The sequence below is a fragment of the Schistocerca gregaria genome, chromosome 11 (genome assembly GCF_023897955.1).
Source record: "Schistocerca gregaria isolate iqSchGreg1 chromosome 11, iqSchGreg1.2, whole genome shotgun sequence".
Taxonomy (NCBI): Eukaryota; Metazoa; Arthropoda; class Insecta; order Orthoptera; family Acrididae; genus Schistocerca; species Schistocerca gregaria.
In genome coordinates, this window is record NC_064930.1 from 88,560,985 (window position 1) to 89,048,571 (window position 487,587).

The 487,587-nt window shown below is 42.3% G+C and overlaps 1 protein-coding gene across 1 annotated transcript; it reads left to right on the top strand.

Moving 5' to 3' along the window:
- Positions 1–42,160: 42,160 nt before the first annotated feature.
- Positions 42,161–478,552, top strand: LOC126295037 (uncharacterized). The gene is made up of 5 exons (XM_049987287.1): positions 42,161–42,492; positions 276,668–276,828; positions 288,124–288,251; positions 477,818–477,993; positions 478,474–478,552. The coding sequence occupies exons 1-5, from the start codon at positions 42,161–42,163 to the stop codon at positions 478,550–478,552; spliced, it is 876 nt and encodes a 291-aa protein (XP_049843244.1).
- The last annotated feature ends 9,035 nt before the right edge of the window (positions 478,553–487,587 follow it).

Below are 487,587 nucleotides of genomic sequence, written 5' to 3' on the forward strand. Positions count from 1 at the left end.
TGGCAAGTTCTGTGCACTAAAATTAAAATCTTATGTCAAGGGAATAGCTCGAGATGGCTGCTCACTGAGCTTCAAAGTCTTGTACGGGGTGATTATTACATATATAGTAAAAACGTCCATTTCACCAACGTGAAGGAGAATGACGCACTGAGCAAGCAGGCAGCTGATCGTTATATCTGGGGACTGTGACTGGACAGAGGTGAGCAAGCTCCCTGTAGAGACTGTTGCCACGTAACGGGGAAGTCCCAGAGTGCAGCTGACAACCCATGCCACACAGCCCACAACCATCTTCTCCACAATTTAAGTGAGCATGATGCCCCCTTTACAGTTCAGCACTTTGACGAGTCTGGGTAGTAGGATGATAAGGTCAGTGTAATTGATGACACCGTTGACAAATACATGCCGCTTCAAAGAGGATCACACCACTTCCTCGATTCACAACGCTTCATGCTCACGTCTCTTTAGAAATTTGCTGAACCAACGCGTCCTAAAGATATTCTTAGCAAAGGGAGCCACTTATCTCGATGATGTAGAGTTTCAAGAGTTTCAACTTGTGACGGAGATGGGGTCTTTCCATACGAATATCTGGATTCTCTAGTAAACGAAGAGGCATTTCCATAATTAGTGGAAAGAACGGGCACTTGGTGAACGAACAGCAGGACTTCAGCATCTCTGATTTATCAGAACATGTAAAATGATGAACACCAATGTACATCTGACCGCCAACATCTGCGAGAAGTTCTGTAGCATATGACTGAGATTTCGTGGACTGCCATGTTAAGAAAGATACAAGCCAGCAGCGAATTCTTGACCAACGTTCAGATACATGTCTTCCTGGAACACTCGATTCACGAGTGACTTTGCCAACGTGTGCGCAGGTATGCCAAGGCAAATAACCTGTAAATAATCGAGGGGGAGTACAGGTTGCCTCACGATTTCAGTTTCATCCTTTACCTGGATGTAAACTGTCTCTAAAGGCAAACCATGCAACAAAGTCTCCCTTTTCAAGGGCCCTCATGGATGTCAAAAGGGGAAATCACCAGACTGAGGGAAGATATCAAATATGTGGCTGCTGACGCTGTTGAGGCATATGTCCTAGAGGTAGAGCTGGACTATCCCACAAGTCTGCATGACAAACACGGTGACTTGCACAGCCTGAAAGACTTTCACGTTCAGGGAAATCAACAGGTGCCTCCTCTAGGGCATTGGCGCTGCACCACAAATGCGTATCAGGAGGTTATATACTGAGGTATATACTGCAATTCCAGCTGGAAGCAGGGGTGTCCTATCACGATTACAAGTGGTTCATCGGGAGGCATAGGTGTGGAAATCTGCTGCACCCAGACTATTTACTGATGTGTCTGGGTGGGCTTATTTGTTAGTAAAAAGGTAAAAATGTGTTCCACTTGACTGGGTGTGTGTGGAATAGTTTGATGAACTGTTTGTCACAGTTCTGACTCCATGTTTGAGATTATGAATGTTTGATTGCACACTGCTTGCGTTCATGTGTTTGAGTGTGTGTGTGTGTGTGTGTGTGTATGTGTGTGTGTGTGTGTGTGTGTATTGTTTTTGAGCTGCCATTGCTGTTGCTGTTCTAAGTATGTACACTCTGAAAATTTCTCTCTCTCTCTCTCTCTCTCTCTCTCTGTGTGTGTGTGTGTGTTACTAATAAGTGTTTAATAGACATTGGAAATTAAAAAATTACCTTATGCACAAAAGAATGTGTATATTGTAATGAATCAATTACGAAATAACAAAACTCTTACGTATATCACAAATACGAAGAAAAATGGAAGTTAAAAAGCTTGCAGTTGTTTTCACAGTACAGTTGTTGTTCTTCTTCATATTGTTTGAATGAAATACCTCCTTTATCAGTTTTATATTGATGGCAGGTGCCAGAGAAAAAAGAAATCCATTTCGAATACAATATTTTTCAAATTTACATGGTCGACCGGTTCTACGCGGGATCGCGATTTATCACCTCCAATTCGTATTTGCGTAAGCAGAGCTTTGCGGATGTGCGCCAGGAATACTGCACGCGTTTACGTGTGTGTGTGTGTGTGTGTGTGTGTGTGTGTGTGTGTCTGTGGGACGTGCGTCACGTCCTCGCTGTGACAGCATGCGGCTAGCGGTCAGCGGGCAGCTAATATCCCGTTTGTGGTAAAACGAAAAGTAAAATTCAGCATTTCCCTCGTTGTGCAGGAGCAGTGAATTGGAAGGTGTGCACACTTTTGAATCGACATTTTCCAAAACGTTGAATACGTCGTCCTTGCGATGGCGCCACTGCCATCTAGACCTAATCTATGCCGGCCGCTGTGACCGAGCGGTCCAAGTGCTTCAGTCTCTAACCGCGCGACTGCTACGGTCACAGGTTCGAATCCTGCCTCTGGCATGGATGTGTGTGATGTCCTTAGGTTAGTTGGGTTTGAGTAGTTCTAAGTTCTAGGGGACTGATGACCTGAGAAGTTAAGTCCCATAGTGCTCAGAGCCATTTGAACTATTCTGAACACACATACATACATATTTGTACACAGTATTATGTGAGAGCCCAGTTACCAGGGACACAGGGTCAAAATCGTAAGCTGCGTCGTTACCTGAGCCACAGCACGCTTTGCTGTACTACTCTGCAGGGCTGTAGTGAAGAACAACGAGAGGAATTATCTCTAGTACGAATACCTCAAGACTGCTGCAGCTGTCTGAAGACTTAAGTTTCATTCAGAAAGCAAAGTGTGTCTATAAGTCGAAACTATCTGTACAACATTGCTTCACGGAATACCTTTTCGCAATTACACTTTTACTAAGCAGGTGCAGTGTATAATCAATGAAGCGTAGCTACACAAGACATGTAATAAAGAAGTCGTCCTTTAAACATTCTCGTAAGCTGTGAGGTACTATCTCTACAAAATATTTGATACGTATCAGGTAAATTGCCTTTGCTGCAGTGAAATGCATGGATGATGGTAACCAAAACAAGATGTAATGACAGGACATGATACGATGTCAGCAGAAACCATTCTTAAATACGGAAACCGCATCTATCAATCTTTGAAATTACCATCCACTAAAAACATTTGTAATATATATAGGAAAAAGATTTAATCCAACCAGAACGTTTTCAGTTCACTGAAACAGGTATCGCCTAATTCTCTTCTCAAAGGATCCAAAATGAGGCTCACACGATTCTTTAGGGACTGGCACGTTGCTACATACGCCACAAAATGTTACACAAATACACAGATCATACCTCGTCCTTTTGCTTTCCATGTCTACTACTGTCAGAATCCAAACAGTCACAAGTGGCCATTCTAATAGTTAAGGTTGGGTTTGTTTGGGGAAGGAGACCAGACAGCGAGGTCATCAGTCTCATCGGATTAGGGAAGGATGGGGAAGGAAGTCGGCCGTGCCCTAAATCAGAATGCCCGGACACGGGATTGAACCGTCGTCCTCCCGAATGCGAGTCCAGTGTATGTCTTAAGACCACATAGCTTTTATTCTCGGTAGTGGGAAAATCACTGGTGGTAGTGTTCATAAATCATAGACAGAGAATTCAGACACGATAATGGTTCGAGTTAGGCCACGAGAGACACGTGCAGAAAGGCTAACGACTAAGATGAATGCTCTCAGAAAGCAGCATCCGGTTTCACGTTGGTCTCGCACAGGTTTTCATTGGCCTTGACGCATTCACTAGACATTCCGCTTGTGTCTGTAGTAGCACAGTGCCTTTAACAAAGCCACTCGCTGACGCAACACGCGCTAACTGGTGGACCTTCGTTATCGTTGTGCGTCCTCTGTGGCTGCGGCGGCTGGGACATTGCTGTGCCACACGGAGAGTGCTGGCTGGCAGAGGTGAGCACAGGGGGCCACCACTGGCGTCGAGCCACAAGTGTCAGCTGCGCTATCGTCTTGTCATGGAGTCCTGGGAAATGCCACGTGAATGTTAAGGTGGAAAGAGTTCGAGCAGTTACAACGAACTGTATAAGTTATGTGGTATGTACACAGGTTCATTACGAGATTTGACGTTGACGAAGCTCCATGTTGAGAGAAGTAATTTTATTGGCCTTCCACATGGAGTAGAGGTTCTTAGGAAGAGAAGATGCTGATGGAGACTTGAATTGCCACACTGAGACTCTACACCACTCTCCACTAAATACGAAGCTAACATGCTGCAGCTTGTATAGCAGGATTCGATGCAAACTTATCTGAATCTGTTAAAGAAGTAGCTAGCAAATACAAGAAAAGAAAGATGCAGGCGATTTTCTTCGACCTCGAACCATTCCGAGCTTAGCCTCCCTGTATCATAGCCCCAAAAGGCTCACAGAAGTAGAGGTTGGTTCAGAATTCTTCCAGAACTGGAGAGCTCTAGATAGCTACAGTATGAAGCAGGTAAACTGGGAAACACTCTCCCAGAACTGACGAGATCGTGCGTGTCATTTTCTCGCTCCCTGTACGTATAATACAGTTTATAAGAGGACGAAAAAGCTCCACTTACCATACGTTCGAATGCGAGGGGAAGCAACAGCTGTGAGGCGTGCGTCGCACCGAGTGAGAGCAGCTGCGCCAATTCCCGCCAGTAGCTGGAGAGGCGTTCCAGGAAAACAGCCTCCGGGGTCTGCAGCTCTGCACAAGACGGGAGACGACGCGCTGATGAACAAGCCACTGGATCAGACTTCTGTAGGAAGCACAGCTTTCACTTTATGTCCCCAGAGAGTGTATGCAGGTTGCATTTACCTTTTGAAACTAGATCAGTATGCAATGTCAGTAATCGTATGAGTTACAGCATGGACACCTTGACCGGACGTTACACAGCTCATATTCCAGCGACAAATTTAAAGAGCACATCAAGCAAAGAGATAGGAGTACCACCACCTAACGTAGACCCAGTAATAAAAATTATCCTAAGGGTAGAAGTATCATAACATCTGAAGAAGTGGAATTATACAACTATTTCAAAAATCACCCACATGGCTTGTCAAACGATAAGACAGATTTAAGAAATAAAAGATCTTGAAATAAATTCCAGTCAGTTTTATGTGCTAATAATAGAAAGTAAAATTAATGAGACTGTATAGTTTGGCTATTTGACTTTGACCTACTGCCAAGCATAGGACGTAACGATTTGCACAGGATCGTGTCTATGCTGGTTTTATAATATGAGTAGTCTTTACGACGTTTCCCGTGAGTTGTATGATATGTATGGAAATGAGGAAGAATTATGTCCACTCATACACATTTCTATATTTAGGGTGTATTTATTTTAACATGAGTAATATAGTTTAATAATTCAGTAAAAAATTGAATAAGGTGTTTTGCAAGTGTAGCTAAAAAAGCCATTCTCTGCCTAAACGTTCTAAGGACCATGGAAATGTATGACTACGTTTGTAATGGTACAGTACCTAACATATTAACAGTACATTTTTCAATTACATGGTGATACACATAATGTTCTGTAATTTGTGCCAAGTATCCCATCACATGTTTTTATCTCTCATTTTTGTACACCTTTTTCTTTTTATTTGTCCAGATGATCAATTCATGTACGAAAGTTGTTGTGAAGGCGATTTATGCCTTTGTGATGTTAATATGGTACAATGAATACATATGTAAAATGATATATATATATATATGGTTATTGTACTATTACACACTATCACAATAAAGAAATGTCTTATCTTATTTCTTTACATCAAATGCTTGTATCGTAAACAGAATGCCAAATTTTGTTAACAAATGTAAACACGATATTTAGATACTCTGATATAAAACGTTTACTGTGGCATGTACAGTCACTGCTAAGAACAAAGAAGAATCGACTTGTGAATATGTTCCCCACCTACCGCCTCAGTTGTCTTGTAAACGACATGAACAGTAATTTGAGGGGATTCATTTTAGTGATGTTAACATCAGTAACAATAAATTTACCTTATGCCAATGCTATGATCCTTGAGCTGATCTAATGTTGATGTACACTCAGAGTTAGGGGACTCAACATACAGAGACAACAGTGAGATATGCACACGTCAGAAGATTGGTAAATTTTCACACCTCCAGAGGCCAAATGCAAGTGATGTACAGTTTTTAGCATTTGTTGTAATATGAGTGCCTCATGTATGGGATGACAGTGGCGTTCTATACGTGCCATCTGCCCTTCACTTTTCGGTTATTGCTGTATACCTGTATAAATGGCATAGGATCGAAAATGTAGTCGTGAAAACGAATAGTGTTACAGTTAATGGCAGATACGACGTCTTTAAGAAAAATACTGCTTTTTTATGCCTGTGCCAGATTTTTCGCATTTCGTTCTTATACGAGCCTATTTTCAGTACAAAAAAGACATTGCTACAGATGGAGAATGATGTGTGTACACGATGTTTATTGCGTTCCTAATGCTATTGGATTTGCTCAGCGGCAAATCGCAAAAGAGAAAGTCTAAGGAACGTGCATTTTTGTAAGAAAAAACAAATCTTCGGCACGAGGGACTTGAGAGCATCGTACCGACACATTACACTGGCCTCTGGCTGTAGGACGACTGCAGAATGTACGAGTATAGCCACGGTTTGAGGTGGAGACAACAACGTGCTGAGAAGTTCACCAGCCATCACGGACAGACCGATGTAACCTGGGTTGAGATCTGTGGCTACCACTGATACCACACCACAAGCAGCATAGTGTATGGCCATAGTTCTGTATGTTGCAAGGGCACATAAGTGCGAGGACATCCGCACAATTGCCTAAAGAGCTCTCACACTCAAGTTGCTGACAAGAATATGTGTATAAGAGGAAAAAGAATATTGGGTAAGTGCTAGATTACGATCAATTTGGTTTTAGGAAAGGTAAAGGCATCAGAGAAGTACTTCTGGGTTGGTGACTGATGATTAAAGCGAGACTTAAGGAAAATCTAGAAACGTCCATAGGATTTGTAGTTAGATAAAAATCGTACGATAATTTAAAATAATGCAGGATTTCCGAAACTCTCATAAAAATGGGTGTAACCCCTAGCAAAATAAGGGTTACGTGCAATATGTACATCAAACAAGAGGAAAAAATAGGAAGACCAATAACAGCTCAGATTAGGAAAAGTCAAAGACATACATGTTGTAAGTAGGCTGTGTAGTTTTTTTACTGGTAACGCCACGTTGCGCTCTGTATGAAGATCACTGGCTGTGCTGTGTGCAATCTGTGGCTAGTTGGCATTGTTGTAATACTCGCCATTGTAGTGTTGGGCAGATGGGTGTGAACAGCGCGTAGCGTTGCGCAGTTGGAGGTGAGCCGCCAGCAGTGGTGGATGTGGGGAGAGAGATGGCGGAGTTTTGAAATTTATAAGACTGGATGTCATGAACTGCTATATACATTATGACTTTTGAACACTATTGAGGTAAATACATTGTTTGTTCTCTATCAAAATCTTTCATTTGCTAACTATGCCTATCAGTAGATAGTGCCTTCCGTAGTTTGAATCTTTTAGTTAGCTGGCAGTAGTGGCGCTCGCTGTATTGCAGTAGTTCGAGTAACGAAGATTTTTGTTAGGTAAGTGATTTGTGAAACGTATAGGTTAATGTTAGTCAGGGCCATTCTCTTGTAGGGATTACTGAAAGTCAGATTACGTTGCGCTAAAAAAATATTGTGTGTCAGTTTAAGCACAGTCATGTATAAGATTTTTAAGGGGACGTTTCAAATATCGACCCTTAACCGAGGATACCTCACTGGAATCTTCTGATTTTTTTCTTGTAATTTATGTAATTAATGTAGCCTTTGATTATTGCTAGCACGTAATTGTACAGAGCATTTCCTCTGTAGTTGTAGTTTTTCATTGTTGTACTGTAAAACGGTTGTGGCATGAATGTAGATTTGCACCAAGAATTTCGCAGCTGCGCTTGCAATGAAATAGATATTATTTTCAATGCTATGTTAATGTGTTTTGTTATTTTGCTCTTCAAATTGTGCTTTTCTGTGTTGTCGTGTGAAATATTGTGACAATAATGGCGTGTGAAGAACGTAATACTAGGCTTCAAAGTAAACAGAGAAATGACAGTGAAGACGAAAGCAAAGTGTTAGCGCCGCCGAGTAATGAATTAACTAATGTTCAAAGTAGTAATTTGGTAATTGTGCATAGGGAAATGGAGTGGGCTGCTAATAATGGTGTAGGCAGTGAAAGAATTAGTGAACAGGGGAGCATTATCGATCGATCTGTTGGCAACAGCTCGCCTCAGTAATCCGAAATGACAGAACACAATATTGTAAATACTGTAGATTTAGGTTTTGGATCCTCGCACTTTTCTCAAATGAGTCAAGACACATTTTATGCTTGTCAAAATGTGAATGTTGCCGGTGAAAATGCACTGCCAAAAAGCATAGAGAAACAGGTTCCAGACACTAATACATTATTCTTGCAATTAATGCAACAAATGGAACAAAATCAGAGACAAACACAGCAAAAGCTTCAAAAGTTAGACACAATGGAACAACACCAGAGACAAACACAGCAAATCTTCAAACGTTATACACAATGGAAAAAATCGTCAAAAGTTAGACACAATGGAGCAACACTAGAGACAAACATAGCAGCAGTTAGACACAATGGAACAAAAGATTCAAAAGTTAGACTCAGTGGAACATACGCTTGAACAAACACTTGAAGATTTAAGTACTGAGTTACATAAAATCGAATCGAAATGTCAAAAAGTCTGCAATGATGTAAAAACACAAATTTGTGAGCATTTCCCAGCTATTTTTTCGCGGAATGAAAATACATTACAGAATCACGAATCAGCCATAAAAGAACTGCAAACTATTGTTTATGAAAATCATGAGACCTTGCAAGCTAAGATTGACTCAGTTGCATCTACCGATTCGGTTACACAACTTACAAAAACTCAGGAAAACTTCAAGGACACAGTAGATACTCTAAAAATGGGTTCAGGAAGACACATGAAGGAAATCAGTTCATTATCAGAGAAAGTAGTAGAACTTTCGGATCAGCTAAATAATTTATCTACGAAGGTAGATGATAATCTGAATGACACAAAACCGGTAGTCTTTAATGACACAGAAGAGTTCGAACCAATTAGGAAATTCAAACACAATCAGAATCAAGTTAATAGACAACACCAAAGAGAAAGCCGGGAAGTACAAAATCAGCTGACGCAGGTAATACAAGAATTGCGTATTTCAGAGGATACTCGCGCTCCAACATGGGAAGAGGGACTTAGAAATACGGAACAGCCACAAAATAATAACACAGGGCACTTCGAAAATTATGAAAGAAATTGGCAAGGTACACCGAATTTTGAGATGGAACCGCCGAAACGACGTAACAATGACCGACATGCGACTCGCCGACATGATGATTTTGACTATAAGCTGTTCATTACTACACGTAAATTCAAAACATTTAAGAATTCTGGCAACGACATTGATCCACAAGTGTGGCTCCATCAATTCTCTCATTGTTTTCCTCCCAATTGGTCATTAGAACACAGATTAGAATTTATGTGTGGCTACTTAGAGAATGAACCAGCTGTAAGAATGCGATCGGTCATTCACGATTGTCACAGTGAAGGAGAATTTTACCATGCCTTCCTCTCAGCATATTAATCTCAAGCCACACAAGACCGAGTAAAACATGGCATCATGATGATGAAACATTTCGAACAATCTGAATTTTCCAGTCTTGTGAAATATTTTGAAGACATTTTGCACAAGAATCAGTACCTGTCAAACCCATACAGCCCATCAGAACTCATCCGCATTTGCTTAATCAAACTGCCTGAACATTTACGACACATTATTTTGGCATGCCGTTGCAAAGACGACATTGAAGCTTTTCAGGGACTGTTACAAGAACTGGAAATTGACACTCACAATCGCGGAACGCGAAAACAGGAGCCCAACAATTACGGGTCACGTCTGTCATAATTCCGCGATGACAGAAATAATTCACGACAAGGCTATTCTTACAACGTCAATCGTGACCAAAACAGACACCACCCGTGTGACAACCGTTGGCAGAGTAGTAATATTTACAGGGAAAGATCACCTCTCCGCGGTAGTGACTATCACAGAGACAATCAGAGAAACAGACAATATGGGAATCAAAATAATTATTATCAAGGTAGACAGAATAATTTTAGACACCACGGTCCAGCGCGCAGTTACGATTCAGGGAGAAATGCTCCACCACATGACCGACAAGAAGGAAACTATGGAATCTACTGACATGACGACATGGTGAATTTGTAGAAGTTAGGTCTCCAAATCCTAATAACGAGGCGTGCCAACAAAGAGACAATAGGCATTGACTCATACCGCTGGCAGCCACAAAAGGTACGTATGAGACTGACGACGCAGCTGCTGTAGGTAGTAATTACGTAAAAATGGAAGACATAAGGGTCATCTTACTCCAGGAACACGACGTAAAAGATAACAACGTTGCATATCCTGTGATTCACATTACAGTAAATGACGTAAAATTTACTGCAATACTTGGCTCTGGCAGTCCCATTTCAGTAATTTTGAAACAGCCTTTAGGAAATGCAACAAACCGAACGATTGCCCACACTTTCGTTACGTAAGATTAAATTACAAGGTGCGATCTTTGGGAAAAACCAACTTAGATTTCTCTTGTCAAAGTCACAACTTCTCTTTTAACTTTCTTATTGTTCCATTATTGTCGACGGAAATTATACTGGGAGTAGACTTTTTCAATGAATACAAAGCAATCTTAAACTTTCACGATGCTGAAATAAGTTTAGGGAAAGAAGGTAAGTCAATAGCTTTGAAATTTCAAGATTGGCTCTTAAACCATGACGAGGAAATTAATCGGCTTTACCTTCTGTTAGACAACAGTTCGGAATATTCTAGGGAACTAGACACTAACAATTACTCTGCAAGTACTGACAGGGATGATATCGACAGCATATTTGAAACTAATGAGTTAATTCAGAATAAAATTCAAACAATTGAGAATTGTAATGACACCGAGAGGCAGGACCTTTTTGAGATTTTACTAACACATTCCACAGTTTTTACTCACAAAACAGGAACAATCAAGGGATTTCAATACCAATTTTGTGTTCGTGAGCATACTAAATTTTGTGTTAGACCATACTTAATTCCGGCGTATTATAGGGACCGTGTTACAACAGAAATACAATCTATGCTTGACGAGGGAATTATTGAGCCTGCAGTAAGCTCATACAGCAATCCATTACATGTTGTTGAGAAGAAAAATGGATCGATCAGGCTTGTCTTAGATTTGAGACAAATCAATACTATCATCATTCCTGAAACAGAACGTTGGAAAAACTTCTTCAAAATTTTAATGGTGTAAAAGTGTTGTCTTCTATTGATCTCAGATCCAGCTTTTATCAGATCGAACTTCATCCAGAATGTAGAAAATACACAGCTTTTCTTTGTTTCGACGTTTTTGTTATCAATTTCGGAAACTTCCTTATGGTTTGAACATTTCTTCGGCAGCATTCATTCGCGGGCTAAATTCCATATTTCCTGATTTCTTAAAACGTCAAATCATCTTATATGTGGATGATATTCTAATAGCAGAAGCCTCATGGGAACAACATAATAGCATCCTCAACAGTTTGTTATGTATTTTTGCAGAATCTGGAATTACAGTTAACTTGGAAAAGTGTGAATTCGGTAGGTCAAAGGTGAGGTTTTTGGGACATATTATTTCTTCTGAAGGCATTCAGCCGGAACCAGAAAAGTTAGAAGCAATCAGAGCCATTGCAGCCCCATCCACAAAACGGCAAGTCCGCAGTTTTCTAGGTCTCGTCAATTTTTACCGTCGTCTTATGAATATGCAAATTCTAGTTACACCAAAACTTTGTTCTCTCACTAGAAAAAATACTATTTGGAACTGGGACGAAAAAGCACAGTTGGAATTCAATTCTTTGAAAGAATCGCCACTTAACTCGCCAATACTAGCTCATCCAGATCTCTCACAAGATTTTTGCCTTAGCACGGATTCTTCTAAAGTCTATCTTGGTGCCCATTTATTTCAAGAAGCCACAGAAAATGACATTACTGTTCAGAAAACCATTGCTTTTGCTAGCCAAATGCTAACAAAATCTGAAAAAAATTATTCCGTTACGGAATTAGAAGCTTTAGCTATCGTTTGGGCATTTAAAAAATTCCGCTTCCTTCTTTCTGGCAAGCACGTAGATGTATACGGTGATCATCGTGCATTACAGTTTCTTATGCCTTCAAAATTAAATCATGACAGGTTAAAACGTTGGGCATTGTTTCTGCAAGAATTCCACTTCACAATATTCTACATTCCCGGCAAGGAGAACATTGTTGCGGACGCACTGTCCCGTGCACTGGCTGGGCTTGAGAAAAGTAACACAGAAGGCAACCTCGAGAGAAATTTCAGTATTCTTTACATTCAGAAAGTCGCCTTTGAAAACTTCATCACCACATCTTTAAAGGACATTGCCCATGAACAAGATAAAGATCCGATTTGGAAAGACATCAAAAGTAAATGGCATGAAAAGACACACACACAGATTCGGCATTATTATCTGGTTAGAAACAACATACTGTTCAAACGCTGCACTGTTGATGACAAGCTATGGGTACTTTGCATTCCATTCGTTAATAAGCTCATTTGGTACATTCATTTCAGCTATGCACATTTTGGTCCACGAAAATGTTATCATATTCTTCGAACGACTTGTTATTTTATCAATATGGAAAAGAGAATTCGAAGAGTCTTGTCTATTTGTAAACTTTGTCAAAAGGCGAAACCATCTACTATCTCACATCGTGCTCCGTTGTTTCCTATCATTCCTTCTAAATTAAAAGAATTTGCTGCTGTTGATCTTTTGGGACCGCTTGTCAGAACATCGAATGTATTTTCGTACGTTCTAGTCGCTGTTGAACTTACTTTAAAATTTGTTTCTTTCACTCCGTTACGTAAAGCCACTGGACGGTCTGTATCCAAAGCCTTTGTTAAAAATTTCTCACGTGAAGTTGGACACGTTAGTAAAGTTATTCCAGACAACGGACCGCAATTCAGATCTGGTGTTTGGTCACCAATGCTTCGGAACCATAAAATCAAACCCGTTTTTATTTCATTGTACTCACCACATTGTAACCCGTCTGAACGGACTATGAAAGAAATCAATAAGCCTTGCAGACTTTATTGTCACAGAAAGCATCAGCATTGGGACAGATATTTACACTTATTTCAAAACGTGCTGAATGAAATGCCTCATGACTCCACTGCTTTACCACGTATTCTTGTACTGAAGAATGAAGAACCACCGAACAGAATCAGAGAGCTTGTACGTTTTCCAAATACAAATAAACTTCGACACAAAGACATAACTGATTTGGCTATTAAAAATACAAATTCTGCAGCAGACAAAAGGAGAAGACTACACGGTAAAGCAAATGCAAAGAAATTATATATTGGTCAGAAAGTTCTCATTAAAGCTCATTCATTGTCACATAAGTAGAAACACTTGAGTCACAAATTCTTTCTGATTTACAATGGACCTTACAGAATCCGACGCATACCACATGATAATTGCATTGAAGTTGAAACTCTCCGTACTAGGAAGAGTAAAGGATTAGACCACATTTCACATGTAGAACCGTTTATTGAAAGATAATCTGCTTGTTAACTTTGTCTGTGAAATAAAACTTTTCACTTCACGTTACTAGTATGCGTTGTCACACTGAGAAACTGTTGTCATGCAACAATGTTTTGAAGTTCACTATCCAGTCTAGAACCTACAGAACATATTTAGACAGTAATTACCACTGCATTGTGATAGTGAACAGAGGACACAGTGTTACTGTGTCTGTACATTCTTGCTTGATAGTTGCACGATTACTAACGACTATAAGGCTTACATACTTAGAACATATACTGCTAATGAGATTTTAAAGCAACATTTTGGTTTACTTGAAAAGACATTCCTTATTTCAAGTAGTTTTTGTGACATTAAAGATGACTTAGTATTTAGTTTATTTGACAGCTACACGATTTTATCATGAGGCTACTAATGAGTGACAATTTACAATGTTGCTTTTGCGGTGTTTCTGTTTTATATCCGCACAGATTTTCTGAATTATTCTGGAAAGGAAAACATGCTTTAGTTGTAACTGTTGTGGTATAGCTACAAGGAGACAGCCTTTTCTGTAGCACAACAATAAGTTACAGCATAGTGCTTTCTTCATCACGGCAATAAGCGTAATAACTAAGATATTTATACGCAAAGCATTTCACTTTTGTTTATCATGAGGTAAGTACGTTGACTTCTGCAGAACTTAGCTTTCGGAGGACGATAACTACGACACTTCCACAGAATTATCTTACAGGAAGACGCACATTTAGCGCTACAGGACACACATTTGAGTGATTAATTTTGTACTTGAAGCATTAATTTTTCAAGATTTTTGAATTACAAAGAAAGTTTTCCATGATACATTTCATTCCATTGCTGTAATCTGTAACAACTGAGGGTATAATTACATTAATCCTCAGGGGGTGCATTCTTATTTTGTGTACCATGTGTGTGGCAAGCACAAGAAGCCCTAGCTAATATGGTATTAGCTTATACAACTTTACACATCGGTACCATATTTCTCTAACACATAAATTACACAGCTATCTGATCATTTAACTGAGAGATATTTTTTTTTTTACAGTGACAGATGTTTACGCCATCACACAGTTGAATAACTTCACACTAATGAAACCGTATTTAGTCTGTACCTTGTGAACTGTTCAAATCTTTCAGAACCATTGTGGTACTATGAGAGCTTTGAATGATGTATTTGGTATGGGATCATGATTTTTAAGGTACATTTGAGTCAGATGAGACTTTTGACATGAGCAGAGAATTTTTTTTAGGTTTTGAAATTAATGGAGGAAGCTACGACGATTTTGAGATTTGCCTGAGGTTTTGTGATGTTATGATGACGATGTGTATTACGCTGTTACGGGATGTTTATGGTCAATAACCTGATGTTATATGAGGAATTTCATTATGCTACATGTTTATTATGATGAAATATTGAATAAGTGTCTATGATTATTTATATTTGTAATAAAGCAAGGAATAATGAGTAGTGGTTAGGGACTCTGGTTTGTGAAAAAGGATGTTGGAAACCTAGAATCGAACTTTAAGAGTTATGAAATGTGTGTATATGTGTGAATGTATCACTATGCTGGCGAAAATTTTTTGGACAGTAAAATTAACAGGATTTTGTTTCTACAGATTTGAAACACCAATTCTCGACCTGTGAAATTTTTATATGAAACTGTCATTGTAGTGCAAACTGCTGTCTTAAATATTTCATTAAGAACGTTGTGTGACCTGCATGTAATGCAACGTGGGCGCCTAGCTATGCCACCTGCCTGGAGAAAAAGTCATTAGTGTGTGCCTTTCAGAGGCACAGATGGAGAAAAAAAAAGATGCCTTTATTCTGGCTATTGACATTTCTTTGTAGAAAGCATCGCAAATACGACACGTTCAAATTTCAAAACATATGATTATACTGTGGAGCTCTTAATTTATGATATTTACTAAAATGTATAATGATATGATGAGAAACATTCTACAGCTATTGTCTTGCTAGTTGAGAGAAATGCCATATGGCTTGCTTTATGTATTTATTTACTAATTTTGTTTAATATATAGTTTCTAGGTGCACTGCAACATTGGCTAAAATAAAATTTAATAGATGTACTAATATAGTTATTTTATGCCTACAGATCCAGTCAATAATAGATTTATGATCTACTTCCAAGAAAACGAGGACACATAAATAGACTTTCTCTTCACAGGAATTGTATAAATACCTTTTTTTATGATTTGGTAACTTATCTGCTAGCGTAAGTTCTCGTGGTGCATCACCCTAGTGTTAAGATGTGACATAAGTATTAAATATGGCCATTTTTACTGTGATATTTTTTCTGCTTGGGCTTCGTCATGTTTAGTTATAAGTTATTGCATTTGCTGCTGCTGTTTTCCAGGTATAATGTTACTGAGTTTGACTTTGCATTACTCTGTTAAGCTAGTTTTGCTGCGGATTTATTTTTCTTGTTTGCTGTGCATTGCCTTATATTAGTTGCAATGTTGCATTTGCTGTGCTAATTTAGATTTGCTGCTGCTTGCTTTGACAATTTTCATTTTTTTCATTGCTGTTTGTATTAATTGTTTCCCCCCTCCCATAAACCATGGACCTTGCCGTTGGTGGGGAGGCTTTTGTGTGCCTCAGTGATACAGATAGCCGTACCATAGGTACAACCACAATGGAGGCGTATCTGTTGAGAGGCCAGACAAACGTATGGTTCCTGAAGAGGGGCAGTCTGGATGATTGAACTGATCTGACCTTGTAACAATAATGCAGGAGTAGGTTTAATAATGAATAGGAAAATAGGAATGCGGGTAAGCTACTACAAACAGAATAGTGAACGGATTATTGTGGCCAAGATAGATAAGAAAGCCCACAAATACTGCATTAGTACAAGTTTATATGCCAACTAGCTCTGCAGATGACGAAGAAATTGAAGAAATGTATGATGAAATAAAAGAAATTATTCAGATAGTGAAGGGAGACGAAAATTTATTAGTCATGGGTGACTGGAATTCGAGTGTAGGGAAGGGAGAGGAGGAAACATAATAGGTAATAGGTAAATGTGGATTGGGGCTAAGAAATGAAAGAGGAAGCTGCCTAGTAGAATTTTGCACAGAGCACAACTTAATCATAGCTATCACTTCGTTTAAGAATCATGAAAGAAGGTTGTATACATGGAAGATTCCTGGAGATACTAAAAGGTATCAGATAGATTATATAATGGTAAGACAGAGATTTAAGAACCAGGTTTTAAATTGTAAGACATTTCCATGGGCAGATGTGGACTCTGACCACAATCTATTGGTTATGAACTGTAGATTAAAACTGAAGAAACTGCAAAATGGTGGAAGTTTAAGGAGATGGGAGAGCATAAAAGAAAAATTGACAGGTATGGGGGAAAGAAATACAGTAGAAGAAGAATGGATAGCTTTGAGGGATGAAGTAGTGAAGGCAGCAGAGGATCAAGTAGGTAAAAAGCCGAGAGCTCGTAGAAATCCTTGGGTGACAGAAGAAATATTGAATGTAATTGATGAAAGGAGAAAATGTAAAAATGCAGTAAATGAAGCAGGCAGAAAGGAATACAAACGTCTCAAAAATGAGATCGACTGGAAATGCAAAATGGTTAAGCAGGGATGGCTATATGACAAATGTAAGGATGTAGAGGCTTATCTCATTAGGGGTAAGATAGATACTGCCTACAAGAAAATTAAGGAGACCTTGGAGAAAATAGAAGCACTTGTATGAACATCAAGAGCTCAGATGGAAACCCAGTTCTCAGCAAAGAAGGGAAAGCAGAAAGGTGGAAGTAGTATATGGAGGGTCTATACAAGGGCGATGTTCTTGAGGACAATATTATGGAAATAGAAGAGGATGTAGATGAAGATGAAATGGGAGATACGATACTGCGTGAAGAATTGGACAGAGCACTGAAAGACCTGAGTCGAAACAAGGCCTCCGGAGTAGACAACATTCCATTGGAACTACTGACGGCCTTGGGAGAGCCAGTCCTGACGAAAATCTACCATCTGGTGAGCAAGATGTATGAAACAGACGAAATACCCTCAGACTTCAAGAAGAATGTAATAATTCCAATCTTAAGGAAACCAGGTGTTGACATATGTGAAAATTACCGAAATATCAGTTTAATAAGCCATAGCTGCAAAATACTAACATGAATTCTTTAAAGACGAATGGAAAAACTAGTAGAAGCCGACCACAGGGAAGATCAGTTTGGATTCCGTAGAAATGTTGGAACACGTGAGGCAATACTGACCTTACAACTTATCTTACAAGACATATTAAGGAAAGGCAAACCTACGTTTCTAGCATTTGTAGACTTAGAGAAAGCTTTTCACACTGTTGATTGGAATACTCTCTTTCAAATTGTAAACGTGGCAGGGGTAAAATACAGGGAGCGAAAGGCTATTTACAATTTGTACAGAAACCAGACGACAGTTATAAGAGTCGAAGAACATGAAAGGGAAGCAGTGGTTTTGAAGGGAGTGAGATAGGGTTGTAGTCTCTCCCGAATGTTATTCAATCTGAATATTGAGCAAGCAGTAAAGGAAACAAAAGAAAACATTGAAGTAGGTATTAAAATCTGTGGAGAAGAAATAAAAACTTTGAGGTTCGCCGATGACATCGTAATTCTGTCAGAGACAGCAAAGGACTTGGGAGAGCAGTTGAACAGAATGGATAGTGTCTTGAAAGGAGGATATAAGATGATCATCAACAAAAGCAAAACGACGATAATGGAATGTAGTCGAATTAAGTAGGATGATGCTGAAGGAATTAGATTAGGAAATGAGGCACTTAAAGTAGTAAAGGAGTTTTGCTATTTGGGGAGCAAAATAACTGGTGATGGTCGAAGTAGAGAAGATATAAAATGTAGACTGGCAATGGCAAGGAAAGCGTTTTTGAAGAAGAGAACTTTGTTAACATCGAGTTTAGATTTAAGTGTCAGGAAGTCATTTTTGAAAGTATTTCTATGGAGTGTACCCATGTATGGAAGTGAAACATGGACGATAAATAGTTTGGACAAAAAGAGAATAGAAGCTTTCGAAATGTGGTGCTACAGAAGAATGCTAAGGATTAGATGGGTAGATCACATAACTAATGAGGAAGTATTGAATAGGATTGGGGAGAAGAGAAGTTTGTGGCACAACTTGACCAGAAGAAGGGATCGATTGGTAGGACATGTTCTGAGGCACCATTGGATCTGCAAGTTAGTATTGGAAGGCAACGTGGAGGGTAAAAATCGTAGAGGGAGACCAAGAGATGACTACACTAAGCAGATTCAGAAGGATGTGGGTTGCAGTGGGTACTGAGAGATGAAGAAGCTTGCACAGGATAGAGTAGCATGGAAGGCTGCATCAAACCAGTCTCAGGACTGAAGACCAGAACAACAAGAAAAGAAATGTGGCTCAAGTCAAGGTGTTACTTCCTACAACAAGTGAAGACAAACACTTTGAAATATGAGCTACTCAATTAACAGGGCTTGATACAACCAAAAATTAATCATATTTTGTGTGTATCAAATTCCTAGTAGCAGTGTGGGAACTTTTTTCAATAAATTAACAGAAGTTCTAAAAGACTTAGACACTAAAGTAAACAAACATCTCTATGGAGACATAAACACAAATATCAAAACAAAACAAGTAAAACCCTCATCAATATACTTCAGAGCTCAAGTATCTAACGACATGGTTTTGATGATGGGAGAAGGGAGGGATCGTCTGAGGAGGTTACCCCAACTCCCCCATCTTGGCCGAGCTGCTATAGGTCGCGGTCGTGTGTGCCTGAGATGTGGTTGCTTGTGTGAATGAATCATGTGTTTCTCTTTATCTGATGAAGGCTGTCGCCGAAAGCTTGTGCTTAAGTGTGTTTTAATTGTGTCTGTGTGCAACTTAACATATAAGCTTTATGGTATGCAGCAATGCGTCTTTTCCTACGCTGTTGATATCCTTCCCTGGAGTTTCCGTTATTTGAATTTTGACAATATACTTTAATAATGGGCCTGTTTAATGGCGTATTACTTATAGAAAAGGAAACAGTGAGGTTGGCTTCTATGCTCCAAATAATAGAAAGGGTAATATGTAGAGACCTCATGGACATGATTTTAAAATATGCAGCAGCTTATCAATGGATCATGGATGCAGTTCAAGTCACTAGTAGGAACAACAAACACCTGGAAAAACTGTTACATTTATTATTATTTAGCATTCCTACTTACCACAGTATGTAAAAACAGGTAGTAATGTGTGCAGTGGTTAGGGCATTCATCATCAGCTCCATGTGATGTTTTAAATTTTGGGTCTTGTGGTAATGATCTGCAAGGGTAAGACATCTGACAGCAAATATGTTGAGGCACACATGAAGCAGGCAGTACGTACCTCATTGGTGCACATTGACTACTTCAGATACCTCTCAGATCTGAGAAGTGGTTACCCTATTTCCCAAGCAGGGAACGATTGTAATAAGTAGAAATAATGAAAGGAATCACATTCAATGGACTCTGAGATTAATTGTAGGTCACCAAATCAAAGCATTTATGGTCTATGCTGTTACAGTGGTGAAGCCAGTGTGGGGATGTTGAACCACTGGCTCTCACCCCCAATAATATTGCTGCACTATACTGCAGCAAGAAGAACTGTCTCTTTCCCCGATCAATTCTCTTTAGTTCGCTCTCTATGCTACATCCATTGTGTATATGCTGCAAGAATAAAAGTATTCGTAGCAAGTGCTGAGTGATTATTTATCATCATAATTACCAGCTCTTCACTACCTACATTAACAGAAACATACGCACTAGCCAACTCTCAAAAAACAGTCAAAATCCTCCAACTGCCAGTGATCTTGTCATAAGGAAATAAGAGTAGTGGCCATGGCAACTGGAAGATTAAGGAAGAAAATGTTTCAATGTCAAACTCTAGTGGTAGGCGTGCTACCCAAAAGCCAAACACTCCCCAACTCACACAACACCGATGCTTCCACATTTGCGTCTGTAAGTCCTGCTTTTCCTACCCCACAGATCAGTTGCCCACTGTCAAAAAAAAAATGTGTGTGAAATCTTATGGGACTTAACTGCTAAAGGTCAGCAGTCTCTAAGCTTACACACCACTTAACCTAAATTATCCTAAGGACAAACACACACGCTCATGCCCGAGGGAGGACTCAAACCTCCACTGGGATCAGCCACACAGTCCATGACTGCAGCGCCTTAGACCGCTTGGCTAAACCGATGCAGCCTCACTGTCACAATAAAATGGTAGAAGAAACAAAATAGAGGAAATGAAGCCCATAGTGCTGGAAAGATCGTTGTGTCTTTGTTTGCAACGAACATTTTTGAACCTATTGACACTCCTGTGAAGGTAGAAAATTGCCTCCACTGAAGAGAAGACCATACCAATCACAGAGTAAACTGCGGGCTGGCTGTTTTCGTCAATGACATATATCAACCTTTACAGCACCATTAATCACATCAGCATAGGCAGTTGCTGTGATGGTACATGCCTATTTAAAGTAACAGTGTCTTCCACCACATGATCCTTGACAGTGAGACCCTCTAGGAAGTTATTGCTCAGTTTTCACTGATAATTCTCCTGCTAGAAGATTTTTATGCATACAGAGTAGTATGAGGGGAGTGGCGCCTGGTTGAGGGTTTGAGAAACTGAAGGTCTCACACAGACTGAAGATATCATTCTATGCTATGCAATGCAAGCTACTTGCTTCAGCACTGCTACAGGGTCACCTACTACCATAGATCTGTTCTCATCCTGCTTGCTCATCTTGACAGAAACTGTACATAGGGAAGTGGCTCTCAACCTTTGTATATGTAACTTCTTCCCCATCTGAACCCACACACCAGATAAAGTAGACCTGACAGAGGGAGAGCCCAAAATAGGTAACTGAGCTGTAGCCAGCCAGTTGGCTGTCTTTAGGCATTATGAAAGCATTTCATTACTTCCATGTTCCACCAAGCTACTCACACATTCATCCTCATGAACTTTGATTAGCAAAGAAACGTCTGCTGGCTTGAAGGAAAATAATTAGAGAGATTAAGTAGAATTTTTGAGTTCCTTCAACAGGTCAACTTTTACAAATATTTGTTACTAATTTTTGATTGTTACATTAAAATGATTAACAGAATTGTTTTTCTAACAATGATGGATAATTCACGTCAGTCTGGTGATTACGTAGTGACACTACACTTGTTTGTGTCTGATTACCTCATTAAGTTTGTCTTAAAGGCCCTCTGTCGCTACCTTTCATGGGAGATTTTAGTGTGTTCAGAGGGTGTCTGAGGTTGGCCAAATATGTTCCACATGTACTAAAAAGCAAAATTATTCTGTTATATTTTCAATTACATTCCCCCTTTTGACAAGAGTTTATCTAATGACTAAATGTTGTTGTTTAAATTTTGTTTCTCTGAACTTTTTTTAAATCCAAATCCCCCAACCACATATTGTGGTGGGTGAAAAGTAACCATAATAAGTATTACATATTACTGTTTTATTTTGTGTAAGAGTATTATTGTATCATCTCTATTATACATACATACATAAATACTTGTTCCATAGATTATGAATACGATATTTCGAAATAATGTGGAACATATCACTTTAATGTAAGCTTTCTTTGTACATAATTATTTTTTATTGAGTATTATTTTGAAAACCCTCACTCTAAATTTAAAATGTCTGATTTCATTTCTGATTTATATAACTACTCATAATATAGTTGTACATCATAAACAAGACACACCGAAAAAAACAATGCATAACAGTGTAAATCATGATGTTATTTATATCAATTCATAATATATCTAGCTGCAGTGTACTTGTATAAGTGTTATGCATCCTACATTTCATCAAACATCATTTCGCAACGAAATCCTACAAAGACAACTACCAACATACCTCAGATCATAATAAGATTAAATCGACACAGAAATTCTGGAGGTAGTTAAAGTGATTATGTAATTGAATTTGCTGTGAAATTGACATTTATCACAGTAATGCAAAATTACTCCCATGAAAAGAATTTAGCAGTCTCATTATAACACTATATCCAGTATATTTCATGACTGTTAACAATTAATTTCTCATTAGTTAGCTTACATGTCTATCTTGAGATCATTCTTGATATGAAGTTACTGATCACAACTGAAAATGTAGCTATTCTATCATCCTCTGAAAAGTTTTGTATATCACCACAAGACTTCAAATACTATCAATTATCTATAGTGTGAGACCTAATATTTTTATTTTAAAAGTGTTCTGCGCAGAAGTTTCATTAATTGCATCTTTATGCTGTCACCATCTTGGCTATTCGATGCATAACAAGAAACCCAGAGATTATGCGTAAACACACAGAACATAGAAAACATTCATGTAAGGGTGATATACCCTGGCGAGAAAAAAAGGACCAGACTCCATTCTGGCTCAATGTCCTGTGTTATTAAAATATCCTGACTAATTGTTCAACACATCATGTGTATTGTCATGATGTTAGTGTCACCAGTTCTCAACTCAAGCAAGTGTCAGTACTGTGGCACATGGTGGCAGCACTTGGATTTCATTGAAAAAAAGAAAAAAGCAAGAAACTGGTTCAAAATATATTCCAAGGAACTACAAGATAACGAGATTAATGCTGACCTAATTCCTTCATTTGTTAGTCACATCCCAGTTTTTCCACTATTAGACATCAACAATGACCTAGCTTCATGGGAAGTGATCCACCAATTAGAACCATTTGTTATGTATACACCGCAAAAATGAAATTTTTTACAGTGCAGTTGAGTGTACTATTTTGAAAGATTAATGAAACATGAAATGTGTGAACCAGCCTGAATCTGAATCCAGACACCACACTGGTTTTTGTAGAGTAGCTCTCTTGCAAATTGAGCCAGTCATCAAACTTTGATAATCTACTACCTCTTTCCATATCTTTCCCAACAAACCAATGGCTCTCTCCAAGACCTTCCACGAAGACCTTTATTGACTGAAATGATAGAGAAGAACTCTTACTCTCAGCCTCAGGGCTGATTTTCTGTTAAATGTAGAAAGATATGGAGGGAGGTGCTGGGGATAAAATTGCGAACCACCTATGAGATATGCTTCAGAGGCTCAATTTGTTTAGACCTTCAGTACATTCATGTTACATAACAAATTTAGGATGAATATTTTCTTGACAATCCAGCACAGAAAATAGCATTTAATTATGTAGGACAGGTAATGCAATAATGAAAATGAAAATTCTTCAGTGATATAATTTTATTGAATCATTAACTTTCTACAAATTACTAACAGAACAGAGTAAACCAAATGTGGGGAACAAGGTGCATTTAGCCTGGGACTCAATATCTGATGTTCCAAGAGGATGCCATTATCTTTGGGAGTGTAGTAATGTCAACAGTTAGTCATGAAAAAAATCACAAAGGTCACAAATGAATTCCTTTCACTTTGCAAAGTACTGTCTCAATGATAGATGGTTAAATTCTCTCACTGGCCACACAAATGATGTAGCAAACTATGTTTGAATATTCAGATAACTATATTTGAAAACACAATCTGTGTTACACTACATGCCACGATTTCAATTGTTTATTTGGATAGTACACCACACTAACATTTAAAAGTTGTACAATATAGTTACATTATGAAATAATTCCATACATGCAGTACCAACAGTACAATGAAATTACGACATGATACATACATTGTACCTTGTACAAAATAAAAGTTTACTGAGTACTCTGACAATATACAACCAATCATTTAATTGCAGATACATTAGCACAAAATGAAGTGTCATGAATAGTAAAGTATTACAGAAAAAGATTACAAGTAGACATCCAAAAAACGTAATTACATTAGGCACTTAAGGAGAATTACTGCTTCTACCATGATGACAGTGAACAATCAATCTTACATTACTATAAATGACAGACATAAATATTAAGAGTTGAAAGTACCTATTTGTCTTTACCTCCATCAATTATGATGTTGTTTTCAAATCTTTAAAAACATGCTTGTGTAGGTCACAAGTGCAGTAGTAAGAACATGGAAAACATCTAGAGTATCTACCACCAGTGTCCAATTGGGACATTCTTATGTTTATGCCAATCGTCATGCATTAGAACACAACTTCTGCAGTGATATGGGAAATACCTAACATTTCCAGCTGTGTTATATTACATCGTAATGTTTCAGAGGACACATACATTGTGTGAATTATGCTACAAGAAATCTTGCACAAGTATGATGTTACCACCATTTGTATTGAAATTGTCAGAAACACAGACACAAATTCCCGTCTGTTCATCTCACTTACACCCACGTCTTCAAAAATGGTTCAAATGGCTCTGAGCATAATGGGACTTAATATCTGAGGCCATCAGTCCCCTAGAACTTAGAACTACTTAAACCTAACTAACCTAAGGACATCACACACATCCATGCCCAAGGCAGTTACAGACTGAAGCACCTACAACCGCTCGGCCACTCTGGCCGGAGCCCATGTCTTCAATATTTGCTCCATGTATTTGAATTAAACCAGCAATTAATGGTAGTAAGTAAAATTAGTGCTTTTAAATGTAAAGTGTGTCGGCAAGTGTATAATTACGGAAAGAATCTCAGTCAGCATGTTTGCAAAAACCATCCACAAGAGCTGTCTGTTGCCACCATCAGTGCTATGTGTGACAAAAATTTTTTCTTAAAAATAATTTGTATCGCCACCAACGAACTATTCATGGTTTGCAGGAAGGAGGGGTTGTTCTTCAAGTGTACATTGTGCCCATTTCAAAGTAGTTCAAGAAGGGGCTGGATAGATCATTTACAAACTGCTTATCAAATTCAACTTAATTCCAAAGATCTGCAGTTCTCAAATGCAGATGAGTTTTTACAGTGGAAAGAAGAGCCTGAACGCATGACACATTCAAAGTTTATTAAAACACATGGATCTACTAGCTCTACACATTATTATGGTTGCCATTGGTCAGGTAACTTTGTCTCCAAAGGCAAAGGCACAAGACATCTTAAATTGACAGGCAGCAACAAAATGAATGGAAAGTGCCCTGAACAGATGAAAGTAACTGTAGAGGAGGTGGAACATACCAAGTACATTTTGTGTCTACCCTCATTGGTCACAAACAAGATTTAACGCACCTGCCCCTGAGTCAAAAAGACAGGGAGACCTTAACAACAGATATTCCAATGGGACTTCCGTATGACAAAACTCTAGATAACATACAGACAAGTTTGCAGGATTCAGACTTGCAGAGAATCCATTTGACTACCAAGCAAGACTTATATAACATTGCAGCAAGCTATATCCTCTCCTCCAAGTCGCTGAGACGTAAAAATTATGCAATCAGTGTCGTAGCTTGGGTAAAAGAAATGAACGAAAGTGAGAATCCGTGTGTTATTCTATAAAGCACAAGACTCGACTACTGAACATCAAGAATTGAGGATTGAGGAATTCGTATTAGTGATAATGAACGGAGCACAAAGCGAAATGTTATGAAAATACGGAGAATACTGTATCTGTATTGATGGAACCCCTGGGCTTAACGGGTATGATTTCGAAGTGACCACTCTCTTAGTACTGGATGATCTCAGGCAAGGATTCCCATATCCTTTTCTGATTTCGAACAGGAAGGACGCCGATGTTTTAAGTATATTTTTACAGCACGTGCAATCACAGGTTGGACCAATTTGCCCCAATGTATTCATGTTTGATTTGGCAGAGTCATACAGTATTGCATAGAACAGGACAATGGGTGCTCCTAAGATGACACTCTATTGTACCTGGCATGTGTACAGAGCATGTAAAACTAATATCAAGCAGAAAATTGCAGATCTGGATAAAAGGAATGAGGTGTATCGGCTCATTAAATCAGTGTCTGTTGCTACACACTAATGAAATCAAGGACACAGTAAAACTTCTGCTCACACACACATTTATTCCCATACATCTATTTTACAGTTACAGTCGAAATATATCCGGTGCAGAGGGCAGCACAATGTGCAGACTTAACAGTACACCAACAGATTGCGTAGGAGTCTTCATTCCCTGATATCCTCCCCACGCTGGTCCATCTCGAGGGGGATGACCAGCTGGACTGGTCGACAGATCCGCATACCATTTGGCTGGCGGAGGATGATACACCGTATTTTACTGTCTCTGCCATGCTGCACTTCTTCTACTACAGCTCTCTTCCACAAGTGCCGAGGTTTGCTGTCGTCTTGGAGCAGAGCAACGTCTCCAATTCTATGTTCCCTTTGTGAAGGGTATCCCTTCACCTCATGATATTGTCTTAGCAGCAGGAGGTATTCTGTCTTCCACCTGCGCTAGATGTCGTCACCCATCTTTTGTCTGAGTCGGAACTCCTTGGTAAGGTCCTTTCTAGTTGCTGGTTCTGCCCCACGTGGAATTGTTACTAATTTCCCACCATTTAGAAAGTGGGCTGGCCTCAATGCAGAGTCGCTCTCTCGTTGAGTGATGGGTCGTGAGTTTATTGCGGCTTCTATGCTGATCAATGTGTTGTTTAAGCTCTCTTCATCCACCTGGGAGCGACCAAGAACTTTCCTCAGGCAGCACTTGACTGAGCCTAACATGTGTTCCCACCAGCCTCCCCACCAAGCCGCACGTGCTGGTATGAATTTCCAAGTGTTTCCATGGTGGGCACAGTAGAGCTGTACGTCAGTATGCTGCATGGTTTTGAAAAGCTCTGCCAGTTCTGAGTTGGCTGCATGGAATGTTGTAGCATTGTCTGAGTAGATAGTAACTGATAGGCTCCTACGTCGTGCAAAGCGTTGCACGGCCATCAAAAATCTGTCAGTGGACGTGTCAGTTGCAAGTTCAATATGAATGGCCGTGTTGTTACACATGTGAATAGGACAATGTAGGACTTTGTTTTTTTGATGTCCAGATTTGACATATAATGGTCTGGCAAAATCGATGCCTGTTACTGCAAATTCTCTTGAAGGCTGAACTCTGTCCAGTGGTAGTGGGGCCTCCATCTCTTCATACCGGCGACTTTGTATTATCTTGCATGGTAGGCAAGAGTGAAGAACTCTATGAACAGCTTGTCGTCCTCACAGAATCCAAAATTCTTCTCGCAGTTCCCCTAACACAATCCGCACACCGAGATGATGCAGTCTTACATGTTTGTGTCTGATGAGGAGGTCAGTGAAATGGTGATGTCCATCCAGTATAACTGGTTGCTTCTCTGAGTGTGACAGTGCAGCACATTGCAGCCTACCATCTGCTATAAAGGGATTGTATCGAGCAATCTTTGACTCCTTGGGCAATTGTTCTCCCTTACGCAACGCAGGCAGTTCACTAGTGAATAGTTCCTCTTGAACTCTTCTGATCCAGTAGGTGCGGGCATTTTGTAATTCCAAAGCACTAAAACTGCCGGAGATTCTATTTTTGTTTCTTGTTGTGCTGATAAATCGAAATGCAAAGGCCGTTATATGCAGTACTCGCCAATATGAACTAAACCTTGCAATGTCCAGCAGTGGTTCAGTGATGGTAATCAGAGTGACGTGCTCTCGCTTGTTTCTTATGTCTTTGATGGAGGTGGGGCTGAGATTTCCAGTGGCTAGAACTGCTTGTCTTCTGAAAGCCATGGTGGACCACCCCACCAGGTATCAAGAGTGGCTAGCAGGTTTGGTTCGTCCCGGTGTGCGATGATCTGCAGGATTTTGGCTTCCCGGACAATGCCTCCATTGGCTGGGTGTGGTGTATGTCGATATCACTTTCACGCGATTAGAGATAAATGTTTTTCATTTGTTTGGATCATTCCGTACACATTCCAAAGTGACTGTCGAGTCGCTCCACAAGGTAGCTCTGTTGGCATCAAACCCTGTTTCCTGGCAAAAGAAATGAGGAGTCGTGATCCGATCAATGCAGCAAGTAACTCCAACCTGGGTAGAGTTACCTTCTTGATAAGGGCCAGTCTGTTCTTGCTACAGACAAGGTGCACAGTGTATCCAGTTTCAGTAGATGTCCTTATATACAAAACAGCGCCGTAGGCTCTTTCAGATGCATCACAGAATACATGCACCTCCGCAGAGCCACCTGTGCCCAACGTCCCTATCCATATAGGAATATATAGTGATGATAAGTGATGAAGCTTTCATACCCACGATTGCCAACGACATGCAAGATCTGTGGGCAAAACTTCCTCCCGTGTCAGACACCTCAGCCATGTGTCTTGGAAAATTATCTTTGAAACGATCCCAACAGAACTGAACACACCCAGGAGGTCATAAAACTGAGCCGCTGCTCGAAGAACATTTCTCATGGTAGCCAGTTTGTCCATTAGATTTTCAGCTATCTTCTCGTAGTCACTGCAGATAGAGTCATTTTCTGTGTTCCAATTAATTCCTAAAACTTGGGTTGTGGTCTTTGCTTCAATGCCTTTGACATCCCATATTGCCTTCAGATCATTCGAATTAGTCGCCCATTTGGACAATGGAAGACTTATCTGCTGGAAAAGTTCTGTCAGTTCATGGAAAACAGTGGCAGCGGTGTCGCTGTCTCTAACACTCCCTACAAAATCGTCCATGAATACTGACTTATTTACAAGTCCTGAACATTGTGGATATTTTTCACTATTTCGTGTTGCTAGCTCCCTTATGGCAGCCGACAACAGGAATGGGCTTGGTGCAAGTCCAACTGGCAAACGTTTGAAGCGATATGTAATCACGTCATTTGCGGTCATGTAGGCACCACTTCCAGCTTGCTCAACACCGATACCAAAGGAACCTCATGAGGTCTCTGTCTTCTTCTTTCAACGTTAACTGCAGGAAAGCTTGGTCCGCATCACATACTAATCCCACCGGAAGTGTGCGGAATCGCAGTAAGATTACTAGTATACCCGGAAGTAAATTTGGTCCCTTTTCGAGGGCACCATTCAGCGATAGAGACTCTGGCTCATGTGAGGATGCATCGAAGACTATTCTGTACTTCACACTTCCACTGATGCATTTCTGCACAGTGTGGTGTGGCAGGTAGAATGTGTTTCCAGCAGTACAGTCCTCGGGTGCTAGCTCTATCTGGTTATTCTCAATATATTTCGACATGGTCTCGTGGTAAATGACCTTCCGCTCTCCAATCCCTCGCGGCTTGTTTTGTAAGGAGCGAAGACGCGCTTCAGCAGTTGTGCGGTTGCAGGAGACAGGCATATCCTTCTTTCGAAGCAGAGATACTACTCTGCGGCCATATTCCACACAGTATGATTCTCGGAATTCCTGATAAATAGGGTGGTCCATGGGTTTTAATGCTCGCTCTTGATGTCCTGTTATCCCGATTGTCTCCAGGTACCAATATCGGCGCACTGACTTATCAGATATATCACTGCAGCTGCCCTGAATAAAGTTGACAGTTGCTCTGTTGACGGTGGTGCTAGATCTGTTTCCACTGAGATCATATCCAAAGACTGTTGGTATTCTCCAGTAATAATCTACTCCAATCAGGATCTCAATAGGTAGATCTTCAGTGTCTCCTTTAGGATCTTCGAGTGGTGTGCCATCCCTCAAGGCCATATCTCTTACATCTTGTGGCACTGTTGGTTGCTGTGAAAAATTATTTGTGCTTTCAAAGGCTGTTACTGATACGTGGGAATTAGTGGAGCACCACACCATATTACTGCACCTTCTTCCTTGAGAGTGATGAACTGTAACTGGATTCGAAAGTAGTTATCTCGAGAGTAGTGCTTCCAATGGCACTTAGTTGGAGAGATTCGATCAGCGAATGGTGAATGAAACTCGATTGACACTCTGTGCCCCGGATGGCACGTGTCTGTTAGCTCTTACTAGTGGGTGCTGTGATACTCACACGAGCAGCCTGTAGGTACGTAGAAGTCATAGTGTCGGCTTCGTATTCAGAGTCATCCTGCAAGTCCTGTATTGTATCATTGAGTCGGGTCAACTCTTCTAATGTTTCCTGTAGGCGTTCCTGGAGGTGTTCTACTTCTTCTGCAGCTGTAGAACCATCGAAAGCGTTTATTTGGCTGACGAAACGCGTCGCACCCGATCGCAAGGTCGTCCGCTTCCGGCGCAGTCTCCTAAGTTCGTAGCTTCTGCTTCTGCCATGGTGAGTTGGTGATTTTGCTTTCTGTCGCGAGAGTGCGTTCAAGGATGCTGTCGGAAGCGCGAAGCGGCTCAGACCGCAAACGGGATGTTAGCTGACCGCTGACCGCATGCTGTCACAGTGAGGACATGACGCACTTCCCATACACACACACACACACACACACACACACACACACACACACACACACACGTAAAAGCGCGTAGTATTCCTGGCGCATATCAGCAAAGCTCCACTTACGCAAATACGACTTGGAGGCAAGAAATCGCGATCCTGCGATAGTAGCTTCCCACTAATGGACAGATTTATACCAAACATATTAGTAAGACACGGCTCTACTCTCAATTGGCACACAAAACAGCCACTGTTGAAGAAGAAACGAGAGAAATGACCTTAAAAAGGACAGAATCATCAAGAATGGCGATGTATTACTGAAAGTCAAAATTATGCTGGGCTTCAATGCGGTATGCTTTTAATAGTTTCCACAACGGAAGTGTGTCTTCACATCTGACATAAAACCCGCCTGTGTAAACATGTCGCCCAGACATGATGCGCGATCGCATTGACGAGGCTTGCAACCGGCAGGGTCAAAAACGTACTAATAGACGTCCACCATTTAACAGTAAATATATTAAAGCTGTGTTATAAGACAAAAATGCTCAACACATTGTAGAACAACTTTTATTCTCAAAAGAACGAATAACTTGGAGCAGTGAAAGCTGTATTGTGTCACAAATCAGTAATCCACACCGTACTCGTAGGTCCAGCAAACGTGTCTGTAACTGAACAGCTTACAAACACTGCCCTTGTCAAGAAATCACAGTGGCCACCTGCTATTCTTTGTTTCAACTGACTCATTGTCAGTGATTTAACAAGCAGCCGTGTTCACTTTACTTCAGCGTGTTCTGTGTACCGCACTATGGTAGGTATTGGTTCTCATGAAAGAACACTTCTAGCGACCGTAGTACTGTATTACGTTCACCAATAGGATCAGAGACACCAGTTTACGGATCAATCAAGTGAACAAATCATCAACGCGGATGTAGCATTTCGGCGTCCACCGCCTGTGGTATTCAGGTCACTGCGGTTTGCACACGCGAATGACCCAACACCGAGGCCAGTGTACAGAGCTCTAGAGGCCGCCGTTCGACGTGGGACTGCTCCGGCTGCAGTGCTGTGCTGGCTGAGGCAGGCGGGGGCAGCCGCAGCGCCTCACCGGCTGCAGCGCCGGCCTCTGCTGCCGGCGTGCGAGGAGGAAGGCGGCGAGCGCTCTGCCACTGCGAGACCGCAGCAGCTGGCAGTGCAACAGCTCAGATCCTTCACTATTTTTTTTTTTGGTTATCAGTCTACTGACTGGTTTGATGCGGCCCGCCACGAATTCCTCCCCTGTGCTAACCTCTTCATCTCAGAGTAGCACTTGCAACCTACGTCCTCAATTATTTTCTTGACGTATTCCAATCTCTGTCTTCCTCTACAGTTTTTGCTCTCTACAGCTCCCTCTAGTACCATGGAAGTCATTCCCTCATGCCTTACCAGATTTCCTATCATCCTGTCCCTTCTCATTATCAGTGTTTTCCACATATTCCTTTCCTCTCCGATTCTGCGTAGAACCTCCTCATTCCTTACCTTATCAGTCAACCTAATTTTCAACATTCGTCTATAGCACCACATCTCAAATGCTTCTATTCTCTTCTGTTCCGGTTTTCCCACAGTCCATGTTTCAATACCATACAATGCTGTACTCCAGACGTACATCCTCAGAAATTTCTTCCTGAAATTAAGGACGGTATTTGATATTAGAAGACGTCTCTTGGCCAGAAATGCCTTTTTTTGCCATAGCGAGTCTGGTTTTGATATCCTCCTTGCTCCGTCCGTCATTGGTTATTTTACTGCCTAGGTAGCACAATTCCTTTACTTCATTGACTTCGTGACCATCAATCCAGATGTTAAGTTTCTCGCTGTTCTTCTGTAATGTTAACCAACCAAAAATCTTATATTCTTATCACGAAACTCAAATTATCCCCGATCATTCCTCACAATTATTTCATATATTCGCATATCTGGAAGCGGTCACATTGCCGTACTTCCACAGATCAGCTTCACACGTTGAACGTGCTGCGCCACTCTTTGATGCAGTCAGTGGTCACGTGATCACTCTCACACTCGCAGACGAGCTGCTGCACGTCCCCGCAGCCCTGACCGGCGCCAGAATCGTCTTATTCCAGGGACAGTGGCGACAGTTCGTACAACTATCACAGCACAGGTAACAGAGCTCGTAAGGCCAGACACACAAACTGTTGCGAGCCACTTATTAGCAATGGCACTATGAGCACCCACACTTCTACCTGCTAAATGTTGTTAAACCTGCCCTTTTGCTTTTCTTGTAACAGGAAAATGGGGTGTTGTTCCAAGAGGACAATGCTCGCCCACTCGCCAACAACTGCTCACCGAGCTCGACGGCCCTGTAAGACGTGTGGCAAATTCGCTGGCTGGCGCGACCTCTGGACTCCCGTCGGGCAGGTGTGGCGTATGATGGGATGGCGAGTGACAGGTGCGACGTGTCAAGCGAGGTCTCCTACACAACCGCGTGACATCGCGTATCCCAGGGCCGTATTCGCCACCCATACTATCGACTCGATGACAGAGTCAGCGCCTGTGTTGCCGCCCGTAGTGGCTACGCCACTTGCTAATATGGATGTCTCACGTTGGGTCGATGCCTTTCGTCCAAACCGCGTGTGCTATTCATGTGTATCTGTTACGAGTACCACTTCATGTACTCCATATGCAGTGCTGCAACAATAAAGCTTGAGTCACCTATTAACCTCCAAAAGCATCATTTTTTTCTGGCAGTGTATTAGCAACCATGAGTCGCAACTTTTGCAGACAATAATCCTATACTGTGAAATCATCTCCTACCTAGTCCACGCTCGCCATACACATTAAATCACGAGTAACTTGTAGTTAAAATAGATAACTTATAGGCTTGTTCTAGTTCTACTACTGATGTGGCGACAATGGTTTGCAACTCATACAGAATATGGGGTTACAAGCTCAGAGATCTAGTTTATAATTAATATGTATTAAGGAGGAATATTTAGGAAATGGCAGTTCAAATTTGCCGAAACTAGTCATCATTGTACAATTGCAATTTGAGCAAATAAAGTTTTCGTATCAGAAGACTTCACCATTTAAGGTTATAAAAGACTCTCTCTGTGCCAGGTAATCCAGTAGATGCCACTTTTGTTGTAATGAATATAATCCAAATAGAGCTGCACATGGCGAGTCAAAATGGAATTTCCAACCTTAGAATTATATAGAAAGGTATTGAGATAACTTACAGAATCAGCAGATGTATGATTCAGCAGAAAACAACCTTAAGTACATCAGTCCATGATACTCTGTAGTTTGCTGCTGCATTCCAGCTGTAGTTCCTTGCCCTCCTGAAAAAAATACATAGGTATTGTCGAGTATGTTTGGTTTTTCGGCCCATCCCTGCTGACGGCACTTTGTGACGTTCTTTTCACTACTTTATACAGACCTGAAATGATCTTTATTGGGCGAGAACAGTGTCGAGGAGGGGAATGTAGGGGGATTGGAGTGGGGAGGGAAGGGTGAGTGGGCGGAAGACGACATACGGATATGTGTCTGCTGTGATATGACACCGGAGAACAAGTACTGACAGATCCTGAGGCGGCGATTTCGCTCGGACTCCACTGAGCTCCTATGATACAGTGCCTCACTGCAGTCTCTTAACGGATGAACGCAGAAAAGGTTTCTAGATATGGGAGTGGAACGCAAATTTCATAATAGCAGAATCCCTTACATTGCAGTGGACAGCGAGTGTTCATGTGAGACAAAGGTATCGACAGGAGTGCGGCAGAACGTAATCTGACAGACAGGATGAGCTGATGATGCTGTAGTGTACAGGAACGTCTAAGTGATGAGTGACTGTAGGAGGGAACAAGATGACTTAAGCAAAATTTTTAGTTGATAAGATGAATTATAGTTAGATCTAAATGTAGAAATATTCGAATACAGATTTAGCAGCGCATTGCTTGACATTCACGTCGATGAAATATCTAGGTGTGACATGGCAAAGTGATGTGAAGTGAAATGAGCATGTAAGGGTGCAGCGGAGAAGGTGAATGCTCGACTTCGATTAGAGAATTTTGGGAAAGAACGGTTCATTTGTAGATGACAGAATGTAGGACACAAGTACAACCCGTTCTTGAGCACTGTTTGAGTGTTTTGGATCCGCAAGGTCTTATTAAGGCAAGACGTCGAAGCAATTTGACTGTGCAGCCAGAGTTGTTACCTCCAGCATCGAACACCAAGCTAGTGTTATGGAGGTGGTTTGTGAACGAAAATAGGAGCTGGTTTGTGAACGAAAATAGGAGCCCCTGAAGCTAATATGATATTATTTCTGGGAAAATTATATTTAGAGAACCGACATTAGAAGCTGAGTGCAGAACGATTTCACTGGCGTCAACGTCCATTTCGCTTAAGGAGAACTAACAGAGAAATTTGGGTGTCTGTGGAGTCATTGTGAAGAAGTGGGATCTAGAGAAGATACGATCCAACAAAGAACAAATTACAGACATGCTCTCACTTGACTTTCTAAACACATTAAAAGACAAAGAACCACCTGATAATGTCAACGAGTACTGTAATATGCTGAAAGAAGAAATCATTAAAGCACGACAGCAAAATATAGGATATGTAAATGGGAAAAGAAACGATAGGTAACACAAGAAATGATTTCCAACGTGGAGGAGAGACGAAAATTTAAAAACAAGAACACTGAAGATGCAAGAAAGTTGTACCCAAGGTTAAATAATGAACTGCAAAGAGGAACAGAGCAGGCTAGGAACAAATGGCTAAGGGGAATGTAATGCAATCGAAGAACTGGACAGGAAGGGAAGATGCGACTTACTGAACAACAAAGACTACGACATGGGATTAGAACAGAGCAGGCAGTGCTACTATGGAAAGTTTGAGTAAAGACGAAGAGCTAGTGTACGAAGGTCGTGACGATGTCCTCCAGAGACAGGAAGAGTATCTAAAACTAGCTGTATGAGACTGATCGCAAACCGGAAACGTGCAACTTGAATTACTCAACAGTGTAAATGATGACCAGAAAGGAAGGCCTAACCATCATAACGGAAGAAGTAGTGTGTGTCATAGCTGCAATGAAAAATGGTAAAGCGGTAGGTACATATACCGGGAGAAATATTAAAATGCTTGAAACAAGATGAAATAAGGGAAATATTGAGGTTATGAATAAAGTATGTGACAGTGGTGAATGGCCTTAGGATTTTCTGGCAAAACAAATGATTCCATTACCGAAAAAAAAGGAATAAAGAAATGCAGTGAGCACGGGACAATCAGCCTCATTTCACATGCAGCCTAAACGATGTTAAGAATAATTAATAAGAGACTGGAAAAAGTAATGGAGGAGAATCTTGGCGAGGAGCAATTTGGCTTTAGACGGAATATGGACACCAGAGATGCAGTGGGACTCCTACGAATCTTGGGAGAAAGGTTTATCGAAAAAGGAAGAGACCTCTAAATGTGCTTCACCGATCTAGAAAAGGCATTTGACAATGTGGCTTGGCACAAGGTGGCGACTGTATTGAGAGAAAAGAGAGTGGATTGGGAAACCAAAAGACTTGTTATATCTTAATCAAAAAGCCACAGTTAAAGTGAGAGGAGAAAGTACAAACGGGATCGGACTAGGAAAAGGAGTAAGACAACGATGCTGTCGATCACCTACTGTTTTCAATGTCTACTTGGAAAATATGATCTCCCAATGCACATTAGATGAGAAGGGCGTAGAAATTGAAGAAGAGTAGGGTGTTGGGGTTTGTTGATGACATGGTTCTTCCAGCCACGGGGGAAAAACAATTACAGGATTTAGTGGACAACATTGACGCCATTATTCAATGAAAATTAACACAAAGAAAACAAAAATATTGGCACTAGGAGAAAATAAGGAAATAAAAATTATGCCGGATGGAGAAATATTAGAACAGGTGCTAAATTTTAAGTATCTTGGAAGGAGGATAGACACCCACTGGAAGTGCGCAACAGAAATGAAAACAAGGATAGCAATCGTAAAAAACGCATTTGATAAGAAAAGGAGAGCTTTCTGCAGCAGTGTGGACAGAGAACTGAGGAAAAGATAAAATATTTTGTATGGAGTGTTCTTCTGTAAGGCCTGAAACATGGGTTTTGAGGAATAAAGCGTGAAAGGCTGGAGGCTTCTGAGATGTGGACATGGCGGAGTATGGAAAGAATAAGTTGGATGGACAGAGTAATACATGAAGAGGTATTGAGATGAGTGGGAGAATAAAGTCAGTTGCTAGATGTAATAAAGAGAAGCATATATTAATAAAGAATGACGTTCTGGTAAAAATATGTGTAGAAGGTTATGTAGAAGGGATAAGGAAGCGAGAAAGGAGGACACTTCAGATACTGGATGACATCATGGATGGTACAACATACCGCAGCTGTAAGAAGGAGGCAATGGATCGCAGAAAATGGAGAGACAAAGGACCTGCTAATATAGTAGAAAATTGATGATGATGGAGGCATAAAGAGAGTCGCTTTTCCTGTATTTACGAGTGTAACAGGAAAGAAAATGACTAGTGATGGTGAAGGAAACTTCAACTATGCACCATATTGCGATTTGTGTGGAGTTGTAGATGTACATCTGCATCTACGCCAGTAATCCGCGTGTCACCTGGCGGTGTGTGGCGGAGGGTTCTTCCAGCATCACTAAGTGACAGTCTCTTTACTGGGCTTGTCGGTTTGTCCAGGTGTTCTGCAAACAAAACACAGTCTTCCCTACAGTATCTTCTATTTGATCGTTCCTATTTAAGTTAGCCCTAATTGTAATACCTTGGCATTTAGATGAAACGGCACCCTTTCGATTTGTGTGACTCATCGAGTAAAATAAATTTAACGCATTCCTTCTAGTTCTCCTGTGGATGACATAACACATTTCATTATTTAGAATCAACTGCCACTTTACGCACCACACCGGTTCACTCTCTAAATTATTTTCCAATTGCTTTGATCTTCTGATGACTTTACTCTATGGTAAAAGACAGCACCATCGGCGAACAATGGCTGCTCAGATTGCCTCGTAAATCCTTTTTGTAGATTAGAAACAGCGCAATGACTACAACACTTCCCTGCGGAAGGGCAGATACCACGTTTGTTTTACTCGACGGCTTTTGCGAACTCTCAGCAGGCAAACAGGAATACGGCGGTGATCCGCATGAGAGGCGTCGGGCTTCCCGTGGTTTGGCCGCCCTGCGCCAGACTTCCGCTGCGCTCGCCGTCATATTGAGCGCGCGCTCCCTGCGAAGCGCACAGCTTCTGTTCGCTCCCCACTGCCAGCAACGGACAATGCAGCCGGCGGGCGTGATTGCCACAGTGGCAGCTCTGCTTACAGCAAGTGAGACCTCCTCGATACGTGATTGCGTCTGCTGGAACATCGGCAAACGCTCGGCGCCCAGTACCGGTGAATATTTACTATGGTGGCAGTACTGTCTCCATCCCAGTAAGTGCTCTTTCGTGCTGTACGGATTCATAAGACGTTATACACTCGAGGAAGAATCAGAGGGCGCAGAGCAATAAATAGCGTTCCAGCCACTTTACTGTCTTGTTAATCAGTCGGCATAACTGTATACGAATGCGAATTGGTAATAGATGATCTTGATTGATCTGTGTTGGTACCTTTAATTCCCAGGGTCCCGTTCATGTACGTTTCCTCTTCAAATGCCGATTGGCTGCAGTTGAAAACAAATTCCTTACTCAACGACGGGGTGGATTTGCTTATCTCATCTACAAATATTGCGGTCGATCCTGTAGTTTGCTGTGCATCGTCAAGTTGACGCTTTCTTCGAAGTTTCATTATCTCACATGTCACACTTCTGTAAAACTGTCTGACGTCATGCAAGCATCCACTGCTTCTTTTGAAATCTCTGTAATGTATGTCGAGCATCCTAGAAACGCGCAGGTGAGCCTTGTCCTCCGCTGAATGTCTGTAGTTTTCCTTACACACTAACGGTGATATTTCTGCAGACTTGCTCAAAATATGATCGTAATTGTTCTTTTGCTGTGCTGTCTGCTGTTTTTCAAGTATGTAATTGTGTTTAGTATCCTCTCCCTGGACAACGACTGCCCTTCACTACGTTTGACTGGAAACGGGAGCTGCGGCCCTCTGTCCGACAACGACGGTCAACTACACCACACCTGTTTCAGTACAACTTTCTAGTGCCGCCCACGTATCGCCATCACTGCACTCCTCTTGTACGTTGTTCGCGCAACACCACGCATTTCACTGACTCATGCGCCACTTCTTTCACACTCTGCGAAATTTCTTGAGTTCCTTTCTGATCAAATCTCCACTTTGGCTACTGCTGCTGAAGATATAACCCAACGTTTGCTTTGTTTATCGGCGCCATTGCTCTGCTTTGTATCAACAGCACTTGCACTGTAGCACTGTCGTGAGTTACTCGTCAACTAAGCAGTTCAGCTACGCTCCATAGCCTCGTGCTGTCGACATCATTTGATAGCTAAAGTCCCTCCCCCTGTTGGCATCATCACCCAGTGTTGTGTTAGCATTGTTGGCAATATGTGGGCCGCCGAACGCTGTCACATCTGACATACAACTGCATGTCCAGCTTGTGCCTTTACGTGCAGCTTACAGCAAACATGGAAAATAAAATGGGTTATTGGTAGCAGTTGACCAGGAAATCCAAATGTTACTTTTACTTACATTTACATTAAAAGAGCTGCAGGATGCCTTACTTCCGCTTTTTCACCTTTGCTTTACCTCGACATGAGGCAGCGGCTTTTGTACTTCATAGTTACCTTCGAAGCTATAAGATGTGTCATCTAGAGAGATGTTCCCCCCGCAATCTCATTGCTCTACAGTAATTTTTATTTTGTGCTGAGATTTTATTTTCCGCCAGTGTATTTCTAGCGACCTTTGCCCTCGCTCGTCTCTGCGGAAGGAACGATCATCAACTTCCTCACGGAGGTTCAGAAGAGAAAGTGAACCTTATCAGTCCCCAGGTAATGCTTTCAGACATACACTTGCATATTTGAACAAGTTAAAATATCACACGATAAAAACTAAAGATGCAGAAAATATGATCACATACGAGGCAGAGTCGAAGGACGATTGTTTCATTACATACAACCAGCTGTTTTCTGTGACTTGTAGAGTTTCCAGACTTACGGAGGTTCCAGGCTGTGGCGGTGTGTGTTCCGGCAGCGCGAGTCGCCCTGTGCGGGTTTGGGGGCCGTGGCCCGCTGCATGGGAGGCCCCCCTGCCTGCAGCCAGACACACAGGTCGGGGAGTAGGTGGAGCGTGGAGGAGGCGTGCCAGTCGGTCGTAAACACACTTACGCTTAATCGCAAAAGGAGTAGTTTCCTTTCGTTACAGTGATTGTCAGGGAAAGTCCCTGAGGCACTGGCCGTAACTGTGGCATTATTCCAGTGATGGAAGCTTCAAGTTTCGCTACACAGTTGACGGGGTTGAGCTCTCGCGAGGATACATGAGATACACCGAGTCGTACAATTGTACATCGCAGGTTACGGAGAGCGCCAAGTGAGTCATCCGGCCCTCAGACACGACGAGGTGGAGGTCTCCGTGTGGGGTCAGGAGCGTGGACTTCCCTCTGTACGAGTCAATTACGTTCATTGATATCAGGTGTGCATTACTCGAACGTTCACAGTGGTTAATTACCATAGACATACCGCAATGGCATCCCGATTTTTCGGTTAACAGTAGCAGCTGCCCACAGTCCTATCAGAAGCGACTGTTTGTATGTTTACAGCCCAGTAGCCGCACCGACGGCGAGAGACGTCATAAGAATTAGCAGTCTCATTGGGCCAGTACGAAACTTTTACAATGTTTACCGGCGAGGTCAGCTCACCACCGAGGTAGCCTCAGCTGGACTTCCTACGCTTTCTTCTTTCCTTTTGCTTCATGTTGCAGTGTAACTCACTGCGAGTTTTATCACGCATTTGCTCAAAAAGACTTGAGTCCCTCGTGAGGGAATGAGCAGGCAGAATATCTTTTGTGTGTGTTCACAGATTCCGCCGTAAACTTTGTGGCAGGTGAGAACAGATCAGCGCTTTTTAGTGCAAAGCCACTCTCTGCCACTCAGTGCCCTCATTGCTGCTTTATTTGTGGCGAGGAACCGCATGTCAACCACACTCGCGCATCGGTCGACAATTTCAGTTCGATTATTTCTAAAATGATCTCAACATTTGTTTTCTCCCTGCTCCGTAAGCGCTGAACGTTCCCACACAAGCACAAAGGGACAGAAGTGCAACTACTGCCTCGGAAGTGTACAGAACAACGAATGGCAGCGCCTATGCTACTTACCTAACGAGATACCCTGGGTAAACACTGCTACAGCTAAGAGGAAAATACAGCTCAGATGCGGATCCCAGAGATTAAAGCGAGAGGAGAGTGGTATTCCGATTGCATCATAGGGAATTCCTGCTTTTCTGGCTGCAGTTATTTGACTGTGACGCAGTACTTGGCAGGTAGACTGTGATGAGACAGGCTAAGTGTGTGGCGCTCCAGGAGATGAGAGTACAGAATGCCTGGGGTCGTCATTCACGGCCCAGCCTGGACTGGAGATCTGAAGGCAGCAAGAAATGCTCCCACAGGCGGCCGCTCCAGCATAGGGCTGCGTCTGGAGCGCCCTGCCGCCTGCAGCACAGATGCCTCTCGGCCAGCCTGGAGTCTCCTCTCCAGCCCCGCACTGCCAGCTCTGACACCAACGTAAGACTGTATCTGCTCTGGCGCTCTGCAAAGATCTATGATTGCGGGTCCAAATGTCTTATTCCCAATCTCGCCAATCAAACTAGTTAACGACAAGTGTGATTTTCACTTAAATATTACTGTCTGCGCCTAGCCAGGTACGTCGCACGTTCCTGTGGTAGCGGTGCTAGCTCTGTCAATCTGGGGCAGAACAGCATGGCTGACATGCGACGTTAAATTATTTTGTTGAAAGGATGTCGAAAATACCGCAAGCGAGCTGTGTCAAGGATTCAGAAATGTAACAGCTGCGATCAGTGTAACCAATTACGTATTGTATACCAAGTGGCTCCCCATGAGTTGGGCGAGAATGCAACGTGGCATTCTCCGCTCAGCTCAGGGCCTCGATGCACGGATCGTCCACACCGATGCTGCAGTCAGAACTTCGGCTCATACAGAATGACGGCACAGTGTCCAGTGTTGTAGTGTCGGCGCAGCTCTTCCCGCTTCCTCGTGAAGGGGAGCCGCAGTAACTGCCGCCATGCTGACAGTCAGCTGACTTGCTGACCGTTTGCTTGCACACCTCATGCCGTGTCGATTATCGTTGGCTGTTTCTCTCTTACAGTTTCACTTTCAGTAGCTGCTAGTACTGATGTGCATATGAGGTGTCCATGGAAGCTCGTGAGTCAGAGTGCAGACCTCGAGGTGAGTGAAGGGGGTTTTGCAGATTGGTCACCGAGGTTGGTAAAGTGTGGCAGCCTGGAGCAGCCGCCCCCCGCGGTCTCAGCTGCGCAGCGCCTGGCACTCCGCCTCAGGGACACCAGACTGCCGCCGCCACCTGCAGGTGGAGCGCAGGAGGGAGAGGGGTGCGCCAGGTGCGCCGGCGCCCTGGCGCAGCTCCGCCGCCTCCCTTGGGGCGAAATCTGGGAACTCGTCGAGGAGCTTGACTGCCGGGTCGCTGCCGACTGTATCGACAACCACTGTGTACCGAGGTATGTAGGCCACTCGAAGCCATTACTACTAACCGTACAGATAATTCTTTCCTTAAATTTATTCTCAATGCTGTCACCTGCTTTTCCTCTTCTGCGATACTAACTATCTGCCAATAAGGGCAATTTGTGAGACCCAAAGATGAAGCGCGCTAATACCTTCTGCCGCCGCCTCTTCTGTTGACGCTTCCCACCTAGCAGTCAATGGAATGTGCCTCGTGGCATACGTCTCTCTCCGCTCTCTGTCCCTGCATATCGCTACAGCAGACACTAAATCATCTGATGATGACAGTCAAACACTGAAAGCGGTAACTAACAATAAAAGCTTTTGATCGAGACTGCTTGCCTTACTAAAACTGTAATTATAAACCTATTTTCCAACCGTATTATCAAAAATCAATAAAAGTACAGCGTCGTTTGAGATGACAACAGCTGTAGATCGATATCGTTGTTAGTTGTAAATTAGTTAAAAATTGAACAATAAACACTGCAAGTGGCTAAATTAATTACTTTTCGAAAGAAGCAATAATAGAATCAACACCCTGCACCACCAGATTACAGTAATACTATACAACATCTGCTGTATATATGTAATTAAAATCTCTAACATGGCAGACGTCAGCAACAGTGAAATTATGGAAGCCATAGGAATCGTACAGCCAACCAGTGGCACGTCAGATGTTTACTCATATTTTTACCTTGCTACTGACTGGTTTGATGCGGCCCGCCACGAATTCCTTTCCTGTGCTAACCTCTTCATCTCAGAGTAGCACTTGCAACCTACATCCTCAATTATTTGCTTGGTGTATTACAATCTCTGTCTTCCTCTACAGTTTTGGCCCTCTACAGCTCCCTCTAGTACCATGGAAGTCATTCCCTCATGTCTTAGCAGATGTCCTACCATCCTGTCCCTTCTCCTTATCAGCGTTTTCCACATATTCCTGTCCTTTCCGATTCTGTGTAGAACCTCCTCATTCCTTACCTTATCAGTCCACCTAATTTTCAACATTCGTCTATAGCACCACATCTCAAATGCTTCGATTCTCTTCTGTTCCGGTTTTCCCACAGTCCTTGTTTCACTACCATATAATGCTGTACTCCAGACGTACATCCACAGAAATTTCTTCCTCAAATTAAGGCCGGTATTTGATATTAGAAGACTTCTCTTGGCCAGAAATGCCTCTTTTGCCATAGCGAGTCTGCTTTTGATGTCCTCGTTGCTCTGTCCGTCATTGTTTATTTTACTGCCTAGGTAGCAGAATTCCTTAACTTCATTGACTTCGTGACCATCAATCCTGATGTTAAGTTTCTCGCTGTTCTCATTTCTACTACTTCTCATTACCTTCGTCTTTCTCCGATTTACTCTCAAACCATACTGTGTACTCATTAGACTGTTCATTCCGTTCAGCAGATCGTTTAATTCTTCTTCACTTTCCCTCAGGATAGCAATGTCATCAGCGAATCGTATCATTGATATCCTATCACCTTGTATTTTAATTCCACTGCTGAACCTTTCTTTTATTCCCATCATTGCTTCCTCGATGTTCAGATTGAAGAGTAGGGGCGAAAGGCTACAGCCTTGTCTTACTCCCTTCTTAATACGAGCACTTCGTTCTTGATTGTCCACTCTTATTATTCCCTCCTGGTTGTTGTACATTTTGTATATGATCCGTCACTCCCTATAGCTTACCCCTACTTTTTTCAGAATCTTGAACAGCTTGCACCATTTTATATTGTCGAACGCTTTTTCCAGGTCGACAAATCCTATGAACGTGTCTTGATTTTTCTTTAGCCTAGCTTCCATTGTTAGCCGTAACGTCAGAATTGCCTCTTCGTGCCTGATCGTCACCTAGCGCATTCTCCATTTTCTCTTCCATTCTTCTGTATATTATTCTTGTAAGCAGCTTCGATGCTCTTGCCGTCTTCGGAATTGTGTGGATGATGCTTTTCCGAAAGGCAGATGGTATGTCGCCAGACTCATATATTCTACACACCAATCTGAACAGTCGTTTTGTTGACACTTCCCCTAATGATTTTAGAAATTCTGAAGGAATGTTATCTCTCCCTTCTGCCTTACTTGACCGTAAGTCCTCCAAAGCTCTTTTAAATTCCGATTCTAATACTGGATCCCCTATCTCTTCTAAATCGACCCCTGTTTCTTCTTCTATCACATCAGACAAATCTTGACCCTTTTAGCGGCTTTCAATGTATTCTTTCCACCTATCTGCTATCTCCTCTGCTTTTAACAGTGGAATTCCCGTTGCACTCTTAATGTTACCACCGTTGAATTTAATGTCACTGAAGGTTGTTTTGACTTTCCTGTATGCTGAGTCTGTCCTTCCGACAATCACATCTTTTTCGATGTCTTCACATTTTTCCTGCAGCCATTTCGTCTTAGCTTTCCGGCACTTCCTATTTATTTCATTCCTCAGCTACTTGTATTTCTGTATTCCTGATTTTCACGGAACATGTTTGTACTTCCTCCTTTCATCAATCAACTGAAGTATTTCTTCTGTTACCCATTGTTTCTTCGCAGCTACCTTCTTTGTACCTATGTTTTCCTTCCCAACTTCTGTCATGGCCCGGTTTAGAGACGTCCGTTCCTCTTCAACTGTGTTGTCTCCTGCGCTATTCCTTATTGCTGTATCTATAGCGTTAGAGAACATCAGACGTATCTCGTCATTCCTTAGAACTTCCGTATCCCACTTCTTAGCGTATTGATTCTTCCTGACTAATGCCTTGAATTTCAGCCTACTCTTCATCAGTACTATATTGTGATCTGAGTCTATATCTGCTCCTGGGTACGCCTTACAATCCAGTATCTGATTTCGCAATGTCTGTCTGACCATGATGTAATCTAATTGAAATCTTCCCGTATCTCCCGGCCTTTTCCAAGTATACCTCCTCCTCTTGTGATTCTTGAACAGGGTATTCGCTATTACTAGATGAAACTTGTTACAGAACTCAATTAGTCTTTCTCCTCTTTCATTCGTTGTCCCAAGCCCATATTCTAATGTAACCTTTTCTTCTACTCCTTCCTCTACAACTGCATTCCAGTCGCCCATGACTATCAGATTTTCGTCCCGCTTTACATACTGCATTACCCTTTCAATCTCATACACTTTCTCTATCTGATCATTTTCAGCTTGCGACGTCGGCATGTATACTTGAACTATCGTTGTCGGTGTTGGTCTGCTGTAGATTCTGATTAGAAGAAACCGGTCACTGAACTGTTCACAGTAACACACCCTCTGCCCTACCTTCCTATTCATAATGAATCCTACACCTGTTATACCATTTTCTGCTGCTGTTGATATTACCCGATACTCATCTGACCAGAAATCCTTGTCTTCCTTCCACTTCACCTCACTGACCCCTACTATATCTGATTTGAGCCTTTGCATTTCCTTTTTCAGATTTTCTAGTTTCCCTACCACGTTCAAGCTTCTGAAATTCCACGCCCCGACTCGTAGAGCATTATCCTTTCGTTGATTATTCAATCTTTTTCTCATGGTAACCTCCCACTTGGCAGTCCCCTCCCGGAGATCCGAATGGGGGACTATTCCGGAATGTTTTGCAAATGGAGAGATCATCATAACACTTCTTCAACTACAGGCCACATGTCCTGTGGATACACGTTACGCGTCTTTATATCTGTTTAAACCTAGGTAAGGAGTCGAATAAAATTGTGAAGTACAATTAGCTGGGGCATGATTCCCATTCTTTCCATACATCATTAACTTATAGTAAGACAGTCACGTTCAAGCCAACTTTTGCTTCAAGGATCATGAAATTTCATCACGGTATTACCGCCTCTAGCCTCGAAGAGTTCGTCACCTCGGCGGGGAAAACAGTTCCGAAAGTTTCTTCAGATACCCAGCATCTGCCCGAGGCCTCCCACTGATGCATCAGATCTCGCAGAGTTAGCAGTGTGTGGCGATGTCGGCTGCCACGTCCCAGCTGCTGTTCCAGACAGTACCGTACAACGCATGCGGCTCTGAGACCGGGTTGTCTAGTGGTCGCCTCTAGGTGCTGTAGGGCGCCTGAGTGTTCGTGAAACCGGGAGTGTATGCACGTAGCCGTGGGAACACGACTGTGTGTGTCATCTTCTACAACGCAAGTGTCCAGAGAATAGGGCAACACTTCGTCACCAAGAATGTTGAAATAAACGTGCTGGTTCAGGTTCACGCTGACCGTAGTGACTGAATCCAAGTCGCGGTGATAGAAACACCCCCAAGACACCATGGAACCACCAGTCGCTTGAACTGCATCCTCTATAGGCCGTCGGTCCCATCGCCACCTCCATAATTGCACCACAGGCGAAATCGCGCGACTTGTCTGACGCGCCTCCACGCAGCCACTGTCTCCGTCTCTGTGTGGTTCGGCCCACTCAAGACGTGCAGCTGTGTGTGTCTGTGTGAGCGACGGCCGCCTTCCGAACGATTGCTAGGCAGCTGGTTCAGATGGAGCTGCTTTGCCAGGCATTGGCAATTTGCGTCCGGTTTGAAACCGATCGCCAGCCACTTGGAGTGACACTCGTCAACAGCCCTATCGGCTAGGAGCTTTTTACGCCAATGCCTCACATCACTACGAGTGGTTCACCATTCGTTGCAGACACTTGGACAGTCCACGTTGATAGACCAACAGATCGTGTAACTTTACTAGTTTCTGCCACTTCTCGACTTCTCCACGTCGACGCAGGTGACCGCCCTGACCTCACGCCAGCTACTGGCACGTACACACCGCGATTGTCACCTCATCATCACTACTGACGTCATCGGTGGAGCGTCACGTGACCGCCTTGTTTTGTCCCCTGCACCACGGCATCCAGCCCTCCAAAGCGACCTGTGTGCTCAATAAAGTGGAGGCATAGCATTTGGTCATACTTTCCAGAAGCTCCGCCTTTTGTACACTTTTAGCCAACACTTAATTTGTCTATGATAAGCATCAGGTGGGAAATAGCTTTGTAGTTGGTGACCTCAAGCACACATTGTTCGTTTTTAATTTTACTCATAAATGGTGTACCATAATCGGTGGATTACTTTCTTTCTACAAAAGACATACCGTTTTACGATCACCACTGCTGTTAGAGGCATATGTGTACTGTTCACTGAACATATACCAACTTCCAATCTTAGTTCCTCATTTGCACATAATGCCATTTTAATATCATAAAGGAAAACTTTCGTGATGTTCTGCAACGACTATTTACATAATCACGGACTAGGATTCATGTTCTTGCGCTGAGATGTTATGGGTTGTGATTAAATTCGTAACGTCTGCACAACATTGGGAAAATATTCCCATTGTGATATTTTCATGCTCTGTCGAGCATCGAACGATAATTCATGTACTTAGTTTCATTTTCTGTCAAATGTTATTATATCTCCGTCATACACATATCAAAAAAAGTTTTCCATTACCCCAGTTCCCAGTACTCCTGAAGATAGACGTTGATTGCCGATATTGTATCACAGTTACAGTCCCTTCGACTGTTCAGAGATGTCAGTAAACCCGGCCAAAGACGTAAACAACGGCGCATGAGCAGCGCCTATTAGACGGAGTGGGTCCGACAGTTCCTGTCATTCCACCAGGAAGGAGGTACACGGCTGGTGTTGTCTGTAGCTCAGCCGTGCCTAGACGGTCAACGCCGCGGTTCCATCGCGGCCGCATTGTTACTCTGTGCCAGGAAGGGCTCTGACAGCCGAAACGTCCAGGCGTGTTGGAGTGAACCAAAGCGATGTTGTTCGCACATGGAGGAGATACAGAGAGACGGGAAGTGCAAATCACATGCCTCGCTCAGGCCGCCCAAGTGCTACTACCACTTCGGTGGAAAACCGCTACCTACGGATTATGGCTCGGAGAAACCCTGACCGCAACGCCACTATGCTGAATAACGCTTTTCGTGCAGCCACAGGACGTCCTGTTACAACTGAAACTGTGCGCAATCGGCTGCATAGTGCGCAACTTCACTCCCGACGTCCGTGGCGAAGTCCGTCTTTGGAACCACGACACCGTGCAGCGCGGTACGTGACCCACCAACCAATCTGCGGGATCTGCGCCGATTTGCCGTTGAGGAGTGAGACAATCTGGACCAACAGTGCCTTGAAGAACTTGTGGGAAGCCCGCCACGACGAATACAGGCATGTATCAGTACCAGAGGACGTGCTACTGGGCATTAGAGGACCATCACCTCTGAAGGTTTCTCTGTGGAACAACGCGCAACGTGTGGTTTTCTTGACCAATAGAAAGGGCCGAAATCATGTTTATGTTGACTTCTATTCCAATTTTCTGTAGAGGTTCCGGAATCCTCGGAACCGACGTGAAACAATCTATTTTTTGATGTGTGTATTAAGTAGTGGAATACATCTCAACATACCCATCTCTTACTAAGCGAGGTAATAAGATTGCTGAAAGGTTGACCTGTCACATTCAAACGGGTAATTAGATTAGGAAGGAAGACTCTAAAGCAGTAGATGGGTTGTCCTATTCAGGCAGCAACATAATTGTTTGCAGCCGAAGTAGACAGGACATAAAATACAGACTGGCTAGGGCTTGGAAAACATCTCTGGAAAAGAGTAATTGTTTTGCTTTTTAACGTAAATTTGAAGTTTAGGCTGACTTTGTTAAGGTTCTCGTCACGAGTGTAGTCTTGTTTAGAAGTGAAACATGGATGGTAAGCAGCTGACACAAGAAGAGAATATGAGATACTGAGATGTAGTGCTAGAGCAAACTGCTGAAGAATTTGTGTTTAGATGGTTTAATTAAAGAAGATACTGAATCGAATTAGAGACCGTAAAAAATATGCCACAACTTGACTGAAAGAAGGGATCAGTTGACAGAACACCTCCTGGGACGTCAGCGAATCGTCCGTTTGGTAATGGACAAGTAGTGTAGGGAGAAAAACTTGTAGAGGGACACCTAGTCATGAGTGCAGTAAACAGGTTCAGATGAATGCACGCTGCAGTAGTGTTTTGGAAGTGGAGGGGCTCGCACAGGATAGTGTAGCATGGAGAGCGACATCAAACCAGTCTTCGAACTAACAATGGCAACGACAAATAACTACGAAAATTGTTATGATAACAGAAATAACGTTATTTCTCACTAATCTGAATCTCAGTCTTACTGACAGATGGAAACTGTGTGTCAGGCTGCCTTCAAACCCAGTCCTTCTCCTTTTGCGGACGCTTCTCACACCAACTGTAGTATCGAGATATGAACAACAATGTGGGCATTGTCGGTCCGCCTTGATGCAAAATATTTTTGATGTTCATTTATTTATTTATTCATTACCCATGTTAGTTTCAGAGGCAAATATCGCCATCGATGTACACCTTGCAGAAAATAGCACAGTTATAAAACGGTATAAAACGTTATTACATGTCTAGTGTTTGTTTCTTAAATATTGTTTTCTGTGAGTACTTTAATAATACCTTATTTATTATACATTACAGCGTGGTTTTAAGATTGTTGTTGGTGTTTGGGGCATATTTTCTGTGTTTTTCTGTTGCCGTTTTTCTCAACATAAATCATGTCATTTGCAACTACGTGAGCGGCTATTAGTAAACAAATACGAAAACGTGAACTTACGTATGTCAGCGTTATGCAGTCGGGATTGCGGCAGTGTTGTGGATACAGTTTTGGTGTGTACTAGGTTGTTACATAGTTTCTCGTGTACTCATGTTCGCTGGATGGCTTGCAGCTAGTTCTATACACTGAAAATTATAACCGACGCACTTCTTCCATAATGCATAACGTTACGCCAACTTGCCTTTGGCGTGTCTCGTGAGAAACGTATCACACGTTGCAAGAAGGTCATGAAAATTTAAGCGCGAGTTCTGACGACTTCCGTTCCTCTTTTATGTGTCTGTGTGTGATGGGTGAGTGGTTCTTTTCCAAGTGTGTGCTTTCTGTTGTGTTTCGTGCGTCAGTTCTCTCAGAGCTGTGAAGATTGTGTCGTTGAAAAGTGTTCTTTCTTCGTTTATTACGTTTTTCTCTTCCACTATTGCCTTTTGTATGTAATAATTTTCTTCTGTTGTTGTTGGTATAAACAGAAAAAGTTCTGGGATAGAGTAATACTACCAAGCTAAGTGATGATCCAACACAAAGATATCAAAGGAACAAAGAGACATTCATAAAAAGCATTACACGTACCCTCACACAGAAGCAGACAAAAAGATACAAAGGAATCCTAAAGCTCCACTCTTAACAGGCTTGCAAATGTCCACAAACTTCTCATTCTAATCAGGCCAGCGGTGGACTACAGAGAGACACATGTACGCATTCCTAGAGAAAACATACCCATATCCAAACAACAGAAGCTTCAAAACGCCAGAAGACGTAATAGAGAAAATTAAGAACATTCCCCCAACAGCAAAACTTGTATCTTCTGTCATTACATCCATGTACACACACATACACACAGAAGAAATTATAAAGACTATAGAACAACAGCTAAAGTACAATAAATTCGCAGAAATAAAAATAAATGAAATCTCATCCATTCTTAGTCTAATCACTGAACAAAACTACTTCACTTTCAGCAACAACTTCTGTTTTCAAACAGAGGGGCTAACCATTGGATATCCCCTCAGTGGGAAATTAGTAGGCATATTCTTGGATCGTATAGAGAACACAATATTCAACAACTTTATAAAACAAGATGGTACCGATACGAGGATGACATAATTGGCTTATAGATGAAACACAAAACAGTTGAAGAACTACACAGTAACGTCAACACAGTACTACCTCAGTCCCACCTCACAAAGGAAAGAGAAAAAAACAATAATCTAAATTTCTTGAATCTTACAGTTACAAGAAACAAGCACCTACATTATTTCTCCATCTTCAGAAGACCTACATCACCAACCACTGCTACCCATATCTCATCCAACCACCATACATTCAGTAAATATGCCAGCTTTGCACCCATGCTCCACAGCATAAACAGAACACGTCTTAAACTGAAGTGTACACACAGGCACTAAATATAATCACACACAGCCGGCCGGAGTGGCCAAGCGATTCTAGCCGCTACAGTCTGGAACCACGCGACCGCTACGGTAGCAGGTTCGAATCCAGGATCGGGCATGGATGTGTGTGATGTACTTAGGTTAGTTAGGTTTATGTAGTTCTAAGTTCTAGGCGACTGATGACCACAGCAGTTAAGTCCCATAGTGCTCAGAGCCATTTGAACCATTTATAATCAAACAAAGTGCTGTTGAAAATGACTACAAAACAGATATCATAAACGACCTCAACAGCAAGGTAAATATGAAACATAAAAATAGTGGCGACCCATTCAAAAGCACAAGCAAATAATCTGAAAACCCACAGGCCAAACACACAGACAACACAGCGGACCACATCACTTCAGGAAACGGAAACATATGGTACACCCTGACATACAGTAATAAAATATCACATAGAACTGGAAACATCTTGAAAAAGCAAGGGATCCCAATAAAATTCTAAACAAACCACATAGTTCATGAAAGGCTGAGACCAGACAAAAGAATCTCAGAAAAATTCAGCATGCTGGAATAAACCAGCTCACAATTAACTGCTATCAGGCCTAACCCATAGGAGAAACAATCAAAACTATCCGAACGAAGTACACAGAGTCCTAAAAAGAGACAGCACACATTCCACTTTCGCAAGACACCCAACGAATAAAAACTGTACCTCTACTAATATCGAAAGTGATCTGCACATAACAGAATGCACACACACGCAAAAAGACGTAACTGAAGAAGAGGTCAGAACTTCCGCTACAATTGTCATAGCGTCCTTGTAACATGCGATACATTTCTCGCGACACATGCTAATGGCAAGATGGCGTAATGCTTTGGATTATGAACGAAGTGCGAAACTTACGTTTTTCTGTGTGTAAAATTAGCTGCAAGCCTTGCCGCGACCGTAAGACACGAGAAACTATGTAACAACCGAGTGCACATCAAAACTGTATCCACAACACTACGGCAATCCCAACTGTATAACGCTGACATACGTAAGTTAATGTTCTTGTATTTGTTTAGTAATGGCCGCTCATACAGTTGCAGGTGACATAAACTATGCTGCGAAACACGGCAACAGACGCACACAGAAAATATGCCCCAAACACCAACAACAATCTTAAAACCAAGCCGTACTGTATAATAAATAAGGTATTATGAAAGTACTCACGGAAAGCAGTATTTATAAAACAAACAGTACACATTTAATAATGTTTTACAGTGTTTTATAACTATGCTATTCTCTGCATGTTTTAGATATAAAGATCCCATGACCCATTAATGATGGCGACATTTGTTCCCTTTTTTGTATCCAAACGCCATCTGGAAGAGTTCCAAATAAAATTATTCTATGGAGACATGACTCACGACTTGTACTCACAGCTTCAGTTTTGACGTTTTCTTTCCTCCGGCACCTCGTTGTCGGAATGATAAGATGTCAGCCACGGCATTTTGGTATGCATGTTCCTGTCTTGGAAGAGGCGTACGAAGAGCTGGAAAGAACACAGGGCGACAGGTAACTCCTACGGATAGCTAAAGGAAGAGATAAGGCAACCGAGGACGTAACATCAGTGAGGCCGATAAAGGATAAATCAGGTGTAGTATTATACGACCTTGAGAAAATCTTGAATAGTACGTGGGAGTACTTTCAAAGGCTATTGAATGAGAAAAATGTTTGAGAGAAGTATGAGTAAGGACATATAAATGAAAGAATGACCCAAAGGATAAGTAGGAAAGAAGTCCAACATGCGATGAAGAAAATGAAAAATGGGAGGCCCTAGGAGCTGACCAAATCTCAATAGTAGCATTGAGAAGTCTGGAAGAACAGGGTACTGATATTCTCTGGGATCTAATGCAGAAGATCTGCAAAGGAGAAAGAACGCCATATGTGTGGAGAAGCCGTATGCTTCTATATAAGGGCAATTATAGAGGGATAAAAGTGATGTCCCACACAATGAAGATCTTGGAAAGGATATTTGAGAACAAGGTGCATCTAGAAACTGACGTATGTAAAGAACAGTTTGGATTTATGCCGGGAAGAGGAAAAACCAACAAAGGATGCGAAAAATCTATATATTAACCTGCAATGACAACAACTGATGATCAAGTAATTGAAATACCTAGGCTCTTAAATGAAAAGTAATGGAGGACTGGAGGTATAAATACAGCAGAGGATGAATAGTTATGGATGAACTGGAGGAAACTGAGCTGAGTACTATGTGATAAGAAGGTTAGCTGCAGAATGAAAGGAAAGTTTTACAAGTCTGTGGTGAGGCCTGCGATGCTGTATAGTGCAAAAACTGGCCCAATTACAAAAGTCCAAGAGAAAAAGATGGAAGTGGATGAAATGAGAATGATAAGGTGGATGAGTGGGGTGACACGAAAGGATAGACTAAGGAAAGTGTACACCAGGGGAAAAGTGAAAGTGGAGCCCATAGGGAAGAAGATCCAAGAAAGTAGGCTGAAATGGTATTTACACGTGCAGAGAAGAGGGGAGTACTTCTATGGATCATCACAGCTCCCGTAATCTCCATATTTCTGCCATCTGCTTTCCACAGTTCGACAACGTTAGTGTGGCTTGCTTGCGTAATCCCAGAGATGTAAGGCAATCCCAGTAATGCCATTATTTCTTCTTCTGTGTTGTTTTTAGCATCCCTTTCTCTTGAATACTATACACATTCTTTCTTAGACTGAGTACAGAAGTGTGTGTACTTAATATTTCGTCAATCGTTTCCAGGCTAAGTACTGTCCATTTCACTTATGACCTTTCTGGATAAACTTTCTGACCCAGGAAATATTTTTACAATATCCTATCTTTTTTTATGACTGCATTATCGCATAATTGATTCCATTCTCCTTTTTCTCTTTCCTAATAAAAATATTAACTGTGCGGAGCGACTGTTCGCGGTCATCGTCTGAATTGTGTTCCTCTTTGGGATCCGAACCTCGGACACTTCGTGTCGCAGACTTTGGTCGTGCGGTTCTAGCGCTGCAGTCTGGAACCGCGGGACTGCTACGGTAGCAGGTTCGAATCCTGCCTCGGGCATGGATGTGTGTCATGTCCTTAGGTTAGTTAGGTTTAAGTAGTTCTAAGTTCTAGGGGACTGATGACCACAGTAGTTAAGTCCAATAGCGCTCAGAGCCATTTTTTTTTTTGACAAACTTGGGTCAGACAACGAGATAGAATTCCGCGTTTACAAGAAGTGTGAATACGCAGAAATAAGCACGTATCGCAACCACAAGAAGCACTACGGCAACATGCTGAAGATCATTTTTGAAAGAATGGGTGTCAGGTAAATGTGTGCAACCACTAAAATACCGTGAACGAGAACGAACACAAGAAAATTAAAAGTCACTTGTGTTATTATTATTATTTACTTCTGTGTTACAGGAAGAGTTTTATCAAAACATTTTGTTCAGAATTCCTCGTGTTCGACTTCCAAAGTATTTGTGTGATTCAAGAAAAATTGCTAAGTTTTTGGCAGTGATCAGTTTCTACTCAGAGAAGAGGTTTCCTTGTCTTTCTTACATCGGAGAATGGGAATTTTGTGTCAAGATTTCTGCACACTTAGTGCTATGACCCAACAGGGAACATGAAATAAGGGGTGGCAGGGGTTTGGGCCTCTACGCACCGGCAGTGCCGTGAAGAGACTCCACTGCTAGTGGGGCGTGTACCACGCCCTGTGACCTTCCTAAAACAGAAAAAATAAAAAATAAAAGTAGTTGGCGCGTGGGAATAGGATATGGGAGGTCATTGTTACACGGGGAAACGTATAATTTTAGAATTGTACATTTCCATTCGAAACGTTCTCAGAAAGATGTATGCGTTAATACCAAATGATGTTGCTGATGTCCGTGTCTGCTATTTCCTGTTGCTCTGGTATCTCGGTATTGCAGATGACGTGCAGCGAAATGAACAACGACATGTGCTACTATGGTTTACATGTCGGTAATTCATGACTCTTCATGGCTAGTATGCAATATGATTGATTAGATTAGATTGGATTAATACTTGTTCCATAGATCATGAATACGACACTCCATAATGATGTGGAACATGTTATTTTAATGAAAGATTTTTTTACATACCGGTATTCAATTTCTATACAACAATTTCTTACCCTCTCTCTCATTCTCCTTTATCTTTATTTCTCTCTCTCTCTCTCTCTCTCTCTCTCTCTCTCTCTCTCACACACACACACACACACACACACACACACACACACACACACATTCTTTTTTATTTTTATTTGTTTGGTGTGCTCGACTATCAGCGAGGCACGAAGACGTCCGTGAATGAGTTACGTTCGAGTACAGTTACGAAAGAAATATAAAACTATGAGAGTTACTGATTTATGATGCTTAGTTTGCAGTCATTTCTAAATATTATTAGTAACTACGTTCCAGTCCCTAAACCTGTTTACAGAAATGTGAATCAGACGCATTACGTATTCCAGGCTGTTGCAGCCGCGTCTTTGAAAGGCCATCTGTGGTCACTTCCCAGCCCGCTGTAGGATCACATCGGTCCGTCTTCTTGATGCTAGTCCTGTAACTGAGGCTTGGCAACAAGGCAAGGTATATTTGTCAACTCTGTGATCGGCGAGTTACTTCCTGGCGTACACGGAATTAAGCCTCAAAGTTCACTTGACTTTTCCTGTCATTTCCATTGAATAATCTGAGTTATTGTCGCTTCAGGTACAACAAAAGATTGTAAATTTACGGTTTTCAGCCCAGGAAAGTCGTTTCGTGTGTAGATCTCAATTAAACTCGTACTTTAAATAGCGGTTTATTTGTTATGGACTCTGCTGGTCTCGCAAGACAAATTTGCAACACACACGTCTTGGCTAGCTCTGTGGTGACGTGCTGACATCTGAGAAAGCGTCTGTTATGATTCGCGGTTCCAGTCTCGCTGAATGTAACACTTTTATCCCTTCTGTGAAAGATCTACAATCAGTCAGATCAAACATCGATAAGTAAATCGCAAGAAAATACTTTCGGCTCATAGTGCAATGGTGAAAAACTTACAATGCTGCACAACAGGTAACGCCTCGTTCCGCTGCTGACAAACAAATGTTGGGTTTCTACGAACACATAACTTTATTCATGAAGTGCCACATTTGCATACCTTTCGAGTATGACACAGCATACCAAATAAACACATACCCAATCGAAATCTAAGTGACTACTATTTTACTAATTCGTGCCGATAGAGGCACGCTTGTGTACAGATACTCAGTTTTATCAAAACAGACTTTCGTCGTAAGGTTATAGTGGGTAGTTAAATTTCATTTCTTTTAATACAGTGGACAATTTTCGTAACGTTTCTTTTAGTGTTGAAAAAACACTACTATGTGGTACCTGTGGTCTAAGAAGCCGGCACGGTAGCTCAGCGTGTTCGGTCAGAGGGTTAGCAGCTCTCTGTAATAAAAAAACTGAGTTAATCGATCGACAACGAACTTGAACGGATGTCTTACGACGTCCGCCCCGAGCAGATCCAACGAACAAATGTCAACAAAATGAGATTAAAAAAAAAGGGGGGGTAGCGTCCTTGATTCATAATCAAAATATCTTCGGTCCCGCGTTCGATCCCCGCCACTGGCTAAATTTTGATAAATAATCAACATTGGCGGCTACAGACTTCCGGAATAAGAAGGCAGCCTCATTCTGCCAACGGCCTTGTCAAAGAGGGCAGAAGAGCGGATAAAGATTCTGGGCAATCTCTTGTCCTAGGCGTGGAAAATTGCCCCTAAAGGTGGAGGAATCAGCAATGATCAACGACATGAGGATGCAGAAGGCAATGGAAACCACTGCATTAAAGACACGTTACGTGTATCCACAGGACATGTGGCCTGTAGTTGAAGAAGTGTCATGATGATCACTCCATTGGCAAAAGATTCCGCAATATTCTCCCATTCGATTGTCCGGGAGAGGACTGCCAAGGGGGAGGTCACCATGAGAAAAATATTGATTAATCAACGAAAGGATAATGTTCTACAAGTCGGGGCGTGGAATGTCAGAAGCTTGAACGTGGTAGGGAAACTAGAATATCTGAAAAGGGAAATGCAAAGGCTCAATCTAGATACAGTAGGGGTCAGTGAAGTGAAGTGGAAGGAAGACAAGGATATCTGATCAGATGAGTATCGGGTAATATCAACAGCAGCAGAAAATGGTACAACAGGTGTAGGATTCGTTATGAATAGGAAGGTAGGGAAGAGGGTGTGTTACTGTGAACAGTTCAGTGACCGGGTTGTTCTAATGAGAATCGACAGCAGACCAACACCAGCAACGACAGTTCAGGTATACATACTGACATCGCAAGCTGAAGATGAACAGATAGTTCTAAGTTGAAGGAGGTTATTCTGAGCTGCTGGTGGAGAAACAGTCTGTAGCTGACGTCTCTTTGGGTGTAGTCCACAACGATATGTGTGGGTTTCGATTCCCAGTCAGCACTGAACTCTTCGTCATATTATTTCTTATCCATACATGCTCACATGTCGCTGCTGATGTAACAAACCCATATTTAACGTTCGTATTCCCTAATAAATAAAAGCGAAAGGTTCCAGGTTGGAGTCCTGGGAAGGAAAAAATTAATGTTTCGTCTAGTCATTTCACTTAAAACATCTTGCTACTGCCGAGAAAATCCCGTATGTCACAGTTGATGGTGCTTCGATAACAATCCCATTAGGTTCTGGGTTCGAATCCCTGTCCAACACAAAGCTGTACATCACGGCATTTCAAGTAAGTTACTTGTGAAGAAGCAATATTTAACATCTCTCGTATTTCGTTAACAGGGACAATAGATGCTGGGTAGGAATTCGCGTCCGTTAGAAATGTTTACGTTATGTAATTTAAAGTTGATATTGGCTAACTGATAATTTCTAAAATCGAGGTATATCACTCTCTGTATGCCTAGTCAGGAATAACTGTTAGTTTCCGTCAGTCACGAAATCTTAGTGTGCGTGACCTGGGTTTGAATCCAAATGCAGAACGAGACGGTTCGTCGCGTCATTTGAACTTCATACATATTCTTAACTAGCTGCTCGTGAATAACTTAAATTTTTAATATCATTTTCTGTAAATAACAAGTACGGTATGTTACTTTGAAGAGGGAATCATGAATGCGACGACTTACTACGTGCGTTACCTACCTGACGTAATAATTAGAGTGGTAACATTTCAGGTATGTCATTTATTGTAATAAATGTGAGCTTACTAGCCTTATCTGTGCTAAGGTGTTCCCTGATATTTGTAGTATCGTGGTATTACTTTACATCTTGAATTATTGCGGTACAGAGCCGAGTTTTCTAGTGGTGACTTGTGGAGCCATTTTCAATAGTCAAACGACTGTACCAAGGAGCGATTAGAGGAACTGCTAGACAGCTGCGTTATGTGAGTTGCATGCGAATCAGGCGAAATGCAATTCAGGTCGTTCGGATACTTTTGAGAACGACTGTACATGTACATGGATTCTCTGCAGATCACACTTAAGTGCCTGGCGGAGGGTTCATCGAATGACCTTCACAACCATTCTCGATTATTCCAATACCGAACAGTGCGAGGAAGAAACGAATGCCTAAACCTTTCCCAGATAGTTCCCGTTTCCCTTATTTTATTACGACGATCTTTTCTCCCTAAGTCTGTGTTAGCAAAATATTTTCGCATTCGAAGGAGAAAGTTGGTGACTGAAATTTCGTGATGTGATTCTGCCGCAACGAAAAACGCCTTTTTTATATCCACCACAAATTCTGTATGAGGTTAGTAACACTGTTTCCACTATTTCCGTGTAATACAGAAAGTGCAGCTCTTCTTTGAACTTTCTCAATGTACTCCATTAACCCTATCCGGCGAGGATCCCACACTGTGCAGCGGTACCCCAAAAGAGGCCATACAAGCGTAGCGTAGGCAGTCTTTTTGTAGATCTGTTGCATTTTCTGAATATTCTGCTAATGAATCGCAGTCTTTGGGTTGCCTCCCCCTCAACATAATGTGTTCTTCCCAATTTAAGGGGCTCGTAATTATAATTCCTAGGTTTTTAGTTGAATTTGCGGGCTTTAGATTTAGTGATTTATAGTGTAACCGAAGTTTAACAGATTCCTTTTAGCACTCATATGGAGGACTCCATTATCTAATGCCAATTGCCACTTTCCAAAATATACAGATATGTTTTCTAAATCGTTTTGCATTTTTTGATCTCAGATTGCTCCTCAGATTGTTATAAAATCATTTATACAGATAAGGAACGGCAGTGGGCCTATAACACTACATTGGGGAACGCCAGAAATCACTTCTGTTTCACTCGATGACTTTCTGTCAGCTATTAGGAACTGTGACATCTCTAACAGGATATCAAGAACCCAGTTAGCTAACTGAGAAGATATTCCATAAGCACCGAATTTCAGTACAAGCCGCTCGTATGATAAAGTGTCAAAGGCCTTTTCGAAATCCTTGTCGAAAGCACTCAACACTTCATGCTTCACAAGAATTATGTTTTCTTAATCCGAGTTTACTGTGTGTTAATAGACCATTTTCTTCGAGGTAATTCATAGTCCTCGCACGCAATATATGTTCCAAAATCCTACTGGATATCGACATTAATAATATGGGCCTGTAAATTAATGGATTACTCCTTCTACCCTTCTTGAATATTTGTGTAACCTGTGCAGTTTTCCAATCTTTTCGTACGGATCTTTCGTCCAGGGGACGGTTGTATATGGTTGTTGGAGCTGTTGCATCAGGAAACGTAATTCGTATACACTGTGAACTGGAAGACTTGTTGTGATTTAAGTTGCTTCACAACTCGGAGGATATCTGCCTCTAGATTACTCATGTGGAGAACTGCTCTTGATCGGATTCTGGAATATGCAGAAAGATTTTAAAGATTTGATCGACAATGAAAGAGCAAAAAAAACACACGAATGTAGACAGACGAGATTCCTTGTTTTGTACATCAAAAAGCACTTTGTGCTAAATTTGCAGGCCTCTGGCACATGGTGAAATTGTAAGGACGCATAGTATAATTGCTGAAGTCACACGCATCTTCCGTTTTCAGGTGCAACGGTTTTCAGTGAAACTGAACGATTCCTACGGAGACTTCATATCGTACTGCATTGTATGTAGGTTATGTCGAGAGACATACCTGGAGCTAGCGTTTAATTTTCTGACGGAAAAACTAATGCAGGAACGAAAACGGAGACATGTGCAATCTAGTGCAGATTTCACATTTTAACTGGACTTGACTGCACACTGCCCACAGTAATGCGCTGCAAGCTAACTTCTTCCTCATTTGATGGTGATGCATTTAAAAAGAAAATCGTGTTTCTGGAACGGACACATTCTGACAAAGACAGTCGAGTTCCCTAAAATCACCGGTGTTAAAGAAAATACGGAGTTTGAAGAATACGTTGTGGCTTAGAAAGAATTACAACGGTAGTTTTATAAAGTTTTTGAGATTTTTAAAAGTTTGTTTACATTAGCGCTTCGCTGCGTATTAATACAGGTTACGTAACATCAGTGCTCTTGTGCCAAGTTATCCTCTTCCTCTGTGTAAATTTTTCTGTCAAAACATGTCTAGCAAATGTGATGTTTGCTATAGAAATCTGAAGGCGGGGGTGTGAAGACTGTGTAGGTTATGATTTTATTGGGGTGAATGTAGCGCCGAGGAAACTGGGTAGATAAAGACGCTCCTCCATGGCAACGTATGTTATCTAGAAAGGACAGAAAAGTTGCTGAACATGAGGCAAAAATTTGTGCCCTTAAGGCTGAATTAGAAAATGTGGACTTGGAATTATGTAGGCTAAGGGAAGAAACAGGGACGGGGTGCTGGGGAAAGGTAGAAGCAAAAAGGGAAACTGTTGAAAAAACTTCGAAATTCAGTTAGTAAATCAGTTTGGCTTGCTATCAGAAGTAGTGGAGGAAGGGCCTCGTCCACATGTAGTTGAATGTATTTTGAAGCAGAATATTAGCTTCAAGAGAAGAAGACATGTAGGGATCAAATCAGAATAGGAAGAGAAGATTATTGCTTCTACTTAACATTCAAGGCAAGGAGCTTCAGGACGAATTAGGTGCAGCTTACCAGATCACCAGTTTTGTGAAAACAAACGCCAGGGAGATCAGGTAAATACAGTTGGGGCAGCCTGCGGTATGAATCCAAGCTGTACTATTGCGAGAGACTTGGATGAAATAGGAACATGAACTGGACACACAAATGTGGTGTTTGCGGAGGTCTTTCGGCGCCATGTTCGGTCCTGGGTAAACACTGCTGAAAGGCGTGTTATCACTCTGGCTTTCTATCTGAAGTAGTGGAGGAACGGGATGTTCCAGATACCCCCAAAACCCCACATATGCGATGTTCCTGTTGACACTGCTGGTACGTGAGGACACACTACGCATGGCCTGCAGGTAAATTGGAAGGGGAAAGATAAGTTAGCTTCCCTATTAGCAGATACTTTAAGGGGGAGCCTCAGTCACACGAGGGTGGCCCCTGTCGTTAATGGGACAAGGTAGACAGGTCTTTTATGTTAAGGTCATAGTCCAAACAGGCAAAACTAAAAAAAAAATAGAATGAAAGAAGCTCCATGTACAGTAAATAGGGATAAGCTAAGGGTAGTATCAACTTACTTCATCAGAATATCAGGGGAATAAAAAATAAGGTAGATGATCTGTTAGTACGTGTAGATGACCTCACAAATAACAATGAGATTGATATACTTTGTCTGAACACCATGTAACTGTGGTGATGGATAGTGTCAGTATAAATTAGTATAATTTAGCCTCTTACACTTCCAGATATAGCATGGATAAAGGAGTGGTTGCCGTTTACGAAAAACAAGGATATAAATACAAAACCTGAGAAGTAAGCAAATTCAGCATTGATCGGCACTTTCAAGTTTGTGCATATAAACTACAGCTAGATAATGTAGTGCTGATGCTAGCAACAGTGTACAGGTCCCTATTAGGAGATTGGGAGCTACTCATAAAAAAGTTTGACTACCTATTACGCTGTCTGTCAGACAACAACAGGAAGTTATTAATCTGTGATGATTTCTATGTAAACTTTCTAACCAGTTCAGATGGGAAACGTGTGTTATTAATTACATATAGAATCAGCTATCAATTTCCCTACACATATAGCTCAAGACAGTAGCGCCCTAATAGATTATGTATTTGTGCAGCAAGAGGGTGTGAAGCTAACAAATTCATAACTTTCTAAATTAACATATAAACATGGGATTATCACCCCTTAATGATGTACAACCGATTAAATTAGAAAATACAGCAAGGTGTACAGTTCAGAAACTATGAGATAAATCTGTAAGGTTGCTCAACCCAGTGTTTATTGAGCACTTCAGAGAAAATGTAAGAAATGTTAATTGGGAGATGTATATAATGAGCCAAATGCACTTGTGCCCAGGCATGGCACGTGAGCTGATGTCTTGGCCACCCCTTCTCTAAAGATTTCTCCTATTTCTACATTCCTCATTTCTTTCGTGATTCCTACAAACATTAACATATGTACTGGTACTGATAAATAATTAAAATACAACCTACTGGTCAATTTTGATTAATGGGTATTAGGCCACGTTCCATAGCGTATTTCGGTGCCAAAGACTTCGTCCCCTAAATTTGGAGGCTTCACCAGAGACACTACCAGAGGGAATAAGCACTGAGACAACAGCACCTTAACTAAACGTGAAAAGAAACCTATCGGAGATTTCAATTTTTATGTATGCTAGAGCTTCCAGCAGATAACGGCAACGCTACAATGCTAATGAAATAACGAACCTACTGCACTGTAACTGGCGTTGTATAACAACCAGGAAGGCACAGGGAGTTCAAAAGCAATCCTCCAACAGCAATACTTTGGGAAATGCATCAGCTAGTGAAAGAGTCTTCGATTTCTCCCACAGACTATAAATGTCTTTTTAAATCAGATCTGGTCCCACCAAGATTGTGTGGTGTACCAAAAATTCACAAACGCATCATTCCATTAATACCAGTTGTTAGCGCTATGGATTGTTCGACAAGCGTGGCTGCCAAGCACTTAGACGGTCTTCTACAGTCCTCTGTAGCAAAAAAGACATATACAAGGTTTAGTTCATTTATGCAAAAAATAGAATCCTTCATGCTAAGCCCATCACATATTAGCCTTACTAGAAGAAGGGATCAGTTGGCAGGACATTTTCTGAGGCATCAAGGGATCACCAGTTTAGTATTGGAGGGCTGTGAGGAGGGTAAAAATCGTAGAGGGGCACGATGTCACATATAGAAATTACACTCTTAGGCGAAAAAATGAACTATCTGAAAGATCCAGAAACTAATAGATGTTCTGTACATGAACAGACAAACAAGTGGATGACTTATTCGAGAGAGAAGCTTCACAGATTAAGAAAGTCAGTAATGCGTCCTTATGTAAGCAATGCATCCTGATGTAAGCAATTTTTCAGCTTTGCGTTGATTGAAAAAGTTGTTGGATGTCTCCCTGAGGAACATAATGCCATATTTTGTCCAAATGGTGCCCTAGATCCTCAGAATCTCGACCTGGTTGGAAGACCCTGCCTATTTGCTCCAATTATTGTCAATTGGAAAGAGGTCTGGCAAACTTATTGGCCAATGTAGGCCATACTGGCCTTACATATCAACAAGGTAATGCCCGCCCACACTCAGAACGAGAATTTCTATTGCTCGCCAAACATACCTTGACTAGGAAGGGCTCCAAACCTCTCCCCAACTGACAACGTTTGGGGCGGACTGGGTAAGGCCTTCGAACCATCTCGAGGTTTTCATGACTTAACCTGCCAGCTGGACATGATTTCGAACAATGTCCTTCGGGAGGAAATTCAACGGCTCTGCCAATAAATTCGAAGCCGAATAACTGCTTGCAGAAGGACTAGAGGCGGACCAAAGCGTTATTAACTTGGCTCAGTTTGTGAGGCTCTGGAATAAATCATCCAGTTTTCTGAAACTGTATTCATTAGAACATTATGGAAAACACACTCAAGAAAGTTACAACGGAGTTCTATATGTAAAACTGGAAGGAACAGCTCATCAGCCCAACAAGAAAAGTCACTATCGTTGGTTTTGTTATATTGATGATACTCATACTTCGTTATGTAGCCTAATGGACAATAAGAACACAGAATTTCTAAACTTTCCGAATTATATTAGTTATAATATAGAATCCAGTATAGAAAAAGAGGAAGAAGTTGAAATATTTTAAAATGTACGGCTACTTAGAAAATCCACAGATGTTAGGCACAGAATGTCTGCAAAAACCTTACTCACACATGTGGATACATTCACAAAAATTCAAGTCATTGTCTCAAACTGAAAAGAGCAGTAATGAGAACATTGGTGTGCCTGGATTAAATAATGTGTCACCAGAGTAGTTGGAGGAACGCTCCGTCAATTTAAACACAACTTTCAGAAGAAATGATTAATCTGAGAAAGAGATAAATAGGGCAATAAGTCCATAAAGGTATGGAGCTTCTCATGAAGAAGAAACAAAGATTTACTCCCATTAGTAAAGGCAGTCATGGTTAACATGATCAGAGTACGAGGAATACATAGTATTGATGCAGTGTTTATACCAATTACGAAGGAGCGTGAATGTTTTGAACACTGTAAAGAATGTACGGCCAGCACTTGCCATAGGAGGAATATATAAATTGTCTTACACACCCAGTCAAGCACAGATGTGTAGTACAAACAGAAGTACTCATTTCTTGCTTAAGGAACAGAAGAGCAGTTGTCATGTGCGAAATCGCAATAAATCGGCAGTTGCAGAACATCCACTCGGACCAGGGAAACTAAAAATTCGTCTCTGCAGTACAGAACCTATATTACTGTGCTTGAATTTACAGAGAGGGCATTCAAATTCCAAAGCACGAAAGCAACTTTAACGGAAAGAAGAATGAGAGAAATTAGACTAGTTGCTGAATACAGAAACCAGCGCCACGTTTTCCTCAGCAGAAGCTCGACAACACACACACTCGTGACTCTGCGCTCTTAAGCAGCCGTCTGATGACATCACAGCCCAACTGTGGCAGGGATCCGAACAAACAGTTCAGCTTGTAGAGTTTTTTTGGTCATCAGTCTACAGACTGGTTAGATGCGGTCCGCCACGAATTCCTTTCCTGTGCCAGCCTCTTCATCTCAGAGTAGCACTTGCAACCTACGCCCTCAATTATTTGCTTGGTGTATTCCAATCTCTGTCTTCCTCTACAGCTTTAGCCCTCTACAGCTCCCTCTAGTACCATGGAAGTCATTCCCTCACGTCTTAGCTGATGTCCTATCATCCTGTCCCTTCTCATTATCAGTGTTTTCTACATATTCCTTTTCTCTCCGATTCTGCGTAGAACTTCCTCATTCCTTACCTTATCAGTCCACCTAATTTTCAACATTCGTCTATCGCACCACATCTCAAATGCTTCGATTCTCTTCTGTTCCAGTTTTCCCACAGTCCATGTTTCACTACCATACAATGCTGTACTCCAGACGTACATCCTCAGAAATTTCTTCCTCAAATTAAGGCCGGTATTTGATATTAGAAGACTTCTCTTGGCCAGAAATGCCTTTTGTGCCGTAGCGAGTCTGCTTCTGATGTCCTCCTTGCTCCGTCCGTCATTGGTTATATTACTGCCTAGGTAGCAGAATTCGTTAACTTCATTGACTTTGTGACCATCAATCCAGATGTTAAGTTTCTCGCTGTTCTCATTTCTACTACTTCTCATTACCTTCGTCTTTCTCCGATTTACTCACAAACCATACTGTGTACTCATTAGACTGTTCATTCCGTTCAGCAGATCATTTAATTCTTCTTCACATTCACTCAGGATAGCAATGTCATCAACGAATCGTATCACTGATATCATTTCACCTTGTATTTTAATTCCACTGCTGAACCTTTCTTTTATTTCCTCTCTTTGCTTCCTCGATGTACAGATTGAAGAGTAGGGGCGAAAGGCTACAGCCTTGTCTTATTCCCTCCTGGTTGTTGTACATATTCTATATGACCCGTCTCTCCCTATAGCTTACCCCTACTTTTTTCAGAATCTTGAACAGCTTGCACAATTTTATATTGTCGAACGCTTTTTCCAGGTCGACAAATCCTATGAATGTGTCTTGATTTTTCTTTAGCCTTGCTTCCATTATTAGCCGTAACGTCAGAATTGCCTCTTCTTGCCTTTACTTTTTCTAAAGGCAAACTGATCGTCACCTAGCGCATTCTCAATTTTCTTTTCCATTCTTCTGTATATTATTCTTGTAAGCAGCTTCGATGCATGAGCTGTTAAGCTGATTGTGCGATAATTCTCGCACTTCTCATCTCTTGCCGTCTTCGGAATTGTGTGGATGATACTTTTCCGAAAGTCAGATGGTATGTCGCCAGACTTATATACTCTACACACCAACGTGAATTTAGAAATTCCGATGGAATGTTATCTATCCCTTCTGCCTTATTTGACCGTAAGTCCTCCAAAGCTCTTTTAAATTCCGATTCTAATGCTGGATCCGCTATCTCTTCTAAATCGACTCCTGTTTCGTCTTCTATCACATCAGACAAATCATCTCCCTCATAGAGGCTTTCAATGTATTCTTTCCACCTATCTGCTCTCTCCTCTGCATTTAGCAGTGGAATTCCCGTTGCACTCTTAATGTTACCACCGTTCCTTTTAATGTCACCAAAGGCTGTTTTGACTTTCCTGTATGCTGAGTCTGTCCTTCCGACAATCATATCTTTTTCGATGTCTTCGCATTTTTCCTGCAACCATTTCGTCTTTCCCTGCACTTTCTATTTATTTCATTCCTTAGCGACTTATATTTCTGTATTCCTGATTTTCCCGGAACATGTTTGTACTTCCTCCTTTCATCAATCAACTGAAGTATTTCTTCTGTTACCCATGGTTTCTTCGCAGCTACCTTCTTTGTACCTATGTTTTCCTTCCCAACTTCTGTGATGGCCCCTTTTAGAGGGTCTATTCTTCTTCAACTGCGCTGCCTACTGCGCTATTCCTTATTGCTGTATCTATAGCGTTAGAGAACTTCAAACGTATCTCGTCATTCCTTAGAACTTCCGTATCCCACTTCTTTGCGTATTGATTCTACCTGACTAACGTCTTGAACTTCAGCCTACTCTTCATCACTACTATATTGTGATCTATGTCTGCTCCTGGGTATGCTTTACAATCCAGTATCTGTCTTCGGAATCTCTGTCTGACCATGATGTAATCTAATTGAAATCTTCCCGTATCTCCTGGCCCTTTCCAAGTATACCTCCTCCTCTTGTGATTCTTGAACAGTGTATTCGCTATTACTATCTGAAACTTGTTACAGAACTCAATTAGTCTCTCTCCTCTTTCATTCCTTGTGCCAAGCCCATATTCTCCTGTTACCTTTTCTTCTACTCCTTCCCCTACAACTTCATTTCAGTCACCCATGACTTACATTTTCGTCCCCCTTAGCATACTGCATTACCCTTTCAATATCCTCATACACTTTCTCTATCTGTTCATCTTCAGCTTGCGATGTCAGTATGTATACCTGAACTGTCGTTGCTGGTGTTGGTCTGCTGTCGATTCTCATTAGAACAACCCGGTCACTGAACTGTTCACAGTAACACACCCTCTTCCCTACCTTCCTATTCATAACGAATCCTACACCTGTTGTACCATTTTCTGCTGCTGTTGATATTACCCGATACTCATCTGATCAGATATCCTTGTCTTCCTTCCACTTCACTTCACTGACCCCTACTGTATCTAGATTGAGCCTTTGCATTTCCCTTTTCAGATATTCTAGTTTCCCTACCACGTTCAAGCTTCTGACATTCCACGCCCCGACTTGTAGAACATTATCCTTTCGTTGATTAATCAATATTTTTCTCATGGTAACCTCCCCCTTGGCAGTCCTCTCCCGGACAATCGAATGGGAGAATATTGCGGAATCTTTTGCCAATGGAGTGATCATCATGACACTTCTTCAACTACACGCCACATCTTTAGGGGCAATTTCCGACCCGTAGGACACGAGATTGCCCTGAACATCCGCTCCTCCGCCCTCTTTGACAAGGCCGTTGGAAGAATGGGCTGACTTCTTATGCCGGAAGTCTTCTGCAACCAATGCTGATTATTTATCAAAATTTAGCCAGTGGCGGGGATCGAACCCGGGACCGAAGACGTTTTGATTATGAATCAAAGACGCTACCCCTAGACCACAGGTTTTAATACAAGAGTTTATAGGAGTTTCAAACTGCTGCCTGAGCCTTTTTAGCCTCTGAAGATGTCTCCAGCCTTTGTAGGCGAAACGTTAGAGACGTTTCCATTTCTTTATTTTATTTTATTTTATTTTTAGTCATATGTCTTCCCATTCGTTCGATGTGGTCCACTACAAATTCCCCTCCTATGCCAACCTCTTTACCTGAGAGCAGCACTTGCGACCTACGTCCTCAGTTATTTGCTGCATGTACTCTCCAATTTTTTACCATGGAATTCATTCCGTGATGTCTTAGCAGATGTCCTATCATCGTGTCCCTTCCACATATTCCTTTCCTCTTCCATTCTGCGCTGAACCTCCTCATTCCATACTTTGTAAGTTGAGTTAATTTTCAGCATTCGCCTGTAGTACATCATCTCAAATGCTTTGATTCTCTTCTTTTCCGGTTTTCCCACAGACCATGTTTCACTACCATTCAAGGTTCTGCTCCAAACGTACATTCTCAGAAAATTCTTCCTAAAATGAAGGTCCATGTTTGATGCTAATAGACTTCTCTTGGTCAGGAATGCTTTTTTTGGCCGGTGCTAATCTGCTTTCTCTGTCCTCCTTGCTCTATCTGTCATTTGTTATTTTGCTGCCTAGGTAGTAGAATACCTTAATTTGATATACTTTGTGAGAATTAATCCTGATGTTATGTTCATCTCTGTTCTCATTTCTGCTCCTTTCAACTCCTTTCGTATTTCTTTGTTTTATTCTCAACCCATATTTTGTACTCATTAGACTGTCCATTCCATTCAGCCCATCATGTAATTCTTCTTCACTTTCACTTTCAGGATAGCATTGTCATCAGCGAATCGTATCACTCATGCCTTTTCAACTTGAATTTTAATCCCACTCCAGAACCTTTCTTGTATTTCCATCATGTACGTACTGAAAATACGAGCGAAACACTACATCCCTGCCTACATCCTTTTTAATCCGAGCACTTCATTCTAGGTCATCCACTCTTATTGTTCCCTCTTGGCTTTTGTACATATTGTGTATTACCTGTCTCTCTCTACAGCTTACCCCTGTTTGTCTCAGAATTTCACACACTTTGCGCCATTTCACATTTGCTCAACATCTTTTTGAGGTCGACAAATCCTATAAACGTTACTTTATTGTTCTTTTCTCTTGCTTCTATCACGGACAGCAACGTCGGAATTGCCTCTCTGTTGCATTTACCTTTCCCAAGGACAAATTGATAGTCATTTAACTCATCCTCAATTTTCTTTTCCATTCTCCAATATATTATTCTTGTCAGCAATTTACATGCATGAGCTATTAAGCACACTGTTCGATAATTGTCGCACTTGTCAGCTCTTGCAGTCTTAAGAATTGTGTGGATGATATTTTTCCGAAAGCTAGATGGTATGTCGGCGGACTCATACATTTTACACACCAACATGAATAGTCGCTTTGCCGCCAGTTCCCCCCAATGATTTTAGACATCCTGATGGAAAGTTATCTACTCCTTGTGCCTTATATGCTCTTAAGTCCTCCAAAGCTCTTTTAAATTCTGATTCTATTACTGGATCTCCTAACTCTTCTAAATCGACTCTTCTTTCTTCTTCTATCACATCAGACAAATCTTCCCTCCTCATGGAGGCCTACAATGTACTCATTCCATATATCCACCACCTCCTCCTTTTTGACGGTTAAATTCCCACTGCACTCTTAATATTACCACCCTTTGCTCACATTTTCACTCAAGATTGCTTCGACTTTCTTATGCGCTGTCTCAGTCCTTCCAACAATCATTTCTTTTTCGATTTTTGCACATTCTTCAGGCAGCCATGTCGTCTTAGTTTTCCTACACATCCTGTCTATTTCATCTCTCAGTGACTAGCATTTCTGTATTCCTGAATTTCCCTGAACATTTTTGAACTTCCTTCTTTCATCACGGGTAATAAAAGAAATACTTCAGTTATTTATTTTAATTCACATAGTTTCTTTGCAGTTACTTTCTTTGTACCAATGTTTTTCTTTCCAACTTTTATTATTGTCCTTTTCAGAGATAACCATTCCTTTTCAAGTGGGCTGCCTATTGGATTATTCCTTGTTGCTGTACCCATAGCCTTGCAGATCTCCAAGAGTATCTCGTCATTCCTTAGTACTTCTGTATCTGACACATTTGCGTATCGATTCTTTCTGACTTATCTCTTAAACTTCAACGTACTGTTTATCATTACTACATTGTGATATGAGTCTATATCTGCACCTGCGTATGCCTTACAATCCACTATATCCTTTTTGGAATTTCTGTCGGACCATGATGTAATCTAACTGTAGTTACCCATATCACCCAGCCTTCTCCAATTATACATCCTCCTCTTGTGATTAAGAGTATTCGCTATTACTAGCCGAAATTTATTACAGAACTGAGTTATTCTTTCTTCTCTCTCATTCCCTAACGCAACCCCACATTCTCCAGTAACCATTTCTTCCACTTTTACCCCTACAACTGCATTCCTGTCTCTCATATGTATTGACGTTTCATCGCCCGTTACGTACTGTATTACCCTTTCAATACTTTCATATACTTTTTCTGCCATCTTAAGCTTCCGACGTCGGCATGTACTATCCGATCTATCGTTGTCGGTGTTGGTTTGCTGTCGATTGCGATAAGCGTAACTGTATCGCTGAACTGTTCACTGGAACACACTCTCTGCTCTAACTTCCTAAAGAATCCTACTCCCGTTATACTGTTTTCTGCTACTGTTGATATTACCATAACAGCAGGCAAAATACGACCGTCCCGCCCCACAGCAGAACCCATGGATAGTGACCTGCAACAGTGCCTGGTCACCTACACAGCCCTGTACGACGATACCCAATCGACATTCGAAACCTGTACTCGCCGGTGAACACAAGCCCAGTCCACTGATTCACGTTCCGTTTCACGTGTCCCCTTAGCCAATATCTTCGCACTACAAGGTCCCAGGTTGTTTTTTTATTGTTGTTCGTAGAGGTCGCCTAGAGACCAAATTCATTGAGTGAAACTGGCTACTTACTGACTGTGTCGACGATCCTCCGTGTTGACACCAAACAGAGGGGGTACTTTTACAAATAGAGACTCCAGCGAATCACAAGCGGAACTGAGCCCACAGGGTTCTACCTCTATGATACAGAGGCCCCTGGATAGGACCAAAATTTCCTGCAGCTACTTCCTTAATTACCTTGGTGTCTCCTCTTCCTGTCACTGTCATTTATGCACCACTGCGCGGACCTGTAAAAGTCGTTTGCTTCTATTCTAAATCAACTGCACTACATTCCTGCAAAAACCTATGGAGCAAATGTAGACAAACAAAACAATGCTGCAATTTTTCTTTGTTGCTGAGCTGTCGCGTATTGTGCTAAAGCATGGGAGAATGGCACTCATGCAGTTAAGACGTAAGGAGCCATGTTGACTATTAATGACATTGCTACAACAGCTCCCACTTAGGGGTTGCATGTTATGTCAAATTTTGTCCCTGCTAATCTCACAATCAAGGATGCCACTGTACTAATTCCTAAGACAGAGTGCAATAAATATCGTCCAACTGAGTAAGGTAGCGCAGTATGGTCTTTCTTGTCATGATAGACAAAGATTCAGCCTCATCGAAATGGCACAAGAGAGACATGGCAACCTCTTGAAAACGTGGTATTATAGTGGAAGCGCTGCTCATGATTATGGCGCCAAGGAGCAGACGGTGAGCCATGTTGTGGGGGAGTGCCCACGCCATGCCTTTGAAGGCGGTCTGCTGTGCTTGTCCAATCATAGTTCTGGCTGCTTGCTTGTATGTGAATTCTTGTATTTCATCAGAAATGATCAATTGTCCAGAATATGTTAGCAGACTCCCATACGAGCCGTAATGTACGCAACAATTCCTGTCTGACACCTCGATTCGTCTCTAATGGGCTGGCGACCTCTATCAGTGGGAAACGTAAGAGCTGGAGTAGGGCAAGTTGAGTTTAGTTTTCACTATTCTAGTCTACAAAATACAGTCAAGTTTCAGAATATCATCTGTCACATAAGCTGACTCCATTTTATTTTGAAAGGTTGAACAACATGAAATGGAACATGACAACACTGCAAACAGATGATCTGAGGCATCATATCCTGTCCCAGTCAGTGCATGCTGTTCGACGCATCACAAGAGCCACGGTCGGCAGGGTGAGATGTCAGAGGTGGCGTCATGTTCAGTCTGAGTGGAGGAATAAACCTGGTGAGTATATTATTTGGAAGTTCGTTATTGTTAAATAAAGAGTAATGTGATCATTTAGGTATTCTATAAATACTCTCATCGAAGTTAATGAACACGTCATGATGGAGTTGCGCCACATTTGAAAACTCTGTCCTAATGGAAGTGCATAGAAATAAAAACATAAGAACTAAATATTAATCACACTGGAGAAAAGAAACAGTTATCTAATCACAACCGATTGCATCTAACAAGAGAAGGGCGCCAACCTGGTCTCATATACGAGACGCAAACTTGCAAGGTGTGAGCCCCAGCTGTTTATGTTGCGCGGAGATTTGGACCGTGATTATGACTGTACGTAGGTAACACCTTCTCACCCCATAGCTTTTTAACGCCCGTGTACCACTTGCTTCTGGCACGCTCCGCTGCGGTCGCCCATTGTCGGAGCTCGAACTACTGTACGGCACAGTGAGTAGGAGTTTCGTGTTTATAGTGCCGGTGAACCGACAAGCGACAGTGTGGCACCACAGGGAGCAGAATGCAGTGACGGTCAAACTGCCACGTTTAAACGTCAGAGCTCGCGGCAGTTGTGACCGGTAAGCGTCGTTGTATGTGGCTATTCGACCAGCTCTTACACGAGCCAAAAGAAACTCTATGAGCGTTTCTTTGTACTACTGTTTGTACCTTGCGATTTAGTTGCGGCAGTCATAGAGAAGACCCGTTAAATGGAGAGAAGAATAGTTGATTGACGTTAGACTATTCTTTATGAGAGGATGGCTGTGACAATGATGACGATACCTTTCACCACAATCATTTTCGTCAAACAACTTCATTGGCACAATGCGACAGAGATATAAAATCACGAACTGACTGTTTAGGAAGCTTGCTTTGAAGAGGTAATATTGCCAGAATTCACCTTGCCTCTGTCCGTAACAGAGATCTGTGTGTGTGTGTGTGTGTGTGTGTGAGTTTTACAAAAACTGCTGCAGAATATGTCCTAAAATATGTCCCGTTCATTGCCGTTGCGATAAAAGTGACATTGCATGAAGGTACTGTAACTTTTACGAAATTTTTAGACCTTTAATGCCATACGCTACAGAGCATACGGGTATCCACTATACGATGCCAACCCCAGCAGAACAGACACTAAGAGTCGCAAGAAACGACAGAGCCCGTGTCCTTAGAAACAGTCTAAAGTGCGTTATAGAAAGTGGTGGAATTTGGCACATTCTGCACATTTATTTACTTCTTTATGCGTTTATTCCACCTGATAAACTTAAGGCATTAGTGCACTCTCTTACATATAACCTGACATCTCAGTAAGTCAACATTATGACATGTGAAGCACACGAGCAGCACGCGGTAGTGATAATTTATACTACCTATGCTAACAATAGCAACAACAACTATTGAGACACATAAGAACACACGTTTCTCTTGATGGGACATGCAAAACTGCTGATACACATCCCCAGTGATAAAATCAACTGCTGATGTACAATTTTGCAACTGTAGCAGGTATTATCACTCATGGCAGAAATTAATGTATGGGGTTTCATACTATTCCACATGTTATTCTTTATATCGGATTACACATACTACAAAAATTGTCGCTCTGCATCTTTAAGTTGACTTAGATGTAAAACCGTGTAAAACATCGATTTTTGCAGCAACTGTTTCAAACTGTGATGGATTACTTATACATGCGCAGGTAGGTGGAGAGAGTAAACTAAAGGCATCTACGAGGGGAAAGACCCGTCTGATGACTTGACAGAAGAAGAAATGAGAATCACAACGGAAGACACTGGAGATCCCACATAAGATTTGAGTTGAGGTGTTTGTGGAAGGAGACCAGACCGCGAGGTCATCGGTCTCATCGGATTAGGGAAGGACGGGGAAAGAAGTCGGCCGTACCCTTTGAAAGGAAACATCCCGGAATTTGCCTGGAGCGATTTAGGGAAATCACGGAAAACCTAATCAGGATAGCCCGACGCGGGATTGAACCGTCGTCCTCCCGAATGCGAGTCCAGTGTCTAACCACTGCGCCACCTCGCTCGGTGATCCCGCATAAGACTCAGAGCTTAACGCAGCTTTGGAAGGCAGAAGCGATAGGTAACATACCTTCGGAGTTTCCGAAATCATTGGCGAAAGTGTCAACCAAGAACTACTGAAGTTGGCGTCTAGAATATACGCGAATGGCGCTATAGCATCAGATACATCGCTGAAGATATAAGCAGATACTTGCGAGGCCTATCGCACAATCAGCTTAACACCTCATATATGGAATTTGACGACAGGAATAATATATACAGAGGAATGAAGAAGATAATAGAGGATATGATAGATGACGATCATTTTGACTGTCAGAAGGCTAATAGCACGCGAGAGCGGAAAGTCTGACATTCTGATGAGGGAAGCAAAACTTGGAAAATAAAATGGACACATTCATAGGCCCTGTAGACCTAGAAAAAGGATCCGGAAGTGTAAAATTCTGCAAAATGTTCGAAATATTGAGAAAAATAAGAGTAAATTACAAAGAAAGACGGGTAATACATACAAGAACCAAGAGGGAACAATAAGTTTGCATGACCAAGAACAAAATGCTGTCCCACCGTCCTACCAAAGTATTTGGTATGTTCCATTCTGCTGAGAACCTCATCATTTCTTTTCTTATCAGTTAGTCTAATTTTCGACATTCTTCTCTAGCACCACATATCAAACGCTTAAGTTCTCTTCTGTCCTGGTTTTCCCACTGTCCATGATTCACTTTCATAGAGTACTGTACTCCAAACTTACACTATGAGTTACTCGTCCTCCAAATAAAACCGACATTTAATTAGGTGGATTAAAAAACTACTCACCACGCGGCAGCAGAGCACACACATAAAAGACTGTTGTGATAGACTAGGTTTCTGGCCAGTGGCTCTTTCTTTAGGTAAGAGGGTTGAAAGGGAAGGAAGAAGGAAGAAGGAAAAGGACTGGAGAGGTCTAGGAAAAGGGGTAGATTTTGGGAAACTCACCCAGAACTGTGGGTCAGGGGAGACTTACTGTACAAGATGAGAAGGGAAGACTAATTTTGGGGAACTGCATCGGACGAGATTTGAAAACCTAAGAGCTTAATGGTAGAAGACGAGGTGATATGTACGTCAGAGATTACTGCTAAGACAATTATCACAAGGTATAAAGAGTGAGAAGCTAAGTGCATTGTACATAACAGTGGGATGGGGCGGTGAAAAAATTGATGGGAAAGACAATGAAAGATGCAGGAAACTGAAACAGAGTGAAGCAAAGAGCAGTTACAGTGATAAGAAGCTGGGTGGCGAGAACCAAGGACATGTTGTTGAGCTAGTTCCTGCCTATGGAGTTCTGGGAAACTGGTGTCTGGGGGAAGATCCAGATGGTGAAACAGGCGCCTAGGTCACGAATGTCATGTTGTAGAGCATACTCTGCAACAGGATTTTGTGAGTTACCAGTGTATACCCTCAGCCTATACCCATTCATCCCAACTGACAGCCTGATGGTAGTCGTGCCTGTGTAGAAGGCTGAACAATTTTATAATAGCTGGTATATGAGTTGTGTCGTTTCGCAGCTGGCTCTCCCTTTGATAGAATATGTTTTGCGAGTTACAGGGCTATTATAGGTGGTGATAGGAGGACACACTCTTATTAACTTGTGATCACTGTTTTAGCAGTAATCTCTGTCTTGCATCTTACTCTGTGTTCCACCTTTAAGCTCTTAGGTTTCCAAATCTTGTCCGATGCAGTCCCCAACAATCAGTCTTTCCTTCTCATCTTGTACAGTAAGACTCCCTGACTCACTGTTCTTTTCCTAGACCTCTTCAGTCCTTTTCCTTCACCCTTCTTCTTTCCCCTTCAACCGTTTTGCCTGAAGAAGGGCCACTGGTTCCAAAAGCTTGCCAATCACCACAGTCTTTCATGTGTCTTCTGCCGCTGTTTCGTGAGTTGTTTCTTTTATCTATCCTATTAAATAATTTTATCAATAAATGTTTGTTTTCGTTGTTACAAAACTGACATTTGATGTTAGTTGACTTCGTTTGGCCAGGAACATCATCTCTGAATGTTTTACTCTGCTTTTTATGTTCTCTTTAACTTGTCCATTATGAGTTACTTTATTCTCAAGGTAGCAGAATTCCTTCAGTTGGTCTAGATCCTCGTCTACAGTTCTGACCTTAAGTTGAACACTGATCCCATTTCTGCTAGACTTCATTAATTTAGTCTTTCTTCGGTTTAGTCTTAATTCATAGAGTGTACACATTAGATTGTTCATTCTATTCAACACCTCCTACAATTACCTCTCCCTTCCACTGAGAACAGCAATGATATCAGCTATTCCTGTCATTGATATCCTTTCAGCACGAATTTTAATTCCATTTCTGAACCCATCGTTTATGTATATCATTGCTTCTTCGATGTACATATTCAATGGTACGAGCGATTACATTGAAACGTCCCCTTAAAAACATTATACATGACTGTGCTAAAACTGACACACAATTTTTTTTAGCGCAGTGCAATCTTACTCTCAGTAATCCCTACAAGAGAATGGCCCTGACTAACATTAACCTATACGTTTCACAAATCACTTACCTCACAAAAATCTTCGCTACTCGAACTACTGCAATACATCGAGCGCCACTACAGCCAGCTAACTAAAAAATTCAAATTACAGAAGGCACTAACTATTGATAGGCATAATTAGCAAATGAAAGATTTTGATAGAGAACAAACAATGTATTTACCTCAATAGTGTTCAAAAGTCATAATGTATATAGCAGTTCATGACATCCAGTCTTACAAATTTCAAAACTCCGCCATCTCTCTCCCTACATCCACCACTGCTGGCGGCTCACCTCCAACTGTGCAGCGCTACACGCTGTTAACATCCAGCTGCCCAACGCTACAATGGCGAGTATTACAACAATGCCAACCAGCCACAGACTGCACACAGCACAGCCAGTGATTTTCATACAGAGGTGGCGTTACCAATAAAAAAACCTAAACAGTCTACTTACATAGCCCTCATGCTTCCCAAAAAATTTTACAAATTGTTTTGGGCAGTGGCCAATACAGATTTGTAAATTTTTTTCATAATTACAATAACAAAGAAATGAAATGCACACACTTATCGATAAAATGTTGGTCAAAAGCTAAAATGTTCTCACAGTCCATAAAGACACTCCTGATCATTCATCACAGTAAAATTGCAGTGCTTTTTTTTCTCAAAGTCTGAGCAGTATAAGAAAATGCACATGGAAATAGTGGATTTCCATGCAGTCCTGAAGAAATAGTGTTGTCCTTTCGACGGAAAGACAGTGCTAACTCTTGACATGCAGACAGGTAATGGGCCATAACAGAGCAAACTCACACATAGTCAGTCGAAGTTTTGAAGAATATTGGTAGGTAGGTCATCACAGAGCAGACCCACTTTAGTCCTGGTAGAGATTACAATATTGGGTGGCCACCAGAGATGCAGACCCAGTGCAGTCATTGTAGAAGTAATGTTATTGGTGGGCCCTCAAAGATGCAGACCCACTGTAGTCCTTGTAGATTCGGCCAGCAGCCATCTGTTGCGACTGTGCAGGTGCACAATCACCATCGAAGAGCCTTCCAGACAATATAGCAAGTTCATGAAGCACCACTAGTGCTATCACAAAAAATTTTTTGGAAATGTCCTTAGAACCAGCTGGATTATTAACACACGTGCAAACACTATCAGTCCCTACTTCTCACATATTGTCCATATACTATGACCAACAAAAACGTGTGCAGTGAAATGTAACTTACAAGTTAATAATTTGATGAACTGGTGTCAATTACAATTTTGTAACATAAGAATTCAATAACAGAGGTACAAAATACATTATTAAAGAACATAACAATACAGATATCATTTGTAGTAATAGGGGTTTTACAATAGAATAGAAATAAACATGTACATCAGTGTCACAGGAATTATGACATAAGTAAACACATAAAAGATCAGAATAACTTCTGAAACATCAACTTCATAGATGAGCATTAAAACAAAACAGAACAAATAATGGCTAAACATCTTTACAAAGCAAATAACATATTATTAACGCAAATTATATTTGAGGATAACAGTATTCCTCATCATAGTGAATGTAGCTTAGTATTAGAAGAGAAAAAATACTATGAAGCAGTACACAGAGAGAGGAAGAAAACAAATACACAAGGGTACACAAACAGATAGTGGGATAACACAAAAAGGAAAGGGCAGGGTTTGTTTTCATTATAAAATTTGGTAATGCAGTCCAACCCAAAACTTCATTCCATAGATCGTTCCTCTTATTTCAACATTTGCTCCAGCCAAGAAAATCCTATCCAAACATGCTTTCTGTACATATATGTTCACATATTTCTTACATCATTATTCATTTTCCATCATCTTACCTCATCGTTTATTTCCAAGAAAATCCTACCTAAACTTGTTGTCCCTAAACCCCACGTTTTTTTTGTTCCTATCCTCTTTCAAAATACTTTTAGGGCCAAACTAATTTCTTATAGCTTCTTAATGTATTCCTTCCAATTCATCGCAACTCATTCTCTTATACAGTCTACCCTCTCTTAAGTTAACTTAAATCTACTGAGCTCAGATGCTAAACTAAGGGATGAGGCAATGCAGCAGCAGAAAACAATTAATGTTGTTCTTGTTGTGGTCTTCAGTCCTGAGACTGGTTTGATGCAGCTCTCCATGCTACTCTATACTGTACAAGCTTCTTCATATCCCAGTACCTACTGCAACCTACACCCTTCTGAATCTGCTTAGTGTATTCATCTCTTGGTCCCCCTCTACGATTTGTACCCTCCACGTTGCCCTCCAATACTAACTTGGCGATCCCTTGATGCCTCAGAACATGTCCTACCAATCGATCCCTTCTTCTGGTCAAGTTGTGCCACAATTTTCTCTTCTCCCCAATCCTATTCAATACTTCCTCATTAGTTATGTGATCTACCCATCTGATCTTCAGCATTCTTCTATAACACCACATTTCGAAAGCTTCTATTCTCTTCTTGTCCAAACTATTTATCGTCCATGTTTCACTTCCATACATGGCTACACTCCATACAAATACTTTCAGAAATGACTTCCTCACACTTAAATCAATACTCGATGTTGACAAATGTATCTTCTTCAGAATCGCTTTCCTTGACATTGCCAGTCTACATTTTATATCCTCTCTACTTCGACCCTCACCAGTTATTTTCCTCCCCAAGTAGCAAAACTCCTTTACTACTTTAAGTGTCTCATTTCCTAATCTAATTCCCTCAGCATTACCCGACTTAATTCGACTACATTCCATTATCCTCGTTTTGCTTTTGTTGATGTTCATCTTATGTCCTCCTTTCAAGACACTGTCCATTGCATTCAACTGCTCTTCCAAGTCCTTTGCTATCTCTGACGGAATTACAATGTCATCGCAAACCTCTAAGTTTTTATTTTTTCTCTATCGACTTTAATACCTGCTCCGAAATTTTCTTTTGTTTCCTTTACTGCTTGCTCAATATACAAATTGAATAACATCAGGGATAGGCTACATCCCTGTCTCACTCCCTTACCAACCACTGCCTCCCTTTCAAGCCACTCGACTCTTATAACTGCCATCTGGTTTCTGTACAAACTGTAAATAGCCTTTCGCTCCCTGTATTTGACCCCTGCCACCTTTAGAATTTGAAAGAGAGTATACCAATCAACATTGTCAAAAGCTTTCTCTAAGTCTACAAATGCTAGAAACGTAGGTTTGCCTTTCCTTAATATGTCTTGTAAGATAAGTTGTAAGGTCAGTATTGCCTCACGTGTTCCAACATTTCTACGGAATCCAAACTCATCTTCCCCTAGGTCGGCTTCTACTAGTTTTTCCATTCGTCTTTAAAGAATTCATGTTAGTATTTTGCAGCTATGGTTTATTAAACCGATATTTCGGTAATTTTCACATCTGTCAACGCCTGGTTTCTTTAAGATTGGAATTATTATATTCTTCTTGAAGTCTGAGGGTATTTCGCCTGTTTCATACATCTTGCTCACCATATGGTAGATTTTCGTCAGGACTGGCTCTCCCAAGGCCGTCAGTAGTTCCAATGGAATGTTGTCTACTCCGTTGGTCTTTCAGTGCTCTCAGTGATCTGTCCAATTCTTCACGCAGTATCGTATCTCCCATTTCATCTTCATCTACATCCTCTTCTATTTCCATAATATTGTCCTCAAGAACATCGCCCTTGTATAGACCCTCCATATACTACTTCAACCTTTCTGTTTTCCCTTCTTTGCTGAGAACTGGGTTTCCATCTGAGCTCTTGATGTTCATACAAGTGCTTCTCTTTCCTCCAAAGGTCTCCTTAATTTTCTTGTAGGCAGTATCTATCTCACCCCTAATGAGATAAGCCTCTACATCCTTACATTTGTCGTCTAGCCATACCTGCTTAGCCATTTTGCATTTCCAGTCGACCTCATTTTTGAGACGTTTGTATTCCTTTTTGCCTGCTTCATTTACTGCATTTTTACATTTTCTCCTTTCATCAATTAAATTCAATATGTCTTCTGCTACCCAAGGATTTCTACTAGCGCTCGGCTCTTTAACTACTTGATCCTCTGCTGCCTTCACTACTTCATCCCTCAAAGCTATCCATTCTTCTTCTGCTGTATTTCTTTCCCCCATACCTGTCAATTTTTCCCTTATGCTCTCCCTGAAACCCTGTTCAACTTCTGGTTGTTTCAATTTATCCAGGTCCCATCTCCTTAAATTTCCTCAATTTTGCAGTTTCTTCAGTTTTAAACTACAGTTCATAACCAATAGATTGTGGTCAGAGTCCACATCTGCCCATGGAAATGTCTTACAATTTAAAACCTGGTTCCTAAATCTCTGTCTTACCATTATATAATCTATCTGATACCTTTTAGTATCTCCAGTGATCTTCCATGTATACAGCCTTCTTTCATGATTCTTAAACCAAGTGTTAGCTATGATTAAGTTGTGCTCTGTGCAAAATTCTACCAGGCAACTTCCTCTTTCATTTCTTAGCCCCAATCCACATTCACCTATTATGTTTTCTCCTCTCCCTTCCCTACACTCGAATTACAGTCACCCATGACTAATAAATTTTCGTCTCCCTTCACTATCTGAATAATTTCTTTTATTTCATTATACATTTCTTCAATTTCTTCGTCATCTGCAGAGCTAGTTGGCATATAAACTTGTACTAATGTAGTATTTGTGGGCTTTCTTGTCTATCTTGGCCACAATAATGCGTTCACTATGCTGTTCGTAGTAGCTTACCCACATTCCTATTTTCCTATTCATTATTAAACCTACTCCTGCATTATTGTTACAAGGTCAGATCAGTTCAATCATCCAGACTGCCCCTCTTCAGGAACCATACGTTTCTCTGGCCTCTCAACAGATACCCCTCCATTGTGGTTGTACCTATGGTATGGCTATCCGCATCACTGAGGCACGAAAGCCTCCCCACGAACGGCAAGGTCCATGGTTCATGGGAGGGGGGAAACAATTAATACAAACAGCAATGAAAAAAATGGAAATTGTCAAAGCAAGCAGCAGCAAATCTAAATTAGCACAGCAAATGCAACATTGCAACTAATATAAGGCAATGCACAGCAAACAAGAAAAATAAATCCGCAGCAAAACTAGCTTAACAGAGTAATACAAAGTCAAATTCAGTAACATTATGCCTGGCAAATAGCAGCAGCAAATGCAATAACTTATACCTAAACATGACAAAGCTCAAGCAGAAAAAATATCACAGTAAAAATGGCCATATTTAATACTTATGTCACATCTTAACACTAGGGTGATGCACCACGAGAACTTACGCTAGCAGATAAGTTACCAAATCATAAAAAAAGATATTTATACAATTCCTGTGAAGAGAAATGTCTATTTATGTGTCCTCGTTTTCTTGGAAGTAGATCATAAATCTATTATTGACCAGATCTGTAGGCATAAAATAACTATATTAGTACATCTATTAAATTTTATTTTAACCAATGTTGCAGTGGACCTAGAAACTAGATATTAAACAAAATGAGTAAATAAATACATAAAGCAAGCCATATGGCATTTCTCTCAACTAGCAAGACAATAGCTGTAAAATGTTTCTCGTCATTTCATTATACATTTTAGTAAATATCATAAATTAAGAGCTCCACAGTATAATCATATGTTGTGAAGTTTGAATGTGTCGTATTTGCGATGCTTTCTACAAAGAAATGACAATAGCTAGGATAATGGCCTCTTTTTTTCTCCACGTGTGCCTCTGAAAGGCACACATTAATGGCTTTTTCTCTAGGCAGGTAGCATAGCTGGGCGCCCACGACGCATTACATGCAGGTCACTCAACTTTCTTAATGACATATTTAAGACAGCTGTTTGCACTACAGTGACAGTCTCATAAAAAAATTTCACAGGTTGAGAATTGATGTTTCAAATCTCTAGAAACAAAATCCTGTAAATTTAACAGTGTCCAAAAAATTTTCGCCAGCATAGTGATACAATCACGCATATACACACATTTCATAAATCTTAAAGTTCGATTCTAGGTTTCCAACATCCTTTTTCACAAACCAGAGTCCCTAACCACTACTCATTATTCCTTGCTTTATTACACATATAAATATTCATAGATACTAATTCAATATTTCATCATAATAAACATGTAGCATAATGAAATTCCTCATATAACATCAGGTTATTGACCATAAACATCCCGTAACAGCGTAATACACATCGTCATCATAACATCACAAAACCTCAGGCAAATCTCAAAATCGTCGTAGCTTCCTCCATTAATTTCAAAACCTAAAAAAAATTCTGTGCTCATGTCAGAAGTATCATCTGACTCAAATGTACTTTAAAAATCATGATCCCATACCAAATACATCATTCAAAGCTCTCATAGTACCACAATGGTTCTGAAAAATTTGAACAGTTCACAAAGTACAGACTAAATACGGTTTCATTAGTGTGAAGTTATTCAACTGTGTGATGGCGTAAACATCTGTCACTGACGTAGTAAAAAAAAGTTTATCTCTCAGTTAAATGATCAGATAGCTGTGTAATTTATGTGTTAGAGAAATATGGTACCGATGTGTAAAGTTGTATAAGCTAATACCATATTAGCTAGGGCTTCTTGTGCTTGCCACAAACATGGTACACAAAGTAAGTGTGCACCCCCCTGAGGATTAATGTAATTATACCCTCAGGTGTTACAGATTACAGCAATGGAATGAAATGTATCATGGAAAACTTTCTTTGTAATTCAAAAATCTTGAAAAATAAATGGTTCAAGTACAAAATTAATCGCTCAAATGTGTGTCCTGTAGCGCTAAATGTGCGTCTTCGTGTAAGATAATTCTGTGGAAGTGTCGTAGTTATCGTCCTCCGAAAGCTAAGTTCTGCAGAAGTCAATGTACTTACCTCATGATAAACAAAAGTGAAATGCTTTGTGTATAAATATCTTAGTTATTACGCTTATTGCCGTGATGAAGAAAGTACTATGCTCTAACTTATTGTTGTGCTACGGAGAAGGCAGTCTCCTTGTAGCTATACCACAAAAGTCACTACTAAAACATGTTTTCCTTTCCAGAATAATTCAGAAAAACTGTGTGGATATAAAACAGAAACACCACAAAAGCAACATTGTAAATTGTCACTCATTAGTAGCCTCGTGATAAAATTGTGTAGCTGTCAAATAAACTAAATACTAAGTCATCTTTAATGTCACAAAAACTACTTGAAATAAGGAATGTCTATTCAAGTAACCAAAATGTTGCTTTAAAATCTCATTAGCAGTATATGTTCTAAGTATATAAGCCTTATAGTCGTTAGTAATCGTGCAATTATCAAGCAAGAATGTACAGACATAGTAACACTGTGTCCTCTGTTCACTATCACAATGCAGTGGTAATTACTGTCTAAATATGTTCCGTAGGTTCTAGACTGGATAGTTAACTTCAAAACATTGTTGCATGTTAACAGTTTCTCAGTGTGACAACGCATACTAGTAACGTGAAGTGAAAAGTTTTATTTCACAGACAAAGTTAACAAGCAGATTATCTTTCAATAAACGGTTTTACATGTGAAATGTGGTCTAATCCTTTACTCTTCCTAGTACGGAGAGTTTCAACTTCAATGCAATTATGATGTGGTATGTGTCGGATTCTCTAAGGTCCATTGTAAATCAGAAAGAATTTGTGACTAAAGTGTTTCTACTTATGTGACAATGAATGAGCTTTAATGAGAACTTTCTGACCAATATATAATTTCTTTGCATTTGCTTTACCGTGTAGTCTTCTCCTTTTGTCTGCTGCAGAATTTGTATTTTTAATAGCCAAGTCGATTATGTCTTTGTGTCGAAGTTTACTTGTATTTGGAAAACGTACAAGCTCTCTGATTCTGTTTGGTGGTTCTTCATTCTTCAGTACAAGAATACGTGGTAAAGCAGTGGAGTCATGAGGCATTCCATTCAGCACATTTTGAAATAAGTGTAAATATCTGTCCCAATGCTGATGCTTTCTGTGACAATAAAGTCTGCAAAGCTTATTGATTTCTTTCATAGTCCGTTCAGACGGGTTATAATGTGGTGAGTACAATGAAATAAAAACGGGTTTGATTTTATGGTTCCGAAGCATTAGTGACCAAACCCCAGATCTGAATTGCGGTCCGTTGTCTGAAATGACTTTACTAACGTGTCCAACTTCACTTGAGAAATTTATAACAAAGGCGTTGGATACAGACCGTCCAGTGGCTTTACGTAACGGAGTGAAAGAAACAAATTTTAAAGTAAGTTCAACAGCGACTAGAACGTACGAAAATCCATTAGATGTTCTGACAAGCGGTCCCAAGAGATCAACAGCAGAAAATTCTTTTAATTTAGAAGGATTGATAGGAAACAATGGAGCACGATGCGTGACAGTAGATGGTTTCGCCTTTTGACAAAGTTTACAAATAGACAAGACTCTTCGAATTCTCTTTTCCATATTGATAAAATAACAAGTCGTTCGAAGAATATGATAACATTTTCGTGGACCAAAATGTGCATAGCTGAAATGAATGTACCAAATGAGCTGATTAACGAAATCGTCTGGAATGCAAAGTACCGATAGCTTGTCATCAACAGTGCAGCGTTTGAACAGTATGTTGTTTTTAACCAGATAATAATGCCGAATCTGTGTGTGTGTGTCTTTTCATGCCATTTACTTTTGATGTCCTTCCAAATCGGATCTTTATCTTGTTCATGAGCAATGTCATTTAAAGATGTGGTGATGAAGTTTTCAAAGGCGACTTTATGAATGTAAAGAATACTGAAATTTCTCTCGAGGTTGCCTTGTGTGTTACTTTTCTCAGGCCCAGCAGGTGTGTGTGACAGTGCGTCCGCAACAATGTTCTCCTTGCCGGGAATGTAGACTATTGTGAAGTGGAATTCTTGCAGAAACAATGCCCAACGTTTTAACCTGTAATGATTTAATTTTGAAGGCATAAGAAATTGTAATGCACGATGATCACTGTATACATCTACGTGCTTGCCAGAAAGAAAGAAGTGGAATTTTTTAAATGCCCAAACGATAGCTAAAGCTTCTAATTCCGTAACGGATTAATTTTTTTCAGATTTTGTTAGCAGCTGGCTACCAAAATCAATGGTTTTCTGAACAGTAATGTCATTTTCTGTGGCTTCTTGAAATAAATGGGCACCAAGATCGACTTTAGAAGAATCCGTGCTAAGGCAAAAATCTTGTGAGAGATCTGGATGAGCTAGTATTGGCGCGTTAAGTGGCGATTCTTTCAAAGAATTGAATTCCAACTGTGCTTTTTCGTCCCAGTTCCAAATAGTATTTTTTCTAGTGAGAGAACAAAGTTTTGGTGTAACTAGAATTTGCATATTCAGAAGAGGACGGTAAAAATTGACGAGACCTAGAAAACTGCGGACTTGTCGTTTTGTGGATGGGGCTGCAATGGCTGTGATTGCTTCTAACTTTTCTGGATCCGGCTGAATGCCTTCAGAAGAAATAATATGTCCCAAAAACCTCACCTTTGACCTACCGAATTCACACTTTTCCAAGTTAACTGTAATTCCAGATTCCGCAAAAATAGGTAACAAACTGTTGAGGATGCTATTATGTTGTTCCCATGAGGCTTCTGCTATTAGAATATCATCCACATATAAGGTGATGTGACGTTTTCAGAAATCAGGAAATATGGAATCTAGCCCGCGAATGAATGCTGCCGAAGAAATGATCAAACCAAAAGGAAGTTTCCGAAATTGATAACAAACGTCGAAACAAAGAAAAGCTGTGTATTTTCTACATTCTGGATGAAGTTCGATCTGATAAAAGCTGGATCTGAGATCAATAGAAGACAACACTTTTACACCATTAAATTTTTGAAGAAGTTTTTCCAACGTTCTGTTTCAGGAATGATGATAGTATTGATTTGTCTCGAATCTAAGACAAGCCTGATCGATCCATTTTTCTTCTCAACAACATGTAATGGATTGTTGTTTGAGCTTACTGCAGGCTCAATAATTCCCTCGTCAAGCATAGATTGTATTTCTGTTGTAACACGGTCCCTATAATGCGCCGGAATTAAGTATGGTCTAACACAAAATTTAGTATGCTCACGAACACAAAATTGGTATTGAAATCCCTTGATTGTTCCTGTTTTGTGAGTAAAAACTGTGGAATGTGTTAGTAAAATCTCAAAAAGGTCCTGCCTCTCGGTGTCATTACAATTCTCAATTGTTTGAATTTTATTCTGAATTAACTCATTAGTTTCAAATATGCTGTCGATATCATCCCTGTCAGTACTTGCAGAGTGATTGTTAGTGTCTAGTTCCCTAGAATATTCCGAACTGTTGTCTAACAGAAGGTAAAGCCGATTAATTTCCTCGTCATGGTTTAAGAGCCAATCTTGAAATTTTAAAGCTATTGACTTACCTTGTTTCTCTAAACTTATTTCAGCATCGTGAAAGTTTAAGATTGCTTTGTATTCATTGAAAAAGTCTACTCCCAGTATAATTTCCGTCGACAATAATAGAACAATAAGAAAGTTAATAGAGAAGTTGTGACTTTGACAAGAGAAATCTATGTTGGTTTTTCCCAAAGATTGCACCTTGTAATTTAACCTTACGTAACGGAAGTGTGGGCAATCGTTCGGTTTGTTGCATTTCCTAAAGGCTGTTTCAAAATTACTGAAATGGGACTGCCAGAGCCAAGTATTGCAGTAAATTTTACGTCATTTACTGTAATGTGAATCACAGGATATGCAATGTTGTTATCTTTTACGTCGTGTTCCTGGAGTAAGATGACCCTTATGTCTTCCATTTTTACGTAATTACTACCTACAGCAGCTGCGTCGTCAGTTTCATACGTACCTTTTGTGGCTGCCAGCGGTATGAGTCATTGCCTATTGTCTCTTTGTTGGCACGCCTCGTTATTAGGATTTGGAGACCTAACTTCTACAAATTCACCATGTCGTCATGTCAGTAGATTCCATAGTTTCCTTCTTGTCGGTCATGTGGTGGAGCATTTCTCCCTGAATCGTAACTGCGCGCTGGACCGTGGTGTCCAAAATTATTCTGTCTACCTTGATAATAATTATTTTGATTCCCATATTTTCTGTTTCTCTGATTGTCTCTGTGATAGTCACTACCGCGGAGAGGTGATCTATCCCTGTAATTATTACTACTCTGCCAACGGTTGTCACACGGGTGGTGTCTGTTTTGGTCACGATTGACGTTGTAAGAATAGCCTTGTTGTGAATTATTTCTGTCATCGCGGAATTATGACAGATGTGACCCGTAATTGTTGGGCTCCTGTTTTCGCGTTCCGCGATTGTGAGTGTCACATTCCAGTTCTTGTAACAGTCCCTGAAAAGCTTCAATGTCGTCTTTGCAAAGTCCTGCTAAAATAATGTGTCGTAAATGTTCAGGCAGTTTGATTAAGCAAATGCGGATGAGTTCTGATGGGCTGTATGGGTTTGACAGGTACTGATTCTTGTGCAACATGTCTTCAAAATATTTCACAAGACTGGAAAATTCAGATTGTTCGAAATGTTTCATCATCATGATGCCATGTTTTACTCGGTCTTGTGTGGCTTGAGACCAATATGCTGAGAGGAAGGCATGGTAAAATTCTCCTTCACTGTGACAATTGTGAATGACCGATCGCATTCTTACAGCTGGTTCATTCTCTAAGTAGCCACACATAAATTCTAATCTGTATTCTAATGACCAATTGGGAGGAAACCAATGAGAGAATTGATGGAGCCACACTTATGGATCAATGTCGTTGCCAGAATTCTTAAATGTTTTGAATTTACGTATAGTAATGAACAGCTTATAGTCAAAATCATCATGTCGGCGAGTCGCATGTCGGTCATTGTTACGTCGTTTCGGCGGTTCCATCTCAAAATTCGGTGTACCTTGCCAATTTCTTTCATAATTTTCGAAGTGCCCTGTGTTATTATTTTGTGGCTGTTCTCCGTATTTCTAAGTCCCTCTTCCCGTATTGGAGCGCGAGTGTCCTCTGAAATACGCAATTCTTGTATTACCTGCGTCAGCTGATTTTGTACTTCCCGGATTTCTCTTTGGTGTTGTCTATTAACTTGATTCTGATTTTGTTTGAATTTCCTAATTGGTTCGAACTCTTCTGTGTCATTAAAGACTACCGGTTTTGTGTCATTCAGATTATCATCTACCTTTGTAGATAAATTATTTAGCTGATCCGAAAGTTCAACTTCTTTCACTGATAATGAACTGATTTCCTTCATGTGTCTTCCTGAACCCATTTTTAGAGTATCTACTGTGTCCTTGAAGTTTTCCTGAGTTTTTGTAAGTTGTGTAACCGAATCGGTAGATGCAACTGAGTCAATCTTAGCTTGCAAGGTCTCATGATTTTCATGAACAATAGTTTGCAGTTCTTTTATGGCTGATACGTGATTCTGTAATGTATTTTCATTCCGCGACAAAATAGCTGGGAAATGCTCACAAATTTGTGTTTTTACATCATTGCAGACTTTTTGACATTTCGATTCGATTTTATGTAACTCAGTACTTAAATCTTCAAGTGTTTGTTCAAGCGTATGTTCCACTGAGTCTAACTTTTGAATCTTTTGTTCCATTGTGTCTAACTGCTGCTACGTTTGTCTCTGGTGTTGCTCCATTGTGTCTAACTTTTGACGATTTTTTCCATTGTGTATAACGTTTGAAGATTTGCTGTGTTTGTCTCTGGTGTTGTTCCATTGTGTCAAACTTTTGAAGCTTTTGCTGTGTTTGTCTCTGATTTTGTTCCATTTGTTGCATTAATTGCAAGAATAATGTATTAGTGTCTGGAACCTGTTTCTCTATGCTTTTTGGCAGTGCATTTTCACCGGCAACATTCACATTTTGACAAGCATAAAATGTGTCTTGACTCATTTGAGAAAAGTGTGAGGATCCAAAAGCTAAATCTACAGTACTTACAATATTGTGTTCTGTCATTTCGGATTACTGAGGCGAGCTGTTACCAACAGATCGATCGATAATGCTCCCCTGTTCACTAATTCTTTCACTGCCTACACCATTATTAGCAGCCCACTCCATTTCCCTATGCACAATTACCAAATTACTACTTTGAACATTAGTTAATTCATTACTCGGCGGCGCTAACACTTTGCTTTCGTCTTCACTGTCATTTCTCTGTTTACTTTGAAGCCTAGTATTACGTTCTTCACACGCCATTATTGTCACTATATTTCACACGACATCACAGAAAAGCACAATTTGAAGAGCAAAATAACAAAACACATTAACATAGCATTGAAAATAATATCTAGTTCATTGCAAGCGCAGCTGCGAAATTCTTGGTGCAAATCTACATGCATGCCACAACCGTTTTACAGTACAACAATGAAAAACTACAACTACAGAGGAAATGCTCTGTACAATTACGAGCTAGCAATAATCAAAGGCTACATTAATTACATAAATTACAAGAAAAAAATCAGAAGATTCCAGTGAGGTATCCTCGGTTAAGGGTCGACATATGAAACGTCCCCTTCAAAATCTTATACATGACTGTGCTTAAACTGACACACAATATTTTTTTAGCGCAACGTAATCTGATTTTCAGTAATCCCTACAAGAGAATGGCCCTGACTAACATTTACCTACACGTTTCACAAATCACTTACCTAACAAAAATCTTCGTTACTCGAACTACTGCAATACAGCGAGCGCCACTACTGCCAGCTAACTAAAAGATTCAAACTACGGAAGGCACTATCTACTGATAGGCATAGTTAGCAAATGAAAGATTTTGATAGAGAACAAACAATGTATTTACCTCAATAGTGTTCAAAAGTCATAATGTATATAGCAGTTCATGACATCCAGTCTTATAAATTTCAAAACTCCGCCATCTCTGTCCCCACATCTACCACTGCTGGCGGCTCACCTCCAACTGCGCAACGCTACGCGCTGTTCACACCCATCTGCCCAACACTACAATGGCGAGTATTACAACAATGCCAACTAGCCACAGATTGCACACAGCACAGCCAGTGATCTTCATACAGAGCGCAACGTGGCGTTACCAGTAAAAAAACTACACAGCCTACTTACAACATGTATGTCTTTGACTTTTCCTAATCTGAGCTGTTATTGGTTCTCCTATTTTTTCCTCTTGTTTGATGTACATATTGCACGTAACCCTTATTTTGCTAGGGGTTACACCCATTTTTATGAGAGTTTCGGAAATCCTGCATTATTTTAAATTATCGTACGATTTTTATCTAACTACAAATCCTATGGACGTTTCTAGATTTTCCTTACGTCTCGCTTTAATCATCAGTCACCAACCCAGAAGTACTTCTCTGATGCCTTTACCTTTCCTAAAACCAAATTGATCGTAATCTAGCACTTACCCAATATTCATTTTCCTCTTATACACATATTCTTGTCAGCAACTTGAGTGTGAGAGCTCTTTAGGCAATTGTGCGGATGTCCTCGCACTTATGTGCCCTTGCAACATACAGAACTATGGCCATACACTATGCTGCTTGCGGTGTGGTATCAGTGGTAGCCACAGATCTCAACCCAGGCTACATCGGTCTGTCCGTGATGGCTGGTGAACTTCTCAGCACGTTGTTGTCTCCACCTCAAACCGTGGCTATACTCGTACATTCTGCAGTCGCCCTACAGCCAGAGGCCAGTGTAATGTGTCGGTACGATGCTCTCAAGTCCCTCGTGCCGAAGATTTGTTTTTTCTTACAAAAATGCACGTTCCTTGGACTTTCTCTTTTGCGATTTGCCGCTGAGCAATTCCAATAGCATTAGGAACGCAATAAACATCGTGTACACACATCAGTCTCCATCTGTAGCAATGTCTTTTTTGTACTGAAAATAGGCTCGTATAAGAACGAAATGCGAAAAATCTGGCACAGGCATAAAAAAGCAGTATTTTTCTTAAAGACGTCGTATCTGCCATTAACTGTAACACTATTCGTTTTCACGACTACATTTTCGATCCTATGCCCTTTATACAGGTATACAGCAATAACCGAAAAGTGAAGGGCAAATGGCACGTACAGAAAGCCACTGTCATCCCATACATGATGCACTCATATTACAACAAATGCTAAAAACTGTACATCACTTGCATTTGGCCTCTGGAGGTGTGAAAATTTACCAATCTTCTGACGTGTGCATATCTCACTGTTGTCTCTGTATGTTGAGTCCCCTAACTCCGAGTGTACATCAACATTAGATGAGCTCAACGATCATAGCATTGGCATAAGGTAAATTTATTGTTACTGATGTTAACATCACTAAAATTAATCCCCTCAAATTACTGTTCATGTCGTTTACAAGACAACTGAGGCGGTAGGTGGGGAACATATTCACAAGTCGATTCTTCTTTGTTCTTAGCAGTGACTGAACATGCCACAGTAAACGTTTTATATCAGAGTATCTAAATATCGTGTTTACATTTGTTAACAAAATTTGGCATTCTGTTTACGATACAAGCATTTGATGTAAAGAAATAAGATAAGACTTTTCTTTATTGTGATAGTGTGTAATAGTACAATAACCATATATATATATATATATATATATATCATTTTACATATGTATTCATTGTACCATATTAACATCACAAAGGCATAAATCGCCTTCACAACAATTTTCGTACATGAATTGATCCACTGGACAAATAAAAAAAAAAGGTGTACAAAAATGAGAGATAAATACATGTGATGGGATACTTGTCACAAATTACAGAACATTATGTGTATCACCATGTAATTGAAAAATGTACTGTTAATATGTTAGGTACTGTACCATTACAAATGTAGTCATACATTTCCATGGTCCTTAGAACGTTTAGGCAGAGAATGGCTTTTTTAGCTACACTTGCAAAACACCTTATTCAATTTTTTACTGAATTATTAAACTATATTACTCATGTTAAAATAAATACACCCTAAATATAGAAATGTGTATGAGTGGACATAATTCTTCCTCATTTCCATACATATCATACAACTCACGGGAAACGTCGTAAAGACTACTCATATTATAAAACCAGCATAGACACGATCCTGTGCAAATCGTTACGTCCTATGCTTGGCAGTAGGTCAAAGTCAAATAGCCAAACTATACAGTCTCATTAATTTTACTTTCTATTCTTAGCACATAAAACTGACTGGAATTTATTTCAAGATCTTTTATTTCTTAAATCTGTCTTATCGTTTGACAAGCCATGTGGGTGATTTTTGAAATAGTTGTATAATTCCACTTCTTCAGATGTTATGATACTTCTACCCTTAGGATAATTTTTATTACTGGGTCTACGTTAGGTGGTGGTATTCCTCTCTCTTTGCTTGATGTGCTCTTTAAATTTGTCGCTGGAATATGAGCTGTGTAACGTCCGGTCAAGGTGTCCATGCTGTAACTTATACGATTACTGACATTGCATACTGATCTAGTTTCAAAAGGTAAATGCAACCTGCATACACTCTCTGGGGACAGAAAGTGAAAGCTGTGCTTCCTACAGAAGTCTGATCCAGTGGCTTGTTCATCAGCGCGTCGTCTCCCGTCTTGTGCAGAGCTGCAGACCCCGGAGGCTGTTTTCCTGGAACGCCTCTCCAGCTACTTGCGGGAATTGGCGCAGCTGCTCTCACTCGGTGCGACGCACGCCTCACAGCTGTTGCTTCCCCTCGCATTCGAACGTATGGTAAGTGGAGTTTTTTCGTCCTCTTATAAACTGTATTATACGTACAGGGAGCGAGAAAATGACACGCACGATCTCGTCAGTTCTGGGAGAGTGTTTCCCAGTTTACCTGCTTCATACTGTAGCTATCTAGAGCTCTCCAGTTCTGGAAGAATTCTGAACCAACCTCTACTTCTGTGAGCCTTTTGGGGCTATGATACAGGTAGGCTAAGCTCGGAATGGTTCGAGGTCGAAGAAAATCGCCTGCATCTTTCTTTTCTCGTATTTGCTAGCTACTTCTTTAACAGATTCAGATAAGTTTGCATCGAAACCTGCTATACAAGCTGCAGCATGTTAGCTTCGTATTTAGTGGAGAGTGGTCTAGAGTCTCAGTGTGGCAATTCAAGTCTCCATCAGCATCTTCTCTTCCTAAGAACCTCTACTCCATGTGGAAGGCCAATAAAATTACTTCTCTCAACATGGAGCTTCGTCAACTTCAAATCTCGTAATGAACCTGTGTACATACCACATAACTTATACAGTTCGTTGTAACTGCTCGAACTCTTTCCACCTTAACATTCACGTGGCATTTCCCAGGACTCCATGACAAGACGATAGCGCAGCTGACACTTGTGGCTCGACGCCAGTGGTGGCCCCCTGTGCTCACCTCTGCCAGCCAGCACTCTCCGTGTGGCACAGCAATGTCCCAGCCGCCGCAGCCACAGAGGACGCACAACGATAACGAAGGTCCACCAGTTAGCGCGTGTTGCGTCAGCGAGTGGCTTTGTTAAAGGCACTGTGCTACTACAGACACAAGCGGAATGTCTAGTGAATGCGTCAAGGCCAATGAAAACCTGTGCGAGACCAACGTGAAACCGGATGCTGCTTTCTGAGAGCATTCATCTTAGTCGTTAGCCTTTCTGCACGTGTCTCTCGTGGCCTAACTCGAACCATTATCGAGTCTGAATTCTCTGTCTATGATTTATGAACACTACCACCAGTGATTTTACCAGTACCGAGAATAAAAGCTATGTGGTCTTAAGACATACACTGGACTCGCATTCGGGAGGACGACGGTCCGGTCATTCTGATTTAGGGCACGTCCGACTTCCTTCCACATTCTTCCCTAATCCGATGAGACTGATGACCTCGCTGTCTGGTCTCCTTCCCCAAACAAACCCAACCTTAACTATTAGAATGGCCACTTGTGACTGTTTGGATTCTGACAGTAGTAGACATGGAAAGCAAAAGGACGAGGTATGATCTGTGTATTTGTGTAACATTTTGTGGCGTATGTAGCAACGTGCCAGTCCCTAAAGAATCGTGTGAGCCTCATTTTGGATCCTTTGAGAAGAGAATTAGGCGATACCTGTTTCAGTGAACTGAAAACGTTCTGGTTGGATTAAATCTTTTTCCTATAAATATTACAAATGTTTTTAGTGGATGGTAATTTCAAAGATTGATAGATGCGGGTTCCGTATTTAAGAATGGTTTCTGCTGACATCGTATCATGTCGTGTCATTACATCTTGTTTTGGTTACCATCATCCATGCATTTCACTGCAGCAAAGGCAATTTACCTGATACGTATCAAATATTTTGTAGAGATAGTACCTCACAGCTTACGAGAATGTTTAAAGGACGACTTCTTTATTACATGTCTTGTGTAGCTACGCTTCATTGATTATACACTGCACCTGCTTAGTAAAAGTGTAATTGCGAAAAGGTATTCCGTGAAGCAATGTTGTACAGATAGTTTCGACTTATAGACACACTTTGCTTTCTGAATGAAACATAAGTCTTCAGACAGCTGCAGCAGTCTTGAGGTATTCGTACTCGAGATAATTCCTCTCGTTGTTCTTCACTACAGCCCTGCAGAGTAGTACAGCAAAGCGTGCTGTGGCCCAGGTAACGACGCAGCTTACGATTTTGACCCTGTGTCCCTGGTAACTGGGCTCTCACATAATACTGTGTACAAATATGTATGTATGTGTGTTCAGAATAGTTCAAATGGCTCTGAGCACTATGGGACTTAACTTCTCAGGTCATCTGTCCCCTACAACTTAGAACTACTCAAACCCAACTAACCTAAGGACATCACACACATCCATGCCAGAGGCAGGATTCGAACCTGTGACCGTAGCAGTCGCGCGGTTAGAGACTGAAGCACTTAGGACCGCTCGGCGACACCGGCCGGCATAGATTAGGTCTAGATGGCAGTGGCGCCATCGCAAGGACGACGGATTCAACGTTTTGGAAAATGTCGATTCAAAAGTGTGCACACCTTCCAATTCACTGCTCCTGCACAACGAGGGAAATGCTGAATTTTACTTTCCGCTTTCTGTATTGCTTATCGACGTACCGGTTAGTGCCATCTGCAGCCACGTGTCACCACTACAGTGATTTTGGGTCGGCCGGTACGCCGGGCCCCCTACTGTGTGGACTCGGCCAGTGACGCTCGCTGGCCTCCCTCGCCCTGTGCTGTTGTGCCGCCCACAGCCGGGCTGTCGGAAACTGGAAGCGGCTCAGACCACAAACGGGATGTTAGCTGCCCGCTGACCGCTAGCCGCATGCTGTCACAGCGAGGACGTGACGCACGTCCCACAGACAAACACACACACACACACACGTAAACGCGTGCAGTATTCGTGGCGCACATCCGCAAAGCTCTACTTACGCAAATACGAATTGGAGGTGATAAATCGCGATCCCGCGTAGAACCGGTCGACCATGTAAATTTGAAAAATATTGTATTCGACATGGATTTATTTTTTCTCTGGCACCTGGCATCAATATAAAACTGATAAAGGAGGTATTTCATTCAAACAATATGAAAAAGAACAGCAACTGTACTGTGAAAACAACTGCAAGCTTTTTAACTTCCATTTTTTTCGTATTTGTAATATACGTAAGAGTTTTGTTATTTCGTAATTGATTGATTACAATATACACATTCTTTTGTGCATAAGGTAATTTTTTAATTTCCAATGTTTATTAAACACTTATTAGTAACACACACACACACACAGAGAGAGAGAGAGAGAGAGAGAGAGAGAAATTTTCAGAGTGTACATACTTAGAACAGCAACAGCAATGGCAGCTCAAAAACAATACACACACACACACACACACACACACACACACACACACACACACACTCAAACACATGAACGCAAGCAGTGTGCAATCAAACATTCATAATCTCAAACATGGAGTCAGAACTGTGACAAACAGTTCATCAAACTATTCCACACACACCCAGTCAAGTGGAACACATTTTTCCTTTTTACTAACAAATAAGCCCACCCAGACACATCAGTAAATAGTCTGGGTGCAGCAGATTTCCACACCTATGCCCCCCGGTGAACCACTTGTAATCGTGATAGGACACCCCTGCTTCCAGCAATGTCACTGATCTTATAATTCTACTACCCTGACTCGTCAAAGTGCTGAACTGCAAAGGGGGCATCATGCTCACTTAAATTGTGGAAAAGTTGGCTGTGGGCTGTGGCAGCGCGTACTAACATGGGTTGTCAGCTGCACTCTGGGACTTCCCCGTTACGTGGCAACAGTCTCTACAGGGAGCTTGCTCACCTCTGTCCAGTCACAGTCCCCAGATATCAGCTGCCTGCTTGCTCAGTGCGTCATTCTCCTTCACGTTGGTGAAATGGACGTTTTTACTATATATGTAATAAACAACCCATACAAGACTTTCAAGCTCAGTGAGCAACCAATCGCGCTATTCCCTTGACACAAGATTTTAATTTTAGTGCACAGAACTTGATGGGTGGCCACATATCGTATGCGTCATTTCGTGACAGTGATTTGGGAGGCAGAGACACCATGTTCACACTGTACCACAGCAGCTAGGAGGCGCTCTAAACCGATGTAAGGGATGAAGGGACAGAAGTGTTGGTGAGAGGCATTCTGAAACTTCGAGAACCGTTTATCCTCGGTAAGTATTTCCACACCTATTGTTTCCTGGCTCCAGCAGTCAATCAGGTGTCTTTAGAGATACATGCTCTTGGTAAACGACTTGAGACATCTACAGCAAAAACATCTAGCACCTTGTTTGTTTTCATTTCAGAGGAACGTAGGGTGGTACATGCATTTTATCCGAACGTTGTGTTGCTTATCGTCTTCAGAGATTAGCAGCAGGTCTACACTTTGTGGATGTTTCTCGGCTAATATGGACAAGAAGAGGGGACCACCTAATTTACGATCAACTTCTTTGTCGATATGCGAACAGCGTGTTAATGTTAGTCTTCTTCTTATGGCTTTCCTACATTCGGCCATAAACGAGAAATTAGAACGTCAGTAGACATCTGGTGTTTGTTTTGTATCTGTATGCCCTGTATTTTTCAGTTAATTTCTATCGCTAGTGAGAAGCAACCATGGAAATCAATTTAAATTCCTCTCATCATGATTCTGGGCATTAGGACATGCTTTTTGTTAGCAATATACACATTTGAAGAGAGATGTAACTGGACCCCACAATAAGTTGATCAAAATCAAGGTAGAGCATACAGCTGAGTGTCTTACAGGACCCCCTTTCCTGCATCTCAGAAAAGTGACTCAGTATGACCACTCTGGTATCGACTCACTCCATGATGTCACGACAGCTCTCCCCCTAACTTTGACAATGCTCTTCCCCTCAAAACACGTCGAACTCCTAATAACTCTGCACACAACAAGGAGAAAGAGTCGAAGTTGGTAAGTATCTAAGGAAGGAGAAATAAAAATCCGTACTCGTATAATAATAATAATAATAAATTCTGAGTACTTGCAAGTAAAACTGTTGTTGTCTTCATTACTGGAATACACTTCCAGCAACACATCATCAGTGGGAATGTTTGTCATTAAGGGCATATCCAGCATGGGTACTAGAGGTGGTGTATGACGTCGGCAGGAGAATGTGTCTGAAAGAATATGGACAAACCGAAATGAAAAGACAGGTGCAAAAGAACTAGTAGCTGGTGGTCGTGTCAAAACACCGATATTCGCACTGAGAACATCTACAAAGTAGAGCATCTCAAAAATAAAAAAAACATTTAATACTGTACAAAAACCGATATCTACCTCTGAACAATCGAAGACGTTCCCCAGAGACCATTATTATCAGCTGCTGGGTTCAGATCCCACAGCGAGTAACGCCTGCTCACACCTAGAAAAGAAGAAGTAGAACCCATAAGAATCACTTACGCTACTAGCCATTAAAATTCCTACACCAAGAAGAAATGCAGATGATTAACGGGTGTTCATTGGACAAATATATTATTCTAGAACTGACAGTGATTACATTTTGACGGAATTTCGGTGCATAGATCCTGAGAAATCAGTACCCAGAACAACCACCTATGGCCGTAATAACGGCCTTGATACGTCTGGGCATAGAGTCAAACAGAGCTTTGATGGCGTGTATAGGTACAGCTGCCCATGCAGCCGGAACACGATATCACAGTAAATAAAGAGTAGTGACTGGCGTGTTGTGACGAGCCAGTTGCTCGGGCACCATTGACCAGACGTTTTCAATTGGTGAGAGATCTGGAGAATGTGCTGGCAAGGGCAGCAGTCGAACATTTTCTGTATCCAGAAAGGCCCGTACAGGACCTGCAACATGCTGTCACGAATTGTCCTGCTGAAATGTAGGATCTCGCAGGGATCGAATGAAAGTAGAGCCACGGGTCGTAAGACTTCTGCAATTTAACGTCCACTGTTCAAAGTGCCGTCAATGCGAGCAAGAGGTGACCCAGACGTGTAACCAATGGCACCCCATACCATCACGCCTTGTTATACGCCAGTATGGCGATGACGAATAAACGCTTCCAATGTGCGTTCACCGCGATGTCGCCAAACACGGATGCGACCATCATGATGCTGTAAACAGAACCTGGAGTCAACCGAAAAAATGACGTTTTGCCATTCGTGCACCCAGGTTCGTCGTTGAATACACCATAGCAAGCGCTCCTGTTTGTGATCCAGCGTCAAGGGTAACCGCAACCACGGTGTCCGAGCTGATAGTCCGTGCTGCTGCAAACGTTATAGACCTGTTCGTGCAGATGGTTGTTGTCTGGCAAACGTCCGCATCTCAACATGGCTCGACGATCCGTTACAGCCATGCGGATAAGATGCCTGTCATCTCGACTGCTAGTGATACGAGGCCGTTGGGATACAGCACGGCGTTCCGTACGACCTTCCTGAACCCACCGATTCCATATTCTACTGACAGTCATTGGATCTCGACCAACGCGAGCAGCAATGTCGCAATACGATAAACCGCAACCGCGGTAGGCTACAACCGAGTGGGATTGTGCTGTGACAGAAATGCACGAAATGGAATACGCTGGCTGCAAGTAGCTGCTGATCGGTCACGTTTTGAGTGACACATTGCTGAAACTTGGGAAATCATCCCGACAGTTCTCCAAAAAGAGTGTAGATGTCACCTGGTAAATAAACATAGCTGTTAAAAGAACTGTAAAAAATGAGCTCGGAGTATCTAAATAAGCACAAAAATTTTATTAAGAAAATAATATTTGCACATATCTGCCACACAAGTAAATCCGTTTTTCTCTCCACCACCGTACACTTTCCTAAGGTGTCTGACTGACGTACAGTTGAATGATTCCAAATTCAGGATGGGAATGTTCTTGAAAATATCGAACATTCATACCACCACCTAACGACCTTTGACGTGCATGACGCTCTCTCTGCGATCACAGTTTCGGAGTGATGTCACCATATCCTTATAGGTCATTCCTGTATCGTGGTGGCTACTGCGACAGTGTCTTCCAAGACATGTCACACTTCATTGTTCTGAGCAGCTACGCAGAAGTGACGCCGGCCACGGTGGTCTCGAGGTTCTAGGCGCGCAGTCCGGAACCGTGCGACTGCTACGGTCGCTGGTTCGAATCCAGCCTCGGGCGTGGATGGGTGTGATGTCCTTAGGTTAGTTAGGTTTAAGTAGTTCTAAGTTCTAGGGGACTAATGACCACAGCAGTTGAGTCCCATAGTGCTCAGAGCCATTTGAACCATTTTTTTAAGCAGAAGTGACAACTGTGTAGAAACTTGTCAAACACAGACTGAGTCGATGTGTGTGGCAACAGCTGCATCTTTAATCATCTTTAAACATGAAGCGGCCGCACTCGTCATGGAAGCCTCGCCTGTGAGCAACAATGTTGTACCAGGAAACAGGCAGACTGGACCCTGGCAAGCAGGTCTTCAGCTGTACGTACAGGTGTTTCGTACACCTACATCTTGGCATAACCTCAGGAAGTGAAGTCTAGGGTTGTAAGATCCAGCGATCGCAATGGCGATCAGAGAGGAACCCCCCGCCCCCCGCCCCTTTTCCAGTCCTGCAATGAGTGTGAATATTCTTCAGGTGCTTGGAAACATTAACATCAAAATGGAATGATCTTGCATAATGCCCTAAAATAACTTGACTGAGAATCTTTGCTGTTGGTCTCCGATATGGGTGGCGTGGGTGTTGTCCTCATTCTAGATCTGCCTCTATGGCTTTTGAAAACAACATCACGCATGAATGAGGCCTCATCCACAAACAATACAAACTGTATGAAGTTAGACACTATATCGCAGTGAACGATACTGGATTGACACAAGCAGACATAGGGCTCAAAATCCGTTTGTCCCAGTGCTTGATTACATATTGTGCAATGTACACAGCAACACACCTCACCATGAACTCGACACAAGCCATCTGATGCAATGGACAGCTGACAGCAGGGTCAGTGGTGTGCTTCCGGCACAGGTTAATGCGCCACTGCGATGCTTGAGTGCTGCGAGCCTAGTTGTGTACAGAGGGTCCGTTTGGTGGTTAGGTGTGCACACCGTTTATCAGCTGCTACTGTTCGAGTGCACAACGGACACCCGAGATCTTCCCAAGAGTGTGAAGAACTGCAGGCATCATTGCAATACATGAATTCATTCAGACTGACAGTCGTTGCTTTGAAGCATTGCTATGAGCTACATTGTTGTTAGGTGGTGCATGCTGTGCATGTCCTTAACACAATCAATATGCGCTTTCGAGTATTGGTCCCCTATCTCAGTATAATCTATTGTGGGACCACTGTCACCTGTTTCAGTCTGGCCCAAAAGGATTGGGGACTCCACGTACAGAGAACAAGAGCAGTTCTGTCCCACTTCCCTCAGACTCTCCCGACGGCACCCATTTCTGTGGTGAACACTCACCTTTCAGAACAACATACTGGGTGATGCTAGGGTAGATAGAAGAAAGGGAAACAGAATGGGCAAGTGCGAGAGGGACTCACGCACTGAGGGTTCTGTACAAACTCCCCATCCTGGGAATCGAGATTCCCAATAACTTTTGCCTGCTATCGAGACCTTGTAACTTTACTGGCAAAAAACTGGTCCCAGGAATACCATGATCGGTTGAGAAATTCTACGTTATTTCCTCAGCCCAGCCCAAACAAACGAGATCAAGCAAGCAGAGGACTTTAGTTTGTGTCTGTAGGAAGAGAAGATTTGATAACACATTTCTGTTTACATACTAAATCATGAATACAACATACATTTTATGTTTGAATGCAGTAATGTTCGTATGTTATACTTTCAACAGGTGATGAATACAATGTATGTCCAAATCGAAAACGACATCTTTATGTGATATAATTAAAAGTTAACAAGTTTCAGATTTTTTGCTTTACTTGTACCGAAAAACTTAGTTGTTGCCAAATCTCATGATTCCAAGTCAATGGAGAGCACCCTATAGGTTTCGATGGGTGAGTTTTCGATTATGAAAACACGAGGCATACACGGCCGTATCTGTTGACTGGAGTCAGTTATAAGCTTACGGTTTTTACGCCGCCAAGGGTCCATATACCTTTGTATGTGACATAATTTGAACATGATACCCAGAACTGATCCAGAGAAAAAGATTCCTAACAGATGGACAGACAAATAGACAGACTGATAAAAAGTAATACGAAAAGTATTTTCCAGAGTTATACAGTTACCAATTATGGATTTTAAGATTTTTTCCTTTATTTGCACTGTGAAATCTGGCTTCTTCCAAATTGTCATCATTCTAAATCAACAGGGACTACCTTATAGATTTTTGTGAGTGACTTTTCAAGTATGAAAATATGTAATTTGAATGCCCATATCTTCATTGCATTGACTTAGAAGCCTTGAATTTGTACAACGCCAAAGGAGCGTAGATCTTAATATGTGACATAAATGTAAACTTCGTACCCGAAAATTGTCCAGAAAAAATGAAAAATGATCTTATCACTCGGACAGTCAATACAGTCCTTCAAATGTGCAATATTCGAGACGTGTTCAGATACAGACGACATCGAGTAGGATTTTAACGTATTTGTCAACAATCTGGCCATTCTATTTTCGAAAACCGTTAAAAGTTTGAATAGAATCTCGTCAGACTTCCAGCCACGCCATGTGGCTTTACACGTAGGATCTCGAGGCTGCTGGCAGCTCTAGAACATTTCAGTTGGATACATCGTCACGGGAGTATACATTCATACATTCAGACGCCTGTAATGTCGACTAACAAGAAATATCTGCACCTCTCTTATCTGATGTCACAGTTTGAGAAACGTATTTATTTAATAAAACCCCACTACGTATCTGCTGTTCATTAATGTTTTTATGCCTGTACAAAACTGAATGTACTGCAGTCATGCGCTGGCAGCAATGTCAGCGTCATGTAGTAGTGCTACATGTAACTGTATATTAACACAGGCTGCCGCTTGTGGATGTTGTGAAAGTAATTTGAACTATTTTCTGTGTGTCTCAGGGTAACCACGCAAGTGATCAGCAACTCCACGGTTGGATTAAGGACATGGAACGAGTGAAAGACATGCTGCGCACGAAATTAACCGGATGGGTACAGGACTTGGAATTCGCCAGCAAACAGGTGGAGCACTACGAGGTGGAGGGAGAGAAGGACAGACCAGGGCACTTGATACTCAGGTATAAACCAGTGCACACCCAAATGTCTGTCGTAGTACTATGCTTTATTGGAGTTTACCTCACTTTTATCCATGGAAGTATTCATTAAAGTTACAGAAAACAAAGGGTTTATTTAATTCAAAAAAATGGGTCTGAGCACTATGGGACTTAACATCTTAGGTCATCAGTCCCCTAGAACTTAGAACTACTTAAACCTAACTAACCTAAGGAGATCACACAACACCCAGCCATCACGAGGCAAAGAAAAATCCCTTACCCCGCCGGGAATCGAACCCGGGCGTAGGAAGCGAGAACGCTACCGCACGACTACGAGATGCGGGCGCATTTAATTCAGAATGGAGTAAAGAACTAGCACTAATAGACAGTAGTGAAGGACATGGTTACACAAACTCGTGATTTACAAAATTATTTGTCTCCGTTTAGCCGTCGATATTTTGATTCGTATTGTGTCTTAAAATGTGCCACGTATTACGTTACAGACCAGCGGAGAAAAGTGACACAATAACTGATGTTGCTGCATTTACTAGAGAAGGTATTGATGGTTAGAGATACTTCTGAAGTTTTCATAATTTGTGGAAACAATGATGTGGAACCTGACACGAAAAGTGAGCGTGTCCTCGTATTATTCGCAACCAAAAAAAAAAAAAAAAAAATCACTTCGGGAGAAATTACGGTAATACCAGGTAGAAGCGACTCTGGTCCAGATACGGCATACAGTCGGTGAGCAAAAGTGGCCACAAGTCATGTTCATCTCAATAGATGGAGGAAAAATCTAAGCAGCGATGAGGGAAGATGGGAAGACGTCATTAGAGGGCAGGAAGCGGATAGCCATCGTTCTTATATTTTGTCCTGTGGTTGGTGTGTTTAAATCAGTCCGTAGCATAGAGCGTAAATACTGGAGGTTGCGAGCGGGAGGAAAGCGGAATAGTCTCTCAAGTGGTTGACATATGGGGCAGTGGAATGGAGTCTGTATGAGATATGTTGTCACCATGGAGGGTGACCAGGTGGCTTCCTATGTGGGAATGGGCAAGCTCCCAGGTCTTGTGGCGGTGTTCTCGGATTATTTTAGGTGCTTATTGAGGGATAGCTATGGAGGTGGAGAACATGTATTACGATGGACACTTAGACTCAGCCGTGATTACTATCAATAGGATGAAAGGCTTCTGCAGTTATATCTTAAGAGGTCGGTAGGGGAGTCACTTTGGGCTGAGTGTGTCTAGGAAATGGACTAGGTCTTCTGAAACGAATATGATCAACCGACATCCACAGTTCAGTTCATCATGAGAACTGATGTGGGTAAACAGCTGTGGAGAGGGAGTGGTCGGTGTGAGGAACGAAATTATGTGCTATAGGATGGCTCGGACAGAGACAGGCAGTAGCACAGATCACGGTCAGGGTGGTAAAATACACACTCAGGGTAAGGTATTAGGCAGGAGGATTGAACATGATTTGTAGCCAACTGAAGCTGTTTCTGAGGAACGGTATTGCTACTCCACAATGTTTATTGTGTGGGGCTTTGTGGTTTGCTACTCCACATCTGTCATCATAACTGTGAGTGGGTTACTGGTGCATTGTGTACGGAAACATGCAGATAGTGTGACGGGATAAAACTATAGATATTGTGTCAGGCAGTGGGAATGAAGGTAACAGTGGTTGGGAAGATGAACTGAAAATCGGGGATGGGTAGATTTCAAGACAGGGGTGCACTAGACAAAGGAAGCAGCTAATCGGAGAGCAGAGTACTTGTGGAGTGCACATGGGGGTTTCAGGCTAGCCAGTAGTTTGAGGTACTCTCATGAACACTCGCCAGTTGGTACACATTTAGGGAAATCAGATAGCTTTCAGAGTAAAGTTAGTTCGACTCTGAAACTTTTATCAGGCACTGTCGAAGTATTTGTACCATACTTCCCAAATTTACTCTCCTCCATGAACGTTCTCAGCCTCAAATTATTCTTAAATTGAGAGCTGGCTAAGACGCAAAGTAAAAAAAGAAAACCTCTGAGATATTTAGCTAGTCTTGGAATGTGTATCGGAAAGTCGTATTCGACGCCGTAGGAGGAGAAGTGTTCATTGCAGTTGACAAAAAATATTCTCTCTACTGAGGTTGAATTTGAGTGCAATAGTGAAGTTACGTGGTCGCACATAGCAGGACAAGGTGAAACCGTATCAGTTGTTGGATGTTTTTACCACCCACTCGACTCCGCTGGGACACGTGTGGAGCCATTCAGAGAAGGTAAATGGTCAGCATTGCATAAATATCCAGATCACGCGACACTAGCTGGCGGTGAGCTTAACCTACAGAGTATAGACTGGGACATGTATGGATTCACTGCAGGTCGTGCAGACAGACAGTCTTGTGAAGGACGTTTGAACACGATTTCCGAAAACTGTGCTGAACAGCTAGTTCGGCAGCCAGCACAAAAAGGCAGGACCTTATCGATGGCGTCGGCATACAGATGGGGATTAGTGATCATGATGTTATCAGCGACTATGGTTACGAAAGTCACTAAATCAGTCGAGAACGCTAGGAGAGTTGATATGTAGCTGTCAGCGTCTCACTTAGATAATAAAATAGAATCATTTAATTCCAGTATTATGGCCATAGAGGAATTATGGCTAAAGTTTACAGAGACTGTAAATCGTGATCCGCCTACTAAGTGGATCAAGTGCGGAAAAGACTCATCATGCTTTAATAACAAAATTCGGAAAATGCTGAGGAACGAAAGGCTGTTACATTCTAGGTTCAAAAAGAACGCGCAAATGAGGACTGCAAGATTTGTAGAGATTCGTGCGACTGTGAAAATATCTGTGCACGGAGCATACAACAGCTACCATCGGAGTACCGGAAGAAGTTTTGGTACTCTACAAAATCGTTAAGCGGATCTAACGCTTCTATTCAGCCACACGTTGACCAGTCTGCTTTGGCGGTAGAATATTCCAAAAGGAAGGGCGAAGTTAAAAATTCCTCGTTTAAGAAATCGTTCACGCAGGAGAATAGTACAAACGTGCCGTTCTTTGACCATCGCACAGAGTCCCGTATCGAAATCATAGTAATGATTACCTCTGGCGTAGAGAAACAGCTGAAACAGCTGAAAATAAGTAAGTGGCAATGCCTAGATGGACTGCCAGTTTGGTTTTACAAGGAGTAGTGTACGGCATTGGCCCCTTACCTAGTTTGCGTTTACCGCGAATCTAGCGATCAGTGCTAAGAACCAAGCGAATGGAACAAAGTGCAAGTGGCTCTAGTGTATAAGAAATGTAAAAGAACGGACCCACAAAATTGCACACCAATACCCCTAACACCTGTTTCCTGCAGAATCCTTGAACATATTCTCAGTTCGAACATAATCAACTTTCTTCAGACTAAGGAGCTTATGTGCACAAATCAACACGGTTTTGGTAAGCATCGCTTCTGTGAAACTCACCCTTTCCTTTTCTCGCATGATGCACTGAGAGCTATGGATGAAGGGCAACAGGCAGGTTCCATACGTATATGCTTCTGGAGCTCAGCAGGGAAGAAGACACTCCCTTCGAAGGAAAAAACTGAGAAAGTGTAGAGAACCTGGCTGCAGGTTCACTCAAATGGTTCAAATGGCTCTGAGCACTATGGGACTACATGGCTCTGAGCACTATGGGACAACATCTGAGGTCATCTGTCCCCTACAACTTAGAACTACTTCAACCTAACTAACCTAAGGAGATCACACAAATCCATGCCCGGGGCAGGATTCGAAGCTGCGACCGTAGCAGCTCCGCAGTTCCAGACTGAAGCGCCTAGAACCGCTCGGCCACACCGGCTCTATGTTCACCTCCTTCCTCCACTTAAATACTTCCTTTGGTTGCCTTATGAAATGAACGGTTCCATTGCGTTAAACACAGCCCTTTCCCGAAATTCTTTGCCAAAAAAAATGTCAGTATAATGATTATTGAGATCATTGTCAGTATGCATCTACTTCCTGGATCTGTGGCATGCAAACGATAAATTTTCTCGCGGCACGGATTCTGAGTCCCAGCTTGTCAGTGGAGTAGGTGTGTTACTGTACCTCTAAACAGAACAGCGTGCTGGTGTACGTAGCGTGGAAATGATTTGCGAGCCTTAGCACCATGGCACCACATGTATTATGGGAGGAACTGCTTTCCGGTCAAACTGGGGACCCAGACATCACACGGAACTCATTATGATGCAGCTTCATGCTTTAACTGAGAACATCGTTTTCAAGTAACGGTAATAACCAAGGACCATACTACAAGAAGTACACGGAGTACGGACTGTTCTGCATTGTATCTGGCAGCATGGAAACTTTCCATCGTTGACGGGCTATGGGGAATGCAGTCGTAGATTAATCAGGAAAAAATTGTCTCATACCCGATTCTGAGTGCTGCATTCTCATCACAACATGTACCCGACACATATGCATCGAATCGATGTACCTAACACTGACCTTAGGACAAAGTTTTACGGCCAACAATTTCTATACGATAATTTTCACTGCCAAACGAGAGAACCACTCACGAAGCGAGACCGAGCGAATGCTTCAGAGCGAAGTAAAAAAAAAAAAATTAAAAAAATTATGCAACAGTGAAGCGTCATTTTGTCAAGTTTTACGTCAGCAGACATGTACTTCTGCACGTCAAGCACAGCAGTGTGAGATGGTGGTAGGCACACTGCCGGATGTGAGCAGAAACATTATAAAAGTGCCACAACTGATAAGGGTATCATGAGTAAAACGAAAGACCTATTGTGAAATTAAAAGACATGTTTGGTATTTGCAAAGACGGATTTGAAATAGTTTAAGCCACCGTATCGCGCTGTCCTTAGCCGTTGGATTAGCTGAAACGGACAATATGTGGACCTGCTTGACGGTACACTCACGATTGTCCATAGGGCTCTTCTTCCTGTGGGAGTTCTGCTTTCAGCTGTCATACAGTCTTTACGGGAAATTATCGCAGATGTCACACCACCTAAAGCACATAGGAAACTCCCTGGCAGGTCAGAGCCGTGTGTCGGACCCGCGACGTGCACTCTCCACTGCACAGTGAGAATTGGTCCAGGAAGCAACTGCCGAGGCCACCGGGCACTGCAGTGGCCGTCCTCCGGGAGCGCTGGTCCCGCCAGCCGTGCAGGGGAGCTCCTGTGACGGCTGGAAGGCAGCGGGTGAGGCACTGGCCGAAGTAAGGCTGCGACGGCGGCTCTCGGTTCGTGCCTGCCTAGCTCGATGTCTGTCTTCTTAAGGACGTCATATTCGCCATTGACTTTAAAAATTGTTTTACAATTGCAGATTCGACCTTTTGAGCCATTTTCAAGTGGTAATGTGGAAGATTTTGCTTCAGCTCATGACAGACATGTCTACATGTCAGCGTCTAAAATCATCTATAACAAATTTGAACAACTCATTCATATCCTTAACATAAATATCACATTTTTACTCTCTTGCAATGCATACGAAATTCTTCTTTAAAGAAAAGAGGTATTCTGCGGCAAGCGCTGCAGTTCTGCTGTTTGATGTGTCTGAAACCAGTTAAAACAATATAGCAGCACAGAACGGAGTGGATGATCTGCATGGAAAAGTTATAATCGGTGTCTCACTCAAGTGCTCTGAAATCTAAACATGAAATTTCGATGGGCTAAAATGCTGCAAACACCAATTGATTTGCGATTTTTTGCTGTGTTACTATGCATCCTTTAAAGAATAAAAAAAGTTCTAGGTTTGTGTCCCATACAGGCACACAATACTCATCTACCAGGAAGTTTCTAATCCACTGGTGAGTGGAAATCCGTCCTGGATACTTTTACGTTATTGCATAAAGTATACATGCTAGGTTTTTAACTCTTAACCTCGCACCTTGTGTGCTACAGACGGCCGCTGTTGAGTAACCGACTGCTGCGCTATCAGCCGTGGAACCTCTCCTCTGACGACGACTTCCGTGCGCTGTGCAAGCAGCGGCACCCAGAGGCGTCGCAAATGTTCAGCCTCGCTGACGATCTGTACGCCTTCAGCCGTGTCTACTGGTTCGCTGCAGCGGAGTACATCGATTCATACTACGAAGATCATCTCAAGATTGTAGGTAAGTATATTACTGGGACCTGGCCACTTCACGGTTATGCGCTGACAACTGTTCAGTTGTTCGAGGAATGAGATTCAAATATCCTTCTGAATATGTAGTCTTAGATATTGCGTGATTTTGCACGCCACGCAAGATAATCTCTGGTGCTCTTTCCAAAGTCAGTTTTTAGATTCCTCTGCAACTCTCCGTCTGGATGTATGACAAGCTAACTACTTGATTTCTATGTATTACTGACTTCTTCTTTATGCAGGGACTAAAAATAGACTACGTACACAAAATTTTGGATTGTTTAGAGAAGACTAAAAAGAACAAATTTTATGTGACACAAATGTCACAGGTGTACCCTCCACCTGCTCGTGTCCCATGAAGGTTTCGACGCCAGCGACGTACAGAGCCTGTGTGATGTTTTAGAGACGTTACTGAAGTGCCAGCTGGGCGCTAACACACTCGAAATAAGTGGGTGTCTCACAAATAATGTTTGCAGCCTCAGCCTAACAGACAACCACCTCAACTGGGGTGTCCGCCAGTGTCCGGCACACTGAACAACTCGTCTCCCTCCCGTAGGAGGCCTGCAAAATCTCAAAAACAGTGTCCATACCACAGCGGTTTGAACAACGTCTCTGAACACCAGTGCAGATAAGACTTTCATACATGTGCAACACGTGCCTCATATAAAAAAGTGTTCCTTTTTATCTTCTATAATCACTAAAATTCTGCACATGTAGTTTTTTTCAGACCTAGTCTAAGGCTTTTTAAAAATGGCGAATGGTTTCTGCAACTTAACGGCTAGAGACAAGCTAAAGTTTTGTCAATACTGTAACTGGTGTAGTGTTCTACATTTCTCATCTATGATCCTGGCATGATACTGTTCGTATTTACTAATTTTCTTTGACGAATAATATTTCGATTTGTAACTGAACAGTCAATTGTATCAGATACACTGTTAATATTATCCTTAGAAGTATTAATACTATGAACTGTAGTAGGACTGAAGAAACACTGTATTTTCAGCTACCGCACCTGTCTGCCAAACAACTCTATTTGTTCGAATTACTATATTCTTTAAATTTATTATTTTATTCTGGTTGCTGGACTTTATCTCTTACTCGATCATGCATCTATCGTGGATCAGACACGAAACGTTTTGTAATCGTTCATTTCTTTCTTTGTAACTGTCTGATAGCTTTTTGTTCGCTATGGGGTAACTCCATTTAAATGAGAGGAAGGGGGGACAGTGAGCTTGTGCTCCCTCAGCGGAAAATTATTTATGCCTGCCGTTGTCACTCTTGACCGCTTCAGGCAATCGAACTTGAAGGGTTTTAATTGGTAGTAAACCGAGTAATTAAGAAACTAAGGTGGTCGGAAACGGTTACAACAGATAAAGCAGTAAGTTGTCATAAGAACATGTGTATATTAGAACCAGGGACTGTAATACTGCGAAGAACGGCCTTTACAAAATTTCGGCTGCAGCCGATAATTTACTGCAGACACTCATAGAAATAACAGAGTCACATTGAAACGTCCCCTTAGAACAATTGTACACGACTGTGCTTAAACTGACACACAATAGTTTTTTGCGCAACGCAATCTGACTTTCAATAATCCCTACAAAAGAATGGCCCTGACTAACATTAACCTATACCTTTCACAAATCACTTACCTCACAAAAAATCTTCATTACTCGAACTACTTCAATACAGCAAGCACCACTACTACCAGCTAAATAAAAGATTCAAACTACTGAAGGCACTAACTACTGATAGGCATAGTTAGCGAATGAAAGATTTTAATGGAGAACAAACAATGTATTTACCTTAGTAGTCATAATATATATATATCAGTTCATGACACCAATTCTTACAAATTTCAAAACTCCGCCATCTCTCTCCCCACGTCCACCACTGCTGGCGGCTCACCTCCAACTGCGCAACGCTATGCGCTGTTAGCATCCAGCTGCCGCTGCCCAACACTACAGTGGCAGACAACAATGCAAACCAGCCACAGAGTGCACACAGCACAGCCAGTGATTTTCTTACAGAGAGCTACGTGGCGGCGGCGTTACCAATAAAAAAAAAACCTAAACAGCCTACTTACATAGGCCCCATGCTCCCCACAAAAAATTTTTACAAATTGTTTTGGGCAGTGGCCAATAATGATTTGATAAAATTTTTCATAATTACTATAACAAAGATATCAAATGTACACACTTATTGATACAATGTTGGTCAAAAGCTAAAATTTTCTCAGAGTCCATAAAGACAGTCCTGATCATTCATCAAAATAAAATTGCAGTGTTTTTCTCAAAGTCTGAGTAGTAAAAGAAAATGCACACGGAAGTAGTGGATTTCCATGCAGTCTTGAAGAAGTAGTGTTGTCCTTCCAACGGAAAGACAGTGCTGACTCTTGACATGCAGACAGGTAATGGGCCACAACAGAGCAAACCCACAGCAGAGTCAGTCGAAGTTTTCAAGAATATCGGTAGGTAGGTCATCACAGAGTAGACCCATTGTAGTCCTGGTAGAGATTACGGTATTGGTGGTCCACCAGAGGTGCAGACCCACTGCAGTCCTTGTAGAAATAATGGTATCGGTGGGTCGTCAAAGGTGTAGACCCACTGTAGTCCTTGTAGAGATGGCCAGTAGCCATCTGTTTGACTGTGCAGGTGCACAATCTCCATTGAAGAGTCTTGCGGATAATATAGCAAGTCCATAACCACCACTTGTGCACTCACAAAAATGGTTTTTGAAATGTCCTTACAACCAGCAATGCTGTTATCCAATCCCTTACTGAATTATTAACACATGTGCAAACACTATCAGTCCCTGCTTCTCACATATTCTGCAACATAAGTCTTATCAGATAAACATAAAAAGACAGGAAGAACATAAATTCACAACGGTACACAAACACATAGTGGGATAACACAAGGAAAGGACAGGGTTTGTTTTACTGCAGTATTTTGCAAACAAACCTTTCTTTACTTCTCGGAGATCTCCCTTCGTTCTTCATTATTTCCAAAAAAGTCCTATCTATACCTGCTTTCTGTACTTTTCTCATATAACCTCTCAGTCCATTTCTTCAAATTCATTGGAACTCATTCTCTTATATAGGTTACCCCCTCTTAAGCTAACTTAAATCTACTGAGCTCAGATGCTTAACTAAGGGACAGGGCAATGTGGCGGCACAAAACAATTTACACAAACAGTAATAATAAAAAAATGGAAATACGCAAAAACAGACAGCAATCTTACAACTAATATAAGGCAATGCGCAGCAAACAAGAAAAATAAATCAGTAATAAAATTGGCTTAACCTAGTAATACAAAGTGACATTCAGTAGCACTATGAATGGCAAACAGCCGCAGCAAATGCTATAACTTATACCTAAACATGATAAAGCTCAAGCAGAAAAAATGTTGCACTAAAGACAACAATGCAGGTAAAGACAATGTCTATTCACATCTTAATGTCTATGCAATCAAAGTGGTGCACCACAAAAACTAATGCTACAACCAATTACCAAGTACTTGAAAAGAAAATTATATATACAGTTACTGTTATTAGTCGCTTCTTATTGCTCTTTCCATTCCAAGAGCACCTTTTTCGAAGAATGTGGATCATAAAATAATTATTTAATAGATCTGTTGACAGAAAGTGTTCACATTAGAAAATGCATTTAATTTTATTTTATAAAACCAATGCTGCAACACAGCTGGAAACCAGATATCAAATGAAATAAGCAACTATGAAAGGCAAAGCATAAAAATATCATTCAATAGTCATGTGACATTTCATAAGTTAGTACAAATACTCTCAACTCTCGTAGAAAGACGCTTGTCATTATCAGGTGTGCAGAAGTAAATAAGTATCTTTTCCACGTAATGAGCGGGTCGTTTTTGCGATGCTTTCTACAAAGGAATGTCAATAGCGAGGATAATGGCCTCCCTTTTTTTTCTTGTGCCTCTGAAAGGCACACACTAATGGCTTGTTTTCTGGTAGCTGTCGCCCAGCTGGGCGCCCACGACGTATTACGTGCAGGTGGTCATTTAACTTCCTTACCGAAATATTTACGACATCAGTTTCAGCTACAGTGACAGTCTTATACAAAAAAATTCACAGGTCAAGAATTTGCATTACTAATCTGTGGAAACAAAATCCAATTGATATAACAGAGTCCAAAAAATATTCGTCGGCATTGTAATACATTCACTCATTTACACACATTTCATAACTCTTAAAGTATGAATCTCGGTTTCCAACATCCTTTTTCACATACCAGAGTCCCTAACCACTACTCATTATTCCTAACCTTATTACACAAAAACATATTCGTCGACAATTCTTCAATATTTCATCATAACAGATAAATAGCATAACCGAATAACTCATATAGCATCAGCTTAAACATACCTCAGCAGCATAATACACATCGTCGTCGTAAAAATAACATCATAACACCTCAGTCAATTCTCAAAATCGTCGTAGCTTCCTCCAACAATTTCAAAACCTAAAAAAATTCTCTGCTCATGTCAAAAGTGTCATCTACCTCAAACATACTTTAAAAATCGTGATCCCATACCAAATACATCATTCAAAGCTCTCATAGTATCACAATGGTTCTGAAAAAATATGTACACTTCACAAAGTACAGACAAATACAATTTCATAAGTGTGAAGTTATCCAACTGTGTAATTATGTAAACATGTGTCACTGACAAAATAAAAAAAAAAGTTTGTCTCTCATTTAAATGATCAGATAGCTGTGTAATTTATGTGTTAGACAAATATGCTACTAATATGTAAAGTTGTATAAGCAAATACCACATTAGCTAGGGCTCCTTGTGCTTGCCAAACACATGGTACATTAAGTAAGCGTGTACCCCCATGAGGATTAATGTAATTATATCCTCAGGTGTTACAGATTACGGCAATGGAATGAAATGTGTCACGGAAAACTTTCTTTGTAAATAAAATATGTTGGAAAATAAATAGTTTAATGCGTGTCCTGTAGTGCTAGATGTGCGTCTTGCTGTACGACAATCTCTGTGGAAGTCCTCCGAAAGCTAAGTTCTGCAGAAGTCAATGTACTTACCTCACGATAAATGAAATTGAAATGCTTTGCGTATAGATATCTTAGTTATTACGCCTATTGCCGTGATGAAGTAAGTACTGTACTGTACGCATTGTTGTGCTACACAAAAGACTGTCTCATTGTAGCTATACCACAAACGTTACTACTAAAACATGTTTTACTTTCCAGAAAAATTCAGAAAAACTGTGCAGATATAAAACAGATAATCTGCAAATTCAACATTATTAATTGTCACTCACTAGTAGCGTCGTGATAAAATCGTGTAGCTGTCACATAATCGAACCACTGTGTCATCTGGCATCTCACAGAAAGTACTTTAAATCCAGAATGTATTTTCAAGTAAACCAAAATGTTGCATTAAAATCTCATTAGCAGTACCAGTATATGTCCTAAGTATGTAAGCCTGATAGTCGTTACATAATCGTGCAACTAACAAGCAAGAATGTACAAATACAACATTGTGTCGTCTGTTCACTATAACAATGGATTCCTAATTTCTGTTATAAATCTTCCCTAGGTTCTAGACTGGATAGTTAACTTCAAAACATTGTTGCATGTTAACAGTTTCTCTGTGTGACAAAGCATACTAGAATGTGAAGTGAAATGTTTTATGGCAAAGACAAAGTTAAAAAGCAGATTACCTTTCAATAAACGGATTTACGTGTGAAATGTAGTACAATCCTTTACTTTTCCTAGAGCTCAGTGTTAACTTGAACGCAATTATCATGCGGTATGCGTCGGTAAAGAATACTGGAATTTTTCTCAAGGTTAGCATCTATGTTATTTTTCTCTGAGCCAGCCAGCGCACGTGGCTGCCTGCGGTGCGAGTCATTGTCTGTCTCTTTGTTGGCGCGCGCCGTTATTGGGATTAGGAGACCTAACATCTACAAATTCACCTTGACGAGAAGGCCCTGCCCTGTTTGAATCCCGCCAGTTCTGATGCAATTCAGGTCCGTCGTTACGATCATATCGTCTGTCGTCATGTCGGTAATTTCTGTAATTAATTTCTTGTCGGCCACGTGGTGGAGACTTTCTCCCTGAATAGTAACTGCGCACTGGACCGTTCCGTCTTAAGTTATTCTGTCTCCCTTGATAATAATTATATTGGTTTCCATATTGTCTGTTTCTCTGATTGTCTCTGTGATAGTCACTACCGCAGAGAGGTGACCTTTCCCTGTAATTATTACTACTCTGCCAACAGTGGTCATACGGGTGGTGTCTGTTTTGGTCACAATTTAAATTGTAAGAATAGCCTTGTCGTGTCCAGTTATTATTTCTTTCATCGCGGAATTGCGACGGATGTGACCTGTAATTGTTGTGTTCCTGTTTTCGCGTTCCGCGATTGTCAGTGTCAATTTCTAATTCTTGTAAGAGTCCCTGAAAAGCTTCAATGTCGTGGCTGCTTCGTGATTCTGTAGTGCATTTTCATGCCGTGAAAAAATAGGTTGGAAATGCTCACAAATTTGTGTTTTTACGTCATTACAGACTTTTTGACATTTAGATTCGATTTTATGTAATTCAGTAGTTAAATCTTCACGTGTTTGTTCATGCGTATGTTCCACTGAGTCTAACTTATGAAGCTTTTGCTCCATTGCGTCTAACTTTTGCAGTGTTTGTCTCTGATTTTGTTCCATTGTGTCTAACTTTTGAAGATTTTGTTCCTTTGTGTCTAACTTTAGAAGCTTTTGCTGTGTTTGTCTCTGAGTTTGTTCCATTGTGACTAACTTTTGAAGATTTTGTTCCATTGTGTCTAACTTTTGAAGCTTTTGTCCCATTTGTTGCATTAATTGTAATAACAATGCATTGGTGTCTAAAACATGTTCCTTAGTGCTATTCGGCAATGCATTTGAACCGGCAATATTCGCAGTTTGAAAAACAGAAAATGTGTCTTGACTTATTTGACAAAGTGGTGAGGACGCAAAACCTTAATCTACAGTATTTGCAAGAACGTGTGCTGTCATTTCGGAATCCTGAGGCGAGCTGTTTCCGACTGATCGATCGATAATTGTTCCCTGTTCACTACTTATTTCACTGTCTACACCATTGTTTGCAGCCCGCTCCATTTCCCTATGTACAATTACCAAATTACTACTTTGAACATTAGTTAATTCATTACTCGGTGGCGCTAACACACTGCTTTCGTCTTCACTGACATTTCTCAGTTTACTTTGGAGCCTAGTATTACGTTTTTCACACGCCATTATTGTCACAAAAATTCACACGACCACACAGAAAAAAAAACAATTTGAAGAGCAAAAATAAGAGAATACATTAACATAGAAAATAATATCTAGTTAATTGCAAGCACAGCTGCGAAATACTTGGTGCAACTCTACATGCATGCTACAACTGTTGTACTGTACAACAATGAAAGACTACAACTACAAAGGAGATTCTCTCTACAATTACGCGCTAGCAATAAACAAAATCCACATTAATTACACAAACTACAAGAAAAAATCAGAAGATTCCAGTGAAGTATCCTTAGCTAAGTGTCGACATATGAAACGTCCCCTTAGAAAAATTTATACAAGACTGTGCTTAAACTGACACACAATAGTTTTTAGCGCAACGCATTCTGACTTTCAATAATCCCTACAAAAGAATGGCCCTGACTAACATTAACCTATACCTTTCACAAATCACTCACCTCACAATAAATCTTCGTTACTCGAACTACTGCAATACTGCGAGCACCACTACTGCCAGCTAAACAAAAGATTTAAACTACTGAAGGCACTAACTACTGATAGGCATAGTTAGCGAATGAAAGATTTTAATAACCAACTCTCTTCAAACATGCAGAACCTAATACAGACTGAGAATAAGTTGTTCATTAAGAAACCCACACATCTGAACAACAAAACGAGACTCAAGCTGCTTCCTTCTACAATCACACAAGATCCGTGATTGCCTTGTCATGGAGCTGAGATACTGAAAACTTCTGCTCTACAGAGAAATTGAAGTTCCCATTCATGTAAGCTTCAAAAGAATGTGGTCCTTACAGGTATTCAGATCACACAATGGCCCACATAATGTGACGTAGATTCCTTTCCAACTCTCGCTGATAATGGGTACTTTCCTTTGACAAGAAAACAATATTTTTCCTGAGAAAACAGTGGTATATGGCACATTTATAAGTAAACAACCCTCTTGAGCGAGACATGGCACAAGTCGCCACAACGAAATACGGTAGGTTACAAATCGTTGCTCCACACCATTGTCAGATAATTCAGTAACAAACATGAAAACCTTTCGTATTCATATTTTTCAGTGTCGTCGTGCATTGTTGAAGAAGATGCTTAAAGTCCAAATGTTCTTTTGCAAATTGTTTTTATTGGAGACTGCTCATCTCATTAAGAGAGGGTGACACACGTTTCCTCTCACTTTTTATTTCTTCCCATCCGTGGCCTGTCTTTGAGACAGCCTGAAAATATAAGACATTTATGTCAATCAGGCAGGGCTACTTTACGTGGTGGACTGAGGCAAATGGTCTCATCATGCGTTACATAGTTTTTCCTATCTGCGTATGTTCATGCACCCACAAATCGGCCACTAAACTCCCCTTTAGAAGATGAATTCGGAACTCAATGACTGCAGTGCTGAAACAAAAATATAATTCTGATAACATTTTTTTTTTGCCATCTTCAGTGAAGGACTATCAATAAAACCTATTTACTTCCTCATTTTTACTATGTCAAGAGCGATACAGGGACTTGTTGTAGATGAAGTAGACGTGCATAGTATAATGATACCTGTCTTTGTTAATACTCTTACTTTGCGTTGACATGCCGCCTTCCATAGTTCTGGGTAACTGAAACCAGATAATGTGGCTACACAACGCCCAGGCTCTTCATCCAAACAAGGCTTTGGATTCAGCTGCCTGCAGTGTACGGGCACCACCTACTTGCTGTCGTTTCCTTGCAGACGAGGAGTGGCAGCTGGAGGACAGAAGCCACGCTACGCTCTCCGTGGGCACTGACTGCGTGCAGCTGTTGGTGAACGCCCTGGACCACCCCACGTGTCCGCTGGAAGACCTGCCGCCGGAAGCTGTTAAGTAGCGCTTACAGTGCCTCGAGCAGCTGTGGGACGACATGGTGCAGAGGTCGCCCCACGTACCCGTCACCAGCTACCTGGCCTACTCGCAGAGGGCGAACGTCAACCTCTGCCTGCTGGCCTGGATGGCGGTCAACTCGTACGGCATCTGTCAGGACGTCCCGTTTAGTATGATACAGTCCGTGCACGACGCTCGATGCTATTTCGATAGTCCTGACGATCAATCATGTCTGCAGTCAAACGCTACAGACGCCATCTGCTTTGTTTCCAGAGCTATTCTGTTGCTAAAGTGTCGCGACTTTTCCTCTGTTACGACTTCCAATAACTGTACGATCGCTAGTTTACAATTTGGATTATTCCGTAGTAGTAGCAGTGTACTGTATCAAAAGCTAACAGAAGAAACACTAAACTACAAAAACAGTTTAAATAACGCCACCTTGAAATACAACGATTTCAAAATAGACAGCTTGAAACCCTTAGAAATCTCATTTATACTGGTAAATATTATTTTCCGTTTTTCGACCGCCGCAGTATACATCTACCTTCCCCAGTTACGTAACTTGCCTGGAAAGATATTCTTGTCCTTTCAGATCACGTGTATAATCCAGATACTGTGTTCTGAGGTCGTGTATCGTATGGCAGGCGTTCCTGACTTACCTACAGCAGTGCTGGTAGATAGCGCCCTCACACTTCTCAGCTGTATCTGGCTAAACTCATTCTGCTACCACATGTATTCTTGTGTTCGCCATCTCAGGCTTCCTAACCAGCTACTACATGCAGAAGTAAGCCAGTTGTTCTGTTGTGAGGTGCTGTATGTGTTTATACCGTGGAGTATAGTATGTGTGGCAGCTGTTGCTTTGGAAAAGACGAGTAAATATTACTTGATCCACAGTCGTATAGAAGTCCTTGTAGGGATTTCAGTGTCTGTGGCATTCAATTTGGTTTGTCTCGGACTGGTTGGATACATGTACCTACGTACTCGGTGCTCCATGCGGCAACTCAAAATTGTTGATAACAACAAATTTGCCTCAAAGAAGCAATGTCTTTTTATGTCAGTCAAGGCTGTTATCTTAAGCGGAATAGGTATTCTAATTAGAATTGGGTTCCACCAGGCTCAGGGAATAGCGCAGATAGTTTACTATACACATCTAGCAACGATGGTGCAAGGACCAGTGCTCTTCGTCTGTTTCGTTTGCAATCGAACGACGCTCCCCATACTGAAGAACAGGATACTTGTTTGGTGGGAGCCAACTAACATTCCTGCAGGTGTAGAGCTGTGTTCAGCAGCCAAAAGGAATCTCGCCAGGAGAAACAATGAACAGTCTCCTTTTTCAGAATCCTCGCTGTAGCCTCCTTCAGTATTTTTCGCAAATAACTGTCTCCACACTGCACTGCATTACACCCAGCAATAAAAATGGACAATAGTGAATGTCATTAAATCTGATATCGTACAGCCAGTCCGATTCTCTTTCCTAACGTCTACTTCATTTATAACTGTGTGCTTATTTGTGAGTGGTAGCCTCTGTCTACCAATTCTATTGCACTGAGACTACTTACTAAAATTGTTGGGAAATGCTTCGTGTATACAATAGGCTGCGTCAATCGCACGGCATGTTATATACAAGGAAAACGCAGCACGTTGTCGGAGGAATTCCCGTTCGTCAGTGTTATCAACCGTGCCGATGGTGCATTTCAGGACACATGTTCGTAGGACGTCTTTTCTCCCTTTTCCGTCGAGGATCTGTCTTTGCAGTTTGTCGGTTTCATTAATGTATAATGTATGATATTAGTATATAACATATTATGTCTGAAACAAGGAAATTTTCCATATGTGTGTGAAAGATGTACTTTTACATGATTTGTAATTCAAGTACCATGACAAGAGACATTCAGATACTTATAAAATCAAAATAGAGAGGCCAATGACTGAAGTGGTGTGTGCATGAAAGTGTAAATGGGTTTGTTGAGCTTATTAATGGTTCGATTACATAGAGTGGCTGAAACAGGTGTAGTGATAAAGTAACACATGACTTGTTGTGTGAAATGTGGCTGGAAGTGAGCGGAAAGTGTCGAATGGCACAGTTGTTTCAATCTCATTCTAGAGTTATATGAGTTTAGCATTATTGGGTTTGTGAGACAACATGGTTATTTGTTAAGCTAGAGGTTTGTAAGGGTACTGTGGCAGATGTTAAAATTTAGTGTTCCATGTGCCACTGCTGAGCAAGGAAGAACATTACTTAAAGGCTCATTTACAGAAACAGTACTGTGGAAGGACAAATTTGTGCCAATACTGTGAGTCGTGGAAAACATGTGCCATAGTACCTTCACTAGAAGGACACAGTACGCCGGAATTCTTGTGATTCCTAATCAATAGACGATCTCCCATTTGTTCAAATAAAGACTGAGTGAGAAAAGTAAAGGAGTGTCTGTGTGAATTTAGTATCCAGCCCAACTGAAAATCCTGTGATGAATAGTACTACGTGGAGCGATTTTCGTGAATTGTGAAATGAAAGGCATCATCGCGCACTTAGCAGGCACCCGCAGTGTTAACCGCGATTTCCGTCCTGGACGCAGTGGAACCAGAGGCCGCACCGCCACGAGGGAGGCAGGTGCCGGGTGCAGCCCGCCTGGCGCAGGGGGCCGCCGGCAGCTCAACACACTCTGTGGAACCGTTTGACGGAGATTTGCAGGCCGCGCGCCTCGGTGCTGTCAGCGCAGCGCCAGCCGACCCTGGCCCGCCTTGCGTGACGTCATGAGAGCGCGCCGCGGCCGTCCCTTTAGGTGGTGGTGGCCAGAGCCGACACGGGGCCCACTGGGGCCCTTGGCCGCCCACCCACACAGGTGTCCGACACAGTGGTCGCCAGCCGAGACTCGGCCCGCTGGAAAGCATCGAACCTCATCGCTCATCAAAAGCCAGTAGATTTAACGGCCCTCATGCTACCTACTTACCCCCAAGGCAAGATCCGCCACGTCGGCCACACGGGCGCCGACGGCCAGCTTTCGATTCCCCGAGCTCCGAGCCTCTCCACGAAATCCTTCTACACGTGGGCCCTTCAGCCAATCAGGAGCAGCAGAGGACTGCAAACCCCACCACTGGCCACTCCCTGCTGCTGTTTCAGCCGCTGCTGTCACGTTGTGGTCTTCAAAAAGGCGAACCAGCGAGCAGATATGGGTGGTCAGGGAATCACCTGTTACAACCCTTCCACTCGTGGGGTATCAAGCATTAACTTCTGCAACCGATATACCTATTAAGGGATTTCCCCTGATATACCTGGAGACATGCATTCCTGCAGCCGAAACTGTTTGAGCTGTTGTTAAACCTACGTAGTTGTTCGGCAGCACCCGTGTTACTCAGACGATGTCCCCTACAAAGAGCATCATGCCTAACTCGCGCCACTGTCGTCAAGTGCAGCATTGTCAGAGCGATTCAGACTTGGGATCAGCAGTCTGCACAACCGCCACACTTTGAGACAGGGACGACCAACCCGCATCTGGGGAGGCTAAAGGCACGGAACTCAATGCTGAATGAGAGCGTTCTCAGCAGGGTGTGGGGACTATGGATCGTCCTGTTTCCGATATGCAACAACAGTTTACAGGGCACCTGACTGAAGTAGAGAACTCTGTCTCCACCAGATCTCCAGAAACGCAACGCTACGCGAACCTGCCGAATACCCACACAAGAAACCCGAAGTAAACAGGCAAAGCCGCCACAAACACGATACTCCAATTACAAAAAGTTTACACTCATCCAAATACATCTCACGAAGAACAAGGTTTCCAACTGGTTGGATGCAGATGGAATTAAAGCACATCTAACACAACTTATGGCACTTTAGCAAACCCTACAATAAACTATAAACTAAGAAGGTGGCAAAGAAACCGCCAAATCGTTATAACCCGCACTAAAACAGTTGCCTGGGACACCAAGTCGTTCACAAAAAAATCCGAAAAAATTTGCCAACATCACAACACACCCGTCAGATATCGAAACCCGAGAGAACAGTTTGAGTTACTTGCCGATCTGAAGCAACAGTAACAGAAATCACGTCGCACGCCAAACACTAAGCAAAAGAGAAACCACACAGACTCACGCTCGCCTTTGTGATACCCAATTTTGACCGTGATATAACAAACGAAGAAAACTGAAGGGGACCTAAAGGTACCGGGAAACTAAATCAAAATTCACGGCTATTCCTTCCAGTCATCTACAGTTACAAAGAACCAACTAACAAGCTACTTGATCACCATTTCAGAATGCACTGTGTACCTCACAAGGTACTTGTATTTAAACACTATCTCCTCAATAACAGCAACGTCCATATTGCAACACTTTCCAATAAGACACGAAAAGCTGCGATATAAATTCAAATGTGAAGAACGGAGTCGAGGACATCGAATTTTTAATTCCAAAATAGACCCAAAACAAGAAGCGCCAAAATGCACGAGCTGCAACACTGATAACGTTAATAGTGATGAGAGTTGCAAAGAAAGACCAAAACAGCCTATCTCAGCAAACAAAACTGAAAACATTAAAGGCATTGATGAAACTATCGCGGTCTTCGTCCAAGAATGACACGAAAACAATCAAACGGCAAACATACTCTGAGTCTTCACTACAGCCCTTCCCAACATGATATTTGAAAGAAGGGAAATAATAACAGCAGTTTCTAAAAAGCTCCTACTATGTTCATTGGCGAACACGGATCCACGTCTATATCGCCATATTGATAGACAAGGAGGCCTATGCCCAACCCAGCCTGAGACACCAGGAAACAAGAATTAACCTTCACATTCAAGCCTAAGAAAGATATTGCCACTATCTGCATTGTCAACAGACTGGGTTTCTGCTCTAAAAACAAACTCCCTAAACGCATGGTAAGAGAAGAAGAAGTTGTTATTATAGTCGCAGCAACCGATAGTTCAGCAATTTTCACACCTACCAGCAAGTCCTTTCTTTAGAAATGATAACATTACATTCTTCGTAAAGTCTGTGGGTACTTCGCCTGTCTCATACGCCGGGCACAACAGGTGGGAGAGCTCCGCCGTGGCCGTCTCTCCCGAGGTTGCCTGTAATCCTGGCAGAAGACTGTTTACTCCCTGGGCCTCGTTTCGACTTACATCGTCCGCCAATCCGCCAGGATTACACGCTGTGTCCAGACCAAATAAGATCCTCAGATTAAAGATGAACAGCGTCACTACATCATTAAGCGCATTTCCGTTCAAAGAGTAACATGTTTGGTAAGGCACATTGCTGCTTCTACTAAACTTGAATATTTTCATTTTCACCTCTCCCCTGTCAACAGTGACTGTAAATTTAGAAACAGACATTCTGTAACAAAGTCAGTCTGAAGTAGTCGACGAATGATCTTGACATTAATCACATGTTATTAAGACCTGACTTATCACGTGTTGCAGATAAGTGATCTTATATATTTTCTGAAACATTAAAACTTAATTACGAAACCTATTAATTTTCTTGATAGCTAAAACACATTGCTTTACTATTCATTACACGTTCTGGTTGCCAATCAACTATTGTGAGGCTTGTAAAAGAAACAATAAACAGGGAGTTGCCTTAGATTTAACCAAATTAAACAAAGTTACGTAGTATTGCGTGATGATATGCCAGTCATAGTAAATACAATGTGGCTATGAATTGTGTAGGCTTGAACGCCATCATCTAATAGCATATTTTGGAACTGTGTAAGTAATGGTAAAGTACCTATCAGGTTAATGTGAACAGTACACTGTTTTTAGATATTAAAGAAATAACCCTTTTGTTAAGAATAAAGGCGCTAGCCCAGCTTAAGAAGCGAAAGTAATTTAAGGAAGAGACACTCTCTCTAGTTACTTATATCGAAAATGAGTATGAGCAGAAATTAGTAAGTGTAGCTGCCTTTTTCGCCCTATCAGCTCTTTATGACACCGCTTGGCGAGAAGCACTTCTTTAGAAATTCACGATTGTGTCGTAAATTTAAGGACTTACTTAACAACATGCTAAGCAATAGGGCATTTCATATCCATTCTCACATTGACAGATGCAGCGTACTTAAACCAAATGATAGTTTACTTCAAATGTCTGTTCTCAGTCCACTATCACTTTGGTCTGTACATGCAACGCTTATCAAAACGTCTTCAAAAAAATTGATTTATGCTGATGACATTTGCTTGGTGGCACAGAGCCTCAACGTTTATGATGCTGAAACCTCATTATACACTGATATGGAAGTCTTAGGTATATACATCAAGAAATAGTGGCTCCACCTAAATCCACAGAAAATAATGGTATCTACATTACATATATGCAGAAAACAGTCAGAATGCACACCGGAAGACAGATTCAGAGACCAAGTCTTGTTGTACTGCATTACACCATAATACATAGGAACAACGCTAGATAGAACTCTTAACTTACAAGTAGCACCTAAAGTCAAAACGAGAAACAACAGTCTTCAAACATTTGGTGGTATCTTATGGGGTGCTAATGCTCATGTTTTCATATCCATAGGGGCTCTGTTGCTAAAGATTACTGTTCGACCAGGATCAATAGTGCTCATACTAGATAGATGTCCAACTGAATCAGGTATTATGTGATGTATTCAGAGTACAATCGTTCTAAGACTTCCTGTTCTCAGCATCATCCCACCCCCAGCTCTAAGAAACCAGCTCTCCTAAAGGTCCGGAAGAACATTCTGAAGAATCCTCAGCTAGCCAGTCATGGAGGTGCTCCACAGGCAGTACATCAACACTTGAAATCAAGGAAACTCTCATCATGCACAGCAGAAAACCTCGTTATGTTCTCTTTGATTATCAACCATTTACGGAAAATTCAGTGGAATCCGTCATCAATAGTCAACCATCATCTAGTCAAGGACCCATTCATGCAGACAGGATTCGATCTCCCCAGACATCAGTAGTGGATCTTGAAATGGATTAGCAGTGGCGAAGGCTGATTTGCTTATCTGAAGCATGGGATGAGTGTTCTTTTTACAGACAATTCAATGTCACTTTCTAAATATTCCAGTTGGAATAGTCTCTGTATTATCATAACAGAAATAGGGTCACATGTTGCAACACGCTTGAGGCAGCTGCATCTCCTGCACGCTGCTGTGACGTCACGTGGTGATCAAATCTAATGCTAATTCCAGAGATCTCTCTATCCTCACACGTGCTGATCCGATTATGTGCATGCTTAATCATCAGGATATGTAATTACCCAGAGGCTGTCTTCTGGATCCTGAGGTGTATGTCAAAATTCCCTCAAATAATTACAAATGATTTATCAGTTATGCTTCTCCCATGGTCTTGGTCTCTGTATCCTGAAGTGAACTGGACTGTGGATACTGAAATAGTACTTACCGACGACAGTCGTTGCCCAGTGTCATTTTCACTATGTGTGCACTGCTTAGAAAGTGTGTTAATTGCCCCATCGTCGTGCTATATAATTTTTGCATGTTATTGCATTAAGTCTTGGGATTTCGAGGTCATCTATGCCGCAGAGAGGTATATAAACCATACAGCTCTATGATATTATCAGTTCATTTCACAATGTTACTATTTACCAGTACATACATGTTTGCTTATGGTTCAAAACATGTAAATGTAGCATTGGCATGAGATCGTGGGTGTGAAGTTATAGTAGAAACTGAGGATGTCTGTCGTAATGTAAAACACAATTTACAGATATGAGTTCAGGCGAGCATTGTTAGCCGATGAAGCACACTAAGAAGTTGATTACAACAGACTACGTTCCTTTTCAACTTCCTCTTCACATAAACATCTGTAGCAATAAGGCAACCATCATCGACCTGTATAAAAGTGTCGTGAAGTTGTATTGGTTATGCAGTGCCCTAAGGATTGCAACAGACATATACGGTGCCAAGTATATGTGAAAGCGTTACTAAACGATGTTGTATGTTATGTAAGTGAATGTTGCATACAAAATGATTTAGAACAATATGTAAACATATGTATGCTTGCAGCACCAACGGCTGCTACTATAATCCTATAAATATAGAAACTGTAGAGCCTGGTTTACAGACAGAGAACGGTGATACGTCGTTGCTCCTCTGGGATTGAACACAATGGAAGCAGAATTTATAGCATTAAAAAAAAACAATTATTTAAAGAATAATGTAGGGATATAAGACAGAATGAATATTAAGAAATGTGTCAACAATTGTTTTTTTTATTTTGTGCATGAAAAAAACGTTAATAAACAAAGTTATTTTAAATGTGTATTTGTCTTTCATTGAAAGAGCACCAGTGCAAAACAAATATTATACAAGATATTTACAGACATGATAAACACGTCATACTATTCTGCAAACCATCGATCATACATACAGTAAATATATTCACTCATTGAGTGAATAGAGCCAGTATGGTACAGTGTCCAAAAATTTCGACGATATAAACACATATTTAAAACAGCTTAAGAAGGGTTTAAGTTACTTGCAAATACCCACATACTTAAAACAGAGATATGACCAACTGAAGACGGTATTGACTTTGTAAGAGGAGGTCCAATAATACTACCTTTATTCTTTCTGTTAGGACAATGCTTAGCTTTTGATGCTAAAAAGGTTTGCAAATCCTATCTGCTTGCAGATACACACATCAAAATGTATTACATCACGTCGGTTCCGAGAGACCCAGAACCTGTACAGAAACCTGGAATAGAATCAAGATAAACATCATTTCCGCCCTTTTTATTGGTCATGGAAACCACACATTGCATATTGTTCCACCATAGAGCGAGACCTTCAGAGGTGGTGGTCTAGATTTGCTATGCACAACGGTATCTCTAATACGCAGTAGCACGTCCTCTTGCAATGATTCATGCCTGTATTCGTCGTGGCATACTATCCACAAGTTCATCAAGGTAATGTTGGTCCAGATTGTCCCACTCCTCAACAGCGATTCGGTGTAGATCCCTCAGAGTGGTTGGTGGGTCATGTCGCACATTAACAGCCCTTTTCAATCTGTCCCAGTCATGTTCGATAGGGGTTATGTCTGGAGAACATGCTGGCAGTGAGATACAGGAGGATTCCACTTACATTACATTACAGTCAGGCAGAGGTTCCGAAATCAGGAGTTGGATTGTAAGGCATACCCAGGAGCAGTTATAGACTCAGCTCACAATTTAATAGTAGTGAAGAGTAGACTCAAGTTTGAAACATTAGTCAGGAAGAAACAATATGCAAGAAAGTGGAATACGTAAGTACTAAGTAATGGAGAGGCAAGCTTAAATGTCTCTGAAGCTACTGATACTGCAATATAGCGCATTAGCCAGTTCAGTAGAATAAGAAGGACACTTCTATAAAGGGCAATCAGAGAAAAACGGTCCAGTAAACGAAGTTCTAAAATGCATACCTCATGAGTTATGAGCACTTTTTCACGTTTGTTACTGTGGAATGAGCACTAAATAGTTTACCTCTCGCTCTTTTTGACGTGCCAGTCCTTTTGTATTTCGTTCTTTGTACCTTACGAATATGTCTGTAGTGGAAAAGGCCAGGTACTTGTGTCCTGATAGCAAAGTTTGATCATCCTCCACTCGACCGTCATTTCAGCATCGTCAGAGTTCTGAGGTGCAGCGATGATGGTTCATTAAGTTACTTCCTCAGTTTGCACACATACCTGCAAATCCATCGCTATATTCCGGTGGAAATGATGAAAGTAACTGTGACTGTTGCCATGTATGAGCTACAAGTGGGCATTATCGAGGCATTTCCAGCCATGGAACAGAGAATAATTTTAGGAACTGGAAGATATATTTTAGAAAATGCTGCTTATTCCAGATATAGGCACAGAAGCTCAGGACGACTCACGAGAAATATGCACAGATAGTGCAGCTACGCCGGGTTCCTTGAAAAATTACAGCAATCGTAGATAAATAATGGCATAAATGAGAACTGTGAAAGGGGAAGTGGCACCTCATCTTGGAATGATCATAAGTCTGCAGTCCTGTGAATGAATTAGGACACAAGCTGGCCAAAGAGCGAGAAAGTGCAACAGGCAAGTACAGCGGAAATTTTGCGTCAATGAGAAAATGACAGATGCAGCGCGAAGGAGAATTGAGAAAGAGTGGTCTGAAACCATGAAAGAGACTATGACAAAAAAAATTCCCAGCTGTTCAACATCGCCATTCTACCATTTACCACTGTCGTCTAGTGATACAGCTGTGTGAGCTGTGCAGGGGAGATTAAAGGCTCTCTCCAGCTGGCTGAGACTGTTGAGTCCAGTGGGCCTGGCGGTGGGGCGCGAGCCCGGAAGCCGAGGGGTCACTCGATGAATTCTCCTCAGGTTATTATCAGCCAAGTGGTGGCGTCGTCTCGTCGCAACGTTTCAATGAGTTTCGTGCCCATCATCTTCTGGCGAAGTCACTTTGTCGAATCCCAGCACAGAAATTCTGAGTCTGCCTTCAGTCTGAGCTTCACCTCTTGGGAGTGAACGTTGTGTAGAAGGAAAAGAATGCAGCTCCTTAGTCGACAAACCAGTTTTACTAAAACTATCCGAAATGATAAATCGCATCATTAGGAGAAATCATTGTTATACCTGTAAACCTCATATGGTGTATACACTCGTTTTTTAAGTACCAATGCTTTCCATATTAATACAGAACAATGCTTATCAGCTACATGAAGTGTATGATATGTACTGCAATAACAGTAGTTGTATGCTGTCGTCCGGAAAATCCTAGTTCGTTCTATTTGGTCTTGTCCATCGCCTATCTGGTAAAGAAACCGAACCTTGCCATGAAGAACTGACAAATTAACAATGTGATGGAGAGTTGCAAAAATAAGTAAGCACCTACATCCCCACTCGTCAGACAGCTTTTCGGTGTGCGGCGGAGGATGCCTGCGCCACCAAGGCCACTGTCCGCCCCACTGTGACGTCAGCATAGCTGCTGCACATCCTCCCTCCCCCGGCATGACAGCCAGCACATTTACGCAGGTGTGGCCACACTGCGTCAGCTGCTCGGGGAAGCCCCGGCCTCTGTCGAGCTTCCTGCCGGCAGAAGAGACAGCTGCAACTCGTTCAGCCGTGTGAACTGCTTCACTCATTTCACTCTTTGTCGTGAAGCGTTCAAATGAAGTAGTTTATTCATGAAGTACAGAAGCCTGGCGAAGTTGCTCAGCTGCGGCTACACTCGCTTCACCTCGCTCGTACAACAAAGCTTAGTAATATTTCATAATTTTACCAACACGCAACGTTTTACGCTCTTACAGTGTCTGAGTTAACTTAAATAGAGCATGGTCGAAGGGGACACAGAAAACATAAACAAAGAAGCCTGTCACATATAAAGAAGGTATTACATTTAATCTTGCTCGACATTTTCTCACGAAGCGCACAAAAAAGTCTTTATCTGCCAAGTGAAACCTTAATTGTTGCATTCATGGACTGAAAACTAGAGCTACCAATGAAATGCCATGCTATTTTACGTTCCTTTTTAAAATTTAATCCAAAATAGAATGAGTATGTTTACCACTGTCAAAAAGTCTATATACCTACGTTAAAGTAATGATTCAGAACTTTTCCTATAGACTTTACTTTTGTTGGGAATAATAACCCTCCAGATTCAAAACGTAATCTGTCACCAGTAGTCATTGGTACGATTTCAGGTAAAATCCCTCTTTATTTTATTCGGAAACCAGTTTTCGTGTCTGTTCACTCTTATACAATGGCTAGCAACTCGTGATCGGGTAAAAGTAGTGAAATTTGAGGTTTCTTCTGAAACGTCTCCTTAGAAAAACTGTACACGACTGTGCTTAAGCTGACACACAATAGTTTTTAGCGCGACGCAATCTGACTTTCAAAAATCCCTACGAAAGAATGGCCCTGACTAACATTAACGTATACGTTTCACAAATCACTTACCTCACAAAAATCTTCGCTACTCGAACTACTGCAATACAGCGAGCGCCACTACTGACAGCTAAATAAAAGATTCAAACTACTGAAGTCACTAACTACTGATAGCCATAGTTAGCGAATGAAAGATTTTAATACAGAACAAACAATGTATTTACCTCACTAGTCATAATATATATAGCAGTTCATGACACCAATTCTTACAAATTTCAAAACTCCGCCATCTCTCTGCCCACGTCCACCACTGCTGGCGGCTCACCTCCAACTGCGCAACGCTACGCGCTGTAAGCATCCAGCTGCCGCTGCCCGACACTACAATGGCAGACAACAATGCAAACTAGCCACAGACTGCGCACAGCACAGCCAGTGATTTTTCATACAGAGCGCTGCGTGGCGTTACCAATAAGAAAACGTAAGCAGCCTACTTACACTTCGCCGATTTAGGTGATGGGAAAGCAAAGTGCAGCTGTTGTTCAAAGTGTGTTTCATATAAAGGAGGAAATACATTTAATCTAGGGCGTCATGTTCGAGTGCAGCACCGAACAGTATCATTGTCCATCAGGCGCTTAGCGCCTCCTGCTCCTGCACCTTCCGATATTTCTTGGACAAATAACCCAGACAATCCGGAACCAACACCAGCAATTGTCAGAAGTGAACAGCAGTCGTTGCCAGAAAATAACAGTATCACTTCATTATCAGACAGTAGACACAATAACAGGGGTATTTTTCGAAACCTGTTTCGAACAGAAGAAATCAGGAGATAGATTTCACATTTCTGGAGGCCGCTGTAAAGGATGATTTGCCCTTCAACATAGTGGGAAGCAAACTTTTCCAAAGTTTTTTGGGCAAACTGAATGGTGCTTACAGAATGCCAGCTCGGAAGACCATTTCCAATACACTACTACGACAACAGTACACCATGATGAAAGAAATTGTGAGAGTCAAAATAAATTCTGAAGAAGTGGTTGTGCTGACAATTGATGGATGGACATCAACCACAAATAAGAGTCATTTGTTGGTGACAGCACACTACGTTAAAGACCTGGAGCTGTTATCTTCCTTCCTAGAGTGCATTAAAGGCACACATCACAAAAAGTATCCTAAGAACTGTGTCGTGTCACAAGGGAATGGGGCATTCAAGAAATAGTCGTGTGTGTTGTTACTGACAATGCTGCTAATATTATGGGAGCTATAAGACTCACAGCCTGGATACACAACCCCTGCTTTGCACACACACTCAATTTAACTGCTCAGAATGGGCTTCCACACATTCAACCCATTCTGAATAAAGTAAAAAAAAAAATTGTTAAATTTTTAAAAGAAGTTCACAGGCCTGCACGAAACTGAAATAATGCAGGAACAGTTAAAAGAGCCAGTTCTGACACAAAGACAGGATACTGTTACAAGATGGAATTCAACCTATGATATGCTGCGAAGAACAATCGAGGTTAAGAATTCCCTAATGACAGTTATCACTCTGATCTTCCAAATCTGACTGCAGAGGACATTGCAAGTGTAACACAGGCCTGTGGCCTGTTGAAAGTTGTCAAAGACTGCACGGAGGAAAGGTCCAGTGAAAATGTTGTCACTGTTTCTAAAGTTATACTGCTTAGTGGCTCGTTGAAAAAATGGTGTTGCAGGTTTGTTAATAACACTGAAATTCATGTAGACGTGCAGCAAATGGCCGAAAAGCTAGCTAAGGACCTAAAATGACGGTTTCGAAATGTAGAGGAAAATTCCATTTTCGCAGAAGCAACTTCATTAAATCCCCGGTTCAAAGTACATGGTTTTTCTGATGAAATTTCTGCTGAGAAAGTGAAATTAAACCTGATCAGGCACTGTGAGAAATTTGTGACGAACACATCCACTGGTACTGCAACAATCTCAGTTCCAACCACTGAATCTATTTCTAGTCTCTGGCTCTAATCTGACGAAGTGTTTTCCAGGCTGCAGAGTAATCCACACCCGAGAACTGCTGCAATGGTGGAAGTGGACAAATATTTACAAGAGCCCCTGCTACAGAGACAAGGCAATCCACTTGAGTGGTGGTCTGAACGGCTGTCAGTATACCCCTCGCTCTTTGAACTTGCAAAAATACGTGTATTGTTGCAACCTCCATGCGGTGTGAAAGAGTGTTGAAGAATGCAGGACACCTTACAACTGGCAGAAGAAATCGCCTGACAGGAAATAAAGGTGGAACAAATAATGTTATCAAACGGAAATCTCTGAACATTCGCCAAATCCGTTGACGTTTACTCATATATATGTTTTTTTTAATATAATTAGGACAATCCTCAAGTTTAGTGTCATTATTTCAATAATGTGTATGCGATAAACATTGCTACATGAACGATTATCTTTCAAGCGTGGATTCCACGCATGCTTCAGTTCCAGACACAGAAGGTAAGCATTTTATTTTCATGTTGGCTGTGCGTGCTCACACAGCCAGCCTCTTCGTTTGTATCTTTAATATTCATTTATCTGCAAGCGCTGCCAACGGTAGGATACCTGTAGACGCGACGTATAACTGCACAAATAGTCACCGGTAGAGATGTCAGCACTGTAGGGAGCAGCTGACGCTGCCTTCCTCTCGCCCCTCACCTCCCCAACCCCTCATAAACCTATCGTTCCCCACAAAACATCGCGCGATTCGTCGACAGGCAGAAGAGAGAGGACTAAAGGGAGAATGAGTGACGTAGCGCCGATGTAGTGGGAGAGGGAGAGGGGAAGAGAGTGAGTGAATTATAAAAAAGTGTGGAGTATGCTATCTGTGAAGAATTTGAAGTACCAGTTCATTGAAATTGAGTGTTTAGTTCACACTTCACCGGAGTGAAGCGTTCATTTGAACGACTTATTCACGAGCTCCCCATCACTAGCTGACAGTCCACTAGTTTGCGATGGCGAATTACCTGCCCAGTCGTCAACCGGTAACAGGCTTCAACCTTGAACCTTGACCCTAACTTCTTACGGGATGAGCAACCCGGTCACATCTAATGACACTGGCCAAAACACATCCAGACGTGGCATGTTTATCTACGCCGTATGCTCACCTCTATGTGGAACAGCTCTGTACTGTTCCACGTCGGTTGTAGGTCACTGACTGTTAATGGGTTGCCAGACTATAAACATGCTTCTACAACTATGACTGGTACCGTTTTTACTTTGACCAACGCTTGCCCTTAACAGGTAATTTTCTATAGTCAAACTCTGCTGTCTACTATTTGTAGAACCTTTGCCCTACTTCATTTTCTGACGCTAAAGTGTCAGTTTTTATGTAAGAGGACTATTTGAACAAATCCTCACTTTGCTTTTGTTTCCATTCCATCACCTGGTAGCAAGGTGAACTGATGCGACGTAAATGACGTCAGTAAAGTAACATCCTATGTTCTCCTACATTTTCAAATCACTAAAGAATTCCTTTACACATCAAAATCAGTAAATATATAGAATTGTGAAATTCGCCTGTACTCCGCCTCTCCATAAACTGATGTCAATAGTGTAGCAGATTTTTGTAAATCGAGCTTATATACTCCATGGTTAGCGGCGCCATCTGGCAGTCGGCACTTTCGTGTAGTAAAAACATACATACATATATACCTTACATACGCGGCCAGTTCCCTGACGGCTGTAGTACAGCCTGGTTCCCGCAGCGTTGCGAGTGACGGGCCATAGCAGCATCCACATAGGGGCTGGGTGATAGTTACCTCCGTCACAGTCTGTGCATTCGAACACAATAGAAGCAATATGAGCAGTGGACCTGTATGGCGGACGTTGCACACTGCGAGTCCAGTATGACCCACTTTCGGCAAGTTCAGTGCTTGATTTGTGACGGGGTACGCATAGGTACTCCCCACTGGTGTCTCGGTGTTGGGGGAAAAAAAGGATCGATACTGCAAATTTTGAGATGTGGTAGGGTAGAACATTATCTTTTTAGTAGTAAAGATGTTGTCCTGTCACTTTTGAAATGCGCAGAAAAGCGTTAAAAAACCTTCTTAAGAGGTCAATTGCAGAAACACACACCTGACACACCCTCCCCCCCCCCCCCCCACTACCACCCTGGAAGGTCACAACAGTGTTGGAACCTGTTTCTTACAAATCAAGCACTAGCTGAGGTTAAAGCTGTACACCACTTACCAAATGCACTTCATGTCATTATTTTTGTCACGATATATAAAATTTTTCAGAGTGTGAATAGCAACAAGAGCGATTCCGCTCAACAGATTATGGCGTTGTGTAATGCCCGGTGGCTGATACGTACCAATAAATATTACTACTTATGTGTGTGAATGGAATTTTAAGCATAAAACGTATTATGCTATAGTTGAACTCTTTTATGCTACCTTTTTGTATTTTAGATCTGAAAAAGTCTCGTCAATGTTCTGAAACTAGTAATCAGTAGAGGAGGTTTAGCGATCTTGTAATATGACTTTTATCCACACATTTTAACATAACACATTGCCCGTCATCCCTTTTGAAAATAGGAAATTATAACGAGAAAATGTGTAACTTCAATGCCCAAGGGCATATTTTGCACTGGGTTGGCGCCACCTGCGACCGCAATTCTAATTCGGTCTAAATTTCTTTTGGCAACAGAGAATGCAATTTTGATGGCTCATTGTTGAATGTCTAGTTGCTTAGTTTCATTTTCATGATTGATTTATAGACTAACCATTATTATTAGCAGCTTGTCACAGTAGAGCAAACGTGTTTCTTTTGAGGAAGATTTTCTACATTGCGTCATAGAGACCTGAACGAGGTGGAAATTTTCACTTAACATCTAACAGACGAACAAGTATCAGAGTTAAGGGATTTCGAGTCGAATTGTATAGACATTGAAGAGAATACAAATAAAGAAGATACCGGGAGGGGGGGGGGGGAGGCAGTGAAGTAACAATGCCAAGATACAACACTCACAATATGCTACAAGTTCTGGTAGGGTGCATCCAGAAGCAACTCCAAGAATACGTAAAAGTGCTTCTGCGAACTTGGCCCATAAACCTCAGCGAAGAAGTACACCTGGGAAAGAAGTATCTGAATCAATCAAAAAAAATTTTCACTCCATGATACAATTGTATCATGTGAATGCAAAAAATGGATCTCTTGTTAGCGATTCTGAACTATACTCTGCACAGTCACACATACTACAATATACTGCCCTACTTAACATAATCTGTTACATTAGTTTGCTTTTAGCATCTAAGATGTACGTACTCACTTAGCATTTGACGATTTATTCGTTGTGACGCCTGATTTGAAACCAAAAATCTGCAGAAATCGAAAAGAGTTACCTCCCCAAATAAGCAACAAAAAAGAATAACATTGGATCTTACAGCCGATACATTTGTCCGAAAATGTAACAAAAGTACCTAGTTTTATTCGGTAACTCGCAAAAAGAGACGTCCTAAGGGACTTAATAAGTACAGCGTTCATATAGGGTTTATATGGGACCATTAGTTTCCTGTGTTATAGCCTAAATACAGCATTCATGTACGGTTTAGACAGAACCATTAGATTTCGATGTTATAGCCAATAAGTCGTTAAAAGTGATGCCGCTATGAACGATCTCGACTGAATGTATCCACAGGACGCGTGGCATGCAATTGAAAAAGTGAGTTCCCTGATATTTGTACTATCGTGGTATTACTTTACATCTTGAGTTACTGCGATACAGGGCAGTGTTTCCTAGTGGTGACTTCTTGGAACCATTTTCAACGGTCAAACGACTGTACTCAGAGGCTATTAGAGGACCTGCTAAACATCTGCGTTATGTGGGTTGCATGCGAATCAGGCGAAATGCAATTCGATTCGTTCGGATACTTTTGGGCATGACTATACGTACATAAGTTGTGTACCAGAAAGGAGTATTATGGGTCCGATACAAGTACGCTATTTTCACGATTTTCGTACGTAATCGTTCATTGCTTACGGAAAGATTCCGGACAGTAACGTACACAGTGTAAGTACTGGCATCAGAGGCGGTACCTTCATTGTCGACGCTGTGTGCTCAGGAAGGGGCAAAGTGCAAGCACGTTCTGTGAAAGAAATATTAGGCGCTGCTGTGATTAATAGTAAGGGCACAGAAGTATTTTGTTTGTAAACGTTGTCGGGGGTGTTCTTGAAGGCAGAATATCTGTAAAAATATTCCTACGTTATTCAAAGAATTCGTAAATACAATATTGTCAACCGATCTGACTAAAAATTGAACTAATTTTTGGCATTACGTAAAACCAGCAAGTGGATCGAAACCATGAGTTTAGTCGCTCAGTGACCATACTACCACAGAAACGGAAGACAATCGACAGAAGGCGAAAAACAGAGCTGCCATGAATCATTCACTCGTTTCCAGAATTCAAAATTTTCGGAAATCTTGCTTGTGGAAATATGATTGGAGCATGAATATAACAGCAAACTCAGCGTGTTTAAACTGTGCTGACCACCTCACATTAACAATGCAGCGCCTTGCCAAAATGCCGACAAAGCGAGAGAAGAGTTTTCTCGTGTTGTAATATGCGGGATGTATGACAAAATGTGGCAGCTGCAACCGTGTAGGGGGGTGAACGAGATTTCTGTACGCGGTCCAAAGAAGCCAACAGCAGGGGCAAGCCGCGAACTCTAAACACCGCAGCAAAGTGTGTGGAACACCGTGCGTCTTCGGTCACACATCGAACCGCGCCGTTTGCATTTCTCTTAACTATTAAAATCAGAAGGTTGCGGCCGGCGCCTTCAGATTTGCGCCACTATGCACGGACCGGTTGAGGATGGACATTTCGTCTGCACGCTCATATTCAGCAACGAAGCAACCTTGCATTTATCTGAAAATATTGATCTCCGCAATGTGAGAGTTTGGCGTACTGTCAACGGCCCATTCAGCTTTGTCTGTGACACAACACAGCAAACATTAACCATCGGCGAATCTGGTTCATGCGCCGCAATTTCATGAGGATTTTCAGTAACCCACACTCACATTGCGGAGATTACGTTTTTAGGATAAATTCCAGGTAGCTTCATCGCTGAAGAACAGCATGGAGGTTCAGCATGGAGGTTCATACTACAGTACTCCCTCCGCTGTGGCGCGAATGTGAAGGCGCCGGCCGCAATCTTCCGCTTTTAATTGTTGCTCGATCTGCAGACGGTACGGTTCGAAGTGTACCAGCCGACGCCCGGTCTTCCACACACCTTGCTGCGGTATTTAGAGTTCGCGGCTTGACGCTGCTGTTTACTTCTTTGTACAAAAATCTCGCTCACCCTCCTCCACGGCCGCAGCTGTCACATTTGGTCAAATATCCCGCACATTACAACACACGAAAACTCTCCTCTCGCTTTGTCAGTATTTTCGTAAGGCGCTGCAATTTTAATATGAGGTGGCTGGCACAGTCTAAACTCGCTGAGGCAAAAATATATTCGGAAAATGTAGAACTCTGGAAACCAGTGAATGACTTATTGGTAGCCCTGTATTTCGCCTCCTGTGTCGTCTTCCGTTGCTGTGACGGTATGGTCACTGAGCGACTCATGATTTCGATCCCGTTGTTGTTTTCATGTGAGGTCAAAAGTTCTCTTAATTATTAGTCGGAAAGGTTGACAATGTTGTATTTAGAAATTCTTTTAATAATATAGATAATATTTGCACACGAAACCTGACTCCAACGATTCTCCTGATAATGTTAAGAATCAATGTACATCTGTGCATCTCCAATTAATCACCGCAGCGAATAATATTTCATTCACAAAATGTACTAGCACTTTTGTACTAACTAATCACATACTGCCAAAATTATGTAGTGGCTTCAGTGCTACTAGTCTAAACATTCACGGTGGTGTCTGATTGTTCCATATCGTGTCTCCCCACAACTTTCGCGCAACGACGCTCTGAGCGTGTTTTTTTAGGGAACTGACTAGTTTGAACCTGTGACCTTTTGCTGGTAAGGAGACGCAAGAACAAACATGACATGTAGAATTAAGAAGAGTTCAGTGAGACTAGCGATGATACAACCAAATACTAAATGATCTCAGCGTCAGCTCCACTGTCCTCCCTGTAAAAGAATCTTAATACTAACTAAATTTAGTTGAAGGGGTTCAAGGCCTTCCTATTTTTAGTTAGCTGGTAAAATAACGTCGAAAAGCAGATAAGTTTACCATTGGAAATTTTATTCTACTCACAAAATATCGTTTATAAACTGCACTATTGATAAAAGGAGATGTTTTAATACAGGATGGTAAAATCCAACTGCGTTCAACAAAAATGTGAACGAACGTTGCCTGAATGGGATTCCAAGTTCTACAATCGATCGAAGGATGACCTATGCCATATCACATCTATAATCTAGGTTTAATTTAACTTTCACAGAAGAGAAAACTATCAAAATGGTCTACAGTGACCCTGAATTATCTTTAATTACTTATCTAACTTGTCGAAAATTACAGTGGCTGATGTGGCTTCTCAATAACTATATAAAAGAAAAATTATCGCGTTTCAGATTTTTACTTCAAGTGGCAAATGTGAACACCATGAGTTTTAATTAACGATCGACACTAGTATTACGCAAAAAGGGGATGTAACAGATGAGACTTCTGCAGTTCTGAGTGAAGCCTGATGCGCTCAAAAATGCGCCATCGCATGCGTTCATTACCTTGTCGGTGTTTAGGCAGCGTCAGGACAGCGGCGGGCAGCACAGCTCCGCTCACCTCGCCAACTCGGAAGCAACTCCCCTAACTTCTCCTTACTACAGTTTACCGAAGTTGGTTTTAAAAAACTATCTGGCTGTGTTTTCATCTGACCAATCAGGGTCTCAATGTTAACCTTAAGCTCCGCCTACAAAAATCCTGTCTATCCAATGAGAAACGTTATACCTTTTGTGGTGGGGCAATGATTTTAAAGTTCGCAACGTAACAGAGACGCTAAAAAGTCTCACGCTAAAACCTGCAGCTGGTGTGGTCCTTTTAGCGGTATCGTGAGATCTATACTGTTCTTCTGGAGGGCTCTATCTTTTAACATGCGCTGGGGGTGGTCCTAATGCAACAGACACGTGAAAAATATAATGCTAAAACATACAGGTGGTAGTCTTAGCGGTAGCTGGCGACGTGGGTGTCCAGTCCGTCCCTTATCTTAGGGCCTTCTAGCTTAACACGGTTCTGCTCTCAGCTTCTGTTCTCGTTTCTCCCCTCGTAACTGCGTCGGTCTCGCGCTGGGAAGGTACGACATGCATTTAGGCATTCTTGTGTTAGTCTGTGGTATTCCCTTTGCTCACTCGTTACTCATATTACTTTGGTTCATTTAATGTCACGATTTATTTGGAGCTATGTGACATACTACTGGATTTGCTTATCACGTCAGGGTTTCCATGGAAGGTGTTGGATTTGCCTGACACCTTACTTATCACCACCCTTCGAACTTAATTTTTGCACTGAATTTAGGCAATGATTGAATCGTTGTCTAAGTCAGTCAAAAATTTTCTAATTTATCTACATTTTGTAGCATACTGTTCAGCCACGTTATACTGTTCTATGCTACTTTGAATTACTAATTTATACTTTTATATTCTTCCACATTATAATGAAAAATGACAAGAGAAGAATATTTTTATTCTATTATCAATTTTTAATTATTTTCTTTCATTATTTAAGTGTGAAGTTTGTTTTTTAAGAAGTTTGTTATCGAAAGTGAGGAGTCTTCCACATCGATTTTCTTAGAAATATTGTTTTCATAAATGTAGTAATTAAGTAAAATCTATTCCTAACAAATTTTCTAAATATCATGTGCAAGTAAAAATGTTTTCGTTTCTAGACACTCATTTCAACATTGCTACACTAACAAATAAGAATTATTTCCAAGAATTGCTTTGACAAAGAAATATACATACACAAGTATTGAGATATTATCCCAATAAATGGTACAAATGTTAATAAAAAGGAAAACATCCAACAAGATAACTTTTTATTCTTTGTATTTATAAGGAGAAAATAAGTAAAATATAGTTATACTTTTATTTTTTGAGGAGAAAATAAGTGGCATATTGTTTCTTTATATACTGTCCATTTCAGAACTAATGACTTATTTTTATTGATAGTTTATTTTTTACTTAAGTCCATAGTCAATGACTGTTATTTTGTAGTTTATTACCTGTCTGGTGTGCTTAACTTATTTAGTTTTTCACACATTTCTTTTGCACAATTCCTACATCTCATAATTTGATTTCACACATTCACACAATCCTATGAATGTTTAAGCATTAGGTTGGTGAATGTTTTTGCACGAAGGTGATGGACTTGAGCGAGTTGGGTGTGGGCAAGTATTTGATGTACAGCTTCGTTCGTTGTTCCTTGTTGGCTTTGCAAGTGTGTGTTGCTGTTGGGGAGGTCCCATAATGGAATGGAGCTGTGAGTGCAGAATCTCGTGGTATACTGGCTTTGTATACGTGAAAGTCATCGTTATGTGTCGCTGAAAGCGGTCTTTTTTTGTAGTAATACTTCGCAGACTACTAGTTTACAATAGGATAGGGATTTGGGAAGGTATGTCGTCTATTCTTCACCCATCTTCTTTCTTGGTGTCAATTTTGCGAATCTTCAACTTCTGTTCTTCCTGCTTTCTTCTCTGCTTCTTACTGGCTTCTTGGTTCTTCTCTGTGCAGGATATGGAAATATTTATTGATAACTAGTCGCTTTGAAGTTCTCCTCTTTTTTTTTTGCCAGCGCTGGCTTGCCCTAGCAGTCTTCCCGTCGGGCCCTTTTTTGCTCGTTCCGCTGAGTGGGGGGCGCCCCGGTGTTTGAGCGGTGAAATCCGGTGTCCCTGCACCCGTCACTTCTGACGTTCCGCGTTCCATTGCGTGTCTGCAGGGTTCCGTGTAGAGGGCTGATTTACTGCTCTACAAGGGCCCTCTGTTGGTCTCTCTATTCTTCCCTTCTCTCACTTGTAGAAATTGTGCCTTGCTAATTACGTCCTGCCTTGCTAATTAGTCCTTTTCTTTCTTGATACTTCTCGCATTGCAGCTTGTGGGTCGTTCCTTCTCTTCTTTGCTGGAGTTTTTACAATGGTTCTTACAAAAAGTTTTACTTATAATTATCTAACACACGTCTAGTACATACATTGTTTTGCGCCTTCTTAAAAAGCTTTTATTTTTGTGTAGTGTCGTGGTGTATAGCATTTTACTATTTCATGCTGTTAGACTATCTATGTTTTATCCCTTAACCTTAATATATGGTACTATTGGTGTTATTATTGAAACTACTATCTTTTTCCCACCTTCCTCTCTCTTCATTCTTCTTTCTCCTGACGATCTTATCTGCAACATAATCTTGAAATATTGTGTTGATTATTTACCAGTAATAAAATTAATCTTCAAACTTGTAGTGAAAGTGTTTAATACTGCCAGCATTAGGTAAAAATACCTCTGCTTTATCTCGTAAAATGCCCTCTAATTCTCTTCTACTTTGTTCCAAAATACCTTGAACTTCTTCCAATTTTTCATCGATTTCTTTATGGACTTCTAACGTTAGTTGAGGCGATTCCTTCTTTTGTGCATGCCATTCTCATTCTTCATCCTCTTTATCTCGCGTCATTCTAAATTGTTTGTTTATAATGGGTATTTCTTCTAATTATAGCTTTTGCTCAAAGAGAAGTGTGACATTCCCGAATGTTACGCTATCTTTCCCCATATCTAATATCGCTCGTCTCTCATTTAAAAAATCTGCACCTATAATCAAATCTACAGTTACTTTAGGTATAATCACGAAGTTGGCTTCGATCTTTTTACCTTGGCACGAAAGAGTTAACCTTGTTTGTCTCGTAGCTTCCGCAGCATTGTTTCTAATAGGACCTCTTACTTTAATCTAACGTCATTTCCGAACTGGCAATTCCTCATTGCCATTACACTGCATGAATAAATTTTCTGAGATCGCAGTCAGTTCACGTCCGCTATCAATTCCAATATTGACTGGGATATGCTTTACCATGGCCTTCACAATTGGTTGAATTTGAAAGGTTTGGTTCTGTTCTTCTTCTTCTTGCATCAACGAGTCCTCCACTTAATCATACATGAGCCTTTTTAGGAATTTCCCTTGTGAATTCTAACTTTCTGTAGGATAAGCTTCTGTAGGATAAGCTTCGACTGCTACTTCTCCCTCCTTTATTTCCTCTTCTCTATTTCTTCCTTCATTTGCGCTTTCTTCTACATCCTCTACTTTTACCTCATCCTTGTCTATCTTCTCCTTCTTCGTCGCTACTGTGACATAATCGCGTCTAAATGCTCTAATTATCGCTTCATAACTTCCTTCATTATATACATTGGGTTGTGTGCCCACTCGTAATTTATTCACAACTTCTGTCGACTGTGCATTATCCTCATTGAATTCGCTTTCCCTGGTTTCCATCTCAAATACCTGTGCAATACTCATAACTTCGTCCTTTCCTCCTACATTCGTTGTGCATGCCTCTGGTAATTCAGCTTCCTCGTCAGTATTCTCCCAATTAATTTCGTCCCAATACGATATTGTTATTTTCTTGTCTTCGTTTGCATCTGGTCCCTGCGGATTTGTTTCTTCCTTCTGCTCTTCTCGTGATAAGATTTTTACTTCTCTGTTCAAGGTGCTGCAATTGTCATGGGTCGGTGCGTCATTCTCTTTGGCATGGGCGCTTAGCTGTCAATTCGAACGTTTATCGGGCTTTGGTGACCTTACCTCCACCTCTTCTATCGGTATTCTCTTTTCTTGTTCAGCTTGTTGATAGTGATTTCTTTGTTGATAATTTGTCGGTCTATTGAGTCTCCACTACCCGTTCCAGTTGTCGTTATTTCCTCTGTAATAGTAGTTGCCGTTCCTGGGTGAATTATAGTTATTGCCATATTCTCTTCTAAATCCATAACCGGTTCTTTGTTGAAATCTATCACGTGGTTCGAAATTATTGTTTCTTCGTACTGTGTCTTGTGGATTCCACTGCATTTTGCTTTCGTTTTCACGTGCACTTCGTCTTTTTCTTGCGTCATCTTCCGAAAATATGAACTCTAGTTCCCTTAGAATACCTTTAAGTGCTTCGACGTCATTGCCTCCGCGACCTATTAATGATTGCTGGTATTTCAATGGTAGCTTCATCGCGCATAATTTATTCAACTCTCCGTCACTGTATGGTACATGTAAGCATTGATTTTTCTTTGCCATTAATTCGAAAAATATCACGGGACTCTTCTCTCCTGAATTTTCAAAATATGGGTTCTGTAATAATTCGTACTTCACTCTGTTCTGTGCTTCGCTGGACCGATATCGTGAGATAAACTTCTCTCAGAAATCTTCGTACGATCGGCATGTCGCTGCAACATTTTGCACGATTTCTGCGACTGTTCCTGACATGTGTGCACATATAAAGTCTAATTTGTGTGCTGGCGTCCAGTGTTCTGGTAATCCTACTCGGAATTGATCAATAAAGGTTCGTGGATGTAATGAGTTTCCTTGTCGAAAGTGTTGAAATTTTCCTACTGTGAGGAAATGATCGTTGTCGTACTTCGTCATAGTTCAATATGAAATTTGTGATTCTTCGCCACTTTTGTTTCTGATCATTTCTCCCGTCGTTCTTTCCTGTTGTGGTAGATCCATTGGATATTTTTCACTGTAACTTTCGCGTAACCGCGGTGCAAGCTGTCTGATTTCACATACGCTACTTTCCGCCTGTGATTGGAATCGCAAATGCGTAATCTCTTCGTTAATTGCTTGTTTTTCCGGTGCTGTTACAGATACGGATGTGGTTGCAGACTGTGTGCTTGTTCGATCCTGTTCACTACGCTCTTCAATGGTATGCAACAACTCTGTTCGCAATTTCTGAAATTGTCCCTTCGTTTGCGCTTCTATTTTGGCTATGCGGTTATCATATCTTTTCAACGTTGCTTTTGTGATACGTTTGTGTAACACACTGTTTTCAACAATTTCACGCACTGTACCTGCTGCTTGTCTAGTAATTTCGTTTATCTGTTTCTCTAATTTCTTGACTTCTCCGTGGGTGTTGTTGCGTAATGTTTTGATCTCGTTCTGAATGTCATTACGAAATGTTTTTACGTCCGCTTGTACCTTGTCAATGTCTGTTCTCAAATGATTGTAACCTGTTATTAAGTTTCCTATCACCCCTCGAGATTCTATTGCCTCGTCTTCAATATGACTTAGGTGTAACTGAATTTTTTTGTTTTGTTCTTTAATCTCACACATTTGTCTCGTGGTTTCAGCATTCTGAATTTGAATTTGGTTTGATATGTCTTTATTTTGCCTTGTCACGATTTCCGTAATTTGTTGTAATAACTCTGCCAGATTGGTGGGTCCTATTGCGTTTTTTCCGAAGTCCTACGCTCTGTGTTTTCGCCCAAGTGTTGGTTCGCAACCGATTGCATTGAACTGTGCTGTGACACATTTCTGCTCGCATTCCTTATACTCTGTGATGAGGGAGCTCTGACTACTTGTACTATGGGTTCTACGTATTCAAGACGCAAGTTAGAATCATCATCGGCTATCTCTCTCTACTTTCCTGCTCCCCTGCCGTATGCTGACCTAGGTTTTCTGTGCCTTGACGTACATTATCCTCGTTATGGTGCGTTATCTGTACTATTTCTCGCCATACTGCATTGTCTGTTCTACTGTCCTCTATTCTCTGTCCTTCATGCTGGGTCTCTACCTCAATTCGGTGAAGGTCTCGATCTGCCATTGCTAATCTTTCTGAATCCCTTATTTTCTGTTTTAAAAGCAATTCACGCGCCCGCCTAAGCGTCAACATGCGCTCATACGATCTCACGGTTTTCATAAACTTTTTGTTCACACCACTTGACAAACCATTCAGTTATTTGTTGGGTCAGAACCAACTTGTCAACGATGTATCCGCCACCTGTGCGCTTGCATTGGAGAGAAAACTTAATTGTAACAATTTTTAACAGTTCATACCTTAATTATGCTGTTGTCTCTGCTAGAATGTTATTGAATACTTTCTTGAACACTTTTACTATCTATCGCTGCAGCTATTGTTTTCGACTACGTACAACTTTAGAAAAAAAAATACTACGAAATTGTTCAGCAGGATATTTTTCTGACCTAGTTAGGCATGTAGTCTACCTTCAATCATGGTATTTTACCATCATGGCATGGTCGCCATTTTCTAATCATTCATTGTGGTGTCTGTTTGTTCTATATCGTGTCTCCCCACCACTTTCGCGCAACGACGCTCTGAGCATGTTTTTTAGGGAATTAACTAGATTCAACCTGGGACCTGTTGCTGGTAAGGAGCCGCCAGACCACACATGACATGTAGAATTCAGAAGAGTTCAGTGAGACTAGCGATGATATAACCAAATACTAAATGACCTCAGCGTCAGCTCGACTGCACTCCCTGTAAAAGAATCTTAATACTAACTACATTTAGTGGAAGGGGTTAAAGGCTTTCCTATTTTTAGTTAGCTGGTAAAATAACGTTGAAAAAGCAGTTACGTTTACCATTGGAAATTGTGTTCTACTCACAAAACATTGTTTATAAATTGCACTATTGATAAAAGGAGATGTTTTAATACAGGATGGTAAAATCCAACTGCGTTCAACAAAAATGTGAACGAACATTGCCTGAATGGGATTCCAAGTTCTACAATCGATCGAAGGATGACCTATGCCATATCACATCTATCATCTAGGTTTAATTTAACTTTCACAGAAGAGAAAACTATCAAAATGGTCTATAGTGACCCTCAATTATCTTTAATTACTTATCTAACTTGTCGTAAATTACAGAGGCTGATGTGGCTTCTCAATAACTATATAAAAGAAAAATTATCGCGTTTCAGATTACTTCAAGTGGCAATTGTGAACACCATGAGTTTTAATTAACGATCGACACTAGTATTACGCAGAAAGGGGGTGTAACAGATCAAAAAAATTAAATTTGAGTGGTGTGGGGCACTATTTACAAGGGAACCTCCCCATCGCACCCCCCCCCCCCCCCACCTCAGATTTAGTTATAAGTTGGCACAGTGGGTAGGTCTTGGGAAACTGAACACCGATCGATCGAGGAAACAGGAAGAAGTTATGTGGAACTATGAAAAAAATAAGCAAAATACACAAAGTGAGTAGTCCATGCGAAAGATAGGCAACATCAAGGACAGTGTGACCTTAGGAGCGCCGTGGTCCAGTGATTAGCGTAAGTAGCTGCGGAACGAGAGGTCGTTGGCCTATCCACTGTGGCAACTTATAACTAAACCTGAGGGGGTTGGGATGGGGAGGTTCCCTTGTTAGTGTGCAAAATAGATGTGGACCTCAATCTGCCTCAGCTACTCTAGCAACCCTGTCACCATGCGTGAATAGGACTCTAGCAACGCTGTCGCTGCGACTGGACAAGATGCAAGCAACGCTGTCGATGTGACTCAAGAAGATGCAGGCAAGACCCTCATCATGAGAGGGCGAGACTATGGCAACGCATGCGCTGCGATCGAAGAAGGAGCCAGAGCCTTGAGTGATGAATGTCGTGGACCACTTCTCTCCATCTTTAACTTCATCAGAGAGAACTACTACGACACGAACGTCGGAAAATTGTTCGCTGACTCCTGGGCTCCTCTCTACGAAGAGAAGAACATCCTCATCGAGAAACATGTTTGTGGTTTTGTATGGCGTTCCAAACCGAGAACCCTCTCCTTTGAGGTTGACTGAAAGCAATTCGCTTGAAGAGAGCAACTTACTTGAAGATGCAAAGGTCGATTATTTGACTGTCGAAAATTCAGCAAAAAACTTGACAGACGCTGATGGCGTGACGAGCCAGTTGTAAGAGAGCAGGCGCTAGAGATTTAGAGCTTGCACATTCGGCAGAAAACTGCAGTCTCCAGTGAAATGGTCAACTCGCTTGAAAAGAGCAATGTGGGCGAGAATCCAATTATTGCACCACTGCAAATTCAGAATTAAACTTGACAGCAGCCGGTGAGGTGATCAGACGGCTGCCAGCGGGGAATTGGGCCGAAAATCTCGAGGAACTTATTATTCTTTGAGCTGATCTGGCCCTTGCTTATGTGTTGGTTTAAACCTTGACTCTTACTCTGCGTTTGGTTACCCGCGCTTATTGTGGTTACGTCGTGGCTCTTCCTCTTTCTGCATGTGGCAGCGGCATTGTGTATCGATATTCGCATCTCATACTATCTTTGGTTTGGTGTTTATAGTTCGCGGCTAGCCGATGTGCGGCAGTCGGTCGGTTGGTGTGGATCAGCCAGGAAATCTCCACACGACGCAGTGGGCTGGGCCCGCTGGCGGTCTCTACACAGTGTCGAAGTGTGTGGGAGCTGTTCCAGTTGCTACCGAGTTCGTGGCTCACCGACCCAGGACATCAGAGTTGAGTGGTGATTCAATTACCAAAGCCAGTCTGTTCACATTATGCCGCTGGTTTTCATAGTTGGCTTTTGGGGGTATTCCCGTGAGCAACAGCAAGTGTTCGAGTTGGCGACAGATTGACCACCATCCGGTGGAGTTTAACCGTATTTTGGTTATTTGAAGTCCAAGTGCACAAGCGGAATTTTCTGCTTTGTGGCTGTTAGCATTCCGGTTACGTGCCCTGGCCGCTGACGTAAAAATCAGGCAGTGTCCTTTCCTCACCGTGTTGTCGCTGTCCAACACGTGTGTGTAGTTTTGACAACTTGTGCATACTTGGTTGTGGGCGGCTACGCCTCTTACGTTTTGGCTTTGGAGATCCTTCTGCTCTGGTCGGATGGGAAGCATGTCATCTTGTTGGTGGGCCCGTTGACTGTCTCGTGGTTGGGTTGGCGGCGGATCAGATACAGTTGGGTCGACTACCTATTCTTCCCCCCCCCCCCCCCTCTCCACCAAGCGAAAGTTTCAAGTGCAAACCGGCAACGGAAATTTCTGTGCGCCACTGGCTGTACTGCCTTTTCTTATTGGTGTTTGATAGTGTATTTTAATGACTTATAGCCAATGGTTTGAATTTGTATGCCTTCAGTCACGTTTTAAATAATGGACCTTGAGGATCTTCAAAATTGAAAGTTCCTTACTTGTCAAGTCTTGCATTGTTTGAGCCTTCAGCCTCATTTAAAATATTGCTTTTAATAAAGCTTTGGGCCATCTGCCTTTTGGAAACTTAGTGTAGTTGTGTCTTTCAATAATGAGCCTGTCGCTGCTTTAAAATCTAAATTCCTCACATGCTAAATCTTGGATTGTTTGGGCCTTCAGCATGTGTAAAATATTGTTTAAAGATAAATTTTTCGTGCTTCCGCCTACTAAAAATTATTTTAGTTATTTTAAGTAATCGTCCCTTAACCGTTTTTATATTAAGATTCTTGTCTTTCAAGTATCAGACTGTGTGGAGCCTCCAGCCTAATTGAAGATAACGCATCCAGTCTTTTGTCTTTTAAATTAATTTTACCTGCAGTCATAGCATGGGCCTTCAGCCGTCTTTAAGTTAAACTTGTTTGCTTTTCAAGTGTTAGATTTGTTGGGCCTTCAGCCAAGTTATAAAACTTACTTTTGTGAGGCCTTCTGCCTTCTTAATATTCGGTTTTGAGTCTGAATTTTAAGTTAATGGCTTTCAGCCGTTTCTAAATTTAAGTGGTTGTGCCCTTAAGGCATATGACAGTGTGGCGTATTGAGCTGACAACCAAGGTCAAAAATTTTTGCTGTATTGTTTGGACAAATAAATCAAGGTATATGTGTTTGAGTGTAACTGAAAGCCCCCGTTTGGCTCCTTTCCACAATTACTACTACCTGTTCTGTTCTGCGGACTAAATCTGGCGTTTCATTCCTGTGAATAACTCAAGAGATTCAAAAAAATTTACGTCAGATTTCTCAAAGATAGCAGCATCCCCTTCGTGCTGAGTATGACTAGACACAAGAAGAAAATCTTAGTCCACATAATATTGTGCCGAAGAAGTGGATCCTCTTGACTGTCGAAACGTTCATAGAATCAGTCATGACCTTCGGCACCAGGCAGTGCAACAAAGTTCGCAAGTACTATTTGACCACCGAGAAAATTTTCGAGACTTCCAAGCTCAGCACCTGGCAGACGACTTCCTGACTCGACTACACATCAAAGAGGAGGAGCTTCAAGAAGGGAAGTCTAAGAACAAAGACTCAGGCAGGTTGCCTACAAAGCTTCAAGAATTAAAAGCAATCAAGTCATCTATGTCGTCACTACAGACAGATTTCAAAGAGACCACATCTTCAAGTTGGTGGATCAACGACAAACACGTTGAAGTCAAGGCTCGCTACGTACAACATAGGAGAGCATCCCTAAAACAAATTCCGCTACGTGTTCACTAACGAGTGTGTTAGCTTCAAAGCTATCAAGAGAAGTTCAAGGCTTTCTTCAAGTGCTTCAGGACTGAAGAAGAGAAGGAGCTGTACAACATGAACTTCGACGACATCACACACTACCTTCGTCCAAGAAGTATCCACTTCAATCTTGCACAAGAACGACCTCTATCTACCTCAGCTGGCGCCGTATTCCTATTCTTCACGTATGCTGTAGTACACTTTTTACATATTCTGTCATGTCCGTCTCTATGCGGTAGTTGAACATATAAAGGGCTTAAATCTTTAATTTCTTGACAAATTCTAAATTTTTTAGTAGATGGATTCAGCTGTATATCAGCTGGCGCCACCTTCCTATTCTTCATGTATGCAAGGCTACATGTTTTACGTTTGCTGACTTGTTCGTCTCTATATTCTGGACGAACATAAACAGCTTAAATATTTTATTTCTTGGAAAATTTTACATTTCTTTTTGTAGATGGACGCAGTCCTGCTACTGCTTTAGCTTCTGCCATCGATTGCAGCATTTTCGAATGTTCTTCGCTCGGAATTCGGTGCAAATGCAGCTTTTGGTAATATTTAGCGACGTTTTCTCCGCAGACACAAGAAATTATATTTTCGTTGTATTTTTGTACATGACGTCTATTTGAGCATTTCTTGCACATCGGCGTATAGGCGTCTTTTGTGAACTTATGTGAAGAAAAATTATCAATCGACTTCTCAGTGTTTCAATATTGACAAAATTTTGAGTTCACCTGCCCTGAACGCTCTCTTAAGTTCGCTTCACCTGACGTCGGCTCCATTTATATTGAAAAAAAAACACACCATAATTTTATTTTCTTGCGGCAGTGAAAGTTGTCTTCAGATGTGTTCGAACACTGCGTCTCTATCTACTTAATTGATGTGTGAATTATCGAAGCCAAGCCATTTAACATATGCCCTATTCCCCTTCGCTCTCAAATTCTTTTCAATGAGGTACACGTCAGGAAATTTTGTCTTCTGCAGCTCATGCTCATAAAAAATTTCCTCGTATCTCTTCACCATCTAAGGCCATCAATTTCTATGTGATTGGGCTGGAATGGATGACGGACGCAATTTCAAAACTTTCCGTTGACTAGATCGTTGTGTAGCCATTCTCGAAAATTCCTTACAATCTGCTTGTTCCCACTTTTTTGCCTATTTTAAATTTGGGCTCAGCATCCAGAAAATTTGTTGAGTCAACGGCACAGCCTCTTCATCTGCGCCTCTTGGAGCCATTTTTATAGTCGAATGCGTCGTGTTGTGTCCATCAACTAATTTGGAGACCAAGTCAGCATCAGATGAAGTATCGTTTCTGGCTGCACCAGCCCCTCTGGCTGCTCTGTGTCCAACTCTCCTTTAGTTTCCTCGAAGAGCAAAGTTCTTCCACATCTTTTCCTTCAATGTTCTGTTGAATGAAGAACTGCCGCCGTTAATTCTAGGAAGGCTGAATAGTGGTTGATGCTGTATTTCCTCTTCAGCCCCTGAAAACCATTTTTGTAGAATTCTTTCCGATTGTGTGTCTGCAAATGTTTTGGCCTCGTAGAGGCCGTCCATTTTTGGTCGCCTGTCTGTGAGGATGATGTGTGTCAGTGTACATTTTGCACATCAAACACTAAATGTCGCCGTTCTTAAGTACGAGATTGGCCCTATGATGATTCTACATTTATGAAGAAATAAAAATTAATTTCTCGAGTACCAATGACTTCGGCATTTCTACGTCTTTACCGGCCTTTTCATCCAAATCAGAGGCTAAAATTTTGAGCGCACGTTCTATGGAGTTGACCTGCGTCTTCGACTTATCCAGCTCTTAGTTATGAGGCGCCGTGATGCCGTCATATACACCATGCCCTTTTTTAAGATTTTTCACTGATTCATCAAGATCTGTCATGTTGTACATATATTGAGTCAGACCCCACTTTGAGAAAAAATCTGAGAATACCTTCTCCAGCTCCTTTTTCGTATAGTAACTACTTAGAGCCTCGTTATTGATTTTATACTCTAGCTGTTAAGCTAAATTTTCGACATTCACCTCTAACATGCCACATTTTTTTTTGGCAAAGTTAACGAATGTGCATATGCTGTGCAGTTTTTTATTGTGGTCTTTTAATGGTGCTGTAAAAAATTTCGTTTCGCTTGTTAAACGCTGTCTTAAGAACTTTTAGCTCTTCTTTCGTGAGATAATTGTTGACCTGCGTTGAAATATTCGTATATTTGGTCTTTGTAACAAGAGTAGACAACACGTCCTGCAAATAATGCTTATTCACCACATCTTTCGCATCTACTGCTCCATTTACATTCGCAAGTTGCCTGCCCTTAAAGGCGATATACCTCCTACTCACCTTAAAAATGCTGATCAACTCTTTTGGAAACTACCGGATTAAATTGTTTATCCTTGGGTCTGTTGACGCCTGAAAATCTTTGATTTTTGATCGAATCTTCAATTGTGTCTCCATCGATGTTCGGCTCAAAGTCCGTAATGAGCAGGTTTAAAATGTCGTTGAACCCGTAATCCTCACACACGATTTTCAAGACGAACAGACGCAGATGACCGCTAAGAAATGCATCAGAATTCTGTATCCTCTCGCTGTCGTAGTACAGCTGGCCTTCGCCCAAGTAGCTGACGAGCTGTTTAGGCACAATTCCGTCAGATGAGTCAAGAACGTACTTATGTCGTTGTTTTTATAGTATCAAATCCAGTGGGTGCCAACATGGTCAGAAGTGTCTTAAGTTCACTATGCCACATACAAAATTTTTCGTCTCAGCGGACAGTTCATCAACCATACAAGCACCCCGGAAATTATCAATTTTTAGCTGCTCATGCAGTGTTTCTTTGTCAAAATTAGACAGCTCATCACTAAATTTTTCTTCGAAATTTTTGTTGTCGTTGCTTTTTTCAGTCCAGCGCCACCTGCGGTTGAATCAGACGCGCCTGTCCAGCTTTCTTCTCCATTTTATAATCATGACTTTTTTGTTCTTACAGCACTTTTTTTTCTTGTTTATGACCGCGTTTCCGATTGATGCAGATGCACCAGAAAGTGAGGCGATTGTTGCAAGATACGATAAAGCTGCCAAAAGTATAGGAAGAAAGCCGCCCTTGTGCATCTGTTTTGTTAGGTACTCTATGATTTTTTCACGACAGGGATGGATAGAGTGACGAGCAAATTTCAGCCATTTTTTTTCTTTCTTCCTCTTTTTTGGGCACCAGTCAAAAATGGTTCAATTGCGGCAAATTGTTCATGTTTCAGCATCGTGCCAACCGAAAGCAATGTATATTCAACTGAAAAGCTGTCCATTTATGAAAACTAAAAAAATTACGAAATAAATTTTATAGGCCCTAGCCATTATTGTCAACTTCCATGCCTAATTTTCGTTTCCCATACATTACCCCTCGAACTGCTGTCGCCCAACGGAGCATCACTGGCATGCTTTCTATCTTTTGCAGCTAGTGGAAGATCTTTGCCTGCCTCGTATCTTTCTTCTAAATCTTTGTGGTCTCTGTATGTTATGTCGTGACGTTTACATGTTTCACCCTATGGGTTGATTCCTGGATCAGCGCGCTCGAGTCGCTCATCCAATTTAGTTCGCAGGCCACAGTACGAGTAGCCTGGAAGATGCATTTAGAACGGCAATTTGTTTATCAGAGAGTTTACTAGGCCCTTCCCATCTTTTTCACTAGTCCAGACCGTGTGTCGAAGACCAGTCTCGCTGTATATTTTTTGACTAAACCGTCTCCAACGACAGTTGAAGCAGCTGCAACTGAAGCTTTTTAGTCAGACACAGTCTGAAGACTGCTAGAGGAGCCGATATTCAGCGCGTATATATGTGCAGTTACAACTGAAACAACAAACAGGAATCATCGATTCGCTTTAAGGAGCGCACATACTGCCAAGGTACTGCCTTCGTTGTACACATGACTAAAAGGGGATATATGGTGCTAGATACAGGACATAGCACTGTGGTGCTGCACATTGTGCCCAAGGGAAGGATGCGTGACTTGATGGGGGAAATAGAAATTTACATTAATGATAAAAAGGTCTATTGAACAAAACCTAAAACAAGAACATGAATTCGATCAAAACTACTTTATCAGTATCTTCTGCGGCCTACGTTTATAAAAATGTTGCAAGTTAGGATACTGAAGGCTTGGAGTGATGGAGTAGTTTGAAAGGGTTCTGCATAGGAGACTGTGACACAGGTTTCTGCCCCTTTCATGGTCATATTCACAAACACTTTGATATCGGCTCCACTGCGCGCCCACAGACAGACACACACACAACACACACACAACACACACACACACACACACACACACACACACACAGACAGGTGGTGCATCAGTCACTGAGTTATAATATATTCAATTTGGGGTCATTTGTTTTAAAAATGATTGTTAGGTACCTTGATTTTACCTTTATTGAAATAGTCTCCTTCTGAGAGCTACCATGTGTCCTGATGCATTCCTGGTAAAGTTACTACAACACTGACATAAACATTCTGATATGCATTTTTGAAACACGAGCATGCACTTACTTTGTATTTTGCATTTCTGATCATGATAATAATAAATCTACTTTATAATTTGAATTGTAACTATCCATATTTGTGTGCCAGATACTCTGGCAATATTTGATTGGCGCCTCGTCCTTGCATTCTGAGATGTGTGTCATACGTTTGTCAGATAACAATGCTGTCTGTGATGTGATGGTTTCCTTTATACTCTTTGAAAATGAAATATATTTATCAGGTTCTTACCTATAGCATTAAACGAATCATCAGGTATATGTAATTCACTCAAGTCTTCAGTGAGGAGATGCACATGTTATCTGCTCATATTGTATGTGCCAGGGAAATTTATAACTCAGATTACACCAGCTGTATGCTGCACCACATAGTTAAATAATTTAATGACAGTGATCCCTAAAAGCCTTTTCAATTGTTTTATCCCACAGTTGACTGCATTCTCATGTAATGAATGACTTTCAGGTCTTTCTATTACATGAACAGGGATATTATGAAGATCATCAGCTCTCAAAAAGTTCATGCCAGTGCAAAGAGTAACTGTCGTTCTGTGATGGCAGTTTGTGAAATATTGGGATCTTTTCCAGACTGCACTACAGGTGTGAGTAGAAATTCCAAGTGTGCATAGACAGCAAATGGTAGTCACTCTTTGTGGAGAACATTTTAAAGTTCTTTGAATTTATTAAGACCTGTCTACACAATTTGGAGCACAGTTATGCTGCTCTTCAGGAAAATTTTCACACTTGTCAAATGTACTAAAATATCAACTGTAAATATACCGTACAACATGATGTTAATTTTGCTGTGGTGAAATAAGATGTGATGACAAGCAAAATAATGTTGCTTTGTATTGTTTTCATCAGAGATGATCAGCTAAACTGCATAATTTTCTCGCTGTGTGGCAAATTCTAAAAAATGCAGGGAGTCAACAACTTTATGAGCAATTTTACCACCACTATCCTTGCATGCATCCAAGGTGTATATATGAATAGACATATGCATATTCTGCTCTTAAAATTTACCGATGTCCTAAATTTTCATGGGATAACCAATGCCTTTCGTTTATAAAGATTGGGAACATCGTACATGACATATTTACGAGGACACAATGGATGGATCACCCCATTATTCTCGCAGGCCACACTATGCAAAACAGAATTCCTCTTTATTCATTACTTTAACAGCCATATATTTTGATGCAGTATCTTTATTTGTAACTTTAAGAGCCATATATTTTGACGCAGTATCTCCTGGGAGTATTATGTATGAAGAACTCTCATTACATTGATAACAGATGTACGCAAAAACGTCCAATTCCAGCAAGTTATTTTATACATTCCCAAAGTCTTTTTCTTAGAATTCTGATATCTTTATTCGTATGCGGACCTAAACAAAATTGTCGTACCATTCAGTGTTGAGATGCTTTGCAAAATTAACTTTATTCCACTCTACAAATGTATGACTTCTCTCTCAGTCATATCATGACGTGAAGAAATTGCAAACTCATAGCATAGCCTTGCTTTACACTTCATTCAAGGATGCGGAGTGTTCTTTAAATTTGAGGCATCCTTTGGCTCCAAACTGGTTTAAGTGCGTCGGAAATATGAGGGGGTGGGGCACTTTTAATTTTAGCTTGTGCAATTCTTTTTCTCATAGCACATCAAATCTGTGAATAACTCAGGTTTGAGGTCTGGCTGATCTCAAGCAACTGGTTTTTGTTAATGGAACTACTGTTGATACTACCGTACCTGCCACTGGTGGATCTCAACTGTAGTGGCAGTGTCTGCACTGATTGTCACCTCCAGCATGGGCAAGAGGTGGCAGTGCCTCCCAGTTTGAACATCAGAGCTGAGGTGGCATCATGCTGCTTCTGCCAGCGCTATGTGACGTAGGTGTTGGGGTGAGAATGGCTGCAAACCTCCCACTAACATCATACAGCTGCCCCCAGCACAGTCACCTCCCTGCCTTTGTTGATGTAACGTGTTTACACACCGAAGTGTTGTTCTACACTGTGCATATACCACATTTATATCATATCCTCATCATCTTTTTTCAAATGTAGTTGTAGTTTTATTTTTTCTCCACGAAAGTTGCAAGTTGACTGTCTTGGTCAACAACATTCACCTCAAACATTTCTAACGTTTGAAAGGTTACAGGAAATTAAATAACATTAAGTGGAGCCTTCAATATTTTCTATCCCGCACCTATAGCAGGGTGCAGTACTGCATTGAGAATGAAGTGTCAGGTTATATCTACAGGCATGTCAGATTTGTAAACTTTTCACTATCCAGTACTAGACGTTCTCCTCTCAGAAAGAGTAAAATTACTACCACTGAACCATCAATTCCAAAGTCAGTACCCTCTTCATCTGCCCATATCTCTGCTTTACGTCTCTTGGTATTTGCAAGTAACTTGAACCATTTTTATGCTCTTTTAAATGTGTGTTTATTTTGTCGAAACTTATTGACACTCTGCCATACTCACAATATGCACTCAGTGAGTGTGTATGTATGCTTGAGTGTTTGCAGTATAGTTTCATCTATTTATCATATATGCAAATATCTGCATCATACACTCCTGGAAATTGAAATAAGAACACCGTGAATTCATTGTCCCAGGAAGGGGAAACTTTATTGACACATTCCTGGGGTCAGAAACATCACATGATCACACTGACAGAACCACAGGCACATAGACACAGGCAACAGAGCACAATTTCGGCACTAGTACAGTGTATATCCACCTTTCACAGCAATGCAGGCTGCTATTCTCCCATGGAGACGATCGTAGAGATGCTGGATGTAGTCCTGTGGAACGGCTTGCCATGCCATTTCCACCTGGCGCCTCAGTTGGACCAGCGTTCATGCTGGACGTGCAGACCGCGTGAGACGACGCTTCATCCAGTCCCAAACATGCTCAATGGAGGACAGATCCGGAGATCTTGCTGGCCAGGGTAGTTGACTTACACCTTCTAGAGCACGTTGGGTGGCACAGGATACATGCGGACGTGCATTGTCCTGTTGGAACAGCAAGTTCCCTTGCCGGTCTAGGAATGGTAGAACGATGGGTTCGATGACGGTTTGGATGTACCGTGCACCATTCAGTGTCCCCTCGACGATCACCAGAGGTGTACGGCCAGTGTAGGAGATCGCTCCCCACACCATGATGCCAGGTGTTGGCCCTGTGTGCCTCGGTCGTATGCAGTCCTGATTGTGGCGTTCACCTGCACGGCGCCAAACACGCATACGACCATCATTGGCACAAAGGCAGAAGCGACTCTCATCGCTGAAGACGACATGTCTCCATTCGTCTCTCCATTCACGCCTGTCGCGACACCACTGGAGGCGGGCTGCACGATGTTGGGGCGTGAGCGGAAGACGGCCTAACGGTGTGCGGGACCGTAGCCCAGCTTCCTGGAGACGGTTGCGAATGGTCCTCGCCGATACCCCAGGAGCAACAGTGACCCTAATTTGCTGGGAAGTGGCGGTGCGGTCCCCTACGGCACTGCGTAGGATCCTACGGTCTTGGCGTGCATCCGTGCGTCGCTGCGGTCCGGTCCCAGGTCGACGGGCACGTGCACCTTCCGCCGACCACTGGCGACAACATCGATGTACTGTGGAGACCTCACGCCCCACGTGTTGAGCAATTCGGCGGTACGTCTACCCGGCCTCCCGCATGCCCACTATACGCCCTCGCTCAAAGTCCGTCAACTGCACATACGGTTCACGTCCACGCTGTCGCGGTATGCTACCAGTGTTAAAGACTGCGATGGAGCTCCGTATGCCACGGCAAACTGGCTGACACTGACGGCGGCGGTGCACAAATGCTGCGCAGCTAGCGCCATTCGACGGCCAACACAGCGGTTCCTGGTGTGTCCGCTGTGCCGTGCGTGTGATCATTGCTTGTACAGCCCTCTCGCAGTGTCCGGAGCAAGTATGGTGGGTCTGACACACCGGTGTCAAAGTGTTCTTTTTTCCATTTCCAGGAGTGTATTTATTTCCTGCTTCCGCTGTTGCAATAAAAGACAAATATACATTGTAAAATTTTTTCTTTATTAACGTTTTTTATGTACTAAAAATAAAAAAGTTGTTGACACATATCTGATTATTCATTCTGTCTTACATCCCTGCAGTATTGTACAAACAGTTTTCTTATACCCTATAAATTCTTCTTGCATTGCATTGTGTTCAAACTAACATGACCAACGATATATTTTGGTTCTCCATCTGTAAACAAAGTTCTACAGACCTAATATTTACAGGAATTATGGTAGCAAACTTCGGTACTTCAAGCATACATACATTTATGCGTTGTTCTAAATTATCTTGTATGGTACATGTCATGTACATAATTTACAACTTAGTTAAATAACGCTTTCACATATAGTTGCCACCGACATTGTCTATTGCAATCCATATTGCACTTTATAGCGGATACAGCTTCATAACACTTCAAAGTTTTAATTAAACACAGTGATGATGATGACAACTTTAATACAGAAGTTGCCATATTGCTACAGATGTTCATGTCAGGAGGTAGTTGAGATGGATCGTAGTGTTTTTTCATCGACGTCTCAGTGTGCTTCCTCGACCTACATTGCTCTCCTTGCTCATCTCTGTAAATTGTCTTTTAGCATTACGACGAATATTGTCAGTTTCTACTATAACTTCACATTCACAAAGATATACTAATCTTACATTTGCATGCTGTTAACATGTATGTACTGGTAAAGTGTAACATTCTGAAATGAACTGACAATATGAGATGACTGTATGGTTTATATATCCCTCCACAGTATAGATGACCTCAGAATCCTAAGACTTAAGGCAGTGGCATGTAAAAAATATACAGCACAACTGAAGGGCAGTTACAAATATTTTGAGCAGTGAAGACATAATGAGAAGTACACTGTACAACGATTCTCATCAGTAAGTACTATTTCAATATTCATGGTCCGGTGCACCTCAGGATACAGAGACCAAGACCATGGGAGCAGCATAATTGTTAAAATCATGCCTAATTATCTCTCGAAGTTATGACATTCATCTCAGGATCAGGGAAACAGACCCAGTGTAATTGCAAATCGTGATGATTAAACATGGAGATAATCGAATCAGCACATTTGAGGACAAAGAGATCTCTGAATTTACGCAACTGGATCATCATCATGTGACACCATGAGAGGGTGGTGGGGCATGCACCCACCTCAGAGAGTGTTGCAACATGTGACCTAGGCTAGGGCAAATAGAATACTTATAAAGTGACCCTTAATTGTCTGTTAAAAAGCACTGACCCACTGACCCCCTGCTTTAGATAAGCACATCTGCCTAGTCCAGTACTAATCCAGTTCATGATCCTCTACTGACGTCTGGGGAAATCGAATTCTTCTCTCTGCATGAAAGGGTCCCTGACTAGATGTTTGTTCACTACTGATGACTGCGCTTACTGTATTTTCCATGAATGATTGACAATGAAAGAGCATACAACAAGGTTTTTGCTGTGCACCGTGAGGCTTTCTTTGATTTCAAGCGTTGGCATTCTGGTTTTGCAAAATCTCGATGAATGGGTAGGTGAGAATTCTTCTGAATGTTTTTCCAGAATTTTAGGAGAGCTGATCTTTTCACAACTGGAGGTGGGATGACACCGAGAACAGGAAGTCATTGCATCTCGTAATGTCTGATTGAATTGCACATCTGTCTTCTTAGTGTGAGCTCTACTGGTCCTTGTCGAACGTAATCATCAGTAACGGATCACCTATGGTAGGTTTAAAGCTATGGATATTAAAACACGAGCATTATGTCTCCATAAAGTACCACCAAACATTTAAATCCTGTTGCCTCTTATTTTTTACTTTGAAAGATGCTGCTTTTAAATTAAGAGCTAGGTATTATGGTGTAATGCAGTACTGCAAGACTTGGCCTCTGAACCTGAGATCTGCAATGTAATGTGACTGTCTTGTGCATAGATATAATGCAGATAAAACTGAGGATCTAGGTGGAGCCATTATTTCTTCAAGTGTACATCCAAGACTTCCCTGTCAGTGCATAAAGAGGTTTCAGCATCAGAAACGTTGTGGCTCTGGGCCACCAAGCAAATGTCATTAGCATAAATCAATATTCTTGAAGACGTTCTGGTAAGCCGTGCGCGTACCGACCGAAAAGGTGAAACCCCAGCGCAGACATTTGATGTAAACCATCATTCAGTTTAAGTACCCTGCATCAGCCTTAGTGATAGTAGATGTGAAATTATCTGTTGCTTAGAATGTTGTAAAGTAAGTCCTTAATTTTACGACATGAGATAACACTCGTGATATCTTAAAGAAATCCTTCTCACCAAGCAGTGTCGCAAGCATCTGGTGGGCTCAAAAAGGCAGCTGCACTCACTAATTTCTGATCATACCCATTTTCGATATAAGTAATGAGATAGGGTATCTCTTCATTAAATTAATTTCGGTTTTTAAGCTGGCCTATTGCCTTTATTTTTAAAGCAAGAGTGTGTTTTGTTCTCCCTATACGATCACAGTTGCACTCTGTAACTTTGTTGGTGTAACCAACAGTCTATTGAAAATTAGGCTCATTAGCGTACATGGTACATTTTCATTACTTCATTTCGCTTATTTCTGTGATATCTTAAAACAGTTTACTGTTCACATTGACCTGCAAGGTACTTTCCATTTACTTATACAGGATGATCCATTGATAGTGACTGGGCCAAATATTTCACGAAATAAGCATCACACGAAAAAACTACAGAGGACGAAACTCGTCTAGCTTGAAGGGGGAAACCCGATCGCACTATGGTTGGCCCGCTAGATGGCGTTGCCATAGGTTAAACGGATAACAACTGCGTGTTTTTAAATAGGAAACCCCATTCTTTTATTACATATTCGGGTAGTGCGTAAAGAAATATTAATGTTTTAGTTGCACCACTTTCAGTCACGATCCACCCTATATAGTTCCAAAATATGCTGTCAGGTGATGTCGTTCAAGCCTGCGTAATTCATAGCCAAACAGTATTTACCGTGCGTGGCCAATTAGCACTTTATACTACATGACTTTCATTGCGTAGAAATAACGTATGTAATTATATATTTTTAAAGTCAGTTAAACCTAAGGAAATTTTCTGTTTCTTTTTCCTGTTACAGCCCCGATGTTGGTTGTTTCATAATCAACACTTGGAATGAATAGTAAATCATTGTGGTTTTGCGATCAAGAATATTAAGAGATTGTAATTTTAATCTTTCATAAATACCTATGATTGCTAATTTCCATCACCTGATAAGTCAGATCTTAGTAACATGTGATTATGATTACGATCATTCATCGACTATTTCAAATTGGCTTTGTTAAAAAATATCGGTTAATAAGTTGCTGATCGCAATTCCAGTCACTGCATGCAGGCAAGAGGTAAAAATCAAAACCTTTATGTTTAGTATAAGCAGCCATGTGCCTTGCCAAACGTGTTAATGGTGTTGTCACGTTTATTTTAATCTTGTGCTCTTATTTGTTTTGCACATAGAGCATAATCCTGGTGGACAGGAGGACGATGTTACTCTTATTGCTGAGCCCTGGCCCTCACCTTGTGGCTGGGTTAAATCCTTAGCGTAAAGAAACATCACGTGGGCGTTTTTTGTCGAACGTGAGGGCATATTGTGACCGACAAATTTTTAAAAACTAATCTCTAGTATGATACGAAGTAGTTTATGAAATAATTGCTAAAGTCAAATTTTGACGAAAATGAGCTAAGTGCTGTGTTATGTGGTAGAAAGTACAGTCTTTTGAATGGTATAGTGGTGTATGTTTTTGTGTGCACAGTAGCATAGCTACACCTTGTTTATAATTTCTGCTAACATGAAGTCAGAGAGTTTTTGTTTATAACTAATTTAGTTGTCTCAGTTATGCCTCACTGCAGGTAGTATTACAGAAAGGGAAGTGGACATATATGTAGATGAGTTAAGAGTTGCAATACTGCGAGAAGAATTTGACATTCCCCTGACATATCTGAGTCGAAACAAGGCCATGGTAGTAAATAATATTCCGTCAGAACTATGGATAGCCTTTGGAGGGCCAGCCATGACAAAACTCTTCTACCTGTTGTGCTACATGTATGAGACAGACAAAATACTCTCGTTGCAAGATACTAACAGAAATTCTTTACAGAAGAATGAGAAAAATATTAGAAGCCGACCTCAGGAAAGTTCAGTTTGGATTTCAGAGAAATGTGGGACCACACCAGGCCGAAGGACTTGGAAGAGCAGCTGAATCGAATGGACAGTGTCTTGAAAGGAGAATACAAGATGAACATCAACTAAAGCTAAACGAGGATGATGAAGTGTAAACGAATTAAATAAGATGATGTTAAGAGAATTAGATTAGGCAATGAAGCACCGAAAGTAGTCGATAAGTTTTGCTGTTTGCGCAGCGAACTATCTGATGATTTCCAAAGGAGTGAGGATATAAAATGTAGACTGGCTATGCAAAGAAAAGTATTTCTGAGGGATAAAAATTTATTAACTTCAAATATAGACTTAAGTCTTGGAAAGTCTTTACTGAAGGAATTTTTATGGAGTATAACCATGTATGTAAGTGAAACATGCGTGATAAACGGTTTAGACATAAAGAGAATAAAGAGAATACCAGTTTTCAATAAAAGGTGCTACAGAAGAATGTTGTGGTTGGGTAGATCACGTAAATAATGAGGATATACTGAATAGAATTCGAGGGACAAGAAATAAGTTACATCATATGACCAAATGGAGAGATCAGTTGGTAGGACAGGTTCTGAAAAGTCAAAAGATAACCAGTTTACACTACTTGCCATTAAAATGGCTTCTCCACGAAGATGACGTGCTACAGATGTGAAATTAAACCGACAGGAAGAAGATACAGTGATATGCAAATGATTAGCTTTTCAGAGCATTCACACAAAGTTGGCGACACTTACTACGTGCTGACATGACGAAAGTTTCCAACCCATTTCTCATACACAAACAGCAGTTGACCGGCGTTGCCTGGTAAAACGTTGTCGTGATGCCTCGTGTAAGGCGGAGAAATGCGTACCATCACATTTCCGACTTTGATAAAGGTCGGATCGTAGCCTATCGGAATTGCGGTTTATCGTATCGCGACATTGCTGTTCACGTAGCTCGAGATCCAATGACTGTTAGCAGAATATGGAATCAGTGGGTTCAGGGGGGTAATACGGAACGCGGTATTAGTAGCATCTTATCCACATGGCTGCAACGGATCGTGCAGCCAACAGATATGGACGTTTGTAAGACAATAACCACCTGCACGAACATTTCGACGATGTTTGCAACAGCATGGACTATCAGCTCAGAGACCATGGCTGCGTGTACCCTTGACGCTGCATCACAGACAGGAGCGCCTGCGGTGGCGCACTCTACGACGAGCCTGGATGCATGAATGGCAAAACGTCATTTTTTCGGATGAATGCATGTATTGTTTACAGCATCATGACGATCGCATCCGTGTTTGGCGACATCGCGTAAACGCACACTGGAAGCGTGTAGTTGTCATGGCAAGTCTGGCGTATCACCCGGCGTGATGGTATGGGGAGCCATTGGCTACACGCCTCGGTCAGCTCTTATTCGCATTGACGGCACTTTGAACAGTGGACGTTACATTTCAGATGCTTTACGACCCGTGGCTCTATGCTGCATTCGATCCCTGCGAGACCCTACATGTCAGCAGGATAATGCACGACCACATGTTGCAGGTCCTGTACGGCCCTTTCTGCATACAAAAAATGTTCGCCTGATACTCTGGCCAGCACATTCTCCAGATCTCTCATCAATTGCATCAATTGAAAATGTCTGGTCAATGGTGGCCGAGCAACTGGCTCGTCACAATACGCCAGTCACTACTCTTGTTGAACTGTGGTATCGTGTTGAAGATGCATGGGCAGCTGTACCTGTACACGCCATCCAAGCTCTGTTTGGCTCAAAGCCCAGGCGTATCACGGCCGTTATTACGCCTAGAGGTGGTTGTTCTGCGTACTGATTTCTCAGGATCTATACACCCAAATTGCGTTAAAATGTAATCACATGTCAATTCTAGTATAATATATTTGTCCAATGAATACCCGTTTATCATCTGCATTTCTTCTTGGTGTAGCAATTTTAATTGCCAGTAGTGTAGTTTTGACGGGAAGTGTGGGGAGTAGAAGTCGTAGAGGAGGAGCAAGTGCTGAATATACTGTAGTAAGCTCATTCAGAAGGATGTAGGGTGCAGTAGTTATTTGGACATGAAGAAGTTTGCGTGTGATATTGTAGAATGGAGAGGTCTTTAAAATGGGTTTTCAGACTTTCTGTTTTAAAACACCTTATTTTTCACTTGGTGTATTTCTTTATTTTTTACAACCGACTGGCAGAATATGTCAGGTGTAGCTTCAAGGATGACGTGTGGGGAATACATATATATTTCAAGTATGGGTAGTTGAAGATCCCAGGTTTTTGCTGAAGGATAGATGTCGTGCATCCAGTGCATTTCAATCTACTGAGCCTATGTCTAGCGTCTTTCCCTTTTTTTCCTTCGTTGTTTAGAGGGGTACTAGGAACGTCATATGCTACGTAATGAGTTATACATAGCATTCTGTAGTTAGCCGATATGATCTGTTTACAGTGATTGCTTGTCATTAGGCATGACTGCATTGCATGTTCAAGTTCCAGATGAAGGAATATTTCATGTGTAAACAATGACATTGCTTGATCATAGTGTGTATTCCTTGATTTTTTGGTCTATTTCGTCTCTTACACAGTTCAATCGTTCATGTAACTGAATTACAAGGGTTTTATATAGGCTTGTAGCGTGTTCTCGGACAGAAGGTGGAATAAATATAGCTTGTTTCGTTTCTGTGCTTGCAAAATAATATGGTTTAGGTGCTAGAACAATGTAAAATGACTTTTTGTGGGGTCGGCTCTTAAAATCGAGTTGCTTAGCGAAGGTTCCTGCTTATTTGTGAAGGGGCTAACTTGCTCGTTAATTCTGCCGCATATTGGACCGTGACATCAGTATGCTGTGTCATCTGTGTGCATTCCTCGACCGTTGTTGGGTGTGTTCCTTGTGTGTAGCAGTGGAGACGTGGGTCTTCGACGTGGCGTCCCTGCGCTGGTGATCACCGAGTAGGGCTTGTACTTACCTGTTCGCCATGACGTCTGTAATTGACTGCACAGTTTGGCGTGGAAAGTTGAAACGGAACGTTTCAAAGAGCAGCCCAGCAGGGCATAACGTAAGCAACGTGCGTTCGCTGTCCACCAGGAAGCGTGCTGCCGTTGCATCTGCCGTGTTGCGTTGAGTCTGTGTCGCTTTGCTGCCAAGTCCTGCAACCGGGTTGCCTTTGCTATGGTTGCTGTTGAATCCTGCTCGTTCTTTTGTTGCTCTATCCCTTGTTTTTTCTTTTTAGTCTGTCTCGATATGTTCCCGTATCATTGAGAGTATGGTAATCTAAGAGTTGGCTTTGTCTTTTGGCCTATCAGGTTTAGAAGTCACCTTCATTTCAGCTTGATTCTGTTTTAGAGCGATTGTTTTCAGTTTCACAACCAGGATGAAGAAACGTTGCAATGTGTTTGAAGTAGGTGTCCTGTGAAAGGAGTAATTTATGTTTCTATCTTCTGGCGCCTCTAGTCCCTCGGTTACTTTTCTTCCATTTCAGATTCCTTAATCTTACTTAGAAATGGATGTTAAGCGATGGCATTCAGTTCTGATGCTCTCGTTTCTTCGTGATTTTTGTCGAATTTTGGATACTACCGATGATCGCGAATCTTTTTTTAGCACTTTGCTTAACTATCTTGGAGTCGTCACAAATCGATGACGCTCTCGTCTCCTATTTAAGGCTGGCTGTTCGCCGATGGTTATGCTACGGCTCGTTTGAATTTTTTTCCGTAAACTACTGGGATTGTGGGGAATAATTCTTGTGATTCCCTCGCCCATCACTTGGCGTTTTTTTTTAACATGATAGCGTGGTGAATGTTTATATTTTACTCCACGTTGACTCCTATTGAGGCTGGGTGTTTTATATCGAAGATTAGAATGCACGTATTTCCGCTTCTACTATGGCCTCGTTGGTTTGATCAAGTTGGTGACAGATATAATTGTGTAGATTGATTTCTCTGCATGGGCATCGGGTGTTTGCTATGACAATAACGCTAACTTCTTCTTCTCTTGCTATGTTTTCAAGGAGTTTGGTTTTCGCTCAGAAACCCAATGTGTTGACAAAGTAGATAGTGACAATACTTTTCTCAGGCTTGTTCCTGGTGCCTCGTGCTGGGTTAGGTTTATGCCTCCTTGTCCGTCTACTTGGCGATATAGATATGGATCCATTTTTGCCAAAGAATGTCGTAGGAACTTTTTACAAATTGTTGTTATTCTTCCACAGTTCTGTTTTTATAAATGCCTCTTTAAGTAATGTACTTCCCTGTTTAAGAGTAGTACACGGAACAGTGATTTTTAGCATCTGCTACAGTGCCCTCACGAACCTCTAGCTTAACAAATCACAATATTGTCTCACAAACGCAATAACTATAATCTCATACAATTCTGTCTTTCAACACTTTGCTTTTACTTCAAGCCCCATTTCACACTCACAGTTATTTATTATTTTTTTTACTATACCTGTTTAAGCCACTCTAAGCAATCGAACCACAAATAAGCTCAGAAAACCCATTTTCACGTTCATCCACATACTACTTCAGCCATTGGCCTCTTCTTTTGATTATATAGAGATATGAATGTCTTTCGTCATGGTATTTAAATTATAAATCATATAGATGTACAAGTTTCACACATATAGAAAATTTAACATATGTTAATTAACACTATATATGACATTATATTCATATATGGATCATTGCCACAGTAGATGGCACTGCTGAATGAGAATTCCTCTGACCACATGCTGTGTGCTCCTTGTATATAACAGGCTGTGAGCTTCACACAGTGTATCGAAACCAGCTATTTCTATTGCGAGCAAGCTGAGATGGTGTTTGTGTACGGCCAAGCAGATGGAAACGGTCGAGAGGCAGCACGGCTTTACCAAAACAAGTACCCTCACACAAGGCAAGCACATTACTCAACATTTCAAGCCATTTTTGAAGGTTTGTGTGAACATGTATTAATTTGAGATAGACGAACGTGGAGTGTGGTCAGGGCCTGTGCGTACACCAGATCTGGAGGACCATGATCTACTGGCTACTGAGACCAACCATAGCTCAAGCTCCAGTCAAGCAGTCCGTCATTCAGATAGAGGCTGGCATGTGTGAATAGTGGGCCACTTTCCTCGATATTTTGCACGGATTCGTCTCAATAATAGGTGGAACCCACCTAGTCCTCCAGATCTGGTGTACCCACAGTCCGGCGCCTCATAGCATGTACATCTGTCTGAAAGGAGTCACGATCACACAAATGCCCAAAACGGACTTGAAATGTTTTGTGACATGGTTCTTGTCTGTGACAGCACTTGCTTAGGTATAGCTGTGATGCCTCTCGACCGGTTCCATCTTTTTCACCGTGCATCTCTGCTTGTTCCCGACATGACTACCGGACCATATGCTGCCACAGCACCTTGCATCACTCACACATCCTGCTATATACAAAGCACCCAGGGCACATGGTCAGAGAACTTTAATTTTCCAGCTCCATCTACCGTGCTAACGGTTCATTTCTGGGCACATGTTCATAGGAACCTTTTTCCTACATTTCCCATTAGGAAACCGTCCCTGTAGTTTGATGGTTTTATTAATGTCCAAAAGCAACAAACTGCAGCGACAGATTCCTGATGCCGAATGGGGAACAAAAGGTCCTATGAACATGTGTGTAGTGGAATTACTTGTTTGGCAAAGCATATCTATATATTCCAAACAAGTAATCTCAGTGCATTAGAGCACATACACAGAGGCTGCCATTTACATGTAAGCATACAGTTATAAATGAAACACACATTAGGAAATTGAAGTACTGCCTGTACAATATCACATGTAATTACATTTAATGTTGTCATATCAGGTAGGTTACATTTTTCTTCCAGGCTTTAATGCAGTATATTGTCAAGACATTAGGAAATTGAAAGTGGAGAAAAATACTGAAGGAGCCTACAGAGAGGATTCTACAACCAGAGACTGTTCATTGTTTCTCCTGGCCAGATTCCTCTCAGCTGCTGAACACAGCTCAACACCTGCAGGGATGCCACTTGGGTTAAACCACGCCAGTACTCTGCTTTTAAGGTCGGGGAGCGTAGTTTCGTTACAGACGAAACAGACGAACAGCACTGGTCCTTGCACCATTGTAGCTAGATGTACGTAATAGACAAACTGCGCTATCCCTTGAGCCTGGTCGAACCCAATTCTAATAATAATACCTATTCCACTTAAGACAACGGCCTTAACTGACATAAAAAGACATTGCTTCTTTGAGGCAAATTTATTGTTACTAACAATTTTGAGTTGCCGCATAGAATACCGAGCACATAGATACATGTATCCAAGCACTCCCAGGCAAACCAAATTGAAAGCCACTGACAAAGAAATACCCACAAGGACTACTATACGACTGTGGATCAGGTAATATTTACTCGTCTTTTCCAAAGCAACAACTGCTTCACATACTATACTCCATGGTATTAACACATACAGCACTTGACGACGGAATAATTTGCTTACTTCAGCAGGTTGTAGGTTGTTAGGAAGCCTGGGATGACGAACACAAGCATACATCTGGTAGCAGAATGAGTTTAGCCAGATACAGCTCAGAAGTGTGAGGGCGCTATCTGTCAACACTGCTGTAGGTAAGTCAGGAACGCCTGCCATACGATACACGACCTCAGAACACAGGATCTGGGTTATGCACGTGATCTGAAAGGACAAGAACATCTTTCCAGGCAAGTTACGTAACTGGGGAAGGTACATGTATACTAGGGCAGTCGAAAAGCGGAAAATAATATTTACCAGTGTAAATGATATTTCTAAAGGCTTTAAGCTCTCAATTTTGAAATCCTTATATTTCAAGGTGGCGTTGTTTAAACTGTTTTTCTAGTTCAGTGTTTCTTCTGTCAGCTTTTGATACAATATGGTGCCAGAACCAACGTTCGGTAGAAGTGGGTAATAAAACATCGTACAACCGTCGTAAGGCTTAATGGAGGAGAAATTGCGACACTTCAACAACAGAATAGCTCTGGAAACAGAGCAGATGACATCTGTAGCGTTCGATTCCAAGCATGATTGATCGTCAGGACTATCGAAATAGCAGCGAGCATCATGCATGGAGCGCATCATACTGAAGGGGACGTCCTGACAAATGCCGAGCGAGTTGACTGCCATCCAGGCCAGTAGGCAGAGGTTGACATTCACCCTCTGTGTGTAGGCCACGTAGCTGGTCACAGGTATGTGGGGCGACCTCTGCACCATGTCGTCCCACAGCTGCACCCGGCACTGCTCACGCTGCTTAAGGGCATCCACTGGCAGGACCTCCATCGGACACGTGGGGTGGTCCAGGGAGTTCGCCAACAGCTGCACGCAGTCAGTGTCCACGGAGAGTGTAACGTTGCTTCTGTCCTCTAGTTGCCACTCCTCATCTGCAAAAAAAAAAAAAAAAGAAAAGAGTGACAGCAAGTAGATGGCGCCCATACACTGCAGGTAACTGGATGATAAGATTGGTCGTTGTTTACCTACATTATCCACATTCAGCTACCCAGAATTATGTAGGGCGACATGTCAACACTAAGAGAACTGAGGAATGCCGGCCGGAGTGGCCGACTGCTACGGTCGCAGGTTCGAAGCCTGCCACGGTCACGAACTTCCGTGATGTCTTTAGGATAGTTAGGCTTACGTAGTTCTATGGGACTGATGACCTCAGAAGTCCCATTGTGATCAGAGCCATTGAGCAGTAGTAAAATTTACTGATTTGAAGAGCGCATTCGCCCTCCGTTCCTGGCGGTGGCGCCGCTGTGGCAGTCGCAGCTTTGATGTCTCCCCCTGATGGGAAAAAGGAAAGGATGCCTGTTCACGTGAATTTAAGGGGCGCTATTAGCTCTGTAGCGGACAGGCGATCATCATAGGCTGCACCAAACACTCCTTCCGCCTCCATGATTTCTACCTCACCATTTATTGCCGTCCGATGCACTTCACTCCTACCTTCAAATTCCTTGGCCTCACACTCGACCGCCACCTCACCTGGACTCCCCATCTCCTTAGCATCCAAAACAAAGCTCACAACCGCCTCCACCTCCTGAAACTCCTGTCTGGCCAGATGAGGGTTCTGCATCCGTCCACCATCCTTCACACCTACATATCCTTGAACTGCCACATCCTCTGCTATGCCAGCTTAGCTTGGATTTCCACCTCTCCCCGGTTCTATAAAGCCCTCCAAACCCTGAAACGCTATGTGCTCCTCCTCGCCTTCATTCCCCCACGCACATTACGACCTCACCCCTTCCCCCACCTTCTCCTTTTCCTTGAACACATCCGAGCACTATATATAGTCTGCCACCTTGATCCCCCTCATCCCATGGTGTCTCCCTTACTCTCCACCCCTAACCAGTTGCCACGCTTTTACCGTTGCGTTCCACCCTCTCTCCATCTCCACACCCTCCATCTCGTTTCCCAACGCAGCTTCCATCGTCTACCCCTCTCGAATGATGAGCTTCACCCTGACATCTACCCTTCCTACCAACTCTAACCATCTTCCTCAGGGCTCCCTCTCCTCCCCCTCCCTCGTCCTGAGAGGCTTCCCCCTCCTACTCCCCCTCCATCTCCTGTGCCTCCTTTCAGTGTCCTGCGCTTCCTCCTGCCCTGTCTCCCCTCTTCATCTCCTGCCCCACATGTCTCCTGCCTCTTTGTGTACCCACTGATGCCCCTCCTGTCTTCATCCCGCCGTTTCCCCTGCTGCTCCATGCTGTCCCCTCATTTTCCATCCTCTCTGCCCTTTCCCACGGCAGGTCCCACCTGGTAGTTTTATTCTCCATTGTGTGTGCTCCAAGTGGGTTTTAAGTGTGTTGTTCCAGAGTGTTTTTACTAATGTGGCCGACTTTTAACGTGTGCATGTCCATTCAGTGTCTTCTCTGAGTTTTGAAGACTCGCCAACTGCGTTTTTTTAACTTTCTGGTGCCTTTTAACTGTTCTCCATGAATGTCTCAATGTTAGTCTACTTTTTACCACCATCTTCTCCCATTATTCTGTTTTTAGTTCCCCTTTCTCGCATTATCTATGTAACATTTTATTCTTATTTTAAGTTGTCGTGTCACTCGCCTGAAGAGCGGCGGATTGTGACGCTGGCAGGCCTCTGCTGCCCATATGGGGCAGGGGAATGAAATCACAATAGAGAAAAAATCTCTGTAGCGGAGAGTTGGTCAGTTGAGGCGAGTCTAGACAGTTGGTCAGCCGGCTCCGTGTGGGGCAGTCAGTGTCGCCCAGAGTGCTAGTATGTGTTAGGCCACCAGTCTGCTCGAGTTGGCTCAGGCAATGGGCATTGGCGGTTGCATCGATCGGTTGGTCGGTCGCACACTGAGATACAAGATGACTTGTCCGTCTTGAGCGTCGGCGCATGTGAGGTCGCCATGTGAGTCCAATGGGCTGCGCCGTATAGCAAGGGGTAGTTACTTCGCGATCGACACAAGAGCCACAGGAGTCAACCTACGACATCAGTCTGGCCGGGGCGAGATGCGACGCTGTGAGATGGGAGATCATCGCACCTTCCTGCATCTGTTGAAGTGGCTGGCAGTGGACGGTTTGGGAGAGCGATTTTGGGGTGCTGCACCAGGTCTTCACCAGAAATCGCAGTTATTAGACGCTGAGTGATTAGTGATATATTGTTTCACTTACTTGTCAAATTCTATTTGTGTTGTTGGTCAGTCTCTCGTCCCCAGCCTGCTCGTTTCTCTCTCGCCCGCATTTGTTAGGCAGTTGCTGTTGTTCTGTCTGTCTGTGGGTTTGCCATATGTCATTAACTGCCTCTGTCATGTTTGTCGGATTCCGAATTCCTGAAATAAGTTTTTATCTGGCCTATCATCTTGAAAGGCGGTATATGTGTAATCTAGAGCATGACTTATAGAGACTTTATGTAAGTATGAAATTCATGGGTTTTATTTAAATAGTCTTTTTTATAAAGTTGCCACCTTTCCACCGTAAGAGCCCTTTTAAAAACAAATTGCACTTTTGGTGGAAAGTAACCCATCCACTGTAAGAGCCCTTTTAAAAACAAATTGCACTTTTGGTGGAAAATAAGCCTTCAACCGTAAGAGCCCTTTTAAATACAAATTGCACTTTTGGTGGAAAATAATTTCTTAGTGTGAGTGTTTGTACCATTTTTATCCCTCTTACTGGGTGCTTACTTGATGTGTTTGTGTGAGTTGTTAAAATTTTTAGTTTAATGTAATCTGGGGTGTTGCAGATTTGCACCAGTGTAGTTTTTCATAGGTCAAATTATTTGTCAGCTGACGACCACAAGCAAAAGGAATAATTTGAACGAAATATTATTTTTAAACAATTGAGACAATCAGACCAAATAAAAGAAGGGAGTCATGAAAGGACAGTGCTCCAAGTGTCGACCAGGTAAAAGTCCCTACAGCTGCATAAGCGCTGAGACAGGCAGCCAAGAGTTATGCTTACATAACAGGATGGCAGACCGTTTAAACGCCAATCTATCCTCTTACTAAATGCTCCTAACGTGTGACAACCAGTATAATGATGGAATAATTTAAGCAAGAGTGAACTGACAGACTGCACCACGTCTTCAGAATCCAGTGTTTAAATCACAGAAAGGCAGAAGGAGGCACCATAATTAAGGTAGATAAAAGACGCCACAGTCCACACCACAATCAAGGAGGCTGTCGAACTGCACATCATGCCGTACTGCATCGGAAGGACGAGGAAAAGTACACTGCCGCAAAAATATGCCAACATCCAGGGCAGGTAACTGGGGCGTTAGCGGCCACTAGGCAGTAAATTACCGCTCCTTGCACTTCACCAAATAATAACACGAAATTGAAAAACTAATAACAAGCATTAGGTGATGGCTAACAGATTCTGCCAACTCGACACGCCCCACTTATTGCTGTCCGTCTCAGGGGATCCCTTCAAGCAGCAAAGGACAAACAAATGGCATGATCACAACATAGTGTATGTTACACTACTGGATTAATGTTCACTGAACTCAATGAACTGGGTCCGGTGCACAACGACGCTGTGGCCCTCGCAACTACAGCCCTTCAATCCGGCAAGGCCTGCGTGCCACCAGTGGTACTGGCATGTTCTCGCGCTGCCAGCCCGCTCTGCAGCTCCCAACCCAGCTTAACTCCGACACACGATACCCAGAAATACTTGAGATCGCTCCAAAGATTGTACCACACCACTCGCTATCGATAAACGCCACTGCTGTCACACATGGACAGACAAAGCGAGCAAACGTAGTATCGACAGTGAATGCACTAAGAAAATGTGAAGTCACATTCCGAATACACAACGACAACCAGTCAACGGCACAAACGCGAGCCAGAGCACAGCTCTACACATTATTAAATACATAACGAACTCAAATAAACACATATCAAAGGAATAGAAGCAAAAGGTAGGCCAGTAACCTAATGTCTCTGTGCCTTCTAAAGCACAGTAAATATTTAACTAAATTCTCCATGAATAATGTATATCGAATATAAACAAAGACATAGACGAATAAATATATTTATAAGCATGTGCTACCGTTTTTTCGTCTAACTGTGGAGTACTTATGGCCTGACACAGTTAATAGTAATTGGCCACTTTGACCTATAACTCATGTACTATTCAAGTTACATGTCTACAATTCATAACAATGTAGGTTTGCACTCATATACCGATCCGCTGGATACGTATTTTTACATCTAAGTACGTCAATATAGAACATACTGTTTTGACACAACTCTGTGGGGACATCGGACGTGTTGTACAAAGAAATAGGATGCAGGCTGAATCTCGTCTTTCTGATATTTCACTTTTGTCCCTGAACCTAGTGATCCCATCACGCAGATTTCAGAGAAGTGATGGATGAGATTTGTCACCAGTTTGTTTCGCTAGCGCGAGAATGTCGAGGGAGATGGTTTGCACTCATAGCTTTCTAAAGCTACATCGATCGACAAAATTTGGGTAAGCCGTTTAGATTTTGGAAATTCGTTGTTGAGTGTGACTTGTACAATTTCCAGTCAGATACTAAATTTTAAACTAACAAAGATATTGAAAATCTGATTACACCAACAGAATCGTCGTGCAAATAATGGTAATATACATGTTTCTTTTTAAGATGTCATGATTCATCTGGGTATTATTAATTTCTACAACAGCTGTGAAATGTCTGCCGTTATGGTTTCGCAAAGTCCACCATCTTTGGCACTGTGGGCATACACATCTCCTTCATCAACACAATGTACAGTCCTCACCACAGTGTCAACATGGAGTTCCCAGCCACGCTGTCGGCCTGGACCACCTGTTGGGGCTACCCCTCTGGCCCCGGCTAACGTTTGGCACTACGTGGCCGCCGATGAGCCGTGGCAAACCGAGAGGCGCCCTCACGGCCACGCCAACTGCGAACTTAGACAATTTTCAAGTCGACACAGCTCGTCTGTTACATCACAGAGTAAGAAAATAAGATGCACTTACAGTCCAGAAAGGGTGTATGTATTACAGGGTGTTGGAGTGGGTTGTGAAGTATGATTGCCAAGTTGATGTGGGAAGAGGGAAGTGTTTGGGAAGTACTATGGTGGTCAGGACGCTGGAAGTGGGAACTTCTGTACACTGAAGAAATATAGACGGTAAGAATATAGCTGATTGGATGATAAGTGACACCATACTACAATAGAACTAGAAGAAACAGCCAGCTGATGTTTCATTCAAATAGCATACGCAAGGAAAGAGGGTGGGTGTGATATGATGGTATAGGCCCAGCAGAATCCCAGGTGTGCAGAGATTAGGGGAGAAAGTTTAAGGAACTTCAGAAGAGAGGGCAATGTAATCAGCTAGTAGAGATTGAATGTGAGAGGGGGAAGACGATACATAGTGCAAGGTGTAAAGAATGGTAAAATTTTGGGAGTTCTGACATCCGAGCTATATTGGTGGAAGTAAGGCTGAGACAGTCAATGGTTTTGGAAAAATGAAGGAAGAAACAAGATTAAGGGTTAACATCCTGCAGCTGACAGAAGAGACAGAGCATAAGCTATAACTGGGAAGAATAGGGAAACAGGAAGGCGCCGCCCATCCAAAAGGACCATCGTATCATTGACATTAATCTTTTTAGGGACAACACAAACTAAATTATGATCGAAAATCGAGTTTGGAACCACCAGCATACCACAACATTGCTTCGATCAGTGGATCTTTCCAAGTGCAGAGGATGGTTGAATGATGGAATCCTCGCATATGTCCAGTGTGCTGTTTTCTTAATTTGAGCCTGTTGTATGCTGGGGATGCTTCATTAGTCCAAGGTATGAGAAAGAAAGTGAGAGTCCTCTGCCCATGTACCAGGGAGAACTGGAGGAGCAGGTCTGCAGCCTAAGTGCAATTCCGTATCTTCCTCCATGTAATTGGGCACTGTACTTGCAATGTGAGAGCTGTGACTCTATTTTACCTGTTGAGTGGAAATGTCTGTAATGGACGCGTTAATAGCTTAACGCCCACATCTGACAGACATGTTGTTGTGTGATGCTTTGAATACATTTGCATGAAACAGTCAATGAACAGAATGCATTATTGTTCTAAAGGCAGTACACTTATCTTGAGCTCATGGTAGATGTGGCTATGTGAGCACATGTGGTATTAATTGGGGTTCAAATACATGAGCTGCTGAAAACAGTTAGCAATTCTGCAGATAATGAACACTGAACGTTTACTGCAGCTGTGACAAGTATGTGTATATTGGTGGCTCTCGACAGTCTGTACACACATGTCCAGTCCTGGCTTGACTGAGTGACATTACACCGACACTGCCTTCTGAAAGCAGAAGTGCAACTTCATCGCTTGTCTTCACTCGTCATGGAACTGTTGATACCCTCGTAGACAGAACAGTACTCAGGCTAGACTCTGACAGAACCACACACTGGCAGAGCTGGAAAAAACTTGTCCTTTGTGGTGCCTCGAAACTACAGAAGGAGTGGCTTACTGCTTAGACATTACAGCATCTCTGTGGTGGTCGACTGACGATGATGTAGGCGATTATCGTCGAGACTACATGTGTCTCCTTCTACAGTGCCATAGGCCCACATGCCATGATACACCAAGGAGAGGTAAATTAATGAAGAACACTGACGCAAGGCCTGGTGATGAGAAACTTTATACTTCCATCCCCAGTCCCATTACTGGGTAAATAATACTTTACTATACATGTGGCAAATAGCTAACATATGGTTCAAGAACCATAAAAAAAGGCTGTATACATGGAAGAAGCCTGGAGATACTGACAGGTTTCAAACAGATTATATAATGGTAAGACAGAGATTTAGGAACCAGGTTTTAAACTGTAAGACATTTCCAGGGCCAGATGTGGACTCTGACCACAATCTATTTGCTATGACCTGTAGATTAAAACTAAAGAAAATGCGAAAAGGTGGGAATTTAAGGAGATGGGACCTGGATCAGCTAAAAGAACCAGAGGTTGTAGAGAGTTTCAGGGAGAGCGTAAGGGAACAATTGACAGGAATGGGGGAAAGAAATACGGTAGAAGAAGAATGGGTAGCTTTGAGGGATGAAGTAGTGAACGCAGCAGAGGATCAAGTAGGTAAAAAGACGAAGGCTAGTAGAAATCCTTGGGTAACAAAAGAAATATTGAATTTAATTTATGAAAGCAGAAAATATAAAAATGCAATAAATGAAGCAGGCGGAAAGGAATAGAGACGTCTCAAAAATGAGATCGACAGGAAGTGCAAAATAGCTAAGCAGGGATGGCTGGAGGACAAATGTAAGGATGTAGAGGCTTATCTCACTAGGGGTAAGACAGATACTGCCTACAGGAAAATTAAAGAGACCTTTGGAGATAAGAGAACCACTTGTATGAACATCAAGAGCTCAGATGGAGACCCAGTTCTAAGAAAAGAAGGGAAAGCAGAAACGTGGATGCAGTATATAGAGGGTCCATATGAGGGCGGTGTACTTGAGGACAATATTATGGAAATGGAAAAGGATGTAGATGAAGATGAAATGGGAGATACGATTTTGCATGAAGAGTTTGACAGAGCACTGAAAGACCTGAGTCGAAACAAGGCCCCCAGAGTAGACAACGTTCCATTGGAACTACTGACAGCCTTGGGAGAGCCAGTCCTGACAATACTCTACCATCTGGTGAGCAAGATGTATGAGACAGACGAAATACCCTCAGACTTCAAGAAGAATATAATAATTCCAATCCCAAAGAAAGCAGGTGTTGACAGATGTGAAAGTTACCGAACTATCACTTTAATAAGTCACAGCTGCAAAATACTAACGCGAATACTTTACAGACAAATGGGAAAACTAGTAGAAGCCGACCTCGGGGAAGATCAGTTTGGATTCCGTACAAATGTTGGAACACGTGAGGCAATACTGTCCCTTCGACTTATCTTGGAAGCTAGATTAAGGAATGGCAAACCTACGTTTCTAGCATTTGTAGACTTAGTGAAAGCTTTTGACAATGTTGATTGGAATACTCTCTTTCAAATTCTGAAGGTAGCAAGCGTAAAATACAGGGAGCGAAAGGTTATTTACAATTTGTACAGAAACCAGATGGCAGTTATATTGTTCGAGGGACATGAAAGAGAAGCAGTGGTTGGGAAGGGAGTGAGACAAGGTTATAGTCTCTCCCCCATGTTATTGAATCCGTATATTGAGCAAGCAGTGAAGAAAACAAAAGAAAAATTCGGAGTAGGTATTAAAATCCATGGAGAAGAAATAAAAATGGCGAGGCTCGCCGATGACATCTTAATTCTGTCAGAGACAGCAAAGAACTGGGAAGAGCAGTTGAATGGAATGAACAGTGTCTTGAAAGTAGGATATAAGATGAACATCAACAAAAGCAAAACGAGCATAGTGTAATGTAGTCGAATAAAGTCTAGTGATGCTGAGGGAATTAGATTAGGAAATGAGACACTTAAAGTAGTAAAGGAGTTTTCCTATTTGGGGAGCAAAACAACTGATGATGGTCGAAGTAGAGAGGATATAAAATGTAGACTGGCAATGGCAAGGAAAGCGTTTCTGAAGAAGAGAAATTTGTTAACATCGAATATTGATTTAAGTGTGAGGAAGTCATTTCTGAAAGTATATGTATGGAGTGTAGCAATGTATGGAAGTGAAACATGGACGATAACTAGTTTGGACAAGAAGAGAATAGAAGCTTTCGAAATGTGGTGCTACAGAAGAATGTTGAAGATTAGAAGAGTAGGTGGGTAGATCACATAACTAATGAGGAAGTATTGAATAGTGCTGGAGAGAAGAGAATTTTGTGGCACAACTTGACCACAAGAAGGTATCGGTTGGTTGGACATGTTGTGAGGCATCAAGGGATCACCAATGTAGTATTAGAGAGCAGCGTGGAGGGTAAAAATCGTAGAGGGAGACCAAGAGATGACTACACTAAGCAGATTCAGAAGGATGTAGGTTGCAGTAGGTACTGGGAGATGAAGAAGCTTGCACAAGATGGAGTAGCATGGAGAGCTGCATCAAACCAGTCTCAGCACTGAAGACCACAACAACAACGTGTGGCAAGGGTCTTATCGACCATACGCCTGCCCTATGAGTCTCTTCCACTTCTGACTGTCCAATGCGCTGTTTGTCCATTTGCTGTTGGTGTTCATCGTAGTTGTGTCCTCCTGAATGTTATCCCACCATATGATCTTGGGTCTCCCTCTTCCTCTCGTTCCATCTATTGTTCTGCTGAATGCTATTCCAGGTAGTCTACTTACTGTCATTCTTGCTGCATGGCCTGTCCAATTCAACCTTCTCCTCCTGAGCACTTCAACGATGTTACAATGTTTGTACAGCCCTGGTAAATAATGGCAATGGATATTTCTTCCACCTCCTGGACTCGAACCAGCTTACCTTCGAAACGAGTACCACCACACAGGCGTGTTTATGTGTGGTATGGTGGAAGTTAGGGTTTTTAACTTAACTGATTTGAGGCAGCAGAGGCTACTGCAACAGGTGATGTTATTGAGGTAGGTCCAGAGAGAACGTAAGGATGCTTGGAAGGCTGGCTGGGGATAAAGAGGATGACATCGTCTGAGTCATGGGGCTGGCAGAGCAGCTGGAAGGTGCAGTTAAACTTTGCAGAGGTAATAGGGACGCATTACTTTAGGCAGATGAAGATACGCTGTTGAGTAATATTTATAGTGGTGTGTCACACAAGGAGCTATACTCTAAACACAATTCATTGGGACACCCACTTCTTGGCAGTTTCCTCCCACAGATCCGAACGGGGAATTGGTCTGGAATCTTTCGCCACTTGAGGTGTCATCATAACACTTTTCAATTAAAGGGCACAGGTCCTGTGTATACACATCTGTGGTTCCCATTACCTTCTGCATTCTCATGCCTTTGGGCTTTGCTGACTCTTCAGGCCTTTAGGAGCAGAAGAAAAGAGTGCCCTGAAACTCTGTCCGCTCCTCCACCATCACTGATGATTTTTATTCAAATTTAAGCAGTAGCGAGGTTCGAACTCGGGTCCCAGAACGTTTTGATTACTATTCAAAGACGTTACCCCTAAATCATAGGTGAACCCTTGACTTGACTAGAGCTAGTAGAAAATAAGGTTTTTTTTTAAGATGTTGAATATAATTGAGTCATGAGCTGCGTCTCATCTGAATTTCCTCGAATGTGCTTTTTCAGAGTCTTGTGCTGTCAATGCTATATTTAAATCGTTTTGTTGCGTTATGGACAGATATTTTGATTTGCGGGCAAGAGATGTAGTAGTCGTATTTGCGTGATATCGTATGTACTGAATTGTCGAGCAGTCATTAGTTACATTGAGGTTCAATGAGGATATCTTTAAGATATAAAGCACTGACTTTGGCTTTTTGAGGTTGCTTGGCAACGTGGGGTTGTTATGGGCGAGAGGATAATGAAGAGAAGAATGTTTTTCAATACATTGTTCAGTTTAGGGGAAGTGTGGTGTTGGCATGGTTCATGTGTGTCACCAACCCCCTGGTTTTCTGGCCTATAGAATGAAGTGCTGCTGTCATGAGCTCTCACAAGCAGCCAATGGCAATACCACCTGAGTATGTGCTTTGTAGAGTGTAGACTAAAATGGGGTTGTGTTACGTTAATGTAACATGTTCATTAAGGTATGATTGTGATGTTGAGGTAACATGTGGGTGGTGAAGATCTTGCTGGAGCTGACGGAACAGATATCTTACCACGCAAAAAAACTGAATATGAAGAATAATGTGGATCAACGTTGAAAGATTAATGGAAAATTGAGACAAGTGTTGAGGAAGTCTTTCTAAGCAGAATTACTAGAACGATCTGTAATACAGCAAGGGGGACAGCGAGACACATAGATATCTGAGGAAGGTGTGATCGTCCATACTCCGATCCATTGGATACGTATTTGTTTTATATATTACTACATCAATATAGAACATACTCTTTTAACATAACTCCATAGGCGTCCTGTGCAAAGAAATAGGTTGCAAGCTGAATTCTCGTCTTTGTGATATTTCACTTTCCTCTGTGAACTTAGTGAATGTGGGATTTCAACTCCACAGACTTGGGATTCAGGCACAGCTCCCGAGATTCCTTCTGTCGCTTATCTCTTCTTTCACATTTGACATTGATTTATGGAAATCGAAAACGTCGGAACTGTAGAATTGTTCGGAGACCCAATCATTAACTTTGTCCCACAGTTATTAACAGGGTAAGTTAGTTCAAAAGTAGAAAGACGGCGAGTGACCACAACCTGCAGTAGGAGAATCGCTCGTGAAGCACTGTGGTGGCCATACCAGGCCTCAGCTTGACGACGGCTTTACCTGCTGCACTCTGAGATGCCCTGATGGTCGTTTTCCTCGAGCACTCTTCCTGTTCAGAGTACAAATCAAAGGAGAATGATACTGACATGCTACACATAATCCAATGTATATAGGTCATCGGCGTGTTGAGCGCAAATGTATACCCAGTAAGACCAATAAGTTCTGAAAGATTCTTATACACAGGCACATTCTGTGAAAGGCCGAATGCTCGACTTTGTCGTAAACACTACATTTCCTTTGTTATTCATTCCACTCCCACCACATTATCGTGTGGTGCGCAATCTTCGGACACTTTGCTGCTCTTCAGCCTATCGAAGTTAGGCCAGTATAGCTTTCATGGTAGAATGAATAAAATGATAGATTTCAAAAAAATAAAAGCAGTAGTGTTTCTACATAAACACATGTGCATTGAAGCTGATGATGGTGCTATGGTGAAGATAAGGCTCGTACTTCTGGCAAGTCACTGGCAGTCAGTTCCTAATAACTACTACAAGGGTAATACAGTATGATGCTGGTGCCAGCCAGAAAGGGTTTATGTATTCAAGGTGTTTGAGTGGGCTGGGAAGTATGATTGACAAATTGATGTGGGTATAGGGAGGTGTGAGGGAGGGATGACACCGGTCAGGAGGCTGGTAGCGGGATCATTTACATATTGAAGAGGCTTATACGCTAGGATTATAGCTGGTTGGAGGAGTAAGTGTCTACATACTGTTCTGGAACAGGAAGAACCAGCCAGCTGAAGTTCCGCTCGAATAGGATACAGAAGGGTGGAAAGTGGAGGGTGGATAGGACATGTTGGTATGGGCGCACCAGAAGTCTAGGTATCCAGAGGAAAGTCGAGAAAAAAATTGCTTTTGTTCCCCACGTTTAAGGAACGTATACAGTTTGTGACAAAGCCTGAGGAACTTCAGAAGACAGGGCAATGTAAGCAGCTGGTAGAGGTTGCGTCTGAGACAGTAAATATGATACAGAGTGCAAGGTGTTCTAAGACTGTAAGGAATGGTAAATTGTTGAGAGTGCTGAGATTATATTGGCGAAAGTAACACTGAGGCCACTAAGGCTTTTGGAAAGACGAAGGAAGAAACAAGATCAGGGGTTAACGTCCTGTTGGTGAAACAGCTATTAGAGCATAACCCAGAATTGGGAAGAACAGGGAAGGAGGACTGCTGCGTCCATCCATAGGAACCGTCATGTCATTCACCTTAAGCTGTGTAGGGACATCGCAGAGAAACTAAATATGGTCGAAAATCAAGTTACGAGCCAAGAGCTTACCACAGCATCGCCTTGTTCAGTGGGCTTTACCCAAGTACAAAGGATGGCTGAATGATGGAATCCCCACATTGTCGAGTTTCCTGTCCTATTTGTTTAAGTCTGTTGTAAGCTAGGGATGCGTGATTATTCCAAGATATGAGACAGTGAGAGTCCTCTGCCCATGTCAGCAGAGAGGAATGGAGCAGCAGGTACACCGCCTTACAGCAAGCGCTTATCTTCCCCACATAATTGGGCACTGTCCTTTCATTGTGAGAGAACTGTGACTCGGAGTTATCTGCTGAGTGTACGTGACTGTAATGGACGCGTTATGAGCTTAACGTCCACATCCGACACACATGTTGTTGTGTCATGCTTTTAATAAATTTACAGGTAGATGAATGAAACAGTTAATGAACAGGATGCCTTATTGCACCCCAGGAGGCCGGTTCCAAGCTATCTACGTCATCCAGTGACCGCTTGTAGAGCAGACAGAGTTAGCCCGAGTGAAAGGACGACCCCGTGTTCGGCTTAAAAGCAAATTCCGCTACATTGCGTGGCAGCGGCCTGCCTACTCATCTTTACACATAGCACGCAGATTCAGAGATTTTCACAGGGAGACAGCAAACGCCAAACACCGATACTACAGAATTCCGGATTGGTCGCCTTAAACAAAACGTCATTCTCCCATTTTAGAAGAGCAATGCTGATTGGCAGACATGTACTCAAAGAGCGAGGAACAAGTCTCTCCTCAGTACTTCACTGGGAGAGCACCTCTGTCGAGACCGAATCGAAGTGCAACTGTATATTGAGTCCTTACGATTAAGCGTTGTTCACTGTGTTGGCCGCCACACTTATTGTGTGGTGTGAACGGACAGTGTTATAGTTAAACGCCTGTGAGCGAATTTTTAGTGGCATCGTGGTGGACTGGTTATCTGACCGGTGTACCACACCAATAGTCTAGGGGCGAACAGGAGTCCTTGACTTTATGGCGTAGGGAGAGTTTGGTTGGCGAAGGTGAATCCAGATAGAACGAGAGTTATCTTATTTGTCGGCAGCGATTGGCGCGGACAGCAGTCATCACAGCTACAGCTCTTGCGACCCCCAACATTTCCTCCACAACAGTACCCTTCACGGCATGTCACACATGACAGCCTCGACTGTACCTAGCAACATTCTAACCGATAGTTATCCAAGATGAGTAGGTGCGGCTGTCAGCAATTCTGCCAAGTCAATAACAATCTTAAACTTTGTATAGAAATTTCATTAGCGAAACCTATCCTTAAGAGGTAAGTCCACGTTCTGAAAAGAACCCGCAAATAACGTGTATAATTCATAACTAAAAGTGCTATTGAGATTTCTCAGAATTTTTGCAAAATAAATAATAAGTTTCGTTCCTTTTATGTTTCTCTTACACTAACTAGTACTACTCCAGTACCCAAGTATCCCACTAGTTACATAAGACATTTTGTGAATTTTTGTCTAATTTCCTTACAGTGAACGTCTCCAGAAGGTATTTATTGCTTTTGTTTTTCAGGCATTTCTCTTTAGAACGTTAGGAGTGTCCATCTGACTTCTGTAGTAGTGTGGGGGAGGATATTGCGTCTTGCAGGGGCTAAAGGGTAAAGGGTACATCTCAGATTAATCTGTTGCGCAGAATGACAGAATAGCACCAACCCACACGCTCACAAAATGTGTGGCTTTATAGTCTCTTTTTGTAAATGCTATATTTAATTCGTTTTGTGGCGTTATAGACAGGTATTTTAAACTGGGACCAACGGATATGTTGGTCGTATTTGTGTGACATTGTATGTACCGAATTGTCGAGCAGTCATTAGATAAAGTGAGTATATCTTTAAGATATGAAGCACTGATCCTGGCTTATTGACGTTTTATGGTAACATGTGGTTGTTATGGATGAGAGGAGAATGAATCCTTTTTCAATAGATTGTTCAGTTTATGGAAAATGGGGCAGTGTTTTTGTTCATGTGTATCACCAATCCCAGGGTTTCTGATCTGCAGAATGAGTTGCTGGTATCAGGATATCTCACAAGCACTCATTGGCAAATACCATCTGCTTGTATGTTGTAGCAATTATCTGTAGAGTGTAGAGTGGCTGGGACTGTGTTTCGAGACTGTAACAATTTTCATTAAAGTATAGTTGTAGCACTGAGATAACATGTAAGTGATGAAGAACTCGTTGGAGCTGCGGGAACAGGCATATGGATGGAATGCTTTACTGCTGCTTTGTCTTGATGTTTTATGTGGCGAAACAAGGTTAGGTATAGGTTTTAAGCTAATGTTTTGGTGTGGCTGAAGATTACACGCATTAAACTATTTATTTTTCAACATATTTGAATGACAAAGAAAGTTTTCTGTGATACATGTCATTCCATTGCTGTAATCTGTAACACCTGAGGATATAATTACATTAATCCTCAAAGGGGTACACGCTTACTTTGTGTACCATGTGTTTGGCAAGCACAAGGAGCCCTAGCTAATGTGGTATTTGCTTATACAACTTTACATATTGGTACCATACTTGTCTAACACATAAATTACACAGCTAACTGATCATTTAAATGAGAGACAAACATTTTTTTTATTACGTCAGTGACACATGTTTACGTAGTTACACAGTTGGATAACTTCACACTTATGAAATTGTATTTGTCTGTACTTTGTGAACTGTATATATTTTTTCAGAACCATTGTGATACTATGAGAGCTTTGAATGATGTATTTGGTATGGGATCACGATTTTTAAAAGTACGTTTGAGGTAGATGACACTTTTGACATGAGCAGAGAATTTTTATTAGGTTTTGAAATTGTTGGAGGAAGCTATGACGATTTTGAGAATTGACTGAGGTGTTGTGATGTTATTTTTACGACGGCGATGTGTATTATGCTGCTGAGGTATGTTTAAGCTGATGCTATATGAGTTATTCGGTTATGCTACATATGTGTTATGATGAAATATTGAAGAATTGTCGACAAATGTGTTTTTGTGTAATAAGGTTAGGAATAATGAGTAGTGGTTAGGGACTCTGGTTTGTGGAAAAGGATGTTGGAAACCGAGAATCGTACTTTAAGAGTTATGAAATGTGTGTAAATGCATGAATGTATTACAATGCCGACGAATATTTTTTGGACACTGTTATATCAATTGGATTTTGTTTCCACAGATTTGTAACGCAAATTCTTGACCTGTGAATTTTTTTTGTATAAGACTGTCACTGTAGCGGAAACTGGTGTCGTAAATATTTCGTTAAGGAAGTTAAATTACCACCTGCACGCAATGCGTCGTGGGCGCCCAGCTGGACGACAGCCACCAGGAAACAAGCCATTAGTGTGTGCCTTTCAGAGGCACAAGAAAAAAAAGGGAGGCCATTATCCTGGCTATTGACATTCCTTTGTAGAAAGCATTGCAAAAACGACTCGCTCATTACTTGGAAAAGATACTTATTTACTTCTGCACAAATGATAATGACAAGCGTCTTTCTACGAGAGTTGAGAGTATTTGTACTAACTTATGAAATGTCACATGACTATTGAATGATATTTTTATGCTTTGCCTTTCATAGTTGCTTATTTCATTTGATATCTGGTTTCCAGCTGTGTTGCAGCATTGGTTTTATAAAATAAAATTAAAAGCATTTGCTAATGTCAACAGATCTATTAAATAATTATTTTATGATCCACATTCATCGAAAAAGGAGCTCTTGGAATGGAAAGAGCAATAAGAAGCGACTAATAACAGTAACTGTATACATAATTTTCTTTTCAAGTACTTGGTAATTTGTTGTAGCATTAGTTTTTATGGTGCACCACTTTAATTGCATAGACATTAAGATGTGAATAGACATTGTCCTTATCTGCATTGTTGTCTATAGTGTAACATTTTTTCTGCTTGAGCTTTATCATGTTTAGGTATAAGTTATAGCATTTGCTGCGGCTGTTTGCCATTCATAGTGCTACTGAATGTCACTTTGTATTACAAGGTTAAGCCAATTTTATTACTGATTTATTTTTCTTGTTTTCTGCGCATTGCCTTATATTAGTTGTAATATTGCTGCCTTTTTTTGCATATTTCCATTTTTTTATTATTACTGTTTGTGTAAATTGTTTTGTGCTGCTGCATTGCCCCGTCCCTTAGTTAAGCATCTGAGCTCAGTAGGTTTAAGTTAGCCTAAGAGGGGGTAACCTATATAAGAGAATGAGCTCCGATGAATTTGAAGAAATGCACTGAGGGGTTATATGAGAAAAGTACAGAAAGCAGGTATAGATAGAACTTTCTTGGAAATAATGAAGAACGAAGAGAGATTTCCGAGAAGTAAAGAAAGTTTTGTTTGCAAAATACTGCAGTAAAACAAACCATGCCCTTTCCTTGTGTTATCCCACTATGTGTTTGTGTACCCTTGTGTATTTATGTTCTTCCTGTCTTTTTATGTTTATCTGATAAGACTTATGTTGCAGAATTTTTCTAATACTCAGCTACATTTACTATGATGAGGAATAGTGTTATCCTCAAATATAATTAGCATTAATAACATGTTATTTACTTTGTAAAGATGTTTACACATTATCTATTCTGTTTTGTTCTAATGCTCATGTGTGAAGTTGATGTTTCAAAAGTTATTCTGATCTTTTATGTATGTACTTACGTCGTAATTTTTGTAACACTGATGTATTTGCTATTTCGATTCTTTTGTAAAGCCTGTACTACTGCAAATGTTATCTGTATTGTTATGTTCTTTAAAGATGTATTTTGTACCTTTGTTATTGTATTCTTATGTTATAAAATTGTAATTGACACAAGTTCATCAAATTAAGTAACTTGTAAATTACATTTCACTGCACAAGTTGCTGTTGGTCATTGTATATGGACAATATGTGAGAAGTAGGGACTGATAGTGTTTGCACGTGTGTTAATAATTCAGTAAGCGACTGGATAACAGCATTGCTGGTTGTAATGACATTTCAAAAACAATTTTTGTGAGTGCACAAGTGGAGGTTATGGACTTGCTATAGTATCCGCAAGACTCTTCAATGGTGATTGTGCACCTGCACAGTCAAACAAATGGCTGCTGGCCATCTCTACAAGGATTACAGTGGGTCTACACCTTTGACGACCCACTGATACCATTATTTCTACAAGGAGTGCAGTGAGTCTGCACCTCTGGTGGCCCACCTATACCGTAATCTCTACCAGGACTACAATAGGTCTACTCTGTGATGACCTACCTACCAATATTCTTGAAAACTTCGACTGACTCTGCTGTGGGTTTGCTCTGTTGTGGCCCATTACCTGTCTGCATGTCAAGAGTCAGCACTGTCTTTCCGTTGGAAGGACAACACTACTTCTTCAAGACTGCGTGGAAATCCACTACTTCCGTGTGCATTTTCTTTTACTACTCAGACTTTGAGAAAAACACTGCAATTTTATTTTGATGAATGATCAGGACTGTCTTTATGGACTATGAGAAAATTTTAGCTTTTGACCAACATTGTATCAATAAGTGTGTACATTTGATATCTTTGTTATAGTAATTATGAAAAATTTTATCAAATCATTATTGGCCACTGCCCAAAACAATTTGTAAAATTTTTTTGTGGGGAGCATGGGGGCTATGTAAGTATGCTGTTTAGGTTTTGTTTATTGGTAACGCCAACGTCACGTAGCGCTCTGTATGAAAATCACTGGCTGTGCTGTGTGCAGTCTGTGGCTGGTTTGCATTGTTGTCTGCCATTGTAGTGTTGGGCAGCGGCAGCTGGATGCTAACAGAGCGTAGTGTTGCGCAGTTGGAGGTGAGCCGCCAGCAGTGGTGGACGTAGGGAGAGATATGGCGCAGTTTTGAAATTTGTATGAATTGGTGTCATTAACTGATATATATATTATGACCATTAAGGTAAATACATTGTTTGTTCTCTATTAAAATCTTTCATTCGCTAACTATGCCTATCAGTAGTTAGTGCCTTCAGTAGTCTGAATCTTTTATTTAGCTGCCAGTAGTGGTGCTCGCTGTATTGCAGTAGTTCGAGTAACGAAGATTTTTTGTGAGGTAAGTGATTTGTGAAAGACATAGGTTAATGTTAGTCAGGACCATTCTTTTGTAGGGATTATTGAAAGTTAGATTGCGTTGCGCTAAAAACTATTGTGTGTCAGTTTAAGCACAGTCGTGTACAATTTTTCTAACGGGACGTCTCAATGTGCCTCTGTTATTTTTATGAGTGTCTGCAGTAAACTATCGGCTGCAGCCGAAATTTTGTAAAGGCCGTTCTTCGCAGTATTACAGTCCCTGGTTCTAATATACGCATGTTCTTATGACAACTTACTCCTTTATGTGTTGTAACCCTTTTCGACCACCTTAGTTTCTTAATTAATCGGTTTACTACCAATTAAAACCCTTCAAGTTCGATTGCCTGAAGCGGTCAAGAGTGACAACGGCAGGCATAAATAATTTTTCCGCTGAGGGAGCACAAGCTCACTGTCCCCCCTTCCTCTCATTTAAATGGAGTTACCCCCTAGCGAACAAAAAGCTATCAGACAGTTACAAAGAAAGAAATGAACGATTACAACACGTTTCGTGTCTGATCCACGATAGATGCATGATCGAGTAAGAGATAAAGTCCAGCAACGAGAATAAAATAATAAATTTAAAGAATATAGTAATTCGAACAAATAGAGTTGTTTCGCAGACAGGTGCGATAGCTGAAAATACAGTGTTTCTTCAGTCCTACTACAGTTCATAGTATTAATACTTCTAAGGATAATATTAACAGTGTATCTGAAACAATTGACTGTTCAGTTACAAATCGAAATATTATTCGTCAAAGAAAATTAGTAAATACGAACAGTATCATGCCAGGATCATAGATGAGAAATGTAGAACACTACACCAGTTACAGTATTGACAAAACTTTAGCTTGTCTCTAGCCGTTAATTTGCAGAAACCATTCGCCATTTTTAAAACAAGCCTTAGACTAGGTCTGAAAAAAACTACATGTACAGAATTTTAGTGTTTATAGAAGATAAAAAGGAACACTTTTTTATATGAGGCACGTGTTGCACATGTATGAAAGTCTTATCTGCTCTGGCGTTCAGAGACGTTGTTCAAACCGCTGTGGGATGGACACTGTTTTTGAGATGTTGCGGGCCTCCTACGGGATGGAGACGAGTTGTTCAGTGTGCCGGACACTGGCGGACACCCCAGTTGAGGTGGTTGTCTGTTAGGCTGAGGCTGCAAACATTATTTGTGAGACACCCACTTATTTCGAGTGTGTTAGCGCCCAGCTGTCACTTCAGTAACGTCTCTAAAACATCACACAGGCTCTGTACGTCGCTGGCGTCGAAACCTTCATGGGACACGAGCAGGTGGAGGGTACACCTGTGACATTTGTGTCACATAAAATTTGTTCTTTTTAATCTTCTCTAAACAATCCAAAATTTTGTGTACGTAGCCTATTTTTAGTCCCTGCATAATGAAGAAGTCAGTAATACATCGAAATGAAGTAGTTAGCTTATCATAGAGGAATCTAAAAACTGACTTTGGAAAGAGCACCAGAGATTATCTTGCTTTTCGTGCAAAATCACGCAAGATCTAAGACTACATATTCAGAAGGATATTTGAATCTCATTCCTCGAACAACTGAACAGTTGTCAGCGCATAACCGTGAAGTGGCCAGGTGCCAGTAATAAACTTACCTACAATCTTGACATCATTTTCGTAGTATGAATCGGTGTACTCCGGTGCAACGAACCAGTAGACACGGCTGAAGGCGTACAGATCGTCAGCGAGGCTGAACATTTGCGACGCCTCTGGTTGCCGCTGCTTGCACAGCGCACGGAAGTCGTCGTCAGAGGAGAGGTTCCACGGCTGATAGCGCAGCAGTCGGTCACTCAACAGCGGCCGTCTGTAGCGCACAAGGTGCGAGGTTAAGAGTTAAAAACCTAGCATGTATAGTTTATGCAATAACGTAAAAGTATCCAGGACGGATTTCCACTCACCAGTGGATTAGAAACTTCCAGGTAGATGAGTATTGTGTGCCTGAATGGGACACAAACCTAGAACTTTTTTTATCCTTTGAACGATGCATAGTAACACAGCAAAATATCGCAAATCCATTAGTCTTTGCAGCATTTTAGCCCATCGAAATTTCCTGTTTAGATTTCAGAGCACTTGAGTGAGACACCGATTATAACTTTTCCATGCAGATCATCCACTCCGTTCTGTGCTGCTATATCGTTTTAACTGGTTTCAGACACATCAAACAGCAGAACTGCAGCGCTTGCCGCAGAATACCTCTTTTCTTTAAGGAAGAATTTCGTATGCATTGCAAGAGAGTGAACATGTGATATTTATGTTAAGGATATGAATGAGTTGTTCAAGTTTGTTATAGATGATTTTAGACGCTGACATGTAGACATGTCTGTCATGAGCTGAAGCAAAATCTTCCACATTACCACTTGAAAATGGCTCAAAAGGTCGAAACTGCAATTGTAAAACAATTTTTAAAGTCAATGGCGAATATGACGTCCTTAAGAAGACAGACATCGAGCTAGGCAGGCACGAACTGAGAGCCGCCGTCGCAGCCTTACTTCGGCCAGTGCCTCACCCGCTGCCTTCCAGCCGTCATAGGAGCTCCCCTGCACGGCTGGCGGGACCAGCGCTCCCGGAGGACGGCCACTGCAGTGCCCGGTGGCCTCGGCAGTTGCTTCCTGGACCAATTCCCACTGTGCAGTGGAGAGTGCACGTCGCGGGTCCGACACACGGCTCTGACCTGCCAGGGAGTTTCCTATGTGCTTTAGGTGGTGTGACATCTGCGATAATTTCCCGTAAAGACTGTATGACAGCTGAAAGCAGAACTCCCACAGGAAGAAGAGCCCTATGGACAATCGTGAGTGTACCGTCAAGCAGGTCCATTTATTGTCCCTTTCGGGTAATCCAACGGCTAAGGACAGCGCGATACGATGACTTAAACTATTTCAAATTCGTCTTTGCAAATAGGAAACATGTCTTTTAATTTCACAATAGCTCTTTCGTTTTACTCATGATACCCTTATCAGTCGTGGCACTTTTATAATGTTTCTGCTCACATCCGGCAGTGTGCCTACCACCATCTCACACTGCTATGCTTGACGTGCAGAAGTACATGTCTGCTGACGTAAAACTTGACAAAATGACGCTTCACTATAGCATAATTATTATTTTTTTTTTTTACTTGGCTCTGAAGCATTCGCTCTGTCTCGCTTCGTGAGCGGTTCTCTTGTTTGGCAGTGAAAATTATCGTATAGAAATTGTTGGCCGTAAAACTTTGTCCTAAGGTCGGTGTTCGGTACATCTATTCGATGCATATGTGTCGGGTACATGTTGTGATGAGAATGCAGCCCTCAGAATCGGGTATGAGACAATTTTTTCCTGATTAATCTACGACTGCATTCCCCATAGCCCGTCAACGATGGAAAGTTTCCATGCGGCCAGATACGATGCAGAACAGTCCGTACTCCGTGTACTTCTTGTAGTATGGTCCTTGGTGATCACCGTTACTTGAAAACGATGTTCTCAGTTAAAGCATGAAGCTGCATCATAATGAGTTCCGTGTGATGTCTGGGTCCCCAGTTTGACCGGAAAGCAGTTCCTCCCTTAAGACATGTGGTGCCATGGTGCTAAGGCTCGCAAATCATTTCCACACTACGTACACCAGCACGCTGTTCTGTTTAGAGGTACAGTAACACACCTACTCCACTGACAAGCTGGGACTCAGAATCCGTGCCGTGATAGAATTTATCGTTTGCATGCCACAGATCCAGGAAGTAGATGCATACTGACAATGATCTCAATAATCATTATGCTGACATTTTTTTGGCAAAGAATGTCGGGAAAGGGCTGTGTTTAACGCAATGGAACCGTTCATTTCATAAGGCAACCAAAGAAAGTATTTAAGTGGAGGAAGGAGGTGAACATACAGCCGGTGTGGCCGAGCGGTTCTAGGCGCTTCAGTCTGGAACTGCGGAGCTGCTACGGTCGCAGCTTCGAATCCTGCCTCGGGCATGGATTTGTGTGATCTCTTAGGTTAGTTAGGTTGAAGTAGTTCTAAGTTGTAGGGGACAGATGACCTCAGATGTTGTCCCATAGTGCTCAGAGCCATGTAGTCCCATAGTGCTCAGAGCCATTTGAACCATTTGAGGTGAGCATACAATCTCCACTAAAACAAAAGGAAGAGAAGGCCTAGAAACTTCTGGACAATTTGCCTATGTACTACACAGCAGTAATACTACAATACTGACTGCCATACTCATTTTGGGGGAACGTGCCTTGGCACACAGAATGGCGAATCCACAGAAGACGCAATCAATACTCGCCACAGAGACGTGGAGTGTCGTTAAGTGAGGCAGACCGCTACCACGGAAGGCAATCGTCGTCAATTAGGATACAGAGGCAGGGTCAGTGTGCTATAGGCGGCTTTGGCCTGTAGTGCTGGAGCCATTACTAAAGCTATCATGCGAGTCCAGTAATGAAGTGGATTGGAGAAATTTAGAAATGACCGACTGTAAATGGCGATACGTCAACTACAGGAGAGACACGAAATGGTGTGCTGCCTGAACTAGGAGGGCGGTACCTAAGCTGCACCACTGCCGATGGAGCTCTGTGGCTCCCTCCCCTCTTGCATCTCCGGTTTTCGACTTTGTACTGACATCCAACAGAAGGTAAACACGCTGAGTCATATGAATAAACAAGACGACGTTCTGTGGAGAAGATTCTGCGAGCAAAAGAACATTCTATCAGGAAGTTCTTACGAGCCAAACATTCGAAGCCATAATCTCTGATGAGAGTGTTCCTTTTTCTCACCACCTCTGCTCGCTGCTGAGTTGTCGGTGTGTGTGGTCTGCCGTGTCCGGCACACAAAGCACGCGCCGTGTCACGTTCCATTGAGCTCGAACAAACGGGCGACGTGTCTGGAACCGGCGTCAGTGTGTTCAGGCAGAGTTGCACTACGTTGCATTTTGTTTATTTTATGTACGGCAACAAATTATTATGACAACTACGTACAGCTTACGAAAATGTCTTTACTTGCGATGTTACCGAATTTACAACATGTGGAAAACTTTTCAGTTATAGATGTCTGGTGAACACGTTATGCGAACGAAATCTTAAGATTAAATGACTTTTTATCCACTTCAAGCCGGAACTCTGTCCCAGTTCTCCAACACGTGGCAAGCCCGTAAGCGGCCCACCATGCGTTCCTTACGAGTAACAGGTCGCTAGGTTTGCAATAAACCAGTTATTAATTTTTGTGGTAACCCTACTTATTTCTAACATCACACTGTATAAGACTTATGCTGTGAGAAGACATGATGGTGAACGTCAGAAAACGTCAGTGACACGGTTGTTTGGTATAGGCCTGCAGCTAAATGTTCTCGTACATCAGTCTGAAAACTTGGGTCTACTAAATAGCAATAAAAATGTTTCAATTTTCACTTCTTTTGAGAGGTAGATAGTGTTCTTATTGTCAAACCGATATAAACTTCTACAGCTCCTCAATTCAGCACTTCGATGGGCTATATACTTCTTTTTTTGCGTCCCAAGCAATATGGAATCTGCCATCATAGCCAAAATGTAGGTAACAGTTAACAGAACTTACTCAGCCCGAAGAATGCTACAGATCTGGCTTCAATATTTTCCGGTTGTGAGAAGCTCCTCAAGTTTTGTTCACACGAAATCGGAGAACGTTCATTGTTTTGAGCAACATCCCTCACCTTTTTACTCACGTTGAGCACGTTCTCGGTTGGAGTATATTTTATGACTCGCTTTACTCATGTTGACCTCGAAATGTCCTCCCAAAATTTCCAGTACGAAGTGCATCCTCCGTTTTGCTGACTCGCCCCACTACACTTCTCCAGCAGCTCAGCTCTCACCTGGACTCTGCTAGTGGCTCTTCGCCGGCAACCTCCCACCCTTCGTCGTCGTCTTCATTGCTTCACCACTCACAGAGAGCCGTAGTCTGGCAGCTCCTCCGCCACTGCCTCCGTCAAATGCTCCACCACCGTCGCCGCCACCTGCGCCTCCGTCGACTCCCTCTCCAGCAGCGTCGCTGGCTCTGTCGCCAACACCGTCGCCAGCGCCAAACCGCTGCTCGCCCCATCGCCCGCACCACTGCCGGAGCCGGAAGTTCCAACCACATCCACCACCACTGTAGCTTCGTCACCGCCGTCATAAACTACTGTCAATGTCCTTACCTACACACAACTGGGGCCACCTGTTACACCACAAGCTTCATGCATGCACTCATAAGACCAAACAAAGGAAAGAGAATAGGTAAAACCTCACGATTCCAAATGAAATCAAGCCAAAAATGATTTCACTAAATTTACGGACATGAAACCAATAACTCCTCTCAACTATCGTCCTTTGTATCTACATCTGCATACATAATCCGCAAGCCGCCGTGAGGTGCGTGGCGGAGGGTACCCTGTTCCACAAGTAGTCGTTTCCTTTCCTGTTCCGCTCGCTGACAGAGCGAGGGACAGACGCCAGTCTATATGCCTCCTTAGGAGCTGCAATTCCTCGTATCTTGTCTTCGTGGACCCTACCACAAATGTATGCTGGCGTCATTAGGATCGTTCTGCAGCCAGGTTCTCTACACTTTCACAGTTGTTTTCTTCGAAGTGAGTGCCTCCTTCCCTGCTGAGCTCCAGAAGCATATACGTAACAGTTGCATGCTGATCGAAATCTACCAGCTCCCCCTGAATTGTTTCGATGCCTTCTTTCAATCCGACCTGGTGCAGATCCCAAACACTCGAGGAGTGCTGAACAAGAAGTCGCGCTGGCGTCCTATACGGGCTCTCCCTCACACACGAACCACACTTTTACAAAACTCTCCCAATAAACCCAAGTCGACCGTTCGCCTTCCCTACCAGAATCCTCACACGTTTATTTCATTTCATCTCGCTTCGCAACATTACGCCCAGATATTTACACCAAGTGACTGTGGCAAGCAGGATACTTGGAGTTCCGTATCCTGATATTACGGGTTCGTTTTTGCTACTCATCCGCTTTCTTCTACAGCAAGAGCCACCTGCCATTCATCACACCAACTAGAAATTTTGTCGACGTCATCTTGTGTTAACCCGCAGTCACTCAAATTATTCCATGTGCTCGTTCTTCCCTTAGCACCCCGCAATGAGACACCATGTCAAATGCTTTCGAGAAATCTAGAAATATGGAACCTGCCTGTTGCCCTTCATCCATAGCTCTCAGTGCATCATGCGAGAAAAGTAAAAGGTGAGTTTCACAGAAGCGATGCTTACCAAAACCGTGTTGATTTGTGCACATAAGCTCCTTAGTCTGAAGAAAGTTGATTATGTTCCAACTGAGAATATGTTCAAGGATTCTGCAGGAAACAGGTGTTAGGGGTATTGGTGTGCAATTTTGTGGGTCCGTTCTTTTACCTTTCTTATACACTAGAGTCACTTTCACTTTTTCCCATTCGCTTGGTTCTTAGCACTGATCGCTAGATTCGCGGTAAACGCAAACTAGGTAAGGGGCCAATGCCGTACACTACTCCTTGTAAAACCAAACTGGCAGTCCATCTAGGCATTGCCACTTACTTATTTTCAGCTGTATCAGCTGTTTCTCTACGCCAGAGGTAATCATTACTATGATTTCCATACGGGACTCTGTGCGATGGTCGAACGACGGCACGTTTGTACCATTCTCCTGCATGAACGATTTCTTAAACGAGGAATTTTTAACTTCGCCCTTCCTTTTGGAATATTCTACCGCCAAAGCAGACTGGTCAACGTGTGGCTGAATAGCAGCGTTAGATCCGCTTAACGATTTTGCAGAGGACCAAAACTTCTTCCGGTAGCTGTTGTATGATCCGTGCACAGATCTCTTCACAGACGCACGAATCTGTACAAATATTGCAGTCCTCATTTGCGCGTTCTTTTTTGAACCGAGAATGTAACAGCCTTTCGTTCCTCAGCATTTTCCGAATTTTGTTATTAAAGCATGATGAGTCTTTTCCGCCCTCGATCCACTTAGTAGGCGGATCACGATTTACAGTCTCTGTAAACATTAGCCATAATTCCTCTATGGCCATAATTCTGGAATTAAATGATTGTATTTTATTATCTAAGTGAGATGCTGACAATTCCATATCAACTCTCCTAGCGTTCTCGACTGATTTAGTGACTTTCATAACCATAGTCGCTGATAACATCATGATCACTAATCCCCATCTGTATGCTGACGCCGTCGATAAGGTCCTGCCTGTTTGTGCTGGCTGCCGAACTAGCTGCTCAGCACAGTTTTCGGAAATCGTGTTTAAACGTCCTTCACAAGACTGTCTGTCTGCACGACCTGCAGTGAATCCATACATGTCCCAGTCTATACTCGGTACGTTAAGCTCACTGCCAGCTAGTGTCCCGTGATCTGGATATTTATGCAATGCTGACCATTTACCTTCTTTGAATGGCTCCACATGTGTCCCAGCGGAGTCGAGTGGGTGGTAAAAACATCCAACAACAGATACGGTTTCACCTTGTCCTGTTATGAGCGACCACGTAACTTCACTATTGCACTCAAATTCAAACTCAGTAAAGAGAATATTTTTTGTCAACTCCAATGAACACTTCCCCTCCTACGGCGTCGAATACGACTTTCCGATACATATTCCAAGACTCGCTAAATATCTCAGAGTTTTTTTTTTTTTTTTTTTTTTTTTTTTTTTTTTTTTTTTTTTTGCTTTGCGTCTTAGCCAGCTCTCAATTCAAGAATAATTTGAGGCTGAGAACGTTAATGGAGCAGAGTAAATTTGGGAACTATGGTACAAATACTTCGACAGTGCCTGATAAAAGTTTCAGAGTCGAACTAACTTTACGCTGAAAGCTATCTGATTTCCCTAAATGGGTACCAACTGGCCAGTGTTCATGAGAGTACCTCAAACTACTGGCTAGCCTGAAACCCCCCATGTGCACTCCACAAGTACTCTGCTCTCCGATTAGCTGCTTCCTTTGTCTAGTGCACCCCTGTCTTGAAATCTACCCATCTCTGATTTTCAGTTCAGCTTCCCAACCACTGTTACCTTCATTCCCACTGCCTGACACAATATCGATAGTTTTATCCCGTCACACTATCTGCATGTTTCCGTACACAGTGCACCAGTAACCCACTCACAGTTATGATGACAGATGTGGAGTAGCAAACCACAAAGCCCCACACAATAAACATTGTGGAGTAACAATATCGTTCCTCAGAAACACCTTCAGTTGGCTACAAATCATGTTCAATCCTCCTGCCTAATACCTTACCCTGAGTGTGTATTTTACCACCCTGACCGTGATCTGTGCTACTGCCTGTCTTTGTCCGAGCCATCCTATAGCACATAATTTCGTTCCTCACACCGACCGCTGCCTCTCCACAGCTGTTTACCCACATCAGTTCTCATGATGAACTGAACTGTGGATGTCGGTTGATCATATTCGTTTCAGAAGACCTAGTCCATTTCCTAGACACACTCAGCCCAAAGTGACTCCCCTACCGACCTCTTAAGATATAACTGCTGAAGCCTGTCATCCTATTGATAGTAATCACGGCTGAGTCTAAGTGTCTATCGTAATACATGTTCTCCACCTCCATAGCTATCCCCCAATAAGCCACCTAAAATAATCCAAGAACACCGCCACAAGACCTGCGAGCTTGCCCATTTTCACATAGGAAGCCACCTGGTCACCCTCCATGATGCCAACATATCTCCTACAGACTCCATTCCACTGCCCCATATGTCAACCACTTGAGAGACTATTCCGCTTTCCTCCCGCTCGCAACCTCCAGTATTTACGCTTTTTGCTACGGACTGATTTAAACACACCAACCACAGGACAAAATATAAGAAGGATGGCTATCCGCTTCCTGCCCTCTACTGACGTCTTCCCATCTTCCCTCCATCTATTGAGATTAACATGACTTGTGGCCACTTTTCCTCACCAACTGGATGCCAATATCTGGACCAGAGTCGCTTCTACGTGGTATTACCGTAATTTCTACCGAAGTGATTTTTTTTTTTTTTTTGTACCGAATAATACGAGGACACGCTCACTTTTCGTGTCAGGTTCCACATGATTGTTTCCACTAATTATGAAAACTTCACAAGTATCTGTAACCATCGATACCTTCTCAAGTAAATGCAGCAACATCAGTTATTGTGTCAGTTTTCTCCGCTGGTCTGTAACGTAATACGTAGCACATTTTAAGACACAATACGAATCAAAATATCGAAGGCTAAACAGAGACAAAAAGTTTTGTAAAACACGAGTATCTGTAACCATGTCCTTCACTACTGTCTATTAGTGCTAGTTCTTTACTCCATTCTGAATTAAATGCGCCCGCATCTCGTGGTCGTGCGGTAGCGTTCTCGCTTCCCACGCCCGGGTTCGATTCCCGGCTAGGTAGGGATTTTTTTTTTTGCCTCGTGATGGCTGGGTGTTGTGTGATCTCCTTAGGTTAGTTAGGTTTAAGTAGTTCTAAGTTCTAGGGGACTGATGACCTAAGATGTTAAGTCCCATAGTGCTCAGAGCCATTTCTTTAATTAAATGATCCCTGTGTTTTCTATAACTTTAATGAATACTTCCATGGATAAAAGTGAGATAAACTCCACTAAAGCATGGTGACTACGACAGACATTTGGGTGTGCACTGGTTTATACCTGAGTATCAAGTGCCCTGGTCTGTCCTTCTCTCCCTCCACCTCGTAGTGCTCCACCTGTTTGCTGGCGAATTGCAAGTCCTGTACCCATCCGGTTAATTTCGTGCGCAGCATGTCTTTCACACGTTCCATGTCCTTAATCCAACCGTGGAGTTGCTGATCACTTGCGTGGTTACCCTGAGACGCGCAGAAAATAGTTCAAATTACTTTCACAACATCCACAAGCGGCAGCCTGTCTTAATATACAGTTACATGTAGCACTACTACATGACGCTGACATTACTGCCAGCGCATGACTGCAGTACATTCAGTTTTGTACAGGCATAAAAACATTAATGCACAGCAGACGCGTAGTGGGGTTTTATTAAATAAATACGTTTCTCAAACTGTGACATCAGATAAGGGAGGTGCAGATATTTCTTGGTAGTTGACATTACAGACGTCTGAATGTATGAATGTATACTTCCGTGACGATGTATCCAACTGAAATGTTCTAGAGCTGCCAGCAACCTCGAGATCCTACGTGTAAAGCCACATGGTGTGGCTGAAACTCTAACGAGATTCTATTCAAACTTTTGAACGGTTTTCGAAAATAGAATGGCCAGATTGTTGACAAATACGTTAAAATCCTACTCTATGTCGTCTGTATCTGAACACGTCTCGAATATTGCACATTTGAAGGACTGTATTGACTGTCCGAGTGATAAGATAATTTTTCATTTTTTATGGACAATTTTCGGGTACGAAGTTCACATTTATGTCACATATTAAGGTCTATGCTCCTTTGGCGTTGTACAAATTGTAGGCTTCTAAGTCAATGCAATAAAGATATGGCCATTCAAATGACATAAATTCATACTTGAAAAATCACTCACAAAAATCTATACGGTGGTCCCTGTTGATTTAGAATCGTGACAATTTGGAAGAAGCCAGATTCCACAGTGCAAATAAAGGAAAAAATCTTAAAATCCATAATTGGTAACTGTATAACTCTGGAAAATACTTTTCGTATTACTTTTTATCAGTCTGTCTATTTGTCTGTCCATCTGTTAGGAATCTTATAACTGACTCCAGTCAACAGATACGGCAGTTAATGACTCGTGTTTTGATAATCGAAAACTCACTAATCGTAACCTGTAGGGTGCTGTCGACTGACTTGGAATCATGAGATTTGGCAACAACTAAGTATTCGGTACAAGTAAAGCAAAAAATCTGAAACTTGTTAACTTTCAATTATATCACATAAAAATGTCGTTTTCGATTTGGACATACATTGTATTCATCACCTGTTGAAAGTATAACATACGAACATTACTGCATTCAGACATAAAATGTATGTTGTATTCATGATTTAGTATGTAAACAGAAATGTGTTATTAAATCTTCTCTTCCTACATACACAAACTAAAGTCCTCTGCTTGCTTGATCTCGTTTGTTTGGGCTGGGCTGAGGAAATAACGTAGAATTTCTCAACCGATCTTGGTATTCCTGGGACCAGTTTTTTGCCAGTAAAGTTACAAGGTCTCGATAGCAGGCAAAAATTATTGGGAATCTCGATTCCCAGGATGGGGAGTTTGTACAGAACCCTCAGTGCGTGAGTCCCTCTCGCACTTGCCCATTCTGTTTCCCTTTCTTCTATCTACCCTGGCATCACCCAGTATGTTGTTCTGGAAGGTGAGTGTTCACCACAGATATGGGTGCCGTCGGGAGAGTCTGAGGGAAGTGGGACAGAACTGCTCTTCTTCTCTGTACGTGGAGTCCCCAATCCTTTTGGGCCAGACTGAAACATGTGACAGTGGTCCCACAATAGATTATACTGAGATAGGGAACCAATATTCGAAAGTGCATATTGATTGTGTTAAGGACATGCACAGCATGCACCACCTAACAACAATGTAGCTCATAGCAATGCTTCAAAGCAACGACTGTCAGTCTGAATGAATGCATGTATTGCAATGATGCCTGCAGTTCTTCACACTCTTGGGAAGATCTCGGGTGTCCGTTGTGCACTCGAACAGTAGCAGCTGATAAACGGTGTACACACCTGACCACCAAACGGACCTACTGTACAGAACTAGGCTCGCAGCACTCAAGCATCGCAGTGGCGCATTAACCTGTGCCGGAAGCACACCACTGACCCTGCTGTCAGCTGTCCATTGCATCAGATGGCTTGTGTCGTGTTCATGGTGAGGTGTGTTGCTGTGTACATTGCACAGTGAGTAATCAAGCACTCTTTCTGCAATGTGTCACTCAAAACGTAACCGATCAGCAGCTACTTGCAGCCTGCATATTCCATTTCGTTCATTTCTGTCACAGCACAATCCCACTCGTTTAGTATGCGGAAGATCTTCTTCTTACGAAAAATAAAGCCGTGAGTGCTGCCTTGCGTCCACGCTTGGTAAGTAGTGAGAGTAGTAGCAAGTGGTGAGGGTCATGTGAGGGGCGACACCTACAACGTGCTTACATGAGGAAAGTTTCCAACCGATTTCTCATACACAAACAGCAGTTGACCGGCGTTGCCTGGTGAAAGGTTGTTGTGAAGCCTCGTGTAAGGAGGAGAAATGCGCACCATCAACGTTTTCCACTTTGATAAAGGTCCGTTTGTAGCCTATCGCGGTTGCGGTTTATCGTATCGCGACATTGCTGCTCGTGCTGGTCGAGATCCAATGACTGTCAGCAGAATATGGAATCGGTGGGTTCAGGAAGGTAATACGGAACGCCGTGCTGTATCCCAACGGCCTCGTATCACTAGCAGTCGAGATGACAGGCATCTTATCCGCATGGCTGTAATGGATCGTGCAGCCATGTTCAGATGCGGACGTTTGCAAGACAACAACCATTTGCACGAACAAATCGACGACGTTTGCAGCAGCACGGACTATCAATTCGGACACCGTGCCTGCGGTTACCCTTGACGCTGCATCACAAACAGGAGCGCTTGCTATGGTGTAGTCAACGACGAACCTGATTGCACGAATGGCAAAACGTGATATTTTTGGATGATTCCAGGTTCTGTTTACAGCATCATGATGGTCGCATCCGTGTTTGGCGACATCGCGGTGAACGCACATTGGAAGCGTGTATTCGTCATCGCCATACTGGCGTATCACCCGGCGTGATGGTATGTGGTGCCATTGGTTACACGCCTCGGTCACCTCTTGTTCGCATTGACGGCACTTTGAACAGTGGACGTTAAATTGCAGATGTCTTACGACCCGTGGCTCTACTTTCATTCGATCCCTGCGAGATCCTACATTTCAGCAGGACAATTCGTGACAGCATGTTGCAGGTCCTGTACGGGCCTTTCTGGATACAGAAAATGTTCGACTGCTGCCCTTGCCAGCACATTCTCCAGATCTCTCACCAATTGAAAACGTCTGGTCAATGGTGACCGAGCAACTGGGTCGTCACAATACGCCAGTCACTACTCTTGATTTACTGTGATATCGTGTTTCGGCTGCATGGGCAGCTGTACCTATACACACCATCAAAGCTCTGTTTGACTCTATGCCCAGACGTATCAAGGCCGTTATTACGGCCATAGGTGGTTGTTCTGGGTACTGATTTCTCAGGATCTATGCACCGAAATTCCGTCAAAATGTAATCACTGTCAGCTCTAGAATAATATATTTGTCCAATGAATACCCGTTTATCATCTGCATTTCTTCTTGGTGTAGGAATTTTAATGGCTAGTAGCGTAAGTGATTCTTATGGGTTCTACTTCTTCTTTTCTAGGTGTGAGCAGGCGTTACTCGCTGCGGGATCTGAACCCAGCAGCTGATAATGATGATCTCTGGGGAACGTCTTCGATTGTTCAGAGGTAGATATCGCTTTTTCTACAGTATTAAATTTTTTTGTTATTTTTGAGGTGCTCTACTTTGTAGATGTTCTCAGTGCGAATATCGGTGTTTTGACACGACCACCAGCTACTAGTTCTTTTGCACCTGTCCTTTCATTTCGGTTTGTCCATATTCTTTGAGACACATTCCCCTGCCGGCGTCATACACCACCTCTAGTACCCATGCTGGATATGCCCTTAATGACAAACATGCCCACTGATGATGTGTTGCTGGAAGTGTATTCCAGTAATGAAGACAACAACAGTTTTACTTGCAAGTACTCAGAATTTATTATTATTATTATTATACGAGTACGGATTTTTATTTCGCCTTCCTTAGATACTTATCAACTTCGACTCTTTCTCCTTGTTGTGTGCAGAGTTATTAGGAGTTCGACGTGTTTTGAGGGGAAGAGCATTGTCAAAGTTAGGGGGAGAGCTGTCGTGACATCATGGAGTGAGTCGATACCAGAGTGGTCATACTGAGTCACTTTTCTGAGATGCAGGAAAGGGGGTCCTGTGAGACACTCAGCTGTATGTTCTACCTTGATTTACGTTAATAAGATTTTGATGAACTTATTGTGGGGTCCAGTTACATCTCTCATCAAATGTGTATATTGCTAACAAAAAGCATGTCCTAATGCCAAGAATGATGATGAAAGGGATTTAAATTAGTTTCTATGGTTGCTTCTCACCAGCGATAAAAATTAACCGAAAAATACAGGGCATACAGATACACAACAAACACCAGATGTCCACCGACGTTGTAATTTCTCGTTTATGGCCGAATGTAGGAAAGCCATAAGAAGAAGACTAACATTAATACGCTATGTGGGACATCGACAAAGAAGTCGATCGTAAATTAGGTGGTCCCCTCTTCTTGTCCATATTAGCCGAGAAACATCCACAAAGTGTAGACCTGCTGCTAATCTCTGAAGACGATAAGCAACACAACGTTTGGATAAAATGCATGTACCACCTATGTTCCTCTGAAATGAAAACAAACAAGGTGCTAGATGTTTTTCCTGTAGATGTCTCAAGTCGTTTACCAAGAGCATGTATCTCTAAAGACACCTGATTGACTGCTAGAGCCAGGAAACAATAGGTGTGGAAATACTTACCGAGGATAAACGGTTCTCGAAGTTTCAGAATGCCTCTCACCAACACTTCTGTCCCTTCATCCCTTACATCGGTTTAGAGCGCCTCCTAGCTGCTGTGGTACAGTGTGAACGTGGTGTCTCTGCCTCCAAAATTACTGTCACGAAATGATGCATACGATATTTGGTCACCCATCAAGTTCTGTGCACTAAAATTAAAATCTTATGTCAAGGTAATAGCGGGAGATGGTTGCTATCTGAGCTTGAAAGTCTTGTACGGGGTGTTTTTTAGTACATTTATAGTAAAAACGTCCCCATGACCAACGTGAAGGAGAATGACGCACTGAGCAAGCAGGCAGCTGATCGTTATATCTGGGGACTGTGACTGGACAGAGGTGAGCAAGCTCCCTGTAGAGACTGTTGCCACGTAACGGGGAAGTCCCAGAGTGCAGCTGACAACCCATGTAAGTACTCACTGCCACAGCCCACAGCCATCTTTTCCACAATTTAAGTGAGCATGATGCCCCCTTTGCAGTTCAGCACTTTGACGAGTCTGGGTAGTAGGATGATAAGGTCAGTGTAATTGATGACACCGTTGACAAATACATGCCGCTTCAAAGAGTATCACACCACTTCCTCGATTCACAACGCTTCATGCTCACGTCTCTTTAGAAATTTGCTGAACCAACGCGTCCTAAAGGAATTCTTAGCATAGGGAGCCACTTATCTCGATGATGTAGAGTTTCAAGAGTTTCAACTTGCGACGGAGAAGGGGTCTTTCCATACGAATATCTGGATTCTCTACTAAACGAAGAGGCATTTCCATAATTAGTGGAAAGAACGGGCACTTGGTGAACGAACAGCAGGACTTCAGCATCTCTGATTTATCAGAACATGTAAAATGATGAACACCAATGTACATCTGACCGCCAACACCTGCGAGAAGTTCTGTAGCATATGACTGAGATTTCGTGGACTGCCATGTTAAGAAAGATACAAGCCAGCAGCGAATTCTTGACAAACGTTGAGATACATGTCTTCCTGGAACATTCGATTCACGAGTGACTTTGCCAATGTGTGCGCAGGTATGCCAAGGCAAATAACCTGTAAATAATCGAGGGGGAGTACAAGTTGTCTCACGATTTCAGTTTCATCCTTTACCCGGATGTAAACTGTCTCTAAAGGCAAACCGTGCAACAAATTCTCCCTTTTCAAGGGCTCTCATGGATGTCCAAAGGGGAAATCACCAGACTGAGGGAAGATATCAAATATGTGGCTGCTGACGCTGTTGAGGCATATGTCCTAGAGGTAGACCTGGACTATCCCACAAGTCTGCATGACAAACACGGTGACTCTCACAGCCTGAAAGACTTTCACGTTCAGGGAATTCAACAGGTGCCTCCTCTAGGGCATTGGCGCTGCACCACAAATGCGTATCAGGAGGTTATATACTGAGGTATATACTGCAATTCCAGCTGGAAGCAGGGGTGTCCTATCACGATTACAAGTGGTTCATCGGGGTAAAAATGTGTTCCACTTGACTGGGTGTGTGTGGAATAGTTTGATGAACTGTTTGTCACAGTTCTGAGTGCATATGTGTGTGTGTGTGTGTGTGTGTGTGTGTGTGTGTGTGTGTGTGTGTGTGTGTGTGTATTGTTTTTGAGCTGGCATTGCTGTTGCTGTTCTAAGTATGTACACGCTGAAAATTTCTCTCTCTCTCTCTCTCTCTCTCTCTCTCTCTCTCTCTCTGAGTTACTAATAAGAGTTTAATAGACATTGGAAATTAAAAAATTACCTTATGCGCAAAAGAATGTGTATATTGTAATGAATCAATTACGAAATAACATAACTGTTACGTATATCACAAATACGAGAAAAAATGGAAATTAAAAAGCTTGCAGTTGTTTTCACAGTACAGTTGATGTTCTTTTTCATATTGTTTGAAAGAAATACCTCCTTCATCAGTTTTATATTGATGGCAGGTGCCAGAGAAAAAATAAATCCATTTCGAATACAATATTTTAGAAATTTACATGGTCGACCGGTTCTACGCGGGATCGCGATTTATCGCCTCCAATTCGTATTTGCGTAAGTAGAGCTTTGCGGATGTGCGCCAGGAATACTGCACGCGTTTACGTGTGTGTGTGTGTGTGTGTGTGTGTGTGTGTGTGTGTGTGTGTGTGTGTCTGTGGGACGTGCGTCACGTCCTCGCTGTGACAGCATGCGGCTAGCGGTCAGCGGGCAGCTAACATCCCGTTTGTGGTCTGAGCCGCTTCCAGTTTCCGACAGCCCGGCTGTGGGCGGCACAACAGCACAGGGCGAGGGAGGCCAGCGAGCGCCACTGGCCGAGTCCACACAGTAGGGGGCCCGGCGTACCGGCCGACCCAAAATCACTGTAGTGGTGACACGTGGCTGCAGATGGCACTAACCGGTACGTCGATAAGCAGTACAGAAAACGGAAAGTAAAATTCAGCATTTCCCTCGTTGTGCAGGACCAGTGAATTGGAAGGTGTGCACACTTTTGAATCGGCACTTTCCAAAACGTTGAATACGTCGTCCTCGCGATGGCGCCACTGCCATCTAGACCTAATCTATGCTGGCCGGTGTGGCCGAGCGGTCCTAAGTGCTTCAGTCTCTAACCGCGCGACTGCTACGGTCGCAGGTTCGAATCCTGCCTCTGGCATGGATGTGCGTGATGTCCTTAGGTTAGTTAGGTTTGAGTAGTTCTAAGTTCTAGGGGACTGATGACCTGAGAAGTTAAGTCCCATAGTGCTCAGAGCCATTTGAAATATTCTGAACACACATACATAAATATTTGTACACAGTATTATGTGAGAGCCCAGTTAACAGGGACACAGGGTCAAAATCGTAAGTTGCGTCGTTACCTGGGCCACAGCACGCTTTGCTGTACTACTCTGCAGGGCTGTAGTGAAGAACAACGAGAGGAATTATCTCGAGTACGAATACCTCAAGACTGCTGCAGCTGTCTGAAGACTTAAGTTTCATTCAGAAAGCTAAGTGTGTCTATAAGTCGAAACTATCTGTACAACATTGCTTCACGGAAAACCTTTTCGCAATTACACTTTAATAAGCGGGTGCAGTGTATAATCAATGAAGCGTAGCTACACAAGAAATGTAATAAAGAAGTCGTCCTTTAAACATTCTCGTAAGCTGTGAGGTACTATCTCTACAAAATATTTGATACGTATCAGGTAAATTGCCTTTGCTGCAGTGAAATGCATGGATGATGGTAACCAAAACAAGATGTAAATACAGGACATGATACGATGTCGGCAGAAACCATTCTTAAATACGGAACCCACATCCATCAATCTTTGAAATTACCATCCAGTAAAAACATTTGTAATATTTATAGGAAAAAGATTTAATCCAACCAGAACGTTTTCAGTTCACTGAAACAGGTATCGCCTAATTCTCTTCTCAAAGGATCCAAAATGAGGCTCACACGATTCTTTAGGGACCGGCACGTTGCTACATACGCCACAAAAAGTTACTCAAATACACAGATCATACCTCGTCCTTTTGCTTTCCATGTCTACTACTGTCAGAATCCAAACAGTCACAAGTGGCCATTCTGTGTGTTAAGGTTGGGTTTGTTTGGGGAAGGAGACCAGACAGCGAGGTCATCAGTCTGATCGGATTAGGGAAGAATGGGGAAGGAAGTCGGACGTGCCCTAAATCAGAATGCCCGGACACGGGATTGAACCGTCGTCCTCCCGAATGCGAGTCCAGTGTATGTCTTAAGACCACATAGCTTTTATTCTTGGTAGTGGGAAAATCTCTGGTGGTAGTGTTCATAAATCATAGACACAGAATTCAGACTCGATAATGGTTCGAGTTAGGCCACGAGACACGTGCAGAAAGGCTAACGACTAAGATGAATGCTCTCAGAAAGCAGCATCCGGTTTCACGTCGGTCTCGCACAGGTTTTCATTGGTCTTGACTCATTCACTAGATATTCCGCTTGTGTCTGTAGTAGCACAGTGCCTTTAACAAAGCCGCTCGCTGACGCAACACGCGCTAACTGGTGGACCTTCGTTATCGTTGCGCGTCCTCTGTGGCTGCGGCGGCTGGGACATTGCTGTGCCACACGGAGAGTGCTGGCTGGCAGAGGTGAGCACAGGGGGCCACCACTGGCGTCGAGCCACAAGTGTCAGCTGCGCTATCGTCTTGTCATGGAGTCCTGGGAAATGCCACGTGAATGTTAAGCTGGAAAGAGTTCGAGCAGTTGTAACGAACTGTATAAATTATGTGGTGTGTACACAGGTTCATTACGAGATTTGAAGTTGACGAAGCTCCATGTTGAGAGAAGTAATTTTATAGGCCTTCCATATGGAGTAGAGGTTCTTAGGAAGAGAAGATGCTGATGGAGACTTGAATTGCCACACTGAGCCTCTAGACCACTCTCCACTAAATTCTAAGCTAACATGCTGCAGCTTGTATAGCAGGATTCGATGCAAACTTATCTGAATCTGTTAAAGAAGTAGCTAGCTAATACGAGAAAAGAAAGATGCAGGCGATTTTCTTCGACCTCGAACCATTCCGAGCTTAGCCTCCCTGTATCATAGCCCCAAAAGGCTCACAGAAGTAGAGGTTGGTTCAGAATTCTTCCAGAACTGGAGAGCTCTAGATAGCTACAGTATGAAGCAGGTAAACTGGGAAACACTCTCCCAGAACTGACGAGATCGTGCGTGTCATTTTCTTACCCCCTGTACGTATAATACAGTTTATAAGAGGACGAAAAAACTCCACTTACCATACGTTCGAATGCGAGGGGAAGCAACAGCTGTGAGGCGTGCGTCGCAGCGAGTGAGAGCATTTGCGCCAATTCCCGCAAGTAGCTGGAGAGGCGTTCCAGGAAAACAGCCGACGGGGTCTGCAGCTCTGCACAAGACGGGAGACGACGCGCTGATGAACAAGCCAGTGGATCAGACTTCTGTAGGAAGCACAGCTTTCACTTTCTGTCCTCAGAGAGTGTATGCAGGTTGCATTTACCTTTTGAAACTAGATCAGTATGCAATGTCAGTAATCGTATGAGTTACAGCATGGACACATTGACCGGACGTTACACAGGTCATATTCCAGCGACAAATTTAAAGAGCACATCAAGCTAAGAGAGAGGAGTACCACCACCTAACGTAGACCCAGTAATAAAAATTATCCTAAGGGTAGAAGTATCATAACATCTGAAGAAGTGGAATTATACAACTATTTCAAAAATCACCCACATGGCTTGCCAAACGATAAGGCAGATTTAAGAAATAAAAGATCTTGAAATAAATTCCAGTCGGTTTTATGTGCTAATAATAAAAAGTAAAATTAATGAGACTGAATAGTTTGGCTATTTGACTTTGACCTACTGCCAAGCATAGGACGTAACGATTTGCACAGGATCGTGTCTATGCTGGTTTTAACACGATATGTAGATACTCTGATGTAAAACGTTTACTGGGGCATGTACAATCACTGCTAAGAACAAAGAAGAATCGACTTGTGAATATGTTCCCCACCTACCGCCTCAGTTGTCTTGTAAACGACATGAACAGTAATTTGAGGGGATTCATTTTAGTGATGTTAACATCAGTAACAATAAATTTGTCTTATGCCAATGCTATGATCGTTGAGTTCATCTAATGTTGATGTACACTCGGAGTTAGGGGACTCAACATACAGAGACAACAGTGAGATATACACACGTCAGAAGATTGGTAAATTTTCACACCTCCAGAGGCCAAATGCAACTGATGTACAGTTTTTAGCATTTGTTGTAATATGAATGCCTCATATATGGGATGACAGTGGCGTTCTATACGTGCCATCTGCCCTTCACTTTTCGGTTATTGCTGTATACCTGTATAAAGGGCATAGGATTGAAACTGTAGTGGTGAAAACAAATAGTTTTACAGTTAATGGCAGATACAACGTCTTAAAGAAAAATACTGCAATTTTTTTAATGCCTGTGCGAGATTTTTCGCATTTCGTTCTTATACGAGCCTATTTTCAGTACAAAAAAGACATTGCTACAGATGGAGAATGATGTGTGTACACGATGTTTATTGCGTTCCTAATGCTATTGGAATTGCTCAGCGGCAAATCGCAAAAGAGAAAGTCCAAGGAACGTGCATTTTTGTAAGAAAAAACAAATCTTCGGCACGAGGGACTTGAGAGCATCGTACCGACACATTACACTGGCCTCTGGCTGTAGGGCGACTGCAGAATGTACGAGTATAGCCACGGTTTGAGGTGGAGACAACAATGTGCTGAGAAGTTCACCAGCCATCACGGACAGACCGTTGTAACCTGGGTTGAGATCTGTGGCTACCACTGATACCACACCACAAGCAGCATAGTGTATGGCCATAGTTCTGTAAGTTGCAAGGGCACATAAGTGCGAGGACATCCGCACAATTGCCTAAAGAGCTCTCACACTCAAGTTGCTGACAAGAATATGTGTATAAGAGGAAAAAGAATATTGGGTAAGTGCTAGATTACGATCAATTTGGATTTAGGAAAGGTAAAGGCATCAGAGAAGTACTTCTGGGTTGGTGACTGATGATTAAAGCGAGACTTAAGGAAAATCTAGAAACGTCCATAGGATTTGTAGTTAGATAAAAATCGTACGATAATTTAAAATAATGCAGGATTTCCGAAACTCTCATAAAAATGGGTGTAACCCCTAGAAAAAGAAGGGTTACGTGCAATATGTACATCAAACAAGAGTAAAAAATAGGAAGACCAATAACAGCTCAGATTAGGAAAAGTGAAAGACATACATGTTGTAAGTAGGCTGTGTAGTTTTTTTTACTGGTAATGGGACGTTGCGCTCTGTATGAAGATCACTGGCTGTGCTGTGTGCAGTCTGTGGCTGGTTGGCATTGTTGTAATACTCGACATTGTGGTGTTGGGCAGATGGGTGTGAACAGCGCGTAGCGTTGGGCAGTTGGAGGTGAGCCGCCAGCAGTGGTGGATGTGGGGAGAGAGATGGCGGAGTTTTGAAATTTGTGAGACTGGATGTCATGAACTGCTATATACCTTATGACGTTTGAACACTATTGAGGTAAATACATTGTTTGTTCTCTATCAAAATCTTTCATTTGCTCACTATGCTTATCAGTAGATAGTGCCTTCCGTAGTTTGAATCTTTTAGTTAGCTGGCAGTAGTGGCGCTCGCTGTATTGCAGTAGTTCGAGTAACGAAGATTTTTGTTAGGTAAGTGATTTGTGAAACGTATAGGTTACTGTTAGTCAGGGCCATTCTCTTGTAGGGATTACTGAAAGTCAGATTACGTTGCGCTAAAAAAATATTGTGTGTCAGTTTAAGCACAGTCATGTATAAGATTTTTAAGGGGACGTTTCATATGTCGACCCTTAACAGAGGATACCTCACTGGAATCTTCTGATTTTTTTCTTGTAATTTATGTAATTTATGTAGCCTTTGATTATTGCTAGCACGTAATTGTACAAAGCATTTCCTCTGTAGTTGTAGTTTTTCATTGTTGTACTGTAAAACGGTTGTAGCATGCATGTAGATTTGCACCAAGAAGTTCGCAGCTGCGCTTGCAATGAACAAGATATTATTTTCAATGCTATGTTAATGTGTTTTGTTATTTTGCTCTTCAAATTGTGCTTTTCTGTGTTGTCGTGTGAAATATTGTGACAATAATGGCGTGTGAAGAACGTAATACTAGGCTTCAAAGTAAACAGAGAAATGACAGTGAAGACGAAAGCAAAGTGTTAGCGCCGCCGAGTAATGAATTAACTAATGTTCAAAGTAGTAATTTGGTAATTGAGCATAGGGAAATGGAGTGGGCTGCAAATAATGGTGTAGGCAGTGAAAGAATTAGTGAACAGGTGAGCATTATCGATCGACCTGTTGGCAACAGCTCGCCTCAGTAATCCGAAATGACAGAACACAATATTGTAAATACTGTAGATTTAGGTTTTGGATCCTCACACTTTTCTCAAATGACTCAAGACACATTTTATGCTTGTCAAAATGTGAATGTTGCCGGTGAAAATGCACTGCCAAAAAGCATAGAGAAACAGGTTCCAGACACTAATATATTATTCTTGCAATTAATGCAACAAATGGAACAAAATCAGAGAGAAACACAGCAAAAGCTTCAAAAGTTAGACACAATGGAACAACACCAGAGACAAACACAGCAAATCTTCAAACGTTATACACAATGGAAAAAATCGTCAAAAGTTAGACACAATGGAGCAACACCAGAGACAAACATAGCAGCAGTTAAACACAATGGAACAAAAGCTTCAAAAGTTAGACTCAGTGGAACATACGCTTGAACAAACACTTGAAGATTTAAGTACTGAGTTACATAAAATGGAATCGAAATGTCAAAAAGTCTACAATGATGTAAAATCACAAATTTGTGAGCATTTCCCAGCTATTTTTTCGCGGAATGAAAATACATTACAGAATCACGAATTAGCCATAAAAGAACTGCAAACTATTGTTCATGAAAATCATGAGACCTTGCAAGCTAAGATTGACTCAGTTGCATCTATGGATTCGGTTACACAACTTACAAAAACTCAGGAAAACTTAAAGGACACAGTAGATACTCTAAAAATTGGTTCAGGAAGACATATGAAGGAAATCAGTTCATTATCAGAGAAAGTAGTTGAACTTTCGGATCAGCTAAATAATTTATCTACGAAGGTAGATGATAATCTGAATGACACAAAACCGGTAGTCTTTAATGACACAGAAGAGTTCGAACCAATTAGGAAATTCAAACACAATCAGAATCAAGTTAATAGACAACACCAAAGAGAAAGCCGGGAAGTACAAAATCAGCTGACGCAGGTAATACAAGAATTGCGTATTTCAGAGGACACTCGCGCTCCAATACGGGAAGAGGGACTTAGAAATACGGAACAGCCACAAAATAATAACACAGGGCACTTCGAAAATTATGAAAGAAATTGGCTAAGTACACCGAATTTTGAGATGAAACCGCCGAAACGACGTAACAATGACCAACATGCGACTCGCCGACATGACGATTTTGACTATAAGCTGTTCATTACTACACGTAAATTCAAAACATTTAAGAATTCTGGCAACGACATTGATCCACAAGTGTGGCTCCATCAATTCTCTCATTGTTTTCCTCCCAATTGGTCATTAGAACACAGATTAGAATTTATGTGTGGCTACTTAGAGAATGAACCAGTTGTAAGAATGCGATCGGTCATTCACGATTGTCACAGTGAAGGAGAATTTTACCATGCCTTCCTCTCAGCATATTGGTCTCAAGCCACACAAGACCGAGTAAAACATGGCATCATGATGATGAAACATTTCGAACAATCTGAATTCTCTAGTCTTGTGAAATATTTTGAAGACATGTTGCACAAGAATCAGTACCTGTCAAACCCATACAGCCCGTCAGAACTCATCCGCATTTGCTTAATCAAACTGCCTGAACATTTACGACACATTATTTTAGCAGGACGTTGCAAAGACGACATTGAAGCTTTTCAGGGACTGTTACAAGAACTGGAATTTGACACTCACAATCGCAGAACGCGAAAACAGGAGCCCAACAATTACGGGTCACATCTGTCATAATTCCGCGATGACAGAAATAATTCACGACAAGGCTATTCTTACAACGTCAATCGTGACCAAAACAGACACCACCCGTGTGACAACCGTTGGCAGAGTAGTAATAATTACAGGGAAAGATCACCTCTCCGCGGTAGTGACTATCACCGAGACAATCAGAGAAACAGGCAATATGGGAATCAAAATAATTATTATCAAGGTAGACAGAATAATTTTAGACACCACGGTCCAGCGCGCAGCTACGATTCAGGGAGAAATGCTCCACCACATGACCGACAAGAAGGAAACTATGGAATCTACTGACATGACGACATGGTGAATTTGTAGAAGTTAGGTCTCCAAATCCTAATAACGAGGCGTGCCAACAAAGAGACAATAGGCAATGACTCATACCGCTGGCAGCCACAAAAGGTACGTATGAAACTGACGACGCAGCTGCTGTAGGTAGTAATTACGTAAAAATGGAAGACATAAGGGTCATCTTACTCCAGGAACACGACGTAAAAGATAACAACATTGCATATCCTGTGATTCACATTACAGTAAATGACGTAATATTTACTGCAATACTTGGCTCTGGCAGTCCCATTTCAGTAATTTTGAAACAGCCTTTAGGAAATGCAACAAACCGAACGATTGCCCCACACTTCCGTTACGTAAGATTAAATTACAAGGTGCAATCTTTGGGAAAAAACAACTTAGAATTCTCTTGTCAAAGCCACAGCTTCTCTATTAACTTTCTTATTGTTCCATTATTGTCGACGGAAATTATACTGGGAGTAGACTTTTTCAATGAATACAACGCAATCTTAAACTTTCACGATGCTGAAATAAGTTTAGAGAAAGAAGGTAAGTCAATAGCTTTGAAATTTCAAGATTGGCTCTTAAACCATGACGAGGAAATTAATCGGCTTTACCTTCTATTAGACAACAGTTCGGAATATTCTAGGGAACTAGACACTAACAATCACTCTGCAAGTACTGACAGGGATGATATCGACAGCATATTTGAAACTAATGAGTTAATTCAGAATAAAATTCAAACAATTGAGAATTGTAATGACACCGAGAGGCAGGACCTTTTTGAGATTTTACTAACACATTCCACAGTTTTTACTCACAAAACAGGAACAATCAAGGGATTTCAATACAAATTTTGTGTTCGAGAGCATTCTAAATTTTGTGTTAGACCATACTTAATTCCGGCGCATTATAGGGACCGTGTTACAACAGAAATACAATCTATGCTTGACGAGGGAATTATTGAGCCTGCAGTAAGCTCATACAGCAATCCATTACATGTTGTTGAGAAGAAAAATGGATCGATCAGGCTTGTCTTAGATTCGAGACAAATCAATACTATCATCATTCCTGAAACAGAACGTTGGAAAAACTTCTTCAAAATTTTAATGGTGTAAAAGTGTTGTCTTCTATTGATCTCAGATCCAGCTTTTATCAGATCGAACTTCATCCAGAATGTAGAAAATACACAGCTTTTCTTTGTTGCGACGTTTGTTATCAATTTCGGAAACTTCCTTTTGGTTTGATCATTTCTTCGGCAGCATTCATTCGCGGGCTAAATTCCATATTTCCTTATTTCTGAAAACGTCACATCACCTGATATGTGGATGATATTCTAATAGCAGAAGCCTCATGGGAACAACATAATAGCATCCTCAACAGTTTGTTACGTATTTTTGCAGAATCTGGAATTACAGTTATCTTGGAAAAGTGTGAATTCGGTAAGTCAAAGGTGAGGTTTTTGGGACGTATTATTTCTTCTGAAGGCATTCAGCCGGATCCAGAAAAGTTAGAAGCAATCAGAGCCATTGCAGCCCCATCCACAAAACGACAAGTCCGCAGTTTTCTAGGTCTCGTCAATTTTTACCGTCGTCTTCTGAATATGCAAATTCTAGTTACACCAAAACTTTGTTCTCTCACCAGAAAAAATACTATTTGGAACTGGGACGAAAAAGCACAGTTGGAATTCAATTCTTTGAAAGAATAGCCACTTAACGCGCCAATACTAGCTCATCCAGATCTCTCACAAGATTTTTGCCTTAGCACGGATTCTTCTAAAGTCGATCTTGGTGCCCATTTATTTCAAGAAGCCACAGAAAATGACATTACTGTTCAGAAAACCATTGATTTTGCTAGCCAGGTGCTAACAAAATCTGAAAAAAATTAATCCGTTACGGAATTAGAAGCTTTAGCTATCGTTTGGGCATTTAAAAAATTCCGCTTCTTTCTTTCTGGCAAGCACGTAGATGTATACAGTGATCATCGTGCATTACAATTTCTTATGCCTTCAAAATTAAATCATGACAGGTTAAAACGTTGGGCATTGTTTCTGCAAGAATTCCACTTCACAATAGTCTACATTCCCGGCAAGGAGAACATTGTTGCGGACGCACTGTCACGCGCACCTGCTGGGCGTGAGAAAAGTAACACAGAAGGCAACCTCGAGAGAAATTTCAGTATTCTTTACATTCAGAAAGTCGCCTTTGAAAACTTCATCACCACATCTTTAAAGGACATTGCTCATGAACAAGATAAAGATCCGATTTGGAAAGACATCAAAACTAAATGGCATGAAAAGACACACACACACACAGATTCGGCATTATTATCTGGTTAGAAACAACATACTGTTCAAACGCTGCACTGTTGATGACAAGCTATGGGTACTTTGCATTCCAGACGATTTCGTTAATAAGCTCATTTGGTACATTCATTTCAGCTTTGCACATTTTGGTCCACGAAAATGTTATCATATTCTTCGAACTACTTGTCATTTTATCAATATGGAAAAGAGAATTCGAAGAGTCTTGTCTATTTGTAAACTTTGTCAAAAGGCGAAACCATCTACTGTCTCGCATCGTGCTCCATTGTTTCCTATCAGTCCTTCTAAATTAAAAGAATTTTCTGCTGTTGATCTCTTGGGACCGCTTGTCAGAACATCTAATGGATTTTCGTACGTTCTAGTCGCTGTTGATCTTACTTTAAAATTTGTTTCTTTCACTCCGTTACGTAAAGCCACTGGACGGTCTGTATCTAACGCCTTTGTTAAAAATTTCTCACGTGAAGTTGGACACGTTAGTAAAGTCATTTCAGACAACGGACCGCAATTCAGATCTGGTGTTTGGTCACTAATGCTTCGGAACCATAAAATCAAACCCGTTTTTATTTCATTGTACTCACCACATTATAACCCGTCTGAACGGACTACGAAAGAAATCAATAAGTTTTGCAGACTTTATTGTCACAGAAAGGATCAGCATTGGGACAGATATTTACACTTATTTCAAAATGTGCTGAATGGAATGCCTCATGACTCCACTGCTTTACCACGTATTCTTGTACTGAAGAATGAAGAACCACCGAACAGAATCAGAGAGCTTGTACGTTTTCCAAATACAAGTAAACTTCAACACAAAGACATAATCGACTTATCTATTAAAAATACAAATTCTGCAGCAGACAAAAGGAGAAGACTACAAGGTAAAGCAAATGCAAAGAAATTATATATTGGTCAGAAAGTTCTCATTAAAGCTCATTCATTGTCACATAAGTAGAAACACTTGAGTCACAAATTCTTTCTGATTTACAATGGACCTTACACAATCCGACGCACACCACATAATAATTGCATTGAAGTTGAAACTCTCCGTACTAGGAAGAGTAAAGGATTAGACCACATTTCACATGTAAAACCGTTTATTGAAAGATAATCTGCTTGTTAACTTTGTCTGTGAAATAAACCTTTTCACTTCACGTTACTAGTATGCGTTGTCACACTGAGAAACTGTTAACATGCAACAATGTTTTGAAGTTAACTATCCAGTCTATAACCTACGGAACATATTTAGACAGTAATTACCACTGCATTGTGATAGTGAACAGAGGACACAGTGTTACTATGTCTGTACATTCTTGCTTGACAGTTGCACGATTACTAACGACTATAAGGCTCATATACTTAGAACATATACTGCTAATGAGATTTTAAAGCAACATTTTGGCTTACTTGAAAAGACATTCCTTATTTCAAGTAGTTTTTGTGACATTAAAGATAACTTAGTATTTAGTTTATTTGACAGCTACACGACTTTATCACGAGGCTACTAATGAGTGACAACTTACAATGTTGCTGTTTGGTGTTTCTGTTTTATATCCGCACAGTTTTTCTGAATTATTCTGGAAAGGAAAACTTGTTTTAGTAGTGACTTTTGTGGTATAGCTACAAGGAGACTGCCTTCTCCGTAGCACAACAATAAGTTACAGCATAGTACTTTCTTCATCACGGCAATAAGCGTAATAACTAAGATATTTATACGCAAAGCATTTCACTTTTGTTTATCATGAGGTAAGTACATTGACTTGTGCAGAACTTAGCTTTCGGAGGACGATAACTACGACACTTCCACAGAATTATCTTACAGGAAGACGCACATTTAGCGCTACAGGACAGATATTTGAGCGATTAATTTTGTATTTGAACCATTTATTTTTCAAGATTTTTGAATTACAAAGAAAGTTTTCCATGATACATTTCATTCCATTGCTGTAATCTGTAACACCTGAGGGTATAATTACATTAATCCTCAGGGGGATGCACACTTACTTTGTGTACCATGTTTGTGGCAAGTACAAGAAGCCCTAGCTAATATGGTATTAGCTTATACAACTTTACACATCGGTACCATATTTCTCTAACACATAAATTACACAGCTATCTGATCATTTAAGTGAGAGATAAACTTTTTTTTACTATGTCAGTGACAGATGTTTACGCCAGCTATGCTACCTGCCTAGAGAAAAAGCCATTAGTGTGTGCCTTTCAGAGACACACGTGGAGAAAAAAAGAGGCCGTTATCCTGGCTATTGTCATTTCTTTGTAGAAAGCATCGCAAATACGACACATTCAAACTTCAAAACATATGATTATACTGTGGAGCTCTTAATTTATGATATTTACTAAAATGTATAATGAAATGACGAGAAACATTTTACAGCTATTGTCTTGCTAGTTGAGAGAAATGCCAAATGGCTTGCTTTATGTGTTTATTTACTCATTTTGTTTAATATCTAGTTTCTAGGTCCACTGCAACATTGGTTAAAATAAAATTGAATAGATGTACTAATATAGTTATTTTATGCCTACAGATCTGGTCAATAATAGATTTATGATCTACTTCCAAGAAAATGAGGACACGTAAACAGACATTTCTCTTCACAGGAATTGTATAAATATCTTTTTTTATGATTTGGTAACTTATCTGCTAGCGTAAGTTCTCATGGTGCATCACCCTAGTGTTAAGATGTGACATAAGTATTAAATATGGCCATTTTTACCGTGATATTTTTTCTGCTTGAGCTTTGTCATGTTTAGTTATAAGTTATTGCATTTGCTGCTGCTGTTTGCCAGGCATAATGTTACTGAATTTGACTTTGTATTACTCTGTTAAGCTAGTTTTGCTGCCGATTTATTTTTCTTAATTGCTGTGCATTGCCTTATATTAGTTGCAATGTTGCATTTGCTGTGCTAATTTAGATTTGCTGCTACTTGCTTTGACAATTTCCATTTTTTTCATTGCTGTTTGTATTAATTGTTTCCCCTCTCCCATGAACCATGGACCTTGCCGTTGGTGTGGAGGCTTTCGTGCCTCAGTGATACAGATAGCCGTACCATAGGTACAACCACAATGGAGGGGTATCAGTTGAGAGGCCAGACAAACGTATGGTTCCTGAAGAGGGGCAGTCTGGATGATTGACTGATCTGACCTTGTAACAATAATGCAGGAGTAGGTTTAATAATGAATAGGAAAATAGGAATGTGGGTAAGCTACTACAAACAGCATAGTGAACGCATTATTGTGGCCAAGATAGACAAGAAAGCCCACAAATACTACGTTAGTACAAGTTTATATGCCAACTAGCTCTGCAGATGACGAAGAAATTGAAGAAATGTATGATGAAATGAAAGAAATTATTCAGATAGTGAAGGGAGACGAAAATTTATTAGTCATGGGTGACTGTAATTCGAGTGTAGGGAAGGGAGAGGAGAAAACATAATAGGTGAATGTGGATTGGGGCTAAGAAATGAAAGAGGAAGCTGCCTGGTAGAATTTTGCACAGAGCACAACTTAATCATAGCTAACACTTGGTTCAAGAATCATGAAAGAAGGCTGTATACATGGAAGATCCCTGGAGATACTGAAAGGTATCAGATAGATTATATAATGGTAAGACAAAGATTTAGGAACCAGGTTTTAAATTGTAACACATTTCCATGGGCAGATGTGGACTCATACCACAATCTATTGGTTATGAACTGTAGTTTAAAACTGAAGAAACTGCAAAATGGTGGAAATTTAAGGAGATGGGACCTGGATAAATTGAAACAACCAGAGGTTGAACAGGGTTTCAGGGAGAGCATAACGGAAAAATTGACAGGTATGGGGGAAAGAAATACAGCAGAAGAAGAATGGATAGCTTTGAGGGATGAAGTAGCGAAGGCAGCAGAGGATCAAGTAGTTAAAGAGCCGAGGGCTAGTAGAAATCCTTGGGTAACAGAAGAAATATTGAATTTAATTGATGAAAGGAGAAAATGTAAAAATGTAGTAAATGAAGCAGCAAAAAGGAATACAAACGTCTAAAAAATGAGATCGACTGGAAATGCAAAATGGCTAAGCAGGTATGGCTAGACGACAAATGTGAGGATGTAGAGGCTTATCTCATTAGGGGTAAGATAGATACTGCCTACAAGAAAATTAAGGAGACCTTTGGAGAAAAGAGAAGCACTTGTATGAACATCAAGAGCTCAGATGGAAACCCAGTTCTCAGCAAAGAAGTGAAAACAGAAAGGTTGAAGTAGTATATGGGGGGTCTATACAAGGGCGATGTTCTTGAGGACAATATTATGGAAATAGAAGAGGATGTAGATGAAGATGAAATGGGAGATACGATACTGCGTGAAGAATTGGACAGAGCACTGAGAGCACTGAAAGACTAACGGAGTAGACAACATTCCATTGGAAATACTGACGGCCTTGGGAGAGCCAGTCCTGACGAAAATCTACCATATGGTGAGCAAGATGTATGAAACAGGCGAAATACCCTCAGACTTCAAGAAAAATATAATAATTCCAATCTTAAAGAAACCAGGTGTTGACAGATGTGAAAATTACCGAAATATCGGTTTAATAAGCCATAGCTGCAAAATACTAACATGAATTCTTTAAAGACGAATGGAAAAACTAGTAGAAGCCGACCTCGGGGAAGATGAGTTTGGATTCCGTAGCAATGTTGGAACACGTGAGGCAATACTGACCTTACAACTTATCTTACAAGAAATATTAAGGAAAGGCAAACCTACGTTTCTAGCATATGTAGACTTAGAGAAAGCTTTTGACAATGTTGATTGGAATACTCTCTTTCAAATTCTAAAGGTGGCAGGGGTCAAATACAGGGAGCGAAAGGCTATTTACAGTTTGTACAGAAACCAGATGGCAGTTATAAGAGTCGAGTGGCTTGAAAGGGAGGCAGTGGTTGGTAAGGGAGTGAGACAGGGATGTAGCCTATCCCTGATGTTATCCAATTTGTATATTGAGCAAGCAGTAAAGGAAACAAAAGAAAATTTCGGAGTAGGTATTAAAGTCGATAGAGAAAAAATAAAAACTTAGAGGTTTGCCGATGACATTGTAATTCTGTCAGAGATAGCAAAGGACTTGGAAGAGCAGTTGAATGCAATGGACAGTGTCTTGAAAGGAGGACATAAGATGAACATCAACAAAAGCAAAACGAGGATAATGGAATGTAGTCGAATTAAGTCAGGTAATGCTGAGGGAAATAGATTAGGAAATGAGACACTTAAAGTAGTAAAGGAGTATTGCTACTTGGGGAGGAAAATAACTGGTGAGGGTCGAAGTAGAGAGGATATAAAATGTAGACTGGCAATGGCAAGGAAAGCGTTTCTGAAGAATATACATTTGTCAACATCGAGTATTGATTTAAGTGTCAGGAAGTCATTTCTGAAAGTATTTGTATGGAGTGTAGCCATGTATGGAAGTGAAACATGGACGATAAATAGTTTGGACAAGAAGAGAATAGAAGCTTTCGAAATGTGGTGTTATAGAAGAATGCTGAAGATCAGATGGGTAGATCACATAACTAATGAGGAAGTATTGAATAGGATTGGGGAGAAGAGAAGATTGTGGCACAACTTGACCAGAGGAAGGGATCGATTGGTAGGACATGTTCTGAGGCATCAAGGGATCGCCAAGTTAGTATTGGAGGGCAACGTGGAGAGTAAAAATCTTAGAGGGGACCAAGAGATGAATACACTAAGCAGATTCAGAAGGGTGTAGGTTGCAGTAGGTACTGGGATATGAAGAAGCTTGTACAGTATAGAGTAGCATGGAGAGCTGCATCAAACAAGTCTCAGGACTGAAGACCACAACAACAACAACATTAATTGTTTTCTGCTGCTGCATTGCCTCATCCCTTAGTTTAGCATATGAGCTCAGTAGATTTAAGTTAACTTAAGAGAGGGTAGACTGTATAAGAGAATGAGTTGCGATGAATTGGAAGGAATGCATTGAGAAGCTATAAGAAATTAGTTTGGCCCTAAAAGTATTTTGAAAGAGGATAGGAATAAAAAAACGTGGGGTTTAGGGACAACAAGTTTAGGTAGGATTTTCTTGGAAATAAACGATGAGGTGAGATGACGGAAAATGAATAATGATGTAAGAAATATGTGAACATATAAGTACAGAAAGCATGTTTGGATAGGATTTTTTTGGCTGGAGCAAATGTTGAAATAAGAGGAACGATCTATGGAATGATGTTTTGGGTTGGACTGCATTACCAAATGTTACAATGAAAACAAACCCTGAAATTTCCTTTTTGTGTTATCCCACTATCTGTTTGTGTACCCTTGTGTATTTGTTTTCTTCCTCTCTCTGTGTACTGCTTCATAGTATTTTTTCTCTTCTAATACTAAGCTACATTCACTATGATGAGGAATACTGTTATCCTCAAATATAATTTGCGTTAATAATATGTTATTTGGTTTGTAAAGATGTTTAGCCGTTATTTGTTCTGTTTTGTTTTAATACTCATGTGTGAAGTTGATGTTTCAGAAGTTATTCTGATCTTTTATGTGTTTACTTATGTCATAATTCCTGTGACACTGATGTACATCTTTATTTCTATTCTTTTGTAAAACCCCTATTACTACAAATGTTATCTGTATTGTTATGTTCTTTAATAATGTATTTTGTACCTCTGTTATTGAATTCTTATGTTACAAAATTGTAATTGACACCAGTTCATCAAATTATTAACTTGTAAGTTACATTTCACTGCACACGTTTTTGTTGGTCATAGTATATGGACAATATGTGAGAAGTTGGGACTGATAGTGTTTGCACGTGTGTTAATAATCCAGCTGGTTCTAAGGACATTTCCAAAAAATTTTTTGTGATAGCACTAGTGGTGCATCATGAACTTGCTATATTGTCCGCAAGGCTCTTCGATGGTGATTGTGCACCTGCACAGTCGCAATAGATGGCAGCTGGCCAAATCTACAAGGACTACAGTGGGTCTGCATCTTTGATGGCCCACCAATAACATAACTTCTACAATGACTGCACTGGGTCTGCATCTCTGGTGGCCACCCAATATCGTAATCTCTACCAGGACTACAGTGGGTCTGCTCTGTGATGACCTACCTACCAATATTCTTCAAAACTTCCACTGGCTCTGTGTGAGTTTGCTCTTTTATGGCCCATTACCTGTCTGCATGTCAAGAGTCAGCACTGTCTTTCCGTTGGAAGGACAACACTACTTCTTCAGGACTGCATGGAAATCCACTACTTCCATGTGCATTTTCTTTTACTGCTCAGACTTTGAGAAAAAAAAGCACTGCAATTTTACTGTGATGAATGATCAGGAGTGTCTTTATGGACTGTGAGAACATTTTAGCTTTTGACCAACATTTTATCGATAAGTGTGTGCATTTCATTTCTTTGTTATTGTAATTATGAAAAAAATTTTCAAATCTGTATTGGCCACTGCCCAAAACAATTTGTAAAATTTTTTGGGGAGCATGAGGGCTATGTAAGTAGGCTGTTTATTTTTTTTATTGGTAACGCCACCTCTGTATGAAAATCACTGGCTGTGCTGTGTGCAGTCTGTGGCTGGTTGGCATTGTTGTAATACTCGCCATTGTAGCGTTGGGCAGCTGGATGTTAACAGCGAGTAGCGCTGCACAGTTGGAGGTGAGCCGCCAGCAGTGGTGGATGTGGGGAGAGAGATGGCGGAGTTTTGAAATTTGTAAGACTGGATGTCATGAACTGCTATATACATTATGACTTTTGAACACTATTGAGGTAAATACATTGTTTGTTCTCTATCAAAATCTTTCATTTGCTAATTATGCCTATCAATAGTTAGTGCCTTCCGTAATTTGAAATTTTTAGTTAGCTGGCAGTAGTGGCGCTCGTTGTTTTGCAGTAGTTCGAGTTACGAAGATTTTTGTGAGGTAAGTGATTTGTGAAACGTATAGGTTAATGTTAGTCAGGGCCATTCTCATGTAGGGATTACTGAGAGTAAGATTGCGCTGCGCTAAAAACATATTGTGTGTCAGTTTAAGCACAGCCATGTATATTTTTATTAAAGGGACGTTTCAATGTAATCGCCCCTACCATTGAATATGTACATCGAAGAAGCAATGATATACATAAACGATGGGTTCAGAAATGGAATTGAAATTCGTGCTGAAAGGATATCAATGACAGGAATAGCTGATATCATTGCTGTTCTCAGTGGAAGGGAGAGGTAATTGTAGGAGGTGTTGAATAGAATGAACAATCTAATGTGTACACTCTATGAATTAAGACTAAACCGAAGAAAGACTAAATTAATGAAGTCTAGCAGAAATGGGATCAGTGTTCAACCTAAGGTCAGAACTGTAGACAAGGATCTAGACCAACTGAAGGAATTCTGCTACCTTGAGAATAAAGTAACTCATAATGGACAAGTTAAAGAGAACATAAAAAGCAGAGTAAAACATTCAGAGATGATGTTCCTGGCCAAACGAAGTCAACTAACATTAAATGTCAGTTTTGTAACAACGAAAACAAACAATTAATGATAAAATTATTTAATAGGATAGATAAAAGAAACTACTCACGAAACAGCGGCAGAAGACACATGAAAGGCTGTGGTGATTGGCAAGCTTTTGGAACCAGTGGCACTTCTTCAGGCAAAACGGTTGAAGGGGAAAGAAGAAGGGTGAAGGAAAAGGACTGAAGAGGTCTAGGAAAAGAACAGTGAGTCAGGGAGTCTTACCGTACAAGATGAGAAGGAAAGACTGATTGTTGGGGACTGCATCGGACAAGATTTGGAAACCTAAGAGCTTAAAGGTGGAACACAGAGTAAGATGCAAGACAGAGATTACTGCTAAAACAGTGATCACAAGTTAATAAGAGTGTGTCCTCCTATCACCACCTCTAATAGCCCTGTAACTCGCAAAACACATTCTATCAAAGGGAGAGCCAGCTGCGAAACGACACAACTCATATATCAGCTATTATAAAATTGTTCAGCCTTCTACACAGGCACGACTACCATCAGGCTATCAGTTGGGATGAATGGGTATAGGCTGAGGGTATACACTGGTAACTCACAATATCCTGTTGCAGAGTATGCTCTACAACATGACATTCGTGACCTCGGCGCCTGTTTCACCATCTGGATCTTCCCCCAGACACCAGTTTCCCAGAACTCCATAGGTGGGAACTAGCTCAACAACATGTCCTTGGTTCTCGCCACCCAGCTTGTTATCACAGTAACTGCTCTTTGCTTCTCTCTGTTTCAGTTTCCTGCATCTTTCATTGTCTTTCCCATCAATTTTTTCACCGCCCCATCCCACTGTTATGTACAATGCACTTATCTTCTCACTCTTTATACCTTGTGATAATTGTCTTAGCAGTAATCTCTGACGTACATATCACCTCGTCTTCTACCATTAATCTGTTAGGTTTTCAAATCTCGTCCGATGCAGTTCCCAAAAATTAGTCTTCCCTTCTCATCTTGTACGGTAACTCTCCCCTGACCCACAGTTCTGGGTGAGTTTCCCAAAATCTACCCCTTTTCCTAGACCTCTCCAGTCCTTTCCCTTCTTCCTTCTTCCTTCCCTTTCAACCCTCTTACCTAAAGAAGGAGCCACTGGCCAGAAACCTAGTCTATCACAACAGTCTTTTATGTGTGTGCTCTGCTGCCGCGTGGTGAGTAATTTTTTAATCTACCTAATTAAATGTCGGTTTTATTTGGAGGACGAGTAACTCATAGTGTAAGTTTGGAGTACAGTACTCTATGAAAGTGATTCATGGACAGTGGGAAAACCAAGACAGAAGAGAACTTAAGCGTTTGATATGTGGTGCTAGAGAAGAGTGTCGAAAATTAGACTAACTGATAAGAAGAGAAGTGATGAGGTTCTCAGCAGAATGGAACATAACAAATACTTTGGTAGGACGGTGGGACAGCATTTTGTTCTTGGTCATGCAAACTTATTGTTCCCTCTTGGTTCTTGTATGTATTACCCGTCTTTCTTTGCAATTTACTCTTATTTTTCTCAATATTTCGAACATTTTGCAGAATTTTACATTTCCGGATGCTTTTTCTGGGTCTATGAATGTGTCCATTTTATTTTCCAAGTTTTGCTTCCCTCATCAGAATGTCAGACTTACCGCTCTCGCGTGCTATTAGCCTTCTGACAGTCAAAATGATCGTCATCTATCATATCCTCTATTATCTTCTTCATTCCTCTGTATATATTATTCCTGCCGTCAAATTCCATATATGAGGTGTTAAGCTGATTGTGCGATAGGCCTCGCAAGTATCTGCTTATATCTTCAGCGATGTATTTTATGCTATAGCGCCATTCTCGTATATTCTGGACGCCAACTTCAGTAGTTCTTGGTTCACACTTTCGCCAATGATTTCGGAAACTCCGAAGGTATGTTACCTATCGCTTCTGCCTTCCAAAGCTGTGTTAAGCTCTGAGTCTTATGCGGGATCACCGAGCGAGGTGGCGCAGTGGTTAGACACTGGACTCGCATTCGGGAGGACGACGGTTCAATCCCGCGTCGGGCTATCCTGATTAGGTTTTCCTGATTTCCCTAAATCGCTCCAGGCAAATTCCGGGATGGTTCCTTTCAAAGGGTACGGCCGACTTCTTTCCCCGTCCTTCCCTAATCCGATGAGACCGATGACCTCGCGGTCTGGTCTCCTTCCCCAAACACCTCAACTCAAATCTTATGTGGGATCTCCAGTGTCTTCCGTTGTGATTCTCATTTCTTCTTCTGTCAAGTCATCAGACGGGTCTTTCCCCTCGTAGATGCCTTCAGTTTACTCTCTCCACCTACCTGCACTCTCCTCTGCATTTGACAGTGGAATTCCCAATGATCTCTTAAAGATGACATCCTCACTTTTAATTACGTCAAATGTTTTGAGTAATCTGTACAATGAATAAATGTTTCAGACGACCATGTGTTATTCTTTCTCCTCACATTTTTTCAACAACCATTTCGCTTTGGTTTCACATCTACCCCTAGTTACTTCGTTCCCAAGTGACTTATACTGCTGTATTCCTGTGTTCCTCTGAACGTTTTTGCACCTTCTACATTTACCGATCATTTGCAGTGTTTTTTTTTCTGTTTGCCAAGGTTTCTTTTCTGTTAGCTCCTTATATCTATCTTTGTTTGATACATGGAACATAAAATCCCGTCTGAGGCCTGCGATCATTTTTATGTTAATAATTGGAAACCTATACTGTTCAATCACATGAGATTTTCAATTGAGTCTTTTATTAGAACATGTTATGCGTTTGGGATTACACCCATCTTCAGACATATGTTACAAGCAAGTACAAAACATAAGTGAACAGCACACTCAACACGTCTCAACGTTTCAGAATATGAGATCTGGTCATGTGAGTTAGATACCACAAACCTGAACTCCTTCCTACCCTACCAGGCGTACAGTCTTGACAACTCAAAGAAAGTGTCAGGGCGCTGCATGGTCATGTGCTCCATGCATTCACATGTAATTCACTAATAATATACTCAGAATATAAATCTAACTGGGGGTAACTACGAAGGGCTAACGAGTACTCGGAACAATTTATACGAGATTTTGGAGCTAAAATTCTTAACAAGACGCGACAGTCAGGCCGCCAAAAATTAAATAGTAATATTGTGTCAATGGAATATGTTGGACCAAGTTGCCAAAAAATAACTAGTGCCTTCAGGAAGGCTGGCGTTCGCGTAAGCTTCCATACAAGGAAGTAGTTGGGGGGAATATTAGTACATACGGACGTAGGGAAAACATCTAAGTTTAAGCAATCCGGTGTATACGAAATTACGTGTGGGGGATGTGCCGGGACATACATTGGCCAGACTGGTAGGGATTTTGCCACAAGGTTTACAGAACATAACTATAGTAATAATAGTGGGCTGGGGTGCCATATGGGGGGGACTGGCGAAAAGCGGGCCCCGATAGAAGGTAGCCTAAGAATTCAGTGTTCATAACCTAAAGGGAAGATTTTAGACAACTTTGAAGGTCTGGAGTTCTACGCACGTATACAGCACGCTGCACACCCAGTATTTAATAAACTGTCTTCCGGTGGGAACAACTGGTTTTCTGGCTTGTTTGAACGGATACTACTTTGAACTAGGTATGTATCATCCCCTCTTTAGAAGTATAATTGTGTACTTTATAGGAGCTGGTGGTGTTCTGTCCACGTACCGTTATGATAAGCTACGTTTTTTCCCAGTGGTTGGCTAGTTTATCGTCATACAGGAAAAGTCAGATGGGCATATAGGTTGTCATTTACAGATTTGTCCACCACGGTGCCCTTTGGGTGTTCTTTGGTGACACCATGGTTTATTGTATTGATCTTAGACTAAAGTTTTAACACTTTTAACGTTTTGTATTTGATTTTTAAAAATCTGTCCGGTATCCCGATAGCATAGGTACAACGCAGGCAATTGTCGTGTCACTAGTTTATATAAGAAATGTATGGGGTAAAGTCCACATATCTTTTGGGATTTTATGAAAATGCTCTTCCCCTCACCATTAAACTTTTTCCATGTGGCAGAGGAGTGTAAGTTGGTGTTTGGAGGCTTCTGTCCGGGCAATCATGGCCCATTAGTATCACTTGGCTGTAACTCGATAGGTGGATGGGCCGATGTGGTTGCCGTTGGCTGTAACAGTTTTAATCTGCCAGAAAGTTTCATATCAGCGCACACTCCGCTGCAGAGTGAAAATCTCATTCTGGAAACATCCCCAGGCTGTGACTAAGCCATGTCTCCGCTATATCCTATCTTTCAGGAGTGCTAGTTCTGCAAGGTTCGCAGGAGAGCTTCTGTAAAGTTTGGAAGGTAGGAGACGAGATACTGGCAGAAGTAAAGCTGTGAGTACCAGCCGTGTGTCGTGCTTCGGTAGATAAGATGGAAGAGCACTTGCCTGCGAAAGGCAAAGGTCCCGAGTTCGAGTCTTGGTCGGGCACATAGTTTTAATCTGTCAGGAAGTTTCATATCGGCGCCTAAGACGTTTGTCTACGCGAGCTGATCACAGGGTTTTAGTTTATGATGGATAATGTTGGTTATACTTAATTCGGTGGTATTCTTTTAGAGATTTGAGAGGTTGAAACGTTTATTCACCAAGAAACTCCACCCCCCCCCCCCTCCTTATTATTTATTTTATATTGACATATGTTTTGAGTTGTGTTTAGTGCCACTACCGGTTATAGGCATAGTACGGCAATGTAAAAAATTTGGAGTTTAAAAAAAATTTAAAAAACTTTTAGTGTTAACGTGTACAGAAGTACTATTCCGACTGCTAGTGGTAATTACACCCTGTTAGATTTCTATGTTGAGTATCTTATTCTTAAATTACATGTAAACCATGCAGCACACCCTACCGAGGCCACTTGTCTGCTGGTTGACTTGTTTAGCGTCAGTATACGCTCTGCTTCAAGAATGCTCGTGCCGCAGTCATATGTTATTCGACACTTTCTTTGAGTTGTCAAGGCTGTACGCCTGGTTGGGTAGGAAGGAGTTGAAGTTTGTGGTATGTAACTCATATGACCACATGTCACTTTCTGTAACGTTGAGTCGCGTTGAGTGTGCTGTTCGCTTATGTTTTGTACTTGTTTGTAACATATGTTAGAAGAAGGGTGTTAAACCCAAAACGCTTAACATGTTCTAATAAAAGAGTCAATAGAACATCTCTTAGCTTTATAACGATTGGAGAGCATTGGTTGCCAGTTATTAACTTTGTTTGTCCAACTTCTGTGATGCCCTTTTCATAGATGTCCATTCCTCTTCAAATGAACTGCCTGTGTGGTATTCTTCAACGTAGTATCTACAGCCCAAGAGAAATTCAGAGGCATTTCATGAATGCCTTCCACTTCAGTGTCCCACTGCTTTCCGCATTTATTCTTCCAGACAATTCTCTTAAACTCATATCCACTCTTAATCGCAATTCGATTGAGATATGAGCTTATATCTGGCCCTAGGCGAGCCACACAATCTAACAGCAGGATTTACAAAACGATTGATTTCGTCTTCTAGCCGTAGATAATCGGACAATTCTTCCCATAAATACAGAAGTACGAGTATTAACAAGATCCTCACATGGAACATTCCTGTGCCTCCATCCTTTTGGAAGCATACCTCCCATGGGGAAGCGAGAGTTTTCGACAGCTACCGACAGTTGCGAGTTAAAACATAGAGCGACAGAGGGAGAGAGAAAGGGACTAACCTCTCTTCCACTCCGGTCCAAGGATAAACCTCGTGTGCAATCACGACTGTTTGTACTGAAGACATGTAATTGCAGTACGTAAAGTTTTGATATTTTTATCATTATGTAATTTTTAAAAACAAAGGCGAACAAACATCCGTTAAGAGACTACAGTGAGGCTATGCTGGAATGCAGCAGCAAGCTACAGAGCATCTTCCAGATTTATCAGACCTACAGTCTTTCTCCTATGATACACAGACATCAGAGCTCCCTCAAGTCGGCAAGTGTCAGTTATGTTGCGGAAGTGTACTGCTTTTCACCAACACATATAATGTGACTTAGTTTATTTAAACGCGTCAGTGTATGTACAGAACCCGACAGTGACTTTTGGATGACTGTAGAAGTAGAAAAATTTGATGTATTTTTGGTATAAGAGGACTATGTGTGTAGCATGAGGGAGTACACAAAGAAGTAGATGACAACACAGTGTGGTGCATTTCAATCACGAACTGACATTAAAATGTATGGGAGGAGGGTTTCAGCAGTGCATATGTACAGGGAAGGCCGTGCGGGATTAGCTGAGCGGTCTAAGGCGCTGCAGTCATGGACTGTCCGGTTGGTGCCGGTGGAGGTTCGAGTCCTCCCTCGGGCATGGGTGTATGTGTTTGTCCTTAGGACCATTTAAGTTAAGTAGTGTGCAAGCTCAGGGACTGATGACCTTAGCAGTTAAGTCCCATAATATTTCACACACATTTTTTGTACAGGGAAGCTATGATTGAATTAACGTCAGGGGATATGGGCATTTAAATAAAACATCTCAGTGTGGCGAATTTGGATGATTTATACTGCATCTCAGCGACTGCTACAGACGGAGGTGCTGGTATCTGAATGTAAGGGGAGCAGTGTATAAATGCATCTATTCTCGCTGTATCAGGAGAGCGTATTACTATCGAGTTCAGTGAAGTAGAATTCAGGGGTGGTATGTCTACTAATACATATGTTGAGGCACTTGCTGGACAGAATACTATACAAGCTGATTTTTTTAGACCTATATGAAGCAACGTCTGCTAAAACTTTGCTCTACATAATGAGTATGAAACGTACATATGTAAGTAAAGAAAATACAAAATAAATTGTTCTTCCTGCCTCACTGCGTACCAAACCCCACCATTGTACTGCACATAAACGTGCCATGAGCCAGTGCTTACTCGGAAGTCTCCAGCACCGGGCGCGAGACGCCTCTGTGGGACAGCGGCGCACGTATCGGCCGGGCAGTGCTGCGGCGAGCTGCCGCCGCGGGCCACACCTGCCTACATGAGCTTGAAACCTGCGAAGATCCCGACACATAGTCCCCGCCCACCCCACGTAAGCTCCACCCCTGATCAGCAAGATGCTCCACCCAACCGGAGCAAAACGATACACATCGTCGCATATATGTTACTCCTAGAAAGAGAACTAGAAAATGAAAAAAATCCAACGTATAATGCAAAGACTTTAAGTTTCAGGTATTACTGTAAACGTTTATAGACATGACTACGATTATAACTGTGTGTTACTGATGAAGTAGAAGTGTCTATGACCTAAAATGGATTTCTGGTACCTAATGGTATTTACTACAAGCGGGAGCAAACATCACGAATGATTTAAAATAATAAATGAAACCGAAGTACAAACGTGCTGTCGGTTAATTATAATGTGAGCCAGTTACCATAAAATTAATCGCTTATTATAACGTGATCTTTCGGGAAAACTACACTTCGCAAATAATGTGGTTGGAAATGTTACATATGTCGGTAATAAAAGCTAACGATGCCGCAGATGGCAACAGAGTTTATTTCTTTTGTTCATCCAAAAATATCTTTCCAGATTATAAGACACAGAACAAACACAAACCAAAACAGCACAGTAAAAATACTGTATTATGTCAGCAGAGACATAAATGTAAGCTTTATCAACCAAACAGCTTGCACTATTTGCATTAGCTTCACTGTCTTGTTTCTAGTCTCTGTATCACAAACATCCAAAACATTCTGCTACAGAATAGAAGCATTAATGTAATAAGAACAGATAGGACTACTTGTTTACAGTGTCCTCACTTGACTAAATATATGTTTATAAAATGTAGCTTGAGTCATTAGACCTAAAGAAATGAAGAATATAAAAATCATACTGATAACAAAAGCGTTATGAAGACAGTTGTATTTTCCATACATGAAACACGAGGTATCTCATTAATATAGTATTTGCGTCTGTATGTAAAGTTAGAAGTAAGTATATTGCAACCTATGAATTATTGTTATAATTACCAAATACTATAATGGAACGACTAATTCGCTTCAAAATTACCTACTATTTACTGATCTACTTTCAGTTTATCTGCAGTGACATAAATGTTGTGTGGGTGCAGGAGTGCCTTAAGAAGTAGGAGCTCTTGTTTTGAATACTTGCTGTAGTGTCCGTTCTTGTTACGAAAATGAATATTTAGCGATTTCAGTAATACTTTTTCTTGAAAGCGATTCGTTTATAGAAATCCCAATACTCGCGACAGAGGCCGAAATTTTGTGTTACATAAACATCAAAATATCTGCTTAAGTTTTCTTAATAATTTACATTTCGCTAAAACAAGGCAGCTGTTAGTTCCAGTAGTGTCTATGCTGCCTGTTCTTAACAGAAAAGAGTAATTAAACGTTTAAATTCATTTTTATCAACACAGTTCGTATTTGTTACTGATTAGTCAGATGTGATGTGGGCATACAATTTCTGAGTTGCTAACGCTTAAAAACATATCTAAACATTCTTTATAATATGATTCTCCAGACCCAAAGCAATTAGTAATTAATTCTTCTGCCACTGTACCTCTAAATCAGAACGTAAACAGCGGCAACAACACAAAACAATTTATCATCGTGTGTGTATGTGTGTGTGTGTGTGTGTGTGTGTGTGTGTGTGTGTGTGTGCTTACAGCCAATCTCACGTCCTTGACAAATTTGAACTTAATTCTTCTATCGAATTCAATCATGAGTGAGAAATACAGGAGCTGTTATAGAATAGTGATTTGGGTGATTTGTTGCCAGTCTTGTAGAAAGTATTCTCACTGAGGTGGGAGGGGGGAGCGGAGGAGAGATGCAGTGGGGAGAACACTGGGAAAACAAAAGAGGCTCACTCCTGGAACTGCAGAGTATCAGAGTATGCAGTAGGAACATTTTGTCTGAAGAACAGAAAAGGAAACAAAAAGGAATTGATCAGGATCAAGAGAGACAAAGGGGAGGACAGTGGTTAAGAAGTGGCAGTGGGTAGGAAGAAAGAGAATGTGATCTGATAGTTTTTTTATCAACGCCAAAAACAGGTATTTACTACTGCCAGAGTTCAGTGGAGAAGAGCCTCGGGTAGGACTAGCAGCAGGAAATGTACAATACATTTCAACCAATGCCAGGAAGCCTTACAACGAGTTGGGAAGAAAAATGTGGTGCTGCTAGGTAGTAGTCATGGGCAAGATGTAGGAATCGCTTACAGAAAAAATTTGGGTAGCATACAAGGTCACAAGTATATTCAGACTAAATTCAGGGCTCTGTCAAATGATGGAGGACTTAAGGTCCTTAGCTATGGATTTCTCAAAAGATGACCATGTGGTGGTGGGGAATAAGACATAAGTGATGACCTGGACAAGACAGTTTCTCTGACACATGGCACAAATGCACACTTTGATGAGTTGTCCCAGTGTCACGATCAGCCACACCTACATGGAACTTTGACTCAGATTAATGTGGAGTTACAGAAGGCACTGATGGCAGCCAGGTTCACACCTGTGGCTGTCATGCCAGTCAGTACCATCATGGTGTGTCACTAGACATGGCCTAGTCCTAAGCAGGAAGAGGAAGAGGAGATCGGTACAGGAGATTCACCATAGTATATAGCATGATGAAATATTTGCTGTCATACACAGGAGAAGCCGATCATTTTTCTAATAAATCCAGGTAACAGATTTCCCCAACTAAAGAGTATCTGCAGCAGATAAAAAGATCTGATACAATAGTTTACAATATGGATATTTTTTCATGTCAGAAGAAAACAAGAACCCATCGGAAGAAGTATCATGGGACATTCCAGAGACTTAACAACTCTTCATCAAATCATACAATCAATAAAATACAACAGTCTGAAGGTGAGATCCAGTCCTTGTACTGCACAGTAGTTTCTGTCACTGAGCACTGGTTTAAATACACAGAAATCAAACATATATTATTAGCATTGTATGTAAGGACAGACCCTTACCACAGGGCTACTTCGAAAGGGTTGAGGATTGTGCATTTATACAAGAAAAGACCTCCCACCATGAACCATGGACCTTGCCGTTGGTGGGGAGGCTTGCGTGCCTCAGCGATACAGATATCCCTACCGTAGGTGCAACCACAACGGAGGGGTATCTGTTGAGAGGCGAGACAAACGTGTGGTTCCTGAAGAGGGGCAGCACCCTTTTCAGTAGTTGCAAGGGCAAAAGTCTGGATGATTGACTGATCTGGCCTTGTAACAATAACCAAAACGGCCTTGCTGTGCTGGTACTGCGAATGGCTGAAAGCAAGGGGAAACTACAGCCGTAATTTTTCCCGAGGGCATGCAGCTTTACTGTATGATTAAATGATGTTGGCGTCCTCTTGGTTAATATATTCCGGAGGTAAAGTAGTCCCCCATTAGGATTTCCGGGCGTGGACTACTCAAGAGGATGTCGTTATCAGGAGAAAGAAAACTGGCGTTCTACGGATCGGAGCGTGGAGTATCAGATCACTTAATCGGGCAGGTAGGTTCGAAAATTTAAAAAGGGAAATGGATAGGTTAAAGTTAGATATAGTGGGAATTAGTGAAGTTCGGTCGCAGGAGGAACAAGACTTCTGGTCAGGTGAATACAGGTTTGTAAACACAAAATCAAATAGGTGTAATGCAGGAGTAGGTTTAATAATGAGTAGGAAAACAGGAATGCGGGTAAGCTACTACAAACAGCATAGTGAACGCATTATTGGGGCCAAGATAGATACGAAGCCCACACCTACTACAGTAGTACAAGTATATATATGCCAACTAGCTCTGTTGATGACGAAGAAATTGAAGAAATGTATGATCAAATAAAAGAAATTATTCAGATAGTGAAGGGAGATGAAAATTTAATATTCATGGGTGACTGTAGTTCGGTAGTAGGAAAAGGGAGAGAAGGAAACGTAGTAGGTAAATATGGACTGGGGCAAAGAAATGAAACAGGAAGCCGCCTGGTAGAATTTTGCACAGAGCACAAATTAATCATAGGTAACACTTGGTTCAAGAATCATAAAAGAAGACTGTATACATGGAAGAAGCCTGGAGATATTAAAAGGTATCAGACAATATAATGGTAAAACAGAGATTTAGTAACCAGGTTTTAAATTGTAAGACATTCCTGGGGCAGATGTGGACTCTGACCACAATGTATTGGTTATGACCTGTAGATCAAAGCTGAAGAAACTGCAAAAAGGTGGAAATTTAAAGAGATGGGACATGGATAAACTAAAAGTACCAGAGGTTCTACAGAGTTTCAGGGAGAGGATATGGGAGCAATTGACAGGAATGGGGGAAAGAAATACAGTAGAAGAAGAATGAGTAGCTTTGAGGGATGAAGTAGATAAAAAGACGAGGGGTAGTAGAAATCCTTGGGTAACAGAAGAAATATTGAATTTAACTGATGAAAGGAGAAAATATAAAAGTGCACTAAATGAAGCAGGCAAAAAGGAATACAGATGTCTCAAAAATGAGATCGACAGGAAGTGTAAAATGGCCTAGCAAGGATGGTTAGAGGACAAATGTAAGGATGTAGAGGCTTATCTCACTAGGGGTAAGATAGATACTGCCGACAGGAAAATTAAAGACACCTTTGGAGATAAGAATACCACTTCTATGAACATCAAGAGCTCAGATGGAAACCCAGTTCTAAGCAAAGAAGAGAAAGAAAGGTGCAAGGAGTATATAGAGGGTCTATACAAGGGCGATGTACTTGAGGACAATATTATGGAACTGGAAGAGGATGTAGATGAAGATGAAATGGGAGATACGATACTGCGTGTAGAGTTAGAAAGACCTGAGTCGAAACAAGGCCCCCAGAGTAGACAACATTCCATTTGAACTACTGACGGCCTTGGGAGAGCCAGTCCTGACAAAACTCTACCATCTGGTGAGCAAGATGTATGAGACTGGCAAAATACCCTCAGACTTCAAGAAAAATATAATAATTCCAAACCTAAAGAAAGCAGGTGTTGACAGATGTGAAAATTACCGAACTATCAGTATAATAAGTCACAGCTGCAAAATACTAACGCGAATTCTTTATAGACAAATAGAAAAACTAGTAGAAGCCGACCTCGGGGAAGATGTTTGGATTCCGTAGAAATGCTGGAACATGTGAGGCAATACTGACCCTACGACTTATCTTAGACACTAGATTAAGAAACGGCAAACCTACGTTTCTAACATTTGTAGACTTAGAGAGAGCTTTTGACAATGTTGATTGGAATACTCTCTCTAAAATTCTGAAGGTGGCAGAGGTGAAATACAGGGAGCGAAAGGCTATTTACAGTTTGTACAGAAACCAGATGACAGTTATAAGAGTCGAGGGACATGAAAGGGAAGCAGTGGTTGGGAAGGGAGTGAGACAGGGTTGTAGTCTCTCCCGGATGTTATTCAATCTGAATATTGAGCAAGCAGTAAAGGAAACAAAAGAAAAATTTGAAGTAGGTATTAAAATCTGTGGAGAAGAAATAAAAACTTTGAGGTTCGCCGATGACATCGTAATTCTGTCAGAGACAGCAAAGGACTTGGGAGAGCAGTTGAACAGAATGGATAGTGTCTTGAAAGGAGGATATAAGATGAACATCAACAAAAGCAAAACGACGATAATGGAATGTAGTCGAATTAAGTAGGATGATGCTGAAGGAATTAGATTAGGAAATGAGGCACTTAAAGTAGTAAAGGAGTTTTGCTATTTGGGGAGCAAAATAACTGGTGATGGTCGAAGTAGAGAAGATATAAAATGTAGACTGGCAATGGCAAGGAAAGCGTTTCTGAAGAGGAGAACTTTGTTAACATCGAGTTTAGATTTAAGTGTCAGGAAGTCATTTTTGAAAGAATTTGTATGGAGTGTAGCCATGTATGGAAGTGAGACATGGACGATAAATAGTTTGGACGAAAAGAGAATAGAAGCTTTCGAAATGTGGTGCTACAGAAGAAAGCTAAAGATTAGATGGGTAGATCACATAACTAATGAGGAAGTATTGAATAGGATTGGGTAGAAGAGAAGTTTGTGGCACAACGTGACCAGAAGATGGGATCGATTGGTAGGACATGTTCTGAGGCATCAAAGGATCGTCAAGTTAGTATTGGAGGGCAACGTGGAGGGTAAAAATCGTAGAGGGAGACCAAGAGATGACTACACTAAGCAGATTCAGAAGGATGTGGGTTGCAGAGGGTACTGAGAGATGAAGAAGCTTGCACAGGATAGAGTAGCATGGAGAGCTGCATCAAACCAGTCTCAGGACTGAAGACCACAGCAATAAGAAAAGAAATGTGCCTCAAGTCAAAGTGTGTACTTACTACAATAAGTGAAGACAAACACTTTGAAATATGAGCTACTGAATTAACAGGGCTTGATACAACCAGAAAATTAATCAAATTGTGTGTGTATCAAATTCCTAGTAGCAGTGTGGGAACTTTTTTCAATAAATTAACAGAAGTTCTAAAAGCCTTAGACACTAAAGTAAACAAACGTCTCTGTGGAGACATAAACACAAATATCAAAACAAAACAAGTAGAACCCTCATCAATATACTTCAGAGTTTTCACATGTCCCTTTTGGTCAATGGTGTAATAGATATTACTGCAGTGACTCCATTGGTGATTGACAGTGTGGCCAGGGAAAAGTGTAATGTAGCTGAAAAATATATTTGGCTGTCAGACCATTTCTGCCGACTTGAGGAACTTCTGACCTCTGTGTGATATAGTTGAAAGACTGCAGGTCTCATAAATCTGGAAGATACTCTGTAGTTTGCTGCTGCATTCCAGCTGTAGTTCCTTGCCCTCCTGAAAAAAATACATAGGTATTGTCGAGTATGTTTGGTTTTTCGGCCCATCCCTGCTGACGGCAGTTTGTGACGTTCTTTTCACTACTTTATACAGACCTGAAATGATCTTTATTGGGCGAGAACAGTGTCGAGGAGGGGAATGTATGGGGATTGGAGTGGGGAGGGAAGGGTAGGTGGGCGGGAAGACGACATACGGATATGTGTCTGCTGTGATATGACACCGGAGAACAAGTACTGACAGATCCTGAGGCGGCGATTTCGCTCGGAGTCCACTGAGCCCCTATGATACAGTGCCTCACTGCAGTCTCTTAACGGATGAACGCAGAAAAGGTTTCTAGATATGGGAGTGGAACGCAAATTTCATAATAGCAGAACCCCTTACGTTGCGCTCGACAGCGAGTGTTCATGTGAGACAAATGTATCGACAGGAGTGCGGCAGAACGTAATCTGACAGACAGGATGAGCTGATGATGCTGTAGTGTACAGGAACGTCTAAGTGATGAGTGACTGTAGGAGGGAACAAGATGACTTAAGCAAAATTTCTAGTTGATAACATGAATTATAGTTAGATCTAAATGTAGAAATATTCGAATACAGATTTAGCAGCGCATTGCTTGACATTCACGTCGATGAAATATCTAGGTGTGACATGGCAAAGTGATGTGAAGTGAAATGAGCATGTAAGGGTGCAGCGGAGAAGGTGAATGCTCGACTTCGATTAGAGAATTTTGGGAAAGAACGGTTCATTTGCAGAAGACAGAATATAGGACACAAGTACAACCCGTTCCTGAGCACTGTTTGAGTGTTTTGGATCCGCGCAAGGTCTTATTAAGGCAAGACGTCGAAGCAATTTGACTGTGCAGCCAGAGTTGCTACCTCCAGGATCGAACAACAAGCTAGTGTTATGGAGGTGGTTTGTGAACGAAAATAGGAGCCCCTGAAGCTAATATGATATTATTTCTGGGAAAATTATAGAGGAAATTTAGAGAACCGACATTAGAAGCTGAGTGCAGAACGATTTCACTGGTGCCAACGTCCATTTCGCTTAAGGAGAACTAACAGAGAACTTTGGGTGTCTGTGGAGTCATTGTGAAGAAGTGGGATCTAGAGAAGATACGATCCAACAAAGAACAAATTGCAGAAATGCTCTCACTTGACTTTCTAAACACATTAAAAGACAAGGAACCACCTGATAATGTCAACGAGTACTGTAATATGCTGAAAGAAGAAATCATTAAAGCAGGACAACAAAATATAGGATATGTAAATGGGAAAAGAAACGATAGGTCACACAAGAAATGATTTCCAACGTGGAGGAGAGACGAAAATTTAAAAACAAGAACACTGAAGATGCAAGAAAGTTGTACCCAAGGTTAAATAATGAACTGCAAAGAGAAACAGAGCCGGCTAGGAAAAAATGGCTAAGGAGAATGTAATCCAATCGAAGAACTGGACAGGAAGGGAAGATACGACTTACTGAACAACAAAGACTACGACATGGGATTAGAACAGAGCCGGCAGTGCTACTATGGAAAGTTTGAGTAAAGACGAAGAGCTAGTGTACGAAGGTCGTGACGATGTCTTCCAGAGACAGGAAGAGTATCTAAAACTAGCTATATGAGACTGATCGCAAACCGGAAACGTGCAACTTGAATTACTCAACAGTGTAAATGATGACCAGAAAGGAAGGCCCAACCATCATAACGGAAGAAGTAGTGTCTGTCATAGCTGCAATGAAAAATGGTAAAGCGGTAGGTACATATACCGGGAGAAATATTAAAATGCTTGAAACAAGATGAAATAAGGGAAATATTGAGGTTATGAATAAAATATGTGACAGTGTTAAGTGGCCTGAGGACTTTCTGAGAAAACTAATGATTCCATTACCGAAAGAAATAAGGAATAAAAAAATGCAGTGAGCACGGGACAATCAACCTCATTTCACATGCAGCCAAAACGATGTTAAGAATAATTAATAAGAGACTGGAATAAGTAATGGAGGAGAATCTTGGCGAGGAGCAATTTGGCTTTAGACGGAATATGGACACCAGAGATGCAGTGGGACTCCTACGAATCTTGGGAGAAAGGTTTATCGAAAAAGGAAGAGACCTCTAAATGTGCTTCACCGATCTAGAAAAGACATTTGACAATGTGGCTTGGCACAAGGTGGCGACTGAAATGAGAGAAAAGAGAGTGGATTGGGAAACGAAAAGACTCGTTATATCTTAATCAAAAAGCCTCAGTTAAAGTGAGAGGAGAAAGTACAAACGGGATCGGACTAGGAAAAGGAGTAAGACAACGATGCTGTCGATCACCTACCGTTTTCAATGTCTACTTGGAAAATACGATCTCCCAATGCACATTAGATGACAAGGGCGTAGAAATTGAAGAAGAGTGGGGTGTTTGAGGTTTGCTGATGACATGGTTCTTCCAGCCACAGGGGAAAAACAATTACAGGATTTAGTGGACACCATTCACGCCATTATGGAATGAAAATTAACACAAAGAAAACAAAAATATTGGAACTAGGAGAAAATAAGGAAATAAAAATTATGCCGCATGGAGAAATATATTAGAACAGGTGTTAATTTTAAGTATCTTGGAAGAAGGATAGACACCGACTGGAAGTGCGCAACAGAAATGAAAACAAGGATAGCAATCGTAAAAGACGCATTTGATAAGAAAAGGAGAGCTTTCTGCAGCAGTGTGGACAGAGAACTGAGGAAAAGATAAAATATTTTGTATGGAGTGTTCTGTAAGGCCAGAAACATGGGTTTTGAGGAATAAAGCGAAAAAGGCTGGAGACTTCTGAGATGTTGACATTGGGGAGTATGGAAAGAATAAGTTGGATGGACAGAGTAATAAATGAAGAGGTATAGAGATGAGTGGGAGAATAAGGACATTTGCTAGATGTAATAAAGAGAAGCATATATTAATAAAGAATGACGTTCTGGTAAAAATATGTGTAGAAGGTTATGTAGAAGGGATAAGGAAGCGAGGAAGGAGGACACTTGAGATACTGGATGACATAATGGACGGTACAACATACCGCAGCTGTAAGAAGGAGGCAATGGATAGCAGAAAATGGAGAGGCAAAGGACCTGCTAATATAGTAGAAAACTCATGATGATGGAGGCATAAAGAGAGTCGCTTTTCCCTCTGTGTATTTACGAGCGTAACAGGAAAGAAAATGACTAGTGATGGTGCAAGGAAACTTCCACCATGCACCATATTGCGACTTGTGTGGAGTTGTAGATGTACATCTGCATCTACGCCAGTAATCCGCGTAACACCTGGCGGTGTGTGGCGGAGGGTTCTTCCAGCATCACTAAGTGACAGTCTCTTTACTGGGCTTGTCGGTTTGTCCAGGTGTTCTGCAAACAAAACACAGTCTTCCCTACAGTATCTTCTATTTGATCGTTCCTATTTAAGTTAGCCCTAATTGTAATACCTTGGCATTTAGATGAAACGGCGCCCTTTCGATTTGTGTGACTCATCGAGTAAAAGAAATTTAACAGATTCCTTCTAGTTCTCCTGTGGATGACATAACACTTTTCATTATTTAGAATCAACTGCCACTTTACGCACCACACCGGTTCACTCTCTAAATTATTTTCCAATTGCTTTGATCTTCTGATGACTTTACTAGATGGTAAAAGACAGCACCATCGGCGAACAATGGCTGCTCAGATTGCCTCTTAAATCCTTTTTGTAGATTAGGAACACCACAATGACTACAACACTTCCCTGCGGAAGGGCAGATACCACGTTTGTTTTACTCGACGACTTTTGCGAACTCTCAGCAGGCAAACAGGAATACGGCGGTGATCCGCATGAGAGGCGTCGGGCTTCCCGTGGTTTGGCCGCCCTGCGCCAGACTTCCGCTGCGCTCGCCGTCATATTGAGCGCGCGCTCCCTGCGAAGCGCACAGCTTCTGTTCGCTCCCCACTGCCAGCAGCGGACAATGCAGCCGGCGGGCGTGATTGCCACAGTGGCAGCTCTGCTTACAGCAAGTGAGACCTCCTCGATGCTGGATTGCGTCTGCTGGAACATCGGCAAACGCTCGGCGCCCAGTACCGGTGAATTTTTACTATGGTGGCAGTACTGTCTCCATCCCAGTAAGTGCTCTTTTGTGCTGTACGGATTCATAAGACGTTATACACAGTCCACTTATCAAACACGCACAGGCGGCTTGGCTTACATATGCTGATATTAAAAATTATACGTCTTCTGCCTTACAGTGAAGGACTACGTTTATTATGAGGGCGCTCAGCTAGGTATCCACTCTTAAGCAATACGTATAGAAATGACATTGGTATAACAGGGTGACGAGAACTGAAGGAAAGTGATGGCATGCAACCGAATGCGAAACAGCCTGTCCTTTAAGGCGATTCTGCAGGTAGTGATATAATATGTTTCATACGCACACATCTCTAAGTACTATTCATGTGGTGGTTCCAGGTGGTACAAACTGCTATGTCACACACTTTCCAGGAGCGGTAGCTTGTTCTTTAGGAGTAAGATTTCTATGCGCAGCCTAGGAATCAAGAAAACAACACCTATTTTGACGAGCTATTTTCCAAAAGCAGCGATCATACAGTAGCTGTAGTTCTCTTACGTCTGTTCTCCCTCTCTTGTTTGCTGTGACCTAAATATTCCCTACTGCCCCTGCCAAAATTACACACACGAGGAAGAATCAGAGGGCGCAGAGCAATAAATAGCGTTCCAGCCACTTTACCGTCTTGTTAATCAGTCGGCATAACTGTATACGAATGCGAATTGATAATAGATGATCTTGATTGATCTGTCTTGGTACCTTTAATTCCCAGGGTCCCGTTCATGTACGTTTCCTCTTCAAATGCCGATTGGCTGCAGTTGAATACAAATTGCTTACTCAACGACGGGGTAGATTTGCTTATCTCATCTACAAATATTTCGGTCGATCCTGTAGTTTACTGTGCATCGTCAAGTTGACGCTTTCTTCGAAGTTTCATTATCTCACATGTCACACTTCTGTAAAACTGTCTGACGTCATGCAAGCATCCACTGCTTCTTTTGAAATCTCTGTAATGTATGTCGAGCATCCTAGAAACGCGCAGGTGAGCCTTGTCCACCGTTGAATGTCTGTAGTTTTCCTTACACACTAACGGTGATATTTCTGCAGACTTGCTCAAAATATGATCGTAATTGTTCTTTTGCTATGCTGTCTGCGGTTTTTCAAGTATGTAATTGTGTTTAGTATCCTCTCCCTGGACAACGACTGCCCTTCACTACGTTTGACTGGAAACGGGAGCTGCGGCCCTCTGTCCGACAACGACGGTCAACTACACCACACCTGTTTCAGTACAACTTTCTAGTGCCGCCCACGTATCGCCATCACTGCACTCCTCTTGTACGTTGTTCGCGCAACACAACGCATTCCACTGACTCATGCGCCACTTCTTTCACACACAACGAAATTTCTTGAGTTCCTTTCTGATCAAATCTCGACTTTGGCTACTTATACTGAAGATATAACCCAACGTTTGCTCTGTTTATTGGCGCCATTGCTCTGCTTTGTATCAACAGCACTTGCACTGTAGCACTGTCGTGAGTTACTCGTCAACTAAGCAGTTCAGCTACGCTCCATAGCCTCGTGCTGTCGACATCATTTGATAGCTCCAGTCCCGCCCCCTGTTGGCATCATCACCCAGTGTTGTGTTAGTATCGTTGGCAATATGTGGGCCGCCGAACGCTGTCACATCTGACATACAAGTGCATGTCCACCTTGTGCCTTTACGTGCAGCTTACAGCAAACATGGAAAATAAAATGGGTTATTGGTAGCAGTTGACCAGGAAATCCAAATGTTACTTTTACTAACATTTACATTAAAAGAGCTGCAGGAAGCCTTACTTTCGCTTTTTCACCTTTGCTTTACCTCGACATGAGGCAGCTGCTTTTGTACTTCATAGTTACCTTCGAAGCTATAAGATGTGTCATTTAGAGACATGTACCCCCCGCAATCTCATTGCTCTACAGTAATTTTTATTTTGTGCTGAGATTTTCTTTTCCGCCAGTGTATTTCTAGCGACCTTTGCCCTCGCTCGTCTCTGCTGAAGGAACGATCATCAACTTCCTCACGGAGGTTCAGAAGAGAAAGTGAACCTTATCAGTCCCCAGGTAATGCTTTCAGACATACACTTGCATATTTGAACAAGTTAAAATATCACACGATAAAAACTAAAGATGCAGAAAATTTGATCACATACGAGGCAGAGTCGAAGGACGATTGTTTCATTACATACAACCAGCTGTTTTCTGTGACTTGTAGAGTTTCCAGACTTACGGAGGTTCCAGGCTGTGGCGGTGTGTGTTCCCGCAGCGCGAGTCGCCCTGTGCGAGTTTGGGGGCCGTGGCCCGCTGCATGGGAGGCCCCCCTGCCTGCAGCCAGACACACAGGTCGGGGAGTAGGTGGAGCGTGGAGGAGGCGTGCCAGTAGCTCGTAAACACACTTACGCTTAATCACAAAAGGAGTAGTTTCCTTTCGTTACAGTGATTGTCAGGGAAAGTCCCTGAGGGATTGGTCGTAACTGTGGCATTATTCCAGTGATGGAAGCTTCAAGTATCGCTACACAGTTGACGGGGTTAAGCTCTCGCGAGGATATACGAGATACACCGAGTCGTACAATTGTACATCGCAGGTTGCGGAGAGCGCCAAGTGAGTCATCCGGCCCTCAGACACGACGAGGTGGAGGTCTCCGTGTGGGGTCAGGAGCGTGGACTTCCCTCTGTAGAGTCAATTACGTTCGTTGATATGAGGTGTGCATTACTCGAACGTTCACAGTGGTTAATTACCATAGACATACCGCAATGGCATCCCGATTTTTCGGTTAACAGTAGCAGCTGCCCACAGTCCTATCAGAAGCGACTGTTTGTATGTTTACAGCCCAGTAGCCGCACCGACGGCGAGAGACGTCATCAGAATTAGCAGTCTCATTGGGGCAGTACGAAACTTTTACAATGTTTACCGGCGAGGTCAGCTCACCACCGAGGTAGCCTCAGCTGGACTCCCTACGCTTTCTTCTTTCCTTTTGCTTCATTTTGCAGTGTAACTCACTGCGGGTTTTATCACGCATTTGCTCAAAAAGACTTGAGTCCCTCGTGAGGGAATGAGCAGGCAGAATATATTTTGTGTGTGTTCAGAGATTCCGCCGTACACTTTGTGGCAGGTGAGAACAGATCAGCGCTTTTTAGTGCAAAGCCACTCTCTGCCACTCAGTGCCTTCATTGCTGCTTTATTTGTGGCGAGGAACCGCATGTCAACCACAATCGCGCATCGGTCGACAATTTCAGTTCGATTATTTCTAAAATGGTCTCAACATTTGTTTTCTCCCTGCGCTGAACGTTCCCACACAAGCACAAAGGGACAGAAGTGCAACCACTGCCTCGGAAGTGTACAGAACAACGAATGGCAGCCCCTATGCTACTTATCTAACGAGATACCCTGGGTAAACACTGCTACAGCTAAGAGGAAAATACAGCTCAGATGCGGATCCCAGAGATTAAAGCGAGAGGAGAGTGGTATTCCGATTGCATCATTGGGAATTCCACCTTTTCTGGCTGCAGTTATTTGACTGTGACGCAGTACTTGGCAGGTAGACTGTGATGAGACAGGCTAAGTGTGTGCCGCTCCAAGAGATGAGAGTACAGAATGCCTGGGGTCGTCATTCACGGCCCAGCCTGGACTGGAGATCTGAAGGCACCAAGAAATGCTCCCACAGGCGGCTGCTCCAGCATAGGGCTGCGTCTGGAGCGCCCTGCCGCCTGCAGCACAGATGCCTCTCGGCCAGCCTGGAGTCTCCTCTCCAGACCCGCACTGCCTGCTCTGACACCAACGTAAGACTGTATCTGCTCTGGCGCTCTGCAAAGAACTATGACTGCGGGTCCAAATGTCTTATTCCCAATCTCGCCAATCAAACCAGTTAACGACAAGTGTGATTTTCACTTAAATATTACTGTCTGCGCCTAGCCAGGTACGTCGCACGTTCCTGTGGTAGCGGTGCTAGCTCTGTCAATCTGGGGCAGAACAGCATGGCTGACATGCGACGTTAAATTATTTTGTTGAAAGGATGTCGAAAATATCGCAAGCGAGCTGTCTCAAGGATTCAGAAATGTAACAGCTGCCATCAGTGTAACCAATTACGTATTGTATACCAAGTGTATCCCCATGAGTTGGGCGAGAATGCAACGTGGCATTCTCCGCTCAGCTCAGGGCCTCGATTCACGGATCGTCCACACCGATGCTGCAGTCAGAACTTCGGCTCATACGGAATGACGGCACAGGCTCCAGTGTTGTAGTGTCGGCGCAGCTCTTCCCGCTTCCTCGTGAAGGGGAGCCGCAGTAACTGCCGCCATGCTGACAGTCAGCTGACTTGCTGACCGTTTGCTTACAAAAGTGTGCAGCACACCTCACGCTGTGTCGATTATCGTTGGCTGTTTCTCTCTTACAGTTTCACTTTCAGTAGCTGCTAGTACTGATGTGCATATGAGGTGTCCATGGAAGCTCGTGAGTCAGAGTGCTGACCTCGAGGTGAGTGAAGGGGGTTTTGCAGATTGGTCACCGAAGTTGGTAAAGTGTGCCAGCCTGGAGCAGCCGCCCCCCGCGGTCTCAGCTGCGCAGCGCCTGGCAGACCGCCTCAGGGACACCAGACTGCCGCCGCCACCTCCACGTGGAGCGCAGGAGGGAGAGGGGTGCGCCGGCGCCCTGGCGCAGCTCCGTCGCCTCCCTTGGGGCGAAATTTGGGAACTCGTCGAGGAGCTTGACTGCCGGGTCGCTGCCGACTGTATCGACTATCACTGTGTACCGAGGTATGTAGGCCACTCGAAGCCATCACTACTAACCGTACAGCTAATTCTTTCCTTAAATTTATTCTCAATGCTGTCACCTGCTTTTCCTCTTTTGCGATACTAACTATCTGCCAATAAGGGCAATTTGTGAGACCCAAAGAGGAAGCGCGCTAATACCCTCTGCCGCCGCCTCTTCTGTTGACACTTTCCACCTAGCAGTCAATGGATTGTGCCTCGTGGCATACGCCTCTCTCCGCTCTCTGTCCCTGCATATCACTACAGCAGACAGTAAATCATCTGATGATGACAGTGAAATACTGAAAGTGGTAACTAACAATAAAAGCTTTTGATCGAGACTGCTTGCCTTACTAAAACTGAAATTATAAACCTATTTTCCAACCGTATTATCAAAAATCAATAAAAGTACAGCGTCGTTTGAGATGACAACAGCTGTAGCTCGATATCGTTGTTAGTTGTAAATTAGTTCAAAATTGAACAATAAACACTGCAAGTGGCTAAATTAATTACTTTTCGAAAGAAGCAACAATAGAATCAACACCCTGCACCACCAGATTACAGTAATACTATACAACATCTGCTGTATATATGTAATTAAAATCTCTAACATGGCAGACGTCAGCAACAGTGAAATTATGGAAGCCATAGGAATCGTACAGCCAACCAGTGGCACGTCAGATGTTTACTCATATTTTTACCGTGCTACTGACCGGTTTGATGCGGCCCGCCACGAATTCCTTTCCTGTGCTAACCTCTTCATCTCAGAGTAGCACTTGCAACCTACATCCTCAATTATTTGCTTGGTGTATTACAATCTCTGTCTTCCTCTACAGTTTTGGCCCTCTACAGCTCCCTCTAGTACCATGGAAGTCATTCCCTCATGTCTTAGCAGATGTCCTACCATCCTGTCCCTTCTCCTTATCAGCGTTTTCCACATATTCCTGTCCTTTCCGATTCTGTGTAGAACCTCCTCATTCCTTACCTTATCAGTCCACCTAATTTTCAACATTCTGTCCTCGTTGCTCTGTCCGTCATTGTTTATTTTACTGCCTAGGTAGCAGAATTCCTTAACTTCATTGACTTCATGACCATCAATCCTGATGTTAAGTTTCTCGCTGTTCTCATTTCTACTACTTGTCATTACCTTCGTCTTTCTCCGAATTACTCTCAAACCATACTGTGTACTCATTAGACTGTTCATTCCGTTCAGCAGATCACTTAATTCTTCTTCACTTAACAATGTCATCAGCGAATCGTACCATTGATATCCTTTCACCTTGTATTTTAATTCCACTGCTGAACCTCCCTTTTACTTCCAACATTGCTTCCTCGATGTTCAGATTGAAGTATAGGGGCGAAAGGCTACAGCCTTGTCTTACTCCCTTCTTAATACGAGCACTTCGTTCTTGATTGTCCACTCTTATTATTCTCTCTTGGTTGTTGTACATATTGTATATGATCCGTCTCTCCCTATAGCTTACCCCTACTTTTTTCAGAATCTTGAACAGCTTGCACCATTCTATATTGTCGAACGCTTTTTCCAGGTCGACAAATCCTATGAACGTGTCTTGATTTTTCTTTAGCCTAGCTTCCATTGTTAGCCGTAACGTCAGAATTGCCTCTCTCGTGCCTGATCGTCACCTAGCGCATTCTCAATTTCCTCTTCCATTCTTCTGTACATTATTCTTGTAAGCAGCTTAGATGCTCTTGCCGTCTTCGGAATTGTGTGGATGATGCTTTTCCGAAAGTCAGATGGTATGTCGCCAGACTCATATATTATACACACCAATCTGAACAGTCGTTTTGTTGTCACTTCCCCTAATGACTTTAGAAATTCTGATGGAATGTTATCTCTCCCTTCTGCCTTATTTGACCGTAAGTCCTCCAAAGCTCTTTTAAATACCGAGTCTAATACTGGATCCCCTATCTCTTCTAAATCGACCCCTATTTCTCCTTCTATCACATCAGACAAATCTTGACCCTCATAGCGGCTTTCAATGTATTCTTTCCACCTATCTGCTATCTCCTCTGCATTTAACAGTGGAATTCCCGTTGCACTCTTAATGTTACCACCGTTGCTTTTAATGTCACCAAAGGTTGTTTTGACTTTCCTGTATGCTGAGTCTGTCCTTCCGACAATCATATCTTTTTCGATGTCTTCACATTTTTCCTGCAGCCATTTCGTCTTAGCTTTCCGGCACTTCCTATTTATTTCATTCCTCAGCTACTTGTATTTCTGTATTCCTGATTTTCACGGAACATGTTTGTACTTCCTCCTTTCATCAATCAACTGAAGTATTTCTTCTGTTACCCATTGTTTCTTCGCAGCTACCTTCTTTGTACCTATGTTTTCCTTCCCAACTTCTGTGATGGCCCGTTTTAGAGACGTCCGTTCCTCTTCAACTGTGTTGCCTTCTGCGCTATTCCTTATTGCTGTATCTATAGCGTTAGAGAACTTCAAACGTATCTCGTCATTCCTTAGAACTTCCGTATCCCACTTCTTAGCGTATTCATTCTTCCTGACTAATGTCTTGAACTTCAGCCTTCTCTTCATCATTACTATATTGTGATCTGAGTCTATATCTGCTCCTGGGTACGCCTTACAATCCAGTATCTGATTTCGCAATGTCTGTCTGACCATGATGTAATCTAATTGAAATCTTCCCGTATCTCCCGGCCTTTTCCAAGTATACCTCCTCCTCTTGTGATTCTTGAACGGGGTATTCGCTATTACTAGCTGAAACTTGTTACAGAACTGAATTAGTCTTTCTCCTCTTTCATTCGTTGTCCCAAGCCCATTATCTCCTGTAACCTTTTCTTCTACTCCTTCCCCTACAATTGCATTCCAGTCGCCCATGACTATTACATTTTCGTCCCCCTTTACATACTGCATTACCCTTTCAATATCCTCATACACTTTCTCTATCTGTTCATCTTCAGCTTGCGACGTCGGAATGTATACCTGAACTATCGTTGTCGGTGTTGGTTTGCTGTACATTCTGATTAGAACAAACCGGTCACTGAACTGTTCACAGTAACACACCCTCTGCCCTACCTTCCTATTCATAACGAATCCTACACCTGTTATACCATTTTCTGCTGCTGTTGATATTACCCGATACTCATCTGACCAGAAATCCTTGTCTTCCTTCCACTTCACTTCACTGACCCCTACTGTATCTAGATTGAGCCTTTGCATTTCCCTTTTCAGATTTTCTACTTTCCCTACCACGTTCAAGCTTCTGAAATTCCACGCCCCGACTCGTAGAACATTATGCTTTCGTTGATTATTCAATCTTTTTCTCATGGTAACCTCCCACTTGGCAGTCCCCTCCCGGAGATCCGAATGGGGGACTATTCCGGAATCTTTTGCCAATGGAGAGATCATCATGACACTTCTTCAACTACAGGTCACATGTCCTGTGGATACACGTTACGCGTCTTTATATCTGTTTAAACCTAGGTAAGGAGTCAATAAAATTGTGAAGTACAATTAGCTGGTGCATGATTCCCATTCTTTCCATACATCATTAACTTATAGTAAGACAGTCACATTCAAGCTAACTTTTGCTTCAAGGATCATGAAATTTCATCACGGTATTACCGCATCTAGCCTCGAAGAGTTCGTCTCCTCGGCGGGGAAAACAGTTCCGAAAGTTTCTTCAGATACCCAGCTGTGTCGAGCATCGAACGATAATTCATCTACTTAGTTTCATTTTCTGTCAAATGTTATTATATCTCCGTCATACACACATCAAAAAAAGTTTTCCATTACCCCAGTTCCCAGTACTCCTGAAGATAGATGTTGATTGCCAATACTGTATCACAGTTACAGTCCCTTCGACTGTTCAGAGATGTCAGTAAACCCGCCCAAAGACGTAAACAACGGTGCATGAGCAGCGCCTATTAGACGGAGTGGGTCCGACAGTTCCTGTCATTCCACCAGGAAGGAGGTACACGGCTGGTGTTGTCTGTAGCTCAGCCGTGCCTAGACGGTCAACGCCGTGGTCCCATCGCGTCCGCATTGTTACTCTGTGCCAGGAAGGGCTCTGGACAGCAGGAGCGTCCACGCGTGTTGGAGTGAACCAAAGCGATGTTGTTCGCACATGGAGGAGATACAGAGAGACGGAAAGTGCAAATCACATGCCTCGCTCAGGCCGCCCAAGTGCTACTACCACTTCGGTGGAAAACCGCTACCTACGGATTATGGCTCGGAGAAACCCTGACCGCAACGCCACTATGCTGAATAACGCTCTTCGTGCAGCCACAGGACGTCCTGTTACAACTGAAACTGTGCGCAATCGGCTGCATAGTGCGCAACTTCACTCCCGACGTCCGTGGCGAAGTCCGTCTTTGGAACCACGACACCGTGCAGCGCGGTACGTGACCCACCAACCAATCTGCGGGATCTGCGCCGATTTGCCGTTGAGGAGTGAGACAATCTGGACCAACAGTGCCTTGAAGAACTTGTGGGAAGCACGCCACCACGAATACAGGCATGTAGCAGTACCAGAGGGCGTGCTACTGGGCATTACAGGACCATCACCTCTGAAGGTCTCTCTGTGGAACAACGCGCAACGTGTGGTTTTCTTGACCAATAGAAAGGGCCGAAATCATGTTTACGTTGACATCTATTCCAATTTTCTGTACAGGTTCCGGAATCCTCGGAACCGACGTGAAACAATCTATTTTTTGATGTGTGTATTAAGTAGTGGAATACATCTCAACATACCCATCTCTTACTAAGCGAGGTAATAAGATTGCTGAAAGGTTGACCTGTCACATTCAAACGGGTAATTAGATTAGGAAGGAAGACTCTAAAGCAGTAGATGGGTTGTCCTACTCAGGCAGCAACATAATTGTTTGCAGCCGAAGTAGACAGGACATAAAATACAGACTGGCTAGGGCTTGGAAAACATCTCTGGAAAAGAGTAATTGTTTTGCTTTTTAACATAAATTTGACGTTTACGCTGACATTCTTAAGGTTCTTGTCACGAGTGTAGTCTTGTTTGGAAGTGAAACATGGATGGTAAGCAGCTGACACAAGCAGAGGATATGAGATACTGAGATGTAGTGCTAGAGCAAACTGCTGAAGAATAGGTGTTTAGATGCTTTAATTAAAGAAGATACTGAATCGAATTAGAGACCGTAAAAAATATGCCACAACTTGACTGAAAGAAGGGATCAGTCGACAGAACACCTCCTGGGACGTCAGCGAATCGTCCGTTTGGTAATGGACAAGTAGTGTAGGGAGAAAAACTTGTAGAGGGACAACGAGGCATGAGTGCAGTAAACAGGTTCAGATGAATGCACGCTGCAGTAGTGTTTTGGAAGTGGAGGGGCTCGCACAGGATAGTGTAGCATGGAGAGCGGCATCAAACCGGTCTTCGAACTAACAATGGCAACGACAAATAACTACGACAATTGTTATGATAACAGAAATAACGTTATTTCTCACTAATCTGAAATCTCAGTCTTGCTGACAGATGGAAACTGTGTGTCAGGCTCGCACTCAAACCCAGTCCTTCTCCTTTTGCGGACGCTTCTCACACCAACTGTACTATCGAGATATGAACAACAATGTGGGCATTGACGGTCCGCCTTGATGCAAAATATTTTTGTTGTTCATTTATTTATTTATTCATTACCCATGTCAGTTTCAGAGACAAATATCGCCATCAATGTACACCTTGCAGAAAATAGCACAGTTATAAAACGGTATAAAACGTTATTACATGTCTACCGTTTGTTTCTTAAATATTGTTTTTTGTGAGTACTTTAATAATACCTTATTTATTATACATTACAGCGTGGTTTTAAGATTGTTGTTGGTGTTTGGGGCATATTTTCTGTGTTTTTCTGTTGCCGTTTTTCTCAACATAAATCATGTCATTTGCAACTACGTGAGCGGCTATTAGTAAACAAATACGAAAACGAGAACTTACGTATGTCAGCGTTATGCAGTCGGGATTGCGGTAGTGTTGTGGATACAGTTTTTGTGTGTACTAGGTTGTTACATAGTTTCTCGTGTACTCATGTTCGGTGGATGGCTTGCAGCTAGTTCTATACACTGAAAATTATAACCACCGCACTTCTTCCATAATGCATAACGTTACGCCAACTTGCCTCTGGCGTGTCTCGTGAGAAACGTATCACACGTTGCAAGAAGGTCATGATAATTTAAGCGCGAGTTCTGACGACTTCCGTTCCTCTTTTATGTGTTTGTGTGTGATGGGTGAGTGGTTCCTTTCGAAGTGTGTGCTTTCTGTTGTGTGTCGTGCGTCAGTTCTCTCAGAGCTGTGAAGATTGTGTCGTTGAAAAGTGTTCTTTCTTCGTTTATTACGTTTTTCTCTTCCACTATTGCTTTTTGTGTGTAATAATTTTCTTTTGTTGTTGTTGGTATAAACAGAAAAACTTCTGGGATAGAGTAATACTACCAACCTAAGTGATGATCCAACACAAAGGTATCAAAGGAACCCAGAGACATTCATAAAAAGCATTACACGTACCCTCACACAGAACCAGACAAAAAAATACAAAGGAATCCTAAAGCTCCACTCTTAACAGGCTTGCAAAGGTCCACAAACTTCTCATTCTAATCAGGCCAGCGGTGGACTACAGAGAGACACATGTACGCATTCCTAGAGAAAAAATACACATACCCAAACAACAGAAGCTTCAAAACGCCAGAAGACGTAATAGAGAAAATTAAGAACATTCCCCCAACAGCAAAACTTGTATCTTCTGACATTACATCCATGTACACACACATACACACAGAAGAAATTATAAAGACTATAGAACAACAGCTAAAGTACAATAAATTCGCAGAAATAAAAATAAATGAAATCTCATCCATTCTTAGTCTAATCACTGAACAAAACTACTTCACTTTCAGCAACAACTTCTGTTTTCAAACAGAGGGGCTAACCATGGGATATCCCCTCAGTGGGAAATTAGTAGGCATATTCTTGTATCGTATAGAGAACACAATATTCAACAACTTTATAAAACAAGATGTTACCGATACGAGGATGACATAATTGTCTTATAGATGAAACACAAAACAGTTGAAGAGCTACACAGTAACGTCAACACAGTACTACCTCAGTCCCACTTCACAAAGGAAAGAGAAAAAAACAATAATCTAAATTTCTTGAATCTTACAGTTACAAGAAACAAGCACCTACATTATTTTTCCATCTTCAGAAGACCCACATCACCAACCACTGCTACCCATATCTCATCCAACCACGATACATTCAGTAAATATGCCAGCTTTGCACCCATGCTCCACAGGATAAACAGAACACGTCTTAAACTGAAGTGTACACACAGGCACTAAATATAATCACACACAGCCGGCCGGAGTGGCCAAGCGATTCTAGCCGCTACAGTCTGGAACCACGCGACCGCTACGGTAGCAGGTTCGAATCCTGCATCGGGCATGGATGTGTGTGATGTACTTAGGTTAGTTAGGTTTATGTAGTTCTAAGTTCTAGGCGACTGATGACCACAGCAGTTAAGTCCCATAGTGCTCAGAGCCATTTGAACCATTTATAATCAAACAAAGTGCTGTTGAAAATGACTACAAAACAGATATCATAAACAAGCTCAACAGCAAGGTAAATATGAAACATAAAAATAGTGGCGACCCATTCAAAAGCACAAGCAAATAATCTGAAAACCCACAGGCCAAACACACAGACAACACAGCAGACCACATCACTTCAGGAAACGGAAACATATGGTACACCCCGACATACAGTAATAAAATATCACTTAGAACTGGAAACATCTTGAAAAAGCAAGGGATCCCAATAAAATTCTAAACAAACCACATAGTTCATGAAAGGCTGAGACCAGACAAAAGAATCTCAGAAAAATTCAGCATGCTGGAATAAACCAGCTCACAATTAACTGCTATCAGGCCTAACCCATAGGAGAAACAGTCAAAACTATCCGAACGAAGTACACAGAGTGCTAAAAAGAGACAGCACACATTCCACTTTCGCAAGACATCCAACGAATAAAAACTGTACCTCTACTAATATCGAAAGTGATCTGCACATAACAGAATGCACACACACGCAAAAAGACGTAACCGAAGAAGAGAAGAAGTCAGAACTTCCGCTACAATTTTCATAGCGTCCTTGTAACATGCGATACATTTCTCGCGACACATGCTAATGGCAAGATGGCGTAATGCTTTGGATTATGAACGAAGTGCGAAACTTACGTTTTTCTGTGTGTAAAATTAGCTGCAAGCCTTGCCGCGACCGTAAGACACGAGAAACTATGTAACAACCGAGTGCACATCAAAACTGTATCCACAACACTACGGCAATCCCAACTGTATAACGCTGACATACGTAAGTTAATGTTCTTGTATTTGTTTAGTAATGGCCGCTCATACAGTTGCAGATGACATAAACTATGCTGCGAAAAACGGCAACAGACGCACACAGAAAATATGGCCCAAACACCAACAACAATCTTAAAACCAAGCCGTACTGTATAATAAATAAGGTATTATGAAAGTACTCACGGAAAGCGGTATTTATAAAACAAACAGTACACATTTAATAATGTTTTACAGTGTTTTATAAATATGCTATTCTCTGCATGTTTTACATATAAAGATCCCATGACCCATTAATGATGGCGACATTTGTCGCTGAAACTAGATTTGGGAATAAATAACTAAACAACAAAATCGTTTTGCTTCCAGAAGGACTCACAGTTCCCTTTTTTGTATCCAAACACCATCTGGAAGAGTTCCAAATAAAATTATTCTATGGAGACATGACTCACGACTTGTACTCACAGCTTCAGTTTTGACGTTTTCTTTTCTCCGGCACCTCGTTTTCGGAATGATAAGATGTCAGCCACGGCATTTTGGTATGCATGTTCCTGTCTTGGAAGAGGCGTACGAAGAGCTGGAAAGAACACAGGGAAACAGGTAACTCCTACGGATAGCTAAAGCAAGAGATAAGGCGACCGAGGACGTAACACCAGTGAGGCCGATAAAGGATAAATCAGGTGTAGTATTATACGACCTTGAGAAAATCTTGAATAGTAGGTGGGAGTACTTTCAAAGGCTATTGAATGAGAAAAATGTATGAGAGAAGTATGAGTAAGGAGATATAAATGAAAGAATGACCCAAAGGATAAGTAGGAAAGAAGTCCAACATGCGATGAAGAAAATGAAAAATGGGAGGCCCTAGGAGCTGACCAAATCTCAATAGTAGCATTGAGAAGTCTGGAAGAACAGGGTACTGATATTCTCCGGGATCTAATGCAGAAGATCTGGAAAGGAGAAAGAACGTCACATGTGTGGAGAAGCCGTATGCTTCTATATAAGGGCAATTATAGAGGGATAAAAGTGATGTCCCACACAATGAAGATCTTGGAAAGGATATTTGAGAACAAGGTGCGTCTAGAAACTGACGTATGTACAGAACAGTTTGGATCTATGCCGGGAAGAGGAAAAACCAACAAAGGATGCGAAAAATCTATATATTAACCTGCAATGAGAACAACTGATGATCAAGTAATTTAAATACCTAGGCTCTTACATGAAAAGTAATGGAGGACTGGAGATATAAATACGGCAGAGGATGAATAGTTATGGATGAACTGGAGGAAACTGAGCTGAGTACTATGTGATAAGAAGGTTAGCTGCAGAATGAAAGGAAAGTTTTACAAGTCTGTGGTGAGGCCTGCGATGCTGTATAGTGCAAAAACTTGCCCAATTACAAAAGTCCAAGAGAAAAAGATGGAAGTGGATGAAATGAGAATGATGAGGTGGATGAGTGGGCTGACACGAAAGGATAGACTAAGGAAAGTGTACACCAGGGGAACAGTGAAAGTGGAGCCCATAGGGAAGAAGATCCAAGAAAGTAGGCTGAAATGGTATTTACACGTGCAGAGAAGAGGGGAGTACTTCTATGGATCATCACAGCTCCCGTAATCTCCATATTTCTGCCATCTGCTTTCCACAGTTCGACAACATTAGTGTGGCTTGCTTGCGTAATCCCAAAGATCCCAGTAATGCCATATTTTCATTCTAGAAACATCCCCCAGGCTGTGGGTAAGCCATGTCTCAGCAATATCCTTTCTTCCAGGACTGCTAGTTTTGCAAGGTTCGCAGGAGAGCTTCTGTGAAGTTTGGAAGGTACGAGACGAGATACTGGCAGAAGTAAAGCAGTGAGGACGGGGCGCAAGTCGTGCTTTGGTAGTTCAGTTGGTAGAGCACTTGCCCGCGAAAGGCAAAGGTCGCGAGTTCGAGTTTTAATATGCCAGAAAGTTTCATATCAGCGCACACTCCGCTGTAGAGTGAAAATTTGATTCTAGAAATATTATATTGTTACACGGGGAAACGTATAATTTTAGAATTGTACATTCCCATTCGAAACGTTCTCAGAAAGATGTATGCGTTAATACCACGTGCTGTTGCTGATGTCCGTGTCTGCTATTTCCAGTTTGGCTGGTATCTCGGTATTGCAGATGACGTGCAGCGAAATGAACAACGGCATGTGCTACTATGGTTTACATGTCGGTAATTCATGACTCTTCATGGCTAGTATGCAATATGATTGATTAGATTAGATTGGATTAATACTTGTTCCATAGATCATGAATACGACACTCCATAATGATGTGGAACATGTTATTTTAATGAAAGATTTTTTTACATACCGGTATTCAATTTCTATACAACAATTTTTTACCCTCTCTCTAATTCTCCTTTATCTTTATTTCTCTCTCTCTCTCTCTCTCTCTCTCTCTCTCTCTCTCTCTCTCTCTCTCTCTCTCTCTCACACACACACACACACACACACACACATATTCTTTTTTATTTTTATTTGTTTGGTGTGCTCGACTATCAGCGAGGCACCAAGACGTCCGTGAATGAGTTACGTTCGAGTACAGTTACGAAAGAAATATAAAACTATGAGAGTTACTGATTTATGATGCTTAGTTTGCAGTCAGTTCTGAATATTATTAGTAACTACGTTCCAGTCCCTAAACCTGTTTACAGAAATGCGAATCAGACGCATTACGTATTCCAGGCCGTCGCAGCCGCGTCTTTGAAAGGCCATCTGTGGTCACTTCCCAGCCCGCTGTAGGATCACATCGGTCCGTCTTCTTGCTGCTAGTACTGTAACTGAGGTTTGGCAACAAGGCAAGGTATATTTGGCAACTCTGTGATCGACGAGTTACTTCCTGGTGTACACGGAATTAAGCCTCAGAGTTCACTTGATTTTTCCTGTCATTTCCATTGAATAATCTGAGTTATTGTCGCTTCAGGTACAACAAAAGATTGTAAATTTACGGTTTTCAGCCCAGGAAAGTCGTTTCGTGTGTAGATCTCAATTAAACTCGTACTTTAAATAGCGGTTTATTTGTTATGGACTCTGCTGGCCTCGTAAGACAAATTTGCAACACATACGTCTTGGCTAGCTCTGTGGTGACGTGCTGACATCTGAGAAAGCGTCTGTTATGATTCGCGGTTCCAGTCTCGCTGAATGTAACACTTTTATCCCTTCTGTGAAAGATCTACAATCAGTAAGATCAAACATCGGTAAGTAAATCGCAAGAAAATACTTTCGGCTCATAGTGCAATGGTGAAAAACTTACAGTGCTGCACAACAGGTAACGCCTCTTTCCGCTGCTGACAAACAAATGTTGGGTTTCTACGAACACATAACTTTATTCATGAAGTGCCACATTTGCATACCTTTTGAGTATGACACAGCATACCAAATAAACACAGACCCAATCGAAATCTAAGTGAGTACTATTTTACTAATTCGTGCCGATAGAGGCACGCTTGTGTACAGATACTCAGTTTTATGAAAACAGACTTTCGTCGTAAGGTTATCGTGGGTAGTTTTATTTCATTTCTTTTAGTACAGTGGACAATTTTCGTAACGTTTCTTTTAGTGTTGAAAAAACAATACTATGTGGTACCTGTGGTCTAAGAAGCCGGCACGGTAGCTCAGTGTGTTCGGTCAGAGGGTTAGCAGCTCTCTGTACCTAGGTTTAAACAGATATAAAGACGCGTAACGTGTATCCACAGGACATGTGACCTGTAGTTGAAGAAGTGTCATGATGATCTCTCCATTGGCAAAAGATTCCGGAATAGTCCTCCATTCGGATCTCTGGGATGGGACTGCCAAGGGGGACGTTACCATGAGAAAAAGATTGAATAATCAACGAAAGGGTAACGTTCTACGAGTCGGGGCGTGGAATGTCAGAAGCTTGAACGTGGTAGGGAAACTAGAAAATCTGAAAAGGGAAATGCAAAGGCTCAGTCTAGATATAGTAGGGGTCAGTGAAGTGAAGTGGAAGGAAGACAAGGATTTCTGGTCAGATGAGTATCGGGTAATATCAACAGCAGCAGAAAATGGTACAACGGTGTAGGATTCGTTATGAATAGGAAGGTAGGGAAGAGGGTGTGTTACTGTGAACAGTTCAGTGACCGGGTTGTTCTAATCAGAATCGACAGCAGACCAACACCGACAACGATAGTTCAGGTATACATGCCAAGCTGAAGATGAGCAGATAGAGAAAGTGTATGAGGATATTGAAAGGGTAATGCAGTATGTAAAGGGAGACGAAAACGAAATAGTCATGGGCGACTGGAATACAGTTGTAGGGGAAGGAATAGAAGAAAAGGTTACAGGAGATAATGGGCTTGGGACAACGAATGAAAGAGGAGAAAGACTAATTCAGTTCTGTAACAAGCTTCAGCTAGTAATAGCGAATACCCTGTTCAAGAATCACAAGAGGTGGAGGTATATTTGGAAGAGGCCGGGAGATACGGGAAGATTTCAATTAGATTACATCATGGTCAGACAGAGATTCCAAAATGAGATACTGGATTGTAAAGCGGACCCAGGAGCAGACATAGACTCAGATCACAATATGGTAGTGATGAAGAGTAGGCTGAAGTTCAAGACATTAGTCTGGAAGAATCAATATTCAAAGAAGTGGGATACGGAAGATCTAAGAAATGACGAGATTCGTTTGAAGTTCTCTAACGCTATAGATACAGGAATAACGAATAGAGCAGTAGGCAGTACAGTTGAAGAAGAATAGACATATCTAAAAAGGGTCCTCACAGATGTTGGGAAGGAAAACATAGGTACAAAGAAGGTTGCTGCGAAGAAACCATGGGTAACAGAAGAAATACCTCAGTTGATTGATGAAAGGAGGAAATACAGACATGTTCCGGGAAAATCAGGAATACAGAAATACAAGTCGCTGAAGAATGAAATGAATAGAAAGTGCAGGGAAGCTAAGACGAAATGGCTGCAGGAAAAATGTGAAGACATCGAAAAAGATATGATTGTCGGAAGGACAGACTCAGCATACAGGAAAGTCAAAACAACCTTTGGTGACATTAAAAGGAACGGTGGTAACATTAAGAGTGCAACGGGAATTCCACTGTTAAATGCAGAGAAGAGAGCAGATAGGTAGAAAGAATACATTGAAAGCCTCTATGAGGGTGAAGATTTGTCTGATGTGATAGAAGAAGAAACAGGAGTCTATTTAGAAGAGATAGGGGTTCCAGCATTAGAATCGGAATTTAAAAGAGCTTTGGAGGACTTACGGTCAAATAAGGCAGAAGGGATAGATAACATTCCATTAGAATTTCGAAAAGCATTAGCGGAAGTGGCAACAAAACGACTATTCACGTTGGTGTGGAGAGTATATGAGTCTGGCGACATACCATCTGACTTTCGCAAAAGCATCATCCACACAATTCGGAAGTTGGCAAGACCTGACAAGTGCGATAATTATCGCACAATCAGCTTAACGGCTCATGCATCGAAGCTGCTTACAAGAATAATATACACAAGAATGGAAAAGAAAATTGAGAATGCGCTAGGTGACGATCAGTTTGGCTTTAGGACAAGTAAAGGCACGAAGAGGCAATTGTGACGTTACGGCTAATAATGGAAGCAAGGCTAAAGAAAAATCAAGACACCTTCATAGGATTTGTCGACCTGGAAAAAGCGTTCGACAATATAAAATCATGCAAGCGGTTCCTGATTCTGAAAAAAGTAGGGGTAAGCTATAGGGAGAGACGGGTCATATACAATATGTACAACAACCAAGAGGGAATAATAACAGTGGACGATCAAGAACGAAGTGCTCGTATTAAGAAGGGAGTAAGACAAGGCTGTAGCCTTTCACCCCTACTCTTCAATCTGTACATCGAGGAAGCAATGATGGAAATAAAAGAAAGGTTCAGCAGTGGAATTAAAACACAAGGTGAAAGGATATCGATGATACGATTCGCTGATGACATTGCTATCCTGAGTGAAAGTGAAGAAGAATTAAATGATCTGCTGAACGGAATGAACAGTCTAATGAGTACACAGTATGGTTTGAGAGTAAATCAGAGAAAGACGAAGGTAATGAGAAGTAGTAGAAATGAGAACAGCGAGAAACTTAACATCAGGATTGATGGTCACTAAGTCAATGAAGTTAAGGACGGAGCAAGGAGGACATCAAAAGCAGACTCGCTATGGCAAAAAAGGCATTTCTGGCCAAGAGAAGTCTTCTAATATCAAATACCGGCCTTAATTTGAAGAAGAAATTTCTGAGGGTGTACGTCTAGAGTACAGCATTGTAGGGTAGTGAAACATGGACTGTGGGAAAACCGGAACAGAAGAGAATCGAAGCATTTGAGATGTTGTGCTATAGACGAATGTTGAAAATTATGTGGACTGATAAGGTAAGGAATGACGAGGTTCTACGCAGAATCGGAGAGGAAAGGAATGTGTGGAAAACACTGATAAGGAGAAGGGACAGGATGATAGGACATCTGCTAAGACATGGGGGAATGACTTCCATGGTACTAGAAGGAGCTGTAGAGGGCAAAAACTGTAGAGGAAGACAGAGATTGGAATACGTCAAGCAAAAAATTGGGGACGTAGGTTGCAAGTGCTACTCTGAGATGAAGAGGTTAGCACAGGAAAGGAATTCGTGGCGGCCGCATCAAACGAGTCAGTAGACTGATGACAAAAAAAAAAAAAACCATGAGGGAGAAATTAACCATGAACTGTATATGCGAATTTTCTGATGTGATCTATAACAGTCTGACATTGCACATGCACTTTATTGATTTCGAGCATGTAGAAAACTTGTTCTGAGTTAAAGCCGTCAAACAAGGTTTGATGAAGAATAAAATGCCACTACCAGACGACAGCTAATGTAGAAAATACTTTTCTGACTATTTTGGCACGATGCGCTCTCCCCATACATAATACAAAGGTTCGAGATGCATCTGCTGCCTGGCCGTCTATTAAACCTGAAAAGATCAAAATGTCCCAGAAGTTAGCCCTTTTTCCACATGCGGCTATTTTGTGTTGAGAAGTGAAGGTAATTACGTTCTAAGTTCCATTAAATTGGTAACGTCAACAGACAGCAGAAATGTGTTGTAAAAATGTAGCAGTGAATGAAATGGAACTCGTTACATCTTATCTATAGTGCGTGACACTTATTGTTACAGTAGCTGTCATCTACCTACAGCCTCTCCAGAAGTCAATAATAGTTCCTCCTGAACTTCGGCATTCCACAGTGCTGTGAGATAAAGCATATGGCCGGATCTAGACTTCTGAGAGACAGACAGTTACAGCTTTTTATTTGCACTGCACGACGTTTTCAACAAACAGATAGGGCAGTAGAGTAGCTCAAGTGGAAACGAACACTTCCTCTTTAAATTTCTGCATCCTATACTGTTGGCAGTTCTGTGTAGGTGGCAGTTACGAGATTTTATTTCGGTGATTACAAAATAGAGTCGAATGTATGCACTGGGCAGCCGAGGCAGCTAGTTGATGGCGATTCAGTCAACCAAGTAAATGAAAGTACTGAACATGCAGCAAACCACTATAGGGAGTTTGTGTGTCAGAATTATCATCCACTGTGGCGAAACGGCATTACGAGAGAAAAACGAGGCACAGAGAAGGTGCTTTGGTGGTGTGTTGGATTGATGATGGGCTCCTGTGATGATGGTCTGGGTTCGATTCCAACTTCTGCCCATGATTTTTAATAAAGAGACACAGGTTGTATTCTGACTACGCCAAGTGAAGAAGGTATAATGGCATTGTGGTCTGAAATTCACATTAAACATGATATTCCTTCTTTACCAAGTAGTCGTTAGGTTGCACCACAATAAAGTGGTGAAATGAGGGAACTCTGTCACCAGTGACCTCTGTTATACTAGTTATCTATTTATAGTGACGAAACAAACGCTATGTAGGGTCACAGGACCCTTATCCCATCTTTTATTTGAGCTTCTGTATGTCGATAAAATTGGATCTGAACTTGGAACGCAACTCAGACCGCCCTTAACGTGGAATTTGATCCCTTCGTGACAATACAGCTCGACCACAATTTGTTGTTTGCTCAAAACTGCAGATTTCTCAACACCTCCACGTATTGCGGATGAATGGGTTCGAATGCTGGCCCGGAACTTAGGTTTTCATTATGTATTATCAAGCTCCAGCATGAGAACACCTATCTGCTGATGGATAATAATTTTGATTTTTAATGCATTTTCATTCGTTGTCAACACTAACGATATCTGAAATTTTTTACTCCCAGTGAGACACAGAACTGTTTGAGAGATCACTCTAAGTTGAAGGAGGTTATTCTGAGCTGCTGGTGGAGAAACAGTCTGTAGCTGACGTCTCTTCGGGTGTAGTCAACAACGATATGTGTGGGTTTCGATTCCCAGTCAGCACTGAACTCTTCGTCATATTATTTCTTATCGATACATGCTCACATGTCGCTGCTGATGTAACAAACCCATATTTATCGTTCGTTTTCCCTAATAAATAAATGCGGAAGGTTCCAGGTTGGAGTCCTGGGAAGGAAAAAATTAATGTTTCGTCTAGTCATTTCACTTAAAACATCTTGCTACTGCCGAGAAAATCCCGTATGTCACAGTTGATGGTGCTTCGATAACAATCCCATTAGGTTCTTGGTTCGAATCCCTGTCCCACACAAAGCTGTACATCACGGCATTTCAAGTAAGTTACTTGTGAAGAAGCAATATTTAACATCTCTCGTATTTCGTTAACAGGGACAATAGATGCTGGGTAGGAATTCGCGTCCGTTAGAAATGTTTACGTTATGTAATTTAAAGTTGATATTGGCTAACTGATAATTTCTAAAATCGAGGTATATCACTCTCTGTATGCCTAGTCAGGAATAACTGTTAGTTTCCGTCAGTCACGAAATCTTAGTGTGCGTGACCTGGGTTTGAATCCAAATGCAGAACGAGACGGTTCGTCGCGTCATTTGAACTTCATACATATTCTTAACTAGCTGCTCGTGAATAACTTAAATTTTTAATATCATTTTCTGTAAATAACAAGTACGGTATGTTACTTTGAAGAGGGAATCATGAATGCGACGACTTACTACGTGCGTTACCTACCTGACGTAATAATTAGAGTGGTAACATTTCAGGTATGTCATTTATTGTAATAAATGTGAGCTTACTAGCCTTATCTGTGCTAAGGTGTTCCCTGATATTTGTAGTATCGTGGTATTACTTTACATCCTGAATTATTGCGGTACAGAGCCGAGTTCTCTAGTGGTGACTTGTGGAGCCATTTTCAATAGTCAAACGACTGTACCAAGGAGCGATTAGAAGACCTGCTAGACAGCTGCGTTATGTGGGTTGCATGCGAATCAGGCGAAATGCAATTCAGGTCGTTCGGATACTTTTGAGAACGACTGTACATGTACATGGATTCTCTGCAGATCACACTTAAGTGCCTGGCGGAGGGTTCATCGAATGACCTTCACAACCATTCTCGATTATTCCAATACCGAACAGTGCGAGGAAAAAACGAATGCCTAAACCTTTCCCAGATAGCTCCCGTTTCCCTTATTTTATTACGACGATCTTTTCTCCCTAAGTCTGTGTTAGCAAAATATTTTCGCATTCAAAGGAGAAAGTTGGTGACTGAAATTTCGTGATATGATTCTGCCGCAACGAAAAACGCCTTTTTTGTATCCACCACAAATTCTGTATGAGGTTAGTAACACTGTTTCCACTATTTCGGTGTAATACAGAGAGTGCAGCTCTTCTTTGAACTTTCTCAATGTACTCCATTAACCCTATCCGGTGAGGATCCCACACTGTGCAGCGGTACCCCAAAAGAGGGCATACAAGCGTAGCGTAGGCAGTCTTTTTAGTAGATCTGTTGCATTTTCTGAATATTCTGCTAATGAATCGCAGTCTTTGGGTTGCCTCCCCCTCAACATAATGTGTTCTTCCCAATTTAAGGGGCTCGTAATTATAATTCCTAGGTTTTTAGTTGAATAGCGTGCTTTAGATTTAGTGATTTATAGTGTAACCGAAGTTTAACAGATTCCTTTTAGCACTCATATAGAGGACTCCATTATCTAATGCCAATTGCCACTTTCCAAAATATACAGATATGTTTTCTAAATCGTTTTGCACTTTTTGATCTCAGATTGCTCCTCAGATTGTTATAAAATCATTTATACAGATAAGGAACGGCAGTGGGCCTATAACACTACATTGGGGAACGCCAGAAATCACTTCTGTTTCACTCGATGACTTTCTGTCAGCTATTAGGAACTGTGACATCTCTAACAGGATATCAAGAACCCAGTTAGCTAACTGAGAAGATATTCCATAAGCACCGAATTTCAGTACAAGCCGCTCGTATGATAAAGTGTCAAAGGCCTTTTCGAAATCCTTGTCGAAAGTACTCAACACTTCATGCTTCACAAGAATTATGTTTTCTTAATCCGAGTTTACTGTGTGTTAATAGACCATTTTCTTCGAGGTAATTCATAGTCCTCGCACGCAATATATGTTCCAAAATCCTACTGGATATCGAAGTTAATAATATGGGCCTGTAAATTACTGGATTACTCCTTCTACCCTTCTTGAATATTTGTGTAACCTGTGCAGTTTTCCAATCTTTTCGTACGGATCTTTCGTCCAGGGGACGGTTGTATATGGTTGTTGGAGCTGTTGCATCAGGAAACGTAATTCGTATACACTGTGAACTGGAAGACTTGTTGTGATTTAAGTTGCTTCACAACTCGGAGGATATCTGCCTCTACATTACTCATGTGGAGAACTGTTCTTGATCGGATTCTGGAATATGCAGAAAGATTTTAAAGATTTGATCGACAATGAAAGAGCAAAAAAAACACGAATGTAGACAGACGAGATTCCTTGTTTTGTACATCAAAAAGCACTTTGTGCTAAATTTGCAGGCCTCTGGCACATGGTGAAATTGTAAGGACGCATAGTATAATTGCTGAAGTCACACGCATCTTCCGTTTTCAGGTGCAACGGTTTTCAGTGAAACTGAACGATTCCTACGGAGACTTCATATCCTACTGCAAAGTATGTAGGTTATGTCGAGAGACATACCTGGAGCTAGCGTTTAATTTTTTGACGGAAAAACTAATGCAGGAACGAAAACGGAGACATGTGCAATCTAGTGCAGATTTCACATTTTAACTGGACTTGACTGCACACTGCCCACAGTAATGCACTGCAAGCTAACTTTTTCCTCATTTGAAGGGGATGCATTTAAAAAGAAAATCGTGTTTCTGGAACGGACACATTCTGACAAAGACAGTCGAGTTCCCTAAAATCACCGGTGTTAAAGCAAATACGGAGTTTGAAGAATACGTTGTGGCTTAGAAAGAATTACAACGGTAGTTTTATAAAGTTTTTGAGATTTTTAAAAGTTTGTTTACATTAGCGCTTCGCTGCGTATTAATACAGGTTACGTAACATCAGTGCTCTTGTGCCAAGTTATCCTCTTCCTCTGTGTAAATTTTTCTGTCAAAACATGTCTAGCAAATGTGATGTTTGCTAGAGAAATCTGAAGGCGGGGGTGTGAAGACTGTGTAGGTTATGATTTTATTGGGGTGAATGTAGCGCCGAGGAAACTGGGTAGATAAAGACGCTCCTCCATGGCAACGTATGTTATCTAGAAAGGACAGAGAAGTTGCTGAACATGAGGCAAAAATTTGTGCCCTTAAGGCTGAATTAGAAAATGTGGACTTGGAATTATGTAAGCTAAGGGAAGAAACAGGGACGGGGTGCTGGGGAAAGGTAGAAGCAAAAAGGGAATCTGTTGAAAAAACTTCGAAATTCAGTTAGTAAATCAGTTTGACTTGCTATCAGAAGTAATGGAGAAAGGGCCTCGTCCACATGTAGTTGAACGTATTTTGAAGCAGAATATTAGCTTCAAGAGAAGAAGACATGTAGGGATCAAATCAGAATAGGAAGAGAAGATGATTGCTTCTACTTAATATTCAAGGCAAGGAGCTTCAGGCCGAATTAGGTGCAGCTTACCAGATCACAAGTTTTGTGAAAACAAAAGCCAGGGAGATCAGGTAAATACAGTTGGGGCAGCCTGCGGTATGAATCCAAGCTGTACTATTGCGAGAGACTTGGATGAAATAGGAACATTAACTGGACACACAAATGTGGTGTTTGTGGAGGTCTTTCGGCGCTATGTTCGGTCCTGGGTAAACACTGCTGAAAGGCGTGTTATCACTCTGGCTTTCTATCTGAAGTAGTGGAGGAACGGGATGTTCCAGATACCCCCAAAACCTCACATATGCGATGTTCCTGTTGACACTGCTGGTACGTGAGGACACACTACGCATGGCCTGCAGGTAAATTGGAAGGGGAAAGATAAGTTAGCTTCCCTATTAGCAGATACTTTAAGGGGGAGCCTCAGTCACACGAGGGTGGCCCCTGTCGTTAATGGGACAAGGTAGACAGGCCTTTTATGTTAAGGTCATAGTCCAAACAGGCAAAACTAAAAAAAAAATAGAATGAAAGAAGCTCCATGTACAGTAAATAGGGATAAGCTAAGGGTAGTATCAACTTACTTCATTAGAATATCAGGGGAATAAAAAATAAAGTAGATGATCTGTTAGTACGTGTAGATGACCTCACAAATAACAAGGAGATTGATATACTTTGTGTGAACACCATGTAACTGTGGTGATGGATAGTGTCAGTATAAATTAGTATAATTTAGCCTCTTACACTTCCAGATATAGCATGGATAAAGGAGTGGTTGCCGTTTACGAAAAACAAGGATATAAATACAAAACTGGAGAAGTAAGCAAATTCAGCATTGATCGGCACTTTCAAGTTTGTGCATATAAACTACAGCTAGATAATGTAGTGCTGATGCTAGCAACAGTGTACAGGTCCCTATTAGGAGATTGGGAGCTACTCATAAAAAAGTTTGACTACCTATTACGCTGTCTGTCAGACAACAACAGGAAGTTATTAATCTGTGATGATTTCTATGTAAACTTTCTAACCAGTTCAGATGGGAAAAGTGTGTTATTAATTACATATAGAATCAGCTATCAATTTCCCTACACATATAGCTCAAGACAGTAGCGCCCTAATAGATTATGTATTTGTGCAGCAAGAGGGCGTGAAACTAACAAATGCATAACTTTCTAAATTAACATATAAACATGGGATTATCACCCCTTAATGATGTACAACCGATTAAATTAGAAAATACAGCAAGGTGTAAAGTTCAGAAACCATGAGATAAATCTGTAAGGTTGCTCAACCCAGTGTTTATTGAGCACTTCAGAGAAAATGTAAGAAATGTTAATTGGGAGATGTATATAATGAGCCAAATGCACTTGTGCCCAGGCATGGCACGTGAGCTGATGTCTTGGCCACCCCTTCTCTAAAGATTTCTCCTATTTCTACACTCCTCATTTCTTTCGTGATTCCTACAAACATTAACATATGTACTCGTACTGATAAATAATTGAAATACAACCTACTGGTCAATTTTGATTAATGGGTATTAGGCCACGTTAAATGGCGCATTTCGGTGCCAAAGACTTCGTCCCCTAAATTTGGAGGCTTCACCAGAGACACTACCAGAGGCAATAAGCACTGAGACAACAGCACCTTAACTAAACGTGAAAAGAAACCTATCGGAGATTTCAATTTTTATGTATGCTAGAGCTTCCAGCAGATAAGGGCAACGCTACAATGCTAATGAAATAACGAACCTACTGCACTCTAACTGGAGTTGTATAACAACCAGGAAGGCACAGGGAGTTCAAAAGCAATCCTCCAACAGCAATACTTTAGGAAATGCATCAGCTAGTGAAAGAGTCTTCGATTTCTCCCACAGACTATAAATGACTTTTTAAATCAGATCTGGTCCCACCAAAATTGTGTGGTGTACCAAAAATTCACAAACGCATCATTCCATTAATACCAGTTGTTAGCGCTTTGGACTGTTCAACAAGCGTGGCTGCCAAGCACTTAGACGGTCTTCTACAGTCCTCTGTAGCAAAAAAGACATATAAAAGGTTTAGTTCATTTATGCAAAAAATAGAATCCTTTATGCTGAGCCCATCACATATTAGCCTTACTAGAAGAAGGGATCAGTTGGCAGGACATTTTCTGAGGCATCAAGGGATCACTAGTTTAGTATTGGAGGGCAGTGAGGAGGGTAAAAATCGTAGAGGGGGCAAGATGTCACATATAGAAATTACACTCTTAGGCGAAAAAAATGAACTATCTGAAAGATCCAGACACTAATAGATGTTCTGTACATGAACAGACAAACAAGTGGATGAAACTTCCTGGAAGATTAAAACTGTGTGCCCGACCGAGACTCGAACTCGGGACCTTTGCCTTTCGCGGGCAAGTGCCCTACCAACTTTTTTTTTTTATTGTTTTAATTGCCTTTCGCGGGCAAGAGCTCTACCAACTGAGCTACCTTTTTTTTATTTTTTTTACGAGGGCAAGTGCTCTACCAACTGTTTTTTTTTATTTTTTTTATTTTTTTTTCTACCAACTTTTTTATTTTTTATTTTTTTTAGGAAGGGAAAAATAAACATGTGCTCCGATTTGTAATGAAAATAGAATGAACTTAGTATTTATGAGTTCTAGGCTGCCGTTGCGCAATATAAGAAAAGAAAGGAAATGTCTTCTTGAGGTGCACAAAAGACTATCACATCATTGTCGAAAGAAAAGTTGCTCCGCTGCTCTGCAAGAGAAGGAAAATGTTGAGAGAAAAATGGGAAGGAAAAAAAAATGCCTTCTGCATTGGTGAGCATCTGAATAGTATCTTAAAATTCCGGCAAGAAATAAAGTCCCAGGAAGCAAATAGGATTCAGACATACAGGCAACTGGCAACCTCTACTATCCAAATATTGTATTTGAAGCATTTAACCGTTAATTATGATTTTCAGCATATTTCCAAATATCCTCCTGTAGTCACAATGTTGGCTTATTTTAAAGTGTTCAATTTCTATGTAAGAATAATAGTCTAGAAAAGTAGCATGCCTATTCTGCATAATAAACGATGCTGTGTGGCCCATGATCCACGTTGTAGCGTTGTTTTTTGCTCGTGGATACCTCAGTTTTTGTGGCTGAATGATCTCTAAAAGTTCTACACCACTGGGCGTCGTACGGTCTATCACTGACAATCGTTGACGAAGAAATGTTGTAATTTCTTCTGCATGTCCGCAAGTGAACCTATGAAGGAGCGTATCGACTCTTCCGCATGCGTCACAGTTGGGCGTTGGTTGAAGGCCTATTTTATGTAGCTTTTCATTCGTTGCTACTTTATCGTTGACTGTGAGATACCAGTCTGCTATGACGCGTGATGGTAACATATCGTTGTGCACATTCCGCCATATTATACTCCAATGTGTATGTGGATATTTTTCTTCAGACGATTCCTGTGGTTTGTTGTCATGAGAAGGTCATAAAGCTTCCTGTTCGTCAGGCTTCCTGTATCGACGATGTCGTGTCGAATGTAGCTCATTTCCATGTAGTATAGTCGCACATGTCGGTAAGAAAGTGGAATGCCGGCGATATTAACGGGTGGGTCCAAGCTATGAGGTTTCCACCGCTGAATAAGGTTTCTGATGAGACTGGTCCTCCGTTTACGAAACTCCTTCCTGATGCGATTTAGGAGCAGGGTGACACATTTTTTGTGTACTTTAATGAGGTTAAGGCCACCTTTGGATGAAGGTAAGGTTAAGGTATCGAACTGAACTTTGAAAATATGCCCCCTAAAAATAAACCAACATAACGCTTGTTGTATACTCTAGGCTAGGTGGTCGGAGATTGGAAGAATTTGCGCCAAATAATTCATCTTGCTCGTAATGGCGATCTCGATGGTCTTAACTTTCTGTAGTATGTTCAAGTCACGGTCGGAGTGAAGCATCAAAGCAGCACGTAATTTATGAAGCATGTGTGACCAGTGTTTCGTCAGGAAATTGTCTGGTTTGGCTTCAAAAGTAACACCGAGGGTTGTGTGAGAATCCTTTTCCTTGCACCAGGTAACATGGGATATGTCGCCGATACCGCCACCGATTTGCAGAACTGTGGTTTTAGTTCTATTGAGTATTGCTCCTGAAAGAAACGTGAATGTTTGTAGAAGAGTTGCTGCTGACAGAAGTTGTTGCGATGATGACACAGTTACGCATATATCGTCAGCATATGCAATGCATGGGATAGTGACAGACTCGACGCTAAGACCGATCCCGCTATGCACTAAGTTGTTCAGGAGCGGCTCTACTGCAATGGCGTACAAAATCATTGAGAGAGGACATCCTTGGCGGATGGACTGCTCGATGGAAACTTCTTTTGTAAAATGGCCATTAATGAGAATCAGTGAAGAGGCGTTTGTAGTAAGTTTGCGAATTAATTCTATGAGATGAGGTCCAAATCCTAGTTTCTTCATGCTTTGAAAGAGGAAATCATGACGTACACGGTCATAAGCCTTCTCAAAATCTAGAAAGATCAGAGCGCCCTGTCCTTTAGTTTCAGCATGTGAACAGATGATGTCCCTCAAATCGCAGGCAGCTGAGATTGCACTTCGACCTTGAACTGCACTGTACTGGTAACTGCCTAAAACCTTGTACATAACGGTTTGCATCCTTTGCTTAATCGATCTGGTGATTATTTTGAAGTCGGCATTCAGGAGTGTGATAGGTCGCATGTTTTCGACCTTCCTGCTGTTCCCTTTTTTCAGTAAGGGCAGGATGATAGCTTCCGTAAATGCCTTGGGTATGACTTCCAGGTGCCAGAGTTCATTCGCTATCTCGAGGAGTGTCGGACCGAGGACGTTCCAGTATCGCTGGTAAAACTCAGCGCTGAGACCATCAGGTCCTGGTGATTTCCCTTTCTTTCCACTGTGAACCGCCAGTCGGATTTCGTCCTGTGTGAAAACAGATTCCAACTTTGCATTATCCTGTTGTGACAAGCGACAGCTCAAGGTCCTAAGAAAATCCTCGCACGAGTGTTCATCAACGAGTTGCTTCTTGTAAAGTTGACTATAATAGTCGTAGACGTGCGAGATGATGTCACGTTGCTTCGTGATGGCATTCTCAGCGTGATCAACGACGGCTTCAATCAACATGGCTTTACACCGTTTCGTCGTTCTCAGGATGTGATACAGAGAGGCCCGTTCTTCGGCGGCAACGTCCTTAGGGTGGGCTCGCACGATGATGCCATGCATTCGTTGGCGTTGTATCGCCGTGATTTTCACTTTATATCGTTTGATCTTTACGTCGATGTCTCGAGAAGGATTGTTAGTGCGACTGTACAGTTCTCTCAAACAGCGATAATAAAATTCAATAGTCTGTTTCTGCCAAAAGCTTTTTTGTCGGGCGTAGCTCATGACGGTCAGGCGTAATTTAGGCTTAGCACACTGAATCCACCACTGTAGAACGCTAGCGTAACGACGTCGGTGCCGCTGGAGCTGTTGCCACGTTAAGTTCACCTCCTCTTCAAGTTGGGCATCCTGCAGAAGGCTGACATTCAATTTCCAGTAGCCCTTCCCGCGGTAAATTTGCTGGCGGTGTAGGTTGAGGTAACACTGATATGCACAATGGTCGGAGATATTGACAGGAGCTATGTCACAGTTCACAGTGTGTCGCTGGAGGGCCTCGGATACATAGATCCTATCCAGCCGACTGGCAGAATGACTGGTTGCGAAGGTGTACGCTACCCGTTCACCGTGCAGTTGTTCCCATGTATCGTGAAGACGCATGCCATGAATTAAATGTTCAAGTTCGATACATCTGTTCGTGTTAGGAGTTTGGTCTCTGTCATTGAGCACACAATTGAAGTCCCCACCAAGGATGAGATGTTCACGATAACCGCTAAGAAGAATGGGAACCCCGGTCTTATAAAACTTTGAACGATCTCTCTTATGAGTGCTACCTGAGGGGGCGTACACGTTAACAATCTGCACACCATTCACTCGAAGAGAAATGCCACGACCACTGGGCAGCCGCTGCACATCCGTAAAGGGTATACCGTCGCGCAGAAGGATGGCAGTGCCTACAGCATCCTGAAGATTGATGTTATCAATAAGAACGTAACCGGGCACTTCTAAGGCTGTGACTACCTCCTGTAGGAGGGCAATGTCAGCGCTGGTACCATACAAGAAATCATTTAGCGAACGGAGTTTCACCGCACTTTGAATTCTATTGACGTTAAGTGTGGTAATGTTGTAGGTTTGGCTGTCACCCATGATGGTTCAGAGGATAATGAGCTCTGAGTTTCGCATCGTCCTTCTCTCCGGCTTTGAACCAAACACGTTGGTAACGTTTGGAGTACGAAACGAAGTGTCAAAACCAATAACGGGCCAGGGAGGGGAAGATCGCAGCGCGATGGCCATGCGCGAGAGCAGCTACTGCTGCATCTCCTCGTTCTGCCGCCACCACGGCTCATTGCTGTCGGGGTGCTGCGCGGTGCGCGCGCCGCCCTGCCCGCCACCGCCGGCTGAATGTGTCACCGTGGTCGCATCCGCCTGGCCACAACGCGGGGCTGCGACTGACGTCAGCGAGTTCCTGCGGGAGCGCTGCTGCAGCTGCTCGCTGCTCTGCTCGCTCTTCCTCTTAGCCGTTACGGTGCTCTGATCCCTTTCAGCGCTCAGTAGTGCCTTCAGGTGTTTGGTTTGTTCACGAATGCGTTCTTGCCTCGCGGTGTCCTCACAGCGCACGGAGCAAGAAGATTGAGGTTCAGTCTCGCTGCCACTTTCTGACATGTGCACGGGTCCTAAATCATTCGACTTTTCCTCTTTGCTACTATTCCCTTTGCTTCTCCTTCTGCGGCCTTTCTTCGTGTCTGCTACAGTCTCTACCGATAGGGGTGGTTCAGGCAAACTGGTCTGCACCCGCTCCTGTATCTCACACGGCTTAGTTTCAGAGGTGGCCGGCGCATCTTTGGTATCCAGCGGTAACTGCCCCGGTGAGGATGACGGTGCAGAATCGACGTCCGTCCTACCGCGAATGTCTTTGGCACTGCATTCCACCTGAACTGGCATCTCCGCCTCGCTGACATGTTCCGGCTGCCGGGGTGGTGGTACAGCCCCGCGACCACCTCACTCAATAGTGGTACTAGCTTTTCACTACCGTCTGCAGGACGTTCCCGTGGAAGTTGAAATGGACGTCTACGTGTACAGTTCATCCGCAGATGTTCAGTCGAATGGCAGATCGAACAGGTAGGGGGTTGACCAATGTAAGTTCCCCTGTCACTGTCATTTATGCACCACTGCGCGGACCTGTAAAAGTCGTTTGCTTCTATTCTAAATCAACTGCACTACATTCCTGCAAAAACCTGTGGAGCAAATGTAGACAAACAAAACAAACCTGCGATTTTTCTTTGTTGCTGAGCTGTCGCGTATTGTGCTAAAGCATGGGAGAATGGCACTCATGCAGTTAAGACGTAAGGAGCCATGTTGACTATTAATGACATTGCTACAACAGATCCCACTTAGGGGTTGCATGTTATGTCAAATTTTGTCTCTGCTAATCTCACAATCAAGGATGCCACTGTACTAATTCCTAAGACAGAGTGCAATAAATATTCAGTCCAGCTGAGTAAGGTAGCGCAGTATGGTCTTTCTTGTCATGAAAGACCAAGATTCAGCCTCATCCAAATGGCACAAGAGAGACATGGCAACCTCTTGAAAACGTGGTATTATAGTGGAAGCGCTGCTCATGATTATGGCGCCAAGGAGCAGACTGTGAGCCATGTTGTGGGGGAGTGCCCACTCCATGCCTTTGAAGGCGGTCTGCTGTGCTTGTCCAGTCATATTTCTGGCTGCTTGCTTGTATGTGAATTCTTCATCAGAAATGATCAATTGTCCAGAATATGTTAGCAGACTCCCATACGAGCCGTAATGTACGCAACAATTCCTGTCTGACACCTCGATTCGTCCCTAATGGGCTGGCGACCTCTATCAATGGGACACGTAAGAGCTGGAGTAGGGCAAGTTGAGTTTAGTTTTCACTATTCTAGTCTACAAAATACAGTCAAGTTTCAGAATATCATCTGTCACATAAGCTGACTCCATTTTATTTTGAAAGGTTGAACAACATGAAATGGAACATGACAACGCTGCAAACAGATGATCTGAGGCATCATATCCTGTCCCAGTCAGTGCATGGTGTTCGACAAATCACAAGAGCCACGGTCGGCATGGTGAATTGTGAGTGGTGGCGTCCTGTTCAGTTTGTGGATAAACCTGGTGAGTATATTACTGGGAAGTTTGTTATTGTTAAATATAGCGTAATGTGCTCATTTAGATTTTCTATAAAAACTCTCGTCGAAGTTAATCAACACATGGTGATGGAGTTGCACCGCATTTGAAAATTATGTCCTAATTAAAGTGCATAGAAATAAAGACATAAGAGCTAAATAATAATCACACTGGAGAAAAGAAACAGTTATCTAATCACAACGGATTGCATCTAACAAGAGAAGGGCGCCAACCTGGTCTCATATACGAGACGCAAACTTGCAAGGTGTGAGCCCCAGCTGTCTATGTTGCGCGGGGATTTGGACCGTGATTATGACTGTACGCAGGTAACACCTTCTAACCACATAGCTTTTTAACGCCCGTGTACCACTTGCTTCGGGCACGCTCCGCTGCGGTCGCCATTGTCGGAGCTCGAACTACTGTACAGTACAGTGAGTAGGAGGTTCGTGTTTGTAGTGCCGGTGAACCGACAAGCGACAGTGTGGCACCACCAGGAGCAGTATGCAGTGACGGTCAAACTGCCACGTTTAAACCTCAGAGCTCGCGGCAGTTGTGACCGGTAAGCGTCGTTGTATGTGGCTATTCGACCAGCTCTTACACGAGCCAAAAGAAACTCTATGAGCGTTTCTTTGTGCTACTGTTTGTACCTTGCGATTTAGTTGAGGCAGTCATAGAGAAGACCCGTTAAATGGAGAGAAGAATAGTTGATTGACGTTAGACTATTCTTTATGAGAGGATGGCGGTGACAATGATGACGATACCTTTCATCACAATCATTTTCGTCAAACAACTTCATTGGCACAATGCGACAGAGATGTAAAATCACGAACTGACTGTTTAAGAAGCTTGCTTTGAAGAGGTAATATTGTCAGAATTCACCTTGCCTCTGTGCGTGACTGAGATCTCTCTCTCTCTCTCTCTCTCTCTCTGTGTGTGTGTGTGTGTGTGTGTTTTATAAAAAACTGCTGCAGAATATGTCCTAAAATATTGCTAAACATAGTCGACCATATATGCGCATGGCATTGAAATACTATCTGCTCATATTGCTTACCAGTTTTTCACGTTAAATAACGTGTGTTCTACTTGAAGAACAAAGTTTCGAAACACGTGGGGCAGACGTGACCGGCTCCACACACGTCTTCCCACACTTGCGACGTGAAGCGTGTATGAGGGCTCTGGACGTCACCCCGCTGCACAGTACTCTCCACTCGCGCATCAGGCAGCTGCTGTGGGGCGGAGCCAGCGGCAGGCAACCTGCACCTACAGAACTCTAAAAACTCTGCATTCAAGACGCCTAAAATGAGTATTATCTTAAGTATGGCCATGTACTTTAAGAGAGGATTGGTGTTTGGTATTTAGGCCTGAGATCTTGCAAGTGTACATTTTTCTCCTTACAAAACAAGGTTGACTTAGTTATGTTTATGTGGAGGGTTGGAAGTAATAAACATGAAGGTTGAGGACAGATTTCATTCTATGTCAGATAAGGAGAGTTCATGATAACACAGCAGTAGAGCACACCGCCTCTAGCCTCGACAAGGGCCCGACGAAGAGAGTCCACGAGTCTCTCCAGTTGCGTCGTGTTCAGCTGACGTCACTCAACAGGTCCCGCAGAGCCGGCAGGTCTCAGGGACGGTGAGACCGCCGCTGTCCACAGACATTTCCTGTGAGGCTGAGACCGGATGGCTCAGCGGCCATGTGGGCTGAGTGGTCGTCCAGCTAGGAGCGTGTCCGCGCGGCTCTGTGAACACGGCTGCTGTCTTGGGAGCGTGTCCAGGATACTCAGCATGGAGGTGGCGGACAGGTCCGGATTAAAAAGTCACTATGCGATGTGATGCGATCTAGACTGCTCGCTCACTAAACTTCAGCACAGATCTCTGACACGTGACGTTTTAAGAGTCCCGTTCATTGCCGTTGCGATAAAAGTGACATTGCATGAAGCTACTGTAACTTTTACGAAATTTTTAGACCTTTAATGCCATACGCTACAGAGCATACGGGGATCCACTATACGATGCCAACCCCAGCAGAACAGACACTAAGAGTCGCAAGAAACGACAGAGCCCGTGTCCTTAGAAATAGTCTAAATTGCGTTATAGAAAGTGGCGGACTTTGGCACATTCTGCACATTTATTTACTTCTTTATGCGTTTATTCCACCTGATAAACTTAAGGCATTAGCGCACTCTCTTACATATAACCTGACATCTCAGTAAGTCAACATTATGACATGTGAAGTACACGAGCAGCACGCGGTAGTAATAATTTATACTACCTATGCTAACAATAACAACAGCAACAATGGAGACACATAAGAACACACGTTTCTCTTGATGGGACAACTGCTGATACACATCCCCAGTGATAAAATCAACTGCTGATGTACAATTTTGCAACTGTAGCAGGTATTATCACTGATGGCAGAAATTAACGTATGGGGTTTCATACTATTCCACATGTTATGCTTTATATCGGAATACACATACTACAAAAATTGTCGCTCTGCATCTTTAAGTTGACTTAGATGTAAAACAGTGTAAAACATCGATTTTTGCAGCAACTGTTTTAAACTGTAGATGCATTACTTTTGCATGTTTGTTCGCCTTTCTTTTACCAAATTACGTAATGATAAAAATATCGAAACTCCAATTACATAACATTATGGCTTCAGTACAAACAGTCATGATTGCACACGAAGTTTGGCCTTGGAGCGGAGTGCAAGAGAGGGGAGTCCCTTTCTCTCTCCCTCTGTCGCTGTTTGTTTTATCTTTCAACCGTCTGTAGCTACCGAAAACTCTCGCTTTTCCACGGGAAGTATGCTTCGAAAAGGATCGAGACACATGAAAGTTCCATGTGGGATTACGCCGTGTTGAGGCCCTCGTTAATACTCGTACTTCTGTATTTATGGGAAGAATTGTCCGGTTATCTATGTCTAGAAGTCGAAATCTATCGTTTTCTCAATCGTGCTCTTCGATTGTGTGGCACACCTAGGGCCAGATATAAGCTCAGATGTCAGTTGAATTTCGATGAAGAGTGGATTGAAGTTTAAGAGAATGGTCTGGAAGAACATAACGCGGAAAGAAGTGGGACACTAAAGTGCAAAGCAATCACGAAATGCACTTAAATTTCTCGTGGGCTGCAGATATTACGCGGATGAATACCACACAGGCAGTTCATTTGAACAGGAATGGACACCAATAAAAAGGGCATCATAGAAATTGGACAAACAAAGATAGATATAAGGAGCTAACGGAAAAGAAACATTGGGAAACAGAAAAAACACAGCAATTGATCAGCCAATGTAGAAGATACAAAAACGTTCGGAGGAACACAGGGATACAGCTGTATAATTCACTTGGGCACGAAGTAAGTAAGGGTAGATGGGAAACCAATGCGAAGTGACTGTTGCAAAATGTGAAGACACAGAATAAGAAATGGTTGTCTGAAAGATTTATTCAGTGTACAGAATATTCAAAAGGACATGTACAGAATACTCAGAAGAACAACTTTAAAAGTGAGGACATCAGCTTTAAGAGTGCAATGAGAATTCCACTGTCAAATGCAGAGGAGGGAGCGGGTACGTGGAGAGAGTGAACTGAAGCCGTCTACGAGGGGAAGGACTCGTCTGATGACTTGACAGAAGAAGAAATGAGAATCACAACGGAAGACACTGGAGATCCCACATAAGAGCCAGAGCTTAACACAGCTTTGGAAGAATCCTAAGGAAGTGCAATCCGACGACAAAGGAAGTAGGTTACAGTACGCTTGTTCGCCCACTGCTCGAATACTGCTCAGCAGTGTGGGATCCGAACCAGATAGAGTTGATAGAAGAGATAGAGAAGATCCAACGGAGAGCAGCGCGCTTCGTTACAGGATCATTTAGTAATCGTGAAAGCGTTACGGAGATGATAAAGAAACTCGAGTGGAAGACTCTGCAGGAGAGACGCTCAGTAGCTCGGTACGGGCTTTTGTTAAAGTTTCGAGAACATACTTTCACCGAAGAGTCAAGCAGTATATTGCTCCCTCCTACGTATATCTCGCGAAGAGACCATGAGGATAAAATCAGAGAGATAAGAGCCCACACAGAAGCATACCGACAATCCTTCTTTCCACGTACAATACGAGACTGGAATAGAAGGGAGAACCTATAGAGGTACTCAGGGTACCCTCCGCCACACACCACCAGGTGGCTTGCGGAGTATGGATGTAGATGTAGATGTAGAAGCGAGAAGCGATAGGTAACATACCTTCTGAGTTTCCGAAATCATTGGCGAAAGTGTCAACCAAGAATTATTGAAGTTGGCTCCTAGAATATATGAGAATGGTGGTATACCATTACACCCAACCATGAAGATGAGCAGATACTCGCAGGCCCCTATAGCACAACTAGCATAACACCTCATTCATGGCATTTGTCGACAGGAACAATATATACAGAGGAATGGAAAAGGTAATAGAGGATATGATAGATGACCATCATTTTAACTGTCAGAAGGCTAGTAGCATGAGAGGGCGTTGTAACTGATGAGAGAAACAAAACTTGGAAAATAAAATTTCCACATTCATAGGCCCTGTAGACCTGCAAAAAGCATCCGGAGATGTAAAATTCTGCACGATTTTCGAAATATTGAGAAAAATACGAGTATGTTGCAAAGAAAGACGGGTGATACTATAAGGTAACCTGTTACTACGTGTTATTACGTTATTATTGGGAATGGAAATGCTTATTGATTGTGAAATTAACGTGAGAAGATTAGGGTCGCCACCGACTCTAACCATACAAGTAATCGAAGGTTTGGCCGAGTCGGAAAATAAATTGATTTGATCACAGACCAAAAACACATAAAAATACGTACGTCGTGATATCGCTCATAGGGAATGCGATGCAATTAATAGTATCTAAGGTGCACTGTCCACGAGAATCAACGTTTTAAAATAAAATACCACATCCATGAACACTGTGCAGAAGATCAGCTCCGAGCAACACACCTGAAAGTAAGACTTAATGTAAAGAATTTGTTTTAAAATAAATTGTTTTAAAACAAATCACTGGACCCGTGCGTAAGGAAACGCGTTGGATGTGCTAGCAGGAAAGCTACCAGGCGGGGGCTTAGGTGCAAAAACGTAACCTCGGAATGCAAGAGAAAATTGTGTATAAAATCATTTATTCCTAAGATATGGATGTGAGTCATGTACACAATTTCTGATAACATTAATTCCTAAAACATTAACGAAAAGCATCGATACATTCACCGTTATAATCTACACCTAAAACCATTGGCTTGAATCATTCATACAACTGCCGATGCTTGACAACTGATCGAAATAACTCGTGAAGCGGTACACGTTTCGCGGTACACCCGCCTGCCCACGTGGTTTGAGGGGACGCAGTTTCTAGGTATCGTGGCCAACTTGCAACAATATCACATCACACAGTCATGAACAGTTAACATTCTCTAAAACAAACACGAGATCGGACAGTTGGTGGTGACGGTAGCCCAACAAACTCTAATGTTGAACCACGTGGTTGGCTCTCCATGGACGAAAATTTACGAGAATACAAAGCTATTAATATCTAGAAAAATTAAAACTTATACAGGCACAGCTGAAGGCAAGCACCAAAATGGTTGAAATGGCTCTGAGCACTATGGGACTTAACATCTATGGTCATCAGTCCCCTAGAACTTAGAACTACTTAAACCTATTTAACCTAAGGACATCACACAACACCCAGTCATCACGAGGCAGAGGAAAAACAGACATTCATACAGAAGCGAGTGCTCACTTCTTATCGACACCTTTGTGTGGCACTCTTTCGGTGGATCCAAGTCTGCTATAGAAATTCACTAAAAGAAAAATGTGCCAAAGTTTTGCATTCCTTGCTGCGACAATGCAAAGCAAAGCAAACTTTCAGAGTTGAAAAGCGAGACCAAAAGCTAACAGCTCTCCCCTCGCCAAGTAAGAACGCGCCACGCGGTCAGTCTGACTGACCCTTCTTCGACTGGAGCACAGCTGTGGACAGGCGGCAGACTGCCTCCCTTTTTCATCTCCAGCCTCCTCCACGCTCCGTGTGGCCCAGAAAACTCAAGGATGCCATTCCCGCCACCAACCTAACGCAGGTGGATTTCTCAGCAATAGCGCAAACCTCTTTGCCTGCTTGAGCACTTCGAGACTTCGCTATTCTGCACAATTGCTGCAGACTTTGTGCAGCAGACTATGCCACCGTATAGCAGCGTGACACACAACCACATTCATTGAATCACGCCACTATGAGAGTTATGAGTAAAGATAAACAAGGAAAATAACGAGAAATGCTAGTGAAAATGGGCTACCAGACTAATGAATGATGGCTACAGGACCCATTCAATACGTACAAGAACCGAGAGGAAACAAAAAGGCTACATGACCAAGAACAAAATGCTCTCCCATCTTCCTACCAAAGTGTTCAGTATGTTCCATTCTTCACCGATTCTGCTGAGAACCTCATCATTTCTTCTCTTATCAGTCCATCAAATTTTCGACATTCGTCTCTAGCACCACATTTCAAATGCTTAGATTCTCTTCTGTCCCAGTTTTTCCACTGCCCATGTTTCACTTTCATAGAATACTGTGCTCCAAACTTACACTCTTAGTTACTCGTCCTCAAACAGAATCCGACATTTGCTTGGATAGATAAAAAAACTACTCACGCAGCAGCAGCAAGGCACACATATAAAAGACTGCTGTGATTGGTAAGCTTTCGGGCCAGTGCTTCCTTCTTCAGGTAGAAGGGTTGAAAGGGAAGGAAGAAGAGTGAAGGAAAAGGACTGGACTGGTCTTGGAAAAGGGGTAGATTTTGGGAAAGTCACCAATAGCTGTGGGCCACGGGAGACTTACTGTACGAGATGAGAAGGGAAGACTAAATGTTGGGGACTGCATCAGACGAGATGTGAAAACCCAAGAGGCTAAAGGCGGAAGGCAAGGTGATATACACGACAGACATTACTGCAAAAACATTGATCACTAGTTATTGTGAGAAGGTAAGTACATTGTACATAACAGAGGTGGGATGAGGCGGTCAAAAATTGATGGGAAAGACAATGAAAGATGCAGGAAACTGAAACAGAGTAAAGCAAAGAATAGTTATAGTGATAAGAAGCTTGGTGGCGAGAACCAAGGAAATGTTGTAGAGTTAGTTCTCACCTACGGAGTCCTGAGAAACTAGTGTCTGGGAGAAGGAATCCTGGTGGTGAAACAGGCGCCGGTGTCACGAATGTCATGTTCTAGAGCATACTCTGCAGCAGGATATTGTGAGTTACCAGTGTATACCCTCAGCCTATGCCCATTCATCCTAATTGATAATCTGATGGTAGTCGTGTCAATGTAGAAGGCTAAACAGTGTTTACATAGTAGCTGGTATATGACTTGTATCTTTTCCCATCTGGCTCTCCCTTTAATAGAATATGTTTTGCCAGTTACAGGGCTATTATAGGAGGACACACTCTTGTTAACTCGAGATCAACGTTTTAGCAGTAGTCTCTGTCTTGTATATTACCCTACCTTCCACCTTTAAGCTCCCTAGATGCGGTCCCCAACATTCCTTCTCATCTTGTACTGTAAGTCACCTCTGACCCGCGGTTCTGGGTGACTTTCCCAAAATCTACCCCTTTCCCCCCTTTTCCTAGACCTGTCCAGTCCTTTTCCTTAACCCTTCTTCCTTCCGTTCAACCCTTTTACCTGCAGAAGGAGCCACTGGCTCCGAAAGCTTGCCAATCACAACAGTTTCTATGTGTGTTCTGACGCTGCTTCGTGAGTAGATTGTTTTATCTATCCTATTAAATAAATTTATCAATGATTGTTTGATTTCGTTGTTACAAAACTGACAGTTGATGTTAGTTGACTTCGTTTGGCCATGAACATCCTCTTTGAATGTTCGTCTCTAATCTTTATGTTATCTTTCATTTTTCCATTATGAGTTTGTCCTTGGTTAAAATGGTTCTGAGCACTATGGGACTCAATTTCTGAGGTCTTTAGACCCCTAGAACTTAGAACTAGTTAAACCTAACTAACCTAAGGACATCACACACATCCATGCCCAAGGCAGGATTCGAACCTGCGAACGTAGCAGTCTCGCTGTTCCAGACTGCTGGGCTTAGAACCGCACGGCCACTTCAGCCGGCTACTTTGTCCTGAAGGTAGCAGAATTCTTTCAGTTCGTCTTGATCCTTGCCTACAATTCTGACCTAGACCTCATAATTTAATCTTTCTATGGTTTAGTCTTAATTGATAACGTCTACCCATTAGATTGTTTATTCTACTCAACATCTCCTAGTGTTACCTCTGACTTCCATTGAGAACAGCAATGACATCAGCTATTCCTGTCACTGATAAACTTGCAACATGAATTTTAATTCCATTTCTGAACCCCATTCCGTCATTGCTTCTTCGATATACAGATTGAATCCTAAGGGCGATTAGATGTATGTCTTTTACCTTTCCAAACCTAATCTGTTTGTTATTGGTCTTCCTATTTTTTCCTCTTGTTTGATGTACAAATTGTACGTAACCCTTCTTTCCCTAGAGGTTACACCCATTTTCCTTAGAGTTTCGGAAATCCTGCAACATTTTAAATTATTGTACAATATTTATCTGACTACAAATCCTACGGACATGCCTAGATTTTCCTTAAGTCTCGCTTTAATCATCAATCGCCAACTGAGAAGTCCTACGCTGATGCCTTTATCTTTCCTAAAACCAAATTGATGGTCATCTAGCACTTCCTCAATCTACTTTTCGTCTTATATACATATTCTGGTCAGCAACTTGAGTGTGAGAGCTCTTCAGGTAATTGTGCGGATGTCCTCTCACTTATGTGTCCTTGAACATACAAAACTATGTGAATGATATTTTCAAGAGACACTGATTGTTTATCTGGAGAACCAGTTTGAATAATAATTTGGCTCCAAAATTTCTGAACAATTTTCGAAATTCCTAAGAACTCATTCATATGCCTTCCACATGATTTGATCGCGAGTCTTCCTAACCCCTGTTTGTTTCTGTGGGCTGAGGAGGTAGGCATCTCGACGACCGCGGCTTTCCGTGAAGTCGACGAGGCCAGCAGAGGACAAAGCAGCGTCGACGTGACCGCCACAGGATAAAATGATTCCCGCCGCTGAACACCACAGCCGACTCTGGCCCTACACTATGCTGCTTGTGGTGTGGTGTCAGTGGTAGCCACAGATCTCAACCCAGGTTACATCGGTCTGTCTGTGATGGCTGGTGAACTTTTCAGCACTCTGTTGTCTCCACCCCAACCCGTGGCTATACATTCTGCAGTCGTTGACCTACAGCCAGATGCCAGTGTAATGTGTCGGTACGCTGCTCTGAAGTCACTCATGCCGAAGATTCGTTTTTTTTTTTTTTTTACAAAGTCATGAAAACGCACGGTTCTTCTACTTTGTCTTTTGCGAATTGCACTGAGGAATTCAAATAGCGTTAGGAACAGAACAAACATCATGTACTCACATCATTATCCATCTGCAGCAATGTCTTTTTTGTACTGAAAATAGGCTCGTATAAGAACGAAATGCGAAAAATCTGGCACAGGCATAAAAAAGCATTATTTTTCTTAACGACGTCGTATCTGCCATTTACTGTAACACTATTTGTTTTCACGACTACATTTTCGATCCTCTGCCCTTTATACAGGTATACAGCAATTACCGAAAAGTGAAGGGCAGACGGCACGTATAGAACGCCACTATCATCCCATACATGAGGCACTCATATTACAACAAATGCTAAAAACTGTGCATCACTTGCATTGGGCCTCTGGAGGTGTGAAAATTTACGAATCTTCTGACGTGTGTATATCTCACTGTTGTCTCTGTATGTTGAGTCCCCTAACTCCGAGTGTACATCAACATTAGATCAGCTCAACGATCATAGCATTGGCATAAGGCAAATTTATTGTTACTGATGTTAACATCACTAAAATGAATCCCCTCAAATCACTGTTCATGTTGTTTATATGACAACTGAGGCAGTTGGTAGGCAACATATTCACATGTCGTTTCTTCTTTGCTCTTAGCAGCGATTGTACATGCCACAGTAAACGTTTTATATCACAGTATCTAAATATCGTGTTAATATTTGTTAACAAAATTTGGTATTCTGTTTACGATACAAGCATTTGATGTAAAGAAATAAGAGAAGAGTTTTCTTTATTGTGATGGTGCGTAATAGTACATATGGTATCCATCGTCAAAGGCTTACAGTAGCTAGGCTGCTCATAAAAACATGGCAGTAATAATCATATACATAATTTTACATGTGTATCCTTTTACCAAATTAACATCACAAAGGCATAAATCGCCTTCAAAACAACTTTCGTACATGAATTGATCCACTGGACAAATAAAAAGAAAAAGGAGTACAAAAAGTGAGATAAAAACATGTGATGGGATACTTGTCACAAAATACAGAACATTGTGTGTATCGCCATGTAATTCCAAAATGTAATGTTAATATGTAAGATAGTGTACCAGTACAAATGTAGTCATACATTTCCATGGACCTTAGAACGTTTAGGCCGAGAATGGCTTTTTCAGCTACACTTGCAAAACACCTTACTCATTTTTTTACTGAATTATTAAGATCTATTACTTCTGTTAAAATAAATACACTCTAATTATAAAAACCTGTATGAGTGGACATAATTCTTCCTCATTTCCATACATATCATACAACTCACGGGAAACGTCGTAAAGACTACTCATATTATTAAACCAGCATAGATAAGATCCTGTGCCAATCGTTACGTCCTATGCTTGTCAGTATTTCAAAGTCAAACAGCCAAACTGTACATCCTCATTAATGTTACTTTCTATTATTAGCACATAAAACTGGCTAGAATTTATTTCAAGATCTCTTATTTCTTAAATCTGTCTTCTCGTTGGGCAAGCCGTGTGGGTGATTTTTGAAGTAGTTGTATAATTCCACTTCTTCAGATGTTTTGATACTTCTACCCGTAGGTTAATTTTTATTACTGGATCTACGTTAGGTGGTGGTACTCCTCTCTCTTTGCTTGATGTGCTCTTTAAACTTGTCGTTGGAATATGAGCTTTGTAACGTCCGGTCAAGGTGTCTATGTAGCTCATACGATTACTGACATTGCATATTGATCTAGTTTCAAAAGGTAAATGCAGCCTGCATACACTCTCTGGGGGCAGAAAGTGAAAGCTGTGCTTCCTACAGAAGTCTGATCCACTGGCTTGTTCATCAGCGCGTCGTCTCCCGTCTTGTGCAGAACTGCAGGCCCAGGCGGCTATTTTCCGGGAACGCCTCTCCAGCTACTGGCGGGAATTGGCGCAGCTGCTCTCACTCGGTGCGACGCACGCCTCACAGCTGTTGCTTCCCCTCGCATTCGAACGTATGGTAAGTGGAGTTTTTTCGTCCTCTTATAAACTGTATTATACGTACAGGGGGTGAGAAAATGACACACACGACCTCGTCAGTTCTGGGAGAGTGTTTCCCAGTTTACCGGCTTCATACTGTAGCTATCTAGAGCTCTCCAGTTCTGGAAGAATTCTGAACCAACCTCTACTTCTATGAGCCTTTTGGGGCTATGGTACTGGTAGGCTAAGCTCGGAATGGTTAGAGATCGAAGAAAATGGCCTGCATCTTTCTTTTCTCGCATTTGCTAGCTACTTCTTTAACAGATTCAGGTAAGTTTGCATCCAATCCTCCTTTACAAGCTGCAGCATGTTAGCTTCGAATTTAGTGGAGTGGTCAAGAGTCTCAGTGTGGCAATTCAAGTCTCCGTCAGCATCTTCTCTTCCTAAGAATCTCTGCTCCATATGGAAGGCCTATAAAATTACATCTCTCAACATGGAGCTTCGTCAACGTCAAATCTCGTAATGAACCTGTGTACATACCACATAACTTATACAGTTCGTTGCAACTGCTCGAACTCTTCCCACCTTAACATTCACGTGGCATTTCCCAGGACTCCATGACAAGACGAAAGCGCAGCTGACACTTGTGGCTCGACGCCAGTGGTGGCCCCCTGTGCTCACCTCTGCCAGCCAGCACTCTCCGTGTGGCACAGCAATGTCCCAGCCGCCGCAGCCACAGAGGACGTGCAACGATAACGAAGGTCCACCAGTTAGCGCGTGTTGCGTCAGCGAGTGGCTTTGTTAAAGGCACTGTGCTACTACAGACACAAGCGGAATATCTAGTGAATGAGTCAAGACCAATGGAAACCTATGCGAGACCAACGTGAAACCGGATGCTGCTTTCTGAGAGCGTTCATCATAGTCGTTAGCCTTTCTGCACGTGTCTCGTGGCCTAACTCGAACCATTATCGAGTCTGAATTCTGTGTCTATGATTTATGAACACTACCACCAGAGATTTTCCCACTACCGAGAATAAAGGCTATGTGGTCTTAAGACATACACTGGACTCACATCCGGGAGGACGACGGTTCAATCCCGTGTCCGGGCATTCTGATTTAGGGCACGGCCGACTTCCATCCCCATCCTTCCCAAATCCGATGAGACTGATGACCTCGCTGTCTGGTCTCCTTCCCCTAATAAACCCAACCTTAACACATAGAATGGCCACTTGTGACTGTTTGGATTCTGGCAGTAGTAGACATGGAAAGCAAAAGGACGAGGTATGATCTGTGTCTTTGTGTAACATTTTGTGGCGTATGTAGCAACGTGCCAGTCCCTAAAGAATCGTGTGAGCCTCATTTTGGATCCTTTGAGAAGAGAATTAGGCGATACCTGTTTCAGTGAACTGAAAACGTTCTGGTTGGATTAAATCTTTTTCCTATAAATATCACAAATGTTTTTGCTGGATGGTAATTTCAAAGATTGATAGATGCGGGTTCCGTATTTAAGAATGGTTTCTGCCGACATCGTATCATGTCCTGTCATTACATCTTGTTTTGGTTACCATCATCCATGCATTTCACTGCAGCAATGGCAATTTACCTGATACGTATCCAATATTTTGTAGAGATAGTACCTCACAGCTTGCGAGAATGTTTAAAGGACGACTTCTTTATTAAATTTGTTGTGCAGCTACGCTTCGTTGATCATACACTGCACCTGCTTAGTAAAAGTGTAATTGCGAAAAGGTATTCCGTGAACCAGTGTTGTACAGATAGTTTCGACTTATAGACACAGTTTGCTTTCTGAATGAAACTTAAGTCTTCAGACAGCTGCAGCAGTCTTGAGGTATTCGTACTCGAGATAATTCCTCTCGTTGTTCTTCACTACAGCCCTGCAGAGTAGTACAGCAAAGCGTGCTGTGGCCCAGGTAACGACGCAGCTTACGATTTTGACCCTGTGTCCCTGGTAACTGGGCTCTCAAATAATACTGTGTACAAATATGTATGTATGTGTGTTCAGAATTGTTGAAATGGCTCTGAGCACTATGGGACTTAACTTCTCAGGTCATCAGTCCCCTAGAACTTAGAACTACTCAAACCTAACTAACCTAAGGACATCACACACATCCATGCCAGAGGCAGGATTCGATCCTGCGACCGTAGCAGTCGCGCGGTTAGAGACTGAAGCACTTAGGACCGCTCGGCCACACCGGCCGGCATAGATTAGGTCTAGATGGCAGTGGCGCCATCGCAAGGACAACGGGTTCAACGTTTTGGAAAGTGCCGATTCAAAAGTGTGCCCACCTTCCAATTCACTGCTCCTGCACAACGAGGGAAATGCTGAATTTTACTTTCCGTTTTACCACAAACGGGATGTTAGCTGCCCGCTGACCGCTAGCCGCATGCTGTCACAGCGAGGACGTGACGCACGTCCCACAGACACACACACACACACGTAAACGCGTGCAGTATTCCTGGCGCACATCCGCAAAGCTCTACTTACGCAAATACGAATTGGAGGCGATAAATCGCGATCCCGCGTAGAACCGGTCGACCATGTAAATTTCTAAAATATTGTATTCGAAATGGATTTATTTTTTCTCTGGCACCTGCCATCAATATAAAACTGATGAAGGAGGTATTTCTTTCAAACAATATGAAAAAGAACAACAACTGTACTGTGAAAACAACTGCAAGCTTTTTAATTTCCATTTTTTCTCGTATTTGTGATATACGTAACAGTTATGTTATTTCGTAATTGATTCATTACAATATACACATTCTTTTGCGCATAAGGTAATTTTTTAATTTCCAATGTCTATTAAACTCTTATTAGTAACTCAGAGAGAGAGAGAGAGAGAGAGAGAGAGAGAGAAATTTTCAGCGTGTACATACTTAGAACAGCAACAGCAATGCCAGCTCAAAAACAATACACACACACACACACACACACACACACACACACACACACACACATATGCACTCAGAACTGTGACAAACAGTTCATCAAACTATTCCACACACACCCAGTCAAGTGGAACACATTGTTACCTTTTTACTAACAAATAAGCCCACCCAGACACATCAGTAAATAGTCTGGGTGCAGCAGATTTCCACACCTATGCCCCCCGATGAACCACTTGTAATCGTGTTAGGACACCGCTGCTTCCAGCTGGAATTGCAGCATATACCTCAGTATATAACCTCCTGATACGCATTTGTGGTGCAACGCCAATGCCCTAGAGGAGGCACCTGTTGAATTCCCTGAACGTGAAAGTCTTTCAGGCTGTGAGAGTCACCGTGTTTGTGATGCAGACTTGTGGGATAGTCCATCTCTACCTCTAGGACATATGCCTCAACAGCGTCAGCAGCCACATATTAGATATCTTCCCTCAGTCTGGTGATTTCCCCTTTGGACATCCATGAGAGCCCTTGAAAAGGTGAATTTGTTGCACGGTTTGCCTTTAGAGACAGTTTACATCCATGTAAAGGATGAAACTGAAATCGTGAGACAACCTGTACTCCGCCTCGATTATTTACAGGTTATTTGCCTTGGCATACCTGCGCACACATTGGCAAAGTCACTCGTGAATCGAATGTTCCAGGAAGACATGTATCTCAACGTTGGTCAAGAATTCGCAGCTGGCTTGTGTCTTCCTTAACATGGCAGCCCACGAAAATCTCAGTCATATGCTACAGAACTTCTCGCAGGTGTTGGCGGTCAGATGTACATTGGTGTTCATCATTTTACATGTTCTGATAAATCAGAGGTGCTGAAGTCCTGCTGTTCGTTCACCAAGTGCCCGTTCTTTCCATTAATTATGGAAATGCCTCTTCCTTTACTAGAGAATCCAGATATTCGTATGGAAAGACCCCATCTCCGTCACAAGTTGAAACTCTTGAAACCCTACATCATCGAGATAAGTGGCTCCCTTTGCTAAGAATATCTTTAGGACGCGTTGGTTCGGCAAATTTCTAAAGAGACGTGAGCATGAAGCGTTGAGAATTGAGGAAGTGGTGTAATACTCTTTGAAGCGGCATGTATTTGACAACGGTGTCAGAAATGACACTGATCTTATCATCCTACTACCCAGACTCGTCAAAGTGCTGAACTGCAAAGGGGGCATCATGGCTGTGGGCTGTGGCAGTGAGCACTAACATGGGTTGTCAGCTGCACTCTGGGACTTCCCCGTTACGTGGCAACATTCTCTACAGGGAGCTTGCTCAACTCTGTCCAGTCACAGTCCCCAGATATAACGATCAGCTGCCTGCTTGCTCAGTGCGTCATTCTCCTTCACGTTGGTCATGGGGACGTTTTTACTATATATGTAATAAACACGCCATACAAGACTTTCAAGCTCAGTGAGCAGCCATCTCGCGCTATTCCCTTGACATAAGATTTTAATTTTAGTGCCCAGAACTTGATGGGTAGCCACATATCGTATGCATCATTTCGTGACAGTGATTTGGGAGGCAGAGACACCACGTTGACACTGTACCACAGGAGCTAGGAGGCGCTCTAAACCGACGTAAACGACGAAGGGACAGAAGTGTTGGTGAGAGGTATTCTTAAACTTCGAGAACCGTTTATCCTTGGTAAGTATTTCCACACCTATTGTTTCCTGGCTCTAGCAGTCAATCAGGTGTCTTTAGAGATACATGCTCTTGGTAAACGACTTGAGACATCTACAGCAAAAACATCTAGCACCTTGTTTGTTTTCATTTCAGAGGAACATAGGTGGTACATGCATTTTATCCAAACGTTGTGTTGCTTATCGTCTTCAGAGATTAGCAGCAGGTCTACACTTTGTGGATGTTTCTCGGCTAATATGGACAAGAAGAGGGGACCACCTAATTTACGATCGACTTCTTTGTCGATATGCCAACAGCGTGTTAATGTTAGTCTTCTTCTTATGGCTTTCCTACATTCAGCCATAAACGAGAAATTAGAACGTCAGTAGACATCTGGTGTTTGTTTTGTATCTGTATGCCCTGTATTTTTCGGTTAATTTCTATCGCTAGTGAGAAGCAACCATGGAAATCAATTTAAATTCCTCTCATCATGATTATGGGCATTAGGACATGCTTTTTGTTAGCAATATACACTTTTGAAGAGAGATGTAACTGGACCCCACAATAAGTTGATCAAAATCAAGGTAGAGCATACAGCTGAGTGTCTCACAGGACCCCTTTCCTGCATCTCAGAAAAGTGACTCAGTATGACCACTCTGGTATCGACTCACTCCATGATGTCACGACAGCTCTCCCCCTAACTTTGACAATGCTCTTCCCCTCAACAACACGTCGAACTCCTAATAACTCTGCACACAACAAGGAGAAATAGTCGAAGTTGATAAGTATCTAAGGAAGGAGAAATAAAAATCCGTACTCGTATAATGATAATAATAAATTCTGAGTACTTGCAAGTAAAACTGTTGTTGTCTTCATTACTGGAATACACTTCCAGCAACACATCACCAGTGGGCATGTTTGTCATTAAGGGCATATCCAGCATGGGTACTAGAGGTGGTGTATGACGTCGGCAGGGGAATGTGTCTGAAAGAATATGGACAAACCGAAATGAAAAGACAGGTGCAAAAGAACTAGTAGCTGGTGGTCGTGTCAAAACACCGATATTCGCACTGAGAACATCTACAAAGTAGAGCATCTCAAAAATAACAAAAAAATTTAATACTGTACAAAAAGCGATATCTACCTCTGAACAATCGAAGACGTTCCCAAGAGATCATCATTATCAGCTGCTGGGTTCAGATCCCACAGCAAGTAACGCCTGCTCACACCTAGAAAAGAAGAAGTAGAACCCATAAGAATCACTTACGCTACTAGCCATTAAAATTCCTACACCAAGAAGAAATGCAGATGATAAACGGGTATTCATTGGACAAATATATTATTCTAGAACTGACAGTGATTACATTTTGACGGAATTTCGGTGCATAGATCCTGAGAAATCAGTACCCAGAACAACCACCTATGGCCGTAATAACGGCCTTGATCCGTCTGGGCATAAAGTCAAACAGAGCTTTGATGGCGTGTATAGGTACAGCTGCCCATGCAGCCGGAACACGATATCACAGTAAATCAAGAGTAGTGACTAGCGTATTGTGACGAGCCAGTTGCTCGGGCACCATTGACCAGACGTTTTCAATTGGTGAGAGATCTGGAGAACGTGCTGGCAAGGGCAGCAGTCGAACATTTTCTGTATCCAGAAAGGCCCGTACAGGACCTGCAACATACTGTCACGAATTGTCCTGCTGAAATGTAGGATCTCGCAGGGATCGAATGAAAGTAGAGCCACGGGTCGTAAGACATCTGCAATTTAACGTCCACTGTTCAAAGTGCCGTCAATGCGAGCAAGAGGTGACCCAGACGTGTAACCAATGGCACCCTAAACCTTCACGCCAGGTTATACGCCAGTATGGCGATGACGAATACACGCTTCCAATGTGCGTTCACCACGATGTCGCCAAACACGGATGCGACCATCATGATGCTGTAAACAGAACCTGGAGTCATCCGAAAAAATGACATTTTGCCATTCGTGCACCCAGGATCGTCGTTGAATACACCATAGCAAGCGCTCCTGTTTGTGATCCAGCGTCAAGGGTAACCGCAGCCACGGTGTCCGAGCTGATAGTCCATGCTGCTGCAAACGTTATAGACCTGTTCGTGCAGATGGTTGTTGTCTGGCAAACGTCCGCATCTGAACATGGCTGGACGATCCGTTACAGCCATGCGGATAAGATGCCTGTCATCTCGACCTAGTGATACGAGGCAGTTGGGATACAGCACGGCGTTCCGTATTACCTTCCTGAACCCACCGATTCCATATTCTTCTGACAGTCATTGGATCTCGACCAACGCGAGCAGCAATTTCGCAATATGATAAACCGCAACCGCGATAGGCTACAACCGGACCTTTATCAAAGTCGGAAACGTGATGGGGCGCATTTCTCCTCCTTACACGAGTCAACGCAACAACCTTTCACCAGGCAACGCCGGTCAACTGCTGTGTGTGTATGAGAAATCGGTTGGAAACTTTCCTCATGTCAGCACGTTGTAGGTGTCGCCCCTCACATGCCCCTCACATCTTGCTACTACTCTCATTACTTACCAAACGTGGACGCAAGGTAGCACACACGGCTTTGTTTCGCGTAAGAAGAAGAAGTTCCACATATTAAACGAGTGGGATTGTGGTGTGACAGAAATGCACGAAATGGAATACGCTGGCTGCAAGTAGCTGCTGATCGGTCATGTTTTGAGTGACACATTGCTGAAACATGGGAAATCATCCCGACAGTTCTCCAAAAAGAGTGTAGATGTCACCTGGTAAATAAACATAGCTGTTAAAAGAACTGTAAAAAATGAGCTCGGAGTATCTAAATAAGTACAAAAATTTTATTAAGAAAATAATATTTGCACATATCTGCCACACAAGTAAATCCGTTTTTCTCTCCACCACCGTACACTTGCCTAAGGTGTCTGCTGGCGTACAGTTGAATGATTCCAAATTCAGGATGGCAGTGTTCTTGAAAATATCGAACATTCATACCACCACCTAACGACCTTTGACGTGCATGACGCTCTCTCTGCGATCACAGTTTCCTTATAGGTCATTCCTGTATCGTGGCGGCTACTGCGACAGTGTCTTCCAAGACATGTCACACTTCATTGTTCTGAGCAGCTACGCAGAAGTGACGCCGGCCACGGTGGTCTCGAGGTTCTAGGCGCGCAGTCCGGAACCGTGCGACTGCTACGGTCGCAGGTTCGAATCCAGCCTCGGGCGTGGATGGGTGTGATGTCCTTAGGTTAGTTAGGTTTAAGTAGTTCTAAATTCTAGGGGACTAATGACCACAGCAGTTGAGTCCCATAGTGCTCAGAGCCATTTGAACCATTTTTTTGAGCAGAAGTGACAACTGTGTAGAAACTTGTCAAACACAGAGTGAGTCGATGTGTGTGGCAACAGCTGCATCTGTAATCATCTTTAAACATGAAGCGGCCGCACTCGTCATGGAAGCCTCGCCTGTGAGCAACAATGTTGTACCACGAAACAGGCAGACTGGACGCTGGCAAGCAGGTCTTCAGCTGTACCTACAGGTGTTTTGTACACGTACATCTTGGCATAACCTCAGGAAGTGAAGTCTAGGGTTGTAAGATCCAGCGATCGCAATGGCCATCAGAGAGGAACCCCCCCCCCCCCCCCTTTTCCAGTCCTACAATGAGTGTGAATATTCTTCAGGTGCTTGCAAACATTAACATCAAAATGGAATGATCTTGCATAATGCCCTAAAATACCTTGACTGAGAATCTTTGCTGTTGGTCTCCGATATGGGTGGCGTGGGTGTTGTCCTCATTCTAGATCTGCCTGTATGGCTTTTTAAAACAACATCACGCATGAATGAGGCCTCATCCACAAACAATACAAACTGTATGAAGTTAGACACTACATCGCAGTGAACGATACTGGATTGACACAAGCAGACATAGGGCTCAAAATCCGTTTGTCCCAGTGCTTGATTACTTATTGTGCAATGTACACAGCAACACACCTCACCATGAACTCGACACAAGCCATCTGATGCAATGGACAGCTGACAGCAGGGTCAGTGGTGTGCTTCCGGCACAGGTTAATGCGCCACTGCGATGCTTGAGTGCTGCGAGCCTAGTTGTGTACAGAGGGTCCGTTTGGTGGTTAGGTGTGCACACCGTTTATCAGCTGCTACTGTTCGAGTGCACAACGGACACTCGAGATCTTTCCAAGAGTGTGTAGAACTGCAGGCATCATTGCAATACATGCATTCATTCAGACTGACAGTCGTTGCTTTGAAGCATTGCTATGAGCTACATTGTTGTAAGGTGGTGCACGCTTAGCATGTCCTTAACACAATAAATATGCACTTTCGAATATTGGTTCCCTATCTCAGTATAATCTATTGTGGGACCACTGTCACCTGTTTCAGTCTGGCCCAAAAAGTTTGGGGACTCCACGTACAGAGAACAAGAGCAGTTCTGTCCCACTTCCCTCAGACTCACCCGACGGCACCCATATCTGTGGTGAACACTCACCTTTCAGAACAACATACTGGGCGATGCTAGGGTAGATAGAAGAAAGGGAAACAGAATGGGCAAGTGCGAGAGGGACTCACGCACTGAGGGTTCTGTACAAACTCCCCATCCTGGGAATCGAGATTCCCAATAATGGTTGCCTGCTATCGAGACCTTGTAAGTTTACTGGCAAAAAACTGGTCCCAGGAATACCAAGATCGGTTGAGAAATTCTACGTTATTTCCTCAGCCCAGCCCAAACAAACGAGATCAAGCAAGCAGAGGACTTTAGTTTGTGTATGTAGGAAGAGAAGATTTAATAACACATTTCTGTTTACACACTAAATCATGAATACAACATACATTTTATGTCTGAATGCAGTAATGTTCGTATGTTATACTTTCAACAGGTGATGAATACAATGTATGTCTAAATCGAAAACGACATCTTTATGTGATGTAATTAAAAGTTAACAAGTTTCAGATTTTTTGCTTTACTTGTACCGAATAACTTAGTTTTTGCCAAATCTCATGATTGCAAGTCAATGGAGAGCACCCTATAGGTTTCGATGGGTGAGTTTTCGATTATGAAAACACGAGGCATACACGGCCGTATCTGTTGACTGGAGTCAGTTATAAGCTTACGGTTTTTACGCCGCCAAGGGTTCATATACCTTTGTATGTGACATAATTTGAACATGATACCCAGAACTGATCCAGAGAAAAAGATTCCTAACAGATGGACAGACAAATAGACCGACTGATAAAAAGTAATACAAAAAGTATTTTCCAGAGTTATACAGTTACCAATTATGGATTTTAAGATTTTTTCCTTTATTTGCACTGTGAAATCTGGCTTCTTCCAAATTGTCATGATTCTAAATCAACAGGGACTACCTTATAGATTTTTGTGAGTGACTTTTCAAGTATGAAAATATGTAATTTGAATGCCCATATCTTCATTGCATTGACTTAGATGCCTAGAATTTGTACAACGCCAAAGGAGCGTAGATCTTAATATGTGACATAAACGTGAACTTCGTACCCGAAAATTGTCTAGAAAAAATGAAAAATTATCTTATCACTCGGACAGTCAATACAGTCCTTCAAATGTGCAATATTCGAGACGTGTTCAGATACAGACGACATCGTGTTAGATGACGAGCAACAAACGCAAGTTTTCGGCAAAAGCGATCAGCCAGGCAACAGAGAAACGCTACAAAATTTTTAGTCAAACTGACATTTCGTGTGTGCACAATTAACCCACATAGTGTTTCAGATATGGAGCGGCTGATGTCTATCGTTGCGTTTATAGAAGGTCATAAGATGTGTTCAGGTTTCTCAGTGCGTTGGTAACGAGAAGGATTTTAACGTATTTGTCAACAATCTGGCCATTCTATTTTCGAAAACCTTTCGAAAGTTTGAATAGAATCTCGTCTGAGTTCCAGCCACGCCATGTGGCTTTACACGTAGGATCTCGAGGCTGCTGGCAGCTCTAGAACATTTCAGTTGGATACATCGTCACGGAAGTATACATTCATACATTCAGACGTCTGTAATGTCAACTACCAAGAAATATCTGCACCTCTCTTATCTGATGTCACAGTTTGAGAAACGTATTTATTTAATAAAACCCCACTACGCATCTGTTGTGCATTAACGTTTTTATGCCTGTACAAAACTGAATGTACTGCAGTCATGCGCTGGCAGTAATGTCAGCGTCATGTATTAGTGCTACATGTAACTGTATATTAAGACAGGCTGCGCTTGTGGATGTTGTGAAAGTAATTTGAACTATTTTCTGTGCGTCTCAGGGTAACCACGCAAGTGATCAGCAACTCCACGGTTGGATTAAGGACATGGAACGTGTGAAAGACATGCTGCGCACGAAATTAATCGGATGGGTACAGGACTTGCAATTCGCCAGCAAACAGGTGGAGCACTACGAGGTGGAGGGAGAGAAGGACAGACCAGGGCACTTGATACTCAGGTATAAACCAGTGCACACTCAAATGTCTGTTGTAGTCACTATGCTTTATTGGAGTTTATCTCACTTTTATCCATGGAAGTATTCATTAAAGTTATAGAAAACACAGGGATCATTTAATTAAAGAAATGGCTCTGAGCACTATGGGACTTAACATCTTAGGTCATCAGTCACCTAGAACTTAGAACTACTTAAACCTAACTAACCTAAGGAGATCACACAACACCCAGCCATCACGAGGCAAAGAAAAATCCCTTACCCCGCCGGGAATCGAACCCGGGCGTGGGAAGCGAGAACGCTACCGCACGACCGCGAGATGCGGGCGCATTTAATTCAGAATGGAGTAAAGAACTAGCACTAATAGACAGTAGTGAAGGACATGGTTACAGAAACTCGTGATTTACAAAGTTTTTTGTCTCCGTTTAGCCTTCGATATTTTGATTCGTATTGTGTCTTAAAATGTGCCACGTATTACGTTACAGACAAGCGGAGAAAACTGACACAAATAACTGATGTTGCTGCATTTACTAGAGAAGGTATTGATGGTTACAGATACTTCTGAAGTTTTCATAATTTGTGGAAACAATGATGTGGAACCCGACACGAAAAGTGAGCGTGTCCTCGTATTATTCGCGACCAACAAAAAAAAATCACTTCGGGAGAAATTACGGTAATACCACGTAGAAGCTACTCTGGTCCAGATACTGGCATCCAGTCGGTGAGCAAAAGTGGCCACAAGTCATGTTCATCTCAATAGATGGAGGAAAAATCTAAGCAGCGATGAGGGAAGATGGGAAGACGTCAGTAGAGGGCAGGAAGTGGATAGCCATCGTTCTTATATTTTGTCCTGTGGTTGGTGTGTTTAAATCAGTCCGTAGCATAGAGCGTAAATACTGGAGGTTGCGAGCGGGAGGAAAGCGGAATAGTCTCTCAAGTGGTTAACATATGGGGCAGTGGAATGGAGCCTGTAGGAGATATGTTGGCACCATGGAGGGTGACCAGGTGGCTTCCTATGTGGGAATGGGCAAGCTCCCAGCAGGCACCCCAGGTCTTGTGGCGGTGTTCTTGGATTATTTTAGGTGGCTTATTGAAGGATAGCTATGGAAGTGGAGAACATGAATTACGATGGACACTTAGACTCAGTCGTGATTACTATCAATACGATGAAAGACATCTGCAGTTATATCTTAAGAGGTCGGTAGGGGAGTCACTTTGGGCTGAGTGTGTCTAGGAAATGGACTAGGTCTTCTGAAACGAATATGATCAACCGACATCCACAGTTCAGTTCATCATGAGAACTGATGTGGGTAACCAGCTGTGGAGAGGCAGTGGTCGGTGTGAGGAACGAAATTATGTGCTATAGGATGGCTCGGACAGAGACAGGCAGTAGCACAGATCACGGTCAGGGCGGTAAAATACACAGTCAGGGTAAGGTATTAGGCAGGAGGATTGAACATGATTTGTAGCCAACTAAAGCTGTTTCTGAGGAACGGTATTGTTACTCCACAATGTTTATTATGTGGGGCTTTGTGGTTTGCTACTCCACATCTGTCATTATAACTGTGAGTGGGTTACTGGTGCTTTGTGTACGGAAACATGCAGATAGTGTGACGGGATAAAACTATAGATATTGTGTCAGGCAGTGGGAATGAAGGTAACAGTGGTTGGGAATCTGAACTGAAAATCGGGGATGGGTAGATTTCAAGACAGGGGTGCACTAGACAAAGGAAGCAGCTAATCGGAGAGCAGAGTACTTGTGGAGTGCACATGGCGGTTTCAGGCTAGCCAGTAGTTTGAGGTACTCTCATGAACACTCGCCAGTTGGTACACACTTAGGGAAATCAGATAGCTTTCAGAGTAAAGTTAGTTCGACTCTGAAACTTTTATCAGGCACTGTCGAAGTATTTGTACCATAGTTCCCAAATTTACTCACCTCCATGAACGTTCTCAGCCTCAAATTATTCTTGAATTGAGAGCTGGCTAAGACGCAAAGTAAAAAAAAAAAAAACTCTGAGATATTTAGCTAGTCTTGGAATGTGTATCGGAAAGTCGTATTCGACGCCGTAGGAGGAGAAGTGTTCATTGCAGTTGACAAAAAATATTCTCTCTACTGAGGTTGAATTTGAGTGCAATAGTGAAGTTACGTGGTCGCACATAACAGGACAAGGTGAAACCGTATCAGTTGTTGGATGTTTTTACCACCCACTCGACTCCGCTGGGACACATGTGGAGCCATTCAGAGAAGGTAAATGGTCAGCATTGCAAAAATATCCAGATCACGCGACACTAGCTGGCGGTGAGCTTAACCTACAGAGTATAGACTGGGACATGTATGGATTCACTGCAGGTAGTGCAGACAGACAGCCTTGTGATGGACGTTTGAACACGATATCCGAAAACTGTGCTGAGCAGCTAGTTCGGCAGCCAGCACAAACAGGCAGGACCTTATCGATGGCGTCAGCATACAGATGGGGATTAGTGATCATGATGTTATCAGCGACTATGGTTACGAAAGTCACTAAATCAGTCGAGAACGCTAGGAGAGTTGATATGGAGTTGTCAGCATTTCACTTAGATAATACAATACAATCATTTAATTCCAGAATTATGGCCATAGAGGAATTATGGCTAAAGTTTACAGAGACTGTAAATCGTGATCCGGAAAAGTATGCGCCTACTAAGTGGATCAAGTGCGGAAAAGACTCATCATGCTTTAATAACAAAATTCGGAAAATGCTGAGGAACGAAAGGCTGTTACATTCTCGGTTCAAAAAAGAACGCGCAAATGAGGACAGCAAGATTTGTAGAGATTCGTGCGTCTGTGAAAAGATCTGTGCACGGGTCATACAACAGCTACCGGAAGAAGTTTTGGTCCTCTGCAAAATCGTTAAGCGGATCTAACGCTTCTATTCAGCCACACGTTGACCAGTCTGCTTTGGTGGTAGAATATTCCAAAAGGAAGGCTGAAGTTAAAAGTTCCCCGTTTAAGAAATCGTTCACGCAGGAGAATGGTACAAATGTGCCGTCGTTCGACCATCGCACAGAGTCCCGTATGGAAATCATAGTAATGAGTACCCCTGGCGTAGAGAAACAGCTGAAACAGCTGAAAATAAGTAAGTGGCAATGCCTAGATGGACTGCCAGTTGGGTTTTACAAGGAGTAGTGTACGGCATTGGCCCCTTACCTAGTTTGCGTTTACCGCGAATTTTGCGATCAGTGCTAAGAACCAAGCGAATGGGAAAAAGTGAAAGTGACTCTAGTGTATAAGAAAGGTAAAAGAACGGACCCACAAAACTGCACACCTATACCCCTAACACCTGTTTCCTGCAGAATCCTTGAACATATTCTCAGTTCGAACATAATCAACTTTCTTCAGACTAAGGAGCTTATGTGCACAAATCAACACGGTTTTGGTAAGCATCGCTTCTGTGAAACTCACCCTTTCCTTTTCTCGCATGATGCACTGAGAGCTATGGATGAAGGGCAACAGGCTGGTTCCATATTTCTTGATTTCTCGAAAGCATTTGACATGGCGTCTCATTGCGGGGTGCTAAAGGAAGAACGAGCACATGGAATAATTTGAGTGACTGCGGGTTAACACAAGATGACGTCGACAAAATTTCTAGTTGGTGTGATGAATAGCAGGTGGCTCTTGCTGTAGAAGAAAGCGGATGAGTAGCAAAAACGAACCCGTAATATCAGGATACGGCATTCCAAGTATCCTGCTTGCCACAGTCACTTGGTGTAAATATCTGGGCGTAATGTTGCGAAGCGAGATGAAATGGAATAAACGTGTGAGGATTCTGGTAGGGAAGGCGAACGGTCGACTTGGGTTTATTGGGAGAGTTTTGTGAAAGTGTGGTTCATGTGTGAGGGAGAGCCCGTATAGGACGCCAGCGCGACTTCTTGTTCAGCACTGCTCGAGTGTTTGGGATCTGCACCAGGTCGGATTGAAAGAAGGCATCGAAACAATTCAGGGGGAGCAGGTAGATTTGTTACCGGAGGTTCGATCAGCATGCAACTGTTACGTATATGCTTCTGGAGCTCAGCAGGGAAGAAGACACTCCCTTCCAAGGAAACAACTGAGAAAGTGTAGAGAACCTGGCTGCAGAACGATCCTAATGACGCCACCATACATTTGTGGTAGGGTCCACGAAGACAAGATACGAGGAATTGCGGCTCCTAAGGAGGCATATAGACTGGCGTCTGTCCCTCGCTCTGTCAGCGAGCGGAACAGGAAAGGAAACGACTAGTTGTGGAACAGGGTACCCTCCGCCACGCACCTCACGTTGGCTTGCGGATTATGTATGGAGACGTAGATACAAAGGACGATACTTGAGAGGAGTTATTGGTTTCATGTCCGTAAATTTAGTGAAATCATTTTTGGCTTGGTTTCATTTGGAATCGTGAGGTTTTACCTATTCTCTTTCCTTTGTTTGGTCTTATGAGTGCATGCATAAAGCTTGTGGTGTAACAGGTGTCCCCAGTTGTGTGTAGGTAAGGACATTGACAGTAGTTTATGACGGCGGTGACGAAGCTACAGTGGTGGTGGATGTGGTTGGAACTTCCGGCTCCGGCAGTGGTGCGGGCGATGGGGCGAGCAGCGATTTGGCGCTGGCGACGGTGTTGGCGACAGAGCCAGCGACGCTGCTGGAGAGGGAGTCGACGGAGGCGCAGGTGGCGGCGACGGTGGTGGAGCATTTGACGGAGGCAGTGGCGGAGGAGCTGCCAGACTACGGCTCTCTGTGAGTGGTGAAGCAATGAAGACGACGACGAAGGGTGGGAGGTTGCCGGCGAAGAGCCACTAGCAGAGTCCAGGTGAGAACTGAGCTGCTGGAGAAGTGTAGTGGGGCGTGTCAGCAAAACGGAGGATGCACTTCGTACTGGAAATTTTGGGAGGACATTTCGAGGTCAACATGAGTAAAGCGAGTCAGAAAATATACTCCAACCGAGAACGTGCTCAACGTGAGTAAAAAGGTGAGGGGTGTTGCTCAAAACAATGAACGTTCTCCGATTTCGTGTGAACAAAACTTGAGGAGCTTCTCACAACCGGAAAATATTGAAGCGAGATCTGTAGCATTCTGCGGAATGAGTAAGTTCTGTTAACTGTTACCTACATTTTGCCAATGTTGGCAGAATTCATATTGCTTGGGACGCAAAAAAAAGTATATAGCCCATCGAAGTGCTGAATTGAGGAGCTGTAGAAGTTTATACCGCTTTGACAATAAGAACATTATCTGCGGACTACCTCTCAAAAGAAGTGAAAATTGAAACATTTTTATTGCTATTTAGTAGCCCCAAGTTTTCAGACTGATGTACGAGAACATTTAGCCGCAGGCCTACACCAAACAACCGTGTCACTGACGTTTTCTGACGTTCACCATCATGTTTTCTCACAGCATAAGTCTTATACAGTGTGATGTTAGAAATACGTAGGGTTACCACAAAAATTAATAACTGGTTTATTGCAAACCTAGCGACCTGTTACTCGTAAGGAACGCATGGTGGGCCGCTTACGGGCTTGTTGCCACGTGTTGGAGAACTGGGACAGAGTTCCGGCTTGAAGTGGATAAAAAGTCATTTAATCTTAAGATTTCGTTCGCATAATGTGTTCACCAGACATCTATAACTGAAAAGTTTCCACATGTTGTAAATTCGGTAACATCGCAAGTAAAGACATTTTCGTAAGCTGTACGTAGTTGTCATAATAATTTGTTGCCGCACATGAAATAAACAAAATGCAACGTAGTGAAACCCTGCCTGAACACACTGACGCCGGTTCCAGACATGTCGCCCGTTTGTTCGAGCTCAATGGAACGTGACACTGCGCGTGCTTTGTGTGCCGGACACGGCAGACCACACACACCGACAACTCAGCAGGGAGCAGAGGTAGTGAGAAAAAGGAACACTCTCATCAGAGATTATGGCTTCGAATGTTTGGCTCGTAAGAACTTCCTGATAGAATGTTCTTTTGCTCGCAGAATCTTCTCCAGAGAACGTCGTCTTGTTTATTCATATGACTCAGCGTGTTTACCTTCTGTTGGATGTCAGTACAAAGTCGATAACCGGAGATGCAAGAGGGGAGGGAGCCACAGAGCTCCATCGGCAGTGGTGCAGCTTAGGTACCGCCCTCCTAGTTCAGGCAGCCCACCATTTCGTGTCTCTCCTGTAGTTGACGTATCGCCATTTACAGTCGGTCATTTCTAAATTTCTCCAATCCACTTCATTACTGGACTCGCATGATAGCTTTAGTACTGGCTCCAGCTCTACAGGCCAAAGCCGCCTATAGCACACTGACCCTGCCTCTGTATCCTAATTGACGACGATTGCCTTCCGTGGTAGCGGTCTGCCTCGCTTAACGACACTCCACGTCTCTGTGGCGAGTATTGATTGCGTCTTCTGTGGATTCGCCACTCTGTGTGCCAAGGCACGTTCCCCCAAAATGAGTATGGCAGTCAGTATTGTAGTACTACTGCTGTGTAGTACATAGGCAAGTTGTCCAAAAGTTTCTAGGCCTTCTCTTCCTTTTGTTTTAGTGGAGATTGTATGCTCACCTCAAATGGTTCAAATGGCTCTGAGCACTATGGGACTACATGGCTCTGAGCACTGTGGGACAACATCTGAGGTCATCTGTCCCCTACAACTTAGAACTACTTCAACCTAACTAACCTAAGGAGATCACACAAATCCATGCCAGAGGCAGGATTCGAAGCTGCGACCGTAGCAGCTCCGCAGTTCCAGACTGAAGCGCCTAGAACCGCTCGGCCACACCGGCTCTATGTTCACCTCCTTCCTCCACTTAAATACTTTCTTTGGTTGCCTTATGAAATGAACGGTTCCATTGCGTTAAACACAGCCCTTTCCCGACATTCTTTGCCAAAAAAATGTCAGCATAATGATTATTGAGATCATTGTCAGTATGCATCTACTTCCTGGATCTGTGGCATGCAAACGATAAATTCTATCGCGGCACGGATTCTGAGTCCCAGCTTGTCAGTGGAGTAGGTGTGTTACTGTACCTCTAAACAGAACAGCGTGCTGGTGTACGTAGTGTGGAAATGATTTGCGAGCCTTAGCACCATGGCACCACATGTCTTAAGGGAGGAACTGCTTTCCGGTCAAACTGGGGACCCAGACATCACACGGAACTCATTATGATGCAGCTTCATGCTTTAACTGAGAACATCGTTTTCAAGTAACGGTGATCACCAAGGACCATACTACAAGAAGTACACGGAGTACGGACTGTTCTGCATCGTATCTGGCCGCATGGAAACTTTCCATCGTTGACGGGCTATGGGGAATGCAGTCGTAGATTAATCAGGAAAAAATTGTCCCATACCCGATTCTGAGGGCTGCATTCTCATCACAACATGTACCCGACACATATGCATCGAATCGATGTACCGAACACCGACCTTAGGACAAAGTTTTACGGCCAACAATTTCTATACGATAATTTTCACTGCCAAACAAGAGAACCACTCACGGAGCGAGACCGAGCGAATGCTTCAGAGCCAAGTAAAAAAAAAAATTAAAAGAATTATGCAATAGTGAAGCGTCATTTTGTCAAGTTTTACGTCAGCAGACATGTACTTCTGCACCTCAAGCATAGCAGTGTGAGATGGTGGTAGGCACACTGCCGGATGTGAGCAGAAACATTATAAAAGTGCCACAACTGATAAGGGTATCATGAGTAAAACGAAAGAGCTATTGTGAAATTAAAATACATGTTTGGTATTTGCAAAGACGGATTTGAAATAGTTTAAGCCATCGTATCGCGCTGTCCTTAGCCGTTGGATTAGCTGAAACGGACAATAAGTGGACCTGCTTGACGGTACACTCACGATTGTCCATAGGGCTCTTCTTCCTGTGGGAGTTCTGCTTTCAGCTGTCATACAGTCTTTACGGGAAATTATCGCAGATGTCACACCACCTAAAGCACATAGGAAACTCCCTGGCAGGTCAGAGCCGTGTGTCGGACCCGCGACGTGCACTCCACTGCAGAGTGAGATTTGGTCCAGGAAGCAACTGCCGAGGCCACCGGGCACTGCAGTGGCCGTCCTCCGGGAGCGCTGGTCCCGCCAGCCGTGCAGGGGAGCTCCTGTGACGGCTGGAAGGCAGCGGGTGAGGCACTGGCCGAAGTAGGGCTGCGACGGCGGCTCTCGGTTCGTGCCTGCCTAGCTCGATGTCTGTCTTCTTAAGGACGTCATATTCACCATTGACTTTAAAAATTGTTCTACAATTGCAGTTTCGACCTTTTGAGCCATTTTCAAGTGGTAATGTGGAAGATTTTGCTTCAGCTCATGACAGACATGTCTACATGTCAGCGACTAAAATCATCTATAACAAATTTGAACAACTCATTCATATCCTTAACATAAATATCACATGTTCACTCTCTTGAAATGCATACGAAATTCTTCTTTAAAGAAAAGATGTAGTCTGCGGCAAGCGCTGCAGTTCTTCTGTTTGATGTGTCTGAAACCAGTTAAAACGATATAGCAGCACAGAACGGAGTTGATGATCTGCAAGAAATAGTTATAATCGGTGTCACACTCAAGTGCTCTGAAATCTAAAGATGAAATCTCGATGCGCTAAATAGCTGCAAAGACCAATGGATTTGCGATTGTTTGCTGTGTTACTATGCATCCTTTAAAGAATAAAAAAGATCTAGGTTTGTGTCCCATTCAGTCACACAGTACTCATCTGCCAGGAAGATTCTAATCCACTGCTGAGTGGAAATCCGTCCTGGATACTTTTACGTTATTGCATAAACTATACATGCTAGGTTTTTAACTCTTAACCTCGCACCTTGTGTGCTACAGACGGCCGCTGTTGAGTGACCGACTGCTGCGCTATCAGCCGTGGATCCTCTCCTCTGACGACGACTTCCGTGCGCTGTGCAAGCAGCGGCACCCAGAGGCGTCGCAAATGTTCAGCCTCGCTGACGATCTGTACGCCTTCAGCCGTGTCTACTGGTTCGCTACAGCGGAGTACATCGATTCATACTACAAAGATTATGTCAAGATTGTAGGTAAGTTTATTACTGGGACCCGGCCACTTCACGGTTATGCGCTGACAACTGTTCAGTTGTTCGAGGAATGAGATTCAAATATCCTTCTGAATATGTAGTCTTAGATCTTGCGTGATTTTGCACGCCACGCATGATAATCTCTGGTGCTCTTTCCAAAGTCAGTTTTTAGATTCCTCGGCAACTCTCCGTCTGGATCTATGACAAGCTAACTACTTGATTTCTATGTATTACTGACTTCTTCATTATGCAGGGACTAAAAATAGACTACGTACACAAAATTTTGGATTGTTTAGAGAAGATTAGAAAGAACAAATTTTATGTGACACAAATGTCACAGGTGTACCCTCCACCTGCTCGTGTCCCATGAAGGTTTCGACGCCAGCGACGTACAGAGCCTGTGTGATGTTCTAGAGACGTTACTGAAGTGCCAGATGGGCGCTAACACACTGGAAATAAGTGGGTGTCTCACAAATAATGTTTGCAGCCTCAGCCTAACAGGCAACCACCTCAACTGGGGTGTCCGCCAGTGTCCGGCACACTGAACAACTCGTCTCCATCCCGTAGGAGGCCCGCAACATTTCAAAAACAGTGTCCATCCCACAGCGGTTTGAACAACGTCTCTGAACGCCAGTGCAGATAAGATCTTCATACATGTGCGACACGTGCCTCATATAAAAAAGTGTTCCTTTTTATCTTCTCTAAACACTATAATTCTGTACATGTAGTTTCTTTCAGACCTAGTCTAAGGCTTGTTTTAAAAATGGCGAATGGTTTCTGCAACTTAACGGCTAGAGACAAGCTAATGTTTTGTCAATACTGTAACTGGTGTAGTGTTCTACATTTCTCATCTATGATACTGGCATGATACTGTTCGTATTTACTAATTTTCTTTGACGAATAATGTTTAGATTTGTAACTGAACAGTCAACTGTATCAGATACACTGTTAATATTATGAGGAGAGACTTGTTCCTCGCTTTTGGAGTACATGTCTGCCAATCAGCATTGCACATTTCGTTTAAGGCGACCAATCCGGAAATCTGTAGTATCGCTGTTTGGCGTTTGCTGTCTCCATGTGAAAATCTCTGAAACCGTGTGCTATGTGTAAAGAATGCGTAGGCTGGCTGCTCCCACACAATGTAGCGGAATTTGCTTTTAAGCCTAACACGGGGTCGTCCTTTCACTCGGGCTAACGCTGTCTGCTCTACAGGCGGTCACTGGCTGACGTAGATAGCTTGGGACAGGCCTCCTGGGGTGCAGTTGGCTCTCTCGAGCTAAAAGCTCCTGTGACCGTCGTGTCTGGAATGTATGTGTGTACGCCAGCCTCGAGTATTTCAACCACGGTGCGCACTTGCGATTTATTAGTTATTTGCATATCGTTTACATGAATTCATACAATACTGACTTTATGTTATCGAGTTTGGGCTCGAATAAAGCGTCTTGATTTGCAGAATATGATTGTGAGGGCGGAATATGTAAGCAATGAAGGAGACCAGAATGTCTTATAATTTCAGGAAATTCTTATGAGAGGCTGCTCATGACTCCATTACTTTCGACTGCCTTAAAAAAAGAAAAGAAAAAAAAGAAAACCTTACTTCCTACCAGCTCTAGTCAAATTGTGTGATATCATACTGTATGCAAGTTTATATCCCACGGCTCACCTATGATTTAAGGGTAGTGTCTTTGTATACTAATTAAAACGTCATGGGATCCAGGATCGAACCTCGCTACTGCTTACATTTAGAACAGAAATCGTCAGTAATGATGGATGGGCGGATAGGGCTTCGAGGCACTCTTTTCCCCTGCTCCTAAAACCCTGAAGAGTCAGCAGTGCTCAAAGGCATGAGAGTGCAGAAGGTAATGGGAACCACTGGTGTCTGTCCACAGGACATGTGGCCTATAATTGAAACGTGGTATGGTGTCTCCTCCATTGGCGAAATATTCCGCAATAGTCGCACATTCGAATCTCTGGGAGGAAACTGGCAAGTGACAGGTGTCCCAATGAATTACGCTTACTGTATAACTCCTTGTCTGGCACTCCATGCTTCTTTTGTTACTGTAAATATTACTCAACAGCATATCTCCATCTGCCTCGACAACTTCACCTCTTGGTGTAGCCTCTGCTACATCAAAATCACTTATGTTAAAAACCCAGTTGTAGTAACCGTTCAGTGCTCATCATCTGCAGACTTGCACTGTAATGATGCTCTGTGTTTTCAGCAGCTCCTGTGTATTTCAAGCCCAATTAGTAGCACACATGCTCTCACAGCCACAGCTACGAGGAGCAAAAGATAAGCGTATTGCTTTTCAAGCAATAAGGCATCCTGTTCATTAACTGCTTCATTTATCTACTTGTAAATTTATTAAAAGCATGACATAACAACATGTGTATCAGATGTGGACGTTAGGCTCTTAACGCGTCCATTACAGTCACGTACACTCAACAGATAACTCCGACTCACAGTTCTCTCACAATGCAAGGACAGTGCCCAACTACGTTCAAGAAGATAAGCGCTTGCAGTAAGGCGGTGGACCTGCTGCTCCATTCCTCTCTGCTGACATGGGCAGAGGGCTCTCACTGTCTCATATCTTGGAATAATCACGCATTCCCAGCTTACAACAAACTCAAATTAAGAAGACAGGAAACTCGACAATGTGGGGATTCCATCATTCAGCCATCCTCTGTACTTGGGTAAAGCCCACTGAACAAGGCGATGCTGCGGTAAGCTCTTGGCTCCTAACTTGATTTTCGACCATATTTAGTTTCTCTCCGATGTCCCTACACAGCTTAAGGTGAATGACATGACGGTTCCTATGGATGGACGCAGCAGTCCTGCTTCCCTGTTCTTCCCAATTCTGGGTTATGCTCTAATAGCTGTTTCACCAACAGGAGTCTGCCCTGATCTTGTTTCTTCCTTCGTCTTTACAAAGGGCTTAGTGGCCTCAGTGTTACTTTCGCCAATATAGCTTGGATCTCAGCACTCTCAACAATTTAGCATTCCTTACAGTCTTAGAACACCTTTCACTCTGTATCATATTTGCCGCCTCAGACGCAACCTCTACCAGCTGCTTACATTGCCCTCTCTTATGAAGTTCCTCAGGCATTGTCACCAATTGTAAACGTTCCATAAACGTGGGGAACAAAAGCAATTTTTTTCTCGACTTTCCTCTGGATACCTAGACTTCTGGTGCGCCTATACCAACATGTCATATCCATCCTCCACTTGCCACCCTTCTGTATCCTATTCGAGTGGAACTTCAGCTGGCTGGTTCTTCCTGTTCCAGAACAGTATGTAGACACTTACTCCTCCAACCAGCTATAATCCTAGCGTATAAGCCTCTTCAGTATGTAAATGATCCCGCTTCCAGCCTCCTGACCAGTGTAATCCCTCCCTCACACCTCCCTATACCCACATCAACTTGTCAATCATACTTCCCAGCCCACTCCAACACCTTGAATACATACACCCTTTCTGGCTGGCACCTGCACCATACTGTATTACCCTCATAGTAGTTGTTGGGAACTGACTGCCAGTGACTGGCCAGAAGCACGAGCCTTATGTTCACCATAGCACCATCATCAGCTTCAATGCACATGCGTTTATGTAGAGACGCTGTGGCTTTTATTTTTTTGAAACCTGTCATGTTATTCATTCTCCCATGAAAGCTATACTGGCCTAACTTCGATAGGCTGAAGAGCAGCAAAGTGTCCGAAGCTTGCGCACCACACGATAATGTGGTGGGAGTGGAATGAATAACAAAGGAAATGGAGTGTTTACGACAAAGTCGAGCATTCGGCCTTTCACAGAATGTGCCTGTGTATAAGAATCTTTCAGAACTTATTGGTCTTACTGGGTATACATTTGCGCTCAACACATCGTTGACCTATATACATTGGATGATGAGTAGCATGTCAGTATCATTCTCCTTTGATTTGTACTCTGAACAGGAAGAGTGCTCGAGGAAAACGACCATCAGGGCATCTCAGAGTGCAGCAGGTAAAGCCGTCGTCAGGCTGAGGCCTGGTAAGGCCACCACAGTGCTTCACGAGCGATTCTCCTACTGCAGGTTGTGGTCACTCGCCGTCTTTCTACTTTTGAACTAACTTACCCTGTTAATAACTGTGGCACAAAGTTAATGATTGGGTCTCCGAACAATTCTACAGTTCCAACGTTTTCGATTTCCATAAATCAATGTCAAATGTGAAAGAAGAGATAAGCGACAGAAGGAATCTCGGGAGCTGTGCCTGAATCCCAAGTCTCTGGAGTTGTAATCCCACATTCATCCACTCAGCAGCCGAGTCATATATGTCCCAATTGCATTTATTGCTGCATTATTATCATTACACTAGGTACAAGTGAGACGAAGTAATTAGATTTTTCTGCGTGTTTTTGAATGTATGCAAACAGAGTATTAACAGTAAATCGTTCATTGTGGTAAAGGTACTTGCAGAATCGTCAGTTACTGTATTTTGTTGTGTTTTTCCTCGACAGTGACGTGCTAACGAAACAAACTTGTGACAAATATGCTCCATCACTTTTTTTTTTACGCTGCGTGATGGGGTCACTAAGTTCACAGAGGAAAGTGAAATATCACAAAGACGAGAATTCAGCCTGCAACCTTTTTCTTTGCACAGGACGCCTATGGATTTATGTCAAAAGAGTACCTTCTATATTGACATAGTTAGATATAAAAAAATACGTATCCAATGGATCGGAGTATGGACGATAACAGCTTCCTCAGATATCTTTGTGTCTCGCTGTCCCCCTTGCTTTATTGCGGATCGTTCTAGTAATTGTGCTTAGAAAGACATCCTCAACACTTGTGTAAATTTTCCATTAATCTTTCAACGTTGAGCAACATGAGGCTTTATTATTCTTCAAATTCTGTTATTTGCGCGGCAAGATCAAAAGTTTGTCATGACGATTTCAAAAGTTTGTCGAGGTGGTAATGTTGGGATTTCGTGATAACCATTTTATTGTGGCTTTAAATACTGCAGAACCTAATACAGACTGAGAATAAGTTGTTCATTAAGAAACCCACACATCTGAACAACAAAACGAGACTCAAGCTGCTTCCTTCTACAACCACACAAGATCCGTGATTGCCTTGTCATGGAGCTGAGATACTGAAAACTTCTGCTGTACAGAGAAATGGAAGTTCCCATTCATGTAAGCTTCAAAAGAATGTGGTCCTAACAGGTATTCTGATCACACAATGGCCCACATAATGTGACGTAGGTTCCTTTCCAACTCTCGCTGATAATGGGTACTTTCCTTTGACAAGAAAACAATATTTTTCCTGAGAAAACAGTGGTATATGGCACATTTATAAGTAAACAACACTCTTGAGCGAGACATGGCACAAGTCGCCACAACGAAATACGGTAGGTTACAAATCGTTGCTCCACACCATTGTCAGATAATTCAGTAACAAACATGAAAACCTTTCGTATTCATATTTTTTCAGTGTCGTCGTGCATTGTTGAAGAAGATGCTTAAAGTCCAAATGCTGTTTTGCAAATTGTTTTTATTGGAGACTGCTCATCTCATTGAGAGAGGGTGACACACGTTTCCTCTCACTTTTTATTTCTTCCCATCCGTGGCCTGTCTTTGAGAGAGCCTGAAAATATAAGACATTTATGTCAATCAGGCATGGCTACTTCACGTGGTGGACTGAGCCAAATGGTCTCATCATGCGTTACATAGTTTTTCCTATCTGCGTATGTTCATGCACCCACAAATCGGCCACTAAACTCCCCTTTAGAAGATGAATTCGGAACTCAATGACTGCAGTGCTGAAACAAAAATATAATTCTGATAACATTGTGTTTTTTTGCCATCTTCAGTGCAGGACTATCAATAAAAACTATTTACTTCCTCATTTTTACTATGTCAAGAGCGATACAGGGACTTGTTGTAGATGAAGTAGACGTGCATAGTATAATGATACCTGTCTTTGTTAATACTCTTACTTTGCGTTGACATGCCGCCTGGGTACCTGAACCCAGATAATGTGGCTAAACAACGGCCAGGCTCTTCATCCAGACAAGACTTTGGATTCAGCTGCCTGCAGTGTACGGGCACCACCTACTTGCTGTCGTTTCCTTGCAGACGAGGAGTGGCAGCTGGAGGACAGAAGTCACGCTACGCTCTCCGTGGGCACTGACTGCGTGCAGCTGTTGGTGAACGCCCTGGACCACCCCACGTGTCCGCTGGAAGACCTGCCGCCGGAAGCCGTTAAGCAGCGCTTACAGTGCCGCGAGCAGCTGTGGGACGACATGGTGCAGAGGTCGCCCCACGTACCCGTCACCAGCTACCTGGCCTACACGCAGAGGGCGAACGTCAACCTCTGCCTGCTGGCCTGGATGGCGGTCAACTCGTACGGCATCTGTCAGGACGTCCCGTTTAGTATGACACAGTCCGTGCACGACGCTCGATGCTATTTCGATAGTCCTGACGATCAATCATGTCTGCAGTCGAACGCTACAGACGCCATCTGCTTTGTTTCCAGAGCTATTCTGTTGCTAAAGTGTCGCGACTTTTCCTCTGTTAGGACTTCCAATAACTGTATGATCGCTACTTTACCATTTGGATTATTCCGTAGTAGTAGCAGTGTACTGTATCAAAAGCTAACAGAAGAAACACTGAACTACAAAAACAGTTTAAATAACGCCACCTTGAAATACAAGGATTTCAAAATATACAGCTTGAAACCCTTAGAAATCTCATTTATACTGGTAAATATTATTTTCCGTTTTTCGACCGCCGCAGTATACATCTACCTTCCCCAGTTACGTAACTTGCCTGGAAAGATATTCTTGTCCTTTCAGATCACGTGTATAATCCAGATACTGTGTTCTGAGGTCGTGTATCGTATGGCAGGCGTTCCTGACTTACCTACAGCAGTGCTGGTAGATAGCGCCCTCACACTTCTCAGCTGTATCTGGCTAAACTCATTCTGCTACCACATGTTTTCTTGTGTTCGCCATCTCAGGCTTCCTAACCAGCTACTACATGCTGAAGTAAGCCAGTTGTTCTGTCGTGAGGTGCTGTATGTGTTTATACCGTGGAGTATAGTATGTGTGGCAGCTGTTGCTTTGGAAAAGACGAGTAAATATTACCTGATCCACAGTCGTATAGTAGTCCTTGCAGGGATTTCAGTGTCTGTGGCATTCAATTTGGTTTGTCTCGGACTGGTTGGATACATGTACCTACGTACTCGGTGCTCCATGCGGCAACTCAAAATTGTTGATAACAACAAATTTGCCTCAAAGAAGCAATGTGTTTTTATGTCAGTTAATGCCATTATATTAACTGGAATAGGAATTATTATTAGAATTGGGTTCCACCAAGCTCAGGGAATAGCGCAGTTTGTGTACTATATACATCTAGCTACGATGTTGCAAGGACCAGTGCTCTTCGTCTGTTTCGTTTGCAATCGAACGACGCTCCCCATTCTGAAGAACAGGATACTTCTTTGGTGGAACCCAACTAACATTCCTGCAGGTGTAGAGCTGTGTTCAGCAGCCAAAAGGAATCTCGCCAGGAGAAACAATGAGCAGTCTCCTTTTTCAGAATCCTCGCTGTAGCCTCCTTCAGTATTTTTCGCAAATAACTGTCTCCACACTGCACTGCATTACACCCAGCAATAAAAATGGACAATAGTAAATGTCATTAAATCTGATATCGTACAACCAGTCGGATTCTCTTTCCTAACGTCTACTTCATTTATAACTGTGTGCTTATTTGTGAGTGGTAGCCTCTGTCTACCAATTCTAATGCACTGAGACTACTTACTAAAATTGTTGGGAAATGCTTCGTGTATACAATAGGCTGCGTCAATCGCACGGCATGTTATATACAAGGAAAACGCAGCACGTTGTCGGAGGAATTCCTGTTCGTCAGTGTTATCTACCGTGCCGATGGCGCATTTCAGGACACATGTTCGTAGGACGTCTTTTCTCCCTTTTCCGTCGAGGATCTGTCTTTGCAGTTTGTCGGTTTCATTAATGTATAATGTATGATATTAGTATATAACATATTATGTCTGAAACAAGGAAATTTTTCATATGTGTGTGAAAGATGTACTTTTACATGATTTGTAATTCAAGTACCATGACAAGAGACATTCAGATACTTATAAAATCAAAATAGAGAGGCCAATGACTGAAGTGGTGTGTGCATGAAAGTGTAAATGGGTTTGTTGAGCTTATTAATCGTTCGATTACATAGAGTGGCTGAAACAGGTGTAGTGATAAAGTAACACATGACTTGTTGTGTGAAATGTGGCTGGAAGTGAGCGGTAAGTGTCGAATGCAGAGTTGTTTCAATCTCATTCTAGAGTTATATGAGTTTAGCATTATTGGGTTTGTGAGACAAGATGGTTATTTGTTAAGCTAGAGGTTTGTAAGGGTACTGTGGCAGATGTTAAAAATTAGTGTTCCATGTGCCACTGCTAAGCAAGGAAGAACATTACTTAAAGGCGCATTTACAGAAACAGTACTGTGGAAGGACAAATTTGTGCCAATACTGTGAGTCGTGGAAAACATGTGCCATAGTACCTTCACTAGAAGGACACAGTACGCCGGAATTCTTGTGATTCCTAATCAATAGACGATCTCCCATTTGTTCAAATAAAGCCTGAGTGAGCAAAGTAAAGGAGTGTCTGTGTGAATTTAGTATCCAGCCCAACTGAAAATCCTGTGATGAATTGTACTACGCGGAGTGATTGTCGTGAATTGTGAAATTAAAGGCATCACCGCGCACTCAGCACGCACCCGTAGTGTTAACCGCGATTCCGTCCTGGACGCAGTGGAAGCAGAGGCCGCACCGCCACGAGGGAGGCAGGTGCCGGGTGCAGCCCGCCTGGCGCAGGGGGCCGCCGGCAGCTCAACACACTCTGTGAAACCGTTTGACGGAGATTTGCAGGCCGCGCGCCTCGACTCTGTCAGCGCAGCGCCAAGCCGATCCTGGCCCGCCTTGCGTGACGTCACGAGAGCGCGCCGCGGCCGTCCCTTTAGGTGGTAATGGCCAGAGCCGACACGGGGCCCACTGGGGCGCTTGGCCGCCCACCCACACAGGTGTCCGACACAGTGGTCGCCAGCCGAGCCTCGGCCCGCTGGAAAGCATCGAACCTCATAGCCCATCAAAAGCCAGTAGAATTAACGGCCCTCATGCTACCTACTTACCCCCAGGCAAGATCCGCCACGTCGGCCACACGGGCGCCGACGGCCAGCTTTCGATTCCCCGAGCTCCGAGCCTCTCCACGAAATCCTTCTACACGTGGGCCCTTCAGCCAATCAGGAGCAGCAGAGGACTGCAAGCCCCACCACTGGCCACTCCCTGCTGCTGTTTCAGCCGCTGCTGTCTCGTTGTGGTCTTCAAAAAGGCGAACCAGCGAGCAGATATGGGTGGTCAGGGAATCACCTGCTACAACCCTTCCACTCGTGGGTATCAAGCATTAACTTCTGCAACCGATATACCTATTAAGGGCTTTCCCCTGATATACCTGGAGACATGCATTCCCGTAGCTGAAACTGTTTGAGCTGTTGTTACACCTACGTAGTTGTTTGGTAGCACCCGTGTTACTCAGACGATGTCCCCTACAAAGAGCATCATGCCTAACTCGCGCCACTGTCGTCAAGTGCAGCATTGTCAGAGCGATTCAGACTTGGGATCAGCAGTCTGCACAACCGCCACACTTTGAGACAGGGACGACCAACACGCATCTGGCGAGGCTAAAGGCACGGAACTCAACGCCGACTGAGAGCGCTCTCAGCAGGGCGTGGGGACTATGGATCGTCCTGTTTCCGATATGCAACAACAGTTTACAGCGCACCAGACTGAAGTAGAGAACTGTCTCCACCAGATCTCCAGAAACGCAACGCTACGCGAACCAGCCGAAAACCCACACAAGAAACCCGAAGTAAACAGGCAAAGCCGCCAAAAACACGATACTCCAATTACAAAAAGTTTACACTCATCCAAATACATCTCACGAAGAACAAGGTTTCCAACTGGTTGGATGCAGATTGAATTAAAGCACATCTAACACAACTTATGGCTCTTTAGCAAACCCTACAATAAACTATAAACTAAGAAGGTGGCAAAGAAACCGCCAAATCGTTATAACCCGCACTAAAACAGTTGCCTGGGACACCAAGTCGTTCACAAAAAAATCCTAAAAAAATTGCCAACATCACAACACACCCATCAGATATCGAAACCCGAGAGAACAGTTTGAGTTACTTGCCGATCTGAAGCAACAGTAACAGAAATCACGTCGCACGCCAAACACTAAGCAAAAGAGAAACCACACAGACTCACGCTCGCCTTTGTGATAGCCTATTTTGACCGTGATATAACAAACGAAGAAACTGAAGGGGACCTAAAGCTACCGGGAAACTAAATCAAAATTCACGGCTATTCCTTCCAGTCATATACAGTTACAAAGAACCAACTAACAAGCTACTTGATCACCATTTCAGAATGGACTGTGTACCTCACAAGGTTGAGCTATTTAAACACTATCTCCTCAATAACAGCAACGTCCATATTGCAACACTTTCCAATAAGACACGAAAAGCTGCGATATAAATTCAAATGTGAAGAACGGAGTCGAGGACATCGAATTTTTAATTCCAAAATAGACCCAAAACAAGAAGCGCCAAAATGCACGAGCTGCAACACTGATAACGTTAATAGTGATGAGAGTTGCAAAGAAAGACCAAAACAGCCTATCTCAGCAAACAAAACTGAAAACATTAAAGGCATTGATGAAACTATCGCGGTCTTCGTCCAAGAATGACACGAAAACAATCAAACGGCAAACATACTCTGAGTCTCCACTACAGCCCTTCCCAACATGATATTTGAAAGAAGGGAAATAATAACAGCAGTTTCTGAAAAGCTCCTACTACGTTCATAGGCGAACACGGATCCACGTCTATATCGCCATATTGATAGACAAGGAGGCCTATGCCCAACCCAGCCTGAGACACCAGGAAACAAGAATTAACCTTCACATTCAAGTCTAAGAAAGATATTGCCACTATCTGCATTGTCAACACACTGGGTTTCTGCTCTAAAAACAAACTCCCTAAAGACATGGTAAGAGAAAAAGAAGTTGTTATTATAGTCGCAGCAACCGATAGTTCAGCAATTTTCACACCTACCAGCAAGTGCTTTCTTTGGAAATGATAAAATTACATTCTTCGTAAAGTCTGTGGGTACTTCGCCTGTCTCATACACCGGGCACAACAGGTGGGAGAGCTCCGCCGTGGCCGTCTCTCCCGAGGTTGCCTGTAATCCTGGCAGAAGACTGTTTACTCCCTGGGCCTCGTTTCGACTTTTACATTTACATACATGACCACTTCCCTATCAGTAATATTACCTTCAGTAAGATATATATCTGACATTACTACATTAGCAATAAACAAAACCTATGTAATGTCATGACAGCAGAAATTCTAAATATGATTTAGCTATGCTATTGACTATACAAAGACATAGATCATACACCATTCAGATTGACTCCAGTTTCCTTTATATAACATGGCACTTACCTCTGACTTACACGGTTATGTTACAAATCCCTTCGTATCATACTAGAGATTAGTTCCTAAGCATTAGTCTTAAAGACTACCAGTACAATGAAACAGGACACAAAATGCCATAACGATCGACAAACAATCGCAGGTGATGGGTTTTTAAAGGAAGGTTTTAAGCCACTCATAAGGCGAATGCCAGGAGTCAGCTGCAAGAGTAACATCGTCCGCCAATCCGCCAGGATTACACGCTGTGTCCAGACCAAATAAGATCCTCAGATTAAAGATGAACAGCGTCACTACATCATTAAGCGCATTTCCGTTCAAAGAGTAACACGTTTGGTAAGGCACATTGCTGCTTCTACTAAACTTGAATATTTTCATTTTCACCTCTCCCCTGTCAACAGTGACTGTAAATTCAGAAACAGACATTCTGTAACAAAGTCAGTCTGAAGTAGTCGACGAATGATCTTGACATTAATCACATGTTATTAAGACCTGACTTATCACGTGTTGCAGATAAGTGATCTTATATATTTTCTGAAACATTAAAACTGAATTACGAAACCTATTCAATTTCTTGATAGCTAAAACACATTGCTTTACTATTCATTACACGTTCTGGTTGCCAATCAAATATTGTGAGGCTTGTAAAAGAAACAATAAACAGGGAGTTGCCTTAGATTTAACCAAATTAAACAAAGTTACCTAGTATTGCGTGATGATATGCCAGTCATGGTAAATACAATGTGGCTATGAATTGTGTAGGCTTGAACGCCATCATCTAATAGCATATCTTGGAACTGTGTAAGTAATGGTAAAGTACCTATCGGGTTAATGTGAACAGTACACTGTTTTTAGATATTAAAGAAATAACCCTTTCGTTAAGAATAAAGGCGCTAGCCCAGCTTAAGAAGCGAAAGTAATTTAAGGAAGAGACACTCTCTCCAGTTACTTATATCGAAAATGAGTATGAGCAGAAATTAGTAAGTGTAGCTGCCTTTTTCGCCCTATCAGCTCTTTATGACACCGCTTGGCGAGAAGCACTTCTTTAGAATTTCACGATTGTGTCGTAAATTTAAGGACTTACTTAACAACGTGCTAAGCAATAGGGCATTTCATATCCATTCTCACATTGACAGATGCAGCGTACTTAAACCAAATGATAGTTTACTTCAAATGTCTGTTGTCAGTCCACTATCACTTTGGTCTGTACATGCAACACTTACCAAAACGTCTTCAAAAAAATTGATTTATGCTGATGACATTTGCTTGGTGGCACAGAGCCTCAACGTTTATGATGCTGAAACCTCATTATACACTGATATGGAAGTCTTAGATATATACATCAAGAAATAGTGGCTCCACCTAAATCCACATAAAATAATTGTATCTACATTACATATATGCAGAAAACAGTCAGAATGCACACCGGAAGACAGATTCAGAGACCAAGTCTCGTTGTACTGCATTACACCATAATACATAGGAACAACGCTAGATAGAACTCTTAACTTACAAGTAGCACCTAAAGTCAAAACGAGAAACAACAGTCTTCAAAAATTTGGTGGTATCTTATGGGGAGCTAATGCTCGTGTTTTCATATCCATAGGTGCTCTGTTGCTGAAGATTACTGTTCGACCAGGATCAATAGTGCTCATACTAAGAAGATAGGTGTCCAACTGAATCAGGTATTATGTGATGTATTCAGAGTACAATCGCTCTAAGACTTCCTGTTCTCAGCATCATCCCACCCCCAGCTCTAGGAAACCAGCTCTCCTGAAGGTCCGGAAGAACATTCTGAAGAATCCTCAGCTAGCCAGTGCTCCACAGGCAGAACATCAACACTTGAAATCAAGGAAACTCTCATCATGCACAGCAGAAAAACTCGTTGTGTTCTCTTTCATTATCAACCATTTACGGAAAATTCAGTGGAATCCGTCATCAATAGTCAACCATCATCTAGTCAAGGACCCATTCATGCAGACAGGATTCGATCTCCCCAGACATCAGTAGTGGATCTTGAAATGGATTAGCAGTGGCGAAGGCTGATGTGCTTATCTGAAGCATGGGGTGACTGTTGTTTTTACAGACAATTCAATGTCACTTTCTGAATATTCCAGTTGGAATGGTCTCTGTATTATCATAACAGAAACAGGGTCACATGTTGCAACACGCTTGAGGCATCTGCATCTCCTGCAAGCGACTGTGACGTCACGTGGTGATCAAATCTAATGCTAATTCCAGAGATCTCTCTATCCTCACACGTGCTGATCCGATTATGTGCATGCTTAATCATCAGGATATGTAATTACCCAGAGGCTGTCTTCTGGATCCTGAGGTGTATGTCAAAATTCCCTCAAATAATTACAAATGATTTATCAGTTATGCTTCTCCCATGGTCTTGGTCTCTTTATCCTGAAGTGAACTGGACTGTGGATAATGAAGTAGTACTTACCGACGACAGCCGTTGCCAGTGTCATTTTCACTATGTCTGCACTATGTCTGCACTATGTCTGCAGAGGTGGTGGTCTAGATTTGCTATGCACAACGGTATCTCTAATACGCAGTAGCACGTCCTCTTGCAATGATTCATGCCTGTATTCGTCGTGGCATACTATCCACAAGTTCATCAAGGTACTGTTGGTCCAGATTGTCCCACTCCTCAACAGCGATTCGGTGTAGATCCCTCAGAGTGGTTGGTGGGTCATGTCGCACATTAACAGCCCTTTTCAATCTGTCCCAGTCATGTTCGATAGGGGTTATGTCTGGAGAACATGCTGGCCATGTGATACAGGAGGATTCCAGTTACATTACATTACAGTCAGGCAGAGGTTCCGAAATCAGGAGTTGGATTGTAAGGCATACCCAGGAGCAGTTATAGACTCAGCTCACAATTTAATAGTAGTGAAGAGTAGACTGAAGTTTGAAACATTAGTCAGGAAGAAACAATATGCAAGAAAGTGGAATACGTAAGTACTAAGTAATGGAGAGGCAAGCTTAAATGTCTCTGAAGCTACTGATACTGCAATATAGCGCATTAGCCAGTTCAGTAGAATAAGAAGGACACTTCTATAAAGGGCAATCAGAGAAAAACGGTCCAGTAAACGAAGTTCTAAAATGCATACCTTATGAGTTATGAGCACTTTTTCACGTTTTTACTGTGGAATGAGCACTAAATAGTTTACCTCTCGCTCTTTTTGACGTGCCAGTCCTTTTGTATTTCGTTCTTTGTACCTTACGAATATGTCTGTAGTGGAAAAGGCCAGGTACTTGTGTCCTGATAGCAAAGTTTGATCATCCTCCACTCGACCGTCATTTCAGCATCGTCAGAGTTCTGAGGTGCAGCGATCATGGTTCATTAAGTTACTTCCTCAGTTTGCACACATACCTGCAAATCCATCGCTATATTCCGGTGGAAATGATGGAAGTAACTGTGACTGTTGCCATGTATGAGCTACAAGTGGGCATTATCGAGGCATTTCGAGCCATGGAACAGAGAATAATTTTAGGAACTGGAAGATATATTTTAGAAAATGCTGCTTATTCCAGATATAGGCACAGAAGCTCAGGACGACTCACGAGAAATATGCAAAGACAGTGCAGCTACGCCGGGTTCCTTGAAAAATTACAGCAATCGTAGATAAATAATGGCATACATGAGAACTGCGAAAGGGGAAGTGGCACCTCATCTTGGAATGATCAGAAGTCTGCAGTCCTGTGAATGAATTAGGACACAAGCTGGCCAAAGAGCGAGAAAGTGCAACAGGCAACTACAGCGGAAATTTTGCGTCAATGAGAAAATGACAGATGCAGCGCGAAGGAGAAGTGAGAAAGAGTGGTCTGAAACCATGAAAGAGACTATGACAAAAAAAATTCCCAGCTGTTCAACATCGCCAGTCTACCATGTACCACTGTCGTCTAGTGATACAGCTGTGTCAGCTGTGCAGGGGAGATTAAAGGCTCTCTCCAGCTGGCTGAGACTGTTGAGTCCAGTGGGCCTGGCGGTGGGGCGCGAGCCCGGAAGCCGAGGGGTCACTCGATGAATTCTCCTTGGGTTATTATCAGCCAAGTGGTGGCGTCGTCTCGTCGCAACGTTTCAATGAGTTTCGTGCCCATCATCTTCTGGCGAAGTCACTTTGTCGAATCCCAGCACAGAAATTCTGAGTCTGCCTTCAGTCTGAGCTTCACCTCTTGGGAGTGAACGTTGTGTAGAAGGAAAAGAATGCAGCTCATTAGTCGACAAACCAGTTTTACTAAAACTATCCCAAATGATAAATCGCATCATTAGGAGATATCATTGTTATACCTGTAAACCTCATATGGTGTATACACTCGTTTTTTAAGTACCAATGCTTTCCATATTAATACAGAACAATGCTTATCAGCTACATGAAGTGTATGATATGTACTGCAATAACAGTAGTTGTATGCTGTCGTCTGGAAAATCCTAGTTCGTTCTATTTGGTCTTGTCCATCGCCTATCTGGTAAAGAAACCGAACCTTGCCATGAAGAACTGACAAATTAACAATGTGATGGAGAGTTTTGCAAAAATAAGTAAGCACCTACATCCCCACTCGTCAGACAGCTTTTCGGTGTGCGGCGGAGGATGCCTGAGACACCAAGGCCACTGTCCGCCCCGCTGTGACGTCAGCATAGCTGCTGCACATCCCCCCTCCCCCGCCATGACAGCCAGTACATTTACGCAGGTGTGGCCGCACTGCGTCAGCTGCTCGGGGAAGCCCCGGCCTCTGTCGAGCTTCCTGCCGGCAGAAGAGACGGGTGCAACTCGTTCAGCCGCGTGAACTACTTCACTCATTTCACTTTTTGTCGTGAAGCGTTCAAATGAAGTAGTTTATTCATGAAGTACAGAAGCCTGGCGAAGTTGCTCAGCTGCGGCTACACTCGCTTCACCTCGCTCGTACAACAAAGCTTAGTAATACTTCATAATTTTACCAACACGCAACGTTTTACGCTCTTACAGTGTCTGAGTTAACTTAAATAGAGCATGGTCGAAGGGGACACAGAATACATAAACAAAGAAGCCTGTCACATATAAAGAAGGTATTACATTTAATCTTGCTCGACAAAAAAGTCTTTATCTGCCAAGTGAAACCTTAATTGTTGCATTCATGGACTGAAAACTAGGGCTACCAATGAAATGCCATGCTATTTTATGTTCCTTTTAAAATTTAATCCAAAATAGAATGAGTATGTTTACCACTGTCAAAAAGTCTATATACCTACGTTAAAGTAATGATTCAGAACTTTTCCTATAGACTTTACTTTTGTTGAGAATAATAACCCTCCAGATTCAAAACGTAAACTGTCACCTGTAGTCATTGGTACGATTTCAGGTAAAATCCCTCTTTATTTTATTCGGAAACCAGTTTTTGTGTCTGTTCACTCTTATACAATGGCTAGCAACTCGTGATCGCGTAAAAGTAGTGAAATTTGGGGTTTCTTCTGAAACGTCCCCTTAGAAAAACTGTACACGACTCTTCTTAAGCTGACACACAATAGTTTTTAGCGCAACGCAATCTGACTTTCAAAAATCCCTAAGAAAGAATGGCCCTGACTAACATTAACCTATACGTTTCACAAATCACTTACCTCACAAAAATCTTCGTTACTCGAACTACTGCAATACAGCGAGCGCCACTACTGCCAGCGAAATAAAAGATTCAAACTACTGAAGTCACTAACTACTGATAGGCACACTTAGCAAATGAAAGATTTTAATAGAGAACAAACAATGTATTTACCTCACTAGTCATAATATATATAGCAGTTCATGACACCAATTCTTACAAATTTCAAAACTCCGCCATCTCTCTCCCCACGTCCACCACTGCTGGCGGCTCACCTCCAACTGCGCAAAGCTACGCGCTGTAAGCATCCAGCTGCCGCTGCCCGACACTACAATGGCAGACAACAATGCAAACTAGCCACAGACTGCGCACAGCACAGCCAGTGATTTTTCATACAGAGCGCTACGTGGCGTTACCAATAAGAAAACGTAAACAGCCTACTTACACTTCGCCGATTTAGGTGATGGGAAAGCAAAGTGCAGCTGTTGTTCTAAGTGTGTTTCATATAAAGGAGGAAATACATTTAATCTAGGGCGTCATGTTCGAGTGCAGCACCCAACAGTATCATTGTCCATCAGGCGCTTAGCGCCTCCTGCTCGTGCACCTTCCGATATTTCTTGGACAAATAACCCGGACAATCCGGAACCAACACCAGCAATTGTCAGAAGCGAACAGCAGTCGGTGCCAGAAAATAACAGTATCACTTCATTATCAGACAGTAGACTCAATAACAGGGGTATTTTTCGAAACCTGTTTCGAACAGAAGAAATCAGGAGATAGTTTTCACACTTCTGGAGGCCACTGTAAAGGATTATTTGCCCTTCAACATAGTGGGAAGCAAACTTTTCCAAAGTTTTGTGGGCAAACTGAATGGTGCTTACAGAATGCCAGCTCGGAAGACCATTTCCAATACACTACTACGACAACAGTACACCATGATGAAAGAAATTGTGAGAGTCAAAATAATTTCTGAAGTAGCGATTGTGCTGACAATTGATGGGTGGACATCAACCACAAATAAGAGTTATTTGTTGGTGACAGTACACTACGTTAAAGACCTGGAGCTGGCATCTTCCTTCCTAGAGTGCACTAAAGGCATACATCACAAAAACTATCCTAAGAACTGTGTCGTGTCACAAGGGAATGGGGCATTCAAGAAAAAGTCGTGTGTGTTGTTACTGACAATGCTGCTAATATTATGGGAGCTATAAGACTCACAGCCTGGATACACAACCCCTGCTTTGCACACACACTCAATTTAACTGCTCAGAATGGGCTTCCACACATTCAACCCATTCTGAATAAAGTAAAAAAAATTGTTAAATTTTTAAAAGAAGTTCACAGGCCTGCACGAAACTGAAATAATGCAGGAACCGTTAAAAGAGCCAGTTCTGACACAAAGACAGGATACTGTTACAAGATGGAATTCAACCTATGATATGCTGCGAAGAGCAATCGAGGTTAAGAATTCCCTAATGACAGTTATCACTCTGATCTTCCAAATCTGACTGCAGAGGACATTGCAAGTGTAACACAGGCCTGTGGCCTGTTGAAAGTTGTCAAAGACTGCACGGAGGAAAGGTCCAGTGAAAATGTTGTCACTGCTTCTAAAGTTATACTCCTTAGTGGCTCGTTGAAAAAATGGTGTTGCAGGTTTGTTAATAACACTGAAATTCATGTAGAAGTGCCGCAAATGGCCGAAAAGCTAGCTAAGGACCTAAAATGACGGTTTCAAAATGTAGAGGAAAATTCCATTTTCGCAGAAGCAACTTCATTAAATCCCCGGTTCAAAGTACATGGTTTTTCTGACAAAAATTCCGCTGACTAGTGAAATTAAACCTGATCAGGCACTGTGAGAAATTTGTGTCGAACACATCCACTGGTACTGCAACAATCTCAGTTCCAACCACTGAATCTATTTCTAGTCTCTGGCTCTAATTTGACGAAGTGTTTTCCAGGCTGCAGAGTAATCCACACCCGAGAACTGCTGCAATGGTGGAAGTGGACAAATATTTACAAGAGCCCCTGCTACAGAGACAAGGCATTCCACTTGAGTGGTGGTCTGAACGGCTGTCAGTATACCCCTCGCTCTTTGAACTTGCAAAAATACGTGTATTGTTTGCAACCTCCATGCGGTGTGAAAGAGTGTTGACGAATGCAGGACACCTTACAACTGACAGAAGAAATCACCTGACAGGAAAAAAAGGTGGAACAAATAATGTTATCAAATGGAAATCTCTGAACATTCGCCAAATCCGTTGACGTTTACTCATATATATGTTTTTTTTAATATAATTAGGACAATCCTCAAGTTTAGTGTCATTATTTCAATAATGTGTATGAGATAAACATTGCTACATGAACGATTATCTTTCAAGCGTGGATTCCACGCATGCTTCAGTTCCAGACACAGAAGGTAAGCATTTTATTTTCATGTTGGCTGTGCGTGCTCACACAGAAAGCCTCTTCGTTTGTATAATTAATATTCATTTATCTGCAAGTGCTGCCAACGGTAGGATACCCGTAGACGCGACGTATAACTGCACAAATAGTCACCGGTAAAGATGTCAGCACACTGTAGGGAGTAGCTGACGCTGCCTTCCTCTCGCCCCTCACCTCCCCAACCCCTCCTAAACCTATCGTTCCCCACAAAACATCGCGCGATTCGTCGACAGGCAGAAGAGAGAGGACTAAAGGGAGAATGAGTGACGTAGCGCCGATGTAGTGGGAGAGGGAGAGGGGAAGAGAGTGAGTGAACTATAAAAAAGTGTGGAGTATGCTATGTGTGAAGAATTTGAAGTACCAGTTCATTGAAATTGAGTGTTTAGTTCACACTTCACCGGAGTGAAGCGTTCATTTGAACGACTCATTCACGAGCTCCCCATCACTAGCTGACAGTCCACTAGTTTGCGATGGTGGATTACCTGCCCAGACGTCAACCGGTAAGAGGCTTCAACCTTGAACCTTGACCCTAACTTCTTACGGGATGAGCAACCCGGCCACATCTAACGACACTGGCCAAAACACATCCAGACGTGGCATGTTTATCTACGCCGTATGCTCAACTCTATGTGGAACGGCTCTGTACTGTGCCACGTCGGTTGTAGGTCACTGACTGTTAATGGGTTGCCAGACTATAAACATGCTTCTACAACCATGACTGGTGCCGTTTTTACTTTGACCAACGCTTGCCCTTAACAGGTAATTTTCTATAGTCAAACTCTGCTGTCTACTATTTGTAGAACCTTTGCCCTACTTCATTTTCTGACGCTAAAGTGTCAGATTTTATGTAAGAGGACTATTTGAACAAATCCTCACTTTGCTTTTGTTTCCATTCCATCACCTGGTAGCAAGGTGAACTGATGCGACGTAAATGACGTCAGTAAAGTAACATCCTATGTTCTCCTACATTTTCAAATCGCTAAAGGGTTCCTTTACACATTAAAATGAGTAAATATATAGAATTGTGAAATTCGACTGTACTCCGCCTCTCCATAAACTGATGTCAATAGTGTTAGCAGATTTTTGTAAATCGAGCTTATGTACTGCATGGTTAGCGGCGCCATCTGGCAGTCGGCACTTTCGTGCAGTAAAAACATACATACATATATACCTTACATACGCGGCCAGTTCCCTGACGGCTGTAGTACAGCCTGGTTCCCGCAGCGTTGCGAGTGACGGGCCATAGCCGCATCCACATAGGGGCTGGGTGATAGTTACCTCCGTCACAGTCTGTGCATTCGAACACAATAGAAGCAATATGAGCAGTGGACCTGTATGGCGGACGTTGCACACTGCGAGTCCAGTACGACCCACTTTCGGCAAGTTCAGTGCTTGATTTGTGACAGGGTACGCATAGGTACTCCCCACTGGTGTCTCGGTGTTGGAGGAAAAAAAGGATCGATACTGCAAATTTTGAGATGTGGTAGGGTAGAACATTATCTTTTTAGTAGTAAAGATGTTGTCCTGTCACTTTTGAAATGCGCAGAAAAGCGTTAAAATACCTTCTTTGAGGTCAATTGCAGAAACACACACTTCACCCCCTCCCCCCCGCCCCACCCCCCCCTACCCCCCGCGCGGCCACCCTGGAAGGTCACGACAGTGTTGGAACCTGTTTCTTACAAATCAAGCACCAGCTGAGGTTAAAGCTGTACACCACTTACCAAATGCACTTCATGTCATTATTTTTGTCACGATATATAAAATTTTTCAGAGTGTGAATAGCAACAAGAGCGATTCCGCTCAACAGATTATGGCGTTGTGTAATGCCCGGTGGCTGATACGTAGCAATAAATATTACTACTTGTGTGTGTGAATGGAATTTTAAGCATAAAACGTATTATGCTATAGTTGAACTCTTTTATGCTACCTTTTTGTATTTTAGATCTGAAAAAGTCTCGTCAATGTTCTGAAACTAGTAATCAGTAGAGGAGTTTTAGCGATCTTGTAATATGACTTTTATCCACACATTTTAACATAACACATTGCCCGTCATCTCTTTTGAAAATAGGAAATTATAACGAGAAAATGTGTAACTTCAATGCCCAAGGGCATATTTTGCACTGGGTTGGCGCCACCTGCGACCGCAATTCTAATTCGGTCTAAATTTCTTTTGGCAACAGAGAATGCAAGTTTGATGGCTCATTGTTGAATGTCTAGTTGCTTAGTTTCATTTTCATGGTTGATTTATAGACTATCCATTATTATTAACAGCTTGTCACAGTAGAGCACACGTGTTTCTTTTGAGGAAGATTTTCTACATTGAGTCATAGGAACCTGAACGAGGTGGAAATTTTCGCTTAACATCTAATAGACGAACAAGTATCAGAGTTAAGGGATTCCGAGTCGAATTGTATAGATATTGAAGAGAATACAAATAAAGAAGATACCGGGAGGGGGGGGGGGGGAGGCAGTGAAGTAACAATGCCCACATACAACACTCACAATATGCTACAAGTTCTGGTAGGGTGCATCCAGAAGCAACTCCAAGAATATGTAAAAGTGCTTCTGCGAACTTGGCCCATAAACCTCAGCGAAGAAGTACACCTGGGAACGAAGTATCTGAATCAATCAAAAAAATTTTCTTTCCTGAAATGGTTAGGAAAATAACTGACGATACAATTGTATCATTTGAATGCAAAAAATGGATCTCTCGTTAGCGATTCTGAACTATACTCTGTAGAGTCACAAATACTACAATATACTGCCCTACTTAACATAATCTGTTACATTAGTTTGCTTTTAGCATCTAAGATGTACGTACTCACTTAGCATTTGACGATTTATTCGTTGTGACGCCTGATTTGAAACCAACAATCTGCAGAAATCGAAAAGAGTTAACTCTCCAAATAAGCAACAAAAAAAAAAATTACATTGGATCTTACAGCCGATACATTTGTCCGAAAATGTAACAAAAGTACCTAGTTTTATTCGGTAACTCGCAAAAAGAGACGTCCTAAGGGACTTAATAAGTACAGCGTTCATTTAGGGTTTAGATGGGACCATTAGATTCCTGTGTTATAGCCTAAATACAGCATACATGTACGGTTTAGATAGAACCATTAGATTTCGATGTTATAGCCAATAAGTCGTTAAAAGTGATGCCGCTATGAACGGTCTCGACTCAATGTATCCACAGGACGTGTGGCATGTAATTGAAAAAGTGAGTTCCCTGAAATTTGTACTATCGTGGTATTACTTACATCTTGAGTTACTGCGATACAGGGCAGTGTTTCCTAGTGGTGACTTCTTGGAACCATTTTCAACGGTCAAACGACTGTACTCAGAGGCTATTAGAGGACCTGCTAAACAGCTGCGTTATGCGGGTTGCATGCGAATCAGGCGAAATGCAATTCGATTCGTTCGGATACTTTTGAGCATGACTATACGTACATAAGTTGTGTACCAGAAAGGAGTATTATGGGTCCGATACAAGTAGGCTATTTTCACGATTTTCGTACGTAATCGTTCATTGCTTACGGAAAGATTCCGGACAGTAACGTACACAGTGTAAGTACTGGCATCAGAGGCGGTACCTTCATTGTCGACGCTGTGTGCTCAGGAAGGGGCAAAGTGCAAGCACGTTCTGTGAAAGAACTATTAGACGCTGCTGTGATTAATAGTAAGGGCACCGAAGTATTTTGTTTGTAAACGTTGTCGGGGGTGTTCTTGAAGGCAGAATATCTGTAAAAATATTCCTACGTTATTCAAAGAATTCGTAAATACAATATTGTCAACCGATCTGACTAAAAATTGATCTAATTTTTGGCATTACGTAAAACCAGCAAGTGGATCGAAACCATGAGTTGAGTCGCTCAGTGACCATACTACATCAGAAACGGAAGACAATCGACAGAAGGCGAAAAACAGAGCTGCCATGAATCATTCACTCGTTTCCAGAATTCTAAATTTTCGGAAATCTTGCTTGTGCAAATATGATTGGAGCATGAATATAACAGCAAACTCAGCGTGTTTAAACTGTGCTGACCACCTCACATTAACAATGCAGCGCCTTGCCAAAATGCCGACAAAGCGAGAGAAGAGTTTTCTCGTGTTGTAATATGCGGGATGTTTGACAAAATGTGGCAGCAGCAACCGTGTAGGGGGGTGAACGAGATTTCTGTACGCGGTCCAAAGAAGTCAACAGCAGGCGCAAGCCGCGGACTCTAAACACCGCAGCAAAGTGTGTGGAACACCGTGCGTCTTCGGTCACACATCGAACCGCGCCGTCTGCATTTCTCACAACTATTAAAATCAGAAGGTTGCGGCCGGCGCCTTCAGATTTGCGCCACTATGCACGGACCGGTTGAGGATGGACATTTCGTCTGCACGCTCATATTCAGCAACGAAGCAACCTTGCATTTATCTGAAAATATTAATCTCCGCAATGTGAGAGTTTGGCGTACTGTCAACGGCCCATTCAGCTTTGTCTGTGACACAACACAGCAAACATTAACCATCGGCGAATCTGGTTCATGCGCCGCAATTTCATGAGGATTTTCAGTAGCCCACACTCACATTGCGGAGATTAAGTTTTTAGGATAAATTCCAGGTTGCTTCGTCGCTGAAGATCAGCATGGAGGTTCAGCATGGAGGTTCATACTACAGTACTCCCTCCGCTGTGGCGCGAATGTGAAGGCGCCGGCCGCAATCTTCCGCTTTTAATTGTTGCACGATCTGCAGACGGTACGGTTCGAAGTGTACCAGCCGACGCCCGGTCTTCCACACACCTTGCTGCGGTATTTAGAGTTCGCGGCTTGACGCTGCTGTTTACTTCTTTGTACAAAAATCTCGCTCACCCTCCTCCACGGCCGCAGCTGTCACATTTGGTCAAATATCCCGCACATTACAACACACGAAAACTCTCCTCTCGCCTTGTCAGTATTTTCGTAAGGCGCTGCATTTTTAATATGAGGTGGTGGGCACAGTCTAAACTCGCTGAGGCAAAAAATATATTCGGAAAATGTAGAACTCTGGAAACCAGTGAATGACTTAATGGTAACCGTGTATCTCGCTCCTGTGTCGTCTTCCGTTGCTGTGACGGTATGGTCACTGAGCGACTCAACTCATGGTTTCGATCCCGTTGTTGTTTTCATGTGAGGTCAAAAGTTCTCTTAATTATTAGTCGGAAAGCTTGACAATGTTGTATTTACAAATTCTTTTAATAATATAGATAATATTTGCACACGAAACCTGCCTCCAACGATTCTCCTGATAATGTTAAGAATCTAAGTATTTCTGTGCATCTCCAATTAATCACTGCAGTGCCTAATCTTTCATTTACAAAATGTACTAGCACTTCTGTACTAACTAATCAGATACTGCCAAAACTATGTAGTGGCTTCAGTGCTACTAGTCTAAACATTCACGGTGGTGTCTGATCGTTCCATATCGTGTCTCCCTACAACTTTCGCGCAACGACGCTCTGAGCGTGTTTTTTTAGGGAACTGCCTAGTTTGAACCTGGGAGCTTTTGCTGGTAAGGAGACGCCAGAACAAACATGACATGTAGAATTAAGAAGAGTTCAGTGAGGCTAGCGATGATATAACCAAATACTAAATGATCTCAGCGTCAGCTCCACTGCCCTCCCTGTAAAAGAATCTTAATGCTAACTAAATTTAGCGGAAGGTGTTCCACGCTTTCCTATTTTTAGTTAGCTGATAAAATAACGTCGAAAAGCACATAAGTTTACCATTGGAAATTTTATTCTACTCACAAAACATCGTTTTAAACTGCACTATTGATAAAAGGAAATGTGTTAATACAGGATGGTAAAAACCAACTGCATTCAACAAAATTGTGAACGAATATTCCCTGAATGGGTTTCCAAGTTCTACAATCAATCGAAGGATGACCTATGCCATATCACATCTATAATCTAGGTTTAATTTAAGTTTCACAAAAGAGAAAATTAACAAAATGGTCTACTGTGACCCTCAATTTTCTTTAATTACTTACCTAACTTGTCGTAAATTACAGTGGCTGATGTGGCTTCTCAATAACTATATAAAAGAAAAATTATCGCGTTTCAGATTTTTACTTCAAGTGGCAAATGTGAACACCATGAGTTTTAATTAACGATCGACACTAGTATTACGCAAAAAGGGGGTGTAACAGATGAGACTTCTGCAGTTCTGAGTGAAGCCTGATGCACTCAAAAATGCGCCATCGCATGCGTTCATTACCTTGTCGGTGTTTAGGCAGCGTCAGGACAGCGGCGGGCAGCACAGCTCCGCTCACCTCGCCATCTCGGAAGCAACTCCCCTAACTTCTCCTTACTACAGTTTGCCGAAGTTGGTTTAAAAAAACTATCTGGCTGTGTTTTCATCTGACCAATCAGGGTCTCAATGTTAACCTTAAGCTCTGCATACGAAAATCCTGTCTATCCAATGAGAAACGTTATACCTTTCGTGGTGGGGCAATGTTTTTAAAGTTTGCAACATAACAGAGACGCTAAAAAGTCTCACGCTAAAACCTGCAGCTGGTGTGGTCCTTTTAGCGGTATCGTGAGATCTATACTGTTCCTCTGGAGGGCTTTCTCTTTTAACATGGGCTGGGGGTGGTCCAAATGTAACAGACACGCGAAAAAGTATCATGCTAAAACAAACGGGTGGTAGTCTTAGCGGTAGGCTGGCGACGTGGGTGTCCAGTCCGTACCGTATCATAGGGCCTTCTAGCTTAACACGGTTCTGCTCTCAGCTTCTGTTCTCGTTTCTCCCCTCGGAACTGCATCGGACTCGCGCTGGGAAGGTACGACATGCATTTAGGCATTCTTGTGCTAGTCTGTGGTATTCCATTTGCTCACTCGTTACTCATATTACTTTGGTTAATTTAATGTCACGATTTATTCGGAGCTATGTGACATACTACTGGATTTGCTTATCATGTCAGGGTTTTCATGGAAGGTGTTGGATTTGCCTGACACCTTACTTATCACCACACTTATAACTTAATTTTTCCACTGAATTTAGGCAATGATTGAATCGTTGTCTAAGTCAGTCAAAAATTTTCTATTTTATCTACATTTTGTAGCATACTGTTCAGCCACGTTATTCTGTTCTATGCTAGTTTGAATTACTAATTTATACTTTTATATTCTTCCACATTATAATGAAAAATGACAAAAGAAGAATATTTTTATTCTATTACGAATTTTTAATTATTTTCTTTCATTATTTAAGTGTGAAGTTTGTTTTTTAAGTAGATTGTTATCGAAAGTTAGGAGTCTTCCACATCGATTTTCTTAGAAATATTGTTTTCATAAATGTAGTAATTAAGCAAAATCTATTCCTAACAAATTTTCTAAATATCATGTGCAAGTAAAAATGTTTTCGTTTCTAGACACTCCATTCAACATTGCTACACTAACAAATAAGAATTATTTCCAAGAATTGCTTTGACAAAGAAATATACATACACAAGTATTGAGATATTATTCTAATAAATGGTACAAATGTTAATCAAAAGGAAAACATCCAACAAGATAATTTTTTATTCTTTGTATTTATAAGGAGAAAATAAGTAAAATATAGTTATTCTTTTAATTTTTGAGGAGAAAATAAGTGGCATATTGTTTCTTTGTATACTGTCCATTTCAGAACTAATGACTTATTTTTATTGATTGTCTATTTTTTACTTAAGTCCATAGTCAATGACTTTTATTTTGTAGTTTATTAGCTGTCTGATGTGCTTAACTTATTTAGTCTTTCACACATTTCTTTTGCACAATTCCTACATCACATAATTTGATTTCACACATTCACACAATCCTATGAATGTTTAAGCATGAGGTTGGTGAATGTTTTTGCACAAAGGTGATGGACTTGAGCGAGATGGATGTGGGCAAGTATTTGATGTACAGCTTCGTTCGTTGTTCCTTGTTGGCTTTGCAAGTGTGTGTTGCTGTTGGGGAGGTCCCATAATGGAATGGAGCTGTGAGTGCAGAATCTCGTGGTATACTGGCTTTGTATGCGTGAAATTCATCGTTATGTGTCACTGAAAGCGGTCTTTTTTTGTAGTAATACTTCGCAGACGACTAGTTTACAGTAGGATAGGGATTTGGGAAGGTATGTCGTCTACTCTTCACCCATCTTCTTTCTTGGTGTCAATCTTGCGAATCTTCAACTTCTGTTCTTCCTGCTTCTTTCTCTGCTTCTTACTTGCTTTTTGGTTCTTCTCTGTGCAGGATATGGAAATATTTATTGATAACTAGTCGCTTTGAAGTTCTCCTCTTTTTTTTTGCCAGCGCTGGCTTGCCCTAGCAGTCTTCCCGTCGGGCCCTTTTTTGCTCGCTCCGCTGAGTGGGGGGCGCCCCGGTGTTCGAGCAGTGAAATCCCGTGTCCCTGCACCCGTCACTTCTGACGTTCCGGGTTCCATTGCGTGTCTGCAGGGTTCCGTGTAGAGGGCTGATTTACTGCTCTACAAGGGCCCTCTGTTGGTCTCTCTGTTCTTCCCTTCTCTCACTTGTAGAAATCGTGCCTTGCTAATTACGTCCTGCCTTGCTAATTAGTCCTTTTCTTTCTTGATACTTCTCGCATTGCAACTTGTGGGTCGTCCCTTCTCTTCTTTGCTGGAGTTTTTACAATGGTTCTTACAAAAAGTTTTACTTATAATCATCTAACACACGTCTAGTACATACATTGTTTTGCGCCTTCTTAAAAAGCTTTACAAATTTCGGCGCCCTTTCCATGTTACAATTCTAAGATATTTGGATTCTTAACGTCTACTCAAGAATCCTCAAGTTGGTTTTTTTTATTTTTGTGTAGTGTCGTGGTGTATAGCATTTTACTATTTCATGCTGTTAGACTATCTACGTTTTATCCCTTCACCTTAATATATGGTACTATTGGTGTTATTATTGAAACTACTTTCTTTTTCCCACCTTCCTCTCTCTTCATTCTTCTTTCTCCTGACGATCTTATATGCAACATAATCTTGAAATATTGTGCTGATTATTTACCAGTAATAAAATTAATCTTCAAACTTGTAGTGAAAGTGTTTAATACTGCCAGCCTTAGGTAAAAATACCTCTGCTTTATCTCGTAAAATACCCTCTAATTCTCTTTTACTTTGTTCCAAAATACCTTGAACTTCTTCCAATTTTTCATCGATTTCTTTATGGACTTCTAACGTTAGTTGAGGCGATTCCTTCTTTTGTGCATGCCATTCTCATTCTTCATCCTCTTTATCTCGCGTCATTCTTAATTGTTTGTTTATAACGGGTATTTCTTCAAATTTTAGCTTTTGCTCAGAGAGAAGTGTGACATTCCCGAATGTTACGCTACCTTTCCCCATATCTAATATCGCTTGTCTCTCATTTAAAAAATCTGCACCTATAATCAAATCTACAGTTACTTTAGGTATAATCACGAAGTTGGCTTCGACCTTTTTACCTTGGCACGAAAGAGTTAACCTTGTTTGTCTCGTAACTTCCGCAGCATTGTTTCTAATAGGACCTCTTACTTTAATCTACCGTCATTTCAGAACTGGCAATTCCTCATTGGCATTACACTGCATGAATAAATTTTCTGAGATCGCAGTCAGTTCACGTCCGCTATCAATTCCAATATTGACTGGGATATGCTTTACCATGGCCTTCACATTTGGTTGAATTTGAAAGGGTTGGTTCTGTTCTTCTTCTTCTTGCATCAACGAATCCTCCACTGAATCATACATGAGCCTTTTTAGGAATTTCCTTTGTGAATTCTAAGTTTCTGTAGGATAAGCTTCGACTGCTACTTCTCTCTCCTTTATTTCCTCTTCTCTATTTCTTCCTTCATTTACGCTTTCTTCTGCATCCTCTACTTTTACCTCATCCTTGTCTATCTTCTCCTTCTTCGTCGCTACTGTGACATAATCGCGTCTATATGCTCTAATTATCGCTTCATAACTTCCTTCATTATATACGTTGGGTTGTGTGCCCACTCGTAATTTATTCACAACTTCTGTCGACTGTGCATTATCCTCATTGAATTCGCTTTCCCTGGTTTCCATCACAAATACCTGTGCAATACTCATAACTTCGTCCTTTCCTCCTACATTCGTTGTGCATGCCTCTGGTAATTCAGCTTCCTCGTCAGTATTCTCCCAATTAATTTCGTCCCAATACGATATTGTTATTTTCTTGTCTTCGTTTGCATCTGGTCCCTGCGGATTTGTTTCTTCCTTCTGCTCTTCTCGTGATAAGATTTTTACTTCTCTGTTCAAGGTGCTGCAATTGTCATGGGTCGGTGCGTCATTCTCTTTGGCATGGGCGCTTAGCTGTCAATTCGAACGTTTATCGGGCTTTGGTGACCTGGTGACCTTACCTCCACCTCTTCTATCGGTATTCTCTTTTCTTGTTCAGCTTGTTGATAGTGATTTCTTTGTTGATAATTTGTCGGTCTACTGAGTCTCCACTACCCGTTCCAGTTGTCGTTATTTCCTCTGTAATAGTAGTTGCCGTTCCTGGGTGAATTATAGTTATTGCCATATTCTCTTCTAAAACCATAACCGGTTCTTTGTTGAAATCTATCACGTGGTTCGAAATTATTGTTTCTCCGTACTGTGTCTTGTGGATTCCACTGCATTTTGCTATCGTTTTCACGTGCGCTTCGTCTTTTTCTTGCGTCATCTTCCGAAAATATGAACTCTAGTTCCCTTAGAATACCTTTAAGTGCTTCGACGTCATTGCCTCCGCGACCTATTAATGATTGCTGGTATTTCAATGGTAGCTTCATCGCGCATAATTTATTCAACTCTCCGTCACTATATGGTACATGTAAGCATTGATTTTTCTTTGCCATTAATTCGAAAAATATCACGGGACTCTTCTCTCCTGAATTTTCAAAATATTGGTTCTGTAATAATTCGTACTTCACTCTGTTCTGTGCTTCGCTGGACCAATATCATGAGAGAAACTTCTCTCTGAAATCTTCGTACGATCGGCATGTCGCTGCAACATTTTGCACGATTTCTGCGACTGTTCCTGACATGTGTGCACATATAAAGTCTAATTTGTGTGCTGGCGTCCAGTGTTCTGGTAATCCTACTCGGAACTGATCAATAAAAGTTCGTGGATGTAATGAGTTTCCTTGTCGAAAGTATTGAACTTTTCCTACTGTGAGGAAATGATCGTTGTCGTACTTCGTCATAGTTCAATATGAAATTTGTGATTCTTCGCCACTTTTGTTTCTGATCATTTCTCCCGTCGTTCTTTCCTGTTGTGGTAGATCCATTGGATATTTTTCACTGTAACTTTCGCGTAACCGCGGTGCAAGCTGTCTGATTTCACATACGCTACTTTCCGCCTGTGATTGGAATCGCAAATGCGTAATCTTTTCGTTAATTGCTTGTTTTTCCGGTGCTGTTACAGATACGGATGTGGTTGCAGACTGTGTGCTTGTTCGATCCTGTTCACTACGCTCTTCAATGGTATGCAACAACTCTGTTCGCAATTTCTGAAATTGTCCCTTCGTTTGCGCTTCTATTTTGGCTATGCGGTTATCATATCTTTTCAACGCTGCTTTTGTGATACGTTTGTGTAACACACTGTTTTCAACAATTTCACGCACTGTACCTGCTGCTTGTCTAGTAATTTCGTTTATCTGTTTCTCTAATTTCTTGACTTCTCCGTGGGTGTTGTTGCGTAATGTTTTGATCTCGTTCTGAATGTCATTACGAAATGTTTTTACGTCCGCTTGTACCTTGTCAATGTCTGTTCTCAAATGATTGTAACCTGTTATTAAGTTTCCTATCACTCCTCGAGATTCTATTGCCTCGTCTTCAATATGACTTAGGTGTAACTGAATTTTTTTGTTTTGTTCTTTAATCTCACACATTTGTCTCGTGGTTTCTGCATTCTTAATTTGAATTTGGTTTGATATGTCTTTATTTTGCCTTGTCACGATTTCCGTAATTTGTTGTAATAATTCTGCCAGATTGGTGGGTCCTATTGCGTTTTTTTCCGAAGTCCTACGCTCTGTGTTTTCGCCCAAGTGTTGGTTCGCAACCGATTGCATTGAACTGTGCTGTGACACAGTTCTGCTCGCATTCCTTGTACTCTGTGATGAGGGAGCTCTGATTACTTGTACTATGGGTTCTACGTATTCAAGACGCAAGTTAGAATCCTCATCGGCTGTCTCTCTCTACTTTCCTGCTCCCCTGTCGTATGATGACCTAGGTTTTCTGTGCCTTGACGTACATTATCCTCGTTATGGTGCGTTATCTGTACTATTTCTCACGATACTGCATTGTCTGTTCTACTGTCATCTATTCTCTGTCCATCTTCATGCTGGGTCTCTATCTCAATTCGGTGAAGGTCTCGATCTGCCATTGCTAATCTTTCCGAATCCCTTATTTTCTGTTTTAAAAGCAATTCACGAGCCCGCCTTCGCGTCAACATGCGCTCATACGAACTCACGGTTTTCCTAAACTTTTTGTTCACACCACTTGACAAACCATTCAGTTATTTGTTGGGTCAGAACCAACTTGCCAACGATGTATCCGACACCTGTGCGCTTGCATTGGAGAGAAAACTTAATTGTAACAATTTTTAACAGTATATACCTTAATTATGCTGTTGTCTCTGCTAGAATGTTATTGAATACTTTCTTGAACACTTTTACTATCTATCGCTGCAGCTACTGTTTTCGACTACGTACAACTTTAGAAAAAAAATTACTACGAAATTGTTCAGCAGGATATTTTTCTGACCTACTTAGGCATGTGGACTACCTTCAATCATGGTATTTTACCATAATGGCATGGTCGCCATTTTCTAAACATTCATGGTGGTGTCTGTTTGTTCTATATCGTGTCTCCCCACCACTATTGATAAAATGAGATGTTTTAATACAGGATGGTAAAATCCAACTGCGTTCAACAAAAATGTGAACGAACATTGCCTGAATGGGATTCCAAGTTCCACAATCGATCGAAGGATGACCTATGCCATATCACATCTATAATCTAGGTTTAATTTAACTTTCACAGAAGAGAAAACTATGAAAATGGTCTACAGTGACCCTCAACTATCTTTAATGACTTATCTACCTTGTCGTAAATTACAGTGGCTGATATGGCTTCTCAATAACTATATAAAAGAAAAATTATCGCGTTTCAGATTTTTACTTCAAGTGGCAATTGTGAACACCATGAGCTTTAATTAACGATCAACACTAGTATTACGCAAAAAGGGGGTGTAACAGATGAGACTTCTGCAGTTCTGGGTGAAGCCTTATGCGCTCCAAAATGCGGCATCGCATGCGTTCATTACCTTGTCGGTGTTTAGGCAGCGTCAGGGCAGCGGCGGGCACCACAGCTCCACTCACCTCGCCATCTCGGAAGCAACTCCCCTAACTTCTCCTTACTACAATTTACCGAATTTGGTTTTTCATCTGACCAATCAGGGTCTCAATGTTAACCTTAAGCTCCACATACAAAAATCCTGTCTATCCAATGAGAAACTTTATACTTTTCGTGGTGGGGCAAAGTTTTTAAAGTTTGCAACGTAACAGAGACGCGAAAAAGTCTCACGCTAATACCTGCAGCTGGTGTGTTCCTTTTAGCGGTATCGTGAGATCTATACTGTTCTTCTGGAGGGCTCTATCCTTTAACATGGGCTGGAGGTGGTCCTAATGTAACAGACGCGCGAAAAAGTCTCACGCTAAAACTTGCGGTTGGTAGTGGTCCTTTTTGTGTTATCGTAAGATCTATACTGTTTTTCTGGATGGCTCTAGCTTTTAACATGGGCTGGGGGTGGTCCTTGACGTAACAGAGACGCGAAACAGTCTCACACTAAAACGAGCGGGTGGTGTGCCCTAGTGGCTAGCTGGCGACTTGGGTGTCCAGTCGTCCCTTATGGTAGGGCCTTCTAGCTTAACACTGTTCTGCTCTCGGCTTCTGTTCTCGTTTCTCCCCTCGGAACTGCGTCGGTCTCACGCTGGGAAGGTACGACATGCATTTAGACATTCTTGTGTTAGTCTGTGGTATTTCATTTCCTCACTCGTTACTCGTATTACTTTGGTTAATTTAATGTCACGATTTATTCGGAGCTATGTGACCTACTGCTGGATTTGCTCATCACGTCAGGGTTTTGATGGAAGGTGTTGGATTTGCCTGACACCTTACAACTGCACTTAATTTTTTATTACATCGAAAGGTACAGAAACTGTAAAAGTTTTGGTGCGATACAGAAATCGATCTGATATGTTGCAGGCCTGCATCGCGCATTTCTGGCTAATTTGTATACTGCCGTAACCACAAACACTGTCTCACTTGGTGGCAGAGGCACTCGTTCATAACCGCTGGCTGGTGACAGAGAAAATGGCAGCTGAGTGGACAGGAATGTGAACGTGCCCCTACGAAATCGGACGTTTTGCAGCATCAGAAACTATCTTCCACCAGCAACCAGTTCGATTATTTGTAGAACGCTCATATTCACGCTTTGTTGGTTGTGGGACGTTAACAAATCGGCTTCGAACTTATTTTTCAGTTTTGGACGCCCCTTCTTGTGGAGCCTGCTCCAGCCCCATAAGACTCCACTGTCATCCAACAGAGAATCATAGTCTCCCGCCCTACAGGAGTTTCAGTCATGCTGCTATGGGACAGCATACGACACCCCACAGAATCGGTATTAATGAAAGCAAAGGATGTGCACCGTTGGTCAATTGACAAAGCATTGAAAACGAGAAAAGTTTTTTAACTACAATACTCACATTGTTCTTATCATCGTGAGTAATGACGAAATATTTTTATATATAATTATAGCGAACAAAATTCAATCAAAAAAATTAAATTTGAGTGGTGTGGGCACTATTTACAAGAGAACCTCCCCATCCCCCCCCCCCCCACCCTCAGATTTAGTTATAAGTTGGCACAGTGGATAGGTCTTGGGAAACTGAACACCGATCAATCGAGGAAACTGGAAGAAGTTATGTGGAACTATGAAAAAAATAAGCAAAATACACAAACTGAGTAGTCCATGCGAAAGATAGGCAACATCAAGGACAGTGTGACCTTAGGAGCGCCGTGGTCCAGTGATTAGCGTAAGCAGCTGCGGAACGAGAGGTCGTTGGCTAACGTCTTCCCTCGAGTGAAAAGTTTGTTTATTCTCAGATAATTATCAAAGTTCACATAATCAACTTCGCTCTTCAGAATTCCAGGACATATTCAGATTTGCTTGGACATATGCAGGATTTTATGGTCTACACACGGAGAAATTTGAAAACGTTAAAAACATACGTTTTGACAGAGTACAGGGAAAACTGTGCGACTGTGAAACTGTTGCATTCATTTGTTGCAGTTTATGTGACAATCTCTTAAGTTTTCAACACTTTTTTGGGAGTGTTTATCACATCCACAAGAAAACATAAATCGGGCAAGGTAGTAGAATCTTTTTACCCATTCGCCAAGTGTACAAGTTAGGTGGGTTGACAACATATTCCTGTCATGTGACGCACATGCCGTCACCAGTGTCGTATAGAATATATCAGACGTGTTTTCCTGTGGAGGAATCGGATGACCTATGACCTTGCGATCAAATGTTTTCGGTTCCCATTGGAGAGGCACGCCCTTTCGTCTACTAATCGCACGGTTTTGCGGAGCGTTCGCAAAACACAGACAATAAACTTATTATAGTGAACAGAGACATCAATGAACGAACGGACAGATCATAACTTTGAGAAAATAAAGAAAGTTAATTTATCACCCGATGAAAGGGTTGAACCAAGAACCTCTCTTCTCGTAGCTGCTCACGCTAACGACAGGACCACGGCGCTCCTGCGAGCACACTCCCCTTGGTGTTGCCTATCTTGCACATGGAGTACTCAGTATATTTTGCTAATTTTTTCCATAGTTCCACACAACTTCTTCCTGTTTTCTCGATTGATCTGTGTTCAGTTTTGTTGTGTTCTATTGTTGTTGTTTTTGTGGTCTTCAGTCCTGAGACTGGTTTGATGCAGCTGTCCATGCTACTCTATCCTGTGCAAGCTTCTTCATCTCCCAGTACCTACTGCAACCTACATCCTTCTGAATCTGCTTGGTGTATTCATCTCTTGGTCTCCCTCTACGATTTTTACCCTCCACGCTGCCCTCCAATACTAAATTGGTGATCCCTTGATGCCTCAGAACATGTCCTACCAACCGATCCCTTCTTCTTGTCAAGTTGTGCCACAAACTTCTCTTCTCCCCAATCCTATTCAATACTTCCTCATTAGATATGTGGCCTATCCACTGTGGCAACTTATAACTAAACCTGAAGGGTTTGGGATGGGGAGGTTCCCTTGTTAGTGTGCAAAATAGATGTGGACCTCAATCTGCCTCAGCTACTCTAGCAACCCTGTCACCATGAGTGAATAGGACTCTAGCAACGCTGTCGCTGCGACTGGACAAGATGCAAGCAACGCTGTCGATGTGACTCAAGAAGATGCAGGCAAGACCCTCATCATGAGTGGGCGAGACTATGGCAACGCATGCGCTGCGATCGAAGAAGGAGCGAGAGCCTTGAGTGATGAAAGTCGTGGACCACTTCTCTCCATCTTTAACTTCATCAGAGAGAACTACTACGACATGAACGTCGGAAAATCGTTCGCTGACTCCTGGGCTCCTCTCTACGAAGAGAAGAACATCCTCATCCAAACCGAGAACCCTCTCCTTTGAGGTTGACTGAAAGCAATTCGCTTGAAGAGAGCAACTTACTTGAAGATGCAAAGATCGATTATTTGACTGTCGAAAATTCAGCAAAAAACTTGACAGACGCTGATGGCGTGACGAGCCAGTTGTAAGAGAGCAGGCGCTAGAGATTTAGAGCTTGCACATTCGGCAGAAAACTGCAGTCTCCAGTGAAGTGGTCAACTCGCTTGAAGAGAGCAATGTGGGCGAGAATCCAATTATTTCACCACTGCAAATTTAGAATTAAACTTGACAGCAGCCGGTGGGGTGATCAGACGGCTGCCAGCGAGGAATTGGGCCGAAAATCTCGAGGAACTTATTATTCTTTGAGCTGATCTGGCCCTTGCTTATGTGTTGGTTTAAACCTTGACTGTTACTCTGCGTTTCGTTACCCGCGCTTATTGTGGTTACGTCGTGGCTCTTCCTCTTTCTGCATGTGTCAGCGGCAGTGTGTATCGATATTCGCACCTCATACTATCTTTGGTTTGGTGTTTATAGTTCGCGGCTAGCCGATGTGCGGCAGTCGGTCGGTTGGTGTGGATCAGCCAGGAAATCTCCACGGGGCGCAGTGGGCTGGGCCCGCTGGCGGTCTCTACACAGTGTCGAAGTGTGTGGGAGCTGTTCCAGTTGCTACCGAGTTCATGGCTCACCGACCCAGGACATCAGAGTTGAGTGGTGATTCAATTACCAAAGACAGTCTGTCCACATTACGCCGATGGTTTTCATGGTTGGCTTTTGGGGGCATTCCCGTGAGCAACAGCAAGTGTTCGAGTTGGCGACAGATTGACCACCATCCGGTGGAGTTTAACTGTATTTTGGTTATTTGAAGTCCAAGTGCACCAGCGGAATTTTCTGCTTTGTGGCTGTTAGCATTCTGGTTACGTGCACTGGCCGCTGACGTAAAAATCAGGCAGTGTCCTTTTCTCACCGTGTTGTCGCTGTCCAACACGTGTGTGTAGTTTTGACAACTTGTGCATACTTGGTTGTGGGCGGCTACGCCTCTTACGTTTTGGCTTTCGAGATCCTTCTGCTCTGGTCGGATGGGAAGCATGTCATCTTGTTGGTGGGCCCGTTGACTGTCTCGTGATTGGGCTGGCGGCGGATCAGATACAGTTGGGTCGACTACCTATTCTTCCCCCCCCCCCCCCCCCCCCTCCTCTCCACCAAGCGAAAGTTTCAAGTGCAAACCGACAACGGAAATTTCTGAGCGCCACTGGCTGTACTGCCTTTTCTTATTGGTGTTTGATTGTGTATTTTAATGGCTTATAGCCAATGGTTTGAATTTGTATGCCTTCAGTCACGTTTTAAATAACGGACCTTGAGCATCTTCAAAATTGAAAGTTCCTTACTTGTCAAGTCTTGCATTGTTTGGGCCTTCAGCCTCATTTAAAATATTGCTTTTAATAAAGCTTTGGGCCATCTGCCTTTTGGAAACTTAGTGTAGTTGTGTCTTTCAATAATGAGCCTGTCGCTGCTTTAAAATCTAAATTCCTCACATGCTAAATCTTGGATTGTTTGGGCCTTCAGCATGTGTAAAATATTGTTTAAACATAAATTTTTCGTGCTTCCGCCTACTAAAAATTATTTTAGTTATTTTTAAGTAATCGTCCCTTAACCGTTTTTAAATTAAAATTCTTGTTTTTCAAGTATCAGACTGTGTGGAGCCTCCAGCCTAATTGAAGATAACGCATCCAGTCTTGTGTCTTTTAAATTAATTTTACCTGCAGTCATAGCATGGGCCTTCAGCCGTCTTTAAGTTAAACTTGTTTGCTTTTCAAGTGTTAGATTTGTTGGGCCTTCAGCCAAGTTATAAAACTTCCTTATGTGAGGCCTTCTGCCTTCTTAATATTCTGTTTTGAGTCTGAATTTTAAGTTAATGGCTTTCAGCCGTTTCTAAATTTAAGTGGTTGTGCCCTTAAGGCATATGACAGTGTGGCGTATTCAGCTGACAACTAAGGTCAAAAATTTTTGCTCTATTGTTTGGACAAATAAATCAAGGTACATGTGTTTGAGTGTAACTGAAAGCCCCCGTTTGGCTCCTTTCCACATTTACTACTACCTGTTCTGTTCTGCGGACTAAAGATGGAGTTTCATTCCTGTGAATAACTCAAGAGATTCAAAAAAAAATTTACGTCATATTTCTCAAAGATAGCAGCATCCCCTTCGTGCTGAGTATGACTAGACACAAGAAGAAAATCTTAGTCCACATAATATTGTGCCGAAGAAGTGGATCCTCTTGACTGTCGAAAAGTTCATAGAATCAGTCATGACCTTCGGCACGAGGCAGTGCAACAAAGTTCGCAAGTACTATTTGACCACCGAGAAAATTTTCGAGACTTCCAAGCTCAGCATCTTGCAGACGACTTCCAGACTCGACTGCACATCAAAGAGGAGGAGCTTCAAGAAGGGAAGTCTAAGAACAAAGACTCAGGCAGGTTGCCTACAAAGCTTCAAGAATTAAAAGCAATCAAGTCATCTATGTCGTCACTACAGACAGATTTCAAAGAGATCACATCTTCAAGTTGGTGGATCAACGACAAACACGTTGAAGTCAAGGCTCGCTACGTACAACATAGGAGAGCATCCCTACAACAAATTCCGCTACGTGTTCACTAACGAGTGTGTCAGCTTCAAAGCTATCAAGAGAAGTTCAAGGCTGTCTTCAAGTGCTTCAGGACTGAAGAAGAGAAGGAGCTGTACAACATGAACTTCGACGACATCACACACTACCTTCGTCCAAGAAGTATCCACTTCAATCTTGCACAAGCACGACCTCTATCTACCTCAGCTGGCGCCGTATTCCTATTCTTCACGTATGCTGTGGTACACTTTTTACATATTCTGTCGTGTCCGTCTCTATGCGGTAGTTGAACATAGAAAGGGCTTAAATCTTTAATTTCTTGACAAATTCTAAATTTTTTTGTAGATGGATCCAGCCCTATATATCAGCTGGCGCCACCTTCCTATTCTTCATGTATGCAAGGCTACATGTTTTACGTTTGCTGACTTGTTCGTCTCTATATGCTGGACGAACATAAACAGCTTAAATATTTTATTTCTTGGCAAATTTTACATTTCTTTTTGTAGATGGAGACAGGCCTGCAACTGCTTTAGCTTCTGCCATCGATTGCAGCATTCGAATGTTCTTCGCTCGGAATTCGGTGCAAATGCACCTTTTGGTAATATTTAGCGACGTTTTCCCCGCAGACACAAGAAATTCTATTTTCGTTGTATTTTTGTACATGACGCCTATTCGAGCATTTCTTGCACATCGGCGTATAGGCGTCTTTTGTGAACTTATGTGAAGAAAAATTATCAATCGACTTCTCAGTGTTTCAATATTGACAAAATTTTGAGTTCACCTGCCCTGAACGCTCTCTTAAGTTCGCTTCACCTGGCGTCGGCTCCATTTATATTGAAAAAAACACACCATAATTTTATTTTCTTGCGGTAGTAAAAGTTGTCTTCAGACATGTTCGAACACTGCGTCTCTATCTACCTAATTGACGTGTGAATTATCGAAGCCAAGCCATTTAACATATGCTCAAATTCTTTTCAATGAGGTACACGTCAGGAAATTTTGTCTTCTGCAGCTCATGCTCATAAAAAATTTCCTCGTATCTCTTCACCATCTAAGGCCATCAATTTCTATGTGATTGGGCTGGAATGGATGACGGACGCAATTTCAAAACTTTCCGTTGACTAGATCGTTGTGTAGCCATTCTCGAAAATTCCTTTCAATCTGCTTGTTCTCACTTTTTAGCCTATTTTAAATTTGGGCTCAGCATCCAGAAAATTTGTTGCGTCAACGGCACAGCCTCTTCATCTGCGCCTCTTGGAGCCATTTTTATAGTCGAATGCCTCGTGTTGTGGTGTTCATCAACTAATTTGGAGACCAAGTCAGCATCAGCTGAAGTATCGTTTCTGGCTGCACCAGCCCCTCTGGCTGCTCTGTGTCCAACTCTCCTTTAGTTTCCTCGAAGAGCAAAGTTCTTCCACATCTTTTCCTTCAATGTTCTGTTGGATCAAGAACTGCCGCCGTTAATTCTAGGAAGGCTGAATAGTGGTTGATGCTGTATTTCCTCTTCAGCCCCTGAAAACCAGTTCTGTAGAATTCTTTCCGATTGCGTGTCTGCAAATGTTTTGGCCTCGTAGAGATGAATGTTTTTTCGAGAGCATCAGCCACATTCTTGCCTGTTTTATCCTTAATAGGAGCGGGCCAGGGATGACGGTCAATGAATACTTGTATCCTCTTTTTATCTTCGACATTCCCTTCAACTTTCCAGTCTATTTCAACTGTCAGCATGCCATAGATCATCAACCCCAAAAGAGACTATATGTCTCCTTCCAGAAATTTTTATCATTGGCTTATGGAGCTCATCAATCACTTGTTCATGGATAGGACGAGGTCTACAGACTGCTCCCGCTGCCACACGTCCTTCAGGACTTGGCACATCTTCGAGGCCCTCGCCGAGTTAGTTTTTTAACGAACCTGCTCTTCTTAGTTTTTCAGAGTGAACAAAGACCTTCGACTCTCTGCCGTCTATTTTTGGTCGCCTGTCTGTGAGGATGATGTGTGTCAGTGTACATTTTGCACATCAAACACTAAATGTCGCCGTCCTTAAGTACGAGATTGACCCTATGATGATTCTACATTTATGAAGAAGAAAATATTAATTTCTCGAGTCAAATGACTTCAGCATTTCTACGTCTTTACCTGCCTTTTCATCCAAATCAGAGGCTAAAATTTTGAGTGCAAGTTCTATGGAGTTGACCTGCGTCTTCGTCTTATCCAGCTCTTAGTTATGAGGCGACGTGATGCCGTCTTATACACGATGCCCTTTTTTAAGATTTTTCACTGTTTCATCAAGATCTGACAAGTTGTACAAATATTGAGTCAAACCCCCCTTTGAGAAATAATCTGAGAATACCTTCTCCAGCTCCTTTTTCGTATAGTAACTACTTAGAGCCTCGTTATTGATTTTATACTCTAGCTGTTAAGCTAAATTTTCGACATTCACCTCTAACATGCCACATTTTTTTTTTTTTGGCAAAGTTAACGAATGTGCATATGCTGTGCAGTTTTTTATTGTGGTCTTTTAATGGTGCTGTAAAAAATTTCGTTTCGCTTGTTAAACGCTGTCTTAAGAACTTTTAGCTCTTCTTTCGTGAGATAATTGTTGACCTGCGTTGAAATATTCGTATATTTGGTCTTTGTAACAAGACTAGACAACACGTCCTGCAAATAATGCTTATTAACCACATCTTTCGCGTCTACTGCTCCATTTACATTCGCAAGTTGCCTGCCCTTAAAGGCGATATACCTCCTACTCACCTTAAAAATGCTGATCAACTCTTTTGGAAACTACCGGATTAAATTGTTTATCCTTGGGTCTGTTGACGCCTAAAATCTTTGATTTTTGATCGAATCTTCAATTGTGTCTCCATCGATGTTCGGCTCAAAGTCCGTAATGAGCAGGTTTAAAATGTCGTTGAACCCGTAATCCTCACACACGATTTTCAAGACGAACAGACGCAGATGACCGCTAAGAAATGCATCAGAATTCTGTATCCTCTCGCTGTTGTAGTACAGCTGGCCTTCGCCCAAGTAGCTGACGAGCTGTTTAGGCACAATTCCGTCAGACGAGTCAAGAACGTACTTTATGTCGCTGTTTTTATAGTATCAAATCCAGTGGGTGCCGACATGGTCAGAAGTGTCTTAAGTTCACTATGCCACATACAAAATTTTTCGTCTCATCGGACAGTTCATCAACCATACAAGCACCCCGAAAATTATCAATCTTTAGCTGCTCATGCAGTGTTTCTTTGTCAAAATTAGACAGCGCATCACTAAATTTTTCTTCGAAATTTTTGTTGTTGTTGCTTTTTTCAGTCCAGCGCCACCTGCGGCTGAATCAGACGCGCCTGTCCAGCTTTCTTCTCCATTTTATAATCATGTCTTTTTTGTTCTTACAGCACTTTTTTTTCTTGTTTATGACCGCGTTTCCGATTGATGCAGATGCACCAGAAAGTGAGGTGATTGTTGCAAGATACGATAAAGCTGCCAAAAGTATAGGGAGAAAGCCGCCCTTGTGCATCTGTTTTGTTAGGTACTCTATGATTTTTTCACGACAGAGATGGATAGAGTGACGAGCAAATTTCAGCCATTTTTATTCTTTCTTCCTCTTTCTTGGGCACCAGTCAAAAATGGTTCAATTGCGGCAAATTGTTAATTTTTCAGCATCGTGCCAACCGAAAGCAATGTATAATCAACTGAAAAGCTGTCCATTTATGAAGACTATAAAAATGACGAAATAAATTTTATAGGCTCTAGCCATTTTTGTCAACCTCCATGCCTAATTTTCGTTTCCCTCGAACTGCTGTCGCCCAACGGAGCATCACTGGCATGCTTTCTATCTTTCGCAGCTAGTGGAAGATCTTTGCCTGCCTCGTATCTTTCTTCTAAATCTTTGTGGTCTCTGTATGTTATGTCGTGACGTTTACATGTTTCACCCTATGGGTTGATTCCTGGATCAGCGCGCGCGAGTCGCTCATCCAATTTAGTTCCCAGCCCACAGTACGAGTATCCTGGAAGATGCATTTAGAACGGCAATTTGTTGATCAGAGTGTTTACTAGGCCCTTCCCATCTTTTTCACTAGTCCAGACCGTGTGTCGAAGATTGTTCAAAAATCTGATCAAGTATGGAATCCCCTTAGGATTGTTCATGATGAAGTCGCTAAATTTGCTCGTCAGCATTTGCGTTATGCCAACTTTTCGTTGTGGAAAATTTTTATTCCCCGCTAGTTCTGCACCATGAAGAACTGCCAATCTGTCGATTAATTGCCGAACATGGTTCATCTAGATATACTCGACCAGTCTCGCTGTATATTTTTTGACTAAACCGTCTCCAACGACAGTTGAAGCAGCTGCAACTGAAGCTTTTTAGTCAGACACAGTCTGAAGACTGCTAGAGGAGCCGATATTTAGCGCGTATGTATGTGCAGTTACAACTGAAACAACCAACAGGAATCATCGATTCGCTTTAAGGAGCGCACATACTGCCAAGGTACTGCCTTCGTTGTACACATGACTAAAAGGGGATATATGGTGCAAGATACAGGACATAGCACTGTGGTGCTGCACATTGTGCCCAAGGGAAGGATGCGTGACTTGATGGGGGAAATAGAAATTTACATTAATGATAAAAAGGTCTATTGAACAAAACCTAAAACAAGAACATGAATTACATCAAAACTACTTTATCAGTATCTTCTGTGGCCTACGTTTATAAAAATGTTGCAAGTTAGGATACTGAAGGCTTGGAGTGATGGAGTAGTTTGAAAGGGTTCTGCACAGGAGACTGTGACACAGGTTTCTGCCCCTTTCATGGTCATATTCACAAACACTTTGATATCGGCTCCACTGCGCGCCCACAGACAGACACACACACAACACACACACAACACACACACACACACACACACACACACACAGGTGGTGCATCAGTCACTGAGTTATAATATATTCAATACGGGGTCATTTGTTTTAAAAATGATTGTTAGGTACCTTGATTTTACCTTTATTGAAATAGTCTCCTTCTGAGAGCTACCATGTGTCCTGATGCATTCCTGGTAAAGTTACTACAACACTGACATAAACATTCTGATATGCATTTTTGAAACACGAGCATGCACTTACTTTGTAATTTGCATTTCTGATCATGATAATAATAAATCTACTTTATAATTTGAATTGTAACTATCCATATTTGTGTGCCAGATACTCTGGCAATATTTGATTGGCGCATCGTCCTTGCATTCTGAGATGTATGTCATACGTTTGTCAGATAACAATGCTGTCTGTGATGTGATGGTTTCCTTTATACTCTTTGAAAATGAAATATATTTATCAGGTTCTTACCTATAGCATTAAACGAATCATCAGGTATATGTAATTCACTCAAGTCTTCAGTGAGGAGATGCACATGTTATCTGCTCATATTGTATGTGCCAGGGAAATTTATAACTCAGATTACACCAGCTGTATGCTGCACCACATAGTTAAATAATTTAATGACAGTGCTCCCTAAAAGCTTTTTCAATTGTTTTATCCCACAGTTGACTGCATTCTCATGTAATGAATGAATTTCAGGTCTTTCTATTACATGAACAGGGATATTATGAAGATCATCAGCTCTCAAAAAGTTCATGCCACTGCAAAGAGTACCTGTCGTTCTGTGATGGCAGTTTGTGAAATATTGGGATCTTTTCCAGACTGCATTACAGGTGTGAGTAGAAATTCCAAGTCCGAATAGACAGCACATGGTAGTCACTCTTTGTGGAGAACATTTTAAAGTCCTTTGAATTTATTAAGACCTGTCTACACAATTTGGAGCACAGTTATGCGGCTCTTCAGGAAAATTTTCACACTTGCTAAATGTACTAAAATATCTACTGAAAATATACCGTACACCATAATGTTCATTTTGCTGTGGTGAAATAAGATGTGATGACAAGCAAAATAATGTTGCTTTGTATTGTTTTCATCAGAGATGATCAGCTAAACTGCATAATTTTCTCGCTGTGTGGCAAATTCTAAAAAATGCAGGGAGTCAACAACTTTATGAGCAATTTTACCACCACTATCCTTGCATGCATCCGAGGTGTATATATGAATAGACATATGCATATTCTGCTCTTCAAATTTACCGATGTCCTAAATTTTCATGGGATAACCAATGCCTTTCGTTTATAAAGATTGGGAACATCGTACATGACATATTTACGAGGACACAATGGATGGATCTCCCCATTATTCTCGCAGGCCACACTATGCAAAACAGAATTCCTCTTTATTCATTACTTTAACAGCCATATATTTTGACGGAGAATCTTTATTTATAACTTTAAGAGCCATATATTTTGACGCAGTATCTCCTGCGAGTCTTATGTATGAAGAACTCTCATTATATTGATAATAGATGTACGCAAAAACGTCCAATTCCAGCAAGTTATTTTATACTTTCCCAAAGTCTTTTTCTTCGAATTCTGATAACTTTATTCGTATGCGGTCCTAAACAAAATTGTCGTACCATTCAGTGTTGAGATGCTTTGCAAAATTAACTTTATTCTACTCTACAAATGTATGACTGCTCTCTCAGTCATATCATGACGTGAAGAAATTGCAAACTCATAGCATAGCCTTGCTTTACACTTCATTCAAGGATGCTGAGTGTTCTTTAAATTTGAGGCATCCTTTGGCTCCAAACTGGTTTAAGTGCGTCGGAAATATGAGGGGGTGGGGCACTTTTAATTTGAGCTTGTGCAATTCTTTTTCTCATAGCACATCAAATCTGTGAATAACTCAGGTTTGAGGTCTGGCTGAACTCAAGCAACTGGTTTTTGTTAATGGAACTACTGTTGATACTACAGTACCCGCCACTGGTGGATCTCAACTGTAGTGGCAGTATCTGCACTGATTGTCACCTCCAGCATGGGCAAGAGGTGGCAGTGCCTCCCAGTTTGAACATCAGAGCTGAGGTGGCATCATGCTGCTTCTGCCAGCGCTATGTGACGTAGGTGTTGGGGTGAGAATGGCTGCAAACCTCCCACTAACATCATACAGCTGCCCCCAGCACAGCCACCTCCCTGCATTTGTTGATGTAACGTGTCTACACACCGAAGTGTTGTTCTACACTGTGCATATACCACATTTATATCATATCCTCATCACCTTTTTTCAAATGTAGTTGTAGTTTTATTTTTTCTCCACGAAAGTTGTCTTGGTCAACAACATTCACCTCAAACATTTCTAACGTTTGAAAGGTTAGAGGAAATTAAATAACATTAAGTGGAGCCTTTAATATTTTGTATCCCGCACCTATAGCAGGGTGCAATACTGCATTGAGCATGAATTGTCAGGTTATATCTACAGGCATGTCAGATTTGTAAACTTTTCAGTATCCAGTACTAGACGTTCTCCTCTCAGAAAGAGTAAAATTAGTACTACTGAACCATCAATTGCAAAGTCAGTACCCTCTTCATCTGCCCATATCTCTGCTTTACGTCTCTTGGTATTTGCAAGTAACTTGAACCATTTTTATGCTCTTTTAAATGTGTGTTTATTTTGTCGAAACTTATTGACACTCTACTATACTCACAATATTCACTCAGTGAGTGTGTATGTATGCTTGAGTGTTTGCAGTATAGTATGATCTATTTATCATATATGCAAATATCTGCATCATATTTATTTCCTGCTTCCGCTGTTGCAATAAAAGACAAATATACATTGTAAAAATTTTTGTTTATTAACGTTTTTTATGTACTAAAAATAAAAAAAAGTTGTTGACACATATCTGATTATTCATTCTGTCTTACATCCCTGCGGTATTGTACAAACAGTTTTCTTATACCCTATAAATTCTTCTTGCATTGCATTGTGTTCAAACTAACATGGCCAACGATATATTTTGGTTCTCCATCTGTAAACAAAGTTCTACAGACCTAATAATTACAGGAATTATGGTAGCAAACTTCGGTACTTCAAGCATACATACATTTATGCGTTGTTCTAAATTATCTTGTATGGTACATGTCATGTACATAATTTACAACTTAGTTAAATAACGCTTTCACATATAGTTGCCACCGACATTGTCTATTGCAATCCATATTGCACTTTATAGCGGATACAGCTTCATAACACTTCAAAGTTTTAATTAAACACAATGATGATGATGACAACTTTAATACAGAAGTTGCCATATTGCTACAGATGTTCATGTCAGGAGGTAGTTGAGATGGATCGTAGTGTTTTTTCATCGACCTCTCAGTGTGCTTCCTCGACCTACATTGCTCTCCTTGCTCATCTCTGTAAATCGTCTTTTAGCATTACGACGAATATTGTCAGTTTCTACTATAACTTCACATTCACAAAGATATACTAATCTTACATTTGCATGCTGTTAACATGTATGTACTGGTAAAGTGTAGCATTCTGAAACGAACTGACAATATGAGATGACTGTATGGTTTATATATTCCTCCGCAGTATAGATGACCTCAGAATCCTAAGACTTAAGGCAGTGGCATGTAAAAAATATAAGTTTCAGCATGAGAAACGTTGTGGCTCTGGGCCACCAAGCAAATGTCATTAGCATAAATCAATATTCTTGAAGACGTTCTGGTATGCCGTGAGCGTACCGAGCGAAAAGGTGAAACCCCATCGCAGACACTTGAAGTAAACCATCATTCAGTTTAAGTACCCTGCATCAGCCTTAGTCATGGTAGATGTGAAATTATCTATTGCTTAGAATGTTGTAAAGTAAGTCCTTAATTTTACGACATGAGATAACACTCGTGATATCTTAAAGAAATCCTTCTCACCAAGCAGTGTCGCAAGCATCTGGTGGGCTCAAAAAGGCAGCTGCACTCATTAATTTCTGCTCATACCCATTTTCGATATAAGTAATGAGAGAGGGTATCTCTTCATTAAATTAATTTCGGTTTTTAAGCTGGCCTATTGCCTTTATTTTTAAAGCAAGAGTGTGTTTTGTTCTCCCTATACGATCAGAGTTGCACTCTGTAACTTTGTTGGTGTAACCAACAGTCTATTGAAAATTAGGCTCATTAGCGTACATGGTACATTTTCATTACTTCATGTCGCTTATTTCTGTGATATCTAAAAACAGTTTACTGTTCACATTGACCTGCAAGGTACTTTCCATTTACTTATACAGGATGGTCCATTGATAGTGACTGGGCCAAATATCTCACGAAATAAGCATCACACGAAAAAACTACAGAGGACGAAACTCGTCTAGCTTGAAGGGGGAAACCCGATCGCACTATGGTTGGCCCGCTAGATGACGCTGCCATAGGTTAAACGGATATCAACTGCGTGTTTTTAAATAGGAAACCCCATTCTTTTATTACATATTCGGGTAGTGCGTAAAGAAATATTAATGTTTTAGTTGCACCACTTTCAGTCACGATCCACCCTATATAGTTCCAAAATATGCTGTCAGGTGATGTCGTTCAAGCCTGCGTAATTCATAGCCAAACAGTATTTACCGTGCGTGGCCAATTAGCACTTTATACTACATGACTTTCATTGCGTAGAAATAACGTATGTAATTATATATTTTTAAAGTCAGTTAAACCTAAGGAAATTTTCTGTTTCTTTTTCCTGTTACAGCCCCGATGTTGGTTGTTTCATAATCAACACTTGGAATGAATAGTAAATCATTGTGGTTTTGCGATCAAGAATATTAAGAGATTGTAATTTTAATCTTTCATAAATACCTATGATTGCTAATTTCCATCACCTGATAAGTCAGATCTTAGTAACATGTGATTATGATTACGATCATTCATCGACTATTTCAAATTGGCTTTGTTAAAAAATATCGGTTAATAAGTTGCTGATCGCAATTCCAGTCACTGCATGCAGGCAAGAGGTAAAAATCAAAACCTTTAAGTTTAGTACAAGCAGCCATGTGCCTTGCCAAACGTGTTAATAGTGTTGTCACGTTTATTTTAATCTTGTGCTCTTATTTGTTTTGCACATAGAGCATAATCCTGGTGGACAGGAGGACGATGTTACTCTTATTGCTGAGCCCTGGCCCTCACCTTGTGGCTGGGTTAAATCCTTAGTGTAAAGAAACATCACGTGGGCGTTGTTTGTCGAACGTGAGGGCATATTGTGTCCGACAAATTTTTAAAAACTAATCTCTAGTATGATACAAAGTAGTTTATGAAATAATTGCTAAACTCAGATTTTGACGAAAATGAGCTAAGTGCTGTGTTATGTGGTAGAAAGTACAGTCTTTTGAATGGTATAGTGGTGTATGTTTTTGTGTGCACAGTAGCATAGCTACATCTTGTTTATAATTTCTGCTAACATGAAGTCAGAGAGTTTTGTTTATAACTAATTTAGTTGTGTCAGTTATGCCTCACTGCAGGTAGTATTACGGAAAGGGAAGTGGACATATATGTAGATGAGTTAAGAGTTGCAATACTGCGAGAAGAATTTGACATTCCCCTGACATATCTGAGTCGAAACAAGGCCCTGGTAGTAAATAATATTCCGTCAGAACTATGGATAGCCTTTGGAGGGCCAGCCATGACAAAACTCTTCTATCTGTTGTGCTACATGTATGAGACAGACAAAATACTCTCGTTGCAAGATACTAACAGAAATTCTTTACAGAAGAATGAGAAAAATATTAGAAGTCGACCTCAGGAAAGTTCAGTTTTGATTTCAGAGAAATGTGGGAAAACACCAGGCCGAAGTACTTGGAAGAGCAGCTGAATCGAATGGACAGTGTCTTGAAAGGAGAATACAAGATGAACATCAACTAAAGCTAAACGAGGATGATGAAGTATAAACGAATTAAATAAGATGATGTTAAGAGAATTAGATTAGGCAATGAAGCACCGAAAGTAGTCGATAAGTTTTGCTGTTTGGGCAGCGAACTATCTGATGATTTCCAAAGAAGTGAGGATATAAAATGTAGACTGGCTATGGAAAGAAAAGTATTTCTGAGGGATAAAAATTTATTAACTTCAAATGTAGACTTAAGTCTTGGAAAGTCTTTACTGAAGGAATTTTTATGGAGTATAACCATGTATGTAAGTGAAACGTGCGTGATAAACGGTTTAGACATAAAGAGAATAAAGAGAATACCAGTTTTCGATAAAAGGTGCTACAGAAGAATGTTGTGGTTGGGTAGATCACGTAACTAATCAGGATATACTGAATAGAATTCGAGGGACAAGAAATAAGTTACATCATATGACCAAATGGAGGGATCAGTTGGTAGAAAAGGTTCTGAAAACTCAAAAGATAACCAGTTTACACTACTGGCCATTAAAATGGCTTCTCCACGAAGATGACGTGCTACAGATGTGACATTAAACCGACAGGAAGAAGATACAGTGATATGCAAATGATTAGCTTTTCAGAGCATTCACACAAAGTTGGCAACACTTACAACGTGCTGACATGACGAAAGTTTCCAACCCATTTCTCATACACAAACAGCAGTTGACCGGCGTTGCCTGGTGAAACGTTGTCGTGATGCCTCGTGTAAGGAGGAGAAATGCGTACCATCACGTTTCCGACTTTGATAAAGGTCGGATCGTAGCCTATCGGAACTGCGGTTTATCGTATCGCGACATTGCTGTTCACGTAGCTCGAGATCCAATGACTGTTAGCAGAATATGGAATCGGTGGGTTCAGGGGGGTAATACGGAACGCGGTATCAGTAGCATCTTATCCACATGGCTGCAACGGATCGTGCAGCCAACAGATATGGACGTTTGTAAGACAATAACCATCTGCACGAACATTTCGACGATGTTTGCAACAGCATGGACTATCAGCTCAGAGACCATGGCTGCGTGTACCCTTGACGCTGCATCACAGACAGGAGCACCTGCGGTGGCGCACTCTACGACGAGCCTGGGTGCATGAATGGCAAAACGTCATTTTTTCGGATGAATGCAGGTATTGTTTACAGCATCATGACGATCGCATCCGTGTTTGGCGACATCGCGTAAACGCACATTGGAAGCGTGTAGTTGTCATGGCAAGTCTGGCGTATCACCCGGCGTGATGGTATGGGGAGCCATTGGTTACACGTCTCGGTCAGCTCTTATTCGCATTGACGGCACTTTGAACAGTGGACGTTACATTTCAGATGCTTTACGACCCGTGGCTCTACGCTGCATTCGATCCCTGCGAGACCCTACATGTCAGCAGGATAATGCACGACCACATGTTGCAGGTCCTGTACGGCCCTTTCTACATACAAAAAATGTTCGCCTGATACTCTGGCCAGCACATTCTCCAGATCTCTCATCAATTGCATCAATTGAAAATGTCTGGTCAATGGTGGCCGAGCAACTGGCTCGTCACAATACGCCAGTCACTACTCTTGTTGAACTGTGGTATCGTGTTGAAGCTGCATGGGCAGCTGTACCTGTACACGCCATCCAAGCTCTGTTTGACTCAAAGCCCAGGCGTATCACGGCCGTTATTACGCCTAGAGGTGGTTGTTCTGCGTACTGATTTCTCAGGATCTATACACCCAAATTGCGTTAAAATGTAATCACATGTCAGTTCTAGTATAATATATTTGTCAAATGAATACCCGTTTATCATCTGCATTTCTTCTTGGTGTAGAAATTTTAATTGCCAGTAGTGTAGTTTTGACGGGAAGTGTGGGGAGTAGAAGTCGTAGAGGCGGAGCAAGTGCTGAATATACTGTAGTAAGCTCACTCAGAATGATGTAGGGTGCAGTAGTTATTTGGACATGAAGAAGTTTGCGTGTGATATAGTAGAATGGAGAGGTCTTTAAAATGGGTTTTCAGACTTTCTGTTTTAAAACACCTTATTTTTCACTTGGTGTATTTCTTTATTTTTTACAACCGACTGGCAGAATATGTCAGGTGTAGCTTCAAGGATGACGTGTGGGGAATACATATATATTTAAAGTATGGGTAGTTGAAGATCCCAGGTTTTTGCTGAAGGGTAGATGTGCATCCAGTGCATTTCAATCTACTGAGCCTATGTCTAGCGTCTTTCCCTTTTTTTCCTTCGTTGTTTAGAGGGGTACTAGGAAAGTCATATGCTACGTAATGAGTGATACATAGCATTCTGTAGTTAGCCGATATGATCTGTTTACAGTGATTGCTTGTCATTAGGCATGACTGCATTACATGTTCAAGTTCCAGATGAAGGAATATTTCATGTGTAAACAATGACATTGCATGATCATTGTGTGTATTCCTTGATTTTTTGGTCTATTTCGTCTCTTACACAGTTCAATCGTTCATGTAACTTAATTACAAGGGTTTTACATAGGCTTGTAGCGTGATCTTGGACAGAAGGTGGAATAAATATAGCTTGTTTCGTTTCTGTGTTTGCAAAATAATATGGTCTAGGTGCTAGAACAATGTTAAATGACTTTTTGTGGGGTCGGCTCTTAAAATCGAATTGCTTAGCGAAGGTTCCTGCTTATTTGTGAAGGGGCTGACCTGATCGCTAATTCTGCCTCATGTTGGACCGTGACATAAGTATGCTGTGTCATCTGTGTGCGGGGCTGTTCTTTCATTCCTCGACCGATGTAGGGTGTGTTCGTTGTGTGTAGCAGTGGAGCAGTCTTCGACGTGGCGTCGCTGCGGCTGGCGTAAAACTTGTGGAATGGTGATCACCGAGTAGTTCTTGTACTTACCTGTTCCCCATGACGTCTGTAATTGACTGCACAGTTTGGCGTGGGAAGTTGAAACGGAACGTTTCAAAGAGCAGGGCAGCAGGGCATAACCTAAGCAACGTGCGTTCGCTGTCCACCAGGAAGCGTGCTGCCGTTGCATCTGCAGTGTTGCGTTGAGTCTGTGTCGCTTTGCTGCCAAGTCCTGCGACCGGGTTGCCTGTGCTATGGTTGCTGTTGAATCCTGCTCGTTCTTGTGTGATTGTGTTGCTCTATCCCTTGTTTTTTTTTTAAGTCTGTCTCGATATGTTCCCCTATCATTGAGAGTATGGTAATCTATGAGTTGGGTTTGTCTTTTGGCCTATCAGGTGTAGAAGTCACCTTCATTTCAGCTTCATTCTGTTTTAGAGCGATTGTTTTCAGTTTCACAGCCGGGATGAAGAAACGTTGCAATGTGTTTGAAGTAGGTGTCCTGTGAAAGGAGTAATTTATGTTTCTATCTTCTGGCGCCTCTAGTCCCTCGGCTACTCTTCTTCCATTTCAGATTCCTTAATCTTACTTAGAAATGGATGTAAAGCGATGGCATTCAGTTCTGATGCTCTCGTTTCTTCGTGATTTTTGTCGAATTTTGGATACTACCGATGATCGTGAATCTTTTTCTAGCACTTTGCTTAACTATCTTGGAGTCGTCACAAATCGATGACGCTCTCATCTGCTATTTAAGGCTGGCTGTTCGCCGATGGTTATGCTACGGCTCGTTTGAATTTCTTTTCCGTAAACTACTGGGATTGTGGGGAATAATTCTTGTGATTCCCTCGCCCATCACTTGGCGTTTTTTTCTTAACATGATAGCGTGGTGAATGTTTATATTTTACTCCACGTTCACTCCTATTGCAGCTGGGTGTTTTATATCAAAGATTAGAATGCACGTATTTCAGCTTCTACTATGGCCTCGTTGGTTTGATCAAGTTGGTGGCAGATATAATTGTGTAGATTGATTTCTCTGCTTGGGCATCGGGTGTTTGCTATGACAATAACGCTAACTTCTTCTTCTCTTGCTATGTTTTCAAGGAGTTTGGTTTTCGCTCAGAAACCCAATGTGTTGACAAAGTAGATAGTGACAAGACTTTTCTCAGGCTTGTTCCTGGTGCCTCGTGCTGGGTTAGGTTTATGCCTCCTTGTCCGTCTACTTGGCGATATAGATATGGATCCATTTTCGCCAAAGAATGTCGTAGGAACTTTTTACAAATTGTTGTTATTCTTCCACAGTTCTGTTTTTATAAATGCCTCTTTAAGTAATGTAGTTCCCTGTTTAAGAGTAGTACACGGAACAGTGATTTTTAGCATCTGCTACAGTGTTCTCACGAACCTCTAGCTTAACAAATCACAATATTGTCTCATTAACGCAATAACTATAATCTCATACAATTTTGTCGTTCAACACTTTGCTTTTACTTCAAGCCCAATTTCACACTCACAGTTATTTATAATTTTTTTTTACTATACCTGTTTAAGCCACTCTAAGCAATCGAACCACAAATAAGCTCAGGAAACCCATTTTCACGTTCATCCACATACTACTTCAGCCATTGGCCTCCTCTTTTGATTATATAGAGATATGAATGTCTTTCGTCATGGTATTTAAATTATAAATCATATAGATGTATAAGTTTCACACATATAGAAAATTTAACATATGTTAATTAACACTATATGTGACATTATATTCATATATGGATCATTGCCACAGTAGATGGCACTGCTGAATGAGAATTCCTCTGACCACATGCTGTGTGCTCCTTGTATATAACAGGCTGTGAGCTTCACACAGTGTATCGAAACCAGCTATTTCTATTGCGAGCAAGCTGAGATGGTGTTTGTGTACGGCCAAGCAGATGGAAACGGTCGAGAGGCAGCACATCTTTACCAAAACAAGTACCCTCTCACAAGGCAAGCACATTACTCAACATTTCAAGCCATTTTTGAAGGTTTGTGTGAACATGTATTGTTTGAGATAGACGAACGTGGAGTGTGGTCAGGGCCTGTGCGTACACCAGATCTGGAGGACCATGTTCTACTGGATACTGAGACCATCCATAGCTCAAGCTCCAGTCAAGCAGTCCGTCATTCAGATAGAGGCTGGCATGTGTGAATAGTGGGCCACTTCACTTTCCTCGATACATTGCACGGATTCGTCTCAATAATAGGTGGAACCCACCTAGTCCTCCAGATCTGGTGTACCCACAGTCCGGCGCCTCACAGCATGTAAATCTGTCTGAAAGGAGTCACGATCACACAAATGCCCAAAACGGACTTGAAATGTTTTGTGACATGGTTCTTGTCTGTGACAGCACTTGCTTAGGTATAGCTGTGATGCCTCTAGACCGTTTCCATCTTTTTGACCGTGCATCTCTGCTTGTTCCCGACATGACTACCGGACCATATGCTGCCACAGCACCTTGCATCACTCACACATCCTGCCATATACAAAGCACCCAGGGCTCATGGTCAGAGAACTTTAATTTTCCAGCTCCATCTACCGTGCTAACGGTTCATTTCTGGGCACATGTTCATAGGAACCTTTTTCCTACATTTCCCATTAGGAAACCGTCCCTGCAGTTTGATGGTTTTATTAATGTCCAAAACCAACAAACTGCAGCGACAGATTCCTGATGCCGAATGGGGAACAAAAGGTCCTATTAACATGTGTGTAGTGGAATTACTTGTTTGGCAAAGCATATATATATATTCCAAACAAGTAATCTCAGTGCATTAGAGCACATACACAGAGGCTGCCATTTACATGTAAGCATACAGTTATAAATGAAACACACATTAGGAAATTGAAGTACTGACTGTACAATATCACATGTAATTACATTTAATGTTGTCATATCATGTAGATTACATTTTTCTTCCCGGCTTTAATGCAGAATATTGTCAAGACATTAGGAAATTGAAAGTGGAGAAAAATACTGAAGGAGCCTACAGAGAGGATTCTACAACCAGAGACTGTTCATTGTTTCTCCTGGCCAGATTCCTCTCAGCTGCTGAACACAGCTCAACACCTGCAGGGATGCCACTTGGGTTAAACCACGCCAGTACTCTGCTTTTGAGGACGGGGAGCGTAGTTTCGTTACAGACGAACAGCACTGCTCCTTGCACCATTGTAGCTAGATGTACGTAATAGACAAACTGCGCTATCCCTTGAGCCTGGTGGAACCCAATTCTAATAATAATAACTATTCCACTTAATACAACGGTCTTAACTGACATAAAAAGACATTGCTTCTTTGAGGCAAATTTATTGTTACTAACAATTTTGAGTAGCCGCATAGAATACCGAGCACATAGATACATGTATCCAAGCACTCCCAGGCAAACCAAATTGAAAGCCACTGACAGAGAAATACCCACAAGGACTACTATACAACTGTGGATCAGGTAATATTTACTCGTCTTTTCCAAAGCAACAACTGCCGCACATACTATACTCCACGGTATTAACACATACAGCACTTGACGACGGAATAATTTGCTTACTTCAGCAGGTTGTAGGTTGTTAGGAAGCCTGAGATGACGAACACAAGCGTACATCTGGTAGCAGAATGAGTTTAGCCAGATACAGCTCAGAAGTGTGAGGGCGCTATCTGTCAACACTGCTGTAGGTAAGTCAGGGACGCCTGCCATACGATACACGACCTCAGAACACAGGATCTGGGTTATGCACGTGATCTGAAAGGACAAGAATATCTTTCCAGGCAAGTTACGTAACTGGGGAAGGTACATGTATACTAGGGCAGTCGAAAAGCGGAAAATAATATTTACCAGTATAAATGAGATTTCTAAAGGCTTTAAGCTCTCAATTTTGAAATCCTTATATTTCAAGGTGGCGTTGTTTAAACTGTTTTTGTAGTTCAGTGTTTCTTCTGTCAGCTTTTGATACAATATGGTGCCAGAACCAACGCTCGGTAGAAGTGGGTAATAAAACGTCGTACAATCGTCGTAAGGCTTAATGGAGGAGAGATTGCGACACTTCAACCACAGAATAGCTCTGGAAACAGAGCAGATGGCATCTGTAGCGTTCGATTCCAAGCATGATTGATCGTCAGGACTATCGAAATAGCAGCGAGCATCATGCATGGAGCGCATCATACTGAAGGGGACGTCCTGACAAATGCCGAGCGAGTTGACTGCCATCCAGGCCAGTAGGCAGAGGTTGACATTCACCCTCTGTGTGTAGGCCAAGTAGCTGGTCACCGGTATGTGGGGCAACCTCTGCACCATGTCGTCCCACAGCTGCACCCGGCACTGCTCACGCTGCTTAAGGGCATCCACTGGCAGGACCTCCAGCGGACACGTGGGGTGGTCCAGGGAGTTCGCCAACAGCTGCACGCAGTCAGTGTCCACGGAGAGTGTAACGTTGCTTCTGTCCTCTAGTTGCCACTCCTCATCTGCAAAAAAAAAAAAAAAAAAAAAAAAAAAAAAGAGTGACAGCAAGTAGATGGCGCCCATACACTGCAGTTAACTGGATCCGAGGGCTCCCTCTGGATGATAAGATTGGTCGTTGTTTACCTACATTATCCACATTCAGCTACCCAGAATTATGTAGGGCGACATGTCAACACAAACTAAGAGAACTGAGGAACGCCGGCCGGAGTGGCCGACTGCTACGGTCGCAGGTTCGAATCCTGCCACGGTCACGAACTTCCGTGATGTCTTTAGGTTAGTTAGGCTTACGTAGTTCAATGGGACTGATGACCTCAGAAGTCCCATTGTGATCAGAGCCATTCAGCAGTAGTAAAATTTACTGATTTAAAGAGCGCATTCGCCCTCCGTTCCTGGCGGTGGCGCCGCTGTGGCAGTCGCAGCTTTGATGTCTCCCCCTGATGGGAAAAAGGAAAGGTTGCCTGTTCACGTGAATTTAAGGGGCGCTATTAGCTCTGTAGCAGACAGGCGATCATCATAGGCCGCACCAAACACTCCTTCCGCCTCCATGATTTCTATCTCACCATTTATTGCCGTCCTATGCACCTCACTCCTACCTTCAAATTTTTTGGCCTCACACTCGACCGCCACCTCACCTGGACTCCCCATCTCCTTAGCATCCAAAACAAAGCTCACAACCGCCTCCACCTCCTGAAACTCCTGTGTGGTCAGATGAGGGTTCTGCATCCGTCCACCATCCTTCACACCTACATATCCTTGATCTGGCACATCCTCTGCTATGCCAGCTTAGCTTGGATTTCCACCTCTCCCCGGATCTATAAAGCCCTCCAAACCCTGAAACGCTATGTGCTCCTCCTCTCCTTCATTCCCCCACGCACATTACGACCTCACCCCATCCCCCACCTTCTCCTTTTCCTTGAACACATCCGAGCACTATATATAGTCTGCCACCTTGATCCCCCTCATACCATGGTGTCTCCCTTACTCTCCACCCCTAACCAGTTGCCACGCTTTTACCGTTGCATTCCACCCTCTCTCCATCTCCACACCCTCCATCTCCTTTCCGAACCCAACTTCCATCGTCTACCCCTCTCGAATGATGAGCTTCACCCTGACATCTACCCTTCCTACCAACTCTAACCATCTTCCTCAGGGCTCCCTCTCCTTCCCCTCCCTCCTCCTGAGCGGCTTCCCCCTCCTACTCCCCCTCCATCTCCTGTGCCTCCTTTCAGTGTCCTGCGCTCCCTCCTGCCCTGTCTCCCCTCTTCATCTCCTGCCCCACATGTCTCCTGTCTCTTTGTGTACCCACTGATGCCCCTCCTGTCTTCATCCCACCGTTTCCCCTGCTGCCCCATGCTGTCCCCTCATTTTCCATCCTCTCTGCCCTTTCCCACGGCATGTCCCACCTGGTAGTTTTATTCTCCATTGTGTGTGCTCCAAGTGGGTTTTAAGTGTGTTGTTCCAGAGTGTTTTTACTAATGTGGCCGACTTTTAACGTGTGCATGTCCATTCAGCGTCTTCTCTGAGTTTTGAAGACTCGGCAACTGCGTTTTTTTAACTTTCTGGTGCCTTTTAACTGTTCTCCATGAATGTCTCCATGTTAGTCTACTTTTTACCACCATCTTCTCCCATTATTCTGTTTTTAGTTCCCCTTTCTCACCTTATCTATGTAACATTTTATTCTTATTTTAAGTTGTCGTGTCACTCGCCTGAAGAGCGGCGGATTGTGCCGCTGACAGGCCTCTGCTGCCCATATGGGGCAGGGGAATGAAATCACAATAGAGAAAAAATCTCTGTAGTGGAGAGTCGGTCAGTAGAGGCGAGTCTAGACAGTTGGTCAGCCGGCTCCGTGTGGGGCAGTCAGTGTCGCCCAGAGTGCTAGTATGTGTTAGGCCACCAGTCTGCTCGAGTTGGCTCAGGCAATGGACATTGGCGGTTGCATCGATCGGTTGGTCGGTCGCACACTGAGATACAAGATGACTTGTCCGTCTTGAGCGTCGGCGCATGTGAGGTCGCCATGTGAGTCCAATGGGCCGCGCCGTATAGCAAGGGGTAGTTACTTCGCGATCGACACAAGAGCCACAGGAGTCAACCTACGACATCAGTCTGGCCGGGGCGAGATGCGACGGTGTGAGATGGGACATCATCGCACCTTCCTGCATCTGTTGAAGTGGCTGGCAGTGGACGGTTCGGGAGAGCGATTTTGGGTTGCTGCACCAGGTCTTCACCAGAAATCGCAGTTATTAGATGCTGAGTGATTAGTGATATATTGTTTCACTTACTTGTCAAATTCTATTTGTGTTGTTGGTCAGTCTCTCGTCCCCAGCTTGCTCGTTTCTCTCTCGCCCGCATTTGTTAGGCAGTTGGTGTTGGTCTGTCTGTCTGTGGGTTTGCCATATGTCATTAGCTGCCTCTGTCATGTTTGTTGGATTCCGAATTCCTGAAATAAGTTTTTATCTGGCCTATCATCTTGAAAGGCGGTATACGTGTAATCTAGAGCATGACTTACAGAGACTTTATGTAAGTATGAAATTCATGGGTTTTATTTAAATAGTCTTTTTTATAAAGTTGCCACCCTTCCACCGTAAGAGCCCTTTTAGAAACAAATTGCACTTTTGGTGGAAAGTAACCCATCCACTGTAAGAGTCCTTTTAAAAACAATTTGCACTTTTGGTGGAAAATAAGGCTTCAACCGTAAGAGCCCTTTTAAATACAAATTGCTCTTTTGGTGGAAAATAATTTCTTAGTGTGAGTGTTTGTACCATTTTCATCCCTCTTACTGGGTGCATACTCGATGTGTTTGTGTGAGTTGTTAAAATTTTTAGCTTAAAGTAATCTGGGGTGTTGCAGATTTGCACCAGTGTAGTTTTTCAGAGGTCAAATTATTTGTCAGCTGACGACCATAAGCAAAAGGAATAATTTGAACAAAATATTATTTTTAAACAATTGAGACAATCAGACCAAATAAAAGAAGGGAGTCATGAAAAGACAGTGCTCCAAGTGTCGACCAGATGAAAGTCCCTACAGCTGCATAAGCGCTGAGACAGGCAGGCAGGATGGCAGACCGTTTAAACGCCAATCTATCCTCTTACTAAATGCTCCTAAAGTGTGACAACCAGTATAATGATGGAATAATTTAAGCAAGAGTGAACTGACAGACTGCACCACGTCTTCAGAATCCAGTGTTTAAAACACAGAAAGGCAGAAGGAGGCACCATAATTAAGGTAGAGAAAAGACGCCACAGTCCAAACCACAATCAAGGAGGCTGTCGAACTGCACATCATGCCGTACTGCATCGGAAGGACGAGGAAAAGTACACTGCCGCAAAAATATGCCAACATCCAGGGCAGGTAACTGGGGCGTTAGCGGCCACTAGGCAGTAAATTACCGCTCCTTGCACTTCACCAAATAATAACACGAAATTGAAAAACTAATAACAGGCAGTAGATGATGGCTAATAGATTCTGCCAACTCGACACGCTCCACTTATTGCTGTCCGTCTCAGGGGATCCCTTCAAGCAGCAAAGGACAAACAAATGGCATGATCACAACATAGTGTATGTTACACTACTGGATTAATGTTCACTGAACTCAATGAACTGGGTCCGGTGCAAAACGAGGCTGTGGCCCTCGCAACTACAGCCCTTCAATCCGGCAAGGCCTGCGTGCCATCAGTGGTACTGGTATGTTCTCGCGCTGCCAGCCCGCTCTGCAGCTCCCAACCCAGCTGAACTCCGGCACACGATACCCAGAAATACTTGAGATCGCTCCTAAGATTGTACCACAACACTCGCTATCGATAAACGCCACTGCTGTCACTCATGGACAGACAAAGCGAGCAAACGTAGTATCGTCAGTGAATGCACTATGAAAATGTGAAGTCACATTCCGAATACACAACGACAACCAGTCAACGGCACAACCGCGAGCCAGAGCACAGCTCTACACATTATTAAATACATAACGAACTCAAATAAACACATATCAAAGGAATAGAAACAAAAGGTAGGTCAGTAACCTAAAGCACAGTAAATATTTAACTAAATTCTCCATGAATAATGTATATCGAATATAAACAAACACATAGACGAATAAATACATTTATAAGCATGTGCTACCGTTTTTTCGTCTAACTGCCCAGCCTGACACAGTTAATAGTAATTGGCCACTTTGACCTATAACTCATGTACTATTCAAGTTACATGTCTACAATTCATAACAATGTAGGTTAGCACTCATATACCGATCCGCTGGATACGTATTTTTACATCTAAGTACGTCAATATAGAACATTCTGTTTTGACACAACTCTGTGGGGACATCGGACGTGTTGTACAAAGAAATAGAATGCAGGCTGAATCTCGTCTTTCTGATATTTCACTTTTGTCCCTGAACCTAGTGATCCCATCACGCAGATTTCAGAGAAGTGATGGATGAGATTTGTCACCAGTTTGTTTCGCTAGCGCGAGAATGTCGAGGGAGATGGTTTGCACTCATAGCTTTCTAAAGCTACATCGATCGACAAAATTTGGGTAAACCGTTTAGATTTTGGAAATTCGTTGTTGAGTGTGACTTGTAAAATTTCCAGTCAGATACTAAATTTTAAACTAAGAAAGATATTGAAAATCTGATTACACCAATAGAATCGTCGTGCAAATAATGGTAATATACATGTTTCTTTTTAAGATGTCATGATTCATCTGTGTATTATTAATTTCTACAACAGCTGTGAAATGTCTGCCGTTATGGTTTCGCAAAGTCCACCATCTTTGGCACTGTGGGCATACACATCTCCTTCATCAACACAATGTACAGTCCTCACCACAGTGTCAGCGTGGAGTTCCCAGCCACGCTGTCGGCCTGGACCACCTGTTGGGGCTACCCCTCTGGCCCTGGCTAACGTTTGGCACCATGTGGCCGCCGATGAGCCGTGGCAAACCGAGAGGCGCCCTCACGGCCACGCGAACTGCGAACTTAGACAATTTTCAGGTCGCCACAGCTCGCCTGTTACATCACAGAGTAAGAAAATAAGATGCACTTACAGTCCAGAAAGGGTGTATGTATTACAGGGTGTTGGAGTGGGTTGTGAAGTATGATTTCCAAGTTGATGTGGGAAGAGGGAAGTGTTTGGGAAGTACTATGGTGGTCAGGACGCTGGAAGTGGGAACTTCTGTACACTGAAGAAATATAGACGCTAAGAATATAGCTGATTGGATGATAAGTGACACCATACTACAATAGAACTAGAAGAAACAGCCAGCTGATGTTTCATTCAAATAGCATACGCAAGGAAAGAGGGTGGGTGTGATATGATGGTATAGGCCCAGCAGAATCCCAGGTGTGCAGAGATTAGGGGAGAAAGTTTAAGGAACTTCAGAAGAGAGGGCAATGTAATCAGCTAGTAGAGATTGCATGTGAGAGGAGAAAGACGATACATAGTGCAAGGTGTAAAGAATGGTAAAATTTTGGGAGTTCTGACATCCGAGCTATATTGGTGGAAGTAAGGCTGAGACAGTCAATGGTTTTGGAAAAACGAAGGAAGAAACAAGATTAAGAGTTAACATCCTGCTGCTCACAGAAGAGACAGAGCATAAGTTATAACTGGGAAGAATGGGGAAACAGGAAGGCGCCGCCTATCCAAAAGGACCATCATATCATTGATATTAATCTTTTTAGGGACAACACGAACTAAATTTTGATCGAAAATCGAGTTTGGAACCACCAGCGTACCACAACATTGCCTCGTTCAGTGGATCTTTACAAGTGCAGAGGATGGTTGAATGATGGAATCCTCGCATATGTCCAGTGTGCTGTTTTCTTAATTTGAGCCTGTTGTAGGCTGGGGATGCTTCATTACTCCAAGGTATGAGAAAGAAAGTGAGAGTCCTCTGCCCATGTACCAGGGAGAACTGGAAGAGCAGGTCTGCAGCCTAAGTGCTATTCCGTATCTTCCTCCATGTAATTGGGCACTGTACTTGCAATGTGAGAGCTGTGACTCTATTTTACCTGTTGAGTGGACATGTCTGTAATGGACGCGTTAATAGCTTAACGCCCACATCTGACAGACATGTTTTTGTGAGATGCTTTGAATACATTTGCATGAAACAGTCAATGAACAGAATGCATTATTGTTCTAAAGGCAGTACACTTATCTTGAGCTCCTTGTAGATGTGGCTATGTGAGCACATGTGGTATTAATTGGGGTTCAAATACATGAGCTGCTGAAAACAGTTAGCAATTCTGCAGATAAATAACACTGAACGTTTACTGCAGCTGTGACAAGTACGTGTATATTGGTGGCTCTCGACACACATGTCCAGTCCCGGCTTGACTGAGTGACGTTACACCGACACTGCCTTCTGAAAGCAGAAGTGCAACTTCATCGCTTGTCTTCACTCGTCATGGAACTGTTGATACCCTTGTAGACAGAACAGTACTCAGGCTAGACTCTGACAGAACCACACACTGGCAGAGCTGGAAAAAACTTGTCCTTTGTGGTGCCTCGAAACTACAGCAGGAGTGGCTTACTGCTTAGACATTACAGCATCTCTGTGGTGGTCGACTGACGATGATGTAGGCGATTATCGTCGAGACTACATGTGTCTCCTTCAACAGTGCCATAGGCCCACATGCCATGATACACCAAGGAGAGGTAAATTAATGAAGAACACTGACGCAAGGCCTGGTGATGAGAAACTTTATACTTCCATCCCCAGTCCCATTACTGGGTAAATAATACTTTACTATACATGTGGCAAATAGCTAACATATGGTTCAAGAACCATAAAAAAAGGCTGCATACATGGAAGAAGCCTGGAGATACTGACAGGTTTCAGACAAATTATATAATGGTAAGACAGAGATTTAGGAACCAGGTTTTAAACTGTAAGACATTTCCAGGGCCAGATGTGGACTCTGACCACAATCTATTTGCTATGACCTGTAGATTAAAACTAAAGAAACTGCGAAAAGGTGGTAATTTAAGGAGATGGGACCTGGATCAGCTAAAAGAACCAGAGGTTGTAGAGAGTTTCAGGGAGAGCATAAGGGAGCAATTGACAGAAATGGGGGAAAGAAATACGGTAGAAGAAGAATGGGTAGCTTTGAGGGATGAAGTAGTGAACGCAGCAGAGGATCAAGTAGGTAAAAAGACGAAGGCTAGTAGAAATCCTTGGGTAACAAAAGAAATATTGAATTTAATTTATGAAAGGAGAAAATATAAAAGCTGCAATAAATGAAGCAGGCGGAAAGTAATACAGACGTCTCAAAAATGAGATCGACAGGAAGTGCAAAATGGCTAAGCAGGGATGGCTGGAGGACAAATGTGAGGATGTAGAGGCTTATCTCACTAGGGGTAAGACACATACTGCCTACAGGAAAATTAAAGAGACCTTTGGAGATAAGAGAACCACTTGTATGAACATCAAGAGCTCAGATGGAGACCCAGTTCTAAAAAAAGAAGGGAAAGCAGAAAGGTGGTTGCAGTATATAGAGGGTCCATATGAGGGCGATGTACTTGAGGACAATATTATGGAAATGGAAAAGGATGTAGATGAAGATGAAATGGGAGATACGATTCTGCGTGAAGAGTTTGACAGAGCACTGAAAGACCTGAGTCGAAACAAGGCCCCCAGAGTAGACAACAGTCCATTGGAACTACTGACGGCCTTGGGAGAGCCAGTCCTGACAAAACTCTACCATCTGGTGAGCAAGATGTATGAGACAGGCGAAATACCCTCAGACTTCAAGAAGAATATAATAATTCCAATCCCAAAGAAAGCAGGTGTTGACAGATGTGAAAATTACCGAACTATCAGTTTAATAAGTCACAGCTGCAAAATACTAACGCGAATTCTTTACAGACGAATGGAAAAACTAGTAGAAGCCGACCTCGGGGAAGATCAGTTTGGATTCCGTAGAAATGTTGGATCACGTGAGGCAATACTGTCCCTACGACTTATCTTGGAAGCTAGATTAAGGAACGGCAAACCTACGTTTCTAGCATTTGTAGACTTAGAGAAATCTTTTGACAGTGTTGATTGGAATACTCTCTTTCAAATTCTGAATGTAGCAGGGGTAAAATACAGGGAGCGAAAGGTTATTTACAATTTGTACAGAAACCAGATGGCAGTTATATGGGTCGAGGGACATGAAAGAGAAGCAGTGGTTGGGAAGGGAGTGAGACAGGGTTGTAGTCTGTCCCCCATGTTATTCAATCCGTATATTGAGCAAGCAGTGAAGAAAACAAAAGAAAAATTCGGAGTAGGTATTAAAATCCATGGAGAAGAAATAAAAATGTTGAGATTCGCCGATGACATCGTCATTCTGTCAGAGACAGCAAAGGACTGGGAAGAGCAGTTGAATAAAATGGACAGTGTGTTGAAAGGAGGATATAAGATGAACATCAACAAAAGCAAAACGAGGATAGTGTAATGTAGTCGAATAAAGTCTAGTGATGCTGAGGAAATTACATTAGGAAATGAGACACTTAAAATAGTAAAGGAGTTTTGCTATTTGTGGAGCAAAACAACTGATGATGGTCAAAGTTGAGAGGATATAAAATGTAGACTGGCAATGGCAAGGAAAGCGTTTCTGAAGAAGAGAAATTTGTTAACATCGAATATTGATTTAAGTGTGAGGAAGTCATTTCTGAAAGTATTTGTATGGAGTGTAGCAATGTATGGAAGTGAAACATGGACGATAAATAGTTTGGACAAGAGGAGAATAGAAGGTGTCGAAATGTGGTGCTACAGAAGAATGTTGAAGATTAGGTGGGTGGATCACATAACTAATGAGGAGGTATTGAATAGGATTGGGGAGAAGAGAAGTTTGTGGCACAACTTGACCAGAAGAAGGTATCGGTTGGTAAGACATGTTCTGAGGCATCAAGGGATCACCAATTTAGTATTAGAGAGCAGCGTGGAGGGTAAAAATCGTAGAGGGAGACCAAGAGATGACTACACTGAGCAGATTCAGAAGGTTGCAGTAGGTACTGGGAGATGAAGAAGCTTGCACAAGATAGAGTAGCATGGAGAGCTGCATCAAACCAGTCTCAGGACTGAAGACCACAACAACAACATGTGGCAAGCGTCTTATCGACCATACACCTGCCCTATGAGTCTCTTCCACTTCTGACTGTCCAATGCGCTGTTTGTCCATTTGCTGTTGGTGTTCATCGTAGTTGTGTCCTCCTGAATGTTATCCCACCATATGATCTTGGGTCTCCCTCTTCCTCTCGTTCCATCTATTGTTCTGCTGAATGCTATTCTAGGTAGTCTACTTACTGTCATTCTTGCTGCATGGCCTGTCCAATTCAACCTTCTCCTCCTGAGCACTTCAACGATGTTACAATGTTTGTACAGCCCTGGTAAATAATGGCAATGGATATTTCTTCCGCCTCCTGGACTCGAACCAGCTTACCTTCGAAACGAGTACCAGCACACAGGCGAGTTTATGTGTGGTATGGTGGAAGTTAGGGTTTTTAACTTAACTGATTTGAGGCAGCAGAGGCTACTGCAACAGGTGATGTTATTGAGGTAGGTCCAGAGGGAACGTAAGGATGCTTGGAAGGCTGGCTGGGGATAAAGAGGATGACATCGTCTGAGTCATGGGGCTGGCAGAGCAGCTGGAAGGTGCAGTTAAGCTTTGCAGAGGTAATAGGGACGCATTACTTTAGGCAGATGAAGATACGCTGTTGAGTAATATTTATAGTGGTGTGTCACACAAGGAGCTATACTCTAAACACAATTCATTGGGACACCCACTTCTTGGCAGTTTCCTCCCGCAGATCTGAATGGGGAATTGGTCTGGAATCTTTCGCCACTTGAGGTGTCATCATAACACTTTTCAATTAAAGGGCACAGGTCCTGTGTATACACATCTGTGGTTCCCATTACCTTCTGCATTCTCATGCCTTTGAGCTTTGCTGACCCTTCAGGCCTTTAGGAGCAGAAGAAAAGAGTGCCCTGAAACTCTGTCCGCTCCTCTACCATCACTGATGATTTTTATTCAAATTTAAGCAGTAGCGAGGTTCGAACTCGGGTCCCAGAACGTTTTGATTACTATTCAAAGACGTTACCCCTAAATCATAGGTGAACTCTTGACTTGACTAGAGCTAGTAGAAAATAAGGTTTTTTTTGAAGATGTTGAATGTAATTGAGTCATGAGCAGCGTCTCATCTGAATTTCCTGGAATGTGCTGTTTCAGAGTCTTGTGTTGTAAATGCTATATTTAATTCGTTTTGTTAAGTTATGGACAGATTTTTAATATGGGGGCAAGAGATGTGGTAGTCGTATTTGCGTCATATCGTATGTACTGAATTGTCGAGCAGTCATTAGTTATATTGAGGTTCAATGAGGATATCTTTAAGATATGAGGCACTGACTTTGGCTTCTTTAGGTTGCTTGGCTACGTGGGGTTGTTATGGGCGAGAGGATAATGAAGAGAAGGAATGTTTTTCAATACATTGTTCAGTTTAGGGGAAGTGTGGTGTTGGCTTTGTTCATGTGTGTCACCAACCCCCTGGTTTTCTGGCCTATAGAATGAAGTGCTGCTGTCATGAGCTCTCACAAGCAGCCAATGGCAACACCACCAGAGTATGTGCTTTGTAGAGTTTAGACTAAAATGGGGTTGTGTTACGTTAATGTCACATGTTCATTAAGGTATGGTTGTGATGTTGAGGTGACATGTGGGTGGTGAAGATCTTGCTGGAGCTGACGGAACAGATATACGGAGGGAATGCCACGCTGCTGTTTTTGTCCTGATGTTGTATGTGGAGAAACAAGGTTAGATATAGATTTCAAGCTAATGTTATTGGGTGGCTGAAGACTAAGTATGATTGGTTCTTGGAGTAGATGACTAAGATGTTAAAATGGAAGATGAATGGGGCTGTTATCATTATCTGTTGGACGATATGTAGACGTTCAAAGAGACTGATTGTTATGGAGAACAGTGGTTCTAAACTCGATGTCTTTCATGTTAGGGATGCGACACAAGAAACTGTTGGGTTGTTGATGGTGAGGTGTACTGGAAGGTGTGGAAGATTGTTATTCTGAATTCGATATCTTTGATGGTAAGGATGCAATGTATGGAGTTGTTGGAATGAGGATGGTAAGTTTGGTGTAATGAATAATGCCTGTACTTTGCATTTATTAGATCATGCAAGCTGAGGCTGTGTAGATTATGCAGTTGTGCAAGGATTATAGACAGTAATGTCAGAAACTGTGTCCGGCTTGATGCAAAACTCCTTGTTATTCGTTTAATTCTTTATTATCCCAAACTAGTTTCGGCTGCAAATATCATCATCATGAGTGGGGTTTTCAAACCTAAAAACGTAGAAAATAGCATGGTTATACAAACACACTAAAACATCATTACGTTTTTACTATTCGTCTTTTGAAATATAGTTTTCTATGGATATTTTCATACTACCTTATTTATTGTATGTTACAGGATGTTTTAAGCAATTATTGGCGCTGTTTCTGACATGTTCTCTGTACTCTTTTATTCTTTTATTTTCGTTAAACGCATAACAAGATGTTTTCATCATGGCGGACTCAATTTCTGAGATTACTGTTTTCCTATGCAAACACTGACCAAAATGGAAAGTTCCAAGATAAAATCAAAGATTGTAGATTTGGGCACAATTAGTATAGGTGGTTTTACGAAGTTCCAGAATGCTGCAGTAACTTGGGTCAGCAATTTCTGTTAATCAGTGAACGAAAAACCAGTCCAAGTTGCAAATTTTTACTTTTTTCCTTCCTATGAGTCATCTGTATGCGCTGAAAATGTTTATTGCACATTTTTTACATCTTTTGGAAATGACATTTTCGCCTATTCTGCGAGATGTGAAAATGTGTCTTGCCCCAAAACTACTCATCGAAAGAATAAAAAGTAAAAATTTTCATCTTCGATTGGTTTTTTGTTATACTGATGAGTGTCTTTTTTTGTTTTTACAGTTGGGATAGGTTAGATGGTTCTTCTATTCTGCACCAGATAGTTGTCACACTGGAAGTATTCTTGACAGCTGTAGGCTTCTGTTTGTGATTTAATTGATTCTACACAATAGCAGTGATAGCACATCAAGGCTCTGTTATATATGTGACAGTCTATTGTGGGCGAGGATTCGGTGACATTGTGAGAATTGTTGTGAATAAGGACGGTTTTGTGTATTTGGATGCTGTGATGAGAATTTAATTCCTGCCTGACATCTTCCACTGTCTGTCATGTTCACCAACCTGGGTGACAGCAGTGAAAATGAGTGAAGTCCAAGAGAATGAGGTTTAGTGTTACTGAGGGTGACCGAAACAAGCATTGGCTCCAAAGTGACACATAGGGATGTTTTGCAGGAGAATCGTATGGATATCAGGGTTCGTGCAAATTGTAAAGAACAAATCATTCCTAATAAATAGCTATTAGGTGTTACGACTTACTAGTACGTTTTCAGACTAGGCCCCAAGGACTTAGGCCTAATGAATTTAGTGGTCCGGCGTGTGTGGCCGAGCGGTTCTAGGCACTTCAGTCTGGAACCCCACGACCGCTATGGTCGCCGGTTCGAATCCTGCCTTAGACATGGGTGTGTGTGATGTCCTTAGGTTAGTTAGGTTTAAGTATTTCTAAGTTATAGGGGACAGATGACTTCAGAAGTTAAGTCCCATAGTGGGACTTAATGTGGGCCATTGTGTGATCAGAATACATGTTAGGACCACATTCTTTTGAAGCTTACATGAATGGGAACTCCCATTTCTCTGTACAGCAGAAGTTTTCAGTATCTCAGCTCCATGACAAGGCAATCACGGATCTTGTGTGGTTGTACAAGGAAGGTGCTTGAGTCTCGTTTTGTTGTTCAGATGTGTGGGTTTCTTGATGAACAACTTATTCTCGGATTGTATTTGGTTCTGCACGATTTAAAGCCACATTAAAATGGTTACCACGAAAACCCAACATTACCACCACAACAACCTTTTGAAATCGTCAGTTCAAACTTTTGATCTTACCACGCAAATAACTGAATATGAAGAATAATGTGGCTCAACGTTGAAAGATTAATGGAAAATTGAGACAAGTGTTGAGGAAGTCTTTCTAAGCAGAATTACTAGAACGATCCGTAATACAGCAAGGGGGACAGCGAGACACATAGATATCTGAGGAAGGTGTGATCGTCCATACTCAGATCCACTGGATACGTATTTTTTTTATATATTACTACGTCAATATAGAACATACTCTTTTAACATAACTCCATAGGCGTCCTGTGCAAAGAAATAGGTTGCAAGCTGAATTCTCGTCCATGTAATATTTCACTTTCCTCTATGAACTTAGTGAATGTGGGATTCCAACTCCACAGACTTGGGATTCAGGCACAGCTCCCGAGATTCCTTCTGTCGCTTAACTCTTCTTTCACCTCTGACATTGACTTATGGAAATCAAAAGGTTGGAACTGTAGAATTGTTCGGAGACCCAATCATTAACTTTGTGCCACAGTTATTAACAGGGTAAGTTAGTTCAAAAGTAGAAAGACGGCGAGTGACCACAACCTGCAGTAGGAGAATCGCTCGTGAAGCACTGTGGTGGCCATACCAGGCCTCAGCCTGACGACGGCTTTACCTGCTGCACTCTGAGATGCCCTGATGGTCGTTTTCCTCGAGCACTCTTCCTGTTCAGAGTACAAATCAAAGGAGAATGATACTGACATGCTACACATCATCCAATGTATATAGGTCATCGGCGTGTTGAGCGGAAATGTATAACCAGTAAGACCAATAAGTTCTGAAAGATTCTTATACACAGGCACATTCTGTGAAAGGCCGAATGCTCGACTTTGTCGTAAACACTCCATTTCCTTTGTTATTCATTCCACTCCCACCACATAATCGTGTGGTGCGCAGTCTTCGGACACTTTGCTGCTCTTCAGCCTATCGAAGTTAGGCCAGTATAGCTTTCATGGTAGAATGAATAAAATGATAGATTTCAAAAAAATAAAAGCCATAGCGTCTCTACATAAACACATGTGCATTGAAGCTGATGATGCTGCTATGGTGAAGATAAGGCTCGTACTTCTGGCAAGTCACTGGCAGTCAGTTCCTAATAACTACTACAAGGGTAATACAGTATGATGCAGGTGCCAGCCAGAAAGGGTGTATGTATTCAAGGTGTTGGAGTGGGCTGGGAAGTATGATTGACAAGTTGATGTGGGTATAGGGGGTGTGAGGGAGGGATTACAGTGGTCAGGGGGCTGGAAGCGGGATCATTTACCTATTGAAGAGGCTTATACGCTACGATTATAGCTGGTTGGAGGAATAAGTGTCTACATACTGTTCTGGAACAGGAAGAACCAGCCAGCTGAAGTTCCGCTCGAATAGGATACAGAAGGGTGGCAAGTGGAGAGCGGATATGACATGTTGGTATAGGCGCACCAGAAGTCTAGGTATCCAGAGGATAGTCAAGAAAAAATTGCTTTTGTTCCCCACGTTTATGGAACGTTTACAATTTGTGACAAAGCCTAAGGAACTTCAGAAGAAAGGGCAATCTAAGCACCTGGTAGAGGTTGCGTCTGAGACGGCAAATATGATACAGAGTGCAAGGTGTTCTAAGATTGTAAGGAATGGTAAATTGTTGAGACTGCTGAGATCCAAGCTATATTGGCGAAAGTAACAATGAGGCCACTAAGGCTTTTGGAATGACGAAGGAAGAAACAAGATCAGGAGTTAACGTCCTGTTGGTGAAACAGCTATTAGAGCATAACCCAGAATTGGGAAGAACAGGGAAGCAGGACTGCTGCGTCCATCCATAGGAACCGTCATGTCATTCACCTTAAGCTGTGTAGGGACATCGGAGAGAAACTAAATATGGTCAAAAATCAAGTTAGGTGCCAAGAGCTTACCACAGCATCACCTTGTTCAGTGGGCTTTACCCAAGTACAGAGGATGGCTGAATGATGGAATCCCCACATTGTCGAGTTTCCTGTCTTGTTAATTTGAGTTTGTTGTAAGCTGGGATTGCGTTATTATTCCAAGAAATGAGACAGTGAGAGTCCTCTGCCCATGTCAGCAGAGAGGAATGGAGCAGCAGGTCCGCCAATTTACTGCAAGCGCTTATCTTCCCCACATAATTGGGCACTGTCCTTGCATTGTGAGAGAACTGTGACTCGGAGTTATCTGTTGAGTGTACGTGACTGTAAGGGACGCGTTAAGAGCCTAACGTCTACATCTGACACACATGTTGTTATGTCATGCTTTTAATAAATTTACAAGTAGATAAATGAAACAGTTAATGAACAGGATGCCTTATTGCACCCCAGGAGGCCGGTCCGAAGCTATCTACGTCATCCAGTGACCGCTTGTAGAGCAGACAGAGTTAGGCCCGAGTGAAAGGACGACCCCATGTTCGGCTTAAAAGCAAATTCCGCTACATTGCGTGGCAGCGGCCAGCCTACTCATCTTTAGACATAGCACGCAGTTTCAGAGATTTTCACAGAGAGACAGCAAACGCCAAACACCGATACTACAGAATTCCGGATTGGTCGCCTTAAACAAAACGTCATTCTCCCGTTTTAGAAGAGCAATGCTGAATGGCAGACATGTACTCAAAGAGCGAGGAACAAGTTTCTCCTCAGTACTTCACTGGGAGAGCACCTCTGTCGAGAGCGAATCGAAGTGCAACTGTATATTGAGTCCTTGCGATTAAGTATTTATTGTTCACTGTGTTGGCCGCCACACTTATTGTGCGGTGTGAACGGACAGTGTTATAGTTAAACGCCTGTGAGCGAATTTTTAGTGGCATCGTGGTGGACTGGTTATCTGACCGGTGTACCACACCAACAGTCTAGGGGCGAACAGGAGTCCTTGACTTCATGGCGTAGGGAGAGTTTGGTTGGCGAAGGTCAATCCAGATAGAACGAGAGTTATCTCATTTGTAGGCAGCGATTGGTGCGGACAGCAGTCATCACAGCTACAGCTCTTGCGACCCCCACATTTCCTCCACAACCGTACCCTTCACAGCATGTCACACGTGACAGCCTCGACTGTACCTAGCAACATTCCAACCGATAGTTATCCAAATTGAGTAGGTGCGGATTTCAGCAATTCTGCCAAGTCAATAATAATCCTAAACTTTGTATAGAAATATCATTAGCGATAACATGTGAGTGATGGAGATCTCGTTGAAGCTGCGGGAACAGACATATGGGTGGAATGCTATGCTGCTGCTTTTTCTTTATATTTTATGTGGCGAAACAAGGTTAGGTATAGGTTTTAAGCTGATGTTTTGGTGTGGCTGAAGATTAAGTTGGATTGCTTTTTGGAAAAGGTGACTTGGATGTTAAAATGGAAGGTGACTGTGGCTGTTATCGTCATCTGTTGGACGATATGTGGACGTTGAAAGAGAGTGAATGTTGTGGAAAACAGTGGTTCTAAACTGGATGTCTCTCATGTTAGGGATGCGACACAAGAAACTGTTGAGATGATGACGATGAGCTCGACTGACAGGGTAGAAAACTGTGGATCTGAACTCAATATCTTTGATGGTGAGGATGCAATGCATGATGTTGTTGGAATGCGGAATGTAAGTTTAGTGTCGTGAATAATGCGTTTACTTTATATTTATTAGATCATTCGAGTTGAGGCTGTGTAGGTGATGCAATTGTGCTAGGATTGTACATTTGGCATAGTTAACATGGGTGGTTTTCCGAACTTCCAGTATGCTGCAGTAGTTTGGGTCAGCAACATCTGGAAATCAGTGAACGAAAAACCGTTCCAAGGTTCTGTTCATTCGATGAGTTATCTGTATGCACTGTAAATGTTCAATGCACGATTTTGACATCTTCGGAAATGCCATTTTAGACTATGTTATGGTGATTTGAAGATGGGTCTCGGTCCGAAACAAATCATCGAATGAGTAAAACATAAAAATTAGCAACTTTGACTGGTCTTCTTTGTAATTGGGATAGGCCAGGTGGTTCTGCGATACTGGGTCAGATAGTCGTCACACAGGAAGTATTTTTGACATCTTTAGCCTTGGATTTGGGATTTAGTTGATTTTACACAATGGCAGCGACAGCATATCAGGACTCAGTTCCTGATACGTTAGTCTGTTGTGGGCAAACATCTAGTTCTGCTGGACAGTGATGCGTAAAAAAGCCGATAGTAAAGCTCCAAGGTTTTAATAGTGGCGAGGGCAACTCTTTCAGACACGGCCGTTCTAGCAGCCTGCTGGATGTCGCAAGCCATCTAAACATCGCCACGTGCTCAGAAGAGATTCGCACCCGTTTCGTCTTTTCCTCCTCCCCCCACCCTATCTCGACCGAACTGCCACGATCTCTCCGATCTCGCTGGATTATCATGACAACTTTCCCCTGAAGATATCTTCAATGTCGGGCTTAAAGTTAGCTTCCAGACAAACGGATAGTTGTCCACAACTCTGTAAGCTCTTGTCGCTGCTCATTCTTTAATACCTTGTCGCTACCCGCGAGGAATAGAAACATCAACTTCAGCTCACACGTTTGTTCTCGGTGTCCATTACAGTTTCAGTCATACTTATAGACTTGCTTCCGACTGCCGCTGAGTCTGGAAACAGATGGGGTAGGAGTTGCTTGTTTAGTAACTTGCTAACAATGCGTATTTCCGTTTATGTGCCAGTAAGTTATCGGCTGCAGACGAAATTTTGTAAAGGCCGTTCTTCGCAGTATTACAGTCCCTGGTTTTAATATACGCATGTTCTTATGACAACTTACTCCTTTATCTGTTGTAACCAAGCGGTCAAGAGTGACAACGGCAGGCATAAATAATTTTTCCGCTGAGGGAGCACAAGCTCACTGTCCCTTCTTCTTCTCATTTAAATGGAGTTACCCCCTAGCGAACAAAAAGCTATCAGACAGTTACAAAGAAAGAAATGAACGATTACAACACGTTTCGTGTCTGATCCACGATAGATGCATGATCGAGTAAGAGATAAAGTCCAGCAACGAGAATAAAATGGCTCAAAAGGTCGAAACTGCAATTGTAAAACAATTTTTAAAGTCAATGGCGAATATGACGTCCTTAAGAAGACAGACATCGAGCTAGGCAGGCACGAACCGAGAGGCGCAGTCGCAGCCTTACTTCGGCCAGTGCCTCACCCGCTGCCTTCCAGCCGTCACAGGAGCTCCCCTGCACGGCTGGCGGGACCAGCGCTCCCGGAGGACGGCCACTGCAGTGCCCGGTGGCCTCGGCAGTTGCTTCCTGGACCAATTCTCACTGTGCAGTGGAGAGTGCACGTCGCGGGTCCGACACACGGCTCTGACCTGCCAGGGAGTTTCCTATGTGCTTTAAGTGGTGTGACATCTGCGATAATTTCCCGTAAAGACTGTATGACAGCTGAAAGCAGAACTCCCACAGGAAGAAGAGCCCTATGGACAATTGTGAGTGTACCGTCAAGCAGGTCCACTTATTGTCCGTTTCAGCTAATCCAACGGCTAAGGACAGCGCGATACGATGGCTTAAACTATTTCAAATCCGTCTTTGCAAATACCAAACATGTCTTTTAATTTCACAATAGGTCTTTCGTTTTACTCATGATACCCTTATCAGTTGTGGCACTTTTATAATGTTTCTGCTCACATCCGGCAGTGTGCCTACCACCATCTCACACTGCTATGCTTGACGTGCAGAAGTACATGTCTGCTGACGTAAAACTTGACAAAATGACGCTTCACTATTGCATAATTTTTTTTTTTTTACTTGGCTCTGAAGCATTCGCTCGGTCTCGCTTCGTGAGCGGTTCTCTCGTTTGGCAGTGAAAATTATCGTATAGAGATTGTTGGCGGTAAAACTTTGTCCTAAGGTCAGTGTTCGTTAAATCGATTCGATGCATATGTGTCGGGTACATGTTGTGATGAGAATGCAGCACTCAGAATCGGGTATGAGAGAATTTTTTCCTGATTAATCTACGACTGCATTCCCCATAGCCCGTCAACGATGGAAAGTTTCCATGCTGCCAGATACAATGCAGAACAGTCCGTACTCCGTGTACTTTTTGTAGTATGGTCCTTGGTTATCACCGTTACTTGAAAACGATGTTCTCAGTTAAAGCATGAAGCTGCATCATAATGAGTTCCGTGTGATGTCTGGGTCCCCAGTTTGACCGGAAAGCAGTTCCACCCATAAGACATGTGGTGCCATGGTGCTAAGGCTCGCAAATCATTTCCACGCTACGTACACCAGCACGCTGTTCTGTTTAGAGGTACAGTAACACACCTACTCCACTGACAAGCTGGGACTCAGAATCCGTGCCGCGATAAAATTTATCGTTTGCATGCCACAGATCCAGGAAGTAGATGCATACTGACAATGATCTCAATAATCATTATATTGACATTTTTTTGGCAAAGAATTTCTGGAAAGGGCTGTGTTTAGCGCAATGGAACCGTTCATTTCATAAGGCAACCAAAGAAAGTATTTAAGTGGAGGAAGGAGGTGAACATACAGCCGGTGTGGCCGAGCGATTCTAGGCGCTTCAGTCTGGAACTGCGGAGCTGCTACGGTCGCGGCTTCGTATCCTGCCCCGGGCATGGATTTGTGTGATCTCCTTAGGTTAGTTAGGTTGAAGTAGTTCTAAGTTGTAGGGGACAGATGACCTCAGATGTTCTCCCATAGTGCTCAGAGCCATGTAGTCCCATAGTGCTCAGAGCCATTTGAACCATTTGAGGTGAGCATACAATCTCCACTAAAACAAAAGGAAGAGAAGACCTACAAACTTCTGGACAATTTGCCTATGTACTACATAGCAGTAATACTACAATACTGACTGCCATACTCATTGTGGGGGAACGTGCCTTGGCACACAGAATGGCGAATCCACAGAAGACGCAATCAATACTCGCCACAGAGACGTGGAGTGTCGTTAAGCGAGGCAGACCGCTACCACGGAAGGCTATCGTCGTCAATTAGGGTACAGAGGCAGGGTCAGTGTGCTATAGGCGGCTTTGGCCTGTAGTGCTGGAGCCATTACTAAAGCTATCATGCGAGTCCAGTAATGAAGTGGATTGGAGAAATTTAGAAATGACCGACTGTAAATGGCGATACGTCAACTACAGGAGAGACACGAAATGGGGTGCTGCCTGAACTAGGAGGGCGGTACCTAAGCTGCACCACTGCCGGTGGAGCTCTGTGGCTCCCTCCCCTCTTGCATCTCCGGTTTTCGACTTTGTACTGACATCCAACAGAAGTTAAACACGCTGGGTCATATGAATAAACAAGACGACGTTCTCTGGAGAAGATTCTGCGAGCAAAAGAACATTCTATCAGGAAGTTCTTACGAGCCAAACATTCGAAGCCATAATCTCTGATGAGAGTGTTCCTTTTTCTCACTACCTCTGCTCCCTGCTGAGTTGTCGGTGTGTGTGGTCTGCCGTGTCCGGCACACAAAGCACGCGCCGTGTCACTTTCCATTGAGCTCGAACAAACGGGCGACGTGTCTGGAACCGGCGTCAGTGTGTTCACGCAGAGTTGCACTACGTTGCATTTTGTTTATTTTATGTGCGGCAACAACTTATTATGACAACTACGTACAGCTTACGAAAATGTCTTTACTTGCGATGTTACCGAATTTACAACATGTGGAAAACTTTTCAGTTACAGATGTCTGGTGAACACATTATGCGAACGAAATCTTAAGATTAAATATATTGACTTTTTATCCACTTCAAGCCGGAACTCTGTCCCAGCTCTCCAACACGTGGCAAGCCCGTAAGCGGCCCAGCATGCGTTCCTTACGAGTAACAGGTCGCTATGTTTGCAATAAACCAGTTAGTAATTTTTGTAGTAACCCTACTTATTTCTAACATCACACTGTATAAGACTTATGCTGTGAGAAGACATGATGGTGAACGTCAGAAAACGTCAGTGACACGGTTGTTTGGTGTAGGCCTGCAGCTAAATGTTCTCGTACATCAGTCTGAAAACTTGGGTCTACTAAATAGCAATAAAAATGTTTCAATTTTCACTTCTTTTGAGAGGTAGTCGGCAGATAATGTTCTTATTGTCAAAGCGATATAAACTTCTACAGCTCCTCAATTCAGCACTTCGATGGGCTATATACTTCTTTTTTTGCGTCCCAAGCAATATGGATTCTGCCAACATAGCCAAAATGTAGGTAACAGTTAACAGAACTTACTCAGCCCGAAGAATGCTACAGACCTCGCTTCAATATTTTCCGGTTGTCAGAAGCTCCTCAAGTTTTGTTCCCACGAAATCGGAGAACATTCTTTGTCTTAAGCAACATCCCTCACCTTTTTACTCACGTTGAGCACGTTCTCGGTTGGAGTATATTTTCTGACTCGCTTTACTCATGTTGACCTCGAAATGTCCTCCCAAAATTTCCAGTACGAAGTGCATCATCCGTTTTGCTGACACGCCCCACTGCACTTCTCCAGCAGCTCAGCTCTCACCTGGACTCTGCTAGTGGCTCTTCGCCGGCAACCTCCCACCCTTCGTCGTCGTCTTCATTGCTTCACCACTCACAGAGAGCCGTAGTCTGGCAGCTCCTCCGCCACTGCCTCCGTCAAATGCTCCACCACCGTCGCCGCCACCTGCGCCTCCGTCGACTCCCTCTCCAGCAGCGTCGCTGGCTCTGTCGCCAACACCGTCGCCAGCGCCAAACCGCTGCTCGCCCCATCGCCCGCACCACTGCCGGAGCCGGAAGTTCCAACCACATCCACCACCACTGTAGCTTCGTCACCGCCGTCATAAACTACTGTCAATGTCCTTACCTACACACAACTGGAGCCACCTGTTACACCACAAGCTTCCTGCATGCACTCATAAGACCAAACAAAGGAAAGAGAATAGGTAAAACCTCACGATTCCAAATGAAACCAAGCCAAAAATGATTTCACTAAATTTACGGACGTGAAACCAATAACTCCTCTCAACTATCGTCCTTTGTATCTACATCTGCATACATAATCCGCAAGCCAACGTGAGGTGCGTGGCGGAGGGTACCCTGTTCCACAACTAGTCGTTTCCTTTCCTGTTCCGCTCGCTGACAGAGCGAGGGACAGACGCCAGTCTATATGCCTCCTTAGGAGCCGTAATTCCTCGTATCTTGTCTTCGTGGACCCTACCACAAATGTATGCTGGCGTCATTAGGATCGTTCTGCAGCCAGGTGCTCTACACTTTCTCAGTTATTTTCTTCGAAGTGAGTGCCTCCTTCCCTGCTGAGCTACAGAAGCATATACGTAACAGTTTCATGCTGATCGAAATCTACCTGCTCCCCCTGAATTGTTTCGATGCCATCTTTCAATCCGACCTGGTGCAGATCCCAAACACTCGAGCAGTGTTGAACAAGAAGTCGCGCTGTCGTCCAATACGGGGTCTCCCTGACACCCGAACCACACTTTTATAAAACTCTTCCAATAAACCCAAGTCGACCGTTCGCCTTCCCTACCAGAATCCTCACACGTTTATTCCATTTCATCTCGCTTCGCAACATTACGCCCAGATATTTACACCAAGTGACTGTGGCAAGCAGGATACTTGGAGTGCCGTATCCTGATATTACGGGTTCGTTTTTGCTACTCATCCGCTTTCTTCTACAGGAAGAGCCACCTGCCATTCATCACACCAACTAGAAATTTTGTCGACGTCATCTTGTGTTAACCCGCAGTCACTCAAATTATTCCATGTGCTCGTTCTTCCTTTAGCACCCAGCAATGAGACACCATGTCAAATGCTTTCGAGAAATCTAGAAATATGGAACCAGCCTGTTGCCCTTCATCCATAGCTCTCAGTGCATCATGCGAGAAAAGGAAAGGGTGAGTTTCACAGAAGCGATGCTTACCAAAACCGTGTTGATTTGTGCACATAAGCTCCTTAGTCTGAAGAAAGTTGATTATGTTCGAACTGAGAATATTTTCAAGGATTCTGCAGGAAACAGGGTATTGGTGTGCAATTTTGTGGGTCTGTTCTTTAACCTTTCTTATACACTAGAGTCACTTGCACTTTGTTCCATTCGCTTGGTTCTTAGCGCTGATCGCATGATTCGCGGTAAACGCAAACTAGGTAAGGGGCCAATGCCGTACACTACTCCTTGTAAAACCAAACTGGCAGTCCATCTAGGCATTGCCACTTACTTATTTTCAGCTGTATCAGCTGTTTCTCTACGCCAGGGGTACTCATTACTATGATTTCCATACGGGACTCTGTGCGATGGTCAAAGGACGGCACGTTTGTACTATTCTCCTGCGTGAACGATTTCTTAAAGGAGGAATTTTTAACTTCGCCCTTCCTTTTGGGCCGCTCAGAGCCATTTGAACCATTTTCTTCCTTTTGGAATATTCTACCGCCAAAGCAGACTGGTCAACGTGTAGCTGAATAGAAGCGTTAGATCCGCTTAACGATTTTGTAGAGTACCAAAACTTCTTCTGGTACTCCGATGGTAGCTGTTGTATGCTCCGTGCACAGATCTTTTCACAGTCGCACGAATCTCTACAAATCTTGCAGTCCTCATTTGCGCGTTCTTTTTGAAACGATAATGTAACAGCGTTTCGTTCCTCAGCATTTTCCGAATTTTGTTATTAAAGCATGATGAGCCTTTTCCGCCCTTGATCCACTTAGTAGGCGGATCACGATTTACAGTCTCTGTAAACTTTAGCCATAATTCCTCTATGGCCATAATTCTGGAATTAAATGATTGTATTTTATTATCTAAGTGAGACGCTGACAGCTCCATATCAACTCTCCTAGCGTTCTCGACTGATTTAGTGACTTTCGTAACCATAGTCGCTGATAACATCATGATCACTAATCCCCATCTGTATGCTGACGCCATCGATAAGGTCCTGCCTGTTTGTGCTGGCTGCCGAACTAGCTGCTCAGCACAGTTTTCGGAGATCGTGTTCAAACGTCCTTCACAAGACTGTGTGTCTGCACGACCTGCAGTGAATCCATACATGTCCCAGTCTATACTAGGTAGGTTAAGCTCACCGCCAGCTAGTGTCGCGTGATCTGGATATTTATGCAATGCTGACCATTTACCTTCTCCACATGTGTCCCAGCGGAGTCGAGTGGGTGGTAAAAACATCCAACAACTGATACGGTTTCACCTTGTCCTGTTATGTGTGACCACGTAACTTCACTATTGCACTCAAATTCAACCTCAGTAGAGAGAATATTTTTTGTCAACACTTCTCCTCCTACGGCGTCGAATACGACTTTCCGATACACATTCCAAGACTAGCTAAATATCTCAGAGTTTTTTTTTTTTACTTTGCGTCTTAGCCAGCTCTCAATTCAAGAATAATTTGAGGCTGAGAACGTTCATGGAGGAGAGTAAATTTGGGAACTATGGTACAAATACTTCGACAGTGCCTGATAAAAGTTTCAGAGTCGAACTAACTTTACTCTGAAAGCTATCTGATTTCCCTAAGTGTGTACCAACTGGCGAGTGTTCATGAGAGTACCTCAAACTACTGGCTAGCCTGAAACCCCCATGTGCACTCCACAAGTACTCTGCTCTCCGATTAGCTGCTTCCTTTGTCTAGTGCACCCCTGTCTTGAAATCTACCCATCCCCGATTTTCAGTTCAGATTCCCAACCACTGTTACCTTCATTCCCACTGCCTGACACAATATCTACAGTTTTATCCCGTCACACTATCTGCATGTTTCCGTACACAATGCACCAGTAACCCACTCACAGTTATAATGACAGATGTGGAGTAGCAAACCACAAAGCCCCACACAATAAACATTGTGGAGTAGCAATACCGTTCCTCAGAAACAGCTTTAGTTGGCTAAAAATCATGTTCAATCCTCCTGCCTAATACCTTACCCTGAGTGTGTATTTTACCGCCCTGACCGTGATCTGTGCTACTGCCTGTCTCTGTCCGAGCCATCCTATAGCACATAATTTCGTTCCTCACACCGACCACTGCCTCTCCACAGCTGTTTACCCACATCAGTTCTCATGATGAACTGAACTGTGGATGTTGGTTGATCATATTCGTTTCAGAAGACCTAGTCCATTTCCTAGACACACTCCCCTACCGACCTCTTAAGATATAACTGCAGATGTCTTTCATCGTATTGATAGTAATCACGACTGAGGCTAAGTGTCCATCGTAATTCATGTTCTCCACTTCCATAGCTATCCTTCAATAAGCCACCTAAAATAATCCGAGAACACCGCCACAAGACCTGGGGTGCCTGCTGGGAGCTTGCCCATTCCCACATAGGAAGCCACCTGGTCACCCTCCATGGTGCCAACATATCTCCTACAGACTCCATTCCACTGCCCCATATGTCAACCACTTGAGAGACTATTCCGCTTTCCTCCCGCTCGCAACCTCCAGTATTTACGCTCTATGCTACGGACTGATTTAAACACACCAACCACAGGACAAAATATAAGAACGATGGCTATCCGCTTCCTGCCCTCTACTGACGTCTTCCCATCTTCCCTCATCGCTGCTTAGATTTTTCCTCCATCTATTGAGATGAACATGACTTGTGGCCACTTTTGCTCACCGACTGGATGCCAGTATCTGGACCAGAGTAGCTTCTACGTGGTATTACCGTAATTTCTCATGAAGTGATTTTTTTTTGTTGGTCGCGAATAATACGAGGACACGCTCACTTTTCGTGTCAGGTTCCACATCATTGTTTCCACAAATTATGAAAACTTCAGAAGTATCTGTAACCATCAATAGCTTCTCTAGTAAATGCAGCAACATCAGTTATTGTGTCAGTTTTCTCCGCTTGTCTGTAACGTAATACGTGGCACATTTTAAGACACAATACGAATCAAAATATCGAAGGCTAAACGGAGACAAAAAACTTTGTAAATCACGAGTTTCTGTAACCATGTCCTTCACTACTGTCTATTAGTGCTAGTTCTTTACTCCATTCTGATTTAAATGCGCCCGCATCTCGTGGTCGTGCGGTAGCGTTCTCGCTTCCCACGCCCGGGTTCGATTCCCGGCGGGTTAAGGGATTTTTCTTTGCCTCGTGATGGCTGGGTGTTGTGTGATCTCCTTAGGTTAGTTAGGTTTAAGTAGTTCTAAGTTCTAGGGGACTGATGACCTAAGATGTTAAGTCCCATAGTACTCAGACCCATTTTTTTGAATTAATTAAACCCTGTGTTTTCTATAACTTTAATGAATACTTCCATGGATAAAAGTGAGATAAACTCCACTAAAGCATCGTGACTACGACAATTTGAGTGTGCACTGGTTTATACCTGAGTATCAAGTGCCCTGGTCTGTCCTTCTCTCCCTCCACCTCGTAGTGCTCCACCTGTTTGCTGGCGAATTGCAAGTCCTGTACCCATCCGGTTAATTTCATGCGCAGCATGTCTTTCACACGTTCCATGTCCCTAATCCAACCGTGGAGTTGCTGATCACTTGCGTGGTTACCCTGAGACGCACAGAAAATAGTTCAAATTACTTTCACAACATCCACAAGCGCAGCCTGTCTTAATATACAGTTACATGTAGCACTAATACATGACGCTGACATTACTGCCAGCGCATGACTCCAGTACATTCAGTTTTGTACAGGCATAAAAACATTAATGAACAGCAGATACGTAGTGGGGTTTTATTAAATAAATACGTTTCTCAAACTGTGACATCAGATAAGAGAGGTGCAGATATTTCTTGTTAGTTGACATTACAGACGTCTGAATGTATGAATGTATACTTCCGTGACGATGTATCCAACTGAAATGTTCTAGAGCTGCCAGCAGCCTCGAGATCCTACGTGTAAAGCCACATGGCGTGGCTGGAACTCTGACGAGATTCTATTCAAACTTTCGAAAGGTTTTCGAAAATAGAATGGCCAGATTGTTGACAAATACGTTAAAATCCTACTCGATGTCGTCTGTATCTGAACACGTCTCGAATATTGCACATTTGAAGGACTGTATTGACTGTCCGAGTGATAAGATCATTTTTCATTTTTTCTGGACAATTTTCTGGTACGAAGTTCACATTTATGTCACATATTAAAGTCTATGCTCCTTTGGCGTTGTACAAATTGTAGGCTTCTAAGTGAATGCAATAAAGATATGGCCATTCAAATTACATAATTTCATACTTGAAAAATCACTCACAAAAATCTATACGGTGGTCCCTGTTGATTTAGAATCGTGACAATCTGGAAGAAGCCAGATTTCACAGTGCAAATAAAGGAAAAAATCTTAAAATCCATAATTGGTAACTGTATAACTCTGGAAAATACTTTTCGTATTACTTTTTATCAGTCTGTCTATTTGTCTGTCCATCTGTTAGGAATCTTTTTCTCTGGATCAGTTCTGGGTATCATGTTCAAATTATGTCACATACAAAGGTATATGGACCCCTGGCGGCGTAAAAACTGTAAGCTTATAACTGACTCCAGTCAACAGATACGGCCGTGTATGCCTCGTGTTTTCATAATCGAAAACTCACCCATCGAAACCTATAGGGTGCTCTCCATTGACTTGGAATCATGAAATTTGGCAACAACTAAGTTATTCGGTACAAGTAAAGCAAAAAATCTGAAACTTGTTAACTTTTAATTAAATCACATAAAGATGTCGTTTTCGATTTGGACATACATTGTATTCATCACCTGTTGAAAGTATAACATACGAACATTACTGCATTCAAACATAAAATGTATGTTGTTTTCATGATTTAGTGTGTAAACAGAAATGTGTTATTAAATCTTCTCTTCCTACATACACAAACTAAAGTCCTCTGCTTGGTTGATCTCGTTTGTTTGGGCTGGGCTGAGGAAATAACGTAGAATTTCTCAACCGATCTTGGTATTCGTGGGACCAGTTTCTTGCCAGTAAAGTTACAGAGTCTCGATAGCTGGCAAAAGTTATTGGGAATCTCGATTCCCAGGATGGGGAGTTTGTACAGAACCCTCAGTGCGTGAGTCCCTCTCGCACTTGCCCATTCTGTTTCCCTTTCTTCTATCTACCCTAGCATCACCCAGTATGTTGTTCTGAAAGGTGAGTGTTCACCACAGATATGGGTGCCGTAGGGAGAGTCTGAGGGAAGTGGGACAGAACTGCTCTTGTTCTCTGTACGTGGAGTCCCCAATCCTTTTGGGCCAGACTGAAACAGGTGACAGTGGTCCCACAATAGATTATACTGAGATAGGGGACCAATACTCGAAAGCTCATATTGATTGTGTTAAGGACATGCTCAGCGTGCACCACCTAACAACAATGTAGATCATAGCAATGCTTCAAAGCAACGACTATCAGTCTGAATGAATGCATGTATTGCAATGATGCCTGCAGTTCTTCACACTCTTGGAAAGATCTCGGGTGTCCGTTGTGCACTCGAACAGTAGCAGCTGACAAACGGTGTGCACACCTAACCACCTAACGGACCGTCTGTACACAACTAGGCTCGCAGCACTCAAGCATCGCAGTGGCGCATTAACCTGTGCCGGAAGCACACCACTGACCCTGCTGTCAGCTGTCCATTGCATCAGATGGCTTGTGTCGAGTTCATGGTGAGGTGGGTTGCTGTGTACATTGCACAATAAGTAATCAAGCACTGGGACAAACGGATTTTGAGCCCTATGTCTGTTCGTGTCAATCCCGTATCGTTCACTGCGATGTAGTGTCTAACTTCATACATTTTGTATTGTTTGTGGATGAGGCCTCATTCATGCATGATGTTGTTTTCAAAAGCCATACAGGCAGATCTAGAATGAGGACAACACCCATGCCACCCATATCGGAGACCAACAGCAAAGATTCTGAGTCAAGGTATTTTAGGGCATTATGCAAGATCATTCCATTTTGATGTTAATGTTTGCAAGCACCTGAAGAATATTCACACTCATTGTAGGACTGGAAAAGGGGCGGGGGGGGGGGGGGGGGGGGGTTCCTCTCTGATGGCCATTGCGATCGCTGGATCTTACAACCCTAGACTTCACTTCCTGAGGTTATGCCAAGATGTAGGTGTACGAAACACCTGTAGGTACAGCTGAAGACCTGCTTGCCAGGGTCCAGTCTGCCTGTTTCCTGGTACAACATTGTTGCTCACAGGCGAGGCTTCCATGACGAGTGCGGCCGCTTCATGTTTAAAGATGATTAAAGATGCAGCTGTTGCCACACACATCGACTCAGTCTGTGTTTGACAAGTTTCTACACAGTTGTCACTTCTGCTCAAAAAAATGGTTCAAATGGCTCTGAGCACTATGGGACTCAACTGCTGTGGTCATTAGTCCCCTAGAACTTAGAACTACTTATACCTAACTAACCTAAGGACATCACACCCATCCACGCCCGAGGCTGGATTCGAGCCTGCGACCGTAGCAGTCGCACGGTTCCGGACTGCGCGCCTAGAACCTCGAGACCACCGCGGCCGGCGTCACTTCTGCGTAGCTGCTCAGAACAATGAAGTGTGACATGTCTTGGAAGACACTGTCGCAGTAGCCGCCACGATACAGGAATGACCTATAAGGATATGGTGACATCACTCCGAAACTGTGATCGCAGAGAGAGCGTCATGCACGTCAAAGGTCGTGAGGTGGTGGTATGAATGTTCGATATTTTCAAGAACACTGCCATCCTGAATTTGGAATCATTCAACCGTACGTCAGTCAGACACCTTAGGCAAGTGTACGGTGGTGGAGAGAAAAACGGATTTACTTGTGTGGCAGATATGTGCAAATATTATTTTCTTAATAAATTTTTTTAACTTATTTAGATACTCGGAGCTCATTTTTTACAGTTCTTTTAACAGCTATGTTTATTTACCAGGTGACATCTACACTCTTTTTGGAGAACTGTCGGGATGATTTCCCATGTTTCAGCAATGTGTCACTCAAAACGTGACCGATCAGCAGCTACTTGCAGCCAGCGTATTCCATTTCGTGCATTTCTGTCACACCACAATCCCACTCGGTTGTAGCCTATCGCGGTTGCGGTTTATCGTATTGCGACATTGCTGCTCGCGTTGGTCGAGATCCAATGACTGTCAGAAGAATATGGAATCGGTGGGTTCAGGAAGGTAATACGGAACGCCGTGCTGTATCCCAACGGCCTCGTATCACTAGAAGTCGAGATGACAGGCATCTTATCCGCATGGTTGTAACGGATCGTCCAGCCATGTTCAGATGCGGACGTTTGCCAGACAACAACCATCTGCACGAACAGGTCTATAACGTTTGCAGCAGCATGGACTATCAGCTCGGACACCGGATCACAAACAGGAGCGCTTGCTATGGTGTATTCAACGACGAACCTGGGTGCACGAATGGCAAAACGTCATTTTTTCGGATGACTCCAGGTTCTGTTTACAGCATCATGATGGTCGCATCCGTGTTTGGCGACATCGCGGTGAACGCATATTGGAAGCGTATACTGGCGTATAACCAGGCGTGATGGTATGGGGTGCCATTGGTTACACGTCTGGGTCACCTCTTGCTCGCATTGACGGCACTTTGAACAGTGGACGTTAAATTGCAGATGTCTTACGACCCGTGGCTCTACTTTCATTCGATCTCTGCGAGATCCTACATTTCAGCAGGACAATTGGTGACAGCATGTTGCAGGTCCTGTACGGGCCTTTCTGGATACAGAAAATGTTCGACTGCTGCCCTTGCCAGCACATTCTCCAGATCTCTCACCAATTGAAAACGTCTGGTCAATGGTACCCGAGCAACTGGCTCGTCACAATACGCCAGTCACTACTCTTGATTTACTGTGATATCGTGTTCCGGCTGCATGGGCAGCTGTACCTATACACGCCATCAAAGCTCTGTTTGACTCTATGCCCAGACGTATCAAGGCCGTTATTACGGCCATAGGTGGTTGTTCTGGGTACTGATTTCTCAGGATCTATGCACCGAAATTCCGTCAAAATGTAATCACTGTCAGTTCTAGAATAATATATTTATCCAATGAACACCCGTTTATCATCTGCATTTCTTCTTGGTGTAGGAATTTTAATGGCTAGTAGCGTAAGTGATTCTTATGGGTTCTACTTCTTCTTTTCTAGGTGTGAGCAGGCGTTACTCGCTGTGGGATCTGAACCCAGCAGCTGATAATAATGATCTCTTGGGAACGTCTTCGATTGTTCAGAGGTAGATATCGGTTTTTGTACAGTATTAAATGTTTTTTTTTATTTTTGAGATGCTCTACTTTGTAGATGTTCTCAGTGCGAATATCGGTGTTTTGACACGACCACCAGCTACTAGTTCTTTTGCACCTGTCTTTTCATTTCGGTTTGTCCATATTCTTTCAGACACATTCTCCTCCCGACGTCATACATCACCTCTAGTACCCATGCTGGATATGCCCTTAATGACAAACATGCCCACTGATGATGTGTTGCTGGAAGTGTATTCCAGTAATGAAGACAACAACAGTTTTACTTGCAAGTACTCAGAATTTATTATTATTATTATACGAGTACGGATTTTTATTTCTCCTTCCTTAGATACTTATCAACTTCGACTCTTTCTCCTTGTTGTGTGCAGAGTTATTAGGAGTTCGACGTGTTTTGAGGGGAAGAGCATTGTCAAAGTTAGGGGGAGAGCTGTCGTGACATCATGGAGTGAGTCGATACCAGAGTGGTCACACTGAGTCACTTTTCTGAGATGCAGGAAAGGGGGTCCTGTAAGACACTCAGCTGTATGCTCTACCTTGATTTTGATCAACTTATTGTGGGGTCCAGTTACATCTCTCTTCAAATGTGTATATTGCTAACAAAAAGCATGTCCTAATGCCCAGAATCATGATGAGAGGAATTTAAATTGATTTCCATGGTTGCTTCTCACTAGCGATAGAAATTAACTGAAAAATACAGGGCATACAGATACAAAACAAACACCAGATGTCTACTGACGTTCTAATTTCTCGTTTATGGCCGAATGTAGGAAAGCCATAAGAAGAAGACTAACATTAACACGCTGTTCGCATATCGACAAAGAAGTCGATCGTAAATTAGGTGGTCCCCTCTTCTTGTCCATATTAGCCGAGAAACATCCACAAAGTGTAGACCTGCTGCTAATCTCTGAAGACGATAAGCAACACAACGTTTGGATAAAATGCATGTACCACCTACGTTCCTCAGAAATGAAAACAAACAAGGTGCTAGATGTTTTTGCTGTAGATGTCTCAAGTCGTTTACCAAGAGCATGTATCTCTAAAGACACCTGATTGACTGCTAGAGCCAGGAAAAAATAGGTGTGGAAATACTTACCAAGGATAAACGGTTCTCGAAGTTTAAGAATACCTCTCACCAACACTTCTGTCCCTTCGTCGTTTACGTCGGTTTAGAGCGCCTCCTAGCTCCTGTGGTACAGTGTGAACGTGGTGTCTCTGCCTCCAAAATCACTGTCACGAAATGATGCATACGATATGTGGCCACCCATCAAGTTCTGTGCACTAAAATTAAAATCTTATGTCAAGGGAATATGGGGAGATGGTTGCTATCTGAGCTTGAAAGTCTTGTACGGGGTGTTTTTTAGTACATTTATAGTAAAAACGTCCCCATGACCAACGTGAAGGAGAATTACGCACTGAGCAAGCAGGCAGCTGATCGTTATATCTGGGGACTGTGACTGGACAGAGGTGAGCAAGCTCCCTGTAGAGACTGTTGCCACGTAACGGGGAAGTCCCAGAGTGCAGCTGACAACCCATGTAAGTACTCACTGCCACAGCCCAGAGCCATCTCTTCCACAGTTTAAGTGAGCATGATGCCCCCTGTATAGTTCAGCACTTTAATGAGTCTGGGTAGTAGGATGATGAGGTCAGTGTCATTGATGACACCGTTGACAAATACATGCCACTTCAAAGAGGATCACACCACTTCCTCGATTCACAATTCTTCATGCTCACGTCTCTTTAGAAATTTGCTGAACCAACGCGTCCTAAAGATATTCTTAGCAAAGGGAGCCACTTATCTCGATGATGTAGAGTTTCAAGAGTTTCAACTTGTGACGGGGATGGGGTCTTTCCATACGAATATCTGGATTCTCTAGTAAACTAAGAGGCATTTCCATAATTATTGGAAAGAACGGTCACTTGGTGAACGAACAGCAGGACTTCAGCACCTCTGATTTATCAGAACATGTAAAATGATGAACACCAATGAACATCTGACCGCCAACATCTGCGAGAAGTTCTGTAGCATATGACTGAGATTTCGTGGGCTGCCATGTTAAGAAAGACACAAGCCAGCAGCGAATTCTTGACCAACGTTCAGATACATGTCTTCCTGGAACATGCGATTCACGAGTGACTTTGCCAATGTGTGTGCAGGTATGCCAAGGCAAATAACCTGTAAATAATCGAGAGGGAGTACAGGTTGTCTGACGATTTCAGTTTCATCCTTTACCTGGATGTAAACTGTCTCTAAAGGCAAACCATGCAACAAAGTCTCCCTTTTCAAGGGCTCTCATTGATGTCAAAAGGGGAAATCACCAGACTGAGGGAAGATATCAAATATGTGGCTGCTGACGCTGTTGAGGCATATGTCCTAGAGGTAGAGCTGGACTATCACACAAGTCTGCATCACAAACACGGTGACTTGCACAGCCTGAAAGACTTTCACGTTCAGGGAATTCAACAGGTGCCTCCTCTAGGGCATTGGCGCTGCACCACAAATGCGTATCAGGAGGTTATATACTGAGGTATATGCTGCAATTCCAGCTGGAAGCAGCGGTGTCCTATCACGATTACAAGTGGTTCATCGGGGGGCATAGGTGTGGAAATCTGCTGCACCCAGACTATTTACTGTTGTGTCTGGGTGGGCTTATTTGTTAGTAAAAAGGTAAAAATGTGTTCCACTTGACTGGGTGTGTGTGGAATAGTTTGATGAACTGTTTGTCACAGTTCTGAGTGCATATGTGTGTGTGTGTGTGTGTGTGTGTGTGATCGAGAGAGACAGAGAGAGACATACTATATATTTCGTGGGGAACATGTGATATATGCATCCGTGTAATGAAAGTATTTTATATGTTTATGGTCCGTGTGTGTGTGTATGTGTGTGTGTGTGTGTGTGTATTGTTTTTGAGCTGGCATTGCTGTTGCTGTTCTAATTATTTACACGCTGAAAATTTCTCTCTCTCTATCTCTCTCTCTCTCTCTCTGAGTTACTAATAAGTGTTTAATAGACATTGGAAATTAAAAAATTACCTTATGCACAAAATAATGTGTATATTGTAATCAATCAATTAAGAAATAACAAAACAAATGCGAGAAAAAATGGAAATTAAAAAGCTTGCAGTTGTTTTCACAGTACAGTTGTTGTTCTTTTTCATATTGTTTGGAAGAAATACCTCCTTTATCAGTTTTATATTGATGGCAGGTGCCAGAGAAAAAAGAAATCCATTTCGAATACAATATTTTTGAAATTTACATGATCGACCGGTTCTACGCGGGATCGCGATTTATCACCTCCAATTCGTATTTGCGTAAGTAGAGCTTTGCGGATGTGCGCCAGGAATACTGCACGCGTTTACGTGTGTGTGTGTGTGTGTTTGTCTGTGGGACGTGCGTCACGTCCTCGCTGTGACAGCATGCGGCCAGCGGTCAGCGGGCAGCTAACATCCCGTTTGTGGTCTGAGCCGCTTCCAGTTTCCGACAGCCCGGCTATGGGCGTCACAACAGCACAGGGCGAGGGAGGCCAGCGAGCGCCACTGGCCGAGTCCACACAGTAGGGGGCCCGGCGTACCGGCCGACCCAAAATCACTGTAGTGGTGACACGTGGCTGCAGATGGCACTAACCGCCGTTACGTCGATAAGCAGTACAGAAAACGGAAAGTAAAATTCAGCATTTCCCTCGTTGTGCAGGAGCAGTGAATTGGACGGTGTGCACACTTTTGAATCGGCACTTTCCAAAACGTTGAACCCGTCGTCCTTGCGATGGCGCCACTGCCATCTAGACCTAATCTATGCCGGCCGGTGTGGCCGAGCGGTCCTCTGTGCTTCAGTCTCTAAACGCGCGACTGCTACGGTCACAGGTTCGAATCCTGCCTCTGGCATGGATGTGTGTGATGTCCTTAGGTTAGTTAGGTTTGAGTAGTTCTAAGTTCTAGGGGACTGATGACCTGAGAAGTTAAGTCCCATAGTGCTCAGAGCCATTTGAACTATTCTGAACACACATACATACATATTTGTACACAGTATTATGTGAGAGCCCAGTTACCGGGGGCATAGGGTCAAAATCGTAAGCTGCGTCGTTACCTGGGCCACAGCACGCTTTGCTGTACTACTCTGCAGGGCTGTAGTGAAGAACAACGAGAGGAATTATCTCGAGTACGAATACCTCAAGACTGCTGCAGCTGTCTGAAGACTTAAGTTTCATTCAGAAAGCAAAGTGTGTCTATAAGTCGAAACTATCTGTACAACACTGGTTCACGGAATACCTTTTCGCAATTACACTTTTCCTAAGCAGGTGCAGTGTATGATCAACGAAGCGTAGCTGCACAACAAATTTGATAAAGAAGTCGTCCTTTAAACATTCTCGCAAGCTGTGAGGTACTATCTCTACAAAATATGGGATACGTATCAGGTAAATTGCCTTTGCTGCAGTGAAATGCATGGATGATGGTAACCAAAACAAGATGTAATGACAGGACATGATACGATGTCGGCAGAAACCATTCTTAAATACGGAACCCGCATCTATCAATCATTGAAATTACCATCCAGCAAAAACATTTGTGATATTTATAGGAAAAAGATTTAATCCAACCAGAAGGTTTTCAGTTCACTGAAACAGGTATCGCTTAATTCTCTTCTCAAAGGATCCAAAATGAGGCTCACACGATTCTTTAGGGACTGGCACGTTGCTACATACGCCACAAAATGTTACACAAAGACACAGATCATACTTCGTCCTTTTGCTTTCCATGTCTACTACTGTCAGAATCCAAACAGTCACAAGTGGCCATTCTGGGTGTTAAGGTTGGGTTTGTTTGGGGAAGGAGACCAGACAGCGAGGTCATCAGTCTCATCGGATTTGGGAAGGATGGGGATGGAAGTCGGCCGTGCCCTAAATCAGAATGCCCGGACACGGGATTGAACCGTCGTCCTCCCGAATGCGAGTCCAGTGTATGTCTTAAGACCACATAGCTTTTATTCTCGGTAGTGGGAAAATCACTGGTGGTAGTGTTCATAAGTCATAGACAGAGAATTCAGACTCGATAATGTTTCGAGTTAGGCCACGAGAGACACGTGCAGAAAGGCTAACGACTAAGATGAATGCTCTCAGAAAGCAGCATCCGGTTTCACGTTGGTCTCGCACAGGTTTTCATTGGCCTTGACGCATTCACTAGATATTCCGCTTGTGTCTGTAGTAGCACAGTGCCTTTAACAAAGCCACTCGCTGACGCAACACGCGCTAACTGGTGGACCTTCGTTATCGTTGTGCGTCCTCTGTGGCTGCGGTGGCTGGGACATTGCTGTGCCACACGGAGAGTGCTGGCTGGCAGAGGTGAGCACAGGGGGCCACCACTGGCGTCGAGCCACAAGTGTCAGCTGCGCTATCGTCTTGTCATGGAGTCCTGGGAAATGCCACGTGAATGTTAAGCTGGGAAGAGTTCGAGCAGTTGCAACGAACTGTAAAAGTTATGTGGTATGTACACAGGTTCATTACGAGATTTGAAGTTGACGAAGCTCCATGTTGAGAGAAGTAATTTTATTGGCCTTCCATATGGAGTAGAGATTCTTAGGAAGAGAAGATGCTGATGGAGACTTGAATTGCCACACTGAGACTCTAGCCCACTCTCCACTAAATTCGAAGCTAACATGCTGCAGCTTGTAAAGCAGGATTGGATGCAAACTTACCTGAATCTGTTAAAGAAGTAGCTAGCAAATACGAGAAAAGAAAGATGCAGGCGATTTTCTTCGACCTCGAACCATTCCGAGCTTAGTCTCCCTGTACCATAGCCCCAAAAGTCTCACAGAAGTAGAGGTTGGTTCAGAATTCTTCCAGAATTGGAGAGCCAAATATAGCTGCAGTATGAAGCAGATAAACTGGGAAACACTCTCCCAGAACTGACGAGATCATGCGTGTCATTTTCTCGCTCCCTGTGCGTATAATACAGTTTATAAGAGGACGAAAAAACTCCACTTACCATACGTTCGAATGCGAGGGGAAGCAACAGCTGTGAGGCGTGCGTCGCACCGAGTGAGAGCAGCTGCGCCAATTCCCGCCAGTAGCTGGAGAGGCGTTCCAGGAAAACAGCCTCCGGGGTCTGCAGCTCTGCACAAGACGGGAGACGACACGCTGATGAACAAGCCACTGGATCAGACTTCTGTAGGAAGCACAGCTTTCACTTTCTGTCCCCAGAGAGTGTATGCAGGTTGCATTTACCTTTTGAAACTAGATCAGTATGCAATGTCAGTAATCGTATGAGTTACAGCATGGACACCTTGACCGGACGTTACACAGCTCATATTCCAGCGACAAATTTAAAGATCACATCAAGCAAAGAGAGAGGAGTACCACCACCTAACGTAGACCCAGTAATAAAAATTATCCTAAGGGTAGAAGTATCATAACATCTGAAGAAGTGGAATTATACAACTATTTCAAAAATCACCCACATGGCTTGTCAAACGATAAGACAGATTTAAGAAATAAAAGATCTTGGAATAAATTCCAGTCAGTTTTATGTGCTAATAATAGAAAGTAAAATTAATGAGACTGTATAGTTTGGCTATTTGACTTTGACCTACTGCCAAGCATAGGACGTAACGATTTGCACAGGATCGTGTCTATGCTGGTTTTATAATATGAGTAGTCTTTACGACGTTTCCCGTGAGTTGTATGATATGTATGGAAATGAGGAAGAATTATGTCCACTCATACACATTTCTATATTTAGGGTGTATTTATTTTAACATGAGTAATATAGTTTAATAATTCAGTAAAAAATTGAATAAGGTGTTTTGCAAGTGTAGCTAAAAAAGCCATTCTCTGCCTAAACGTTCTAAGGACCATGGAAATGTATGACTACATTTGTAATGGTACAGTACCTAACATATTAACAGTACATTTTTCAATTACATGGTGATACACATAATGTTCTGTAATTTGTGACAAGTATCCCATCACATGTTTTTATCTCTCATTTTTGTACACCTTTTTCTTTTTATTTGTCCAGTGGATCAATTCCTGTACGAAAGTTGTTTTGAAGGCGATTTATGCCTTTGTGATGTTAATTTGGTAAAAGGATACACATGTAAAATTATGTATATGATTATTACTGCCATGTTTTTATGAGCAGCCTAGCTACTGTAAGCCTTTGACGATGGATACCATATGTACTATTACGCACCGTCTGCCCTTCACTTTTCGGTTATTGCTGTATACCTGTATAAAGGGCATAGGATCGAAAATGTAGTCGTGAAAACGAATAGTGTTACAGTTAATGGCAGATACGACGTCTTTAAGAAAAAAACTGCTTTTTTATGCCTGTGCCAGATTTTTCGCATTTCGTTCTTATACGAGCCTATTTTCAGTACAAAAAAGACATTGCTACAGATGGAGAATGATGTGTGTACACGATGTTTATTGCGTTCCTAATGCTATCGGAATTGCTCAGCGGCAAATCGCAAAAGAGAAAGTCCAAGGAACGTGCATTTTTGTAAGAAAAAACAAATCTTCGGCACGAGGGACTTGAGAGCATCGTACCGACACATTACACTGGCATCTGGCTGTAGGGCGACTGCAGAATGTACGAGTATAGCCACGGTTTGAGGTGGAGACAACAACGTGCTGAGAAGTTCACCAGCCATCACGGACAGACCGATGTAACCTGGGTTGAGATCTGTGGCTACCACTGATACCACACCACAAGCAGCATAGTGTATGGCCATAGTTCTGTATGTTGCAAGGGCACATAAGTGCGAGGACATCCGCACAATTGCCTAAAGAGCTCTCACACTCAAGTTGCTGACAAGAATATGTGTATAAGAGGAAAAAGAATATTGGGTAAGTGCTAGATTACGATCAATTTGGTTTTAGGAAAGGTAAAGGCATCAGAGAAGTACTTCTGGGTTGGTGACTGATGATTGAACCGAGACTTAAGGAAAATCTAGAAACGTCCATAGGATTTGTAGTTAGATAAAAATCGTACGATAATTTAAAATAATGCAGGATTTCCGAAACTCTCATAAAAATGGGTGTAACCCCTAGCAAAAGAAGGGTTACGTGCAATATGTACATCAAACAAGAGGAAAAAATAGGAAGACCAATAACAGCTCAGATTAGGAAAAGTCAAAGACATACATGTTGTAAGTAGGCTGTGTAGTTTTTTTACTCGTAACGCCATGTTGCGCTCTGTATGAAGATCACTGGCTGTCCTGTGTGCAGTCTGTGGCTAGTTGGCATTGTTGTAATACTCGCCATTGTTGTGTTGGGCAGATGGGTGTGAACAGCGCGTAGCGTTGCGCAGTTGGAGGTGAGCCGCCAGCAGTGGTGGATGTGGGGAGAGAGATGGCGGAGTTTTGAAATTTGTAAGACTGGATGTCATGAACTGCTATATACATTATGACTTTTGAACACTATTGAGGTAAATACATTGTTTGTTCTCTATCAAAATCTTTCATTTGCTAACTATGCCTATCAGTAGATAGTGCCTTCCGTAGTTTGAATCTTTTAGTTAGCTGGCAGTAGTGGCGCTCGCTGTATTGCAGAAGTTCGAGTAACGAAGATTTTTGTTAGGTAAGTGATTTGTGAAACGTATAGGTTAATGTTAGTCAGGGCCATTCTCTTGTAGGGATTACTGAAAGTCAGATTACGTTGCGCTAAAAAAATATTGTGTGTCAGTTTAAGCACAGTCATGTATACGATTTCTAAGGGGACGTTTCATATGTCGACCCTTAACCGAGGATACCTCACTGGAATCTTCTGATTTTTTTCTTGTAATTTATGTAATTAATGTAGCCTTTGATTATTGCTAGCACGTAATTGTACAGAGCATTTCCTCTGTAGTTGTAGTTTTTCACTGTTGTACTGTAAAACGGTTGTGGCATGCATGTAGATTTGCACCAAGAATTTCGCAGCTGAGCTTGCAATGAACTAGATATTATTTTCAATGCTATGTTAATGTGTTTCGTTATTTTGCTCTTCAAATTGTGCTTTTCTGTGTTGTCGTGTGAAATATTGTGACAATAATGGCATGTGAAGAACGTAATAATAGGCTTCAAAGTATACAGAGAAATGACAGTGAAGACGAAAGCAAAGTGTTAGCGCCGCCGAGTAATGAATTAACTAATGTTCAAAGTAGTAATTTGGTAATTGTGCATAGGGAAATGGAGTGGGCTGCAAATAATGGTGTAGGCAGTGAAAGAATTAGTGAACAGGGGAGCATTATCGATCGATCTGTTGGCAACAGCTCGCCTCAGTAATCCGAAATGACAGAACACAATATTGTAAATACTGTAGATTTAGGTTTTGGATCCTCACACTTTTCTCAAATGACTCAAGACACATTTTATGCTTGTCAAAATGTGAATGTTGCCGGTGAAAATGCACTGCCAAAAAGCATAGAGAAACAGGTTCCAGACACTAATACATTATTCTTGCAATTAATGCAACAAATGGAACAAAATCAGAGAGAAACACAGCAAAAGCTTCAAAAGTTAGACACAATGGAACAACACCAGAGACAAACACAGCAAATCTTCAAACGTTATACACAGTGGAAAAAATCGTCAAAAGTTAGACACAATGGAGCAACACCAGAGACAAACATAGCAGCAGTTAGACACAATGGAACAAAAGATTCAAAAGTTAGACTCAGTGGAACATACGCTTGAACAAACACTTGAAGATTTAAGTACTGAGTTACATAAAATCGAATCGAAATGTCAAAAAGTCTGCAATGATGTAAAAACACAAATTTGTGAGCATTTCCCAGCTATTTTTTCGCGGAATGAAAGTACATTACAGAATCACGAATCAGCCATAAAAGAACTGCAAACTATTGTTCATGAAAATCATGAGACCTTGCAAGCTAAGATTGACTCAGTTGCATCTACCGATTCGGTTACACAACTTACAAAAACTCAGGAAAACTTCAAGGACACAGTAGATACTCTAAAAATGGGTTCAGGAAGACACATGAAGGAAATCAGTTCATTATCAGAGAAAGTAGTTGAACTTTCGGATCAGCTAAATAATTTATCTACGAAGGTAGATGATAATCTGAATGACACAAAACCGGTAGTCTTTAATGACACAGAAGAGTTCGAACCAATTAGGAAATTCAAACAAAATCAGAATCAAGTTAATAGACAACACCAAACAGAAATCCGGGAAGTACAAAATCAGCTGACGCAGGTAATACAAGAATTGCGTATTTCAGAGGACACTCGCGCTCCAATACGGGAAGAGGGACTTAGAAATACGGAGAACAGCCACAAAATAATAACACAGGGCACTTCGAAAATTATGAAAGAAATTGGCAAGGTAAACCGAATTTTGAGATGAAACCGCCGAAACGACGTAACAATGACCCACATGCGACTCACCGACATGATGATTTTGACTATAAGCTGTTCATTACAACACGTAAATTCAAAACATTTAAGAATTCTGGCAACGACATTGATCCACAAGTGTGGCTCCATCAATTCTCTCATTGTTTTCCTCCCAATTGGTCATTAGAACACAGATTAGAATTTATGTGTGGCTACTTAGAGAATGAACCAGCTGTAAGAATGCGATCGGTCATTCACGATTGTCACAGTGAAGGAGAATTTTACCATGCCTTCCTCTCAGCATATTGGTCTCAAGCCACACAAGACCGAGTAAAACATGGCATTTTGGTCCTATCCAGGGGCCTCTGTATTATGGAGGAAGAACTCTGTGGGCTCAGTTCCGCTTGTGATTCGCTGGAGTCTCTATTTGTAAAAGTACCCCCTCTGTTTGGTGTCAACACGGAGGATCGTCGACACAGTCAGTAAGTAGCCAGTTCCACGCGAAGAATTTGGTCTCTAGGCGACCTCCACGAACAACAATAAAAAAAACTACCTGGGACCTTGTAGTGCGAAGATATTGGCTAAGGGGACACGTGAAACGGAACGTGAATCAGTGGACTGGGCTTGTGTTCACCGGCGAGTACAGGTTTCGAATGTCGATTGGGTATCGTCGTACAGGGCTGTGTAGGTGACCAGGCACTGTTGCAGGTCTCTATCCATGGGTTCTGCTGTGGGGCGGGACGGTCGTATTTTGCCTGCTGTTATGGTGATATCAACAGTAGCAGAAAACAGTATAACGGGAGTAGGATTCTTTAGGAAGTTAGAGCAGAGGGTGTGTTCCAGTGAACAGTTCAGCGATACAGTTACGCTTATCGCAATCGACAGCAAACCAACACCGACAACGATAGATCGGATAGTACATGCCGACGTCGGAAGCATAAGATGGCAGAAAAGGTATATGAAGGTATTGAAAGGGTAATACAGTACGTAACGGGTGATGAAACGTCAATACATATGAGAAACAGGAATGCAGTTGTAGGGGTAAAAGTGGAAGAAATGGTTACTGGAGAATGTGGGGTCGCGTTAGGGAATGAGAGAGAAGAAAGAATAACTCAGTTCTGTAATAAATTTCGGCTAGTAATAGCGAATACTCTTAATCACAAGAGGAGGATGTATAATTGGAAAAGGCTGGGTGATATGGGTAACTACAGTTAGATTACATAATGTTCCGACAGAAATTCCAAAATGATATAGTGGAGTGTAAGGCATACGCAGGAGCAGATATAGACTCATATCACAATGTAGTAATGATAAACAGTACGTTCAAGTTTAAGAGATAAGTCAGAAAGAATCGAAACTCAAATGTGTCAGATACAGAAGTACTAAGGAATGACGAGATACTCTTGGAGATCTGCAAGGGTATGGGTACAGCAACAAGGAATAATCGAGTAGGCAGCCCACTTGAAGAGGAATGGTTATCTCTGAAAAGGACAATAATAAAAGTTGGAAAGAAAAACATTGGTACAAAGAAAGTAACTGCAAAGAAACTATGTGAATTGAAATAAATAACTGAAGTATTTCTTTTATTACCCGTGATGAAAGAAGGAAGTTCAAAAATGTTCAGGGAAATTCAGGAATACAGAAATGCTAGTCACTGAGAGATGAAATAGACAGGATGTGTAGGAAAGCTAAGACGAAATGGCTGCCTGAAGAATGTGCAAAAATCGAAAAAGAAATGATTGTTGGAAAGACTGAGCCAGCGCATAAGAAAGTCGAAGCAATCTTGAGTGAAATTGTTAGCAAAGGGTGGTAATATTAAGAGTGCAGTGGGAATTTAACCGTCAAAAAAGGAGGAGGAGGTGGATATATGGAATGGGTACATTGAAGGCCTCCATGAGGAGGGAAGATTTGTCTGATGTGATAGAAGAAGAAAGAAGAGTCGATTTAGAAGAGATAGGAGATCAGGTAATAGAATCAGAATTTAAAAGAGGTTTGGAGGACTTAAGATCAAATAAGGCACAAGGAGTAGATAACTTTCCATCAGGATGTCTAAAATCATTGGGGGGAACTAGCGACAAAGCGACTATTCATGTTGGTGTGTAAAATGTATGAGTCCGCCGACATACCATCTAGCTTTCGGAAAAATATCATCCACACAATTCCTAAGACTGCAAGAGCTGACAAGTGCGACAATTATCGAACAGTCTGCTTAATAGCTCATGCATGTAAATTGCTGACAAGAATAATATATTGGAGAATGGAAAAGAAAATTGAGGATGAGATAAATGACTATCAATTTGTCCTTGGGAAAGGCAAATGCAACAGAGAGGCAATTCCGACGTTGCTGTCCGTGATAGAAGCAAGACTAAAGAACAATAAAGTTACGTTTATAGGATTTGTCGACCTCGAAAAGATGTTGAGCAATGTGAAATGGCGCAAAGTGTGAGAAATTCTGAGACAAACAGGGGTAAGCTGTAGAGAGAGACAGGTAATACACAACATGTACAAAAGCCAAGAGGGAACAATAAGAGTGGATGACCTAGAATGAAGTGCTCGGACTAAAAAGGATGTAGGCAGGGATGTAGTGTTTCGCTCGTATTTTCAGTACGTACATGATGGAAATACAAGAAAGGTTCTGGAGTGGGATTAAAATTCAAGTTGAAAGGGCATGAGTGATACGATTCGCTGATGACATTGCTATCCTGAAAGTGAAAGTGAAGAAGAATTACATGATGGGCTGAATGGAATGGACAGTCTAAATGAGTACAAAATATGGGTTGAGAAAAAAACGAAGAAATACGAAAGGAGTTGGAAGTAGCAGAAATGAGAACAGAGATGAACATAACATCAGGATTAATTCTCACGAAGTATATCAAATTAAGGAATTCTACTACCTAGGCAGCAAAATAACAAATGACAGATAGAGCAAGGAGGACAGCGAAAGCAGATTAGCACCGGCGAAAAAAAGCATTCCTGACCAAGATAAGTCTATTAGCATCAAAGATGGACCTTAATTTTACGAAGAATTTTCTGAGAATGTACGTTTTGGAGCAGAACCTTGAATGGTAGTGAAACATGGTCCGTGGGAAAACCGGAAAAGAAGAGAAATCAAAGCATTTGAGATGATGTACTACAGGCGAATGCTGAAAATTAAGTCAACTTACAAAGTATGGAATGAGGAGGTTCTGCGCAGAATGGAAGAGGAAAGGAATATGTGGAAGGGACACGATGATAGGACATCTGCTAAGACATCACGGAATGAATTCCATGGTAAAAAATTGGAGAGTACATCCAGCAAATAACTGAGGACGTAGGTCGCAAGTGCTGCTCTCAGGTAAAGAGGTTTGCATAGGAGGGGAATTTGTAGTGGACCACATCGAACGAATGAGAAGACATATAACTCAACAAAAAAAAAAAAGTAAAATAAAAAAATAAAGAAATGGAAACGTCTCTAACATTTCGCCTCCAAATGCTGGAGACATCTTCAGAGGATAAAAAGGCTCAGGCAGCAGTTTGAAACTCATATAAACTCTTGTATTGAAACCTGTGGTCTAGGGGAAGCGTCTTTGATTCATAAATTTTGATAAATAATCAGCATTGGCTGCAGAAGACTTCCGGCATAAGAAGTCAGCCCATTCTGCCAACGGCCTTGTCAAAGAGGGCGGAGGAGCCGATGTTCAGGGCAATCTCGTGTCCTACGGGTCGGAAATTGCCCCTAAAGGTGGAGGAATCAGCAATGAGCAACGACATGAGGATGCAGAAGGCAATGGAAACAACTGCATTAAAGACAAGTTACGTGTATCGACAGTACATGTGGCCTGTAGTTGAGGAAGTGTCATGATGATCTCTCCATTGGCAAAAGATTCCGCAATATTCCCCCATTCGGGTCTCCGGGAGAGAACTGCCAAGGGGGAGGTTACCATGAGAAAAATATTGATTAATCAACGAAAAGGATAATGTTCTACGAGTTGGGGCGTGGAATGTCAGAAGCTTGAACGTGGTAGGGAAACTAGAAAATCTGAAAAGGGAAATGCAAATGCTCAATCTAGATACAGTAGGGGTCAGTGAAGTGAAGTGGAAGGAAGACAAGGATTTCTGAGCAGATGAGTATCGGGTAATATCAACAGCAGCAGAAAATGGTACAACATGTGTAGGATTCGTTATGAATAGGAAGGTAGGGAAGAGGGTGTGTTACTGTGAACAGTTCAGTGACCGGGTTGTTCTAATCAGAATCGACAGCAGACCAACACCAGCAACGACAGTTCAGGTATACATACTGACATCGCAAGCTGAAGATGAACAGATAGAGAAAGTGTATGAGGATATTGAAAGGGTAATGCAGTATGTAAAGGAGGACGAAAATGTAATAGTCATGGGTGACTGAAATGAAGTTGTAGGGGAAGGGGTAGAAGAAAAGGTAACAGGAGAATATGGGCTTGGCACAAGGAATGAAAGAGGAGAAAGACTAATTGAGTTCTGTAACAAGTTTCAGATAGTAATAGCGAATACACTGTTCAAGAATCACAAGAGGAGGAGGTATACTTGGAAAGGGCCGGGAGATACGGGAAGATTTCAATTAGATTACATCATGGTCAGACAGAGATTCCGAAGACAGATACTGGATTGTAAAGCATACCCAGGAGCAGACATAGATCACAATATAGTAGTGATGAAGAGTAGGCTGAAGTTCAAGACGTTAGTCAGGTAGAATCAATACGCAAAGAAGTGGGATACGGAAGTTCTAAGGAATGACGAGATTCGTTTGAAGTTCTATATAGATACAGCAATAAGGAATAGCGCAGTAGGCAGCGCAGTTGAAGAAGAATAGACCCTCTAAAAAGGGCCATCACAGAAGTTGGGAAGGAAAACATAGGTACAAAGAAGGTAGCTGCGAAGAAACCATGGGTAACAGAAGAAATACTTCAGTTGATTGATGAAAGGAGGAAGTACAAACATGTTCCGGGAAAATCAGGAATACAGAAATACAAGTAGCTGAGGAATGAAATAAATAGGAAGTGCAGGAAAGCTAAGACGAAATGGCTGCAGGAAAAATGTGAAGACATCGAAAAAGATATGATTGTCGGAAGGACTGACTCAGCATACAGGAAAGTCAAAACAACCTTTGGTGACATTAAAAGGAACGGTGGCAACATTAAGAGTGCAACGGGAATTCCACTGTTAAATGTAGAGGAGGTAGCAGATAGGTGGAAAGAATACATTGAAAGCCGCTATGAGGGTCAAGATTTGTCTGATGTGATAGAAGAAGAATTAGGGGTCGATTTAGAAGAGATAGGGGATCCAGTATTAGAATCGGTATTTAAAAGAGCTTTGGAGGACTTACGGTCAAGTAAGGCAGAAGGGAGAGATAACATTCCATCAGAATTTCTAAAATCATTAGGGGAAGTGTCAACAAAACGACTGTTCAGATTGGTGTGTAGAATATATGAGTCTGGCGACATACCATCTGCCTTTCGGAAAAGCATCATCCACACAATTCCGAAGACGGCAAGAGCATCGAAGCTGCTTACAAGAATAATATACAGAAGAATGGAAGAGAAAATTGAGAATGCGCTAGGTGACGATCAGGCACGAGAGAGGCAATTCTGACGTTACGGCTAACAATGGAAGCTAGGCTAAAGAAAAATCAAGACACGTTCATAGGATTTGTCGACCTGGAAAAAGCGTTCGACAATATAGAATGATGCAAGCAGTTCAAGATTCTGAAAAAAGTAGGGGGTAAGCTATAGGGAGAGACGGATCATATACAATATGTACAACAACCAAGAAGGAATAATAAGAGTGGACAATCAAGAACGAAGTGCTCGTATGAAGAAGGGAGTAAGACAAGGCTGTAGCCTTTCGCCCCTATTCTTCAATCTGTACATCGAGGAAGCAATGTTGGAAGTAAAAGAGAGGTTCAGCAGTGGAATTAAAATACAAGGTGAAAGGATATCAATGGTACGATTCGCTGATGACATGGCTAAGTGAAGAAGAATTAAGTGATCTGCTGATCGGAATGAACAGTCTAATGAGTACACAGTATGGTTTGAAGGTAAATCGGGGAAAGACGAAGGTAATGAGAAGTAGTAGAAATGAGAACAGCGAGAAACTTAACATCAGGATTGATGGTCACGAAGTCAATGAAGTTAACGAATTCTGCTACCTAGGCAGTAAAATAAACAATGACGGACAGAGCAACGAGGACATCAAAAGCAGACTCGCTATGTCAAAAGAGGCATTTCTGGCCAAGAGAAGTCTACTAATATCAAATACCGGCCTTAATTTGAGGAAGAAATTTCTGAGGATGTACGTCTGGAGTACAGCATTGTATGGTAGTGAAACAAGGACTGTGGGAAAACCGGAACAGAAGAGAATCGAAGCATTTGAGATGTGGTGCTATAGAAGAATGTTGAAAATTAGGTGGATTGATAAGATAAGGAATGAGGAGGTTCTACACAGAATCGGAGAGGACAGGAATATGTGGAAAACGCTGATAAGGAGAGGGGACAGGATGGTAGGACATCTGCTAAGACATGAGGGAATGACTTACATGGTACTAGAGGGAGCTGTAGAGAGCCAAAACTGTAGAGGAAGACGAGATTGGAATACGTCAAGCAAATAATTGAGGATGTAGGTTGCAAGTGCTACTCTGAGATGAAGAGGTTAGCACAGGAAAGGAATTCGTGGCGGGCCGCATCAAACCAGTCAGTAGCAAGGTAAAAATATGAGTAAACATCTGACGTGCCACTGGTTGGCTGTACGATTCCTATGTCTTCCATAATTTCACTGTTGGTGACGTCTGCCATGTTAGAGATTTTAATTACATATATACAGCAGATGTTGTATAGTATTACTGTAATCTGGTGGTGCAGGGTGTTGATGCTATTATTGCTTCTTTCGAAAAGTAATTAATTTAGCCACTTGCAGTGTTTATTGTTCAATTTTGAACTAATTTACAACTAACAACGATATCGAGCTACAGCTGTTGTCATCTCAAACGACGCTGTACTTTTATTGATTTTTGATAATACGGTTGGAAAATAGGTTTATAATTTCAGTTTTAGTAAGGCAAGCAGGCTCGATCAAAAGCTTTTATTGTTAGTTACCGCTTTCAGTATTTCACTGTCATCATCAGATGATTTACTATCTGCTGTAGCAATATGCAGGGACAGAGATCGGAGAGAGACGTATGCCACGAGGCACAATCCATTGACTGCTAGGTGGAAAGTGTCAACAGAAGAGGCGGTGGCAGAGGGTATTAGCGCGCTTCCTCTTTGGGTCTCAGAAATTGCCCTTATTGGCAGATAGTTAGTATCGCAAAAGAGGAAAAGCAGGTGATAGCATTGAAAATAAATTTAAGGAAAGAATTATCTGTACGGTTAGTAGTAATGGCTTCGAGTGGCCTACATACCTCGGTACACAGTGGTTGTCGATACAGTCGGCAGCGACCCGGCAGTCAAGCTCCTCGACGAGTTCCCAAATTTCGCCCCAAGGGAGGCGACGGAGCTGCGCCAGGGCGCCGGCGCACCCCTCTCCCTCCTGCGCTCCACGTGGAGGTGGCGGCGGCAGTCCGGTGTCCCTGAGGCGGTCTGCCAGGCGCTGCGCAGCTGAGACCGCGGGGGGGCGGCTGCTCCAGGCTGCCACACTTTACCAACTTCGGTGACCAATCTGCAAAACCCCCTTCACTCACCTCGAGGTCTGCACTCTGACTCACGAGCTTCCATGGACACCTCATATGCACATCAGTACTAGCAGCTACTGAAAGTGAAACTGTAAGAGAGAAACAGCCAACGATAATCGGCACGGCGTGAGGTGTGCTGCACACTTTTGTAAGCAAACGGTCAGCAAGTCAGCTGACTGTCAGCATGGCGGCAGTTACTGCGGCTCCCCTTCACGTAGAAGCGGGAAGAGCTGCGCCGACACTACAACACTGGACACTGTGCCGTCATTCCGTATGAGCCGAAGTTCTGACTGCAGCATCGGTGTGGACGATCCGTAGATCGAGGCCCTGAGCTGAGCGGAGAATGCCACGTTGCATTCTCGCCCAACTCATGGGGAGCCACATGGTATACAATACGTAATTGGTTACACTGATCGCAGCTGTTACATTTCTAAATCCTTGAGACAGCTCGCTTGCGATATTTTCGACATCCTTTCAACAAAATAATTTAACGTCGCATGTCATCCATGCTGTTCTGCCCCAGGTTGACAGAGCTAGCACCGCTACCACAGGAACGTGCGACGTACCTGGCTAGGCGCAGACAGTAATATTTAAGTGAAAATCACACTTGTCGTTAACTTGTTTGATTGGCAAGATTGGGAATAAGACATTTGGACCCGCAGTCATAGATCTTTGCAGATCGTCAGTGCAGATACAGTCTTACGATGGTGTCAGAGCTGGCAGTGCGGGTCTGGAGAGGAGACTCCAGGCTGGCCGAGAGGCATCTGTGCTGCAGGCGGCAGGGCGCTCCAGACGCAGCCCTATGCTGGAGCGGCCGCCTGTGGGAGCATTTCTTGGTGCCTTCAGATCTCCAGTCCAGGCTGGGCCGTGAATGACGACCCCAGGCATTCTGTACTCTCATCTCCTGGAGCGGCACACACTTAGCCTGTCTCATCACAGTCTACCTGCCAAGTACTGCGTCACAGTCAAATAACTGCAGCCAGAAAAGCTGGAATTCCCTATGATGCAAACGGAATGCCACTCTCCTCTCGCTTTAATCTCTGGGATCCGCATCTCAGCTGTATTTTCCTCTTAGCTGTAGCAGTGTTTACCCAGGGTATCTCGTTAGGTAAGTAGCATAGGCGCTGCCATTCGTTGTTCTGTACACTTCCGAGGCAGTAGTTGCACTTCTGTCCCTTTGTGCGTGTGTGGGAACGTTCAGCGCCGGGAGAAAACAAATGTTGAGACCATTTTAGAAATAATCGAACTGAAATTGTCGACCGATGCGCGAGTGTGGTTGACATGCGGTTCCTCGCCACAAATAAAGCAGCAATGAAGGCACTGAGTGGCAGAGAGTGGCTTTGCACTAAAAAGCGCTGATCTGTTCTCACCTGCCACAAAGTTTACGGCGGAATCTCTGAACACACACAAAAGATATTCTGCCTGCTCATTCCCTCACGAGGGACTCAAGTCTTTTTGAGCAAATGCGTGATAAAACCCGCAGTGAGTTACACTGCAACAAGAAGCAAAAGGAAAGAAGAAACCGTAGGGAGTCCAGCTGAGGCTACCTCGGTGGTGAGCTGACCTCGCCGGTAAACATTGTAAAAGTTTCGTACTGGCCCAATGAGACTGCTAATTCTGATGACGTCTCTCGCCGTCGGTGCGGCTACTGGGCTGTAAACATACAAACAGTCGCTTCTGATAGGACTGTGGGCAGCTGCTACTGTTAACCGAAAAATCGGGATGCCTTTGCGATATGTCTATGGTAATTAACCACTGTGAACGTTCGAGTAATGCACACCTGATATCAATGAACGTAATTGACTGGTTCAGAGGGAAGTCCACGCTCCTGACCCCACACGGAGACATCCACCTCGTCGTGTCTGAGGGGCGGATGACTCAAATGGCGCTCTCCGTAACCTGCGATGTACAATTGTACGACTCGGTGTATCTTGTATATCCTCGCGAGAGCTTAACCCCGTCAACTGTGTAGCGATACTTGAAGCTTCCATCACTGGAATAATGCCACAGTTACGGCCAATGCCTCAGGGACTTCCCCTGGCAATCACTGTAACGAAAGGAAACTACTCCTTTTGTGATTAAGCGTAAGTGTGTTTACGACCGACTGGCACGCCTCCTCCACGCTCCACCTACTCCCCGACCTGTGTGTCTGGCTGCAGGCAGGGGGGCCTCCCATGCAGCGGGCCACGGCCCCTAAACCCGCACAGGGCGACTCGCGCTGCGGGAACACACACCGCCACAGCCTGGAACCTCCGTAAGTCTGGAAACTCCACAAGTCACAGAAAACAGCTGGTTGTATGTAATGAAACAATCGTCCTTCGACTCTGCCTCGTATGTGATCATATTTTCTGCATCTTTAGTTTTTATCGTGTGATATTTTAACTTGTTCAAATATGCAAGTGTATGTCTGAAAGCATTACCTGGGGACTGATAAGGTTCACATTCTCTTCTGAACCTCCGTGAGGAAGTTGATGATCGTTCCTTCAGCAGAGACGAGCGAGGGCAAAGGTCGCTAGAAATACACTGGCGGAAAAGAAAATCTCAGCACAAAATAAAAATTACTGTAGAGCAATGAGATTGCGGGGGGTACATCTCTCTAGATGACACATCTTATAGCTTCGAAGGTAACTATGAAGTACAAAAGCCGCTGCCTCATGTCGAGGTAAAGCAAAGGTGAAAAAGCGGAAGTAAGGCATCCTGCAGCTCTTTTAATGTAAATGTAAGTAAAAGTAACATTTGGATTTCCTGGTCAACTGCTACCAATAACCCATTTTATTTTCCATGTTTGCTGTAAGCTGCACGTAAAGGCACAAGCTGGACATGCACTTGTATGTCAGATGTGACAGCGTTCGGCGGCCCACATATTGCCAACGATACTAACACAACACTGGGTGATGATGCCAACAGGGGGAGGGACTGGAGCTATCAAATGATGTCGACAGCACGAGGCTATGGAGCGTAGCTGAACTGCTTAGTTGACGAGTAACTCACGATAGTGCTACAGTGCAAGTGCTGTTGATACAAAGCAGAGCAATGGCGCCGATAAACAAAGCAAACGTTGGGTTATATCTTCAGTAGCAGTAGCCAAAGTCGAGATTTGATCAGAAAGGAACTCAAGATATTTCGCAGAGTGTGAAAGAAGTGGCGCATGAGTCAGTGGAATGCGTGGTGTTGCGCGAACAACGTACAAGAGGAGTGCAGTGATGGCGATACGTGGGCGGCACTAGAAAGTTGTACTGAAACAGGTGTGGTGTAGTTGACCGTCGTTGTCGGACAGAGGGCCGCAGCTCCCGTTTCCAGTCAAACAAAGTGAAGTGCAGTCGTTGTCCAGGGAGAGGATACTAAACACAATTACATACTTGAAAAACCGCAGACAGCATAGCAAAAGAACAATTACGATCATATTTTGAGCAAGTCTGCAGAAATATCACCGTTAGTGTGTAAGGAAAACTACAGACATTCAACGGAGGACAAGGCTCACCTGCGCGTTTCTAGGATGCTCGACATACATTACAGAGATTTCAAAAGAAGCAGTGGATGCTTGCATGACGTCAGACAGTTTTACAGAAGTGTGACATGTGATATAATGAAACTTCGAAGAAAGCGTCAACTTGACGATGCACAGCAAACTACAGGATCGACCGAAATACTTGTAGATGAGATAAGCAAATCTACCCCGTCGTTGAGTAAGGAATTTGTTTTCAACTGCAGCCAATCGGCATTTGAAGAGGAAACGTACATGAACGGGACCCTGGGAATTTAAGGTACCAACACAGATCAATCAAGATCATCTATTACCAATTCGCATTCGTATACAGTTATGCCGACTGATTAACAAGACGGTAAAGTGGCTGGAACGCTATTTATTGCTCTGCGCCCTCTGATTCTTCCTCGTGTGTGTAATTTTGGCAGGGGCAGTAGGGAATATTTACGTCACAGCAAACAAGAGAGGGAGAACAGACGTAAGAGAACTACAGCTATTATATGATCACTGCTTTTGGGAAATAGATCGTCAAAATAGGTGTTGTTTTCTTGATTCCTAGGCTGCGCATATAAATCTTACTCCTAAAGAACAAGCTACCGCTCCTGGAAAGTGTGTGACATAGCAGTTTGTACCACCTGGAACCACCAGATGAATAGTACTTAGAGACGTGTGCGTATGAAACATATTATATCACTACCTGCAGAATCGCCTTAAAGGACAGGCTGTTTCGCATTCGGTTGCATGCCATCACTTTCCTTCAGTTCTCGTCACCCTGTTATACCAATGTCATTTCTATACGTATTGCTTAAGAGTGGATACCTAGCTGAGCGCCCTCATAATAAACGTAGTCCTTCACTGTACGGCAGAAAACGTATAATTTTTAATATCAGCATATGTAAGCCAAGCCGCCTGTGCGTGTTTGATAAGTGGACTGTACATAACGTCTTATGAATCCGTACAGCACGAAAGAGCACTTACTGGGATGGAGACAGTACTGCCACCATAGTAAAACTTCACCGGTACTGGGCGCCGAGCGTTTGCCGATGTTCCAGCAGACGCAATCCAGCATCGAGGAGGTCTCACTTGCTGTAAGCAGAGCTGCCACTGTGGCAATCACGCCCGCCGGCTGCATTGTCCGCTGCTGGCAGTGGGGAGCGAACAGAAGCTGTGCGCTTCGCAGGGAGCGCGCGCTCAATATGACGGCGAGCGCAGCGGAAGTCTGGCGCAGGGCGGCCAAACCACGGGAAGCCCGACGCCTCTCATACGGATCACCGCCGTATTCCTGTTTGCCTGCTGAGAGTTCGCAAAAGCCGTCGAGTAAAACAAACGTGGTATCTGCCCTTCCGCAGGGAAGTGTTGTAGTCATTGTGCTGTTTCTAATCTACAAAAAGGATTTAGGAGGCAATCTGAGCAGCCATTGTTCGCAGATGATGCTGTCTTTTACCATCTAGCAAAGTCATGACAAGATCAAAGCAATTGGAAAATAATTTAGAGAGTGAACCGGTGCGGTGCGTAAAGTGGCAGTTGATTCTAAATAATGAAAAGTGTTATGTCATCCACAGGAGAACTAGAAGGAGTCCGTTAAATTTCTTTTACTCGATGAGTCACACAAATCGAAAGGGTGCCGTTTCAGCTAAATGCCAAGGTATTACAATTAGGGCAAACTTAAATAGGAACGATGAAATAGAAGATACTGTAGGGAAGACTGTGTTTTGTTTGCAGAACACCTGGACAAAGCGACAAGCCCACTGAAGAAACTGTCACTTAGTGATGCTGGAAGAACCCTCCGCCACACACCGCCAGGTGGAACGCGGATTACTGGCGTAGATGCAGATGTACATCTACAACTCCACACAAGTCGAAATATGGTGCATGGTGGAAGTTTACTTGCACCATCACTAGTCATTTTCTTTCCTGTTACTCTCGTAAATACAGAGAGGGAAAAGCGACTCTCTTTATGCCTCCATCATCATCAGTTTTCTACTATATTAGCAGGTCCTTTGCCTCTCCATTTTCTGCGATCCATTGCCTCCTTCTTACAGCTGCGGTATGTTGTACCGTCCATTATGTCATCCAGTATGTGAAGTGTCCTCCTTCCTCGCTTCCTTATCCCTTCTACACATATTTTTACCAGAACGTCATTCTTTATTAATATATGCTTCTCTTTATTACATCTAGCAACTGTCTTTATTCTCCCACTCATCTCAATACCTCTTCATTTATTACTCTGTCCATCCAACTTATTCTTTCCATACTCTGCCATGTCCACATCTCAGAAGCCTCCAGCCTTTCTCGCTTTATTCCTCAAAACCTACGTTTCAGACCCTACAGAAGAACTCTCCATACAAAATATTTTATCTTTTCCTCAGTTCTCTGTCCACACTGCTGCAGAAAGCTCTCCTTTTCTTATCAAACGCCTCTTTTACCACTCCTATCGTTGTTTCATTTCTGTGGCGCACTTCCAGTCGGTGTCTATCATTCTTCCAAGATACTTAAAATTTAGCACCTGTTCTAATATATTTCTCCATCCGGCATAATTTTTATTTCCTTATTTTCTCCTAGTGCCAATATTTTTGTTTTCTTTGTGTTAATTTTCATTCCATAATGGCGTCAGTGGTGTCCACTAAATCCTGTAATTGATTTTCCCCTGTGGCTGGAAGAACCATGTCACCAGCAAACCTCAAACACCCTACTCTTCATCAATTTCTACGCACTTGTCATCCAATGTGCATTGGGCGATCGTATTTTCAAAGTGGACATTGAAAACGGTAGGTGATCGACAGCATCGTTGTCTTACTCCTTTTCCTAGTCCGATCCAGTTTGTACTTTCTCCTCACTTTAGCTGAGGCTTTTTGATTAAGATATAACGAGTCTTTTGGTTTCCCAATCCACTCTCTTTTCTCTCATTACAGTCGCCACCTTGTGCCAAGCCACATTGTCGAATGCCTTTTCTAGATCGGTGAAGCACATTTAGAGGTCTCTTCCTTTTTCGATAAACCTTTCTCCCAAGATTCGTAGGAGCCCCACTGCATCTCTGGTGTCCATATTCCGTCTAAAGCCAAATTGCTCCTTGCCAAGATTCTCCTCCATTACTTTTTCCAGTCTCTTATTAATTATTCTTAACATCGTTTTGGCTGCATGTGAAATGAGGCTGATTGTCCCGTGCTCACTGCATTTCTTTATTCCTTATTTTTTTCGGTAATGGTATCATTAGTTTTCTCAGAAAGTCCTCAGGCCATTCACCACTGTCACATACTTTATTCATAACCTCAATATTTCCCTTATTTCATCTTGTTTCAAACGTTTTAATATTTCTCTCGGTATATGTACCTACCGCTTTACCATTTTTCATTGCAGCTACTCCAGGCACTACTTCTTCCATTATGATGGTTGGGCCATCCTTTCTGGTCATCATTTGCACTGTTGAGTAATTCAAGTTGCACGTTTCCGGTTTGCGATCTGTCTCATATAGCTAGTTTTAGAAACTCTTCCTGTCTCTGGAGGACATCGTCACGACCTTCGTACACTAGCTCTTCGTCTTTACTCAAACTTTCCATAGTAGCACTGCCTGCTCTGTTCTAATCCCATGTCGTAGTCTTTGTTGTTCAGTAAGTCGTGTCTTCCCTTCCTGTCCAGTTCTTCGATTGCATTAAATTCCCCTTAGCCATTTTTTCCTAGCCTGCTCTGTTCCTCTTTGCAGTTCATTAATTAACCTTGGGTACAACTTTCTTGCATCTTCAGTGTTCTTGTTTTTAAATTTTCGTCTCTCCTCCACGTTGGAAATCATTTCTTGTGTGACCTATCGTTTCTTTTCCCATTTACATATCCTATATTTCGCTGTCCTTCTTTAATGATTTCTTCTTTCAACATATTACAGTACTCGTTGACATTATCAGGTGGTTCTTTGTCTTTTAATGTGTTTAGAAAGTCAAGTGAGAGCATTTCTGTAATTTGTTCTTTGTTGGATCGTATCTTCTCTAGATCCCACTTCTTCACAATGACTCCACAGACACCCAAAGTTCTCTGTTAGTTCACCTTAAGCGAAATGGACGTTGACGCCAGTGAAATCGTTCTGCACTCAGCTTCTAATGTCGGTTCTCTAAATTTCCTTTATAATTTTCCCAGAAATAATATCATATTAGCTTCAGGGGCTCCTATTTTCGTTCACAAACCACCTCCATAACACTAGCTTGGTGTTCGATCCTGGAGGTAACAACTCTGGCTGCACAGTCAAATTGCTTCGACGTCTTGCCTTAATAAGACCTTGTGCGGATCCAAAACACTCAAACAGTGCTCAAGAACGGGTTGTACTTGTGTCCTATATTCTGTCTTCTACAAATGAACCGTTCTTTCCCAAAATTCTCTAATCGAAGTCGAGCATTCGCCTTCTCCGCTGCACCCTTACATGCTCATTTCACTTCACATCACTTTGCCATGTCACACCTAGATATTTCATCGACGTAATTGTCAAGCAATGCGCTGCTAATTCTGTATTCGAATATTTCTACATTTAGATCTAACTATAATTCATCTTATCAACTAGAAATTTTGCTTAAGTCATCTTGCACCCTCCTACAGTCACTCATCACTTAGACGTTCCTGTACACTACAGCATCATCAGCTCATCCTGTCTGTCAGATTATGTTCTGCGGCGCTCCTGGCGATACCTATGTCTCTCATGAACACTCGCTGTCGAGCGCAACGTAAGGGGTTCTGCTATTAAGAAATTTGCGTTCCACTCCCATATCTAGAAACCTTTTCTGTGTGATCGTTCATCCGTTAAGAGACTACAGTGAGGCTATGCTGGAATGCAGCAGCAAGCTACAGAGCATCTTCCAGATTTATCAGACCTGCAGTCTTTCTCCTATGATACACAGACATCAGAGCTCCCTCAAGTCGGCAAGTCTCAGTTATGTTGCGGAAGTGTACTGCTTTTCACCAACACATATAATGTGACTTAGTTTATTTAAACGCGTCAGTGTATGTCCAGAACCCGACAGTGACTTTTGGATGACTGTAGAAGTAGAAAAATTTGATGTATTTTTGGTATAAGAGGACTATGTGTGTAGCATGAGGGAGTACACAAAGAAGTAGATGACAACACAGTGTGGTGCATTTCAATCACGAACTGACATTAAAATGTATGGGAGGAGGGTTTCAGCAGTGCATATGTACAGGGAAGACCGTGCGGGATTAGCTGAGCGGTCTAAGGCGCTGCAGTCATGGACTGTCCGGTTAGTGCCGGCGGAGGTTCGAGTCCTCCCTCGGGCATGGGTGTATGTGTTTGTCCTTAGGACCATTTAAGTTAAGTAGTGTGCAAGCTTAGGGACTGATGACCTTAGCAGTTAAGTCCCATAATATTTCACACACATTTTTTGTACAGGGAAGCTATGATTGAATTAACGTCAGGGGATATAGGCATTTAAATAAAACATCTCAGTGTGGCGAATTTGGATGATTTATACTGCATCTCAGCGACTGCTACAGACTTAGGTACTGGTATCTGAATGTAAGAGGAGCAGTGTATAAATGCATGTATTCTCACTGTATCAGGAGAGCATATTACTATCGAGTTCAGTGAAGTAGAATTCAGGGGTGGTATGTCTACTAATACATATGTTGAGGCACTTGCTGGACAGAATACTATACAAGCTGAATTTTTTAGACTTATGTGAAGCAACGTCTGGTAAAACTTTGCTCTACACAATGAGTATGAAACGTACATATGTTAGTAAAGAAAATACAAAATAAATTGTTCTTCCTGCCTCACTGCGTACCAAACCCCACCATTGTACTGCACATAAACGTGCCATGAGCCAGTGCTTACTCGGAAGTCTCCAGCACCGGGCGCGAGACGCCTCTGTGGGACAGCGGCGCACGTATCGGCCGGGCAGTGCTGCGGCGAGCTGCCGCCGCGGGCCACACCTGCCCACATGAGCTTGAAACCTGCGAAGATCCTGACACATAGTCCCCGCCCACCCCACGTAAGCTCCACCCCTGATCAGCAAGATGCCCCACCCAACCGGAGCAAAACGATACACATCGTCGCATATATGTTACTCCTAGAAAGAGAACTAGAAAATGAAAAATTTCCAACGTATAATGCAAAGACTTTAAGTTTCAGGTATTACTGTAAACGTTTATAGACATGACTACGATTATAACTGTGTGTTATTGATGAAGTAGAAGTGTCTATGACCTAAAATGGATTTCCGGTACCTAATGGTATTTACTACAAGCGGGAGCAAACATCACGAATGATTTAAAATAATAAATGGAACCGAAGTACAAACGTCCTGTCGGTTAATTATAATGTGAGCCAACTACCATAAAATTAATCGCTTATTATAACGTGATCTTTCAGGAAAACTACACTTCGCAAATAATGTGGTTGGAAATGTTACATATGTCGGTAATAAAAGCTAACGATGCCGCAGATGGCAACAGAGTTTATTTCTTTTGTTCATCCAAAAATATCTTTCCAGATTATAAGACACAGAACAAACACAAACCAAAACCGCACAGTAAAAATACTGTATTATGTCAGCAGAGACATAAATGTAAGCTTTATCAACCAAACAGCTTGCACTGTTTGCATTAGCTTCACTGTCTTGTTTCTAGTCTCTGTATCTCAAACATCCAAAACATTCTGCTACAGAATAGAAGCAATAATGTAATAAGAACAGATAGGTCTACTTGTTTACAGTGTCCTCACTTGACTAAATATATGTTTATAAAATGTAGCTTGAGTCATTAGACCTAAAGAAATGAAGAATATAAAAATCATACTGATAACAAAAGCGTTATGAAGGCAGTTGTATTTTCCATACATGACACACTAGGTATCTCATTAATATAGTATTTGCGTCTGTTTGTAAAGTTAGAAGTAAGTATATTGCAACCTATGAATTATTGTTATAATTACCAAATACTACAATGGAACGACTAATTCGCTTCAAAATTACCTACTATTTACTGATCTACTTTCAGTTTATCTGCAGTGACTTAAATGTTGTGTGGGTGCAGGAGTGCCTTAAGAAGTAGGAGCTCTTGTTTTGACTACTTGCTGTAGTGTCCGTTCTTGTTACGAAAATGAATATTTAGCGTTTTCAGTAATACTTTTTCTTGAAAGCGATTCGTTTAATAGAAATCCCAATACTCGCGACAGAGGCCGAAATTTTGTGTTACATAAACATCAAAATATCTGCTTAAGTTTTCTTAATAATTTACATTTCGCTAAAACAAGGCAGCTGTTAGTTCCAGTAGTGTCTATGCTGTCTGTTCTTAACAGAAAAGAGTAATTAAACGTTTAAATTCATTTTTGTCAACAAAGTTCGTATTTGTTACTGATTAGTCAGATGTGATGTGGGCATACAATTTCTGAGTTGCTAACGCTTAAAAACATATCTAAACATTCTTTATAATATGATTCTCCAGACCCAAAGCAATTAGTAATTAATTCTTCTGCCACTGTACCTCTAAATCAGAACGTAAACAGCGGCAACAACACAAAACAATTTATCATCGTGTGTGTGTGTGTGTGTGTGTGTGTGTGTGTGTGTGTGTGTGTGTGCTTACAGCCAATCTCACGTCCTTGACAAATTTGAACTTAATTCTTCTATCGAATTCAATCATGAGTGAGAAATACAGGAGCTGTTATAGAATAGTGATTTGGGTGATTTGTTGCCAGTCTTGTAGAAAGTATTCTCACTGAGGTGGGAGGGGGGAGGGGAGGAGAGATGCAGTGGGGAGAACACTGGGAAAACAAAAGAGGCTCACTCCTGGAACTGCAAAGTATCAGAGTATGCAGTAGGAACATTTTGTCTGAAGAACAGAAAAGGAAACAAAAAGGAATTGATCAGGATCAAGAGAGACAAAGGGGAGGACAGTGGTTAAGAAGTGGCAGTGGGTAGGAAGAAAGAGAATGTGATCTGATAGTTTTATTATCAACGCCAAAAACAGGTATTTACTACTGCCAGAGTTCAGTGGAGAAGAGCCTCGGGTAGGACTAGCAGCAGGAAATGTACAATACATTTCAACCAATGTCAGGAAGCCTTACAACGAGTTGGGAAGAAAAATGTGGTGCTGCTAGGTAGTAGTCATGGGCAAGATGTAGGCTTCGCTTACAGAAAAAATTAGGGTAGCATACAAGGTCACAAGTATATTCAGACTAAATTCAGGGCTCTGTCAAATGATGGAGGACTTAAGGTCCTTAGCTATGGATTTCTCAAAAGATGACCATGTGGTGGTGGGGAATAAGACATAAGTGATGACCTGGACAAGACAGTTTCCCTGACACATGGCACAAATGCACACTTTGATGAGTTGTCCCAGTGTCACGATCAGCCACACCTACATGGAACTTTGAGTCAGATTAATGTGGAGTTACAGAAGGCACTGATGGCAGCCAGGTTCACACATGTGGCTGTCATGCCAGTCAGTACCATCATGGTGTGTCACTAGACATGGCCTAGTCCTAAGCAGGAAGAGGAAGAGGAGATCAGTACAGGAGATTCACCATAGTATATAGCATGATGAAATATTTGCTGTCATACACAGGAGAAGCCGATCATTTTTCTAATAAATCCAGGTAACAGATTTCCCCAACTAAAGAGTATCTGCAGCAGATAAAAAGATCTGATACAATAGTTTACAATATGGATATTTTTTCATGTCAGAAGAAAACAAGAACCCATCGGAAGAAGTATCATGGGACATTCCAGAGACTTAACAACTCTTCATCAAATCATACAATCAATAAAATACAACAGTCTGAAGGTGAGATCCAGTCCTTGTACTGCACAGTAGTTTCTGTCACTGAGCACTGGTTTAAATACACAGAAATCAAACATATATTATTAGCATTGTATGTAAGGACAGACCCTTACCACAGGGCTACTTCGAAAGGGTTGAGGATTGTGCATTTATACAAGAAAAGACCTCCCACCATGAACCATGGACCTTGCCATTGGTGGGGAGGCTTGCATGCCTCAACGATACAGATATCCCTACCGTAGGTGCAACCACAACGGAGGGGTATCTGTTGAGAGGCGAGACAAACGTGTGGTTCCTGAAGAGGGGCAGCACCCTTTTCAGTAGTTGCAAGGGCAAAAGTCTGGATGATTGACTGATCTGGCCTTGTAACAATAACCAAAACGGCCTTGCTGTGCTGGTACTGCAAATGGCTGAAACCAAGGGGAAACTACAGCCGTAATTTTTCCCGAGGGCATGCAGCTTTACTGTATGATTAAATGATGTTGGCGTCCTCTTGGTTAATATATTCCGTAGGTAAAGTAGTCTCCCATTAGGATTTCCGGGCGGGGACTACTCAAGAGGATGTCGTTATCAGGAGGAAGAAAACTGGCGTTCTACGGATCGGAGCGTGGAGTATCAGATCACTTAATCGGGCAGGTAGGTTCGAAAATTTAAAAAGGGAAATGGATAGGTTAAAGTTAGATATAGTGGGAATTAGTGAAGTTCGGTCGCAGGAGGAACAAGACTTCTGGTCAGGTGAATACAGGTTTGTAAACACAAAATCAAATAGGTGTAATGCAGGAGTAGGTTTAATAATGAGTAGGAAAACAGGAATGCGGGTAAGCTACTACAAACAGCATAGTGAACGCATTATTGTGGCCAAGATAGATACGAAGCCCACACCTACTACAGTAGTACAAGTATATATATGCCAACTAGCTCTATTGATGACGAAGAAATTGAAGAAATGTATGATCAAATAAAAGAAATTATTCAGATAGTGAAGGGAGATGAAAATTTAATATTCATGGGTGACTGTAATTCGGTAGTAGGAAAAGGGAGAGAAGGAAACGTAGTAGGTGAATATGGACTGGGGGCAAAGAAATGAAACAGGAAGCCGCCTGGTAGAATTTTGCACAGAGCACAAATTAATCATAGGTAACACTTGGTTCAAGAATCATAAAAGAAGACTGTATACATGGAAGAAGCCTGGAGATATTAAAAGGTATCAGACAATATAATGGTAAAACAGAGATTTAGTAACCAGGTTTTAAATTGTAAGACATTCCAGGGGCAGATGTGGACTCTGACCACAATCTATTGGTTATGACCTGTAGATCAAAGCTGAAGAAACTGCAAAAAGGTGGAAATTTAAAGAGATGGGACATGGATAAACTAAAAGTACCAGAGGTTCTACAGAGTTTCAGGGAGATGATATGGGAGCAATTGACAGGAATGGGGGAAAGAAATACAGTAGAAGAAGAATGAGTAGCTTTGAGGGATGAAGTAGATAAAAAGACGAGGGCTAGTAGAAATCCTTGGGTAACAGAAGAAATATTGAATTGAACTGATGAAAGGAGAAAATATAAAAATGCACTAAATGAAGCAGGCAAAAAGGAATACAGATGTCTCAAAAATGAGATCGACAGGAAGTGTAAAATGGCCTAGCAAGGATGGTTAGAGGACAAATGTAAGGATGTATTCTTATCTCACTAGGGGTAAGATAGATACTGCCGACAGGAAAATTAAAGACACCTTTGGAGATAAGAATACCACTTGTATGAACATCAAGAGCTCAGATGGAAACCCAGTTCTAAGCAAAGAAGAGAAAGAAAGGTGCAAGGAGTATATTGAGGGTCTATACAAGGGCGATGTACTTGAGGACAATATTATGGAATTGGAAGAGGATGTAGATGAAGATGAAATGGGAGATACGATACTGTGTGTAGAGTTAGAAAGACCTGAGTCGAAACAAGGCCCCCAGAGTAGACAACATTCCATTTGAACTACTGACGGCCTTGGGAGAGCCAGTCCTGACAAAATTCTACCATCTGGTGAGCAAGATGTATGAGACTGGCAAAATACCCTCAGACTTCAAGAAAAATATAATAATTCCAAACCTAAAGAAAGCAGGCGTTGACAGATGTGAAAATTACCGAACTATCAGTATAATAAGTCACAGCTGCAAAATACTAACGCGAATTCTTTATAGACAAATAGAAAAACTAGTAGAAGCCGACCTCGGGGAAAATCAGTTTGGATTCCGTAGAAATGCTGGAACATGTGAGGCAATACTGACCCTACGACTTATCTTAGACACTAGATTAAGAAAGGGCAAACCTACGTTTCTAACATTTGTAGACTTAGAGAGAGCATTTGACAATGTTGATTGGAATACTCTCTCTCAAATTCTGAAGGTGGCAGAGGTGAAATACAGGGAGCGAAAGGCTATTTACTGTTTGTACAGAAACCAGATGACAGTTATAAGAGTCGAGGGACATGAAAGGGAAGGATTGGTTGGGAAGGGAGTGAGACAGGGTTGTAGTCTCTCCCGGATGTTATTCAATCTGAATATTGAGCAAGCAGTAAAGGAAACAAAAGAAAAATTTGAAGTAGGTATTAAAATCTGTGGAGAAGAAATAAAAACTTTGAGGTTCGCCGATGACATCGTAATTCTGTCACAGACAGCAAAGGACTTGGGAGAGCAGTTGAACAGAATGGATAGTGTCTTGAAAGGAGGATATAAGATGAACATCAACAAAAGCAAAACGACGATAATGGAATGTAGTCGAATTAAGTAGGATGATGCTGAAGGAATTAGATTAGGAAATGAGGCACTTAAAGTAGTAAAGGAGTTTTGCTATTTGGGGAGCAAAATAACTGGTGATGGTCGAAGTAGAGAAGATATAAAATGTAGACAGGAGATGGCAAGGAAAGCGTTTCTAAAGAAGAGAACTTTGTTAACACTGAGTATAGATTTAAGTGTCAGGAAGTCATTTTTGAAAGTATTTGTATGGAGTGTAGCCATGTATGGAAGTGAAACTTGGACGATAAATAGTTTGGACAAAAAGCGAATAGAAGCTTTTGAAATGTGGTGCTACAGAAGAAAGCTAAAGATTAGATGGGTAGATCACATAACTAATGAGGAAGTATTGAATAGGATTGGGTAGAAGAGAAGTTTGTGGCACAACGTGACCAGAAGATGGGATCGATTGGTAGGACATGTTCTGAGGCATCAAAGGATCGTCAAGTTAGTATTGGAGGGCAACGTGGAGGGTAAAAATCGTAGAGGGAGACCAAGAGATGACTACACTAAGCAGATTCAGAAGGATGTGGGTTGCAGAGGGTACTGAGAGATGAAGAAGCTTGCACAGGATAGAGTAGCATGGAGAGCTGCATCAAACCAGTCCGAGGACTGAAGACCACAGCAATAAGAAAAGAAATGTGCCTCAAGTCAATGTGTGTACTTACTACAATAAGTGAAGACAAACACTTTGAAATATGAGCTACTGAATTAACAGGGCTTGATACAACCAGAAAATTAATCATATTGTGTGTGTATCAAATTCCTAGTAGCAGTGTGGGAACTTTTTTCAATAAATTAACAGAAGTTCTAAAAGCCTTAGACACTAAAGTAAACAAACGTCTCTGTGGAGACATAAACACAAATATCAAAACAAAACAAGTAGAACCCTCATCAATATACTTCAGAGTTTTCACATGTCCCTTTTGGTCAATGGTGTAATAGATATTACTGCAGTGACTCCATTGGTGATTGATAGTGTGGCCAGTGAAAAGTGTGATGTAGCTGAAAAATATATTTGGCTGTCAGACCATTTCTGCCGACTTGAGGAACTTCTGATCTCTGTGTGATATAGTTGAAAGACTGCAGGTCTCATAAATCTGGAAGATACTCTGTAGTTTGCTGCTGCATTCCAGCTGTAGTTCCTTGCCCTCCTGAAAAAAATACATAGGTATTGTCGAGTATGTTTGGTTTTTCGGCCCATCCCTGCTGACGGCATTTTGTGACGTTCTTTTCACTACTTTATACAGACCTGAAATGATCTTTATTGGGCGAGAACAGTGTCGAGGAGGGGAATGTATGGGGATTGCAGTGGGGAGGGAAGGGTAGGTGAGCGGGAAGACGACAAACGGATATGTGTCTGCTGTGATATGACACCGGAGAACAAGTACTGACAGATCCTGAGGCGGCGATTTCGCTCGGAGTCCACTGAGCTCCTATGATACAGTGCCTCACTGCAGTCTCTTAACGGATGAACGCAGAAAAGGTTTCTAGATATGGGAGTGGAACGCAAATTTCATAATAGCAGAACCCCTTACGTTGCGCTCGACAGCGAGTGTTCATGTGAGACAAATGTATCGACAGGAGTGCGGCAGAACGTAATCTGACAGACAGGATGAGCTGATGATGCTGTAGTGTACAGGAACGTCTAAGTGATGAGTGACTGTAGGAGGGAACAAGATGACTTAAGCAAAATTTCTAGTTGATAAGATGAAATATAGTTAGATCTAAATGTAGAAATATTCGAATACAGAATTAGCAGCGCATTGCTTGACATTCACGTCGATGAAATATCTAGGTGTGACATGGCAAAGTGATGTGAAGTGAAATGAGCATGTAAGGGTGCAGCGGAGAAGGTGAATGCTCGACTTCGATTAGAGAATTTTGGGAAAGAACGGTTCATTTGCAGAAGACAGAATATAGGACACAAGTACAACCCGTTCCTGAGCACTGTTTGAGTGTTTTGGATCCGCGCAAGGTCTTATTAAGGCAAGACGTCGAAGCAATTTGACTGTGCAGCCAGAGTTGCTACCTCCAGGGTCGAACAACAAGCTAGTGTTATGGAGGTGGTTTGTGAACGAAAATAGGAGCCCCTGAAGCTAATATGATATTATTTCTGGGAAAATTATAGAGGAAATTTAGAGAACCGACATTAGAAGCTGAGTGCAGAACGATTTCACTGGTGCCAACGTCCATTTCGCTTAAGGAGAACTAACAGAGAACTTTGGGTGTCTGTGGAGTCATTGTGAAGAAGTGGGATCTAGAGAAGATACGATCCAACAAAGAACAAATTGCAGAAATGCTCTCACTTGACTTTCTAAACACATTAAAAGACAAGGAACCACCTGATAATGTCAACGAGTACTGTAATATGCTGAAAGAAGAAATCATTAAAGCAGGACAGCAAAATATAGGATATGTAAATGGGAAAAGAAACGATAGGTCACACAAGAAATGATTTCCAACGTGGAGGAGAGACGAAAATTTAAAAACAAGAACACTGAAGATGCAAGAAAGTTGACCCAAGGTTAAATAATGAACTGCAAAGAGAAACAGAGCCGGCTAGGAAAAAATGGCTAAGGAGAATGTAATCCAATCGAAGAACTGGACAGGAAGGGAAGATACGACTTACTGAACAACAAAGACTACGACATGGGATTAGAACAGAGCCGGCAGTGCTACTATGGAAAGTTTGAGTAAAGACGAAGAGCTAGTGTACGAAGGTCGTGACGATGTCTTCCAGAGACAGGAAGAGTATCTAAAACTAGCTGTATGAGACTGATCGCAAACCGGAAACGTGCAACTTGAATTACTCAACAGTGTAAATGATGACCAGAAAGGAAGGCCCAACCATCATAACGGAAGAAGTAGTGTCTGTCATAGCTGCAATGAAAAATGGTAAAGCGGTAGGAACATATACCGGGAGAAATATTAAAATGCTTGAAACAAGATGAAATAAGGGAAATATTGAGGTTATGAATAAAATATGTGACAGTGTTAAGTGGCCTGAGGACTTTCTGAGAAATCTAATGATTCCATTACCGAAAGAAATAAGGAATAAAGAAATGCAGTGAGCACGGGACAATCAGCCTCATTTCACATGCAGCCAAAACGATGTTAAGAATAATTAATACGAGACTGGAAAAAGTAATGGAGGAGAATCTTGGCGAGGAGCAATTTGGCTTTAGACGGAATATGGACACCAGAGATGCAGTGGGACTCCTACGAATCTTGGGAGAAAGGTTTATCGAAAAAGGAAGAGACCTCTAAATGTGCTTCACCGATCTAGAAAAGGCATTTGACAATGTGGCTTGGCACAAGGTGGCGACTGAAATGAGAGAAAAGAGAGTGGATTGGGAAACCAAAAGACTCGTTATATCTTAATCAAAAAGCCTCAGTTAAAGTGAGAGGAGAAAGTACAAACGGGATCGGACTAGGAAAAGGAGTAAGACAACGATGCTGTCGATCACCTACCGTTTTCAATGTCTACTTGGAAAATATGACCTCCCAATGCACATTAGATGACAAGGGCGTAGAAATTGAAGAAGAGTGGGGTGTTTGAGGTTTGCTGATGACATGGTTCTTCCAGCCACACGGGAAAAACCATTACAGGATTTAGTGGACACCATTCACGCCATTATGGAATGAAAATTAACACAAAGAAAACAAAAATATTGGCACTAGGAGAGAATAAGGAAATAAAAATTATGCCGCATGGAGAAATATATTAGAACAGGTGTTAATTTTAAGTATCTTGGAAGAAGGGTAGACACCGACTGGAAGTGCGCAACAGAAATGAAAACAAGGATAGCAATCGTAAAAGACGCATTTGATAAGAAAAGGAGAGCTTTCTGCAGCAGTGTGGACAGAGAACTGAGGAAAAGATAAAATATTTTGTATGGAGTGTTCTTCTGTAAGGCCAGATCATGGGTTTTGAGGAATAAAGCGAGAAAGGCTGGAGGCTTCTGAGATGTTGACATGGCGGAGTATGGAAAGAATAAGTTGGATGGACAGACTAACAAATGAAGAGGTATTGAGATGAGTGGGAGAATAAAGACAGTTGCTAGATGTAATAAAGAGAAGCATATATTAATAAAGAATGACGTTCTGGTAAAAATATGTGTAGAAGGTTATGTGGAAGGGATAAGGAAGCGAGGAAGGAGGACACTTCAGATACTGGATGACATAATGGACGGTACAACATACCGTGGGAACTCGTCGAGGAGCTTGACTGCCGGGTCGCTGCCGACTGTATCGACAACCACTGTGTACCGAGGTATGTGGGCCACTCGAAGCCATTACTACTAACCGTACAGCTAATTCTTTCCTTAAGTTTATTCTCAATGCTGTCACCAGCTTTTCCTCTTTTGCGATACTAACTATCTAGCAATAAGGGCAATTTGTGAGACCCAAAGAGGAAGCGCGCTAATACCCTCTGCCACCGCCTCTTCTGTTGACACTTTCCACCTAGCAGTCAATGGAATGTGCCTCGTGGCATACGTCTGTCTCCGCTCTCTGTCCCTGCATATCGCTACAGCAGACAGTAAATCATCTGATGATGACAGTGAAATACTGAAAGCGGTAACTAACAATAAAAGCTTTTGATCGAGACTGCTTGCCTTACTAAAACTGAAATTATAAACCTATTTTCCAACCGTATTATCAAAAATCAATAAAAGTACAGCGTCGTTTGAGATGACAACAGCTGTAGCTCGATATCGTTGTTAGTTGGAAATTAGTTCAAAATTGAACAATAAACTCTGCAAGTGGCTAAATTAATTACTTTTCGAAAGAAGCAATAATAGGATCAACACCCTGCACCACCAGATTACAGTAATACTATACAACATCTGCTGTATATATGTAATTAAAATCTCTAACATGGCAGACGTCAGCAACAGTGAAATTATGGAAGCCATAGGAATCGTACAGCCAACCAGTGGCACGTCAGATGTTTACTCATATTTTTACCGTGCTACTGACCGGTTTGATGCGGCCCGCCACGAATTGCTTTCCTGTGCTAACCTCTTCATCTCAGAGTAGCACTTGCAACCTACATCCTCAATTATTTGCTTGGTGTATTCCAATCTCTGTCTTCCTCTACAGTTTTGGCCCTCTATAGCTCCCTCTAGTACCATGGAAGTCATTCCCTCATGTCTTAGCAGATATCCTACCATCCTGTCCCATCTCCTTATCAGCGTTTTCCACATATTCCTGTCCTCTCCGATTCTGTGTAGAACCTCCTCATTCCTTACCTTATCAGTCCACCTAATTTTCAGCATTCTTCTATAGCACCACATCTCAAATGCTTCGATTCTCTTCTCTTCCGGTTTTCCCACAGTCCTTGTTTCACTACCATACAATGCTGTACTCCAGACGTACATCCTCAGAAATTTCTTCCTCAAATTAAGGCCGGTATTTGATATTAGAAGACTTTTCTTGGCCAGAAATGCCTCTTTTGCCATAGCGAGTCTGCTTTTGATGTCCTCGTTGCTCTGTCCGTCATTGTTTATTTTACTGCCTAGGTAGCAGAATTCGTTAACTTCATTGACTTCGTGACCATCAATCCTGATGTTAAGTTTCTCGCTGTTCTCATTTCTACTACTTGTCATTACCTTCGTCTTTCTCCGATTTACTCTCAAACCATACAGTGTACTCATTAGACTGTTCATTCCGTTCAGCAGATCACTTAATTCTTCTTCACTTAGCCATGTCATCAGCGAATCGTACCATTGATATCCTTTCACCTTGTATTTTAATTCCACTGCTGAACCTCTCTTTTACTTCCAACATTGCTTCCTCGATGTACCGATTGAAGAATAGGGGCGAAAGGCTACAGCCTTGTCTTACTCCCTTCTTCATACGAGCACTTCGTTCTTGATTGTCCACTCTTATTATTCCCTCTTGGTTGTTGTACATATTGTATATGATCCGTCTCTCCCTCTAGCTTACCCCTACTTTTTTCAGAATCTGGAACAGCTTGCACGATTCTATATTGTCGAACGCTTTTTCCAGGTCGACAAATCCTATAAACGTGTCTTGATTTTTCTTTAGCCTAGCTTCCATTGTTAGCCGTAACGTCAGAATTGCCTCTCTCGTGCCTGATCGTCACCTAGCGCATTCTCAATTTTCTCTTCCATTCTTCTGTATATTATTCTTGTAAGCAGCTTCGATGCTCTTGCCGTCTTCGGCATTGTGTGGATGATGCTTTTCCGAAAGTCAGATGGTATGTCGCCAGACTCATATATTCTACACACCAATCTCAATAGTCGTTTTGTTGCCACTTCCCCTAATGATTTTAGAAATTCTGATGGAATGTTATCTCTCCCTTCTGCCTTATTTGACCGTAAGTCCTCCAAAGTTCTTTTAAATACCGATTCTTATACTGGATCCCCTATCTCTTCTAAATCGACCCCTATTTCTTCTTCTATCACATCAGACAAATCTTGACCCTTATAGCGGCTTTCAATGTATTCTTTCCACCTATCTGCTACCTCCTCTGCATTTAACAGTGGAATTCCTGTTGCACTCTTAATGTTACCACCGTTGCTTTTAGTGTCACCAAAGGTTGTTTTGACTTTCCTGTATGCTGAGTCAGTCCTTCCGACAATCATATCTTTTTCGATGTCTTCACATTTTTCCTGCAGCCATTTCGTCTTAGCTTTCCTGCACTTCCTATTTATTTCATTCCTCAGCTACTTGTATTTCTGTATTCCTGATTTTCACGGAACATGTTTGTACTTCCTCCTTTCATCAATCAACTGAAGTATTTCTTCTGTTACCCATTTTTCCCCCCCATGAACCATGGACCTTGCCGTTGGTGGGGAGGCTTGCGTGCCTCAGCGATACAGATGGCCGTACCGTAGGTGCAACCACAACGGAGGGGTATCTGTTGAGAGGCCAGACAAACGTGTGGTTCCTGAAGAGGGGCAGCAGCCTTTTCAGTAGTTGCAGGGGCAACAGCCTGGATGATTGACTGATCTGGCCTTGCAACATTGACCAAAACGGCCTTGCTGTGCTGGTACTGCGAACGGCTGAAAGCAAGGGGAAACTACAGCCGTAATTTTTCCCGAGGACATGCAGCTTTACTGTATGATTAAATGATGATGGCATCCTCTTGGGTAAAATATTCCGGATGTAAAATAGTCCCCCATTCGGATCTCCGGGCGGGGACTACTCAGGAGGATGTCGTTATCAGGAGAAAGAAAACTGGCGTTCTACGGATCGGAGCGTGGAATGTCAGATCCCTTAATCGGGCAGGTAGGTTAGAAAATTTAAAAAGGGAAATGGATAGGTTAAAGTTAGATATAGTGGGAATTAGTGAAGTTCGGTGGCAGGAGGAACAAGACTTCTGGTCAGGTGACTACAGGGTTATAAACACAAAATCAAATAGGGGTAATGCAGGAGTAGGTTTAATAATGAATAGGAAAATAGGAATGCGGGTAAGCTACTACAAACAGCATAGTGAACGCATTATTGTGGCCAAGATAGATACGAAGCCCACACCTACTACAGTAGTACAAGTTTATATGCCAACTAGCTCTGCAGAGGATGAAGAAATTGAAGAAATGTACGATGAAATAAAAGAAATCATTCAGATAGTGAAGGGAGACGAAAATTTAATAGTAATGGGTGACTGGAATTCGAGTGTAGGAAAAGGGAGAGAAGGAAACATAGTAGGTGAATATGGATTGGGGCTAAGAAATGAAATAGGAAGCCGCCTAGTAGAATTTTGCACAGAGCACAACTTAATCATAGCTAACACTTGGTTTAAGAATCATGAAAGAAGGTTGTATACGTGGAAGAACCCTGGAGATACTAAAAGGTATCAGATAGATTATATAATGGTAAGACAGAGATTTAGGAACCAGGTTTTAAGTTGTAAGACATTTCCAGGTGCAGATGTGGACTCTGACCACAATCTATTGGTTATGACCTGTAGAGTAAAACTGAAGAAACTGCAAAAATGTGGGAAATTAAGGAGATGGGACCTGGATAAACTGAAAGAACCAGAGGTTGTACAGAGTTTCAGAGAGAGCATAAGGGAACAATTGACAGGAATAGGGGACAGAAATACAGTAGAAGAAGAATGGGTAGCTCTGAGGGATGTAGTAGTGAAGGCAGCAGAGGATAAAGTAGGTACAAAGACGAGGGCTGCTAGAAATCCTTGGGTAACAGAAGAAATATTGAATTTAATTGATGAAAGGAGAAAATATAAAAATGCAGTAAATGAAGCAGGCAAAAATGAATACAAACATCTCAAAAATGAGATCGACAGGAAGTGCAAAATGGCTAAACAGGGATGGCTAGAGGACAAATGTAAGGATGTAGAAGCTTATCTCACTAGGGATAAGATAGATACTGCCTACAGGAAAATTAAAGAGACCTTTGGAGAGAAGAGAACCACGTGTATGAATATCAAGAGATCAGATGGCGGCCTAGTTCTAAGCAAAGAAGGGAAAGCAGAAAGGTGGAAGGAGTATATAGAAGGTTTATACAAGGGCGATGTACTTGAGGACAATATTGTGGAAATAGAAGAGGATATAGATGAAGACGAAATGGGAGATACGATACTGCGTGAAGAGTTTGACAGAGCACTGAAAGACCTGAGTCGAAACAAGGCCCCCGGAGTAGACAACATTCCATTAGAACTACTTACGGCCTTGGGAGAACCAGTCATGACAAAACTCTACCAGTTGGTGAGCAAGATGTATGAGACAGGCGAAATACCCTCAGACTTCAAGAAGAATATAATAATTCCTATCCCAAAGAAAGCAGGTGCTGACAGATGTGAAAATTACCGAACTATCAGTTTAATAAGCCACGGCTGCAAAATACTAACGCGAATTCTTTACAGACGAATGGAAAAACTGGTAGATGCAGACCTCGGGGAGGATCAGTTTGGATTCCGTCGAAATGTTGGAACACGTGAGGCAATACTGACCTTACGACTTATCTTAGAAGAAAGATTAAGAAAAGGCAAACCTACGTTTCTAGCATTTGTAGACTTAGAGAAAGCTTTTGACAATGTTGACTGGAATACTCTTTTTCAAATTCTAAAGGTGGCAGGGGTAAAATACAGGGAGCGAAAGGCTATTTATAATTTGTACAGAAACCAGATGGCAGTAATAAGAGTCGAGGGACATGAAAGGGAAGCAGTGGTTGGGAAAGGAGTGAGACAGGGTTGTAGCCTCTCCCCGATGTTATTCAATCTGTATATTGAGCAAGCAGTAAAGGAAACAAAAGAAAAATTTGGAGTAGGTATTAAAATTCATGGAGACGAAGTAAAAACTTTGAGGTTCGCCGATGACATTGTAATTCTGTCAGAGACGGCAAAGGACTTGGAAGAGCAGTTGAACGGAATGGACAGTGTCTTGAAAGGAGGATATAAGATGAACATTAACAAAAGCAAAACGAGGATAATGGAATGTAGTCAAATTAAATCGGGTGATGCTGAGGGAATTAGATTAGGAAATGAGACACTTAAAGTAGTAAAGGAGTTTTGCTATTTAGGAAGTAAAATAACTGATGATGGTCGAAGTAGAGAGGATATAAAATGTAGACTGGCAATGGCAAGGAAAGCGTTTCTGAAGAAGAGAAATTTGTTAACATCGAATATAGATTTATGTATCAGGAAGTCGTTTCTGAAAGTATTTGTTTGGAGTGTAGCCATGTATGGAAGTGAAACATGGACGATAACTAGTTTGGACAAGAAGAGAATAGAAGCTTTCGAAATGTGGTGCTACAGAAGAATACTGAAGATAAGGTGGATAGATCACGTAACTAATGAGGAGGTATTGAATAGGATTGGGGAGAAGAGAAGTTTGTGGCACAACTTGACTAGAAGAAGGGATCGGTTGGTAGGACATGTTTTGAGGCACCAAGGGATCACAAATTTAGCATTGGAGGGCAGCGTGGAGGGTAAAAATCGTAGAGGGAGACCGAGAGATGAGTACACTAAGCAGATTCAGAAGGATGTAGGTTGCAGTAGGTACTGGGAGATGAAGCAGCTTGCACAGGATAGAGTAGCATGGAGAGCTGCATCAAACCAGTCTCAGGACTGAAGACAACAACAACAACAACCCATTGTTTCATCGCAGCTACCTTCTTTGTACCTATGTTTTCCTTCCCAACTTCTGTGATGGCCCGTTTTAGAGACGTCCGTTCCTCTTCAACTGTGTTGCCTTCTGCGCTATTCCTTATTGCTGTATCTATAGCGTTAGAGAACTTCAAACGTATCTCGTCATTCCTTAGAACTTCCGTATCCCACTTCTTAGCGTATTGATTCTTCCTGACTAATGTCTTGAACTTCAGCCTTCTCTTCATCATTACTATATCGTGATCTGAGTCTATATCTGCTCCTGGGTACGCCTTACAATCCAGTATCTGATTTCGCAATCTCTGTCTGACCATAATGTAATCTAATTGAAATCTTCCGGTATCTCCTGGCCTTTTCCAATTATACCTCCTCCTCTTGTGATTCTGGAACAGGGTATTCGCTATAACTAGCTGAAACTTGTTACAGAACTCAATTAGTCTTTCTCCTCTTTCATTCCTTGTGCCAAGCCTATTATCTCCTGTAACCTTTTCTTCTACTCCTTCCCCTACAATTGCATTCCAGTCGCCCATGACTATTACATTTTCGTCCCCCTTTACATACTGCATTACCCTTTCTATATCCTCATACACTTTCTCTATCTGTTCATCTTCAGCTTGCGACGTCGGCATGTATATCTGAACTATCGTTGTCGGTGTTGGTCTGCTGTAGATTCTGATTAGAACAAACCGGTCACTGAACTGTTCACAGTACCACACCCTCTGCCCCACCTTCCTATTCATAACGAATCCTACACCCGTTATACCATTTTCTACTGCTGTTGATATTACCTGATACTCATCTGACCAGAAATCCTTGTCTTCCTTCCACTTCACTTCACTGACCCCTACTGTATCTAGATTGAGCCTTTGCATTTCCCTTTTCAGATTTTCTAGTTTCCCTACCACGTTCAAGATTCTGAAATTCCACGCCCCGACTCGTAGAACATTATCCTTTCGTTGATTATTCAATCTTTTTCTCATGGTAACCTCCGACTTGGCAGTCCCCTCCCGGAGATCTTAATGGGGGACTATTCCGGAATGTTTTGGCAATGGAGAGATCATCATGACACTTCTTCAACTACAGGTCACATGTCCTGTGGATACACGTTACGCGTCTTTATATCTGTTTAAACCTAGGTAAGGAGTCGAATAAAATTGTGAAGTACAATTAGCTGGTGCATGATTCCCATTCTTTCCATACATCATTAACTTATAGTAAGACAGTCACATTCAAGCCAACTTTTGCTTCAAGGATCATGAAATTTCATCACGGTATTACCGCATCTAGCCTCGAAGAGTTCGTCACCTCGGCGGGGAAAACAGTTCCGAAAGTTTCTTCAGATACCCAGCTCTGTCGAGCATCGAACGATAATTCATTTACTTAGTTTCATTTTCTGTCAAATGTTATTATATCTCCGTCATACACACATCAAAAAAAAGTTTTCCATCACCCCAGTTCCCAGTACTCCTGAAGATAGACGTTGATTGCCGATATTGTATCACAGTTACAGTCCCTTCGACTGTTTAGAGATGTCAGTAAACCCGCCCAAAGACGTAAACAACGGTGCATGAGCAGCGCCTATTAGACGGAGTTCGTCCGACAGTTCCTGTCATTCCACCAGGAAGGAGGTACACGGCTGGTGTTGTCTGTAGCTCAGCCGTGCCTAGACGGTCAACGCCGTGGTCCCATCGCGTCCGCATTGTTACTCTGTGCCAGGAAGGGCTCTGGACAGCAGAAGCGTCCAGGCGTGTTGGAGTGAACCAAAGCGATGTTGTTCGCACATGGAGGAGATACAGAGAGACGGGAAGTGCAAATCACATGCCTCGCTCAGGCCGCCCAAGTGCTACTACCACTTCGGTGGAAAACCGCTACCTACGGATTATGGCTCGGAGAAACCCTGACCGCAACGCCACTATGTTGAATAACGCTTTTCGTGCAGCCACAGGACGTCCTGTTACAACTGAAACTGTGCGCAATCGGCTGCATAGTGCGCAACTTCACTCCCGACGTCCGTGGCGAAGTCCGTCTTTGGAACCACGACACCGTGCAGCGCGGTACGTGACCCACCAACCAATCTGCGGGATCTGCGCCGATTTGCCGTTGAGGAGTGAGACAATCTGGACCAACAGTGCCTTGAAGAACTTGTGGGAAGCACGCCACGACGAATACAGGCATGTATCAGTACCAGAGGACGTGCTACTGGGCATTAGAGGACCATCACCTCTGAAGGTCTCTCTGTGGAACAACGCGCAACGTGTGGTTTTCTTGACCAATAGAAAGGGCCGAAATCATGTTTATGTTGATATCTATTCCAATTTTCTGTACAGGTTCCGGAATTCTCGGAACCGACGTGAAACAATCTATTTTTTGATGTGTGTATTAAGTAGTGGAATACATCTCAACATACCCATCTCTTACTAAGCGAGGTAATAAGATTGCTGAAAGGTTGACCTGTCACATTCAAACGGGTAATTAGATTAGGAAGGAAGACTCTAAAGCAGTAGATGGGTTGTCCTATTCAGGCAGCAACATAATTGTTTGCAGCCGAAGTAGACAGGACATAAAATACAGACTGGCTAGGGCTTGGAAAACATCTCTGGAAAAGAGTAATTGTTTTGCTTTTTAACGTAAATTTGAAGTTTAGGCTGACTTTGTTAAGGTTCTTGTCACGAGTGTAGTCTTGTTTAGAAGTGAAACATGGATGGTAAGCAGCTGACACAAGAAGAGAATATGAGATACTGAGATGTAGTGCTAGAGCAAACTGCTGAAGAAGAGGTGTTTAGATGGTTTAATTAAAGAAGATACTGAATCGAATTAGAGACCGTAAAAATATGCCACAACTTGACTGAAAGAAGGGATCAGTTGACAGAACACCTCCTGGGACGTCAGCGAATCGTCCGTTTGGTAATGGACAAGTAGTGTAGGGAGAAAAACTTGTAGAGGGACACCTAGTCATGAGTGCAGTAAACAGGTTCAGATGAATGCACGCTGCAGTAGTGTTTTGGAAGTGGAGGGGCTCGCACAGGATAGTGTAGCATGGAGAGCGGCATCAAACCAGTCTTCGAACTAACAATGGCAACGACAAATAACTACGAAAATTGTTATGATAACAGAAATAACGTTATTTCTCACTAATCTGAATCTCAGTCTTACTGACAGATGGAAACTGTGTGTCAGGCTGCCTTCAAACGCAGTCCTTCTCCTTTTGCGGACGCTTCTCACACCAACTGTAGTATCGAGATATGAACAACAATGTGGGCATTGTCGGTCCGCCTTGATGCAAAATATTTTTGATGTTCATTTATTTATTTATTCATTACCCATGTTAGTTTCAGAGGCAAATATCGCCATCGATGTACACCTTGCAGAAAATAGCACAGTTATAAAACGGTATAAAACGTTATTACATGTCTAGTGTTTGTTTCTTAAATATTGTTTTCTGTGAGTACTTTAATAATACCTTATTTATTATACATTACAGCGTGGTTTTAAGATTGTTGTTGGTGTTTGGGGCATATTTTCTGTGTTTTTCTGTTGCAGTTTTTCTCAACATAAATCATGTCATTTGCAACTACGTGAGCGGCTATTAGTAAACAAATACGAAAACGTGAACTTACGTATGTCAGCGTTATGCAGTCGGGATTGCGGCAGTGTTGTGGATACAGTTTTGGTGTGTACTAGGTTGTTACATAGTTTCTCGTGTACTCATGTTCGCTGGATGGCTTGCAGCTAGTTCTATACACTGAAAATTATAACCGACGCACTTCTTCCATAATGCATAACGTTACGCCAACTTGCCTCTGGCGTGTCTCGTGAGAAACGTATCACACGTTGCAAGAAGGTCATGAAAATTTAAGCGCGAGTTCTGACGACTTCCGTTCCTCTTTTATGTGTCTGTGTGTGATGGGTGAGTGGTTCTTTTCCAAGTGTGTGCTTTCTGTTGTGTTTCGTGCGTCAGTTCTCTCAGAGCTGTGAAGATTGTGTCGTTGAAAAGTGTTCTTTCTTCGTTTATTATGTTTTTCTCTTCCACTATTGCCTTTTGTATATAATAATTTTCTTCTGTTGTTGTTGGTATAAACAGAAAAAGTTCTGGGATAGAGTAATACTACCAACCTAAGTGATGATCCAACACAAAGATGTCAAAGGAACAAAGAGACATTCATAAAAAGCATTACACGTACCCTCACACAGAAGCAGACAAAAAAATACAAAGGAATCCTAAAGCTCCACTCTTAACAGGCTTGCAAATGTCCACAAACTTCTCATTCTAATCAGGCCAGCGGTGGACTACAGAGAGACACATGTACGCATTCCTAGAGAAAACATACCCATATCCAAACAACAGAAGCTTCAAAACGCCAGAAGACGTAATAGAGAAAATTAAGAACATTCCCCCAACAGCAAAACTTGTATCTTCTGACATTACATCCATGTACACACACATACACACAGAAGAAATTATTATCTTCTGACATTACATCCATGTACACACACATACACACAGAAGAAATTATAAAGACTATAGAACAACAGCTAAAGTACAATAAATTCGCAGAAATAAAAATAAATGAAATCTCATCCATTCTTAGTCTAATCACTGAACAAAACTACTTCACTTTCTGCAACAACTTCTGTTTTCAAACAGAGGGGCTAACCATTGGATATCCCCTCAGTGGGAAATTAGTAGGCATATTCTTGGATCGTATAGAGAACACAATATTCAACAACTTTATAAAACAAGATGGTACCGATACGAGGATGACATAACTGGCTTATAGATGAAACACAAAACAGTTGAAGAACTACACAGTAACGTCAACACAGTACTACCTCAGTCCCACTTCACAAAGGAAAGAGAAAAAAACAATAATCTAAATTTCTTGAATCTTACAGTTACAAGAAACAAGCACCTACATTATTTTTCCATCTTCAGAAGACCCACATCACCAACCACTGCTACCCATATCTCATCCAACCACCATACATTCAGTAAATATGCCAGCTTTGCACCCATGCTCCACAGCATAAACAGAACACGTCTTAAACTGACGTGTACAGCCGGCCGCGGTGGTCTCGCGGTTCTAGGCGCGCAGTCCGGAACCGTGCGACTGCTACGGTCGCAGGTTCGAATCCTGCCTCGGGCATGGATGTGTGTGATGTCCTTAGGTTAGTTAGGTTTAAGTAGTTCTAAGTTCTAGGGGACTAATGACCACAGCAGTTAAGTCCCATAGTGCTCAGAGCCATTTGAACCATTTATAATCAAACAAAGTGCTGTTGAAAATGACTACAAAACAGATATCATAAACAAGCTCAACAGCAAGGTAAATATGAAACATAAAAATAGTGGCGACCCATTCAAAAGCACAAGCAAATAATCTGAAAACCCACAGGCCAAACACACAGACAACACAGCAGACCACATCACTTCAGGAAACGGAAACATATGGTACACCCTGACATACAGTAATAAAATATCACATAGAACTGGAAACATCTAGAAAAAGCAAGGGATCCCAATAAAATTCTAAACAAACCACATAGTTCATGAAAGGCTGAGACCAGACAAAAGAATCTCAGAAAAATTCAGCATGCTGGAATAAACCAGCTCACAATTAACTGCTATCAGGCCTAACCCGTAGGAGAAACAATCAAAACTATCCGAACGAAGTACACAGAGTCCTAAAAAGAGACAGCACACATTCCACTTTCGCAAGACACCCAACGAATAAAAACTGTACCTCTACTAATATCGAAAGTGATCTGCACATAACAGAATGCACACACACGCAAAAAGACGTAACTGAAGAAGAGGTCAGAACTTCCGCTACAATTGTCATAGCGTCCTTGTAACATGCGATACATTTCTCGCGACACATGCTAATGGCAAGATGGCGTAATGCTTTGGATTATGAACGAAGTGCGAAACTTACGTTTTTCTGTGTGTAAAATTAGCTGCAACCCTTGCCGCGACCGTAAGACACGAGAAACTATGTAACAACCGAGTGCACATCAAAACTGTATCCACAACACTACGGCAATCCCAACTGTATAACGCTGACATACGTAAGTTAATGTTCTTGTATTTGTTTAGTAATGGCCGCTCATACAGTTGCAGGTGACATAAACTATGCTGCGAAACACGGCAACAGACGCACACAGAAAATATGCCCCAAACACCAACAACAATCTTAAAACCAAGCCGTACTGTATAATAAATAAGGTATTATGAAAGTACTCACGGAAAGCAGTATTTATAAAACAAACAGTACACATTTAATAATGTTTTACAGTGTTTTATAACTATGCTATTCTCTGCATGTTTTAGATATAAAGATCCCATGACCCATTAATGATGGCGACATTTGTTCCCTTTTTTGTATCCAAACACCATCTGGAAGAGTTCCAAATAAAATTATTCTATGGAGACATGACTCACGACTTGTACTCACAGCTTCAGTTTTGACGTTTTCTTTCCTCCGGCACCTCGTTGTCGGAATGATAAGATGTCAGCCACGGCATTTTGGTATGCATGTTCCTGTCTTGGAAGAGGCGTACGAAGAGCTGGAAAGAACACAGGGCGACAGGTAACTCCTACGGATAGCTAAAGCAAGAGATAAGGCGACCGAGGACGTAACACCAGTGAGGCCGATAAAGGATAAATCAGGTGTAGTATTATACGACCTTGAGAAAATCTTGAATAGTACGTGGGAGTACTTTCAAAGGCTATTGAATGAGAAAAATGTTTGAGAGAAGTATGAGTAAGGACATATAAATGAAAGAATGACCCAAAGGATAAGTAGGAAAGAAGTCCAACATGCGATGAAGAAAATGAAAAATGGGAGGCCCTAGGAGCTGACCAAATCTCAATAGTAGCATTGAGAAGTCTGGAAGAACAGGGTACTGATATTCTCTGGGATCTAATGCAGAAGATCTGCAAAGGAGAAAGAACGCCACATGTGTGGAGAAGCCGTATGCTTCTATATAAGGGCAATTATAGAGGGATAAAAGTGATGTCCCACACAATGAAGATCTTGGAAAGGATATTTGAGAACAAGGTGCATCTAGAAACTGACGTATGTAAAGAACAGTTTGGATTTATGCCGGGAAGAGGAAAAACCAACAAAGGGTGCGAAAAATCTATATATTAACCTGCAATGACAACAACTGATGATCAAGTAATTTAAATACCTAGGCTCTTAAATGAAAAGTAATGGAGGACTGGAGGTATAAATACAGCAGAGGATGAATAGTTATGGATGAACTGGAGGAAACTGAGCTGAGTACTATGTGATAAGAAGGTTAGCTGCAGAATGAAAGGAAAGTTTTACAAGTGGTGAGGCCTGCGATGCTGTATAGTGCAAAAACTTGCCCAATTACAAAAGTCCAAGAGAAAAAGATGGAAGTGGATGAAATGAGAATGATAAGGTGGATGAGTGGGGTGACACGAAAGGATAGACTAAGGAAAGTGTACACCAGGGGAAAAGTGAAAGTGGAGCCCATAGGGAAGAAGATCCAAGAAAGTAGGCTGAAATGGTATTTACACGTGCAGAGAAGAGGGGAGTACTTCTATGGATCATCACAGCTCCCGTAATCTCCATATTTCTGCCATCTGCTTTCCACAGTTCGACAACATTAGTGTGGCTTGCTTGCGTAATCCCAGAGATGTAAGGCAATCCCAGTAATGCCATTATTTCTTCTTCTGTGTTGTTTTTAGCATCCCTTTCTCTTGAATACTATACACATTCTTTCTTAGACTGAGTACAGAAGTGTGTGTACTTAATATTTCGTCAATCGTTTCCAGGCTAAGTACTGTCCATTTCACTTATGACCTTTCTGGATAAACTTTCTGACCCAGGAAATATTTTTACAATATCCTATCTTTTTTTTATGACTACATTATCGCATAATTGATTCCATTTTCATTTTTCTCTTTCCTAATAAAAATATTAACTGTGCGGAGCGACTGTTCGCGGTCATCGTCTGAATTGTGTTCCTCTTTGGGATCCGAACCTCGGACACTTGGTGTCGCAGACTGTGGTCGTGCGGTTCTAGCACTGCAGTCTGGAACCGCGGGACTGCTACGGTCGCAGGTTCGAATCCTGCCTCGGGCATGGATGTGTGTCATGTCCTTAGGTTAGTTAGGTTTAAGTAGTTCTAAGTTCTAGGGGACTGATGACCTCAGTAGTTAAGTCCCATAGCGCTCAGAGCCATTTTTTTGACAAACTTGGGTCAGACAACGAGTTAGAATTCCGCGTTTACATGAAGTGTGAATTCGCAGAAATAAGCACGTATCGCAACCACAAGAAGCACTACGGCAACATGCTGAAGATCATTTTTGAAAGAATGGGTGTCAGGTAAATGTGTGCAACCACTAAAACACCTTGAACGAAAACGAACACAAGAAAATTAAAAGTCACTTGTGTTATTATTATTATTATTTACTTCTGTGTTAGAGGAAGAGTTTTATCAAAACATTTTGTTCAGAATTCCTCGTGTTCGACTTGCAAAGTATTTGTGTGATTCAAGAAGAATTGTTAAGTTTTTGGCAGTGATCAGTTTCTACTCAGAGAAGAGGTTTCTTTGTCTTTCTTACATCGGAGAATGGGAATTTTGTGTCAAGATTTCTGCACACTTAGTGCTATGACCCAACAGGGAACATGAAATAAGGGGTGGCAGGGGTTTGTGCCTCTACGCACCGGCAGTGCCGTGAAGAGACTCCACTGCTAGTGGGGCGTGTACCACGCCCTGTGACCTTCCTAAAACAGAAAAAATAAAAAATAAAAGTAGTTGGCGCGCGGGAATAGGATATGGGAGGTCATGGGTTCGCGCGTCGTTGGGTGCGAAAAATTTTCTTTTCCTCTTCATAAAAAAAAGAAAAAAAGTTGATAGAGCACTTGACCGCGAAAGGCGAAAGTCCCGAGTTCGAGTCTCGGTCCGGCACACAGTTTTACTCTGCCAGGAAGTTTCATATCAGCGCACACTCGGCTGTAGAGTGAAAGTTTCATTCTAGAAACATCCCCCAGGCTGTGGGTAAGCCATGTCTCAGCAATATCCTTTCCTCCAGGACTGCTAGTTTTGCAAGGTTCGCAGGAGAGCTTCTGTGAAGTTTGGAAGGTACGAGACGAGATACTGGCAGAAGTAAAGCAGTGAGGACGGGGCGCAAGTCGTGCTTTGGTAGTTCAGTTGGTAGAGCACTTGCCCGCGAAAGGCAAAGGTCGCGAGTTCGAGTTTTAATATGCCAGAAAGTTTCATATCAGCGCACACTCCGCTGTAGAGTGAAAATTTGATACTAGAAAGAATATATTGTTACACGGGGAAACGTATAATTTTTTTAGTCATATGTCTTCTCATTCGTTCGATGTGGTCCACTACAAATTCCCCTCCTATGCCAACCTCTTTACGTGAGAGCAGCACTTGCGACCTACGTCCTCAGTTATTTGCTGCATGTACTCTCCAATTTTTTCCCAAGGAATTCATTCCGTGATGTCTTAGCAGATTTCCTATCATCGTGTCCCTTCCACATATTCCTTTCCTCTTCCATTCTGCGCAGAACCTCCTCATTCCATACTTTGTAAGTTGACTTAATTTTCAGCATTCGCCTGTAGTACATCATCTCAAATGCTTCGATTCTCTTCTGTTCCCGTTTTCCCACAGACCATGTTTCACTACCATTCAAGGTTCTGCTCCAAAACGTACATTCTCAGAAAATTCTTCGTAAAATTAAGGTCTATCTTTGATGCTAATAGACTTCTCTTGGTCAGGAATGCTTTTTTTCGCCGGTGCTAATCTGCTTTCGCTGTCCTCCTTGCTCTATCTGTCATTTGTTATTTTGCTGCCTAGGTAGTAGAATACCTTAATTTGATATACTTCGTGAGAATTAGTCCTGATGTTATGTTCATCTCTGTTCTCATTTCTGCTCCTTTCAACTCCTTTCGTATTTCTTCGTTTTATTCTCAACCCATATTTTGTACTCATTAGACTGTCCATTCCATTCAGCCCATCATGTAATTCTTCTTCACTTTCACTTTCAGGATAGCATTGTCATCAGCGAATCGTATCACTCATGCCTTTTCAACTTGAATTTTAATCCCACTCCAGAACCTTTCTTGTATTTCCATCATGTACGTACTGAAAATACGAGCGAAACACTACATCCCTGCCTACATCCTTTTTAATCCGAGCACTTCATTCTAGGTCATCCACTCTTATTGTTCCCTCTTGGCTTTTGTACATATTGTGTATTACCTGTCTCTCTCTACAGCTTACCCCTGTTTGTCTCAGAATTTCTCACACTTTGCGCCATTTCACATTTGCTCAACATCTTTTTGAGGTCGACAAATCCTATAAACGTAACTTTATTGTTCTTTTCTCTTGCTTCTATCACGGACAGCAACGTCGGAATTGCCTCTCTGTTGCATTTACCTTTCCCAAGGACAAATTGATAGTCATTTAACTCATCCTCAATTTTCTTTTCCATTCTCCAATATATTATTCTTGTCAGCAATTTACATGCATGAGCTATTAAGCACACTGTTCGATAATTGTCGCACTTGTCAGCTCTTGCAGTCTTAAGAATTGTGTGGATGATATTTTTCCGAAAGCTAGATGGTATGTCGGCGGACTCATACATTTTACACACCAACATGAATAGTCGCTTTGCCGCCAGTTCCCCCCAATGATTTTAGACATCCTGATGGAAAGTTATCTACTCCTTGTGCCTTATATGCTCTTAAGTCCTCCAAAGCTCTTTTAAATTCTGATTCTATTACTGGATCTCCTAACTCTTCTAAATCGACTCTTCTTTCTTCTTCTATCACATCAGACAAATCTTCCCTCCTCATGAAGGCCTACAATGTACTCATTCCATATATCCACCACCTCCTCCTTTTTTGACGGTTAAATTCCCACTGCACTCTTAATATTACCACCCTTTGCTCACAATTTCACTCAAGATTGCTTCGACTTTCTTATGCGCTGTCTCAGTCCTTCCAACAATCATTTCTTTTTCGATTTTTGCACATTCTTCAGGCAGCCATGTCGTCTTAGTTTTCCTACACATCCTGTCTATTTCATCTCTCAGTGACTAGCATTTCTGTATTCCTGAATTTCCCTGAACATTTTTGAACTTCCTTCTTTCATCACGGGTAATAAAAGAAATACTTCAGTTATTTATTTTAATTCACATAGTTTCTTTGCAGTTACTTTCTTTGTACCAATGTTTTTCTTTCCAACTTTTATTATTGTCCTTTTCAGAGATAACCATTCCTTTTCAAGTGGGCTGCCTACTGGATTATTCCTTGTTGCTGTACCCATAGCCTTGCAGATCTCCAAGGGTATCTCGTCATTCCTTAGTACTTCTGTATCTGACACATTTGCGTATCGATTCTTTCTGACTTATCTCTTAAACTTCAACGTACTGTTTATCATTACTACATTGTGATATGAGTCTATATCTGCTCCTGCGTATGCCTTACAATCCACTATATCCTTTTTGGAATTTCTGTCGGACCATGATGTAATCTAACTGTAGTTACCCATATCACCCAGCCTTCTCCAATTATACATCCTCCTCTTGTGATTAAGAGTATTCGGTATTACTAGCCGAAATTTATTACAGAACTGAGTTATTCTTTCTTCTCTCTCATTCCCTAACGCAACCCCACATTCTCCAGTAACCATTTCTTCCACTTTTACCCCTACAACTGCATTCCTGTCTCTCATATGTATTGACGTTTCATCGCCCGTTATTTACTGTATTACCGTTTCAATACCTTCATATACTTTTTCTGCCATCTTAAGTTTCCGACGTCGGCATGTACTATCCGATCTATCGTTGTCGGTGTTGGTTTGCTGTCGATTGCGATAAGCGTAACTGTATCGCTGAACTGTTCACTGGAACACACTCTCTGCTCTAACTTCCTAAAGAATCCTACTCCCGTTATACTGTTTTCTGCTACTGTTGATATTACCATAACAGCAGGCAAAATACGACCGTCCCGCCCCACAGCAGAACCCATGGATAGTGACCTGCAACAGTGCCTGGTCACCTACACAGCCCTGTACGACGATCCCCAATCGACTTTCGAAACCTGTACTCGCCGGTGAACACAAGCCCAGTCCACTGATTCACGTTCCGTTTCACGTGTCCCCTTAGCCAATATCTTCGCACTACAAGGTCCCAGGTAGTTTTTTTATTGTTGTTCGTAGAGGTCGCCTAGAGACCAAATTCATTGAGTGAAACTGGCTACTTACTGACTGTGTCGACGATCCTCCGTGTTGACACCAAACAGAGGGGGTACTTTTACAAATAGAGACTCCAGCGAATCACAAGCGGAACTGAGCCCACAGGGTTCTACCTCCATGATACAGAGGCCCCTGGATAGGACCAAAATTTCCTTCAGCTACTTCCTTAATTACCTTGATGTCTCCTCTTCCTGTCACTGTCATTTATGCACCACTGCGCGGACCTGTAAAAGCCGTTTGCTTCTATTCTAAATCAACTGCACTACATTCCTGCAAAAACCTGTGGAGCAAATGTAGACAAACAAAACAAAGCTGATATTTTTCTTTGTTGCTGAGCTGTCGCGTATTGTGCTAAAGCATGGGAGAATGGCACTCATGCAGTTAAGACGTAAGGAGCCATGTTGACTATTAATGACATTGCTACAACAGCTCCCACTTAGGGGTTGCATGTTATGTCAAATTTTGTCTCTGCTAATCTCACAATCAAGGATGCCACTGTACTAATTCCTAAGACAGAGTGCAATAAATATTCAGTCCAACTGAGTAAGGTAGCGCATTATGGTCTTTCTTGTCATGAAATACCAAGATTCAGCCTCATCCAAATGGCACAAGAGAGACATGGCAACCTCTTGAAAACGTGGTATTATAGTGGAAGCGCTGCTCATGATTATGGCGCCAAGGAGCAGACGGTGAGCCATGTTGTGGGGGAGTGGCCACTCCAGCCTTTGAAGGCGGTCTGCTGTGCTTGTCCAGTCATATTTCTGGCTGCTAGCTTGCATGTGAATTCTTGTATTTCATCAGAAATGATCAATTGTCCAGAATATGTTAGCAGACTCCCATACGAGCCGTAATGTACGCAACAATTCCTGTCTGACACCTCGATTCGTCTCTAATGGGCTGGCGACCTCTATCAATGGGAAACGTAAGAGCTGGAGTAGGGCAAGTTGAGTTTAGTTTTCACTATTCTAGTCTACAAATACAGTCAAGTTTCAGAATATCATCTGTCACATAAGCTGACTCCATTTTATTTTGAAAGGTTGAACAACATGAAATGGAACATGACAACGCTGCAAACAGATGATCTGAGGCATCATATCCTGTCCCAGTCAGTGCATGCTGTTCGACAAATCACAAGAGCCACGGTCGGCATGGTGAATTGTGAGTGGTGGCGTCCTGTTCAGTTTGTGGATAAACCTGGTGAGTATATTACTGGGAAGTTTGTTATTGTTAAATATAGCGTAATGTGCTCATTTAGATTTTCTCTAAAAACTCTCGTCGAAGTTAATCAACACATGGTGATGGAGTTGCACCGCATTTGAAAATTATGTCCTAATTAAAGTGCATAGAAATAAAAACATAAGAACTAAGTAAAAATCACACTGGAGAAAAGAAACAGTTATCTAATCACAACGGATTGCATCTAACAAGAGAAGGGCGCCAACCTGGTCTCATATACGAGACGCAAACTTGCAAGGTGTGAGCCCCAGCTGTCTATGTTGCGCGGGGATTTGGACCGTGATTATGACTGTACGCAGGTAACACCTTCTCACCACATAGCTTTTTAACGCCCGTGTACCATTTGCTTCTGGCACGCTCCGCTGCGGTCGCCCATTGTCGGAGCTCGAACTACTGTACGGCACAGTGAGTAGGAGGTTCGTGTTTATAGTGCCGGTGAACCGACAAGCGACAGTGTGGCACCACCAGGAGCAGTATGCAGTGACGGTCAAACTGCCACGTTTAAACGTCAGAGCTCGCGGCAGTTGTGACCGGTAAGCGTCGTTGTATGTGGCTATTCGACCAGCTCTTACACGAGCCAAAAGAAACTCTGTGAGCGTTTCTTTGTGCTACTGTTTGTACCTTGCGATTTAGTAGCGGCAGTCATAGAGAAGACCCGTTAAATGGAGAGAAGAATAGTTGATTGACGTTAGACTATTCTTTATGAGAGGATGGCGGTGACAATGATGACGATACCTTTCACCACAATCATTTTCGTCAAACAACTTCATTGGCACAATGCGACAGAGATGTAAAATCACGAACTGACTGTTTAGGAAGCTTGCTTTGAAGAGGTAATATTGTCAGAATTCACCTTGCCTCTGTGCGTGACTGAGATCTCTCTCTCTCTCTCTCTCTGTGTGTGTGTGTGTGTGTGTGTGTGTGTGTGTGTGTGTGTATGTTTTATAAAAAAACTGCTGCAGAATATGTCCTAAAATATTGCTAAACATAGTCGACCATATATGCGCATGGCGTTGAAATACTATCTGCCCATATTGCTTACCAGTTTTTCACGTTAAATAACGTGTGTTCTACTTGAAGAACAAAGTTTCGAAACACGTGGGGCAGACGTGACCGGCTCCACACACGTCTTCCCACACTTGCGACGTGAAGCTGGTATGAGGGCTCTGGACGTCACCCCGCTGCACAGTACTCTCCACTCGCGCATCAGGCAGCTGCTGTGGGGCGGAGCCAGCGGCAGGCAACCTGCACCTACAGTACTCTAAAAACTCTGCATTCAAGACGTCTAAAATGAGTAATATCTTAAGTATGGCCATGTATTTTAAGAGAGGATGGGTGTTTGGTATCTAGGGTTGAGATCTTGCAGGTGTACATTTTTCTCCTTACAAAACAAGGTTGACTTAGTTATGTTTATGTGGAGGGTTACAAGTAATAAACATGATGGCTGAGGACAGATTTCATTCTATGTCAGATAAGGAGAGATCATGATAACACAGCAGTAGAGCACACCGCCTCTAGCCTCGACAAGGGCCCGACAAAGAGAGTCCACGAGTCTCTCCAGTTGCGTCGTGTTCAGCTGACGTCACTCAACAAGTCCCGCAGAGCCGGCAGGTCTCAGGGACGGTGAGACCGCCGCTGTCCACAGACATTTCCTGTGAGGCTGAGACCGGATGGCTCAGCGGCCATGTGGGCTGACTGGTCGTCCAGCTAGGAGCGTGTCCGCGCGGCTCTGTGAACACGGCTGCTGTCTTGGGAGCGTGTCCAGGATACTCAGCATGGAGGTGGCGGAGAGGTCCGGATTAAAAAGTCACTATGCGATGTGATGCGATCTAGACTGCTCGCTCACTAAACTTCAGCACACATCTCTGACACGTGACGTTTTAAGACTCCCGTTCATTGCCGTTGCGATAAAAGTGACATTGCTTGATGGTACTGTAACTTTTACGAAATTTTTAGACCTTTAATGCCATACGCTACAGAGCATACGGGGATCCACTATACGATGCCAACACCAGCAGCACAGACACTAAGAGTCGCAAGAAACGACAGAGCCCGTGCCCTTAGAAATAGTCTAAAGTGCACATTTATTTACTTCTTTATGCGTTTATTCCACCTGATAAACTTAAGGCATTAGTGCACTCTCTTACATATAACCTGACATCTCAGTAAGTCAACATTATGACATGTGAAGTACACGAGCAGCACGCGGTAGTGATAATTTATACTACCTATGCTAACAATAACAACAACAACAATGGAGACACATAAGAACACACGTTTCTCTTGATGGGACAACTGCTGATACACATCCCCAGTGATAAAATCAACTGCTGATGTACAATTTTGCAACTGTAGCAGGTATTATCACTGATGGGAGAAATTAATGTGTGGGGTTTCATACTATTCCACGTGTTATGCTTTGTATCGGAATACACATACTACAAAAATTGTCGCTCTGCATCTTTAAGTTGACTTAGATGTAAAACAGTGTAAAACATCGATTTTTGCAGCAACTGTTTTAAACTGTAGGTGGATTACTTTTACATGTTTGTTCGCCTTTCTTTTACCAAATTACATAATGATAAAAATATCAAAACTCCAATTACATAACATTAGGGCTTCAGTACAAACAGTCGTGATTGCACACGAAGTTTGGCCTTGGAGCGGAGTGCAAGAGAGGGGAGTCCCTTTCTCTCTCCCTCTGTCGCTGTTTGTTTTATCTTTCAACCGTCTGTAGCTACCGAAAACTCTCGCTTTTCCACGGGAGGTATGCTTCGAAAAGGATCGAGATACATGAAAGTTCCATGTGGGATTACGCCCTGTTGAGGCCCTCGTTAATACTCGTACATCCGTATTTATGGGAAGAAATGTCCGGTTATCTATGTCTAGAAGTCGAAATCTATCGTTTTCTCAATCGTGCTCTTCGATTGTGTGGCACACCTAAGGCCAGATATAAGCTCAGATGTCAGTTGAATTCCGATGAAGAGTGGATTGAAGTTTAAGAGAATGGTCTGGAAAAACATAACACGGAAATAAGTGGGACACTAAAGTGCAAAAGCAATCACGAAATGCACTTAAATTTCTCGTGGGCTGCAGATATTACGCGGATGAATACCACACAGGCAGTTCATTTGAACAGGAATGGACACCAATAAAAAGGCCATCATAGAAATTGGACAAACAAAGATAGATATAAGGAGCTAACGGAAAAGAAACATTGGGAAACAGAAAAAACACAGCAATTGATCAGCAAATGTAGAAGATACAAAAACGTTCGGAGGAACACAGGGATACAGCTGTATAATTCACTTGGGCACGAAGTAAGTAAGGGTAGATGGGAAACCAATGCGAAGTGACTGTTGCAAAATGTGAAGACACAGAATAAGAAATGGTTGTCTGAAAGATTTATTCAGTGTACAGAATATTCAAAAGAACATGTACAGAATACTCAGAAGAACAACTTTAAAAGTGAGGACATCAGCTTTCAGAGTGCAATGAGAATTCCACTGTCAAATGCAGAGGAGGGTGCGGGTACGTGGAGAGAGTGAACTGAAGCCGTCTACGAGGGGAAGGACTCGTCTGATGACTTGACAGAAGAAGAAATGAGAATCACAACGGAAGACACTGGAGATCCCACATAAGAGCCAGAGCTTAACACAGCCTTGGAAGAATCCTAAGAAAGTGCAATCCGACGACAAAGGAAGTAGGTTACAGTACGCTTGTTCACCCACTGCTCGAATACTGCTCAGCAGTGTGGGATCCGAACCAGATAGAGTTGATAGAAGGGATAGAGAAGATCTAACGGACAGCAGCGCGCTTCGTTACAGGATCATTTAGTAATCGCGAAAGCGTTACGGAGATGATAGATAAACTCGAGTGGAAGACTCTGCAGGAGAGACGCTCAGTAGCTCGGTACGGGCTTTTGTTAAAGTTTCGAGAACATACTTTCACCGAAGAGTCAAGCAGTATATTGCTCCCTCCTACGTATATCTCGCGAAGAGACCATGAGGATAAAATCAGAGAGATTAGAGCCCACACAGAAGCATACCGACAATCCTTCTTTCCACGTACAATACGAGACTGGAATAGAAGGGAGAACCGATAGAGGTACTCAGGGTACCCTCCGCCACACACCGCCAGGTGGCTTGCGGAGTATGGATGTAGATGTAGATGTAGAAGGGAGAAGCGATAGGTAACATACCTTCTGAGTTTCCGAAATCATTGGCGAAAGTGTCAACCAAGAATTATTGAAGTTGGCTCCTAGAATACACTCCTGGAAATGGAAAAAAGAACACATTGACACCGGTGTGTCAGACCCACCATACTTGCTCCGGACGCTGCGAGAGAGCTGTACAAGCAATGATCACACGCACGGCACAGCGGACACACCAGGAACCGCGGTGTTGGCCGTCGAATGGCGCTAGCTGCGCAGCATTTGTGCACCGCCGCCGTCAGTGTCAGCCAGTTTGCCGTGGCATACGGAGCTCCATCGCAGTCTTTAACACTGGTAGCATGCCGCGACAGCGTGGACGTGAACCGTATGTGTAGTTGACGGACTTTGAGCGAGGGCGTATAGTGGGCATGCGGAAGGCCGGGTGGACGTACCGCCGAATTGCTCAACACGTGGGGCGTGAGGTCTCCACAGTACATCGATGTTGTCGCCAGTGGTTGGCGGAAGGTGCACGTGCCCGTCGACCTGGGACCGGACCGCAGCGGCACACGGATGCACGCCACGACAGTAGGATCCTACGCAGTGCCGTAGGGGACCGCACCGGCACTTCCCAGCAAATTAGGGACACTGTTGCTCTTGGGGTATCGGTGAGGACCATTCGCAACCGTCTCCATGAAGCTGGGCTACGGTCCCGCACACCGTTAGGCCGTCTTCCGCTCACCCCCAAACATCGTGCAGCCCGTCTCCAGTGGTGTCGCGACAGGCGTGAATGGAGGGACGAATGGAGACGTGTCGTCTTCAGCTATGAGAGTCACTTCTGCCTTGGTGCCAATGTTGGTCGTATGCGTGTTTGGCGCCGTGCAGGTGAGCGCCACAATCAGGACTGCATACGACCGAGGCACACAGGGCCAACACCCGGCATCATGGTGTGGGGAGCGATCTCCTACACTGGCCGTACACCTCTGGTGATCGTCGAGGGGACTCTGAATAGTGCACGGTACATCCAAACCGTCATCGAACCCATCGTTCTACCATTCCTAGACCGGCAAGGGAACTTGCTGCTCCAACAGGACAATGCACGTCCGCATGTATCCCGTGCCACCCAACGTGCTCTATAAGGTGTAAGTCAACTTCCCTGGCCAGCAAGATCTCCGGATCTGTCCCCCATTGAGCATGTTTGGGACTGGATGAAGCGTCGTCTCACGCGGTCTGCATGTCCAGCACGAACGCTGGTCCAACTGAGGCGCCAGGTGGAAATGGCATGGCAAGCCGTTCCACAGGACTACATCCAGCATCTCTACGATCCCGTCTCCATGGGAGAATAGCAGCCTGCATTGCTGCGAAAGGTGGATATACACTGTACTAGTGCCGACATTGTGCATGCTCTGTTGCCTGTGTCTATGTGCGTGTGGTTCTGTCAGTGTGATCATGTTATGTATCTGACCCCAGGAATGTGTCAATAAAGTTTCCCCTTCCTGGGACAATGAATTCACGGTGTTCTTATTTCAATTTCCAGGAGTGTATATGAGAATGGTGGTATACCATTACACCCAACCATGAAGATGAGCAGATACTCGCAGGCCCCTATAGCAGAACTAGCATAACACCTCATTTATGGAATTTGTCGACAGGAACAATATATACAGAGGAATGGAAAAGGTAATAGAGGATATGATAGATGACCATCATTTTAACTGTCAGAAGGCTAGTAGCAGGAGAGGGCTTTGTAAGTGATGAGAGAAACAAAACTTGGAAAATAAAATTGCCACATTCATAGGCCCTGTAGACCTGCAAAAAGCATCCGGAAATGTAAAATTCTGCACGATTTTCGAAATATTGAGAAAAATACGAGTATGTTGCAAAGAAAGGCGGGTGATACTATAAGGTAACCTGTTACTACGTGTTATTACGTTATTATTGGGAATGGAAATGCTTATTGATTGTGAAATTAACGTGAGAAGATTAGGGTCGCCACCGACTCTAACCATACAACTAATCGAAGGTTTGGCCGAGTAGGAAAATAAATTAATTTGATCACAGACCAAAAACACATAAAAATACGTACGTCGTGATATCGCTCATAGGGAATGCGATGCAATTAATAGTATCTAAGGTGCACTGTCCACGAGAATCAACGTTTTAAAATAAAATACCACATCCATGAACACTGTGCAGAAGATCAGCTCCGAGCAACACACCTGAAAGTAAGACTTAATGTAAAGAATTTGTTTTAAAATAAATTGTTTTAAAACAAATCACTGGACCCGTGCGTAAGGAAACGCGTTGGATGTGCTAACAGGAAAGCCACCAGGTGGGTGGCTTAGGTGCAAAAACGTAACCTCGGAATGCAAGAGAAAATTGTGTATAAAATCATTTATTCCTAAGATATTGATGTGAGGCATGTACACAATTTCTGATATCATTCATTCCTAAAACATTAACGAAAGGCATCGATACATTCACCGTTATAATCTACACCTAAAATCATTGGCTTGAATCATTCATACAACTGCCGATGCTTGACAACTGATCACAATAACTCGTGAAGCGGTACACGTTTCGCGGTACACCCGCCTGCCCACGCGGTTTGAGGGGACGCAGTTTCTAGGTATCGTGGCCAACTTGCAACAATATCACATCACACAGTCATGAACAGTTAACATTCTCTAAAACAAACACGAGATCGGACAGTTGGTGGTGACGGTAGCCCAACAAACTCTAATGTTCAACCACGTGGTTGGCTCCCCATGGACGAAAATTTACGAGAAGACAAAGCTATTAATATTTAGAAAAATGAAAACTTATACAGGCACAGCTGAAGGCAAGCACACAAAATTGTTGAAATGGCTCTGAGCACTATGGGACTTAACATCTATGGTCATCAGTCCCATAGAACTTAGAACTACTTAAACCTAATTAACCCAGTCATCACGAGGCAGAGAAAAAACAGACATTCATACAGGATCGAGTGCTCACTTCTTATCGACACCTTTGTGTGGCACTCTTCCGGTGGATCCAAGTCGGCTATAAAAATTTACTAACAGAAAAATGTGCCAAAGTTTTGCATTCCTTGCTGCGACAAGGCAAAGCAAAGCAAACTTTCAGAGTTGGAAAGCGAGACCAAAAGCTAACAGCTCTCCCCTCGCCAAGTAAGAACGCGCCACGCGGTCAGTCTAAGTCACCCTTCTTCGACTGGAGCACAGCTGTGGACGCTTCCCGTACAGGCGGCAGACTTCCTCCCTTTTTCATCTCCAGCCTCCTCCACGCTCCGTGTGGCCCAGAAAACCCAAGGATACCATTTCCGCCACCAACCTAACGCAGGTGGATTTCTCAGCAGTAGCGCAAACCTCTTTGCCTACTTGAGCACTTCGAGACTTCGCTATTCTGTACAATTGCTGCTGAATCTGTATCACCATCGCAGACTTTCTGCAGCAGACTATGCCACCGTATGGCAGCGTGACACACAACCACATTCATTCAATCACGCCACTATGAGAGTTATGAGTAAAGATAAACAAGGAAAATAACGAGAAATGCTAATGAAAATGAGCTACCAGACTAATGAATGGTGGCTACAGGACCCATTCAATACGTACAAGAACCGAGAGGAAACAAAAAGGCTACATGACCAAGAACAAAATGCTCTCCCATCTTCCTACCAAAGTGTTCAGTATGTTCCATTCTTCACCGATTCTGCTGAGAACCTCATCATTTCTTCTCTTATCAGTCCATCAAATTTTCGACATTCGTCTCTAGCACCACATTTCAAATGCTTAGATTCTCTTCTGTCCTAGTTTTCCCACTGCCCATGTTTCACTTTCATAGAATACTGTGCTCCAAACTTACACTCTTAGTTACTCGTCCTCAAACAGAACCCGACATTTGCTTGGATAGATAAAAAAACTACTCACGCGGCAGCAGCAAGGCACACATATAAAAGACTGCTGTGATTGGTAAGCTTTCGGGCCAGTGCCTCCTTCTTCAGGTAGAAGGGTTGAAAGGGAAGGAAGAAGAGTGAAGGATAAGGACTGGACTGGTCTTGGAAAAGGGGTAGATTTTGGGAAAGTCACCAATAACTGTGGGCCAGGGGAGACTTACTGTACGAGATGAGTAGGGAAGACTAAATGTTGGGGACTGCATCAGACGAGATGTGAAAACCCAAGAGGCTAAAGGTGGAAGGCAAGGTGATATACACGACAGAGATTACTGCTATAACATTGATCACAAGTTATTGTGAGAAGGTAAGTACATTGTACATAACAGAGGTGGGATGAGGCGGTCAAAAATTGATGGGAAAGACAATGAAAGATGCAGGAAACTGAAACAGAGTAAAGCAAAGAGTAGTTACAGTGATAAGAAGCTGGGTGGCGAGAACCAAGGACATGTTGTAGAGTTAGTTCTCACCTACGGAGTCCTGAGAAACTAGTGTCTGGGAGAAGGAATCCTGGTGGTGAAACAGGCGCCGGTGTGACGAATGTCATGTTCTAGAGCATACTCTGCAGCAGGATATTGTGAGTTACCAGTGTATACCTTCAGCCTATGCCCATTCATCCTAATTGATAATCTGATGGTAGTCGTGTCAATGTAGAAGGCTAAACAGTGTTTACGTAGTAGCTGGTATATGACTTGTATCTTTTCCCATCTGGCTCTACCTTTAATAGAATATGTTTTGCCGGTTACAGGGCTATTGTAGGAGGACACACTCTTGTTAACTCGAGATCAACGTTTTAGCAGTAGTCTCTGTCTTGTATATTACCCTACCTTCCACCTTTAAGCTCCCTAGATGCGGTCCCCAACATTCCTTCTCATCTTGTACTGTAAGTCACCTCTGACCTACGGTTCTGGGTGACTTTCCCAAAATCTACCCCTTTCCCCCCTTTTCCTAGACCTGCCCAGTCCTTTTCCTTAACCCTTCTTCCTTCCGTTCAACCCTTTTACCTGCAGAAGGAGCCACTGGCTCCGAAAGCTTGCCAATCACAAAAGTTTCTGTGTGTGTTCTGACGCTGCTTCGTGAGTAGATTGTTTTATCTATCCTATTAAATAATTTTATCAATTATTGTTTGATTTCGTTGTTACAAAACTGACAGTTGATGTTAGTTGACTTCGTTTGGCCATGAACATCCTCTTTGAATGTTCGTCTCTAATTTTTATGTAATCTTTCATTTTTCCATTATGAGTTTGTCCTTGGTTAAAATGGCTCTGAGCACTATGGGACTCAACTTCTGAGGTCATTAGACCCCTAGAACTTAGAACTAGTTAAACCTAACTAACCTAAGGACATCACACACATCCATGCCCAAGGCAGGATGCGAACCTGCGAACGTAGCAGTCTCGCTGTTCCAGACTGCTGGGCCTAGAACCGCACGGCCACTTCAGCCGGCTACTTTGTCCTGAAGGTAGCAGAATTCTTTCAGTTCGTCTTGATCCTCGCCTACAATTCTGACCTAGACCTCATAATTTAATCTTTCTATGGTTTAGTCTTAATTGATAGAGTCTACCCATTAGATTGTTTATTCTACTCAACATCTCCTAGTGTTACCTCTGACTTCCATTGAGAACAGCAATGACATCAGCTATTCCTGTCACTGATAAACTTTCAACACGAATTTTAATTCCATTTCTGAACCCCATTCCGTCATTGCTTCTTCGATATACAGATTGAATCCTAAGGGCGATTAGATGTATGTCTTTTACCTTTCCTAACCTAATCTGTTTGTTATTGGTCTTCCTATTTTTTCCTCTTGTTTGATGTACAAATTGTACGTAACCCTTCTTTTCCTAGAGGTTACACCCATTTTCCTTAGAGTTTCGGAAATCCTGCAACATTTTAAATTATTGTACAATATTTATCTGACTACAAATCCTACGGACATGCCTAGATTTTCCTTAAGTCTCGCTTTAATCATCAATCGCCAACTGAGAAGTCCTACGCTGATGCCTTTATCTTTCCTAAAACCAAATTGATGGTCATCTAGCACTTCCTCAATCTACTTTTTCTCTTATATACATATTCTGGTCAGCAACTTGAGTGTGAGAGCTCTTCAGGTAATTGTGCGGATGTCCTCGCACTTATGTGTCGTTGAACATACAAAACTATGTGAATGATATTTTCAAGAGACACTGTTTATCTGGAGAACCAGTTTTAATAATAATTTGGTTCCAAAATTTCTGAATAGTTTTCGAAATTCCTAAGAACTCATTCATATGCCTTCCACATGATTTGATCGCGAGTCTTCCTAACCCCTGTTTGTTTCTGTGGGCTGAAGAGGTAGGCATCTCGACGACCGCGGCTTTCCGTGAAGTCGACGAGGCCAACACAGGACAAAGCAGCGTCGACGTGACCGCCACAGGATAAACTGATTCCCGCCGCTGAACACCACAGCCGACTCTGGCCCTACACTATGCTGCTTGTGGTGTGGTGTCAGTGGTAGCCACAGATCTCAACCCAGGTTACATCGGTCTGTCTGTGATGGCTGGTGAACTTTTCAGCACTCTGTTGTCTCCACCCCAACCCGTGGCTATACATTCTGCAGTCGTTGACCTACAGCCAGATGCCAGTGTAATGTGTCGGTACGCTGCTCTCAAGTCCCTCATGCCGAAGATAAGTTTTTTTGTTTTTTTTTTTTACAAAGTCATGAAAACGCACGGCTCTTCTACTTTGTCTTTTGCGAATTGCACTGAGGAATTCAAATAGCGTGAGGAACAGAACAAACATCATGTACACACATCATTCTCCATCTGCAGCAATGTCTTTTTTGTACTGAAAATAGGCTCGTATAAGAACGAAATGCGAAAAATCTGGCACAGGCATAAAAAAGCAGTTTTCTTCTTAAAGACGTCGTATCTGCCATTAACTGTAACACTATTCGTTTTCACGACTACATTTTCGATCCTATGCCCTTTATACAGGTATACAGCAATAACCGAAAAGTGAAGGGCAGACGGCACGTATAGAACGCCACTATCATCCCATACATGAGGCACTCATATTACAACAAATGCTAAAAACTGTACATCACTTGCATTGGGCCTCTGGAGGTGTGAAAATTTACGAATCTTCTGACGTGTGTATATCTCACTGTTGTCTCTGTATGTTGAGTCCCCTAACTCCGAGTGTACATCAACATTAGATCAGCTCAAGGATCATAGCATTGGCATAAGGCAAATTTATTGTTACTGATGTTAACATCACTAAAATGAATCCCCTCAAATCACTGTTCATGTTGTTTATATGACAACTGAGGCAGCTGGTAGGCAACATATTCACATGTCGTTTCTTCTCTGCTCTTAGCAGCGATTGTACATGCCACAGTAAACGTTTTATATCACAGTATCTAAATATCGTGTTAATATTTGTTAACAAAATTTGGTATTCTGTTTACGATACAAGCATTTGATGTAAAGAAATAAGAGAAGACATTTCTTTATTGTGATGGTGCGTAATAGTACATATGGTATCCATCGTCAAAGGCTTACAGTAGCTAGGCTGCTCATAAAAACATGGCAGTAATAATCATATACATAATTTTACATGTGTATCCTTTTACCAAATTAACATCACAAAGGCATAAATCGCCTTCAAAACAACTTTCGTACATGAATTGATCCACTGGACAAATAAAAAGAAAAAGGAGTACAAAAAGTGAGATAAAAACATGTGATGGGATACTTGTCACAAAATACAGAACATTATGTGTATCGCCATGTAATTCCAAAATGTAATGTTAATATGTAAGATAGTGTACCAGTACAAATGTAGTCATACATTTCCATGGTCCTTAGAACGCTTAGGCCGAGAATGGCTTTTTCAGCTACACTTGCAAAACACCTTACTCATTTTTTTACTGAATTATTAAGATCTATTACTTCTGTTAAAATAAATACACTCTAATTATAAAAACCTGTATGAGTGGACATAATTCTTCCTCATTTCCATACATATCATACAACTCACGGGAAACGTCGTAAAGACTACACATATTATAAAACCAGCATAGATACGATCCTGTGCAAATCGTTACGTCCTATGCTTGTCAGTAGGTCAAAGTCAAACAGCCAAACTATACATCCTCATTAATGTTACTTTCTATTATTAGCACATAAAACTGGCAAGAATTTATTTCAAGATCTCTTATTTCTTAAATCTGTCTTCTCGTTGGGCAAGCCGTGTAGGTGATTTTTGAAGTAATTGTATAATTCCACTTCTTCAGATGTTTTGATACTTCTACCCTTAGGTTAATTTTTATTACTGGATCTAAGTTAGGTGGAGGTACTCCTCTCTCTTTGCTTGATGTGCTCTTTAAACTTGTCGTTGGAATATGAGCTTTGTAACGTCCGGTCAAGGTGTCCATGTAGCTCATACGATTACTGACATTGCATACTGATCTAGTTTCAAAAGGTAAATGCAACCTGCATACACTCTCTGGGGACAGAAAGTGAAAGCTGTGCTTCCTACAGAAGTCTGAGCGACTGGCTTGTTCATCAGCGCGTCGTCTCCCGTCTTGTGCAGAACTGCAGGCCCAGGCGGCTATTTTCCGGGAACGCCTCTCCAGCTACTGGCGGGAATTGGCGCAGCTGCTCTCACTCGGTGCGACGCACGCCTCACAGCTGTTGCTTCCCCTCGCATTCGAACGTATGGTAAGTGGAGGTTTTTCGTCCTCTTATAAACTGTATTATACGTACAGGGGGTGATAAAATGACACACACGACCTCGTCAGTTCTGGGAGAGTGTTTCCCAGTTTACCTGCTTCATACTGTAGCTATCTAGAGCTCTCCAGTTCTGGAAGAATTCTGAACCAACCTCTACTTCTGTGAGCCTTCTGGGGCTATGGTACAGGTGGGCTAAGGTCGGAATGGTTAGAGATTTAAGAAAATGGCCTGCATCTTTCTTTTCTCGCATTTGCTAGCTACTTCTTTAACAGATTCAGGTAAGTTTGCATCCAATGCTGCTTTACAAGCTGCAGCATGTTAGCTTCGAATTTAGTGGAGAGTGGTCTAGAGTCTCAGTGTGGCAATTCAAGTCTCCATCAGCATCTTCTCTTCCTAAGAATCTCTGCTCCATATGGAAGGCCTATAAAATTACTTCTCTCAACATGGAGCTTCGTCAACTTCAAATCTCGTAATGAACCTGTGTACATACCACATAACTTATACAGTTCGTTGCAACTGCTCGAACTCTTCCCAGCTTAACATTCACGTGGCATTTCCCAGGACTCCATGACAAGACGATAGCGCAGCTGACACTTGTGGCTCGACGCCAGTGGTGGCCCCCTGTGCTCACCTCTGCCAGCCAGCACTCTCCGTGTGGCACAGCAATGTCCCAGCCACCGCAGCCACAGAGGACGCGCAACGATAACGAAGGTCCACCAGTTAGCGCGTGTTGCGTCAGCGAGTGGCTTTGTTAAAGGCACTGTGCTACTACAGACACCAGCGGAATATCTAGTGAATGCGTCAAGACCAATGAAAACCTGTGCGAGACCAACGTGAAACCGGATGCTGCTTTCTGAGAGCATTCATCTTAGTCGTTAGCCTTTCTGCACGTGTCTCTCGTGGCCTAACTCGAACCATTATCGAGTCTGAATTCTGTGTCTATGATTTATGAACTCTACCACCAGTGATTTTCCCACTACCGAGAATAAAAGCTATGTGGTCTTAAGACATACACTGGACTCGCATTCGGATGGACGACGGTTCAATCCCGTGTCCGGGCATTCTGATTTAGGGCACGGCCGACTTCCTTCCCCATCCTGCTCTGTTGCCTGTGTCTATGTGCCTGTTGTTCTGTCAGTGTGATCATGTGATGTACAGATACATCAATTGATCACACTGACAGGAATGTGTCAATAAAGTTTCCCCTTCCTGGGACAATGAATTCACGGTGTTCTTATTTCAATTTCCAGAAGTGTATTACAGATGTTTTTGCTGGATGGTAATTTCCAAGATTGATAGATGCGGGTTCCGTATTTAAGAATGGTTTCTGCCGACATCGTGTCATGTCCTGTCATTACATCTTGTTTTGGTTACCATCATCCATGCATTTCACTGCAGCAAAGGCAATTTACCTGATACGTATCTAATATTTTGTAGAGATAGTACCTCACAGCTTACGAGAATGTTTAAAGGACGACTTCTTTATTAAATTTGTTGTGCAGCTACGCTTCGTTGATCATACACTGCACCTGCTTAGTAAAAGTGTAATTGCGAAAAGGTATTCCGTGAACCAGTGTCGTACAGATAGTTTCGACTTATAGACACATTTTGCTTTCTGAATGAAACTTAAGTCTTCAGACAGCTGCAGCAATCTTGAGGTATTCGTACTAGAGATAATTCCTCTCGTTGTTCTCCACTACAGCCCTGCAGAGTAGTACAGCAAAGCGTGCTGTGGTCCAGGTAATGACGCAGCTTACGATTTTGACCCTATGCCCCTGGTAACTGGGCTCTCACATAATACTGTGTACAAATATGTATGTATGTGTGTTCAGAATAGTTGAAATGGCTCTGAGCACTATGGGACTTAACTTCTCAGGTCATCAGTCCCCTAGAACTTAGAACTACTCAAACCTAACTAACCTAAGGACATCACACACATCCATGCCAGAGGCAGGATTCGAACCTGCGACCGTAGCAGTCGCGCGGATCCAGACTGAAGCACTTAGGACCGCTCGGCCACAACGGCCGGCATAGATTAGGTCTAGATGGCAGTGGCGCCATCGCAAGGACGACGGGTTCAACGTTTTGGAAAGTGCCGATTCAAAAGTGTGCCCACCTTCCAATTCACTGCTCCTGCACAACGAGGGAAATGCTGAATTTACTTTTCGTTTTACCACAAACGGGATGTTAGCTGCCCGCTGACCGCTAGCCGCATGCTGTCACAGCGAGGACGTGACGCACGTCCCACAGACACACACACACGCACGTAAACGCGTGCCGTATTCCTGGCGCACATTTCTTAAAGCTCTACTTACGCAAATACGAATTGGAGGCGATAAATCGCGATCCCGCGTAGAACCGGTCGACCATGTAAATTTCAAAAATATTGTATTAGAAATGGATTTCTTTTTTCTCTGGCACCTGCCATCAATATAAAACTGATAAAGGAGGTATTTCATTCAAACAACATGAAAGAGAACAACAACTGTATTGTGAAAACAACTGCAAGCTTTTTAATTTCCATTTTTTCTCGCATTTGTGATATACGTAACAGTTTTGTTATTTCTTAATTGATTCATTACAATATAGACATTCTTTTGTGCATAAGGTAATTTTTTAATTTCCAATGTCTATTAAACACTTATTGGTAACTCAGAGAGAGAGAGAGAGAGAGAGAGAGAGAGAGAGAGAGAGAGAGAAATTTTCAGCGCGTACATACTTAGAACAGCAACAGCAATGCCAGCTCAAAAACAATACACACACACACACACACACACACGCACCATAAACATATAAAATACTTTCATTACACGGATGCATATTGCACATGTTCCCCACGAAATATATACTATGTCTACTATGTCTCTCTCTCTCTCTCTCTCTCTCTCTCTCTCTCGATCACACACACACACACACACACACACACACAGACAGATATGCACTCAGAACTGTGACAAACAGTTCATCAAACTATTCCACACACACCCAGTCAAGTGGAACACATTTTTACCTTTTTACTAACAAATAAGTCCACCCAGACACATCAGTAAATAGTCTGGGTGCAGCAGATTTCCACACCTATGCCCCCCGATGAACCACTTGTAATCGTGATAGGACACCCCTGCTTCCAGCTGGAATTGCAGCATATACCTCAGTATATAAGCTCCTGATACGCATTTGTGGTGCAGCGCCAATGCCCTAGAGGAGGCACCTGTTGAATTCCCTGAACGTGAAAGTCTTTCAGGCTGTGCAAGTCACCGTGTTTGTGATGCAGACTTGTGGGATAGTCCAGCTCTACCTCTAGGACATATGCCTCAACAGCGTCAGCAGCCACATATTTGATATCTTCCCTCAGTCTGGTGATTTCCCCTTTTGACATCAATGAGAGCCCTTGAAAAGGGAGACTTTGTTGCATGGTTTGCCTTTAGAGACAGTTTACATCCAGGTAAAGGATGAAACTGAAATCGTGAGACAACCTGTACTCCCCCTCGATTATTTACAGGTTATTTGCCTTGGCATACCTGCGCACACGTTGGCAAAGTCACTGGTGAATCGAGTGTTCCAGGAAGACATGTATCTCAACGTTGGTCAAGAATTCGCTGCTGGCTTGTATCTTTCTTAACATGGCAGTCCACGAAATCTCAGTCATATGCTACAGAACTTCTCGCAGATGTTGGCGGTCAGATGTACATTGGTGTTCATCATTTTACATGTTCTGATAAATCAGAGATGCTGAAGTCCTGCTGTTCGTTCACCAAGTGCCCGTTCTTTCCACTAATTATGGAAATGCCTCTTCGTTTACTAGAGAATCCAGATATTCGTATGGAAAGACCCCATCTCCGTCACAAGTTGAAACTCTTGAAACTCTACATCATCGAGATAAGTGGCTCCCTTTGCTAAGAATATCTTTAGGACGCGTTGGTTCAGCAAATTTCTAAAGAGACGTGAGCATGAAGCGTTGTGAATCGAGGAAGTGGTGTGATCCTCTTTGAAGCGGCATGTATTTGTCAACGGTGTCATCAATTACACTGACCTTATCATCCTACTACCCAGACTCATCAAAGTGCTGAACTGTAAAGGGGGCATCATGCTCACTTAAATTGTGGAGAAGATGGTTGTGGGCTGTGTGGCATGGGTTGTCAGCTGCACTCTGGGACTTCCCCGTTACGTGGCAACAGTCTCTACAGGGAGCTTGCTCACCTCTGTCCAGTCACAGTCCCCAGATATAACGATCAGCTGCCTGCTTGCTCAGTGCGTCATTCTCCTTCACGTTGGTGAAATGGACGTTTTTACTATATATGTAATAAACACCCCGTACAAGACTTTGAAGCTCAGTGAGCAGCCATCTCGAGCTATTCCCTTGACATAAGATTTTAATTTTAGTGCACAGAACTTGCCACATATCGTATGCATCATTTCGTGACAGTGATTTGGGAGGCAGAGACACCACGTTCACACTGTACCACAGCAACTAGGAGGCGTTCTATACCGACGTAAGAGACGAAGGGACAGAAGTGTTGGTGAGAGGTATTCTTAAACTTCGAGAACCGTTTATCCTTGGTAAGTATTTCCACACCTATTGTTTCCTGGCTCTAGCAGTCAATCAGGTGTCTTTAGAGATACATGCTCTTGATAAACGACTTGAGACATGTACAGCAAAATCATCTAGCACCTTGTTTGTTTTCATTTCGGAGGAACGTAGTTGGTACATGCATTTTATCCAAACATTGTGTTGCTTATCGTCTTCAGAGATTAGCAGCAGGTCTACACTTTGTGGATGTTTCTCGGCTAATATGGACAAGAAGAGGGGACCACCTAATTTACGATCGACTTCTTTGTCCATGTGCCACACAGCGTATTAATGTTTGTCTTCTTCTTATAGCTTTCCTACATTCGGCCATAAACGAGAAATTACAACGTCCGTGGACATCTGGTGTTTGTTGTGTATCTGTATGCTCTGTATTTTCGGATAATTTCTATCGCTGGTGAGAAGCAACCATGGAAACCAATTTAAATTCCTCTCATCTTGATTCTTGGCATTAGGACATGCTTTTTGTTAGCAATATACACTTTTGAAGAGAGATGTAACTGGACCCCACAATAAGTTGATCAAAATCAAGGTACAGCATACAACTGAGTGTCTTACAGGATCCCCTTTCCTGCATCTCAGAAAAGTGACTCAGTATGACCACTCTGGTATCGACTCACTCCATGATGTCACGACAGCTCTCCCCCTAACTTTGACAATGCTCTTCCCCTCAAAACACGTCGAACTCCTAATAACTCTGCACACAAAAAGGAGAAAGAGTCGCAGTTGATAAGTATCTAAGGAAGGAGAAATAAAAATCCGTACTCGTATAATAATAATAATAAATTCTGAGTACTTACAAGTAAAACTGTTGTTGTCTTCATTACTGGAATACACTTCCAGCAACTCATCACCAGTGGGCGTGTTTGTCATTAAGGGCATATCCAGCATGGGTACTAGACGTGGTGTATGACGTCGGCAGGGAAATGTGTCTGAAAGAATATGGACAAACCGAAACGAAAAGACAGGTGCAAAAGAACTAGTAGCTGGTGGTCGTGTAAAAACACCGATATTCACATTGAGAACATCTACAAGGTAGAGCACCTCAAAAATAACAAAAAAAATTAATACTGTAGAAAAAGCGATATCTACCTCTGAACAATCGAAGACATTCCCCATACATCAACATCATCGTCATCATCATTGTCAGCTGCTGGGTCCAAATCCCACAGCGAGTAACGCCTGCTCACACCTAGGAAAGAAGAAGTAGAACCCATAAGAATCACTTACGCTACTAGCCATTAAAATTCCTACACCAAGAAGAAATGCAGATGATAAACGGGTATTCATTGCACAAATATATTATTCTAGAACTGATTTCGGTCCATAGATCCTGAGCAATCAGTACCAAGAACAACCACCTATGGCCGTAATAACGGCCTTGATACGTCTGGGCATAGAGTCAAACAGAGCTTTGATGGCGTGTATAGGTACAGCTGCGCATGCAGCCTGAACACGATATCACAGTTCATCAAGAGTAGTGACTGGCGTATTGTGACGAGCCCGTTTCTCGGCCACCATTGACCAGACGTTTTCAGTTGGTGGAAGATCTGGAGAATGTGCTGGCAAGGGCAGCAGTCGAACATTTTCTGTATCCAGAAAGGCCCGTAAAGGACCTGCAACATGCTGTCAGGAATTGTCCTGCTGAAATGTAGGCTTTGGCAGGGATCGAATGAAGGTAGAGCCACGGGTCGTAAGACATCTGCAATGTAACGTCCGCTGTTCAAAGTGCCGTCAATGCGAACAAGAGGTGACCCAGACGTGTAACCAATGGCACCCCATACCATCACGCCTGGTTATACGCCAGTATGGCGATGACGAATACACGCTTCCAATGTGCGTTCACCACGATGTCGCCAAACACGGATGCGACCATCATGATACTGTAAACAGAACCTGGAGTCATCCGAAAAAATGACGTTTTTCCATTCGTGCACCCAGGTTCGTCGTTGACTACACCATAGCAGGCGCTGCTGTCTGTGATGCAGCGCCAAAGGGAACCGCAGCCACGGTGTCCGAGCTGATAGTCAGTGATTCTGCAAACGTCGTCGATCTGTTCGTGCAAATGGTTGTTGTCTTGCAAACGTCCGCATCTGAACATGGCTGCACGATCCATTACAGCCATGCAGATAAGATGCCTGTCATCTCGACTGCTAGTGATACGAGGCCGTTGGGATACAGCACGGCGTTCCGTATTACCTTCCTGAACCCACCGATTCCATATTCTGCTGACAGACCAACACGAGCAGCAATGTCTACATGACTACTCTGCAATTCACATTTAAGTGCTTGGCAGAGGGTTCATCGAACCACAATCATACTATCTCTCTACTATTCCACTCCCGAAGAGCGAGCGGGAAAAACGAACACCTAAACCTTTCTGTTCGAGCTCTGATTTCTCTTATTTTATTTTGATGATCATTCCTTCCTATGTAGGTTGGGCTCAACAAAATATTTTCGCATTCGGAAGAGAAAGTTGGTGACTGAAATTTCGTAAAAAGATCTCGCCGCGACGAAAAACGTGTATGCTGTAATGACTTCCATCCCAACTCGTGTATCATATCTGCCACACTCTCTCCCCTATAACGCGATAATACGAAACGAGCTGCGCTTTTTTGCACCCTTTCGATGTCCTCCGTCAATCCCACCTGGTAAGGATCCCACACCGCGCACCAATATTCTAACAGAGGACGAACGAGTGTAGTGTAAGCTGTCTCTTTAGTGGACTTGTTGCATCTTCTAAGTGTCCTGCCAATGAAACGCAACCTTTGGCTCGCCTTCCCGACAATATTATCTATGTGGTCCTTCCAACTGAAGTTGTTCGTAATTTTAACACCCAGGTACTTAGTTGAATTGACAGCCTTGAGAATTGTACTATTTATCGAATAATCGAATTCCAACGGATTTCTTTTGGAACTCATGTGGGTCATCTCACACTTTTCGTTATTTAGCGTCAACTGCCACCTGACACCAAACAGCAATCTTTTCTAAATCGCTTTGCTGCTGATACTGGTCTTCGGATGACCTTACTAGACGGTAAATTACAGCATCATCTGCGAACAGTCTAAGAGAACTGCTCAGATTGTCACCCAGGTCATTTATATAGATCAGGAACAGTAGAGGCCCCAGGACGCTTCCCTGTGGAACACCTGATATCACTTCAGTTTTACTCGATGATTTGCCGTCTATTACTACGAACTGCGACCTTCCTGACAGGAAATCACGAATCCAGTCGCACAACTGAGACGATACCCCATAGCTCCGCAGCTTGATTAGAAGTCGCTTGTGAGGAACGGTGTCAAAAGCTTTCCGGAAATCTAGAAATACGGAATCAACTTGAGATCCCCTGTCGATAGAGGCCATTACTTCGTGAGAATAAAGAGCTAGCTGCGTTGCACAAGAGCGATGTTTTCTGAAGCCATGCTGATTACGTGTCAATAGATCGTTCCCTTCGAGGTGATTCATAATGTTTGAATACAGTATATGCTCCAAAACCCTACTGCAAACCAACGTCAATGATATAGGTCTGTACTTAAATGGATTACTCCTACTACCCTTCTTGAACACTGGTGCGACCTGCGCAGATTTCCAATCTGTAGGTACAGATCTATCGGTGAGCGAGCGGTTGTACATGAGTGCTAAGTAGGGAGCTATAGTATCAGCGTAATCTGAAAGGAACCTAATCGGTATACAATCTGGACCTGAAGACTTGCCCGTATCAAGCGATTTGAGTTGCTTCGCAACCCCTAAGGTATCTACTTCTAAGAAACTCATGCTAGCAGATGTTCGTGTTTCATTCTGGAATATTCCATTCGTCTTCCCTGGTGAAGGAATTTCGGAAAACTGCGTGCAATAACTCCGCTTTAGCGGCACAGTCGTCGATAACAGTATCATCGGCACTGCGCAGTGAAAGTATTGACTGCGTCTTGCCGCTTGTGTACTTCACATACGACCAGAATTTCTTCGGATTTTCTACCAAATTTCGAGACAATGTTTCGTTGTGGAACCTATTAAAGGCATCTCGCATCGAAGTACGTGCCAAATTTCGCGCGTCTGTAAATTTTAGCCCATTTTCAGGATTTCGCGTTCTTCTGAACTTCGCATGCTTTTTCCGTTGCCTCTGCAACAGCGTTCGGACCTTTTTTGTGTACCACGGGGGATCCGTTCCATCTCTTACCAATTTATGAGGTATGAATATCTCAATTGCTGTTGCTACTATATCTTTGAATTTGATCCACATCTCGTCTACATTCGCATAGTCAGTTCGGAAGGAATGGAAATTGTCTTTTAGGATGGCTTCTAGTGGCACTTTATCCGCTTTTTTAAGTAAAATTATTTTGCGTTTGTTTCTGATGGATTTGGAAGAAATGGTATTGAGCCTAGCTACAATGACCTTGTGATCACTAATCCCAGTATCAGTCATGATGCTCTCTATCAGCTCTGGATTGTTTGTGGCCAAGAGGTCAAGTGTGTTTTCGCAACTATTTACAATTCGCGTGGGTTCGTGGACTAACTGCTCGAAATAATTTTCGGAGAATCTCGGAAGACGTTTTCTGCCTACCACCGGTTTTGAACAAGTATTTTTGCCAACATACCGAGGGTAGGTTGAAGTCCCCACCAACTATAACCGTATGAGTGGGGTATTTATTTAATACCACACTCAAACTTTCTCTGAACTGTTCCGCAACTGTATCATCGGAGTCTGGGGGTCGGTAGAAGGAGCCAATTATTAACTTAATTCGGCTGTTAAGTATAACCTCCACCCACACCAATTCGCACGGAGTATCTACTTCGACTTCACTACAAGATAAACCACTACTGACAGACACAAACACTCCTCCACCAATTCTGCCTAATCTATCTTTCCTGAACACCGTCTGAGACTTCGTAAAAATTTCTGCAGAACATATTTCAGGCTTTAGCCAGCTTTCTGTACCTATAACGATATCAGCTTCTGTGCTGTCGCAATACGATAAACCGCAATCGCGATAGGCTACAACCGGACCTTTATCAAAGTCGGAAACGTGATGGTGCGCATTTCTCCTCCTTACACGAGGCTACACAACAACCTTTCACCAGGCAACGCCGGTCAACTGCTGTGTGTGTATGAGAAATCGGTTGGAAACTTTCCTCATGTCAGCACGTTGTAGGTGTCGCCCCTCACATGCCCCTCAATACTTGCTACTACTCTCATTACTTACCAAGCATTGACGCAAGGCAGCACACACGGCTTTATTTCTCGTCAGAAGAAGAACTCGCACATATTAAATGAGTGCGATTGTGGTGTGACAGAAATGCACGAAATGGAATATGCAGGCTGCAAATAGCTGCTGATCGGTTAGGTTTTGTGTGACACCTTGCAGAAACAGTGCTTGATTACTTATTGTGCAATGTACACAGCAACACACCTCACCATGAACTCGACACAAGCCATCTGATGCAATGGACAGTTGACAACAGGGTCAGTGGTGTGCTTCCGGCACAGGTTAATGCGCCACTGCGATGCTTGAGTGCTGCGAGCCTAGTTGTGTACAGTAGGTCCGTTTGGTGGTCAGGTGTGTACACCGTTTATCAGCCAGCTGCTACTGTTCGAGTGCACAACGGACACCCGAGATCTTTCCAAGAGTGTGAAGAACTGCAGGCATCATTGCAATACATGCATTCGTTCAGACTGACAGTCGTTGCTTTGAAGCATTGCTATGAGCTACATTGTTGTAAGGTGGTGCACGCTGAGCATGTCCTTAACACAATAAATATGCACTTTCGAATATTGGTTCCCTATCTCAGTATAATCTATTGTGGGACCACTGGCACCTGTTTCAGTCTGGCCCAAAAGGATTGGGGACTCCATGTACAGAGAACAAGAGCAGTTCTGTCCCACTTCCCTCAGACTCACCCTACGGCACCCATATCTGTGGTGAACACTGACCTTCCAGAACAACATACTGGCTGATGCTAGGGTAGCTAGAAGAAAGGAAAACAGAATGGGCAAGTGCGAGAGGGACTCACGCACTAATGGTTCTCTACAAATTCCCCAACCTGGGAATCGAGATTCCCAATAATTTTTGCCTGCTATCGAGACACTGTAACTTTACTGGCAAGAAACTGGTCCCACGAATACAAAGATCGGTTGAGAAATTCTACGTTATTTCCTCAGCCCAGCAAAAACAAACAAGATCAAGCAAGCAGAGGACTTTAGTTTATGTATGTAGGAAGAGAGGATTGAATAACACATTTCTGTTTACATACTAAATCATGAATACAACATACATTTTATGTTTGGATGCAGTAATGTTCGTATGTTATACTTTCAACAGGTGATGAATACAATGTATGTCCAAATCGAAAACGACATTTTTATTTGATATAATTAAAAGTTAACAAGTTTCAGATTTTTTGCTTTACTTGTACCGAAACACTTAGTTGTTGCCAAATCTCATGATTCCAAGTCAGTCGACAGCACCCTACAGGTTACGATTAGTGAGTTTTCGATTATCAAAACACGAGTCATTAACTGCCGTATCTGTTGACTGGAGTCAGTTATGAGATTCCTAACAGATGGACAGACAAATAGACTGACTGCTAAAAAGTAATAGAAAAAGTATTTTCCAGAGTTATATAGTTACCAATTATGGATTTTAAGATTTTTTCCTTTATTTGCACTGTGAAATCTGGCTCCTTCCAAATTGTCACGATTCTAAATCAACAGGGACCACCGTATAGATTTTTGTGAGTGATTTTTCAAGTATGAAATTATGTAATTGGAATGGCCATATCTATATTGCATTGACTTAGAAGCCTACAATTTGTACAACGCCAAAGGAGCATAGACTTTAATATGTGACATAAATGTGAACATCGTACCCGAAAATTGTCCAGAAAAAATGAAAAATGATCTTATCACTCGGACAGTCAATACAGTCCTTCAAATGTGCAATATTCGAGACGTGTTCAGATACAGACGACATCGAGTAGGATTTTAACGTATTTGTCAACAATCTGGCCATTCTATTTTCGAAAACCGTTCAAAAGTTTGAACAGAATCTCGTTAGAGTTCCAGCCACACCATGTGGCTTTACACGTAGGATCTCGAGGCTGCTGGCAGCTCTAGAACATTGCAGTTGGATACATCGTCACGGGAGTATACATTCATACATTCAGACGCCTGTAATGTCGACTACCAAGAAATATCTGCACCTCTCTTATCTGATGTCACAGTTTGAGAAACGTATTTATTTAATAAAACCCCACTACGTATCTGCTGTTCATTAATGTTTTTATGCCTGTACAAAACTGAATGTACTGGAGTCATGCGCTGGCAGTAATGTCAGCGTCATGTAGTAGTGCTACATGTAACTGTATATTAAGACAGGCTGCCGCTTGTGGATGTTGTGAAAGTAATTTGAACTATTTTCTGTGCGTCTCAGGGTAACCACGCAAGTGATCAGCAACTCCACGGTTGGATTAAGGACATGGAACGTGTGAAAGACATGCTGCGCACGAAATTAACCGGATGGGTACAGGACTTGCAATTCGCCAGCAAACAGGTGGAGCACTACGAGGTGGAGGGAGAGAAGGACAGACCAGGGCACTTGATACTCAGGTATAAACCAGTGCACACTCAAATGTCTGTCGTAGTCACTACGCTTTATTGGAATTTATCTCACATTTATCCATGGAAGTATTCATTAAAGTTATAGAAAACACAGGGTTTATTTAATTCAAAAAAATGGGTCTGAGCATTATGGGACTTAACATCTTAGGTCATCAGTCCCCTAGAACTTAGAACTACTTAAACCTAACTAACCTAAGGAGATCACACAACACCCAGCCATCACGAGGCAAAGAAAAATCCCTTACCCAGCCGGGAATCGAACCCGGGCGTGGGAAGCGAGAACGCTACCGCACGACCACGAGATGCGGGCGCATTTAATTCAGAATGGAGTAAAGAACTAGCACTTATAGACAGTAGTGAAGGACATGGTTACAGAAACTCGTGATTTACAAAATTTTTTGACTCCGCTTAGCCTTCGATATTTTTATTCGTATTGTGTCTTAAAATGTGCCACGTATTACGTTACAGACCAGCGGAGAAAACTGACACAATAACTGATGTTGCTGCATTTACTAGAGAAGGTATCGATGGATACAGATACTTGTGAAGTTTTCATAATTAGTGGAAACAATGATGTGGAACCTGACACGAAAAGTGAGCGTGTCCTCGTATTATTCGGGACAAAAAAAATCACTTCGGGAGAAATTACGGTAATACCACGTAGAAGCGACTCTGGTCCAGATACTGGCATCCAGTTGGTGAGGAAAAGTGGCCACAAGTCATGTTAATCTCAATAGATGGAGGGAAGATGGGAAGACGTCAGTAGAGGGCAGGAAGCGGATAGCCATCGTTCTTATATTTTGTCCTGTGGTTGGTGTGTTTAAATCAGTCCGTAGCATAGAGCGTAAATACTGGAGGTTGCGAGCGGTAGGAAAGCGGAATAGTCTCTCAAGTGGTTGACATATGGGGCAGTGGAATGGAGTCTGTAGGAGATATGTTGGCACCATGGAGGGTGACCAGGTGGCTTCCTATGTGGGAATGGGCAAGCTCCCAGCAGGCACCCCAGGTCTTGTGGCGGTGTTCTCGGATTATTTTAGGTGCTTATTGAGGGATAGCTATGGAGGTGGAGAACATGTATTACGATGGACACTTAGACTCAGCCGTGATTACTATCAATAGGATGAAAGACTTCTGCAGTTATATCTTAAGAGGTCGGTAGGGGAGTCACTTTGGGCTGAGTGTGTCTGGGAAATGGACTAGGTCTTCTGAAACGAAGGTGATTAACCGACATCCACAGTTCAGTTCATCATGAGAACTGATGTGGGTAAACAGCTGTGGAGAGGCAGTGGTCGGTGTGAGGAACGAAATTATGTGCTATAGGATGGCTCGGACAGAGACAGGCAGTAGCACAGATCACGGTGAGGGTGGTAAAATACACATTCAGGATAAAGTATTAGGCAGGAGGATTGAACATGATTTGTAGCCAAATGGAGCTGTTTCTGAGGAACGGTATTGTTACTCCACAATGTTTATTGTGTGGGGCTTTGTGGTTTGCTACTCCACATCTGTCATCATAACTGTGAGTGGCTTACTGGTGCATTGTGTACGGAAACATGCAGATAGTGTGACGGGATAAAACTATAGATATTGTGTCAGGCAGTGGGAATGAAGGTAACAGTGGTTGGGAAGCTGAACTGAAAATCGGGGATGGGTAGATTTCAAGACAGGGGTGCACTAGACAAAGGAAGCAGTTAATCGGAGAGCAGAGTACTTGTGGAGTGCACGGGGGGGTTTCAGGCTAACCCGTAGTTTGAGGTACTCTCATGAACACTCGCCAGCTGGTACACACTTAGGGAAATCAGATAGCTTTCAGAGTAAAGTTAGTTCGACTCTGAAACTTTTATCAGGCACTGTCGAAGTATTTGTACCATAGTTCCCAAATTTACTCTCCTCCATGAACGTTCTCAGCCTCAAATTATTCTTGAATTGAGAGCTGGCTAAGACGCAAAGTAAAAAAAAAACTCTGAGATATTTAGCGAGTCTTGGAATGTGTATCGGAAAGTCGTATTCGACGCCGTAGGAGGAGAAGTGTTCATTGCAGTTGACAAAAAATATTCTCTCTACTGAGGTTGAATTTGAGTGCAATAGTGAAGTTACGTGGTCGCACATAACAGGACAAGGTGAAATCGTATCAGTTGTTGGATGTTTTTACCACCCACTCGACTCCGCTGGGACACATGTGGAGCCATTCAGAGAAGGTAAATGGTCAGCATTGCATAAATATCCAGATCACGCGACACTAGCTGGCGGTGAGCTAAACCTACCGAGTATAAACTGGGACATGTATGGATTCACTGCAGGTCGTGCAGACAGACAGTCTTGTGAAGGACGTTTGAACACGATTTCCGAAAACTGTGCTGAGCAGCTAGTTCGGCAGCCAGCACAAACAGGCAGGACCTTATCGATGGCGTCAGCATACAGATGGGGATTAGTGATCATGATGTTATCAGCGACTATGGTTACGAAAGTCACTAAATCAGTCGAGAACGCTAGGAGAGTTGATATGGAGTTGTCAGCATCTCACTTAGATAATAAAATACAATCATTTAATTCCAGAATTATGGCCATAGAGGAATTATGGCTAAAGTTTACTCCTACTAAGTGGATCAAGTGCGGAAAAGACTCATCATGCTTTAATAACAAAATTCGGAAAATGCTGAGGAACGAAAGGCTGTTACATTCTCGGTTCAAAAAAGAACGCGCAAATGAGGACAGCAAGATTTGTAGAGATTCGTGCGTCTGTGAAAAGATCTGTGCACGGATCATACAACAGCTACCGGAAGAAGTTTTGGTCCTCTGCAAAATCGTTAAGCGGATCTAACGCTTCTATTCAGCCACACGTTGACCAGTCTGCTTTGGCGGTAGAATATTCCAAAAGGAAGGCTGAAGTTAAAAATTCCTCGTTTAAGAAATCGTTCACGCAGGAGAATGGTACAAACGTGCCGTCGTTCGACCATCGCACAGAGTCCCGTATGGAAATCATACTAATGAGTACCCCTGGCGTAGAGAAACAGCTGAAACAGCTGAAAATAAGTAAGTGGCAATGCCTAGAAGGACTGCCAGTTTGGTTTTACAAGGAGTAGTGTACGGCATTGGCCCCTTACTTAGCTTACGTTTACCGCGAATCTTGCTATCAGTGCTAAGAACCAAGCGAATGGAACAAAGTGCAAGTGGCTCTAGTGTATAAGAAATGTAAAAGAACGGACCCACAAAATTGCACACCAATACCCCCAACACCTGTTTCCTGCAGAATCCTTGAACATATTCTCAGTTCGAACATAATCAACTTTCTTCAGACTAAGGAGCTTATGTGCACAAATGAACACGGTTTTGGTAAGCATCGCTTCTGTGAAACTCACCTTTTACTTTTCTCGCATGATGCACTGAGAGCTATGGATGAAGGGCAACAGGCAGGTTCCATATTTCTAGATTTCTCGAAAGCATTTGACACGGTGTCTCATTGCGGGGTGCTAAAGGAAGAACGAGCACATGGAATAATTTGAGTGACTGCGGGTTAACACAAGATGACGTCGACAAAATTTCTAGTTGGTGTGATGAATGGCAGGTGGCTCTTGCTGTAGAAGAAAGCGGATGTGAAGCAAAAACGAACCCGTGATATCAGGTTACGGCACTCCAAGTATCCTGCTTGCCACAGTCACTTGGTTTAAATATCTGGGCGTAATGTTGCGAAGCGAGATGAAATGGAATAAACGTGTGAGGATTCTGGTAGGGAAGGCGAACGGTCGACTTGGGTTTATTGGAAGAGTTTTGTAAAAGTGTGGTTCGTGTGTGGGAGAGCCCGTATAGGACGCCAGCGCGACTTCTTCTTCAGCACTGCTCGAGTGTTTGGGATCTGCACCAGGTCGGATTGAAAGAAGGCATCGAAACAATTCAGGGGGAGCAGGTAGATTTCGATCAGCATGCAACTGTTACGTATATGCTTCTGGAGCTCAGCAGGGAAGGAGGCACTCACTTCGAAGAAAACAACTGAGAAAGTGTAGAGAACCTGGCTGCAGAACGATCTTAATGACGCCAGCATACATTTGTGGTAGGGTCCACGAAGACAAGATACGAGGAATTGCGGCTCCTAAGGAGGCATATAGACTGGCGTCTGTCCCTCGCTCTGTCAGCGAGCGGAACAGGAAAGGAAACGACTAGTTGTGGAACAGGGTACCCTCCGCCACGCACCTCACGTTGGCTTGCGGATTATGTATGGAGACGTAGATACAAAGGACGATAGTTGAGAGGAGTTATTGGTTTCATGTCCATAAATTTAGTGAAATCATTTTTGGCTTGGTTTCATTTGGAATCGTGAGGTTTTACCTTTTCTCTTTCCTTTGTTTGGTCTTATGAGTGCATGCATAAAACTTGTGGTGTAACAGGTGTCCCCAGTTGTGTGTAGGTACGGACATTGACAGTAGTTTATGACGGCGGTGACGAAGCTACAGTGGTGGTGGATGTGGTTGGAACTTCCGGCTCCGGCAGAGGTGCGGGCGATGGGGCGAGCAGCGGTTTGGCGCTGGCGACGGTGTTGGCGACAGAGCCAGCGACGCTGCTGGAGAGGGAGTCGACGGTGGCGCAGGTGGCGGCGACGGTGGTGGAGCATTTGACGGAGGCAGTGGCGGAGGAGCTGCCAGACTACGGCTCTCTGTGAGTGGTGAAGCAATGAAGACGACGACGAAGGGTGGGAGGTTGCCGGCGAAGAGCCACTAGCAGAGTGCAGGTGAGAGCTGAGCTGCTGGAGAAGTGTAGTGGGGCGAGTCAGCAAAGCGGAGGATGCACTTCGTACTGGAAATTTTGGGAGGACATTTCGAAGTCAACATGAGTAAAGCGAGTCAGAAAATATACTCCAACCGAGAACGTGCTCAACGTGAGTAAAAAGGTGAGGGATGTTGCTTAAGACAAAGAATGTTCTCCGATTTCGTGTGAACTAAACTTGAGGAGCTTCTCACAACCGGAAAATATTGAAGCCAGATCTGTAGCATTCTTCGGGCTGAGTAAGTTCTGTTAACTGTTACCTACATTTTGGCTATGATGGCAGATTCCATATTGCTTGGGACGCAAAAAAAGAAGTATATAGCCCATCGAAGTGCTGAATTGAGGAGCTGTAGAAGTTTATATCGCTTTGACAATAAGAACATTATCTGCGGACTACCTCTCAAAAGAAGTGAAAATTGAAACATTTTTATTGCTATTTAGTAGATCCAAGTTTTCAGACTGATGTAGGAGAACATTTAGCTGCAGACCTACACCAAACAACCGTGTCACTGACGTTTTCTGACGTTCACCATCATGTCTTCTCACAGCATAAGTCTTATACAGTGTGATGTTAGAAATAAGTAGGATTACCACAAAAATTAATAACTGGTTTATTGCAAACCTAGCGACCTGTTACTCGTAAGGAACGCATGGTGGGCCGCTTACGGGCTTGCCACGTGTTGGAGAACTGGGACAGAGTTCCGGCTTGAAGTGGATAAAAAGTCATTTAATCTTAAGATTTCGTTCGCATAATGTGTTCACCAGACATCTATAACTGAAAAGTTTTCCACATGTTGTAAATTCGGTAACATCGCAAGTAAAGACATTTTCGTAAGCTGTACGTAGTTGTCATAATAATTTGTTGCCGCACATAAAATAAACAAAATGCAACGTAGTGCAACTCTGCCTGAACACACTGACGCCGGTTCCAGACATGTCGCCCGTTTGTTCGAGCTCAATGGAACGTGACACGGCGCGTGCTTTGTGTGCCGGACACGGCAGACCACACACACCGACAACTCAGCAGGGAGCAGAGGTAGTGAGAAAAAGGAACTCTCTCATCAGAGATTATGGCTTCGAATGTTTGGCTCGTAAGAACTTCCTGATAGAATGTTCTTTTGCTCGCAGAATCTTCTCCAGAGAACGTCGTCTTGTTTATTCATATGACCCAGCGTGTTTACCTTCTGTTGGATGTCAGTACAAAGTCGAAAACCGGAGATGCAAGAGGGGAGGGATCCACAGAGCTCCACCGGCAGTGGTGCAGCTTAGGTACCGCCCTCCTAGTTCAGGCAGCCCACCATTTCGTGTCTCTCCTGTAGTTGACGTATCGCCATTTACAGTCGGTCATTTCTAAATTTCTCCAATCCACTTCATTACTGGACTCGCATGATAGCTTTAGTAATGGCTCGAGCACTACAGGCCAAAGCCGCCTATAGCACACTGACCCTGCCTCTGTACCCTAATTGACGACGATTGCCTTCCGTGGTAGCGGTCTGCCTCGCTTAACGACACTCCACGTCTCTGTGGCGAGTATTGATTGCGTCTTCTGTGGATTCGCCATTCTGTGTGCCAAGGCACGTTCCCCCAAAATGAGTATGGCAGTCAGTATTGTAGTATTACTGCTGTGTAGTACATAGGCAAGTTGTCCAGAAGTTTCTAGGCCTTCTCTTCCTTTTGTTTTAGTGGAGATTGTATGCTCACCTCAAATGGTTCAAATGGCTCTGAGCACTATGGGACTACATGGCTTTGAGCACTATGGGACAACATCTGAGGTCATCTGTCCCCTACAACTTAGAACTACTTCAACCTAACTAACCTGAGGAGATCACACAAATCCATGCCCGAGGCAGGATTCGAAGCTGCGACCGTAGCAGCTCCGCACTTCCAGACTGAAGCGCCTAGAACCGCTCGGCCACACCGGCTGTATGTTCACCTCCTTCCTCCACTTAAATACTTTCTTTGGTTGCCTTATGAAATGAACGGTTCCATTGCGTTAAACACAGCCCTTTCCCGAAATTCTTTGCCAAAATAATGTCAATATAATGATTATTGAGATCATTGTCAGTATGCATCTACTTCCTGGATCTGTGGCATGCAAACGATAAATTTTATCGCGGCACGAATTCTGAGTCCCAGCTTGTCAGTGGAGTAGGTGTGTTACTGTACCTCTAAACAGAACAGCGTGCTGGTGTACGTAGCGTGGAAATGATTTGCGAGCCTTAGCACCATGGCGCCACATGTCTTATGGGAGGAACTGCTTTCCAGTCAAACTGGGGACCCAGACATCACACGGAACTCATTATGATGCAGCTCCATGCTTTAACTGAGAACATCGTTTACAAGTAACGGTGATAACCAAGGACCACACTACAAGAAGTACACGGAGTACGGACTGTTCTGCATTGTATCTGGCAGCATGGAAACTTTCCATCGTTGACGGGCTATGGGGAATGCAGTCGTAGATTAATCAGGAAAAAATTCTCTCATACCCGATTCTGAGTGCTGCATTCTCATCACAACATGTACCCGACACATATGCATCGAATCGATGTACCGAACACTGACCTTAGGACAAAGTTTTACTGCCAACAATTTTTATACGATAATTTTCACTGCCAAACGAGAGAACCGCTCACGAAGCGAGACCGAGCGAATGCTTCAGAGCCAAGTAAAAAAAAAAAAATTATGCAATAGTGAAGCGTCATTTTGTCAAGTTTTTGCGTCAGCAGACATGTACTTCTGCACGTCAAGCATAGCAGTGTGAGATGGTGGTAGGCACACTGCCGGATGTGAGCAGAAACATTATAAAAGTGCCACAACTGATAAGGGTATCATGAGTAAAACGAAAGACCTATTGTGAAATTAAAAGACATGTTTGGTATTTGCAAAGACGGATTTGAAATAGTTTAAGTCATCGTATGGCGCTGTCCTTAGCCGTTGGATTAGCTGAAACGGACAATAAGTGGCCCTGCTTGACGGTACACTCACGATTGTCCATAGGGCTCTTCTTCCAGTGGGAGTTCTGCTTTCAGCTGTCATACAGTCTTTACGGGAAATTATCGCAGATGTCACACCACCTAAAGCAGATAGGAAACTCCCTGGCAAGTCAGAGCCCTGTGTCGGACCCGCGACGTGCACTCTCCACTGCAGAGTGGGAATTGGTCCAGGAAGCAACTGCCGAGGCCACCGGGCACTGCAGTGGCCGTCCTCCGGGAGCGCTGGTCCCGCCAGCCGTGCAGGGGAGCTCCTGTGACGGCTGGAAGGCAGCGGGTGAGGCACTGGCCGAAGTAAGGCTGCGACGGCGGCTCTCGGTTCGTGCCTGCCTAGCTCGATGTCTCTCTTCTTAAGGACGTCATATTCGCCATTGACTTTAAAAATTGTTTTACAATTGCAGATTTGACCTTTTGAGCCATTTTCAAGTGGTAATGTGGAAGATTTTGCTTCAGCTCATGACAGACATGTCTACATGTCAGCGTCTAAAATCATCTATAGCAAATTTGAACAACTCATTCATATCCTTAACATAAATATCTCATGTTCACTCTCTTGAAATGCATACGAAATTCTTCTTTAAAGACAAGATGTATTCTGCGGCAAGCGCTGCAGTTCTGCTGTTTGATGTGTCTGAAACCAGTTAAAACGATATAGCAGCACAGAACGGAGTTGATGATCTGCAAGAAATAGTTATAATCGGTGTCTCACTCAAGTGGTCTGAAATCTAAAGATGAAATCTCGATGCGCTAAAAAGACCAATGGATTTGCGATTGTTTGCTGTGTTACTATGCATCCTTTAAGGAATAAAAAAGATCTAGGTTTGTGTCCCATTCAGTCACACAGTACTCTTCTGCCAGGAAGTTTCAAATCCACTGCTGAGTGGAAATCCGTCCTGGATACTTTTACGTTATTGCATAAACTATACATGCTAGGTTTTTAACTCTTAACCTCGCACCTTGTGTGCTACAGACGGCCGCTGTTGAGTGACCGACTGCTGCGTTATCAGCCGTGGATCCTCTCCTCTGACGACGACTTCCGTGCGCTGTGCAAGCAGCGGCACCCAGAGGCGTCGCAAATGTTCAGCCTCGCTGACGATCTGTACGCCTTCACGCGTGTCAACTGGTTCGCTGCAGCGGAGTACATCTATTCATACGACAAATATTATGTCAAGATTGTAGGTAAGTTTATTACTGGGACCCGGACACTTCACGTTTATGCGCTGACAACTGTCCAGTTGTTCGAGGAATGAGATTCAAAGATCCTTCTGAATATGTAGTCTTAGATCTTGCGTGATTTTGCACGCCACGCAAGATAATCTCTGGTGCTCTTTCTAAAGTCAGTTTTTAGATTCCTCGGCAACTCTCCTTCTGGATCTATGACAAGCTAACTACTTCATTTCGATGTATTACTGACTTCTTCATTATGAAGGGACTAAAAATAGACTACGTACACAAAATTTTGGATTGTTTAGAGAAGATTAGAAAGAACAAATTTTATGTGACACAAATGTCACAGGTGTACCCTCCACCTGCTCGTGTCCCATGAAGGTTTCGACGCCAGCGACGTACAGAGCCTGTGTGATGTTTTAGAGACGTTACTGAAGTGCCAGCTGGGCACTAACACACTCGAAATAAGTGGGTGTCTCACAAATAATGTTTGCAGCCTCAGCCTAACAGGCAACCACCTCAACTGGGGTGTCCGCCAGTGTCCGGCACACTGAACAACTCGTCTCCCTCCCGTAGGAGGCCTGCAACATCTCAAAAACAGTGTCCATCCCACAGCGGTTTGAACAACGTCTCTGAACACCAGTGCAGATAACACTTTCATACA

What these genes read in the sequence shown, in the direction of transcription:
- LOC126295037 (XM_049987287.1), top strand. Translation starts at nt 42,161, where the DNA reads ATGAGGTGTCCATGGAAGCTCGTGAGTCAGAGTGCAGACCTCGAGGTG. An exon ending in GACAACCACTGTGTACCGAG is followed by an intron (nt 42,493 to 276,667) that starts GTATGTAGGCCA and finishes TTATTTTGAAAG; the next exon opens with GTTGAACAACATGAAATGGA. An exon ending in CCAGGGCACTTGATACTCAG is followed by an intron (nt 477,994 to 478,473) that starts GTATAAACCAGT and finishes ATTACGTTACAG; the next exon opens with ACCAGCGGAGAAAACTGACA.